This window comes from Homo sapiens, chromosome 4 (genome assembly GCF_000001405.40).
Source record: "Homo sapiens chromosome 4, GRCh38.p14 Primary Assembly".
Taxonomy (NCBI): Eukaryota; Metazoa; Chordata; class Mammalia; order Primates; family Hominidae; genus Homo; species Homo sapiens.
In genome coordinates this window covers 10,390,226-10,966,941 of record NC_000004.12, presented here as the reverse complement: position 1 = coordinate 10,966,941, position 576,716 = coordinate 10,390,226, and the positions used below count along the sequence as shown (strand labels likewise).

General features: G+C 40.6%; 2 protein-coding genes, 6 long non-coding RNA genes and 2 pseudogenes across 21 annotated transcripts, besides 24 other annotated features; 3 read left to right on the top strand and 7 right to left on the bottom strand.

The window, feature by feature from the left end:
- Positions 2,186-2,859: an enhancer, noted in NCBI's record as "NANOG-H3K4me1 hESC enhancer chr4:10965707-10966380 (GRCh37/hg19 assembly coordinates)". NCBI's record gives its function as "activates a minimal SCP1, AML or CMV promoter by ChIP-STARR-seq in naive H9 embryonic stem cells {active_cell/tissue: H9 hESC(naive)}" and the evidence as "EXISTENCE:reporter gene assay evidence [ECO:0000049][PMID:30033119]".
- Positions 8,263-8,557: a silencer, noted in NCBI's record as "tiled region #8730; K562 Repressive non-DNase unmatched - State 24:Quies". NCBI's record gives its function as "represses a minimal TATA promoter and a strong SV40 promoter by Sharpr-MPRA in K562 cells {active_cell/tissue: K562}" and the evidence as "EXISTENCE:reporter gene assay evidence [ECO:0000049][PMID:27701403]".
- Positions 21,668-22,205: an enhancer, noted in NCBI's record as "NANOG hESC enhancer chr4:10946361-10946898 (GRCh37/hg19 assembly coordinates)". NCBI's record gives its function as "activates a minimal SCP1, AML or CMV promoter by ChIP-STARR-seq in naive H9 embryonic stem cells {active_cell/tissue: H9 hESC(naive)}" and the evidence as "EXISTENCE:reporter gene assay evidence [ECO:0000049][PMID:30033119]".
- Positions 112,350-112,849: an enhancer, noted in NCBI's record as "H3K27ac hESC enhancer chr4:10855717-10856216 (GRCh37/hg19 assembly coordinates)". NCBI's record gives its function as "activates a minimal SCP1, AML or CMV promoter by ChIP-STARR-seq in naive H9 embryonic stem cells {active_cell/tissue: H9 hESC(naive)}" and the evidence as "EXISTENCE:reporter gene assay evidence [ECO:0000049][PMID:30033119]".
- Positions 112,850-113,351: an enhancer, noted in NCBI's record as "H3K27ac hESC enhancer chr4:10855215-10855716 (GRCh37/hg19 assembly coordinates)". NCBI's record gives its function as "activates a minimal SCP1, AML or CMV promoter by ChIP-STARR-seq in naive and primed H9 embryonic stem cells {active_cell/tissue: H9 hESC(naive and primed)}" and the evidence as "EXISTENCE:reporter gene assay evidence [ECO:0000049][PMID:30033119]".
- Positions 158,005-229,351, bottom strand: LINC02498 (long intergenic non-protein coding RNA 2498). Of its 6 annotated transcripts, none has more exons than XR_925377.3 (4): positions 229,165-229,351; positions 228,393-228,836; positions 207,689-207,848; positions 158,005-158,215 (listed from the first exon to the last, which is right to left on the bottom strand). It is a non-coding gene; the product is annotated as a long intergenic non-protein coding RNA 2498 (long non-coding RNA). The 6 variants fall into 6 exon arrangements; XR_925378.3 differs by lacking the exon at positions 158,005-158,215 and adding an exon at positions 196,071-196,132; XR_925376.2 differs by lacking the exons at positions 158,005-158,215; positions 207,689-207,848 and adding exons at positions 217,351-217,770; positions 224,852-224,997.
- Positions 159,604-160,803: an enhancer, noted in NCBI's record as "CDK7 strongly-dependent group 2 enhancer chr4:10807763-10808962 (GRCh37/hg19 assembly coordinates)". NCBI's record gives its function as "activates an origin of replication core promoter dependent on BRD2, BRD4, P300/CBP, MED14 and CDK7 cofactors, with strong dependence on CDK7, by STARR-seq in HCT116 cells {active_cell/tissue: HCT116}" and the evidence as "EXISTENCE:reporter gene assay evidence [ECO:0000049][PMID:35650434]".
- On the bottom strand, positions 177,146-181,161 carry LOC105374479 (uncharacterized). Its single transcript, XR_925374.2, has 3 exons — positions 181,067-181,161; positions 178,206-178,438; positions 177,146-177,274 (listed from the first exon to the last, which is right to left on the bottom strand). It is a non-coding gene; the product is annotated as an uncharacterized LOC105374479 (long non-coding RNA).
- Positions 229,352-232,095: 2,744 nt separating the features above from the next.
- On the top strand, positions 232,096-480,547 carry CLNK (cytokine dependent hematopoietic cell linker). 3 transcript variants are annotated; one of them, XM_011513775.3, is made up of 19 exons: positions 232,096-232,414; positions 299,031-299,083; positions 368,893-368,964; positions 381,987-382,015; positions 395,164-395,201; positions 400,792-400,933; positions 402,165-402,271; positions 408,490-408,535; positions 424,662-424,687; positions 424,901-424,920; positions 426,338-426,448; positions 434,659-434,686; positions 438,848-438,866; positions 441,020-441,101; positions 446,111-446,151; positions 453,345-453,478; positions 458,906-458,983; positions 465,531-465,686; positions 476,329-480,547. In XM_011513775.3, the coding sequence occupies exons 1-19, from the start codon at positions 232,412-232,414 to the stop codon at positions 476,473-476,475; spliced, it is 1,332 nt and encodes a 443-aa protein (XP_011512077.1). In that variant the 5' UTR covers positions 232,096-232,411; the 3' UTR covers positions 476,476-480,547. The 3 variants fall into 3 exon arrangements, with proteins under 3 accessions (XP_011512077.1, XP_016863173.1, NP_443196.2); XM_017007684.2 differs by lacking the exon at positions 476,329-480,547 and adding an exon at positions 474,471-475,204; NM_052964.4 differs by lacking the exon at positions 232,096-232,414 and adding an exon at positions 282,174-282,274.
- Positions 234,533-234,582: a silencer, noted in NCBI's record as "silent region_15282". NCBI's record gives its function as "represses an Ori minimal core promoter by ATAC-STARR-seq in GM12878 lymphoblastoid cells {active_cell/tissue: GM12878}" and the evidence as "EXISTENCE:reporter gene assay evidence [ECO:0000049][PMID:35858748]".
- Positions 239,066-239,115: an enhancer, noted in NCBI's record as "active region_21320". NCBI's record gives its function as "activates an Ori minimal core promoter by ATAC-STARR-seq in GM12878 lymphoblastoid cells {active_cell/tissue: GM12878}" and the evidence as "EXISTENCE:reporter gene assay evidence [ECO:0000049][PMID:35858748]".
- Positions 239,266-239,395: an enhancer, noted in NCBI's record as "active region_21319". NCBI's record gives its function as "activates an Ori minimal core promoter by ATAC-STARR-seq in GM12878 lymphoblastoid cells {active_cell/tissue: GM12878}" and the evidence as "EXISTENCE:reporter gene assay evidence [ECO:0000049][PMID:35858748]".
- Positions 276,488-276,587: an enhancer, noted in NCBI's record as "active region_21318". NCBI's record gives its function as "activates an Ori minimal core promoter by ATAC-STARR-seq in GM12878 lymphoblastoid cells {active_cell/tissue: GM12878}" and the evidence as "EXISTENCE:reporter gene assay evidence [ECO:0000049][PMID:35858748]".
- Positions 276,628-276,677: an enhancer, noted in NCBI's record as "active region_21317". NCBI's record gives its function as "activates an Ori minimal core promoter by ATAC-STARR-seq in GM12878 lymphoblastoid cells {active_cell/tissue: GM12878}" and the evidence as "EXISTENCE:reporter gene assay evidence [ECO:0000049][PMID:35858748]".
- Positions 292,647-292,716: an enhancer, noted in NCBI's record as "active region_21316". NCBI's record gives its function as "activates an Ori minimal core promoter by ATAC-STARR-seq in GM12878 lymphoblastoid cells {active_cell/tissue: GM12878}" and the evidence as "EXISTENCE:reporter gene assay evidence [ECO:0000049][PMID:35858748]".
- Positions 295,525-295,634: an enhancer, noted in NCBI's record as "active region_21315". NCBI's record gives its function as "activates an Ori minimal core promoter by ATAC-STARR-seq in GM12878 lymphoblastoid cells {active_cell/tissue: GM12878}" and the evidence as "EXISTENCE:reporter gene assay evidence [ECO:0000049][PMID:35858748]".
- Positions 303,665-303,842: a silencer, noted in NCBI's record as "fragment chr4:10664724-10664901 (GRCh37/hg19 assembly coordinates)". NCBI's record gives its function as "represses an EF-1alpha promoter that drives an FKBP-Casp9 reporter gene in an ReSE screen in K562 erythroleukemia cells {active_cell/tissue: K562}" and the evidence as "EXISTENCE:reporter gene assay evidence [ECO:0000049][PMID:32094911]".
- On the bottom strand, positions 337,807-345,894 carry LOC105374480 (uncharacterized). Of its 2 annotated transcripts, XR_001741593.2 has the most exons (5): positions 345,790-345,894; positions 345,100-345,608; positions 344,092-344,142; positions 342,023-342,163; positions 337,807-338,437 (listed from the first exon to the last, which is right to left on the bottom strand). It is a non-coding gene; the product is annotated as an uncharacterized LOC105374480 (long non-coding RNA). The 2 variants fall into 2 exon arrangements; XR_925383.3 differs by lacking the exon at positions 344,092-344,142 and having other exon boundaries at positions 337,808-338,437.
- Positions 388,499-388,548: an enhancer, noted in NCBI's record as "active region_21314". NCBI's record gives its function as "activates an Ori minimal core promoter by ATAC-STARR-seq in GM12878 lymphoblastoid cells {active_cell/tissue: GM12878}" and the evidence as "EXISTENCE:reporter gene assay evidence [ECO:0000049][PMID:35858748]".
- Positions 390,971-402,199, bottom strand: LOC105374481 (uncharacterized). The gene is made up of 4 exons (XR_925385.3): positions 402,063-402,199; positions 396,607-397,006; positions 394,922-394,975; positions 390,971-391,008 (listed from the first exon to the last, which is right to left on the bottom strand). It is a non-coding gene; the product is annotated as an uncharacterized LOC105374481 (long non-coding RNA).
- Positions 436,757-477,829, bottom strand: LOC105374482 (uncharacterized). Its single transcript, XR_925387.4, has 3 exons — positions 477,747-477,829; positions 470,387-470,564; positions 436,757-436,812 (listed from the first exon to the last, which is right to left on the bottom strand). It is a non-coding gene; the product is annotated as an uncharacterized LOC105374482 (long non-coding RNA).
- Positions 469,591-470,537: an enhancer, noted in NCBI's record as "OCT4-NANOG-H3K27ac hESC enhancer chr4:10498029-10498975 (GRCh37/hg19 assembly coordinates)". NCBI's record gives its function as "activates a minimal SCP1, AML or CMV promoter by ChIP-STARR-seq in naive H9 embryonic stem cells {active_cell/tissue: H9 hESC(naive)}" and the evidence as "EXISTENCE:reporter gene assay evidence [ECO:0000049][PMID:30033119]".
- Positions 470,538-471,486: an enhancer, noted in NCBI's record as "OCT4-NANOG-H3K27ac hESC enhancer chr4:10497080-10498028 (GRCh37/hg19 assembly coordinates)". NCBI's record gives its function as "activates a minimal SCP1, AML or CMV promoter by ChIP-STARR-seq in naive H9 embryonic stem cells {active_cell/tissue: H9 hESC(naive)}" and the evidence as "EXISTENCE:reporter gene assay evidence [ECO:0000049][PMID:30033119]".
- Positions 488,010-488,415, top strand: RIDAP2 (RIDA pseudogene 2; annotated as a pseudogene).
- Positions 505,421-505,590: a silencer, noted in NCBI's record as "silent region_15281". NCBI's record gives its function as "represses an Ori minimal core promoter by ATAC-STARR-seq in GM12878 lymphoblastoid cells {active_cell/tissue: GM12878}" and the evidence as "EXISTENCE:reporter gene assay evidence [ECO:0000049][PMID:35858748]".
- Positions 505,577-527,062, top strand: ZNF518B (zinc finger protein 518B). Of its 6 annotated transcripts, XM_024454264.2 has the most exons (4): positions 509,516-509,625; positions 511,954-512,348; positions 513,489-516,314; positions 520,403-527,062. In XM_024454264.2, exon 4 carries the CDS (start codon positions 520,614-520,616, stop codon positions 523,836-523,838), a length of 3,225 nt encoding a protein of 1,074 aa, XP_024310032.1. In that variant the 5' UTR covers positions 509,516-509,625; positions 511,954-512,348; positions 513,489-516,314; positions 520,403-520,613; the 3' UTR covers positions 523,839-527,062. The 6 variants fall into 6 exon arrangements, with proteins under 6 accessions (XP_047272289.1, XP_024310032.1, NP_444270.2 ...); NM_053042.3 differs by lacking the exon at positions 513,489-516,314 and having other exon boundaries at positions 511,954-512,137; NM_001375816.1 differs by lacking the exon at positions 513,489-516,314.
- Positions 509,401-510,040: a silencer, noted in NCBI's record as "silent region_15280". NCBI's record gives its function as "represses an Ori minimal core promoter by ATAC-STARR-seq in GM12878 lymphoblastoid cells {active_cell/tissue: GM12878}" and the evidence as "EXISTENCE:reporter gene assay evidence [ECO:0000049][PMID:35858748]".
- Positions 509,401-510,408: a biological region, named in NCBI's record as "H3K27ac-H3K4me1 hESC enhancer GRCh37_chr4:10458158-10458973".
- Positions 509,593-510,408: an enhancer, noted in NCBI's record as "H3K27ac-H3K4me1 hESC enhancer chr4:10458158-10458973 (GRCh37/hg19 assembly coordinates)". NCBI's record gives its function as "activates a minimal SCP1, AML or CMV promoter by ChIP-STARR-seq in naive H9 embryonic stem cells {active_cell/tissue: H9 hESC(naive)}" and the evidence as "EXISTENCE:reporter gene assay evidence [ECO:0000049][PMID:30033119]".
- Positions 510,171-510,330: an enhancer, noted in NCBI's record as "active region_21313". NCBI's record gives its function as "activates an Ori minimal core promoter by ATAC-STARR-seq in GM12878 lymphoblastoid cells {active_cell/tissue: GM12878}" and the evidence as "EXISTENCE:reporter gene assay evidence [ECO:0000049][PMID:35858748]".
- Positions 510,391-510,450: an enhancer, noted in NCBI's record as "active region_21312". NCBI's record gives its function as "activates an Ori minimal core promoter by ATAC-STARR-seq in GM12878 lymphoblastoid cells {active_cell/tissue: GM12878}" and the evidence as "EXISTENCE:reporter gene assay evidence [ECO:0000049][PMID:35858748]".
- Positions 554,948-555,979, bottom strand: LOC100287951 (dynein light chain Tctex-type 1 pseudogene; annotated as a pseudogene).
- Positions 555,513-556,013: an enhancer, noted in NCBI's record as "H3K4me1 hESC enhancer chr4:10412553-10413053 (GRCh37/hg19 assembly coordinates)". NCBI's record gives its function as "activates a minimal SCP1, AML or CMV promoter by ChIP-STARR-seq in naive H9 embryonic stem cells {active_cell/tissue: H9 hESC(naive)}" and the evidence as "EXISTENCE:reporter gene assay evidence [ECO:0000049][PMID:30033119]".
- LOC107986260 (uncharacterized) lies at positions 556,986-563,050 on the bottom strand. Its single transcript, XR_001741594.2, has 3 exons — positions 561,808-563,050; positions 558,614-558,760; positions 556,986-557,079 (listed from the first exon to the last, which is right to left on the bottom strand). It is a non-coding gene; the product is annotated as an uncharacterized LOC107986260 (long non-coding RNA).
- Between the last annotated feature and the right edge of the window lie 13,666 nt (positions 563,051-576,716).

Sequence of the window (576,716 nt, the reverse complement as noted above, 5' to 3'; positions counted from 1 at the left end):
GCAAAGCGCTGGTACAATCCTTGTCACCTGTGCCATTGCCTTTACGTTTGTGCATTTTGTTTCTTGTTTAAGAAGTCTTCCCCACCCTAGAGGATTAAACATATTTTTCCTATATCTTCTAAAAGTTTTATAGTTTTCTCTTTCATATTTAATTTTTTAATCCACCTGGAATGATATTTATGTATAGAATGATGTAGTGATTCAATTTCTTTCCTCTCCCCATTGATAACCCAGAGTCCTAGCATCATTTTTTGAAAAGTCTATTCATTCTACACTGATTTGCAACACCAGCTTTGTTATAAATCACATTTCCATATTTTCCCAAGCTATTTGTGAGTGCTGTATTCTGACTGTTATCAATTTGCCAATGCCTAATATCACTGGTATTTAAATCCTCTAATTTTATAACAATTTGTATCTGCAAAAGCAAGTCCACCTAATCCTTTTTTCTTCTGGATGTTGTCTATGATTGATCTTAGCATTTCCAATTATATTTTAGGTTTTAGCTTGCCAAGTTCCATGAAATACCCTGTTGACATTTTCATTGTAATTGCATTAGATTTATGGCTCAATTTGGTGAGAAGCTTGACATCTTTATAGTATTGAGTCTGGTCTCTCTATCTATTCTGTAAGGTCTTTATTATCTTTCAAAAGATTTTTGGAATTTTTGTCATAATGGACTTGCATAAACTTTGTTGGACTTTTTTCTAGGTAGTTTATGTTGTTATATATGTATCTGTTTGAATATTACACATTTTAGGTTTTAATATTTTACATCTTCAAACTAGATAAGGAACTCAACTCACTTTGGCAAATTTATTTTGTAATTACAAACTTGCTAACTCTCTTATTAATTCTAATAATTTTATCTTTTGATTTTTCAAGGTTTTCTGCATAGAAAATAATATCATGTGTGCGTAAGAAGAGTTTTCTCTCTTTCCAACCTTTACACATTCATTTTTATGGTCTTGCTTTCCATGCTGGCTAGGCCCCTTGGGACAATGTTCAAATATAATCAATGATCACATGGCTTACTCCCAATGACTTCAAGAAATACCTTTAGCTGCATCATGGGTGTAAAGAAGTTCACTTTTACTTTAAAAATAATTCATAATTATTATATACACTTTTTATATGCTTACTATGTTGATAGTTTTTTAAAAAATTAAAAACAAAATTTTAAACAAAGATCTAGAAAATGAACAGAAGTTAGCCAATTCGGGGGAAAGGGATGTTCTCAGGTGTTCAATCAGAAAAAGGAAACCAAGAGTTAGAGAGCCAGCATGTGACCTATTCTAGGCATGCTGGCTGGAGACACCGAGGAAGAGGAGTATCCTTCCAAATGAAGTTGCTCCAGTTGTCAGGGGGCTGGTCTTTGGGCCTTGTGACAGGCGATTGGTCAGCATTACTTCCTACCCATCCTCCACACGTGCAGAACAACCCCAAGCTGAGGAAAAGGCAGAAATCTATTCATTCCCGATTTTAAAGATGATGAAGAAATTGGCACCAGCTCCAGGCCATGCTCTCGAGGCCCAGCAGCCAGATTGTAAGCATCTGCTCTGCCAGATCATGATGAAGCCTGACCTGTTAATGACTTAGTCAATAGAAAAAGCAAGTGGGGAGTCTTAGAGTCATACAGATTGTTACGGATGGAAGGAAGCTTGGAGTTCATGCCTTGGTCATGACTATTTCAATGACATTATTTCCCACCCCTCTCCCTCTCTCTGGCAAGAGACTGCCTCATTGGAGCTCCCCAGAGGCACCTCTGGCTTTGATCTGGCCCTTTCTCCTGTCTGGAGTGCCCTACTCTATGTCTCTGACCTCTCATTGATTTTCCTTAGTTCAGCTTCAATATGACTGCCCCTGGGAAACTTCTCTCTCTCCCTTGCCCCCAGAGAAAGACCAAATCCTTCTCTGTGAATGTGTTCTTTGTGTCTTGTATGTGCCTCTATGGTCGTGCTTGCTCTTGTTTCTATGTTCAACGGTGTGCTCCTCTGGAGGACTGTTCACTGCTCAATCACTTAGCACAGTACCATGTCTACAATCATGGGCGTCAGTGTTTATTTAGGCTTTGCTATGTGCCAGGAACTGTGCTGACCACTTTTCAAGACTTACTACCGGGTGTTTAAAAATTCCTGTTAAGATAGAGGTGGGGAGTGGCTTGTTCAAACCCAGAGAGCTAGTTAGAAGCTGATTTCGAATCCTCTGACACCAATTCCACAGTACCCTGCCTTTCCTGCAAGCACAATCATTGCATGTAGCTTGATCTCTGTGGACTCTTAGCACTCAACCTTCAGATCCGAGCTGCAACGAGTTTCCAGAGGTTTCTCAGCCCTGTGTTTTCCGATCAGCAAGCTTCCCTCGGCCAATATAACCAGCATCTCTAAGAATAACTACAGAGAGGGCTTTGCCATCCCAGGGGGTAAAACTGCCTGTAAGCCAGCATTCCTATTATTAGAGAAGAAAGGAAACGGCTCACAAGAGACCTCCTGCCAGCTCATGTGCCCTCCCACTACTTTCTTTTCACTTCATCTATAGAGTATGCTTGCCAAACGAGCAGGCTCACCAGCCCTTCCACTGCTGTTCTTCTACCGTGTGCATGTGCCTGTGTTCATGTGTGCACACATAAGTGAGTGTGTGCCTGTGTGTGCATGCAACTATGTTCACATGTGTACACACATATGAGTGTGTGTGCCTGTGTTCACGTGTGCACACACGTGTCAGTGTATGTCTGTGTAGGTTCATTGCCTGTGTTCAAGTGTGTATGCACGTGTGAGCACATGCCTCTGTGCATCTGCCTGTTTTCACATGTGTACCAGTGTGTGCATGTGTGTGCCTGTGTGTGCACCTGTGTTCATGTGTGTACAAGTGTGTGCACATGTGTGCATGTGTGTGCATGCACCTGTGTTCACGTGTGTATGCATATGTGAGTGTGTACCTGTGTGTGTGCATGCACCTGTGTTCAAATGTGTATAAATATGTGAGTGTGTGCACGTCTGTGCCTGTGTGCATGCACCTGTGTTCACATGTGTATAAACGTGAGTGTGTGCCCGTGTGTGTGCATGCGCCTGTGTTCACGTGTCACACGTGTGTGTGCCTGCACCTGTGTTCACGTGTGTATGCATGTGTACGTGTTGTGTGTTCATGTGCCTGTGTTCACTTGTGTATACACGTGTGTGTGCCTGGGCCTGTGTTCACGTGCGTATGCATGTGTGAGTGTGTGCCTTGTGTGTGCATGACCTGTTTACACACGTGTGTGTGCCTATGTGTGTGCATGCACCTGTGTTCACGTATGTATAAACGTGTGCGTGTGTGCCTGTGTGTGCGCATGTGTGCCTGTGTATATGCTGTCCTTTTGGTGAGTTAGGAACAAAGCCTGTTCGAAAAAAAAAAGCAAATTCATTTGTTTTCCTCCAAGGAGCACTAGAGTTCAAAAATGAACTGTCTTAGGCTACTCGGATATTGAAAATCATGGATACTGCCAGATGTCTGGAAGGAAAACCTAAGCACACACCACAGATGTTCTCTCATCAGCAAGTGGTATTTCAAATTGTAATAATTTCTGAAAATACAGAGCATAACATAAAGGGAAGAGTAGTGCATTGGGGGTTAGAAGCACTAACAATTACAAATAATAAGTCTGAGGTTTGTTCACTTATTTGTTTTAGAGCTTATTATGTGCCACTGAGCTTGTTATGTGGAGTTCCTCTGTTCTTCTGAAGCTCACTTCTCATTCTGTGATGCAGAAACCTCATTGAATTGTCCTGAGTGAAAGGGAAATGCGAGAAAAAAAAAAAGGAGTTAACCTTTGGGAAGCTCGTCCAGTGCTAATGATGATGATAATAATGTAACAGTAATATTTCCACTTGTGGAGCGCTGCCTAAGCATCATGCATGATGACACCCATTCGCATGAAGTCTTTAACCTTACATCAGTCCTTGGGGTAGGTGCTCTTATTCGCCACATTTTACAAATGAGGAAACTGGGTGTGGGGAGGTTAAGGGACTTACCCAGGGTCAAAATGAACAGAGATAGGAATTAAAGACAAGTAATCTGGATCATACATAGTAAAATTGTTATAACCTGTTTAATCCTCATAAGAAAACTGTGGAGCAAGTACTGTCCTTATTTTATAGACGGTAAGCCAAATCGGAGAAGCAGTGAAAGAGGGAGCATGCTGGCCAGTGCCCTCACTCCTGCGGGTTGGTCCAGCTCACATTTGCTCTCCTGAAAAATGCTTCCCTCCTGCTTCATGCTACCTGGCTGCTGGAGATGGCCTCTCTTCATCTGAACTTGCCCTCAGCTTTTCTTTCCCAGTTTTGGTTCTTCCTGAGCACTTCAGAAACTGCCCCTTTTCATACATTCATTCCATAGCTGACTTTTGAGGACTAGCCTCAGACCAGGCATGATGCTAGTGCCTGTGATTAGAAGCACAACAGACAGGCACTTGCCCTGGTGGATTTGCAATCCAGTGACATCCTGCACCACCCAAGATCGTAGGTTGCCAACATTAGAGTGGCTGCCAAGTCCATTCACTCTGCTGGACACCTTTTGCTTTTTGTTTTTTTCTTACATAAATGTCCACACTCATGAGTTTCTGATTCTTGATAGTTACATTTCTCATTTGAATGAATCACTCTATGTGTTTAAATTAAACACTGGGAACAGCTCCTTCTGTGTTGGCTGTGGCTGACCAATGACCACCCAGCCATGCGTGGTCTTACTGTTTTTAGCTGAATTTGTCGTACCTTGTGCTTGACCCTGAGCTGACATTTTTTTTTTTAATTTTTAAGATCGTAGAATTTAAATATATATATATCAACAGAGAGAATAGCATAATTATTCACCACGTATATACCCATAGTCCAGCTTCAGCATTTGTAAATCCTGTCTCATCTCTTTCTCCCCACACTTTTTTCTTGAGTTATTTAAATTCTAGATATGATGCTTTTGTACCTATAAATAATTCAGTATATGTATCTAACAGATAAGGGCATTTTCAAGAAACGTTACCATCATGCGGTATAATAATAGAGATGTTATTATGTCTAACAAAATTAAAAATAATTCCCTTGTATCAGCTAACGCCTAATTCCATATTTTCCTGATTGACTTAAAAATGCCCCTTTACACTTTGTATACTCGAATCAAGATCTAAAAAAGGTCTTCACATTGCGGCTGCTTGATGGATAGCCTAAGTGACATTTTTAAATAAAATTTCTTTTCTTTTTTTTTTTTTTTTTTTGAGATGGATTCTCAATCTGTTGCCAGGCTGGAGTGCATTGGCATGATCTTGGCTCACTGCAAACTCCGCCTCCTGGATTCAAGCAATTCTCCTGCCTCAGCCTCATGAGTAGCTGGGACTACAGGTGCCCACCACCATGCCTGGCTAATTTTTGTATTTTTAGTAGAGATGGGGCTTCAAGATGTTGGCCAGGATGGTCTCGATCTCTTGACCTCATGATCTGCCCACCTTGGCCTCCCAAAGTGCTGGGATTACAGGTGTGAGCCACTGCGCCCAGCCAAATTTCTTCTTTTGAGATCATTGTAGATTCACGTGCATTTCTGAGAATGTTACAGTGACATTCCATGGGTCCTTTAGCTAGTTATCCCCAATAGTAGCATCATGCAAAACTACAGTACAATTCTCCATTAGAGTATTGATAACATACCATCATTAAACTCACTTTTGAAAAGTGTCAGTATGTCAAAACTTAAAAAATGATAATTAACTGAGAAATACTCCTTTGTAAAAGGAAGAAGAACACCATTTCATAAAGTGTCTTGATCAGGGCCCCCAAAGACATACCTATCTCATTGTGGTCACGTGTCTCTCATTTTTTGAAGGGGTTCCACCTCACCTCACAGAAACAGACAAACCAGCTTGGGTGTTCATTAGCTGATCTCATCCCCCTGAGACCCTATTAGTTACGCAGGAAATACCGCAAGGAGCCCTGGACTCAAATGTGTATCTGTGTAACTTTAGAGGACATTTTTATTACACCCCATGAAAAACAAACCTTTGGGGACCATCCTTAAAGGTGGGCAAAGCTGTGAATCACTGTCCTTCTGACCATAGTCCTGATAGTTCCAGCGATCTCTCTAGGACCAGGGCAGCAGGTCCCACATGTTCATAAATTACTTAGTTTGCAGAAGGAATTGCCTGAGGGTGTAATTTCAGTATCTATTGCTCAGAAAGTTCTCATACTTAAATTTTTTGTAGCTGCCAAATGGATATCAATGGGCTGTTTTGTGTGTTCTCAACATTTGTAGTTGTCTTTTATGAGAGATAACAGTCCATCCTTGAGCATCCAGACAGCCAGGTGTGTGTGCGTATGTGTGATTTCAAGTGTTTGGCTATGACGTGTACACGGTGCGGGGGTGAAGGAAAGGAGACTGTTTTTAAACACTCCCTATGTGCCAACAGCTGTGGTAGAAACTGCATCTGCATCCTGACATTTCATCCAGAGAATCAGATCTAAGGGACAAGATTTCTCTTTTCATTTTTACAGTAAAGAAACAGACGATGTTCTCAAAATCCCCCAGCTGGTGAGTTCAAGTCAAGATTCAAACCAGAGCCCACAGTGCACATTCTTTCATCAATCAAATATTCTCTTTAGGTAACGCTGTGCCTTGTAAAGGTCATAGAAAGTATTATGGAAACTTTGGAAGGAACTGGGAATTTTTGACTTAAGAAGAAAGAACATTAAAAGACATCATCAAGCCTGTTTTAATCTGGAAAGCTCTCTTTTATCATTCAACTTATTCTTAGCACTTATTACTGCTAGGAAAAAATCATGTTTGTTTATTTGCTTATTTGATTTTTAAAAATTTTAAATTAATGAATTTTGTAGCTATTTGTTTATTTGATGTAAACTTATCTCTACCATTAGAATTAAGGAGAGAGCATGTCTGTTTGGTTCTGCATAGCAGTGTCTGGCACATAATAGGCACTAAATAGATATTGACTACAAGAGTAAATAAATATTTTGTGAGGATTAAAAAGATGAAGTACAATGTTTGTGCTTGGGATTTAGCGGGTGCTTAAGAACAAAAATGAAGATACCCTTTTGTCACATGGAGAGGGAACACATTTGCCTGTATTTAAGGGCTGCAGAAAACTTGGCTTCAAGCTGGCTGTGACTTCATCTGTTGTTACTGCCTTATAAATATCTTTCCTCCACTCTTGCTGGCTTCCCTCCTCCTCCTTGACTTTCATAGGCAAATTCCTGCCACTGCACATTTGCTTACAGACTCCTCACAGCATTCTTTCCCCCTGTTGCTTCTCTGGGCTTGGTTATTCACTTTGCTGATCACCTATTAGAATCCTTTAGCATAAAAGATCCCAATGAGTGTCCCAATGCTCAGCCATAGTTGAAAGCTACTGATGTGCATGATCACTGAAGTAGCATGTGGCTGGAGGGGTTTGAGATGTCCTTGGCCATCCTCTAGGGCAATTTGCGATTCTGACAGAGCAACAAGACCTGAATTACCCCCCACCCCTTTCCCCTCTCTGTGAGTCTGTGAGTCTTACTCGAAATTCCATGGCCCCTAAGTTTCTCCCTGCTTCACTGGGCCCGTAGTATATGTCTCCTTTTCCCCTAAGTTATTTTTCATGTCAGCTATTTGGTTTATGCAGCTCTCCACAGAACAGGACATTTGCAAAAGTAGAAAGCACCACAGACAGGTCAGAGCTTCTTTTCATTCATTTGGATTTGCCCCCAGCCCAGGAATCCTACTTATTGGTTGTATTAAACTAAATGTAGCCTAAAGCTGCCCCCTTACATATTTTAAATTGTGCCTAAAGGTTTCTCTATACACAGTGAACTGAAATCTAACTGGGTATACAAACAGACCATAACCTACTTTTGTGCCAATCACTGAGTTTAGGCCAATCACAGATGGTTAACTGTTCAAACTGTGTTCAAATAAGGCCAACTTTAAGCTATAACCTATCCAGCTGTCCCTGTATCTCATTTCTGTTTTCTGTATGTCAGTTTCCTTTCTCTTTCCATAAATCTTATACTACAGAGCAGCACCAGAGTCTGTTTCGGGAGGCTACCTGATTGCAAATTGCTCCTTTGCTCAAACAAACTCTGTTAAATTTAATTTGTCTAAGATCTTTCTTCCAACAGTTGATTGCAAAAACTTGGGGGTAATGGCATAATCCCAAAGTTTTCCCTAAACTAGCACCATCCCCTTCCCCCCTGCCCCACCTCATGGCCTCTTTAAGAAGCAGGAGAAAGTTATCTGCTAGGGGAAGTAAAAGTGAGCTCCGCATAACAAAACTCTCTTTCTCTCTAGGAGCTGACTCTGCCCTGCTCCTTCCTTGTGTCGTTCTTGACACTTAGCTCATTTGTTCAACAAACTTCTGTTAAATATCTTCTTATGTGAGCCTAAGGAATGAATAAATTCCTCTGTAGCAGCCTTGACCTCAGAAAAGGTCGAGGCCAGGCATTCCCTAGTACACACTAGTGGGTCAGGAGCAAATAAGAAGGTATTTGTGACTCTTCTTCAACCCAATCCAATTTCCTCATCAGAAATTGCCTCTTTTTCAGCTGTTAAGGCGGGAAGTATCCAACAGCAGGAGCTCTGATGGGGAGAATGGGCTTGTTTTTTATTACATTCCTCCCATTCCAAGGTGGGAAACCAGAACATCACTACGATAGAGTGATTCTGCTCTTTGGGGTAGGAGGGCTGCTCAGAACTCAAGTATTGTTCTGTATAAGGGGAGTAGAGCAATCTTGTGCACAGACTCGTTTTCTCTGTGCCTCAGGAGGCCATGTGGGTTGGTACACAGAGTCTGTTGGAGATGAGTATCCAGCACCTCAACATAAACTAGCCATTATGTGTTGGCCTCTCTCGGGTGCTTACATTATAGACATTGTACATATAATTTAAGGCATCCGAGAACTTCCAGAAGCCAAGGAATGGATGGGTGCCCAGTTAAGAAGACTTATTCTAGATGTAATTGTGGATTTATTGAAATCATCTTCCAAATTCTGCTTTATCTAGGATAAGTATTATTGCATTTATTTGAAGTTCAAATTAGGCGCCTATGTCATTTATTTTGCATGTGTATACACAATTCTAATTTTTTGGTCTGGTTTGGTGTTTAAGGAGAAGCAGCATGATAGGGAAGAGCAGTTTCTCCCTGGACAGGTCTTCAGCAGAATCTGCATTCAAGTCCTGATTCCACTGAGCCACTTCACCAATTGGGCCTTCATCTTCTGCTGAAGAGGAATAACATCCAGTCCAGTGCGGGCACTGGTTGCAGTGCCCATTGTGGGGCCCATACCTGCCCATTGTGGTTAGTTCCAAAAGTAAAAGTGCTTTAGAAAGATTAGAATATCATTAAAATGTTAAAAAAATTGTTGTGATAATTTTATTATTCTTGTTTCTGGGAAAATTAGCTCTTAAACCAGAAAATCTAATGTCATATAAAAGTAGAAGAGGCTAACCAATGATAAAAGCATGGGATTTTTATAGTAACTTCAAGTGTGTATGAGGGTATGTGTTTCTGTATGTGTGTGTGTGCGTGTGAGAGACAGAGAGAGACAGGCAGAGAGAGAGAGAGAAAGGCAGAGAGAGAGAGAGAGAGATGCTTTGCTGAAAATTCAGAGATGCATCTACAATTGGCTAATGACCTTCCACAGACAGTTTTTGCAGGCAGAGGCGTTAAATAGCTTTACTGAATTTAAGTGTGGTGAAACCTTACAAATATAGAAATAACCCCTAGCGCCTGTACATGTTGGAAACTGTTATTATTATAAGCATCATCACATTTTATAAAAGCTGCAAACTAACAAGGCACCATTAATATTGTCAACTGAGCATTTGATTCTGACTCATTCATCATTTGTTCACGAATGTATATTTGCCTCTGAAAGTTTTAAATATACACACTTAGAAAACTGGTTTAAACAATACATACATGTTAGAGATTTCTATGCAGAACTGCATACATTGTTTTCTTTTTATTTTCTGTTTTTTTAAAAAAATATGTATACATTGTGTAATGGCTAAATTACTCAACTGAGCTAGTTTACATATACATAACTTCAGATACTAACATTTCTTGTGGTAAGAACACTGACAATTTACTTTCAGCAATATTCAAGAATAAAATACCTTGTTATTAACTATGGTCATCATGTTATAAAATAGATCTCTTGAATGTATTCCTCCTATCTAACTTAAATTGTATATCTTTTTGTTCGAAGAGGCAGTTGACCCATCAACGTATCCTCAACTGGATCCCCCACAGACCTTGGTAACCACCATTCTATTCTCTGTTTCTGTGAATTTAAGATTTTTTTTTTTTAGACGGAGTCTCGACTCAGTCGCCGAGGCTGGAGTGCAGTGGCACCACGTTGGCTCACGGCAACCTCTGTCTCCTGGGTTCAATCAATTCTCCTGCCTCACCCTCCCAAGTAGCTAGGATTACAGGCGCCCACCACCATGCCCGGCTAGTTTTTATATTTTTAGTAGAGATGGGGTTTCACCATGTTGGCCAGGCTGGTCTCAAACTCTTGGACTCAGGCGGTCCACCCGCCTCGGCCTCCCAAAGTGCTGGGATTAGAAGCGTAAGCCACCGTGCCTGACTGAATTTAAGATTTCTTTTTAGATTCCACATAAAAGTGAGATCATGCAGTATTTGTCTTCCTGTACCTGAATTATTTCACTTAACATAGCGTCCTCCAGGTTCACACATGCTGTCTCAAATGACATGATTTCTTTCTTTTCAAGGCTGAGTAGTATTCCATTGTGTATGTATAGCAAATTTTCTTTATCATTCCTCCATTGATGGACACCTAGTTTGATTCCATATCTTGGTTATTGTGAATAAAGTTGCAATTAACAGGGGAGTGGGATGTTTTTTGACATACTGAAACTAGAGCCTTATCTCACACCTTACATAAAAATTAACTCAAAATGGATTAAGGAATTAAACTGTAAAACTACTAGAGAGACATAGGGGGAAAGCTCCACAACATTGGTCTGGTCAATTACTTCTTGGGTATGACCCCTACAGCACAGGCAACAAAAGTAAAAATAGACAAACAACATTATATCAAACTTAAAAGTTTCTACACAGTGAAGAGAATAGTCAACAGAGTGAAAAGACCACCTACGGAATGGGAGAAAATATTTGCAAACCATGGATCTGACAATGGGTTAACATCCAAAATACATAAGAAACCCAAACAACTCAATAATAAGAAAACAAATAACCTGATTTAAAAATGGGCAAAGGAATTGAATAGACGTTTCTCAAAAGAAGACATACAAATGGCCAACAGGTATATAAATAAATGCTCAACACCACTAATTATGAGGACAGTGCAAATTAAAACCACAACAAGGTATCCTCTTACACTTGTTAGAATGGCTATGATAAAAGAAATTACAAAAGATAACAAGTGTTGATGAAGATGTGGAGAAAAAGGAATCCTACCACAATTTTCAAGGGAAATGCAAATTAGCAAAGCCATTATGGAGGTCCATAAAATTTTAAAAATAGAAATAGAACTATCATATAATCCAGCAATCCTACTACTAGGTATATATCCCAAAAAATTGAATTAGTATGTTAAAGAGATATCCACAGACTTTTCTGTACCAGCTTCCTCCACAGTTTCAATAGAGTGAATAAATGTGTCTACCTCTGAAGTTTCCCTGCAAGCTCTGACTTGCTCACCAGCACTGGGGCTGGTGAGTGCAGACCAGTTTTCTAAGGTCTAATTCCTATGAAGCTCTGATCCCATAATTCTCATGGAGGATCTTCTTCCCTAATTGAACTGCAGTATGTGCCTGTGTGTGTGTGTGTGTGTGTGTGTGTGTGTGTGTGTATTTGCATGTGCTTGCATAACTTAATTCTGACTCAGAGACAGGCTCTTCAGCATTTGTCACAGCCCCACTTCCCCCTCTCCTCTGTGAACTAGGCTATGAGAACATGATTGCTGTGGTTGGCCACAGTAGACACACGCTTTGGAGCTTACAAGAAACACTCAGCTGTGGTTTTCCTGATCTGAGTAAGAATGACATCTTTCAGGATCTACCTTTTGACTTGTGAAATAACTCCAACTAAAACTCCAGGGCCAATGAGAACAGGGAAGCCTAATGAAAAACTGGGTCCAAAAGCTAGTGTTTTGTAACTACAGCAATGATTCCTTCCTCCAGTGGGTTTGTATGCTTATGAAGCCATAGAAATGATCAAACTTTAAGAATAATAAAACTTGGCCCGGCATACTGACTCACGTCTTTAATCTCAGCACTTTGGGAGACCGAGGCGGGCTGATTAGCTGAGGCCAGGAGTTCGAGACCAGCCTGGCCAACATGGTGAAACCCTGTCTCTGCTAAAAATGCAAAAATCAACCAGGACTGGTGGTGCATGCCTGTAATCCCAGCTATTCAGGAGGCTGAGGCATGAGAATATCTTGAACCCAGGAGGCAGAGGTTGCATCGAGCCAAGATTGTGCTACTGTACCTGAGCCTGTGTGACAGAGCAAGACTCCATTTCAAAAAAAAAAAAAAAAAAAAGAAGAAGAATAAAACTTATACAGATATATAAGCCATATTTATATTCTAAATAAAATGTGTTATACACACATATCAGTTAGAGTTCATTCAGACTAACAGAACTTCTATGAATTTTACTGAAGTAGAGATTTATAAGAATTAGACCTTAGACAGCTGGTGTACCCTAGCCAGCCCTGGCATGGATGAGAGGGTCAGAGCTTGCAAGAAAATCTTGAAACTGGCACACCCAGCTGCTGAATTGGGACTGTAGAGGAGGCAGGTATAGAAAAGTCCATGGAAGCTTCTTAGCTTTTTATAGATTTATCTATTTAAATTTGCAGTAAAGCACTTTGGTGGTAGGTGGGGGGTCAGAGTGCTTATCAGGACCAGTGATCAGAAAAGAGAACTGGACACAGAGTGGGGAAGACAATGGACAAGCAGGAAACTCCTGGCAACCCTGCATTGGGCTCTCATCTCCTGTAGCCAGCAATAGAATTCAGCAGGTGATGACTGCTTCTTCCCTTTAACCTTCTCACAGGGCACACATTCATCCTCAGCTCCCTCCAACCTATAACCCTATATAGGGAAGAGGATGCTGTGACAGTCAGCTCCAGAGTAAAGAAATTGGCAAGAGATTCTAAATAATCTCATGGTCTGTTGCTCATCAACGAGGAGACTATAGTAGTGGATTTGCTGATTTAATTCTTCATTGAATAAACAGTCATTATACCTGTTACGAGTTAAGCACAAAAGTAGAGGCTGGGAACACAATAATTTAAAATATAAATCCTACCTTCAAGAAGTGCAAAGCCTAGTCATAAGTACAGATCTATAAACAGCAAAGTTCAGTAAGAGCTGTAAAGTTACAGTGTGTATGTGAAAAGTTAAAGGCTGCTTCCCTTCATGCTCACTTCTAGCTTTAACACTATTTGAAACTATAATTGTTTACCAATGTTTAATCAATATAAGCAGACATTAGCAAGATGATTTTTTTTTATCTTTCAAAGTGTTAAGATGGCTTCTCCATCCAATTCTGCAAGGGAAAGAAAAAAGAAAGGAAAGAAAGTGAAAGAAAGAAAGAAAGAAAGAAAGAAAGAAAGAAAGAAAGAAAGGGAAAGAAAGAGAGAAAGAAAGGAAAAGAAAAAGAAAGGAAGGAAGGAAGAAAGAAAGGAAGGAAGGAAGAAAGAAAGAAAGAGGGAGGTAGGAAGGAAGGAAGGAAAGAAAGAAAGAAAGAAAAGAAAGAAAGAAAGAAAGAAAGAAAGAAAGAAAGAAAGAAAGAAAGAAAGAAAGAAAGAAAGAAAGAAAGATTGAAGAAAAGGATGTGTTTAAAGAAGAGACACACAGCAATCTCAGCCCATGTGGATATGGTGCCATCCTGTTATATAAGACGCCCTTTGGGCTGCCCTGTTTGCAGGGTATGCATGTGTGCAGGGTACGCATGTGTACAGGCCTGGAAGTAGAAAGGGCTTTGACTCCAAATTCTTACATGCTAGAAATGCCTGGCCTGATCTGATTAACCCAGCATCATTGCTGTGTGCTAAGTAATCTCTAACAGTGGCCCCAATAGCCACTGGATAAACTCCCAATTCCCTAATATAGCATTCACAGTCTTTCTGAGTTCTACAGTACAGAGTCCAGTACATTTTCAACCTCATCTGCTAATGGTCCCACTGCTCACCTTACATTCTGCACGCATTGAAATACCTGCTGCTTTCCAAATGCAGCATGAGTTTTCATCTTTGTACTTTCCATCTGCCCATAATGCTTTCCAACCTGCTTCTGCATAGTGGCTTGTTTGTTCTCCAATCCCTGCTCAAATACTTTAGCCTCAGAAAGTTGAGAGAGGCTTGGATCAGGGAAATCTGGCTGCTTCTGAGCTGGTTTCAAGAGGAAGTGCCCTCACCCAACATCCAATGTGTCCACTGGCATTTGGGGCTCAGATTATTTCCCAAAGAACATAGAACAGGGATGCAAATCATTTATCTCCTGGATTCCAAAGATTTACCTATGGTTAGAAGGGCACAGAGGAAAGAAAATAATCAAAACTTCGTCTACTTCCCTTCAAAGTCCAAAGTTATAAAAGGTCTGATAGACTATAGTGACCCTGACCCAGGACACAGGAAGGACTGGGCAGCCCAAAGAGGAGTCTCCAAGAGAAGGGTCCAAGGGAAGTCCATGGGGCGGAGATGGGCAGTGAGTGCTGGTTTCCTCCCTAATATGCAGCCATTACTAAAAGCTGTCCAGATCAGAACTCAGGCACTGTGAATGCATGTCTTGGGGGAAAATGGTTAGATTGTGCAAATCTAAAACACTGTCCCATCGAAGATGTATCTGGAGGCCTAAACAGGATAGCTAAGCAGCACCCTAAAAGAAGAACTATCTCCCTGCCATGGCCTGGGAGGTGGGGCGGGAGGAACAGAAAGGAAGGCACCTGGGATACCAGAGCCAACAGCTCAGTGGGACGCACATTGCTGTGGGTTTTAGAACTTCAGCAGATGGTCAATACCAGCTGTGAGACGGTGGCCCTAGTGCAGCAAGAGCAGAAGGAGGGACTGTCTGTGGGGTTGGTGGCTGCAAACATAAACACTAAGGGCATTCAGTTCTCCTTCTATTAACAGTTTAAAGTAAGAACACAGGATCCGCTAACTGACCCCTAAGCCACATAGGTTAGACATTTGGTGAAGAAAAAAGCTGAGTTTATGCTATGTGAGTAAGTAGAGTTTTAAAGCCACTCTAATTTGGATATTTAATAGACATGTAACTGTATTTTGTTGACCCACACTGATGGGGCTTTGGCAATTGAGCTATACAACAGATGATGATTCATGAATAATAAACCAAGGAAGAAAATAAAGCTATGAGTTGCACAGAGGCAGTCTTTGCTCTCAGGTTTTTCTTATACTAGTGTTCACTGGATCCTCAGAACAAGCCTGCAAGGGAGGCATCATTAGTCACCTCTTACTACAGAGGAGAGTGAAGAGTGAAGCTGAGAGAGGACAGCCAACTTGTACAAGTTCTCAGAAGAGGCAAGTGTCAAAGCCAGTTCTGCAGAAACTCGAGCTATTATGCTGGTAAAGATATTTTCCTGTTCTCGAAGACTTCTGCCCAAGTAAAAGGTAGATGACCACAGAGATCTCAGGTAGTTTGGGACATTAGCAAATTCCATAGTCTTCTAGGAGCAGAATGCCATCACCCAGCATTAACCTGTTTGGTTGTTGGAAAATCTTACTTCTTTTCTTCCAGACTTTTCCAGCCATAGCAGGTTGCCAAAATTAGAAAGAGAATGTGCTCTTAGTTGCTTCATAATTGCAGTTTAAATGTTTACCCTTTGATTTCAAGAAATATATTAATTGTAAAAATTGTTTTGTGTGACAATTCTACCAAATTGTATATTGAGAGAACATATTTGTGTGGGGGGGTGTGTGTGTATATAAGTGAATATCAGTGATTGGGTGGTGAAGAACGGAAGCTAAAGCAATATTTTAAGGAAAAGTGCATCCTGTATATTTCGGATATTTTAGCATGTGCTTTACACAGCATTGTCTCATTTTATATTCATAACAATCTCAGGAAATAAGCATTTTAATCCACAAGGGAAAGATGAAAAAGAAGCTCAGAAAAGTTAATTTATTTCCTAAGTAGGTAGCACTGATAAGTAACAGAACCCATTATTAGCTCTAATTCTGAATGCTTTTATTAACCCAAAGAGACTATGCATCTAAATTTAAAACTAGCTCAGTGAACTGCCCATCCCTTAAGGTCAGGATGTATGGGTATTTCTTAAAATTTCCATGTCCAGTGCCCAAGAAAATGCCTGATTCACAGGATCAGCACATTTGTTGATCAAATAATTCTTGAGCGGAGGCTCTGTCTGGCCTATTGGCATTGTTTTGGAAATGTTCCTAATGCTTTAAATTCTATTTACAAAGGAAAAACCTGGGATGCAATGTGTATAACTAGTTTCTAGACTAAGCTTAAGTCTGCATGACCTAAAATGCAGGTAGTCTGACCCTAAAAGTTAAAACAAGAACGTCTTGCACTGATTATATGGTGTTTGCATGATTCTTGAAACTTTAAAGTACTCTACGCCTAGGAGGCTGCTGTCAATATTTAGTCTAAAAGGCTTATGTATGCAACAAATCTTTGGAATCTTTTCTCCAGAGGAGGGCATTTCCCAGTTTTTCTAAATAAATCCAGAATGATCCATCTGCAAATATAAGTGTAAACTATTTTCTGCTACAGCAAGTATGCAAATATTTATTTTATTTTTTAAAAATATGACCTTACCTTGACTATTTAATCTCATCTCTCCAGTGTAGACACACATGTGCACGCACACACACATACACATACTGCTGCTGTTCCAGGCCCCAGTAGAAATATAGAAAAAGCAGAAGATATATCCAGATTTATTTCAGAGCTTAGAACCTTGTTGGAAGAGTAAGGGAAGCAGGCAGGAATTATGAACAACACATAAAAGACAATCAGTCACCAATTGCAATTCGGGTGTAGGTCATGTCAGATTTAAGATGAACAAAGGGCAAGTAAATGTTAAAGAATCCCAGAAACATAATGAAGGCAAAGAAATATAAGATATTTTCAAGTTAAACCTCTTTGTAGTTCAAGAAATAGATAGTAACTAGGGCTAACTTACACAGAAATGGGAAATGTTTTATAAGGACAGAAGGATGTGGTGTCTGCTGGGTCTTCCAGGAAGCACATGCTGAGACAGATGTAGGAGCACAAGCAATTTACTAGGGAGTAAGGCCTGTAAAAGGAAAAGGAGAGGCAAGAGAAGAATTGGGCAAGAAAATCTTTCCAACTCTGATGCAGATCTGACCCCCGTGAAAGTAAAAGAGGGAAGCAAGATTGAGCAGGGAGAGCCCCTGCCATGATACAGATCTCTAAGTCTCCATCAACACAGTAGGGACTCTGTTGCAATGTCCCTTAAAGAAGTCCTGTGTTGGAAGTACTAGGCTCTAGTACTCCTGTGATGTTCCATCATTGGCTAAGGCATGCCTGGGAGAAGCATGCTGTGAGGCACAACATTCATTGCAGTTGCTCTTGGGGTTGCAACGGACAGTCATCATTCCCACTTCTGTTAATCGTTCTAAACTCCCTTCTGCTGGACTGGGTGGCTATATCACATCTGCTGGTCTGGATGGCTATATCAGTCAGTGTTCTCCAGAAAAACAGGACTAATGATTCTCTCTCTGTGTAATTTAAGGAATTGGCTTACTCAATCGTAGAGTCTGGCTAGGCAAGTCTGAAATCTGCAGGGCAGGCTGGTGGACCGGAAACTCAGGCTGGAGCTACTTCTGCAGTCCGCTGGCAGAATTTTCTGCTTCTTCCTCAAGGAAACCTCAGTTTCTGCTCTTAACACCTTCGACTGACTCATTAGGCCCACCTAAATTATTGAGGGTAATCTACTTCATTTAAAATGCATTGATTGTAGATGTTAACCACATCCACAAAATACCTTCACAGCAACACCTAGCATTTGATTAAACAGCCTGACACTGTAGCCTAGCCACATTGACACAAAAATAAAATTAATCATCATAGTGGCTTACCTGGGAATGGTGACCCAAACCTTAATTCCTGGGTGGCTTGAGCTCTGGAAACCATTCCCTTCTCTGACTAGGTTTGCTGGACTTACACAGTCACACTGGGGCAAGGAGCTATTAAGGAAGCCGAACTAGATCACTTGAGGTCTATTCATAGACCTCCTCACCTCCACTGGACAACAGAAGCCACAGTAAACACCACTAATCAGTGTCCATCACCCCAGCCTAGATGGTGACTCTTCTCTCATTATGAATCTGGACATGAGGGGTCCAAAGTTTCCAGACAGCAGCCATAGCATATATTTCAGTGGGGCCTTTGAAGTGACCCCTGGAAGGAATGCACCCTCTTTGGGGATATAACCTCTTCACCCTATCAAACACAGAGTTGCAGGGACAAGAAACACAAAGTCTTTCCATAGGTCATTGAGAACAATGGTAACTGAGGCCATTCTTGCTTCCATACTTTGATTCTCAGACTTAGGTAAGTCTGTTTCCCCTATGGAGGATACAGGGACAGGTAGGGTTCTCTGACCAGCGAGTACACTGCCTCCTGAAGAATGGCAACCCACACTCGGAGTAACGCCTCTGAGCTGGCCTGGCTGAGACTTCAGCAGACATTCTTATATGAAATTGGATTACAGACTCTGGATGACACCATGTGTGATATGATCATGGACTTTTCTGGTCATAGATTCACTCCCATAGCTCCTTTGCCATGAACTGGGTCTCCTGGTCAGATGCTCTGCTATTTAGGATGCCATGACTCAGTCTGAAACTCTGAAAGTCACAGAAGAGAGATTCTGTCTGAGGTTCTGTGAGAAGAAAAGGCAAAGCCTTTTCTGCAAGGAATAAGTGTCCATTACTGTGAGAATGAACTATTGCCCTTTCGGGATGAAAGGAGCCAGCATAGTCATGGCCAATCATGTAATCACGTAGCAAGTGGCCAATTGAAATAGTATGTATCAGGGGTTCAACAGTGGTCTCCATTGACAGCAGGTTACATACTCAGAAGTGGCCAAAGTACATCAGTCTTGGGAGTAGACAGTGGCTGGAACAGGATTTACTCCCAGGCAGTCTTGCCCCAAAGTCGGCCTTTAAACCACTGTGCTACCATGATTATAAATAGACACAATGAATATTTGATGGTTTGGCTGTGCCCCCACCCAAATCTCATCTTGAATTCTTATGTGTTGTGGGAGGCACCTGGTGGGAGATAATTGAATCATGGGGGAAGTCTTTCCCATGCTGTTCTCATGATAGTAAATAGGTCTCACAAGATCTGATCTGTTTTATAAAGAAGAGTTCCCCTGCACAAGTTCTCTCTCCTTGCCTGCTGCCATCCATGTAAGACGTGTCTTGCTCTTTCTTACCTTCTGCCATGATTGTGAGGCTTCCTCAGCCATGTGGAACTGTAAGTCCAATTAAACCTCTTTCTTTTGTAAATTGCCCAGCCTCTGGTATGTATTTATCAGCAGGGTAATATAGATTTCTACTTCTAAATTTTCAAATATACAAAAGTTAAGTTTAGCTTAGTTGGTTTTATGAACCCTGCATATCTGAGACCACTGTCAGTTAATTTAAAAAGTTAATTTTGCTAAACTTAAGGATGTACACCCATGACACAGCCACAGGAGGTCCTGATGACATGTGCCCAAGGTGGTCGAGGCACAGCTTGGTTTTATACATTTTAGGGAAACATGAGAAATCAATCAATATATGTAACATGTACATTGGTTCTGTCCGGAAAGGCAAGATAACTCGAATCAGGGAGGGGGCTTCCAGGTCACAGGTAGGGAAGAGAAAAACAGTTGCATTCTTTTGAGTTTCTGATTAGTCTTTCCGAAGGAGGCAAGGAGATATGCATTTATCTCAGTGAGCAGAGGAATGGGAGGCAAGTTTGCCCAAAGCAGTTCCCAGCTTGACTTTTCCCTTTAGCTTAGTGATTTGGGGGCCCCAAGATTTATTTTCCTTTCACAGTTTAAAGATTCCATTCCTATTCCTAGGATCCATTGGAGAAAGATCCCATGGTTAAAATGTTACATGACGCTCCAGCTCACCCTGCTTCAGCGTGGGATGGGACAATTATCAAAGAGAGCGAATCATAGTGGATTTCCCAAAGCACACTGGCTACACCATCATATAAGGTCAGGTGCTGTCTTAGGCATTTTTTGGTCTTTCCTTGCAAGAGCCATGAAGGTGTGCCACCCAGCACTCCCTTCATGAGGCAGCCTGCTTCAAGGAGTGAAGCTACAGCCTCCAGCTGCCACATCTTTGGGATCTTCTGCAGGGTGCACTCTTAGATCACACCCTCCTAGGGCTGCTTCTCGTCATCAACTGAGCACATTACAGATACTAGGGATGGCTATCCTGCCTAGGCAGAACCTCTGCTTTAATCTGGACTCCCAATCATTGATCAAGACTCTCTCAGAGCTGCTCTGCCACCTGAGGCTCTACCTCTCTCTCTCCCTGATTCTAGACCTACCCTGAGATTGGCCGACTTTCCCCATCTACCCACATGCATTCCGCCTCTTATCCTTCACAGGCACGCCTCCCCCTAATACATTCCTTGTAACTCTATCTTGGCCTCTGCTTTCCAGAGGACCTCAATGGACACACTATGTTTTTAGTGTGTCCATGCTGCTTTCATCCTGTACCTTCCAGGGGCACTGATCTCCAGATCACTCCTGAATAAATGTCCTGCACCCTGAACTTTGTCTCAGGATCTTCTTCCTAGGAACCCATTCTGTAGCAATGCATTTCTACAAACGGACAATCCATCTTGTGTAGGACTGGACCTCAAAGGACCATCCTAAGTAATGTTGGACATGGAGTGGTTAAATAATAATAAATCCTTGGTTTAACAGAGGGGGGATTTTAACAAGGGTAGGGTCCCTGTGATGCAACCACATCAGCCTTGCATGAAGGCCATATTGCCCCCTCTGCTGGGAGTGCTGTCAGTACACAACTTTCAGCTCTTAGCCCTTTCAAGGATTGCTTTAACTGCTGAGATTCCAAGATTATGTACCATCTTAGGGTGACACATATCCAGTGACTGATTGATGTGGGACTGTAGTAGGGATCTGGTCATCTTGGCCCAACTTTGGACAAGTCTGAAGAGCCACAGCAGCTCCACATCTTCCCGTAGGACCAGCTGCATTTGCATCACACGGACTGTGTGGAAGGTTCTACTTGTCTCTCTGCCTTATGCTGCTTTCCTCCTGTTCCTTCCAGGGGCACTGATATCAAGATCACTACTGAATAAATGTCCTGTACTCTGAACTTTGTATCAGGATCTATTTCTTAGGAACCCATTCTATAGCAATATATTTCTACAAAAGGGCAATCCATCTTGAGTGGGACTGGACCTTACTTAGAAAGGAACTTTTTATGTTTTAAATATTCATCCTTTTAATAGTAGAGAATGAGGCCTGTAGAAAGAAGGTCCGTAAGACCAGTGAGGACTAAGCTCTGATTTTTTTTATCTTGCCCAAATTCCTATCTAACAGGCCTGGGGATTCATGCCCTACAAACCATAAATTCTCATCAGATGGTTTTATTTAACCTGTTTATCATGACTTGACTTTCCAACCTGACTCTAGCATAACATTACAAGAAAAGGAAGAAAATAAAAATATTTTACCCCAAAACGTGTTTATTCGCCATATCTTAAAATGGCTCTGCAAAGCTATCCTTTTTGGGGGAAAATTTGCATCTGTAAAGAATGTCTATTAACACAGCTAGATCTTTTTCTTCTAGGCCCTCCCAATCCTAAAAAGATTAACTAAAAGTGTAGCATCTTTTAAAGATCTGAATAGGAAACATTTGTCATCTATTGTCTCTAAAGGCAGCCACTATAAGACTTCAAAGGAACCTTTGTCTCCACAGTCTTTCATTTTAACCTGAACATTTTCTTTCTATCAATCCCAGGTCTTTAGACAAACTCAACCAATTGTCAACCAGAAAATGTTTAAATTTACCTATAGCCTGGAAGCCCCCACTTTAATGTGCCCCATCTGTCTGGGCCAAACCAATGTATTTCTTTATTTGATTGATGTTTCATGTGTCCCTAAAATGTATAAAACCAAGCTGCACCCCGACCACCTTGGGCACATGTTCTCAGGACCTCCTGAGGGCTGTGTCACGGGCCAAGGTCACTCATATTTGTCTCAGAATAAATCTCTTTGAATATTTTACAGAGTTTGACTCTTTTTATTGACACCAAGATAAAGAGAAATGGGGAGAGCTGCAGAGCCAGGCAAACAGAGGAGGAGACACCACACATGGCTTATCAGGAAGTGAGAGACTGCTCTCTCCTGAGCCTATGGGAAGCAGCAAACTGTTGAGCTATATCACTGACAAACAGGCACAAACAGGAGCAGCAAGCAGGCACAGGCACAAAGACAGGGGAGATCCAGCAATAGTCACAAGAGCTGAGAAACAAACTTGCAAGAGCTGAAGGCACTATAGTGTGGGGCATGTGTGAGAAACTCAGCAGGATTTTTAAATGCTAGGGATTCCTAGTCTCAAAAAGTCTTTGCTGACTCCAACCTTAAGTACTATTTTATAATCCCAGAGTACTGCAACAGCACCCTATTGTAGCAGTCATGGCACAGTTTTATAATTGTCTATCTTTTGGTGAGGGGCATAAGCCATGGTGGAAAGTCCCTTCATGGACAAAGTGGAAAATTCTAAGCCTAGCAGCACAGACAAAGACATGGGGGGTCTATGCCAGTAAAGCTGCGGGAACTTCAGCTGGCTACATAAATGTGTCCCCTCCATATAAAAGTGGTCATATTGATATGCCAGGGTTACAGTTGAAGACCAGAATGTTTCTCTACCAGTGTTTCCTGGGCAAGTATCATCTTCCTACCATGAGGGAAAATTCTTTTGTCAGGCTCCATCTCAGCCAGCCTTCCCAGGCCCCTAAGATACAACTCTCTTAAGCATGGCAGCTCACTCACCTTCCCCATGTGAACTTTGCCTCCCAGGCAAGACACCAGCATAGAGATGGAGTTGCCATCCAGATGGGTTCCAACATCATCTGGAAACCGGAAAGTCAGCTGTCACTTGTACTCTTGGCACTGGATGAGGATATCCCTGGGGCCCTGAATTCTATCTTACCTAATCTAGCCATGGAAACAAGTGAAGGTGGAATAGTTACAACTGACAACCTAAGCAAGAATGAGCTGCAAGAATGACTGGGGGAAAAGCAGACATTTCCAAAGGAAGAGAGGTAGAAACTGAGGTCCAGAGGGACTCAAGACTGCAGTGATGTGTGTGTGGCAGGAGGGGTAGAAGGAAGAGGGTGAGTGTGTAGGACAGTAAGCTCCAGACTGGTGGTCAAAGCTTGGAGGTGATACCTGGGGATCAGCTCATCACACCAAGGGACCATGTATAATGTCCCATCCTCTCCTTATGTCCCAAGCCCTCTCTGGAGGGTTTAGGATCTCTCTCCTCAGTAGGATGGCAAAGTAGTTATATATCAGGGATATGGAGTCAGATTTCCCAAGTCTTATTCTACCCTGCTATACTAGCTGGTTGACCTTATGCAAAATAGCTAACTTCTCAGTGCCTCAATTTCTTCATCTGAAAAATGAGGATAATGATATAAAATAATTTCATAGGGCTGTTGTAAAAAGTAAATAAAACATGATGGATAAGGCACTTAGAACACCACCTGACACATTGGAGTCTATCAAAGATGTTAAACATTCATCTGTCATCTATCCATTTATCTATCTGTCCATCTATCTATTCATCTATCATCTATCTATCCCTCTGTCTATCCGTCATCTATCCATTGATCTACCTATTTATCTATCCATCTATTTATCTATCTATACATTCATCAATCTATCTATCCCTCCATCTATCTATCTGTCTAGCTCTGACTGAACCTCTTTCAAAAGTAAATATGTGTGTTTTCTCTTCCTTATCACACACATTAAAGGTGTGAGAGTCAGCCGGAGAGATCATTCCACCATCTTAACAACAACAGAGTTTTTCTGATTAATTTCCCCAAGGCACACTCAGATTGAGCCAAGTCACTTTACTATGTATGATAGTTGGAAAAGTCATTTAATTCCCTGGGTGTTAACATCTCTGTTTGTAAAACAAAAATTTTCAAACAAATTGGTCTTGAAAGTTCTCAATTTTAATATTATTTTATCGTCTCTTCCTTGACAATCAAATGCGTTAACCATCAATGAAATTAATCATCTGAGGGAAAGCCAAATCAAATAGAGCTTGATAAACAGAGATTACTTTCATGATACCAGGACTCTGCCATGAAAATCCTAATTCTCTGGATTGTTCTCAGTTCAGTAGCTGCCAGATGCCAATTTTCCATGTTTTCTTCACCACCATCTGTAGCCTAAACAGTGCTTACTGGTGCAAAGTCTGGTTACCCTGGAGCTCTGAAAAAGCCTTGGTCTTCCCAAAAGCCTCCCTAGTTAGGGTCACTAGGATCCTCTTCCCAAATCCAGGAAGAGTATGATGCGTGGTAGAAATATTTGCAACCACAAAAAGAGAGATAGAGGAGAAATTTTCCAGCATACTCATGCCTTGTGGCATGATAATCTTTTATTGGTTCACAGTTTCCTTCTCCTGGAGTAATACTTTTCTAACTGTCTGGTTGCTGGGAAGGGAATGGGGTAAAGTGTGGGATGGGTGGGATCAGAGCATCCTGGGCTCTATCTCATTCATCCCTGTTTCAAGCCCATAACTTCAGCTCTGTTTTTATTTGTTTTCTTTGCTTATTCTTTGGGCTCTCTTTGAGAAGAAAAGTCCTTTGAATAAAAGCTTTTGGATTTAAAATTTGAAAAACTCTGCCCTGGAGAATGTATCCACAGATACAGTCCTCATGACAATAGGCAGTGATTATTAGTACTATCCATGATTACCAATGAATGTCCACAAACCTCAGAGTGATGGGAAAACTTGCCCACTAATAAGTCAGAGAGCAGTGACTCAAAGCCAGGATGTCTGATAATAAATACATTTATTCTTTTCACTACATCGCAGTCACTTCTCTATAATTTTATAGTAACAGAAAATTCTGTTTACAGAATTGTGTATTGTCCAACTGTATTCAAGATTAATTTAGTAAACTTTTAGTAGACTCCATGTCTAACCATGTCTAATAATAATAACTACTATTTTTATACAATTGCTTTGTGTCAGTCACAGTGTTCTACACTTAAAATCAGATAAATTAACTCAGTTTTATTTAATCTGCCACCAAAATGTGTAAGTGCCATTAGTAGCCCTTTTTTACAGATGCAGAAATTGAGACTCAGAAAGGTTAAGACACATATCCAAGGTCAAATAGTAGTTAGAGGCTGATCTAGGAGATAATCTTAAGAAATCTCACTAATTAAAGACTGTATGATTCTAGATCGAGGTATAGATGAGTTAAAGTACTGGGGATTTTGAAATTAATAAGACATACTCTCTGTACTCATGTATCACACTCGTAGTCACATAACCTCGGTATTAGTTCATGCTCATGCTGCTATAAAGAACTGCCTGAGACTGGGTAATTTATAAAGAAAAGAGGAGTAATTGACTCATAGTTCCTCACGGATAGGGAGGCCTCTGGAAACTTACGCTTATGGCAGAAGGAGAACCAAACACATCCTTCTTCACATGGTAGCAGGAAGAAGAATGAGCAAAGGGAGGAAAAGTCCCTTATAAAACAATCTGATCTTGTTCTCACTCTGTATCATGAGAACAGCATGAGGGTAATCACCTCCATGATTAAATTACCTCCTACTGGGTCCCTCCCATGACACATAGGGATTATAGGAACTACAATTCAAGGTGAGTTTTGGGTGGGAACGCAGAGCCAAACCATATCATTCTGCCCCCAACCCCTTCCAAATCTCATGCCCTCACATTTCAAAACACAATCAAGCCCTTCCAACAGTCCCCAAAGTCTTAACTAATTCCAGCATTAACCCAAAAATCCAAGGCCAAAGTTTCATTTGAGACAAGGCAAGTCCCTTCCACCTATGAGCCAATAAAATCAAAGCAAGTTAGTTACTTCCTAGATACAATGGGGGCACAGGTATTGGGTAAACACACCCATTACAAATAAGAGAAATTGGTTACAACAAAGGGGCTACAGGCCCCATGCAAGTCCAAAATCCAATAGGGCAGTCATTAAACTTTAAAGATCCAAAATGATCTCCTTTGACTCCATGTTTCACATCAGGGCATGCTGACACAACAGTTGGGTTCCCATGACTGTGAGCATCTCCTTCCTGTGACTTTGAGGAGTATAGCCCCTTCCTGGCTGCTTTCATGGGCTGGCATCGAGTGCCTGCAGTTTTCCCAGGCACACAGTGCAAGCTGTCAGTGGATCTGCCATTCTGGGATGTGGAGGACAGTGGCCCTCTCCTCACAGCTCCACTAGGCACTGCCCCACTGGGGACTGTGTGGGGGCTCCGACCCCACATTTCCCTTCTGCACCTTCCTAGCAGACGTTCTCTATGAGGGCTCCACCTCTGCAGCAAACTTCTACCTGAACATCAAGGCATACATCAAGGCATTTCCATACATCCTAGGTGTTGGTGAAATCTAGGTGGAGGTTACCAAACATCAATTCTTGACTTCTGTGCACCCACAGACTCAACACCATGTGGAAGCTGAGAAGGCTTGAGGCTTGAGGCTTGAGGCTTGCATCCTCTGAAACAACAGCCTGAGCTGTACCTTGGCCCCTTGTAGCCATGGCTGGAACAGTTGGAAAGCAGGGTATCAAGTCCTGAGGCTGCATACAGCAGCAAGGCCCTGGGCCTAGCCTAAGGAACCATTTTTCCCCCCTAAGCCTTTGAGCCTGTGATGGGAGGGGCTGCTGTGAAGGTCTTTGACATGTCCTGGAGACATTTTCCCCAGTGTCTTGGTGATTAACTCTGACTCCTTGTTACTTATGCAAATTTCTGCAGCAGGTTTGAATTTATCCCCAGAAAATGGAGTTTTCTTTTATATCACATTGTCAGGCTGCAAATTTTCCAAATTTTTATGCTCTGTGTCTTCTTCAATGCTTTGTGGCTGAGAAATTTCTTCTGCCAGATACCCTAAATCATCTCTCTCAAGTTCAAAGTTCCACAGATCTCTAGGGCAGCTGGGGAAATGCCACTATTCTCTTTGCATAGCAAGAGTCACCTTTACTCCAGTTCCCAAGATGTTTTTCATCTCCATCTGAGACCACCTCAGCCTGGACTTCATTGTCCTTAACACTAACAGCATTTTGGTCAGATCCATTCAATAAGTCTCCAGGAAGTTCCAAACTTTTCCAAATTTTCCTGTCTCCTGAGTCCTCCAAGTCTCTAGGAAGTTCTAAACTCTCCCACATTTTCCTGTCTTCTTCTGAGACCTCCAAATGCTTCCAACCTCTGCTTGTTACCCAGTTCCAGTAGCTCCCACATTTTTGGGTATTTTTATAGCAGCACCCTATTCCATTGGTGCCAATTTACTGTATTAGTCCATTCTCATGCTGCTAATAAAGACATACCCAAGACTGAGCAACTTATAAAGGAAAGAGTTTTAATTGACTCAAAGTTTAGCATGGCTGCAGAGGCCTCAAAAGACTTACAATCATGGCAGAAGTGGAAGCAAACACATCTTTCTTCATATGGTGGCTGGAAGGAGAAGTGCCGAGCAAAACAAACGGGGAAAAGGCCCTTATAAAACCATCAGATCTTGTGAGAACTCACTCACTATCATGAGAACAGCATGAGGGTAACCACCCCCATGACTTAAACACCCCTCACCGGGTCCATCCCATGACATGTGGGGATTACGATAGGGAACTACAATTCAAGATGAGATTTGGATGGGGACACAGAGCCAAACCATATCAACCTCTAATATAATAAGGTCTAGCATAAAAGTAACTGCACTGCCACAATGAATTTTTGTATGTAAAACAGTGAGGTTAGAAATAAAATTTATTTAGGATTAGCTTTAAAAAGGGTCAGAGTTCTTAAGGAACTGCATAAAACTACAATATTTCTCAAATATTAAGAAGATAATTTATGCTAGCTTCAGAGAGCTTATTGAGAAAATCTCAAAGAACATACCCCATGACAAAAGTAATGTATAAATCATGGTGGTCATAAAGGGAGAGGAATATTATCCAGGAGAACTAACTCTTGAACTTGACAAGGGACTGCACACCAAGGCCTCTCTAAAAACCTAAGTAAAAAAATCTGAATATTAAAAGAAGAGATACATTATTCTGCTAGGACCATGGTTTATGAATACAAGTACATCATCTACTAGTGTTCTCAGTTACTGAGAGCATAAAATTCAGCTCTTAGCCCTATTACTCCACGGCAGAAATGATACAAAAGACCAGAATCTGTTTAGAAAAGTTTTGGAGGCTGAAGTATTTTCTGCATCCCAAATCACATGCTTGTTTTAAATGGTTCCCTGATAAAACGGTGTGTGGGTCTTGCTTTATACAAGCATCCTCCATGTAAAATTAAATTGTGATTTAAAAAAGAAAAGGCAAACTGGACAGATGTTGCAGACGGAAACACTTGGAGGTGAGTCACGGCCAAACTGTTAGTGGTGGAGTGTTTCTCATAATTGGAACTGTCAGAACAGATTTTCATTGCACACAAGGTAAAATGCTACCCTCCAAAGAGAGATTTTCATCATCATAAAATGTAATCTCCCTAATTTCAGCCCTGGAAACCTGTGTTGATTGCTGGTATAACACCAAGGTGGAAGTGAAGAGGTGGTATGTTAAATGCTTACTCTATTTGGACTGGCTGGTATCTTCTTTTTTACCTGATAAGCTTTTAAAATTGGTAAAGAATATTGAGACAGGACAAATAATTGGTCATTCACAGAATGTGGACAGAGAGTAATAGCAATAAGAAGGGAAAACATGTGGACTAGTACTAAGGATATATAAGGCTTTCTTGAACTTCTGTTTTTTTTGTTTGTTTTAACTTGTACAATTTAAGTGTAAAGATAATCATATCCTTGGGTTACTGTAAGGAAAAGGAAAACATCAAACATTTCCAGCAAAGTTGATTCGTAACCTATAAAGCACCATGTAATTATTGCCCATGTGACATTCTTTACACTATATTCTGTTTTGATTATAAGACAAAATATCCCACAAAATAAGCAATCCCAAGAGAAACAAAGCAGGAGGGAAATAACAGGTCAGGACCTCACACAGAAAGGTGGGAATGTGTGAAGGAAGGTGATAGAATTTGGTTTGGAAAGCCTGTCTCCCACCTGGCTTCAACCCCATGAAGATACAATGGGCTGACATATATAAAATATTTGGAGGCATGCCTGGTCATAATAAAGCCAGCAAAGGTTAATTATAGTTGGCAAGCCTTTTAACTTTCCTGAGCCTCTATTCCTTGTCTATAAAATATGGATCAGTACTGCTTCTTCACAGGCTGGTGAGGGAAAGTTAATTGAAGTAATACAGAAGAATGGAAATTGTGAAATATTCACACATAGACTATTATTATTGATTGTTGTTAGTGTCTATGTTTTTATATGATATATATTGTGTTGCATGTTCTTATATGTGTGTGTATATATAGATACATGTATATATACACCATATATATATGTATCAGCAGAGAATGTAATGAAAAAAATGCTGTTATTTTCACGGACATGAACTAGGTGCTAAATCAATCATTTAACTTTTTCCCTAATTTGGGCATAACATAATCAGCTTTGATACATATAAAGATTACTTTGGAAAAGTTTGAAGGTTTGTTTATAGGATTGGACAGAGCCTCTAGTGGCCTGTTCTAAAAGAGACAAACCACGAAGGCCCAGGCTCAGAGGCTGGTGGTGGTAAGAGGAAGAAAAAATGAAGCATTATGTTTAAGAGAATTGATAAGATTTATTACTTAACACAACAGAATTCAATAGCAGGCAGCCTGTGATTCAGAAGATCTGAAAATTGAAGACTCACTCTAATAATGCTGTATGCTTCTGTTGTACTTTTAACTTTTTCCATCACTTTCAGATCAATTACCTTGAGCTGCAAACAAAAGAACGAACTCCAGCCTCATTTAGTGCCAAATGTGTTATGGCAAGGTGTATCAAACCTTGACATGGTGGGAACAGCACATGGTGTGTCCTGATCTGACCTGGGTGGGAATCCCTGCTAGACCGCTCACGCCGTGCTTGATTTAGGAAACCTTGTGAACCCCTCTGAACCTTCCTTTCATTCTAATCATGATAGCACCTTCCTCACAGGACTACATGAAATACACCCAGACCTGTGCCCGAACATAGCAGGCACTTTATAAAAGTTAGAGCTCTTCCTTTCCCCCCTCTGGCTGGCGATCTCATGATTCTATGATAAATATACCAAAAGTCATATTATAGTCATGCTCATGAATTCTTAGATGTGAATAGGCTTTGTCACAAAACCCCGAAAAGCAACAAATAACATTTTCTTGATATTTAAATTAATAAGTGGGCTCAGAGAGATAAATGCTTTGCTCAAGATAACACTTAATTTGCAGCTGAAGCATAACTAGAAAACTTAGTTCCTAGATTCTAGTTCTTAGGCATTCTCTAAGCCCAGATATGACTTATTTTTTGGTTGCTTCAATGAAGATATATATCTCTGCCTTCAAGAAGCTTAGATTATAAAAACAAATTAAAAAAAAAAAAGCAAGAACTCTCCATTCCCCTGATTACATTCAGAGTACCAAGAAACAGCTGATAGTTTTAAATGATTCCCTTGCTACCTCTTTTCCCCTGCATGCATGAATGTAGCTGTACATTCAGTTAGTGATTAAACACGGTGATCGCATTCCTTATGCTAAACCCTGTACAAAGAGAAAATTAAAATTCAGCCCAGGAGAGAAGAGATACACACAATCCGCTAGAGAGCAGGTCAGAGTACAGACTTCAGGATCAGAAAAATAAAAGTTCAAATCCCACTTTTGCCACTTAGTGTTAGTATAGGTTACTTTCCTGAACAAGTCTAGCCCTTTGTTTATTTATCAGTAATATGTGAATCCCATATCTACTCCCCAGATATGGCATCAACATCAAATGCTGTAATGCTAAAAGAGGATTCAGCCTGTTATCTAAGTTCTCAGTCAATCTTCCTATTCCATCAGTGGTGACTATTGTTAATAGCCATTATTTATTATTAGGGGAGGTAAAAGCCAAGCATTATGTGGTTAACACTCTAAATCAGGAGTCAACAAACTTTTCTTGTAAATGGCTAGAGAGTAAATATTTTCACCTTTGTGAGAGGTAGGGCCAGTGTTCCAAACACTCAATTCTGCCGCTATAGTAAGAAAACAGCCATGGACACTATGTAAATGATAAGCATGGCTCTGTTCTAATAAAGCTATAAAAAAACGGAGGCCAACCCGTAGGCCATACTGCCAACTTTTGTTCTGAACAGAAAATCATGGAAATTCCACTACAAGAGATGATTTGTGTCTTTCTGAAACTATAGGGTTTAGCAGACAGATGGCAACAGCATTGGAAAATATTGCATAAACAGAGGCAAGAATGGCAGTGGCTTGGAGCAAATCTGGTGTTTACTTGAGCCTAAGTCCTCCATTCTGGCATCTCCCAAGCACCGAATCCAAGCTTGGGTACAAAGGACATGTTCAGTAAGAGGAAGTATGAAATATTGGAACAAAAAATATTTCAGAGTTCTTATATTTCAATTCTTCTACATCCTTTTTGAATGACAACTTTTGAGCAGAGAACTGACCTGATGAATAATGTACTCTACCAAAATGGAAGTGCAATGAGGGCTCTCCTAAGGCACAATAAACAAGTAACTAGGTAACTAATTTAATTAGGGGAGAGAGGAAGCAGGCGGAGTTAAGGATGATACCTTCCTCTCAAGCCTGGCCTATAGAATATAAATAAGGAACATTAGAAGCAGAGCTAATTTTAGCAGCCGAAAAGGACACTGAAAATTAAAATATGAGATTTGGGGGCAAATCATCAAACCTGTGTGATAAATGGATTAGATTCAGAGATCAACAATTTCAGATTGAAGCTGGTATTGGGTATACACTGTCCTTTTGGATCTGTGATTTAGTAGCCAAACGAAATCCAATATCCTAATTGGTGAGGCAGGACAGTGAAATCACCTGTACTATTTGGAAACTCTCACTTTACCTCTCTGCCTCCCTTTCATACTTTTCTCTTTTTCTTGGCTACTTGGTTTCATTTCCTTGTTTGAATCGTGTGGAGTACACATATTTGAATCTATCAGGTGGTATTTACTTGGACTTGGCTCCATTGCATTGTGTTTGAAACTCTGGCAGAACATAATCAACAATGGTATCTGAGTGGATTTTCCAAGATACTGACATTTCCTTCATGTCCATTACCTGCTGTAAATGACAACAACAACAACTTACAAAACCTCTCATATATTGCCTTCAGTGTCGAACGCCCAGTGTTCAGTATGGCAGTGTTCAGTATGGTTTTGTTTATCTGGCCATCATGTGCCTTCTAGTTTTAGACCCATTCCACACCTCCAGTCCAGGCATGTGAGCCAGAGAATTCCTATAATGTCCCAAATTGTTTTATGCTGCTGCTGTTTTGCTCACATTACTTCCTTCTGTTGGGAATGCCAAGATGCCAAGAGGACCCACAAAAACATAATCCCCTCTCTACCTGGATTGTGAGCAAGTAAATACATAAAACAAAAAATCTGAAAGCCACACATGGCATTTAATACAGATGGAGGCCAAGATGGAAGACACATCCTCAGTAGGTTAGTCCAGCAGGCTCGATTATGCTAAACTCTGGACCCAGAGAGACCTATCTACCAAACTCAGTCGGTGCTGGACTTGGGCAAGCCTCTCCTTCTTGCAGCTCTGAAGACATAGAGGGTTACTTCAGGTGAGCATCCCCAGTGATTACTTCCAAACATGTCAGCCATGTAAGTCATTTCACCAATGCATAGGCCAAAGGGGCAGATAAAAGTCCAAAGTTTTACTAACTGAGCTTTAACAGGATGAAGATGTCAACAATAAGGAAGAAGTGTTCCTCACTAACACCCACTGCTGAGAATGCTTTTTTATCCTCTTGGATAAGAAGCTTGTTACTCGTGTTTAATCCATGATTAACAAAGAGCTCTCCAAGTAGAGGCCCCATTGAGCTCATATAGGAAGATCTAAATAAAAACAGCCCAATGACATATCTTTGTTCAATGGTGTCAACTGCTACCTCCCAATAGACCCAGGCCCTTGAGGACCATATGCAAGATATTTTTTGTCTTCTTAGCATCAATTTGCTCTTCTGGTTGCAACAAGACTCTAGCTTTCCTTTAGGGTTCTTCATTCCCAATTTACATGCATCTTAGTGAGTCTGTCCATCAAGATATTTTGTCCTGTTGTCCTGTCTATGATGGATTGTTACCGAAAATGACCACAACTATGTCCCTTTACAATGTGGCCTTGTTATAAGTAATATCTATTTCTCCTACTCTCTACCTTAAATAGGGTTGGCCTTGGTATGTACTTTGGCCAATTGATGCAGTATGCTGGTCTGAGCCTAGGCCTTAAGAGGCCTCTCTCTCTTCTGTTAGTTTTATTGGACCTCCACCACCTTTATTTAAGCAAGCCAAGGGGACCCACAAGGGACTCTCATCCCTTTGAATGACAGATGCTATGGCCCTTAATATGCTCATTTCTCCAAGACAAGGTGTCAGATGTAAGAGAACCCAGCCAAGGTCCAGGAAGCCAGTCTCCAGCTGACCAAGAGCAGACATCAGATGCATGGATAATGCCTCTTCTCAACCAACAACAAAAGATCTTCCCAGTCACACTAAATGTGAGCTAAGAAATGCCTGCTGTTTTAAGCCACTGAGGTTTGGAGTTGTTCATTACACAATGGCTAACTTTTTTTTTTTTTTTTTTTTTTTGAGATGGAGTCTTGCTCTGTCACCCAGGCTGGAGTGCAGTGGTGCGATCTCTGCTCACTGCCAGCTCCACCTCCTGGGTTCACGCCATTCTCCTGCCTCAGCCTCCCGAGTAGCTGGGACTACAGGCCCCCACCATCAAGCCTGCTAATCGTCTGTATATTTAGTAGAGACAGGGTTTCACCGTGTTAGCCAGAATGGTCTCAATCTCCTGACCTAGTGATCCACCCACCTCGGCCTCCCAAAGTGCTGGGATTACAGGCGTGAGCCACCGTGCCTGGCCAACAATGGCTAACTTTTATAGAGATTCACATGGTACTTAGGAATGGCTTTGGGGATTGGTATTACACTTAGAAATGGCTTTGGGATTGGGGGTCAGGCAGAGATCGAAAAAATGGCAAACTCTTGGTGGAAATGAAAAAGCCTTGTGGTTCAGCTTTTGTTTCCATTCAGGAAACGAACCCAAATCTATTCAACATAACTTTTCTTACATTATGTTTTTTCTTAATTAATCTAAGTTTTTGTACCTTGCTTGAGACCAAAGAAACCAAACTGAAATAGGCAGAAAGAAGGAAGGAAGAGACAGAGAAAAGTGAGGATATCTGGCTTTTAAATAAACTCTCATCTAAAGAAAAAAAATCAAACCTCTACATTTAAAGAAAATGAATTTTCAAACTATGGAGTGCATGTGAATCAACTAAATGCTGGTGATCATCAAACTTATAAAACAATCTGTTCTGATGCTGTGATAATTCACTATGCACATATAAGTGGATATATATATATTAAACAGATATAAAAGTGTGTGGCATATATATATATGGAGAGAGAGAGAGAAAGAGAGATACATATCTGATCAGAGGTCACTAGAAAAGTCTCAAGCAAATGCATATTGGAAGTTTTTGATTTATGTAGGAGGTTATCTTCAAACAGTTCACTGTTACTGATTAAATCATCACAAACAGATGAGGTTCTACTGGTGAAAGGAATAATAAAGTGAAATCTATTTCTGCTTCCCAAAGCATTTATACTGTGTATATCTTAAACCAAGGCATTCTCCAGATAAACAGACTATAAACATGATCAAGAACAAACTCTGAACCTCTGAAAAATAGCAGGATAGTACCACTTGTGTTTTATGTATCTATTTCCTTGTACATGACAAAAGTAAAAGATTAGGTGAATTTTTTGTGTCTACCAAATAATTTTCTGATAGTGTATACAAGAAACCAGGTAATAAACAAACTGGTCTGGACTTCTCTTAATTTAATAATTCATTTAACAAATATTTATTCATCAAATTTACCCTGATAATATTGCTGTGCTTTAAATGGCTTCTCATTGCCTAAAGAGTTGTGTGGAAATTATTACAGTGATACATTGCCATTTATTGTAGCTGAGAAGACCCATGGACCTCCCTAAGATGTTCTAGATGTTGCTATAGCAATACTGGATACACATGGGCACCATTCACAGGCTATCTGTGCTCATGATCCAGCCTGCCACACACTAACTGCATTAACTGTGGCTCATCCAGGCCTGGGCTTGTTCTTCTTTAGAAGGAGGTAGTAATAGTACAGTCTCATTGTATATTGGGAAGATTAAACAAGTAAATATACACAAAGTATTCAGATCACTTTCTGGCATACAGTAATTGCTTAATGTTAGTTACAATAATAATCATACCTTCAATTGTCTAACATTTTATGCAATTTTATAAGCACTTACAGCATCTCATTTTTCAGATCATTACTGTGAGATTGTTATATGTATGTATTATATATATGTGTGTGTGTATGAGTGTGGGGATGTGTGTATACATATATATACATATATACACATACATATATACATATATACACACATATATACATACACACACATATATATGTATACATACATACACATATATGTATAGATATATACACATATATGTATACATACATACACATATATATGTATACATATATACACATATATGTATACATACATACACATATCTATGTATACATACATACACATATCTATGTATACATATATACACATATATGTATATATGTATACATATGTTCATATAGTAAGCATTACATATACATATATACACATATATATGTATATATATATGTGTGTGTGTGTATATATATATATATGTAATGCTTACTATATGAACTCAAAACCAAGACTCAAGTTGGTGAAAGAATTTGCCCAAGGTCACTTCCCTGGCAAGGGAAAAGGCCAGGCCAGGGTCAGCCCAGGCCTATTAGACTTCAAAGTCTACACCCATTCTCTACACTCTGCTTCATCCATTGGTTTCTAAGGGTGACCACCTATTTCCTCTTCACCTTTCTTCCCCCAATTCCTATGTACTCTGTCTAAAGCAACCACTGTTCTCAGCCTGTTGAGATGTGAGCATGGTTTCTTTCTAAGAAGTCAACCCTGGCTTGATTCCCAACCCTGCTGCATTGTGGGGAAAGTAGTTCAATGCAGTAATTAACCATTTGGGATTCATCAGACTGCTTGGATTTATGTCCATCTCCAATGCTTATAGCTATGTTAACTTGAATTATTGTATCTCAATTTCCTCATCAGCAAAATAATGCCTGCCTGACAGGTTGTTCTGAAGATTAAATGAAACAATCAAACACAGTGTTTGGTATATAGTAAGCCCTCAATAAGTGTTAGCATCAGAGGCTGATAAAATGTGACTCCTTCTGTCTCTCCATCAGCAGAATTCTCAAAGACCACAACAACAGATGCCAATCAGCCACATCCAAAACAAGAGCTAGACCTTATTTGCTACAGAATTGTACAATGGAGATTGTCCATCACCCACTTCAAATGAATAAATGGTTTGAGTTAAAAGGGCATGTGAAAAAGGTTTCCATTTAAGGAAGTGTCTGCATGGTGTCTATCCTCCCATGACGAGCTCACCAGACCTACAGGAAGAGAGAGATACTTACTCCCTACCTCAATCCAAGTGAAAGCGACTTTAGTGGAACCATTAGATTGCTGGGCTTGTGCATAATGGGATTGAGTCACACATGACCTTTGCCTGGGGAAGACAATGGTTGGGAGAACAGAGATCAGTGCTTTGTACCTCAGATACCCAAGCAGAGGAAGGAGATGGAGTCCCGTCCAGGGGGCAAGCAGTGTTTCCTAGGAGGCCATATGTGACCCCCAAAGTTTGAAAACAGCCTGGACTGTATGTGACTCAGGTTATCAGAAGCCTAAGGAGCAGGAGGAGAGCTTGGAAGAGCCAGCTAGAGGTGTGGCATCACTCGGTTTAAGGGAACTGTGGATAGAGTTTGAAAGACTCAAAATAAGTATCTGAAATATGTCCTCAACAGGGACCCCTTGAGAGATAGGCAGAAGGTGTCTGTTCCATAAAAAGCATGAACTCACACCCAATCACACAGTCACCTGCCATGGGAGCCATTTTATGCTAGCACTTTCCTCCTCTACTCAACAGCGGAGCTCAGACAACTAGGCCAGGAAGCAAGGGGAGCAGAAGAGAAGGGTGGAGAAATGGAGATGCTCCCTGCCCTTGCACCACCCACACTTCCAAGCCTGAAGTCAGCTTGATTCAGGACAGGGAAGGAGTTTTAACTTTGAATAACGCTTGAGTTTTGATGACTGCACCAGTCTTGACATTTACATTATTTAGAAGAGTCTGCACTTTGACTTAACAGAACCCCAGCATGTTTGATACTGGCTGAGACTTGGTCAAGTGGTCAGGAGTCATAAATCTAGAAAAGAGAAACCCTTCCCATCCCAAACTCTCCACCTCACATGTTTAGGGAGTCAATGAATTTCAAACTCCTGGCATGTTTAGACGCTATTTGCAGAGAAGGTAGAGTGACCTGTCTCAACAGTAACTTTGCAAGAATAAACTGGGAATTCATAGATTAGTTCCTCCCACTTTCCTCTTGGGAGCAAGCTCTTTAAGGATGTCGTCCACCTCTTCAGGCAATGAGTCTTACCTGGGCAGCACCCCCCCATTCTACGGATGCTCGCCTTGGGCCAGCGTACCTGTGACAGTTGGGGAAGTCTGAATAAATTGGGAGTTCACTTCCCACATGCACTTTGCTCTCACATTCGGCTAATTTCTACAATTAGCTTTTCTGCAACATGAAGGCTAGATTTGATCTCCAAATGTTTCTTCTCTGTCTTGTCTCTCCAATTGTTCAAAATTCAGACAGGGAAGAGAGGTGCCATGCACTGGGTGTCCTGGATACACCAGCAGCCCGTACATAGAGTGGGCTTAATAAAGAGAAATAATAGACTAAAGACGCTCTCTGATTGTAACCAAGTCAATCCAGCATTGTTGAGTAAATGGTTGCATTACCACTGTGAAAATTGCTGCTGGTCTTAGTACTTACAGGGCCCAAAATGTCTCTTCTTCTTTTCACATGTCTTTGTGTTTGTTAAAACTGTTTTCTAGCTCTATCCTATTTCTTGATTCAATTCAATGGCTACCTATTCTACAAAGCCTTTCCTAACTCATCCCATGTTACACTCTCCCACAAATTATGTGATATTTCTTTACTCATTTTTACTCAGAAGATTTTTTTTGAGATGGCTCTTACAGTACTTGTCATACTTGACCTTGAAACATATAATCCTCCTATTGACCACAAGTTCTCTGGTGACCAACTCAGCCTGGTCCTTTCTCATATTTGTGTTCCCACAGCACTCCTCTGGTAATATAATAGGTGCTCAATATTTGGTGAAATTAACTGAAATGAAACTGACTCTATTAAAGTAGGGCCAGGCAGTGCTGTGCAGAGAGACGTGCAGGCTTGGGATCAGATAGATGCAGTTTTAATTCTGGAATTTTCTTTGGTTCTTTGTTGTTTTCTTCATGTGACACTATCACTCTCTGGATCTCAGTTTGCATCACAATTACAGAACAAATTAAGTGCCTTCTATCAAATATCTAGGGTTATGCCTGGCCTTAATACTCAATAAAAGTTATTTCCATTTCCATTTTGATTGGCAAAAAAATAACATAAAGGATATGGTCATTATCTTGCAGATTCTTTGACAAGGATATCACACAAAAGGGCTTTTGGTTCTATTGGTTTTTGAGTCTTAAATTGCCAAAGAAATCTTTTATAGAAGATGAGGACATGAGGATGTGCTTCAAGGAAAGTGCTTCCTTTTTTTCCTGTGGTGAGTGAACCCTCCATAAACATGCTCCACCAAAGACATAAACCAGGCAAGAAGAACCTTAGTGCTTGGGCTGCACTTGGAGAGCCTAGACCCAAGCTCAAACAAATTCTATGGAGTCCCAGCCCAGCTTGACTTTTTCTTATATAATATTAGAATAATGGTAATCAACATATCAACCTACTTTAGAGAAGTTTATGAGCATTTAAAGATAGAGCATATAAAGCAGGCTTCGGCCCCCTAAATGTGTCTATTGTTACTATGAACATCAATGTTACAGGAAAGATGTCTCTGATCAACTCTGTGAGTTAAGCCATGCCTCTTTTAATTAGGCTATGTCTTCATCTTTGTTATAGTTTAGTGATACTTTTACATTTTATTATGTTTTTATTTTCCATCTGTTTAATACAAATGGCTGTTTAAATGTAAAAATTAAGCAAAATGTCTTATCAACAGATAACTCAGGCTACTTTTGTTCTCCTAATTAAATTCAAAGACAGACTCAAGAGTCACTCTCAATATGGTCTGGGGCAAGTCGATTTGACTCTGTGTCTCCCTGTCTTCCTCAAACATGAATTGATGACAATATTTTATGAAACTAAAATAATTCGGGAAATTATACATTTCCACATAAAATATAAAGTTAAAAACTAATGTTAACTGCACTTAGATGGGAACAGATTATCCTAGGGGAGTCAATGAGGTCCTGTGGTTTTAAAGTCCCGGCTCTCCAGTCGCATACTGATTCTATCTGTGGTCTCATTGTAAACTGGGGAGAATAATAATACTTACAGGGCAATGATAAGAATGAAAAGAGATAATATATTTGAAAGTATCAGTTACATTCTTAGATGTCATAAAATGTTAAAATAATTACAATTGTAAAACCCTGCTTTTCTAATTCATAAAGAATCAGATGAGGCATATAAGATGGGATGGAAGAAACATGGATTAGCTCTGAATGAAAGACTCAGATTGTAATTCCAGCTCCAGCCCTAAGTAAGTCAGTTCCCCTTCCTGGTGAAATATACATCCATATGAAAAACAAGAATAACATATTACTACAAAAAGAAGAATACACTATTTCTAAAGTCCCTTCAAATTCTGAAGCTGTATGACTTCTATGTAACTGCTTATAAATAAAATAGAAACTGATACTTTTAGAGCAATTAATTCTACCATCAGTAATGAGATAAAGCAGTGCAGAGCAGTGGAAAGAATAAAAGTAACCAGGGCCAGAAAACTCCTGGTTTGAATCCTGGCTCTTCAGCATATTAATTTGACCTTCAGGGAAGTTATTAAATTCTTGTGTTCTTGGTTGTCTTATTTGTAAAATGGGATAATACATCCCTCATGGGACTATTGTGAGAAGAAAAAAATGCATGAGATAATGCACTCTGGTTCATTTGTTCTGTTCTTTTAAAAATATCCAGCGGGCGTATAGCAAATGAAATAAATACTGAACCCCTTAGTTCTGCCTGGTTGGAGACATTGTGAGTCAGATTAGCTCCCTGTGAGTCAGGGAGCTAATGAAGACTTCTTGGCGTCAAGGTCAAGCCCTTTGGGTTTAATATGGGTGCTGAACACAGAGCTAAAGGCTAAGTTAGAGAAGGCCCTTGTTTTGGCAATGTAGAATTTCAGACACATTTTGCAATCTGTATTGCAAGGAATCATGCAAGCAGAATGCTACAGAAACAACAGGATTCATTAGCACTGGAGGACATTCTCCTTTAGTCCCCACAGAAAGCCTGCTTTGTACTGATTGTTGTGGGAGAAAAGGAAACATGATGTCTTTCTGGAGGGAACTCAAACCTTTTCCCTCTCCAAAGCCTCACAGCATGAAGATCAAGATGTGATGCTATCTGAACAGCTCACTGCTGGCTCTTCCCACCACCTCCCAAAGCCTCCAGCTCAGAGCAGTGAGGGCTCATCTTCTACCTTCTCCCTCTTATTCGAGGCAGGCCTTTCCTGGAATCCATAAGTTGTGTGTCTCTCATTGTTCTCTGAGCCCTTTGGCCAAATATCTTTAGATTGGGTGTGGGGATTTGGGGCATAAGCCAGGCAAATCTATTAGGATGCAGCAGCAAGCTAGTAGATCCTTGATTTATGCTTCACTTCAGCTCATCCAATGTCTTCTTTAAGTTTTGTAATGTGAATATTAGCATAGTAGCACTTCTGTATAATTTATACATAAGTAAAGAATTATATATTACAGATGTGTTTTAATTACTAGTATATGCAGAAACTAATAACGATTAAATGAACAGAAATCTGCAATTAAAAGTTATATCCCTAGACTGTATCTTCTTCAAAAGCCAAGACAACGGCATTCATCATTGAATCCCAAGCTTCTGACACAATGTCTGACAATATAGGAAGGATAAAGGAATAAATAAAATAGATACGTATTTTTTTTTAACATATACTCTGTTTCAGGCACTTGGGATTCAGATAACTGTAACCTTATGGAGAAGACTACCCTGTAAATGAAAACGACCAACCAGAAGGCAACGTGGTAGGTGCTGCAGGAGAATTATAATTACAATAACATGAAAGCAAAGAAAAAATGATTCTAAGTTCAAGAGCAAGCCTGGACTAACTCACACAGAAGGGAGAATTTGAATTGAACTGTAAAGGATGAGAAGGAGTTTTCAAGTCTTTGGAGAAAAGAGGGGAGAGTGGTTCAGTAGGCTCTACAATTCTAACTCCCAGTAATTACTATAGGGTCAGGCACATTGGAAAATCTATATAAATAGAGTCACCACTTCTAAACATGTATTGGTTAGGATCATTGTGGTTATGACTAACAAAAACTGTATCTAAATTGGGTAAGAAATAAAAATAACATAAAATTTAATGGACTTCACACTTCAAGGATTGAGCATTTGAGGCACAGTTTGATTCAGAGGTTTACAATGCTATCAGGATTTCAGCTTCATTTCTCTTAGAAACTCTGAACTCTGACTTCTACTCTGGTTGTATCCTCAGGCTGGCTTCTTACCGAAACTGTGTGTGGCTGTCTCAGGCCTCACATCGGCACCCTACATCCTTCAGAGGCAGAAGGGTTTCCTAAGCAAAAGTCCCAAAACTAATTCAAGTTGCACTAGCTTAGCTCACATCTCCATTCCTCAATTAAATATCATGACCAAAGACACATGACTCTCCTAAACACAAGTGAGTAGCCAGCTTCTTTAAAGCCCGTGGATACCCAAGTAGAAATAAAGGTGTTTTAAATAGAGAACAAGAGAAATTCATTCTGCTGGGGCAACAAGCAGATGTCTGCCACCTGTTGTGTAATCCCATTCAACCTTTGGTAAAGGGTACAAGCAGTGATTTTGCACTTTGGTTTGTGAAGTCAAATTCATCTGAATTTGAAAGACAAACAAACAAAAGCAAAACAGAACAAAAACCATCTCCTGAAATTTGTCACACGGTTTTTCTTCATTTCATTTTATTTGTCTCAATCTCAGAGATAAAACATCGTTAATGGAAACACACCAGCTAACATATACCAACTCGGTAAGAACTGGGCTTCCTTTGTTTTCACTTCTTTTATTTATTTATTTAACATTTTAGAAACTTAAAACTTAGGTAACTAAAGCACACTCAAAAATAGCTGTTTTATTCCCTACCTTCCTTGTCTGATTATGATACTGTTATCTTCCCTCTGAAAAATAGATAATTTTCTTTATCTTATTTAAAACTAGCCTGAGTTTCTGAACAAAGTACAAGTACATAATAACCATTTTGTTCAACAGAGATTGGCTTAAAAGACACTGATAGTTAATGAAGAAATGAAAAACACCTCCAAAACGAATCCAGCTACCGCAATGTGGACCGCCCTAGAAACTACATCAATCCGTGTGGTTTATTCTCATCCTCAATCCAATTCTTACCCTTAAAGAAACTACTCATCACTAAAGAATCTTAGTTTCCATTTTGGAGACTAATCTTATATGTCAAACCACTAACTTTCTCCTGTATTCTATGCTATTCTTAGCCCAAGATTGCTTGACATTCAATAAATATTAAATGTAGCAATAATAATCATGATGATGACCATGTAAATAAATAAAAAGAAATAATCCTTTTGAAGCCTTTTCAGATTGTCTGCATTTATGATTTCAGAATTAGAGAAAAGTCATTTCATGGGGTCAAGTGGAATGTCTTCTGCCCTCTTCAGATGTTGTTAACTTATGCTCAATTTTCTCCAAAGTCAAATGTATAAAGTCTTAGTGGAGTAAGATTAATTCCCCAGTGAGCACAGTGCCCATTTGCACACGATATTTATGGTATTTTTAAAGATGTAAACAGCATATTTGTCATGCGTAGCTTCCAAATGGAACTGAATCTTCTCTCTGGTACAAACCTCTGTTAAAGAAACCTTAAACTCATAGGCATTATTGGCTTGAGTATTTCACTGGAATGTGAGTATTTTCACAATAACCACAGCTTATGCATTTAGATCCTACCTGCCTGGGCAAAAAGCCTGACGCATAGTGGGTGCACATTAAATGTTGGCTAAATAAGAAATGAGTTTTGTTTTTGTTTTTATTTTTAGCGTCTCAAATGTGAAAGCTGAACCTGTGCATATTCTCCCAGTTGGGGAAAGCAGGTCAATAAACACTGTTATAGTGAGTACTATTTAAAGCAGTGATTACAAATTATTTTTGGTTTCATGCTGAGCTTTGTGTTTAAGAGCAGTATAGGCATGCTATGATTGATTAGGTATGCCTGCCATGGACACAGGGCAGTGGAAAAGCAGCACTGTGCCAGAGAGCTGCCATCCAGATGTAAAGATACCGCCACCCACAACAGGGGGATGGGCTTGGCGGAGAAGACGTAGGAGAGCAAATGTCCCATTGGTGTATCTGACAACGCCAGAAAAGCTTAGCAGTGACTCCATTAAAAATTACGTATGCAAATTTCATTTGTTGAGAATTTGTTTACAATGACTTTTCTATGAATGGATGAAATCTTTCAGCAAATATTCAAGACGTACAAACACATGGCCCAGGGTTATTTGAGGATTTTGAGAATTTGAAAAAAAACATTCCAACCGGGCAAAAATTAAAGTTCCACTATTATGAATGCATTGACTTTTGTAAATTCAAGAACAGGCCTCTTTCATTTGAAGTAGAATAAACCAGGTTGCTGTCCACCCTTGGCATTTTACAGTTGACAGAACAAGCACTGAACTCCAGCTTGGCCCATAAAGACAAACTACAAATAGTAGCCCAAAATCGCCTCAACCCCGCTTCATGACTTACTCGAATATCTCATCTTCTGGGCCTAGTGTTTGACTTGGTCAGTCTGCAGGTATCTTTCCATTTGCCCATCCACGCCCTCTGCTCTTAAACTAGTAAGCTGGCCTCTTGGGTAATACAACTGTCTCCTATACTCCTCGGCCTCTGAGGTAAGCCAAAAGGGAGCCTGAGTAGGAAATGTAAGGGAAGGAGGAGACAGAGGTCAGCATTATTTCTTCCACTGAATCCCTCCCAGTGAGGTCACTTCAGGTTAGCCATGTCCCCCTAATAGGTCTCTGCCTCTTCCAAGGCAGACTGCTCTACACACAGACTCCCTCTAGCCTTCCAGATTTCAGTATGCTCTCCCTCTTCATATTCCTTTGTGTCTAAGACAGTAACAGCATCACCATTACAAGTTCCTATCTAGGCACTGTCCTCTACAGTTCCCTTGAAAGTAGTCTGCTTGTAAGTAAATCCTGCTTGAATGATCCAAATATCAACGTGCCATCTTTTGCTTTTGGACCCTAACAGCTAAGATGCTTTTCCTGGAAAGCCCTTGCCTTACCCATCCCACAGTGATTTTGAAAAACATTTTCTAAATGTCTTCAATGGGATGGCTTTACTTCCATTCAACATAGAACCCCACTGTGTGCACCAGCTACTTATTTTGTGAATTATCACGATTATCTTTATGTCCTCACCAAAGAGATCCACTCCCATGAGAGTGGCAATATATAACAAAAACGTCAAAAATAAGAAAGTTTTTAAACCATTTTCTATTTGTTAAATACTGGCATTTTATGTGTAAAATGAAAGAGTTTTAAAAATGTTAAATTCCAATTGGAAAAAAATTGTTCTAAGGCTAGTAAAAAAGAACTTATTTCTTTTTCAAAAATAATTATTATATATCCATATATACAACATACAAGGATAGGAGGATGAGTTATAAGGATGACTTAAGAGGAATTGCTGGGTCATACGGTAATTTCATTTTTAATTTATTTAGGAATTTCCATACTGTTTCACATAATGATTGCACCAATCTACATTTCTAGCAAGAGTGTACAAGCGTTCCCTTTTCTTGACACCTTTTATTAACACTGTTATCTCTTGTCTTTTTGGTAACATCCATCCTAACTGGTATATCTCCTGGTGGTTTTGATTTGAATTTCCCTGATGTCTAGTGATGTCGAGCACCTTTTCATGTACCTGTTAGCCATTTTTTTTTCTTCTTTGGAGAAATATCTATTCAGGTCCTTTGCCAATTTTTTAATCGGATCATATATTTTCTTGCTATTGAGCTGTAGGACAAACAAGTCTAAAGATCTAATGTACAATGTGAAAACAATAGTTAATAATAATGTATTGTATTCAGGATTTTTGCTACATGAGTATATTATAGCTGCTCTTGCCACAGGGGTAAAGAAAATGAATAACTCTGTGAGGCTATATGTATGTTAATTTGTTCCACTATAGTAATTATTTTACTATATACAAGCATCTCTAAGGTGTAAAGCATGAAACTATGAGATACTCTCAAAGTAAAATAACACTTTGAGATACAAAACAAAATTTATTTAAAAATTAAAATCAAGGATACTTAAGACATGATTTCTATATTTAAATGACTTGGTGTGTAATTAAATAAACAACCAAACATGACACACTCGCACTCACAACCTCACAACCCCTAAGTTCATGAGAGGCTTTTAGGTGCTGGCATGTTTATATACATATATTTTTAAAGGCTTTAATTTTTTAGAGCAATTTTAGATGCACAGTAAAATTGAGTGGAAAGTATGAAGAGTTCCTATATACTCCCATTCCTCCTCAATTATCAACATCTCTCTTCAGAGTAGTACATTTGTTACAACTGATGAACCTGCATGGACACATCATTATCCAAAGCTCACAGTTTACATTAGGGTTCGCTCTTGGCATTGTACATCTTGTAAGTTTGGATGTATAATGAAGTGTATCCAGACTTACAGTATTATACAGAGTTTTTCTGACTGTCTTGAAAATCCTTTGTGTTCTGCTTATTTATTCATTCCCTCCACTAATCCCCAGAAACTACTGATCATTTTACTTTCTCCAGTTTTGTTGTTTCTAGAATGTCATACAGTTAGAATTATAATGTATGAAGCTTTTTGAGATTGGCTTCTTTCACTTAGTAATATGCATTTAAGTTTCCTCCATATCTTCTCATGGCTTGACAGCTCATTTATTTTTAGTGCTGAATAATATTCCATCATCTGAATATACCACAGTTTATTCATTCACCTACTGAAGGACATCTTGGTTGCTGCCAAGCTTTGACAACTATAATTAAAACTGCCATAAACATCTATGTTCATGATTTTGTGTGAAAATAAGTTTTCAACTTCTTTGGGTAAATACCAAAGAACACAATTGCAGATTATATGGTAACAGTATGTTTAGTTTTGTAAAAAACTGTCAAACTGTCTTCCAAAGCAGCTCTACCATTTTCCATTCCCACCAGCAAGGAATCAGAGTTCCCATTGCTCCACATCCTTGCCAGCATTTGTTGGTGTCAGTGTTTTGGTTTTTGTCATTCTTATAATTATGTAGTGGTATCTCATTGTAGTTGTAATGTGAATTTCCCAGATAACATATGCCTTAGTCCATTTTGTGATGCTATAATAGAACACCTAAATCTGGGTAATTTACACTGAACAGAAATTTCCCACAAATCTGAAGGCTGAATATTCTGAGATTGGGGAGCTGGCATCATCCCATAGCAGAAGGCAGAATGGCAAGAGAAAGAAGAGAGTAAAATGGAGCCAAACTCCCCCTTTTATTTTATTTATTTATTTATTTATTTGTGTTTTGAGATGGAGTCTTTGCTCTGTTGCCCAGGCTGGAGTGTAGTGGCACAATCTTGGCTCACTGTGACCTCCGCCTCCTGGGTTCAAGCGATTCTCTTGCCTCAGCCTCCCTAGTAGCTGGGATTACAGGCACCTGCCACCACGCCTGGCTAATTTTTGTATTTTTAGTAGAGACTGAGTTTCATCACATTGGCCAAGCTGGTCTGAAACTCCCGACCTCAGGTTATCTGCCCACCTCGGCCTCCCAAAGTGCTGCGATTACAGGAATGAGCCACCAGGCCCACCCCCGCCCCCCACTTTTATAAAGAACCCACTCCTTTGACAACAGTATTGATGCGTTCACTCTGCCCTCATGGCCTAACCATGTCTCGTTAAGCTCCACCTTCCAACATTGCAACATTGGGGATTAAGTTTCTGACACATGCTTTATGGAGTATCTATTCAAACTGTAGCAACATATGATTTGGATCATCTTTTCATATGCTTGTTTGCCATTTGAATATTTTCTTTGGTGAGATTTCTGTTAAGGTCTTTAGCCCATCTCTTAATGGGGTTATTTTCTTATTTGTTGTGTTTTAGGAGTTGTTTGTATATTTTGAATAGCAATTATTTATTAGATATATCTTTTATAAATATTTTCTCCCAGTCTGTGGCTTATCTTTTTATTCTCTTGACAGTGTCTTTTGCAGAGCAGAAATTCTTAATTTTAATGAAGTTCAACTTATCAATTCTTTTGTTCATGGATCATCCCTTTGTTGTTGTATCTAAAAAGTCATCACTAAACCCTCGGTCATCTGGATTTTCTATTTATTTTCTAGTTTTTAAACCTCTCAACAACTTTGAAAGATACATATTACTATTGTAATTTTATATATTAATATAAAGAAATGGTCAATTAAAGGGGTTAAATGACCTGATCATTGCTGCATACCTTATAAGACATGGGCAAACAGACACACACATCTGAAGCAACCAGGAACTCACATGCCTGAGTCATGCATGAGCCTCTTTCCAAAGTTAACCTGCTACATTGAGGTAGTAGATTTTTGTCCATTGATACTTTATCTTTGTAGCCTAACATCTGCCTTCTTAATGTGATCAAGTTTTCATCACATTCTCTGATTCCAATAAGTGTGATAGTCTTACATTCTGTGTATGAGTGCTTCATTTTCCAGCTTAGTAGTTCTCATCCAGAGGTGATTTTGTCCTCGTTTGGCACTTGGGAGTACAGTTTTGGTTGTCCTCCTGGGAGGGAGGGTGCTACTGACCAAGTCTGGGATGCTGCTAAGCATCCTGCAGTGCAGAGGACAGTCCCCTATGGCAAAGAATTACACAGCCCAAAATGTCCGCAGTGTTGAGGCTCAGAGACTATGCTCTAGATCCACTGCCTTGCATTTAGCAGTCCATCCATCTACTGTTCCTTCACCCCATGACTCCACACTGTGTTTGTTCTTGCTGCCAGATTTCTAATTTTAAGGGTTTCAGCTTGGCCATTTATTTGGCCAAGTTATTTAAATATCCTGAGCCTCAGTTACTTGAAAACACATTCGACTTCTTGGAGCTTAATTTCCTCTTCTTTGAAGGCTTCTTATGAAAATTAAATGGGATAATGTGGAGGGAGCTTTACCAGTTTTACCTCCAAATTCTTTTTGCAAAAAAAGCATCCGCCACAGTTCTGTCAACCACAAGAGAGAAGACATCTCTTCCCACTCATGGTTAATGAGACTAAACATGTTTAAACAGCCGGTTCTCATTAAACAAATCAAAATGCTCGCCCAACCTCTTCTATAACTGCTCTGCAAAAGGGTCTAAATCTCGGCCTCCAGTGTTTGTGTTTTACATGTTAAAATAAGGTCCCAGCCTACAGAATGTGTTTTTTTCTCCCCGCTTCTTTTTTAATAGTTGCATTTCCAGCTGGTTTTATTTAAGGCTATGCTTTTGATCTCTTTTCAATTCTGGGCCTCTTGCCAACTTGGCTGTCAATATTTTAAAGGCTCCCTTAGAGACGGCCTTGCTTAGAAGATGGCCTCACGCCAACCAGGAGAACTGGTCTACCTCCACTGATAGTTTGGTGAGTGTGCCAGTATTTCAGACCTGTTCCTGTCGTGTGTCTACCAGGAAAAGTATCACTATGTAGTGATGCTTCTCAGGGCACTGTAATAACATATTATAGCGAGAGGTAATTATATAATTCATTTAGTCCAACAAACTAATATTACAAATGAGAACATTGAGGCTTAGAGAAGAGTCTCGCACAAGAGCTCTGTCTTCTGACTCTCCATCCAGTCCTTCATCCATAATGCTACACCATAAATAGGATTAAAATAACAAAATGAAGTAAAACCATGTATTCTTATCTTTTGCAACAGCTCTTTGCAATTGAGCAATTACTAAGTATTTTTATGTTGCTTTTAGCCATGCCCATCACTACTGCCATGCCTTTTTAGTAATACATCTATCACATCAATGTCCAAATGGGAAATTTTCCTAATACCCATTTCTCTCCATTCTTCTGCATGGGCATCTGTAATCATCCATTTTCTGCAAGATACCACTCCCATGGTTGTATTCTAAATTTGTCATCATCAATATGTTTCTGATCACTTAGGTAGGACATCATTAGACTCTCTGCCCTCCATCTCAATCTATCAGCCCATTCACCTTGTATTCCCTTATCTGGAAATTAATCCTTGCATGTTCTCCATTCTCTAATCCATTAATTCAACATTTTTCCACTATTGATCCCTGGCATCCTCCCATGTTCTCTCTTAATGACTTACTTCGTTTAAAAAATTGACTACATCAAAATAAATTTAAAATTCTGCATGAAAAAAAGCCACAGACAAAAGTCAAGAGGCAACCAATAAGCTGGGGAGAGTATCTGTAGATTATATTAGAGTTAATGACTAATGTTCTAAATACAAAATGATCTCCTAAAACTAAGTAAGAAACAAAAAATATGAAGAACCTAATAGAAAAATAAGTAAAGGCCATGCAAACGCAATTTTGAAAAAAGAAAAAATAAAATATCTAACAGTATGAAACCTTCAACAAATAAATACATTTAAGGCCAGGTGTGGTGGCCCACAGCTGTAATCCCAGCACTTTGGGAGGCCAAGGTGTGTGGATCACCTGAAGTTCAAGAAAAGCCTGGGCAACATGGTGAAACCCAGTCTCTACTAAAAACATGAAAATTAGCCGGGCATGGTGGTGCACGCCTGTAATCCCAGCTACTCAGGAGGCTGAGGCACAAGAATTGCTTGAACCTGGGAGGCAGAGGTTGCAGTGAGCTGAGATCATGCCACTGCACTCCAGCCTGGGTGACGGAGTGAGCCTCCATCTCAAAAAAAAGAAAAGAAAAGAAAAGAAAAGAAAAGAAAAGAAAAGAAAAGAAAAGAAAAGAAAAGAAAAGAAAAGAAAGACATTTCCATTAAAGCTTTGAAGAATATCATCCTCTAAACCTAATCTGTTGGCAAAGGTCTAATAGTTTGATAATACATGTGGAAATTATAAAACACATTTGTATATTGCTGATAGAAGTTTATATTGGTACAACTTCAGGGAAAATTAGACAGCAATTCCTATTAAATTAGAGCTCAAATTTCAACTCAGCAATTTCAGTTTTAGGAAGTTATTCCATAGAGAAAACTTGCACGTGTGTGAAATGACATATGTTCAACAATGTACAATACCACTTTGTTTTTTTAACAGCAACAGATTGGACAAGACCTAAATCTCTATTAATTAAACAACAACAACAACAAAATACTGATTAAATAAACCAAGAATTCTTCTTTCAATGTTGAATTAGCAGACATTTGAAAGAAGGAAACAGCTCTATACGCTGAATTGGAATTATCTGCAATATATTTTTAGGAGGAAAAGCTAGAAACAGAACCATGTTTTTAGCATGTTCTCATTTGTGGAGACTATTTTTAAACATACACATGTATGGTTTTATATACACAAAATATCTATGTATGACTGCAGGAGAAATTAGTAACCCTAATAACCCTAATTTTCTCTGGAGAAAAGAACTGGCAAGTTGAGATCTGGCATGGAGGCAAAAAAGGATAAAGAATTGCTTTTTTTTCTGTACCTGGCTTATTTCACTTAATATAATGGCCTCCAGTTCTGTCCACGTTGCTGCAGATGACACAATTTCACTCTTTTTTAATAGCCAAATGATATTTTATTGTGTATATATGCCACAATTAGATAGAGAGTAGAATGATAGATACCATAGGCTGGGAAGGATGTTTGGATTGTGGGTAGGGAGGACGAAGAAATGTTAGTTCACAGGTATAAACATAGAGTTAGATAGAAGGAATAAGACCTAACATTTGCTTTCAGCATAGAGCGACTGTAATTAACAATAATGTATTGTTTCCAAATAGCTAGAGAAGAGGACTTGAAATAGTCTCAAAACTTAGAAATGATAAATGCTTGAGGTGATGAATACGCTAAATACACTAACTTCATCATAATACGTCCTATGCATGTAGCAAAATATCACATGTACCCCATAAATATCTACAAATATTATGTGCCAATAAAAATAAACATATATAAGAATTGATTTTTTATGTATTCTCTTTTCCCCTTTGACTTTTTAAACATACGTAGTATCTTTTAAATTAATTAAAAGTAATGCAAGTCCATTGATTTTTTCTGTATTCTCTTTTCCCCTTTGACTTTTTAAATATCCATATTATCTTTCAAATTAATTAAAAGTAATGAGATGAAGAAATTAGTAAACAAATAAATAAGGTACCCCCTTATGACTTTCTTTCTCAGCATCCTATTTTAATTCTCTATATCACACTTATCACTTATAATTGTCCTCTTTATGTGTTTATTATATGTCTCTACCACTAGAGTGCAAGCTAAATAAGAATACAAACCATGTGTATAAGACTCTACTACAAGCCCTTTGTGTGAATCAGAAGTAGGAGTCTCCTTGAGTAGATGCAGCCTCCATAGACTATGGAGTGGAGCCTGGTGGAATTTCCACCAATACTTAACCTTTGCAGGTCACTCTTACGCAGTGAACAATGTGCAAAAGTTTATGCAGCTACCCTACCTTTCTGGTTTGTATATCATTTTTATTCAAGCTCCTACAACAGAGTCTTCTACACAGCAGAATCTCAGTGTATACTTGTAGAATGGATAAATATATAAGTCACAGTATTGAACTCACTGGGAATATAAATTACTGCAGTAAGCTGAGGCAAGCATACTCCTTACTCATTCATTTCCTGTCTCGCAGTGATCACTATCTTTCATTGTCTGATGTTCCATGTCTTGAAAAGCATTGTGTCTTTTTTTAAAAGGTTTGTTTGTTCTAGGAGAGAGGATAGGTCTATCCTTATTACTCCATTGTGATCAGGTGTGAAAACATGTCTATTGTGATTTCAAAATGCGGTTTAACTATAATATTTTTGGCCATAAACCTGAGAATTGATTTCTGTTTGGATTAAACCAAGAGCTAGTGATAGAAAAGCATGTGTAATTGTAAAAGGTAATTTGGTGGAATTGTTTTGAAAAATTATAATATACATATGCCTATCCCATTAACTAGAATATTTTAAACCAGTTACTAGATAGTATTTTACACTAAAATTGCCCTTAGACATTAGAGAACTCTCTAAGACTTAGCTTTCTTCTCTTTAACGTTCTATTACACTTTTCTTACCATCGGTCTTTCACCCTTCTCACTACTTTTATTTTTGTTTTTGTCTGGTTTTCTTTTATTTCCACTTCTGAGTGATTTGACAGCTGGAAATACCAGTCTTCCTTTCTTTACCACACTTACTTTATCTACTTGTATGTCTTCTCATAACAATAAAAGGGAAAATTATAAAGCCAAACATGTAAGTAATACAAGGTTTTCATTTAGTAACACTAAGTTTATAACCTTTTGTTTGCAAAACATAAAGTCGCTCAATCTCTCTCCTATTGAATAAAAAGCACTGGGGTGACAGCCCATGCAGGCAACTTGTTCACTGACGTCTAAACTGGGGACTATGACCCATATGGTTGAAGAGTGTGCTGAAGTGGAGAAAGCACTGGAATTAGAGTCAAAGGCCTTGAGTTTCACCCTGAGTCAATTTACCAGCTATAAATCCTTCTACAAGATGCTTAATGCTATTGAAACACATTTTCTTCATTATATTAGGAATGATAATTTTTTACTTTATAGGACTTTAGTGAGAATTTATACATTCTTCACAAAACATTTATTAAAAGTTCATAGGCATTGCACTACTGGTTGGAATAAATTATTAAATCATAGAACATATGTGAATCTAGGATGTAGAAGGCATTCAACAAAGTATAAAAGTAAGGTTTATTGAAAAGCCACAGGTAGGGGTGGTTAATTTTAGTTGAAGAGGCTTTTAAAATCTTTAGGAAAAATATGAATATGTAAGCAGGAACTTGAGTGTGGAAGTCTTGAGTTCAAGAAAGAAATTTGGACCAAAGACACAAGGAGTCATCAGCATATGGCTAGGATTTAAAATTGTATAATGAATGCCTTAGGGAATGAGACATAGAAAATAAAAAGACCAAGAACTGAACCCTCAATCTCTCTAAACTAAAAAGCTGGGGAAATAAATAGAAATCAACAAACAATACTGAAGAAAAAAAAAAAAAAAAAAAAAAAAAAAAACCAGCCAGCAAGTTGGGAAGAAAATTAGAATGGCTTAACAGCCAAGGGGAGACACAGGGTTTTTTTTTTGTTGTTTGTTTGTTTTTTGAGACGGAGTCTCGCTCTGTCACCCAGGCTGGAGTGCAGTGGCCAGATCTCAGCTCACTGCAAGCTCCGCCTCCTGGGTTCACACCATTCTCCTGCCTCAGCCTCCCCAGTAGCTGGGACTACAGGCGCCCCCCACCAAGCCCGGCTAATTTTTTTGTATTTTTAGTAGAGACGGGGTTTCACCATGTTAGCCAGGATGGTCTGGATCTCCTGACCTTGTGATCCACCCGCCTCGGCCTCCCAAAGTGCTGGGATTACAGGCTTGAGCCACTGCGCCCGGCAGGGGAGACACAGTTTAAAGGAGAAGAAAAACAATCAGATGTGACAAATACTGGTTCTGAGCCAAATAGTAGTTACTTTTTTATTAATAATACAACAAATGTTAATTGAGGTCCTACTATGTGTTTTGTGCTGTCCTGAGAGGTAGAGGTGCAACAACCAACACAACAGATAAATATCCCTGCTTTAATGGGGTTTCCCTCCTAGTCAACTATGACTTGACCACAGCATCCAGTAGGAAAAGGCCACAGGTCCTTGACAAAAGCATTTTCTGTGGTTGTGGAGGAAAGTCTAACTGGAATGGGTTCAGGCATGAATGAAAGGTAAAAAAATTAGAGACAATAAGTAAAGTCATCACTTTGAGAAGTTTTGTTACAAAGTCAAAAAGAAAAATGGTGAAGAGGAAAGGGAGATTGCGATGGTTAATTTTATGTGTCAATTTCATTGGGTCATAAGGTGCTCAGATATTTGGTCAAAAATTATCCTAGTTGTTTCTGCAAAGTTATTTTTACCATGAGACTAACATTTAAATCAGTAGGCTGAATATAGCAGATTATTTTTCCCTATGTGGGAGGGTCTCATCCAATCAGGTGAAGGCCTTGATATAATGAAAAGACTGATCCTCCCCCAAGTAATAGAGAATTGTTTCTGCCTGACAGCATTCAAAGTAGGACATAGACGTTTGTTTTCCCTGTCTTTGGATACAAACTGGAACACTGGCTCTTCCTGGGTCTCAAGCACACTGAACTAGAATTACACTATCAGCTCTCCTGGGTCATCAGCTTGCCAAACCATCCTGCAAATTTTGGGACTTGTCAGCCTCCATGATTACATGAGACAAGTCCTTGCAATTAATCTCCATCTATAGATCTCTCTCTCTCTCTCTCTCTCTCTCTCTCTCTCTCTCTCAAATCTATCTACGTCCTATCAATTCTGCTTCTCTTGAGAACCCTAATACCTTTCAGAGGTCAAGAGAGTTTTGTGTGTGTGTTCGTTTTGTTTCAATATGCAAAAACATCCCCACATGTTGTACCCTGATTAAGAAGGACTTGTAGAGGGAGAGGAGAGCTAATGATGCTGGAAGAGAGGGAAGAATAGTTACAGTGATGTTCTTGGAAAGGTGAGAAAAGTTCGGATCTGATAATACAACTAGGGATCCTGGCTGTGTCGGGTTAATTTATGTCGCCTAAGAAGATACATTAACGCCCTAATTCCCAGTAGCTGTGAGTGACCTTATCAGGAAATAGGGTCTATATAGACATAACCAACCTAGGTTGGGTTCCTACTGGATTAAGGTGGACCCTAATCCAATGTTTTCTGTCCTTATTAGGATACAAGGGAGGTCACCTTGTGAAAACAGAGGCAGAGATTGGAGTGATGCATCTACAAACCAAGGAGCACCATGGATTATCTGCAACTGTGAGAAGCTAGCAAGAGGCAAGCCAGGATCCTCTCCTAGAGCCTTCACAGGTAACATAGCTCGGCCACCAACTTGATTGCACACTTCTTGTCTCCAGAACTATGAGAGAATAAATTTCTATTGTTATAAGACACCCAGTTTGTGATACTTTGTTTTGGCAGAACTGAAAACTAATACACTGGCCTTAGTGGCATGTATAGCCATTTCAGGACAAGAAGCTGCAAAGTTATGGGATCATAAAATTCATGCTATGCTTCAGTAGGACAAGTTATTTTATGGGCTTGATGGCCAAAAAAAAAAAATGCACTGATGAATATATTGGTGGGGCTCAACAGGCTTTCAGGCACCAATCCCTTTGTTCTTCCTCCTCTCCGTGCTTCTGGCCTATAAAGCCAATGTGCATGGAAGTTAGCCAAATGGGAACGAAGTACCAATCCTATCAATTTTTGCAAGCCGTCTATGACTTCCAATTCAGAGGCCTCTGGTGAACACTACAATGAAAGGAACAAGTGCATTTTTCTTGTCCCTGATACCCCTGGAATTTGGAGGCCTGGCCCTGGCTGCTGAATCATGCATGCAGAGGCCATAGGGCCATCAGGATGGGTACCCTGCTCAGGAACACTGACCTACTTCTGGAAGGCAGGCTCTGGCTTTGTCCAGGTTTATTAACTCATTGGATAAAGTGTGAGGAAGACAATGAAAAGAGAGAGGCCAGAAATATCCCCTCCCACACCTATGCCCCTGAAGGAGAACAGCTGATGTTCTCCTCTCTTTTAAATCATAGAGAGGAAAGAGTTCTGTTCTAATAATGATGGGCCTTAAGTATCAGGCTATGAGATTATATTTCAATGCACTAGCAAAGATTACGTCTAGCTAGGGAAATTTGAATTTCCATAATGCCATAGAGTACTTAATAGTACCCCAGTGGGCAAAGATAGTTATAGTGCTTCTTAAGTCTGACTACAGTGAAGTCCATGCCAAAAAGCTATACATGAAAAAGTATTTGAATTCTAGCCAATGTAATAGTTAATACAGCAAAATTCCAACAAAACAAAGAATGCAGACATTCCCATGACTCTCAAATTTTTTTTATTATTCTAGAAAAATTACAAGTTTTGGATTCAGGTCATCTGCATTTAAATTCTGACCCTGCCACTTACTAATTAGATAATCTTGAGCAAAATATGTCGCCTTCCTGACCCTCAATTTTGTCATCTCATAAGGAAGATTGATGATTGTCCCAAAGAGGCTTCAGACTCATGTTAGGGTGATCATATGTTCAGTAGGCCTAGAACAATGCTAGTTTGTTTGATGCCTCTGCTTAATTATTATGCCTTTTTATTCTCAAAAATGACCTAATTTGTTCAATAAAATTATAAGATCATTGAATTCATATGCGCCAATATGAAGGTGTCTTAATCCATTCAGCTTGCTATTAACAAAAATATCGTAAACTAGGTGGTTTATGAACAATAAATATGTATTTCTCATAGTTCTAGATCCTGGAAAGTCCAAGATCATGCACTGGCTGATATAGTTTGGGTGTTTGTCCCCATCAAATCTCATGTTGAAATGCAATCCTCAGTGTTGGAAGTGGAGCCTGGTAGGAGGTCATTGGATCCTGTGGGCAGATCCCTCATGAATAAACCATTATTATATAAACCATAGCACCATCCCCTTTGTAATAAGTGAGGTCTCACTCAGTTAGTTCACATGACACCTAGTTGTTTAAAAGTCGGGGAACTCCCGTCTCTCTCTTGCTCCCACTCTTGCCATGGGATACACTGGCTCTCCCTGCACTTCTCACCATGACTGGAAGCTTACTGAGGCCCTCACCAGAAGCAGATGCCAGCACCACACTTCCTGTACAGCCTGCAGAACTGTGAGCCAATTAAACCTCTTTTCTTTATCAATTACCCAGTCTCGGTATTCCTTTATAGTAACACAAAAGTTGACGAATACACCTGGAGTTTCAGTCTGGTGTAAGCCCATCTCCTGGCTCATAGATGGCACCTTCTCATTGGGCCCCACGTGGTGGAAGGAGCAGAGTGGCTCTCTGGGGTCTCTTTTTTAAAGACACAAATCCCATTTATGAGTGCTTCACCCTCATCACCTAATCACCTCCCAGAGGCCCCATGTCCTAATATCATCATTTCAGGAGTTAGTATTTCAACTTATGAATTTTGGAGGGACACAGATTTTCAGACCATGGCACACAGCAACTTGAGAATTTTAAAATTACACATGAATGTAAGTTTCAATAATGAGAATCATGCTCTCTAAGCAGTCTCCATAAAGAAGAATTTTTGTTGTTTGTTTTGGCTAGTGTAAAGTAAACAGCATGGGAATACGTAACATGAGTCAATTAAAGGACTGAAATTTACCCTCTTAACAAATTTTTAAGTGCCAGTTTTTTGTATACAAATTATACCTCAATAAAGCTAGAAAAAAATAAATACAAAACCGAATTGTGGGTAAATGAGTGAGTATAAGAACTTGCATGCTGAAAGGATGGAGAAGCATTCTTGAAAGCAAATGAATCTATTCAGTTACTTAGATTACCATTGATGAATTTTTCTGCCGAGAAAGCTAGACAGCACAGTAGGAGCTAAGGTGGATAGAACACCAACAGTATGCCAGAAATCATCGTTTGAGCTGGTTCTCTCTCTCTCATTTAAATATAATTAAATTAAATTACCACAACCTTATAAAGTAGGCATTGGTATGCTCATTGCACAGTGGTGGAAATTGAGGCTCAATTGATTCTACTTCTGGCTCAACTTAACAGCAGAACGAGGTTTTAGAATCAGATGCACTTCTTCCTGAAGACTTGCTCTTTCTCATATGCATTCATCCTTGACATGGCCCATCTTTTCACAGTCAGGGACATTTTTGAGAAAACAGAATGGGGAATGGTGGTGACACTCAAATCTGTCTCTGCTCTATCAAAACCTTCTGAGATCTGTGCCACTACCAGTGGGTGAACAAACATAGAGCTTCTGATGATACCATCAGAGAAGACCAAGCCCTAAAAGGCTGCAGAGGAGCCAGCTGGGGAAAATGGATGATTTACCTGAAATCCAGTAAAGGTGCATTTCCCCAGCACACATGGAGGGAATAAAACAGCTTTTAAGGACTGTCAGTGGCTCCAACTGGGGCACATGGCACCAAGGTTCAGCAACGCTGAAGAAATAGGCATCCATATTTGCCCCATTTTAACACCAAGTCCAAAGATATTTGCTTCTGACAAGCAAAGATCTGAGGTTGTTTCCCTGTGAGTCCACCCAGATGGTGGCTGCCACATCTTCCCATGCCTAGCCCCCTCTGAACTAGGAGTTCTGCATTGCCACCAATGCTGCTGAAAGAGAATGAGTGATGAGGCATGCTGCATTTCAACTTTTAACATTCTCAGCCTGTTCCTACCAGGCACTTCTCAACGTGGTCTTCTGCAGGAAAATCGGAGGAGGGAAACCCGAGTGAGTGGCTGTTGCTCACCGCCACAGGGAAATTGCTCTTTCTTATGTCTTTTCCTGAAATCTATTCTGAAAGGCACTTTACATAGCTTTTGGTTACCAGCAAGAATATGATGCATCTTTTGGTTGAAACCCCTCAATGTCTTATTTAGTTCATAGGCCTGTATAAGTAATTTGGGAAAGTGAGCCATAATCTTAGCATCTCTTTCGATGGGCAAGTGAAATTTTCTAAATGCATGCTCATGCTAGTGTCATTGAATATGGCCTCTCGTTTTTCTTTCTTTTGTGTACTTGCTTGATTTTTAACTTAATTTTATTTTAATATAACCTATTTTATGTAACTGAGTATTAATACTGTCAGTATTAAAGTGTACAATTTGGTGCATTTTAACAAATGCATACACTCCTATAACCACAATCACAATGAAGATATTTAAAGTTTTCATTGCCACAGACAGTTCTGTAATTTTTTCTGCATTTCCAGTCAAATCCACCTGCCACCTGGCACCTTACTCCCAGCCCACCTCCAGAGGCTATTGCTTTCTTCATTTCTATTACTATAGATGAGTTTTACCTGTTCTTAAATTTCATATCAGAGGAAGCGTACAGTATGATCCTTGTGTCTGATATTTTTGTCATTCATCTGTGTTATATTCATTGACATATTTATGTTTATTCATTCCTTTGTTAATGGACATTTGGATTTTTTCACTATTTCAAATAAGAATGCAATCAATATTCTCGTAAAGTTCTTGCTTATAAACAGATGTTTCCATTTCTTTGTGTTAAATATCTAGGAGAGAAATGGATGATTATAAAATGTACACTTAACATTACAAGAAATTGGCATACAGTTTTCCAAAGTTGCTGTTTTACATTCCCACTCACAGTGTATCACAGTTGCAGTCCTTTTGCAGTCTCTCCAAAATTTGATATTCTAAATCGTTTAAATTTGAGCCATTCCAGTTGGTGTATAATGATATTTCACTGTGACTGCAATTTATATTTCTCTACTATCTAACCTTGATGAATATCTGTTCATGTTCTTATTAAACATTCATATATCCTCTTTTGTGAAGTAGCTACCCAAGTCTTTTGCTCACTACTTTTAAATTATTTTTTATTTTTTTATTATTGAGCTGTAAGTGTTCTTTGCATATTAAGGAAACAGGTTTATTGTCAGATATACAATTATAAATTATTTCTTCCAATCTGTGACTTATCTCTTCAAAGTTAACATTTGATGAGCTGAAGTTTTCTTTTCTATAACTTTTATTTTAAGTTTAGAAATACATGTGCAGGCTTGTTACATAGGTAAACTTGTGTCATGGGGGTTTGTTGTACAGATTATTTTGTCACTTAGGTATTAACCCCATTAGTAATAACCCATTAGTTATTTTTCCTGATCCTCTCTCTCCTCCCAACCTCCACCATTTTTGCCTACCCCTTTGGATCAAGATTGGAAATTGGGACAAGAATAAATATAAATACATGTACTTTTTCAGGGGTAGAAGGATGGGATACCTAGTCATGTAATTGCAGAGTACCTGAGTCAGGATCTGGGCACCCCACTGCTGAGATCTCTAGAGTGAACCTAGGTTTAAAGAGCTGTGTTCTGGCTCTGGAATAAAAGAGGCCCTTCTGATAGGCCCCAGTGTGTGGTATTCCCCTTTTTCTGTCCATGTGTTCTCATAATTTCACTCCCACTTATAAGCGAGAACATGTAGCATTTGGTTTTCTGTTCCTGCATTAGTTTGCTAAGGATAATAGCCTCAAGCTGCATCCATGTCCCTGCAAAGGACATGATCTCACTCTGTTTTTATGGCTGCATAGTATTCCATGGCGTATATGTACCACATTTTCTTTATCCAGTCTATCACTGATGGGTATGCAGGTTGATTCCATGTTTTTGCAAACTATGCATCTGACAAAGGTCTAATATCCAGCATCTATAAGAAACTTAAACAAATTAACAAGGAAAAACAACCCCTTTATAAAGTGAGCAAAGGACCTGAACAGATACTTTCAAAAGAAGACATACAAGCAGCCAATAACCATATGAAGTTTTCATTTTTTATAAAATCAAGTTTTTCATTTCATTTTTATTTCTTTAGTGGGTATTGTTTTTTGAATTCTAAGAAAACTTTGCTCATACCAAGGACACAAATATATTTTCTGTATCTTCTTCTAAAACTTTTACACTATTAGCTTTTACATTTAGCATTGCAATCTATCTTGAGTTATTTGTATGAGGTGAGGTATGGTTTAAAACTTCTTTTTTTTAATTTGTAAAATACAGATATACAAGTTTTTTGGCATTATTATTGAAAACACTGTTACATTACCCACTGAATTGCTATGACACTTGTATTAATCTGTTCTCACGCTGCTAATAAAGATATACCCAAGACTGGGTAATTCATAAAGGAAAGAGGTTTAATTGACTCACAGTTCTACATGGCTGGGGAGGCCTGACAATCATGGCAGAAGGTGAATGAGGAGCAAAGTCACATCTTACATGACAGCAGGCAAGAGAGCTTGGGCAGGGAACTCCCAATTATAAAACTATCAGATCTAGTGAGACTTATTCACTACCATGAGAACTGTATGGGAGAAATCACCCCCATTATTCCATTATCTTCACCTGGCCCCACCCTTGACATGTGGGGATGATTACAATTCAAGGTGAGATTTGGGTGGGGACACAGCCAAATCATATCAACACCTCAATGAAAGACCACTTGAAAGTATATATCTAAAGCCTTTATCTGGTTTACTTATGTGTTCTCTGTTATAATCTATTAATTTATTTGCCTGTGTTTATGTTAATAACACACAGTCTTAATTCTTGTAAGTAGTAGTTGTAGTGTATCTTGCAATAAGGTAATATAAGTTCTCCTACCTGGTTCTTCTTTTTCAAATAAATTTTAATGTCATCTTGTCAGATTTTACAAAAATCACATGGGATTTTTCATTGAAATTGAGTTGAATCCATTGAATTTTGTAAGTGCAAAATCAGATCATCTAAATACAGCTTTGTTTTTATTAATCCCAGTTTTTATGTGTTTCATCTTCACATTTTCTTGCCCTGTTGTCCAGGCTAGAACCTCCAATACAAATGTCCTTTGGCATTTCTTATAGTGAAAGTCTGCTGTTATTGAATTCTCTCATTATTAGTTGATTCAAAAATTGTCTTTTTTACCTTTTCTTAAGTAGATGCTTTTTCATGATATAGAATCGTAGTATGAAACTTTTTTCCTCCCTCTTAGCACTTTAAAGTTGCCATTCCCCTGTCTTCTGCCTCACATTGTTTCTGATGAAAAATTAACCATAATTACTATTGTTGTTTCCTGCTTTTGACATGCCCTTTTCTCCTCTAGTTAATTGTAGAAATTTCACTTTATCTTGGCTTTTGGCCATTTGGCAATGATATGCCTTGGTGTTGTTTTATTTGTATTGATTGCTTGGGACTCACTGAGACTCTATAATGTCTCGGAGAGGATTTGCACCATTTTTGCTTATCCTTTTGGATCAAGATTGGAAATTGGCCAAGAATAAATATAAACGTGTACTTTTTCAGGGCTAGAAGGATGGGACACCTAGTAATGTAATTGCAGAGTACTTGAGTCAGGATCTGGGCACCCCACTGCTGGGATCTCTAGAGTGAACCTAGGTTTAAAGAGCTGTGTTCTGGCTCTGGGATAAAAGAGGCCCTTCCTACCACCACTTCTGTTCCCAGGTTTCTACAAGTATTACCTTTCTTTGAGCTACGAGTACTCTTAAACCCTGTGATATAAAGAGTTTGCGAGACATAAGCTTAGTAAACACTTTATGATACCAGTTACTAGAGGTGCAGAGCATGAGGTTGGTTGGCTTTTCTCACTGTACTTTTTTTACTTTTATTTTTTGAGACAGGGTCTCATTCTGTCACCCAGACTGGAGGGCAATGGCATGATCATGGCTCACTGTAGCCTCAACCTCCTGGGCTCCAGTGATCTTCCCACCTCAGCCTCCAGAGTAGCTAGGACCGCATGTGCCATCACACATGGCTAATTTCTTATAGAGACAAGGTCTTACTATGTTGCCCAGACTGGTCTTGAACTCCTGGGCTCAAGGGATCCCCACCCCACCTCAGCTGCACAAAGTGCTGGGATTACAGGCATGAGCCACTGCACCCAGCCTCTCTCTAATTCTGATTTAGCATTGCAGTTTCTGTTCTGCCCTGAGATCACAGTAACTTCACGGTACTTTCTTCTGCTTAACAATGTGTCTCTATCCCATCTGCCATCCCCTCATATTCCTGATAGGAAAAGAAAACATACACACACACACACACACACACACACACACAGACACACAAACACACACACGCCTTTTAGGGATGGATTATTTTATCTCCTAAGTTAAATTTCCTGATATTTTTCCTTCTCCAAACACACTCACACAAAACATATATATATATATATATATATATATATATATATATATATATATATATATATGGGATATATGGGTTTTTTTCCATTTTGTTAATTGATTCTATAGATGACATTAATGACTGGTACTGGCTTGTACCAAGTCAAGTGTTGCCCATATTTCCTTGATCCTTACCATTCCAGTCAATTCTGTACTATTTTGACTGTCAGCACCTGCATCCTTTTCCCTGAGGCTTCCTCTCTGTCTTCCAAGACCCACACTGTCTGTACATACAATGATCTGAAAATGCCACATATTTGTGTGCCATCTTCTCCCTGAGAGCAAACCCCAGTGAGTAATTGGAAAGAACTGGTGTATGAACACACAGCCCCCTCAATTTTTCTAGGAAGACTCTGAAGCATACATTCTATTTTTATTTTCCTGAGTTTTTCAGAGGGATGAGCTCCAGTTGCCCCAGTGGTGACTTTTTAATACTATCCCTCTGATACCACGTTTTCATTCTTCCCTATCTTGCTTCCCTACCCTTCTATCAGTGTCACCTAGGATTAACCCTAGGTAAAAATTTACACTTGAATATTTGTCTTAGGATGTGCTTCTGTGGGGACTCAGGTATAATATTTACCTGTTAAGAGAGATCTTCAATGCTTCAATCCTGAAGAGGGTCTTGCAAATATTTTTTAGTTTTTTTTTTCTCCTAGCTATCAGAATATATGTGCACGTTTATGCCTAAGAACAAGGGTTTCCTATTTTCCAGGCCATCCGCTTGGTTCTAAGTAACAATCACACTTGATTCCCTGGGGGTGACTCACCAGCTGTCTTTGGACTTGTAGTTCAGTTTGAAATGGCTCCTGGTGCTCCTCCCCATCTGGTATGAGACCTTCTCACCTTCCAGAAACCCTCCTTGTGCCTTAGTCCTACTGTTGCTGTGCCTACCTGCAGAACACACTTACAGAGGTAAAGGGCTCCATTTCTGTGTTACTCACTGATGGGACCCCTCCACCATGCTGCTCATGCCATGGCCACCTGGTTAAGCTGCCTCGATGGTGGCAACAGAAGTGACCTGCTGCGATGGCTTTTCCTGTCTACTAGGCTAAATTTCCTGACTTTTTTTCTTCTCCAAACCCCTCATAGAAATCATTTCTGCATGGATAACTAAGCCAGATCATCACAGGCCAGACCACATACTGGTTAGCTTTAAAAAGCATTTGTTGAACACCACATGTTCTCACTTACAAGTGGGAGCTGAACAGTGAGAACACTTGGACATGCAAGAAGGGGAACAACACAAACTGGGGCCTGTCGGTAGGGCATGGAGAGGGAGCACATCAGGATAAATAAGTAATGCATGCGGGGCTTAATCCTAGGTGATGGGTTGACAGGTACAGCAAACCACCATGGTACACGTTCACCTATGTAACAAACCTGCACGTCCTGCACACATGTCCTGAAACTTAAATTAAATTAAAAAATTTTTAAAAAGATCAGATGAATCTGATCTTTGTTTTTGTACCTCCTGTCTTTCATATAAAATTTTATTGGCACAGAAAACAAAAACTGTTTGTTGAATCTTTTGTGTTAGTACCCAAGTCCTGGAGGAAGAAGTTTTTGTTTTGTTTTGTTTTGTTTCTTGTTTTTCTCTCCTTATGAAGAAAATACAAGTTCACCCACAGAACATGCCTTGTGAGCCCTGCTGCCTGTAAGAATCTTTTCTTTCTTTTCCCCTCTGGCCTTCTCTTATGTGAATAAGGTCAATTGATTTAAGTCTTGGGTCCTTCTCTAATTATTTCACTGTACAAAAATGAAAAGAAATTATGGATCCTTAGAATAATAGAAGCAAACAGAAGTCAACATCCTTGTTCTAGGTATGAGGAAACTGACAGAAGGCCACCATGCAATTTGTTCAGAGTCAAGCAGGAGGTTAGTGGCAGGATGAAATATAGAATATAGGTTTCCTCAACATCCATCCAATGCTCTTGATACACACTAAATAGAATATTAGATCTAAAAGTAGTTTATAAAATACAGTATAAATACAATAAAATATTATTAGAAAGGCTGAACACAATTCATGCATTTATTTAACAAATATCTCCATTTTCAAGAAACTTACATTTTAGTGGGTATGACATATAATAAACAAACCCAGAAGTAAATAGAGAACTTGATATTTCAGATGTGTTAAATGTCACAGTGAAAGAGCAAGAAGAGAAAGGGAATAGGGAACCTAAGAAGAGGTAATGATTATATTTTTAGAAGATTGTTCAGGGAAAGTCTCACTCATGTTGTTACAACTGAGCAAAGACAAATTTGTTTCATGCTTCTCTAACTGCATGAAAGGGTCTTTTCCCATCCTCTCCTGACCAATTATCATTCATTTTCAGTGACATTCTCTCAAAGAGAACTTTTGGGACCTACTAGTAATTGAACAATTCGTTTTTCAGTCATAAGCTTGGTGTGATTAATTACAATTATCACAGTTTGAAACTGTATACTTACATATTTGTTAGCCTCCCTGTCTCCCCTACTAATTTATTATCCTCATGAGGCTCTTTTCAGCAATGTATCAGTAGCACCCAGAATAATGATTGGCTCATAGCAGTCTTTGAGTAGTTGTTTAATGAATGAATGGATAGAAGGATGGATAGATGGGTGGATGGCTGTGTGGGTAGACAGATGGATGGGTAGATGAATGAAAGTACTGATGGGCAGACAAATGGATGAGTGGATGGATAGATGGATAAATGGATGGAAGGATAAACAGATGGAGCGGAAATTAGGAGAAATGTAGAACAGGTACGGTTGACAGTCTCCAAAGACGGTGTCATCAATTTCTTCCCTCCCTATAGATGTATGTTGCAACTGACACCAAAGTGGAGTCTAACTATTTTCACCTCCATTCCAGATGGGCCTTTGTGACTTTCTCAATAGAGCATGGCAGAAGTGACATTTCAGAACTTCTGAGACTATGACAAGAAATCCTGCAGCATCTTCCTGCATCTCTTGGAGTATTCAGCCTGGGAGAAGCCTACTGCTATGTTAGAAGTCTGCTATCTTGAAACCTCCATGCTGTAAAGAAGCTTAAACTAGGCATGTGGAGAGGTCACGCGGAAGGAGATAAACTTGACCAGCCCCCAGGTATCTCAGCCCAAATGTCAATCTCCAGTCCTAGCTGTCATCTGTTTTCAACTGCCTGAGACAATTCAAGCAAGAAGAGTTCACCTAAGCCTAATTGTCCACAGGACAACAGGGGGCCGCACTAAATTGTTGTTTTAAACCACTAAGTTTTGGAGCATTTTGTTACATAACAGTGGGTAACTGGAATGTCTGGAAAAAAAGCATACTGAGAAGCTTACATTGTCATTTGAAACAGTAATAGAAATAGAAATGGTGGGTGTGAATAGACCTATAGATGAAAAAAAATGAAGATTTACAGAAGCCAATTGACAAGCCAAGAAATGGCACAATGAGAACTATAATCCAAGCCTAGAATTTAAAAAGAGACAAGAGATAGACAAAAAGAGGATGAGAGGAAAACAAAAGACTTTATATCTTCAACGTGTTTAATGTTTTATCCAATCTTTCTTAGCTGAAGTCAAGAATATATAATCCAAGTGGTCTTCCCAAAAATAAATGTTTGTTTTTTTTTAAATGCCCTGCCCACCCCACAGGATTGCACATGTGCTACTACCAAAAAATAAAAGTAAAGAAAAGAAAGTTTTCTATGCTTGGAATAGCAAGAGCCTCTGTCCTCTGTCTCTTCATAGTATCTGGGAAACATGTCCTCAAACTCTTGGGTCCTTCTAGCTGGTTTGGACTTGATCCAATCATTTAGTAACTACCACAATGCCCAATACAGCAAATAGTTCAAAGCTACTTCCTGTTAATTAGCCAAGGCAGTTTTGAGGGTCCCAGCTGTGCAATTCATTTTCATGCGCAGTATCCCCAATTAGGCCAACTCTGTCTGAAATTTCTGGAGCCACAACTTGATAATCAGTGGAGAGATGCACCAAGCTAAGATAAGGTCAAAGTATATTTTCTTTAGTGGTTCCCCCAAGACAACACTTCAAAATCACTTACCAGAGTAAAAACTATATTTCATATACTTTACGAAAATAAATGTGTAGTCCTAGAAGGGGAAGTAACCATGATTAAATTCCTGACCATTTCTCTTTATGCTATAACCTAAAGGAACAAAAATAAGATTCTTTTTCTGACTTCTTTGAGCCCTCTTCTCATATTTTGAAATAAACTGCCCATTGGTGACAGGCTTCCCCTCCCAGATAAATTGGTCCAAAGATCCATGTTAGATTGCTGACCTAAAAATTCATTTAGCTGTAACTGCCTGCCGTGTCAATGCGCTTTCATTAAAAAAGTGGTCTTTTCTGCATAAACAATATAGAAGACCCATTGATCACAGTGCCTGGCATGCCACCAACACCATATTTTCTTTTTCTTTTTTCTTTTTTTTTTTTTTTTTTAGACAGAGTCTCTCTCTGTCACCCAAGCTGAGAGTGCATTGGTGCCATCTTGACTCACTGCAACCTCCGCCACCAGGATTCAAGTGATTCTCCTGCCTCAGCCTCCCGAGTAGCTGAGACTACAGGCACACGCCATCACACCCGGCTAATTTTTGTATTTTTAGTAGAGACAGGGTTTCACTATGTTGGCCAGGCTGGTCTCGAACTCCTGATCTGGTGATCTGCCTGCCTCAGCCTCCCTGAGTGCTGGGATTATAGGCGTGAGCCACTGTGCCTGGCCTAACACCATCTTTGTAAAGAAATTCCTCTCCCATAGGACCTGAAGAAGTGGACAACGCCAAGAGACATGCTTGATTGACTAAGGCAGCAAATCCTGGAGCCAGCCAATGCCCTGTCATCTTCCATTCACAGGGAAAACCAGCCTGACCAATCAAATCGTTTCTCTCTCTGGAATTCAGAGTCATTGACCAAAAGCGGCGCTAACAGAGGAAGCTGCTGCTCAAAGCCATAGCACAGTGAGAGGTGAGAGAGTCATGCTGGGTCTCAAGTGAGCCAAAGTGAAGCATAGCCTATAAAATAGACGAATTAAACAGTGCAAAAAGCCAGCTGGTAGAAAAAGGAAGTTGAAGTAGATGTGAAATGTGAAATGGAGTCATCCTGAGCAGGTGAATGAAACCATGAAGGCAGGAAAAGACAAAGAGAGCTTAGCTAGTTCCTGGACAGCCTTAGCTCCTGAACACCACTTGGCCTTCTAGATCCAGGACCGGCTCTGGTCTTTGTGTGTATCTTTACCACTTCTTTTTCCCTTCAAGTGGCTGGAGTGAGCTACAGTCCTTTAAGAGCATGGTGGCAATGTGCTTTAGAGTGAAAACTGCCTGGACCCAGCCTTAAAGTTTAGATCAGGCTTCTGCCGGCCTGGCGCAGTGGCTCACGCCTGTAATCCCAGCACTTTGGGAGGCCGACGCGGGCGGATCACGAGGTCAGGAGATAGAGACCATCCTGGCTAACACGGTGAAACCCCGTCTCCACTAAAAAATACAAAAAATTAGCCGGGCATGCGCCACTGCACTCCGGCCTGGGCGACAGAGCGAGACTCCGTCTCAAAGAAAAAAAAAATACAAAAAATTAGCCGGGCGTGGTGGTGGGCGCCTGTAGTCCCAGCTACTCCGGAGGCTGAGGCAGGAGAATGGCGTGAACCCGGGAGGCGGAGCTTGCAATGAGCCGAGATCGCGCCACTGCACTCCAGCCTGGGCGAGAGAGCGAGACTCTGTCTCAAAAAAGAAAAGAGGGTAGGGTACGGTAGGGTACGGTAGGGTACGGTAGGGTAGGGTAGGGTAGGGTAGGGTAGGGTAGGGTAGGGTAGGGTAGGGTAGGGTAGGGTGCAGGGCTTCTGCTTCATCTGGAGATGGCCTCCTCAGTGCTGGGCATACAGAATCAGGTTTCACAGGGAAGACCTGGCGTAAATGCTCCCCCATGAGTGATGTAGGTGGAGACGTAGGAAGCTGGCCCACCACAGTGTTCTCATTTGGAACGTGTAAAAACCTTGTGAGCAAAATTAAGCTTGGACTATTGCCCAGGAAATGCTGAGCTATCCTTCTGGCCTCTCTGATGCCTGCTCCATGTTTCAGCCAGAAAACACAGGAAATCAACCGACTGGGAGTCTTCTGTGTGCTCTGTGGCACCTTTCCTCATGTCACCCCATGCACGTGCAGCCACCACCCCTGAGGTTCTTGTCTGGCTCTTGCTAATCAAAATTCTTTAGAACCTAATGCTTCTCCTCTTTATGCTCCTGCACAGGCCCAAGGATGGGGCCCTTTTCTTTGTCTTGTTTTGTTTTTTATCTACCAGTTCCTGGAAACAATTTGAATTATTTCTTATCTTTCTCTTTGGCCCCAATTAATAGCAGCCTTGCTTTTACTTCCATAGAAGCAATATATGTTTATTGCAGATAATCTGAAAAATACAGAAGAAATGACAGAAGAAACAGTTTCCAATGTAGAGACAACCAATATTAACATATTAATATACTTTTTCTGATTTATTTTCTATGAATATATTTATAGATATAAGATATATTTTTGAATTACATATAATCTGGCATTTTCTCTTAACATGATTTTATGAATATTTTAGATTATCATGAAATATCTTCAAAAATACTTTTAAAGTTGCTGCAGAATATCCTATTAGAGGGGAAGACCATCATTTACTCAACTTTTCCCTGTTGTACATTTACTGTAGTTCAAGGCACCATTGATCATAGTTCTCCCAGAGCGGTTTATATGATAACCCCAGTCTCATCATAGTACAGATGGCAAATGTACCAGGTGATGTGGAAAGTCAGGGGCTAAGATTGACCTCTGCAACCAGCCTGCCAGCATTTAATTCCAGCTGCACCATTTACTTATGCATAAGCTCAGATAAGTTGTTTAACATTCTATACTTCAGTTTTCTCACCTGAAATGGGGATAATAAAAGTCCTTTTCTCACAGGTTCATGGGGAGATTAAATGAGTTAATACCTCTAAACTGCTTACAAAAGTACCTGGCACATTGAATGGTTGTTATTATTATGGCACTGTTAGGGAGAACAGCTGTCCCCATTCATGATGTTGGTTTTTATCAACTGAGGATGGACCTCTTCAGTAGGACCCCTGGCCTCCTTCACATTCTCCCTCTTCCTGGATATTCTTCAGAAGAGGGTGGACCTACCTCGGTGGTAGCTTTGGAAAAAGACGTGGGTATATGCAGTGTTGTGGATTGAATAGTGGTTCCCAAGAAAGATATGTCTAAGTCCTAATTCTTAGAACCTATAAATGTGAACTTATTTAGCAAAAGAGTATTTGCCCAATGTAATTAAGAATCTCAAGATCATCCTGGATTCAAGGTGGGCCCTATAACCAATGACAGATGTCCTTTTAAGAGAAGAGGCAGGAGAATCTTTGATGAGACAAAGAGAAGGTGAGGAGAAGACCCACGTGAAGGCAGAGGCAGAGACTGAGGTGATGCGGCCACAAGCTAAGCAACTCCTGAACCCACCAGAAGCTGGGAAAGATAAGGAAAGATTCTACCCTAGAGGCTTTGGAAGGACCACTGCCCTACCCACTCTGATTTCTGGACCCCACAACTGTGAGAAAACAAACTTCTGTTGTTTTAAGCCACCAGGTTTGTGGTACTTTGTCATGACAGCCTTCGGGAAGTAGTTCATGCAGCCCAAGCCCTTTGTCTGGGTAGTCAGAACCACATGTTCTAAGCTGCTGCTCCAGGTCCTAATCCTCACGTGGACGGGTTTGGCATGGTCTTTGCTGGGGTGAATGAATATGTGTAACACTGAAGATGACGATCAGGAAGCCTACCTGGCAATGGATATCCATGACACTTTCTTCCGTTTCAGCTCTATCAGTATTAAAAGACATCTACTGATCTCCATATGACTCATTACTCCTTGTCTTCCTTTCAGTTATGTAGAATCCAGGAGAGAAACCCCAGTAGCTACATTAAACTTTTGTGGTTTTTTATCTTTAAACTCATTTCTCCTATCTGCTCTTAGGGTAAGAGTGGCATCCTTTTATGCAAGGGTCTGGGTGTATTTAACTGCCTTCACACGCGCTCCCATTTTCTCCACTTCTTATTCTTTCATCTTATCTTTGGATGATTTCAGAAGGTTCCTGTCCTGTCTCAGGCTCTTATGATCCCAGCACTGAAAGCTGGGTGCTTGCCTGTGACTTGCTGCTTGATTCTGTTCTCTCTGAACCTCTCAATGCCTACCCAATACTGTGTTCAATTTGCTCCTGCCTCTTTGGGCTTGACCCAGCATAACCTTCCTTATTCTCCATCTCCCTTTGCAGCACTCTCAGAGCCTCAAGATTGTGTATTAATAAACCCTGTGATGGAGACTAATGTGACAATTTTGATGTGGATTCTCATCCCATGTGATAAGAAAAACATAAAATATTGCGTGATGTTTTTATTGAAGTTTTATGCACTGTAATTTTTATGTTCTCTTTCTCCAATCCAATCCCATATTTTCCATATACAAAATTTAGTGTTTCCAATGCAATCCATGCGTGAAACTCCACACTATTAACAAAGCTATCATCCTTGCTACCACTTAACTCAGTCAAGAGATGCCTTGTAATGCTAATGACTTCATATTCCTAATTCTTTTTTGTTCAACTAGATTACAAAAACCTGGGAGTTTCTGTAACTCCAGGCAGTTTTCACTCTTAAGCACATTGCCACCATGCTCTTAAAGGACTATAGCTCATTCCAGCCACTTTAAGTGAAAACCTGGGAAAATATGGTTCTTAAATCTTACCAAGAGGGGCTTTTGCCCAGAGCTCTGTGCTTTAAAGTATCCAGTAAAGCACACACACACACACACACACACACACACACACACATAACCACACACACATTTGTTAAACAAAACGGGAATGGCTCTTTTACTTGTGATCTGATACTTCTTGCAGACACAGGACAACCTTGACCATAAACATCTTTTTCTATTATCCACACTATTCTAACCCCAGGAAATTCTTCTCATATCTCCTGCCTTATGTTCTTGAAGAAGAGATGCCTACATCTAAAATTCTTGAAGGTTTGTGGATTATGCCAACTACTGACTTTAAACATGTGTACTGCTTCAGTATCCAGGAAGGACTTGAGCAAGAAAATACTGAAGAGAAAAGACAAATTTCTTAGTTTACCCCATCTTCTCTTTTCAGATGGCTTGAATGAAATAAATCATTTCATAATAAGGAATGGCTTGGCACTCATGACAAGAGCTCATTTGTTTTAATTCATGGTATCAGGGGTATGCAAGGGCAGTGGGGTATAGCACATTTAAATAGTTTGCTTTTTTATGTGTAATATTTAAATATTTAGCCATATAGTTTGTAGCCCTGCATTTGTTCTCCTGCTCTGAGCCCTGCAAAGGAGAAGGGTAGACCTGCAGGAAGGAGCTAATTACGTCTGATGCTCCTCAGCCTGCTTTCAGGATTTAGCTCAAGACAATTCTTGATGCATTTGGGAAGTATTGATGCATGTTTTTCAGATGAATAAAAGCTAAATATCAGAGGCTGAATCTTTTTGCAGGAATGACAAAGTGATCAGTTTTGAGACTCACATCAAGGGGACCTAAACTTGCTTACCAGGGGAACCTCAGACAGAAAACAATTTAACTCAACTCTGAGTAGTATTAGTGGAGCACAGGAAGTGACAGGAAAAGGGTGCCTCTGCAGGCAGAGACAGGAAAGGGCAGCAAGAAGACTGTTTTTGAGAATGGAACAGTCTTAAAGATAGACCTGATTCCCAAAGGTGTCATTTTTCTCTCCTGCAACTAAGAATGCAAATAAAGTTCCTTCCACAAAAGACAGAAGCAGGGACTGTGAGAAGCAATCACAGGAGGAGGAAAGTATGGGGGAAATGAGGAACCGTCGGCAAATTACACATGTGGATTTTCACCAGCCACACAGAAATGCACAAAATACATGAGGGCTGAACTTTGACCACGGGCAGCTCTGGAGTCAGAGAAGTGAACCATCATCCCATCAGTTAAGACACTAGAAGGAAAGACCAGCCAGAATGGGCACAGAGCATCAGGATCCTGGAAAAAAGTAATTGGTGGTTGTATACATTTGTCAGATCATAATTACTGTAGGTATTTATAAATGGTTCAATTTATCATGAAGGTATGATTGTTTGCAATTAACCCTGCTCTCTTTATGAAATACTAAACTAACAACTTCCTCAGGTATTATCAAGAAAGAGGTCATGCCAACAAGAAATTTAATAAAAGTTCCTGTTTCCTGATAGGGTAATCCACAAAAATATACTTCTTACTGCATGAGAGAAGGAAAACAAATGAAACGAGAGTAAAGAAAATGCATAATGCAAATGCTATGCCCTAAGATAACTTAATATATTATGTTATACAATCACCATAACACCAAGAAAGAAAACTGGTATGATCTCTGAACTACAAATGAGTAATTTAAGACACATAGTGTGTAATTAATATGCCCAAGATCATATAGCTAGTAAGTGGCCCTACTGGGATTCAAATTCAGGACATCTCATTCTAAAACCCTGATTCGTAGTACTTAGCACTCAATTCCTGGCCCGAATCACATATACTATAAGTCAACACATATAGTTGACTTGAAACTGCCCACAGATGAAATGATTAGCTAGCGTATTAATTTCCTATTGCTGCTGTAGTAAATTATTACAAACTAAGTGGATTAAACCAACATACATTTAGGTATTATCTCATATTTCTGGATGTCAGAAGTCCAAAATGGGTCATTAGGGCCATACATCTTTTGGAAGCTCTAAAGGATTATCCATTTCCTTGCCTTTTCCAGCCTCTGGAAGTTACTCATTTCCTTGGCTCATGGAAAAAAAAGTAATTGGCTCCATCCATCTTTAAAGCCCATCACTCCAACCTCTGCTTCTGTTATCACATCTTTTTACTGACTTTGTTTCTCCTTCCTCCCTCTTATAAAGATTCTTATGATTACTTTGAGCCTACCTAGATAATCCAGGATAATTTCTCTGTTTCAAGATCCTTAAATACATCTTCAAAGTCCCTTTCCCTATGTAAAGTAACGTATTCACAGGCTGCTGGGAGTAAAACATGGATAGCTTCAGAGGGTCATTGTTCAGCTTACCAATAGCTCTTCGTTGATTGATAGTGGCAGGTACATTGCAGATGTTTTGCTTTTATTGAGTGCTGGCAGAGTTCAGATTCTCCCATAAACAATGAAGGGTCAGAGTCTTTTCCTGGCCCTCTGCCCATCTGTATTAGACAGAACCTGCACTCCTATAATTGCAAAACAAAAGGCTCAGGGACATAATGGGAAGCTTAATGTGGTTATCTCCTGCTTCTAGATGGCCAGGGGCTTAGCTTAGCAGAATCTATACAGCCAACAGTCCATATGGGCTTGTTGGAATGGGATGAGTCTGGAGAAGGCACTTGATCAAAGAAATGAGGATCTCTACTGTGAGAGAAGGATAGAAATGGTTTGCTTTGCATCAGAATTTACAAGCAAAATTTCATGGGCTGCAAAAGAAAAAAAGGGTTAAACTGACACCAAATACTTTTTTTTTCTCTTTCCCTCAGAAACACATCACTTATTAGCTCTATAAATAGCTTAACCATGCTGGACTCCCATTTCTTTTGAAAAATTGAAAGGATAATACCTTAGTAAAGATCACCAGGAAGATGGAACAAAATACCATTTGCAATGAGAGTTCACCCCAATTCCTGGCATGTAGCTCAAAATTATGGTTATTTTACTGTAGTTCAGTGTTGCATCCAGGTGGCTTCACAGACTGGTTGCATAAACTCTGGCTCTGTTTCTAAGAGCCTTATTTTCCCTCACTAAATGACAGAATGATAAATATTCACCTAATAGGTTTAGCAAAATAAGATATTTTATCAGAGGTCACAATTCAAATGATGTAACCCATTTGCTATCAGCTTGAAACGTGGGATTGATGTGACGCATAAAAAATACACTCTACTGTGTGCCGTGGCTCATGCCTGTAATCCCAACAGTTTGGGAGGCCGAGGTGGGTGGATCATGAGGTCAGGAGTTCAAGACCAGCTTGGCCAACATGGGGAAACCCCATCTCTAAGAAAAATACAAAAATTAGCCAGGCGTGGTGGTGTGCACCTGTAGTCCCAGCTACTCGGGAGGCTGAGGCAGGAGAATTGTTTGAACCTGGGAGCCAGAGGTTGCAGTGAGCAGAGATCATGTCACTGCATTCCAGCCTGAGTGACAGAGCTAGACTCTGTCAAAAAAAAAAAACAAAAAACAACAACAACAACAAAAAGACAAAACAAAAACAAAACCACTCTATAAATTTGAAACATTTTAGTATTAATGAAAGAATGTATACTAGTAAGTGATTGAGTGCTGACCAAGCCAATGATGCCTGTCTCTGTTCTGCACTTGTTCTCAGGAGCCCCTTGTTCTATAACATCTTTTCTTTTCTCCATCTATTTAAACCATAGTGTCTTTATAATATGCCTCCAAGCTTCTCCTGCCCCTATCTCATCTTCTGTGTCTTGCCCTCAATGCACTCAATTTTAGCTCAGTTCACTATAACTTGTGCTTTTCTGTAAATAAGTCATCAATTGTATTATGCAAACCGAAGGCGCTACACTGACTACCTTGTCATTGGAGCTCTCCAAAACCGAGGCACTCACTCCACCATGGGCTCCAGGTTTTCTTCCTGGAAGTAGATGCTGGCCTTCCTGCAGGGTTCTTAGATTGCGTTTGCCCAGAAGGAGACTCAGCAACAGGGATACAGGTGCAAGTAGCAAACATAAGTAGGGGAACAAAGAAGTGAAATGGAAACAAAATGGGCAATAAAGCGTTTGTTACTGTGTCTACTGGAGAATTCCAGAACAATGTAGAAGACGTGCCTCAGAGTTAGCCTGCCTGAGGGGCCGGAGAGCTACGTCATTTCTACACAAACTCCTGTAGTCGTTGTGTCTTTGCTTGAGGACTCCTGAAGGAGTGGGCAGGGGTGCTCCAGTATCTATCTCTAGTTGGTTGCATCATGGACATAGTGAAACAAAACTTTTGAGAAAAGAAATCTGGGATTGGTATTTGGAAATCCCCTAGGGACAGGGTATGTGGGAGCGGCATGGGCCACAAGAATCAAAAGCTTAAAACTAGAATAAAATCTAGACTCAAAACCCTACTTTTGCTAGACACCATCTAAAATCACATTACTCACCTTCCTTTCTCTAAACCACTTTCCCTTCTGAAAAATGAAGATTATGGTATCTACCCGCAGGGGGCAGTAGCTCATGCCTATAATCCCAGCACTTTGGGAGGCCAAGGTGGGCAGATCTCTTGAACCCAGAAGTTTGAGAACCGCCTGGGCAACATGGCAAAACCACGTCTTTACCAAAAAAAAGCAAAAATTAGCTGGACATGATGTCCTGCACCTGTGGTCCTGGCTACTTGGGAGGCTGAGGTAGGAGGATTGCTTGGGCTTGGGAGGCTGAGGCTGCATTGAGCCGTGATGGTGTCATTGCAGTCCAGCCTGGGTGACAGAGTGGGAACCTGTACCCCCAACAAAAAATCTACCTTTTGGAATTGCTCTAAAAATTAAATAAAATAAATGAATTAGTATAGTGCCTAGGTCATTTAAATGATAACAGTTATTATTATTATTAAACCAGTATTAGCATAACACAATAGCCTGCATAGGTATCTAATAAATATGTACTGAGTCTAAATTTATATATAATGAAATTCTATTTTAAAAACTCCAAAAGGCATTTAACTTGAATTTTTCCTATTTGTATTTTTCCATCATATTATCCAGAATGTCAGAAAATTACAGATGTTATGGAAAATAATTCTTCAAACATCAGGGACGTGTTTTAATATATGTTAACAGAATGACCTTGCTTTTCAGCACTCCACAGAAAATAAGCTAATTAGAAGGAAGGAAAGAACATGAAAAGAAAAATATTCTTAAAACAGGACATGAAAAGAGAGCTATTCTTCAAATATTTATAGGGTTTCGGCCCCAGAGTTTTCCATGTTTTCATCTCCACTCAATAGCCTCAGGAAGATGGGGGAGGGCACATTTTGTCATGTGGTGAGATCAGGAGAACCTTCAGAGAGCGACAAGGTTGAGTGGACGTTGCATCCTACCGGAAGGGACTGGTAGGTGCTCCCTGCCTCCTCTCTCCAGGTATCAGATCGTGAATGGGAAGAAATGGAAAGTAAAAAAGAGTCTGAATTTGAGAGATTTGGAAGGTACACCGATTTTTTTCAAATGCAGAGAAGACTTTTGGGTGTCCCAATAGTTCCAGTTCCTTAGGTTATGAGCCACAGAACTTGCATGTCCAGGTAAGTGCTGGAAGGAGTCAGGATGAGTTTTCAATTGGAGACTTCACCATGGGGACAGAGGGCTTCTCTCTGAAAAGATGGTATCATTAATGTGACTCAGCTCCAAGGTCTGTGTTCTCTCATGACATTTCAGGGGACGTGGCCTGAGAAACCATGATGGGGACATCTGTCTCTGCCCTGGGTCACTCAGCAGTGGGAAGGGACAGAGTCAGATGGCACAGGTGTGGCCACTGTGAGGGAGATGTAGTGCTGGTGGGTGATCTGTGATCTTTTGTCAGCTCTTACTCTTCTTGTAAGGTACCTGGGAGAGCTCGAGGAGGTCTGGGCTGAAGGTTTCTTTCATTTGAGAAGTGTCTTTGACTCTGGGAAATTAAAATGTGAAGGGTAGGGCCCAAGAGAGAGGCAGTACAGAGCTGGTGGCTTTGAGGAAATCAGAAAAAGGGAAGGAATATCAAATTTGTTTCCTAAGCTATCCAAACAAATACACCTAGGATTATGAAGTTGAAATTCAGAAAAAAAAAAGAAAGCAAAGGAAGAGAGAGCTAAAATAAATAAAGGAAATAAATTTGAAACACACAAAAAATTTTCACTTACGTTGTGTCGTTGAATCCTAACAGTACTCTGATGAGAAGGGATCAATAGCTTCATTTTATAAAATAAAGGAAAGTGATGCTGTAATCAGATTTTTTTTTATACCAACTCAGATCCTCTACCCAAGGCACTGGCCATGTGCCATGCTTTCTGGTTGAAGTACCATTCCCACAACCATTTCTTATTTTATTCATTTCTGCTTATTTTTTTTCCTTCTATTTTGGGCTAATTTGACAATCTTCTCTTAATATCTTAAAAAACATACCTATTGCCATGTATTTTTAATCTTTAAAAAGATAACATATACATACAAGACTAGAAATCTACTTCTAACCACAGTGTAGCCCCATCCCATGAGACAAATTTTGTTTTTATTTTTATTTTTAAATTTTTTCAAGATGGGGTCTTGCTCTGTCACCCAGGTTGGAGTGCGATGGCACAGTTATAACTCAGTGCAGCCTCAAACTCCTGGGCTCAAGAAATTCTCTTTCCTCAACCTCCTGACTGTCTGAGAGTGCAGGCACATGTCACCATGCCCGGCTGATTTCTTAGTTTTTCTGTAGACAGGGTTTCACTATGTGACCCAGGCTGACACTGAACTCGTGACCTGAAACAGCCTTCCCACGTTGGCAAACTCCCAAAGTGCTGTGATTATAGGCGGAAGCCACCGTGCTTGGCCATTTTCTTTTTTAAATTCTTTTAATTGAGTTACAATTTACATACAAAAAAGTACACAGATCTGTGTCGCAAAGTTCAATAAGTTGTGGCAAATGTATTCAGTAAACTCAAATCAGCATTACATTCCACCACCCCAGATATGTTCCTTATTCTTCCTCCAGTCACCCCCCAGAAAACACTATTCTGATATCTATCAATTCATATAAATACACACAAAAGACTACATTGTTTAGTCTTTTGGGGGTGGCTTTTTTGGTTCAATATAATATATATATTTTTAATATCCATCCATGCTATTATATGGATTGACTGTTTCATTTTTATGGTTGAGTAATATTTCAGTATTAGAATATACTATCTTTTAACATTTTTATTTCTTATAATTTATTCCCCTAATAATGGACATTTGACTTTTTTTCAGTTTGAAGTTATTGATAATAAAGCTGCTATGAATATTTGTATATGGGACTTTTAGTGGACATATGTTGTCATTATCTTGGGTAAATATCTAGAAGTGAAATTGCTGGATCACAGGGTATGTGCACATTTAACTTTATAAAATGTTGCTTTTTTTTCCCAAAAGTGGTTGTATTTAACATTCTCAACAGAAATACAAGAGTTCTAGTTCTTCATAATCTCACCAATATTCAGTATTGTCTTTCATTTTACAATTTTAGCCATTTTTGTGAATGTGAAATAGTATCTCATTTTAGTTTTAACTTGTATCCCTTTATGACAAATGATGTTGAGCACATTTTCATAGTCTTACTTGGACTTTTATATTTCTTTCGACCATATTTATTAAAGTTGGGCTGTTTATATATTATTGAGCTGTATGAATCCTTTGTATAATCTAGATACAAGGTTTTCTTTCCCCGATCGGTGTGTTACAAACATTTTCTCCATTTTGTGACTTGCCTTTTTACTTTCTTAATGGTGTCTTTTATTTTAATTAAGTCCAACTTATAATTTTTTAATTATGATGAGTATTTTTTGTGACATAGAAGTTTTTCCAACCTGCCAAATTTGTAAGCATATTTTCCTATGTTTTCGTATAGAAACTTTAGAATATAGTTTTACATGTTAGACAGACGTGTATATATCTTTTTTGAATTAAGTGTCATGATTACAATGAGATATGAGTTGAGGTCCATTTACTTTTATACACAGCTAGCTAGTTTTTCTATCACTATTTGTTCAAAATTTTATTTTTCCCATTAATTTGCCATCATGTCTTTGCTGGAAATTAGTTCAACATCTACTAGAAACATTTCATGAACATACACATTATGCCAGGAGTTTATGTAGGCAATCATTTTTTACCCAAGAAGTAAGGACTGAGCTTGAGATGTCTAGGAGATTGAATTTTGTCCTTACAAAAACAACACATTCCACATGAAAAGTCTAGTTAACTTCTAACTAGTTTTCACTGCAATTAAAACTCAAGAAGAAGGCCAGGGGCAGTGGCTCAGGCCTGTAATCCCAGAAGTTTGGGAGGCCAAGGTAGGCGGATCACCTGAGATCTAGAGTTCAAGACCAGCCTGGCCAACATGGGAAACCTTATCTCTACTAAAAATACAAAAATTAGCTGAGTGTGGTGGCACTTACCTGTAATCCCAGCTACTCAGGAGGCTGAGGCATGAGAATAACTTGAACCTGGGAGGTGGAGTTTACAGTGAACCGAGATTGTACCACTGCACTCCAGTCTGGGCAACAGAGTGAGACTCTGACTCAAAAAAAAACTCAGGAAGGAAAAAAGAAAATCCTAAATGCTTCTAGTAAACAAACAAAGGAACAGGGAAAAAAACAGTTTATATTCAAAGCATTTCAAAGCATTAAGAATCAGAAAAATATTAGGCTCATGATTGGAACATTGGTAGCCAGAGGACACTGTAAAAATGCCTTTGACATTCTGACAGGAAAATATTTGAAACCTAGAGTTCTATACCAACTCAAATATTCGATAAATGTGAAGGTAAGCTAAGGATATTTCATGCAATCAAGACATTAAAAAATGTTGTTTTTCTTGCCTTTTCTCATAAAAAATGACTGAAGGATGTACCCAGCAAAACAAGAAACTTTTTAGGGAAGTGTCCTTAATTTAAGAACCTGGAGTGCGCTGAGTTTAAAAGAAAACACATCCATGGACTATCAGTGTTTCTCAAGGGTCCTGTGGATCCCAATTCCCTTCTCTGTACTATGAGGATAATTAAACTGTATTTTGTAGTTTTGTGAGAATGAACTCAAAACATTTCCTTACTAAGATATAAGCAGCAAGAGCTTTGTTAAACTATTTCTCAGCGACTACCTGACTTAAAATCATGTGTTTATTTTAAAAATATAGATTCCTGGGTCCCACCATAGTCTATAAATTCTTATCACTGGACTTTAAGCTCAAGAACTTGCATATTTGATAAAGCCTCAATTATCATTCCCACCATACCTTGCCAAGCATGTGCTGAGATACCAGGTACATTTGGTTTCAATCCTTGTCTTGAATATAGTACGAGTAACCTGGGAAATTTCCTTAAACTTGCTTGGCATTCGTTTTCAAACTTTTTGAATAGGTGATGATGAGGATGATTTCTCCTGCATACAAAACCTTTAGCACTGGGCTTGCCATTTGGTGGGCATTCAATAAATGTGAGTTCCCTTCCCTTCCATGAATCAACTTTGTCTCTGATATACTATTGTCTTGGCACTGATTTACCAAATCAGACAGTTAAAATAAAACACTCCAGACATTGAATTGGATCCAACGTCAATTGTACAAACTATTACCAACAGCTGGTTATTGAGCAACTGGTATGTGCCTTGAATTCCGTTGGATGCTGTGAGGAAAATTAGCATTTTAGAAACAGAATTTTATGCCATAAGAGGACATCTTGACAGACAGCATCAATGCAAAGACATTTCAGAACAGGAGAAGGTAAAAGATAGGAGATGTCTTGCAGGATTTCTGCTTGAACATGCCCATTGCATAGAGTAACAGACTGAGAATCTGGGAAGTTGAGATTTCCCAAAAAAATATAGACAATAAGGAATAAATATATGCAGACTCAGATGGAACCATTCATAGAACAGTTTTCTTTTAAATGCAACAGTAATTTTTTTAAAATTATAATCTGAAACATTTATATGAACCAAATGTGACATGGAAGCTCAGTATATAAAATATATAAGACAAGCTTCTCTGCTTGAGGCAGGATTCAGATGTCCAGAGTTATATCCACTTGGATCCTTGATGGAACATGTCAAAAACTGGGCTCTTTAAATACCATCAATATAACTCATCAATAAGACAAAGGCGAGCTTATTGCTTACTGATATAAAGGAGTGTGCCATCTTTGCAGAATTTTGGCGGTGTCTAAGAGTGGGGTCTGTAAGGTCAGAATTAATTGAGATGTGGAAGTTTGGTTTAAGGAGGGTCTTTCAATGTGGTGACTTGATAAATATCGGGTAAGAATCACGATAAAGATGATTAGTGGAAATAGTAAGGACAGGATTTTGAGGTGAAGGACTCAAAGGATGCTAGGGTACAAACTCTCTGTTGCTGCTTTCCATTAAAGACTCAGTGGGTCTTTAGGAATTTCGTGTAATGAACCATCCATCCATCTACTTGGCCAGGACAGCCTCAAAAAAGTAAAGCATGTAATGAAGTAATGAATGTAATGAAGACAGTGTAATGAAGACAGTGGAACAGCACAGCCAAGTTAACGCAGGCAATAAAGTGTAGTTTCTGTTCCCAGTGTTTAGGCTGAGCATAGGGTTAGACAGCTTTGATTCTCAAATCCTTGGAGATTTTGAAGCAAAGCCAGAAAACCACTGTCACCCTGACTGTGTGCCTCCTCCAGTCAGTCTTTCATGTAGCTGACATTCAGTACAAAGGATGCTAACTCTTCTCTCTATGGAAATTATGACAACTTTATTGTTGCCAAATCTTGCATTTCACTTCCACACCTTCTTTTTTGTCTGCTTCAACTCCACTCATAGCTGATGACTGATGAAGCTTCACCAGCCTTCATCTTTAGACTCAACTCTAAATAGAATCATTCATGCATTCATGATCTGGCTTCATTCTGCTTCTTGCCATCCCAGTTACCCCAAATATATGGCCCACTCCCAGTCCAGGGACTCTGTGCTGCTAGGAATCCATGTGGCTTGAACTTTTGGGAGGCCCAACTTTATTCCCTTGAGAACGAGTGTGTCATTGAGACTACCTGCTTATAGTTTTGAGTGACATTTATGTTCACACAAGGCTTTGCAAATGGCAAATTTGGAGAAATGTATTGAATTCTTGAAAGGCACAATTAGACAGTTTGTCTTAGTTGGTTTAGGCTGTCATTATAAAATACCACAGGCTGGGATGCTTAAACAATAGAAATTTATGTCTCAATATTAGAGACTGAGAAGTCTATAATCCAGGTGACTGGCAAGGTAGATTTTGTTCTAACTCCTCTTCTCATAGCTTGTAGGCAGCCACCATCTCATTTTGTGTTCAAATGACCTCTTCTTTGTACATACAAAGAGAAAGAGAGAAGGGAGAGAGAGATGCAAGCTCTCTAGTGTCTCTTATAAGGGCACTAACTCTATCATATGGGTTCCATCTTCATGACCTTATCTAATTCTAATTACCTCCCAAAGGCCCCATCTCCAAATATCTCCACACTGGGGGCTACAGATTCAACATATGAATTTATAAACTTTAAGAGGACATAATTATTCATTCTGCAACACAGTTCCAAAATATTAGTCCCTTTGCTAAGGAACATTTTCTCACCCACACCCTATTTATTATTTTTCTACTTGCTAGTAGACATAGGGGCATGACAAGGATGCCCTGTCAAATGAGTAAGTGTATCTTGGGAATAAATTGAGATTAAATTTGTCATAAAACATTCAAAGACACTATGCAAAGTAAATTGCTTTATCTGAGTGTGACAAGCCTGAATTAGAAAACTGGCTCTGTCACTTACTAACTTTACAACCTTGAATAAATTATTTAATCTTGCTCATCCTCAGCGTCTTAGCTTCATTTTAAAAAATGGGGTTAGAACTACTTATCTGATAAAGCTGTTATAAGATTACAGGTTAAAATATAATGTAACAGATATATGGTATGTAGTTCATGTAGAGTGGTTTTACTTTCTTTGGTGGGACATCTAATTTCTGGGCCTTCATATAAATACTTCTGAAAGCAATTATTGCTGTAGTTGCTATATAAATTCTATCAATGTATGTCTCAAATGCAGAAGAAGAAGAAAAAGGAAGAGGGCTGAGGAGAAAGGAAGACAGATGAGAGAAGGAAGAGGAAGGAGAGCTCATATTTATGGAGGTTTTAGCATGTCCCAGTCACTGCAATGAGACTGTAACACAACTTGACTGACTGATCAGGTATCATTACAATCTCTGCTTTATAGGTAAGAAAGGTGAAGTCCAGAGACTAGGAAGTCATTTATCCAATGTGCCATAAAATATTCTGAATTTATACATATATCTGTTAATTCAAACTACTCTCCCGGGATAGTGATTGTTGTTCCCATTCTCATGTTAGGGAAATGCAGGCAGAGATTGGAACACATAGCTCAAGCTCACAAAGCTGGCCTGATGGAGCCTTAGTGCAAGTCTAAGCCTGTTCTACTTCTACAATTCACACTTTTTTTTTTTTTGTAAATCCAAGCCTTAATACTAGGAAAATATTCTTGTGCACTTGTAGAATTTATTTTCACTTCACATTTTGTTATACTTCTTTTTTTGCATGAGGCAAAAGCAAACACTAATTGAATAATAGAAAAATTAAGTTTTGAGAAAACCCTTGCTGACCTCAAAAGCAGTGGCAATATTTTATTTTATTATATGTTCCCAAGGAACAGATGTAGGTAACATTAAGGGGACTTTTCCTAGAGGCAGTTATTCATATTTTTATTCACTCAGCCAACATGTATTCTGAGTTTTTTATGTGCCAAGAATCATGATTTTGGATCACACCTTTTGGACAGCAATGATATTTTCTAAGGGTTGTTATGTTTTGTTTTTGTTAGAAGGCGAGAGAGCCAGGTGGATCGCGATCCAGTTACAGGGGTTTTGCATGGTAATAATAGGTACCTCTCATGGCACATGTCCTCTGGACCGGCACTGAACTGTCTTCTGTATGGTTTATCTCATTTAATTATCACAGTGGTAACCATCAAAGGCATCATGTGAGCACTGTTGCTGTTATAATAGTGTCCCTTCTTACAGGTAAACTATTGCTGAGAGTGGATAAGTAACTTGCCCAATGTCACACAGCTTGTAAGTGGTAAAGATGCTGTTCAAAATCAAAGCTCTTAACCATTAAGCTGCCCTCTGATGACATCCCCTCTGATGGCTCATCTCTGATGGCACATGAGATGGCAGAGTGAACCAAAGATCAGCCATGGTCAGGAGTTGGGAGATAAGATACTTTTGGCATCTAGTTCAAGCCAGTGGAGTAAGCTAGGAAGCCATGCCAGGATACAAAAGCCAAATCATGAACATTAGACCAAATAGAGGCAGTGCAGGGACAAAACCAGGTAAGATGCGTGAGACCACCATCTATGAATATGAAGACTGCCATACATAATGACAAAACCAGAGAGCTGGGGTTATCACGCCATTGCAGCTATGCCTTATCTGTCATACTGTTGCCATGAACACCTGCAATACATAAAGGACCCTTTGGAACACAGACAAAAAGAAGTTCTTTCCTCATGCCTGGAACCTTGTAAAACAATTTGTAGATCACCTAGTCATAAATTCCCACTGCATATGAGAGCATTGAGGTCAACAAAGAGGAAGAAAATGTACCCTCCTAATAGCAACAAAGAGACACCTGTAAGAATATAGCTTAAACTTAGGGTAAAAATTCATTCATTCAGCCATTTGTTCTCAATAAATGTTTGTGAGCATCTACTTTGTGTCAAGTTTAAAAGTTTCGGATTCTGGGAGTAGACTAAAGCATGAAGATAATAAGATATTTGGCCTCATGGAGTGATAGTCCTGTGGAAAGAAGGGGACACAGAACAAGCTAAAAATAAATAAAATCATTTCTGATGATGTCAAGTACTATAGAAGACATTTTAAAGTGAGCCACATGATAAAAAGTGACTGGGGGTGATAAACTTATACGAAGAGACAATAAATGCAAATGCTTGGGACATGAAGTGAACTGGGCATGGAGAGTAAAGGAAAGGTAGTGACTGTGGGTAGGGAGTAGGGGAGATGATGTGAGTTTTTGCAAAAGAGGTAGAATAGAACTTGTTGCATTCTGAGTGCCATGAAATATAGGTCAGATTTTATTCTGAGTGCAAACGGAAATCACAGGTGGATGTTAAACAGTGGGCAGAGATGATATAATCTGGTTGAGGCTTTTAAAATACCTCTGTAGCTGCAAACTGTAGGGGGAAAAATTGAATTTGGGAAGCTGTTTTATTACTCCAGGCAATAGACAGTATTACTATGGATTAGAGTAAGTCAGTGGTTAATTAAAAAAACATGAATAGATACAGGATGGATTTTGGAGGAAGACCTGCCGATGGACTGCCTGAAGGGTTGCAAAGAAATGTAGTCAAGAATAACTTCCAGGTGTTTGTCTTGAGCCCCCAGGTAGATGGTGGTGCCACTTACTTAGAGAGAAGATTAGCAGATGAACAGTTGGGGAAGCAAAAGGAAAAATGAAACTTCTGGAGTTCAAAGGTGTTTCCAGGACTGAAGATACAAATTGTTGAGTCATCGGCTTGTTGATATCATTTAAAGCTATGGACCCAGATGAAATCACCTATGGAAGAGTTCAGATAGATTCCAGAGTAGTCAGGAACATGCCCTGGACAACTGCCAGTTGAGAACTGAGACAGGAGGGGCCCTGGGCCTCGCATTGGTACTGTACCAATGATATAACACTTCACTGGAGTTCAGAGGAAAAGTTGTCTTTAAAAATACCACCATCCTCCCATTCAGGGAAATGCTCGGAGCTAAATTGGAGAAGAGAATAGCTAGTGAGAGTGACAGGTGAAGGGACATCGCCAGGGAGATGATAGAGTCTTGAGGAAATTCAGCAGCTCAGGGGAGGTGACTCATTGTTGCTCACAGTCCAGATGCTCTTTATTTTGTTTTATGTTATTTTATGTTCAGATAACATTGGAAGACATAAGGAGAGACAGGAAAATCTTTCACTCTCTCTTGCTGTCACTCTCCCTCTGTCTCTGTCTTACACACACACACACACACATACACACACACACACACATCTGAAACCAAAGCCAGTACCAGAGTGCATTACATCTTAGAGCTATCAAAGACCTCACAGAACCTTTACGGTGCCTATTAAAAAGTCACAAAATCAAAGTGGGAAATCGTCATGACCAAGGGGGACAATATCAGAGAGAGAGAGTTCAGCACTAGGAACTACACTTTTCTGGTTTTGCTCATTGTCAGAAAAGTGTGAGCTGAGACCTGAAAAAGACAAACAGTATACAAGAAAACTTGAAGAAAAGACCAGACCGGTATGGATGGAGGATCTGTAGATTCTGAGAACAAAGGACTGAGTAAAACCCCATTTGGTCTCAAAAAACCCACATGGTCATGGGAGACAATTTCAACATGAAGACATGAATGCCAGGAGGGAAGTGGCTGTGGGTACAGTGAAATGCTACAGGCTGTGCAATTAATTAGGCCTGAAGGTTAAATGTAAAAGTTACCTTATAAATTAAAATGATGAAAGTTTATACTTACACGATACAATACTCTAAAACTTGTACCTATATTTTCCTTCTTCCTTCATTAATTCTCCTTTTTTGTAATCCATGTATCTTCATAATTTCTGAAACGTGCATTCTAAAGAATGCCAGGCTTATCAGTGTGATCTCTGAAGTGAGGAGGTGACAAAAAAGAATGACTATTTTTCCACACTTGTTGTAAGAGGACATTTTTGGCCAGGCGTGGTGGTTCACGCCTGTAATCCCAGCACTTAGGGAGTCCAAGGCGAGTGGATCACTTGAGATCAGGAGTTCGAGACCAGCCTGGCCAACATGGTAAAACCCCATCTCTACTAAAAATACAAAAAAAAAAAAAAAAAAAATTAGCCAGGCATTGTGGTGCATGTCTGGAATCCTAGCTATTCGGGAGGCTGAACCCAGGAGGTGGGGGTTGCAGTGAGCCAAGATCGAACCACTGCACTCCATCCTGGGAAACAGAGAGAGACTCAATCTTAAAAAAAAAAAAAAAAGGACATTTTTGAAAATTATATATATATTCATATAAATTTTAATGGGAAGATCAATTTACACCTTCAGCTCCAACTTCAGCTTGTGAACTTCTTCCCACCAAAGGAGTCTGTTGCAATGAAAAGAGTCAAGTGATGTAATGGAGGTTTTCAAAACTGCTTTGACCTGAAGAAGCTAGTCAGCATGCTAGTTCACAGCACCATGAAGAAGAGATGAGAATGTGCTTACACATTTCTCCAAGGAAGAAGACAGTTTCTTGCTCTAGATTTGTGTGCCTGGGTAAAAATTCTATCATATTGTTTATTCTTTCCTCAGAGTGTGAGATCCAGAATCAGACTCACTAGTTACATGGCTTTAGGGAAGTTACTCTTTGTACATTAGTTATCTACTCTTTCCATCAGAAAAGATGATGATGATGATGATGATGATGATAAGGAGGAGGAAAAGGAGGAAGGAAAGAAGGGGAAATTGGGGAAAGAGATGAAGAAAAAGGAGGAGGAAAAGAGAAAGAAGAAAAGAACAATAGTAACAACTTCTTGATGGGGTTATATTGAAGATTAGATTAGTTAGTATATACGAAATGCTAAATACGGTGATTCCCAAGAGATGCTATTATTGTTTTTCATTCAAGCAACCAACATTTGTTGAGAACCTACTGTGTGCAAGCTGCTCCATCACTGTAGGAAATGCAGTGATGAGTGAGTGTACCACCATCTAGTGCAAAAACTGACCAATGCTCAGATACTAAGCTTTATACCCGTGGACTATAGCTTCCTCTACTCCTTCACATTCCTGCCACCCAGCAACTTCCTGGTCTTTCTTTCACAATAATTGATGCCTTTGCACCTGAATCACAGTGTGCCCTTCTCCTCATGTTGTATAATCTTCCTAGAAGCAAGCAACGTCTGCTCAAACCACTCGTTCAAAATCTTGACCCCAGGATTTCTTATTTCATCATGTTCTGACAACTACCTTCCCTATAAATCAGGAAACTCAACACTCTACTCTTCTCCCTCAACTGCCTATTCTCCCACCACTCCACATCTTTGCTCTATGTCTATCCCATAGGCAGAAGCTCACCCATATATGGGATTACTTGGGATCATGTGGACAGTCCTTATGTTCTAGTAGAGCAATTTTCCCACATTCAAGTGTGTATGAATCACCTAGGGATCTTAGTGAAACACAGATTCTGATTCAGTAGGTCTGGAGTGGAGCATGAAATTCTGCAATTCTAATGTGTGTTAAGTTCCCAAGTGATGCTGATGCTGCTGGCCCAAGGACACACTTTGAATAGTTAAGCTCTAGTAGTCCTGATATATTAACCAGTCAGGGCCATGTTTCAGAGTTGAGCCCTGGGTCCTGGAAATTCAGAAATATGACTTATGTTAGAATACTGAGTAAAAAAGTACCCTTTGTGTGGATGACTCACATTGACTAAATTTATATACACAATGCCTACAGGCAGAGAGGCAAGAAAATGGCCCATAACAAGAAGCAACACTCACTGGACTGAGGGGCTTAAAATCCACATGGCCAGCCACTGTCTCCCTTGCATTGACTTACAGGCAAAATCAAATAATAATAAGAATATAGATTGGAGAGCATGGAAACAGAACATGCTGGAAAAATTGAATATGCGTGTATCTCACAACTGCTTATGTGTCCTACCAAAAATCAAATTTGTTAGTGAGCCTCCACCCCTCTGAATCTTTGTTCTTGTTATTGTATGGCTGACAAATCCCTAACCCAAGAGATATATGCTTTCTTTACATAGGTTAGAACAGTAGAAATTCTTCATCTGCAACATCCACTTAAAGACAGGCATGCAACTGATCAATATTTATGGCATTTAGATGTGTATACTGCAAAATAATAGCAACAAGCACTAATGTTGAATAAATGCTTGCTAGAAGCTAAGCTCAGAGGTTAACACTTTGTACTCACAATATCACTCCGAGGTAGGTCTTACTATTATCCTATTCTATGGATGAGGAAAGAGAGGCCGGGAAAGACTTAGTAGCTACCAGAGTCAGGATTTGGAAATAGGCATCTGGCCTTTGATACCTAGCTATTAGCCAAGAGTTGAAAAAGAGGGCATGTGAACAGAACATATAATAGTGGAAGAAATTGATTTATTTAAAGGTATATCTTTACGTATGTTTTAATCACTTCCTTTAGAAAGGTTTTTCTCATGTCTGAGAAGCTGCACCTTCTCTAAAATCATAGTCAGAACGGAGGAGACTCATTGGTCAGCATTTCTGGGCCTGAAAACCACTTTGCTTCCTTCATATGCCATTTGGAAAGCTTTAGATTTGTGTTGCAAAGGCCTTTGTTGGTGGAAAATGTTGAGATGACTGAACAATGATTTGTAGAAATATAGATACATATAGGTAGATAACTATAGGTATCTCAATATGGGAAAAGTTGGTCAAAAATATTTACTATAATTTTACCGTTCATAGATCTAGGTGCAACAGAATATTTAAAATAAATTTAAAACAAAAAGATGTAGGTACAGTGTGCAGAAGACTCTTGGTTAGGTCACTTTGAATTAGTTTTCTACAATATCTGTATCCTACAATACCGGAATGCATTTGCTTATCGAAGTGAACATTTCCAGAGGGTGAAGCTGAAGTTCAGACCCACAGGACTCAGGGCCTCAAAGTGTATCCTTTGCATCAACAGAAGCCCACAAAAATTCTCACACTCTGAAGTTTAGGCATGAAAGACATACATAAGATTGTTTGTCAATATTTTAAAATCGCATTTAAGACTTGGTTTGTTAATCACAGGTTTTGTTTCCTGGCTCTGAGCAAATGATAGAAAGTGAAACAGCATACCTCTCAATTGGGTGCAGTAGGAGATGCTGGAAGGTTTAGATGTAAAATTACATAACTTTCTGCATCTGGGTGGGGCTCTGGTAAGATCTCTGCCCTCTATGTCCTCCCAAGGAATCTTAATTTTACGAGGAGGGAGATAAAGAGAAAAAAAAATCTGCAAAGGAACTAAAGAAGTGAGAAAGATTTTTTTAAAATCTCTTTTCTTGCCTAAAAGGTGACAGACTAAACCAGAACAAGACATTTGCATAATAAAACACCAGCAGAAATGAACTAGGCTAACTAAGCAAAAGGTGTTGTGGAGCTTGCAGTCAGCAGAGGTACTCACACATTTTAATAAGTTCCAGGTTTGAGCCTATGTCTGGGTATATTGGAATCAGCATGAATGTGGAATTCAGAAAAAAACCTATTCTGCAACATAACCTTTGGCAATGGTCTTGATCCCTAACCCCCTAGCCCCACACCCATATAGTGGACTTAGTACTAGGATGAATGGCCAAAATGAGGCATTCTCCCTCTGTTCCTCCCATCTGTCTTTGGTAAAATGGGGACATTAATGCCCATTTCTGAGTTCCAAAAATTAACTGTAATAATAAATGCAGAGAGTCTGCTACACAGTAGGTTCTGGAGGTGAGCGTCCCTGCCCCTCACCAGCATTAAAAATTAAAAAGTCATTTTCATATTGGAACATTTGGAGTGGACTCCTCAAGGATTATGAATTCTATTAATATTTGTCTCTCAAATAAAAGAACAATTGGGGATAAAATTGCACCCAGCCAAATCCATTTTAAATGGATGAGAGTGGAGCAGAAAATAATGAAGAAGAATGTAGACAGATACAAAACGGGACTTAGACCATTTTGCTGCTAATAGGTGCCACAGACAGTTCATTACTGATAAATGTAGAATAATGATGTTCTTAATGAGTCTTTTCACGCACAAATTCATCATAAAACAAGAGGATGAGGTAAAACAAAAAGTCTTTGAATAGCACTCATGCAGCAGGGAAAGCAAGGATAATTTATGTCCCCCAAAAAGCTACCGATTTAATAAAGCCTTCTGAGATTGACTTCATTGTGTCCCAACTTAATAGCATTTCTTCTCATGTCTGAGAGGTAAATTTCAACCTGCCACACAATTTGGCGCACCTAAAAGAGATCAAAAGAGGTAGCTCTGCTGCTTGTGTTTAAAAGTTCCTATGGCCCCATATCAGTGATTGGACCTTGAGTCATTATCTATGCCCGAAGTTTGTCATTATAATATGAGAATAATAATTCCTATTCTGGGTGCCTCACACTTGATTGGTGTCATGGGCTGAACTGTGTCCCTCCCAAAATCCTTATATTGAAGTTCCAATCCCCTCAGTGCATCAGAATACCACTGCATTTGCAGATAGGCTCTTTAAAGAGATAATTAGATTAATTAAAAAGGTCATTAGGGTTGGTGCCAATTGAATATGACTGGCGTCTTTATAAGAAGAGGAGATTAAGGCACTGACACACACAGAGAGAAGGCCATGTGAGGACACAAAGGGAAGGCAGCCATATATCTACAAGCTGGGAAGAGAGGCCTCAGAAGGAACCAGTTTTGCTGACACCATGATTTTGGACTTCCCAGTCTCCAGAACTGTGAGACAATAAATGGTTGTTTAAGCCCTAGAAAACAAATATAGTTCAGTGCTTGGTGCTCAAAAATTGGATGAAGATTTTTGTTCACCCACTCCTTAAGTGTCACTTCATTAAGCCTGTGGCAGCTACAGGTGAGGATGTCAGACACAGATGCTGTGTTGAAGTGCTTTTTGAGTTAACAGTGCAAAACATGGTAAACATTTTAGAGGTTATAGCCATTACTTTCTCCTGCCTTCTATGTACATTTAATAGATGGTCTCTCTCTGTGTGCAATGTTCTAAATAAAGGATTCTATAAAACAATAGAACCAAATCAAGTTGACCTAATTTTAAATCAATACTACTAAATACCTGTGGTACACAGAATTCTAAGAAGGCCTTAAAAACTCCCACCCCCTAGTGTATGTGCCCAGTATAATCTCTTCCTCCTGAGAGAAGCTAGGTCTGTGGAATATGATATATATAAAGTAATGCTAACATGGGAGTGATTATTACAACACCTTCACCTGATAATGTAACCTAATCAAATCAAATAATTTAACATAAGACTTTGTCCCACCAAAGGGAGAGATTCTCCTGCTGGCTCTGAAAAGAAACCACATGTTGCAAGACAGTCATGTGACTAGGATACAAGGTTGGCCGCCAGGATTGAGAGCAACTCCTGGCCAACAGCCCGCAAGAAAACAGGGGCATCCGTCTTGAAACCACAAGGAACTGAATTCTTCCAACCACCTCAATAAGAAAGGAAGAAGACCTACAGCTTCAGATAAAACTGCAGCCCTGGCCAGCACTTTGATTTCAGCACTTGATCCAAAGACTCAGCTAACCTGACCCAAGAGAACCAGGAGATAATGAGTGTACATTGTCTTAAGCTGCTACTTTAGGTGTAATTTGCTGTGGCAGAAATAGGAAACAAATACAAGGCCAAAATGCTGAAGTTCCCCAACAACACACATGAGCAGACAGACTCTCACACACGTATACATGCACACACTATTTTTAGAAAGTTATATCTTAATTAGTAACCAGTCTTTTCTCATCACAAGTGTTTCCTTCTTTAGTAGAGAATCAAAAAACTAGATTAAAGAAATAAAATTCTCCCTGCTTCTCTCTAACCATGAAAGAAAGCAAAATTCTTAGGTTCAGACCAAATAAATGGACAGGCTAGATTATGGGATGTCCTCAGCAGCAGGTATTTCCTAATAAGAGATCAAATGCCAGACAGGCAGTTTTTAGGTGTATTAGTCCAAATTCACACTGCCGTAAAGAAATACTCACGACTGGATAATTTATAAAGGAAAGAGATTTAGTTGACTCGCAGTTCCACGTGGCTGGGGAAGCCTCAGGAAACTTACAATCATGATGGAAGGTGAAGGAGAAGCAAGTACCTTCTTCACAAGGTAGCAGGAAAGAGAAAGAGAACAGGGAAAACTGCCAAACACTTTTAAAGCATCAGCTCTCATGAGAACTAACTCACTATCATGAGAACAGCATAGGGCAAACCACCCCCATGATCCAATCACCCCCCACCAAGTCCTCCCTAGACAAAAAGGGGTTATTGGGATTACAATTCAAGATGAGATTTGGGTGGAGACACAGAGCCAAACCATATCAGTAGGAAACTTGGTTTTGTAAGTGGAAAAAAATAAAGGTAAACAGATATTTTTGCTCTGTAATTTGCCATCTGAGCATGGCTAGATTTTAAATCTCCCTACATCCAAGTTTTGTCATCCATAAAGTAGGGACAATAATACCCATTTCATAAAACATTTTCCTTTTTTAAAAAATTGAGAAATAATCACATACCTTAAAATTCAATATTTTAAAGTATGTAAATCAGTGTTGTTGTTTTTTTGTGTAGTGACAAAGTTGTGCAACCATCATCACTATCTAATTCCAGAATATGTCCTTACCCCAAAACAATCCCCGTACCCATTAGCAATCACTTTCCATCTCCCTGTCTCCCAGTCTCTGGCAACCACTAATCTACTTTTTGTCTCTATGTATTTGCCCATTTCTGAAATTTTGTATAAATTGAACCACACAGTACGTGGCCTTCTGTGTCTGGCTTCTTTCACTTTGCATGATATATTCAAGGTTCATCCATGTTTTAACTTTATGAGATTTTTGTGATTAAAGAAGGCCTCAATCCAGAGCCACAGAGATTATGTCAACCCATCATTTCATGCGATATAGAAGTCCTTGCTCACAACATCCTTGGCTGAGTGTTCAGACTCTTCTTGAAAACCCCCAGGCACTGGGTACTCACTATTGACAAAAGTCGACTTTCACCATGGCTGCAAAATTCTGACTGCTTAAAAATTCATCCTTGGATTGAAACAAGATGAACGTCCCATTAACTTGCACCAATTAGTCCTTGTTACACATTGAGTACTGCTCCCCAACAAATGGTACATTGAACGTCCGACCCCCGGTACCTCAAAATGGAACCTCATTTGGAACTAGCCTTAATAGATATACTCAAGTTAAGACAAGGTCTTTAGGGTGGACCATAATCCAATATGACTTATTTTTGAAAAGGGAAATTTGGAGACAGATATACACAGAGAGAATGTTGTGTGAACATGAAGGCAGAGATTGAGATAATGCTTCCACAAGCCAAAGAATGCAAAAGATTATCAGCAAATCTCTAGAAAATAAGGAAGGGGCTTAAAACAGATTATTCCTCCACAATCTTCAGAGGGCCCAACCCCCCAACACACACCAGCTAAAACGGTGACCTCATATTTCTAGTCTCAAGAACTGTGAGACCACAAATTTCTGTTTTTGAGAGCCATCCTGTCTGTGGTACTTTTTACAGAGACCCCAGAAAACTAATATAGTCCTAGTTTTCTGTTCTGATGCCATGCAGATTGCCTCTTTCTTCCCCTATTTGACATGAGCTCACCTGTTCCATCTCAAGGGCTCTTCTCCAGCATCACGGTCATCTTGCTTCAGTGAAGCTCCCTGCAATCTGCTCCCTGGATCCTCTGCTCTCCTCCCAGCACAGAATGTCTAATAAATAAATGCATATTTTCAGAATGTGGATTGAGGCTTGAACAGTAAATGTTAACATACCAAATATTTTCCTTTGCCAATTTGTTTGAATCATTGGACTCTACACTCTACATAGGAGAGTCTCACATTACTCAGTACCTGCTGGAATTTTAGCAAAATTAATAGAGAAGGTTGGTGTAGGTGAAGTGGGGCTTGACCTGAGTGGAGCTTCCTCCAGAATATATCCCAAATGTTTTGCACCATTCTTACATCTCTTATCCTAGTCAGGCCATCATCACTTCCTATCTAGACTTCTGAGGAGGCCTCCCAACTGCTATTTCTGACTCCATTCCTGTCCACCGTATGGTTCATCCTCCACTCAATAGTGATATTTTTTGAAGCACAAATTAGATTATGTATTAATATATTTGAATGCATTATCCCTACAATTAGATGAAAATCCTTACCTTGGTCTACACAGTCCTATAGGATTCAGCCCCTGCTACCCTCTCCAAATTCACCACCTATTTTTCTCCCCCATTCCTCAGAAAGCCTTCTCTATTTCTGAACATACAAGGTCATTCCCACATCTGGATTCTTATCAGGAATCTTCCCACTTCATGAAACATTTCTCTCCATCCAGATCTTTATTTTTTTGTATATCTGGATTTTTCATCATTGAGACTTCAACTCAACTGTCCCCTCCTCAGAGAGGCCTCACTTGGTCACCCTAACTAAAGTTGTGTTCCCTACCGCATGGTTCTCTTTATTCCAGGATTCCTTAGAATAAGGAATTCTGGATTAGGTAAAGGATTAGATAAATAAAGATTAAAGGATTCTAGTAGCTATCTCAGGATTCTAAAGAGAGAGTGTGTGTGTGTTTATGTATGTGTGTGTACATTCACACATCTGCCCCAAATTTTTCATTTTCCAAAATTAACTGATATCTTTATATGTTTATTATCCATCTTATTCACTACTCTATTTCCAGCATTCAGAATAGTGACTTGCAAACAATAGTTGCTCAATACACACTTGTTGAAGACAGGGATGCCCACTATCACCACTCTTATTCGGAACATAGTACTGAAAGTCCTAGCCAGAGAAATCAGGCAAGAGAAAGAAATAAAAGGCACCCAAATAGGAAAAGAAGAACTCAAGCTTACTCTCTTCACTGATGATATGACTCTATATCTAGAAAACCCTAAATATTCCACCAAAAGACTGCTAGAGCTGATAAATGACTTCAGCAAAGTTTTAGGATACAAAATCAATGTACAAAAACCAGTAGAATTTCCATAGAGCCATAGAGGTTGAGAGGCAAATCAAGAATGCAATCTCATTTACAATTGCCACAAAAGAGAAGAATATTTAGGAATACAGCTAACCAAGGAGGTGAAATATCTCTGCAAGGAGAATTACAAAACACTGCTGAAAGAAATTAGGGATGACACAAATAAAAGTAAAAGCATCCTATGCTCATGAATTGGAAGAATCAACATCATTAAAACGGCCTTACTGCCCAAAGCAATGTACAGATTCAGTGTTATTCGTATCAAATTACCAATGTCATTTTTCACAGAATTAGAAAAAAATGTCTAAAATTCATATGGAAACAAAAAAGAGCCCAAATACCCAAAACAATTGTAAGCAAAAAGAACAAAACCAGAGGCATCACATTACCTGATTTATGCTAGAAGTCTGCAGTAATTAAAACAGCATGGTACTGGTACAGAAACAGACACACAGACCAATGAAACAGAATACAGAACCCAAAAGTAAACCCTTACACCTACAACCATCTTATCTTCAACAAAGTCAACAAAAATAAGCAATGGAGAAAGGAGTCTCTGTTCAGTAAGTAGTGCTGGGACAACCAGCTGTCCATATATAGAGGAATACATCTGGACTTCTACCTATCACCGTATGCAAAAATTAACCCAAGATGATAAAAGACTTAACTGTAAGACCTCAAATTCTAAGAATCCTAGAAGAAAGCCTAGGAAATACCCTTCTTGAGATTGGCCTTGGCAAAAATTTATGGCTAAGTCCTCAAAAGTAATTGCAAGAAAAACAAAAGTTGACAAATGTGACCTAATGAAATGAAATAGCTTCTGCACAGGAAGAGAACTATCAACAGAGCAAACAGACAACCTATAGAATGGGAGAAAATATTTGCAAACTATGCAAAATATCTGACAAAAATATAACATCTGGGACCCATAAGGAACTTAAACGACTCAATAGGCAAAAGACAACCCCACTTAAAAGTGGGCAAAGTGTAATCCCGCCGGGGCAGGCAGATCACTTGAGCTCATGAGTTGGAGACCAGCCTGGGCAGCATGATGAAACCCCATCTCCACAAAAAATACCAAGAAAAATTAGCAGGGTGTGATGGTACGCACCTGTAGTTTCAGCTACTCAGGAGGCTGAGGTGGGAGGATGAGTTGACTAGGGGAGGCTGAGGTTGCAGTGAGCCTAGATTGTGCCACTGCGCTCCAGCCTGCGCTATATAGCCAGGCCTTGTTCTCAAAAAAGAAAAAATAATAATAAAATAAAATAAAAAGAAAAGAAAAAAGTAACCAAAAGACATGTACAGATACTTCTCAAAAGAAGACATACAAGAGGCCAACAAACATATTTTAAAAATTCTCCACATCACTAATCATCAGAGAAATGCAAATCAAAACAATAAGAAGATGCCATTATACAACAGTCAGAATGGCTTTTGTTAAAAAGTCAAAAAAATAACAGGTGTTGGCAAGGCTGTAGAGAGAAGAGAATGCTTATACTATTGTTGTTGGGAATGTAAATTAGTTAGGCCGCTGTGGAGAGCAGTTTGGAGATTTCTCAGAAAACTAAGAGTTAAACTATCATTCAACATTCAACCCAGCAATTTCACTGCTGGGAATATACCCAAAGGTATATAAACCATTCTACCAAAAAGACACATTCATTCATATGCTGATTGGAGTCCTCTTCATAATAACAAAGACATAGAATCAACCTAAGAGCTCATCAATGATGGACTGAATTAGGAAAATATGGTACATATACACTATGGAATACTACACAGCCATAAAAAAGAATAAACTCATGTCCTTTGCAGCAACATGGATGCAGTTGGAAACTGTCATCCTAAATGAACTAATGCCAAAACAGAAAACCAAATACTGCATGTTCTCACTTATAAGTGGAAGATAAATATTGGGTACACGTGGTCATAAAAATGGAAACAATAGGAACTGGGGACTCCTAGAGTGGAGCGGGAGAGAGAAGAGCAAGGGTTGGAAAAAACCTACCTATTTGGTACTATGCTCACTACCTTGCTGATGGATTCATTTATACTCCAACTCCAAACGTCAACATCATGCAATGTACCTTTTGTAACAAACCTTCACATGTACCCCCTGATTCTAAAATAGAAGTTCAAAAAAGAAAAAAATACCCTTGTTGAAAGAGAAAAATGAATACATGAATAAATAATAGTGGAAAAAGTAATTGGAAGATGAAGCCAACTTTGGGGCGGGAGCATCTCTAAGTTATACACAAAACTGCTGTGCTGTACTAAGGAAGTGTGGCAAATGTTCTTGGAGGGAAGTTGCAGTTGGAAACTGCTTGGTGAGGTGTACTTCTCTGCCCATGTTCCATAATATTCCTCTTTTCCACTCTTTCAAGTTTTTGTGTAATGTCCAGAGGGGTTAAGAGTAAAGAATCTGGTATAGAAAAGCAAGTCACAGGCTCCGAAGTCACAAGCACAAGGGACATGGCAGATCACTCTCTTTACTCTGAACACTTTTACAGGGACCAGATGGATTCTTACATATGTCACATCAGGTAGGTTAAAAACCCCAGAATTATTGTTTTCCAGAACTTCTCTGTCTGTAGACTTTCGAGGAGTTGCTGAAGATTTGGCTATTTTGCTCTCTAACCACTGACAACATGTCTGTGCCTCTCTGGAAGAAATCAGCTAGAAGAGGCCTGTTTGTTAAAACAGCCACAGACAACCCCCAGACAGAGAGCTGGAGGCCTGGCCGAGGGGCAGCCCAACCTGGAACAAATCAGCTCCCAATGAGATCTGCCCAAGTGGGAAATGGCTGACAGCATGCCACCTTATGCTCCACACCATCTGGCTCCCTGCACGCCCTTCCTTGCTGGAGTTTTAATTTCCGAACCAGACGCACTGCCACAATTATGCTTTACTTCATTTTATGCATCCTGCTGTGGGAACACAGAAGCTCCTGGTAATTAAACGTCTACTTTGTGAACGGAGAGGAAATTTCCACACTTAACCATTGCTCTATTTGTTGGAGATACAGCAGGGGAAATCCCAGGCCTTTAGCACCTGGGATGGATCCCCAGTGCCCTGGGCACTGACCCATAAAATCCAAAAGCAAATCTATGGGGGATGGGGAGACATTGGGGTACGAGGGGATGTGGAGTTTGATGAAGTCCCTGTTTGGTCTGTTATCAGCTGTGTGTCTTTGAGCTACTGCTTCTGCTCTGTGAGCCACAGAAAACCATAAAAGGAGAAAATCAACTAAGGCAGAGGTAAATTTTAGGAAGATAAGACATGCCAGTGTTGCACTGGAGCATGTTGCGACTCCATGCCTTGTTTCCTTAAGGGCTTGTAGACAACTGGACCTGCCGGTCTTATGAGGCACAGATGTGAATTCTATTTGGCATACATACCCTTCAAAAATAAGTCCAATATTTGAAAACCAAGGAATGCCACAGATGGTTTTCTGTTGACTTCCAAATTCTCCTGAAAAAGTGTAATATTTGATTATGTGGGGAGCACTTTCCTACACAGCAGCAATGAGCTGGGGCTGAGACACACCTTTAGCAAGGAATCCTTGAGACTAGCACTTACTCCAAATGTCAAGTGCCTGTCAGGTGCCTTGGAAACTTGTTTAAATGCAGATTCACATTCAGTGTGTCTGGGGTTGAGCCCTAGATTCTGTATTTCTAACAATTGCCCAGGATGTGGATGCAGGTGAGAAAGGTGCCCATTTTGAGCTGAGGGGGTTGATGAGGCCTGACCACACTGCAGCTCTCCCTTCTCTTCTCCTGCCTATTGTCTTCCAACCCCAGGGATGAACAACAGGTGTCATTCATCACTACACTCACTCTGCTGTCTTTCTTTATTACAGGTCTATTGTTCTATACCTGCTAACTTTGCTCATTTGTTATTTGCCAACTTAAGAATACATTTGAATATCTGATCCAGCTTTAAAGGGTATTTCGTAGCCCCAGTCTGGTTGGATTAGTTAGAGTCCTACGAGGAAAACAGGCATCATCACTATTTTTAGTAGAGAGGATTTAGGTTACACAGGTAATGGAGAAACTCATGGTGAATTAACCCAGAGATAAGCAGTAGCAAGAGGCCATGGAGCCCTAGAGTAAAGAGGGACAAATAGAAGAGGCAGTATCTCCATAGTCCAGGGTCCATACAGGGTCCCCTGGCCAACCCTGGGACCCTGGTAAGCCTGTTTGGCAGAAACTGGAGTCACAGAGAGGATCAGTTGCTAGCAGAGATGCTGCTTGAGACAGCCATGCAGAAATGGTGAGAGGTGTCCTGACTTCTCTCTTTCAATTAGTAATCTACACCAATGCCTCCCATTAGATAAACCCATCTGGAAGACAGCTGGCATGGGAGACAGAAGAATCCAGCCTGCAGCGGCCAGAATCCCTTCCCATATGAAGCAGAGAAGCAGTGGGGTAAAATTGGATCTGAGGGCAGAGAAACCAGCTCTGGTACATTGCCCTTGGGTACATCCTCACTGCTGTTAAATGAAAGGAACACCTTAGACTAGATTCTTAAAGAGTCACAATGTTTTTCCACAATTTCTTTTTCTTTTCTTTCTTTCTTTTTTTCTTTTTTTTGAGACGGAGTCTCACTCTGTCGCCCAGGCTGGAGTGCAGTGGCGCCATCTCGGCTCACTGCAATCTCCGCCTCCCGGGTTCACGACATTCTCCTGCCTCAGCCTCCCAAGTAACTGGGACTACAGGCACCCGCCGCCACGCCTGGCTAATTTTTTGTATTTTTTTAGTACAGACGGTGTTTCACCGTGTTAGCCAGGATGGTCTTGATCTCCTGACCTTGTGATCCGCCCGCCTCGGCCTCCCAAAGTGCTGGGATTACAGGCGTGAGCCACCGCACCTGCCTCCACAATTTCTTAAAACTGAAAGGTAAAAAATCATACCACCATTCAGCACCTGCAATGTATATGTACAGTTTGTAACATTCTCGAAAAATTGGAAAGAGCCCTTGCTTAGGCATAAAGAAAAATATGCCGTGGTCCAAGAATTGCCATATAATTATCAAATGACCTTGGTAAATTTATCTGATTGATTTGGCTTCCAAATCCTTATTTGTTAAATGGTAATAATGATTGTTTCTCCACCTACTTTATAGGATTTTTGTATGTAGAAAAGTAATAGGCCAGGCGCGGAGGCTCATGCCTGTAATCCCAGCACTTTGGAAGGCCGAGGCAGGAGGATCACGAGGTCACGAGATCGAGACCATCCTAGCTAATGGGGTGAAGCCCCGTCTCTACTAAAAATACAAAAAAATTAGCCGGGCGTGGTGGCCGGCGCCTGTAGTCCCAGCTACTTGGGAGGCTGAGGCAGGAGAATGGTGTGAATCCGGGAGGCGGAGCTTGCAGTGAGCTGAGATAGCGCCACTGCACTCCAGCCTGGGCAACAGAGCAAGCCTCGGTCTAAAAATAAATAAATAAATAATAATAATAATAATATTTTTCTTATTCATTTGTTCATTGAAAGAGCAATTCATGAATGCCAGCAAGCATCATGGTTTCCATTGGTCAGGGGATGTCTCCACTAGGAAACTTTGCTAAAATCCCATTCTGTATTAGGCATTGTATTAAAGGTCCTATATGTGCTTCCAAAGCCCCTGTGCTTCCCTATTACATTGGGCAGGGTCTAATAAGGAGACAGAAGCCAGGACAAAATCTGAAAGCAGACAGAAACTATACCAATAGTTAAACAAGGAAAATTTCATATAAAATATTATCTACTTGAAGCAAGAGACACCTGTATCACCACACTTATTGATTATTTGTTTTCCCATCAGATTGACGGTTCCTTTACAGCAGGAACTATATCCGTAATTCATCATTTTAACCTTAAACCCCAAGTCTCTCCATACCTAAACATAGTATTTGACATTCAGTGACTGATAAATTATTGTTGAATAAATGAACAGAAGTTTACAATCTAAGGGGAACTAAAGTTTCAAAGCATTGTAATAGCGAGGTAGACATGATCTAGTGCAGTTCTGGATGGAGACCAATGAAAGAGAGATGGGAACTGACATTACCAAGAGAGAAGTATCTGCACATACAAGAGGAACAAGAGAGAAAGACATATTCTGGAAAGTACTGGTTATCCAGCTTTGCTAAGCGTGAGTTTTGAGGAAGAAAGTCACGGAATATGGAGTTGGAGACAGAAGACAGAAGATACGCCAGGAAAATGAGTTTCATTCGTATCTAGTTGGAGGGAAGCCATTAAAGAGGTAGGACAGGAGATATGACAGGATCTGCGATGCGGGGTGGCAGATCATCCTGGCCCTCTGCCAGGGATGCTTTAACTGGAAAGGGCTGTAATTTTGAGAAGTGAAATACGTTGCATTTTATGTATATGAACATAAATAATACAATCAAAGAAAACCAATTTATAAACAAAAAGGGAAAAAAGGTCTTGTAAGTGCTTGCTCTCAGGAATCCCACATGGTTAATTCAAATATGATAAACAGTCATGGAAATATTTCTGTATTTCATAAAAGCTGGGTAGCCAAAATAAATACTGCTGTTGAATCAAACACTGCAAACAATACTTTTGAACTCCTCTCAAAGGAGCTACCACCAAGTGATAATACCTGGGATTGAAAATGAGCAAAAGAAGATGTATTTCAAGTGCTTTTTGTCAGTATAATTTTTATTAATAGCTTCAAAATAAAAGCTCAAAATCACGATATGCAAATTCCGGTGAAGTCACGTAAAATGAAACTTTCCTTCACTCTTTTATTCTTTCCCCATAAATTCACACATGACACATAAAGTTCAACAAAATTGGTTCTATTTTGGATACAATTTTCTTGAAGTCTTTGCATTTAGTAAGTTGGCAATTTACCTAACCCCAGTGGGCCTTAGTTTTCTCATCTAGAAAGGGGACATAATTGCTATTTCCTAGTAGATTATTTAATAATTGTTTCAAAATATATTTTTAAGAAGCAAAATATGGTTTTGTGAAAAAAAGTTTCTAAAAAGCAAGAACTATATTTTTACCTCGTGTATATTTTTAATTAATTCTCAGTGAATCATAATTTAATGAAATTATAGGGTAGTATCCCCAGTTACAGAGGAAAAATGAATCAAGAAACATAAATGATTTATATATAAAGATCTTTCCACATGCCAGTGGCATACTTAAGTTAAAAAAAAAAAAAAAGATAAATGGGGCCTGCCTATGCAGAGAGAAACATTCACTACAGGAAAAAAATAAGATTAAATTTCTTGCCTACAACACGCTGAGAAGAACAAACCCCTTCTATCATTGAGAACTACTCATTTATTTAGCTCTGCCTAATTAAAATCAAGTTTCTAAGGCAAGAATGCCTCATAGGCCGGGCGCGGTGGCTCACGCCTGTAATCCCAGCACTTTGGGAGGCCGAGGCGGGTGGATCATGAGGTCAGGAGATCGAGACCATCCTGGCTAACAAGGTGAAACCCCGTCTCTACTAAAAATACAAAAAATTAGCCGGGCGCGGTGGTGGGCGCCTGTAGTCCCAGCTACTCGGGAGGCTGAGTCAGGAGAATGGCATGAACCCGGGAAGCGGAGCTTGCAGTGACCCGAGATTGCGCCACTGCAGTCCGCAGTCCGGCCTGGGCGACAGAGCGAGACTCCGTCTCAAAAAAAAAAAAAAAAAAAAGAATGCCTCATAAATTTTATCATGTAATAAACATATAGTTTTATTTATTGTTTAATTAAATTAGTTATAACTTGATATTTGCATTTCTATCAATCAGACTTTAAATTATATTGGTGCTTCAATTGATATCCAAAGTTCCTCTAAGTAACAGTTGCCTTATCAATTAAAAAATAGGGGGCAACAGCTAACTCATGGCAGATGTGAGGATTTGACCATGATTGTACTTATGTGAGCCTTGCATATGGCATACAAGAAATAGACAGTGACTGTTAATATTTTTTATTTTAATTATAATTATTTCAATTGCTGCTATTAATAAAAGCTCTTAAACATCATCTAGGGAACAAAAGTAATTTATCAATAATTTTAAATTACTACATATTACATTAAAAGATGCATAATAAATGATTTATGGGTTAAATGGAGATAAGAGGATATTAAGACATAATAGCCTATGTCTTGACATTCCCTTGGTTAATAAAAGTGGTTAAATTTATGTCCATTACCACTCTCCTAAAAAAAAAAAAAGTCACATTGACCACCAAACTTGGAGTAATTCAAAACATAGAGGAGATGTCAAATAGATCTCCTTCTTTTATATACTGGCATGTTTGTTGTTAGTGGTTTGGTTTGGTGTTTGTCCTTTCTGCGTTTTAGTAAGAAAAGATTTCAACTAAAGATTAAGGTTGCCAATACATTGTCTGGTTTTAGTGAAGCAAACAGGAAGTCCATTGGACTTGGGGGAAATAATATTCATTCAAGTATGGACCCCAGGGTGACTCATTAGTTTTGTGAATGTAATGTAGATAGGTATCCATTCTTTTAAGGAAATATGACAAACATGTCTTTTTTTCTGAGGTAATGTCTTACCAGCAGCTTGTACGTTTCTGGAGAGAAGGACGGGTCTAGAAGCCTCTTGAAAGTAAGAGGAAAGAGACAAAGTCAGCTCTACAGTAAGAGCTCAATAATATGTATTGGATAAACTAATAAAGAAATGAATCCTAATCTTTTTCATTTTCTTAAGCTTCAACATTACTAGTGATAGATATTGCTGTGGTGTTTGAAGACATAGTTACTGCTATAAACTTTTGGCAAGAATGCAAATTGGTATGTTTCCGGAAAGCTAGTTTGAAACATGGAGCAAAAGCTTTTTAATTGCCTTTACCCATTATGGTCAAGGTAGAATAGTTTTTGCAGATAAAATTTTCAGTGCAGAATGAAGAAATGCTGAAAAAATATTTTTTAAAGAAAATCTACCAAAGATAATAGAGAGCTATTAAAGTGGCAAGTACTTGGAGGCCCAGAGTTGACAGAGGTGACTACAATATTTGGCACTACTTTACCTCAATGGATGTTTTCATGTCTCAAGAGCAGCTGACAGGCTCACAAGAAGAGAATAGCTTCCAGAATTCTGATGGGACTATAAGAGAGTCCTGGAATACATCTTGAGTTTTTTTTTTTTTTTTTTTAATGACTTTTAGCTAGAATTCCAAATGGCTGAATCTAGCACAATGAAGCAGACTTCACAAAGACTAAATTCCAACCTCCAAGAGGAGGCTAAAGAGATATAATAATTAAATTTAGCATGGGATTCTTGGACAGGAAAATACATTAAGTAAAAGCTAAAGAAATCTGAATATAACATTTAGTTTATAATGATGTATCAGTATTTGTTTATTAATTGTAACAAATTACCATACAATGTATGATGTTAATAATATGGGAAACTAGATGTGAGGTACATATAGAAACTCTATATGGTATCTCATCATTTTTCTGTTAATATAACATTGTTTTAAAAATTAAGTCAATCAAAAAACAAAGATGTGACATATATAAATGGATAAAATCGTCTAATTAAAAACAGAAATTGACATACTGCATAACAAAGAACAAACAAAACCCTTTGTAACTTAAAATAGACAGACTCTAAATATAAAGATATTAAGAAATTAGAAATAAAAGAATATAAAGAAATATGCCATAGAATCACTAAGCAAAATAAATCTGACAAATACTAGAATATCAGAATATTATAGTTAATTATATTCATTATAAATATCAAGAAGTTTAATATTTTATTTAAAATACCAAAATCATGATGTTTAACTAGAAAGTTGATAGAAAGAGGGATACTTTATTATTTTAAAAGCATCAACTTATTAGAATTATATAGAACTGTTTTTCCTTTAATGAAATAGACTAAAAACATCTATCACAAATATTGACAAATATAAAAAGAGGAAAATACAAATGTTCCATCATCAAGGGAATCTTGGCACACTCTTCTCAGTCACTGATAGAATAAGGCATTGATAAAATCAGATAAAAAATAAGAAAGGATGTTGAAGATTAAAAATAAAATTTAAAAATTCTGCCTACTTAACACTTATAGAAGACTATAACCAACATCTACAGAATATTTTTTTTGGACATGGAACTAAATCAAAGTATGTTCCGATCATGGAGAATTAAGCTTGAAATTAACAACATAAGGATAACTATATTTTAACTTTGAAAGTAAGCAAAAACTTCTAAATTAACAATAGGTCAATAAAAATTAGAAGGCATTTTAAAGTAAATAAAACATAAATAAATGTAAATATAATCTCAGCACTTTGAGAGGCCAAGGCAGGAGGATCACTTGAGGCCAGGAGTTTGAGACCACTCCTGGGCAATATAGCTAAACCTTGTCTCAACAAAAAGTAAACAAATTACCAGGCATGATGATGCACATCTGTATTCCCAGCTACTCAGGAGGCTGAGGTAGAAGGATTATGTGAGCCCTGGAGTTCCACGTTACAGTGAGCTATGATTGTGCCACTGCAGTCCAGCCTAAATGAGAAAATGAGAACCTGTCTCCAAAGAATAAAACAATAAAAAAAAGATGTAACTAAAAATTATCTCACTGGATGAGGTTACACTGTAGTTAAGATTTCTAGGCCTAAGTATATATGTTTTTTTTTAAAGATTAAAAATTCATGGCCTAGATGTGTTTTTAAAGATATTAAAAGAATGTCAAATGAGCTCAAAGCAGGAAAAAATAAGCAGAATAGAATAAAAGGTGTCTTAGTCCATTTAGTGTTGTTATAACAGAATGCCCAAGGCTGGATAATTTATAAAGAAAATAGGTTTATTTGGCTAACAATTCTGGTGGCTGAAAACTTCAAAACTGTGCAACTGTATATGGTGAGGACCTCAGGCTGCTTCCTCTCATAGCAGAAAGTGGAAGGGGGGCCAGTGTGTGAAAAAAAAATTCACATGATGAGAGTGGAAGCAAGAGAGGGCAAATAAGGAACCCAGACTCTTGGTAAAATAGATAGACCACTAGCCAGACTAATCCATTTCCACTACAGCAAGATTTCATTCACCCCCAGTGCATTAATCTACGTATGAGGGATCTACCACCATGAGCCAAAGACTTCCTTCCAGACTTCATTTCCAATACTGCTACATTGAGATGAAATTCAATATGAGTTTTGGCTGGGACGAATCACATCAAAACAATAGCATTATGCAAATAAATATAAAATGTAGAGAATCAACAAAGCCAGAGGTCAATTTGTTGAAATAAATAATAAAACCAGTAATTTCCTAGCAAAGCTGATCAAGATTAAAAAGAGATGAATCATAAATTACCAATACTAGAGGGGTAATCACTACAGCTCTAACATATGTTAAATGAGGAAGTTATTATGAACAACTCTATGCCATTATTGGAAAATTTAGATAATAATGAAAACTTAATTAACAAATGCAACTTACTAAAACTAACCCAAAAAGAAATAGAAAACAAGTTCATGTGATTGTTTTTAGTTGCATAACAAAGTTGATAAAATTAATGTCTAACCGGTATTTAAGCAAAGCAAGACCTTAAGCAAACTAGAAATAGAAGTGAACTTTCCTAAGTGGATAAATGATATTAAAAATAAAAACAAACAAACACCTATAGAAACACATACATTGACTCTTAATGGCAAAACATTATAAACTTTCCTCCTGAGATCAAGACTCAGGCAATAGAAGACTACTTCTAATTGGCATTCTTCTGGAAGTGGTAGCCAGTGCAATAAGGCAAGAAAATTAATAGAATTGGAAAGTCAGAAATAAAACTATCATCACTCACACTATATTTGCCTATAGTTATTAAAAACATAAAAATTAAAAAGCTCTGATGTATTAAATCAAACAAGTGAATTTAACAAGTTCACTGGATACAAAGTTAATATATGAAAGTCAATCACATTTCTACTTTAACAGCAATTAGAAAATGAAATGTAAGTACCAATTATAATTATACATATGTATAGAACTATACATAGATTACATATACATAATTTATACAATCATGTGTATATGTATGTGCATAATTCACAAGATACCTATAGAGAAAGTACAGATCTAAATAAATTGAGAACTATAACATGTGAAGATTCTCTTCAAATTGATCTAGAATTTTGATATAATTACTAGCCGAGTTGTGTATGTGTATGTGTGTAAATTGGTGAGCAATTACTGACATGCTAGTAAAAATTAAAGTCATGAAAAAAGACAGTCTTAGAAAGGATTTTATAGCAAACAAACTTACAACTTTTAAAATATGTTTTCTTTCATCATTTATTTCTCTAAAAATTTCAGAAAATGAGAGCATCCGATAGCCATAGCCAGATGCTCATCTCACTCTCTGTTTCTAACTCATCAATTTTATAGGTTTATTTTGTAATTGATTATAACAGAAGATAGCTCAGCTCCCATTTTTTCAGGTATAGTTTTGGGACCCACAGGGGGCCAAGGATGTTGAACTCATTAATAAATAACCTTCAAAAGGCTTGCAAGACACATTTGAAAATCTGTTCAAGTACATATTTTGAAAAGAGGCCATGGGGAAAAATAGTAAAGAAGTTAAAATATACTGTCTGAAGATATTTTTAATGTTACAATTTGAAAACAAAGAAATTATAGTAAAAACATAAATTATATGTATATCTGAAATTATATGTGTATCTGAAAGGTGATGCAGATACACATTTGGAAAAAAAAGAGTCACAGTATTTATTCATAAGTATTTCACAGAGATGACTTTAATAGAGTAGACATAATTGGTAAACACATTAAAGGCCTAGAAATCTTAGAATTAGTGATTTTTCATTTCACATCAATAGTCCTCGAGCTATTTTTCTGCTCCCACGTAGCTATTCAGGACTCACTTGTGGTCTTTATTCACTCAGTTGTGGGCAACATAGGGTAACTTCCATTTTCTCCTCTAGGATAAAGCTTCCCCATTGGGGTAAAATTTGGGATTTTTTTCTAGCATTTAAGTGATATCTTCTGCTCACAGAAGAGTCATACTCACATTGCTTTGGTGGCTATTTTGACATGTCTGTGGCTTGTTTGAGGATTCTTGCATCATAGTGCAGCATTAACATTCAATGAATTATGTGTATCCCACAGAGGTCAATGAGAAAACTCACAAGGCAAAGTCTCTCTGAGTGTGAAGCAGTTCTTTCTCTAAATCCCTTTGCACAGATACACCCAGTGACCCAGCTGGATTATTGTAGAGTCCAGTGTTGGCCTGGAAACTCATAGTTAGACTGAAAAGGAATTTGGAATAGAAGTGGGCCTTTGAGAATGACAACAGTGTGTAGAGACAGATGCTAGAAAGAATAGCTGAGAAAGCATTGAAATCATCACAGGCTGAATTCATAGTCCTTGAAACCTGTACTCCACATCTTGATTAGCACAACTGCAAAGACCTCAAGCTTCTTCAACCCTTTTAAAAAATAATGACATTCTCTACAAATAGATACTTTGATTTGGAAGCTATTTTATGGTTATTATATCAAATTTCATAATTTTAAGAGAACAGTGTTTTCCTAAATTCAAGTTCAGCAGATTATCTAATCATTCTTTCTACTAATAAAAAGCTGCAGCTTTCACCCAAGATTTTATATACTCATAAATATAAACATTGTTCTTCTTTTGATTCTAGATATTTAAACTTGGTAGGAGATAACACAATGTTTACAAAATACTTGGAATTCTTTCATGTGAGTTTTTCATATTTTATGTGCCTTTATCTGATTAGGGATACCAATTTATAGGACTGTTCTACTGACTTTCCCAATGAATCAGAAAAAAAAAAAGTTGCTAAGTAATAAATTTACATTTACTAGTTTCTGTATTTTTTATTGACACAATAAATAAGTCAATAATACCAACCTGTTTTGAATAGCAAGACCAAAAATATTACTTTCATATTCTACTGACCTTCACTTAGATATCTTTATGCCAATGTTTTCTCCTTTGGTATGTCATTATGGATTTATGCCTTTTCAGATTTACTGTATATCATTGATCTTTGTCAATAATCTTTTGAGGCCCAATTGCCTCATCTTGGCCAATAGAAGCTCCCTTCAAATTATGCTTAGATCATTGCAAATTAGATTATTTCAATGTGACTGCATTATTTGTGACATATTTTTGCTTTCTGGCACAACATAATTATATAGGCTCACTTTTCCCCTTTCAACCCAGACAAAGAATCAGCTACTTATTTTCAAGGCACCATGGTTTCTCATAATGGGAAAATAGAATTGAATAGACAAGAATCTGAGTGATGCTGTGAATAATTGTGGTGGGGTGGTGTGGGGCACATGTCCTTGGCTATTTCTTTGGGCAAAGCTAATAAAGATGTATTCTGAATTTCTTTGAAAACTTACATGATTTTGCTTTTTATGTTTCTGATTCAACTCTAATAGTACAGTGCCCACACCTAAATTTTATTTTATTTTCTCTTATACTAAGCATATTGAGTCCTAACAAACATATCTTTTAAAATTTACTAAAAATATAAGAAAAAATTCAAAATAATAATTTAATGTTAGTGCAAAAATATAATTAGTGACTGAGTTCGATTTTGGGCAGTTCTTTTTGTTTCTATCACATTATGCTGTAGATTTGCAGTCAGATTATTTTGTTTTAGAATGATGGTTCTCAAGACTCATTGTGCATCAGAATTGCCCGGAAGGTTTGTTTAAAACAAATAGCTGGGCTTTGTTCACTGAATTTCTGATTCAGTAAATTTGGGGAGTGGCTGATAATTTGCATTTCCAATAAATTCCCTGGTTGGAGGGGGCCAAGATGGCCGAGTAGAAGCATCTACAGTCCATGGCATTCGTGGAGAGGATGAAAAGGAGCGAGTGAATACAGCACCTTCAACTGAAATATCCAGGTAGTTGCACTGGGACTTATCAGAGAAACAACTCAACCCATGGAGAACGAAGAAAAGCAGGGTGGGGTGACAGCCCACCCAAGAGTGATGCAGAGCCAAGGGAACCCTCACCCCCAGCCAAGGGAAGCAGTGAGTGACTGTGTGACCCTGGGAAACCACACTTCTGGATCTTTGCAACCCGTGGATCAGGAGATCCCCTTGGGAGCCCACTCCACTAGGGCCTTGAGCTCAACACACAGGGCTTTGTGGAGTCTTGGCAGAATAGCTGCTCAGACATGCAGAGAGACCTAAGAACTTGACATACTCCATCCCCAGGATCCCTAACAAATATATCTGCAACTCAGACATGGCAGGAGGTCCATGCATACCCCTAGAAAGGAGGTGGAATCCAGGGAGCCAAATAGCCTCATTCTGCAGGCCCCACTTCCACAGCACCTCACAAGATAAGACCCACTGGCTTGGAATTCCAGCCAGCTACCCGCAACAAGGTGAAGACTGCCTGAGATTGAGCGGAGCTCTTGATGGGAGGGGCAGGTGCCATCTCTGCTGTTTGGTGGATTCCCTCATTCCAGCCTGTGGGTTCTGAAGAGTCCAAACAGTCGAGACAAGGAAGGGTCCCCCCAAGCAATGCAACACAGAGGCTTTGCCAGATATGGCAAGACTGGTTCATTAAGCAGGGCCTGGATCCAGTCCTCCTCACTGGGTGGGACCTTCCAGCCACAACTGCTGGCACTTTATTACTGACAGAGCTCTGATCTGTCCCTGAGACAGAGTGCCTGGGGGAGGGGAAGGCTGCCACCTAGGTTGGTTGGACAATTCAGCTGTTACAGCCTGCGGGCTACAGAGAGTCCAAGCTGACAGGGGCAGAGGCAGTTCCCCACCACAATACAGCTGTTTTGTAGAGACATGACCAGGCAGCTTCTTTAAATGGGACCCTAATTCACTTCTCCTCACAGTGAGGGTCCTCCCAGCCAGGGTTTCTGGCCACTGCTCCATGTTCTATGGAGCTGCCAGAGCTTCAATTTCTCCCTGGGACAGAGGACCTTAGGGGCAAGACAGGCCACCAACTTGGCCATTCAGGCTCCTCAGCTGGTCCAGTCTACAGGCCTTAGAGAGCCCAGACCAATCAGGGACTGAAGGGATCCCCAACACAGCACAGCTGCTCAAACGAAAAACAGCCAGACTGCTTCTTTAAGTGGGTCCCTGACCCCATACCTCCTGACTGGGTGAGACCTCCCACTGGGTCTCCAACCACCCCCTACAGGCACATTTGGGCCAGCAATTGGTCAGCACCCCTTTGGGACAGAGCTTCCAAAGGAAAGGGCAGGCTGCCATCTTCGTTGTTTTGCAGGCTTCACTGGTGATACCTCCAGGTATGGAAAGAATCGAGGCAACTAGGCTCTGGAGAGAACCCCCAGCAAACCACAGCAGCCCTATGGAAGAATGGCCAGACTGTTAAAAGAAAAACAAAAACAGAAAACCACCACAACAAGAACAACAAAGAAAAACCACAAAAACCCCATCCAAATGTAAGCAACCTCAAAGATCTAAGGTAGATAAGCCCACAAAGATGAGAAAGAATTAATGAAAAAACACTGAAAACTCAAAAAGCTTTAGTGCCTCTTTTCCTCCAAATGACCGCAACACCTCTCCAGCAAGGACTCAAAAGTGGGCTGAGGCTGAGACAGCTAAAATGACAGAAGTAGGCTTCAGAAAGTGGGCAACAACAATTTCACCGGGCTAAAGGAGCACATTGTAACCCAATTCAAAGAAGCTAAGAATCATGATAAAACAATAAAGGAGCTGACAGCCAAAATAGCCAGTAAATAGAGGGACATAACTGACCTTTTTGAGCTGAAGAACACACCACAAGAATTTCACAATGCAATTGCAAGGATTATTAGCAGAAATGATCAAGCAGAGGAAAGAATCTCAGAGTGGGAAGACTGGCTTTCTGAATTAAGAAACACAGACAATAATAAAGAAAAAAGGAATGAACAAAACCTCTGAGAAATATGGGATTATGTAAAGAGGCCAAACCTATGACTGATTGGTGGACCTGAAAGAGACAGGGAGAATGGAACCAAGATGGAAAACATACTTCAGGATATCATCCAGGAGAACATCCCAAACCTAGAAAGACAGGTCAACATTCAAATTCAGGAAATGCAGAGAACCCCAGTAAGATACTCCACAAGAAAGTCATCTCCAGGACACAAAATCTTCAGATTCTCTAAGTTTGAAAGGAAAGAAAAAAAATGTTAAGGGCAGCCAGAGAGAAAGTCCACATCACCTACAAAGGGAAGCCTACCAGATTAATAGTGGACCTCTCAGTGGAAACTCTGCAAGCCAGAAGAATTTGGGGGCCTCTATTCAACATTCCTAAAGAAAAGAATTTCCAACCCAGAATTTCATGTCCAGACAAACTAGGCTTCATAAGTAAAGGAGAAATAAGATTCTGTTCACACAAGCAAATGGTGAGGGAATTTGCCACCACCAGACCTGCGTTGCAAGAGCTCCTGAAGGCTGCACTAAATATGGAAAGGAAAAGCTGTTACCATCCACTACAAAAACACACTGAAGTACACAGACCAGTGACACTATGAAGCAAACACATAAACAAGTCTGCAAAATAACCAGCTAGCATCATAATGACAGGATCAAATCCACATAAAACAATACTATCCTTAAATGTAAATGGGCTAAATGCCCCAGTTGAAAGACACAGAATGGCAGGATGAATAAAGAATCAAGACACATATGCTGTCTTCAAGAGACCCATGTCACATGCAAAGGCACAAAAAGGCTTAAAATAAAGGGATAGAGGAAAATTTGCCAAGCAAATGAAAAACAGAAAAAAGGAGAGGTTGCAATAGTAGTTTCTGACAAACCAGACTTTAAACCAACAAAGATCAAAGAAAGACAAAGAGGGCATTACATAATGCTAAAGGGTTCAATTCAACAAGAAGAACTAACTATTCTAAATATATGTGCTCCCAATATAGGAGCATCCAGATTCATAAAGTGAATTCTTAGAGACCTTAAAGAGACTTAGACTCCCACACAATAATAGTGGGAGACTTTAACACCTCACTGACAATATTAGACAGATCATTGAGACATAAAATTAATAAAGACATTCAGGACCTGAACTCAGCTATGGATGCTGTGGACCTGATGTCCACAGATCTCTCCACCCCAAAACAACAGAATATACATTCTTCTCATCACTGCACAGCACTTACTCTAAAATTGATAACATAAGCCAAAGGAAAATATTCCTCAGCAAACAAAAGAAATCATAACAGTCTCTCAGACTACAGTGCAATAAAATTAGAACTCAAGATTAAGAAATTCACTTAAAACCACACAACTAAATGGAAGTTGAACCACCTGCTCCTGAAAGACTTTTGGATAAATAACAAAATTAAGGCAGAAATCAAGAAGTTCTTTGAACCTAATGGCAGCAAAGATACAATGTACCAGAATCTCTGGGACACAGCTAAAGCAGCGTAAAGAGAGAAATTTATAGTACTAAATGCCCACATCAAAAAGTTGGAAAGATCTCAAGTTAACAACCTAAATCACAACTAAAAGAACTAGAGAACCAAGAACAAACAAACCCCAAAGCTAGCAGAAGGCAAAAATAACCAAGATCAGAGCTGAACTGACGGATACAGATGGGAAAAACTCTTCAAAAAGTCAATGAGTCTAGGAGCTGTCTTTTTTGGAAAAATTAATAAAATAGATAGACTACTAGCTAGATTAATAAAGAAGAAAAGAGAGAAGATTCAAATAAACACAATTAGAAATTATAAGGGAGATGTCACCATTGACCCAACAGAAATACAAACAATCATCAGAGAATACTATAAACACCTCTATGCACATATACTAGAAAATCTAGAAGAAATGAATAAATTTCTGGACACTTACACACTCCCAAGTCTGAACAGGAAGAAATTGAATCCCTGAATAGATCAATAACAAGTTCTAAAATTGAGGCACTAATAAATAGCCTACCAACCAAAAAAGCCCAGGACCAGACAGATTTACAGCTGAATTCTACTGGAAGTACAAAGAAAATCTGGTACTAGTTCTACTGAAACCATTCAAAAAAATTGAAAAAGAGAGACTTCTTCCTAACACATTTTATGAGGACAGAATCATCCTGATACAAAAACCTGGAAGAGACGCAACAAAAGAAGAAAACTTCAAGCCAATATCCCTGATGAACATCAATTCAAAAATCCTCAACAAAATACCGGCAAACAATCCAGAAGCACATCCAAAAGCTTATACACCATGATCAAGTAGACTTCATCCCTGGGATGCAAGTTTGGTTCAATATACACAAATCAATAAATGCGATTCATCACATAAACAGAACTAAAGAAAAAAACCAGATGATTATCTCAATAGATACAGAAAATGCCTTAGATAAAATTAAACATCGCTTCATGTTAAAAACTCTCAGTAAACTAGGTTTTGAAAGAACATACCACAAAATAATAAGAGCCATATATGACAAACCCATAGCCAATATGATACTGAATGGGCAAAAGCTGGAAGCATTCCCCTTGAAAACCAGCACAAGATGAAGATGTCCTCCCTTACCACTCCTATTCAACATAGTAATGGAAGTTCTGGCCAGGGCAATCAGGCAAGAGAAAGAAAGAAAGAGTATTCAAATAGGAAGGGAGAAAGTCAAACTGTCTTTGTTTGCAGATGACATGATTCTTTATCTAGAAAACCTCATTGACTCAGCTCAAAAGCTTCTTAAGCTGATAAGCAAATTTGGCAGTATTAGGATACAAAATCAATGTGCAAAAATCACTAGCATTCCTACACAACAACAACAGGCAAGCTGACAGCCAAATCATGAATGAACTCCCAGTTACAATTGCCACAAAAAAATAATAAAGTACATAGGAATACAGCTAACAAGGGAAGTGAAGGACCGCTTCAGGGAGAACAAAAACCACTGCTCAAAGAAATCAGAGATGACACAAACAAATGGAAAAACAGTCCATGGCAACGGATAGGAAGAATCAACATCATAAAAAGGTCCATACTGCCCAAAGCAATTTATAAATTCAATTGTATTCCCATTAAACTACCATTGACATTCTTCACAATTAAAAAAAAAAAACTTTTAAAATTCATATGGAACCAAAAAAAAGCTCATATAGCCAAAACAACCCTAAGCAAAAAGAACAAAGCTGGAGGCCTCACACTACTCAACCTCAAACTATACTACAAGTCTACAGTAACCAGAACAGCATAAGACTACTACAACAGCAGACACATAGACCAATGAAATAGAATAGAGAACTCAGAAACAAGACTGCACACCTGCAACCATCTGGTCTTCCACAAACCTGACTAAAACAAGCAATGGCAAAAGAATTCCCTGCTTAATGAATGGTTCTGGGATAACTGGCTAGCCATATGCAAAAGATTAAAACTTCCTTACACCATATACAAAAATCAACTCAAGATAGATTAAAGACTTAAGTGTAAAATCCAAAGCTATAAAAACCCTAGAAGACAACCTAGGCAATACCATTCAGGACATAGGCACAGGGAAAGATTTCATGACAAAGATGTCAAAAGCAACAGCAACAAAAGCAAAAAATGACAAATGGGTTCTAATTAAACTAAAGAGCTTCTGCGCAGCAAAAGAAACTATAATCAGAGTGAAGAGACAACCTACAGAATGGGAGACAATTTTTGTAATCTACCCATCTGACAAACATCTGATATCCAGAATTTACAAGGAACTTAAACAAATTTACAAGAAAAAACAACCCCATTAAAAAGTGGGCAAAGGTCAAGAAGAGAACTTCTCAAAAGAAGACATACATGTGGCCAGCAAACATGTGAAAAAAAGCTAAACATCACTGAACATTAGAGAAATGCAAATCGAAAAGATGTGATATCATCTCACACCAGTCAGAATGTCTATTACTACAAAGTGAAAAAAACAACAGATGCTGTCAGGGTTGAGGAGAAAAAGGAATGCTTTTATAGTCTTGGTGGGAGTGTAAATTAGTTCAACCATTATGGAAGACAGTATGGCAATTCCTCAAAGACCTAGAGGCAGAAATACCATTTGTCCCAGCAATCCCATTACTGGGTATCTACCCAAAGGAATATAAATCATCCTATTATAAAGATCCATGCATGTGTATGTTAATTGCAGCACTATGTACAATAGCAAAGACATGGAACCAATCTAAATGCCCATCCACGGTAGACTGGATAAAGAAAATGTGGTACATGTACACCATGGAATACGATGTAGCCATAGAAAGGAACAAGATCATGTCTTTGCAGGGAGATGGATGGAGCTGGAAGCCATTATCCTCAGTAAACTAATTCAAGAACAGAAAACCAAATACCGCATATTCTCACTTATAAGTGGGAGCTGAATGATGAGGACACATGAACACATAGTGGGGAACAACACACAATGGGGCCTGTTGGAGGGTGTGGGGGGGAAGGAGGGAGAGCATCAGGAAGAATAGCTAATGGATGCTGGGCTTAATACCTGGGTGATGGGATGATCTGTGCAGCAAACCACCATGGCACACATTTAACTATGTAACAAACCTGAACATCCTGCACATGTACCCCTGAACTTTAAAGTTGGAAATATAAATAAATAAATAAATAAATTCCCTGATGCTGCTGCCACTAGTCCAGGGACCACACTTTGAGAATCACTTTTCTAGAATCAATTATAATTGTTCACTCTCCATGGCTGCAAGTACTTATCTGATCTATAGTGTTGCTTCAGGACTTTATGCTGATTTTCAATCTGACGCTGTTGGCATTTCAACAGTTGTCACTGGTAAATTCAAAGATAGCAGAGGTTACTTAGATAGTCAGAATACTATGAAAGAGGGATCTTCTCTACCTTAGGATGGTTAAAAAAAAAAAAAAGAAAAGAAACACCTCCACCAGACCAGCTCTGTCTTCAAAACTCTGCACAATAGTTTCGTTTCATCATTATCTGATACTACCTACAATGACTTAGTACTCAATGTTAAGTACAAGATACCTATATTTGCTTCCTGGTTGAATAAACCAATTCTGTCTCCTATGATTTAATTTCTGATAATGTAGGAACACACTTATTTCACATCTACCATTCTCTTGCCACTTTAATATATCAGGTTATATATGTATTGGTACAATGAGAATATCCTAAGTAGTACCTTAAGAGAGTACCAGCCAAAATATTAAAAATTCCACTGAGGAATCAAAAAAATCCCTAGTACCTTAGATTCCATATGATTAGTAAAGAGAAATGAAAGAAATACAAGCTCTTGAGGTTTGGCTTGAAAAAATATATTATTTCTATATTCGTTTTACTTGGAGAAAATCTAGTTTAAGACCTCAGTTTCTCAGAGGCATTAACTTAATGCTAGACACGCTCAAACTTCACAAAGCCAATCAAACATTCAAATGTGTTATTAACAATATGACTAGCATATATAAAAATAAAATACAATTACATTTTTAAATGTCAGCAATCGAAAAAAGCGTCAACTATTACAAACTTAAGCTATGATTAGAAAGTACAAGTGCAAGCTTTTCTACAGATGCATATAACTTCCAGCTAACCAGGATCCAATGCCTAGAAGCATTTCATAAGACATGAATGTTGAAAATTATAATACATTTTAACTGCTATAGTTCATTTTAAGTCCCATATGTTAGATCATTTACATAAATATTTTACTATTTAGTTTAGTTTTAGTGCAGAAACCCAAACCTTAAGTAAAATGAAATATTCGTGTACTAAAATTTCTGATTTATTTTATTTTATTGTTGTTTATAGAGACAGCCTGTGTTGCTCTCTTGCCCAGGGTGAGGTGAAGTTCCACCGTCATAGCTCACTGCAGCCTCAAGCTCCTGGACTCAAGTGATCCTCCTGTTTCAGGAGGATCCGTGTTCCATTTTATTAAATAGACTTTTATCCTATTTTTTGTATTAAAAAATACACAATCCCTAGGTTTGGAATAAATGTTTTGAAAATCCTGAGATTAATAAAAGAAGTATTTTGTAAAGAAAAAGATGATACTCTTTTCCTTTTTCAACTTTTAGGTTCACGGGGTACATGTGCAGGTTTGTTACCTGAATAAATCCTGTGTCACTGGGGTTTGGTGTACAAATCATTTCATTACCCAGGTAGTAAGTATAGTACCCAATAGATATATTTTTTTAACCCCCATCCTCCTCCCACCCTCCACTTTCAAGTAGAGCACAGTGTCTATCATTCTAGTCTTTAACTTCATGAGTACTCAACGTTGGGCTACCACTTATAAGTGAGAACATGTGGTATTTGGGTTTTCTGTTCCTGCATTAATTCACACAGGAAAATGGCTTCCAGTTGCATCCATGTTACTGAAAATTCAGGACATGATTTCATCCTTTTGGAATCTCAATAAGATTTGTCTTGTAGTTAATATTACTGTACCAGTGTCAATTTCCTGGTTTGGGTAATTGTGTTAGTCAACTTGGGCTGCTATAACAAATACCTTACAATGGGTAATATAAACAATAGAAATTTATTGCTCACAGTTCTGGAGGCTGGGAAGTCCAAGATCAAGGTGCCAGCAGATTCAGTGTCTGGTGAGGGCCTGTTTCTCATAAATGATGTCTCCTGTGCCTGTGCGTGGTGGAAGAGGCCAGGCAACTCCCTTAAACCTCTTTTCTAAGGCCACTAATGTCATTCATGAAGGTGGATCCTTCATGAGTTAATCACTTCCCTAAAGGCCCTGCCTCTTAATACTGTAACAGTATTAGTGTGTGTGCATAAGTGTGTGTATATATATGTGTGTGTGTATATATATGTGTGTGTGTATATATGTGTGTGTATATATATGTGTGTGTGTATGTATACACACACACATATATATATACACACATGTTTTGGAAGGGAGAGGGCACCAACATTCAGACAGTATCAACAATGTATCATGTATTTTAGAATATTGGCATTTGGGAGAAGCTTGGTGAAAAGTACACAGGAACTCTGTCCCATTTTTGTAACTACTAGTGAGACAAACTATTTCAAAATTAAAAGTTATAATTAAAAATTAAGGTCTGAACAATAGAGAAATCAATCTCAGTAAAACAACTCATCCTGGAGAGAAGCGTTTGGTCCATTTATTGTAGACAGAAGAGAAACCACTGGTTGCTTTTAGGATGGTTTTTAGGATGAGCACTCTTAAGAGCTCAGAGACTTCAGTGATGATACTTCAAAGGCTTATTCTTATATTGATGCAGACAATTTCATAGAGAGTCTGCCATACTCAGTGAAGGAAAATACAGGGGTATAGGTACTTGATTCAAGGGTGGTTTTAAATATACTAGAAAAATGCAGAGGTGACTGAGCTTTATTTGGACACTCATTTATTTGGATGCTCTGGATGCTTTAGCAGCCCTACAATTTTCCAAACCTGTAGATAAAGATCTTCCCTTTCTCAAAAGTATGAGTATTTTGATCTTCCCATGGGGAACCTTATACAAACATGTGTTGAAGGTTTCTCTAGTTTCTTTATAAGGTTTGGAAAACTTTCACTGACATGCTATAAAGGACATAGTAAAGAACTTTATTATTCTTCTTTTAAAAAAAAAATAGAGACAAAGTCTCACTCTATCACTCAGGTTTGAATGCAGTGGTGTAATTATAGCTAACTGTAACTTAGAACTCCTGGGCTCAAGCAATCCTCCTGCCTCAGCCTCTCGAGTGGCAAGGACTAAAGGCTCATGTCATCATGCCTGACTGATTTCTTAATTTTTTGTAGAGGTGGGTTCTTGCTAAGTTGCCCAGGCTGGTCTCAAACTACTGGCCTCCAATGTATCTTCCACCTTGGCCTCACAAATTTCTGGGATTATAGGTGTGAGCCATTGTGCCCAGCCAGATTTCATCACTCCTTTGTGAACCTAATTTTCCTTCATATACTTTGTTCCCATTTGACAAGATAATGAATTTTCCAGGTGTTCTCTTCCATGATTAAGGAGCCATAAGAAGAACACTGTCACTTGGTGCCATCTATGAGGTCCTACCTTATCTCCTAAAGCATTTTATTGGCAGGGTGCCATTACAGTTTAACAAACACATGAGCAGGGGTAAGACACCTTGATAACTCCAAGATTCAGAACAGTCTAGTGTTTGAAATGGAGCATATGCAAAGAAAATTATCCGTTTTAAATAAGGAGTGTGGGGAGCACAGAAAAGATAGAAAACCAGATAGTCAGACTCAGTCTGTGCTTCCTATGTAAAAAAGCAAAAGCCTTATTGAACTGTAAATCTCTCAGAGATAAAGCTTTGCTGAAGAATCCCTAGGAGGCAGAGGGGAGGAAGAAGAACAATAAAAAATGGAGACCTCAAAGGGTCTTACCATATGTGCATTCGATTTGCACTTTGTAACCCTTTTCCATTTGTCTTGAGAGCCAAGATTACAACCTTATATGTGTGTGTGCGTGTGTATGAACATAAGACTGCAACACAGAAATGTTAAAACATGTGTTTTTGTTTTTTGGGTTTTTTTTTTGGGTTTTTTGTTTGTTTGTTTTTTGTTTTGTTTTGTTTTTAGGCAGAGTCTTGCTCTTGTTGCCCAGCCTGGAGTGCAATGGCACGATCTCAGCTCACTGCAACCTCTGCCTCCCAGGTTCAAGTGATTCTCCTGCCTCAGCCTCCCGAGTAGCTGGGATTACAAGCATGTGCCACCACACCCGGCTAATTTTGTATTTTTTAATAGAGACGGGGTTTTTCCATGTTGGTCAGGCTGGTCTCAAACTCCCATCCTCAGGTGATCTGCCCGCCTCGACCTCCCGACGTGCTGGGGTTATAGGCATGAGCCACTACACCCGGCCATTATTGTTTACTAAAATATCTGCATGTGGAAAGAAATGAGGAGAATATGCCAACCAGAAGCAAGAATGACTGCTTCAGTTCTTAATGATCCGGGTTTTCTCAGGTTGTGCCTTATTCATGAGTACCACTCAAGATTCCATGTCTCCCATACTACCTCCCCAAAACAAGCACAGTCCACTTCAGAATTAGTTTGAAGATCCATTTCAGAGGGGGACTCTGAGCTCGCAAGACATCCACCTCAAAAGCCTGATAATAGATGCATGAAAAATGGTTCAAACATAAATTTTAAAATCAGGGAAAGAGCTATAATAGAGTTGGAATATATGGCCCTGCCGAATCTCATGTTGAACTGTAATGCCTAGTGCTGGAGGTGGGGCATGGTCGAGGTGTTTGGGTCATGGGGGCAGATCCCTCATGCCTTGGTGCGATCCTTGCAATAGTGAGTGAGTTCTTCCCTCATGCCTTGGTGCTATGCTTGCAATAGTGAGTGAGTTCTTCCCTCATGCCTTGGTGCTATCCTTGCAATAGCGAGTGAGTTCTTGGGAGATCTGATTTTTTTTTTTTTACGTGTGTGACAAACCCCAACCCCTACTCTTTCTTGCTCCTGATCTTACCGTGTGATGTTCCTTCTCCCACTTCACCTTCCACTATGAGTAAAGTCTCCTTGAGGCCTCCAAAGAAGCTGAGCTGATGACAGTGTCATGCTTCCTGTACAGTCTGCAGAACTGTGAGCCAATTAAGCCTCTTGTTTTTTTTTTTTTTAACAAATTACCCAGTTGCAGGTATTTCTCTGTAGCAAAGCAAAAGTGGCCTAATACAAGCAATAAGTGATGTAAGATATATATTTGAGAATAGATTTCAATCTATGTCTTGAAAACTAGGAGAGTCACAGTAAACAAGATAAGTGGGCTCTCTGAAATGGGATGTTGATAAATATCTGAAAAGATCACAGAAGTTCCACAGGAGAGGTAAGGGGGATGGCAGTGAGTGGGCAAAACACAAAGGGTAGTTTCTGTTACTTGAGTTTTTAAATTTTAGAATATACAACATAAAGGATTATGTTTGTTGGGTTTGTTGGTTGTTTGCTTGTTCTTTATGTAGGGCTTATTTCCCTTATCAAAGAACAAAGTTGTAGGAATTACTCTGATAGATATCAAATTTTATTATAAAGATATAGTATATATGAGAGTACTAGTGGCACAAAGATTCAAAAATTAGAACAGAAGCAGATCTATACAGATAGGAAGATTTGATTTATGAGTAAGAAAGAACTATAGAATAGTACAGAAAGAACTTTTGTCCAATAAATTATACTGGGTCAAGTGAATATCCACAAGGAAAGAAAATGAAACTTTATCCTTACTCCATACTATATATAAAAAATACATTTCAGGTAAACAATCTTTTAGAAAATAACATTGAATAATATTCTTATGACCTTGGAGTAGACAAAGGGGCCTGAAAAGCATTAACCAAAAAGGATAGATTGGTCAGCTAGACTACACTAAAGTTAGGAATTTCTGGTCAACAATAAGAGAATAGAAATGTAAGTCATAAAGTAGAAAATATTTGCAATATATATAAACAACAAAAGACTCATATTCAGAATATGTGTATACAAATATATACTTATTTATATCATAAATAAATGTACAGTAGGCTATATATATATACATATTTAAATTCTAATAATCAGTACAAAAAAGGGCAGAAAACCCAATTTTAAAAGCTATAGTTACAAGTAGGCACTTCACAAAAGATAATATCCAAATAACCAGGAAACATATGACAAGTTGCTCAACATCTTTTTTAAGGAAATACACATTAAACCACAATGAGAGACCACTCTGTGTCCACCAAAATGGCTAAAATGTTAAGACCGGCAATACCACCTATGATGAGGACAGAAAGTAAAATTTTCATAACCTTCTGGTAGGCATATCTATTGATACAACCACTTCCGAGAACAGCTTCTATACTAAAACTAAGTATTATGACCTATCCAGCTTATGACTCAGCCGTTACTTTCCTCAGAAATGAGAGCTTATGGACAGTCATGTTCATAGTGGCAAAATTCAATAACATCTCTAAGGCAAAAACAACTCAGATGTCCGAGAACAGTAAACTGAACAAATGAATGTTGGTATGTTTAAGGAATGGAATCATAAATGACACTGAAAATCTGCCTGCTGTTGCTATGTGCAACAACTTGGCTGGGTCTCACAAACATCATGATACGTAAAGAAAGGCAGAAACAAAACAGTATTGTCTGTATAATTCTATTATATATACAGTTCAAAAACAGGCCAAACTTATCTATGGTGTTAAAACTCAGGGTGACTTCTTCTGGGCAGGAGGGAGTTTCCTGGACATAGGTTTAATGGACAGTATAGGGGCTTGAGATCCTTTGTACTTTGTCTGTGCCCTGCCTCCAGCCCCATTCACTCCCACCTTTGCCTCTCAGGGACTTTCAATGGCCAGTACTTGCTGCACCTTCATGGACAAAGTTTTGTCCAAGGGCACAGAGAGCCAAAAGGATCTGAGAGTTTGTATTTTCTCTCGCCATGGGGTCATTACCACTGATTATCACTGGGAATAAGGAATCCAGGCCCCGTGACGTGGAGCAGGGCAACCCTGAGACATACCCTACTCCTGAGGTCTCTCGCAAGGTCAGACTGAAGCTACCCTGCAGGAATTTTTTACTCTGACCACACCCTTCCTCACCTTCCCTATCCTGCTTCTCCCACTATGTCAACGGCCTTCCCTGGTGATTTACTCAATAATTCACTTGCGCACAAATTCTCATCTTGTTATTTGCTTTTGGAAAAATTAATCTGGATGAGCTGGAAATACTCAGCTTATGTTAAAAAGACTTGTTGAAAAAAGAAAGTATTGGCTATGCTGATATGGATAATTCATCAATGCATATAAGCATACTTTAAAAAAATGTTTATATATTATTCCTTTTTTATTATTCACATTTTTATTTTTTTATTTTTGAGGCAGGGCCTCCCTCTGTCACCCAGGCTGGAGTGCAGTGGTATGATATCAGCCCACTGCAACCTCCACCTACCAGGATCAAGCGATCCTCCCACCTTAGCCTCCTGAGTGCTAGCTATGACTACAGGCACACACCATGACACCTGCCTAATTTTTGTACTTTTTGTAGAGACAGGGTTTCGCCATGTTGCCCAGGCTGGTCTCAAAATCCTGGGATCAGGTAATCCACCTGCCTCAGCCTCTCAAAATGCTAGGATTACAGGTCTGAACCACCGTGCCAGGCCTACATTATTCTTAAATAAGGAAAGGTTTATTTTCTTATGAGTATTTCAAACCTTGTGACCAACATATTCCAGAATTATGCCCTAGAAAATTTTCATATATGGCTAGTCAGGTTATGCAGTGATTTATGTTTAGAAGAATTCATTACAAGGTTATTGAAATAGCAAATAAATTTTAAATACTGTAAATCCAAAATTAAGTGGTAAATTTAATAAAGTATATTATATCCAAATGACTAAATACTACTTATTTACTATAAAACACTTAAAATGGTTTAATGACATAAAAATGCTCAAGTATTATTAAATACCAAAAATCAAATTATGAGGCAGTACATATAGTTTCCATTTGGAAAACTAAAGTATCTTTATATGTTTTTACATATTTTTAACATATATCAAGACAGTAGCACCAGCTATCCCTAGGAGGTAAGTCCATAGCTAATTTTTCACTCTTTTCTTAAGTCATCTCCATATTTTCTCAGTTTTCTATAATAAATGTGTTTACATTTTAACCAGAAATGTAAAAAAAAAACAAATTATTTCCTCTAATAATAGCATACAACAGTGTCCACATCTCTGGAAATAAAGTAGCCTTTAAAAATGGGTTAATATCACATTTTTCAGGATGACTACTCTTTAAAAAAACACAGCAAGTTACAAGTGTTCGTGATGATGCAGAGAAGTTGGAACACTTGTGCATTGTTGGTGGAAATGTAAAATGGTACAGCTACTATGGAAAACAGCATGATAGTTCCTTAAAAGGTTTTTTAAAATTTACACTCCTAACAATAGTATATAAGTGTCCCCTTTTCTCCACAACCTAGCTAGCATCTGTTATTTTCTGACTGTTTAATAACAGCCATTCTGACTGGTGTGAGATGGTATCTCATTGCAGTTTTGATTTGTATTTCTCTAGTGATCAGTGATGTCGAGCTTTTTTTTATACGATTGTTGGCTGCATGTATGACTTCTTTTGAAAAGTGTCTGTTCATGTCCTTTGCCCACTTTTTTATGGGGTTGTTTGTTTTTTTCTCACAAATTTATTTATGTTCCTTATAAATGCTGGATATCAGACCTTTATCAGATGCATAGTTGGCAAAAATTTTCTCCCGTTCTGTAGGTTGTCTGTTTACTCTGTTGTTTCTTGTGCTGTGCAGAAGCTTTTTAGTTTAATTAGATTCAATTTGTCAATTTTTGCTTTTATTGCAATTGCTTTTGGCATCTTCTTCATGAAATCTTTGTCCGTGCCTATGTCCTGAATGGTATTGCCTAGGCTGTCTTCCAGGGTTTTTATAGTTTGGAGTTTAACATTTAAGTCTTTAGTCCCTCTTGGATTGATTTTTGTATATGGTATAAGGAAGGGGTTCAGTTTCAATCTCCTGTGTAGGGCTAGCCAGTTATCCCAGCACCATTAAAAATAAAAATAATTACCATATCGTGAAGCAATTTATACTCCTGGTTATGTATCTGAACACATTAAAATAGGATCTTAAAGAGATATTTGTATACTGAGGTTCAAAGCAGCATTATTTATAGTCACTTACAAGTGGAATTAACCCATGTGTCTAGTATCTTTATCAATGATAAAGAGATAAACAAAATGTAACATATATATAAACAATAGACTATTATTTAGCCTTATAAAGGAAGGAAATTCTGACATGTTTCAACATGGATGAACCTTGAAGACATTATCCCAGGTGAAATAAACCAGTCACAAAAAGGACAGATACTGTATTATTCTACTCATACGAGGTATCTAGAGTAGTCAAATTCATAGAAACAGAGAGTACAATGGTGGTTTCCAGGGATGGGCAGGGGGTAGGGGGAAATGGGGGACTGCTGTTTAAGGGATATAGAGTCACAGTTTTGCAAGCTGAAATAGTTCTGGAGACTGGTTGCACAACAAACATGAACAAACTTAGCGCTACTGAACTGTACATTTAAAAGTAGTTAAGATAGTAAATTTTATATTATGCGTGCTTTACCACAGTTTTTTTAAAAAAGAATAGATACTGCTATTTTCATTTAATGAATGTGTGAGTTGGAGCAATTCTAAGACTTGCAGTTTCGATCCTAGCACTGTCCTGCAAATGCTCACTCTGCTAATTAGCTCTGCATTGTCACTGATGGCCTTCTTTAATCTTGAAACTTTATGCACTAGACTAGCTTTGTCCAATATAAGTTTCTGCAATGGTGGAATTTTTTTTTTTTTTTACTTTTACCTTCTTTCTTTCTTTCTTTCTTTCTTTTTTTTTTTTTTTTTTTTTTGAGGCAGTGTCTCACTCTGTTTCCCAGGCTGAAGTGCAGTGGTGCCATCACAGCTCACTGAAGCCTCATCTTCCTATGTTCAAGGGATCCTTCTACTTCAGCCTCCCAAGTAACTGGGATCACAGGAGCATGTCACCATGTCCAGCTAATCTTTTGTTCATTTTATTTTTTGTAGAGATAGATTCTCACCGTGTTGCCCAGGCTGGTCTCAAACTTCTAGGCTCAAGTGATCCTCTGGCCTCAGCCTTTGAAAGTGCTAAAATTACAGGTGTGAGCCACCATGCTCAGCTGGAATTTTCTATATTTGTGTTATCCAGCTAGGTAGCTGCTAGCCACATGTGGCTACTGAGCACTTGAAATGTGACTAGTGTTACTAAGCACCTCTATTATTTTCTTTTATTTAATTATACATAATTTTAAGTATCTACATGTGGCTGGTGGCTACATATTAATGGCTGTCCAGATTTTGATATTCATCCTCTTCTACCACTGGACAGACTTTTATTGCGATAATTTTCAGAAAACAAAAGCAAAACTTACCCCCCAAAAATGTTCCCATTTTGCTCTTCTTGACAGATTACAGTTATCCTAGGTGTTAGAATCATATATCCCCTAAACACTGTGCTTTCTCTGCCATTCCCACATAAAGAGCCTTTTCTATGATATCCCTTTTTATTTGCTCTGCTGGCAAACATTTATCATTGTGAAATAGCTGATAAGCACTTTGCTGAGTCTCCAATTGTTATCAGATTACAAGGGCCTATAGGGGATCATCGGTGAAGCTCAAGTCAAGACAGTTAAAGTAATTTGGGGGGAACTACAGCTGCTCAGGTCTAATCAGCTGCTTCTGGGATGCCGTTATTTTACCTGGGGAAGTCAGGCATTCAGAGAGATGGCTGGCCTAATTATAGAATAAGCTACATAGAGAAGGCACCAAAACAAACTGTTGAGGGAGGCAAGGAAAAGCATTGGAATCAGATGGCTCTGGGCTTACTTCCATCTATGCTGCATACTATCTATCATCTCGAACAAGTCCAAAACTGCTCTGCCACCACCATATTTTGGATCTACAGGATGAGAATAATAGCACATTCAGATGATTAAGCCTGGCATAGAAAGATCAATCAGTAAATGGCATCTTTTAAAAATGGCTAACTCCGTGTCCCATGCTCTTTGTTCAATTACTTCATCTTCATCTCTGCATTTATTTGGCTGTGACAGAAATAAGATAGTTATAGCCCCACCTGCTTTTTAAGGAAGGTATCCCTGTGGGCTTGGCCCTTAATTTTGCTTGTCAAAATACTATGTTGCAGAGATAAGTCACTAAGTAATCTATTTAGGTATAATGAAGTTACATTGTTTATTTGCTGGGTTTGTTGTTTTTGTTTTTGTTTCTGTTTTTTCTTTTGGCCTGGAGGTGGGCTGGGAATGGAAGGGAATCCAAGAGATGGGAGATGGACAAGAAAAGCTGAATGTGCTGGGAGCAGTAGCAAGAAGGGAAAACACAACTCTGGTACAGCCAAAAAATGACTTTGAAGACTCAGAATATCTCTAGGAATTCTTAAATTATTGGCTGTCAAGCATGTGGTGTAAATTCTTCCTTTCACACTCTCACAAATTGTTTCATAGAATTTGCTTTGCTTATTAGAGCTTTTTGCATGAATGAATGCCTTTTTAAGAAACTCAATGAGATGCCCAATTCTGCATCCGTATGAGCGTGAGACTAAAACAAAGAGAGAATTGGCATACATCTGGGTCACCCATTCATCTACCCATTATTCTAGAGTTTTGATCCACCAGACTTGATCGAGATTACTTTGCTGAGCATCTCATCATGTAAGATATCACCAGGCCAAAGGAAGGAGTTACAATCTTTGGTCTTACAGATCTTATGGTATAAGAAGAAGGACAAGTATGATATTAAGGGACCTGAAAAGGATGTTGAAGAATTTCTAGCACATATGCCTCATGTCACTGAAAAAGAAAAATAAGGCTTTCAGGCTCAGTAGGGCCAGGTGATTGCTGCTTAGTGTCATAGCCAGGGCCTAGAGCTTTGATTTTGGATACACAGAATAATGGTCTTTTTGTTACACTGATAAAGCCAAATGCCACATCCAGATAAAGGAGAGGCTGATCTTTCCATAATTATCTCAACCAAGTCCAATAACAAGGTGTTATCTGAGATGGGCTGTGTCAGACAATATTAATTGTTTCCTGGTGTCTCTTTTTACCTTTGTTTTCAGTGTTAGAGCAACAAACAAACCAATCCTAGTTCTTAGCTAAGTCTCCATTCTCTAGCTCCTAGTGTGCTCAATTGTCGTCCCATGTGTATGTTTGACTGGTGAGGAGAAGCTATACATGAATTGCCTTGTGCAGTTCCAGGCAGTTCCCCTAAAGGATGGCAATGGGTCCTTAACCCCCATGTTCCACCTCTATGACAGCCCACTGCTATGACTAGGTAGATCAGCTCAAATCACTTTATGTACAGCATGCTTTGATTACCTCTAGCCCTCCTAGGTACCTATTTATTTGTTTGCTCTAATTTTCTGTGCCATGTATTCTCTCTTCAACTTTGGAATCTTATTTATCCTTAAAGTCCCAGCATAAGCCCTACCTCCTTCAAAAATCTTTGGCTAATGCTATGGTCTAAATATGTTTGTCCCCAGCCTTCCCAATTCATATGTTAAACCTAATCACCTAGGCAATGTTATTAGAAGATGGTGCCTTTGAAGGTGATTAGGTCATGAGGTTCTCCCCCATAAATGGAATTAATATCCCTGTAAAAGAGGATCCAGAGAGCTGTCTTGCCCTTTTGCCATGTGAGGACACATAGAAGTTGCCATTGATGAGGAACAGGCCCTCACTGGACATAGAGTTTGCTAGTGCTTTGATCTTGGACTTCCGGCCTCTAGAACAGGCCCTCACTAGACACAGAGCCTGCTAGTGTTTTGATCTGGGACTTCTGGCCTCTAGAACTGAGCAATGCATTTCTGTCATTTACAAATCACTCAGTCTAAGATATTTTGTTATAGCAGCCCAAATAGAGTAAGATAGATGACAACACCAACCTTCATTAACAATTTCTGCAGTCACCACTGGTATCAGCTATGTCAAGGCAAAGGCTGGAAGCCCATTCATGTAAACACTCCAGATTCCTCCTCTACCTCTAAGGCTCCTCCACTGAACACCAATCCTTTGCAGAGCATTGTGTGTGTGTGTGTGTGTGTGTGTGTGTGTGTGCGCGCGTGTGTGTGTGCACGCTGATGAGATAAAAGAGAGTGGAAAGAAAAAATGCCCATTAATGTGGCTAACAGAACATGGCTAAAGAAATATAGTGAAGGCAACCAAAACTACCAAACTATACAAAAACATTTGCCCAGTGTTTTAGGGTACCAAAGTATGTAAGTATGTGTGCAGCAAACGGTTATCTACTCCGTGAAGACCAAGGAAGGAGAAATTGACATGGCACCTACTTGGCACAAAAAGCCTAAACTAAGTTGCTGGAGGAAACAAAGCATTCCATATAGAGACATAAAATGAATATGTGTCTAAGCTTTAATTCATTAATTAATGAGGGAAGTGGAAAAGATGTTACAACTTTTTAGAGGAAAAGACAAAGAATCCAAAATGTACACATAGTAAAAGAATGTTAGCACTGGCCTGCAAAACCTTATCTGTCCATTGGACAATAATCAATTGCATTCCACTGGGCAGTTTGCTTTTATCTAGGCAAACCTATTTGCATTGCTATCAGTTTTCTACAACTTAACTTCTATCTTCCCAGAGTTGTAAAATAGCCAAATCAAGACAAAAGCTCAGGACATGATAAAATCAGATAATCCGCAGAGGCTTCATCATTCCATTGATACAGGATATCCACATATTTCCTTAGTTCATTCCAAAGTCTTAAGTTTTTCATTTTACTACTTATTCCTTCAACTTAACTTTCTGACTCTCATTTCTAGCCAAAGTTTGGTCCTCACAGCTCCTCAGTTAACTCTTTCTTGTTCCCCAGGTCTTCTGGACATGTGATCACCAACCCCTCCTTTGACACTACCCCACCTCTTCAGCCCACCCTCCCATACCTACTCACCTCTTTTCCTTCCTAGTCTCATTTTGAAGATCTCTTTCTCAGATAAGCACTCCTGGACCCCAAAATTAGATAGGATCTCCTTTTTTGTGCACATTTCTAATGCTAGATGCTTGCTCATTTTATGTTTGTAAGCTCAATGGATAAGATCTCTGTTTAATGCCTGGTGTAGTGAGAGAAAAAAAAAATCAATGGACTTAAGTCAATCTCAACATTCTCATGTATAATGAGAGAAATGATCCCTGCCTAACTACTGTCAAAATTGGAGTATCAAATCAGACCTACAGACAATGACAAATGGGCCTTACAAATAATAGAGGCATTTGTTATTAAAAAAAAAAGAAAAAAAATCCTTGGTAATTTCTACCTCTGACAGCCTTCTATGCTTATAAGATAAGGTCCAAAATATTCAATGAAAAGATCATGATAGAAAGAATATTTAAAAGGTAATTTAAAACATAGTTGATCCATAGCAAAAAGCAGACAATTTAGGCAGCATTTAAAAAATGCTAAAATAATACATACAAACATGAGGTTGGCGTATATTCATGAGCAAGACTGTCAGTTAATTCGGTAAATATTTATTTCCTTCTGACACATTCACTGTGTTCTTTGGGGTATTTATGGAGGGGCTTGGTAATGAGCTGTTTATTATTATCTAAAACAAACCGATGCACATGTGAAATGCAGCCACTTAATTAAAGAAGAATAAATAATTTCCCATTGTCAAAGCCTCCCACCCACCCAAACTCCAATCTCATGTCAGGCCTTGCCAAAGACACTTGAAAGCTATCAATTTACTGTCTGTACCGTATGGTGCTCACATGGAAAGCAGATCTACTGACTCGTTAAAGTGCACTAATTATTCCACAATTTTGAAAGTGAGAACATATGGGAGCTGTTTTCCTCGTGAGTGTTTCTGCTTCAAAAACAAAGTACATGAAACTGAACAAGTATTTTCCATAATCTATGTCGTTTGCAACTGTTATTCAAAGTTCACCAAATTCGCTAAAATTAAAAATGCTTAATTCCCCTTTGGTCAAAGGCTGTCTGATATTCAGTTCCTCCTTTCACATCTTTTTTTATTTTTATTGTTCTTCTTCCCACTAAGCTGTGACTACATCTACCAAGATGAGCACAGCTGAATTAAAAGTGATATATTCTGACCATTTAATTAGATGTTGGGTCAACAAATGGTGAGCAGCTGGTGTGATGCTTTTTTGTTTTCCCTAATCGAGCAGATGCCTTGGTGCTGTAAGGATACTGCTCTAAGGACAGAGAGCCCATCTGTAGGGGACACAGCAGTGTGGATCCCAGGCCAGGAATAGAGGATCTTGAAAAATGAAGAGAGCCTTTCTCAAACTGGAAGACTTGTATCTTTATTCCTGTGGCAGAAACCAGTCTCTGGCTTTCAGATGAAAACAGCTAAGGATCTGGCGCCCAACGGCACCTATTTTGAATGAGCTTATATCATTTATGGAAGCTCACAAATCCTGAACTAACACTGGGTTACTTGAAAACTAAGCCACATCATATCGGCATGTACAGTTGAGATTATTCAAGAATACTAATGTTTACCTAGATATTAACCATTACATTATTAATATCATTTTTTATTATTTTGCCTTTCTGCGTACATGGCCTTTGTCCTTGCTAGCCCGCATTTGCCTAGGGGAAAAAGTCAGAACTTTTCCCAGACAGAATGCAAGGAGGAGGAAGTTGATATAAAGCTTTTGACAGGCAGAAACAGGAAAGGCATTAGGACAAAGGCCCTGAAAGCCCGCCTATGGCCTCTAGCGTAACTTTTCCAAATCGTTATGTCTCCTCCTTTGGCCTAAGAACAACTAAGTCCAGGGGATCTATTGTCATAGCATTCTCCAGCAGCTTAAAAGAGAGATTCTTTCACTTACTGCAGGAAGAACAGGAACCCAGCCATTCCATGACAAACAGACAGGATGTGAGGACTACTAAGGGTTGAATTGAGTCCACCTGTGATACATTGAAGTCCTAACCGCCAGTACCTGTGATCATGACCCTATTACAAATAGGGCTGCTACAGATGGAATGAAGGTATCATGACGTCATTAGGGTAGGCCTTAATTTAATACTGCCTGTGTCCCTAGAAGAAGAGAGCCACTGGAAAACACAGGCACACAGGAGAATGCCATGTGCTGACATACAGACACAGGGAGAACACCATGTGATTATGGAAACAGACATTGGTGTGATTTATCTACAAGAAAAGGAAGGCCAAGAATGGCTCACATACACTAGGAGGTGGAAGAGACAGAGAAGTCTCTTTCTCAGGTTTCAGAGGGAGCAGGTTTCAAGGGCCCTGCTGATGCCTGATTTTGAACTTTTGACCTCCAGAAATATGAGAATAAATTTGTGTTGTTTTAGGTGACCCAATGTTTGGTTATTTGTTTTGGCAGTGTATTAGTCTGTTCTTATGCTGCTGTAAAGAACTGCCTGAGACTGGGTAATTTATAAAGGAAAGAGGTTTAATTGACTCACAGTTCCACAGGGCTGGGGAAGCCTCAGGAAACTTACAATCATGGTGGAAGGGGAAGCAAACATATCCTTCTTCACGTGGCAGCAGGAAGGAGAAGTGCCAAGCAAAGGGGGGAAAAGCCCCTTATAAAACCATCAGATCTCGTGAGAATTTACCATCACAATAACAATATGGGGGCAACTGTCCCCATGATTCAATTATCTCCCACCAGCGGCCTCCCATGACATATGGGGATTATAGCAACTACAATTCAAGATGAGACTTGGGTGGGGACCCAGCCAAACCATATCAGGCAACTGTAAGTAACTAATAGAAGAACAATGGGAAGACCAAAAACAAGAGACAGGAAGAAGGCAAGAACTGAAAATCTATGTCCTTATTTCCACTTTCCGGGCTTCTGCCTGGAAAATGGGGGAACATCAAGTAGATGCAAGTGACACCAAAGACTTGGGGGGAGGTGGGGGATCTTTGGCCGGGCTTCTCAGAGGACTTAGAAGGTAGCTACCTCACAGGTGTCCTGTGTCAACCTGAGGAGTGGTCTGGAAAGATAAACCTGGTGCTAAATGTGTCTGATAAAGGGACACAAACAGGTTTAGCTTTCTCCAGGGTTCCCTTGGTTCCCTTCTGTTATTCCCAAGGATCAGGAAGTGCTGGACCAATTCTGTTTTATATTAGAATTCCACATTTATCTGGGAGTTCTATTTACTGCTCTTCTTTATCTCTTTTTCCCTGTCATATATATTTGTTTCGAATCAGGTGGGAATTCAACTCCTGATTTTCCAATAAAGCAACCATTGTACAAGTTGGTTAAATGACAATTACTTTTCCTGGCATCCTAGTCTCTGTTAATGACATGAGTATTCATTGAATCACCCAGGCTTGATACCACAGATTCAGCTTTAGCACCCACCTCTCTCTCTCAATTGTAATGTCCTCTAGATCATTCCTTAATTTGGTCAACACTCCACTAGACCTTTTAAGATCAGCCTTCTACTTGCTTCATTCATTTAAGGAAAAAATAAAATTAAAGCTTACTATCCAGGGGTCAATTTTCTAGGTATTCAAGATTTAGTCATGTGTAAAATGAAAGTGGTGCCTGCCTTCACAGAGGACGCACAGTCTATTAACAAGGGTAGGTACAAACTAAATAATTAGCTAAATATCTCATTGAAACTGTCACAAATTCTGTGAAAAGAAAGTACAGGGTGCCCTACGGGATTATAACAGGAGAATTGGTCTAATCTGGGAAGTGGGTAAGGAAAGACTTCCCTGTGAGTTGACATGTGATATAAGATCCTATGAGTGAGTAGGAGTTACCTGGGTGGACGTAGGTGGTGGAGTGGAAGCTGGTGTTAAAAACCTTACATAAAGCCTGAAGGAGAGCATAATCATTAAAGGAACATTAAACAGGACAGCAGGATGGAAATGAAGACAGGGCCAAATTATGCAGGAGCAGTAACCATTTTAAGGATTTGTATGGGCTATTTAAAAAAGCAACAGAAAACCATTGTAGAGTTTCAACTAGATGGTGACAGTCATATCACCTGGCTTCACTGTGAAGATATGGAAGTGACAGCATGGGTGCTGGGAGGCAAAATGATCTCCATGTCAGTGGTCCTCAGCCTGGCTGCAGGTAAGCACAACCTGAGGGGCTGCCAAACCTGGAGCCTGGGACTACCCCATAGTCTCATGCAAGTCATTTGGGGACACCATGGGCATCTTAAATTTTAAAACTTCCTCCAGGTGAGTCTACTATGCAATTAATATTGAGAACCACTGTGGTATCTAGACAGTTAGATATTTTAGGGCAGGGTTGTTGGTTGTCTATTCATGCTGCTGTAACAAAATACCATAGACTGGGTGGCTCATAAACAACATACAGTTATTTCTCATAGTTCTGGAGGCTGGGAAGTCTAAGATCAAGATGCCAGCAGATTCAATGTCTGATGAAGGCCCACTTTCTGGTTCATAAATGGTGTCTTTTGTCTGTGTCCTCACATAGTGGAAAGGGTGAGGGGCTCTCTGAGACATCTTTTATAAAGGCACTAATCTCATTCATGAGGGCTCTACCTTCATGACTTAATCACCTCCCAAAGACCCCACTTCCTAATACTGTCACTGTGAAGGGCAGGATTTCAACATATAAATTTGGGGGAGACACAAACATTCAGACCATAGTGCCATCCCTCATTCCTGCCATAATATTTAGAATAGCATGTGGTGTAATACATTAGTCTGGAAACTTTATAACTTTATAAAAATAGTGGAGCATATAATACTGTTCATTCATCTGCTTATTTCCTTTATAACATCAGAAAGTTTTCATTTACACTGTTGTCTCTAAATAAAATATTCTACCTTACCTCAGAAATAATGCCTACCTTACTGTATATGTAGTTTTTCTTTCTCTTTTAAAATGTAGCACCAGAAGATGGCCGAATAGGAACAGCTCTGGTCTACAGCTCCCAGCCTGAGCGACGCAGAAGACGGGTGATTTCTGCATTTCCATCTGAGGTACCGGGTTCATCTCACTAGCGAGTGCCAGACAGTGGGCGCAGGTCAGTGGGTGGGCGCACTGTGCGTGAGCCGAAGCAGGGCGAGGCATTGCCTCACTTGGGAAGCGCAAGGGGTCAGCAAGTTCCCTTTCTGAGTCAAAGAAAAGGGTGACAGATGGCACCTGGAAAATCGGGTCACTCCCACCCGAATACGGCGCTTTTCCGATGGGCTTAAAAAATGGCACACCACAAGATTATATCCCGCACCTGGCTCGGAGGGTCCTACACCCACGGAGTCTCGCTGATTGCTAGCACAGCAGTCTGAGATCAAAGTGCAAGGCGGCAGCGAGGCTGGGGGAGGGGCGCCCGCCATTGCCCAGGCTTGATTAGGTAAACAAAGCAGCCAGGAAGCTCGAACTGGGTGGAGCCCACCACAGCTCAAGGAGGCCTGCCTGCCTCTGTAGGCTCCACCTCTGGGGGCAGGGCACAGACAAACAAAAAGACAGCAGTAACCTCTGCAGACTTAAATGTCCCTGTCTGACAGCTTTGAAGAGAGCAGTGGTTCTCCCAGCAGGCAGCTGGAGATCTGAGAATGGGCAGACTGCCTCCTCAAGTGGGTCCCTGATCCCTAACCCCCGACCCCCGGGCAGCCTAACTGGGAGGCACCCCCCAGCAGGGGCACACTGACACCTCACACGGCAGGGTATTCCAACAGACCTGCAGCTGAGGGTCCTCTCTGTTAGAAGGAAAACTAACAAACAGAAAGGACATCCACACCAAAAACCCATCTGGACATCACCATCATCAAAGACCAAAAGTAGATAAAACCACAAAGATGGGGAAAAAACAGAACAGAAAAACTGGAAACTCTAAAAAGCAGAGTGCCTCTCCTCCTCCAAAGGAACGCAGTTCCTCACCAGCAACGGAACAAAGCTGGATGGAGAATGACTTTGACGAGCTGAGAGAAGAAGGCTTCAGACGATCAAATTACTCTGAGCTACGGGAGGACATTCAAACCAAAGGCAAAGAAGTTGAAAACTTTGAAAAAAATTTAGAAGAATGTATAACTAGAATAACCAATTCAGAGAAGTGCTTAAAGGAGCTGATGGAGCTGAAAACCAAGGCTTGAGAACTACGTGAAGAATGCAGAAGACTCAGGAGCCGATGAGATCAACTGGAAGAAAGGGTATCAGCGATGGAAGATGAAATGAATGAAATGAAGCAAGAAGGGAAGTTTAGAGAAAAAAGAATAAAAAGAAATGAGCAAAGCCTCCAAGAAATATGGGACTATGTGAAAAGACCAAATCTACGTCTGATTGGTGTACCTGAAAGTGATGGGGAGAATGGAACCAAGTTGGAAAACACTCTGCAGGATATTATCCAGGAGAACTTCCCCAATCTAGCAAGGCAGGCCAACGTTCAGATTCAGAAAATACAGAGAACGCCACAAAGATACTCCTCAAGAAGAGCAACTCTAAGACACATAATTGTCAGATTCACCAAAGTTGAAATGAAGGAAAAAATGTTAAGGGCAGCTAGAGAGAAAGGTCGGGTTACCCTCAAAGGGAAGCCCATCAGACTAACAGCGGATCTCTCGGCAGAAACCCTAAAAGCCAGAAGAGAGTGGGGGCCAATATTCAACATTCTTAAAGAAAAGAATTTTTAACCCAGGATTTCATATCCAGCCAAACTAAGCTTCATAAGTGAAGGAGAAATAAAATCCTTTACAGACAAGCAAATGCTGAGAGATTTTGTCACCACCAGGCCTGCCTTACAAGAGCTCCTGAAGGAAGCACTAAACATGGAAAGGAACAATCTGTACCAGCCGCTGCAAAATCATGCCAAAATGTAAAGACCATCAAGACTAGGAAGAAACTGCATCAACTAACGAGCAAAATAACCAGCTAACATCATAATGACAGGATCAAATTCACACATAACAATATTAACTTTAAATGTAAATGGACTAAATGCTCCAATTAAAAGACACAGACTGGCAAATTGGATAGAGAGTCAAGACCCATCAGTGTGCTGTATTTAGGAAACCCATCTCACGTGCAGAGACACACATAGGCTCAAAATAAAAGGATGGAGGAAGATCTACCAAGCCAATGGAAAACAAAAAAAGGCAGGGGTTGCAATCCTAGTCTCTGATAAAACAGACTTTAAACCAACAAAGATCAAAAGAGACAAAGAAGGCCATTACATAATGGTAAAGGGATCAATTCAACAAGAAGAGCTAACTATCCTAAATATATATGCACCCAATACAGGAGCACCAAGATTCATAAAGCAAGTCCTGAGTGACCTACAAAGAGACTTAGACTCCCACACATTAATAATGGGAGACTTTAACACCCCACTGTCAACATTAGACAGATCAACGAGACAGAAAGTCAACAAGGATACCCAGGAATTGAACTCAGCTCTGCACCAAGAAGACCTAATAGACATCTACAGAACTCTCCACTCCAAATCAACAGAATATACATTTTTTTCAGCACCACACCACACCTATTCCAAAATTGACCACATACTGGGAAGTAAAGCTCTCCTCAGCAAATGGAAAAGAACAGAAATTATAACAAACTATCTCTCAGACCACAGTGCAATCAAACTAGAACTCAGGATTAAGAATCTCACTCAAAACCGCTCAACTACATGGAAACTGAACAACCTGCACCTGAATGACTACTGGGTACATAACGAAATGAAGGCAGAAATAAAGATGTTCTTTGAAACCAACGAGAACAAAGACACAACATACCAGAATCTCTGGGACGCATTCAAAGCAGTGTGTAGAGGGAAATTTATAGCACTAAATGCCCACAAGAGAAAGCAGGAAAGATCCAAAATTGACACCCTAACATCACAATTAAAAGAACTAGAAAAGCAAGAGCAAACACATTCAAAAGCGAGCAAAAGGCAAGAAATAACTAAAATTAGAGCAGAACTGAAGGAAATAGAGACACAAAAAACCCTTCAAAAAATTAATGAATCCAGGAGCTGGTTTTTTGAAAGGATCAACAAAATTGATAGACCGCTAGCAAGACTAATAAAGAAAAAAAGAGAGAAGAATCAAATAGATGCAATAAAAAATGATAAAAGGGATATCACCACCGATCCCACAGAAATACAAACTACCATCAGAGAATACTACAAACACCTCTACGCAAATAAACTAGAAAATCTAGAAGAAATGGATAAATTCCTGGACACATACACTCTCCCAAGACTAAACCAGGAAGAAGTTGAATTTTTGAATAGACCAATAACAGGAGCTGAAATTGTGGCAATAATCAATAGCTTACCAACCAAAAAGAGTCCAGGACCAGATGGATTCACAGCTGAATTCTACCAGAGGTACAAGGTGGAACTGGTACCATTCCTTCTGAAACTATTCCAATCAATAGAAAAAGAGGGAATCCTCCCTAACTCATTGTATGAGGCCAGCATCATTCTGATACCAAAGCCAGGCAGAGACACAACAAAAAAAAGAGAATTTTAGACCAATATCCTTGATGAACATTGATGCAAAAATCCTCAATAAAATACTGGCAAAACGAATCCAGCAGCACATCAAAAAGCTTATCCACCATGATCAAGTGGGCTTCATCCCTGGGATGCAAGGCTGGTTCAATATATGCAAATCAATAAATGTAATCCAGCATATAAACAGAGCCAAAGACAAAAACTACATGATTATCTCAATAGATGCAGAAAAAGCCTTTGACAAAATTCAACAATCCTTCATGCTAAAAACTCTCAATAAATTAGGTATTGATGGGATGTATTTCAAAATAATAAGAGCTATCTATGACAAACCCACAGCCAATATCATACTGAATGGGCAAAACCTGGAAGCATTCCCTTTGAAAACTGGCACAAGACAGGGATGCCCTCTTTCTCCACTCCTATTCAACATAGTGTTGGAAGTTCTGGCCAGGGCAATTAGGCAGGAGAAGGAAATAAAGGGTATTCGATTAGGAAAAGAGGAAGTCAGATTGTCCCTGTTTGCAGATGACATGATTGTATATCTAGAAAACCCCATTGTCTCAGCCCAAAATCTCCTTAAGCTGATAAGCAACTTCAGCAAAGTCTCAGGATACAAAATCAATGTACAAAAATCACAAGCATTCTTATACACCAACAACAGACAAACAGAGAGCCAAACCATGAGTGAACTCCCATTCACAATTGCTTCAAAGAGAATAAAATACCTAGGAATCCAACTTACAAGGGATGTGAAGGACGTCTTCAAGGAGAACTACAAACCACTGCTCAAGGAAATAAAAGAGGATACAAACAAATGGAAGAACATTCCATGCTCATGGGTAGGAAGAATCAATATCGTGAAAATGGCCATACTGCCCAAGGTCATTTACAGATTCAATGCCATCCCCATCAAGCTACCAATGACTTTCTTCACAGAATTAGAAAAAACTACTTTAAAGTTCATATGGAACCAAAAAAGAGCCCGCATCGCCAAGTCAATCCTAAACCAAAAAAACAAAGCTGGAGGCATCACACTACCTGACTTCAAACTTCAAACTATACTACAAGGCTACAGTAGCCAAAACAGCATGGTACTGGTACCAAAACAGAGATATAGATCAATGGAACAGAACAGAGCCCTCAGAAATAATGCCACATATCTACAACTATCTGATCTTTGACAAACCTGAGAAAAACAAGCAATGGGGAAAGGATTCCCTATTTAATAAATGGTGCTGGGAAAACTGGCTAGCCATATGTAGAAAGCTGAAACTGGATCCCTTCCTTACACCTTATACAAAAATCAATTCAAGATGGATTAAAGACTTAAACGTTAGACTGGATTAAGAAAATGTGGCACATATACACCATGGAATACTATGTAGCCATAAAAAATGATGAGTTCATGTCCTTTGTAGGGACATGGATGAAATTGGAAATCATCATTGTCAGTAAGCTATCGCAAGAACAAAAAACCAAACACTGCATATTCTCACTCATAGGTGGGAATTGAACAATGAGATCACATGGACACAGGAAGGGGAATATCACACTCTGGGGACTGTTGTGGGGTGGGGGCAGGGGGGAGGGATAGCATTGGGAGATATACCTAATGCTAGATGACGAGTTAGTGGGTGCAGCGCACCGGCATGGCACATGTATACATATGTAACTAACCTGCACAATGTGCACATGTACCCTAGAACTTAAAGTATAATTTAAAAAAAAAAAAGTTAATCATAACCCTTATGACATACCATATGCAAAAACTAACTCACCATGGATAATAGACCAAAATTAGAACTATAAAATCTTTTCAAAATGTAGAATATTTTTAAAACCTTGAACTATAAAGCTATTTTCTAGATAAGACACAGAACAAATTGGACGTTTTCAAAAATGAAAAACTTTTCCTCATCAAAAGATACCATTAAGAAAATTCAGATAATGACTTAGACTGAGAGAAAATATTTACAATAGATATATCTGGCAAGGGACTTGTATCCAAAATATGTAATGAAGTGGTACTTAATAAAAAGACAAACAACCCAGAGTTTAAAATGTAATAGAATACATAATATGCTTATATATAATATAATAAGCACAGTACTTTAACAAGCACTTCACACGCACACACAAGCACACACACACACACATATATATACCATTTGTATATGTGGTATATATATATACATTTGTATATGTATATACAAATGGCATACATATGCCAATAAGCACATGAAAATGTGTTCAAAATCATTAGTCATAAAAGGAGTATAAATTAAAACAAAGGTTGTCAAGGATGTATAGCAACTGGGATGCTCATATATTGTTGGTGGAAAGGGTAAGTGGTAAAACTTCTTTGGAAAACAATTTGGCAGGTTCTCAGAAAGTTAAATCTATATTTCCCATATGTCCCTGTAATTTTACTTCTAGGTATTTATTTAAGGAAAATGAAAATATTTTTTCTACACAAACACTTGTATATGAATATTCACAAAAATTTTGTAAGACCCCCAAACTGGGGGAAAAGAAACTCAAATGTCTATCAACAAATAAATATAAGAAAGAATTCCACAATATCCACGCAGTTGGAATACTACTTGGCCACAAAAAGCAACAAACAACTGCTATATGGAAAAACAAAGATCAATCTCAAAAACATTATTATTACTATTATTATTATTATTATTTATTTATTTATTTATTTATTTATTTATTTTTTGAGACGGAGTCTCTCACTCCATCACCCAGGCTGGAGGGCAATGGTGCCATCTCGGCTCACCACAACCTCCGCCTCCCGGGTTCAAGCGATTCTCTTGCCTCAGCCTCCCAAGTAGCTGGGATTACAGACATGCATCACCATGCCCGTCTAATTTTTATATTTTTAGTAGAGACGGGGTTTTGCCATGTTAGCCAGACTGGTCTTGAACTACTGACCTCAAATGATTTGTCTGCCTTGGCCTCCCAGTGTGCTGGGATTACAGGCATGAGCCACTGTGCCCAATCTCAAAAACATTATTCTAAAAGAGATCAGACACAAGACGTTGTATTCTATATAATTTCATTCGATGAAATTCCATGATAGGCAAAACCAAAATCCAGTCTTTAGTGATAGAAAACACACCAGTGGTTGCTTGGGACCAGGAGTTCTTGAGGGCATTGAATGGAAAGAGGTGGAGAATTGTGGGGGGTGATAGAAATGCTCTATACCTTGATTGTAGTGGTTGTTTGATGAGTAAACATATTTGTCAAAACTCAATTAACTGGGTGCATTCTAATTATGTAAATCACACTCCAATCAAATAGATTTAAATTGTTTAAATGCCCAAAGCATGAGCATGGAGAAGAGTGGTAAAGTTAAATGCATATCAAGGCAAGAAATTAAGAGTGAGATACTCTAGTGTGTCAGAAGGCAAGAGTACTATCAAGGCAGTTACAGGTCTTGTCAAACAGCACTAGAACAGGCAATGAAGCAGCTGCCACTGGCCAAATATAGGGCCATTTGAACATCAAAAAGAATAATAAATGCAATCAGTTGAAACACATTTAATATTGAAAAACCAATAGATTTCATAATAAGAGAGAGGAAAAGAAGGGGTAGGGAGACTGAGACAGAAAGACAGAAATAGAGAGAAAGAGACAGATCCTTATAGAGACCGTTGGAAGTAACTGGACATTTGGGCTACCAACTTATTTCCCCGAAAATCAACAGTTGAAGGAAAATAATGTCTATCTTGCATTTCCTGTACACACTGTAGAGCACAGAAACCGAATATGCCTAGAAGATAAAAATAATTTCTTATTTACACAATAATTCAGCTCATGAATTAGGAAGAAATCAGAAAGTTCTTCTTTTAATTGCCAGCTGAAATCCTTAGCTCAGGTAATGACTATCTATGCATAAAAAATTTGTGAAAAGTTACCTTATTATTGAAAAGACAATATAATGGTAAAATTGAGCATTCTACCCAAACCCACCGATCATTTTAGTGCCGACTACAGTGGGACAACAACACATTGTGTATTTCCTGGCATGATGCAAAATAAGCCATAGTATGAAGTGTTACTGTGCAAAATATTAAAATTGAGTCTAACCAAGCTTAAAATGGCAACTTCCATGCACGGAAAATACAGGGGTATATAAGAATACATTAAATGAAACCACCACGAAGCAAACAGATGCAGCCATAATATGGGATTATCTACAGAAAATTGAAGCCAGTATCTGCAACAATATTATGACCAAAAGAAAAAATAAAACTGATGGCCTGTATTACCTTAACAATGTGTTAATGTGTTATTGGTTCAGAATTAGGCAAAAAGAGAAATAGAACAGAATAGAGAATCTAGAACTCATTACAAAGCAAGAGCTGTATGTCTAAATCAGCAGAAGAAGTTGTAAATTATCCAATAAATGTTTTGTGACAGTGATATAAATATCAGAGAATAATGATAATAAAGTTGCCTCTACATCATAAAAATATAATTACAGATGCAAGTACATAAGTATAGAAAATGCTATTATAGGCCGAGGCAGGCTGATCACCTGGGGTCAGGAGTTCGAGACCAGCATGACCAACATGTTGAAACCCCGTCTCTACTAAAAATACAAAAATTAGCCGGGCATGGTGACGTGCACCTGTAATCCCAGCTATTCAGAAGGCCGAAGCAGGAGAACCACTTGAACCCTGGAGGCAGAGGTTGCAGTGAGCTGAGATTGCACCATTGCACACCAGCCTGAGCAACAAGAGCGAAACTCCATCTCAAAAAAAGAAAAGAAAAGAAAAAGAAAAGAAAAAGAAAATGCTATTATAATGTCATAAAAATTTTTAAAAAATTTTAAATCTTGGAATAGAAGATCTTCCTCTTTAAAACACTAAAAGCAGGATCCATAAATAGAAATTTTGATAATTTGAGACAAAAATGTTAAAACTAAGGTATGATTTTTTAAAGTGACAGGCAAATACTTAACTGAAAAAAAAGTCTTCAAGCTACATAATAGAGAAAGCATTAGTTTACAAACTATATAAAGAACTTCTACAAATCAATAAGAAAGAGAGACACAAGAAAACGCTAAAGGAAAGTGGGTAAATGATATGACCAAACATTTTATACAAAAGGAAAAAATGAGAAATTAGCACACAAAGATACTAATTCATCTCTGTAATAATATTAAAATAAAAATAATAAAGATATAACAGTAATAGCAATATAAGTAATAATAAATATATAAAATAAATATAAGATATATAACATAAACATATGTAATTATATGTAAAGATACATAATGTAATATAGATATATAATTTTTTACATCACAAAATAGGAAAAAGTAATTTAAGTTGAACCCTGCCCACTATTGGCAAGTTTGTGGAGAAATGAGTACACTCTCAAATGTGTATTGGGGGTGAACATTTTTCCCCATTTATGATGTTTCTTTTTATGTAGGGAAAGCTCCATTTGCATAACACACCTCTCTCTGCCTCTCAATTATTTGTTTCTATGAGACAAATGATTAAGATGGTTGGGAATTTTGGAAAATAAAACTGAGCAACTCTGTGTAACTTCGCTTCTTTCTTCTCCATATCTCTTGATAGTAGAGAGTTCAAATTCAGCAGACTTTCTGCTTTGGAGTACATGGTATTTTCTGGGCCTGTAGTTGAGAGATCAAGCAGGGAAGGCTTCCCCAATGTGGAGATTTTGGAAGAGAAGTACAGTATATCTAACCCTGAGATTCAGTATAGAAAATTTACTTGCATGCTACTGTCGTCTGAATATTTGTGTCCTTTCAATACTCATGTGTTAAAATCCTAGCCCCTAAAATGATGGTATGAAGGTGATTAGGTCTTGAGGGTGGAGCCCTCTTGTTCAGGGTTAATGCCGTTATAAAAGAGGCCGCTGAGAGCGGCCTTGCTTTTCCCACCATGTGAGGACACAACTAGAAGTTACTGTCTATGAGAAACAAGCCCTCACCAGACACTGAATCTGCTAGCACCTTGATCACAGGCTTTATAGCCTCCAAAACTATGAGTAATACACTTCTGTTGTGTATTTATTTATTTATTTCCTTTTTTTTTATTTTTTTGAGACGGATTCTCCTTCTGTCACCCAGGCTGGAATGCAGTGGCGCCATTTTTGCTCACTGCAACCTCCACCTCCTGGATTCAAGCAATTCTCCTGCTTCAGTCTCCTGAGTAGCTGAGATTACAGGTGCCCACTACCATGCCTGGCTAGTTTTTGTGTTTTTAATAGAGACAGGGTTTCACCATGTTGGCCAGGCTGGTCTTGAACTCCTGACCTCAAGTGATCCGACCACCTCAGCCTCCCAAAGTGCTGGAATTACAAGTGTGAGCCACCACACCCATCCCACCTCTGTTGTTTATAAGCTACCCAGTTTATGGGATTTTTGGTATAACTGTCTGAATAGACTAACACATCTGCAAAAATAAGCTACTTTATCTAAGATCAATTTATCAGTAACAAAGTAGAATTTTTGCTTTAATCCACCATATTAGTCTTTGTATTTATTGCTGCATATTGAACATCCCTGTTCTTTGTGACTTGAAACTACTTTTGTGTATTAGAATTCCATGTATTGACTGCCAGTGGGGTAGTTAATATTTGGGCTTCTCACAACAATTGCAGTCAAACAGCAGCTGAAGTTAAAGTCATTTGAAGGCTCAAGTGGGCTCGCCATCTAAGATGGCCCATGCAGATTTCTGTTATTAGATGATGGCTTTCAGCTCATTGGTTATCTAGGAATGCTGACCAGAACACCCTCTCATGTGGCTTGGGCTTCTTATTGCATTGCAGCTCTGCTCCAAATGAGTACCCCCCAGAGTGAAGATTATAAGATATCCAAGTAGAAACTACAGGGCTTTTTATAGCCTACATTTGAGTTCCACAGACATCACTTCTGTCACATTCTTTTGGTCAAGGCTACTCACCAGGGCCAGCCCTGATTCTAGGGGAGGAGAATTAGACTCTACCTTTCAATGTGAAGAGAGGCAGGTGAGTATGGGTAAGAAAAGGCAAATGGTAATCATCTTTGATTTCTACCTCACACAACGTTCTTCTCATTTCTCAATCATTTCAGAATTTAGACAAGGAAGAAGAGAAGCTTTTTATTGGGCTCCCACAAACACACAACAAAACTGTTCATGGGAATATTTTAGAGGGCAACATGGAAGTATCAACCGATATAAGAAGTAATGTAACTACCAATATTAATTCTGGGATCTCTCTGAAAGATTTGTTCATTCATGCACACAAAGATATTTGTACAAAGTAGTCTGTGTCTGTATTATTTGTGTTAACAAGCAACAGAAACAGTGTAAATGATCACCAGGGAGGTGGTGATAAAATCTGCGGTAGATCTTTAAAATAAAACACTATGCAAAAGTTCAAAAGGTAGATACAAATGCAAATGACACAGAAAGCTTTCCAAGACTTACTCTGTGACTTGCCTTTTACATATAATAATGATATTAATAATGCAAAAATGTTAATCAGGTACGTATGATTTCATTAGAAAATAATTTATAAGACTATGCAATACAAGTTTAAGAATGGTTTGTTCTTGGGAGAATATTGGGAGAGTGATGCTAAGGAAGTCTTAAGCTTACTCTAAACCGAATGTTTTATAACAATAACGCATTCTTATATTACTTGTGTAATTTTAAAGTAGATTTTAAAACATATAATAGAGATAAAAAATCTATTGGTAAAACCATTATTTTAATGATTTATTAATCTTTCTTGAACTTGTTCAACAGTAATGTATTTCTCAGACAGGTATAGCAGGTAACACCTACAAAAACCTCACTGTATTTCAAGGGTTAATAAATAACACCCCTTTTTTCCTAATTGTGTTGAGAAGTAATTAAACGATGGATAGAGGAATCAGACCAATGGACATCTTCATGTAAACTTTATTGCTGGTTAAAGCTAAGTTAGAGGTCTTGGCTTAAATGCAAAATCATATGAGCTACAGCTCATTCTACAACCCCAGAAATACGCTAGTCTTGTCAGTTACTGGAAAGGTTTTAAAACTACAGGACCACTACAAGGGAACCCGCCCTTGTAAAATTTACTGCATAAGGAAGCAGGGAATATATAGGCCAGCAAATTTGCTTCAGATATGTGGTAGGCAGAGTTCTAAGATCACCCCTCAAATTCTTGGCCTCTGGTGAACAACATATCCATTTTCTCAGTTATTCAATCAAATACTAATCTAGGTGTTTCTCTGAAGGAATTTTGCAAATATAATTTAGGTCCAAAACCAGTTGACCTTATTATGAGGGAGATTATCCAGGTAGGCCTGGCCTAATCACATGAGCCCTTTAAAACTGGGCTAAAGGTCAGAGATGAAGAAGTCAGCGATTGGAAGCATGCTCTGGCTGCCTTAAAGCTGGAGGGGACCTAGTCTCAAGGAATGTGGGCTGCCTTTAAGTGCTGAGACTGCCACTGGTGGACATCCATTGAGCAACTGGAAAACCTTAGTACACAGTGACAAGGAACTGAATCCTGCCAATGCAAACAATGAGCTTGGATGCAGATGTTTTCCAGAGCCCCCAGACCGGACATCAGCCTAGCCAACACTTTGATGTCAGTCTTGGGATGCCGTGAACAGAGAACCCAATCACACCATGCCAGACTTCTGACCTACAGAGCTGTGAGCTAATAAATGGGTATTGTTTTCCTCCACTAGGTTTGTAATATTTTGTTACACAGCAATAAAAAGCTGATGTACAAAGGAAGAAGACTAGAAAGAGTTAAGCCCTGAATGCACCAAACAGAAAAGTGGAAGAAAGATGGAGAGAGTGGAGAGAGGCCTGCAGGTTACTTTAGTGGATGTTCTGCCACCTGGAAACACGGGAATGGGGAGTGAGCGTTCCCTGTTCGCGTAGGCTCGGCAACGTTCACCATTAGCTCCAGATGGGAACTTCCTGATGACCTAGCCCAGTGTTCTCAACAGAGGCCCCATTCACATTTTCAGCAGGACAAGCCTTTGTTATACTGGGCTGTCTTATGCATTACAAGAGGTTTACTTTTCCTGGGCCTCACCCATTAAATGTCAGATGTATTCCTCCAAACATCGGGGCAACCAGAAATACTCTCTAGCATTCCTATATGCCCTCAGACTGGCTGAGAATCATTCGGACCACACTGGCTGAGAACCAATGAAGCTCAACCCCGTATATTACAGATAAAGAAAGTGAGAGCAAGAGAGAGAAAGGGTCTTTGAGAAGGTCTCATAGCCTTTCCGTGTCAGTACTACAGGTAGGATTCCTAGTAGACTGTTTTTGCAAACATAAATTATACATGGAATATTTTAGTATAAGGTCTTTACCATTCTGGCCACCTGACATGATTCTGGACACCCATGTCTCCCTCCTATACATCACCAAGTGATTGCTCAAATGTCACCCTTTCAGAAAAGCGTTTGTGATCCTCCTATCTAAAATTGCAGTGCCCCCGCACACATACATTATCAGTATTCAGTACTTACCATCTTCCTTCCCTAATTTATTTTTTACATAATACTTATGACCTTTTAACAGACTTGTAAGATGTACTGATTTTTTTTTTAATTTTGGTCTGTCTAGACTACAACTATAAAATAAACTCCAAGAGTGAAGGATTTCAGTCCACTTTGTTCCTTCTGTGTCCCCGGTACCTGTATCATTGCCTGACACCTGGGCGGCACTCAGTATTAATGGAATAAATAAATGAGTGGAGCCATTATGCCAAGTATTTCATACAAGTAATTATTTTCTTTCCTTCTGTTTGGAAAGAAAAATAAATGTTAGAATTAATAAAATCACTTTGTATTTACTAACAACTATTTCACAGGAACAACTATGAAAAATATGGTGAAGAAGTTTATGAAAACAAAGTATATTCAGTAAAAGGTTTTTGTATTAGATTTGATAAAATAGGGTATCCAGCAAAGAAAATTGTTTTATTTTCTCAGTCAAAAATAATATTTTACTTTTTAAATAAAATTGGGTCATGCATAGTGTATTTATTTTTTATAAATTAAGTGTTGGTCAGCTCTGACACTAATAATATGAATTCAAAATCTTTTAAATTTTGCAGGAGATTGTTAATCTAAATTTTTCTTCTACTGCACCCTCCCTAGACTAACAAGGTCAACAGTTGGGTTTTTGTTGTTGTTGTTGTTGTTTTGTTTTTTTGTTTTTAGGGAATGCCGAATTTTTTAAAATTTAACTCATGGTGTAATAGATGTATTCTATTTTTAAAAATACTGAGTACCTTGCTAGATGTCAATATAATTTTACTTTTGGAAATACATAGATAACTTTGACTTGATCCTTGACCTTGAACAGCCTATTTATTAATGGTAGGTAGCTGGAATAGGTATGCATACAAAATATTGTTAACAATTTAGGGTGTATACAATTTGTCATAACAATAGAATGAATTCTTACTTTATTTATTTTTATTTTATTTATTTATTTATTTTTTGAGACAGAGTCTCGCTCTGTCTCCCAGGCTGGAGTGCAATGGTGCAATCTCAGCTTACTGTAACCTCTGCCTCCTGGGTTCAAGTGATTCTCTCACCTCAGTCTCCCGAGTAGCCAGGATCACAGGCACACACCACCACGCCCAGCTGATTTTTGTGTTTTTAGTAGAGATGTGTTTTCACCATGTTGGCCAGGCTGGTCTCGAACTCCTGACCTCAAGTGTTCCACCCACCTCCCCTTCCCAAAGTGCTGGGGTTACAGTCATGAGCCAGCATGCCTGGCCCAAATGCTTACTTTAAAATCTTAATTATAAGCATTTAAAGATATGTCATGTGTTTTTTAAATGATTTTATTATTTTTAAAATCTTTAACTAGATTTTTTTTTATGGTAAAAGCCCTTACATAAAAACAGAAACAATACAAAGTTTTTGCAACATATTTTCTCTTGATGGGTTTCAAGATTACTTCAAATGGTAAATAACACTGTGGTCAACTTGCCCTGGAATTCACTGGTGTCAATGTCTACATTCATATCTATCTCTTTTCTTATGAATGCAATTACTATTTTCCCTGAAAAATAAAAAGTATACTAATGTATAAGTTTGCTGCCCTCCTGAATATTTTAATCTGAGAGTTCAGTGTTACATTTAATGCAATTGCACTCAAATGTCCTCCAGAATTTATAGCAAGTGATTTGAACATACCAGGAACATTTTGTTCTTATGTGAAGATTTGCTTTTAAAAGCATATCAAATAGATTTTCTACTACATAGAGTGGCTGGCAAATAACCAAGCATTTACTTGAATTGTTATGATGACATTTCAGTCTGAAAGGTCACATTACAATCAACCCTAGGAGTACTTACTGTGTTTATGTGAAAGAAAGACAATGAATTTTTTCCAAGTAGTTTAACCCAAAAACGTGGGGGACTGATGCTTGCTGGAGGGAAGGGGCTTATATTCCATAGACTAGCATCATCTCATGGTGAAGAATGGTAAAGACTGACTGAAACTTTATTAGTTTGATTAAGACTTACTAGGTATGCTTCAAGGGCCCAATTATTGAAATAAGCATGGTGATATTATCTGTGCCTGAATGAATATGATTGATGAATTTATAGAATTAAAGAAAAACAGGTGATGATATGGTTTGTCTGTGTCCCCACCCAAATCTCATCTTGAATTATAGCTCCCATAATCCCCATGTGTCATGGGAGGGACCCAGTGGGAGGTAATTGAATCATGAGGGCAGGTTTTCCCATGCTGTTCTCATGATAGTGAGTAACTTATTCCAGCCTCACAAGATCTGATGGTCTTATAAAGGGCAGCTCCCCTGCACACACTTGCCTGCCACCATGTAAGACGTGCCTTTGCTCCTCCTTCACCTTCTGCCATGACTATGAGGCCTACCCAGCCATGTGGAACTGTGAGTTTATTAAACCTCTTTTTCTTTATAAATTACCCAGTCTTTGATATTTCTTCATAGCAGTATGAAAATGGACTAAAACAGGTAGGCACAGAAAGTTTGAAATATCTTAAAGGGGAACTGGACCAGAAAATAATAAAGCAAAGCCAAGTCTGGGTTAGATATTGATCTCATGGTTGAGTGCTTACTGGATTGGATTATTCAGCTCTGGAAGTGTGTTCTTTTCAGGCCCAAGGCTGGTTCATTCCATATCTCTCACTGTGGGAACCCCACAAGAGGTTCTCTAGAGGAGAATATTAGTGAAATAAATATCTGGGCCAGAAGCCAGTGGGATAGTGAAAGGAAAGGAGATACAGAAACCCAACAAACAAGGCTAGGCCCATGTGTGTTAGAGAAGGAAAGTGACCTGCCAGAGAATAATAAGGGGTTAGGAAACCCAGCTGAGCCTTCCCAAAATAATATTGGAACAGAAAAAGGAAATTTAGCAAATAGAAATGCTATTTTGAGCATGGAACATTTAAAAGCCAAGGAAAGACTGTTTCTTGAGGAACACAGGGCAGAGGTACCAGAGCTTTCAGGGTTGCTAGAAGCACGTGCTTCAGAAACATCAATAGCTTCAGTTTGGGAATCTGCTGGGGCAAGTTTCAAGTCTCAGGCTGAAAAAAGTTAGGTCTAAGGTAGCAGCATCCTTCCTAGGAAGTGGATGTCACAGGTCTCACCAAAAACGTGGAGATTCATGGCAATGAACTGACTGTCAGGACAGGAATGCCTAACAGAGATTAGCAACCGTGTCACTTGAGAAATGCACACTGGGTGCAACTCTAGGCTTCCAGAAACAAGAAACTTGAAGGAAAATGAAAAATAAGTTTTCAATTAGTATGAAGGAAATGAGAGGCATTTTACATAAACCAGGTGAGAAAGGTTGGGACCACGTAAATTTCTAACCTTTGAAGAGTAATTGCTAACATTTATCCATTTATCCAGGGCTTAGTCTGGACTGGGCACTGTTCTGTTTCACATGCGCTATATTAGCTGTTGTGTTAACTCCTATAATACTCTGATAAGGTGAGAACCACTTTTAATTCTTCTTTTATGGATGAAGAAATGCAGACACTGGGAGAAAGTAACTTGCCCAAAGTCACACAACTAATAAGAGGAGCCAGGATTCAAACCAACGAAGTCTGTTTCCAAAGACAGCACCTAAATTACCATCCTATGAAACAAGCCAGAATGAGTCTCCAAGAGAGGGAGTAATTTGCCTGCCTTGCCGAGAGAAATGCATGGTTTCACATTAAACTCTATCAAGAGAAATCTCTGCTGGAATAAATTGTGTGTCCCAAAAAACTGGCAAAGACTAACATTTGGAAGACTGGAACTAACAGGGTCTCTCCTTGGTGTGGCAGACACTGGCTAGCCAATCCCATATCCAATTCCACCTCCCTTATCTTCTTTCCACCCTCAGGTGGTCATGTGGCATGGTTCCAGTCAGTGAGATTCAAGCAGAAATATTCTTTTACATTTCTGGTTTTTGTTTTGTCTTTGTTTTACTTTAAGATGTTTAACTGACAAATCGTATGCTTTCAAAGTGTACAATGAGATGATTTAATATACATACACGTTGTGCACTGGGGGACATGGAGAAATGTTAGTCACGTGGTACAAGCAGACAAATTCTGGCTGCAACTTCCAGGAAAGCTTTTACTTTCCTGACAGCTTGTGAACCCTTTCATGCATTGCTGTCTTTTTTTTCTTCCTTCCTGGAATACAGAAGTGTCTGGAGGGACAGCAGCCTTCCAGGGATCATGAAAATAGTCACCAACTGAGGATGGTGAGCCCTTGACGGCACCATCCAGCATATTCCCTGGGCCGGGACTGGCCACCTCTGAACCTCTTGTTTGGAAACCAAATAAACCACTGTCATTTTCACTTTTTAAAAAATGAACATATTCCAGTAACTTTTTGATCATTTTAGCTGATCTTCTTCATCTTTACCTCTTGAATCTGTCTAAATTTTTAACAACCACTATCTCCAATGGGATGATGCCTCAATCCTGAGTTGCCTTTCAATAGCCTCTTGAATCTGGGCCCCTCCAGCTACCACTGGGCAAGTAATTCCACACAACTCACCGAGGGTCTGACCTCTTTTCCCCTGAGGAGCAGCTTCAGCTCTGAATCCCTGCCTGATCTAGTAACAGCTAAAGCATACCCCCCTTTCCTGATGCCCAGTTTAGGCATGGACACGTCATCTCCCCACTTCCATGTCTCTCTAGCTTTAGTTGTATCAAGAAAGCATAAGATCTAAAACCAAACAAAAGAAAAGTTATGTGAAGAGTAATAAAATACTATATTTTAACCTGCTTACATGAATAGGGGGTTGATACATTTCTTTTTCTGTTTAGTTTTTTTCAACAACAAAAAAAAACTATCTGAGAAGAGAGAAGTCATTAAATTAAGGAATACTTTTCAGATCATACAAATGTTCTAAAGCAGTGATTCTCAAAGCAGGGTCCTCTGGATCAGCAACATCTGCATCACTGGGGAATTGTGAGACATGCAGATTCTCAGGCCCTATCCTTGCTCTCCTGAATCAGATACTCTGGGGGTGGGGCCCGGTAATCTGTGTTCTGCCAACCCATCTGGTGATTCTGCTGCATGCTCAAGTCTGAGAACCATTGCTCTGGGCAATAAGTTATTCAACTAATCCTTCGCTCCCACTAACCACACTCACGTACTGAAATGCAGACTCTTTTAGAGCAAGGCCTGAGTCTTATCTATCTCTGTGCCCCCAATATGTAGTAACATGCCTCAAACAAGAACAGTCCAGAAAATATGCAGACCAATGAATGAATCAGAGAACGATAGTGGTGATTCTTCATTTTTAAAGCAAGCCCAAAGAAAGGCAGCTAATTCATTTAAAAATAATTAATAATAAAGGCAAACTAATTCATAAATTTGAATTAGAAATACTACACATGAAATAGCAGGCATTATTCTTCTTGAGCTTTGTCATAATAGCTACATCTATTGCTGTTTTTCTTTTCTATTGTGAGTTTTATTTTATATGCAGAAAAATATATTAAAATATATATACAATATAAAATTTTTAAATGAAGGAAACATGTATGAAACTACCACTAAGAAATAGAATTTTGGCCGGGTGTGGTGACTCATGACTGCAATCCCAGCACTTTGGGAGGCGGGGGCAGATGGATCATTTGATTCCAGGAGTTGGAGAGTAGCCTAGGCAACGTGGCAAAACCTCCTCTCCACAAAAGATTAAAACATTAGCAAGGAGTGGTGGCGTTGATCCGTAGTCCCAGCTACCTGGGAGACTGAGATGGGAGGATCGATTGAGCCCACAAGGTCAAGACTGCAGTGAGTGGTTATGGCACCACTGCGCTCAGCCTGGGCAGCAGAGTGAGACTTTGTCTCAAAAAAGAAAAGAAATATAATTTGGTAAGTAATGTAGAAGCCCCTTTGTCTCTATCTTTGTGCCTTCTTTGAGATAACCACTACATACAATGTTGTAACCATCATTTTACCAACCATGTATAAATCTCTCAACAAATGTCATTTAGTTTTCTCTGTTTTTGAATCTTAGTGAATAGATTACCTGTGGTTTGTTTCTTGTTCTCCAGATGAGAACCACTCATACTGATGCACATAACTGTGGTTCATTTTGACTGCTCTATGGTTACATTGTGTGAATACGCCATTTTTTTGGTCTATTCTACTATTCATGGGCATTTTGGTTATTTCCAGTTTTTGCTATTATGAACATTGCCTCGTCACAATGACCACCATCTCAGGCTCCCTTTGAGTCAGATATACACCTTTCCCTCTCCACTGGCTCCACTAAATTGTTCTGAAGCAAGTCACAGGGTATTATTTCATCTGTAAGCTATAGAGATTCTTTTGATGAATACAATTCGTAATTTTAATGCAGTCACATTGACCAATCTTAGTTGGGTCATGGGTTTTAGACTATTTTTAAGAAGAAAAAAAAACCCTTTTCTACACTGAGTTTATAAATATTTTTCTATCTTGTTTTTAAAATCTGTGTTTTTAAACCTTTCACATATAGTTCTTAATCCACCAGGAATTGGTTTCTCTGTAGGAGGATTTAATTTCATTTTTTGTTCAATATGGATACCAAATTGTTCTATGACATTCGTGGAAAAATCCATCAGTTCACATCATCACATGTGGCTACAATACCACATCTGCTGTATCTAAAGCTTCAATATCTATGCAGGCCAGTGTCCAGGCTTTCTGCTGTGCTCCATTTGCTAATGTTTCTGTCCTTGCACCAGTAACTCTGTTATAGTCCTTTATCTTTATAATCTGGAGACCAACTACTCACCTTGTTCTTCCAGAAGGCCATGGCTATTCTTAGACTTCTCAATTCTCTTATGAACTCTAAAATCAGCTCAACACATTACTAAGTGATTGTGATTTGGTTGGTACAATATAGTACATCAATTTTGAGGTAATTGGTATCTACACAATATTAATTCTGTGAATCCATGAGTGTAATATATATCTTGCATATCTCCTTTTTGGGGTCTTTTTCAGTATATTTTAATTGAGTTCTGTGATTATCTCTTTGAAGGACTCATATGATTTTGTTATATTTGTTCTTAGATAATTATATTTTTATACTATTGTAAATTTTAAATTTGACTTCTGTATGTTGCCAGTATATAGAAATAGAATTGATTTCAATATTGACTTTTGTATCTAGCAACTGTGCTGAATTATCATCCTAACTTTATCTATAGTTTTTTGACATTTGCTGTAATCTATTGATACATAAGAAATGATTCCCAAACCCGGTGGCTTAAAGCACTAGTAATCATTTGTTATCTCTCATGGCTTCTGTGGGTCAGGAATTCAGACAGGGCAAAGTGGAAATGGCTGTATTTGCTTTACAATGTTTTCAGCTGGAAAGCTGAGGGCTGGAATCATCTGAAGCCTTGTTCACTTGCCAGCAGTTGATGCTGACTATTAGCTAAGACCTTAGCTAAGGCTGTCAGCTGGAACACCCCCAAAAGGCCTCCTCATGTGCTCTGGGATTCCTTCCAACATGGTGGCCAGGTTCCAAAAGTGAGTGTTCTGAAAGAGAGAGAGTGAAAAGAGAGTGAACCATAACATTACTTCTCCTGAATTCCATTGATCTGGGCAGTCATTCATTCCCTCCCAGCTTAAAGGAGAGGGAGCAAGATGATCTCTCTCAGTGGGAGGAGTCTCAGGTACATGGAAAGCAGCATATGAGATGGTATTGGTGGGGCCATGTTGAAATAGTTTGCAACAATATTGTTAAAAATAACAGAAAAATTATCTGTAAATAATGACAGTTTTGTTTCTTCTTTTATCATCCTTATTTCTTTTCCTTCTTTTTTTCCTTGCCATACTACACTAGCAAGCCACTTTAATATTATGTCAAATAGAAGGGATCAGAAGGAGAAACTTCTCCTCATCACAGAAAAGAATGCTTTTAAACATTCCATTACTAAGAATGACTTTTGTTGCAGGTTTTTACAGAAGTAAATATGATTATGTGAAACTCATGTCCCCAGCAAGGAAGGATTACTGCTCAGCTGTAGAGATGTATTCAGCAGACGGCCTCTAGCTGATAACCCTTCAGGATCTGTGAAGATGCAGAGAGCTGCCCCAGCTGCAGTCACGTCCTGTCCAGGGCAGCCCATCTCTGGAGACTGAGCAAGGTAGGAGTAGAAAGGCCTGGCCATTTTGGCCCAACACAGGATCATCTGACGGGAAGTACTAGCTTCAGAGCTCCCCACCATGTTTTCTGATGTTCATTTTGCCTGCATTGAAATTCACTTCTTCCTTTAACCAATCCTGCTTCCTATGATACATGTTGATTCCTAATAAATATCTTACAGCCATGTCAGCACCTGACTCCAAAAAATCCATCTTACAACTGTCAAGACAGATATGGTAGGATAAAGTGGTCAATGAGAGGGGTTTTGGAACTGGATGACCCACTGCCTGGCTGGAGGGGGACCCCATTCCTGGTAAAAGGTGGAAGAGAGCGAGGTTTCACAGAAGATGGTAGTCTAATCGTTACAACATTTGTTGAAGGCAAGCTGGGAGGCTACTTCAGTGGAAAAGAATACATCAAATACAGAGGCATATCTGGCATTTAAGATATCTGGAGAAAATAGTAGCTGTAATGTTAAGAGGATTGAATAATGGGTTAACCTGCTAGGGTACCATAATACAATACCACAGACTGGGTGGATTAAACAACAGAAAACCATTTGATCACAGTTCTGGGGACTGGAAGTTCAAGATCAAGGTGTCAGCAGTGTTGATTTCGTTTAAGGCCTCCCCCCTTGCCTTGGAGATGGCCGCCTTCTCACTGTGTCCTCACATGGCCTTTCCTCTGAGAGCACATGGAGAGAGAGCTATGGTATTTGTCCCTTTGCTTATCATCACAGCAGACCTATTGGATTAAGGCCTAATTCATGACTTCACTTAACCTTAATTATGTCCTTAAAGATTCTATCTCCTATGGTCACATGAGAGGCTAGGGCTTCAACATATGAGTTTTGTTGGTGGGGCACAATTCAGTCCATAACAGATGGCTCTTGCTAAGGACCATTGATGCATTACAAAATGATAATGAACAGCTGAAGTGAGTAATAGGCAATTAGTCGGAAGTCAGATGTGAAAGTCAGGGGGCCTCTTTACTTGTGTATACGGAAGCAGGGCAAAGGAAGCCAGAGGAGCAAGTGGGAATGTTTGAGTAGCACCACCCCAGGCTGCCATCAGTCAATACCTTGCACCAGGCAGAACACTCCAGCCATGCACACTACAGCAGCAGCCCCTTCATGGTCCTGTTGGCTCCTGTTTCTGAGGGGAAACTGGAAAGAGGACATTAGAAGAACAAGCTAAAGCCCCTATGTTGTCATTGGGCTCAGGCTGCATCTGGTACTTATGGTCTGCCCCTTTGACATCTATTCAGCAGGCCAAGGTGGCTTACCAGCAGGACTGAAAGATATGACCCAATCCTTCACTTCTGGGTGGTTGGAACAGCGCTCATCCATTCATAATTGCAAATTGATCAGCCAATTTCCTTGTGATTCCTCCAGCTCCTAATGTGAACTGTAGCCTTGATGCCTTTTGCCCAGCTGGTCAATTAGCCATGCCAGTTGGTGACTCCGCCTCTCCTATGTCACTTTAAATCATGCTATAATGCACAACAGTGTGTGTACATCTTTTAGATTTTGTGGGGTTTTTCTAATCAGTTTGCCCTTGGGATATTTACTTAGAAGTATGTCAGGACAAAGAATGAATATGCATGGATTTTTAAAAATATAATGCCAACTTTCCCTCTATAGGTATTGTACCATTTTGAATTTATGCCAGCAGTATGAGGATGCTTGTTCTCCAAAACCCCACCAACAGAGAATGTCATCTAATTAAACATATTTTGTTTTTGTTTTAATTTTGAGGCTGATGTGATTTGAGAAAACCTGAGCTACACAAGGGATATATCTACTGCTTCCTACCATACCAATAAACTATGAGCCCCCTGTTGATATGGTTGGGCTGTGTCCCCACCCAAATCGCATCTTGAATTGAAACCCCCACAATTCCCATGTGTCATGAGAGGAACCCAGTGGGAGGTGATTGAATTGTGGCTTTCCTGAGCTGTTCTTGTGATAGTGGATGACTCTCACAAGATCTGACGGTTTTAAACAGGGGAGTTTTCCTGCATAAGCTCTCCTCTTCTCTTGTCTGCCGCCATATGAGTCATGACTTTCATCTTCCACCCTGATTGTGAGGCTTCCCCAGCCATGTAGAAATGTGAGTCCAATAAACCTCTTTCTTTTGTTAGTTGCCCAGTCTTGAGTATGTCTTTGTCAGCATTGTGAAAATGGACTAATACACCTGTGTATACTGATTTTTCCTCTGGAGAGTTGGAGAAAGAAACTCCACCACATAATTTGACTTTCAAGAAGAATTCATCGATAAAGCTAGTGTTTCATTCTGTCTTTGACCTTTGCCAAAGGTTTCTGTTTTCTGCCCCCTAAGACCTTGGAGAAACTGAGGTAGCGCAAGAAAGCTATTCAATGGGGTGATGGAAATAAACAAAGTAGGGTTTTCTTTATTTGCATGAGAAAGACTCATGTGGGCAAACTCTCTTTCTCTAAGTACGTAGGGGAAGTTTCAGGGAACAGATGATAGGCATCAAATTTCACAGAAGGCTAACCATTATTTTCCAGAGTATCCCACTGGCAATTATTATATTTGTATTAGTCAGGGTTCCCTGGAGAAAAAAAAAAAGGAATCAATGGGTGAAAGAGAGAGAGAGAGAGGGAGACTTCTTATGAGAGAATGGCTCATGGGATTATGGAGGCTAAGAAGTCCCATCGTCTTTTGTGTGCAAGCTGGAGACCCAGGAACCCTGGTGGTGTAATTCAATCGAAGTCCAATGGCCTGAGAACCAGGGGAGCCAATGTTGCAAATCCTGGTCTTGGTCCAAATCCAAAGTCCTGAGAACCAGGAGCTCTGTTGTCCAAACGCAGGAGAAGATGTATGTCCCAGCTCAAGCATAAAAAGCCTTCCTCCACCTTTCTGTTCTGTCTGAGCCCTCAACAGATTGGATGATGCCCACCCACATTAGTGAGGGCAAATCGTTTTTACTGGGTCCACTGATTCAAATGCTAATCTCTTATGGAAAGACCTTCACAGAAACACCAAGAAATGATGTATTACCAGCCATCTGAGCATTCCTTAGCCCAGTGAAGCTGGCTTACAAAAGTAACCATCACATTATTGAAACAAAAGATGCCAGAGCTGATGGAGACTTTGGTTATTACCAACCTCTCCCACTATTTAAAAAATAAAAAAAAATAAAAAATAAAACATGACCTCTGTCAAAGATAAACAAAGCTAGGCACTGGTTAAAGTGGTGCAGATGGATTTTAATCCATAATAACCATTGCATTAGGGAAAGGGTTCATCATGAACTGGACTCAACTTTGATTTGTAACAGAGGTGACTGGATGTTTCAAAGGGAGAATAAGGGTGCAGGGAAGTGGGTGAGCAGAGCTCAGTCGAGCCAGAGAACTGAAAAATTACAAAAAGTGTGTAGTGGGGGTTGGTCCGTGTAACACCCATTTGGGTTTGCTAACTGGTGCTTATGGAATTTAGGCTTCTAGATTCTCACAGAGACTGGGTGACAGGGGGCCTCTCTTCACATGTTGGCTGGAACAAGCAGTAAATTCTTCTGGCAACCTTGAGCTTTCTCAGGCAGGCACTTTCAAGTGGGCTAAAGTCATCCCTTGGATTTGGTTGAGCTATTAAAAACTACGTTAGTGTCTGTTCAAATCTTTATAGGTTAAAGTTGAGGTCTAGTTGAGAAGATGGCTCACAGGAGACTGGCTACTGTTTGGTCAAGCAGAGAATCTCTGTCACCTTTCAAGATCAAAAACACCTGGTGCACAGGCAATCAAAAAAATAGAAATAAAAATTTAAAAAAGAGACTGGACCAGACCTTCACTTACTGACTGCCATTGGCCAGTAACATTTTATTGTCAGGAAGTTTCCACTTTCAAAGAGTATTTACTCACCCACACAAAGAGCCACTCAGTATAGACAGCCAACAACTTTAGCCATTCTGGTTAAAATAAAACAATAATATGAATCCTCCTTTCAGTTCCTCCAATGAAAGTGACATATGGAGAAGCACACGATCCATAATTCAAAGAGAAGTGCTGCCTACTTCCTCATTAGCTAAATTGCATTCATTGCAGAAAGCTGCTTTTGGTAGCCATATCGATCAGCAGGAAGTAAGATGGAAAAAAATTAACAAACTTGAAAAACTTCAGTCTCTGGGGTGTAACTCACCATCTGGGAATGACTTATTAGGAAAGAATCAAGAAAACACTGTCCGCATATGACCTTCCCATTTTACATATGCAGTCAGTCCTCATTAATCTGAGACCCACCAAAGTGGAGTCTGCAATAATTCAGAAGTGACAATTGCAATCCCCGCTGAAGAGAAGGTTCCATGCAAAACATTTAATGTAGGACTGTAAAGTCTCTAATAAAAGTCAGGAGTGTTTTCCTTCACTTCTTTGTTTTTATGTGCAATCACATATATAATACAATGTGAACAATGGGCAAAAATGATATATTTAATTCCTTGTTTTACATTCCCACATTTCAGTTGCTTTGATAAATTAATCTCACTTTCCTCATTTTAAATTAATACCACTTTATATAATAAGAACAAGATTCTTTTTATTGGGGGATAGTTTATCTTCAAAAGCTTTTTTCAGCCTAAGTAACAGAGAGAGATTTTAAAAATAAATGGCAAGGTAAAAATGCAATAAAATGAAGGTCTTAGTCACAGAACTCTGCCCTGAGAAATTCACACACACACACACACACACACACAAATACTTCATAAAACAAAATCCACATTATCTTTCCTTTTGTGTATTCTAATAATTGAACAATTAGTTCTCTGCCAGTAAATTAAAATAAAATTACATTCTTCTAAATATCCATTATCCAAGTAATTTTTAATAATTTCCTGTTTACTGGCACTTTCAGAATTGTTTTTATTTTACTTAGTTTTTTGTTTAATTGGTTCACTCCCTCAGATGAAGCTTAAATGTGTTGAATAAAGATGCAAGCTCTTTCTAAAGAATATGAATTGACCCAAATAATTGAGTGAGAACTTGAAGTTAACGGGAGAGGGGATCTATTATGTGGCAGAAACAATAGTAGTAGTAAATAGCATATAATTATTCATCTCTTCCATTCACACTTCCGTGTTTGTTATAAATTTCCAATTTGTTGTGAAGTGATTTCAAATTAAAGCTAATTATCAATGCTTTTATTGAAGCAAATCTATAATAAATGTCTCTTGTCAAAGCACTCTGCCAAGGAAAACCCAGAGAGAAATAAGACCTAGACTCTGCCATCTGAGGGACCTGCATTCTCGTTAGAGCAAAAAAATGAGTATAGAAATCATAGGTGGTGTTGTATTAGTTTTCTAGGGCTGCTGGAACAAATTACCACAAAATTGGTGACTTAAAACAACAGAAATTTATTTTCACACAGTTCTTGGGGCCAGACGTCCAAAATCCAGCTGTTAGCAGGGTCATGGTCCCCACAGAGCTTCCAGGGGTGGATCCTTCCTTGCCTCTCCCAGTTTCTGGTGGCTGTGGCCATTCCTGGTGATCATTGGCTTTTAGATGCATTAGTCCAGTCTCTGCCTCCATCTTCAAAAGGTGTTCTCTGTGTCTCAAAATGGCCTGTCATCCTCTTGTAAGGACACCAGTCATTAGATTTAAGACCCACCCTCATCTAGTGTGGTGTTATCTTAATTTGATAATGCCTAGAAATACTGTTTCCAAATAATGTCATATTCAGAGGTTCTGAGCGGACATAGAACTATTCAGTCTGCTATACATGGTAAAACAAATGGTGTAGGAGGAAGAGGGGTAGAGCCAGAGTTGGATTGGGACCCATAAGTTAAGAGCAAGATGGAATAAAAGGCATGATTCTAGTCATCATGGAAAATAGAACTATGTGGGCTTTTATCATCTGATCCCAGCCAGTCTGCCCATCCTTAGCACAGAAAAACATTTATTCTGGTCGCACCAAACTACTCACTTCTCCTAGAATATGTGGTAATCTCTTAAACTTGTAAAAAAATTAGAATATATTTGTCTTCTTAGTCTCCACTGAGATCCCAAAATGTCCCAGGTTTGGGACAATGGGGATAAATTGCACCTGTATTTTACAGAAAAGGACTAAGTCCATTTCTGCTAGACTTGCTAAGAGATAGGCAAAGCAAGTCCTGAGACCTTTAGCCCAAAACTCTCCACCAACCTCTATGTCTACCAGCAAAACTGGAGATTCATTGATATAGTTAGGTTTTATGTCCCCACCCAAATCTCATCTTGAATTGTACTCTCCATAATCCCAGGGAGACATCAGGTGGAAGTCATTGAATTATGGGGGCAGTTTCCCTCATGCTGTTCTCATGATAGTGAGTGAATTCTCAAGAGATCTGATGGTTTTATAAGGGGTTCTTCCACCTTCGCTCAGTACTTCTCCTTCCTGCCACTTTGTGAAGAAGATGCCCTTTGCCTTCCACCATGATTGTGAGTTTCCTGAGGCCTTCCCAGTCATGCTGAATTGTCAGTCAATTTAACCTTTTTCCTTTATAAATTACCTAGTCTCAGTCAATTCTTTATAGCAGCATGAAAATGGACTAATACATTCATTAAGCAGATTGACTGGTAAGTTTTTCAAGAAAGTAGTCAGTCTAGAAGGATGGGGAAAGGCATTTTTCTCCTCTCCCTGTGAGGATGGGAGGAAGAATGTGAAGGAAGTCTATGTCCCAGTTCTTACATGTGGCTCGACAGGGCACACTGAGAGAGATTTCTGATAAATTGACTTGTGCCTTGAAGACTTGAAGGGAATGGTACTGGCTACTTGCCTGTAGGGGACAGGCTGGCTGGAACTGGCCCAGCAGCAGCAGAGAAAAGAGAGCTGCACTGGGAACTGCCTCACCAGCATGGCAAGGGGAAGGCTTTCTGTGTGCCTCAGGGTGCTGAGAGCAGCACCCAGACTAGGGTGGTCAAAAAAAGATCTATTTTCAAGAGGCCTATCTGCAGGAGAAAGCAGATACCAGCAGAAAGTGGCTAGAGGCATCCCACCAGAAGTAGGAATTGAGGCAAAGTCATAAGACATCAGTAGGATTAAGCATAGTCCTTCTCAGGAAATACTGAAGAATGAGGAATCCCAGACATTGTGAGGTAACAAACCCCTAAAACACACAGAAGGGAAGGGTCAGTACTAAGGGTATTTAACAGGTGTGTGTGGAGGGTAGGAACTACAACTGTGCTGGCTACCTAAAACTGTACCATGTTTTTCCTTGTTTACCCTCACACATGGTAGAGAAGCCGGAAAAAGATGACCCAACACAGAGAGAGTGAAAGAAAAATCAATAAGGATAAGAGAAGAGGTGATGATGTGCGGATATCTCTCTCTCTTTCTCTCTCTCTCTGTCTCTCTCTCTCTCTCTCTCACACACACACACACACACACACACACACACACACACACACCTCCTTAGCTTAGTTCTCAGTACAATAACCGAGAACAAAGACTTCTTTCTCACTTATGTCTATCCCAGGAGCTCTGCTAATTACACCACAAAAACCCAGGCTGATCAGGCACTACAATTTTGAATACTGGAATAGAAAATGAGAATGTAGCAAAGCATAAACTTATTATTATAGCTCCCACCTAGAAGTTACACACTTTATTGGCTAAAGTAAGTCACATGGCTATAATTAACTTTAAGTAGCTGTCAAAGTCATCTTATCTTCTCTGTCTAGGAAGGAGAACTGGAATGTTTGTGAGCAGCTCAATGGACTACTGAAATGAGTAAGCCCAACAGAAAGAACAGGCTGCACTCTCCCTTTCTCTCTTCTGGCTTCAGAGCCAGTTCAGGCCTAAGGTAAGGAAGAAGAAAAACTTAAAATTGTATGACACATTGGAGTTTCGATTAAAATTGGACTGAACTTTTTAATATCTGAAAATATTTTTTAAATAGCTTCTGCTATTCTAGATTATTCTTCAGCATTTTACTCCTGTTTCCTCCTTACTATAGGCAGAGACTAAGTCTTTGCCCTTTGATGTTGGTCTTGGACGTGTGACTTGCTTTGGCCACTGGGAATTTGGCAGGCATGATGTGAGCCGGAACTTTTCATAGCCTTGTGTAGTCTGGCTTTTCTCTTGTATGTTGGAGATTGGGCATTGATATAGTAGCTCTGTGTCCCCACCCAAATCTCACCTTGAATTGTAATACACATAATCCCCACGTGTCAAGGGTGGGACCAGGTGGAGGTAATTGAATAATGGGAGAGGTTTCCCCCATGCTGTTCTTGTGATAATGAGTGAGTCTCACAAGATCTGATGGTTTTATAAGCATCTGGCATTTCCCCGGCTTGCACTTCTCCTTCCTGCTGCCTTGTGAAGTCGGTACCTTGCTTCCCCTTCGCCTTCTACCATGATTGTAAATTTCCTGAGACCTCCTCAGCCATGCTGAACTGTGGTCAATTAAACCACTTTCCTTTTTAAATTACCCAGTCTCGGGTATGTCTTTATTAGCAGTGTGAGAATGGACTAATATAGGCATATCTCATGATAGCGGTATTATCACTGTCCCTCAGCATTGAGCAGACTGAGAGCCCATGGCCAAATCCAGCTAATCCATGGCCAGGGAGCTACCCATCCAAGCCTAGTCTAGTCTGGATGAACCACAGTTTCCCTGCAGGCAGTGAGAGTGAGAATAATTGCTTAATGAAGGAAACCACTGAGTTTACAATAATTGAGTTTGTTACGGAAATAGCTGAAGAATACATGCCTAAAATGATTTAAAACCTCCTTGCAAATACAACTTCCATTTTGGAAACGGAGATATTGTTAAGTAGGTAGCTAGTCAGTCATGAGCAGGGCAGAAAAGTTCCCACACCCCCAACCAGGAATGTCAGGTGACTATTAGGTGATGTTCAGGTCGTTGTTACACTGTTTCTCTAAAATAATAATTGGTCACAGTCAGAGCCAGGGAAAGGCAGACCCCCAGTAGACAGAAACATCTGAAACTGGTGATCAGCATCTTCCTGATAAGATCTCAGAACTTGGACGAGTGGGCTCATGCATGTGCACTAAGAGGTAAAATGGTGGAGTTTAACTGCTATATGACCTTCTAGGAACATTAGAACTGGTAAGGGAAGAATGCCTCAAATGAGCATATGTACAATTCCAGTAAACACAATACACATGCAGCCCCTCTCAAGGGCTGGCAGGCCACTGAGCATGTAGGTAGCCCACTCCAAGGGAAGAGTCAGGAGAGAAGGGATGCAATCCCCCCAAAAGCATGCCAATCTATAAGAACCCTAAGTCAAAGGTCGAACCACACATCTGATCTCTCAAGTCATCCACTTGGCCCTCTTCTAAGTACTTTACTTCCTTTCATTCCTGCTGGAATGCTTTTTTTCCCCATAAGTCATTGGGGTACAGGTGGTATTTGGTTACATGAGGAAGTTCTTTAGTGGTGATTTGTGAGATTTTGGTGCACCCATCATCTGAGCAGTATACGCTGTACCATATTTGTAGTCTTTTATCCCTCACCTCCTTCCCATACTTCCCCACAAGTCCCAAAGTCCATTGTGTCATTCTTATGCCTTTGCGTCCTCAAAACTTAGCTCCCATATATCACTGAGAATATACGATGTTTGATTTTCCATTCCTGGGTTACTTCACTTAGAATAAAGTCTCCAATCTCATTCAGGTCGCTGAAAATGCCATTAATTCATTTTTTTGGCCTAGTAGTATTCCATCATATAAATATACCACAGTTTCTTTATCCATTCATCGATTAATGGGCATTTGGGTTGGTTCCACAATTTTGCAACTGAGAATTGTGCTGCTATAAACATGCGTGTGCAAGTATCTTTTTTGTATAATGACTTCTTTTCCTCTGGGCAGATACCCAGCAGCGGGATTGCTGGATCAAATGGTAATTCTACTTTTAGTTCTTTAAGGAATCTCTACACTGTTTTCCATAGTGGTTGTACTAGTTTACATTCCCACCAGAAGAATAGAAGTGTTCCCTGTTCACCACATCCATGCCAACATCCTTTGCTTTTTTTATTTTTTGATTATATTCAGGCTTTCAGAAGTAAGGTGGTATCACATTGTGGCTTTGATTTTCATTTCCCTGATCATTAGTGATGCTGAGAATTTTCTCATGTTTGTTGGCTATTTGTATATCTTCTTTTGAGAATTGTCTATTCGTGTCTTTAGCCCACTTTTTGATGGGATTTTTTTTTTAAGTTACTGATTTGCTTGACTTCATTGTAGATTCTGGATATTAATCCTTTGTCAGATATATGGATTGTGAAGATTTTCTCCCACTCTGTGGGTTGTCTATTTACTCTGGTGACTGTTCCTTTTGCCCTGCAAAAGCTCTTTAGTTTAATTAGGTCCCAGCTATTTATCTTTGTTTTTATTGCATTTGCTTTTGTGTTCTTGGTCATGAAATCCTCGCCTAAGCCAATGTCTAGAAGGGTTTTTCCAGTGTTACTTTCTAGAATTTTTATAGTTTCAGGTCTTAGATTTAAACCCTTAATCCATCTTGAGTTGATTTTTGTATAAGGTGAGAGATGAGGATCCAATTTCATTCTCCTGCATGTGACTAGCCAATTATCCCAGCATAATTTGTTGAAAAGGGTGTCTTTCCCCACTTTAGGTTTTTGCCTGCTTTGTCAAAGATCAGTTGGCTCTAAGTATTTGGGTTTATGTCTGGATTCTCTATTCTGTTCCATTGGTCTATATGCCTATTTTTATACAAGTACCACGCTGTTTTGGTGACTGTGGCCTTACAGTATAGTTTGAAATCAGATTGTGTATGCCTCCAGATTTATTCCTTTTGCTTAGTCTTGCTTTGGCCATGCAGGCTCTTCTTTGGTTCTAAATGAATTTTAGATTTTTTTTTCTAATTCTGTGAAGAATGATGGTGTATTTTGATGGGGATTGCATTGAATTTGTAGATTGCTTTTGGCAGTGTGGTTATTTTCACAATATTGTTTCTACCTAATCATGAGCATGGGATGTGTTTCCATTTGTTTGTGTTATCTATGATTTATTTTAGTAGTGTTTTGTAGTTTTCCCTGTAGAGGTCTTTCACCTCCTTGGTTAGGTATATTACTAAGTATTTTATTGTTTGCAGCTATTGTAAAAGCAATTGAGTTCTTGATTTTATTCTCCGCTTGGTTGCTGTTAGTGTATAGAGGAGCTACTGATTTGTGTACATTAATCTTTGCTGAATTCTTTTATCAGTTCTAGGAGCTTTCTGGATGAGTCTTTAGGGCTTTCAAGGTAAATGATCACATCATCAGCAAACAGGGACAGTTTGACTTCCTCTTTACTTATTTGGATGCCCTTTATTTCTTTCTCCTTTCTGATTGCTCTTACTAGGACCTCCAGTACTATGTTGAAGAGGAGTGATGAGAGTGGGCATCCTTGTCTTGTTCCAGTTTTCAGAAGGAATGCTTTCAACTTTTCCTCATTCAATAGTATGTTGGCTGTGGGTTCATCATAGATGTCTTTTATTACATTGAGGTATGTCCCTTGCATGCCGAGTTTGCAGAGAGTTTTAATCATAAAGTGATGCTGGATATTGTTAAATGCTTTTTCTGCATCTATTGAGAAGGTCATGTGATTTTTATTTTTAAATCTGTTTATGTAGTGTATGATTTTTATTGACTTGTGTATGTTAAACCATCCCTGCATTCCTTGTATGAAACCCACTTGATCATAGTGGATTATCTTTTTGATATGTTGTTGGATTTGGTTAGCTAGTGTTTTGTTAAGGATTTTAGCATCTATATTCATCAAGGATATTGGTCTGTAGTTTTCCTTTTGGGTTATGTCCTTTCCTGGTTTTGGTATTAGGGTGATTCTTGCTTCATAGAATTAATCAGGAAGGCACCAAAGAAAGGCGAAGCCCAATGCAAAGAAATCCAAAAAAAAAGATACAAGAAGTGAAGGGAGAAATATTCAATGAAATAGATATGATAGATAGCATGAATAAAAAACAATCAAAATGTCAAGAAACATTGGATACACTTATAGAAATGCTCTGGAAAGTCTCAGTGATAGAATCGAAAAAGTAGAAGAAAGAAATTCGGAGCTTGAAGACAAGGTCTTTGAATTAAACCAATCCAACAAAGAGAAAGAAAAAAGAATAAGAAAATATGAACAAAGCCTCCAAGAAATCTGGGATTATGCTAAGCAACCAAACCTAAGAATAATCAGCATTCCTGAGGAAGAAGAGAAATCTGAAAGTTTGGAAAACATGTTTCAGGGAATAATTGAGGAAATCTTCCCCAGCCTTGCTGGAGACCTAGGCATCCAAATACAAGAATCACAAAGAACATCTGGGAAATTCATCACAAAAAGATCATCACCTAGGCACATTGTCATCAGGTTATCTAAAGTTAAGACAAAAGAAAGAATCTTAAGAGCTGTGAGACAAAAGCACCAGGTAACCTGTAAAAGAAAACCTATCAGATTAACAGCAGATTTCTCAGCAGAAACCCTACAAGCTAGAAGGGATTGGGGCCCTATCTTCAGCCTCCTCAAGCAAAACAATCATCAGCCAAGAATTTTGTATACAGGAAAACTAAGCATCAAATATGAAGGAAAGATACAGTCTTTTTCAGGCAAACAAATGCTGAGAGAATTCGCCACTACCAAGCCACCACTACAAGAACTGCCAAAAGGAGCTTTAAGTCTTGAAACAAATCCTGGAAACACATCAGAGCAGAACCTCTTTAAAGCATAAATCTCACATGATCTATAAAACAAAAATAGATTTTAAAATACAAAAAACAAAACAAGAAAAAGTACACAGGCAACAAACAGCACGATGACTGGAATGGTACCTCACATCTCAATACTAACAATGAATGTAAATGGCCTAAATGCTCCACTTATCTGCTGCCTTCAAGAGACTCACTTAATACATAAGAACTCACATAAACTTAAAGTAAAGGGTTGGAAAAAGGCATTTCATGCAAATGGGTATCAAAAGCTAGCAGAAGTAGCTTTTCTTATATCAGACAAAATGAACTTTAAAGCAACAGCAGGTAAAAAAGACAAAGAGGGACATTATATAATGGTAAAAGCCCTTGTCCAACAGGAAAATACTACAATCCTAAACATATATGCACCTAACACTGGAGCTCCCAAATTTATTAAACAATTGCTAATATACCTAAGAAATGAGAGAGACAGCAACACAATAACAGTGGGGGACTTCAATACTCCACTGACAGCACTAGACAGCTCATCAAGACAGAAGGTCAACAAAGAAACAATAGATTTAAACTATACCTCGGAACAAATGGACTTAACAGATATATACAGAACATTTAATCCAACAAACACAGAATACACATTCTATTCAACAGGGCATGGAACTTTCTCTAAGACAGACCATATGATAGGTCATAAAACAAGCCTCAATAAATTTAAGAAAATTGAAATTATATCAAGCACTCTCTCAGACCACAGTGGAATAAAACTGGAAACCAACTCCAAAAAGAATCTTCAAAACCCTGCAAATACATGGAAATTAAATAACCTGCTCCTGAAGGAGAATTGGGTAAAAGAAGAAATCAAGATGGAAATTTAAAAATTCTTCAAACTGAATGATGAAAATGACACGACCTTTCAAAACCTCTGGGATACAGAAAATGCAGTGCTAAGAGGAAATTTCATAGCCCTTAATGCCTACGTCAAAAAGACTGAAAGAGCACAAACAGACAATCTAAGGTTACACCTCAAGGAACTAGAGAAACAAGAACAAAGCAAACTTAACCCAGCAGAAGAAAGGAAATAACCCAGATCAGAGGAGAACTAAGTGAAATTGAAACAAACAAACAAACAAACAAACAAAAACCACAAAAGAGAAATGAAACAAAAAGACAGTTCTTTGAAAAGATAAATAAAATTGACAGACAATTAACAAGATTAACCAAGAAAAGAAGAGAGAAAATCCAAATAACCTCATTAAGAAACAAAACAGGAGATATTACAACTGACACCACTGAAATACAAAAGATCATTCAAGGCTATTATGAACACCTTTACACACATAAACTAGAAAACCTAGAAGAGATGGATAAATTTCTGGAAAAATACAACCCTCCTAGCTTAAATCAGGAATAATTAGACACCCCAATAACAAGCAGTGAGATTGAAATTATAATTTAAAAAATTACCAACAAAAAAAAGTCCAGGACCAGACAGATTCACAGCAGAATTATACCAGACATTCAAAGAAGAATTGGTACCAATCCTTTTGACACTACTCTAATGCTTTTTAATAAACTTTCACTCCTGCTTTAAAACTTTCCTTGGTCTCTCCTTCTGCCTTATGCTCCTCGTTCAAATTCTTTCTTTTGAGGAGGGAAGAATTGAGGTTGCCTCAGACCATACGAATTCACCTCTGCTAACATACTTTGGTGCTGTGACTCAGACATGTTTCCCAATGGGAAGACCCTGGAATATGTTCCCCAGTGGTAAGTGGGTGACTTGAGAGATCAAGTACTTGGCTTGGCCTTTGCCTTTGGGTTTTATACATTGGTGTGCTTCTGAGAGGCTGCATCCCTTCTCCCCCGATTCTCTTGGCCTGGGCTCTCCGCATGCTCACCGGCCTGCCAGCACTTGGGAGGGGACGCACGTTCAGTGTGTTTACTGGAATTGTATGCAGGCTCACTTGAGGCCTTCTTCCCTCTCCAGTTTGCATGTTCCTGGAAGGTCATATAGGAGTTAAACTCCACCATTTCGCCTCTTAGGGCACATGTGTGAGCCTACTCTCCCAACTCCTGAGATCTTATCAGAAAGCTGCTGATCACCAGTTTTAGATGCTTCTGTCTATGGGGGACTGCCTGTCCCTGGCTCTGGCTGCTACCAATTATTACTTTAGAGAAACAGTGTAACAACCACCTGACCATCACCTGATGATCCCCTGACATCGGGTAGGTGGCCCTGCGGGAAACGGCTCTCCTGCCCTGCTCATGTCTGACTAGCTACCTACTGTAACAAGATGACAAAATAGGCTTGATAGTGGATAAACAAATATTTTCAAATAGTTTTTAGGCTACGCACTATGAGTGAAGCTCACTCAACAAATCAGTTCCTGCTCTTCCCCTCTACTAATTCTGTATTTCTTTTATCCTGCAAGTTTTCTCTATGTAAAACATCCCTATTATTCCTTAAAGACCCAATTAACATGTTGCCTCCTCAGTGAATAATTTCCTGATTTGGGCAGTCAAAGAGCACTTTGCTCAACTTTCCATTTTAGGACTTGATGTTTTAAATCAAGACAGATTGGATTTTCTGTCTCCTGATGTACTAGAAGAACTGTATATATTTCTTTCAAAATCTGTCTTCCCTCTTAGACTGTATGCTTATTATTCGTTCATTCCATCATTTACTTAATATATTTACAGATTTCCTATTGATGGTAAAGCATGATCAAGACAGAAAAGTGTAAATCATTGCCCTCAAAGTCTTTAAATGTATTTACATGTTTGTTAGGCTATGTAGTGGAGGCAACTGCATGGAAGAAATTCATTGGTGGAGATAGATTAAGCTCAATATTGAGTTTAATGTGCTTTGGAGGACAGCCAAAGGGAAAGAACCAAGAGACATTGAATTTACATGGGTTTAGAACAAAGATCATGGCTACCAAATAAAAACTCATCTATATGTGATAGCTATGAATTTGGATGACATGATACACGCTGTATACTTAAGTTAAAAGATGTCACAGAAATCTCGAAGAATAACTAAAACACCAAAATGGAAGCTGCTTGAGATCAGAAATATTTTCCATTCATGGTTGGATCCTCATTACCTGGAACAGTGCTCAACACATCCTAAGAAGATGTTCATTTAAGTTTTAGGAAAGGTTCAAATAAATGAATGACTTTAAGGACCAGAGAAACATAAACATAAAATGAGACCACTAAGAGGTTCCTGAATCATGATTTGAACCAGGGTCTCTCAGTTCAAAGTCTTTGCTCTCTCTATCATATCCGACTGCCTTATAAAAGGCAAAATGGTGACATAAGAAAAGAGTAAAGGCAAAAATGAAGTAACATATGCATATAGCTGAGCTAGACAATGTAAAGTCAAGCCCAATGTGTTTTTCTTCCACAATTTCATGTGATTGTTTTAAGGACAATGGGGAGTCTTCATTTCTGATGTATAAGTTCCCCAAAGAAAAAAGCTTTGTATAATCACTTGATCAAAAATTAGACTTGTGATGAGAAGGCTGAATGCCTATTTGCATTTCTCTTCATTGCTCAAACACACACACATGCACCACTGATATACAAGAGATAGGAAGAGGTGATGAGAGGGGGAGAGAGGAAGGAAAAGAGAGAGAAAAAAAGAAGAAAATGATAGAAGAAAATAACAGACCCCATTTTCCTAAAACTTTGTCTTTTAAACCTAATTACACCAATAATGATGCACACTTATTTTAATGGAGATTTTGATTGTGTAATTATTAACACTTACAATGTGGCAGAGTATTATTCAGAAACTAATTACAAACTATGCTAGTTGAAAAGCCAGAGGGGATAAAAAATGCCTGATCATTGACCTGTTCCCCTGAAGACCCTAGTCCGAGGCCCCTCTAGATGGATCAATGATTGCCTGAGATCCTCTTTGCAGGAGGTGGCATAAGGTAGGAGTTCACCCCCTCAGAATGCAGAGAGGTAAAAAAGAAAGAGCTAGGGATTGGAGCAAAATAAAACAAAACTAAATTCCCGTGTAAATACCAACCTACAACTTCTCAGCTGTGCAAATAGGAGACTCACTTAACCTCATCAAATTTTCATTCCCCCATTTACCTTCCCCAGAGGATTGTTGGGTGCATTGGTCATTGGTCATAAAGCACTCCTAGCACAAAAAGGACACTCAGTGCATGCCAACAGATGGTGGAGTTGGGAGAAAGCACAGGCAAAGAGGAGGTGTTTGTCATGTGGACATCATCATGAGGACTAAGAATAAGAATGTTCTTGTTCTGGGTTAAATTGTATTCCCAAAAAGATATGTTGAAATCTTAATCCCCAGGATCCAGTGAATCCTTTGTTTGGAAACGGGATCTTTGCAGATGTAATGAAGTGGCAATGAGGTCATTAGGGCGGGACTTGATCCAGTATGACTGGTGTCCTTATAAGAAACAGCTATAAAGACACAGACATACAGGGAAAACACATGTGAAGATGCAAGCAGAAATTGGAGTGATGTCTATAAGCCAAGAGATGCCAAGGTTTGCTGGCAGCACCAGAAGCTAAAAGAAAGGCATGGAACAGAATCTCTGCTAAAGCCTTCAGGGAGAGGGAGCACAGCCCTGCCAAGACCTTGATTTCAGACTTCTGTTCTCCAGAACAGTGAGAAAATAAATTTCTGTATTTAAAGCCCCACATTGTGGAACTTTGTGCCCACATTGTGCCCCAGGAAACTAGAGTAGGAAAGCATTAGCATGGCTGGTGCACAGTTAGGGCTTGTCTCCTCTCTTTCCCCACCATCCTTCCCATCACATTTCCTATTGTTAGAGGCTGATTCCTCCTGTAAGCCTTAGATTTTAGTCCCTGGGTGTTATTTATTAATGGCATGACCATGGGCACAATGGCAGTGCCTATACCATGGCTCACCAACTGGTGTCCCCATGACTTCTCTTCTTCTATCAGTCTCTTTAAAATCTAGATAACTGTTTCAAAATCTAAATGTGATTATTAATTCACCCTCCATCAAGCCCTTCCCAGGCTTTCCCGTGTTTTTAAGATAAATACAAAAACCTTCTCACGGTCTGTATGGCCAGGCCATGCCCACCTGCCCCCATCTGGTTTCCTACCACTCTCCTGCTAAGTCTTGGTCTTACAGCTACACAGTAGGAAGCATAGTGCAATTGAGGATTTGAAAGGCCAGGTCTAGGCCCTTTCCACATGAGACCTACTGTCAGAAATGGTCCTCACAACTCCCTTCTCCCAGTTAGTGTCTAGCACAACTTCTGTCCTCTTGCCTGGCTTCAGATCCATTGGCCATCTTAACTTTGATGCCCTCTACTTTCTAATAATCTTCCTAACTGTGGTTTTTGTGGATTAGCATAATTGACAATGGATATATATGGGTCCAAAGCCCAGATTTCTCAATACGCACCACATGGTTTTGTCTGAGTTACTTGTACTTCTTTAATCCTGTAAATAAGAAAGTATACACTATTCACCTTTTAAATAGACTATTAGAGATCATGTGAAAAATTAGAAAAATTTAGTTTAAGAACACTTAAATAACTTTCTCAAGGTTAAAAAGTAAGAAAGTTTAAAAACTGAGATTTTTCAACTAAGTCCTGTATTTTTCTCCCTCTTGATCACAGTTCATAGTTGTTTTTTTTTTTTAATTCAAGATATTTCCTATTGTTCTCCCAGGATTATGGCACACTCAGGCAAATGCACATTTGTTCCCAGTCTGAATTTAAGCTTTTCTTCTTTGCTGATGTTAGTTTAAATCCTCTGCTCCCACCTACTAAAAGAAAAAGAGGGAAAATAATGAAGAGAAGTGGAACAAATGAAAAGAGATGTCATATCACAAGAAATCTTGATTACTCCACTTGAAATGCTGTGTTATTGCAGAATGTGTGCTGGAGCTTTGGAGAGAAGTATTCAAAAATTAGCCAAGGTTAAATAATCAGTATGAATGTACCTGAGCCAAATAGATTATAACATTCTAAGAGAAATTTTTCACAGGATGGAGAAAAATGCTGTAAAATTAAAATTTGAGAATAAGTTTGACATTCATGTGTTAGTTTACATCAGCATGGATATGAAGAAAATAGCACATCCTTCTGGGGAAAGGCAAGTGGAAAGGAAAGTCCAATGTTGACTGATTCCTTCTACTTGTTTGGAAGCAATATGAACACTGTTTTGGGTGCCCTTCATGTGTAAACTTATACTTTCCTTAGGTCAAGCCCAAGTTTCTTTTTTCTTTTTTTTTTTTTTTTTTGAGAGGGAGTCTCACTCTGTTGCCCAAGCTGGAGTGCAGTGGCACGATCTCAACTCACTGCAAGCTCCACCTCCTGGGTTCATGCCATTCTCCAGCCTCAGCCTCCTGAGTAGCTGGGACTACAGGCATCCACCACCACGCCTGGCTAATTTTTTTGTAATTTTAGTAGAGACGAGGTTTCACCATGTTAGCCAGGATGGTCTCGATCTCCTGACCTCATGATCCTCCCGCCTCAGCCTCCCAAAGTGCTGGGATTAGAGGCGTGAGCCACCACGCCCGGCCAAGCCCAAGTTTCTTATATCCTCTCTATCTCATCCTTCCAGAGCTAGTCTTTTCATTTTTCCATTGTAGTCTTTTTGTTCTGCACCAAAAATCAGTCTTGACTTAAAGCAGAAAACATGTAACCAGGAAGGCATATTTGAAAAAACATAGATTGAGAGACAAGTGGACTTACATTTGCATTCTGGCTTGGTCTTGCCGGGAAACACTGAGCCCTTCACTGTGATTTTCAATCTTAGTGTTCTTGCCTCTACAATGATGATGATAAGCCTCTATCACACACCAGTTGGAAGGGTTTAGTGCAATTTAATGCAATGAAACAATATTTGATTGACACAGTGTGCTCCTCAACTGTGTGCTCCTTAACTGGAGGTCTTGGTTGCAAGCAATGAAAGATGACTCTGTATGCTTAAACAGAGAAAAGGTGTTTAAAAAGGATATTGGCAGCTCAGTTAGTTTGGAGGAAGGCTGGAAATTAAACTCATGTGTAGATTTCCAGCAATGCCCCAAACAAAGCCTGATGAGAAATCACTGTTGCCCATAAAGGATTTGAGGAAACTGCCCTCCTGCCTTCAGCCTTGTCACTTCTGCCCACAAAGACCACTTGGCCACCTCCAGCTTTTTAAGAAACCCAGGAGGTGTCCTTATTAGAAGTGAGGCTTAGAAACCCTTATATTCTGCCCTGGGCAGGAACCATCCTGACGTTCCTCAGTTCTGCTCATCTGAGTCTCACAGCAAAACACACCTGTCTCTAGTCACTTAATTTATTCCACGATTGGGAATAAAACATCAGACCAAAGCATCATTCAGTGCATTCTCACCCACATTTTTATTTGTTTACTGTCTGCCTGAGCCTCACCCCCCCACCCACTGCCCCAACACAAGACTTACACTTATGTTTTCTGTGTGTGTCTCTTTTTTTCCTTTTTGTGGAGAATGGGGTCTCACTATATTGCCCAGGCAAGTCTCAAACTCCTGGGCTCAAGCTATCCCCTACCTCTGCCTCCCTAAAAGCTGGCATTACAGGCGTGAGCCACCATGCCCAGCCCAACACTAGACTTAAGCTTCATGAGGGTAGGGCCAATTTGTTTATTATAGCATCATCTATGCCTGGAATAGGGACCAGCAAGTGTTTCCCATAAGTATTTCATGAATAAATGAATGTCCTGAGAGCCCTTTCCTTTAGAGAGATGAGTAGAGCAGGACCTTGGAAGTCTTAACTTCCACAGAAAACCAAGGTATTGAGGGGGATGGAATGGAGAAAAGAAAGAAAGGAAAGGAAAGAAGAGAAAAAGGAAAGGAAAGGAAAGGAAAGGAAAGGAAAGGAAAGGAAAGGAAAGGAAAGGAAAGGAAAGGAAAGGAAAGGAAAAGAAAGGAAAGGAAAAAAGAGAGAAAGAGAAAGAAAGAAAAAAGAGAGAAAAAGAAAGAAAGAAAAACAGAAAGAAAGAGAATGGGAAAAAGAAAAAAGAAAAAGAAAGAAAGAAAAAGAGAGAAAAAAGAAAAAGAAAGAAGGAAAGAAAGAAGAAAGAAAGAAAGAAAGAAAGAAAGAAAGAAAGAAAGAAAGAAAGAAAGAGAAAGAAAGAAAGAAAGAAAGAAAAGAAAGAAAGAAAACAGAAAGAAAGCAAAGCATCTGTGCTCTAGAAGTAATGACAGGACTTGGCTGACAATGTAGCGCTATCATACGTTGTCAATTACAAATCCTGCCTTGTCAATTACAGAGGTGCCCTTGGCTTTCCTGCCAAGGCTCTCCCTGAAGCTGCCTGTCTTCATTTTCCTCTCATCAACCCACATGGCCCAAAGTCTCCTTATAGAGGAGACTCCTATACAGATAAAAGAAACAAGTGCTACGTATGTTTATTGCAGCACTGTTCACAATAGCAAAGACTTGGAACCAACCCAAATGCCCATCAATGAAAGACTGGGTAAAGGAAATGTGCCACATACACACTATAGAATACCATGCAGCCATAAAAAAGGATGAATTCATGTCATTTGCAGGGACATGCATGAAGCTGGAAACCATCATTTTCAGCAAACTAACACAGGAACAGAAAGCCAAACACTGCATGTTCTCACTTATAAGTGGGAGTCGAACAATGAGAACACATGGACACAGGGAGGGGAACATCACACACCGGGGCCTGTCAGGTGGTCAGGGGCTAGGGAAGGGATAGCATTAGGAGAAATACCTAATGTAGATGAGGGGTTGGTGGGTACAGCAAACCACCATGGCATGTGTATACCTATGTAACAAACCTGCACATTCTGCACATGTATCCCAGAACTTAATCTATAATAATAAAAAAAAGAAAAAAAAAAACAGAACAAAGCAAAAAAAAAAAAAAAAAAACAAGTGCTGAGGAAACCCACAGCACCCATCTACCATAATTCCTCTAGTTATTTCCTCATCAATAGCAGTCTAGGTCCAGGGATCTCTAGACGTTTGAGTAAAATCAACAGACGGCATCAAATAACAATCAGAATTCACTTTGAGCTCTTACCATAAGCATGACAACATCTAAGCTCATTATACCTACCACCTTATTTAACCCTTTAACCCTCACAAAACTCTATGAGGAAAGTACAATGTCTACCTCATTTTATAGATAAGGAAAGAGAAACACAGAGAGGTTAAGTAACATGTCAAAGTCCCACAGGTAGTGAGAGCCAGAGCCAGGATCCAAACTTAAGCCACATCATTACAGGGATTCAGAACATGAGGAAAAAAAGATAGATTAGAAAATAGGGCCACACTTTGTTTCATTTTCCTATTCTCCTTCCAAATGATACCAGCAAAAGATTTATTAAGCTATTGCATCCCCAGAAGGGCAGGCTGCCACAAAAAGCAGAAAGAGAGACAGAGAAAGAATCAGCTAAGAAGATTAATTCTTGGAGATTAAAATTATCATTGCCAACTTAAAAAATTCATAGAATGGTTGAAGATTACGATTCAGCAATATAAACCGAAACAGTTATCGAACATAATTATAAAACACAACTTGGAATTTTTGACTGAAATTTTTATATCCTCCAAACCTTTGATCCAATGATTGCTCTTTCAGGAGGTGTCTTACAGAGGCGTTTCATCTTGTGCACCAAGCAGGTTTTGGGGTGTCATAAAGCCTCACTGGCAATACCTTAAAACCTGGAAACTTTTAAAATGCCCATTAGTCAGCATATAATGCTATTACTTTTAATAGCAAAAAAAAAACACAGTTACTTTTGTACCAACCTAATAAATTATATTTATCTTTATTATGGAATACTGTTCATATATTTTGTTTTGTTTTGTTTTAAGGTAAGCACAAATATATGTACTGATATGGAAACATATTTATTATATATTCAGTTTTTAACAATCAAGCTTCTATATTTCTATTTTATAAAGCCTGGTAATGAACATACAGTCGTCCCTATGTATCTGTTGAAGATTGGTTGCAAGATCCTCTCCCTACCTCCTGTGGATACCAAAATCTATGCCTGAACACTCAAGTCTCTGATATAAAATAGCATAGTATTTGCATATAAACTATGTACATCTCCCATGTACTTTAAATTATCTCTCTGCTGGGTGTGGTGGCTCATGCCTGTAATCCCAGCACTTTAGGAGGCTGAGGCGGGTAGATCACGAGGTCAGGAGTTCAAGACCAGCCTGGCCAACATAGTGAAACCCCATCTCTACTAAAAATATTAAAAAAAAAAAATAGCCAGGCATGGTGGCAGGTGCCTGTAGTGCCAGCTACTTGGGAGGCTGAGGCAGGAGAATCGCTTGAACCTGGGAGGCAGAGGTTGCAGTGAGCTGAGACTGCACCACTGCACTCCAGCTTGGGCAAAAGAGTGAGACTTCGTCTCAAAAAAAAAAAATTATCTCTCGATTATTTATAATACCTAATACAATGTAGAAGCTGTGTCAATAGTTGCTATACTGTATCATTTCTTAAATTTGTGTTATTTTTAATTGTTGTATTGTTATTTTTTCCAAATATTTTGAACTTTGGTTGGTTGACTCAGCAGTTAGTTGACTCAGCATTTGGTTGGATCTCCACATGCAAAACCCCAGATACAGAGGGCCAACTAGGTGAATGTACCTGTGCGGTGAACTGGATCTGGAAAGATGTTCATGAGCTGTGAATAATAGGACTTAAACATGGCAATAACAGCAAACATAGGCAAACAGAAAAGTCAGGCGAGGGATAGGGGCTTTTCCCACACTGTGCTCCCATGGTTGGATTTGTCTTCAAAGAGCATGTACAACATTTGTAATTAAAAAAAAAAAAAAAGACTTTTCAGCAGGGCACGGTGTCTCATGCCTGTAATCCTAGCACCTTGGGAGGCCGAGGTGGGAGGATCACCTGAGGTTAGGAGTTCAAGACCAGCCTGGCCAACATGGTGAAACCTCATCTCTACTATAATACAAAAATTAGCCGGGCGTGGTGGCAGGTGCCTGTAATCCCAGCTACTCGGGAGGCTGAGATAGGAAATCGCTTGAACCCGGGAGACGGTGGTTGCAGTGAGCCACGATCATGCCATTGCACTCCAGTTTGGGTGGCTGAGCAAGATTTTTCTAAAATCTAAAAGGCACGCACAGCTCAGAGGGAAGAAAGTGAGTCCCATACAGTCTCTGCTACTAACTGGCAATGTGGCTACGTGCATTCTACTCCCCTTTTAGAGCTTCGGTTTCCTCATCTGTAAAATAAACAGAGAGTCTGAGAGCCCAAAGTGGTGAGCGGAGACCCAAATACACACAGAGAGACACCAAAATGTGTCCTTGCTTGTTCATAGGTTACATTTACGAAGAATGCCAGCATCTCTCCTAAATGGAAGTCTTGCAAAATCTCTTTTGTCTCTCCATGAGCAGTGGATTAGATTTTTTGCTTGATTTCTCTTAAAATCACTGTGCCTGCCTGCTTCTGAGGAGATCATCCTGTCTTCTCTGTCATGGACTGCACTGTTCTTCTCTGTATCCAGGAAAAATGTAACATTTAAACAGACTGGATTTTTTTTTCTTTTCAAATATAGGCACAACTGACAGGAACAGGCCTGGGAGCCTAAACGAGGGTGTTAACTGCAGAGATATTTATCCACCTCCAGTTTCAGTTGCTTTTCTGCATATTCCCAATTCTCTGTAACAAATAAGCTTTGCTTCTAAACAAAGAAGAAAAACAAAAGAACCCATATACTTCCAAACAAACACTCCCACTCCCATGGAAACATCCATCTTTTGCATTTCAACTCGTCTTCAGCCTATACATGCAATGTCTCCCAGATCTTCAAACTTTATTAAGAAAAGGTTGGCCTTGAACAGTTAGCTCCTGTAAATAAATGACTTTCCCATGAGTAAGAGCAGCACAGTCATTTCCAGGAAACCAAGCTGAAATGCTCTAAGGCTGAGTGCAGCTCAACCACTCAGGGAACATTTATAAAAGGGGACCCTGAGCCAATGGAAAGAGGCTAGACCAGGAGCAAGGGCTCATGCATTTAAAACTGAAATTGGACTTAATCGATGGCCAAATCCCGACCAGGCCCCTGACTTCACTGTGACCACATAAAAATTCTTTAACCCCTCAGAGCTTGTTTCTGATTCCTGGGGCTATATTAATGTAAGTAACAAAATCTGAGTGGCTTGGAAAAACAGACATTTATTCTCTCACCGTTTAGGAGGCCAGAAGCCAGATATTGAGGTGTCAGAGGGACTGGCTCCTTTTGGAGGCTCTGAGAATCTGATCCAAGGTATTCACCTGGCTTCTGGTGGTTGCCAGCAGTCCTTGGCGCTCCCCTTGTGTGTCTCTGTGTGTCTTCTCCTCTTCTTATAAGGACACCAGTCATTAGTTTGAGGCTCACCTGACTGCAACTGAAAAGGCCCTATTTTCAGATAAGCTCACATTCACAGGTACCAGGGGCCAGGACCTAAACAAATCCTTTTGGGGAATATAGTTATACTTACAAGAGAGCTCCAGTCATTATCTCTAGCCTGCATCCGGGTATTTGTTATGAGAATAAATGAAACAAAATCATTGACTGCATGGGCCATGACATGTGGGTGTTCATATATGAGAACAATAATAACGACTGTTTTAGCATTCAGGCTCCAAATATACATGGTGAAAATGTGGAGGTCCTTTTATCACACAAAGATGTTTCAAGCTTCCACAATGAGATAAGCTCCGAGTGAGGGACCAGAGGCACACAGACAATAGAAGATGCAGCCAAAGGACGGGAAGGAGCCGGCCTGAGCATTCGCTATTGGTGGACTCATCTTCATCAGGTTGATGGGAAGGATCCAGGGTTCAATTTGAGGAAAGGATTGAGATTCACATTTGAAATCAACAGAAGGAAACAGCACAGATTGCCCAGGGAGATGCAGCATTTTGCAGCCAGAAGTGTCCTTGAGACCCAAGACTCCTGGGAATTTGCAGAATCCCTGGGGAAGGCTTCCAAATCCAGCCAGCCTTCTCTGGACCTTGAGGGTCACAGGACCACAACAAACAGCCAGGTGACAGAGTGAAATAGCTGTTGCACAGGAGGAGCACAGAGAGGGATACATTCCCCTTTTGCCAAGAGAGAAACTGCAGTCTCTCAATGGATGCCCTTGGTGAGAAACATAGACTCCCACCTGCCCAGTATCTAAACAAGGCTCTCTGGAATGCAGCAGCCCTTCTCGAGTGGTGTAAGTTACTCCTTCTTCCACGGGCCACCATGACCCTGAGTGCCCTTCCCAGGCAGGGCTCTGGTCCACATCATTCTCCTTTGCAAGGGCAAGTTCACAGAACTTCTTAAGGGCTCTAAACACAGACTCACAAACCAAAGACTACGGTTTTCAGAACCAAACTGTCCATGAGAAGATGAGAGCCAAACAAGGAAACAGCCCACAGGGGCTCTGAGTAATAACAGATTCTCCAAAGCAATGCCTGTGTGCACATGCACTCTCACGCCCAGGGATCGCCCCAGCCCACCTCACGCCAACTCACAGAAACTGAAATACCAAGCAAGAAAATAAGAGAGAGAGGAAAAGAATAAGAGGAGCTGCACAGAATCACGATTTAACACACCACTCTTCTTAAAAGAGACTGGAGAGAGATGCAGGAACAGAAAGCTGCTTCTAAAGAAGGGAAGAAAACAGAGCAGAGTGGGAGAACCTGGAGCAAAGCAAAGGACCCCCAGATAGAGCCCAGTTATTCTTAGCATCGTCGACTCCCATTTTAGGATAGGCAATAATTGTGCAAGAAATTTTAGGTTAAATGTTACCATAACATGTGCACATGCGCACACACACACAAACTCAACTTGAGTCAGAAAACAAACATGATTTGAATCAAATCTCTGCCACTTGCTGGCTTTGAGACTTTGGGTGGAATCCTTAAGCTCTTGCTGTCTCCATGTTCTGTGGTGTAAAATGGAATTCACATAACCATGTTCCAGAATTACCATGGCCATTTTGTGAGATAGTTTAGGTAAAGTTCAAGAAACATAGTAGTTAAAAATAAATATACCGGGGAGGAGCCAAGATGGCCGAATAGGAACAGCTCCAGTCTACAGCTCCCAGCGTGAGCGACGCAGAAGATGGGTGATTTCTGCATTTCCATCTGAGGTACCCGGTTCATCTCACTAGGGAGTGCCAGACAGTGGGCACGGGTCAGTGGGTGTGCCCACCGTGCGCGAGCTGAAGCAGGGCGAGGCATTGCCTCACCTGGGAAGCACAAGGGGTCAGGGAGTTCCCTTCTGAGTCAAAGAAAGGGGTGATGGACGGCACCTGGAAAATCGGGTCACTCCCACCCTAATACTGCGCTTTTCCGACGGTCTTAAAAAACGGCACACCACGAGATTATATCCCGCACCTGGCTCGGAGGGTCCTACGCCCACAGAGTCTGGCTGATTGCTAGCACAGCAGTCTGAGATCAAAGTGCAAGGCGGCAGCGAGGCTGGGGGAGGGGCGCCTGCCATTGCCCAGGCTTGATTAGGTAAACAAAGCAGCTGGGAAGCTCCAACTGGGTGGAGCCCACCACAGCTCAAGGAGGCCTGCCTGCCTCTGTAGGCTCCACCTCTGGGGGCAGGGCACAGACAAACAAAAAGACAGCAGTAACCTTTGCAGACTTAAATGTCCCTGTCTGACAGCTTTGAAGAGAGCAGTGGTTCTCCCAGCACGCAGCTGGAGATCTGAGAACCGGCAGAATGCCTCCTCAAGTGGGTCCCTTACCCCTGACCCCCGAGCAGCCTAACCGGGAGGCACCCCCCAGCAGGGGCACACTGACACCTCACACGGCAGGATACTCCAACAGACCTGCAGCTGAGGGTCCTCTCTGTTAGAAGGAAAACTAACAAACAGAAAGGACATCCACACCAAAAACCCATCTGGACATCACCATCATCAAAGACCAAAAGTAGATAAAACCACAAAGATGGGGAAAAAACAGAACAGAAAAACTGGAAACTCTAAAAAGCAGAGTGCCTCTCCTCCTCCAAAGGAACGCAGTTCCTCACCAGCAACGAAACAAAGCTGGATGGAGAATGACTTTGACGAGCTGAGAGAAGAAGGCTTCAGACGATCAAATTACTCTGAGATACGGGAGGACATTCAAACCAAAGGCAAAGAAGTTGAAAATTTTGAAAAAAATTTAGAAGAATGTATAACTAGAATAACCAATACAGAGAAGTGCTTAAAGGAGCTGATGGAGCTGAAAACCAAGGCTCGAGAACTACGTGAAGAATGCAGAATCCTCAGGAGCCGATGAGATCAACTGGAAGAAAGGGTATCAGCGATGGAAGATGAAATGAATGAAATGAAGCGAGAAGGGAAGTCTAGAGAAAAAAGAATAAAAAGAAATGAGCAAAGCCTCCAAGAAATACGGGACTATGTGAAAAGACCAAATCTACGTCTGATTGGTGTACCTGAAAGTGATGGGGAGAATGGAACCAAGTTGGAAAACACTCTGCAGGATATTATCCAGGAGAACTTCCCCAATCTAGCAAGGCAGGCCAACATTCAGATTCAGGAAATACAGAGAACACCACAAAGATACTCCTCGAGAAGAGCAACCCCAAGACACATAATTGTCAGATTCACCAAAGTTGAAATGAAGGAAAAAATGTTAAGGGCAGCTAGAGAGAAAGGTCGGGTTACCCTCAAAGGGAAGCCCATCAGACTAAGAGTGGATCTCTCGGCAGAAACCCTACAAGCCAGAAGAGAGTGGGGGCCAATATTCAACATTCTTAAAGAAAAGAATTTTCAACCCAGAATTTCATATCCAGCCAAACTAAGCTTCATAAGTGAAGGAGAAATAAAATACTTTACAGACAAGCAAACACTGAGAGATTTTGTCACCACCAGGCCTGCCTTACAAGAGCTCCTGAAGGAAGCACTAAACATGGAAAGGAACAACCGGTACCAGCTGCTGCAAAATCATGCCAAAATGTAAAGACCGTCGAGACTAGGAAGAAACTGCATCAGCTAACGAGCAAAATAACCAGCTAACATCATAATGACAGGATCAAATTCACACATAACAATATTAACTTTAAATGTAAATGGACTAAATGCTCCAATTAAAAGACACAGACTGGCAAATTGGATAAAGAGTCAAGACTCATCAGTGTGCTGTATTCGGGAAACCCATCTCACATGCAGAGACACACATAGGCTCAAAATAAAAGGATGGAGGAAGATCTACCAAGCCAATGGAAAACAAAAAAAGGCAGGGGTTGCAATCCTAGTCTCTGATAAAACAGACTTTAAACCAACAAAGATCAAAAGAGACAAAGAAGGCCATTACATAATGGTAAAGGGATCAATTCAACAAGAAGAGCTAACTATCTTAAATATATATGCACCCAATACAGGAGCACCAAGATTCATAAAGCAAGTCCTGAGTGACCTACAAAGAGACTTAGACTCCCACACATTAATAATGGGAGATTTAACACCCCACTGTCAACATTAGACAGATCAACGAGACAGAAAGTCAACAAGGATACCCAGGAATTGAACTCAGCTCTGCACCAAGCGGACCTAATAGACATCTACAGAACTCTCCACCCCAAATCAACAGAATATACATTTTTTTCAGCACCACACCACACCTATTCCAAAATTGACCACATACTGGGAAGTAAAGCTCTCCTCAGCAAATGGAAAAGAACAGAAATTATAACAAACTATCTCTCAGACCACAGTGCAATCAAACTAGAACTCAGGATTAAGAATCTCACTCAAAACTGCTCAACTACATGGAAACTGAACAACCTGCTCCTGAATGACTACTGGGTACATAATGAAATGAAGGCAGAAATAAAGATGTTCTTTGAAACCAATGAGAACAAAGACAACATACCAGAATCTCTGGGATGCATTCAAAGCAGTGTGTAGAGGGAAATTTATAGCACTAAATGCCCACAAGAGAAAGCAGGAAAGATCCAAAATTGACACCCTAACATCACAATTAAAAGAACTAGAAAAGCAAGAGCAAACACATTCAAAAGCTAGCAGAAGGCAAGAAATAACTAAAATCAGAGCAGAACTGAAGGAAATAGAGACACAAAAAACCCTTCAAAAAATTAATGAATCCAGGAGCTGGTTTTTTGAAAGGATCAACAAAATTGATAGACCGCTAGCAAGACTAATAAAGAAAAAAAGAGAGAAGAATCAAATAGACGCAATAAAAAATGATAAAGGGGATATCACCACCGATCCCACAGAAATACAAACTACCATCAGGGAATACTACAAACACCTCTACGCAAATAAACTAGAAAATCTAGAAGAAATGGATACATTCCTGGACACATACACTCTCCCAAGACTAAACCAGGAAGAAGTTGAATCTCTGAATAGACCAATAACAGGAGCTGAAATTGTGGCAATAATCAATAGCTTACCAACCAAAAAGAGTCCAGGACCAGATGGATTCACAGCCGAATTCTACCAGAGGTACAAGGAGGAACTGGTACCATTCCTTCTGAAACTATTCCAATCAATAGAAAAAGAGGGAATTCTCCCTAACTCATTTTATGAGGCCAGCATCATTCTGATACCAAAGCCAGGCAGAGACACAACCAAAAAAGAGAATTTTAGACCAATATCCTTGATGAACATTGATGCAAATATCCTCAATAAAATACTGGCAAAACGAATCCAGCAGCACATCAAAAAGCTTATCCACCATGATCAAGTGGGCTTCATCCCTGGGATGCAAGACTGGTTCAATATACGCAAATCAATAAATGTAATCCAGCATATAAACAGAGCCAAAGACAAAAACCACATGATTATCTCAATAGATGCAGAAAAAGCCTTTGACAAATTCAACAACCCTTCATGCTAAAAATTCTCCATAAATTAGGTATTGATGGGACGTATTTCAAAATAATAAGAGCTATCTGTGAAAAACCCACAGCCAATATCATACTGAATGGGCAAAAACTGGAAGCATTCCCTTTGAAAACTGGCACAAGACAGGGATGCCCTCTCTCACCACTCCTATTCAACATAGTGTTGGAAGTTCTGGCCAGGGCAATTAGGCAGGAGAAGGAAATAAAGGGTATTCAATTAGGAAAAGAGGAAGTCAAATTGTCCCTGTTTGCAGACGACATGATTGTATATCTAGAAAACCCCATTGTCTCAGCCCAAAATCTCCTTAAGCTGATAAGCAACTTCAGCAAAGTCTCAGGATACAAAATCAATGTGCAAAAATCACAAGCATTCTTATACACCAACAACAGACAAACAGAGAGCCAAATCATGAGTGAACTCCCATTCACAATTGCTTCAAAGAGAATAAAATACCTAGGAATACAACTTACAAGGGATGTGAAGGACCTCTTCAAGGAGAACTACAAACCACTGCTCAAGGAAATAAAAGAGGATACAAACAAATGGAAGAACATTCCATGCTCATGGGTAGAAAGAATCAATATCGTGAAAATGGCCATACTGCCCAAGGTAATTTACAGATTCAATGCCATCCCCATCAAGCTACCAATGCCTTTCTTCACAGAATTGGAAAAAACTACTTTAAAGTTCATATGGAACCAAAAAAGAGCCCGCATCGCCAAGTCAATCCTAAGCCAAAAGAACAAAGCTGGAGGCATCACACTACCTGACTTCAAACTATACTACAAGGCTACAGTAACCAAAACAGCATGGTACTGGTACCAAAACAGAGATATAGATCAATGGAACAGAACAGAGCCCTCAGAAATAATGCCACATATCTACAACTATCTGATCTTTGACAAACCTGACAAAAACGAGCAATGGGGAAAGGATTCCCTATTTAATAAATGGTGCTGGGAAAACTGGCTAGCCATATGGAAAAAGCTGAAACTGGATCCCTTCCTTACACCTTATACAAAAATCAATTCAAGATGGATTAAAGACTTAAACGTTAGACCTAAAACCATAAAAACCCTAGAAGAAAACCTAGTCATTACCATTCAGGACATAGGCATGGGCAAGGACTTCATGTCTAAAACACCAAAAGCAATGGCAACAAAAGACAAAATTGACAAATGGGATCTAATTAAACTAAAGAGCTTCTGCACAGCAAAAGAAACTACCATCAGAGTGAATAGGCAACCTACAAAATGGGAGAACATTTTCGCAACCTACTCATCTGACAAAGGGCTAATATCCAGAATCTACAATGAACTCAAACAAATTTACAAGAAAAAAACAAACAACCCCATCAAAAAGTGGGCGAAGGACATGAACAGACACTTCTCAAAAGAAGACATTTATGCAGTCAAAAAACACATGAAAAAATGCTCATCATCACTGGCCATCAGAGAAATGCAAATCAAAACCACTATGAGATACCATCTCACACCAGTTAGAATGGCAATCATTAAAAAGTCAGGAAACAACAGGTGCTGGAGAGGATGTGGAGAAATAGGAACAGTTTTACACTGTTGGTGGGACTGTAAACTAGTTCAAGCATTGTGGAAGTCAGTGTGGCGATTCCTCAGGGATCTAGAACTAGAAATACCATTTGACCCAGCCATCCCATTACTGGGTATATACCCAAAGGACTATAAATCATGCTGCTATAAAGACACATGCCACACGTATGTTTATTGTGGCATTATTCACAATAGCAAAGACTTGGAACCAACCCAAATGTCCAACAGTGATAGACTGGATTAAGAAAATGTGGCACATATACACCATGGAATACTATGCAGCCATAAAAAATGATGAGTTCATGTCCTTTGTAGGGACATGGATGAAATTGGAAATCATCATTCTCAGTAAACTATCGCAAGAACAAAAAACCCAACACCACATATTCTCACTCATAGGTGGGAATTGAACAATGAGATCACATGGACACAGGAAGGGGAACATCACACTCTGGGGACTGTTGTGGGGTGGGGGGAGTGGGGAGGGATAGCATCGGGAGATATACCTAATGCTAGATGACGAGTTAGTGGGTGCAGTGCACCAGCATGGCACATGTATACATATGTAACTAACCTGCACAATGTGCACATGTACCCTAAAACTTAAAGTATAATAATAAAAAAAAAGAAACTATAAAAAAATAAAAAATAAAAAAAATAAAAATAAAAATAAAAAAAATAAAAATAAATAAATAAATAAATATACCAATAATAAAAATCAACATAAAAGTAATAAAATCCACTCATCAGGATTATTTTAGTTAAAATTTTTATTATTATTGTTATTATTTTTTTGAGACAGAGTCTTGCTCTGTCACCCAGGTTGGAATGCAGTGCCCGGGATCTCAGCTTACTGCAACCTCTGCCTCCTGAGTTCAAGCGATTCTCCTGCCTCAGCCTCCCGAGTAGCTGGGACTACAGGCACGTGTCACCACGCCTGGCTAATTTTTGTATTTTTAGTAGAAACAAGGTTTCGCCCTGTTGGCCAGGCTGGTCTCAAACTCCTGACATCAGGTGATCCACCCTTCTTGGCCTCCTGAAGTGCTGAGATTACAGGCATGAGCCACTGCGCTGGCCTAAATTTCTAAAAAGGAAGTTGGACAGATGAACGCTGGGGCTGTATGTCAGGAGTTGGTGTGGAAGTAAAGAAGTAGCAGGTGGAATATTGAAGAAATCAGATAGCCTGGGTCCTGATGCCCAGCCCTGCTGTGTACTGTGAATGCTGGGCGAGTTACTTAACCTCTCTGTACCTCAGTTCCTCCATCTGTACATAGAGAAAGGGTTGCAGTGCAAGTGTATGTTAAGCATGTTAACACTGAGCACTTAGAACAACGCAGGGAACATAGTAACCATTACAAGACTGTTAGCTACTCTCTTTATCACACTCTCAATTATTTATTTATAATTCAACTTAATTTATAATAACTCATTAAGTGATTTCTTATTTGGACTCCAGTGGGCTTTACAGAGATAAGCATGATATTTAGATAATCTTCAGAGTCTCTGTCTATAAATGAGTTGGTTGAGTGTATTATACTTGTTTCATTTATGGAATGTAGCATTTCCCATGCACTAATGCAGAAAAATATCAGCATACCCCTTTATGGCCTTAGAAGACTGTTTTCTGACTTTGGAAAAATGTAAGGCAAAACTCGTGAAGTATTAAGGTACCCAGTCACTTAGATATACCCTGTCTTCTGTGTCATAAGTTTTATTAAATATGTTCTATATGCCAGATACCAAGCTGGGTGCTGAGTGTGGGGACACAGATATTTCGCAGTCAGTGACTCATATCTGGAAACCTACCCATTTATTGAACAGTCTATGTAACATCACAATATCAGATGAAGTTTGCCCAAACCTAGGTAAGTTTCAATTGTTAAGAAGTTCAGCCCTGAGCTGAACACAATTTTAATTAAGAAAACTAAAAAGTACTTCATTCAAAGTGAGTTCCAGTTCAGCATCCAATTTCTCCCTTTTTAAGAATTTTAATGAAGTTTCCCAAGTGTCAGTGTCTCTTCTCTCTGAAGGTGACTTTCACGTCAATTTATCCCTAGTCACCTTGCAACATCAGTGGATGCTTTTCCTCCCTATGTCCCTAAGTTACATTTTGAACTTGGAGAGGAGAAATCTGACTATTCATTGGCACATTTCTTGTACGTCATCACACATACAGTTTCTGGTTCTATGATGAAATAACCCAGTCTTATAAATCTGTCAAGAGAATGAGTTAGATTTTTTTAAGAGTAGATGATACTTTGTTCAAATAAATCTGATTCATGGAGAGTTTTAATGCTCCTTTTGAAAATATTTTTAAAAGCATTTTTTGGTAACAGCCCCACCCTCATGAGAGGCTGAAGAACATACTTGAAACACAAGACATAATCAAATAAGGGCACAGGAGCAATATAGAAGTGAGTTTAAATCCCAGCCCTTTAATTGAATCAAATCCAATATCAGGGAGGAGATTACGTTTCTCTAGTGTTTCAAGGGCTGGCCTATGACCTGAGTCAGTGTGTCATTGCTGGGACAGGACAACGGCATGGGGACTCTGAACCACCCTCTGTCTATATTCTTGGGCAAGCCATTGACCTCTTTGAGCTACTCATTCTTTGCATTTCTGAACCCCAAAAAACAATGTCTATTAAGAACGTGAAATGAGCCCTTTAAATGTCAGCACCCATCCTTCCCAAAACAGAGCAGATCAAAACAAAACACTTTTCATTCTGCACCTGGTCTTCAGGCTATAAACGACTATTTCCCCCAGCTCTGGCCCCTTCGTTGGTAACACTGAGTACACAAGCAAATGTGCTTTGGCAAGACAGGATGTTTTTTCAGCTGAAATGGTAGTGGTTCAATTAGCTTAGCAGTTTGCAGAGAAGATTCATTCAAAACACTGAAAAGCAAACATTGGAAAAATGGAAAGTTATTTCCCAGCTTGCTCTGGAGGTATTTTAAACTCTGAAGATCAACAGAAAAAGAGCTATAAGAAAGTGTCTTGGTCCAACAGAGGTAGAAGTAGCCTCAGACTGAATGAATTCATGTAGAAGTGAGGGCATCTCCCATATTGATTTTGTGTTGTGTGTTCTTATTTACCAAGATTCAAGGTTGTGGGTATTGAGTGTTCCCTCATTATTGCCTGTTGTTCCACTTATTACTCACCTAATTCTTCCTTTCTTTATAATCAATTGTTTATTCTAGCTTTTCCCTCTTTACTAGACCATGATCCAACTGAAGGCATAAATCTTTCTCAGATCCCAAGATAATGAAGAGCACATTAGTAGGTACTTAGAAGAAAGCAGGAATTCAAAGCTTATGGACGAGTCAAGGGCTGACCAACAAACTCAGCCATTGTGGTGTGGCTGGGCTGGAGTCACAAAACTCTGGGTTTTAGTCCTCATTTTAAGACACTGAAAAGTCACTGGTTATCCCTGAACCTCTGTTTTTAACCTAGGAAAAGAGAATTATGTCTCCTAGCTCAGAAGTTACTTTCAGAATTGAAGTGAAGTACAGCATGTTTAAGAGTTGGACACTTGATTATTGCTGGTTTTCCTTCTTCTCTGATAATCAGGCAGTAGGCATGGGCATCAAAGGAAGTCAAGGAGAAAAAGATAAAAATTCAAAGAGATGTCTACTAAACATGCACTATGTCCGGGTCCTTTTGTGCACATTGTCTTCACTTCTTAGTGGTGGTCTGTTGGTCTTTCTAATATTTGACACCACTGATCTCTCTTTTCTTGAAATATCTTTTCTCTGTTGGTCTTGCTGGCTTCAGTTTTTCTGTTCTAAAACCTGCTCTTCCAGGTTACAGCTGGAGTGAGGCAAGCTAGGTGCCTGGGGCCGACTCTTGGGTTCATGCAGGGCTGACCTTGTGCCTGTATGAACCCAAGAGTGAGTGCCTCATTAAACATTCTGTCCTGTGTGCTTCCCTGCCTCACCTTGGTGCCTGTCCTTTGCCCTGTCTCTTCATTCTTATATTTGATATCTAGGGCTGCCTTAAAAATTACCACAAACTGGATGAATTCCAACAACAACAAAAAATGTATTCTGTCACAGCTCCAGAGGTCAGAAGTCTAAGATTAAGGTGTTGCAGGGCCTCACTTAAGGGTCTCCAAAGGCTCTAAAGAAGACTCTGTTTCTTGCTTCTTCCAGCTTCTGGTACTATTGGTGTTTGTTGGGGTATTTTTGTTTTGGTTTGGTTTGGTTTCTTTTTTTTTTTTTTCTGAAGACAAAGTTTTGCTCTTGTCGCCCAGGGTGGAGTGCAATGGTGGAATCTTGGCTCACTGCAACCTCTGCCTCCCGGGTTCAAGCAATTCTCCTGCCTCAGTCTCCTGAGTAGCTGGGATTACAGGCACCCACCACCATGCCTAGCTAATTTTGTATTTTTAGTAGCGATGGGGTTCCACCACATTGGCCAGGCTGGTCTCGAACTCCTGACCTCCGATGATCCGTCTGCCTTGGCCTCCCAAAGTGCTGGGATTACAGGCATGAGCCACCAGACCTGGCGTTCCTTAACTATGGTTACATCACTTCAATCACTGCCTCTGTCTTCACATCATCTTCTCCTGTTTGTCTGTCCATCTCTCCTCTTTTATCTCTTATAAAAAGCATTTGCCATTGGCTTTAGTGCTCACCTGAATAATCCAGATGACCTTACCTTGAGAATGTTGAGATTTTTAATTTTATCTGAAAAGCTCCTTTTTCCCAATAAGGTCACGTTCACAGGTTCTAGAGATTAGGATATGTTCATACATTTTTGAAGGCCACCTTACAGTTCTTTTCCTCCCTTCTAGTCTTCCTCTTGGACCCCTTTTCTGGATCTTTTGCTCTATCCACAAAGAAATGTCACCATCATCCATGTTTTGGGTAAGAGCTAAAACAGGGAATCCAGTTGAGATGCAGAACGTTTACATTTTGACAGATTGAAATATTCACAGAACTTTATGATTCTCATTTATAACATTCATCAAAATTGTAATTAATTAATTTTGAGACTATAAGCTCAATGAGGACAGGAACTGCAACCTCTTCAAAGCACTAGCCCTAATACTGTGTTTCATTGACACGCAGGAAATATTCCTTGAATATGTGGAGGGAGAAGGACTGGAAGGGTCATAAACACCACTTAGCTTCTTTCTTAAGGGATGATCTGGGATTTACACTCACCTGCTTGGTGTAGGTGGACAACAGCATCTTAGAATGAGAATTGAACTAGAAATCAAAAGAATCATATTTAGATCTTGTTCCCAAGTCCTAGTAGTTGAATCTGAAAATTGGGGAATTAATTCCTGTCCTAGAATTCCAAAACTCCATTATTATTACTGTGCATGCACCCTACGGCATTGGTTCTTGCTGGAAATATGCTTTGAGGTCAAGGGGAAGAACTTAGGAAAGGTACAAATATGCCTGTTTAATGAACCTGGGCCAGATTGTTTTGCACATATCCAGAAGCTTGAATTTCCCCTCCCGCCACCTTTCACAGGGATGTTTACCAGTAGGCACTGGATAAAGGGAGTTGGGTAGCCAGGGACCCCATGCTTGGAGCCCTGAAACCAGGAGTCAAAGCCACTTTTTTCCGCAACCAGTCTTCTTCCTCCTGCCTTGCTTTCCAGTAGTGTGTGTGATACTAGCACATGGTGAGATGCAATTAAAATGTGTGTCATGGAGCGTGAGTATCTTTACATTCTAATTACAGGTTAATAGAATGGACCCAGAGAGATTGCCTAATTAATCTTGGAAAGAGGTGTGTGTATTTAATGATCCTTCAATAAAGGAGCTATGCTTCCTCCAAGAGAACTGGATTGAAAAGGAAGTTAAATTCAGGTAGGAGATTTATTTATAAGTGAATACATACCATCAACATTAAGCTCACAGAAAAGTAGAGTCTACCAAGTAAGTGTAGGCTCAACTGAATTCATGATATTGTAAAAGTATTAGGGTATTAAAGTCACCTACATGATAAAACAAATATATAATGACTTTTACAACAGGGATTGGATTGACTTTACCAGATTGTTATAAATATCTTTTACAAATAGTCTTTAGTTTTTTTAGACAGGGTCTCAGTCTGTTGCCCAGGCAGGAGTGCAGTGACGCAATCATGGCTCACTGCAGCTTCAAACTGTTGGGCTCAAGAGATCCTCCCACGTCACCTCTGGAGAAGCTGGGACTACAGGGGATCCCTACCATGCCCGGATATATATATACATACCTTAGTACAGCCTTGGTTTAGCAAAGTGTTGGGATTACAGGTGTGAGCCACTGTGCCCAGCCAATGGTCATAATTTTTTTTAACCTCCAAGTATCTGTACCATTTGCCATATACTGCTTTGACCATCCTCACTAAAAAAGCAGAATCTATTTCGCCACCCCAGGAATATAGATGAGCCAAATGATTTGCTTTGCCAATGAGATATGAAAAAAATATAATGCAAATGGAGGCCTGAAAATGTACTTGCACAGAGATGCTGTGCTTTTGCACTTCTGCTGTCAGGATGAGAACATGCTGGGGCTAACCTCCAAGGATGAGAAACAGGTGGAATAGACTCACAGTAGCCAAAGCTTGCCTAAGTCAGTCAAGCATCAGCTGACCCCTGGACTCGAGTGAGTCCAGCTCAGATAATCAGTACTGCTTTGACCCCAGATGTGTGAGCAATAATTAACACTTACTATGGTTTTGCAGTTTTTTGCTTTGCAGTACTACTGTGGTCATAGATAACTAATACATGAAATCATAGGTTTGTTGTGAGCACTAAATGGACTGTATGTGAGCATGTTTAACTCAGCAGTTAGCATTCTCAGAGATCTCAATGAATGGCAGGTATCGTTGCAATTATTAACATAGCTCCAGGTTGTTTTCCATGAAGGCATGTTAGGGAATTTGGCTCATAATGCTCCTTTCTTCTTTGTTCTGCTCCTTCCTTTTGGCCCATGGCATGAAATAAACTCTCAATTTCTAGTCATTTATGGTCAAGGGGGCGGGAGACTACATTTAGACTCCCCATTTGAACTTCTACTGGAGGTTTCAAATCAATAAATTCCATAGATTATTTACAGTTCCTCATAGAAGGGCTCATCATTAATTCAACAAATGTTCGTTGAGCCAATATTAGGTTTTAACATACTGTAGGCATAGAAGCAAACAGAATAGATAGAGTTCCTGCCCTCTTGGAGCAAACATTGTTTTGATATACTGATGATTCTACTTAGTCATTCATGTATTTCTTAATGTGTTCATTAACCCAGTAAATATCGTTGATCATCAGTTAGTACTGGGACAGCAGTAAGTATCCTTTCCAGCTTTTTTTTTTTTTTTTTTTTAAGAGAGACAGTGTCTCTGTCTTGCTCTGTCACCCAGGCTGGAGTGCAGTGGCACCATCTCGGCTCACTGCAAGCTCCACCTCCCGGGTTCATGCCATTCTCCTGCCTCAGCCTCCCGAGTAGCTGGAACTACAGGCGCCCGCCACCATGCCTGGCTACTTTTTTTGTATTTTTAGTAGAGATGGAATTTCACCGTGTTAGCCAGGATGGTCGTGATCTCCTGACCTCGTGATCTGCCCGCCTCGGCCTCCCAAAGTGCTGGGATTACAGGTGTGAACCACCACACGCAGCCCCTTTCCAGCTTCTAAAGAGAAACTTAAAGAAATTCAGATTTTTTTAGTGTAAAACTTCTAGATTCTGAAATGTTGGCAGCAAATTAAAAAAAAAAAAAAGTTTTGTGTGGGTCAAACAAAAAAATCAAGGGCCACCATTTGAGATGCCACTTTGTAGCTTGCATTGAAATTATCTGTTTGAATTTTATCTCTTCTTTTAGATTATGAATTCATTTGAGATGAGATCAGTGGATTTACCTTGGTATCTCCCAGGTATTCTGTGCTATGCTTTCAAGTAGGAAGTATCTGTAAATCCTTATGAAATGATTGGTGAGACTCAGTCTCTGTATTCAAGGAATTACAAAGTTATCACAGTGATAAGGTAGATAAGACGTGTTCACAAATAACAATTATATGTTAATAACAATGGTATAGACAACAACTGCTTTCAATTATTAAACACCTAAAATGTCCTGGACACTGTACTAAACCTGAAAATATGCTGACTAATTTAATCATCCCTGCAATTCTACAAAATGCTTTAACCCTACTGTCACCTGAGTATCTCTAAATGCTCTTGTCTTCTGGCTATTTGCCCTGAACATTTAAATTTAAAATGGCTTAAACCTCATTGTCCATAAAGGAGAGAACCAACTCTCTGCCACTTGGAAGTAAATCTCCATAGATCATGAAGACTTCATTTCTATTCCCTTCTTGTTCTAGCATCCTTCCTTCCTCTGCTAGATTCTGGACCTCCCTGTGTTTCATCTTCCATAGTTGATTTATTCTCAAACAACTCAAACATCGTGACAACCCCTTTGCCCTTGGTTCTCCAAAACAACTACAAAAGCAATGTTTTTCAGAGATTCCTGAAGATTTGGGATTGGCAGGTAAGCATATCACTGAACATATACCATAAAATGATATTTCTAAAAAATATATTCAGACATACTATTCTTAAAGTTTCTTGTTTGCATAATACTGGGGAAATGTCACTGGTTACTTCTTCTTCCTGCTAACTTTGTACGAAGTTGCTCAAGAACTCCCTGCCTCAAAACTACCTCTAGTATCTTGAGCTCTGTCACCTCTACTGTATCATTTCCACTAAGACTTCCAGTGGCTCCAGTCGCCCCAGGGAATTCCTAACTTGTGTTCATAGATTGGAATAATTAATATTATTAAAAAGTTTATATTACTCAAAAAATTACAAATTTAATGCAATCCCTATCAAAATTCCAAAGACATATCTCATAGAAATGGAAAAAGAAACAAAAATTCATATGGAACCTAAAAGACCCTGAATAACCAAGGCAATCTTGATCAAAAAGAACAAAAATAGCTGGAATCATCACACTATCTAACGGCAAAATATACTACAAAGCTATTGTAACCCAAACAGCAAGATACTGGCATTAAAAGCAGATACATAGGCCGGGAGCAGTGGCTCACACCTATAATCCTAGTACTTTGGGAGGCCAAGGCAGGTGGATCACCTGAGGTAAGGAGTTTGAGATCAGCCTGACCAACATGGTGAAACCCCATCTCTACTAAAAATACAAAAATTAGCATGTGTGGTGGCATGTGCCTATAGCCCCAGCTACTCTCAGGAGGCTGAGTCAGGAGAATCGCTGGAACCCAGGGGACAGAGGCTGCAGTGAGCTGAGATCATGCCACTGCACTCCAGTCTGGGTGACAGAGCAAGCCTCCATCTCAAGAAAAGAAAAGAAAAGAAAAGAAAAGAAAAGAAAAGAAAAGAAAAGAAAAGAAAAGAAAAGAAAAGAAAAGAAAGGCAGATACATAGACCAATGGAACAGAACAGAGAGCCTAGAAATAAATTCACACATTTTTAATGAACTGACTTTTGACAGAGTGCTAGGAACACACAATGGGAAAACACAGTCTCTTCAGTAAGTGGTGCTGAGAGAGTTGTATATTCACAATCAGAAGACTAAAATTAGACCCTTATCTCATCCCATGTACAAAAATCAACTCAAAATGGACTAAAGACTTAAACATAAGACCTGAAACTGTAAAATTACTAGGCAAAAAAATAGAGAAAATGCTTCATAATATTGCTCTAGGCAATGACATGTATTTTGGATATGACCCCAAAAGCACCAGCAACAAAAGCAAAAATAGACAAATGTGATTATGTCAAACTAAAATCTTCTGCACAGCTAAAAAATCAATCAACAGAGTGAAGAGACAACCTAAGAAATAGGAAAAAATATCTGCAAATCCTGTTAAGTTCTTAGAATGGGTCACCTCTTGTGATGGTTATTTTTATGTGTCAACTTGGCTAAGCCATGATTCCTGGCTTTTTGGTCAAGCACAAGACTGAATGTCACTGTGAAGGTATTTTTAAGAGGTGATTAACATTTAAATCAGGAGACTCTGAGTAAGGTAAATGACCCTCCAGAGTGTGGATGGGCCTCATCCAGTCAGTAGAATGAAAGAGAAGACTGAAGTCCCTAATGAGGAAGGGGTTCTGCCTCTTGACTGCCTTTGGATTCAAGACTGAAACATCAACTCTTGGTAGAATTTCCAGTATGGAATACTGACAATTTTGGACTTGCCAGCTCCTATAATTGCATAAGCCAATTTTTAAAAATAAATCTCTTTATATATTTGTGTATGTATGTGTCCTATTATTTGTTTCCCTGGAGAACCTTGACTAATGCCCCTTTTCTGGCCTTGCACTGCTCTTTTGACATTGCTCTAGGGCAGAGGGGTTATCATATTTCATATCCAACTGGGCCTATCAAGGCATGTCGGCAAACACGGCCAACAAACCCTGAGGATATTTTCCCCAATCCCTAAGAAGGCACAACAAACTATTGGCAGATGGTAGTTGAAGAGTGTTTTCCCTCTTGAATACACTCTTGTTTTGCTTTTGTTTGTTCATTCATAAAGTAAAGAAAATGAAAATTCCAGGGATTGGATTATTTTCCCCCAAGCTATCACATGGTCAGCCTGAACTCATGAATTTCAAAGTTCACGTCTTCCATCATGCCTCACTGTCCCAATAATGTCACAAGAATTAAGACAGATGCACATTGCATGTCTTGGCTCAGTCAGGAACAATTTAACTGGAAGATGAAGACACTAAGACCCTGTAGAATGGGTTGTTCATTCCAGGGATGGTGGGTAGAATGATGGCAGAAGGAAAGGCAGGGAGATGGGGAAAATAGATGATTTATTTGGGGAAATGGGGAATAAAAAAAATCTTGTTGGAACAGAGACTACTCTGGAAACAGCATTGGAATAGGTAGCATAGCTAGAATGAGTGTGAGACATGTTTTAGGGAGGACTTGAATGCTAGGACAATAGCTGCTGTGAAGGACTAAAATGGGTAGCAATCGTATTCGAGTTATAACTGTCCTGTGTGTAATGTCCTTGGACCCCTAACTCTGGGCCTACCTAGAATAAATGAAGAAACTTAACTGTGCAGGAATCAAGATGATGACATAGACATAATTCATAATTTGCAGTCCCTCTTCATATAAATCTGAAGGTCATTTTTAGAATGTGAAAGGCACTTGGGAGGGTTAAATTATTTTTCTCTCATGCCTCTAAAAATTCAAAGCAGATGTGTTTCTGTCTATTATCATAAAGATGCTGCTGACGAGGAACTGCCTAGAAATGGGTGAGATTTCAATGTTGACCTAAAATTGTTCCCTCCTGCAAGATGCTACTTGAAGCTCCACAGCTGTGGTTTCTTTCCTTAGTTTGTTGGTCTTCATCCTGAGGTTTTTCTTGTAACTCTCTCTCCTTGAGCTAGGCCATATTGTTGCCCATCAACTTCTAAGACATTTAGTGCTCCTCCCCTCCTGCCATCTGAATTTTGCATAGACTGATCCCTCTGCCTGAAATGCTCACCCTTAACTTTCTTTCCCATTCATTTCCTACTTGTCCTGCAGATTTGGTTAGAAAGTTCCTTCCCTAGGAAAATCCTTTGTGGGAGTTGGACCTGGGCAAGCCTATTAGACAACACTTATAACACTTTCATGGCAGCTTGTGTATGTAATTCCCCATCTCTGACATCCTGTGGGCCCTATGTCCACCTGTTTCCATTTGATGCTTACCCTTCCTTCAGGTCACTTGAAGTATTACCTGCTACCTGCTGCCTCCCATCTCTACCTAAGCCCCACACTGACTATGCTCACTGCTTCCTTTACTTTAAGCCACTGATAGTATACACTATAGTAGATGAAATACTGGCATCCCATAGATATTCTTGTCTCAATTCCCAGAACCCTGGAATTTGCTACCTTAGATGGCAAAAAGGACTCTGCAAATGTGATTAAGTTAAGAATCTTGAGATAGATAATCCTGGATCATCTTGTTAGTGCTAAAGTAATCACCCACTGTGTTGAGAGAAAGAAATGAGGGAAGCAAGTGGCTACAGTCAGAAGAAGGTGATGAGACAGCAGAAGCGGGGGTTGGAGTTATGAGCTTTGAAGATGGACACGGGGATGACGAGCCAAAAAAAATGTGGCTGGCCTCTGGAAGCTGGAAAAGGCAAAAAAACTGAATTTTCCCTGAAACCTAATGCAGAAACCCAGGCGTACTGACAATTTGATTTTATCCCAATGAGACTATGTTGCCCTTCTGACCTCTAGAAACTGTATGAGAATAATTGTGTTGCTTTAAGCCACAAAGTTTGTGGTAATTAGTTACACCAGCAATAAGAGATGAACACACATATCTCCTTGCTTCATTGTAATAGAACTTCTCTCCCCATCACAAAGCCAGGTCTTCTCAAAGATAAAGAGCTTTCCTTACTCACCTTTGTATTCTCAGCTTGTGTCACAAAGCAAACACAAAGATAATCTTAAGTTTAAAAAAAACCTTTGTTTTAAAAAGGATAATTTTAAAAATACTAAATAAATATATAAATGGATAAATCACTCAGTCTACCAAATTTGCTGGAATGGGCTTTTTTGCTTAACTTTTAAACAAATTTTGTTTTGAATGTTTTATGAAAATGTGCTTCCGAAGAAGGGCACGTACCCTTAGTGGACAGCTCAATGAATGTTCACAAAGTTACTATCCAGCTCCAGAAGCGGAACATTCTCATTGTCTTTAGAAATCCCCATATGTCTCCTTCTGCTCACTACTCACAGCCCAAAAGTTGCCACTCTAGCAGTTTCTACCACTATGTGCTTCTTTTTCAAATAATGCATTCACATGACGAAGAATTCCAATAATCAATAAACATATACAGTGAAAAGTAAGTTGTTGTGAACGTGTTCACTCCTGATTCTTTCCAGAGGCAACTGCTGTCAACAATGTATTGTGAATCCTTTGAGACATCTTTGGTTTATTTCAGTATATATCTGTTGGCTTTTGAGTCACCTTCTGCAGAAAGGTTGTTTTTGGATTAACTGTTACCTTTAATTTTTACGCTAAACCAGCAAACCAAAGCTAGGCATTTTGGAAGCCAACACGCACAGCACAATTCTCAAGAAAAATTACCTCACTCTAGCAGCTAGGGTGCCCACATTGCTTTGCTCACTGACCTCATATCCATCTCTGGCCTGCTGCCCCCTGCCAGATTCACATGCTCCATGATACTAGAAAAGGAATTTTAACATGGCCATAAAGAAAGCAGCTTTGAAAGAAAGCATATTAGTAATAGCTCCTTAGAGGTGAGTTGGCACCCCGCTGTCAAAATCCGCCTTCTGTTTAAAGCCGAGAAAACACAGGCATGTGATTCACTGGTGGTGTCAGTATGTGCATTGGGTGTCAAATTCCAACTGCATGCTGGAGTTGTCTGCTTGCTGGAAAAGGCCGGATGCAAGTGAGAGCCTTGTTGGGGGTGCAGTCATGCAGATGCTAACTCTAGACACATTTAAGGCAATGTGATTCTGACACACTCACCATCTGGGAAAAAATGAGCCTCTCTCTTCCTTTATGCTGGGACAAACCACATCTCCTCCCAGAACTCACTTTTGTACCCCTAAGAAGGCAGTGGAGGACAATAGACACAACATGGAGTTTGGAATCAGGAAATATAGGTGCACCCTCTGCTGTATCACCTAAAATCTCTGTGGCTTTAGAAAGGTCATTTGGTCTTGGAATCTCATATTACATGCAGAAAAAGGAAAATGATGACTTGCTCTCAGGTAGTCAGGTTATTAAGTGCACTAACAACATATGCAAAATTATCTGCACAAAAATAAGCAATCTTGATTAGCCCCCATCTCTTTTCCACTAGAACATAAAAAACCAAAACTCACATATTTCTACCAAAAGTCAGCTTCCCTCTTTCTATACACATTATTATTGTTACTCACAAGTATTCAGGAAACAAACACAAAACTTGGAATCATCTTCAATTCTTTCTTTTCCTTGACTCCTAATTAATGAATCATCCAGTTCCCCCAGACCCTTCCCTGTGATATTTTCTAACAAGAGAATTCCAGGCCAGGAGTGATGGCTCATGCCTGTAATCCCAGCACTTCAGGTGGCTAAGGTCAGGAGTTCGAGACCAGCCTGGCCAATATGGTGAAACCCTGTCTCCACTATAAACACACACACACAAAATTAGCCGGGCGTAGTGACACAGGCCTGTAATACCAGCTACTTGGGAGGCTGAGGGAGAAGAATTGCTTGAACCCGGGAGGTGGAGGTTGCAGTGAGCTGAGATTGCACCACTGCATTCCAGCCTGGGTGACAGAGTAAGACTTCATCTCAAAAAAAAATAAAAAAATAGATTCCTTGACTCCTGCCCCAACTCAAGCAGATCCCTCCTTCTATCTAGTCCAGCAGTTCTCAGCCACATTCATCTTTACCCCCACCCCACCCCAAGAATATTTGGCAATGTCTGGAGACAATTTGGTTGTCACAACTGCGGAGCTTCTACTGGGGATGTAGGTGCTGCTAAATATCTTACAGTGCAAATGGCAGCTACCCACATGATATGGTTTTGCTGTGTCCCCACCCAAATCTCATCTTGAACTGTAGCTCCCACAGTTCCCACATGTTGTGGGAGGGACCTGTTGGGAGGTAATTGATTCATGGGGAGGATCTTTTCTGTAGCATTCTCCTGATAGTGAATAAGTCTCATGAGATCTGATGGTTTTATAAAGGGGAGTTTCCCTACACAAGTTCTCTTCTCTCGTCTGTTGCCATGTGAGACGTGCCTTTCACCTTCCACCATGATTGTGAGGCATCCTCAGCCACGTGGAACTGTGAGTCCATTAAACCTCTTTATTTTGTAAATTGCCCAGACTTGGGTATGTCTTTATCAGCAGCGTGAAATTGGATTAATATACCACAACAAAGCCTATGTGGCCCAAATGGCAGCAGTGCCAAGGCTGAGAGATGCTGGTCTAGCTGTAGCCTTTTTGTGACCTAATGCTTTTCCACTGTTCTCTGCCAGGTTAATTTTCCTAAAATTTTCTCTGATAGTCTAGAACTTACAAGGATTCCTTATTTTCTAGAAGATCAAGCCCCAATATATAAGCCTACTTTGTTTACCTGTAGAAAAAGAAAATTAACCTTAAAAATATTTAACTTTTTTGAGAAGTAAATATGTACCAGAAACTGTTCTAAATATTTAACCTACCTTAACTCATTTTATCCTTGAAACAGCTCTATTAAACTTAAGTGTTCTTTGAACTCTGATATTATAAGATGGCTTTCTTTAATCAAGCTTGGAACATGGTAGACATTCAATAAAAATTTATTGAACACCAATAGCTAACAACAAATTGACATGCTAAGATCTGTTGAGCTTATTACATAACAGGTACTAAGTATCTCATATATATTGCTTCATTTCATCATCAAAAACAAACATTTTCCCCAGTAACAGGGAGAAAATGTAAGTGTTTAACTTAGTATAGCCAGTCAGATTCTCATATAGTTTAAAGCCCATGGGAAGACAGACACTAACATAAAATATCATTTTTTAAATCCCTAAGCTGTTTTTTAAATCTACAATGGGAAAATTTCTTTGAGGCTAAAGAATCTAGATGTAAACATGTTTCAGCCTCTTTTATCCCTGTCCTGGCAGAAAATAAATATCTGAAGACCTGTAGGTATGGAACTTTGAAGGGGTTATCTCCTGCCCTCTGGTGTGCATGTGTCTTATGAAAGTTTCCAATGAACTAGCCACGTCTTGCTCATTCTATCTGACTAGGATAATATCATGAACATCACGGACTGGCGTCTGTTCTGCAGAATGTCCAGCTGTTCCTAGAATCTTCAGATCAGGACTATGTATTAAAGCAGGGGCAAGTTAATATAGCCCTAAGCAGGACAGTTCAGAGTTGGGCTATTGTTCATTCCAGAGCAATGCAAACTTTTATCCTGTTTCTAGTAGGGATCTAAAAGAATGGCTTGCTAGATTGATGTGCACATGCAATGTACCTGGAAACATGTTAACCTGCTCTAGTAACATCCCACACACGGTCTAGCATCTGTAATCAGGGCCACTCCTTGGATGAATTGGCAAGAGTTTTTTATTGTCCATCAGAATCCGTGTGGGTTTTGTAGGATCTAGACTGAGACATTAAATTACAAAATAATGGAGACCACTATCCTCACATACTTTAAATCTTTAAGAGTGATATTAATTTCTGCCACTTCCCTCGGTATTCAATATTATTTAGATTTACTCCTTTGGCCAAGGGACATCCGGTTTCAGAGACTTTTGCTTGGCCTTCCTTATTACAAAAGCTCTTACCTATTAAGCCAAGGAATCTGCAGAGTTGTGACAACCACCAAGGATGTTGTAAAACATTCTCCAGGGCTTCCATGACAAAGTACTACAGACTGAGGGGATTAAATGACAGAAATTTGTTTTCTCACAATACTGGAGGCCAGAAGTACAAAATCAAGGTGTTGACAGGGTTGGTTTCTCCCAAGGACCCTCTCCTTGACTTACGGATGGCCATCTTCTCCCTGCATCTTAGCATGGCCTTCCCTCTGTGTGTGTCTGTAACCTAATCTCCTCTTCTTATAGAGACATCAATCATATTGGATTTGGACCCATCTATATGACCTCATTTTACCCTAATTACCTCTTTAAAAAGGCTATCTCCAAATAAGGTCATATTCTTGGGTCCTAGGGGGTTAGGACTTCAACATATAAATTTGAGGGAACGCAATCCTGTAACAAATGTTTATTCCAATGACATAATTGGGGAGCAGGAAGAATGATTACCTGGCAAGTCCACAGAACACTCACTGGATGCAGAACACCCCAGGAAATGAATGAGCTTGGGTAATGGAGCTCTCTGAAGCTGAGGCCATTTTTACAAGAACTGGAAGCTGAGGGCTGTCTGCAGCAACACTTTCACAGCTGGAGACTCCATCCTGTCATCCTAAAAGAAGTTCTGTGTGACACATCATAGCATCCACCACACAATACTTAGGCATGTTGATGGCATTCAAATGGATTAACCAATAGATTTGTTGACAATTTGCTTAAATGTTTTATAAATGTTTAATCTGATTAATTAAAAAGTATACCACTCCTCCCCAGGTGACTAATGACAGTCATTACTCTAAGCCTTGGTGATTTTGGACATTCCATTTTCAGCAACAAGGTAAAATTCAGTAGGTAAAATAAAATAATAAGTGAGGTGTCAAAAATGTCTGCATTTTCATTTAGCTGTCGTAGAATTCCCTTGCTACTTAAAGTCACCCATGAAGCAGCTGCAGCTGCATTCCCTTTGAGCTTGTGGAAATGCAGAATCTCAGATCCCACCCAAGACCTACTGCATTGTTACAAGATCCACTCAGGTGGATTCCTATTCTCATCAAAGTTTGAGAAGCATTGCCATAGCTGACCTTGAGCAAGTAATTAACCTCTCTGAGCCTGATTTCATCTGTAAAACAAGGCAATTATAACCAGAAGGCCCCTTGGATGCCTTCAAGTTCTAAAATGCCGTGACAAATCTGAGCTGAGTTTGATCTTTAAAAGTAACACTGTGCCTCTCACAGAAAAAACATTGAACTTTCATCCCTCCTTATGCATGAACGTTCTGCTCCCTGCAAATTTGACTTCCATCTGTAATTGGCAATTAAAGTCATGGTTGAAGGGAATCTTCTGATAGCCTCAATGCAAAAGACATTCTTGTTAATGTATCAGCTCTGCACCTTAAGGCTAAAGCACCCTAGAGGTGTTTCAGGGTGACGTGCAAATGTGCTAGACCAACACTTATTGGAGTTGGAGTAGTGATTTGGGTAAAGAGAGAAAAGATTATTACCAATTTTACCATTTAGTGACTTGACCCTCAACAGAGGACTAATGACTCCTGGTTACCCATTACAATTTATGGCAATGCTTCATTTAGAAGCAGCCATCAGCAAGATAGTGACGAGAGACAAGGGGCAAAGATCTGAGATGAATGAAAGTTTTCTTTAAGGTTGAATACCAAATTATCACCCATTCTCTCTGCATGGATCATTTGAAGCCCTGGGCTCCCTTCTAAATTAAAAATTCCCACATGATAAAAAATTCCAAATACTTGAATGATGATCTGCACACAGAGTTTGATGCAAAAAATGTTAGTCAAAGCTTACCATCAAAAGATATGTTCACTTTTTATAAACATCACAAGTACAAAGTTGCAAGGCTGGTAAAAACTACACAGCAATAATTGCTTGAAAATAATGCCATTATTATTAATATTAATGCCAATAAAATAATTGTAACTAGCCTGTATTGAGCACATTCTGAATGCCAGGAACTTTTAAAATGTACTTTATTAATTCTTAAAACAAAATAAGAAGCATACCATTATAACACTCATTAAGCAAATGAGGAAACTGAAACTTAGATTAAGAGGTGCTCCCAATGTGGTGAGGCTGGAATAAAAACCCATATAATGTGATGCCAAATTTCTATTCTATGTATAGAATATGTATATATATATGTCACAAATATTCATAATAAATATGCATTATATAAGTTACCATTCCTATTTTATAGATGAGAAAAGGTCATTTACCTGTATCCAGGTTCACCCAAGTTTATGGTTAGGCCAGGTGAAGAGAGTTTGATCTATTCCAGGCAGAAGCCTTGCCTCTGTCCATGGCACCCATCACCGCTCAGCAAACCAGCCTGTGCTAGATTTTTTCCTATTTGTTACAACTACAAACTAGTAGACAAAGCGATGCCTATCTTAAAATCCCCATCAAGTCTTAGGTCTAGGTGACTTGACAGAGACCGATATAATATATAATAAAAATGATGTTTCAACTTAAGTTTACCATAAAAAGAAATGACTCTCCATTTTCCAAGGAAATAAGCCTGTGTGGAACAACATTATTCTATTAAAGATTGATCAGAAGATTCATGTTTCAAATAGATTCAATAGTTCAATCTGCAGAAATATTCCAGGTGGCTGCCAAATCCATTTTATGATGAGGAGTATTGGCTGAGATAAGTGTAGTGATGTGAGGGGCTCTGTGGGTGTTCATTTGTATCCCCTCAGCATTTACCATCCATTCATACTCCCTCGTTGCCAGTTGCCAGAATCCAGGCTGTCTCCCTAGAAAGTTTGGTTTTCTTTAGAAGACAAGTTTTGCCTACCTGCTTGCCAGGCAGGCCAGCAGTGCTGGAGTGTTATTACCACCACTACCCAACAGCCTTTAATCAATGCCTGGTTGGAGCTGATTGCTTAATGCCCCAGAGCTCCCTCGCCCCTTGGCAATATAACTCAGATTTGTTCTCCACTGTTTCTTAAAATTCCTCAGTGGAATAAGCTGTCCGCAGTGCCAAAATGTGCATGATCAAACATTGCTTGATATAATAATATCTTCCTTATTAGCTTCTTATTTTTTCTGTCCCTTACTTTCTCACTCCTCTAGTTTTTCCTGGGATCACCTTCTAAATAAATTTGCATTTGAAGCCTTAATTTAGGTTTCTCCCAGAAGCAAAACTCTGAGACAAGAGAGATGACTTTCTGAAGTTTACACTCATATAATAAGTTGAGTGTTTTCCTTATGCCTAGCACTAGAATAAGTTTTAGGGATATTACTATAAACAAGACACCTCAGGGTCCCTTCTGTCATCATCACCTGTCTAGTAGGCAAGACACTGGGAACAGTCAACAGTCCAGTGAGCAAGACATTGAGAAAGTAAATGCAATTTTTCTAAAGGGGATAGCCACAGTGACATAAAAGGTATTTGTGAACAGAGTTCCATTTATTTTGATATTTAAAGAGAAGGTCATGATCGAGAGAATGCTCTGAGCAAAAGGAATAGCAATCAGAATGGAAAACCAAATAACCATGCAGTGCACTGGGGAAATAAGATCACTGTGGCTGCAGGGGAGAGAGAGTGGCAATGAAATGAATTATGAGGATGGGGAGGTAGGCAGGGGCCAGATCTAGAAGTGACTTCTAATTACAAGTGTTTCAGAATTTGTCCTTAAACAATGAAAATTTGTTGTAATATTTAGTATAAGGCAGTAGAAAGACCGATCTGGCTAAAATGTGGAGACTAGCTAGGCGTAAAGAAAAGAACTGTGGCTGGAAGACCAATGAAGGGATCTCAGATTTCTAGTCTGGGACTTTTACAATATATATTGCTTCTTTTGGATGGCTATTTCACTGAGGGGTTGAGTTTAGCAACACACAACAGAAAATTTATATAATGGAAGCTTAATCAAGTTAGATGTTTATTTTTATTCTCTCACATAAGAAGTTACTGAGTAGGTGTTTTGTTGGCTATGGTTCATTGGCTTGAGGATGTTAAGAACAAAGTCCTTGTGTCTATGTTGGTAGGCACTGTCTGTATAGTCACAGGATACTCAAATCCCAACAATCTCAACCTCTATTTCTGCATTCTAGAAAAGCAAATATGGAAAGGAAAGTGGTTAAAAGATATTGACCAGCCAAGTCCACTTTTTAAGGGTCTTTTGTAAGAGTTTGCCTAATGATTTCTGCTTACACAAAGTTATCCCAAAGTGTGTCACATGGCCATCTTTAACCACAAGGGAAGATGAGAAATGTAGTTTTTAGATGAGAACATTGCCAATGAGCAAACACAAGAAGCCTCATCCATTAAGAAGAAAGGGAAAATGGATATTGAGGAAGCAATTAGTAGGCTCCACCCAATATATGTACAATAAAAAAGATTAGATGAAAAAACAAACCAACAAACTACAGCAAGATAAACGTTCATAACAATGATAACAATTCTAACAATGCCTCTGTTTGCAGAACATTTGTATTTTTTAAAGTACATTTTGTGAGTGCAATTCCCCTGTTTAATATAGTTAATAAAATAGTGAAGCATAAAGATATTGATGTTTCACTAAGCAGAAATAACCCAAGAAAAGCTGAAAGCATGATGAATAGAAATGGCAGAGAAAACAACTTCTCACTGAAACTTGCGTTGCTTCTTTACCACAAATTCTTTTTTCTGGACTTTGCCTTACATGTATAATTAGTTGTGCTTTCTGGAGAAGATGCATGGCAGGGCCATTTACAGAAAGTACTAAGAGTACTGCAAACTAGAGTTCAAATCCAGCCTGTTCATTCACTACTCATGAGAAATGAACTTATCCTTTGAGCCTCAGTTTCCCCCCTTGTACAATCTGGTAAACAGCACCTGCCTTACAGCCTTCAAAAGGTTTCAAGACAATTTTTTTCTTCTCTGCCTTTCTCTCTCCCCTTTCTCTCTCACTCTCCATATATATGTTGTATATACATATGTATATACATTTATATATGCATTTTAGTGTTTTGTATTCTCCACTTTAGTGTGCTACCATTATTAATCAAACGCACTAAAAAGAATATTTGCGTAACAAATTTGCAGAGCGGTAAGTGCTACATTTTGACTTAGCAGGGAGAGAAAAGGGTGGTTATGTAGCCTAATGCCAAAATGAGACAGGCTTTGGGAGTGAAGTGAGGGGGTTTGCTCTACACTTCACCCACCATAGGCATTTTGGAGCATTTCCAGGTGTTAGAGAGAGTCCTTTCCTGGCTCCAGCAGCCTCCTTCAGCACAGAGGTACTGGATTAAGTACAAAGAGGAGTAAAGAGAATGGGAAAGTTTTTAGGAAGAAAGACTCCAATTTTTGTTTTCCCTAAGAATGGTATGTTTGAAATGTGACCAAAGTCTTCATTACCTAAAATAGTCTCTTTCCCCTGAAAGAAGCTTTGGGAAATGTGGTTGCCACAGAGACTCACAGCTTGAGAGGAGAAAATCCCCAGGGCCTGTGGGATCAGCCTATGATGCAGCCCATATGCATGGCTTTAAGCTTCATGCTGCGAGTCCTTCTTTGAATGACTGTGATCTTCCATCCCCTATCACATGCCTGCAGATCATGGAACAAAATTAACTGAACTCTGCCTCTTGCTCAGCTCAGTTAAGCCTCTCAGAATTGCCAGGAGGAAACAGGAAAGGCCACTCACATGTATCTCAGCGTGGTTGACACCTGGCCCATAATTCCAGTGGAATCCAGCCATCATTTACCAAACATGGACTTCATGCCAGGTTCTAGGCTTCACTCTGGTGACCAAGAATAATAAAGCATAGGTTCTTTCTCAAGGAGTCCCCAGTCAATTTAGAGAGGGCCACTTATGCAGGAGGCAAGGGTCAGGCTATCCACCTTTCAGAGAATCTTGGGAAGTTTCTCGATGGAAGCATTTTTGTTTTGTTTCTTGAGTTGAGCAAGAAACAGCAACGTGAACTATCAGGCAGAGAGTCAGCATGCTCAAAGGGACAGAGCAGGGACAGAGTTGGGATGGCCTGGAGGCTGGAAGCAGCTTGACTAGAAGGCCATTTTTGGAAAAAGATGCTGGGTCTCATTATGAATGCAGAGCTAAAGCATGTGATCATTTATCCTACAGCCAACAGGAAGTTCATAAAAGATTATTCAGATACTCATTCAAGTTAATAGTTCAGCAGCATAAAGAAGGACTTGGAGTAGAGCCACACCGGAGAGGGGAAGATGAGCTAACAAGCCCATGTGAGAGTCTGAGGGAAAGGCAATGGAGGTGGGCCCTCTCCTGGGCAGCAGGGAAAGAATCAAATGAGAGGACAGAGCTCCGTATACATTGTGCACACACGGCCACCACGCGAAGTAATGTTCATGACAATTCAATTTCAACTTTAGAGATAGGAAGAGGAGGTATGGTTTATCCTAGGGCCAACCTCCGGCCTTCTTGGACACAATCCCAATTTGTCCATCCAGGGCAGTCTGTGGACTCAAGGTTTGCAAATGAGGCATGCCTTAATGGCAAAAAGCATAACTTGTCCCCAGAATTTCTGCCAGGTTGATGAATATCTTGAATGCTGTTAAAAAGACATCTTGCCAAGGCGGGCAGATCATAAGGTCAAGAGATCAAGACCATCCTGGCCAACATGGTGAAACCCCATCTCTACTAAAAATTCAAAAATTAGCTGGGCATGGTGGCGTGCTCCTGTAGTCCCAGCTACTCAGGAGGCTGAGGCAGGTGAATTGCTTGAACCCGGGAGGTGGAGGTTGCAGTGAGCCAAAATCGTGCCACCGCACTCCAGCCTGGCAACAGAGCAAGACTCCATTTAAAATAAACACAAACAAACAAACAAAAAGATCTTTGGCACACATGGAGAGGAATTTCAGGGATACAGCTGGGGCCATTAATTTAACCTATCTTCATTTTTGAAAACGTCAAATACAAGTTTTGAGAATAAGTCTCCAGAATTGAAATGTCTTTGCTCAGTCAGTCCCTTTCTAAGTGATTACAGGAGTGACGTCCTGCACGGTCAACTGCAGTCTGAAGCAGGTGTGTTTAGAATATATTAATGGTATTTGCTGGAAAATATAACCATTTCCTGACATTTGTATTAATTTCTTTGAGCTGTTGGCTTATATCTGGATATTAATTTAAATCTCTTCCTAATTTTAATTAGAGGTATGATTTAACAGTGTTGAGTTTTTTTGCTTTTTTTCTTCAAAGAATGAATGTTAACTTTACCAATCCAGGATTTAAAGTATCTGTATTTATTTCAAGACTTAACAATGAGTGGGGATTAATATTTGGATAGGGGATATATAAGTGCATCCACTATGCCTCTGGAAATTAATTAAAAATGTTTTAAGATTTTTAAATGGTTTATTTAGTTAAATCATCCCAAAGTAATGAACTGGAGTAAGCCAAGCTTAACTATAAGTCTTAGGTATTTGAGTGTTTTCTAGTGTCTGTGTTGATCCCACCTCAGTATTCAATAACATTAATATTCATTTCCTTGTCTCATCTCTTGTTTTGCAGCCCTACTGCAAAATGTAGAGGCTGAACCTGTTCACCCATTTCATGTTCAACTGCAGCACTGCTCAATTCCTTTTGTCGTCTTTCTTCAGACATCATGCTGGTCCGTGCCCATTTGTGTATTTTTTAAGCGTGATTCTATTTTTAATTGGCAAATAATAGTTGTATATATTTATAGGGTTCCATGTAATGTTCAATACCTGTATACATTATGGAATGATCAAATCAGGCTAATAAATCCATGCCCATTTGCTTTTGCACCTCCAGTTGCCTCTGTTTGAACCCCCTCTCCAGACCTGTATACACCTCACAAATTCCTGCATATTATTAATAGTCAAAACTTTACTGAAACATCCCCTTTAGAGTAAAGTCTTCAATGCATCTTCTAGACAGAACTTATACATTCCTCCTTTTATCATTTCTATCCTTTGAACAACTATATTTGTATTCATAAAAGGGCCCTTGTGTTTAAATATTTGTCTCCCTTTATCCCCCCGACAAGGCTTAGTGTAGGGCTTCAAAAATCGCAGTGATTAAAACATCTGAATTCAACTTCCTGAGTTCTTTCAGTGTTGTAATTAAATTAAAAAGTTGGCTTTTTTTTAACCTGCCAGGTAAATTAAACTTTCAATTTGTCAACAGTATGGGTTGAGTTCAGTCATATGTTGGAAATTTACTTAGTGCTGTTATTAAATGCCAAGTGAAAGAAATTGCAGAGCAATCTATTGATTCTAAAGCTTAGAAATTAAAATTTTCTATTTTAAGGAACGCCCCTGATATCAAGAATTGAAATGAAATATCAGCGATATGGTCTGATTAAACTCTGTGAGTAATACATCAGAATTTCCTCTGTGCTAGGAGTTTTCCTACATTCTTCTCCGAAGGAACCAAAAGTGAGACCTTTAATGAGGAGCAGAACCCTACTGTTTGCTTTCTTCTTTGGTTTCTGATTGTCCGGGACCAACCTGAGATGCACAGAAAGGATGAAGTGTATGTTAGAGGCATGTAACACAATCAAGATTCAGAAATTATAGTCCAAATGAACTTTTATCATTTTAAGCTCAGAAATGTAATAAACACACCTAAAGCTTTCTTTAACAGCAAAATTCTTCAGCAAACTCTCATAATACTTTTTATGAAACCCAGGATTTTATAAAACATGCTGCCAACAAACAATTCTCTAGTCTCGGAAACATCTGTCTAACTTTCCCTATTCTCTATGTTGTCATTATTATTCACTTACAGCATAATGGGCCAAACACACACAGAGTTTGGCTCTCCATACATGGGTTTGAATTCCAGCTCTGTGAGCCTGGTGGCCACTGGCCAGCAGCTCACCAGTCTCCCTTCGGTTTCCTCCTGTGGGGATATCGCATCACTCGGGAGCCCACCTCATGCTATTGAGACAGGGGAGATTGCTCCTTCTTCAGACAACATCCCCTCTCCCTCTCTAACTTCAAAGGGAATAAAAGTAAACGTTCATGTTTAAGCTCCACTTCTAAAGAATGCCATATTCTGATTTATCTTTTAATCTGCCATGAATTGAGAAATCACAAATCGCCAAGTTTATTTGAATTACCTAGGAATAAAAATTAATCGAGTTAGGGAAAACAGAGAAAGAAAATTCCAGAAATGCATTTAAAAGTCTACCCTCAGGAAAAATCCAGAGATGTCTGTACATTAGTGAGGAAGCCACACTGAACAGCTATCATCCTATGTACATCAAACATTCATTCAACAATTGTCACTTTGCCTGCTGAGTCATGGTCAATGGACTGAATGCTGCAGATTCAAAGCTGAATTAAGATAGAGATACCCTTTCTGCAATTCAAGAACTAATAATGTAATGTGGGGGAAAGGAAAGCAAAGAGTACCTAGTTTGGGAATCAACTACATTCCCAATGCTGTAATAAAGCAGATTTCCAGGTGTGGCAAGGAGAATGACCAAGTCAGGGGTTATGTGTCTCTCCACTCTGTTAAGGGACATTGGGCTATGGTTATCAGAGAAGGCTTTGCTGAGCAGCAAGTGAGGAGGGGCTTTCTGAGACAGAATGGACCATGATCTGAAGGCTACATGAAGTGAACATCAGGTTCTAGGCTAAGGAGGAGGAAATTAACTGCATAATCTGATTCGTGTTTTGAAAATTTGTCATTAATGAAACTGCCCTCTTGTTTTATAAGATCTTCAATGTCTACATAGTTGTATTGCAATTTACCAACAGTTTATTGTATAGTAAGTGGTCATCATCTAAAAATATCGCAAGAGATCATGAATATAGTGAAAGAATTCACTCTTTGAAGTTAATACAGTCCAGCTTCACTTAGCAAGAGCGCTTGGGGAAGAGGACCTTTGCTTTAGTGAGGAAAGGAGGTGTCAGTGAGTTGTAGGAAACACATATCTGTGGGTAACAAAAGCTAAAAAATCCCATTGCCTCTGGATTTCTAGGAGAAAAGGTATCAAATCTATTTTTTCCCAATTTTCTATGGTTTACATAAAATTTTCTGAGACCAATTTCTTTGTCATGAACTATTGTTTTGCATACCTTCATTTATCTGTTTCTGAATGGAAGAAAAAATGTTTTACTGAGTACCTACTATGTACCAAGCACAGAGGTAGGCCTTTTGTCATGCTTTATTCATTTAATGTTCACAAAATTACTAAGAGGTAGATGCTATCATTACATTATAGACAATGAGTTGGTAATTCAGAGGTGGTTTCCTTGCCAAAGCTCAGTCTTGGCTTTCAATCATCATTCCTTTCAGGACTGCCATGTTTGGTCAAATGGGTTGTGTATGGTACCCTCTGGGGTTGTGCAGGGTGATAACATGATTACACCCCTATGTGGCCCCAAAAGCCAGTGTGAAGTGCCGCCTAGCCCGCTATCCCAAGAATCATCTTCAAATCACCAGTTCTCAGTTATATTTGTATTTACGGCAGTGAGGTCTTGGAGAAAGGGCTCCATACATTGGGCACTCAATACATTTACATTTGTGACTCACTGTGGATATTTATTTTGTTCTCAGAAAAATCAATCTGTGGAGGAAAGCAAAGTGTAACAGTTATTTCGAGGCTTCAGTTAGTAGGATCCAATTAAATGGGTTTTCATGTTACAGTCCTATCTCATTTTCCTTACCCAGAATCCTGAGCCCTCCAGATTTCAGCAAACAACACAGGAAAAGACAAAGATCCCAGAGCCTCCAGAACACCTCTCAGAAAGTTCATGTTCTGAAGCATTGGCAAATTGTCTTGGTGGCTGACTTATATTTCCCTTTTGTCCCTTTACACAGTTTTTCCTAACTTAGAACCTTTTTGCTCTTAATTTCAGTAGAACTGTAACGTGATTGATAAATGGGTTGACCAGCCCATGGCACAGGCAAAGCACCAAATGAGGTCTCGGAGGGATCGATGCAGGAAGCAGGCAGTGAAGGCAGAGAGAGAAGAGCAAAGAGAAGAACCAGAAAGAAATAAAAAAACCTAACAGTTGGCCATCTTTCATGTAAGGGCAGACATCTGTCCAGATTTCAAATAGTGTAACTCCAGGGGAGGAGTTCCCAACCAGCCTGTGCTGGTGCCATTTGGTTGAATCATAGTGGAACTCATTGGTTTACCTATGTCTTGGATGCTTTTCTGCTTCAATGATAAAGTTGAGTTGTTGTGAAAGAGAGCCTAAGGCCCATAATGCCTGAAATTTGTATGAAATCTATTATGACTTTTTATTAAAAACATAGGCCCTTTTCCAGAACAATCCATGTTACAAGGATATTTTTTCCCATTCATCAGATTAAACTCACTTCTGTGGGTCACTCTTGGGTTCTCTGGAGCAGCTGTAGAGTCATCTTGTCACCATGGTACTACTAGCATGGTACCGAGACAAAGATTCTCCAACATGCAAAGTTGTTAAAGGATATTGATGCTTCTAATAGTAACCTTCCTTTACAGGAACATTTGCTTAAGCGATACTAATGGGTTTCTTCCACCTGTAATATTGTCTCAGATATCTGTATGGTGTACAGTTTTATTCAGGGCTCTGCTCAAATGTTATTGCCTCAAAGAACCCTCCTTTGACCAGCAGACCTAAGTAGGCATACTCTTTGTCTCCCTAACAACCCTACTCTATATTTTAAAGCACTTAGCACTAACTCCCGTTGTATTGTTGAAATGTTGTTTTATTATTGGTTCCCTTTCATTAAAATACATCATCTGTGGGGTCAGACACTTTGCTTATGATTTTACTGCTATATCCACACTTCTGATAAACATATCTGGTTTGCTTAGTAGGTGCTTGTTCAGTGAATAAACGAATGAAGTCAAGCAGTGGTGCTAAATAGATAACATATTACCTCCCATTAATGGGTTAAATCAGGAGCCTCGGAAAGGAAAAGAAAAAAGATAACCAAGAAAAAATAATTTTCTCGTTAGAACCTGAACTGTTTCTTTAGCTCCAAGTTGTGCCAAGAACTCTAACAGAATTGTCAAATAAAATGTTTCTTCTATTCTCTGGTGAGGCTACGAGACATAATGGCATGTGCCTGGAGTAATACGGGTCTAAATTCAAATTCCGGGTCTGTTTCTTAATATTTGACCTTTTTATATAGAAAGTATGTATGTATGTATATATATATACTGATGAAGATTAGCTGCCACCAAAGGTTCCTATGGGTATTAACAAAGATGATGTGTGCAAAGTTCCTAAATGAGAGTCCAGCCCTCAAGGTGTTTGACTGGTGGTTGGGTTTGCTTCCTCTTCTAGCAGGACAGTTGCCCGTTGGAGAAGTGAGATACAGCCGCTCACACTTGCATCGCCATCCTTTTCTAAAGCCTCAGGTCCTCACTTTTCATTTTGAAAGTAAAAATGCAGACCGACAGTAGTCCCTCAGATGAAAGTCCCTTGGGTCACAGTCTCCTTTGTTGGGATGGGGGAGGCTCACACCTCCCAGGCAATTCTGAGAAGTCTTTAGAAAAGGGCTGCAATTTGTTTACCATTTCCGACAGTCTTATTTGTTGCCATAGCTTGACTTTAGGCAGCCCTCCTACCAGCTGCCTCATTAAAATAAAGCCCTCTTTATACCTTCAGTGGCCAGTGGCCTAGCACATAAAAAGAACTGCTAGCCACTCCCTAGATTCTACCAGTGCTTGCAGCCAAAGTTTGGGCCTCCTCATCAAGGGTGGGTACACATTCCCCATCCTCGACCTGCTGCCAAATAGCTGCAATGACTCTAGAAGCTTTTGGAAAAAATATCCTTCAGCATAAAAGGCGAATTTTATACTCTAATCAAAATAACTGCCAAGTTAAAAACATTCTATGAAAAGGGTGCTCTGGGAGAAGAAATGAGAAGCAAAGGAATGTTCTCACCCAGACACTACCTCACTGTGGTAGGAAAAACAGAATAAAATAAAATAAATAAATTGAAAGATTTGCATTATTCCTTTCAAGAGAAAGTGTCCAGTTCAACAAACAAAGAGCCTTTCTGAAATGTTAAGGACTTCTAATTATGACTAATAAGCTTGGCCTCACACTAACTTCCAGACCTAAGATTTACAGCCTCCAGCTGCTAGGAGGATTTTACTTCTCCAGTAGGATCCTTCCAGCTAATGTAGTTGATTTTGTATGTCTACAATGTTGAGGAAATGGGGAATTTCTAGTCTATTAACTAATTCAAGTCAGTAGTAACAAATACAACCAGACGTGGTTTCAAATCTTGGGTCCATTACTTCATGGCTGTGTAATCTTGAACAAGATCTCAGCCTCTCTGTGTTCAATGCTTCATTTGTAAAATATGCAAAATGTTGCCTAACTTTTATGGTTATTTGGAAGGAGCAAGAGGTTCTTTTCAAGGTGCCTCGGACACCACAGCTGGGAGTAATTGCATCTTGTTTCTTGACCTCTGTACACCGCACTTTCAGACAAATGTAGGAAAGGTCTCAGGACCATAACTTGAAAACCCTTGACTGAAGTGATGTAAATCCAGATACTCAATGTGTAGAAGACTTAAGGGGATATGAAAACATTTTCCTGTAAGTGAATAGACTTCTACAGGTGACACGAAGGAGTCAGGAAGAAAGGATTAGCAATTGCAAGGAGGCATTTTAGTTTAGATTTAGGCCAATATGAAATACTAGTTAAAAGTAGCCTGTGAAGTCAAACACAGTTCAAGTTCTTTTATGAGCTATGTGACTTTGAATTTTTTTTACTTCCTGTGCCTCAGTTTTGTTTCTGTAAAATGGAGCCCACCATAACCTCAAAACCAATTTATGACACAGTTATTAAATACTTAGTGATATAAAGCACTTTGTGCCTAGGTCATAATAAACACAACAAAATGCAATGTATTATAAAAATATAATGTAACAATACAATGATAATAGCAGCTATTAAGCTTCCTAACATGCAAACAAACTCATCCAGAGAAAGAATAGTGATGATTTCTGTGTTTGGTGTGAGACTAACACAGATGAAAACATTTTTCAGGAGAGGATTCAAGCAAACTGAAGATCATTGTCCTAGAACATGCTCAAGATTCATTCAGATCTTAGGACTCTAGGATTCTAATGCTGCCACTGTTTTCAACTCAATTTATGTAGGGTTTTGAAATAACAGCTTCATTGAGGTACAATTTATAGGTCAGAAAATTCACTGTGTCAAAGTGTACAATCCAGTGATTTTTAGTATACTCAGAGTTGTGCAACAATTATGACTATTTTATTTTAAAACATTTCATTTCTCCTTAAAAATTCGCATACCAATTAGCAGTCACTCCCTATTTCCCCTAACTTCTTCTTCTGAACAACCTCCAATCTACCTCTTGACTATAGATTTGCCTGTTACGGACATTTCATAGAAATGCACTCATATGATATGTGATATTTTGTGACTGGCTTCTTTCACTTTACATGTTTTCAAGGTTCATTCATGTTGTAGCATGCATGGGTACTTCATTCACTTTTATGACTTTATAACATTCCCTGGTATGAATATATCACATTTTGTTTGTCCGTTCATTAACTGATGAACATTTGGGTTGTTTCCATTTTTGGTTAATTCAAATAATGCTGCTATGAACATTTATGTCCAAGTGTTTTATACCCAGAAATGGAATTTGTAGGTGATAACTCTGCTTAACATTTTCTCCACATCCTTATTTGTACTTGTCTTTTTTATTTTAACCATCCTAATAAGTGTGAAGTGGTAGCTCATTGTGATTTTGATATACATCTCCCTAATGAGTAATGATGTTTGAGTATTATTTTTGTGTGTTTATTGGCCAGTTGTATATCCTCCTTGGAGAAATACTTAATATTTATTTGGAGAAATGTCGATTCAGATCCTTTGCTCATTTTTTTGATTGGGTTACTTGCCTTTTCATTGTTGGGTTAAAATTTTTTTATGTAATACAAATTCCTTACTAGATAAATAATTTACAAATACATTTTTTTCATTTTGTGGTTTGCCTCTTCACATTCTTGCTGGTGTCCTTTGAAGAATAATTTTTTAATTTTGTGATAAATGTAAGGGTTTATTTTTGCATCCTTGATTCTATTCCATTATTCTGTTTCCATTCTTATGCCGGTACCACACTATCTTGATTACCATAGAATTATAGTAAGTTTTTAAATCAAAACATGTGAGTTATCCAACTTTGTTTGTACTTAGAATTTTTTCTTCCAATCTGAGCTTCTTGATTTTCCATATAGATTTTATAATCAGCTTAATTTCTTCAAAAGAAATTACCTGAGATTTTGATAGAGATTTTATTGAATCTGTAGATCAATTTTGGGAGTATTGCCACTTTAGCAATATTAAGTCTTCTGATGCATGAACATAAAATAGCTTTCCCTTTATTAAAGATTTTTCTTTAATTTCCCTAAATTAAAGATTCTTCTTTAACTTCTTTCAGTAATGTTTTATAGTTTCATGTATAAGTACTGCACTTCTTTTGTTAAATTAATTTCTTCATATTTTAATCTTTTTTAATGCTATGGTAAATGGAATTGTTTTATTAGTTTACTTTTCATATTGTTTATTGCTAGTATATAGAAATGTAATTGATTTTATATCTTGATCTTGTATCAATTTAACAGTAGGCACACCGGCCACACATGTACAAAGATTAACAGAAAACTCAATTTACTTGTGAACAGGTAAATTCTCAAGTAAAAGATGCTTATTTTTTCTTTTATCTCTTAAAAGTGATGCTTAGAATTACATTTTCAACCTATCTTAATTTTGTGTTTGTCATTGAAAGACATTGTCAGATAAGACAGAAATCAGAATAATGGGTCGGAGCAGACAGACGAGAACAGGTGGCATAAACCATGGTCCTGGAGGCCTGAACATGCTTTGTTCTTCATGGCCCTGACAGTTACCCTACAGTTTTATGCCATTTTCATATTATTCTTGCAATTAGAGAACATTGAAGACAGAAACAATTGTATTACTTAACAACATGCTAGAACAATAAGGCAACAAATCTTAAGTCTTAGTCAATGTGCTGTTTTCAGAATGTTTTTTTTCTAGGTTATAGCGAAACCTAAAGAAATAAACAATTTTGGTTCAATCTGTGCTTCTTGTTTTACACAGTTTTGGTATATTCTCCCCAAACCACTTCTGCTCTTATTCCCTGGGGACCCTATTTCATTTTCAATCTTAACACCATTCTCATTTTCAAAATCGTTCATGCAGCACACAGAAATAGAAATGTAGGCTACCAAAGTCAAGCTGAAAAAGCAACTATCCAGTACATCCCCCATCCATAAATGACCGCTGTGACACTATCATGCTTTGCACACACCTCCCTTTCAGCCCTCTTCACAGTCTATTACAGCCATTCACTCACATATTTGTCCCCACAAACTCTTATAGAAAAGACCCATGCCATTTTCATCACTGCATCTCTAGAGCATGGAGCACAATGGCTAGCCCTTAGTGCATGCTTAGAAAATGTTTTCCAACTGAGTATGTAAAGGGAATTTCTTTTGAAACTCTCCTTTACCCTTTCTAAGTCTCAAAACAGCTTTACAAACATAATTGCTTTGGCATAATTTTTCTAAGCATTTCTTCTGACATTTCTTTTGGGAAATAATTTTACCAAAAGTCAATAGAGTTATTGAGCACCTGCTGTGTGGAAGACTCTGCCAGATGTTATGGCACATAGAACAGAGCTTTTGATCTAGCTGAGGACACAATGTATGTAGGTGATAAAAATCAGTGCAAACGTTGACTGAGCACTTACATGTGCCAGGGATGATGCTTTGATGAATGTAACTCATTTAAGTCATGCAGCAAATGAATGCAATGGGCACTAGTCCTATTCTCTCTGACAGGTGAAGGAATGGCAGGTGAGCTATGTCACTTGCACAAGGTCACTCAACTTATAAATGGCTAAGCCAAGATTTGATCCCAGGCAATCTGACCCCAGGACATATTTAGTTAACCAACAACCTCTTTCGCACATACAAAGTCACAGATGATAATAGACAAGTAAATTTTTTTATTCCTCCAGAAATGTAGGGGGACAGATGATCACTATAGACCAGGATGTTCACTGAAGGATTCAAAGAGATGATAGATTTCAGTAAGCTGAAAAAAGCTGAGCCAAATTTAAACACAGTAACAAGGAACTCTAGACAAGGGGAAACTGTGAACAACACTAGAGAGCTTGGTGGGGGGTTCAGTCATTCTGAGGTAATGGTTAATACTACCCAATGTACTATTCTGGGCAATGAAGATAAAATAAGACAAACTGCATGTTCTCATGGACCTTACATAACAAACAACAAAAAAATAAAGACAGACTTGTCTAGTGGAGAGATGTGCTATGAAAAAAGTAATAAAGCAGCATAAGGAAACTGAAACAGACAAAGGATGTGTTGCTATGTAATAAAGTGCACACAGAAAACAGCCTCTCTGTGAAGGTGACATCCCACCTGCCACCCATAGTAGGAAAAAAGCAGGGAGACATGTGAAAACCAGTGAATTAGGCATTTCCAGGGAGAGGAAACAGAATATCCAAAGGCCCTGAGGTAGAGCATTCTTACTGAGTGTGAAGAAAGTGAGGGAACCAATATGGCTGGAGTGCAGCCAGTGAAGAGTAGAGAGGTGGGAGGTGATACCCACAGGGGCCAGGATCTGTAGAGTCACGTAAATCATTGCAGTCACTTTGGATTTTTCTCTGCTGAAGACTTTCCATCAGCTTCCCATCTGACTCACAGGAACAATACATGAGTCTTCCATTTCAGAAAGATCACTCTGGCCAAATGCTCCTAGAATGAAGGAGTACATGAGCAGGTAACCAGGGATGCTTGAGGAGAGGTATTCTTGGCCAGCTCATGTAGAGAATGTTCGTGTAGAGAAGCAACAGAAATTGAAGCTGAAGACAGTTGATTGGGAGTCGTCTTTGTTGCCATGCTGGCAAGCTTAGACTTTGACTGTGTGGCAATCAGAGGGTTTGCGGAGGACACTACATCACTACATGAAATACATGATATGATGCTCATATTTCCTGTTCCAAATGTCTTCCTGTTCTATACATATCATAGGCACTGATAATATTCAGAATTTTTTAAGAAGTATATTTGACTAGGTGAGATACAGGAAACCAATGAAACACAAAACTATCAGGGGCAGCACTGTCAGTGATCCTTAACAGGTAAGACAAATTCAAATTTTATTTTAATAATACCAGACATCTTCTGAGCATTTACCGTATGTTAGACACTTGGATACAAACTTTCTTTGGATTAGGTCATAAGAACTTAAACAATCAGGTGCATCTTGATTCACAGTTGTGAAACCCGAGACCAGGAGAGGTTGGGCAACTTAGCCGTGTTATAGTTAAGAAGTGGTGAGGCTTGGGAGTGGGCATGCTAATATTCTGCATTTCTTTTTAAATATTACCATACTCCAGTATAAATATTTAAAACCAATTTACTTCACCCAGGTTTATGAACAAATTCTAGCAACTCCTAAGAATTTGTCTATAAGGAATAAACTGATACCTCTGTAACACCTAAACTGGAAACCTGTGTTTAGAGCTTGGGAGAGAAAGAGGAGGAATAGTAGATCAACTAAGAGACAGGAAGAGGAGAAGACCTAGAAGAATGTGGTTCCTGCATGCCTCGTTGGTGATATTGCACCACAAAATAGCAATTTGTCATAAAGCAAAATTTATAGTTCTCAAGAAAAAAAAACATTAAAATGTTTAGTTTTTCTTCACAGGATCTTAAAACATTCTAAAAATCACTAAGAATATTTGGTGAAGATTTAGTTCTCACCAAAGGTAACTAAAAATGACTTGTCCACAGTCCCACACATGATGAAGCTTAAGCTGTACTAACCTCACATACTCCTCTCCTATCTTGGGATTTATTTACTTTTCCAACTCCGAATTCCATATCTGATTAGGAGGGCAGCCACCATGACAGAAAGAACCCAATTTTGCATCTTAGCCCTCCAAACAAAACTACATTTTACTCCTAAAGAAAACAGGACTTCCTTTAGGCTTAGGTTGCTACGTTGAACTCTGCAGGCTAGAGAGTTTTTCCAACAAATGAGCCTAACTCAACTTTCACCTTAGAAATCAGAAATAAGAGTAATCCATTCTTCACATTAAACATACAGCATATAAGCCACAAACAGAGTGTCAGAGAATTTCTTCTTGACAACATCTTGTATTCATCAGTTGGAATTCATTTAGCAGAAAAGACCCCTTCTGTCCCTATGAGCCACCACTTCTAGCCCTGCTATGACTAAAGCCGATTCCTGTTGACACAGCTCATTTTTGTTTTCTTATCTGTATAGTAGATAGATTCCTACCACATAAACACCTCATGCATGTTATGTCAGGTATAACTGGCAAAAACATTGTTTTCTTATACTAGTTTGAAAGGAAACTAGATCAGCTGTAGACAGCTTTGAAAAATTGAGTGCTTATTAAATTTAACAGCAGCAACAAAAATTTTGTTGTCCATCTTTTCATGAAGGGAGTAGAGAGGGAAACTAGCTAATTCAATATGAATATGATAGAACACTGCTTAGGACTTTCCAAAGAATTGAATGGGAAGGGTATGAAGCATTAAAAAGCAATGAGACAAGAGAGCAACCTGGGCCTGGCATCCTCACGTCCCTCCTCCTCTTAGCTTTGTCTCCATAATCTACCTATGTCTCCAATTGATTATGTATTTATCCCTCTAATTATCTTTCTATTTACATGTATGTGTCATTTACCATCCATATCAATTTTTAAAATGTGTATGTAGGTATCTGCTCATTTGACTCTCTGTTCTTATGACTCTCTGTTCTTATTTTAAAATTTTCTTTATTTTACAGGCATACATTGGGCACTTATTGTTATTAGTCAGTCCCTCTATTAGTAGGGATATGATAGTCAATAATGTAAACACCTGGCCTCCATTAGCTTACAGTTAAATGGAGACAGACTGACAAGTGACCCTAATAACACTTCAGTGGGATGAACTCTTTCACGCAGTCAGCACATGGTGCTGTGGGGACATGAAGGAGTGATGTCTGAAGGATACTTGGTGGATGGATAGGAATTAAACAGTCAAGGAAGGGAGGAGGAACAGAATGCAGAGAGAATAGGGTGCATCATGATGTGCAGAAGTAAAAGGAAAGTCAAAATCTGATTAATCTGAAAAGTTGTCTGTATTAGTCCATTTTCATACTGCTATAAAGTCTATTTTCACACTGGGTAATTTATGAAGAAAAGAGATTTAATAGTTCCACAGGCTTACCATAGTTCCACAGGCTTATCAGGAAGCATAACTGAGAAGCCTCAGGAAGATTACAATCACGGCAGAAGGTGAAGGGGAAGCAAACACATCTCCCATGGTGGAGCAGGAGAGAGAGCAAGGGGGGATGTGCCACACTTTTAAACTAGCTCATGAGAACTCACTCACTATCATGATAACAGCATGGGGGAAATCCACCCCCTTGATCCAATCACCTCCCACCAGGTCCCTCCCCTGGCATGTGGGGATTACAATTCGACCTGAGATTTGTGTGGGAACACAAAACCACACCGTATCAGTGTGTGTAGGACCAAGTTAAATTTTTGCTTCATCTCACTATGGGCTTGCTTCTCAACAAGAGACATAAATGTAATGTAACTGGAACTCCACCCAGAGCACCTACAATCCAAACATAAACATGCAGTGTGGTTTAATTCACATTCCCGGAAATAGGAGAATGCTGATGTCATGCAAAACATTCAAACATCAACACAGACTTGAGTATATTGTCAGGTTATATGATAAACACAAACCCGGGAGGTTGTTTGGCAATATGTGGAAAACAAATTACTGTTAACAGAGCCAACTGGTGGAAAAAGGCAAAAATAAACAAACAAACAAACAAAAAATAGATACCAGGAAACAAAGCAGGAAAGTCAGCCCAGCACTAGTATTGTATTATGTATTCCTTATTACTGCTTGGAGAATTTGTGTTTTCATGTAATATATTGCTATCCCAGGTGAAAACAACTGAGAATGTCAGTTGTTATCCAAGTAGGATTAAGAATCTGGTTTCTACACTGAAGTGTCGATCTAGCACGTTTTTCTCTTTGGATTCGGTCTTCTAAACACAGCCTATTAAAAGATGATTTAATTGGCATTTTGTTAGAAGGTTAATGAAAACTTACCAAAAATAGCTTGTGAAGGAAGTAGATAGGAACACAAAGGAAAAATACATTCTAATAGCACAAATTATTTTCTTTCGTTCAGGCTTCTTTTCGGAGGCAGTTTTAAAAATACTGGGTCAATAACTTAGCCTTTGGCAGTCTTGCCTCTCCAGTGGCCTCCATTATTGCTTGAGGGTTCTCTCTAACTCCTGCTCCATTCTTCTGCTTACATATTGTTGGCTAAAAGGCTTTTTTATTCACCCAACAAATCCTATTGATGGTGCGTTGCATATTTATCCTTGCCACACACAACTGCGGTTTGATTCTTTTCTGTTTGCCACTTTCCCAAGAAATTACATTTTCATGTGCATCCTTTGAGAACTGTTTATAAATCCTACTTCTGAGAGGTTTTGCTACAGTTGACTTTTATTCTTTTCCCAAACACAAAGCTCCTCATTGTCTATCCTGTGCAGAGAAACAAAGGTAAAATATACATGTAGTGCTCACCTCCAAAGAATTCATTGTCTGGTGGGAAAATGAGATAAATAGAAAATTATAATAAAATCAGATATGTGAAATGTTAATGATACAGAGTCAAAGATAAAGAAAAAGTAACACAGGCTGAGAGAAGGGCGAGGGGGAGTTCTCAATTCACAATTCACACTACCCAAAACACAGATGGTTTTATGTCATGAAAAGGAATCAATCCTGTGAGTTAACTCAACTTACCTAATGAACTCCCCATTCAACTCCCCATTTGAATACTATCTTTGCATTGTAATTGTATACTTACTTTTATCTTGAAGCCACCAAGAAGCCATTAAAAATTTAAAATAAGAGTCTACTTATTTTGACTTCCACCTCTTTCTCTAGCTGGATTTCTCTTCCTGCTCTACCTTGGATTCTTCTATTCACATGAGCCTTGCTCCTTCACTAAACCGCAAACCCGCACTTCTCTCTCTGAAGCAAGTGGAGCAAGTAAGGAGGCTACCAAAGTCTGACTCACAGAGAACAAGAGGTCAGCACACATCATAATCACCATCATTGTCACCGTAGCAACCATCACGTTGGTTGAGCATTTAGTAAAGATGTGTAGTGGGTGGTATGTGCATTTCACCAATATCCTTAAGAAAGCTTTATGTCACCTCTATTAAGTTGGAATTATTCTCTTTGTTTTGTAGATGATGAATTAGGTGCTCAGAGAGTTCCTGACACTTGCCAAGGTCGTTCGGCTGGGCAATACCTGAACCATTTGGACATAGGCTGGGGACGTGGGCCAGATGCTGTATTAATCAAAACTGGAGCTCACAAGATTTGCCTGATAGTGAACCTAGGACTGTCATTTTGGAACTGCTTAAATCCCACTTTTCTGTTTCAATTCCAAAAGCCCTGGCTATGAGAATGAGGGAGAGGCCAAGAGCACAGAGCAGGCAAAGCTGGCAAGACAACCGCAGGTTCTCCCCCTGCCACTGGAGGGGCTCTTCTGCCCTTGCTGCTCACCAGTCTCTACTCTCATCTTGTTGAATCGGCTGCTCAGTCTCCTGTGGCACAGCCATATGTATTCAAACTCATGTAGGCACAAAGGGCCTGGTGGGGATTGAAACTCAGGTCTCTGAAGTGGCATAATGTGTGCCCCTTTGCTCTGCTAAGGTTACAGGTAATGTATTAGCTGCAAGTTCTGAGTGTCAATTCAGCTTTTTTCTGGCTACCCAACCTTCTGCCAGGTGCTGGACAATTGCTCTCATGATGGTCCAGTACTGCTCTAAGCCTGAGTCTCCTTCCTGTCCCCTGTGCTCCAAGATTGATAACTAGATTGCTGCCCCAACCCTTGGATTCAAGCCTCTTTTAATAACCCATTACTCCCATGATCCCCAATCTTTCAAAGACTGAGCCCCCAACTTTCCTTCTTGGCTATCCTTCTATCCTCAAATAGAAGCTTCCGCAAAAGCCAAACATGTAGCTTGAGCCCAGCTCCTTGATGAAAGAGCTGAGGCTGCTAACTTGCCACCCACTAATTTCTAAGCCTGTCCTCCCTCATGTTCTTGTTATTCTGTCTTTCCTGTCTGCCAAGCCTTATTTTATAATCTCACATTTCACCCTGATGCTAATAAATAGGACAAAGACCAGGAACCCCATAACTGGCAGAATAAGATCTCAACTGTTTAACATAGAGAAGGTGTGCTCATGATGACATAGACCCCAGCAACCTCTTCAGCCTCACTCTTCCCGTCACAGGCTATGCCGACCTGAAATGACCCTGGCCCACAAAACAGCTTGAATTTTCATGGATGCACCATGCTGTTCATACCACTGCCCATTTTTATTTATTGAGATTTTTTTAAAGCATTATCGAGGCCTAATTTGTATACAATAAACTGCCCATATTTAATGTATACAATGTGATGATTTTGGACATACCTGTGAAGCCATCACCACAATATTAAGGCAATGGCTGGGTGCGGTGGCTCACACCTGTAATCCCAGCACTTTGGGAGGCTGAGGCAGGCAGATCACTTGAAGTCAGGAGTTTGAGACCAGCCTGGCCAACATGGTGAAACCCCATCTCCACTAAAAATACAAAAATTAGCCGGGCATGGTGGTGAGTACCTGTAATCCCAGCTACTTGGGAGGCTGAGGAAGGAGAATTGCTTGAACCCAGAAGGCGGAGTTTGTAGTGAGCTGAGATCATGCCACTGCACTCCAGCCTGGGTGACAGAGCGAGACTCTGTCTCAAAACAAACAAACAATAACAAGAAAAAAAAAACACCAATATTAAGGCAATAAACATATCCTGCACCTCTAAATTTTTCTTGTGTTCTTTTTGTTTTATTTGCTTATTTGTTTATTTGGTAAGAAAACTTGACATTAATTTTTTAAATTCGTACTAGAGTATTGATGACTATAGGCACTATGCTGTACAAAAAAATCTCTAGAACTTATTAGTCTTGCATATATGAAAACTTATACAATTTTGTTCTACTTTTTAAACTTATTCATCCTTCAAATCTAGAGCTTAGTTCACCTCCCCTAGGAAGGTAAAATGTACCTTTCTCCTTGAGAAATGATCTACGTGTGTGTGTCTACTATTTACTGAAAGTCTGCACTATCTCTGCTTCTTTCATGAATTTCTGTCTTTGCATTTGCATGCTCCCAGAGTTCTATCCAATGGGTACCTTGGCAGGAAAGTGAGCTGAAATCCATTTGACTAGTTAGCTAGCTTATTCCAGGGCTATAAAACAACAGTCCCAGGGGCCTGTATGGTTGTCAGACATTTCTAATAGATCATAGTTCTCTTTCCTACTGAGCCAGCCCAGGATCTCAGAACTCTTTGTAAAGTTATGCTGCAGGCAACCACCACCAATCAATGTGAAATGGAATATGAACTTATTTTCATCAAAAGATTCCATGAAAACAGTGAGAAGGCAAGTCCCATCTTGGGAGAAGATATTTTCAATGGACATAACAAAGCATTAGCATCCTGATCTTACATAGAATGCCTCTAAATAAAGAAAGAAAAGAGATGGCACATTTGCCGTCTTCACTCTAGGAACATTCGGATGGGAGAAATCTTGAGTTTCCTGACCTCAGGGCTTACCCTTCATTGACATAAACAACAGGCACCATAGGAACATGTGACTGTTTGATGTCAACAGCAGGTGTGAGTCAGGCTTATGTGCCACCCGCCCCCGCCACCCACCTCAACTCAGCTCACCTGCTTTGTCCTAGAGCCAGCAGAGTCCAGGCTGCTGTTAACAACTTCATGTCCCCGTGGGTAGCAGGCAGGTGCTTCTGTCTGATCTGGCTCTCCTTGACCACTGTACTCATCAAATAGACCAAGATCCCCAGAGTCCAAGATCCTTACAAGGGGGCCAGAAAGGGATGAGCTTTCTGAAGAAGCACTGATGTAAAATACCAGGAATTTTGACATCGAAGAAGATTTTTGTGATGGCAGCTGGGATTTGGCCATAATCTAGAAGACACATGGTGAATACAGTTGCAAGTCATTTAGTCATATTTCTTGCTAAATTGCTGTGTCTTCAATGGTGAGTCTGTTCAACTTTACTTTTGTTATGCTTCCCTCAATCACGAAAAGGACAAACTTCTCAACAGACTGGTCCTGAGTAAAAGTGACCTGAATTCTCTGATAAAGAAGAGGGAAAGATTCGGCTGGGTAATGCCAGGTTTGTCTCACTTGACAGTACAATGTAACTAGTTTTGCCATAATGTTGTGAGAGGAGATATGTGTGGGCCCAAGACCAGAATGGTGGAACTATGCAATCAATCGTAGATTTATAGCATTGCATGCAACAAAATGCCCAGGTTTGGTGTCAGGAAGCCCAGGTTCAGGCTTTGCAAATCCTACGATTGGGAATCAGTTCCTTAACCTCTCTGACTTTTGGCTAACTTGATTATAAAACCACGTAAAGAAAGGCTTTTCATATGGTTGTTCTAGGGAAAAAAATGAGATAATGACTATAAACCTCACAGAAGTGCAGGCACATAGTAGATGCTTATTGAGTAGTGGTTTGTCTTCTCCTATTCCACTCCAAAGGAAAAAGAAGAGAAAAGAAAAGAAAAAGATATGTATCTCTAATGGGCCAGCTGGCCATAGACTAACTTTAAAAATGCACTCTTAGGAAGTAAACATTAGCAATATATATTCAGAAACGACTCTTCAGGAGAATGGCACTTATGTATGATGGATATGCAGGAATGTCAACTCTCTGGGGCTGGAACACATTGCTGCATTCTCTGTAGAACTCTAGCACTTAGTTCAGCAGCAACACAGAACTAATATTCTATGAAAAGTGATAAAAGCATCTCTGGACAAAATACAACAAGCTCCTATCAACTACAGCCAGCAAAAGAAGATGGACAGCATGGTGCCTGGCATATGGCAGATGCTCAGAATGAATAAATTAGCAGGACTTTGAAAAACACACAGATGCATGGCAAACCAGGTAGTGCATAAAATTAATAATCATAGAAAGCAATGTGCTATCATTCACTGAAGGTGCTAGGCACTTTGAAACACTCATTTTCTCAATACCTAACTTGGAAAAAAAGTCCCCATTTTATACATCAGAAAACTAAGACCAAGAGAGTTTCTCCAGCTTACCAAGTATAACATGGTTAATACATAATGAAGCAGGAACTTGACTGTCTCCAAAGGTGTTTTTCTTAAGACTCACCTGGCCCAGGACTGATGGGGACAAGATCTGAACGGGCAGTGAAGGGGGGAAGGTGGGCTGTTGTCATGAATGTCCGGGGTGGTGGTGACTTGAAGAGTTTGGTGACTAAGAGGTGGATTGTGGCACAGGGTTTATGGGCAGACGTGGGGGCTGTAGTGGCATCAGGGCTCTTGCCATGAAAGAGGTCTGGCAGAGGCACCCCCAAGACAGGCAGCTGAGGAGACAGGAAGCTGTGGCTATCACCTGGGGATAGGGGAAATAAAAGCCAATGCCATAATTGACAGCTATAACCGAAAGGGGGGCTTGGAATTGCTGGTGGATTATTTTCCCTCTACATTGAAGCTGCTCATTTGTCTTCTTAATCTTGGGTTGTGCTTTCTGAAATCTCCTGCACTAGAAATTTCCTAAAATGAAATGTCAGAGCCTTTACTGTCCTATTCACTCCCGCCAAAAGGGAGCAGCATAAATAATTCATATTATTCTCTTTAGGATCATGTTGGCAAAAATATATTAGCAGATATAATTGTCTGACACTTCAAGGAAGTGATGTTTTAAAAATAGGAACCCATGAGGAGGGAGAGAGAGAAAAAACACCTGACTCACTTGGCTTCCTGTGGCTATTTATTTTAAAGATAAGGCTTTTTTTTTTTTGGTCCTCGAGTTGCTGTCATATATATATTTATAATGTGCAACACACCTCTTCTAGGTTCTTAATTCATCAATTCTCACCTCTTCTGCCTCTCCTCTACAAGTTTAGTCTTTGATTGCCATGGAACTTCAGAGTTAGATGGAATGTAAAAGGCTAGTCCCCATTCAGAGCTTGAACCCCTGTCCTTGGGTGTTTACTCAAATTCAAACAAAACCACTCAGTGACAGTGGAAAACCCCCTCGTCTCACCACAGGACTTTTCCAAGTTCAGTCATACCATTTCACTCCTACTTAAAAACCTGTAGCTTTTTCACTTGTCATTAAGATGAAGTTCAAAAATCCATAACAGCCTTGCCAATCTCTCTCTCACCACAGGGCCTTTGCAGGGGCTGCTAGCTTTGTGTGCTCCTCAAATCCTGTTAAATCCGCCCAACCTTCAGTAATGTGCCAGATGTAGCTTAAATGAGCTCACAAAGACTGACTGTTAAATTTTCAGACATTTTATGAGCTGATTGTTCAACAGAGCTATTATTAAAAATGAAATTACATAAACTCATAAATATATTAAAAGCAAAGGTAATAAATATGCAAAACTCATTACTTTCTAATTATTTTCACCACATTGTACTCTATAATCTTGAGGTCATTTTTGTATAATAAAAATGCTATATGATGGTGGCTACTGCACTTGTCTTCCCAATTCCACATTCATATTGATTGCTTGAAATCAGCCATAATGAGGACATTTACAACATGAAAATCAGCAAACACTACTCACTAGGGCTTGTCCCCTGCCCCACCACTCAGAGAGACCGTTGCTAATCCTTTAGGAACAAACCACTGCTTCAAACTCACCAAACTTCAGACTACGTTAGATTTGCATGTGGTATGATTTCACAGGACTGAATTCCTTTCTTGCAAAGCCTTCTCTTTTTGTAGTTACACTTTAACAGTAACTGATACTACTACATGTATGGATTCTGCCCTCCATGAGAGCAGAATTCTTGACACATTTTGCACACCATGATGATATCGCAGCAACAAAAAGGATGCCACACTCATAAGAAATTATTGGTTAATAACTGTAGGGTAAATATCAAACTCAAATTGTTAGAAACATTCAACATGAGTGGAAATCTTCAGCCCCTTTTAAGAGAGAATAACAAAATATCTTAACAGATGAAAGAGAGTTCCTCTTAGGAAGAATCTGTCTTTCTTTGAAGTAACATTCATAAGTTGAGGTTATAGAAAAAGCCTGAGAATTGTGATTACCAGAAACTAAGGAACAAAAGATGTGGCTAAAAACCCCTGCATGAGAGGAGAGGAATGGGTAGCCCGGTGGCATGAGACTGGAGGACTGGGAGCCCCGAACCACCCGGGGAGAAATCCCCTGTGGTTGCATTGCGAGAGACTGTCTCAGAAAAAGAATATCTGATAGTTCATTTGAAGTTTTTGTTGATGAGAAGTAAATAATTCTTTTTCTAAAACTAATACATAATGATTGTGCAAATTTCTGGAGAAGTTGGTTAATGGGTACAAAAAAACAGTTACATAGAAGGAATATGGTCTAATGTTTGATAGCACTGTGTGATGACTATAGTTCACAATAATTTATGGTATATGTCAAAGTAGCTAGAAGAGAACATATGGAATGTTCTCAACACAAATGATAAATGTTTGAAGTGCTGGATATTTTAAATACCTTGATTTGATTATTACACATTGTATGCGTGTATCACAATGTCACGTGTACCTAAGAAATCTGTAGCTTTCCTTCCTAACTAAACCTTAGTAAAGTCCACACACAAAAAGATGTGTGTGTGTGTATGTGTGCATGTGAGTGTAAATTAATTAAGCGAATGAATTCCATGCTTGAGATGGTACCATGGGGAATAGATACAGTATGCATGTGATGGTTAAAAAAAACCCTCATACACTGAAATGGTTAAACGTACATATGAGTTGTAAACCAGAGGTGACCACAATGAAGTAAGAATAGACCCATATGAAACTCTCAGTAGTTCTGGAGTTTCCAGTACATGAGGCATGTACGATTTTGATCGGTTGGGTTTTTTCCCTTTGATCTCAACGTGCTGGGAGATTGGGAACATGTATTTCAGCGGTGGTTCTATTTCTAAATCTATAGAGTAGGACATACTTCACTTGTAGTTGCAACTCCCTTTTGAGGTAGGGGAAAGGGAAATTTGGAGCCACCCAGAAATGTATTCAAATGCAAGATTAAAAATTCAATGTAGAGTTCAAGGTCATTATATTTATCCAGCAAGAACCAATGAAGGCTGAATGGGAATGAATAGTAGGCAGATTTTCAGATATATTTTGGAGGGAGCACAATCAGTACGACTTGACAATAGACCAACATTGAAGGTGAGGGAAACAGATGAGTCATATAATGACTCTCAGAGTTGAGGGCATGCTGGTATCACTTAGTGAAATGGGGGAAAACTGCAGGAGCACCACACCATGGAAGGAAATTCTTTACAATGTGAGGTTCAATGGTGCAGTGATGAGCCAGGGTGGCCGCAGATGGTGGCTATGCAGACCGTGAGCTTGCCAGGTAGGTGCCCAGAAACACTCATGATGCAGTGGCGTGACTAGGGCCCCACAGCCACTGCCAACACAGCCACTGGCCATATCTTTTGGCTTTTAATCATCACCTCACATTGTGCTACTCAGCATCCTGTTGGTTTCTTTGGATAAACTTAGAGGTTTGATTCATATAAATCAGTGTCTATATTTCAAATCCATTTGTTTTTCAAAAACAAATGGCAGTAAAAGTATTGTCTTGATACTGAATATAGTAACCGTTCTGGAAAATTTCCAACATGCATCTTTTGTGATCTTTCATATTTGCAAGAATTATACCTTAAACATTTAATGAAACGTGGTCAAGTAAATATCATGGGGAAAAAGTTAATGGGCAGGTAATTATACATAAATTATATGTTTCAAACTTTTGCAACGTTCCTTACAGTTCTTACAGTATAGAGGTTTAAGGGACATCAAGAGCAAACCATGACAGTATTTGACTTTCCATTTCTGATTGTTTCACTTGAGATAATGGCTTCTAGTTTCATCAGTGTTGCTTCAAAAGGCATGATTTCATTCTTTGTTATGGCTGAATAGTATTTCAGTGTGTGAGTGGGTATGTGTGGGTGTGGGTGAGTGTGTAACATTTTCTTTATTTATCCCTTGATGGACACTGAGGTTGACACTTTGCTCTCGTGAATGGTGCTGCAGTAAACATGCAAGTGAGGGCCTGTTTTTCAAATAACAATTTATTTTCTTTTGGGTAGATACTCAGTAGTGGGATTACTAGATGAAATGGTAGTTTTGTTTCAGTTGTTTGAGAAATCTCCATACTGTTTTCCATAGAGGCTGTACTAATTTACATTGCTACTAACAGTATATAAGACTTCCCTTTTCTCCACACCCTCTCCAACATCTGTTATTTTTTGACTTTTTAGTAATAGCCATTCTGACTGGTGTAAGACCAGTAAAAGACAATCCAGACCCTAAATTAAAAGGTACAGAGTGCCAAACAGGACACAAAGAGAAAAATTCAGAAGAGGAAGCAGCCATTCTCACTTAGCAATGATCCAAAGATTTGAGTATGAGATATTAACAAGGATTATATATTATCAGGAAATTAACAGAAATCATCATATAAAACATGCATCTGGGTTGAAGTTCATGGCAAAAGATATGATTCCACAGAATAATTAATTGCTGTATAAAGTGATCAAACTTGGATACGTTTAAACATACAAGTCAAGAATAATATCAAAGGTATATGCTAAAAATATAAGAAAGGGGCCGGGTGTGGTAGCTCACACCTGTAATCCCAGCACTTTGGGAGGCCAAGGCGGGCAGATCACGAGATCAGGAGATCAAGACCATCCTGGCTAACTAACATGGCGAAACCCCGTCTCTACTAAAAATACAAAAAAAACAAAATTAGCCAGGCGTGGTGGCAGGCGCCTGTAGTCCCTGCTATTCAGGAGGCTGAGGCAGGAGAACAGTGTGAACCCGGGAGGTGGGAGATGGCGCCAATGCACTCCAGCCTGGGTGACAGATGGAGACTCCGTTTCAAAAAAAAAAAAAAAAAGAAAGAAAGAAAGAAAGAAAGAAAGGATACATCACACACAGATCAGTGACCACTGAGGTGATGGCAAACCTGCAGCAGTTCTTTGGTAAAGGTACCTGTTGACCAAGGGGAAGCCAAGAGATTTTGCTTCAGGCATCATGTCATGTTATTTCTCAACACTAAGGTCAACTATTATAAATGCTTTTAGCTACACACACACACACACACACACACACACACTCTTTAGAATAAAATGTTGCTTTGTTCCTGTTTGTTCTTCACAATAGAACAATGGAACACCTAATTAAAAACTCATGGTATTTGTGTATTCTTCTAAAAACGTTTGGCAAATATTGTTTTTGGGGAGACAAGAGAGGTTTTGTGAAGGAGTTGCATCATGGTTTCTCAGTGTCATCACTCCTGACATTCAGGGCTGGATAATTCTTTGTTGTGCTGAGCTGCCCTGGGCTGCCCCTCGCACTGTAGGATGTTCAGCAGTAGCCCTGGCCCCATCAGTAGATACCAGAAGCCTTTCCCCAGTTCTGACAACCAAATATGTCTCCAGACATTGTACGATACCCTCTAGGAGGCAAAATATTTTTAACGTAAGACTGTTTTCGTGTCTATCCATGTGTACCTCTAATTTGGTGGTTCTCAACCTTGAGCACAGTATGCAGAATCCCCTAGAGAGCTTGTTAAAAAAAATTGCTAAGCCCCATCTTCAGATTTTCTGATTCACTAGAACTGGTTGGGGCCCAGGAATATGCACTTCTTATAAGTTATCAGATGATTTTGATGTCACTGGTCCTGGAACCACTGTTCTAGTTTATTTCTTCTCTCTGCTGCCTGGTGTTCCATTATTTACATCTCCAGTATTTTACTTATTCGTTGCTCTAGTGTTGGACAGCTTGGCTGTCTCCACTTCCCTCTTCTCACGAACAAGGCTGCAGTCAGCATTCTGATGACTGTCCCCTCACCCTTTGGGGTGTGACTTTCTCTAGGTCTATACCCAGGAATGGCACTGCAGGCCCATAGGGTGTGTAGATGCTTTATTTCAATAAGTGCTGTCTGATCACACTTTAGAATAGCTGATCGCAAGGTATGCATAAATAGCTGTATCCCCATTTAACAGAGGAGGAAACTATGAAGCAGGAATTTAATTAGACTGACCCCCTCCAATTCCACCATTAACACAGCTAGTGAGTGAATGTCTTGGTGAAACCCCAGTCTCACTCCACCCTGCTGGTAACTGACGAAATGATCTTTCAGTGGCCTTGTGTTCCACCACGGAATTTTCCACGACTCTCAAGCTGACCTTCAGTATGAGCCCCACCTGCAAACTGTGCTTGTTTAACCTCCTACTCATGTCCTTAAGTGGGCAGAAAGATCAGTTATTTTGCTGAGAATTTTGCAAGTGAAAAGAGAATGGCTCTTGCTCTATATGAGTTCCCCACATAATTGACTTGGATTTCCTGGGTCAAATTTCAATACTTTTACGGTTTGAGAATGAGTTGTTGCCACATGTCCCCTGTGCCTGCTTGTGAGTCTCAGGCTTCTGCACTGACCACTACATAAAGGAATGCCTGGGATACTGCTGTGTCTGAGGAACAAACTCCAGACTTGATGTGATGATGCTCAAAAGATACCTATTGCATTTTGGCCCGTCACTTGCTATCTGGCCCTAAAGAAACACGTATTACACATACATGTCTGTTACAGGTAACAACACATTTTCATAGCAACAGTTCCATTTGATCTCTAACCTTCCTGCTAGGTAACAGCAAGCAGGCATTGTCATACCCACGGGAAGGATGCAGCTCACAAAGAGGGATTCTAAACCATGTGGTTTATCATGGGTGGAGGTGGAGGGGCATGTCTTTCCCACTTCAAACTACCCTAAAACCTCTGGGCTTCAGTTCTTGCAATTATATAATTGAAAGGTTAAAAAGGTTGTTTTAATCTTCATTAATAATAATTCTACAACTGAAATCTTCGCTCTACCCTGTTATGGGTTAATTATGTCCACCTGGAATTCATATGCTGAAATCCTAATGTCCAGGACCTAGGAGTGTAACCTTACCTGGAAACAGAGCAATTGCAGATGTAATTAGTTAAGATGAGGGCATACTGGAGTGGGTTGGGCCCCTAATCCACTATAACTGGTGTCCTTACAAAAAGAGGAAATTTCAACACAGATACACACATAGGGCCAGGCATGGTGGCTCACGCCTATAATCCCAGCACTTTGGGAGGCCAAGTCGGGTGAATCACGAGGTCAAGAGATCGAGACCATCCTGGCCAACATGGTGAAACCTTATCTCCACTAAAAATACAAAAATTAGCTGGGTGTGGTGGCAGGCGTCTGTAGTCCCAGCTACCTGAGGCGTGAGGCAGGAGAATCGCTTGAACCCGAGAGGCAGAGGTTGCAATGAACCAAGATCTCACCACTGCACTCCAGCCATGTGAAGGTAAAGGTGGGGGTCTAGGGTGATGCTAGCAGAAGCCACGGGATATCAAAGATTGCCAGAAACCCCAGGAGCAAGTAGAGGCCTGGAACAGATTCTCCTTCACAGTCCAGAGAAGGAACCAGCCCTGCCCACACCTTGCTCACAGCCTCTGGTCCCCAGAACTGTGAGACAATATATTTCTATTGGTGTCAGCCACTCTGTTTGTGCTGCTTTGATACAACATGCCTGGCAAACTAACAGATCTGCAATACCGCATTTATAGGAATCTCCTTTTAAACGTTTTTTCTTTTTTCTTTTTTTTTTTTAGACGGAGTCTCCCTCTGTCGCCCAGGCTGGAGTGCAGTGGCGCATCTCGGCTCACTGCAAGGTCCGCCTCCCGGGTTCACGCCATTCTCCTGCCTCAGCCTCCCGAGTAGCTGGGACTACAGGCGCCCGCCAACACGCCCGGCTAATTTTTTGTACTTTTTTAGTAGAGAAGGTGTTTCACCATGTTAGCCAGGATGGTCTCGATCTCCTGACCTTGTGATCCGCCCGCCTTGGCCTCCCAAAGTGTAAACTTTTATTTCTAAATGTCCTACAGAATGTGTTTTTCGCTGGGGAGGGGAAATGGGGATGGAGCATTTTCTTTCTACAGCTTGGATTTATGGGGGGGTAGTCACTTCTGATGGCCGAGGAACCTGCACGGGCGTCCTTGCAGATGCTGTGAAGGAGGAGGCTAGGGAGGGGTGGGTGCCCTCCGCTTCCAGTTCCAGAAAATATCTTGCCCACACTTCTTTACCTAGAATTCACACTCCACCCAAATGAAGGCTAGGGCCCAGGCCATCTGGTACACATAACAAATGATAATGCAAAGATGTGAGCCCTGGCCTGGTGCAAAGCCAGAGGAGAGGGGACCCTGGCAGAGTGGAAAGGGTGTGCTCCAGTCAAGGCATTAAATCGAGTGACCTTTTAAAGGCACATCTCACCCCGCGGGCTACAGTGAGCAACCCCTGGTTAAACAGTTCTATCCCTACGGTGCTATGGGACCTGGGGAGGCATTATGCACCTTTTCTAGTCTCCTGGGCCCTCTCCTTCGCAAGGAAAACAGACTGTGAGCTCAACTGATAGAAGGTCAGAGACAAACCCACAGGCCTCTCCTCCTCACCCCTTCTTCACAGGTGTCCGTGACTCCGCCCTCTTCCCTGCCTCACAAATAAGTTCTTCCACCACTGCCCTCTTAGGTCTTTGAATTTTTCAGTCTCAGATAATTGAGATTAAATAGGCTTTCTCTTCTCTCCCGTCACTAAGCCTCCTCTGAGGTCTGCTGGATCACTAGGAGAAGGGGAAGTTCCCTTCCCACAAAGGGGATAGGGGATTAGCAATAAAACAATGGGACAACATGAGCCCCAGGCTGTACCTGCTCCTGCTTTTTATGGATGATCTCTAAGCAAATCCATCTCTTCTTATCTGGCAGTGTTTGCCGTAAAATAAATTCATTCATTCATTCCTCTCTTCTTCCTAAGAGCTGTTTCCTCTCTAAAGCCCCATCTGATTTATTCTTTTATTCACACGACCTTGGACACATACAGGGTTGCTGTCCATTGTTCTAAGCCCTTACCATACAGCAGTGGACAAAACAGAAAGAACTTTCTGCCCTCACTGGACTTACATTATAATAGGCAACGAAAAAAAAAAACTAACTAAAAATGTAATATCAAGAGTGGCGTATAGTATTCCAGAAAATGACTTAAGCTATAACAACAGGAAAAGGTAGAGAAGGATGAGAAGGATTCAAATTCTGAGCATAGGGAAGACGGGTTGTAGAATTACATAGGATGGCAGGATAAGCCTCTTCAAGAGCGGGACATGTGAGCAACAACTTGAAGGAGGAGGCGAGGGAGTTATCCATGCAGGTATCCAGCAGAAAGCATCCTGGGCAGATGAAACGGTGAAACAAAGATCAAAGATGGGACTGTGTTGTGTGCATACATACATTATATTTGTATAATGTTAAATATGTATAAATATTAAATATATAGTAATGTATAAGCCCTTATACAGTTCCTTTAGTCCAATAATAAGGACTTATGCTGAGAGCATCCCCCAACCCCGTCGACTCTTGGTCTGAAATATCGCGCAAAGCATCTTATGCTCTTGACAAGGAAGAACTTCCTGCTCAAATAGCTGCTTATTAATCCCTGGGCAAACTCATATATCCCACCCACACATAAAAGTTACCAAAGCCACGCTGCCCTGCCTTCTCTCTCTCTCTCTCTCTCTCTCTCTCTCTCTCTCTGACTCCTGTGTTATTCTCAGACCTCTCCAGGGAGCACTAGCATTTCAGTGAACACAGATTAATGTGATCTAACTGGAAGAGACACAAGAAATCCTGCAATCTAGTTATTCCCGAACAAGCTGTTTCAACAAACCTGTGTTATCTACTATGTACAGTTAAGTAATATGGTGTGGGGTAGGCATGATTATTACTAATAATGTTGTTATTACCGCACAAGGGTCTCAATGAACAAGAAATAGTCCCTGCCTCAAAGAAGTGGATAGAAACGCAAAAATGATTTCCCATAATACCATAAGAGCCAGCATTTCCTCAAGGCTACCTACATTCCAGGCAGTTTCCCAAACACTTTCTTAGTGTTATTTCTCTTAATCCACACATCACTTCTGAGACAAGAGCCTATTCATATCCATAAAGTCTTAAGGAGAGAGAGATTCAGAGAGACCCACAAGTTCCTCTGAGTTAAAAGGATTATTAAGTGGGAAAAGTAGAATTTAGTCTTTATCCATTTGATCCCTAAACTTCTTAATATACTCCACTAGCATAATTAGAACCTGAACCAAATGTATACATAAGTGTTACTGAGGCAAGAGAATAGGGTCTGGAAGCACGGATCGTAAGCACTTCCTGGAACTAAATCAAAGGGAAAACCCCCAACTTTCTATGCCCAAGTAAATAACTTTGTAACTTCACTGCAGCTATGACAGGAAACATCCTCTTCATTTGCATGTAGCCTGTATACCAAGTAAAGAACTTTGTAACCTCACTATACCCTCTTCATTTACATACAGCATACACCAAGTAACCAATAGGAAATGTCTAGAGGGGTTGTTTTTTTTTTTAATACAGAGTCTCGCTCTGTCTCCCAGGCTGGAGTGCAGTGGTGTGATCTCAGCTAACTGCAACCTCCCGGGTTCAAGCAATTATTGTGCCTCAGCCTCCCAAGTATCTAGGATCACAGGTATGCACCACCACACCTGCCTAATTTTTGTATTTTTAGTAGAGACGGTGTTTTGCCATGCTGGCCAGGCTGGTCTCGAACTCCTGACCTTAGGTGATCCACCCGCCTCGGCCTCCCAAAGTGCTGGAATAACAGGCGTGAGCCACCACGCCCTGCCGTCTAGAGAGTATTGAAACCCCAGAAAATTTTGTAATGGTGCTCTTGAGCTGTTTGCTTGGGCCCACTCCCACCCTGTGGAGTGTACAATAGCAGATCTCAATAAATCTGCTTTTGTTGCTTCCTTCTTTACTTGCTTTGTTTGTGTGTTTTGTGTAATTCTTTGTTAAGAATGCCAAAAACCTGGACACCCTCAACTGGTAACATTATGAGAGCAGAGAAGAGCAGGTCATTCACCCCCTGCTATGGAGAAACAGAGTTATCGAAAGCTGCATAATAGTGGGTCACTAGGTTGACAAGTGGAGAAAGGACATTCTTGTGGAGGAAACAGCAGGAACACACGCAGAGAAAATGGAAAGCACATAAAGCCCAGCTGAGCTAGCGGGAGATGGGGCTGGAAGGGGATGTTGGAGCCATGTTGGTGAGAGCCTTGTGTTTCATATTTAGGAGCTTAGGAGCTTGGATTTTATACTGGGGGTCATCAAAATTCAATCCCATTGAATCTGTGACTTGGTACATCCTTCTTCACCAAATTGGTGAGTTGCTCTCCCTCCTTTCCTCTTGCATGTTTACCTTATCATATTTATTTACTTATTTTTGAGACAGGGTCTCTCTCGCTCAATCTGGAATGCAGTGGCATGATCAGGGCTCACTGCAACCTCCATTTCCGGGACTCAAACAATCCTCCCACTTCAGCCTCCCGAGTAGCCGGGATTACAGTCGTATGCCACCTTGCCTGGCTAATTGTATTTTTTGTAGAGATGGGGTCTCACTATGCTTCCCACGATGGTCTCAAACTCCTGACCTCAAGTGATCTGCCAGCCTTGTCCTCTAAAAGTGCTGGGATTACAGGCATGAGCCACTGCCTGGCTGTTTATTCATATTTTTATGCCAAGCAGTATGTCAGGCTTTGGCAATACAATATGCACCTGTCAACCTTGGTTGTTTGGTTGGATTGGTACTTGCTTGATGAATGTGTAAATAAATGTGAGCTCTCTAAATGCAGAGGTCATGCCGTGCTCCTTCTCCCTCTCCTGGTGCTTAGTACAACGCCTAACATACAACTCGATAATTACTGTTTAAATGAAAGATAAAGCAAACAAGTGAATTAATAAGTTTATAAATGAATGAATGTATGAAAATATAAATGTGTGGACAAATTGACTTCATCAGCAAATGAACAAAAGAAGAAAATGTATCAATATTCTACCCTATCTTTCCCTATAAGGAGTGTAGATTTTACCTACACATACCATATGTTCTCTACACTTCTTTCCACTACAACATGACTCAGAAGTAGCCCATATTCTTGGGGAGAGAATTATGTCAATGTGTTCCTTTTTAATTTTTCAATAAACTTTTAAAATTTCAGATGATTGTAGAGTCTCATGCAGTTTTAAGAAATAAAGCAAAGATCTCTGTGTGCCCTTTACCCATTTTCCCCCAGTGGTAGTCCTTTCAAAACTATTATACGATATCACCATCAGGGCATGCAGTCGATACAGTCAAGATACAGAACTTTTCCATCATCACCAGGATGCAGCCCTTCTATAGCCACACCCAGTTCCCTCCAGCCCCCAACTCCCTCCTCAGAGCCCCCACCTCCCTCCTCAGTCCCTGGCAACCACCTGTCTGTTCTCCATTCCTATAATTTTCTCATTTCCAAAATATTATATTAATGGAATCATATATAAGTAATTTTTCTTGATTGACTTTTTCACTCAACATAATTCTCTGGAAAGTCCCCCAAGTTGTGTATGTATTAACAATTCATTCCTTTGTATTGTTGAGTAGTATGTGATGATACAAATGTACCAGTTTATTTAATCATTCAGCCACTGAAGGACACTTGCATTGTTTCCAGTTTTTAATATTATAATTAATTTGTGTACCAATTTTTGTGTGAACATAAGCTTTCATTTCTCTGGGATAAATGCCCAGGAGTGCAATTGTTAGTTGTTATTTTTTTAAGAAACTGTCAAGCTGTTTTCCAGCGTCCCCGTACAATTTTACATTCCCATCAGCAATGTATGTGTGATCCATTTTCAACATATCCTTGTCAGCATTTGGTGGTGTCACTATTTTTTTTTGTATGCATTTTTGTTCAGTTCTTTATTTTCATCTCTCTTGTGGTTTTTCTGTACCTCATTACGTTTTCATAGTACAGTAGAAAGTAAATGGTACACGTTTTGCGGAGGTTTTTAAAGTCATTCTAATAGGTATGTAGGGATAACTCATTGCAGTTTTTTAATTTTCATTATCTTAATACCTAATGATGTTGAACATTTCATGCGCTCATTTGTCATCTGCGTATCCTCTTCCGAAATATCTGTTCGTATCTCTAGCCTACTTTCTAATTTAATTTTTTTCATCGGGTTTTGAGAAGTCTTTAAATAATTTGTAGTGATGTTCCTAGTAATCTTTCATTCCTAGTCATGGTAATTTGTGTTCGTTTTTTGTCAGCCTTTTCAGAGAAACTTGTAAATTTTATTGATCTTTTTAAACAAACAACTTTGTTTCATTGATTTTTTTTCTGTAATATATTTTGTGTTTTGATTTGTTTCTGTTCTGTATTGTTTTCTTCTCTCGGCTTCCTTTGGATTTATTTTGCTATTTTTTTCTAGGTTCTTGAAGTAGGATCTTAGATTATTGGTTTCAGACTTCATTTTTTTAACATTTGCAGTTAGTGCTCTAAATTTCCCTCTCAGCATTGTTTTAGTCATAGCCTACAAAGTTTTTATGTTACAGTCTCATTTTCATTCAACTCAATGAATTTTTTTTTCAATTTCCACGGAGACATCCTCTTTGACCCATGGGTTATTTAGAATTGTAGCTTAGTTTGAAAGTGTCTGGGGATTTTTCTGGTATCTTTGTTACTGATTTCCAGTTTGATTCCACATTGGCTCTGTATGATTTTAAATACTTTAAGTTTGCCAAGGTTTGTTTTATGTCCCAGGATGTGGTCTGTCTTGATATATGTTCTATGGACACTTGAGAAGAATGTTATTCTGCCATCATCGGATGGAGTATTCTACAAAGGTTGATTCGATGCTACGGTTGATGGTTTTGTTGAGTTCTTCTATACCCTTGATAGTTTTCTCTTGGGTTTTTTCTATCAATTATGGAGAGAAGAGTATTGAAGTCTCCATCTGCAATTGTGAATTCATCTATTTCTTCTTTTAATTCTATCCATTTTCAGTGCATATATTTTATAATTCTGTTTCTTTGTGTGTGTATGCACACACATTTAGGACAGTTAAGTCTTCTTAGTGGGTTGGCCCTTTTATCATATTATGTTCCTCTCTATCTCTGGTAATTTTCTTTTCTCTGATGTCTACTTTATCTAATGTTAATACAGTCACTCTTTCTTTTGATTAATCTTTGTAAATTAATTAAAATTAAAAGATTTATACATTTTCCATCCTTTTACTCTCAAACTGCCTGTATTATTATATTTGACATGAGTTTCTTTTAGTAAGCATATAGTTGGCCTATATATTTTAATCCACTCTGCTAATATCTGTCTTTTAATTAGTGTATTTAGACCATTTACACTTAGTATGACTACTGATACGTTAGGGCTTAAGATTGCTATTTTATTTTCTGTTTTCTGTTTATTCTTTCTGTTTTCATTTCTGTTTTATTTTTCCTGCCTTCCTGTGTGTTATTTAAAAACTTTTTTAGAATTACATTTTGATTTATCTATGGAGTTTTTGACTGTATCTTTTTGAAGAGGTTTATTTATTATTTTTAGTGCTTGCTCTAGGTATTAGCATTATACATTCAACATTTACTACAGTCAACACAGTCTGGTGTTGTCATTTTACCAGTTCAAATAAAATATGGAAAAATTACCTCCTTTCCCATCTCTCCTTCCACCTTCCATTTATAATATAATTATCATGAATATTTCCTTTATATACATTTAGAACATATTAGACGGGTTGTAATTTTTGCTTTACCATTAAACATAATTTTGAAGACTCAAGAGAACAAGAAAAATCTATTTTGTTTATCCATATTTTAGCTTACTGTGTTATTTCTTTCTTTCTGATGTTCCAAGATTTCTTAACATATTTTTTTTGTTGTTTTGTTTAGAGAACTTCCTTTAGCCATTTGTTAAAACAGGTCTGCTTCTGCTAGTGACGAATTCTTCTAGTTTTTTTTTTGTTTTTCTTTATCTGAGAATATTTTAATTTCTCCTTCATTCCTGAAAGATATTTTACTAGATATAAAATGCTGGCTTTACAGTTATCTTATTTTCTTCAGGACTTAAAAAATATTGTGCCACTTTTTTTCTGGTCTCTATGGTTTCCGATGAGAAATTCACTGCCAATCAACGTACTTTTTCTTTATATGATATTGTTTCTCTCTTGCTGCTTTCAAGATTTTTTCTTTGTCTTTAGTTTTCAGAAAATGACTATTTGGGTTTTTTGTGTTTGTGGTTCATTTAGCTTCTTGAATATGTGGATTTATGTATTTACAAAATGGGAGAGTTGTCAGTATTTATTTCTCTGAGTATTTCTTTCAACCCTTCCCTCTTTCTCCTCTCTTTCTTGGGCTCCAATGGCATGAATGTTAGATCCAACACGTTTTAATTGTTCTACTTCCAGTTCATTGATTCTTTACTCTGACTCTTCCGTTCTGCTGTTGAGCCCATAGATTGAGGTTTTGTATAGAATTTTGTTTTATTTTAATTTTGGTTATTGTATTTTCACTTCTAAAATTTCCATTTGTTCTTCTCTATTTATTCTATTTTCTATAAGACTTTGCTGTTTTTGCTAAGACTCTTATTTTTTCATTTGTTTCAAGCATGTTTGTAATTGCTCATTGAAGCATTTTTGTGATGACTCTTTGAAATCTTCATCAGATAAGTCTTACATCTCTGTTGGCATCTATTGATTGTCTTTTTCTCACCAACTGAAATTTTATGGTTCTTGGTATAATGACTTTTTTATTGAAAACTGCATATTCCAGGTATTATATTATGAGACTCTGGATTTTACTTAAACTTCGTGTTTTAGCTGGTTTCCACTGATACCACTCTGACAAGGGAAAGAAAGAGGCTCCCAGGGATAGTGTGGGTATTGAAGTCCAGATTTCTCACCTGGCTCCATTGATACCTCCCTTTACCAGTGGGGTGGGAGTGCCTCATACAGCTTTTCTGTTTTGTTTTTTGGAGTCTCGCCCTGTCACCCAGGCTGGAGTGCAATGGCGCCATTTCAGCTCACTGCAACCTCTGCCTCCCGGGTTCAAGCAATTTTCCTGCCTCAGCCTCCCGAGGAGCTGGAATTACAGGCGTGCATAACCACATCCGGCTGATTTTTGTATTTTTAATAGAGACGGGGTTTCTCTAAGTTGCCCAGGCTGGTCTCAAACTCTTGGCCTCAAGTGATCTGTCCGCCTCGGCCTCCCAAAGTGCTGGGATTACAGGCGTGAGCCACCACACCCGGCCACGGCTTTTTACTCCACCCCCTCTGATACTACCCCAATGAGGAGGGAGAGAAACACATCACTGTTCAATGAGGCTGAAAGTCTAGGTATCCTACATGGTCTTTACAGACACTGACATGGAGAGGGGGCTTTTTATTGCCTGGCAAGGAGGAAAGCTCTAGTTTCCTGCTCAGCTTCCTCCCACACTACCCCAGCTGGGCATTTGGGGCCCCTCATTTCAAACAAGCAAAGTGACCATCTAGGTTTCCCACTCATCCTTGGCCAGTGTGGGTGGAATATAATTTTTTTTTTTTTCTGTGGCGTTTGGCTACGATAGGACAGTTATTGTCTAAAAGTTTTCTGTCTGTAACTCCAGCACTTTGGGAGGCTGAGACAGGCGGATTGCCTGAGGTCAGGAGTTCAAGACCAGCCTGGCCAACATGGTGAAACCCTGTCTCTACTAAAAATACAAAAATTAGCTGAGCATGGTGGTGTGTGCCTGTAATCCCAGCTACTTGGGAGGCTGGGGCAGGAGAATTGCTTGAACCCAGGAGGCAGAGGTTGCAGTGAGCCGAGATCACACCATTACATTCCAGCCTGGGTGACAAGAGTGAAACTCTGTCTCCAAAAATTAAAAAAAAAAAAAAAAGTTTTCTGTCTTGCCAGCCTGCCTCTTTCCTATTCCTTTTGGTAGAGAGGGAAAGTTTTCATTAAGGCTTTTCTCATCTGTGTCTATCAGTATTTGTTGATTGTTAATTATTCAACTGAAGTTTGGGACACGTAAAACAGAAAGAAATCTCAGGGAACTCACCACCTTGTTGTTTTTTAGGTTTAGAGGTCCCTAGCCAGTCTGTCACCTTCTCCCCACAATTAAGCTTTCTCAAATTTTTTAAAGTATGCCCAGGGTTTTTAGTTGTATTTAGTGGAAAAAAGTAGGTAAAAGTACATCTACTCTGTCTTCTCAGCAGAGGTCACAATTGTTCTTCATGGTTCTCTTTTAGAAATATTAAATTGCTTACATGCCTACCTTAACTGAGACATTTATTTATTTATTATCCTATTTACTTGATCCTATCAGAATCCTCAACCTCAAAGCCAACAAAAGGTGAAAAAACAAGGAAAAAGAAAAAAGTCATACAAATTTTCCTGGCTTAGGAGAGAGTTAATGTTCGAAAGAAGAAACTTCTTGAGAATTAATTCAGAAACCGCTTATTGTTGATTTAATATTGCTGAAACCTCAATTCTGTGGCATTCACTTAGAAATCCCAATTTTAAAAATAATCTTGCATGTTCAGCCTTCGTTATATATTATTAAAAAACTTTCCTACCTTCTCAAACAGCGGAGGCTCAGGAAAAGAATTCACCTCTTCTTGATGACTCAGATCCTAATTCTAAGCAGCTGGGGCAGTTTGTTTTCTCTCTGCCAAGCAGCTACGAGCTCTTAATGCATTTTCCTACATCTGCAGGCCCCACATCCCTAATTCCTGCCCGTAATGTTCTGGGGAATTGGAAGTGAGATAACCATGCCTGATGAAGTAGTGCGCTGAGGACACAGGGCTTCTCCTACCAAGCAACCAATAGGGATTTTGACACAGGTGATTTTGATAATAATTATAGTGATACTTAAGTAATGTAAACTTAATTTAATATTCTTAGTTATAATCTATGTACCTGAAGTTGCCAAACAAGTAGATGTTAAAGAAACAAACAACAAAGACAACAACAAAATATAAAGAAGAAGAAAAGAAAGAAGGAAGAAGAAATTTTCCTTTTGGAAATAAAATTTGTGGAATGTTAGTTTGAATCACAAGAGTACACTGGATCCCTTACAGATCCTATTATTTTGAATAAGTCTCACTTTGCAACATTGTGGCAAAGACTATTATCCATATTTTGAAAATAAGAGAACTGGGGCTGGAAGTTTAAGTGAATTGCCCAGGTCTGGATTCAGCTCAATTCTGCCCTTATCCGTTCTATTATGATGGGGCGGGGTGGAAGCTACAAGGTGTAATTAAACACACGGACAATAAACCCCATGGTAAATGTCATAATAAGGTGTTTCTCAAACACTGTTGGGCAGTTGACTCCCAAGTCAGTAGGTCTAGAGAGGGGCTTATGGTTCTGTGTTGCTAACAAGGTCCCCAGTGTTTCAATGCTGCTGGTCTACAGACTGCATTTTAAATAGCACGGACCTGAAAGACACACTTTGACAATATATAAAGGACAATAATATGAATTTGATTTTTAATTGAAAGTATTTGAGGCAATTTATTGTTTTTGTTCCCCTTAAAAAATAAAATATAGTCATAAAAATTACATGATCATTTTATTACTGATACTGAAACCAAAGAAGGATGTTGATTTAAGGTAGGGGAAAAAAAAACTTAAGGTACATAAATACATTAAAAGCAAAATGCTGAATAAAAAAAGAAAAATTCTTACCTCTTACCAGCATTTTTCAACATTCTTTAGCCACACTGATGTCAGAATGTATAATGTAGTGGCTTGACAAAAGACTAACAAATGAAATCAGGATTTTGTTAACTAGAGTGCCTTTTTCACTGAGATTTGCAATATTTAACTTAAAGTCATGGAATAAATATGAGAATAAGCTACTCACACGCACACACACACACACACACACACACACACCACAATGAATGTATTATCTAAGATATTTTAGATTAAAAGAGATCTAAGGACCACAGAATATATATACCAGCTGCTGTCCTGATTTTTGATCTATGATTTGTTTAAATCAAAACAATAACTTTCTGCATATTAATCTAAAAGAAAATATTTAGCCATTTGAACACTATATACCTAAGTATGTTCCAAATGATTCTCCTTTCCATGGCATATTAATTGTTCTTCTGTGACAAAAAGAAGTTTGTAGGAAAATAGGTTTGGAAAACTCAGGTCAAAGTTAATAAGATTCTTTACTGGAGGACTTTGCAGATATTAACTTGCTTCTTTTATTTCCCACTGTTTAAGTTTTTCATGGAGGGTAGTTATTTCCCTGCCCTAACCTCTCTTAAGTAACACGAAATATTCTACTCAATTTAAGTCACAAGTATAATCTTGCTTTACTGTGTAAAATGTTTGTTACTATTTAAATAGCAAAATCACAAACCTGATTTTGAGTCTCAGCCCCTCTCCTCCTGGAAAGGTCTATAGTTTGTGGAAGCCACAGCCTGGGAAGGGGGCTCTGGTTGGCTGCAGCTCTTTCTCCTCCCTGGCACTTTCTTCCACCACTCTTCCCCAACAATATCTGCCTGTCTAGGCTTGTAACATGGAAAGAAAGCAGGAAAGGAGAGAATGACAGGAAGATTCTTGTTTGGCCGATAATGTTTCGAGCTGCTGCCCAGATTTGGCAGCTTCAAAAGGCCCATGAAATGTCTAAAAAAGGATTGCATTAGTCTATTTTGCATTACTATAAAGGAATACCTGAGATCTGACAATTGGTAAAGAAAAGAGGTCTATTTGGCACATGATTCTTCAGGCTATTTAAGAAGCATGGTGCTGGCATCTGCTTGGTTGTCACATGATGAGAGAAGGAGCAAGGGAAGAATGGGAGGGATGCCATGCTCCTTTTAACAACACGCTTTCACATGAACTAAGAATGTAAGAACTCATTATTGCAGGGAAGGCACCAACCCATCCATGAGGGATCCATTTCCAGGATCCAAATACCTCCCACTAGGCCCCACCTCCAGCACTGGAGATCGAATTTTAACATGAGATTTTGGGGGGACAAAAATTCAAACCATATTAAGGATAAATTTTAGAAACCCCCTCACTACCCCCAGGTCTCTCTCTACAGCTATGTGATATGGGCCATGACCTCATCTTCCCCTGCACCTTCCTCTATCTCCTCCACCTCCTTTTGGCTGAGGTTGTTCCCCCTTCCTCCTAGCACCATCTTGGACAGGAGTTAAGATTAATCCACCCCAGTTCTCTGTTGTTCATGGCACTCATTTCGTCCATGTCTCACTCACACATCCTTTTCCCAGAGTAATTCGTGGAGTGTGGGACACTTGACAACACCATCTCCCCCATCCAATCCAGTTTATCCACATACAACTGGTCAGCTTCTGTCTTATTCTTTAGCTGTGTCAGGGATGATTCAGATTCCAGATCTCTGTGACCACCACTTTTACAGTCCAATGGGTTCTTCTTTCCTACTGCCCAGAAAAAAGCCAATGCACTGAGATCAGCAGCTCTTGCAGCAGAGAAAAAATTTAATAATCACAGCGAAGACAAGCAAAGAGGTTGGAAGGCGTCTCTAAAATCTGCCTCCCCAAGATCTCAGAGACTACGTTTTTTAAGCATAACTTGGTGGGCAATGGGCCAGGGAATGGGGGCTACTGATTCCTTGGGAATGAAATCATTGAGATGTTGAAATTAACTTCATGAGCTAAGTCAGTTTCTGGTGGGGGTCATAGGACCAGTTTAGTCACCTCTTTCCTTGGTATGGGCCACATGTCTGGTGGGCATCAGTTGGTCCACAAGAATGTAAACTCTGAAAAATATCTTAAAGACCAGTCCTCAGTTTCACCATAGTGATGTTATCTATAGAAGCAATTTGGGGTAGTTATAAATTTTGTCCCTCCCACTGTCCCTGGCTACATGACTCTGTGAGCAGTAAAGTGAGCAATTATAGAAAAGCAAGCTAAGAAACAGTGGCTGGTTGCCATTTAACTTCTGCTTATGCCTTAACAGAATTCCACCCTTGACTATAATTTCAGACTTGTGGCTTTTCATTAATGCTATACAGGCTATTTTAGTCCCCAAGCATGGAGGGGTTTATTTTCAGGAAAGGGCTGTTATTGTCTTTTCTTTTTTAAAGTTAAACTATAAGCTAAATTCCTCCCATTGTTAGTTTGGCCTATTTGCAGAAATGAGCCAGGGTGGTTAGCTAATGAGGTTAGAAGCAAGATGAAGTCAGTTATGTTAGATCTTTCTCATTGTTATTGTTATAATCTTTGCAAAGGCAGTTTCACCACCACCACCACCACCCCACCCCTGATCCATATACTCCACTGCAGGGGACTTAAGCAAAATTCTCTAAGTGGTCCTGCTGAAGACCACCACCTGCCCCCACAAATCACCAGGCTTGAGGTGACAGACTGGCACCTCCTCACCTTTCTCTTTATGAGGGGTAAAGGTCTCACAATAAAGCCACATATTTTCCAAAAATATATATTCAAAAAAATTCTCCTTATACTCTCCTCTGATGCCCCTTTTGATACCTTGGACATGGGTGAGACATCTAACTCACTTTTGATCACCTACTTTGAACTTTCTGCATGTGATCTAGCAGATGCCGCACTTCCTTTGAAACGCGATATCCATTGTCTCCCGGTGCCCCAGCCAATATTTCCATGTTCAGGTTCTGTTGAATATGCTAATGAACCTCTGGAATCCCCAAGAGTATTTCTGAAATTTCTCCCAACTTCAAACCTTCTTTTTATGGTGCAGATCACAGGAGTAGTCAGGAATTCTTCTTGTAAATACTTCAGTAGAATGTTGGCATTGGACAAGACAAGAAATAATCTATTTCAATTCCATTCTTTAGTAAAGTGGATGATCTGAGACTCACAAAGTTTATTGGCAAAGTCAAGTCACCCAGGTTCTCTGGGAGAGCTGAAACAAAGCCAGCTGCCCTGAGTTGGACACTCCTCCACCACTAATGTTCAGGAAAAAGACAGGCTTCAATATTTAAGTTTTTTTATAAATTTAGGGAGAATAAAAGTATCTTTCCAGTTTTAATTGGGCTAAACCAGTGTTTCTAAACAATAAGACTCCATGAAGAAAACATAAACACTATGTGTTTCTAAGACTCTCAGTGTTCTCTGAGACATTTTGTTTTATGGATTAATATATACTTTTTATATTTCAAAATTATTTGGCAGCTATTCTTGGAAGAGAATGTTCTGTGACTCTGCAGTATTGGACCAGAAGGTCTTCTGTGAGATTGAAGACCCAAGTTAGAAAGCACTTGTTTTTGCAAAGGGAAATTGATGTTTCTTATGCTTGTATTGGACACCAGGCCCTGTACTCCATGAAGAAAGGACCTCAGAGGTCTCCCTGTTCCTAATTCCCATGACTTAGTGCAATGAGTCAGTTGAGATCAGTGATGCTTTAGTGTTCCAGACATAGGTTTGGCCACCAGCGCATAACTTTAGAGACAGAGGAGTATGCTGCTTACACGTTCTGCATCTGTCATATTGATCTACAAATTTTTGTTTGCTGAGAAGCTGGAACCACCACACCTTAAGCATGAAACCAATCTGAAGTCAAGACAGACTCTTGAAGTATAAATAGCACACATCTTATTCTCAGGGTCAAACACCTCAAACCCAAAAGGAAACATGCTTACAGCTTTGGGTTCCAAAGTCAAAGCAAATAGGCTCTTCTACCTATCCGATTCCACAATGCTTCTCATCAAATTCTTCATTTGTCTTTTATGGAGGAGTGATATGTGAAGAGGACTGTACAAAAAATTGCAGGCAGAACCTGAGTGTGAGGAGATGACAATGTCAAGGGAGACAGACATAACCAAGGCATGAACAGGTAATGTCTGTAGTATTAATTACCCTAATCTAATAGGAATTACCTCTGGGAGGCTGGCTCAGGGGAGAAACAAGGCCTCTGACTTTGGAGTTGAGCACTTCACAGCTCCATTTCCAATCAAGTTCCTTTGCTCTCAAAGCAACAGTCTCTTCCACTGTCAAATGGGGGCAAGAACTGTGCCTGCCTCAAGAAATCATGACAATGAAATGAGTTCATGCTTTTAAACTAGCCACACAGTGTCTGGCACATAATCACTTCTTGAAGAACACTGGTTCTTATTATTAGAGAGGGCTATGATAAGGAACGCATTCCAGAAAACAAAAACTCAGAAAGGCTGGTACCCTTTGGTTTCTTTGCTTCAGTTTACTTAGTCCACTTTTTTTCCTTTTATATTTTAATTGTGATTGAAGGACCCCAGCGCTGGTTGGTGTGACTCCTGCTTTCTTGGTCTCTCATCACTCCCAGACTGAGAAGCACGGAAAACCAACCACTCTTAATGCCTCACTCCTCTGCCCAGAAATACAAAGGCTGTGTTTCTGACCAGAGCCCAGATCTCTGCACTTGCTTGAGTTAGGATCCCCACAGAGAGGGCAACCTGGGTAGCTCCCTTTTGCCTCTTACTTTGTTGTACTTATTAACAGAACCCCCTTTCCCTTACAGAAATGTTTCCATCTGAATATTGCAATCAAATGATTATCATATCAGTTATCAATAATGCTGCCTAACAAACACCACCATATCAAAGACTTGAAACAGTAAGCAATTGTTGAGCTTGTAACTGAGGGTTGCTTGGGGAGTTCTTATGGTCAGGTCCAAACTCTGCTGGTTTGAGCTGGGATCCCTCCTGCATCAGTGATGTCAGCAGGGGTGTTGGCCCATGATGGGGTGATCTTGGATGGCTTCACATGTCTGCAGTTGTCAGCTAGGGTGATAGAGCCACTGGGCCTTGTGTGTCTCATCTTCCAGCAGTCTAGCCTGTTGGTGTTTATTTGGTGGGTTACTTAACAGGGTTCTAAGTGAGCTAAGAAAAGTGTGCAGTCCTGGAGGCCTGGTCTTAAAATTGGCATAGCATCCTTTCCGCCACAATCTGTTGCCCAGAGCAAGTTACAAGGCATCTAGATTCAAAGGAGGGAAATGGAATTTACCTCCAGATGGAAGATCTAGGATATCATATTACAAGAACCTGGCTACAGAGAGGAATAGAGAATTATGGCCATTTTTTGCCATTAATTTATCAATTCTCCGTGTCCAAAGTACCAGAAGTAGGAGTTTAGAATCAGAAAGACTCATTGAAATTAGCTGTGAGATCTTAGGAAAATGACTTAACTTCCACGAGACTTTGTCTCCTCGTTCATAAAATGGGGACAGTGATCACACCAACCTCACATGGCAGTGCTAATGATTAAACAAGAAAGTCACTCTGAGTACAGTGCCCAGACACGTTTGGCCCTTGAACACTTGAAAAGGATAGTTATTGGGTATTATAGTGGGTGCTCAGTAAATATGAAATTTATAGATAGTCTATGTAAAGTACATTCCACTGAAAAAGTTTTTTGAGTCTTTCAAGTGCTGTATTTTACAGACAAGAACATAGAGTCAGTATAAGCATAGGTCTGAAACTCAAGATCCCTGATTCATGTCTGATACCATACCACTATCTGCAAATCATAGAATCTTATTAATATGAAGCTTTTATTAAAATGATTAAGTGAGTCTCCCTGCTTAAGTAGAGTATTTTAATGCTGTTTGGTAGGTCCATCTCAATTGATTTGTTAAGCCAGGCTTTTCAATAGATCTCTTCATTTTCTAGAAAAATCAAAAGAAGAAAGTTTTATAGCGTAATCATAGAAGTAGTCTCTGGCATTTTGGCAGTCACAAACTGAATCCTGATCTTTTTCCCTTTACATTCCGTGCTCCTTCTGTGACACTGTAAATGCTATGAATGAAGGCTCTTCAATTCCTTTCAACATGCATGAAACGTCCTCTAATGTCTTGCAAAAACAATGTTCTGCTTTATCCACTCCAGGCCTTCCTGTACCCTACCACCAGAGTGGTTATCTTAAAATGAAAATCTGACCATGATGTGCCCTGCCTTCCCTGAACTATCAATGGTCTATAGGATAAAAGATAAGTAGAGCCCTTCACCTCTGGCCTCTGCTCTCCTCTGCAGCTCCATGATGCCCTGTAAGCCCTACTTTGTGCTTATTTCTGTGGGTGCTCTAGATATGCTAACATGCTGTTGTATATGCTATCTATGTACACTGGTTAAGAGGTGCATCTCGACTCCAGCTCTGCCACTGATGGGCATGTCACCTTGGGCAAGTTACTTATTTTCCTGCATTCAGATTCCTCATTTGTAAAATAGAAAAAAAAAATAGTGTTCACCACAAAGGGCTGAGAAGATTAAACAAGTTAATATGCATAAAGCACTCAGAATAGTATCTAGAAATAATAAATATTGTTAGTTTTTATATTATTATCCAAAACAATAATCATGAAAGTCTTTTGACATAAAAATTATACTCCTACTTTCGGATGCGAAAAACTGGGGCTCTGAAAGGTTAAGGAGCGTCAGGAAGTCACATAGATGGGATTTGAGCCCAGTCTCTCTGACTTCAATATTGAATACTGTCCACTTCCTCCTGCCACTTCCTCCTGTCATTGGGAATCTCATACTGTTGCCTTGTCTCTTGTCTCTATTCCATTGTCTGGAACCCCACTATCTCATCTTAGTCCAGTGAAGGTCTACTTTGCTTTCAGCGCTCAGTGCAAGTATCATTTCCTCCCTAGGAAACTTCTAGCTCTCTCCAGGTGACTATTTTGGGTCTAAGACATCCTCTGCACTTTCCTCCTTTGTGATCCATGCTGCACTGTGGCATCATCGCCTCTTTACCTCTATGTTGTGAGATGTGCAAGAGTGGCCACTGGGTCTTGTTTACACCCCTATCCTCTGAATGAATAAAGAAATGAATGAACCTCACTTATGTCCTAAAGAAAAGTCTATGATTCCCTGGCACAAGAAGGGGTGCCTCAGAGAACTGTTAATGGAAAAACTGAACTGTAAAGAGGTTTATTCTGAGTCCATATGGGTGACCATGGCCCAGGGAACCATCTCAAAAGGTCTTGAGAAAGTATGCCAAAGGTGGTCAGGTTACAGTTTGGTTTTATACATTTTAGGGTTACAGGAATAATAGGCACATTCATAAATTAATACATGGAAGGTATACATTGGTTCAGCCTAAAAAGGGGGAATACCCACAAGTGGTAGGTGGAATATCTTGAAGTGACTGACATTAGTCTATCTTGCATTACTATAAAGGAATACCTGAGTTCAGACAATTTATGAAGAAATTGATGGATTCAAAGATTTTCTTACTGGCAATTGATTGAAAGAGTTAGGCTTTGTCTAAAGCAAACTTGTCCAACTCATGGCCCATGGGCCACATGCAGCCAAGAACAGCTTTGAATGTAATCACAAATTTGTAAACTTTCTTAAAACATTATGAGTTTTTTTGTGATTTTTTTTTAGCTCATCAGTTATTGTTAGTGTTAGTATATTTTATGTGTGGTCCAAGACAATTCTTCTACCAATGTGGCCCAGGGAAGCCAAAAGATTGGACACCCCAGGTTTAAAGACTTGACGTCACTATCAAGAAACGCTTGAGTTAAGATAAGTAGGGGCCAGGCGCGATGGCTCACCCCTGTAATCCCAGCACTTTGGAGGCCTAAGCAGGTGGATTGCCTGAACTCAGGAGTTCAAGAACAGCCTGGCCAACGTGGTGAAACCCTGTCTGTACTAAAAAGTCATGCCTAAACACCAAAAGGGAGGGGGGTCTGATGAGGCATGTTCAACTTCCCTTCCCATCACGGCCAGAAATTTAGTTTTCCAAGTTTCTGGGGGTCCTTTTGGCCAAGAGGGTGGTCCTTTCAGTTGGTTGGGGGTCTTTTATTTTTTGTTTATAGACATCATACAGGGAAAGGCAAGGCAGGGTGGCTTGGCCTGGTCAGTGCCTTGTTGAGTGGCCCACGCTTCACTTTACCTGCACAAAGGAGACCACAGAATTCTCCTTGTGTAGACCACAGAACTCCCAATATTCCAAGATGTGAGGGAGGGATTCAATGAGAAAAATAGTTGGGCAGCTCAGGACACCCATAGGAGATGTATGCAGATGACAGATACATACTTCCTCTTCTTCTCCTGAAGTTCTCACAGCTGATATCAAACAGATATGGGTCTCTTCAGAGATTGCCTCAGGAGGAATTGAAATGAAGTATTTCCCTTGCCCAGTGAAACTGTGGTGTTTATTTTGGCATCTCTATCTATACACCAGGAAATCCAGACATGTGGTTCTTGGCTGGGTACTTCTGTGTGGAGTGAGTTTAACATAGAAACAAAGCCTGGTACTATCTCAAAATTTCCCCCAATAAATCCCTTTAGCCCTAAATTTATAGTAATAGCAGCACAGCCCTTGGAAGGACACGGGAGGTTTAGGAGTTCAGAGGGTGAAACTGAGAAGAACAAAGGAGGTGACTTGCCCAAGGACACATGTGGGCTGAGACTCTGAGCTGCTGAGACAGGTGGAATTTCCACTACACCTATTCCCACATTCCCTGTCAGAGGGCAATGTTTAGCATCTCTTTGTAAAATGCAAGTATGTGACCCCAAAGCAAGACTCTAGCACAGACCCACCTTGTTTCTGGTTCCTCTTCTCCACACATTTGTTCTGTCTTCAGACAGAGCTGCTGATCCACAGGGAAAGAAACAGAAGACCTTTGAGTCAAAATGCCTTTCCAGGATCACACATATTTAAGCAGTGATGCTGAAACCAGAGCCTATGGGCTTCTCAAATTAGTCCAGTGTCTTACACTTTTCCCGTGCTCTTTACCCGATTTAGATAGAACATTTGATTTTGTGCGTAGTGCCTGTGGAAGGCAGAATAGCAGTCCCCAAAGATGTTTATATCCTAAATCCAAGAGACCATAAATGTATTATGCTACACCACAAAAGAGAATTAAGGTTGCAGATGGATTTCAGGGTGCTAATCAACTGACCTTAAGATTGAGAAATTATCCTGGCTTGTCTGAGCAAGTCCAATACAATCGCAAGGGTCCTTAAATGTGGAAGAGGAAAGCAGAAGAGGGGGTGAGAGTGATACAACATGAGAAAGGTTCAGCCCAACACTGTGGGATTTGAAGATAAAGGATGAGGCTATGAGCCCAGGAACAAGGGCAGCCTCTAGAAGTGGGAGAAAGAAGGAAAGGAATTGGACCCTGGAGCCACAAAAAGGAAACACAGCACTGCTTCCACCTGGGTTTTAGCCCAGTGAGACTCATTTTGGAATTCTGGCCTTCAGAAATATAAGATTTTTAAAACTGTATTGTTTAAGCCACTATGATTTTGGCAATTTGTTATAGCAGCAAAAAAATAATAATAACATCTAAGTGTAACCAGTGTTTCCCCAGGTCACACCAATTGGTGAAGACAAATGGGTTCTAACAGCATAAACGTGTATTTTGTTCCCTCTTTCTCTCCACTTACTGCAGAAGGAATGCAGCCTTCAGACTCCATTCCTTCCACCCCATTATCACTGGTAGTTCCCAAAGAGTGTTTTACATAAGCTTATATGCAAATGTTGGTAATGAGCCCTCAGATAAATTCTTCCTACTCTCTTCTAGTTCTTTACTGTTGCCTACTTCCAAAACTACCCTTATGACCTTTTTTGCTTAATGAAGTTACTTCCCTTGCACCCATGCCCCACGCTTGGGCCATACCATCCTGGCCTCTCAGCACTCAGATGCCAAATTGACCACATTGGTACCACTGGACACATTTAGGACTGAATTTAAGAGAGGAAGAAGTCAAGCCAACAGGAACCAAGTCTGCTTTGATTAACATGTGCTGCAAACCTATTGGGTGCCAGGCATTTCACCAGACACTTTATAAAATTGTGTCATTTATTGTTCCAAGTTCAGGGCTCTGAGCTTCAGAGGTGTGTTAACTACTCCCTGATTCCACAGCCAGGAAGCAGACTGCCTAGTATGTTGAGCACAGGGGGGCTTGACCCTGTGGGCACAAAGAGTCTATCAACACCAGCTGCTTTGGGCAGAGCTGCCATGTCCTGGGCCTAGAGGCTGTGTGTTGTCTCAGCAGCTCCACCCTGCCCAACCTAGAGGAGCAGACAGGGGCCTACTGCAGCATATGGTTGATCCAAGTGGAGGGAGGGAAGAGGTCTGGAGGTTGCAGCATCCCCAGGGGTTCAGAGTAGGGAGCTGGCATCAGCCAGCAAGAAAAAAAAAATATTTTTCAAATGGCAAAAGAAAAATTAAGTTTGCAGTTCCATTGTTTCCTATAAAAAATATCAAGAATGAAAATAAAAATGATTCTAAGTTATTATATCCTGAGTTTATTTTTAACCCCAATGACAACATAAGAACACTTTTACATGAGTCATTTTGCAAAGCAGAAAACATAATTTCCCGAAATGGCATTTTACAGAAGCTTAAAGGAAACCACTATTTGACATGAGAAAGATGGATTGCAACGACTTAGGGTCTCTCTCGCTCTCTCTCTTTCTCTCTCCTCCTCTCTTTTTTTCTCTCTCTAGAATGTTCTTTTTTCCTCCCTTCTTTAGCTACTTACCATTCTTGCAAATCTCAAATTATTACTTTATCAGAGAGGTTTTCCCTGGCCAACCCCTTATTTTAAATAAGATCCCCTCCACCACCATACACTCTCAAATAATATTGTACTATTTCTTCATAGCACTTACTGAAAATGTGATTATTATTCTGTCTGTGTTTATGTGACAGGTGCTCAGGATATAATGAAATACATCATGCACCACATGACATTTTGGTCAACAACAGACTGCATATACAACAGTGGTCCCATAAGGTTATAATACTGTATTATTACTGTACCTTTTCTGTGTTTAAATATGTTCAGATACAAAAATATTTACTATTGTGTTACAATTTCCTCCAGTGTTCAGTATAGTAACATGCTATACATATTTGTTGCCTAGGAACAATAGGCTATACTCTATATATGCCTAGGTGTGTAGTAGGCTATACCAACTAGGTTTGTATATGTAAACTTCATGATGTTTGCATAACTACAAAATCGCCTAATGACACATTTCTCAGAATATATCCCCCTTATTAAGTGACACATGACTGTATAGACCCAGAAAAGATTCTGCTCTCTAAGAGCTTACAGTGAGACAGTTTCTGTACCTCTCGGTTATACTAAGGAATGCAGAATCCAGCAAACAAATGGCTTTGAGACAAGAAACCCAGGAGCACATAGCAGAGGGTGCAGGCAAGTCGTGCCTAGACATTAAACAACCCCCAAAACGTGTTTCTCCTGAGAAATGTGTTTTCTTCTGTTTCTTCTACCAGTTGACTCAGTATTGGTCACATATTATGTACTCAACAAATGGTTATTGAGTCACTTAAACAAAAAGTAGCCGATTCCTGGCATCTGAATGAACACTGTAGTTAGTGTTCTTTAGTGTTCATAACTACGTTAGTGTAGTTAGCCTGTGACTCCAGGTTCAAAGCTGAACCCAATAGGTCTAAAAATTAGACATTTAGACTGTTATCACTAACAATCCCACAAAGCCCCCCATGCCTACTCTCATCTTTGGGGTGCATACTACATCTAATTGATCAGTTTTTATTTTTAACTTAATTGTCCTCTGCGCTGAATGCTGCCCTGTTGATGCCACCTCCATAAAGAAACGCACCTCATATGACATACACTTCCACTGGAGTTCCTCTTCGTCTCTTAGTGGTCCTTCTCACAGTCATCCTTGGCCGTTTCTAAGGTGCTGGCTCCTCAGATTTCTCCCTCTGTTCTTCTACCCAAGACCAGCATAAATCAAGTGAGAAGGGAAAGTGCAGCTCTTATCTCAATGGGGGTCCATCTGCTTATTTTACTTGTTTAATAAGCACTTGCAAGTTCCAGGCAGTATTCTAGGTGTTTCATAAATGGTAATTCATTTAAGGCTGATAACTTCTACAACTTAGGAGTAAGCCTGACTAGAGACAGAATTCCAGACTCCTATCCAAGAAATGGTAGTGCAAGAAAATGGCATCTGGAGGACTTGGACTGCGCGACTACCTCCTCCAGAATGCTCTTTCCTGAGAAATAGTCAAATATACATGTCACTATTCTATAAGCACAGCTGTAAGATGCTCTTAGTTAGTGCTTCTACCCAGATTTGCTGCCTGTCAGCACTTCTTTCTCTATCCATCCTGTGATGTGCATGCATCATTCTCGGCAGATCTCCTAAGTAGCTCCAGTCCTAAATATCCAAAATAGGACTGACTAACTTCCTCCTCCCTGCTTGATCTTAGGTGTTTCCTTCAGCCCATCTAAACTGGCCATAGTCCTCAGCACTCTCCTCTTCTTCACTTTATGGCCCATTTTTTTCAAGTCTACTTTGTGCATATTTCCCAGCTGAGTGTTCTTCCTGCCTGCAACGTCCTTTCTTCCCTTAGTATCTGGACACCTGTGAGAGCCTCTCAGCTTGTTTCCTTCCTTGCTTCAGGTCTTTACCCACAAATCTGCTCCTGCAAATGACCTCATGGAAAATGGAAATTAGATCATGCCATTCCTGTATGTAAAACATCTTCAATGGCTTCTCATTGTCTTCAGAATAAACTAGGGACGTCTTTACATGCAAGGAGCATGGTAAATATGCTGACCTGTCTAGCCTCACCTCTTGGTTCTCGTGTCTTCACACCTGTGTGCCAAGCGGAAAATCTGCACCCCTGCCATGTCTTCTCAGTGCCTTTGCCTCTGAATAGGCAGCTGTCTCTGCATGGAATGTGCTTCCCACTTCCTCTTGCTGCCTAACCACGCTTTCTCCCACTGACCACTACTGAGATGGTGTGGGATTCCTCTTAAGAGTATGAACTCTGGAGTCTGTCTACCTGGATTTCACTTTAAGTAGAAGTACTTGTACTTGTTTGGCGACCCCATATCACCTCACCTTTCTGTGCCTCAGTTTTCCCGTCTATAAATTGGGGATCATTCATCTACCTCACAGAGTAATTGTAAGGATCAAATGAGCTAATAAATGTGAAGCCTTTTCTATGGTGGCGTGTGGCAAGCACTGTTTAAGTGTTTCTTAGGATCAGTTCCTGCATATTATCAGGTTCCTTCCCAGCTCCTTATGCATATCTCTGCACTTCCATTCACCTAACAACTTGCCTATTTATTTTCAGTATCTCACAGCACAACAGGCTCCTTGAGAAAGGGGACTGCGTTTTATTTTTCCTCCCAGAGTCTAGCACAGGACATGGCAAGGGCTAGGAATTCAGTGAAGGTTTGCAGTAGCAGCAAATAATGCTGGCTTTCAGCTGTGGTCTCGCACACACAGTCTGATAAAGGGGGGTCAGGACACATATGTTTCATGGGGGACCTTCAACCACACTGGCTAAGAGAGAGGCAAGGAAGACAATACTTTTAAGCGGGAGATTTCATTTTACATTCACAGGCAATAGATGCAACCAAGCCTGAAATTGACAATGTCTGCTTGCAAAATCTGTAGCATGAGTTTAAGTATTTCCTTGTCAAAATATTGACAAACAAATGAAACAGCTATATCTCATTCATGGCTAGGAAGGTTGGATGGTGATAGCTCCATGGACATCTTTATGGAAGAATTGGAAGAAGAAGTTGAGGGCTTAGAGATATTTGACTAAGCAAAAGTTAGAGAGCTGGTAAAAGCTTTTACGGGTGCAGACGGTGATCACGATTTTCCAGCAATTTAGTCGTAACAATTTGCTGAAATGTTTCAAGCAGTGAAACAGTTGACTAATTTTATTTTTGAATACAAAACATCTGTGTAATTATATGTGCATCATTTTGTACATGTATAAGATGTACATATATATAATCAATATTGTCATTTCACAACGGCACTTGTGTATTAGTTTGCCATTGTTTACACAAAACCATGTTTCTTTCATTGTATGAAAGACATAGGGATTTTTATAGGTAATTTTCCCCACCCATGCTTGTTAGCAGCTTACAGAAGAATGTAAACTCCTTTACGACCCACCTGCACCAAATAAAGGGTCACGTGGCTTAGAGTCCTGAGGCCTGAGCTCCAGCACGACCACTGCATTTGAGCTGCATAACTAAGAAATCCTTCTCTTTTCTATGTGTTGAGTTTCCTTATCTGCCTTATCTGTAAAATTATAAATGTCACCTACATCACAAGTTGGGTTCTGAGATTTGAATGAGGTAAAGATTTTTGGAAACTGTGAACCCCTGTGAATGTATAATAACAACCCACCTAAGTCTGTCTTGCAAAATAATAAATAATTCCAACATCTCTGTAAAGTCAGCCTGGATATATATTTGGCTTTGGAGTTAGACAGGCTTTGATTCCAAGGTTCACGTTCCTCCTGCTAGCTATTGTTGTAACCACAATGACCTTCAGTTTCTTGTAAAATAATCATATCGCTCCCAAAGCATTTACTGAATAATTCTAATATTGGATGTACTATGTAGCCTATTTCATTTATCCTAATTGTAATTCTCAGTTTCTTTACCCCCAAAGTCAGCATCTTCTTCATCTCATTATGCCTTATTCCATAGCTAGCCATTCTTCCCTTTGTGAAACCTGTTTCTTCTCTGATTTCTATTGAAATGCAAAAACTTCATGAGTGTATCAGGGTTCTCCACACAAACAGAGCCAATAGGAAATATATATATACACACACACACACACACACACATATGCACACACAGTCAGTCCTTTATATCCACAAGTTTCAACCAACCACAGATTAAAAAATATTAGAGGAAAATAACAGTACAACAATGAAAAATAATACCAATAAAAATACAGTATAAGAACTATGTACATAGCATTGATATTGTATTAAGTATTATAAGTAATCTAGAGCTGATTTAAAATATATGGAGTGGCGGGGTGCCGTGGCTCATGCCTATAATTCTAGCACTTTGGGAGGCTGAGGCGGATGGATCATCTGAGGTCAGGAGTTCAAGAGCAGCCTGGCCCACATGGTGAAACCCTATCTCTACTAAAAAATACAAAAATTAGCAGGGTGTGGTGGCAGGCAGCTGTAATCCCAGCTACTTTGGAGGCTGAGGCAGGACAATTGCTTGAACCTGGGAGGTGGAAGTTTCAGTGAGCTGACATGGTGCCACTGTGCTCCAGCCTGGGCAACAAGAGCAAAACCGTCTCAGAAAAAAAAAAAAAAAAATATATATATATATATATAGAGAGAGAGAGAGAGAGAGAGAGAGAGACAGAGAGGATGTACATAGGTTATATACAAATACAATGTCATTTTATGTAAGGGACTTGAACATCCATGGGTTTTTATATCCAATCCTCACAAATAGGAAGGATGACTGTGTGTGTGTGTGTGTATACACACACGTATGTGGTGTGTGTGTATACACGTATGTGGTGTGTGTGTGTATACACGTATGTGGTGTGTGTGTGTGTATACACACATACGTGGTGTGTATGTGTGTGTATACACACACATATGTGGTGTGTATGTGTGTGTTTAAGAGACAGAGAGAGAGAGAAAGAAACGTAAGGAATTGGCTCATACGATCATGGAGGCTGAGAAAGTTCTAGGATCTGCCATCAGCAAGCTAGAGACCCAGGAAACCTGACGTGTAGTTCCAGTGTGTGTTCAAAGGTATGAAAACTGGGAAAGCCAATGGTGTAAGTGCTAGTTCAAAAGTTGGCACCCTTGAGACCAAGAAAGAGTCAACTTTAAGTCTGAGTCTGAAGGCTGGAAAAGACCAATGTCCCCACTCAAGCCGCCATGACAAAAAGAGTTCCCTCCTACTCAGCCATCTTGTTCTGTTTAGGTGTTCAGTCGATCAGATGAGACCTACCCACCTGCAGCAGGGAGAGCAATCTGCTTTACTCACTCACATGTTAATCTCATTCAGAAACACCTGCACAGTAATCCCCAGAATATAGTTTGGCCCAATATCTGGGCACCTCATGGCCCAGTCAAGTTGACACATAAAACTAACTGCTGCAATTAGGGTTCACAAGAGCTCTTTCACTACTTAAGTTGAAAGATGTTCCCTGACCTTTCCTTGAAGATTTTGGTTGGGGGGTGAAAATATCTGAGAAATGTGAGAATTTTGGAAGGAGCTCTATCAAGAGACAGAAGGGACAGGTGGATCTGAGCATGAAAGGAAAAAGCAGAGAGCACCAAGAACAAAATTAGCTTCACAGATTTTCAGAAATATGAACAAACCTGTTTTATATATATTGTCACATTTTATTATTCCAGTAGTCACCCATTTATTTATTTATGTACTCACTTAGCAATTAACATTTACTAAGGGCGTAATAATGGCATGGGTATTTCACCAGGTACAAGGGTCAAAGATTCAACTATAGTATGGACCTTGCCCTCAGAGTGTTCCTGTAAACTTAACCATGTTTATAAATGTATTAAGAATAATGTTTAATAAAACCCTATAATTGCTAGTTTGAAAATTGTCTTTAATGTTATCTAGTGTAAAATCACCACCACCAATGACACCACTCTCACCACCAGAGGCTTCCAATTTACAGACACATGACTATATAGACAAGGAATTTACAAACCACCTCCTGAGTTAATAGTTCATGGATGTTCACCTCTCATAAAGGTCTTAATTCCGAACTACAATCTGCTTATTGCAGCTTTTACCCCCACATACCTACTTATGTTACAGAAATTAACACAAAACGGTCAGCACTTCCATAGACATATATCCTGTTCTGGTCTTCATGGTTCTGTTTGATGATCATGATGATGGAGAGGATGAAGATTAGTATCTACAATTTCTTGGATTCATATTATATGTCATGATTCTTTGATGAGCCTCGTTTTATTCTCACAATTCAAAAAAGCAAAGGCAAGGTGGCTATTGTTCGAATGAGTAGATCAAAATGTAGAAGGATTGGTTACAGTTCAATGTTCCCAGGAGAGTGAAGAGCCAATTTAGGTTTGGGAACCAGTAGGCAGCTTCACCAAGGAGGAGCTAGCAGACAGAAAATTAAAAGCAAATTTATTCTCTACACACCCAGTGGCCGTCCTAAATACAAGAAGAGTCTACTCTGGCATGAGAAGCCATTCTTGTTGGACTGCTGAACTTAGAGAATGAATTATTTGGGAAAGGGGAAGAAGGTGATAATTCTTTTCTCTCTCACACTGTCATCCATCGCCATAATCCTGTTTTCATTGCACTTCTACTTGCAAGGACCACCAGTGGCTTCTTTTGCTCACCAAGGGAGATGATGGACTGGAATTTCCTGGAGACCCTGACCCCAGTTCCAGCAGAGTCTTCCTCATTAAGGCAGTCATGCGGGCTCTTCTAACATTGCTTTAGTTCTCACGAAGCCCCGGCCTGCTCAAGTATTCATGTCTCTGAACTCCGGATGTTAAATGAACCACAGTAAAACTCAGGAATTCCTCATAGGTAACTTTGGGGTGAGAGAAGGCACGGATCCAGTGTCAGTGAGATTGCTGCCTTGAATCTCCATGGTAACCCTGAGTCCAGGTGCACAACTGACTTTTATGAAGGGATTTTAATATTTATTTTGCAATCATGAGTGTCTGGAACCATTCACCTGTGGCAGAAAATGTAGAAAGGTTGAGGGGTGACAGTTGGGTTTGCTATTCATAGCTGGAGATCTTTCAATTGTTCCAAGAAAGAGGACACCAAAAATTGATTATCTAGACTGCATGTTCTCAGACTATAATGTGCATAAGAATCACCAGGAGAATTTGTTTAGAATGCACAGTCCTGCATTTGAAATCCAAAGATTTTAATCAGTGATCTGGGGAAGGGCCCTGGAATCTGCATTTTTAACAAATATCCTGATTGATCCAGAGAGAACACTGTAAACTCAATCTTAGAGGGAGCTTGCCTTGACATGGGTTTCCCAGAAAACAGAACCTAAAGCATTTATGATTGACTACTTCATTTGAGAAGGCAATCCTAGGGAGGCTGGAATGAGGGCAAATGGGAAAGTGGCAGGCTGGGAAGGAGAGCCAACAGGAGGAGAAGACTTTCGGCTATTGAGTGCTTTGTATCATGCCCAAGGAGTGTTCCATTTCACTTTCTTGTGGTGCTCTTCTCCTACAGCCCTTACAGCCCACTGTGTCCTGAGGAGTTTCTCTGGAGGACAAAAGGGCAAAGAGTTTATTGCCAGCTTACATCTTCCAATGTTAAAACCCACAGAGTTTCAGCTCCCCTAGACTGCCGTGTGGTTGGTGCATGAGCCGCAAGCAAGCCCTAAAGCATCTCATGCCTTAGCAGCAATTGGGTTGCTCAGTGCTGCAGCAGGAAGCTTAAGGCGTAGACATCAGGCTGGGTGCTGGCAGGTTGCAAAGTAGACATGGAGCAGATGCAGCAAAGGGGGCAGATGAAGCCCATGTTGAGTGTGTCTGTAGCCAGAGCTAGGTCTAAACAGATGACCTAGGACCAAAGAACGGCAAGGCCAAAAAAGACCTGTGGTGGCACACGAGACCCATCTGATACAGATTCCAGACTCAACCTCATCCTCACGCCATCTACTTAGATAAGAAGCTCTGGGCTGGGTGCAGTGGCTCAAGCCTATAATCCCAGCACTTTGGGAGGCCGAGGTGGGTGGATCAACTGAGGTCAGGAGTTTGAGACTAGCCCGGCCAACAGGGTGAAACCCCATCTCTACTAAAAATACAAAAATTTACCAGGCAGGGTGGTAGGCACCTGTAATCCCAGCTACTCGGGAGGCTGAGGCAGGAGAGTTGCTTGAACCCGGGAGGCAGAGGTTGCAGTGAGCAAAGATCACACCAGTGCACTCCAGCCTGGGCAACAGAGCAAGACCCTGTCAAAAAAAAAAAAAAGCTCTAATTGTGATCGAGGACAAGATGAGATTCTCAAAGACAAGGCAGGGGAATTGAATGCTCTATAGGGGTAATAAATGAAACTCTGAGCTGGAAATGCCTCTCCTCTTCCGTCTTCATTATGCTTACCTCTGTACAAAATAGCCTGGTGCACCATGTACTTGGAAAGCTGACCTTGACCAGGCTGTGGGGATATGGAAGCAAACTCCAAGAATATGACTCAGAAGAGAGGGTTTCATCCCCCTTCTCATAACTTGCTTCTGTTATCATAAGATCTGGGAGGCCCTGACGGGCCAGGACAGGGTTAAAGAGAAGCAGGCACAGAGAGGGCCACTGAGTTTAGCTTGAGAGAAAAGGAGAAGCATGGAAGGGCTTGGAGTTGGCCAGGGATGAGCTAGTTAAAGCACAGACCCAGCTGCTTTCTGATTTTATAACATTCAAGCTTTCACAGCTTCAATCTCCTTCCTTTTATTCATTTTTTATTTTTAGTTGACAAATAATAATTGTCAACTAAATTATAAATTGAGAAATAATAATTCTCAATTAAATAATAATTGTCCATATATTTAAGGAGTACAATGTGAGGTTATGGCACATGTATACATTGTGGAATGATTAAATCATGCAAATTAACAAATCCATCAACTCACATACTTATCCTTTCTTTGTGATGGAAACATTTAGAATGTATTCTGTTAGCAATTTTGAAATATACAATACATTACTCTTAACTATAGTTATCATGCTTACTAGAACTGACTCCTCCTGTCTAACTGAAACTTTGTATCCTGTGATCAATATCTCCCCTTTCCCAGTCCACTCCTCCATCCCTGCCAGGCCTCTGTCAATCACCATGCTACTCTCTACTTCCGTGAGTTCATTGCATGATTATTCACAGTAGGCAAGATATGGAAATAACTTGACTGCCCATCAACAGATAAATGGATAAATGGAACACTATTTAGGGTTAGAAAAGAACATTCTATCTTTGCAACAACATGAGTGAAGCTGGAGGACATAAGGCTAAGTGAAATAAGCCAGGTACAGAAGGACAAATGCTGCATGATCTCCTTCTTTTTAAATGGAAATCATGCCCACCCTGAGAAATGTTGGTAGTATATACCACCATAACATAATACAGTCATGAGTCACTAAGTGACTCGGGTGAGTTCTAAGAAATGCATCGTTAGGTGATTTCATAGTTGTGCAAACATTGTAGAGTGTATTTACACAAACCTAGGAAACAATAGCCTCCTGCACAACTAGATTATATGGTATAGTTTATTGTTCCTAGGCTACAAACCTGTACAGCATGTTACTGCACTGGATATGGTAGGAAATCACAACATAATAGTATTCGTGTATCTAAACTTATCCAACATGAAAAAGGTACAGTAAAATTATGGTGTTATAACTTTGTGGGACCTTCGTTGTATATACAGTCCATCATTGACTAAAACAGCCTTAGGCAGTGCATGACTGTGCATGCACAGTTCCTGGGTCTAAGCCCATCCCCAGCCACTGTGTGTGAGTGCCCTTGTTCCTTACCTTCAGGCTCAAGGTGTCTAAAGGTGTGAATACTAAGCTGAAGGCCCATACTTGGTCCCACCTGGCCGGATAGAAATTAAATAGAATTTGGGAATCTAGTATGAATCAGCAAAAGAGGCGGTATATTTGGCTGTACTTATGTCATTGGTGCTTCTGCTGCTGAAAAGACTGACGTGGCAATTGTAGGATCCTCAGGGGTGATTTAGGGACAGGGCCTAGGAATGGTTTCCTCGCCTCTACCACCACCAATAGCAAACGCTGAAGAAGCTGGTACACCATCTCCAGAAGATACGACAGTCTTTTTGTTGAAAAGCCTAGAATATTTGACTGCATTATCTCAAGTGCTATTTAAACAAATTATAGCTGCTATTCATAGGATTTCTGGCCACTGGAGCTGCAAAATGGTTTCAAACTGCGATCTCCTCACTCTGCAACACATGGTTATGGTCCATATGCATCCCTAAGAAATCTCAGATCCTTAATTTGAGATCACATTTATTAAAAACAATTGTTTCACTGTGGATTAAAAGGGATAGGGAACTAGAAATGTGTACTCTTCAGGCATAAATGTTGTTTTTCTATAGGAATTTTCAAAGCAATGATGCATCAGAGTTGTAAATGTATGGCTCTGTATCAGGCACTTAGGGCTGCTGGAACAAGTGCCACCAACTGGGTGGTTTACAACAACAGAAGTGAGTCCTCTCAGGGTTCTGGAGGCCAGAGTCCTAAATCAAGGTGTGGGCAGGGCTGTGCTCCCTCCCAAGCATCTAGGGGAGGACACTTCCTTGCCCCTTTCAGCTTCTGGCAGCCCTAGGCATTCCTTGGCTTGTGGCCACATACCTCCAATATCTGCCTCTGTCTTCCCATGGCTGTCTTCTCCCTGTGTGTCTCTGTTTCTTCAAATGGGGTTCTCTTTTCTGTACAGCTCTCTTCTTTTTTAAGGGTGCGAGTTATCTTGGCTAAGGACTACCCCAGTGATTTCATCTTAACTTGATTACATCTGCAAAGACCCTTTTTCCAAATAAGGTCACATTCTAATGTAACTGGGAGTTAAGACTCCAACATATTTCTTTAGGAGAGTCTTTTCTCCCATCAGCAACATCAGAATCACTTCACATTGCTTTTACACCTAAGAATCCCTTTTACATTCATTGTTACCAGGCTCCTTATACAAGGCTCAAGGATAACCAAATAAAACAGCTATCTTGCAAGTCCAGCTGGTTCCCGAATGGCCCAGAATCAGTGCTTCTTCCCCAGCTGAAGTGCGTTACAGATACACTAACCAGCCTATCATGAAAATTATGTCCCCAGATTGATCAGCATACATGCTCAATCCACATAAAACAATCTCTCAATGCAGGAGCCATACCTTGATCTAAGACTTAGTATGGACCAGTTTGGCTTAATGGTCAAATTATATGGCATAAATTGGGAAGTCTGTTTAACCCTTTCTTTTCCTCTTTTCCATCTGCTAATCTACAAGGCTGAGCAAGTGCTCTTGTAGGTGCTGGGAGGAGAGCATAAACAATACAGATAAATCCCAAGCCTCACGGAGGTTTTATCATTCCTTTATTAATATTCACTGAGCACCTACTATGTGGCTGAGAATATTCTACATGTTAGATTTCAAGTGAGACAAAACCCCACTCTCACGTAGCATGCATTTTGAAAACGTTTCCTTGTTTTCTCATTATTGTGCCTTAGAATTCTTTCCTCCACATTTTGCATTTGTATAATCTCCTTCTTAGGATCTTAGTCTGTCATAAAATATTTTGAGAATTTTCCATGAGTGGATCTGACCATTAGGGAGCCACGTTGCCACTCAAAACCCCAGTCTCAGAGCGTTCGCGTTCAAGGAGACCATGAAGCTGTGCAAAGAAGTTCAGGCTTAGAACCTGAGTCACGGGATCACCAACTGCTGCCTGTGAATGCGGCCCTCACTTTCAACTTTGCTATATCTCTGTTAAAATACTGGCAAGGGCAAGTGATCTGAGGGTTAAAGATCTGAGCCTGTCCTTGCCCAGTAGTTTATGAGCTGTAGGATCCAGGCACGACTTGGAACTTAACCTCTTTGTGTCTCAAAACATTATGCTGAGGAGTTTGTACATTGTAGACTAAACTTCAAATAAAGGAAAACAAAGTACAGGAAAATGTTGGAAAAAGCGTCAGTTACTCTATTTATACCAGCTATTATTATTTCTACTTGCCTTAAAGAGAGGGAAGTGATTCTGGTTCCTTTCTCATTCTTTCTAGAAAAGAAAAGAAAAAAAAAACATTTAAAAAGAGAGAGGCAGGGAGAGAGAATGAGAAAGTTGAAAAGTCCTGTCCCTGTAAAAAAGTCAAAGATCTAATTTTATTTCAAGTGTTGAAATTGGCTTCATTTCTCTTATCTTCTATTCTAGGAGTCTCCTTGTCCCACCCATAGATTAATAATCACATGTACTAATAAGAAGCTCATCAAGAGATTCCTCGGCGGTGTTTCATGCTGTTTTTTTCTTTCCTAATCTGATTCTTGCTTCAAGGCCTAAATTCAACCAGTTTGAGGACAGATGGTATGGGGCCCTTTGTCCTGCCAATTTGGAGACCCTGGAAACAATTTAGCCTCTGCACAGGGAATAATTTTGCCAGCATGATTTAAAAATACTACAGTGTTTTTAACCTTGGGGAAAAGTATCCGGCAAATAACCCAAAGCAGTTTTTTTTTTTTGCTGTTATGGATAATGTCACACTCCCAGCCAGATTTGTCTAAACAAGGCTCTGCTCAAGATAAATTGCTAGCAATGGATGCCATTTAAATGTAGAATTGAGAAACATAGCTATGCTGAGCTGGAAAAAGATTTGGAACTTACGTCTCTGTCTTGGTTCTTTTCCCTACTCACCTTGGTGGCCAGTCACTTCACCTAGTTAGGACTCCACCTTCTCATTTGAAAATGTGAGGATTAGACTATCATCATTTCAGTTCAACTATTGCTGGGTGATACAAGGTGGGTCCTTAGTATTGCAATGGATTCCAAGATGAGAAATAACTGTGGCCACCCTCAAGGAGTTTGTAATTTATTAATACATATTATGCCCCCATATTATACATATTATGTATACCCCAATACATATTAAAACTTATATATATGTATATCCCAATACCTATTAATGCATATTAGACCCCCAAAGCTAATTCTTCCTTGGAACTTCTCATGGGTTTCCTCTACTTGGAAATCTCTCCCCTCCAGAGCTTCACGTGGCTGGGTCTTTTTCATTACTTAGACCTCAGCTCAAACTTCACCTCTGCAGAGATGCAGACTTAGACCTCCATATATAAAGTTCCCACCCCACACTCTTCATTTCATTATCCTGTTTCATTCTTTTGTTGCACTGCACTTTCTCTTACACATTTATTTATTACTGGTGTTTCACCAGGTACAGTAGCCTCTGCCTCTACCTGCTCCCATGGCCTCCGTAGAACAGAGCTACCAATGTTCTGAGAGCCCTTATGGTGCCAAAGCTGAAAGGGGACTCATGGAGACAGTGGGACATGAATGAATCTCTCACCAGTGTTGTGAGAACTTGGTGACTCCGAGACTGGTATAGTCAAAAGTATAACAGCGATAATGATACTAACACAGAGGCGTTATTGTAATGATTAAATTATGCATTTATGCAAAGTGCCTAGCACAATTATAGCATATATTGAGGTCTTAATTAATGTTAGCCTCATGAGGTCCTTCTGGGGAAAAGTAGTGTGAGCTCAGCAATGAATTTGTAATTAATGGATATTTATTAATTGATAAACTTCTATCTTTTTTTAAAGAAGAATTGGGAGAGGTAAAGAAACCATGCCAGAGATTTTCAAAAACAGCTCTTTCTACATTCACATACCACTTCTGCTTCTGTGGTTTCCAAAGAACTTAGACACGAATGCAACAAAACGAGGCTAGGAAATCAATACAAAGTCAGAAACCGTGTTATCCTCAAAATGCCCCTTTGCCTCTGCCGGATGAGCTCTTATACTGAGCCCTGGATTTACCCATGTTGGGTTCTTCTGTCCTGTGGGATGGTTTAGTCAGGGTGGTTGGGCCAGGAAGCAGGGCCTTGCTAGAGAGAGTAAAGTAGGAACACTCCCACCCCAACATAGTTCCCGGACTTGACCAGATGTGTTTGAATGCCAACCGTGTTTATTTACTGAGGTGTTGACCAGGGAGTTATTTCTTAGCAGCCATGAAAATTGTCTAACTCATGCCATAGACCATGGCAGTTTAAATTCAGCGCGTCTGAAATCCAGCAGAGGACATGACTTCAGCTCACATGGAGATTCCACTTTCAAAAGTTTTAGCACGTTGTGAAACAGAAATCACAGCTAATTGTGGGGAGGCTCATAGCATGTGTCCTGAAGGAGACAGGCTATGAGATGAGAGGGAACAGCAATTAGTGTGAGCTGATCTCCTCTCAAGGGCCTGGAGTCAAACTGCCCAAGGCACCAATGTAAACAGGTGCTAAACTGTAATAAATCAGAGATGCTGGCACTAATTAACACAGGTTTCCACTCACACAATTTGTAAAAAAAAAAAAAAAAATGCATGGGTTTTGATCCATTGCAGGAGATAGCACTCTGAACTAGGAATTTTTAAAACAAACAACACACCCTTCTTTGGTTGTGTTCAATAGTTCTGTTTTGTGTTTTGAGGGTCTATGTTTGTGTAAGTTGCAAGGTGCTACTCCAGGCCTTGATACCACCTGAGACCAGCTGCCTGACAGGAGCCTGAACTTGGCAGTCACGACCAGCTGAAGGGATGAAACCAAACACCGAATAGTGTCAGGGTGTTTACCCAAACCAAAGACTTCTTTCTTCATTTAAATTTGTCTTGTTGGAAACATTTCAAAAAAGGACAGGGTGTAGTGGCTCACGCCTGTAACCCCAGCACTTTAGGAGGCCTAAATGGGAGGATTGCTTGAGACCAGGAGTTTGAGACCAGTCTAGTCAACATAGGGAGATCCCATCTCTACAAAACTAAAGAAAGTTAGCCTGGTACAGTGTCTTGTGCCTGCAGTCCCAACTACTCAGGAGGCTGATGCAGGAGAATCACTTGAGCCCAGGAGTTCAAGGCTGCAGTGACCTATGATAGCATCACTGCACTCAGTCTGGGTGACAGAGTAAGACCTCGTCGCCCCCGAAAAAAAAAAAGAAAGAAAGAAAGGAAAAGAAACCTTAGATAGCAAAAACAGCGAGAAAGTGGTAAGGTTAGGTAAGGTTTTGCCATCTTTTATTTTTCCCCCAGCACGTTGCCTCAATTTTAGAAAGAGGAAGTGAATTAAGAATCAAATCTGTTTCTGCACAAAATGTTTATTCATAAGAAATCTGTTTCTCGGGGGGAAACTGGGTGATAGGTGCTACATAGGACTCTTCTGTACTATTTTTTTCTTTCTTGTGAGTCTATAATTGTTTCAAAATTAAAAGGTTAAAATAATAAAATGATATTTAAAGCAGAGATAAAAATGTCAGTTTCTTTTCATGTGCACTAAATGCATAGCCGAAGCTCAAAAAAATTTTAAACATCTTCTCTTTGAATAGATTTCAGGTTGTTAACAGATGTGTTACACCTGTGTATTCTTACCTGCCTGTATTTGCAAGAGAATTTTATCATTTTATACATTAACAATGCCAAGAGGTTAGTAGTAGTATACCTCTTTTTAAAGGGGAGAAAGGAGAGAATCAGTCAGGTTATATAACTCATCTACATTTATCCAATTAGTGTAACTGGGTGGGATTTGACCTAAGCCAGTGAAACTCCAAAACTTGACAGCCTTGCAAATTAGCCTCCCAGCAGGCCATGCAAGAACCAGGAAAAGCTCTTTCCCAGCCATCCAGGCACCATGGTCCTCCTTGAATATGATTGACCTTAGAAGTTCTCTTTGGGTTTTTCCCCCTGTTTTTTTTCTCCCTGTAATTCTTCCACATGATCTACCCAAGAGTTTCATGCCTTGAGTAGACTATTCAGAAAGTGAAAACTTGACAGAATCACTAGGTCAAGCACTGACTCAGAAATGTCCCATTTGAACATAGATTTAGCTCTACACACACCGCACATCCGCTATTAAATCACTTACCCACAACTCAATATTTCTGGTGGTCCCATACTACACTTCAGTGGCACTGTGAGACAGGCCCAACAAAAGCCAAGCGGGCTAATGCTAATTATAGCCAGGCACATGCTAGCCCATTGCAGGAGGTAAGTAATTTTATCCTAATAGCCACTCCTCTGAGTAAGTATTATCATCCTCAAGTTACATATGGCTCCCAGAACAGTCAAATTCCTTGCCCAGATCTAGGCAGCCACTGTGTGATACATCTGGATAACTGTAACCTAGTTGGCAAAACCCAAACTTCTCTGGATTTATACTTCTTGTTAAGACTCAGGATCCATGAACCCAATAAACTATGCAAGAGGGATATGGGGGATAAGAGGCAAGAACTCGTGAAGCAATGAACACAAAATGAATTATCACCCAAAGAGAAGATGAACGCAAGGGAGTCCCTCTAACTGTGGAATGTGAGACAGGAAGCAAGAACATGCAGGTTGGAATTTGCAGCTGGCCTGAGATTGAGCCTCTTTTGTTGCTTCTGTGTCACGCTCTTCCTTGCTCCCTCTCCATGCTAGCCACCTTTCGCTGTATAGGCTCCTCTAGTGAGCTATGCTGTTTTTCCCACCCAGGCATCCAGATTGACAATATCTTTGGCCTTGAATGTGATCCCGGACACCTCCTTTACTCCTTCCCTTCTCCCCTCCCTCCTCTTCCCTTTCCTGCTTCTTTCTTTCTTAGAAGCCTTCTTTTGTTTCTTCCTTCCTTCCTTCTCTCCTCTTCCCTCCTCTTTTTTCTCCATTTCTGCTCCAGCAAATTTCTACCTATTGTCAACACCTCAGATCTCTTGTCACTTCCCCAGAGGAAATCTGGTCTGAATTCACAGAGTAGAACACATTCGCCTCCTATTTGTTTCAGAGCCCTCTTTGTTCCTGTCTCTGAATACATCATCTTGATGGTTGATTTCTTGTTCAATACCTCTCTATTATATTAGATTCGAAACTCCATGAAGGTAGGGACAAGTTTTTTTTTTTTTTCACCTCTATATCCCCACAGCTTGCCCAGTGGCTGATAGTAGTAGGTAGAGGATGTAAATATCTATTTGTTAAATCAATACATGTCTGATCAGGCACTATTCATTGCATTTACCACAAATTGTAGTTTTATATATATCTGAAGTCCATTCATTTATTTTCACCTCTTCTAGGCTGTAAGCTCCATCAAAGGAGTAGGTATATCTCTTATCTAATTGTATTTTTCAGCACCTAATAGAGCTGCTGATGCATGGTATATATTCAATAGATAATAAATTAATGAATGATATTCCAAGAAAAAAAGCTTTAAATATCACCTACACTATTATCAGCTTTCTCATTAAACCAAATTGTCTTCAATTCTTCATGAGTAAAAAGCAGAAATATTCATATCATTAGACTTGGGTTCTTATTGCAGTCTAGCCACCAATTGGATGTGAACATGCATTTTTAGATTATTTGCCAATGAAGACCACAATAATTCACTTTTCTTCATTCACCCCTTGAATAGTCTTCTCCCACATTTACTCTGAACTTGGCCATGTGACTTGCTTTGGCCAATGGGACCATGGCATCTAGGATGCAAGCAGAGGCCTGGAAAAGGCTGGAGGCTGGAGTTTCCCCTCTCCCACTGCCCTTAGTGCCCCAAACCCACCGTGTACATGGGCCTAGCTGGCCACTAGATAACAGGAAGCTATGCAGAGGAGAACAGAGGCACCTGGCTGACATGATTGCCAACAAACAGATTCATGAGTGTGATAATCTTAGATCATCCAACTGCCTCTCAACCCACTAGCACAGACCAGATGATCAGGTCTTGTTATGGGTCGAATACGTCCCAGCTAAAATTCATTTGTTAAAGTCCTAACCCCCCACTACCTTGGAATGCCTTCTGACATGGAGACTGGGTCTTTAAAGAGGTAATCAAGTTAAAATTGGGTAATTAGGGTGAGCCATCATTCACTGTGACTCCTCTCCTGATAAGAAGGGGAAATTTGGACAAAGACACAGGGAGAATGCCATGTAAACACAAAAACAAGGATACAAAGACACCCACAAGCCGGGGATAAAGGCCTGGAACAGATCTTCTCCTCATGGCTCTCAGGAGGATCCAACCTTGCCGACTCCTTGATCTCAGACTTCCAGAGGCCAGACTGTGAGACAATACAATTTGACCTTCTGTTTTGTTAGCCACTCAGGGCTCAGTCCTTTGTTATGAAAACCCCAGAAAATTAATATGGGTCCAGACCAAAAGAAGTGAGCAAGTGACACACACAATTATGAACTAAATAAAGTGGTTACTGCTTTAAGCCCCTAATGCAGCAAAAGCTAATTAATAAAGTGGTTAAACTACTCGAGTCTCCCTAGTCTTCAGTTTTCACAATTACAAAATGGGATTTTACATATGTTCCTTACATGGTTATTAGTAAGATTAAGGAGGATAATGCTTGCAAGTTGCTTAGCAATGTAACTGACTCACAATTAGCATTCAAAGAGTGCTTATTTTCATGTTTTCCTTGGGGTGTCTGTTAAGTCAAAACCAGAGTTATTTACCCAAGAAAATATAAACTTCTACCTTTGAATTTATTGTAAATAATGTTGGAGTTTGTTATGGAATTCAACATCAATTTATATAAAACTAGAATGTCAAGTCTCCAGAAGAGGAAACAGGCACTCGGCAAGATCAGCTTAAATGGACCAAGATTAAGGCCGAAAGAAAATGTATTAAGCAACTGATATGTGCCCAAACATTACTGCATGCCTTTATTTACAATATTTTGTTTATTTATTGAAATACTTCTAAAATATAAATATTATCCTTCCATCACAATTGAGGAAATATCATTTCCTCAATGAAGGAAATATAATCCTCAATTATCCCTCATTTTTTAAAAAAGTTTCTAAAATACAAATATTATTATCACTCAAACTACTTGAGAAATAAACTTCAAAGTGCCCAAGATCCTATAGCTAATAATTAATACAGCAAGAATAAGAGGCAGGCATTTCTCCTTTAGTTCCCAGGTTCTTTCCTTAACACCTGGTCCATGTGTCTGGGATGGTCTCAGGAAGCCATTGCAAAATTAAGCCAAAAGATGATAGTTAATGTCCACTATTCATATAAAGTGAGACTCGCAAAACCCACCTTCCATGCTTGAGTGTTGCCCAGCAGTTCCTTTTATTGTGTTCTGGTAACTATGAAGTGCCACATAAGGACACCGTGTGTCTTTAAAAACACCCTTTGCATTGGAAGATTTCAGCCTCTGAAAGCTTCACGTATTGCACTCCAGCCTAAGAAGAGGAAGTCCTGCCAGCCCTCAGGTCAGACCTCTCAGGTCTGTGGCTGCATTTCACAGGAAACCAAGTCTAAAACGGACCTATCAGGAGGTTTTCTGCTGAAGGGCACTGCTTAGCATCGAGAAGAATTCAACCCACCGCCTTACTAATTTCCAGTGCCCCAAGGTCTCTGCACTGCCGCCCCTCCTCACAGGAGACGGACACCTCAGCCTAGATCCCTTGGTGCTCTCCACGCTGTTCAGGTAAACTCATTAGGCCAGTTCTTCTGAGTGAGGATCTCATGGTCATCTCCTTGTCATAAATGATCATCAGGAAAGACCTGAGCAGCAAGTAAAAATGTGTTTCTAAAGTGGAAGTCTGGGCCTTATATATAGCATCAAAGGAGCAAGAAGAAAGCCCTTAACTCAATTGTTAAAGATCCTTTCATTCTTTTGGGAGAAAGAATCAGGATACCTACCCACAGAAAATTAAAAGACTAAATGTTTTCAATCTTCTTTTCCTGGAGCTTGGACTCCCCGACTGTTTGCAACTGAAATCTAAAGACCAGGCCCCATGGCTGGCTTTCCTGGCTGACCTTCATTAAGTAAGCCCTCTAGAAAGAAAGCCTCCATTCAAAGTAGGTCATTCAAAGTATAAGTTAACTCCTGGAGCCCTGTGGAAATATATTTTTAACATTTTCTAAAGTAATACGATTTTCTTTCTGCTTTGGTGTAGAGGAGACTTAGACTTTGGAATCACGCAGACATCCTTCCACTCACAAGAGTAAGGAGCTCAAAAGTGAGGTTAAAGTTGGGGTTAAATTCTTACTCTTGAAAAGTGCCGGGAGTCATCTCTACCAGGCTTTTATTGGATAAAGCAAACAAACTGGAATGAGACAGAAAAGAAAATAACTATCATCAAAATATGGATACTTTGATTTTAAAAGGTGTCGATATGCCTGAACTTTTTATCAATACTGTTTTTATTACTTTACACCAGTGTTACTCATTTGGCTTCTCTGTTATGAGTATTACTTGTCTATTACCTACATGGCTATTTCTCTGGCTGTCTCTGTCTATACTGTGGCGCAGCTCCTCAATAGTGTTGTTCTTTGGATTTCCAGGGGCCTCCCAAACCACCAGGAATAATCATTTCAAATATCAAGAAGACGATGGTAGAGCTGGTTAATTGAAGGCCTACCAGAGAAATGACAGCGCTTCAGAAATCCTCTAAGAAGCTTAAGATACAGTATGCCCTAGAGAAGTAGGAATGGCAACTGGCATTTACTTACCTTCAGCTCCTGCTGACCTAGAGAGCTGGCTATTACTTTCCCTGGTTTACAGGTGAAGAACTTGAGTTCTCTAAGTAATATGTGCAAGGTTGTTCAGTCACTAATGTCAGTAACAGAATTCAGAAGGAAACTGATTTTCCTGGCTGACTGATTGGAATGGTGAACAGTGTTAGTTTGCAGTTTCACAGAGCTCATCCCTAAACTCACTCCTGGGTGGTCTCTGACACCAACCATCTAAATGGTAGTATTTCTTTGTTATTCCCAACAAGCCCTCTCAGATGACTGTATAGGCAAGACCATTTGAAAGCCAGTGCTTATAATCTTCTGTACCATCTGGCCAGCTCTGGCCTGAACACCAGGGGATTCTGTTTCTCGATCACTTTGCCATGAGTCAGGTGCTGTCTTAGAAAGACTGTAGGATTTGACGCCTGATCAAAATGGTGAGGATCCTGACTCTGCCACTTGGACCAGGGATGTTGTTTCATATATGATCCTCATTTCCTCCCCCTTTTTAATAAAGTAAGATCTCATAAGACTTGTATTGACAATTATTTAGCCTCAATAATATAATATTTATATTACGTGAAATATGGTGCATTCTTAACACTTAGCAAGTATTCAGTAAGTGTTGACTTCTTTCTCCATTACTTTCCTTTCCTCACTCCAAATCAGTTCTGATTTTATTCTTAAAACATGACCACAATCAACATAGAATTGATTAATACACATAAGTTTACAAATATTGTATTTTAATAATCTCATTAGAGAATGGTAATATTCCACAGTTGTATAGCCCTATGTAATGTAGGCCTTTGAATACATATTTTCTTCTTGAATGATCTTAACAGCTTAATGAAGTAGGCAGAGCACGTATTAGAGCATTTAAAAGGTGAAACTGGGGCTTAGAAAAGATGAGGAAGGACAACATGGTGAAATGGAAAGAAACAGGGCTTTGAGATTGTCAAAAATGGACATGAATCTAGTGTGTGACTTTACTGTTCGTCTTTAGGTAAGTAGCTTAACCTCTCTGATCTTTAGTTAGCTGTTGTTGGAGTTGTGTAATTTGAAACTGGGAGGAAGAATACATTTTGTGTGTTGCTTCGAGAGTGAGAGCAAATGTGCACACAGTGTCTGACACAGAAGAGATAGCCAGGAACTGGCTAAATTTTCACATGAAGAGTAGCAGACAGAGATCTAGAAGCATCCTTTTCTGAATCCTAGTACATGGAGCAGTTATATCCACTGTCATAAGCTACTGCCAACATCTGCCAAGACTTGAGTTCTGCAGAGTTCTTCTAGGCTGTACCTACCCTCCTAGCATGACAAAGAAACATAAAGTGTTCAAAGCGGCTAAATTACTAACCAGAGAGATAAATACCTGAATTTAAATTCTATTTATGATTTTTAACAGATTAAACCAAACATTCACGATTTTACCAATAAAACTGAGAAGCATCAGGTTAGATATCAGCAATAACGAAAAAATCACACACACACACACACACATACACACACACAAACAGAATTGTGGAATAGAGCTATCATAGGACCAATTTTTGTGTTTATTATTTATTTTTTGTTACTCTTATGGGCAGAATATTTGGGAATCATTATTGTGATTATTCTGCTTAATTTTAATCATGTCTTCCAAAGAGCAATGACTTACAGGTTACCATTTAAGTGTTGCTGATAGACAAGAAACGCTCATCATTTCTCACTTTTTAAGTAGGTGTACTTAATTCTTACTTTACAAAACGGATTCTGAAGTTCAGGCAGGCTCCATGCATTGTCCATTTCATGCAATGAATAGGAGGATATGCCAGAAATGAGACCCAGGTCCACCCGAGCCCCGAGCTCCTGCTCTCGGCATGGTGCTCCATGAGTACCCTGCTGATGTTCCCAGGTTCATGATCAGGGCATCAATCACTGTCTTCCAAACTAGTCAACAGCATTTAAGGAACTCCCAGATACACCACAAGCATTAGCAAAATATGTATTTTAGTTGTTTCTTTTAAATTTCATTGGTGATACTAATTGAAACACTGCTTCCTAAACACTTATGCATGAGAATCAAAATCCTATTGTGTTTAAATGGTACTGTGGTTTGTCATTTGAACTAAGATGAGCCAAAAGGTCTAGATACAACATGAAAATTTAATATCCATGTGATTGGATGATAATCTTTAACAGTGGTAGGTTCTGTGTTCAATTTCGTGTAAGATAAAGATAAGGGCTGACTAATAGCCTAGGCCCAAACTCTGAGAGGGCTGAATTTTTGTGGACTGCCTAAGGACCACATTTCACCATCAGTTTTGAAGACCCAGAAAGCTAATTGTATCCAAGGCACACAGAGTTGATGGAGCTCAAGAGGTCAGTTCACTCTGGTACTTTGACCTATGTATCCATCTTTGGTGATTTTGTTCAAGTGTACTCAAATTATAAGTTCAGATGATTGGCATATTCCCTCCCAGGAGACAAATGTACACAGGAAACTAAATTGATATTGGGCAGTAGCTTGTTGAGCACTAAGTCAGAGCTGTGTAATTTCAAAAGCTGGATTTGCTGAGCTATGGGTGGTCTGATGCCTTGGCAGGCACCTGGAAAGCCAGTCTGCCCCATGGTTACCTGTAGAAATTTATATATATATATATATCAGGACGTCCTCACTCATGGGCAAGTCTAGGGATCTCCCGATCAGCTTTATCTGTCTGGACTCTTTACACAGGACACCTCCACACAGTCCCCATCCCAAACTCCTACTTCTGATACATGCTGTTTTCACTATACCACGCCATCCAGTCGTTGAGACATGGATAGTGTGGGTTTGAAATCAGTTACTTCCTAGCAATATGGTTTTAGACAAGTTATTTAACTCCTCAGAACCTCTGTTTATCCTTTATAAAATGGAATAAAAATATCTACTGCTCGAATTTGTGGTGAGAAATGAGATTCAGTACATAAAAATGCATATCATGGTGACTAGTAATTATTAAATACAAAGTAAATGGTAGTGGCTATTATCATCATTCTTAGCATTATTATTATGAGTTTATTTTATATTTAAACAAACCTTCCTTAGATTCTTGGCCTTTGTCCCTTTTTTGTCTTCTTTTTTAATTATTATTATACTTTAAGTTTTAGGGTACATGTGCACAACGTGCAGGTTTGTTACATATGTATACATGTGACATGTTGGTGTGCTGCACCCATTAACTCATCATTTAGCATTAGGTATACCTCCTAATGCTATCCCTCCCCCCTCCCCCCAACCCACCACAGGCCCCAGTGTGTGATGTTCCCCTTCCTGCGTCCATGTGTTCTCATTCTTCAATTCCCACCTATGAGTGAGAACATGCGGTGTTTGGTTTATTGTCCTTGCGATAGCTTGCTGAGAATGATGGTTTCCAGCTTCATCCATGTCCCTACAAAGGACATGAACTCATCATTTTTTATGGCTGCATAGTATTCCATGATGTATATCTGCCACATTTTCTTCATCCAGTCTATCATTGTTGGACATTTAGGTTGGTTCCGAGTCTTTGTTATTGTGAATAGTGCCGCAATAAACATACGTGTGCATGTGTCTTTATAGCAGCATGATTTATAATCCTTTGGGTATATATCCAGTAATGAGATGGCTGGGTCAAATGGTATTTCTAGTTCTAGATCCCTGAGGAATCACCACACTGACTTCCACAATAGTTGAACTAGTTTACAGTCCCACCAACAGTGTAAAAGTGTTCCTATTTCTCCACATCCTCTCCAGCACCTGTTGTTTCCTGACTTTTTAATGATCGCCATTCTAACTGGTGTGAGATGGTATCTCATTGTGGTTTTGATTTGCATTTCTCTGATGGCCAGTGATGATGAGCATATTTTCATGTGTTTTTTGGCTGCATAAATGTCTTCTTTTGAGAAGTGTCTGTTCATATCCTTTGCCCACTTTTTGATGGGGTTGTTTGTTTTTTTTCTTGTAAATTTGTTTGAGTTCATTGTAGATTCTGGATATTAGCCCTTTGTCAGATGAGTAGATTGCAAAAATTTTCTCCTATTCTGTAGGTTGCCTGTTCACTCTGATGGTAGTTTCTTTTGCAGTGCAGGAGCTCTTTAGTTTAATTAGATCCCATTTGTCAATTTTGGCTTTTGTTGCCATGCTTTTGATGTTTTAGACATGAAGTCCTTGCCCATGCCTATGTCCTGAATGGTATTGCCTAGGTTTTCTTCTAGGGTTTTTATGGTTTTAGGTCTAACATGTAAGTCTTTCATCCATCTTGAATTAATTTTTGTGTAAGGTGTAAGGAAGGGATCCAGTTTCAGCTTTCTACATATGGCTAGCCAGTTTTCCCAGCACCATTTATTAAATATGGAATCCTTTCCCCATTTCTTGTTTTTGTCAGGTTTGTCAAAGATCAGATAGTTGTAGATATGTGGCATTATTTCTGAGGGCTCTGTTCTGTTCCATTGGTCTATATCTCTGTTTTGGTACCAGTACCATGCTGTTTTGGTTGCTGCAGCCTTGTAGTATAGTTTGAAGTCAGGTAGTCTGATGCCTCCAGCTTTGTTCTTTAGGCTTAGGATTGAGTTGGCAATGCACGCTCTTGTTTGCTTCCATATGAACTTTAAAGTAGTTTTTTTTCCAATTCAGTGAAAAAAGTCATTGGTAGCTTGATGGGGATGGCATTGAATCTATAAATTACCTTGGGCAGTATGGCCATTTTCACGATATTGATTCCTCCTACCCATGAGCATGGAATGTTCTTCCATTTGTTTGTATACTCTTTTATTTCATTGAGCAGTGGTTTGTAGTTCTCCTTGAAGAGGTCCTTCACATCCCTTGTAAGTATTTTATTTTCTTTGAGGCAATTGTGAATGGGAGTTCACTCATGATTTGGCTCTCTGTTTGTCTGTTATTGGTGTATAAGAATGCTAGTGATTTTTGCACATTGATTTTGTATCCTGAGACTTTGCTGAAGTTGCCTATCAGCTTAAGGAGATTTTGGGCTGAGATGATGGGGTTTTCTAGATATTTGACCTGAAGAAGTTCTATTTTAAGGTGATTTCTACAGAAACTAATTTCATCATATTCTTATTTATTTTTTATTATTCATCTATCAAAGCCTTGGGTGTCTTACAATTCCTCAAATGTGCTAATCCTCTGAAAATATTAAGATTTAATGAAAAATAATAGAAATTATTTTGGAATACCTTCCTAGCCAAATTTCAAATCCTCAGAGTTTTTCACGGCACTGATGCAAAGAAATTACTCAGTAATTATCTGTGGAACTATTCTTGCATAGCGGTTTATACTTTACAGAGTGCTTTCACTTTCATCATCTTACTTGGTCTTCAAAATAATCCTATGAGCAAAGAAGGATGAGCACTCATAGCCTCATCTTTCAGATTAGAGAAGCTGAGACTCAAGTTGTACAATTCACTGTATAATTCAGCATACCTGGGTTGAAAGATTTGTCTCCCATCTTGCTAGATAAGTGATCCTGAATAAAAGAAGAGAAAAAGAAATAGTTAATTATGCAAGGGGAAGTTTAATTCAGGAGTTAGGTTCTAAATGTACTCGAAGTTACAGATGAAATGATGATCTCATCTGGATCCACACTGTGCATTTGTTCACTGGACAAGCTTGGCTCAGAAGAAGTCTCTTGCACAGAATGACAGGATTGTTCAATGCTGAAAAATCTAGGTCATTTGGATTGTTGCTGTATAACGGAAACTAAATTAAACAAAATGCCCTACATACGGTTCTGGTAAGCAGTAAATGGTATTATTATTATTATTATTATTATTGCTATTTTTATTAGTCCATTTTCACACTGCTGTAAAGCACTTCTCTGAGACTGAGTAGTTTATAACGGAAAGAGGTTTAATTGACTCACAGTTCCACATGGCTGGGGAAGCCTCATGAAACATACAATCATGGCAGAAGGGGAAGCAGCCACCTTCTCCACAAGACAGCAGGAGAGAGAAGAGTGAAGAAGAGCATGGAAAACTGCCTTATAAAACCATCAGATCTTGTGAGAACTCACCCACTATCACAAGAACATCATGGGGGAAACCACCCCCATGATCCAATCACCTCCTCCCTCCCTCAGCACCTGGGGATTACAAATCGAGATGAGATTTAGGTGGGGACAGACAGCTAAACCATATTACTACTACTCTAAGTTGTATTACTCTTTTCCAGTCTTGTTTAGACTACCTGGGCTTTTGTGTTTCTCCTTTGGATTTTAAATTTCCCTCACAAATTTTTCAGGCTCTCCTGATCATAAAACAGCTCCTCAGAAAATCACCAGCATACATCAGGTGCTTAATAAATGAATGTTGAAAAAAATTACAGTGTTTTTGCCATTAGCCTTTAGACGTCCATGGGAATGGTGGGGTTTACTGGATCTATCTTCACCCTTATCTTCACCGCAGGGCCAACCTGTAAATGGTGGTAAATATATAGCAATCCCTAAATCTTAGTTTATTTTCTTATACTTTTTTTCCTCTAAAATTTGCCTTCAGTACCATCTCAATGCATTAATCAAGCAATGGAGAAACAATCACAGTTGGGTAAGTTCTGATTTAATCCAGGCCTAGAAGTGCCTGCCTCTAATCAATGTGGTTCTGCCATCATTTATGGAAGCCAAAAAAAAAAAAAATAGGGGCGAGACAGAGGTAAACTTAAAAATAATAAAATAAAATATCTGTTAGGATTTTGGCAAACTTGGAGACTATTTTTCTACAATCTCACTTTACGTGAACAGTAAAAATCACTTTAATAATAAGAGCAGAGAGAAGGAAGAGCCAAAGAAAAAAGAAGGAGGAGAAGGAAGAAAAATGAAGGATAGAGGAAGGAAAGGAACATGAGAAAGCTAAATGAACAGGAAAAAGGATAAAAAGTCTATTCACCACAAAGTGGAATAAGAGGAGAGAGAAAGAATCTTACCACTAAAGGAAGGAAACCCTTTCTGCAGAATCAGGCAGCTGAAGAGAAAAAAGGAAATGGTTTTTAAAAACAAAACTCAACAGGAATAATAAATTCAGAAACTATAGATTGCATCAGTTCATTAAGAGTGTTTTCAAAATCATTTAAAATTAAAATGAATGCACAGTCACATTGCCTTGAGATACTCAAGGGAAGTTACTCATTACCAGGACAGTTGCAAAATTTTATAAAAATGTGCCATACATAATAGCAGAAAAACTAGGAAAGCACTCTCCCTTACCCCTCAAAAAAAAAAAAAAAGAAATCTATAATAACAATGCATTTGACTTCAAAGGCCTCCACTCAATGGAAATCCAATAAAATTAAATGTTATATTTAATTAAATTGAGCTGATTGATCTGACTGGGGTATAGAATTAGAAATCCAATCAGCATATATTTTCCTCTAAGTATGAGCATCTCTAAAATGTAACTTTCTCATTTTTGATATGAAAATTAAAGAAAATACATATAACTCTGAATTGGAACCAAATTAATATCATCTGTATCTGAGAAATCTTGATTTCGACATGTTTACTCAAAGCTCCTATGTGTGTGCAAACACACACACACATAGACACACACACACACACACACACACACACACACTCTTCTGGCTCTCTTCTCCAAATATACACACATGCTCCCTTTCTCAATTCCAAAAATCATTCACCATTTTGGATATGTGTGATGTGATTGTGCAGAAAAAGTCAGATGTGTATTGTGTGGGTTTTATATTCTTTTCCTTTTTTCCTGTTTTAATGATAAAAGAAAGCCTTAAGCCTTAATATAGACCTTATTCTTGAGCCTTGACCCAGTTTTAATTGCACAACTACCTCCTACCTTCTCGATTCATTCAAAGCTTTTCTTTAGCCGTTCACAGTTTGCTTTTGGTCATTTCCTATATCTAGAAGGTATCTTGTAGATATTATTAGAATGACATTTCCTAAGCTTTTAAATAAATAGAGGCCAGTATTTTCATAAGCATTATCTTCTAGGAATAAATAACTAATGTTTGGGAACAAAACAATTTCTTTACCCTAAAAGCATTTTTTTCTTCATGAAATATTAATTTTGGATCAGGTGAAATGCAGCAGCAATATTTATGATAAATGTCTCTTTGCAAGCTCAGTTTGGTAGTACTGGTGAATTCCCAGTGGAGAACAAGAGTTCTCAAGGGTAACAAGGAAATGCGATTGTTGCATTACATATTTCTAATTGTTTAAACTGCTTGTGATACCATAAGGATATTAATTATTTTTGAATTAAGACACGTGAAAATCCAGCCTATTTATAAAACAAGTCTCTGCTTCTTAAAACATTCACTCAGACCCCAGGTGGGTTCTGAGCTCAGAAGCAGGCATCCTGGTTTTAGTGCCCAAATCGAATGTATGTTCTTTGGAAATCTTATAGATACTTTCATCTGCAGAACCCTGTTTTCTTTATTTTAGTTTTCTAAAATATAGGTGTGATTCTTTAACCCTCAAATCCATTATCTTTTATTTCATGCTTTAAGTTCTGGGATACATGTGCAGAACCTGCAGGTTTGTTACGTAGGTAAACATGTGCCATGGTGGTTTGCTGCATCCATCCAACCCATCATCTAGGTTTTAAGCCCCACATGCTTTGTCCTAATTAGGTATTTGTCCTAATGCTCTCCCTCCCCTTGCCCCAAACCCCCCAACAGGCCCCAGTGTGTGATGTTCCCCTCCCTGTGTCCATGTATTCTCATGAACATGAACACGGATGAAGCTGGAGGCCATCATTCTTAGCAAACTGACACAGGAACAGAAAACCAAACACCACATGTTCTTACTCATAAATGGGGGTTGAACAATGAAATCAAATCCGTTATCTTTACAAAGCATTTTCAAACCACAAATTACTTAATGAGCTAATCAAATATAATCATTGAGACCATCCGCCCCAAAGCTGTGGGGTTGTTTGGTCCAAATAGATGGTTGAGGCAGGGGTCTCTCCACTCAGGATGTGAACCACCCTGTGCACCTCTCTTTGACATGGTCCCCTTTATACCTGGAGGAGAGTACAGTGAGCCCCGTAGGGAGACAACACACACTATTTCTCAAACTGGGGTTCATTTTGGATCCCCAAAGAGTTCCAGGTCAGGGTTAATAAATTATATGGGAACTGTATTAATGAAATGAAAGCACAGAGTTCCAACCCAAAGTAAATTCATTATGAGCATATTCTGGCCCTTTTGCCTAGGCTTTAAGCCCTGGTATACACTCAGGCAATTTTATTGCCCATGTTGGCATTTGCAATTAGATTTGCATTGGCGTCTAGCACTCAGTACAGTGGTGTTTTTTCTTGTTGGAGAAATAAGCTGGCATCATGAAAACAGGCAGCCTCTCCTTGTGGACTCCTGGAGGACCCTGGGCTCCTTTGTACCTCCACACTGCTCCACCCAACACGTCTCCTTCTGCCTGGTCCCTCCCTGACAGTGAGTCCCTGAAAGTAGGGTGTGGTCTCCTCTTGATACCTTCAGAGCTTCCTTCAGCTTCCCCACAGCAGAGTCGACTCTGGACCTATTAATATCACCCATGCCAAGTGCCCTGCTGTGACTCCGGGTTCCACAAGCAAAACTGACAGATGACACCTCAGTGTCATTCCTTTGACAGAGAGAGCTATGCATGGGCTTTATTTCTGTGGCTAACCAGGAAGAGAAACTGAAATAATTGCTACAGAAAGTGAATGCACACACACCATGAGTTGTGCTCCATTTCTGGGGCATTCCAGCTTCTCAAGGTCTCCGAATCAAGGCAAGAAGATGTTGCATACTCTTTGATCTGGGTCAGATCTTGAAGTAAGACCTGTTGGAGAAAGACCTGCAAGGCTGACGCTCCACAGCCTACAAGTCCTGCCTCCCCTTCCATTATCATAGTCCATGTGGGAGTTGGGGTTACTTCTTTTTTTATTAACATTAGTTATTTCTCCTAATACTATCACTCCCCCAGACCCCCCACCCCCTGACAGGCCCCAGTGTGTGATGTTCCCCTCCCTGTGTCCATATGTTCTCATTGTTCAACTACCACCTGTGAGTGCGGACATGCAGTGTTTGGTTTTCTGTCCTTGCAATAGTTTGCTGAGAATGATGGTTTCCAGCTTCATCCATGTCCCTGTAAAGGACATGAACTCATCCTTTTTTATGGCTGCATAGTATTCCATGGTGTATATGTGCCACATTTTATTAATCCAGTCTATCACTGATGGACATTTGTCCTATTCAACGTAGTGTTGGAAGTTCTGTCCAGGGCAATCAGGCAAGAGAAGGGGAGTTGGGGTTACTTCTGAGGGGAGTTGTGGTGAAGCTGGGTAAGAACCTGTTCCATAGAAAGCTGTGTAGATCCCTCTGGGGCATATTTTTCCCTGTGTTCCCATAATACCTTATGCTCTATGCTCTCTAATTCCTAGGATCTGGAACGTGACTGGCACATTGTAAAGCCTCATAAATAGTTGCAGATACAGTAGTAAACTCTACCCTGTACAATTGCAAGAGCCTGGACTTTACTTCTTCACTGCCTATAAATAAGACCTGAGAGAGAAATTGATGCTTGACATGATTAGAAAACTTTTCCATGATCAAATTGTTAAAATCTTTGGATGTGATAGGTTTTTTAAAAACATTCCGCTAAAAATTGACTCAGAAATAATTCTAAGTGTATGGAGGATTATTTACAAGCAGTGCCAGTTCCTAAATGTCTATTTAAGATGTGTTTGGAACAGCAAGGTGAATGAACATGTGATTATTTGGTGCTTTCCATAAGAATGAGAAAAATCGGTGTGTTCACTGACAAGCTGCCAGTCAGTGGTGCTGGGTAGATGGAGATGGGAATAGACTGACACTCAAGTCCACTCCCTTCTGCCTCCCTGCCTGTTAAAATATCTGGGACATTTAGACAATGTCCATACCTGGGCTTTTCCCTAAAACAATTGAATCAAACTTTCTGGGACATTATATTTTTTAAGGTTTCCAGATAATTCCAAAGCATAGGCGGGTACAAGATTCTATGATTACATCAGTGGTTATTAGCAGATGCTTACCTAAAAATGCTTACCTAAGCATCTTTCATTTCTAACTAAGTGCCACTTTAAGGCACTTAAAGTGATATAAGGCATTTAATTAATCTTCAAGTTCAGATTCATATTAACCACTATTTCCCCCATGTCTTAGATATGGTATTTTTTCATGTAATCTTCATAAGAGTCCTAAGGGTAGCTGTTGTATTACCCGTATTTTACAGATAAGCACACGGAGGCTCAGAATGGTTAAACAGTTGTCCCAAAGCATAACTGTGAGAAACAAACTCACCTGTTCAAACCCAGAGAATGGACTCACAGATCCAGAGAACGCAAAAGTGAGACTTTCAATGGCAGTCTTGCAAGATCCAGTGTCTGGCATGCACTCACACCTAGCACAGTTTCAACAAGCAATTTATCCCATAGTGCGCAGTTCCCTCCCCCACTTCCTCGTAGTCTGAGTACTATGGGGTCACAATCTTCCCTGACATTGCCTATTGATTGTTAGGCAGGAACTTTAGGTGGTTTTTTTAGGGTTGTCTTGGTGCATTTTTGTCGCAGCCCACAATGCATTGCAATCTTAGTTAGCTTAGGGGCTCTTTAAGTATTTGACTTACGACCTAAGTAGCTGCGTAGGCTGATAAGAAGAGACAAAGCGAGCTATTTTGCGTACTAGCAAACTTTTATCTTAGACTAAGCTTCTTTAGTTCAGGTGAGGGCAACTAAGTTGGGGGGAAGCTGTTTCTTCTATAGTTTGCTGACCTAAGCCAATTCAAGGCACTTCGTCTTGGAAATGGATCAGGGTATACATTATTTCCTTTATAACTAAAACTTGTTTGGTTTTGTATAAAATGAGGATCATAAAACAGACCCTATGAGGTTACTGAGGTGGGGAGATGGGGGATATATAACAGGTGATCTGTGTTCACTGCCTTGTCTTTGAAAATGCACACATGAGGAAGGGAAGGGCCTTGTATTCTCTATAATTTATTACCTTCAAAAAGCCAGGGGACATAAGACTCTTTCTGACTGACTTCACCACATCCTTTGCACGATGGCTAAGATTAGATCAGAGTATGGTGCTTTCAAGGTGTCAGCCATTCTGAGTAGAGCACAGCTGTTTCCCCTGTAGAATGCCATCTCTTCTGTCTTGCTGATGACACTTTGTGGCTAACTCAGTCTCTGGTAAGGGTTGCCAAGGCCTCAAATTCTGCTTTCTTCTTTTTTTTTTTAGATAGAGTTTCACTCTTGTTGCCCAGGCTGGAGTGCAGTGGTGCAATCTTGGCTCACTGCAGCCTCTACCTCCCTGGCTCAAGCAATTCTCCTGCCTCAGCCTCCCTAGTAGCTGGGATTATAGGCGCCCACCACCATACCCAGCTCAGTTTTTGTATTTTTAGTAGAGACGGGTTCCACCATGTTGGCCAGGCTGGCCTCGAACTCCTGGCCTCAGGTGATCCAGTCGCCTCGGCCTCCCAAAATGTTGGGATTACAGGTGTGAGCCACTGCATCTGGCCTCAAATTCTGCTTTTTAAAATGTCAGAAGAGTTTGGGATCTCTCTATAATATTTTTAAACTCTTATACAATAAAGTGCTTGCATCTCTCAAAAGCTACTAATATTTTTAACTTTTATTCAAATTTCAAAATACAAGTCTAATAAGCACTGATATTACCAATCAAATAATATACAGAGGTTTACATATAAGGCAAAAATTAAGGATTCCTCCCTGATCCCTTGCGTTTCCATCCCTGCTATCCTAGGTGTTAGCAATTTGGCAGAATCTCCTGCAATTTGGCTCTGCACAGAGCTCTATTGGAGAAGACAATAAAATATAAGAAATGTAATGACATACTCTAACTTTTGAAACCATTTTTGTCACCAAATATTGATGGATTGTATTTTTTTTTAATGAAACTATTTCCATTTCTTTGAGCTGAAAAAGACCTATTTGGCCTAAGCTGCTCATTTTTCAGGTGAAGAAACGAAAGCCCAGAAAGCTCCAATGCCTTACTCAAAGCTGCACAGTGCATGGCAGGGCTGGGGCTGGAAAGCAGCTTCATTGGCCACCTTGCCAGAACTCTGATTTGAGGCATAAGCCTTGCAGGGAACTGTTCTGCATCTGTGGTCCCCTTACTCTGTACACAAGAACTGGCCAAGATCCAGGCACACAGGGAGCTGTCCGTAAAGACTAGTTTATTTTGTCCCATTTCGATGCTACTTAATGCATTCTGAAGAATGAAGTAGCTGTATAAGCAGCTATCATTAAGTGGTAGATACTCTTAAGGGATGGGGGATGGATTTGTCCTGTATGACTGTAATCAAGTAATTTAATCTCTATAAATACTAATATTCAAAAATTGTCATCAATAACCCCACATACCCAAATATAACATGACTGATGCTAAAGCAACTTGCAAACTTTGCTTTGCTATGCAAGTAATTGCATATCCGTGTTTCATAACATTTCATAGTTTGTAAGACATTTTCATATGTTTCAGTTTATTTCACACTTAAGACATGCTGTAAAAGAAAGATATTGATACTACTATTTATAAACTAGGAGGGTCCAAGTGTTCCTTCAAGGCCACACGGCTAGTTAATGGCAGCACTGGAACTGAACAGAGGTCTCTCAACTTCCAGTCCAGGACCCTTCCAGTATTTGATGTGCATTCTTTGTATTACACTGATGAAAGTTCAAGTCCCCTTCCCCACTGCCATGATGGAAATGACTTCCAAATGAGACCATGGACTAGACACTCTACACACTGCCACAGTGGGCCATCAGTGAATGAAAGCCTAACAGCCGCCTCCCCTTTCCCTGCTGTCAATATTGACCTACAAGCATAAGACGAGGGGATGAGGCTGGTGGGTGAGGGCAGAGGAAAATACACAGGGTATCAGAGGACATAGAGCTTGGTTCAAGTTCTTTAGTATGGGTTATGAGTATGGGTTGAAGATCACACAGTTGAAGTTCAGATCCCATCCCTTAGCATGCATGATCCTTGATCATCTCAATCCAAGGGACCTTCCCTCATTCTTTTTCATGTACTACCAACATCCCAGCTACCAACCCTTCCAGTTTCACCAAAATGTGCAAAGCCACTCTGGCACAATATACATTGTAACATCTTCACACCTTTGCGCATGATGCTCCATTTGCTTGGAACACCTCCCTTAATTTTGAGCCCAGAAGACCCAGACTTACCTGGCAAGACAAAGCTCAAGTATTATCTCCTCTATGAAGATCACCCTGGCTGGCTCTCCAAGACAGAGTTAGGATTTGTTATGTTTTGTTTTACAATTATCTGTTTTTTGCAAAACATTTTAATAAGAGGAGGGATGTCACGGAGGGATGCAGGAACTATACTATACTTAGTTTTAGAAGTGGCTTAAGGGCAGGGACTGTGTCTCACTGGGCACAATATTTGCACAAAGTACATTTTCAGTAAATGGTAGTTTCCCAGATGGATGAGTGAATGAATGGATAGATGAATGGCAGAATATACTAAAAATGCCGAAGGCTCAGTGGGGTGCCATATGCTGACAGGTTAGGAAATGGAAATTTCTGGGTCCTCTGGACCTCAGCTCTTATTGCGGGATGGGTGTTCTCGGTCACATAATTAAATCTTCCTGGGTATCATTGTCTAACTGTAAAACCCACTCTCTACCCTATTCCTCTCATCTGGGAGCCCAGGGAAGCTGATAGATATAAAACCATATTAACAGCTCCTCGCCCTTGGCTTTCTGTTGAGTTTGGCCAATGGGAGATGGCATCAGGAGATCCAGGGCAGAGGGAGCGTGAGATGGGGATTTTCATTCCACCCAACACAGCTCCCTCCCTGCAGGTCCCACAACTGAAAGCCACAGCTCCTCTACCCGCAACCCAGAAAGAGAGACCTGTCTCTGTGTCCCAGTGCCTACCTGGTCCCCAAATCCCTCCAAGCCCAGGCATGTGACAGCGCCCTTTTGTTACCACTCCCAGATACTTCACTGTCTTCTGTGGATTCCTTCTACCCTGCCCACACCTTTTAAATGGTCTCTTTATTAAGCTGTTCTCAAATTACCCAATTTGAGAGTGTCATCTGTTTCTTGCTGGAACCTCAGCTGATATCCTTTACACCTCTCAGGGCCTTTGAGTAGATTATATGAGATCATTGATACGAAGCCCTTACTGAATACTCCCAGGGTCTCTGCTGCTAATTTATATGGTAAATAACACTAATAATCTTTACTATGTGGGTGAATACAAGGCTCAAATAAAATGTTGCATTCTACGTAAAGTGATATAGAACTGTAACTTGCAATAAATATTTTATGGTAAAGCCACATTTGGAAATGAAAAGCACCCTTTCTGCATGCTCTGGCTCAGAGGAGAGCCAGCCAAGCCTGGCTAACGTGCCCTCGGTGCCCAGGGGAAGCACACAATTGCACGCCAGGGAAAACCAGGCTCAGTTTATGTTTGCTCAGCTCCCGGGGGCAGATGGGATGAATGCTGACAGAAAGAGGACAGCCTGTCAGAGAAAGAAATCCCCTCCCCAACTGTGTTCCAGAAATAAGCCAATTCTTGACCTGGATTGATTCTCTTTCTGTCATTTCCTTTAAACCAGCACCTGTATCCGATTTTAACAAGCAGCAACAGTGGCTTGTTCCCCAGAATTAAAACATGATGTGGAAGTTCCAGTAACGCGTTTGCTTTTGTTTCCACAGGCTGAATTGAAGATCCCTCTTACCCGCCAGGTGCCAAGAACTATGAACAGGCAGTAAGTACCGTGGGATCACTGTGAGCCCCAGTTCCCTTTTCTTGGTGGGGACAGGAGGTGTTTTCTGGAAGATGAACTGAGAAATGATGCCAATGTGGCCGCCCATGGAAAAGGGATTTCCTGAGAGGCCATGGTTGAGATTGTGGGCTTTGGTGTTCAGAACACTCCTCTTTCCAGTAGCAGCATTTTCCCATGGACAGAGCATTTGCTGTCACCCAGCATGGGTGTGTGGTGGGCAGGGACAAGATATCCGAGCACCATGATGCTAGAAGGGCACCCAGACAGTTTCCACCCATGGGTGTGAAGGAATAGGTAAAAGGACAGTGGTTTGTGTGCTTTTTCCCACAGGAGAAAGCCTGGAGTCCAACTTTCTCTTTGTGGACACCAAAAGTGGTGTGGTCAGTCTGAGACACCGAAATTTGTGCCTGATTAAAAAAAAAAATGCCATCCCTGATGTCTATAGTATAGTAAAAAAAAAAAAAAAATTAGCAGGACTCAAAAGTTTAAGAAATATTTATAGTGAAAAAAAAAGACTTTGAAATTGGCAAAGTTTGGTGGACCAGTTTTAAAATTAATCTCCTTATCTATTTATTTGCTTTATTTTACCAGTCAGAAAGGTAGTTTTGTTATTCCTCTTTGGTGTGAAAAGCAGAGTGATAGTATTAGAAAGAGCAGGAGTTTCAGAGTTAGGTAGGCCAGACCTACTTTAACTCCCTTGCCCTGTCATTTTACATCTGTATGATACTGGAGAATGATGATATCCTTACCCTCTGGATATGCAAGAAGTTCCTTAACCCTTTGAAAAGCAGAATCTGACTCAGGGAGGAGGACTGCCTGGTTTCTGGGTGGATGTCCTGATCCTAGCGGGAGGCTAGGGGACTGCAATGACTGTACCTCGCAGGTGGGCACTGGCTGGAGGGCTCTGGTCCAAGAGACAGAGAGAGTAGCAGGTGCTGTGACAGCCCCGGTATCTCAGCTACCCATGGATGCCCACAGGTGTCCAGGTGGAGCCACCTGACTCACAGCCAAGCCCATGGGATGGGAAGGCTGGAGCTTCTGCTCTTCCTCTTGCCATGAAAAGCACAGCAGGAGCTCCCTGGCACGTAGTCCACAGATGGGCTCCTCACCCGAGTGAGAATTAAGCTAATCAAGCATCCCTTCTTTGCCAGGAGTTGTGACCTCCTTTTCCTCCCCGATCCTTACAGCAGGACTGGGTGGCAGGTATTACTAGCTCTTCTTGGAAAATTAGCTTCTTCATCTAAATGACTTGTCTGAGATGGCTCAGAGCATTGAGATGAAGATGGAGCTGGAATTCAAGTCTGTCTGACTCCCAGTTCAGTGCTCCTTCCATTATTCCTTTGACTGTGGGAAATGGAGAAGGCACCAGTAAGGGAGTCAGGGCTGATGTCAATCCAGGTGAGCTGGTTAACCTGTGGTTGCACCACAAAGGGGATGAACTCTCAGACCCAAATTAGCACTGGGGATAAACGTGGCAAATGGCAGTTTCATTATAGGATAGACAAATTGGAGGTTTGTGCTGATGGCATACACAGCACAGCAGGTGTATTAGTGTCCTGGGCTGCTCTAACAAATTACCACCACCTGCATGGATTCAAATACTGGGAATCTATTCACTGATAGTTCTGGGAGCCAGAAATTCGAAATTAAGGGTTCAGCAAGTCCTTTCTCCCTCCAAAGGCTCAAGGGAAGAATACTTCCTGGTCTTGTTCAGCTCCCAGAGGCTCCTGGCTTTCCTTGCCCGTGGCCGCATCACTCTCCTCTCTGCCTCCATTTCACATGACCTTCTCCTCTCTGGCCATATTTTCTTTTCTTCATCTCACCTCAAATCTCCCTCTGGTTGTCTGATATAAAGATATTTGCCATTGGATTTAGGGGTCACCTGGATAGTCAGAAATGATTTCTTATCAAGATCCTTAACTACATCTGCAAAGATGCTTTTCCCAAACAGGGTCACATTCACAAGCGATGGAGATTTGGATGTGGATATGTTGTAGGGCCACCATTCAGTCCAGGGCAGCAGCCTTTATCTTCACACTCACTCCCCTCTTCAGGGGCAACGTGGGATGGCTTTGAAATGTCTGTCAATATTTGCCATGAGCATCTGCTTGGCTTTGCAGCTGAGATTTCCACCCTTTCCGTCTCTGCTTCTGTGCCTTTTTTTTTTTTTTTTTTTTTGAGACGAAGTCTTGCTCTGTCACCAGGCTGTAGTGCAGTGGCATGATCTCAGCTCACTGCAACCTCCAACTCCCTGGTTCAAGTGATTCTCCTACCTCAGACTCCCGAGTAGCTGGGATTACAGGTGTCTACCACCATGCCTGGCTAATTTTTCTATTTTTAGTAGAGACAGGGTTTCACCATGTTAGCCAGGATGGTCTCGGTCTCCTGACCTCATGATCCGCCAGCCTCGGCCTCCCAAAGTGCTGGAATTACAGGCGTGAGCCACCGCGCCCGACTCTATGTCTTTTAATGATTCCACCCTATGCCAAGGGCCTCTTCTGTAAGAGGAGAGGTTTTCCCCTTTTATGAGGACTTTCAGTGGCTTTGTCTTTTAGCCAGGGAGTTGGTCTCTGTTGAACATGGCTTCTCACCAAGCTTTCCAAAGGGAAACTTTGTGATTTCAGCTTTACAGTCACCTTAGATTTGAAGCTGGCAATGCGTAGGCCAGAGGACAGCCAAACCGTCACCATTTCACAAATGTTAGCTTCCTCCCATTAGGATGAGTCCACGGGGAGCCTTCACACTTGACTATCTGACACCTCAACATTAGGAACCTGCCTTGAAGAATAACTCTTCTTCTTTCCTAAAGCTCAGAGCATCCTTTTCCTCCCCTAGTCCCAAACTCTTCTTCACTCTTTCCTCTTGTGCACCCTCAGGCCAGTCAATCCGTATGGGATTGCTGCTGGCCTGCCCCAAAGTAAAAAGTAAATATTAAAATTAGAACGCCTCCATCAGTACGCTTACACATTAAAGAGAAATGCATAAGCTGGCACCACACAAATGAAAGGTAAGATGCCCTAGTACACTCCACATTTTATTCTCCACCTTCGGGTTTCCTGTCCAGGGTGTCCTGAGCTGGGAGATGCTGTTGATCTAAGGGCAGGCTGCACAGCAGCAGTGTCAGCATCACCAGGGAGCTTGTTAGAAACACAGAATCTCAGCTGCTACAGCCCAGCCCAGGCATGCTGAGTCGGAATCCATACTTTTACAAGATCCTCGGTTGATTCTTGGACACATTAAAGCCTGAGAAGTGCTGAACTAGAACAGGAGTTCCCAGCACCGTTTCCTTCCTGGCACACTTGAGAACTTATCCACAGCAGTCGCCAAGGCATGACTCAGAGAAGGAGCCACATGTCAGGCTGGGTGTGAGTGTAGTTTGGAAATGTGTGCCCCCCATCACCACACACACAGAGGTTTTCCTTTTGCTGTGCCTTGTGGGGTAGTTCTCACTTCCTTTGTCAAAATTATTAACCCAGTCAATTCAAGGTAGTAGATTTTAAACCTGAAGGAGCGTTAGAATCATCAGGGAGGCTTTAAACAAAAACAATTTCAGTGTCCTTCCCCAAAGCAAAGAAACCAGAATAGTCAGACATCATTCCTTTTTTTTTTTTACTTGTTAATGCTCAACTGAATGTAATCTACATCCAGTTTTGTGGAATAATGTCTCATAATTCTATAATCTGGAATTTCTTACAATTTTATAACCTGGAATCCTAAGCAGACTTTGTAACTATGACTAATTCCTTACTATCTGCCTTAGTCTTCTCGGGTGGCTATAACAAAATAGCTCAGACTGGGTAACTCAGGAACAACAGAAATTTATTTCTTACAGTTCTGGGAGCTGGGAAGTCCAAGAACATGGGGCTAGCAGATTTAGTGTCTGGTGAGAGTGCTTCCTGATTCATAGACAGCCGTCTGCTTGCTGTGTCTTCACATGGTAAAGAAGGCAAGGAATGTCTCTGGGACCTCTTTTATAAGGGTGCTAATCTCATTTCACGGGAGTTTTGCCCTCTTGGCCTAATCAGCCCCCAAAGGCCCCACCTTTTAATACCCTTACCTTGGTGATTAGCTTTCAACATATGAAGTTAAGGGGTTCACAAACATTTAAATCATAGGACTATCTCTCACTAAGCACTTTTACAATGAAAATTTTATAAGTATAAATGAATGGATGATATAGAAATATATATTGTATATGTACATGTGTATGTGAACCTATGGGTATATATGCATGTATATGTATGCAGACATACAATACAAGCACATGCACACATATGTTTTTATATGATTGTATCAGTTCAGTCAAAAGCATTTATTGAGTATACATAAATCATATACAAATTTATTTATTGAGTATACATTTCACACACCTCATTTATAAAGTTGAATAAGATCTAGTCCCTGCCCTCAAAGAGCATTAGCCATATGTAAAGAGAATTATTTCCGTATTACATAGAGAGTGATGAGAAAACTCCACAAGTACTAAGAAGGGATCCGGATGTCATGATTCTAAATTGCTTCGGAAATTAGCAGGCTATTTTTCATTGACTTTCCCTGCAACAAAACTTGCAGCTTCCCTAGCAATCCATTAAACTTCAGAAAGCCTCATTCCTCGGTGCTATTAGAGAAGAGCAGACAGACCCACTAGCGGCCCCATTACACCGCTGGGGCTAGATAAGGGCATCTTGGGGTTTGGTTTCCAGTACCTCTTCATCATTCTGGACAGGACTGATAAGAACCTTGACGCTGTGGTTCTGAGTGCTTTGGAAGAGACAAAGTCACCTGAGTGATTGCTTCTGGGCTCTTTCCAGTAAGCCAATGCCCTGCACTGGCCACCCAGGCTCTTTTGGGAATTTGGGTGAAAGTCACTCTTGCACATCCCAGATTGGGGATAGATCAGAGAGCAAAGGTCTCCAGAGTGTCCACTTTGAAATAAGGCTTAAGCAGTTATTAAGCTTGTTTTGTTCATTGGTGAAATTGTCTCCAGTATTGACGGAAATTTTAGAAAATATACAAATTACAAAGAAGAATGAAAATTGCCAATTATCCTAACACCCAGCACTAACTTGCTACAGTTGTCTTAGTTTATTTTTCTATATCTATGTGTAATATCTTAAAATTTTAGAAAATCTACTTTTAAAACTCATTGTTTTAAGTCATTCATTTAATAACAATGTTTCCTTTTCTGAACATTGTCTTACATGATTAAATTTTCTTTAAAATCATGGTGTTTTGAGCTATGACTTAAATAAGGTTTCTCACCCCTTCTCCACAATTTCAAAGTCAAAAGGCTTTGAAATACTGAAAGGTTTTTGTAGCTAATTTGACAGCAAAACCTGACATGCAACGAGGTAATGTATGTTCTTCATTAATCCCAATTAATCCAACCATCACATGTTTCACTACAGAAATATTAGCGTGTTTAATAACCAGAGGTTGTTCCAGTGTACAGCACATGCACTGTGTTACTTTTCTAAAATCCACCATATTCTGAATTCCTGGCCCCAGGGGATTTAGATCAAGCATGGCGAACCTGTATTTTATTTGGCAGTTTATTTTATCTTGCCCTTGGTGTTGGACGTTTAAGTTGCTACCTATAGAGTTTTATGAGGCAGTTTTATCACCAAGATTAAACTTAACACTATATACTCTAGGAGTATTAGAGCAGACGGTGTTGTGATGCTCCCCAGCAGACAACACTGTGTATGCTGCATACATTATGTAACTCTACCATAATAGTCTAATATTATGTAGGAACACAAGTTCATACTATCTAGTAATAACCTAGCAGTTCTTTTCTTGCATAGGGAATATGTATTTCCTATTTGCTTGTTTTGGAAAGAGTTTTGATGGTAAACAAAACAATAAAATAGAGATAGATATTTAGAGGTGGAGAGATTCGTAGAGGTATAGAATTCTACCTTCCACACATGGTTATAATTTCCTTAGCAATAGCTGTGTGAGACAGAATTGAGAATCTTCTCAAACACTCTTCTGGATAAAGAGCTGATTACCTTCTGAGCCTATGACTTAGGAAACAGCAAGAAAATTCCTCTTTGTATTGACATCAACAAAGTCACCTTCAAGTCAATGTTAATCATTGACATTTTGCATTTTCCTAAGCAAAAATAGTGATATTTCTCTGCAATACTTTTCTCACTTGAATGCAGTGTCTAGTTTTAAGACTGAAAGAGTAAAAATGATACAAAAATTGTTTACCCTCCCTGACACGCCAGGCACTGTGCTAGTCATTCTCCATGAGGATCTATGTCATACTTTCTGATGGCTCAGCACTAAAACAGCATTCCATATTGCCACATAAGAACAAGTTTCCCAAATTCAGATTCAGGAATAAAACTGACATATTTCTGACTCCAAAATCCGTGATCTTATATCATAAGACATAGTGATTAAGAACATCATGCTTGTGTATTTCTCATCACGGATACATCACCTGAGTGAATGACTGTTTTGCCCATTAGAGGCATATTTTCTCTTTGAAACCTTGCACAATAAAATGTATTCAGTTCCTAGGTGGTGATGTGTATCAGCTCCTCTTGAGAGGGCTCAATGTCTGGCACACAGGAGCTGCCCAATAGATGATATTTCTCTCGTGTGTATGAATGATAAAACTCCATGTAAACTCCAGATCATTATTTTCCTTCATGACATGTGTGAACAACCCCTGCTTTCGACCTCCAGGGGCACCTTCACTTTGATTTGCAGGAATAAATAAGTGTAAATCCCACTGAATCTAGAGAAAATGAGAACAAGCAATTTTGGCACCCTGAGATCAGAGTCCTACACCCAGCTGTGTAGTCAGTATGGCTGCCCTCCTAGTTACCCAGAAGTAATTATGAACCAACTCTCGGGCCAACTGGGTCTGTCCTCTGATGCTATCAAAGTCATATAGGTAGGATTCAGCTTCGTGGTTGGCTAGTAATTAAAAAGCTGCAAGCTGTGAGGGAACATAGCTGAAATCCAGAGATAGAGTTTGCCAGAGGTTGCAGACATGGCCAGTGATACTTTTGCAGGAGCAGCAGGTGTGGTTGGCTTCGAGACTCAATAAAGATGGTCGGTGATGAGGGAATAGAGGATGTCAAGATAGTCTTCTCTCTCTCTTACTGGCAAGATTACCAGCTGCTGATAGAACTAGTTGACTTAACTAGCTTATCACCACTTGGGAAACTTCCAGCTGAACAAAATCTCCTACTGACTGTCCACAAGGTTAGAGTTTTCATCATTATGGTCTTTGAAAATGTCACAAAGAATAATAAAGGCTCTGATGTACTTAATGCATGAGTTTGTTATCATGTAAGTAATGTAATTCTTTGTAAAACATTTAAGATACAAAAATATATACATAAAGAGAAACTACCACTAAATGAATCATTGAAAAACGGTAAATGGTATTGGATATTTCCTTTTAGGCTTTCCAATAAAACTATCCATTCTATTTTGTTTTTAACTTGAAGTATCATATGTATAATGTCTCCCAATGTTATTACAGTCGTTTTATAGCTATGCAATCTTTCAATCCCTTAGGCATCCCATATTTTATGGTCTTCCACTGCAGGAAAACAACACAACTCATGAACTAATTTGACAAATTCAATTAACATAATCATGCCCAAATATTAAGAGGCTGCATTTTGTTACATGGAAATAAGGAAAAACAATCATCCTAGGAAATATTGTGAACTAAACCAGTGTTTGGAGAACCTGATCCATGATGATAGTTTATAACAGAATAGTATTTGATTATAAAAACATACAGAGAAATCAGTAATAAAGTCCAGCATTTATGATTGCTATTTTAGCCATGAAGTCCAAAACACTGGTCATTTGCATGTCTATAATTTGCATTGGCCCAACATTCCCCTACAGATGAGACATAAGAAAGGAGAAAACTTGACTTCAGGAAAATTTTGTTAAGTTCAAGTACACCTGACAGTAAAATTGTAAAATGATTGCCAAAAGTTTTTAATTAATATGATTTGGGACCAATATCAGGAAGTCCTAGAAAATGTATCCCTTGGAAAGGAAAAAAAAAGGAATTCCTGGAGATCTAGATGTGTAAAATTTCAGAATTCCTGGTAAAGAGAGATCAGGTCACAAATAAGAGGAAAGAAGTACTTGCCATAAGCCAGATATCAGTTGCCTCCAGCTTGGTTCTTCATTCTTGACTTCCATTCTTCTCTGTATTTTTTATGGGGGTGGGGAGGATTTTTTCTGAGAGAGGTTAGAAAGGATTCTGTTGAGGTAATCCGTGAAAGGAGATGATAAAGTCAAATATTTATCTGTCTCCCATACTGGGGAGAACAAATACTTCAATAGAAGTATAGCTCTGCAATAATCCAACAGAAATATTGGTTGGCCATGTGCCAACAGAGCCGTGACATTTTAGGAACTTAGCCTCCCTGAGTCTCATTTTCTTTATTAAATGAAATCGTTATAGTAACTATCTCAAAGGGTTGTTGAGAAAGTTAAGCGACTTAATGTATACAGTGTGTGTAGCACCGTGTCTGGTACATAGGGAGCATGCCATAGGCGCTGTAGCCAATTGAATCAGGTTGCTGCAAAAGTAATCACACTTTTAGCAATTACCATTTTTTTGTGTGTTACGTTTTGTTTTCTTTGAGACAGAGTTTCGCTCTTGTTTCCCAGGCTGTAGTGCAGTAGCACGATCTCAGCTCATTGCAACCTTCTCCCGGGTTCAAGAAAGTCTCCTGCCTCAGCCTCCTGAGTAGCTGGGATTACAGGTGCCTACCACCATGCCCAGCTCATTTTTTGTATTTTCTGTAGACACGGGGTTTCACCATGTTGGCTGGGTTGGTCTCAAACTCCTGACCTCAGGTAATCCACCCGCCTCACCTCCCAAATTGGCAATTTCTTTTAATAGCAAAAACTGTGATTACATTTACACCAATCTAATACTTTCCAAAGATGGCTACAACAACGTATCCCACCCCACATGCTTTTCTGCAGTGTATGCTGACACTTCCCATTCAAGGGTGAATCTATTTCTCCACCTCCCTTAACTTGCATGGGCCTACAGCAGTTTTGACCAACAGAGTGTGACAGAAGGGACACTGTGTCGGGTCCGTGCATAGTCTTTAACAGTCTGGCCAGCTCTGCTTCCTGCCTTTAGAAGCCACCTTCCTCCAAAGTCATATGCTATGGCCGCTCTACTGTAGACACCCAAGCCTTGCGGAGAAGCCCTGGGGAGACACCCTTTGGGGAGATAGGGAGGCTGGGGCACTAGGCACCCGCCTTGAGAACCAGGGATCCAGTCTGGGCGTTCAGCTCAGTTCAGCCCTGAAATAACCATCTGAATGAAACAGCACCAGAGACCCCTAGAGGAAACCCCCCAGCTGAGAACCAGGAGAGATAAAAACAAACCGTCGTTTTAAGCTACTGTTTTGGAGTGGTGTGTTAGGCAGCAACAGATGACTGGAACAGATACTGTCGGCTGGCTATATCATCATCACAATCATTGCTTCATGCAAGGGCCTTTGCTGTTAGATATTCAGGATACAATTTAAAGATTCATAGGACCTGATATTCCACCATGAAGAACATTCATTGTAAGTGAGAATAATAATAAATCAGCAAGTGATAGTGGGTGAGCAGGATGCTAATAAGAGGTCCTCTGTTCTGAGTGTGTGCAAAGTGCTAAGAGGACACAGAGGAGTGAGTGGTTATTCTACTTGGAGCAAATCCTGGGAAGGGGTGTGGTGGCATTAGAGGAGACATCCTCACAGAGGCAGTGACGTGAGCTGACCTTGAGGAACAATGGGATGTTACCAAGCAGCAAATGGAGGAGACAGTGGGGATAGATTTCCTCAAGTAATTACAGCAGCTGGAGAACTTCTACCCAGATTTAATGTAAAGAATAACATTAAGACTGATAATTTGACTTCTGTTGCTCAAAAGCTGATTCTAAGTAATTGGAAAGATAATTTGACTACTTAGGATAGATGGTGGAATTTGATTTTTCATATCTCTCGATTGGCGGGGAGAAGAAGAAGCTGCAGTGCAAAATCAGAAGGAGAATAAAGGCCTGAATCTGGCTGACAATTTTTAAAATCCTGTGTTGGCCGTCTGGATTCTGCTGCCCTGAAATGCCTCCTTTTGGGTAGGCTGCAATTAGAGGCATTTGTGCTGCCATTTGTTCCCATTGTTGTCTGTTTGAACAAAAATTCTGTGAATAACGGAAATTATACATCCAGTTCATCTTCTGTAGATTTTTCTAAGAACTCTATCTGCAAAGATTCGAGGAGTTTTATGATGAAGAAACATGAAGTATTTCTCTACCATCTTTGTCAAGGTTTCATTTTCTCTTTTAATGTTTTCAATTGCTTTAAATGTTGATTAGATACAAAGGAATACTTATAAAATATGCATAAGGCATAAAGAACAATAAAACATATTAGATATGTGTATGCATTCTCAGTTTTTATGAATTACCATTAATTCTGATGTTTTCATTCCTCCTTTCATGTTCACAACTCCTCACCCCTAACAAGCAAAAACTATCCTGAAGTGTGGGTTAATCATTCACTTGCTTTTATCTTTAGTTTATATCATTATAAATACTTTGGTTTTGCTGGGTTTTGAGATTCCTGCCAAAAGAATCATGTTACAGATTTTATCTTGCACCCAGACTGCCGAGTTTTGATAACTGGTTCTACCAGTTACGAGCTATGAGTTCTTGAGAAAGTTAAGAAGTCTCAGTACCTGTTTTGTCATCTGCAAAATTAAAATAATAATAGTGTGTACTTTGTAGTATTCTTGTGAGAATTAAATGAGCTAATTTGTATAAGACATTTAAAACAGCATCTAGAACATAATGTGAGCTATGTAAATCTTAGTTCTGATTGTTCTATAGTCTGTTTTATGACTGCCCCAATGTACATTCCAAAGATAATCCATGCTATTGTGGATAGCCATATTTATTTCCATTTTATGGAAATATAATATTTTTATGTGCATATAATACCATTTATTTATACACTCTCCAGTCAATAGACACTTGAGTTGTTTCCTAAATATTGCTAATACAAGTGCTGTTAAGAACAATCCAGTTTACATGTCCTAAAGCATAGATTCAGGAGTATCTGTACAGAAGGTATATTCCTAGGACTGAAATTTCTGAGACTCAGCGTATGCACACCTCTGATTTTACTAGGCGATGTCACAATTACCAAAGCAGCCAGGTCATTTTATGCTTTCTACCCACAAGTGTGCCTATGTGACCCAGTTACTTCATGACTTTGGACAAAGTCATGCCAGTCCTTCCATACTGGCAGTTTTAATTTTTACGAAACCAGTGGGTGATTTTAATCTGTATTTTTTGACTATAGTATAGCTTTAATCTGTATTTTGTTGACTATGGTGTAGCTAAGCATCCTTTCAGATATTTATTAGCCATTAAGCTTTTCTCGTCTGCACACAATGCTTGTCAAATCTTTTGCCAGGCAAAAGATTTTTTTTTTTTTTTTTTTTTGGTCAGGCATTTGTCGTTTTCATATTGATTTGTATGCATTATTTATTTATTCTGCACACTTTTCTCATTTTGTGACTTGAGTTGTTATTCTCTTTTGATATTTCCTTTTGGTGACCGTAATTTCAGGTCAATGAGTCATAGCGAACTTTTCCTTATGATTCATTCATTTTGTGTATTGTTTAAAGAAACTTAACATGAGATCATAGCTTCCTACGTTGAATTCCAAACATCACAAAATCTGCCTTTCACTTTTAAATCTTTAATAGCCTGCAATTGATTAATTTGTGTATAGTGTGGAGGAGTTTGGGGATCTTTTCTTTCTCTCTTTTTCTTTTTCGCATGGATAAACAATTTACCCGGCTCTATATATTAAAAATGCTATCGGCCGGGCGCAGTGGCTCACGCCTGTAATCCCAGCACTTTGGGAGGCCAAAGCGGGCAGATCACGAGGTCAGGAGATCGAGATCATCCTGGCTAACACGGTGAAACCCCATCTCTACTAAAAATACAAAAAACTAGCTGGGCGTGGTGGTGGGTGCCTGTAGTCCGAGCTACTCAGGAGGCTGAGGCAGGAGAATGGCGTGAACCCGGGAGGCTGAGCTTGCAGTGAGCCGAGATCGCACCACTGCACTCCAGCCTGGGCAACAGGGCAAGACTCTGTCTCAAAAAAAAAAAAAAAAAAAAAAAAAAAAAATGCTATCTATCCCTCCTCCACTCATCTGCAATGCCAGCTCTGTCGTAAACCAAGTTTTATTAGGTAGATCTTTTCTAGGTTTTCTTTGCCATGATACATTATCAGCCCCATGTCAATGCACATGTCCTAATTAGTATAACTTTGTTGTAGCTCATGATATCTTGGAATTTATATTCCCCAGCTAGCACTTCAGCAGGACGTTGGCTCTTGAATGTCTGCTCTTTCATGTAAATATAGGATACACACACACACTCTCTCGCTTTCTCTCTCTCTCTCTCTCTCTCTCTCTCTCTCTCTCTCTCTGTCTTTGGGGGTTTTAGGCCGGAATTACTTTGAAATCTACAGATAACTTAGAAGATAAATGACATCTTTATGACGTTGGGTTCTCTAGTTCACGAACATGTTATATATCTCTAGAGAGACCAAGAGACAGAGAGAACTTCTTCAACATAATGCCACAATGTTTCATAATTTTCTTTCCAAAAGACCAGACCTTAACATCTTTTTGAGAAATCCTTTTTTTTTTTTTTTTTTTTCGAGTCGGTGTCTCGTTCTGTCACCCAGACTGGAGTGCAGTGGTGTGATCTCGGCTCACTGCAAGATCAGCCTCCTGGATTCACGCCATTCTCCTGCCTCAGCCTCCCTAGTAGGTGGGACTACAGGCGCTGCCACCGCGCCCAGCTAATTTTTTATATTTTTAGTAGAGACAGATTTCACCTGTGTTAGCCAGGATGATCTCGATCTCCTGACCTAGTGATCCGCCCGCCTCGGCCTCCCAAAGCGCTGGGATTACAGGCATGAGCCACCACGCCTGGCCGAGAAATCATTTTTAGACATTTTACTTATTTTAATGATATTGTAAATGCTAAGATATCAACATTTCATATTTTCATGTCTGTTGGTAGTGTATATTTTTGATGGGATGCAGACAACAGGCTTCCTAAAAGTTTTATCAATTCGAATAATCTGTTTATTCTTTTATGTTTGTTATATAGATAATTATATCATCTATAAGTAATTAAATTTTATTTCTTCCTCTCCATTTCCTTTACATTTTTTTCTTTCTTGCCTGACTACACTGGTTAGGCTAGATTAAAGTGGTGATAGCAGGCACCTGTGTTCTAAATCTTGAGGTAAATGCTCTAATGTTTCACCACAAAATGCAAAGCTTGTTTTCAGGTTTAGGTAGGCTTTGAATATCAGGTTAAAGACTCTAGGTTGCCAAGAGACTTTCTATATATATATATATATATTTAATCAATATATATTTATCTATATATTTAATCAATATTTTCCTTATTTATTAAAGTGATTATATATTTTTCCTTCTGCTTTTGTTAATATAAAGATTTATGTTAATGGGTTTGGTAATGTTAAACGAAACTTGAATTTCTGAGATAAATTCAACTTGGTCATGACATATTATTATTTGTTAGTACATTAGTGCAGTGTTTCATTAATGAGTATTAATGAGAATGGCCTGTAATTTTCTTTCTTTCACTCTCCTTGCTGGTTAGCATCACATTTGTGCTGGCCTCATCAAATGAGTTGCAGTGTATTTCCCAATTTTCCATTCTGGACAAGAGACTATGTAATGGGGAATACGTTGGACCTTTCTCAGCAAACTGATCTTGAATTGGTATTTCCTTGAGGGAAGATTTTCAGCTATTGGTTCAATATCATTGATGGTTATAGAAAGATAGTCAGTTTTACTATTCCCTCATGAGTAATTTTTGTTGCTAGATATTTTTCTACATACGTGTTTGTTCACTAATATTCTTTTACCATTTTAAAGTCTGTTGTGCCTATAATGATGTTCCCTTTTTCAGTTCTTACTTGGTCTGTTGGTGTCTCCACTTTTGTTCCTGATTAAGCTTGCCAAAGGTTAATAAATTTCAGTAGTCCTCTGTATTTTCATTTCATTTTTGATACGAGTAACTTCTTTTTATTATTTCCTTCTGTCTGTGTTCTTGGCAATATGAGTTTGTTATTTCATTGATTCGCCAAATTAGGTGCTTTGTTAATTAAATTTTAGCCATCCTGTTCTACTATAAATATTTCAGTTATGTATTTCTATATTACTGTTAATTTTAAATATTAAATTCCCATTATTATTTATTCTTTGAATTATAATTTGCTGATTTATAAATAAATTCTGGAGCATTTTTACTACCTTGTCACTGATTTCTAACTTAATCATATGGCAGTTGTAAAAAATAGTCTATAAGCTTTATTTTGTGAGTTTTTTTTGAGAGTTTATTTTACGTTCTTTTTTTTTATACTTTAAGTTCTGGAGTACGTGTGCAGAATGTGCAGGTTTGTCTGCACATTTTGTATACCCATGACACATAGGTATACACATGCCATGGTGGTTTGCTGCACCCATCAACCTGTCATCTACATTGGGTATTTCTCCTAATTCTATCCCTCCCCTAGCCCCCCATCTCCTGACAAGCCCCACTGTATGATGTTCACCTCCCTGTGTCCATGTGTTCTCATTGTTCAACTCCCACTTATGAGTGAGAACATGTGTTGTTTGGTTTTCTGTTCTTGTGTTAGTTTGCTGTGAATGATGGTTTCCAGTGTCATCCATGTCCCTGCAAAGGATATGAACTCATCCTTTTTATGGCTGCATAGTATTCCATGGTATATATGTGCCTTATTTTCGTTATCCAGTCTATCATTGATGGGCATTTGGCTTGGTTCCAAGTCTTTGCTGTTGTGAACAGTGCCGCAATAAACATACATGTGCATGTGTCTTTATAGTAGAATGATATAAGGGGCATTTTTTTGCAATATTCCATGTGTGCATGAAAAGAAGGTAGATACCACCATAATTGCATGCAGTGTTATAGAAATATCAACAAGAATTTTGTAAATTATTAAAAGACCAGGCATTAAAAACATTTAAAGTAATTGTGAATTTGTCTGTTTCCTGATAGTTATTTGCAAATACATGTATGATTGAAACAGGATTTTCAAACTATTATTCCCTCCTGGTGAACTAATTTTTATGTTGTAATGTAGTGACCTGCTTGGGAAAAACATCTTTTCCTGAAGAGTTTATTTTGCCTGCCATTAATATAATAACCAAGCAAGCTTCTTTTAGTATTTTAATGCTCCATCTTTTATATCATTTTATATTGACACTTTTCTATTCTTACATTTTTGGTATATATCTTATAAAAAACATACAGAATTTTTAATCTAGTGAAACAGATGTCTTTTTTTTCCTTTTTTTTTTTTTTTTTTTTTTGAGACAGAGTCTTGCTCTGTCACCCAGGCTGGAGTGAAGTGGCGCGATCTCCACTCACTGCAACCTCCACCTGCTGGGTTCAAGTGATTCTCTTGTCTCAGCATCCCAAGTAGCTGGGATTACAGGTGCTCGCCACCATGCCAGGCTAATATTTGTATTTTTTAGTAGAGACAGTGTTTCATCATGTTGGCCAGGCTGGCCTCAAACTCCTAACCTCAGGTGATCCACCCACCTTGGCCTCCCAAAGTGCTGGGATTACAGGCATGAGCTACTGCACCTGGCCTCAAATGTCTTTTAACTAGATAATTTTCTCCATTTACAGTTACTAAAATTACTGACATTTATCTCTAAACTTTATTTTTTGCTTTCTATTTGACCCCCCTTTTTGTTTCTTTTTTTTTGATCTCCTGTTGTTTGTGTGCATATATGTATGTGTATTTTTCTAACTCCATTTTACTTCTATCAGTTTATCTTATGTTTATTATATATTCTATTACTATTTTGTGATTTCCATAGATATTTTAATACACAAGTAAATTATCAACATCTATAGCTAAATGATATATTTACAGTCTTGTAGAGTAATAATGGAACTTTCAACACTTGAATTCTGATCACTCACAATTTATATGCTACTGCTGTCATGAATTTTAATTCTGTTATTAATTAATTTTTTAAAGATTTTTATTATTAATGTTTCAAACAGTCAATACTTTTAAATATTTACCCAAATAGTTAGCATACTCTTTGTCTTTGGTCATATTTTATTTTATTTATTTATTTTTTAAAGCACATGCAACTTTATTCTAAATAAACTGGCAAAGGAAATCATAAATTCAGGCCCCAGTGTGTGATGTTCCCCTCCCTGTGTCCATGTGTTCCCATTGTTCAATTCCCACTTATGAGTGAGAACATACGGAGTTAGGTTTTCTGTTACTGTGTTAGTTTGCTGTGAATGTTTGTTTCCATCTTTATCCATGTCCCTGCAAAGGACATGAGCTCATCCTTTTTTATGGCTGCACAGTATTCCATGGTATGTATGTGCCACATTTTCTTTATCCAGTCTATCATTGATGGGCATTTGGGTTGGTTCCAAGTCTTTGGTATTGTGAATAGTGCTGCAATAAACATATGTGTGCATGTGTCTTGATAGTAGAATGATTTGTAATCCTTTGGGTATATACCCAGTCATGGGATTGCTGGGTCAAATGGTATTTCTGGTTCTAGAACCTTGAGGAATTGCCGTACTGTCTTCCACAATGGTTGAACTAACTTACACTCACCAACAGTGTAAGAGCGTCCCTATTTCTCCACATCCTCTTCAGCATCTGTTCTTTCCTGACTTTTTAATGATCGCCATTCTCACTGATGTGAGATGGTATCACATTATGGTTTTGATTTGCATATCTCTAAGGACCAGTGATGATGAGGTTTTTTTCATGTTTGTTGACCGCATAAATGTCTTCTTTTGAGAAGTGTCTGTTCATATCCTTTACCTACTTTTTCATGAGGTTGTTTGTTTTTTTTTCTTGTAAATTTGTTTAAGTTCCTTGTAGATTCTGGATATTAGCCTTTTGCCAGATGCATAGATTGCAAATTTTATATGTCAAACCTTCCATTGAGGATTGCATTTTTCAGTATGAAGAACAAAATTTGGAATTTTTTTTAAATGAAAGCATATAGTAAGAAAAGACTTTTTAATGCTAAAAAAGCCTTTATTTTCTTACAATGATAACTTCATTAGAATTTATTAGACATATAATTTCAGATTGACAGTTGTTTTCTCTCAGACTCATAAACTTATTTCTTATTCCCTTTGGCAAACAACAGGTATTAATGAAAAATAAAAGCTTTTGAAGGCAATATTTATTTTCTCTCTGGATGCTTTTAAAATCTTCTCTATGTTTTTTGGTTTTCTGTAGTTTTACTATAATATGGATAGATGTGAGTTTTTTCTTATTTAACCTGCTTTGGATACGTTGGATATCCTGATTCTCTATTTTGTTGTTTTTCACTATTTCTCAGTACTCTGTCATTATCTCTTTGAGTATTTTTTCCTCTCATTCTTTCCCATCTTTTTCTGAAACTTTGATTAGATGTATACTAGACCGTCACGTTTTAGCCTTCATCTCCCAACCTTTCATTCAGAGTTTCTATTTCTTCACTCTAGCCTGAATGCTGAATGATGCATTTTAAGGATTTACATATCAGTTAATGAGTTAAGTATCTTTATTTGTGTCTAAACTGTATTAAACCTATAATATAATTTTTTTCACAAATCTACTTGATCATTTTTATGTCTCATTTTTATTTTTTATATGAAAGTTCCTTTTCCTTAGTTAAACATAATATGTACACTTTGTTCATGTGTCCACTAATGGATATATGGCTGTAACATTTGTCCACTAGTTTTAATATCTAGACTGAACAGCTAATCCTGTTGTCTGTCATTTCTTCTAGTTCTCACTTTGCTGCTGTTATCTGAAGCATTTTTTTTTTTATTTTGTCTGCCTGCTCATATTTCTTACAAATTAACCCATGGGAATTCTTTGAGGCCTGGGTTGAAATTGTGCTCCCCCAGAGAAAATTTGTATTTGTTTTTTGGGGTGCCTAAAGGAACTATTAAAACAGGCCTTCCTTACATTACTCAGATTGAAGGTTTCTAGACAATCTAGGCTGGAATCCCATGCATATTTGTTAATTCTCAGGAGGAAATTTTGTCCCTTAAGTATCAATGTTTGAGAGTAGAGAGGTAGGCTTATTTCTAGTTCACCCTTACCCTGAGAGAGCAGCTCTTTAGGGGCCAGTTTTACACACAGGTGGGCCTCCTATTAGACTCCTTTCCGTCACTCTTCTGCTAGATTATTCCACAGTGTAGAATATGTGAGCTTTGTATCAAGTCTCCCATGTTCTGCCAGGCCATGAAAATTAAAGGCCATTTTCCTCTGTGTTGGCAAAGCAACCAAGGAGAAAGCGATTTCAGTTCTTTGCTTCTCTTTCTAGGTTCTCATCTTTATTCACCTTCATTTAGATTTTGGACTCTCTCTGAATAGTCCCTGCTTTTGGCATCTATTAACTGAAAATTAGTTGCTTAAAAAACTTTGCTATTGAAGGTTAATCATGATATCTGTTTATTATGCTACAAGAAATAAACAATATTCTCCCTGTGGAATTCAATTTTTTTATTTTAATAAAATTATAGTTAAAATAGAAGGAAGTAGGATTTTACGTTTTTCATTCAATCATTGGTGCTCTTATTTTTACGTAAAGAAAAGTAACACATCTGTTCTTTGCTTAACGTGATTCACTAACGTTTTACAAAGGCACCTTCAACGAGCATGAATTAAGCTCTTACTGCATGCCAAACTTTGTGCTCTTCCTATTCAAATACATTATCTCAATAGATTTAATCTTCAGAGATAAAGGATTCAAGGGCTAATCTATATATTAAGATGCAAAAACCAGATCTCCCTGGTTTGAGAGATGAAAGAGTGGAATGAGCACTGACCCTCTCATTGTCAGGGAAATGTGAAGTCGATAAGATGCATGAGATGATTGAGATAACTTTGAGAAGAATTTTATTAGTACTGAGCTTCTGTGTTCTTTCAAGCTTTGGGCATGAATGTCTAGAAGAATGGAACAAAGGGGAAACCATTGACTCAGAACCAGAAAGCCAGAGCCCTCATTTTCTCTCCACCTTTCACAAGCTCTGTGAACCCAGGCAAAACCTTTACTCTGTAAGCCTTGGATTTCTTCATCGGAAAAAGAAATACTATAACTTCTACCAATTTTCTCCACCATCTTTCATATGACCATGCTTGAAGTAGCAGAACATTTGATCATGAAGATAGATGACTATGGCTGCTGTGACAAGAGATTATGTGAGAAGAGATTAAGCCTTGAAATAAACCAGACCACAGTTCCAATCTTTTCTCTGCTAGATAAGAGTTACATGATATAATGTATGTAAAGCACATGAGAAATATGTGGCATTGCATGACACTTAATTTTTAGTTCTTTGATCTTGGAGTCCTAAGACAATAACAGCTCCAGCATATAATAGCATTTGAGACACAGATAAATTGGTCAGTTTCATCTATTACATAAAAGAGATAATAATATATGTCTCACAAGACTGGTCCCCTGATGCCACTTGAGATAGTACATGGGAAAGGTCTTAATCACTTCAAAAGGACTATAAATATGAGGTATCTCATTACGTGGTAACTTGTACATTGAGATATTTAGCTAAGAATATCAGTAAAAAGATAGGGAGTCTGTCCTATAACACCAGGATGCAAGTGAAATACGAGGCATGATTCCAATTTTTTCTGGTTTCCAGCCTATGTAGAAGGTGAATCTTCAGGGTCTGTTAGTGTCCAGAGATGAGTCACAGTGAAATCAGTGGATTTGACACAATTAGTTGTAGTGGAATGAGCACTGACCTAGAATCTGGAAATCCCGGTTTCAATTCAGAATCTATGGCAACTTTCTGAGGATAAGAGGAGGAGCATCTATGGGACTTAGGGCATAATATATCTATGTTTATCGGTCTTGCATAGCCATCACCTACAATAGTGTCTTTCATGGGTCAGCTGAATGAACAAGTGAAACATTTTTTTTACAGTTTGTTTTCCCTCTGTAAAATAGTGATCAAAATGCCTACCTCTTGGAATTACTTGGATATATAGGAAAGGCCTCACCCAGGACATAGTGGTTACTTAATATAGAGTACTTCCCTCCCTGAACTGCTAATAAGAATCTCATATCTGTATCCTAGGTGGATTTAATATGACTTCTTTTTCTACAAGTCAGAGCTCAATCATATGTCCATAAAATAAGTGCTCTTCCAACTCCAAAAAGCTATGTCTTAAATTCCCTTCTTGTTCTTCACTGGAATTAATTTCAACAAATAAAAGAAAATGAACAGATTCTGCTGGCAGAACTCAAAATCCAAAGGAGACTCATGTATAACTATTTCCCAGTCTTCAAAGACTTCAAAATCCACCAGCTCAGATGCCTCATAAAAAGTAATAATATAGAAGACAGAAACTGAAAATGTCCAAGGACCTCCAACAAGCCTGAGATTCTGTGATAGCAGGTACTAAGTCCCCACTTTTCACCAGATAGTCACAGAGGGAAATGGTTGAGAAAATGAATGATCTCTTGATACATAACAAGTTTTTGTGGTAACTTCAGGGCCAGCCTATGATGAGCTATGATTTCTGTATCACATAGAGACTGGACCCACTTAGTAGGGGTTAATGAAGTAAGACTCAGCCCCTATCCCTGAGTATATGAAAGTCTATGGGGGTCTGGAAGGCACACAAATGACAGCATCGCCTGGGAAACACAAGGATAGAGATGTATACAATGTTCAGTGATGGCAACAAAAAGAATGTGGCAAAAACCTACCCAAGGATAGGCTGTCTTGAACACATATTTCTTCAGTGGAGTCTTAACAGCAAAAGTCTTGGTTCAGCAATTTCTTCCTGTTGCCAAATCTATGGCTGTGAAATCATGCACAGTTTGTTCACAGAGTTGCTCTAGGAACATGTGCATAAAGTTGATCTTAAGGGATAATGAATAGTTAAGAATAATGGTTTGAATGTGGGTGTTTGCTCTCCTGCGGAATATAGGCAGTTACATTTACCCATGATTATGTTCAGGCTTACATACAAGGGAAAAAAAAAAGAGCAGGTGAGAGAAGAAAGCCCTTCTCTATCTTGATTGCAGTGTGGCTGGGACGTCGCACTCTGTGCCAAGAAGCACACAGCTTGGTGGCCCACTTCTGTCTTCTCCATTTCTGTCTTTCACAGGCCAGTTTCACTGGCACTGAGGAATTTCTTCCTGGCAAAATGAATTTTCTTGGACGCATCTGCTCCAAAGCTGATAATATGTCTTGGAAACCCGTTATCAGGCCATTTCTCTTTGCACATCAAATCTTGGGTCTATTTCCTGAGCTGACACATAAGTAACATAGACTGACCCTTAAAATGCCAAAGCTCTCTGGATTTAAAAATAAACCTTAACCTTACAAAATTCAGCCTTTAGTTCTCTTTTGGGTTGTGTTTTATTTAAAAGAAGCGTTCAAGTTAATGGAAATGAAATTAGAATTTGAAAATTTTTCAAACTTGTTAATTGGTATATAATAATTTTACATATTTTGAGAGTATGGGTGATATTTTGATACAGGTATACAAGGCATAATGGTCAAATCAAGGTAATTCACATACCCACACTCAAATTGAAATTTAAATTAAATTCCTCCATAACTTGCTCACCCACCATTGTTAACATTTTGGTGTTATTTCTTTCCAGGCTTTCTTCCATTCATAATGTTAGATTACCCCCATATATAAATCATATTTTGCAAAATTGGGATTTTACTGTTCATATGTTTTTGTAGCTGCCCTTTTTCCTTAATAAATAATGGGCATCTACTTGGATACATAAATAGAATTCACAAGCCCATTAAAAAATCAAGGTATTTGGGATATCCATCACCTCAAACATTTATCTTTTCTTTGTGTAGGGAGCATTAAAATTCTTCTCTTCTAGCTACTTTGAAATATACAATAAATTATTGTTAACTCTAATTTCCCTACTGTACTCTTGAATACTAGAACTTACTTCTTCTATCTAACTGTATTTTTGTACCCATTAACCAACTTCTCTTCAAAGGAGGTGTCTACACATACAGTTTTAATGAATGTTTATCTATGTGTGCATATGTGCCATTTTGTAAGTACCTACTACGTACCTGGTACATATATTATGGTATAAGCTAATCTTAAATATTGAATAAGATTAAATATATTATTATATTTAAAGTAAATGATTAGGCAGTTAAGTATGTAAATTCCTGTCTATCTGACTTAAGCACTTGTGTCATTTCTATTTAAGCATGGAGATTTATAAGGTTCTTACCCTCCGAAAGGAGAGGAATGGATATTTCAGGATGAGTATAGAATCTCAAAACAATAGGGTTAAAAGTTCTCTTAAAGCACATTTATTCACTTTGCAGGCATTTAGTGAGCTCTATAGTATGGGCTGGGCAATGACTAGACTCTGGGGACAGTGACATGAAATGTCTCCCTCTGTCCATCATTATTCATTTATGTCTTCACATCATACTATTAGCTGCTAGAGGCAGCGAAGCTCAAGGCTGAGACATAAGATGGATGCTTGACATTGCAGGGGACAGCTACCTAAGGCTGGAGTGGAATCCCAGAGAGGAAGGAGATCAGGGAAGGCTTTTTGGAATAAGTATTTATTTTCACTATTCACCCCACTTCCTTTAATGACTCCAGGTCAACCCATAAATGTATTTCAAGATTCAATCACAGAAAGAGCAAACAGTATGTGCAAGTGCAGGAAGACACCGGATGCTTACCCAGCTATGAACTGGGATCTTCTAAGCCTTGAGATCTAGCTAAGATTGGCATAAACGCCCTTTTCATTCTTTGTAGAAATTTGAAGTCCTACTTAAGAAGTATATGAATCCCCAGCATAAGTATCCTCTTATAAATATCTCTGGTTCAGAGTGCAGGGCAGGAATTGAGAAGCAGCAGAAAAACTGACTTCACTCAATTTCTTGCTGAGCCATAATGAAGTCAGTGAGAAAAGGAAAATCAGTAATACGGATCCTGTTTTTGTTTTAAAATTTGATTTTTATTATGAATTGTTTGCATTAATGTTATTTTTTAAATATTGCATTCATTTTCATTACTGACATTGTTTGGTGCCCTCTTAAATTTTGCTATCAATGCAAGGGCCTCATGTGTCTCACCCTGTTCTTCTGCCTGAGCCTCTACTATATTCTGGGTTGCACAGTGTAGACCACCTGAGCTCAAACCTAGGCTCTGCCTTCTACTAGCTGGGAAAGAATTTACATGCGACCAAACCTCAGTGTGTCTCACTTTTCTCATCTATAAAATGGAGATAATAACAGCACCATATTTTTCAGTTGTGAGGTTTAACCAAGTCCATACATGGAATGTGGTAGGAGAGAACCAAACACCTAGAAAGAACAGTTGTCAGTTATTATGAAGGCACCTAAATAAATATGAGCAGTCATTGCTCTTTTGTCCTCCCCTCCCACTATAGCAATAACCAAGACAAGCAAAGCTTTGTCTTTGTATATAAAGCAAAGCTTGTGCCTGAAGATTTGGGAGTAATACTGAATGGAAATATGCTCTACACCTGAAACAACTTAAATCACCCAACAGACACATTCATTCCTTGTGACTACTTCCCACGAGGCTCCGCCCCTCAGTATGAGCCATACTCAGCTTCCTGACATTCCACGGGCTCCCCTTTCTCCCTTCACTAGGTATCCTTCTTGCCCCCTTGCCCCATGTTGCCCAAATTCGTCTCCATATTATGCAGAACACTTTGATTTTCTCTAGCCCTTTCTTCAAAAATCAGTTTCAGGCCTGCATGCATAGGCAAGCTCACTGAGATTCACAATAGAGAAAAGGAATTTCCATGTAACATGATCTAGGGAACTACAGTTATAAACCATCTAAGAGCATAAAATAATTGAGGAACATAAGATATTTGATGTGGTTTGGGCCCAAAGATGTCATGGTGGAATTTCCCTCTGGGACATTTGGACATGTATTTGTGACACTGAGAGTTTACAACTGAATTGGTATTTTGGCATAAACTAATTTTGAACTCTGACTGGGGGTATATTAGAAAGTGTGATAGTGTGACAGTCTCATGTGTGAGAGTGGGGATACTGGCGTAGCCCCTCCCTCATCCACCCTGTACCAATCCTCTGTTATTATGCGCCTGAGCGTGGCTGCATATCTTCTTCCCAGTGTATTCTCCTTTGTCACTTCAGCACCTATCCTTGTGGAAGCAGGAAGTTATGAGATAGAAGCAGCAGGCAAAAGAAAGGAAAACAGTCACTATCAGGCAACCATGATAGACTATTTTCTTACTTCTGAACTGTAGGCATCATCAGGACAAGGACTGTGTCTCTCTTGGTCATTATTTTATGCATCCCAAGTATATAACACCAACCCCGGTTCAGAGTAGACATCCAAGAGACATTCTGTTAATTGATTATTGCTAGAGCAATTGATTAAAAGTTGAACAGAAACTGAAGATGGTATCTCATGAGTGTGAAGTCATATGAGCTTCTTTCTCTGCAGCCATCACAGGGAGGAGTAAATATAAAGAACTATTTGTAACTTCCAGGAAGATTCATTCTTTTCCAGGTGACATAATTTAGAAACACAGCCAGCAGACAAAACGTGAAGGCGAGGGTCACACACAGCCAAGACCCAGAACACTTACATCCTGAAACTGAACCGCACGGTTTTAAGTATCATGTCTATTTTTCCATTTGTCTGTCTGTCTGTATGTGTGCGTATATATAGCCTGTTTTGTTCTAGGTAGATGCATCTGTCATCCATCAATACAGATTTACCAAATACCAACTAAGATAAGCATTAAAAAATGGCGACTTATGGCTTTGAAGCATTTAACATTTGAAATGACCATCAGTGTTCACTATTTTACATACCCTTCCCAGAAGCTCTAAAGGAATTCTAGGGCAAACATAATTATTACCATTTTAGAGTTGAGACAATGGAGGATTAAAGAAGTTAGATGACTTTCCCAGCTACCCAGCTATTAAATGACAGTGCACCCAGTGAGTTAGGTTGGGTCATTGTTGTTTACATTGTTTTATTTTTCCCCCTTTTTTGGCATATAGATGAGGAAACTGCAGGGCAAAGTTTTCATGACTTACCCACATGCATACAGGTCCAAGATGCACTAGCACAGACAGATGACCAGGTTTTTCTTTCTAATGCTCATTCTGTCTTCTCTCTCCTCATTCTTTCCTCCCTGCTTCTATCCTTATGGTCCACTCTGCCTAGAAAGACCTCCTCTCCCCAACTGGTCTACCTTTAGGGTATAAATTAAATGACTCTCCAGAAAAAAAATGTTCCTTATTCTCTGAACCTCAAGGAACATCCTCTCTGTGCCTGTTTTCTCTCCTTTGCATTGTTTCCTGTTGCCTTGGCCTTTCAATCAGAAGCTCCCTGAGGGCAAGTGCAATATCTCGGCCATCTCTGCATGATGCAGCACAATTCTGAGACTTGTCAGACATGTGGCAGGTGGAACTGGAGATGAAGTAAGAGTGTGTATGGCAGTGTATGCTGAAAATAGTAAAGGATGCTATGTATGTCCAATTTGTGTATTTATTTTTACTTTGATTTATGCCTTTGCCTTTATTGAAATTGACTTACACAGTTTGTTTCTCATACATTAGGTAGGTGTTTTAGTCCATTTTCACACTGCTGATAAAGACATACACGAGACTCGGTAATTTATAAAGAAAAAGAGGTTTAATGGACTAACAGTTCCACATAGCTGGGGAGACCTCACAATCCTGGTGGAAAGGAGAAAGGCACACGTTACATGGTGGCAGGCAAGAGAGAATGAGAACCAAGCAAAAGGGGAAACCCTTTGTAAAACCATCAGATCTCATGAGACTTAATCACTACCATGAGAACAGTATGGGGGAAACCACCCCCATTATTCAATTATCTCCAACCGGGTCCCTCCCACAATACGTGAGAATTATGGGAGCTACAATTCAAGATGAGATTTGGGTAGGGACACAGCCAAACCATATCAGTAGGAGAGTTGTATTTTTGAGAGTGCCAAGTTAATGGATGATGTACTTGAAGGATGCATTTTTGTCATTTATGTGTTTACTCACTTATTCATTCAGAAGAAGAGGTCTGAAAGCTAAGAGCTGTCTATATGCAGCACTCCCAGCAACTGGGGGAATACATCTCTTAGTCCCAAAGGGGTTCTGGGCAGCACATCACAGTACAGTATCCACTACAGTCTTGGCATAACGTCTGGATTCTATCCCAAGGGCAATGGGGTCTCCACTGGAGTGAGAGTATTTTCTGCAGTTTACCCTTCACTCCACATAAGCTCCTCTTCCTGCTGAAGTCATTCTGCATCCTTAGTGCAGACCCAGATTATTAGAAACCCCAATGATGGGAACCACCTGCTGTCTCTCTACCTCCACTGAGGCTACTGCTTCAACCAGCAAAACCCCAGTAACAACATTCCCACTCCCCATCCCTTTCATACCAGTCCTCCAGCCCCAGGAGGCCTGTGAAACCCCACTGAGTAAGCCTCCCCACACCCCAAGCAAAACTCCCAGCCTCCCTCCAACTGTCCCTCAGGAGGCCTGTTCTTCTCTACTTAAGGGTCGAAATCATGCTAGAAACTTTAAACATGACTCCCTGTATTCTCCCACAGCTAAAACACACCCAAGGCAAAAATCCTACATTCTGATCCAATGCTTTAATTTTTTTACATGAAAAATAGCCCTGACATGCTCAGCGGTTGAGGGTTGGGCAAGCTTCCAGAGGCAGCTACCACAAGGCCCCCTTCACTGTGGCTTCACTTCTAGCTATAGCAAAGGTCTGCCTCTGAAGCTTGAAACACAGGCTCCCAGGTGAGCACTTCCTGCTGGCTTCCAGCATCTGCTTTTCATCTGCCTATAAGTAGGTTTCACGTTGCTGTTTATAGTTCTTGCTACAAGGACAGTTCCTGGGCAAGGAAGCAGAAGCCTGCGGTGCTTGGGAGAAGGCAGAAGTGTGATGATGGAAGAGGAAGAACAATAGTAACAGCTCACACTAGTGCAGCCCTTCCTAGTCTGCATCTCAAGTCTGGTGATTTGAGTAATAGCCTGGCCATAGGATCCACATTTTGTTAAGGAAGTGGAAGTGAAGAATGTTCATGCGGTTTCCTTAATGTTGCACAGCAGTTAGCAATAGAGGAAGAATTATAATACACAAGGTGTATGTGTGTGTTATGTGTGTGTGTGACACAGAGAGATACTTTTAAGACCTCTTCAAAAATGTTAGTCCAGGCCAGGTGCAATGGCTCACGCCTGTAATCCCAGCACTCTGGGAGACTGATGCGGGAGGATCACCTGAGGTCAGGAGTTCGAGACCAGCCTGGCCAAAATGGCGAAACCCCTGCCTCTACAAAAAATACAAAAGTTAGTTGGGCGTGCTGGTGCATGCCTATAATCCCAGCTACTTGGGAGGCCAAGGCAGGAGAATCTCTTGAACTGAGGAGGCTGAGGTTGCAGTGAGCTGAGATCGTGCCACTGCACTCCAGCCTGGCGACAGAGTAAGACTCTGCCTCAAAAAAAAGAGACAAAAAAAAAAAATGTTAGTCCATTGTCCTCCTCCATGCAACAATGCCCTAAATAACCTCTTTGGCAGAGGCTTCAGAAACAAGAAGCATACTTATTGTGTTGAAAGTTAGACTGTAGTGTTATTGATTCAAATGACTGAAGAACAATGATCCACCATCAAACTGAAAATAGAAAGTAGTGTGGTCTAGGGAAACAAAGCCCAGACATTAGAAATTAGGCACCTCTGGAGCTGAGTCTTAGTTATATTCCACTTTATGTGCGTCATGGAAGAAATAACTTCACATTGCAATGCCTCCAGTGATTCACCAATGCAGTAATTTCTTTCACAAGAGAATATTTGTCAGGCATTCAGAGCAGCACCACCCAACAGACCTTTCTGTGATGATGGAAATGTTCTAAATCTGCACTGTCCAATATGGTAGCCGTTTGCCACATGTGGCTACTGAGAACTTAAAAATGTGACTAGTACAACTGAGGAACTTAATTTTTATTCATTTTTAAATGTTTAATTAATTTTAAGTTATATTTAAGTAGCCACATGAACTCATGGCTACCATATTGGAGAGTAAAAATCTAGAAACTGCTAATTCATGGTCTTATTTGTTCTCCATGACTTATATAAAGCAGAAAATCTTTTCGTTTTGTGGATGAGGAAACTGAGGCCCAGAGGAAATCCCACTAGGCTCTCATAGGGGTGTCTCATGCCATTAGTTGGTTCCCAAGCTGAGAGCTATAGGCAGCCCCCTCTCACCCAGCCCAGCAGGACATATGCAAGCCCTAAAGCCAGTTGATCATTGCCTGAGCAGAGAAAGTGCTTTGCACAATGAGCCAAAGCCACTGACAAAGCATTATTCATTGTGTCAGTGCTGAGGCATCCTGTCTAAACAATTTCTGTCACCAGCAGGAGAGGCTGGCTGGGTAAAAGACTCAGAGCCATTCAGTCAGTTTCATGCAGCCTTACTCAGCAGTGCAAGAAAGGGCCTGAAACTTGACATTAGACTCTTTCTGTATTGGCCAGAAATGTCTCTAACTCGCCAGGTAAAGAATATTCTGAAATGCCCACTTCAGTACAATGATTTGGGGTCTTAAAAGATGTCTTCTGGAAGGCGTCTGATATGAGCCAAACTGTGTCCCATAAACATGCATATGCTGAAGCCCTAACCCCCAGCATCGCAGAATGTGACTGCATTTGGAGACAGAGGTAACTAATTTCAAATGAGACCATTAAGTTGGCCTCTAAGCCAATGTGACTGATGTCCTTATGAAAAGAAGAAATTTGGGCACAGACGTTCAGAGGGGACCATGTAAAAACACAGAAATAAGACAGCCAGCTACAAGCCAAAGAGAATGGCCTTGATCCCAGATTTCTCGCCTCCAGAATCATGAGATAATAAATATCTCTTGTTTAAGCCACCCAGTCTGTGGTTCTCTCCTATGGCAAGCCCAAGCAAACTAATACAGTGTTTATTTGATAAATCTCTCCAAATGATTCTAGCAAGAAACACAGGTGGGCAACTCTAGCTTTAATTCATCAAGGAATGACAATCATAGTAACACCAGTGTCAATAACAACCACAAAAAATGAAAGCATTATAGATTTTCACAATTAATATACCACTGTCACACACATTTTCAAGTTCACAGAGTCTATATTTAATAAAGCCGAATCACAAATTCTAGTTCCTAGACTCCTCAATCCTGGGCAAATTCCATGTCATCATTTCATATATCTGCTTTTCGCCAAAGCCACCTTTGATTCAGGGTGACCATATTGCCCAATTTTCCTAAGGCTGTTCATGTGCATGCTGTTTTCCCAGAGTAATTATTAGTAGAGCCCCCTTTCACTCTCAAAAGCATCTGGATGCACACAATTTATTACACAGGCATCCTACATATAAGCTACATTTAATAGTGAAAGTTTTCCCAGGGTGGTTACGAATCCTGAGTAGAGCATAGTGGCTGTCAGTATGGTAAGGAAATGTCTCTCTGCAGTCGGTGTTCTCACAGGCACCCCTGTGGGTGCAGACACAGGCTGAATGTCAGGCCGTGGTGTAGAAAACATGGTACAGTTCGGGGCTACATTCAGGAGACCAGTGCCTTGGTTTGGACCTGCCACTGGCTTGCAGGGGGAGCATAGGTAAAATGAGACAATTAAACTAGATGACCCTGTGCTCACTCCAGCTTTAATTTTCTGGTTAATTCAATAATCACTTAATGTGTTTAAGGGACTCTTTAAGAGAGTAGGCAATAAAAGAGGAATGATGGGCCGGGCGCAGAATGATGGCTCACGCCTGTAATCCCAGCACTTTGGGAGGCTGAGGCGGGTGAATCACAAATTCAGGAGATCGAGACCATCCTGGCTAACACGGTGAAACCCCATCTCTACTAAAACTACAAAAAAAAAAAAAATTAGCTGGGCCTGGTGGCGGGCACCTGTAGTCCCAGCTACTCGGGAGGCTGAGGCAGGAGAATGGCATGAACCAAGGAGGCGGAGCTTGCAGTGAGCCAAAATCACACCACTACACTCCAGCCTCGGCAAGAGAGTGAGACTCCGTCTCAAAAAAAAAAAAAAAAAAAAAAAAAAAAAGAGGAATGGTGGGCATGTTCCAGGAGCTGGGAGTCTTTTGGAGAGGTAGGACATACATGTGATTCTAATGTTTTGCTCCAAAACATCTGAAGTATGTATTAATTTGTGACAGTAAGAAACAACCCTGCCAAAAAAAAAAAAAAAACTTTTTTTATTGTTGCTTATCACATAAAGGTCTATTTTTTGTTCTCACAAAGCTTTTTGTGAGTACAGCAATTCTCCAGGGCAGATATCTTCCAAGCAGTGATACAAAGGTTCCAATCTTGTAGCTTCCCCATCTGGAACAGGCATCTGAGGCTGGAGATGGAGAGCTGGGGAGTGATGGGTACAATACACTCCCTTTTGCTCAAGCCCCATTGTCTGGAACTATTTGCATGGCCTTGCCTGAGGCTGGGAAATGTGGGAAAGTACATGGGTCTTCAATAAGCAATAAATGTCTTTGATGAGCAACCTCACAGAACCCAGAAAATGATAGAAACATGTTTATTTGCTCTTCTCGTGTCCTTCTTAGCAGCCTCTGCAGTCTATCTGCAATGGGCACTCGGGAGGCCCTGCTCCATACTGCAACACCTGTGTGCACAGAGCCATAGTGCCCAGCCCCTGGGGTTTCTCTCCTCAGAGTCACAAGTGTACTTGGAATTCAAAGAATGAGAGGGAGGCAGATATTTACAGTAGAGGGATATATTGTCATGATAGATGCTCTACTCTGAAGAACTGGGAAGACTTAAAAGACCTCCCCTACAAAAGCTTTGGTGGGAAGGACAAAGTGGGTGAGCAGTGACCACACAGCACCTTTAGAAGGCAACCTCCATCCTTCCAAATTCAGTTGCAATCAAGCATTTCAACCTCACAGATACAATGTCCTGCCTGCACACCCTAGCTCCAGACACATTCCCAAGTGCACGGTATGAGAGCTGTCTCCATGCCTTGGCGTGCTGCTATTCCTTCTGCTACACCCTCCTTCCCTCCTCCCCTCCCCTCTACCCAAGACCACTCAGGTCCCATGATTCATTTGCTTATATGTTTTCCTAGGACTGCCATAACAAATAGCCACAAACTGGGTGGCCTACAACAACAGAAATGTATTTTCTTACAAATCAGGAGGCCAAAGTCTGAAATCAAGGTTGTGAGCAGGGCGATGTGCTCTCTCGTATCTTCCAGTATTTGCTGGCTGTCCTTGGCATTCCTCCCCTTGCAGCTGCATCACTCCAATCTCTGCCTCTATCGTTACATGGCCATCTTTTCTCTCTGTGTCTTCACGTGTGTTCCCTGCTCTGTGTGTGGTTCTCTCTGTGTCTGTTCTCATCTTATAAAGATACAAGTCATATTGGATTAAAGACCCACCCTACTCCAAGATGAATGGAACTTATATCTTAATTACTTCTGCAAAGACCCTATATCCAAATAAATTCACATTCACAATACCAGGGGTTTGGACTCCCAACACATCTTTTTGGAAGACACCACTCAATCTTGACAGTGTTTTGTAAGTCTACCCAGCCCCCATCAGGCAGAATTACTCCCTCCCACCTCTTGTCCTTATTAATCATAGATCGTCTATTTTGAGTATAGTGTTTGTTCCACGGCAGGAGTTAGTGGTTTGCACATCTCTCTTTCCCACTTTGTGAGAAAAGCAAATTGCAGAGAACGCGTCTTATGCACCATTTGCATCTCTCTAGCAGCATTCTTCACGATGCCTGATGCTGTGCAGAAGAGCGTAGTCTAGAAGAAAGAACACGGATTTTGGAGACAGGCATTCCTCTCAACCCCAAACCTGCCATCTCCTAGCCATGTAACTTTGGACAAGGTATCTAACCTATAAGCTCTTTCATGTCTTCATCTTTGAGATGGAATAATAACCCAATCCAACCCATTTAATTCATGAGAGGAATTTATTGGCTTAGAAAACTGAGATAGTCTAGAATGTATCTAGATTCATACAGAGCAATATGCAAAGATTTAAAGGACATCAGCAGGTCCCTCTGTCGCTCTCTTCCATTTTTTTGCTGATACTCTGCAGTATCAGCTTTATTTTCAGACAGTCGCTTTCCACATCCAGCACAGATGGTGGAGAGTATCTAAGTATATATCACTGGGAGAATATACTATCCCAAGGAGAGAAAAGGCCTCCTCTCTCTTGGCCAGAGCACGTACTGTACAGCTAAATTCTGGCCAAGAGATTAGTGTCAGAGGTGGACAGGGTCGATCAGTCTCTGCCGTAGGAAACGGGGCAATCTGATTACCCAGGCAGGATCTCCTGACACTTCACTGTCAGGAGAGGCAGAACATGTGACTGAGAGCCCTACCAGTTGAGGAAGTTGCCAGTCACAATGGGGCAGTCAAAATGAGCAACATATGTCTAATACGGAATGTCGGAAACTCAGGAAAAGCAGAAAGCTTCATAAACCTGTTGTAGTATCCAAATTCTCTCACTAAATTCTTGTCAAAATACTGAATGCTTAAATAAGTAAATTAATATAGCACTTGACCAGTTAGTAAAAATGTCATCAATCTAGAAACCAGGTTAGAAGATGCTTCATAAGATTGTTATCTCTTTTGAAAGGGGAAATAGCCAAAGGGCTGTTATAATGGGAAAAGCCCTACACCTGGAATCAGGAGGGCCAGGATGCCCACCTGCTCTTCAACTAAGGAGCCATGCAAGGGGGAGAGGCCTTTTCTCTCTCTGGTCCTCAGTTTCTGCCCAGAAGTCCCAGTCCCAGTCCAACTGCTCATTTTACCAAAGATTTTTTTTCCAGCAATGATATTCTCAGATCCTTCCTCACCTCTAATGACTTTCACTAATCTGAATGAACCTGAAGGGAAAAGCCAAATTGTTCTCCAGGAGGTTTCCATAGGAGGGAAGCAAAAAAGCTTCAGAAGCCTGAGCAGTGACAGGTATTTCAAAACACCGAAGTTAGACTGGGAAAGCTGGAAATGCAGAGGTGCCTCTGAGAAGCAATAGGGCAACTGAAAGTACTTAGAGTAATTAGCGCTAAAAATTCAGTCTTTCGGTGCACAGTGTAAGCCCAGTAGGCAGAATCCAGGCTGCTGGGTTCTTTGCTCTTCCTTAGATCAAATGTGGAGAGGTAGAAAGCATGAAGCTTGAGTTGCAAGGGAAATGACAGGCAAATGAAATAAAGAGAACTAATTAACTTCAGCCTCATTCCCCAGATTATGAAGAGCCGAGCGCACACAGCAAGCTGGCTGGGAAGCTGGGAAACAGTGGGGTCTCCAGCCTTGCCCACTGACTCGGTGCTAACGTGGGGGACACCTCCCAAAATGACCACCCAGGTGTCTCCTTTTATATCCAAAACTTCCTTTGGAAAAAGGCCACTTTTTCAGGGCAAATATTTAACCTTCCTCCCCTAGGCTCTACTCTGTGCCCCTTCTCTTCTTATGGGCCTTACTAATGACCCTGATGGACTCTGTTTCTCTTCTCTGAGCTCTGGCACCTTAAAAATGCAAGTATTATCCAAGGGGAGTGACTTCAACATGATGACAAAGGGAATGGCTCAGGGTGAGCCCATCAGTCTGCACCCAGCTCTACCTGTGTGATCTTATACAGGGGGCTTAACTATGCTGAATCTCATTTTCCTTGTCTGTAAAATGGGAGTTCTCATTCTGACCTCACTAGTTGGCCTAAGTATTAATGGGAACTCAGTGCATAGCTATTACCATTATGCAACTGAGCACCCAACATTGTTTAGCCTTTTCCAGTACAACCAACCACAAAGGGCTGATATAGGGAACAAATGAAATATTGTATGTGAAAGTGCATAACAATATCTAGCACTGATTATGGCAATAGTATGATTGCCAATTCTATTACCATTATGAGTGACAGATTCTGTCTGCTTCTGTATATACAGCCAAATTACATTTGTACTGTTTGGAATGGTATGGAGCAGTTATAAATGAGTGAAGTACAAGGATGACAGAATTCTTGCTCTTTGGAGACCTTGCAGATAGACACCTACGAGCATTGGTTCTAGGCTCAGATGTTCCTGGATTAGGCATGGGTCTCTGTCAAATTGCGTCTCTCGTTTTCTTCACCTGCAAACCATGATCACAATTAAATTCACCATATAGGGAATGGGAATTAAATGGGAGAATGTAGATGAAGCGTTAACCTATCATCTGGCACAGAGTAAGCGTTCAATAAATCTGTGCTTGCATCAGATGCTCTGGGAAAGCTGCAGCCCATCAGTCGCAACAAAGCTGATGAAGATGGTAACACATGCACAAAGAATAACGCTGTCGACTTGAGAGAATGCACATTCTCTAAACTTAAAAACTTTTAGCTTTGATTCTAGCAGGGAAAGGAATTTCCAAATTTAAAATTTTCCAGGCCAGGTGTGGTGGCTGATGCCGTAATCCCAGCACTTTGGGAGGCCGAGGCAGGCAGATCACCTAAGGTCAGGAGTTCGAGACCAGCCTGACCAAACTGGCCAAACCCCATCTCTACTAAAAATACAAAAATTAGCCTAGTGTGGTAGCACATGCCTGTAATCCCAGATACTCAGGAGGCTGAGACAGGAGAATTGCTTGAACCCAGGAGGCAGAAGTTGTAGTGAGCTGAGATCACGCCCCTGCACTCTGGCCTGGTTGACAGGCCTCAGTCAAAATAAGATAAAATGCTTATCTTTTCTCTGTCTCAAAATAAGATAAAATGCTTCTGTTATGAGTTAGCTAGCAGCCTCATCTGCTTATTTGGGCCAATTTTGAGGTATTTTTAAATAGTATTTAGTTCCTAATACATGACGAATGCAAAAGTAGTGAGAGCATTGAAAATTGTGCAAATGAAAATTGAGAATTTTTCTGTGAAAACTGAATAAAAATGACAAAGGTAACATGGGTGTGTGGCATGATCTTTTCAATAGTAAGAACATTCTTGAAGACAAAGAGAAAGTCTGTTGTGTTTAAAAAGGGGGGCAATGTGCACCAATGGCATTTAGCAAGAGATGAGCTGAAGTGAATGTCAGGCACTAGGCTAGACCTAGGGGTACAATGATGCACAAAAAAAGATGACCCTGCCCTTGTGGCATTTCAACTTAGTACAGGAAATGAATATTCCACAAATAGTCACACAAAGGTTGTAGATGTTAAATGAAAGTTGTATAGTCTGATATGCGTGGGATACTGTGCATGTTGCCTGGGCAGAATTAGAAGTCCCTCCCCCTCTCCTGATGTATTCCTGTTGAATTCCTGCTAAGGGCTAAGGACATTGTCTTCACATTTTGTGGGCTTGGAGATAGAAAAAGATGATGGTGGACATGGCAGAGGTCAGATGGAGAGAGGTGGAAAGACTCAAGATAGTTTGGAGGGAAAATCTCCAGCATTGGTTATGAACTGGTCCAGAGGCATGAGATGGTCAAGGACGATGCCTGGACACTCGTACTGTACAACTGGGGAAAAGAAGTTGCCATTCACTGAACCAAGGAAGTCTGGGAAGATGGAGTTTTGAATGTTAAGAGTTACGTTTTGGATATTTTAAATTTTACATGCTTATCAGTCATCCAATTAGAGATAGCAGGTAAACACCCTAGACAAGAGCTATTCATGCCTTCAGCCACCATGTTATACTGCAACTCAATCTGTAAATCAGGTAATGCGCACCTTGAGCCTTCTATTTCAGAAACAGGGGTAGGTGTTTAAATAAAAAGACAGACCTCAAAAAAAGACATATTTGAATCCTTACCCAATTGTCCAATAGCTGTGTGACCTCTGAAGGAGAATTGAGAAAATCCTTTTGCCTGTGTGAGCTTCACTAAAAAGTAAAGGTAACTTCTATGTCATAGAGTTGCTTTGAGACTAAAAAGAACATTTTCTAATTGGCAGACACTACAGTTGAAATATTTTCCCTTTCACTTGTTCGTTTCCCTTTCTCTCCTCTATATCTTGGTTACTTGGTAATGAGGCTAGAATGAATTAATATTAGACACGAATCAAAGATTACTGAAATTGTTCTGTAATGTTTAAAATTATTTGCTTTACCCCTAGTTCCTGACCATTGCATATACATGTCTAGATTAACTGATTGATCAACTGCCTATCCACCAAGGGTCCTCATCTTATTTTCACATAATGCAAAGATCTGCAAAACTTACAGCTGCCTGTAATTGTGATCTTTCCTCCCCTGTCATTTCATTTCTTTCTTTCTTGGTCTGAGCATCTGGGGCAAAGGCAATATTTCCTCTCCCACCTATCTCTGGTTTCCAGCCTTCTACTTACCGAGTGCCACCTATCCTAGAACAGAACATCATTAAATGACTTCCCGCAGAAGGCAGCTGGAGTACTCAGCCTTTATGAGAGAGGACACATACCTTAGACACTTGAATGTGCTTTTCAATCAATATGCTCTGGGCAGCAGTCACTCAGACTCTGCCTAGAACCTGTAGAGCTCTTCGGGGCTGACCTCACCATATTTACCCAAAGACTGCTAGACATCAGGAGGAGCAGGAGAGACACAGAAGGCCAAAAGAGAAGCTTTCTTTAAGCTATGCAAGTGGATCCAGAAATGCTGATTCCGTAAAGCAGCACTGGCATTTGGTGCCATTGGTCTGTGGCAAAAAGTCAGGGAATCTCTTCCTTTGTGTTTCTTTTTCATACATTCTGTAAATAATATCAGTACAGCCCTTATTTATTTCTCCATCCATTTATTCATTTGGCAAATACGCCTGGAGATAAATGGCTTGGTGTAATGAGAGAAACGCCCTCAATCCTGCTTACCTGCTACAAGCAGATGGACATCACAACACCTATAGGGCAGTGGTGCCTACCTAGCACAGTGACCAGGCTGTGGTAAGTACCTCATAAGTAATGGCTTATTGTTATAATTGCTGAAGAAATGTACAAATTTATGAATAAATGAAAAGATGGACTAAAAATTGATGACTGAATGAATGAGAAAGAAGGATGCTCAGATGGTGTAGATAGATAGGAAATTGGAATGAAGTGGACTTGGGGAAAGGTATATAAGCCTTCCCTCTCCCTCTATAGTGCTATAATTAATTTTATTGGCTCTTCCCCTCCTAGAATTCACAGCCTATTTGGAGAGACAGTGGCTCCAAAATTTTTGAATCCACAACACATAGCCCAGAGTTTGGTGTAGAGTGAGCAGAAAGAGTGGAAACGACTCTGAGCTTCTGGCTCATTAGACACAAGTTGGAATCCCAGCTTTGCCTGTGAGAGCCTGGGCCAGTCCTTTGACTTTCATGAATCTCCATTTTTTTCCATGAGGAGGGTGACAAGAGCTTATCTTCAGAATGGTCACAGAGTCCAATGGGTACAAATGCGTGTCATAGTAACTTGCCGATCATCATGTACTATAGAAAGGCAAAGTTGTTCAAATAAATTATCAGGCTCAGGAATAAACAAACAGACAACAAGCCAGATTCAATTCCAGTCTACAATATTTCATCAGTGTCCACAAGACTGAGGAATCTTTGCAGACAATAATCCAATTTTCTGGAGTAGGAGCATAGTGAGGCTATCCTCTGTTATATCCCTTCATTATTCTTAGTCTTGCAGGTATTCCTTCTCCCCAGGCCCTCAGAGGTTTTGCACTGCCGTGGTCCCCAAACACCAAGCATGACTTGGGATTGACTGGCAGCATCAGAAGCCCTGGGTGAGGACTGAGGAGAGAGAAGAAATTTTCGTTTTCAAAGATTTATGGGATATTTCTGAAGCCTTGAAAAAAATAAATTTGGAGAGGTTCTAATTTTGGAAAACTTGAGAGAGACTGTGGCTGTTTATAAAAGAATTTCCCAGTGATTAGCCAGCATGGTGGGTAGCTACTGATATGCTCACCTTCACACTGCCTTCCCCCCTGAACTTCACACTGCCTTCCCCCCAAACTCTATAAGTTGCAAGACATTGTCTTGAAAACTAGTTGGGCTTGAGAGACATTGGCCTGGTTTTGGGGCTGACCTCACCATGTGGTCTCTTCATGAGTAAATGTGCAATCTCCCCGAGGTTTGCTGAAACACTCAACCTTGTGCTGAGGTTTTCTTGATGTGGGCGTCCCCTCGCAGATGCCTGGTGGGTGTTAGCACTTCCTCGCTCTGCCCCAGCTGTGCCCACTTCTGATCCCTAAGACATGTAAATATCAGGGGGCCTCATCTGTGAACACCCCATGGCCTTGACTCTCAGGCTGCCAGCATGTCTTGGGAAAGGGAGCCTGCCTCCCCTCTCTTCCTGAAAGCCGAGGCCAGGTCAGTGCCAAGAATAGCCAGTATTTTTTGAAGAAGGACCTTCACACAGCCTGTGAGGGTGGCAGGCATAGGTGCAAAGGGAAAATTTCTCCTTCATCCTCTGAAGTTTCACGATAAATCAACTCACGAAAGGCAGATTAATTGGAGAAAACACATACAAATGTATCTGACCATAGCTTTAGGTGACACGGGAGCCCTCAGAATGAAGACCCAACCCCTCAATGAGGCGCAGAAGTTTATAAACCATCTTGAGGTTACAGAAAGAATGGGGGCATGGGAGCTGGTCATACAGGTCATGGGAGGGGGAAGAAGAGGACTTCCGTTGAAGGACAGTAAATGGTTACCAGGGAGAATTTAATAGCCTTAAAGAACAGGCAATTATCTGGGACAAGCTCTTTTGGGTCCTCAGAGCAGACAATGGTTTGTGACAAAAGTCTGCCCAGGTGTGTTGACAGATCTTAGCCTTCCTTCCTGCAATATGGGTTCAGCTCATGAAAACTCAGACAAAGGGCAGGAGGTGATTGTTTTCTTCATTGGTAGGTCTGGACTTTAGGCAGACAAAGACTTTCAGAGAATCCTACACTTTGGGAGAGACGGTAAGATGTGGGGAGGCCTGAAAGAGCTTAAAGCTCCTGTTTCAGTTCAGCATGTACAAAGCATCATATTTTGGGGTATCGGTTTCTGAGCCCCAACACAGGCATCGCAGTCTTCACTGAAGAAGGAGGAGCAGAGGCTACTGTGCACAGTTCGTCCCAGGGAATGAGAAGTTGAGCCCAACTCTGCCTCCAAGGCCCCTCAGCCCCTCCAGCTTTCATCTTCTGCTCTATTCTCAATGTGCTGGACCACATTCTAGGTGCCGTCTTAGTCTGGAGAGCAAAGGAGAAACAGACCCTGACTTTGACAAAGTTAACATCAATACAGACCGAAAAATGTAACTAATCTCATAAATGAATATTTGCAAACTACTATGAGTTGATTTCATCTGAGTTTTGAATGTAGCCTTGAGTTGAAATCTGAAGGACAATTAGGAATTTCAGCAAAGAGTGAAAAAAAAAAAACAAGTCTAACTAAACAAGCCTTTTAAGGAAATGAAAGGCCAGTGAGGGAGTTTGTGTGAGGGAGAAACATTGAGATAAGCCTTCGAAGATTATTAAAGACCAGACCATATAGGTCCATGGGGACACTGTCCCAAGAGCAAGAAGCTGTTACAAGTTTTTAGGCATTAGAGTAATATAAACAGGTACACATTTTGAAAAGCTTCCATAGGCTGCTTTCTGGAAACAGATTGGAGGAGGCCAAGAGGGTTACACAGGATGCCAGTTAAAAGGCTGTTATCCAAGTGAGAGGTGGCGGTCTCACTAGCAGCAAAGTCTGAGACCTGGATTCTGGTGCAAGTGAATTATGCGGGGACCTCTTGCAGCAGAACCCTGCAGGGGAAAGAGGGAGACAGAAGGGGGAAGAAGTGTTATGGGGAGGCCTGACCTAAGCCTGATTTCTCAGTAAGTTCTGGAGCTGAGCTATTTCACAGACTCTGTGAAGCCCAGAGGTGAGGGGCTCAGGCAGTCTGTAGCCCAGAATGCCTGTGGGGGTGGGAGTGGGGAACCCAACCTCTCAGACATCACCAAGCCCTGTGGCTCCTGTCAGTCAAAGGCAATCCTCCCAAAAAGGATTAAAACATGAGTAGTTAGCAATCACCCTGCAGCAGCAGAAGGAGGAGACAGAGAGACGCTCTGTCTCTCTGACCCTGTCTCTCTCTGTCCCTCTCTGTGTCCGTCCTTCTCTGTCTCTCTCTCCCTGGCCTTGACAGTATCCACTACGCTCCAGTCATGGTTCCAAGTGGCAATGTTGTTTGGATCAATGAATCAGACCTAACATAGTACTCTATGTTACTAAGTAGAAACCAATGCCAATGATATTAAATAAGTAACCATACAGAAGCTTATGTGGCTAATGGCTTTTTAAAGGTATTGTTTCCTCCAAATGCCAGAACAGAGGGAGAAAAGGGCAAGTTTGGGAGGGACAATTCTCATTTTGTTGAGGCTCTAAAGTCCTGGTGCAGGGCCAGGCTTTGAGGTGTGTGGGATGTGCTTCCTGTTCTGCATAAAGGTGGCAATTGTGTTCCAACACCTGGGACACCTTCCACCTCCACAGTCTGTAGCTACTCCTGGCCCTCAGGGAGGTGTCTGTAAAACTCACAGTTTTCGTCAAGTAAAATGAACCCATTCTCTATGGATATCAAGTTTCCTGCCAACAGCTTCAAAGAAAAAGGAAAGTTTAAGTCTTTTGGAAAGACTTAAAGGGAAAGCTGCCCTGGACACCGCTTTGACCTCTCGCTGATGTAGCAAATTGCTTGGGTGAAGTTTACAGAGGCTGGCTGTATCATGAGAACCAGATTCTAGAGCTAGTCTATGGATGAAACGTGGCACAAAATCTCTCCCTGTTTTACAGGTGAAGAAACTGAGGTAGGGAGACATTAAGCAGCCTACTCAAAGAACACAAAGGTAGTGAAAGGCAGAACCAGGAGTGAAGCATAAAGCACGTGGCATGACACTCCATGTCAGACATTAAAACACATGTCCGCAACTGTGAATTTGGGAAATTGTTAAAACACGTTATGACAGTGACATTACAAACTGTAATGCAGTCATCAAATATGATTTCATGGAGGTACATCTCATAGTGCATATATCCTAATGCATGTATTTTTTACCAAAAAATTAGTATTTACATATATGTGTGCCACAAACCAGAATATATCGTTTGTATTATACGATTTTTATTTTCCTGTTTTTTTCTTGTACTTTTCTCAATTTTCTCGTGTGTTAATTTTGTAATAAAAATATTCTATAAATATAAACTTAAAAACTAAATTTCAAAAAAGAAAGGAAAGGGGAAAGTGAGGAGGGAGAAGCTGACTTTCTCCAGTTGTCTTACAGGAAAGAAAGAATTTGGTGCGAATAAATGACATTCAAGAGAATCAGAGGAAAGGCAGATGAGTTGATGTGGGTCAACGAAATAAAAAGAAGCAAGAGAAGGAGAGCATGAATGAGAAACAAAAAGGGGAGAGAGGAACTGTCTGTCTAAAATCCAGGCATCCTGGTGACAAAAGCTGCTCAGATCATTGCTCTCAGAGCAAACCTCACTCCACAGATGCAGCAATGGGGTGCAGGGTTCTGAGGCCACTTCCCCAGCTCTATGGGGACTGAGGCAGAGCTGTACTGGGCAGGCGGACACTGCACAGTGGACAAGGCATGAGCCCCAGCCAGGGAGACCTGGGTTTGAAGCCAGCACCACCCCCAACCAGTCAAAGTGCACGAGTGAAGGATGTCCCCCAAGATTCAGCCTCTACACCTTAAAGGTGGGAATCATTTCCACACACGAATGTTTCTGTGAAGGTTAAATTAAAAGAACGGTTGAAATGAATGTGCCCACTACAGAGAAGGTCATAACACATTGGCTTCCTTCCCTAGTCTAGAGAATTCCTTCCCCATATGAGAACCCTCAGCCTTGAGCTACATTGGCCTCAGATGCATCAGTAGGAGTTTGATTGGTAACAGAACCAGTTTCTGCTTTCTGACTCTGTCTCTTCCTGTCTATCTCTGCCTCTGTCTCTGTCACTCTCTGTCTCTCTATTTCCTGCTGTCTCTGTTTCTCTGCCTCTCTCTATCTCTGCCTGTCTGTCTCTGTCACTCTGTTGCTCTCTCTCTGTCTCTCTTTCTCTGTGTTTTAATCTCTGTCTCTGCCTCTCTCTACCTCTGTGTCTCTTTATCTTTCTGACCCTGTCTCTCTGTATCTCTCTGTGTCTGTCCTTCTCTGTCTCTCCCTCTTACACACAAGCACATGCACCTGCACACGCCTGTAGTACAATAACCATCTGGCACTCTTTATTTCCAAAGTCTATTGATGATCTCACTGGGTCTAAGGGGACCAGTCTGTTGGAAAGAGAGCAACAAGCCCAGAAGGGCCAAGCTCAGGGCAGAGGCAGTGAGAAAAGCAAACACAAATTGTTGAAATAACCTCCCCGTGGTGTCAGCCTGTCATGTTTGCCCCCTCTCTCTGCCTTTGTACGCCAAACACCTCCCTCTGCAGAGTGGCGGACAGCTCTGCTTTCAATTATATCGGCTAATGTTTCCCTGTCACAGCAAGGCTCAAATCTTGCCAGCCATCCACAGGGCCTGGTGGATTGGTCTGTTAAAATCCTGCATGGCTTTACAGCACCATGGGCAAGAGATCTTCCTATCAAAGGCATCTCTGAGCTAATGCTACTGTGATCTTGGCTTGCCTGCAGCTTTGGGAATGAAAGATGGGTTCACATTCACAATACCATGATGGTTATTATTCTACTGCCCAGTAAAACTATGTAATTTGTCCTTGGAAACTGCCAAGAAAGACATCCCAGACTCTTGTCTCTGAAATCAGGGAAACAGAATCGAGAAAACGTTAAGTTCAACCTGAGTTTCCACCCATGAGTTTAGAGATGTGGGGCGGACATCTCCTTCTGTAAGTCTATTTCTCACAGCCATAACACAAAAAGTTTGGACAGAATCACCATTTCCCAAGGTGTGTTCCTCCAAATGCTAGTCATCAAGATTCTGCAAAAGAATAAAATGAGTTGTTTCATAACCAAATACTATGGGAAGCAGCTCAAACTCTCTTGAGTTTCATGATGCTTCTTGGCATCTTAGAGATCCTGAGACATCCTGAGAAGTCCTGCAGGAAATACACCTGCTGTATTTGCTATCAAATAAGTTTAAAAAAAAAAAAAAAAAAAAAAAAACTGGCCGGGCGCGGTGGCTCACGCCTGTAATCCCAGCACGTTGGGAGGCTAAGGCAGGCAGATCACGAGGTCAGGAGATCGAGACCATCCTGGCTAACACGGTGAAACCCCGTCTCTATTAAAAATACAAAAAATTAGCCGGGCGTGGTGGCGGGCGCCTATAGTCCGAGCTACTCGGGAGGCTGAGGCAGGAGAATGGCGTGAACCCAGGAGGCGGAGCTTGCAGTGAGCCGAGATGGCGCCTGGGCAGCAGAGCGAGACTCCGTCTCAAAAAAAAACCAAAAAACTACTGGACACTAATCTTTGTGGAATATCTACTGTTTAACATGGCTGGAGGTTATCTTGCTTATCTTCATGAAATATCTACTGTTTAACATGGTTTGAGGTGAGGGTTCAGCAAAGCACACTAGTGCTTACCTATTCCAGCATCTGCATTCCTCCAGCTCACATGCTCTGGATTGTTTAGATTGTGTAAACCTAAAACACTCGGGCTATTTGCTTTTCCACCTAGAGATGGGGAAACTGAAAAGTGTTCTTTTCAGAAAATTCTAGGTTGTTGCCGTCACTGGGACACCATCATTTCACAGGAATGTATGTTTCACGTTTCACGTTAAACACGTACCTTGCTGCATGTAACATTTAACATGTTTTCTTCCTTTCTTCACTAGTCTACACTTCTTATCTTTCTTCAGTCATGCACATTTCTTACCGTTTAAGAGAAGACATCACTGTCCTGACTCAGAGTTCCACAGAAGGTTTTCTAGGGTTGGGTTCTCCTTCTGTAGCAAATGTATTTTTCATTATCTGAGCACTTTTCACACTGAACTGAAATTGCTTATTTGCCTATTTCCCTTCTAAACAAGGAGTCCCTACAGTTCAGGGCACAAACTTTTAAGTATTTTATCACCTGTGTGGTTAACACTTAGTATCTAAAACTTACTTTAGATATTGTTTATACATCTAATTCATTTAAATATTTGTCAGGCGTCATCTTATTAAATCCTCTCAATTATCCAATGAAGTAGAAGCTGGCCCTTCACCTGATATATTGATGAGGAATTGGAGGCTTAGAAACATGTACTGGCATTCCCTAAGCTTTAGAGGCTGCATATCTACAAGGTTAGTGGCTGAAATTTGAAGCCAGACAGTCAGATTCCAGAGCTCTTACTCTGGCCACCGTATTGTATTACCCAGAGGCAGTGAGGAGATGCTCAACAAACATTTGTTGAAAGAGAAATGTATGAGGCTTTATTAAAAGAGCATCCTATAAGACGGCTGCTTCTCTGATTTTACATACTCTGAATCTTGGAGAGAATGGTCTGTCAACCCTCTCCAACACAGGTATCCATCTCGAAAAACCTAGAGAGGGATTTGTTAAGTCAGGAGTTCATGAAGCTGATCAATGACTCAACTGAGTAATGGGAGACTCATTTTCTGGAATGAGAACTGTAGGTAATGCAGATTTTTTAATTAATATTTAAAATCTTTATTAAGGTATAATTTACTGCTATGGACTGAATATTAGTGTTTCCCCCAAATTGACATATCGAAGCCCTAGTTAATCCCCAATGCAATAGTATTTAGAGGTGGGGACTTTGGGACATAAATGGGCTCAGATGAGGTCATGGTGGTGAAACCCCTCTGAAGAAAATTAGTGTCCTTGTAAGGGATGAAGGGGCCAGAGCTCCCTCTCTCTACCAAGTAAGGAAGTGGCTGTTTGTAAGCCAGGAAGGGAGCCCTCACCAAGAACTTGACCATGCTGGCATCCTGATCTTGGACTTCCAGCCACCAGAACTGTGAGAAATAAATGTTTATTATTCAAACCACCCAGTCCATGCTATTCGGTTATAGCAGCCCAAGCTGACTAAGATATTTTCATAATAAAAATCAATGTTATATACTCAAAATGGGCAAATTTCATAGTATGAATTTGGTATGCATTTGTACTGTTGTTCCTTCCACCAAACCATGACAAGTTTTAATACCAAAATTATGTTCTTTCTTGACAAAGAACTGGTGAAAACTTCCAGATGGTGTGGGTGCCCCCTTTCTGTCCTATACTGTTTCAACCAAGGTTGGGCAAAGACCTTCTTTCCTTGGTCAGGGCTTTCATGCCTGTTATTGCAGTTAGCCATGAGTTGTTGTAGCCTGTCACATCCCGTCATGAATTGTAAGCTCTCAAAGGAGCATGACATTTCTTTTGCATTTTTAAACGAACCCAAGAATAAACAAAGTGACATACTTGTCTGGAGAAAACATAAGGCTTGAAATCAGGTGACCCAAGTTTGCCTCCCAGAGTCCCTCCTTTAAAACTATATGACCACAAGCCTCAATTTCTCCATCAGTATAATGGGAATAATATCATTATAACTCCTGGTTCCAGGCTGGCTATGCCCCTAACAATCTATATGGTATTTACCAAATAAAGGGGAAGAGAATGCAAAGACTTTTAAGTATTTTCTACTCCTTGAAATCTTTGATGCCTGGATTTTAAGAACTCAAATTTCCAAACAAAAACTTTTTTCTTAGTCTCTAAGCAGCCATTTTCCCCAAACCACTTGCTTTTATGACCTAGACTGCAAATAACAAGTCCTGTTTTGCTCAGATGAAAGAGTGATTTGACAACCACTTAACGGTGTACATTTTCTCAGCATCGCAATCACAGAAATACCTGGGCTAAATGGCACAGTGCTGATCCACTGTGAAAATTTGTGGAGTGTTCAATTACCCTTAGAATTGTTCATCTCTTACCTGTGGAGCCCCAGAGTCTAATCACAGGACAATAGGCTGCAGCTGGAAAATATTCCACAGCACACAAAGAAAGTTCACAGAGAAGCCACAGGCCCCAGACCCCACCTGGAAAGTGAATTGTCCTGCATTTTGCAGCACACGCATCATCCTTTTCTTGACAGTATGTTCCTAATGTCATCCTGGAGGGACAGAATAATAAATAACAACAATAAATCTGACATTGGCTTATCAAATCTAAGGACAGAATTAATTCAAGGGCTGCAGATTCCAGTGACTAGCATTTGTGGATCTTAACTGGATCTGATTGGATTCAGACACATGTCACATTTCTGGCCCCAAGTCTATTGAAGATCATGCTCTTGACTCAAAGGACACCCACTGGACCCCAAAATGGAAAGACCTCCAATGATACTTAGTTTTCTTTGATTGAATGATAGACTTCTTCATGTATTCCTTATTCCACAAACATTTAATACATGTCAGCTATCTTCCGGTAACTCTGCTTGGGGCTGCAATTAGAAGACAAATAAAATACAGTCCCTGCCCTCAAGAATCCCCCTGTCTGAGGTGTCCTGTTACCATTCTGCCCTCTCCAGGAAGACACTTCTATCGCGTTTCAAGGACATACTGTGGAAAAACGTCCTGGGCTTTGAGCCAAACAGAAGTGTCTGGCCTGCAGCGGCCACTTACCTCTTGGTGACTGAGGTACTGAGGTAGGGCTTTTTGGTTTCTTGTTTTTCTGTTTTCGAGACGGAGTCTCGCTCTGTCACCCAGGCATGATCTCGGCTCACTGCAAGCTCTGTCTCCCGGGTTCACGCCATTATCCTGCCTCAGCCTCCTGAGCAGCTGGGACTACAGGTGCCCACCACTACGCCGGGCTAATTTTTTTTTTTTTTGTATTTTTAGTAGAGACGGGGCTTCACCATGTTAGCCAGGATTGTCTTGATCTCCTGACCTTGTGATCTGCCTGCCTCAGCCTCCCAAAGTGCTGGGATTACAGGTGTGAGCCACCGCGCCCAGCCTGAGGTAGAGTTTTTACCCTCCTCAGCCTCAGCTTCTTCATCTGTAAAATGGCAGTCAAGCAAGCCAGAAGTTACATCACTGTACTGTCAACATTATAAGAGAAGTAAACACAGAGCACCAGGAGAATTAGGAGCCATAGAACAGGTGCAGGCAGGCACCCCACGCTAAAGAAGGCAGAACTGGGTCTCGGTTTTGAGAGCAGAGTAAGAACAAATTGCCTCTGGAAGTGTCAGGGAGCCCTGCAGCCTAGGCATGAGAAACCTTACGGATATGAGATGCTGCATGCTCTTGGAGGAATGAATGGCACCTTTAAAGAAAAATGCAAGGGGATGGGACAGTTTGGTTAGAGGGAGTCCTACTGAGTGGCTTAGATAAAATCAGTGACGATTGTTTGACAGTTAAGTCAGTGCCTGAGTGAGGTGACTTTAGGATAGGTGGGTTTCTGGCATTGGTGTTGACATGGATCCTCTGGGTGACAAAACCTCTCTGAAAAGGACAAAGCAATGGGTTCCAAATGAAGCAACAGCCTCCTAGTAAAATGGTGCATCTCGGGAACGAAGTTAGTTACGGCTACTACGGATCATGTGATTGGAGTGCACAGCTTCCCGTTTCCAGATTCAAATCCTTCATTTTCACAACGAGGAGATGTGAGTGCTTAGGCTCTGAGGAAAGGGAGGAGGATGCGTCTAAGAGGAGACGCATGCTCAGTTCTCTCCCCTTTTCTTGATGCGCAGAATTTCTCACTTGGCCGTGAAGAGCAGAGAAAGGAAGGGACTATCCAGTCTACAGATTTCTCACATTCTTGTGTGAAAAGAAAACAGGGGTTGGTGATTGAGGTTCCCTCTTTCTGTACCATTGAAACCCACCAGCGATTAACACAGAGTATTATGGGAAAACGCCCCGGGCTTTGAGCCAAGCAGAAGAGTCTGGCCTGTAGCAGCCTCTTACCTCTTGGTGACTGGGATAGAGTTTTTACCCTCCTTAGCCTCAGTTTCTTCATCTGTAAAATATAAATAGGAATGCCAGCTCCACACGATACTGGAAAGACTACTTGAGAGCCTGTGTGGATCACATAGCACACCATGCTGACCGCCTTTCTATTTGTTGCTGTTTGTTTAATTCTGTCTTTTGAAGATCAGAGAGATCTATTCCAACCCATTCATTTACTGAATGTCCCTTTTCCTTTCCCTTTTATTTATTTTCCTTTTTTTTCTTTTTCCACCCCAACCCCTCCTGCACACACAAACACACCTATGTTTCCTGCAGAAATGAAGCTAATTCCAACACTTAATTAGTGAAGTCATTGCCACACAGAGAGCAGCCAAGGTGCTTTGGGAGGGATGGTAGCTCAAAACATTTCATTTTATTTCGAACAAGGTTAACCACATCATTATTACCAAAACACAGTCCCAAAGGCGCCATCTGTCTCCCATTGATGTATATTCATGGTTTGCTGGCAGCAGTTCAAGGAGTCTGACCGGTTTAAAAACACAAAGCTCCTGAAACCAGAGTGAGTTTATTTTCCTAGCCGGTGATTACAATGCTTACCTCTAATTTAGCGTGAAAAGGCTCCAGCGATTGCCTTTGGAGATAGCTAGGCATTGTTAGCTTGAATTACAGCACTTGGTCCATGGGTGTTCGCCTACCTGCAAGTATAGCTCCAGAAGGACTAATGTGTTACCAAGTTTCAGCGGAACTGTGCAACTGGCAGTGTAGAACACAGAGCTACTCACTGATTTTCTGTGGTCAAAGACAGAGCCTGAGACACTCATTGATGATTGATCAAGGCTAAAAGAATGCTGACAACATGTACTTTTCTCCTGAACCTTCTTTTAGATATAAATTTATTTAGGCATACAATATGGTTTGGATCTGTGTCTTCACCCAAATCTCAGGTCCAGTTGTAATGCCCAGTGCTGGAAGTGGGGCCTGGTGGGACGTGATTGGATCCAGCGGCCAGAGTCCTCACGAATGAGTTAGCACCATCCCCTTGATGCTGTTCTCATAACATAACCGTGACTGAGTGAGTTATTGTGAGATATGGTTGTTTAAAAGTGTACAGCACCTTCCTCCTTTCTTTCCTGCTCCTGCTTCTGCCATGGAAGATGTGCCTGCTTCTGCTTCACTTTCTGCCATGATTGTAAGTTTCCTGAGGCCTCCCCAGAAGCAGAAGCAGCTATGCTTCCCGTACAGCCTGCAGAACCGTGAGCCAATTAAACCTCATTTCTTTATAAATTACCCAGTCTAAGGTATTTCTTTATAGCAGTGCAAGAATAAACTAAAACAGCATATTTTACATGTCATATAATTCACCCATTTTAAAGTATACTATTCAATGATTCTTTAGTAAATTCACCAACTAGTGTGACTCTCACTATAAATCAGTTTCGGAAGATTTCCATCAACCTAATAAGATTTCTTATACCCATTTATGGTTGATCCCAGTCCCCCACCCACTTCCCCAGGCAATTACTAATCTACTTTTTTCTCTACAGATTTGCCTTTTCTGGATTATTTCACCTAAATGAAATCAGTCAATAGGTATTTTCTTGTGTCTGGCTTCTTTCACTTTTCATGATATTTTTGAGGTTAGTTGATGTAGCGCGTGTAACAGTTTATCCATTTTTATTGCTAAATAATATTCCATTGCATGAGTATACATTTTGTCTATCTACTCACCAATTTATAGGCATTTGGGTTGTTTTCCGTCTGAGGCTCTTATGGATAATACTACTAAGAATGTTCGTGTGTAAGTCTTTGTGTGAACATACATTTTTATTTCTCTTTGGTAGATACCTAAGAGTGGTATTACTGGGTCATATGTTCAACTTTTTAAGAAACCATCTCCAGAATCTTGATTCTTTTGTAGAAGCTCATTTCCTCTTTGCTCCCCAACTAAAACACTAGTGATTCAGATGTAAGGAACATGCCTCCACATCTTTCCCTACAGCCCAGGATGAAAATCAAAAACAAAAGCAAACAAAGCTGTTTTTTCTCTCCTGATTACACTCATAGTAGAAAAGCGCAGAGTTGGAACCACAAAATGAGCCTGCCAAAGAAGTAACAAACTCTTTTTCCGTCTTTTTCAGTCTTTTCTGGCTATATGGTACAAATAAAACAAAATAACAGTAGAGATACTGAAAATCAAACCATAAGCTTCAAAAGTCTGGCTTGGCTCATGGATCACTAGCTAAAGCCTTTATTTTTAATGTTCTGAGCAAAAATTGACTATTATTTCATTGCCATTTAATTTACCAGAGAGTTTTGCATAACTACCAAGTGTCTAGTACAGAAAATGACAGAAGTAGAAATTTCCAATGAGCAGCTCATAGTCCCACTGGTGAGAAATCCATACCTTACAGTTACATATCACATGGTAGTTCGTAAGGGGATTTTGGAATTTTTTTCTCCCCTTTTGCACACATCAATCCTATTAACAAATATTCTTTTGGGGGAGAAGATAAAAGGAAGATTGAACTTGGATCATCTCCAGTTTTATATCTCCAGCTATAAACAATAGATGCTGGAGAGTTGAACTTAGAGAACAGATAAACAAATATTGAAGACATTAGCATATTAAGCAAGGGATAAGGAGGTTTCTTAATTTATATATGTATGCATTGGGATGGGGAGGGGAGGAAAGAGAGGGAGGTGAGGAAGTTCTATGGGATTTTTGTTTCTTTTGTGTTGCTATTCTTGAAAGGATAGTAGCATTAACTTATATTGTGCACTCACTCTCACAGTACAACTAAGACACTAATACTGTTCCCACTTGAAAGATAAGAAGCATGTGGATCAGAGCAGTAAAATCATTGTCAGGCCAGAAGCCCAGAGTTTCATCCTAGGTGTGCCATGTACTAGCTATATTTGACCCCCAAGCTGAGTTCGTTCTACCACAGACATTATAAATGGCAATGCTTTAAGGTGGGTTAGCCAGTGGTGTTCTGGCAAATTTTAGTAAATGTTGAACAATTCTCTAGAAAAAAAAATGCGTGTATATATATATATATATATATATATATATATATACACACACACACATATATACACACACAACTTTATTATAAATGTTACTGGTATAAAAGTTGTATAGTACATAATTTACAAATAATAATGAAATATGCAGTACTCTTCATTATAAATTCCATATAGTCAGTTCCTTCTCATAGAATGATTTCATTGATTTTTGCTGAACTCTCATATCTTTAGCAAATCTATGGTTGCAACTGACAAATTAGTATAGTTCTAACATCAATATTGCTGCTATTTTCCTTTGTATTAATGAGTAAAACAAAAGTGGAACAACAAAGAAATATGAGGACTTTACTTGTTCTTCAGAGATGTGGGCAGCTTCTTTGTTGAATCAGATAATACTTTTCAATATTGGAAGAATATGTCCTATTTTGTGCTATTCGCAATGTTATAGATATTGACACAGCATACTGTTAAGTTAAATCTGCTTTATTAACATTTCCTCCATTATCTTCTTAAGTCTAATGTGTCCACAAAGCAATAAACTAAACCCCGATTTGTAGCATGTGCCAATTTCTGTGGTGTAAGTACTCCCACTATGGCCAACGTCCAGCTGCAAATATTACTTCACTAAATTGAGGGTGGTGAAGAGATGAACAGCAGCATATTTCCACCATTCAGATAAAATAGATGTAGATAACATCAAGACCATAGGTAATCGCGAAATGTAGTAAAATAATTAGAAATTCATGTATTTTGTATATTCATTATCTTTGCTTTTAGTCTAATTTTGTCAATTATAATTTTATATAATTTAATTTTTAATAATGACTGTTTAACAACTGGCGTGCAAAATTCCTGAAACTTTAATACAGAAAGCAGCTCTGCTGGGGAGCATAAGCCAGCTTCAGCACACCACTGATAACTCAATATTCCCTCTGCTCTTCTTCTTCCTCTCCATGCAGGTCTGACATTGAATGCCTCCTTTGTTATTGACTTTTTATGAAAATGTTTCAGGCTTTACCAGAACACTACCATTGACTAGTTGACCTTGGAAAAATCTTTGACCTTAGAGAGTCATTTCATTATTTGTAAATCAAGGTTATTTTACCTTCATCATAGCACCACTGTAAAGACAGGTAAAGTAACCAGGACTATGACAAGACAGCATACTTACTCAGAAACTATGAGCTCGCATCCTCATCTGCCCCTCAAAAGTCCTGGGGTCTATACCTGGAGCAGGTGCATGGAGAACTCTACTGGCTCTTCTTTGCTCTTCTTTTTCATTTTTTTTCTTTCTTGGTGTTTTGTTTTGTTTTGTTTTGTTTTTTGAGACAGAGTCTTACTCCGTTGCCCAGGCTGGAGTGCGGCGGCACGACCTCTGCTTACTGCAACCTCCGCCTCCCAGATTCAAGCTATTCTCTTTCCTCCCTCCTCCCTCCTTCAAGCGATTCTCCTTCCTCCTTCCAATCCCAAGTATCTGGGATTATAGGCATGTGCCACCATGCCTGGCTAATTTGTGTATTTTTTAGTAGAGACAGGGTTTTGCCATGTTGGCCTGGCTGGTTTCGAACTCCTGGCCTCAGGTGATCTGCCCGTCTTGGCCTCCCAAAGTGCTGGGATTACAGGCATAAGCCACCGCGCCCAGCCTCTTTCTTGTTTTTTAAGAGTCTCACCCTGTTGCTCAGGCTGGAGTGAAGTGACACAAACTCGGGTCACTGCCGACCTCCACCTTCTGGGTCCAAGCAATTCTCCTGCTTCAGTCACCTGAGTGACTGGAATTACAAGTATGCACCACCATGAGTGACTAATTTTTGTATTTTTAGTAGAGATGGCGTTTTGCTATGTTGGCCAGGCTGGTCTCGAACACCTGACCTAAAGTGATCTTCCCTTCTTAGACCTCCCAAAGTGCTGGGATTACAGGTGTGAGCCACCGCACCCAGCCCCTTCTTTGCTCTTCTAATCTCTGTTATTAGTGCACCCAGAACTGATAGCAACCAGATGACCTCTGTGATTAGGAGAGTGGGTACTCATAGGAAACAATCACAACAAGGCTCTTTATGTATTGATTTTTTGATCCTTACAACAATTCTGTGACATGCTGTCATCAACTGTATTGCAGATAAGAGAAATAAATCCCAGAGGGATCACATCAACTTCCTCCAACTTGAATGTGCACACAGATTCCGTGGCCTCTTATTACAATGCAGATTTCGGTTCAGTGGGGCTGGGGTGGTGTCTGGGATTCTGCCTGCCTAACCAGCCCTTGGGAGATGCTGCTGGTCTGGGAACCACACTTTGACTAGCAAGAAATGGGAATTCTCAGGCTGAAAAACAGATCTGGCCAGTTAGCCAATTCCAAATCCCACACTCTTAATGTCGATGATATTCAACCTTCTAGAAGAGCCTAAGTCTGCGGAGGAGAGTTCCTGGAGAAACAACGGCATCATAGATATCTGTAGAACCAAGGATGAAAACTCAGCCTTACTTAAGGGAACCAGGGCTCTATGTGGATAAATCTAACATATCCAGGTCACCTGGCATCTCTGTAATGACAGTGTTTACCATTATTTGAGCCACTCATCAACGTGCTAGTTACCATACACACAAGATGTCTAACATCCCACAGAAATTTCCTACCAGCAGGCTCCATGCAGACATCTCACCCAGACATCTGCCAGGGGAGGAGAATTTAATCACTACATTTACTGGAGTTTGAGCCAGAAGACTCTCAGAGCCCAAATAATCTAAATTCCTATATTACAGCTGGAGAAATTTCAATGTGGAGAGGGCAGGCACACTATGAGTCCGATGTTGCTCTCTCAATCTCCAGTTGGTATGGTGGTTGCCACTGAGGGTGGCCTGGGCATTCAGGGTCCTTGGTCAGCACCTGGCTCCCTGCTTCCTCTGGAATCTTAAGCACATTCTCCAGGTGAGACAGAACCTATCCTGCAGGTTGTCAAAGACAAAGCCACAGAGTCAGATGAACTATTCAGGATGGAACAAGGGAAAACATACAAAGTGGGCTTGCTTTTTTAATGGTTTCCAAAAGAGCAGACATTCAGGAGAGATTAATTCTGTGGGTGAAGTCTCAGCTACTACAAAGAGAGTAACACCTCCCCTGCTCCCACCCTGTTCCATCTCCTGCTGGGGTTGTGGCAATAGCTTCCCAAAGGGTCTCTCTGCTTCCACTTTATCCCTCAATGACATACCTATTCTCTAGCCAGAAGACAGAGAGATCCTATTGAGTCATAATTGTTATCTTTGTGTTCCTGTGTCTGAGACCCTGACATGGCTTCATAGCCATGGCCTAAGTCTAGTGCCTCTCAATGACTACAGACAGGGTATTGTCACATCTGCCTTGATTCTCCCAAAAGGCTCTTGGACCATCTTCCCCATCCATCCCTGCAGGCATTCCAGTTCAGCCACGTGGACCTCATTACCTTGATTCAACTACTTAGCCACATTCCTGCCTTTGAACTTTTCCTTCAGTTATCCCACAGCTGATGTGCCCAGTGCCTTTTCCCTGTTCCCATCTTTCCAGCAAGGCTCACCTTGACCACCCCAAGGACTATTCATACCCACCTGCCCACCCCACCCAGCACTCTGATTCCCCCACCTGCTCTACAGTCCTTCCAGAGCACCTTATCACCTGCTAACATGCTATACCCATTCCTGATTCATTCTGTTTACTGTTATTGTTGTCCTTCTCTGTTCCATGGATAGAGATCCTTTTCTGCTTTGTTCCATAGGAATTAGCCATCTTCTTTATTTTGTTCACTGATATATCTTGAGCACTGAGAGTAATTCTCGGCCCACATTGAGCACTAAGAAAAAAATAAATGTGTTGTTGAATTCATTTTGGTAAAAATTTCTAGCCTAAATACTTACTGAGGACTTGTTCTATTCCAAGCATGGTTGTAAGCATTTTGCATGCATTATCTCATTTAATTCTTACAATATTCTCAATATGTAGCAAAACCTAAACACCTTCGATGCCAAATGCTGCTATTAAACAGTCCCTGGGGAACACAGATGAGATATAATGATTGACTCCAACCCTGGCTTCCTGGGTTTGATTATCTTTTGATAAGTGCTTTGAAAACCCATGTCTCTAGACAACATGATAAGATAGATCTGCCACACCCCAGAGCTCATCAGCATGGGAAATCAACTGTGTACCAAGGGCAGTAGATAAGCCATGGGGTAAATCTAGGATTCCAGCCACTCTCCATTTCCATGAAACCCAGCATGACGCAGTGGAAAGAAACAGTCTTTGGGTCAGATAGGCCTGATACTGAATGCCATTCAGGTGTTTACTGTTGTGCAGCTGCAAACAATATACTTTGCCTCCCTGGGCTTTTCCTCCCAATCTGTAAAGTAGAAATATGGCTTAACCTGAAATGTTGTCAACAGGAATAATTGAGAAAAGTGGCTGACACACTCTCAGCAAGACACTTTGGACGTGGGATCTTTCACAGGCCAATGTGTCCATTGTCTTTTGGGGAATGACTTCAAACTCAGGTGTCTTTCTCAGGACCATGATGTTGGGCAGACCTTGTACAAAAGCTCATTTCTGTCACTTCACACCAATCTGTATTGAACTCTTCCTGTGGGCGGGGCCCCATTCTAAGAGCTGGGAATATGGAAATAAAATAAATGTCATTTTTTTCGCTGAGAGATGTGGGTAGGTTTCTTCAGCTCTCTCAACACTTGGTTACTGAGAGGATCAAATGAGAGATGGGTCTGGAACAAGAAAGCATGAATCCCATGTTCACCTATGCACCTTTTCATTGTAGACATTGTGGGAATACTGGCTGTGACATGCAGCGTTTACTGTTTACAGACAGAGATTTGGCCAATTGTTCATGATGGCTGCTCTTTGGGGGCAGAATCGGGGCTGTAGGGAGAGAGTGGATTGTCAGGGACCAGACCATGGAGGGCCGGTGAGTCATGTTCCAAAGATGGACTGTGACTACAGGCATTAGGAATGCCAGATTTTACAATGAGGATCCTGGCTGCAACACAGTGAATGGATTGGAGGAAGTAAGAAGTGGAGGAAAGGAAGGGGAGAGGGTGCTGGAGATTCTCAGAGGACAGAAGGCAGGAGCCACCCCCAGGAGCAGCACATCATTGGGCCTCACTCTGTCTTCTCATTTCCCTCCCCTACCTTGTTTTCCCTTCTTTTTTGTGGACCTGCTGGGATCATAAAGTGTGGCACCAGGAGATAGAGGAAAGGCTATTTTCCTGGGGGGCTCCTTCTCTAGAAGCCCCTCTGGCACTCACGGGAGGCCCCTCCCAGCTTCCCTGCAGACTGCAGAAGAAGGTCCACTACATTTTTTTTTTTTTTTCAGACTTAGCCTCCCTCTGTGGCCAGGCTGGAGTGCAGTGGCATGATTTCAGCCCACTGCAACCTCCACCTCCCAGGTTCAGATGATTCTCATGCCTCAGCCTCCTGAATAGGTGGGATTACAGGCACCCGCCACCATGCCCAGCTAATTTTTGTGTTGTTTGTTTGTTTGTTTGTTTTTGAGACGGAGCCTTGCTCTGTCACCAGGCTGGAGTGCAGTACTGTGATCTTGGCTCACTGCAACCTCTGCCTCCTGGGTTCAAGCGATTCTCCTGCCTCAGCCTCCCAAATATCTGGGATTACAGGCACATGCCACCACACCCAGCTAATTTTTGTATTTTTAGTAGAGACGGGGTTTCACCATGTTGGGCAGGATGGTCTTGATCTCCTGACCTCATGATCTGTTTGCCTCAACCTCCCAAAGTGCTGGGATTACAGGCGTGAGCCACTGCGCCCAGCCTAATTTTTGTATTTTTAGTAGAGATGGGGTTTCACCATGTTGCCCCGGCTGGTCTCGAACTCCTGACCTCAAGTGATCCGCCTGCCTCGGCCTCCCAAATCGCTGGGATTACAGACGTGAACCACCATGGCCAGCTCATTATGTCTTTTTTACTCAGGCTATTTATGGGGTGTCTACTTACCAGGTACAAATCAAGTTTTTATTTTGAGGATTCATACGTGTGTGTGTGTGTGTGTGTGTGTGTGTGTGTGTGTGTGTGTGTGTGTTGCTTTTTTATGTTGTTTTCTATCACGCATCCAGAATCTTTCAGGCATGACCACCTATAAATTAAACCACCAGGAACACGTCTATGGACCTATAAAAGGGGTAATTCACTGTTGTTATTTTATTTGCTCATTACATACATTGATGGTCTATTAAAAGCTACATCTCTTGACAGTCGAGACAGAGAAAAAAAGGAGAAAGCATTTGAAAAATGAGATGTAAGGCCTCTCTTTGTCTAGGTTCATTTATTTCCTCTTGCTGAATCAAAATTTAAACCAAAAAGAAGAGGGGGGAAAAAGCTTTTATGGGTTTTCTGGAAACCTGGGCATCAAAGATTCAGGATTATTTTCTTGTTTTCTAAATTAGATCAGCTTTTTTTGTCTTTCTCTTTTTCTCTCCCCAAGAAGATTAAAAAGAAAAAAAAAAAACGGGCCGGGCGCGGTGGCTCACGCCTGTAATCCCAGCACTTTGGGAGGCCGAGGCGGGCGGATCACGAGGTCAGGAGATCGAGACCACGGTGAAACCCCGTCTCTACTAAAAATACAAAAAATTAGCCGGGCGCAGTGGCGGGCGCCTGTAGTCCCAGCTACTCGGGAGGCTGAGGCAGGAGAATGGCGTGAACCCGGAAGGCGGAGCTTGCAGTGAGCGGAGATCGCGCCACAGCACTCCCGCCTGGGCGACAGAACGAGACTCCGTCTCAAAAAAAAAAAAAAAAAAAAAAAAAAAAAAAAAAAAAAAAACGAGCATTCATTTAAAAGGCACATAACGAGGCTTAATTAGAAAACGAGTACTAGGGAAGTCAAGGCCAAATAGAAGGGACCCGGATCACCTCACATGGAGCCAGAAGCTGCAGTGGAACCTTCTCTCTCTCAGCATCTGGTTAGCTTGGACAGATGATTTCACTTCATAGGATCTCATTTTCCTCATTTGTAAAATTAGCAGGTTCAAGCAGATGATATATATTTTTCCACCCAGCTTCATGCTTTGAGATTCTTTGAGACTACAACTCTGGCAAAAGAAGGAGCTAAAATCAAATGCCACCCTCCACTTTGCACCTGCAACCCATCGGCAGTGCTGGTCTATTCTAGAACAGTCTGAAGCCCTTTTCTGCCTCAGTAAACAAGAATTAGTTATTCCCTTGAGGCATTCCTGCCTCCAGGAGTCTTGGATCTTCTCATGCACAAATATTTCCTCTGCTGCTCTTCTGTGTGAGGGTCTTGACAGGTGGTCCCTAATGTCAGGAAATCCAGAGTTTTGGTAGAAGTTATGCATGCAAATGATGACTGTGCAGGTGGCAGTCACTGAAAACCAAAGTCTGATCCATTTCAATGGAGAACCGAGGGCCTTACTGTGAGTCAGAAGAAGCTAGAAGACAGGAATGCAGCCCAGGTGGACCCCAGGGACTGGAAGGAGATCAGAGAATGGGCTACCTCCTGACCAATAAGGAGTTCTGACTAAGTATGAACCCAACAGGCAGCTGTTAGAGCTGAGTACCAAGGGAAAATAGGGCCAGAGCCAGGTAGACTGTCCTGAAACCAGGCAGCCATTCAAATCAGGAGTAAATAAAGGTAGGAGTATGGGGAAAAGAGAAGCAGGGGGGATGAGAGCCCCTTGCTCATTGGCTTGGTTCCCACTCACTTGGCTGTCAGCTTCACGAGGGCAGCACCTATCCTGTCTTGTTTAACGTGACCCAGGCCTGTTATGAACTGAATGTTTGTGTCCTTTAAGTTCCTACGTCAAAATTCCAACTACCAATGATGGTATTGTTAAGTGGGGCCCTTGAGGCCCTCATGAATGAGATTAGTGCTCTTCTAAGAAGAAATGTAAGAGAGATGATTTTTTTGGCCACGTGAGGATACCACAGGGAAACAGCTCTCTGCAAATCAGGAAACAGGCTCTCACCAAACGCCAGTTCTAAGGGTAGCTTGATTTTGGACTTTTCAGCCTACAGAACTATGAGGGATAAATGTTTGCTATTCAAGCCCCCCAGCCTATGGTAATTTGTTATAGCAGCCCGAACTGACTCAGACAAGGCCTAATGCAATCCCCAGCCCACAGAGGCTACTTAATGCATAGTTGACTTCAGAATAACATGAGGGTTTTCTTCCCGATTTCAACACAGTTCAGTAAAGAATTTTCGTCATTGTTAAGGAGTTGGTTCCCATGACCCAGACACAGAGCCTTTTAGGAATAGTCAACAAGGATGCAAAAGGAGAGGCAAAAGGTTCGAGACGAAGCTGGGGGCTCAGAAAACACAGCTGTTGTTCACTAAGGAGAGAGCAAGCATCATTCTAGTTCACAGAGGAAACATGTTACATCCACCTAGACACATTTGGGAAAGATTATTGGAAAGGATGGCATCTGTGCTGGTACCAGAAGACCAAGGAGAGTTGGAAGATGTAGAGATGGGAGAAGAGGAGGAGAAGAGAGGGAATGGGCCTAGCAGGCCGAGGAGACTGCATGAGCAATCTGCATCTCAAGTTGCTGTATTTCAGCTGAGCAGGAAGTTCAGTTTGCGTGGACTGTAGGTTGCAAAACAAAATTGAAGAGTTGAAATGATAACTAAGATAAAATTGTAAAAGATCTTTGAGTGGAAAGGGATTAGTGTCAAGGAGATCAATGGAGGAATTCTTGCAGGGGTCCGGGAGAAAGATCAAGAGGCTTTGGTAAGCACAGGACACTCCAAGTTCTCATGTCATGTTACATATGCACATCTCTCCAAGTACATGGATTTTTTGGGACTCTTCTACTAGATTTTCAGCTGCTAATGATTCAGCACTCTTATTCCTCTCTGTTTAACACAGGTACAGTAAATTGCTCAGGATATTTTTCATGATTATCCACCATGGACAACATGAAACAGCCTCACCCTCTGATTTTACAGATTCAATAACCAGGGCTTATAGTTATGAATGGTTAAGTGATTTAGTTCAGTGACACAATGAGTTGATAAAATAGTTAGGGCTCAAATCTGAATCACACAGCCAAGCCCTCAGTCCTATTCAGCTGGCTGTCCCTGGACTCATTGTCCAGGATTGTGGCTGAAAACACCATAAATGGGAGGCACTGACAAGATGTATAGGACCCTCTGAGCAAGGTCCCTAATGCTGCAGCTGCTTCAGAATAGAAGCTTGTCTTCTATTTGAGCCATTTCCCTAACTTTGTGCTACAGACATATTGCCAGGCAAGACAAAAACAGCCTCCAAATTCAGTGGGTTGTGTTTCCTGGCATGCAAAGGCACAAGGAGATACTGTACTTTATAGGATTACAATCTCTGAGTAGGGTTTGCAATCATGCCTTATCATCAGTGTCTGCTTCCCAGCAAATGAAGCTTCCTGCAAGATAGCAAGGCATGCGTTCATTGAAACAACCCAGATCAGGAGAGAGATTGTACTATGGCCAAATGATAGATAACAAGACCCACTGTGTCTTCACTGGCAGCTCAAACTCCAGTATGACTCAGGTGGGGGAAAAGAGAGCATGCCACAGTGGGGCAACGGCAACCTACTAGGACCTTCTCACCTGTCCTTGTTCTTCTTACCAGAAACCAGCTCAAAGCCTTGCTCGACTCTTGTGAGCTCCATCAGCACAGAAACTCTATGGATGCACCTTTTCCCCCGTTCCTCAGACACCCAGTGTTGCCTAGAATGGACTACCAATCATCAACAGAGTCTGTTCATTGAAGTGACAGGTTTTGAACCAAGATATGTCTAACTATAGGACCCAAATGGCTAGAGCCCTGAACCATGGTTTTCTCATCTGTAACATCAGCACAATATGTGTATCTAATTTAAGAAGTTGTGACGATTAAATCAGCTCACCCAGGGCAGTACCCGCAACAACCTAGATGCTTACTACCTGTTAAAAACATTTTTTTTCTCCTGTATCTGTCAAGAAGCTGTTCCCAATGACTACAGCTTTATGATGTGTATTAGTCAGAGCTCTATAGAAAAACAGAATCAACTATGTGTGTGTGTATATATAGATATAGATATAGATATATAGATACAGTCATGCACCATATAACATTTAGGTGAATGATGGGCCTTCTATATGATGGTGACCCCATAAGATTATAATGGAGCTGCAAACTTCCTATCACCTAGTAATGCGGCAGCTGCTATAACATTGTAATGCAACACATTACTCACATGTTTGTGATGATGCTGGTGTAAACAAAACTGTGCTGCCAGCATATAAAAGCATATCACATACAATTACGTAAAGTACACAATACTTAGTAATAATAAATGACTATGTTACTGGTTTATATATTTACTAGACTATACTTTTTATTGTTATTTTAGAGTGTGCTCCTTTTACTTATATTAAAAAAAAAAAAGTTAACTGTAAAACAACCTCAGGCAGGTTCTTGAGGAGGGATTCCGGAAGAAGGCATTGATATCACAGGAAATGACAACTCCATGCGTGTCATTGCCCCTGACGACCTTCCAGTGGGACAAGGTGTTGGGGCGGCAGGTAGTGATGCCATTGACCCTGACCCTATGCAGGCCTAGGCTAAGGTGTGTGTTACTGTCTTAATTTTTTAACAAAAATGTTTAAAAAGTAATAAAAATTTTGAAAGTTTAAAATTAAATGTTTACAGAATAAGTATATAACAAGTATCTTCGTACAGCTATACAATGTGTTTTTGTTTTAAGTGTTATTACAAGAGTCAACATTTTTAAATTGAAATATTAATAACATAAAAAATTACAGTAAGCTAAGTTTAAAGAAAAGAATGTTTCTAAAATAAACATACAGAGTCTCCAAAGCCTACAGTAGTGTACAGTCATGTCCTAGGCCTTCACATTCACCCACCACTCACTCACTGACTCACCCAGAGCAAATTCCTGTCCTGCAAGCTTCATTCATGGTAAGTGCCTTATACAGGTATACCACTTCCTTTTCTTTTCTTTTCTTTTTTCTATTTTTTTTTTTTTTTTTGGACAGAGTCTTGCTCTGTCCCCAGGCTACAGTGCAGTGGTGTGATCTCAGCTCACTGCAACCTCTGCCTCCTGGCTTCAAGCGATTCTCCTGCCTCAGCCTCCCAAGTAGCTGAGACTACAGGTGTGCACCACCACGCCCAGCTAATTTTTGTATTTTTAGTAGAGACGGGGTTTTACCATGTTGGGCAGGATGGTCTCGATCTCCTGACCTTATGATCTACCCACCTTGGCCTCCCAAAGTGCTGCTGGGATTACAGGTGTGAGCCACCGTGCCCCACCCAGGTGTACCTTTTTTATCTTTTTTTAACTTATTTTTACTGTACCTTTCTATTTTTAGATATCTTTATATATACAAGTACCATTGTGTTACAATTGCCTACAGTATTCATTACAGTAACATGCTCTTTAGGTTTGTAGCCTAGGAGCAATAGGCTATACCGTATCACCTGGGTGTGTAGTAGGTTCCACCGTCTCGGTTTGTGTAAGTACACTCTACGATGTTCACACAAGGACACACTTCCCAGAACACATTCCCGTCATTAAGCGATGTGTCACTGTATATACATATGTATCCGTAGAGAGAGAGAGAGAAAGCAAGAGAGATTTATTTTAAGGAAATGTCTCACAAGCTTCTGGGAACTGGCAAGTTTGAAATCCGTAGGGCAGGCTGGCAGGCGAGAGATCCGGGTAAGAGTTGATGTTGTAGTCTTAAAACTAAATTCCACAGGGCAATAGGCTGGAAACTCAGGCAGGCTTTTTATGGTGCAGTCTTGAGGCATAATTTCTTCTTGTTCAGGAAACCCTAGTCTTTGTTATTAAGGCCTTCAGCTGATTGGATGAGGCCCACCCACATTATGAAGCATCATCTGCTTTAGTCAAAATCTACTGATTTAAATATTAATCACATCTAAGAAATAGCTTCACAGCAACGTCTACACTGGTGTTTGAACAAACAACTGGGCACCATAGCCTAGCCAAGTTGACTCACAAAATTAACCATCACACCATGAAACTGCAAAGGCAGTGAATAGGTGGGGAGTAGTGATTAAAACATCTCATTGCTGGAAATTCATTAGTGGACTTCCCTCTCAAGTTCCTATGTGAAGGGTTACAGCTCAAATTTTCAGGGGGCAGTCTCCTAATATAAAAATGTGAGATAATAGGGAATGAATGGTGGGGCTTGATGAACTTGAAAGAGTAGACCCCATACACACATATTTAAACTTAAAAAAAAAAAAAAAGCTGTGACAAGAAGCCTTTTTGTGCCCTTTACTTTTTCCAGGATGGGCAGATCAAGCACATGGATGTTGACTGGCATCTAGGCCATGGTGTATCATGACCCCAGAACCTTCCTTTAGTTGCTCAAGGAGAGTGCTAAAAATCTCCTCGGCTTAGAAGAAGCGTGTGCATGAATATGCAATTTGAAGGAAGTTTACACCTGGCACCCTTACAGCTTAGGGATCAAATGGAATGAACAAAATGGACATCGATCACTTGGCTACAGTTCTAGAACTGCAGCTTTGCCTCTTTGTAATTGAGTAAGCCACATTTCTGACCTGGCTGAAATATCTCAATTACCAATTGCCCTTCTTGATGCTACTGGTTGTTCAACTATGATATTCTTTCGTCATTTGGGGTAAGAATTGGGCCCTAGAGAATAAATATAATCACGAACATGCAATCAATGTATGAGGAAGGTGATATACCCCCTGCTATTCCCCATGTGCAAAATGGGAATGAGATTCATTGAATAGCTTGTTCAGTTGGCATAGCTGCATTCATATCCAGTCTACTCGCTCCCCGGGGACACCTGCCCTCAGGATAACTCCTGCCTTCAGCCCTTCCTTTCTCCTTCTTTCTGCTCCTTCTCATTCTCTTCTACTAAAAAATATAACCAAAGCCCATCTTGGCTTCTTTGGATCCTCAAACTCACTAAATAAAAGAGTCAGAATCCAAGATGATCTTGTACTACACTCTGTGAGTCTCCATCCAGGTCTCTCTCTTAACCTTTTTTGGGAATTGCCTTGGCTGAGCAGGATTGCCTCACCTGGAGCAGCCCACACCCACTGACTGGGCCACCCAGGAGTGCATAGACCTGGCCTTCCCACCCCAACATGGGATACTCAGAAGAGCCCTCATTCCCCGTGGGGGCCGCTGAGGCCTCTGTTGCAACTGCATCACAGCCCACTTTTCCCCCTGCCCAATTCTGCCTCTTTCTCTTCCCTCCACAGGGGTTGGTGCCAGGAGCACTCCCTAAAACACTTTCTACGTGGTCATCTCTGTCTCAGAGTCTGCTTCCTCAGGAGCCCAACCTGCGGCAGTTCCTGAGGAGATGGGACATGTGCTGAACATGAGGCAAAAAAAACTCAGCAGGATGAGGATAGAATAGGACTGGTCTCATAGGATTGTTAAGAGGATTAAATGGACTAATATGTTGTGAAATACAAACAATGACCAGTTAGGTGAAAATCTTATATAAATTTCTTGCAGTTCTGATTTTCATTATAATGATGGTGCTATACCTTATTATTATTATTCATGATGTTTGTGCCAAAAATCAAACTGTATAAGACCTTGAAAGAGAACTGTGGCTTAAGAGCAATTTTAGTGATTTCTCAGCAGCCTGCAAGCTCACTCTGAGTGTATAGAATGAGAAGGTTCTGGAAAAGTCAGAACTTAAGCTAAACTCCATTGAGAGAAGTGCAGTTTTACAACAGAAGAAATGGCAATTCTTTCTGTGCTAGTCAGACTGCACCAGTCACATTGGGTGTAGCCGGGAGCATCTCTCTGAAAAGGTGAGAAATTAGAGGGGAATAACTAAGATGGGATGGAGAAGATGTCTTTAACTCTCGGAGTAGGCTTCTTGTACTTACTCTCCACCGTCAACTTGCCATGTCATCCATCTGGCAAATTCAACCCCTCACTGGTTGTCACCACCTAGTGAAAGCCTTCCTTGACTATACCATCACTTAAATATTTGACCAGCTTCTTCCTCGTTTTTCTTCTAGACCATGTGTACATTTTTTATCATTGTGCCTATTGCATTGCCTGTGTTTGGATGGGAGTCTGATTCATTTTTTCGTCTCTTGGGACAGAAGAGATGTTTAGTGCATGTCTTTCCTGCGGCTGCCATAACAAATTGCCACAAACGTAAACGTACTGGCTGAATACAACAGAGATTTACTCTCACCGTTCTGGAGTCCAGAAGTCTGAAATCAAAGTTTAGCTAGGGCCGTGCTCCCTCCCAAGCCTCTAGGAGAGATTTCTTTCCTGCCTCTTCCAGCGTTTAGTGGCTCCAGGTGTTCCTTGATTTGTGACAACATCACTCCAATCTCCGCCATCTTCACATGGGTCTTTTCCACAGCCTCCTCATAGAAGAACACTTTAACCCAAGATTTAGAGCCCACTTTAACCCAAGATCATCTGATCTCAAGATCCTTAGCTTAGTTACATTGCTAAAGACGCTTTTTCCAAATAAGGTCACATGTACAGTTTTGGGGTAGACATACACCTTGGTACACGTCGTTAAACCCACAAATCAATTCAACTACACTGTATTGGCTGCTATTAGGTCTACATGAAAAATAATAAGGGTCTGCAGAAGACATTTTCACAGGGGAAATTAGATAGGGACAAGGCAAGGAAAATGTGAAGGAGGACTAGATGGGTATCATTGACTGGTCATGCAGGAGGGAGATGCGGAAAGTGAAAAGGAAATCAAAGATCAATGCAAAGTGTTGGACCTGAAGGTGCTGGAAGGGTGCTCAAGAAAACAGTCTGGAGTGTGTGGGGCGATGTGCTCTGTTTCAGCAGAAGATGAAGTGATTGCAAGAACAATTATTTGGTTGGCCCACTGATGTTCTGTACCTCAGTTTCCCTACAAGCCTATGGCACTTCCAGCTTTCCCAGGATGTGCTCAGTTCTTTGTGCAATCAATTAGCCTGTGTTGTTTCCCTGGAGGACACTTGGCCAGAGTCTGTGACAAGCAAATCGAGCAGCAGTTTAAAAAGCTTTTGTGATTCATTTCACTAGGTGGGTGGGATGGGCTGAGTGGACAGGAAAGGCAGCTGGCCCCAAATGTTTGAGGCCTTGTAAAATGATGTGCATCTACTTAGGAGACTAGTAAATGGCACTGTCCTCCCCAGGTGGGGTAGCCAACTTGGGAACCTTGAGCATCTCCTTTCGAGGTCAGATCTCAATTCAATGCAAAACAAACAATTTTGCCCTATTATGCTTAACATTCTTTAATAACATTTTCTGTGATGTGTTGAGAGTTTATAAATCTCCCAGCATTGTATATTTTTAAAAGTTTCTCTAAAATCTGAACACTTAGGATTCAGATTTAGGGCAGGGAGACCTGGTAATGCTTGTTGCTCTTTGTAAGTAATTTTCAAACAGGCTTTAACCACTTACTGTCTAGGTAGATGGCTCTTTATTTTCCAGCCTTGTTAATATTTTGCTTCAATAATCCACTGTAGAAAGAACACCTCCTCCTCCCCATTCTCCATTCTCCCCACCTGCTTTCCTTCTCGCTGGTGTGTCCCTTAGTTGCTTCCAGCTGGGCCTGCGCTGGCTTCCTCTGCAACATAGCTGACACACATTCTCCAGGAGACAGGCGAAGAGATGTGTAGCCCTGGTTCTACCCCCAACTAGCCTGGCCACCTGGAACTAAATGCTCTCCACTCTAGGGTCCCGTTTCCTCATCTGTAGCATGGAGTTGAGAAGAATGCCTGCCTATTCGCTACTGAGGGTTGCTACAAACATGAAATAAAAAGAGAGTTTGAGTCCAGCTCTCTTCTTAAAGTTAAAAAGGCCAAAGCTGATTATCTAGAAAGGTCAGAGGTAGCTCCCAGTCTGTTGGGTTCTCGAGGCACCCAGGAAGAAGTTAAGAAACTCTCAGACTCTATCCCATCCTCCTAAAATTGGCCTGGTTAAAGCCATTTAGGCAAATGCTACATGGGCTGTCAGAAAACAGAAAAGTTGCCAATAACCTAGAGACATGATGAAAGTGAGGGCTCCTACTCAGTGCAGGGATAGGCCAGAACTCCCCTGGTATCAGAGAGATTCAAAGGACTCTGTCCAGTTAACTACATGGCTCGCTATTGTGTATGAGCCCAGACTCACAAGTTATTTATGTATTTGCATCTAGGTATCTATTTATTATCTTACAAACATTCCTGCAAGCAGGCAGGGTCAGTTAGCCAGTGTTCTAGGAGAGAAAAAGATGCCCAGGCTACAATCTACCCTTGCAAGGCTCCAATGCAAGGGGATATGGACATGTACATGCATAATGAATGCATGTACAGGGCATTTAACAATATTATATTGTTTACTTGCTTATGGCCTGGCTCCCTAAATACACTAAAAACTCCAGGAAGCAGCCTTCATCTGTCCTTTAATTACTATACCCTATTACCTAGTGCGTTGCCTAGTATGGAATAAACCCAATAACTATTTGTTGAGTAAATGAATGATTAGACTCATGAACAAACGAAATGAATGGCCATAGAGAGGTATGCAAAAGTACCAGAGGGACTCAAAGCGGAAGCAGCAGGGAAGAGTTCACGGGGAAGTAATATTTGAAATTGACCTTGAAGAATGAAAAGCATTTTGCCAGGCCCAGAGGAGGCAAAAAGAATAATTAGATCAATGATATGGGAGCATTAAGAAAAAAAAAGGTCGGGCCCAGAGGCCACAGTGTGGGATGACTTGGCAGAGAGAGAGGGTAGCAGGAAATAAAGGAGCAACAGAAATGGGATTCAAAGCCACTGGGGCAGGAAACTTAGCTATCATGGTTAAGAGTTTGGGTTTTATCTTGCAGGAATAGAGAACTGATGAGGATTCTCAAGGAGGTGACTTGATAATATTCTGCTATTAATAATTACAAAGGTTCTTCTTGATCCAGTTTGGCGTATGGATTGGAACCCAGGAGGCCAGGAAAGCAGCTAGGGGTAGATGCTGGAGGTCAGCCTAGAGATACTGAAAGCAGAAGTAAGGCTGAATATATTAAATAGCTCATGAACACGACAAAGAAGAGACAGAGTCAGGAGGCATCTGGGGAATCTGACTGTTAGGATCTGTTAACAGATTCGGATGATGTCAATGATAGAGGGGGAGGGGTGGGAAGACTCAAGATTAGCACCCAGGCTACTGGTGTGGAAACCATGTGAGCAATGGAGCTTCTCGCTAGGAAAAAGGCCTGTGTCTGCTGGGAAATAACCAATTAGAAAGATCCAGAAAATAGTTCAGTGTTCATGCCTGGAACTTAGTAGAGAAGTCAGAATGCAGATGGAAATATGTGAATTAAGCTGTATTTGGATAGAAAAAAAACAATGAATAATGAAATATGTGAAATAGTACAATAATGAAATTTTAAAATAAAGAATGAAATTAATGATAATGAAATAAGCCATCATCTTTCTAGATGGTCAATTTACACAGTGACAAAATATACCCAAACAACTCGCAGATTTTTAAATTTATTATGTTCTATTCTATGGGCTACAGGCAAATCCCAGATGAAGAGAGAGCCTCAAGTCATCATAAAGTATTTCCTGGAGTTCTTTAGTTTTTTGTGTACATGTGTGAGTGTCCACTCAGCTCCTCGGTGGACCAGGCATTGACCCAGGCCCTGGGGATGCTAAGTCCTACAAATCTCTGCTCTAGTGGAGATGGAAGTTCAACAGTCAGATGTGAACACAAGTTACCAGTTAAAACAAAAGGAAAATTAAAACTCAGGCAAGTGCTGTGAAGGAGCGAGTCTGTGAGGCCGAGGAGGATTCTCTGAGGAAGTAGCACTTGAGCTGAGTTCGGAAGTAAGAGTTGTTGTTAATAAGAAGAAGGAAGACAAGGGCATCTGATAAAGAGGGAACGGTACCTGAAAGGGCCCCGTGGGAGGGAGCAGAGAAAGTCCAAGGACCAGAAAGAGGCAAATTTGCCCCAAGTGGAACTGGGAGGACAAAGAGGGTAGCTGAGCTAAGGAGGCAGTTGGTCAGGAGCATTTGTGGAGGAAAAAAATCACCAGTCAGTGTTTGATAGAGCTAATGAAATGCCTGCAAAAGAAAGGAAAATGTGGGAAACGTGGCTGATTAAATGAACTAGGAATGCATAACAATGATGCTTTATGACAGTGAATGTATTTAATGAATGTTAGCAAATTAACTCAATGAAAAATAAGTTAATCTCTTCATAGAAAGTGCCTTAGCAAAGTGCCTAAATGATATGGGAGCTCAATAAATATTACTTGAATCAGAGTGGCTGTTGCTAAATAGTCTGTCTTCCCACGTTGGATAATGTTTGCTAGATTTTTATGAAATTCAACCAACATAGGGAAGCATCTGAGACATTGCCTGGCTCACGGTTGCTGTCCCTCAAATTTCTTAACAGCCTCTCATCAACCATGTGGCAAAAGTATGATATTCTTCATTTTACAGAAGAGACAGATACTGGCAGAGCTTAAGGACGGTACCAAGGTCACCCTGTTGATGAGGGAGAGGCAGCCCACATCCTTGTCTTGAATGGGCATTTCTTCTGCCCCACACTACTGTTTCCTGTAAAATAAAGCTCTTACATTTAAAAAATTAAGAATTGGATTACTTTAAACACAAATTTTCTTTAACCCTAGTGGTAATGCAAAGAGAGATTCAGAATTATGTGTGAGACATAATTACTTAAATCTGACTGGGTGGCTCTTTCTATGAATGAATGCACTTAATTAATTTTTCCCCTAGCTTCTTGCTATTTCCCAGCTATAATTTATTTTCTTTCATCCCAGGGGCAATAGAAAGACAACTAAAGAAGGATCCAACGATTTGAAATTCCAGAACTTCAGTCTGCCAAAAAACAGGTCAGAATATTTACTTGTTTATTAATAGAGGAGTGAAAATTTTAATTCTGTAGCAAATAAGCTGACCATCACAAACACGAAAATTGTCAATGTGATGGAATGACCTGTAGTGACTTAGAGGTCAGACAGAGACCAAGGTGCAGGAGAAGGGGATTGGCTGGGGTTGAGCAGCCAGCAGGTGTGTGATACAAACCTAGGCTGAGAAGCCCCCACCTCCACAGCTCTGCAGGCCAGGCCTCTTTCCACCCACTCCTCCCAGGTCTCTAAACAACCCCAGAGAGAGCCAGTGATGGAGAGGCTTCTATTCCTCTGCCAATGAATGATTTGAATGATGGATCATGGATCCAGCCACGAGTTTACCTTGGAGCCTCACAGCAAGCAGACAAGAGAGAGCCAAGTGCTTACACTGTTATTTCCTTTGTCCTTCAATTGAGAATAACATTTGCTGAGTGGTTATGGTATCAAAACTTGCATAGACTACTGAAAATGCAGCAACAAAAGACAAAGTCTCTCCCTCAAGGAGCTCGCAGACTAGTCAAAAAGCTCAGAACTTGATCGAATCCTGTGCTAACTTGATCGAATTACTGACTAGAGACAAGACCTAAAGTCAAATCCAGCTCTACACTGCCCAGGGCTGCCCAGCCGACTAAACCTGGGCCACATCCTCATGCGCAGAACCGTCTCTCCCATGCTCAGGTGGGACTCCCTGGCCAAGCCTTCCTGGGGTGGCTTCTCTTCCTGGAGGCACCCAAGGGTCCTCACAAGTTCTATCAATCCTCGAATCCCAATTCAAGTCCATCCATCAAACATCCTTCAGTCCTTACTATGTGCCAGACACTATAAGCGGTCTTGGAATTCTAAAATGTGCCAGAATAAATAATTATCCTAAGCAGAGTGAATGAATGCTGGTAAGATGATAGAATACTTGAGGTGTTTTGCAAAACCACTTTGAGTAGAGGGAAATTTGTGGCTTTCTCAGACTTCTTTAATGTTTACACTAAATACATTTGAATAATGCATTTTAAGTCCATTTTCCTTATTTCTTGACAATAGCAAGAGATGGGAGATAGAAGGTTTAGAAGCCCTCTTTCAGATGGAGAGGGTTGAAGCAATTACATACATCAAAGTAATATTTACAGTTACATTTGGAGGAAAAAAGACAGACAGAGAAGAGCAGTGCTTTTTTCTGAAGCAAATTATTTCAGAATGTGTCATAGCATGCTCAAGATATATTAAAAAGAGCAACAGATGATGTTTTTGCAACCTGTTCCAAACTATTTATAAACCTAAATTTAAAAAAAAACATAGACATACAAATCTCTATACCACTGCATATTTTATAATGAATGCATTATATGAATATAAACTATTTGAGATATATAAATCAACTAAAAATGTCTGAAAACTACAAATTTGTGTCTACCATCTTCCTTTAACTATTAAACCAATGTATTTACTCCTGTAAAAATTATAATTATCAATATTTGATGATGATAAGATAAGGAAGAAGCTACTTATGGGCAGCATTGCAGTGTAGAATGAGTCCATTGAATCAGGATTTCAACCTCATCTGAGCTGCTTATTAGCCGTGTGGCCCCAGACAAGCCTCTTTTTCCATTCCAACACCTCCTGTGTTTTAGAAGTGATATTTGAAGCCAGATGTGGTGGCTTATGCCTGTAATCCCAGCACTTTGGGAGGCTGAGGCAGGCGGATCACCTGAGGTCAGGAGTTCGAGACCACCCTGACCAACATGGAGAAACCCCGTCTCTACTAAAAATACAAAAGTAGCCAGATGTGGTGGTGCATGCCTGTAATCCGAGCTACTTGGGAGGCTGAGGCAGGAGAATCACTTGAACCCGGGAGGCGGAGGTTGTGGTGAGTCAAGATAGAGACATTGCCCTCCAGCCTGGGCAACAAGAGCGAAACTCTGTCTCAAAAAGAAAAACAAATGGTATTTGAAAAAGTAGACTCTCATGTTCACTATTGAATCTCTTGAACCTTCCTGTGTCCGCAGAATAAATGGATGACCTCAGAGGTGTGCTGGGAATAGAGTAGGTTCTCATTAAATAATGTGGGCTAATAGTCACTGAGTGCTCACTATGTGCTAGGTGCTGTTCTAACAGCTAATAGGTAACCCTCACTGGATCCCAACAATTACACTCTTATTAGTCTCCTTTCTACAGGAAAGAAGAATGCAGCCCAGAGAGGGTGAATAACTTCCCTAGAGGCTCAGTGGCTAGTTGTGATATGGTAAATGGCAGCTGTAATTATTATTACTAATATCAACAACCCTGGTGCTCCCCATCACTGCCCTCATGCTAGGTTGAGTGTGGGAGTTAAGTCTCCTGCAGGCCCCCACAGCCCAACCACCCCAAGGTCAAAAGTGCCTTGATCTCCTGGTAATAAACAAAGTAAAACACCAAGCTGAGTGCTGGGCCCCACTTGGATGATACGGCCTGGGAGGATCTCCAAGTAAAATACAGATCACATCCATATTCATTAACCATGACCTGTCTGCAATATTGAGATGAATGTGTTTTATAACATCCTACTAAATCCGCAATACCCACTTTTATTTTGTACTGTTTCCTCATGTCTATAATGAAAGAAAAACACCAGCTGATATTTGTCAATTAAATCCGAATTCCACTCAATAACTGAGCACCCAATATGCACCAGAACCTTGGCATTCGGTCTTCACCATAATGCTTTGAAGTAGGCATTCGTATTCCCATTTACAGATAGGGAAAAATAGTCTGAGGGAGGTTATATCTTTTTGTCACAGTCCCAGTAGAAAGTGGTACCAGTTGGATTTGAATTCTGAGTCTAGCTTCAAGTCAAGTGGCATTTCTGGGTTTTTGTTTTGGTTTGGTTTGGTTTGGTTTGGTTTTTTTTGAGACGGGGTTTCACTCTTGTTGCCCAGGCTGGAGTGCAATCGCGCAATCTCCGCCTCCCAGGTTCAAACGATTCTCCTGCCTCAGCCCCCCAGCCAGTAGCTGGGATTACAGGCATGTGCCACCACATCCAGCTAATTTTGAATTTTTAGTAGAGATGGGGTTCCTCCAAGTTGGTCAGGCTGGTCTCGAACTCCCAACCTCAGGTGATCTGCCCGCCTTGGCCTCCCAAAGTGCTGGGATTACAGGTGTGGGCCATCATGCCTAGCTCTGGGTTCTAAGTGATCAAAAACTTTCTTATGTATATGTATATGTATGTATATGTATATTCTTATTTATAAGTATATGTCAGCATATACATATGAATGTAGATTTCTACTCTGATGAGTCACTAATCTGCTCCTGTCAAGTTTCCCCACCATGAGGAAGGAGCATGTGCCCAGCCCTTCTGGAAAGCACAGCCACATCTATAACAGTGAGGCCTGGTAGCTGTGGCTCCTAGAGCATGGGCCTGGGACCAGCAGCTTCAGCATCATCTGAGAACTTAGCAGTGCTGATTCCCAGATTCTGGCCAACTGCACCAGAAGGACACGTGCTGGAGCCCAGGCACCCATGTTGAAATAAGCCCTCCCTGTGGGTGCCAATGTTTGCTCAAGTTAGAGAACCTCGGATGGAAGCATGGTTACCAGGAGTGCAAGCTTCCAAGTGGAGGGAGAGGCCCCTGGGCTTGAATTCCACTCTGCCCCTACTCGCTAAGTGACAGTGAGTGGGGTGGAGGGAGGAAGATGGAAGGCAGAGGATGGGGGGAGATTGGAGAAATGGTGGGTGCAGGAGCTGTTTCCCCACTGGGGAAATGTCTGACCTCTTACATTAACCTCCTTAAGTTCTCTTTGTTGGGCACTGGAAAAATCAAAGATGAACGAGACATAGTCCTGGATACCTGCATGCTCAGTATCTGGTGGGAAGCAGAAGAGTGGGTGTGGAACTGCAAAGTATATACATAACAGATCATAAGCCTGTGTCATGCACCATGGCAGACACAGACGCAGGCCCTAGGGAACAGGAGGGACACAGGATCAACCAGGGAGCTGAAGGGCTTGCCAAGTCCTCTCTGTACTGAGCAGTGGCACCAAGATTCTAATCCACATCTTCACTTTCCAAGCACTAGTCTCCTTTCCATCCTTTACTCTTGACAGCGATGCTAGGAACAGTGTCACCACACTATCCACATTCAGACCCTTCCCATTCGTCACCTCATTGGCTATGGAGTTCTTCCTTTCTGCCACTAGCACCTGCAGCAATAGTTAGATCCAGGGGGACAAAGTGCAGGCAGCCATAATTTCTCAGGGCCCATGAGGCCCAGTCATCATCCTTTGGAGACGGGAGTCCTCTTTTTGTTTTTCTGGGTTGTTTTGTTTTGTTTTGTTTTCAGACTGAGTCTCATGCTACCACCCAGGGTGGAGTGCAGTGGTGCTATCTCAGCTCACTGCAACCTCCGCCTCTCAGGTTCAAGCAATTCTTGTGCCTCAGCCTCCTGAGTAGCTGGGATTACAGCTGCCTGCCACCACGCCCAGCAAGTTTTGTATTTTTAGTAGAGATGGGGTTTCGCCATATTAGCCAGGCTGGTCTCGAACTCCTGACCTCAAGTGATCCACCCACCTCAGCCTCCCAAAGACCTGGGATGACAGGCATGAGCCACCGTGCCCCGCCTGGAGTCCTCCTCTATTCCATGAATTAGGAGGCCCTCTACTGGGTCCCTTCAGTCAGGCAAGCCCAGGAACCTGCTGGCCATAACCGCTGCCCGCTCTCCTGACTGCTCTGGTCTGCCCCGCCTGCCCTGAGCCTCTGCAGCACTGAGAGAGCCATAAGGGTCACTTTTCTCACTGTGGCCCACCTCACCATGCAGAAGGCGGAGTGCCGCCCTGAAAGGTCTCACAAGCAAAGAGCTTTGTGACAGGTCCTAGGTTCTTTCACAGAGGATGCAGGGAAGAAAATGTGTTGTTCCACTGGCTTTCTGGGAGTTGTCCTCAAAGGGCTCCTACAGCGTAGATGCTCAGGCTGGGCACTGCGGCTCACACTTGTAATCCCAGCACTTTGGGAGGCTGAGATGGGTGGATCATTTGAGGTCAGGAGTTCCAGACCAGCCTGGCCAACATGGCAAAACCTGATCTCTACTAAAAAATACAAAAATTAGCCAGGCATGGTAGTGGGTGCCTGTAATCCAAGCTACAAGGGAGGCTGAGGCAGGAAAATCTCTTGAACTCGGGAGGTGGAGGTTGCAGTGAGCTGACATCACCTCACTGCACTCCAACCTGGGCGACAGAGTGAGACTCTGCCTCAAAAGAAACTAATAAATAAATAAATAAACAAACAAACAAACAAACAAACAACAAGTAGATGCTCAAGAAACATTGGCTGATGGGGGAGTAGGAAGAAGGAAGAATCAAGGCAGAACCCTAGGTTCTTATGTTGTGGATAACCCTAGGATGCTGTTGATCTGTAGTATACCGAGAGCCTCCTATGATGCCTGGCACTTACTAGATACTTAAATAGACGTGAAAAAGAAACTTCAATAGGGAGAGAAGGATGGAGAAAGGAGGAAGAAGACAGAGACCAAGTGGGGAAGTGGGGGAGGCTCAGAGAGTGGATGAAGGGATTTCAGGAGTGGCTCTGCCCGCTAGAGGAATGTCTGAGCTAAAACATGTCTGGCAAATCATCCTGCTACTCTACTTGTCTGCTGCAGAACCCATCAGAGTGTCAAATATTTTTGTTTTTGTTTTTTAATATGTATTGGGAGCACTGATTGATAGCTTATAGGAACAGGACTATAGCTTATATAGACATGTTTTCTGCCCTCAAAGAACTTAAAGTCTAATTGAGGAAAGGAAAAAAACTCAAGTAAGGTTTTACAATATGAGATTTAAATAATAAATGAATAATTATATGTCATCGTCCAGATTTACTAAATGCATGATTCGAGTAAGAAGTGCCACAGGTTCTCAGAGGAGGGAGGAGACCAGACAGGCCCCGGCAGGGCAGGGTCTGAGGAGGTGGGAGCCTCACTCGGCCAAGAGGGTCTTGGGTGTATGAGCTTGATGAGAGTTGTGAGTGGCACTAAACACTTCCAGTGTTTTTCCCAGGTCCCCTTCAGGGAATTACATGCCCCAAATATTTCTTATACAAATAAAATAGGTAAGAGGAGAATTCTTGAAACCAATAGGGAATGCCTTCTAGAAAGAATGAACCCATGGATTCACTTATTTAAAATGAGCCTTGGCCTGATTCCACCTCAGAGTGAATTTCATCTGGATTGAGAGAGGCTCTCCAATCTCTAATCTTGAAAATGTACAACCGATTCCAGGGGAATTTAAGTGGCACTTGTGCACACACGTGGAGTAGTTTCCTACTACGTGCCAGGCACTCCATTGGCCTTGCTCGGATAGGACAGGTCCAGGTATAGACCCAGACATGATCTGCAGTGTATCTCTGGCCCGTCTCACTTTGGGATGCCCTCTTTTGTATATTTCCCTCTGCATGTGCCTGTGGCATTCATTCACTCACACATTCACTCACTCTTACCCATTCAGCACCACATTGGTGTGCACATGCTCCAGGCACTGTGTTAGGCACCAGACCTCCCATTTAGGAGCTAGAGGTTCAGGGTAGGCAGTCTGAGAATTCCAGTTGCATTCTGTTCTAGTTATGTCAGTGTGAGTTCCATTACATAGGTACCAAGAATATGCCCAAATAAGGAGAAGAGGGCATTGGTGGCCACATGGGAAACAAGATAAACGGTCTGTCCAGGCCATCATACCTATTCCCTAGAATATTACAGAGTCCACTCCTCTCTCAAATCAATGCTGTGTGTTCCTACGTTACCTCTGTGAGACACAGTTCTAAGCATCCTTTACTCTTGCAAACCTCCACACGACCTCTAGGATGACACAGGCTTTGCTCATTCATCCCTCCAGATTCCCTACTGTCTGAGCACACTGTGCATTTCCAAACCATAGTCCCCACAGCTCCATGGTGCAAACGCTCCACCTTTGAGTGGTGGAGAGATGTGTCATCAGACAGACTCGGTGGCACTCCCAAGAGGGCTAACCTCAGCTAATCCATCTGCAAAATTAAAGGGTTCGTTTATGGTGTTTAATGTCCCTTTTGGCACTAGTGATATTTTACAATGGCCCTAAAATTGAGATAAAGATGCTTTCCACCAAGAATTGCTATGAGGTTTGAGTGAAATCATTTTTGTACAGTGCTCAGTTCCAGATGCAGTGCAGACGTTCAACTAGAGGAAAGAAGGTGATGAATGCAGAAACTTTCCATCCTTCCTTGTTTTTATCTAGATTATATTTAAAATGAGTAACTCTTAGAAGTACAAATTGTCTTTCAAAAATCAGAGAATCTTATTCTAGAGTAGCCTTCTAATGTCAGGGGGTGAACTTAAAATGAGATGTGGAGCTGGGCCAGTTAATTTCAGAGGTTTGAGAGAGAGAGAAGGCTGGCAGTGTGAAATCACCCTGATCTTTTCCCAGGGGTTTCGCTGCTGAATTCTGGACTAACAGTCGGTGCCTGGGGAGAACCAAAGGACTGCATACCACACTCAAGGGGGCAAAGAAAGATTCATCTCCATGCCAGGAGCTTGACCCTGGAGACAGAACCAAATCCCTCTCTATGGGACTGGAATAACACACCATCCAAACTCTGTTCCCATGGATAAGTAGAAGGCAAGCATGCCCTGTCTACTTCATCAAAGCCAGTTCTGCTGGGCAGCAGGAGAGAGAAGTGGAAGAGGGGGCGGAGTTTACTTTAGTAGCCTTTAAAAATTAAAGATTATTAGATGTATTAAATTATTCAAAAGTATTACAAATTAAAAATAATTCAGAATTAAAAATCTGTATTTGTAATGAGCTTTAAATATTAAAAACCACAGACCTCCAAATGTCAGCCTTGTTCATTTCCTGTGCCATGCACTTTCTTGCCACAGTGTTGACACCGGCTTATATACACCGGAAATAGAGAGGAAGGAAAAATTGCTTTCTTTAGGCCCAAATGTGGAGGGGAGCAGAGATAGGGAAGGCAGAAGGGTGGCTGCCAAGTTATAACACCATCCAGCTGTGGCCCGCTTGCACGTGGCCATGTTATGGATGCTGTTGACAAAAGGCAGCCAGGGTGCATCCTTGTAATTCCCTGGCAAGAGGCAGCTTGCTAATACATGGGCCTTGCTTGAGCACAGATAGAGTACATCAAATCTCCACGAAGTTTGCTAGCAGTTCCTTTCATTAATCACCCTGGGCTGTCAAGTTGCAGAGTGTTAACACAGGAGTCCTTTCAGATACCTCATCCATTGCTTGTGTCAAGACAATGTCCACAATCCATCTAGACCAAACTATGGTGTTCGGACCACCTCTCCTGATCCCCTCCCTCCCAGACCCTAGGCGGCTGGTCCCAGCCTTCCTCTTTTCCCTCCCTGCTTTGTTTCTGCAGCTCTCTGGCTCACAGCAGCAGGCTCAGCTGGAATAACAACACCATTCCCTGTTTTGCTGATGCTTCCTCTGCTAATTCACTTGGCTTGCATTGACGCACGGAGAGCCCCAGGGTGCATAATCCCGGAGGATGTGACATATGAATGAGCACCATTACTCTGGGGCCCCACTGAGAGGTAGACTGGATCAGATAAGCCACTTTCAGACAAATTTGACAATTGGGAGGAAGCTCCCAGACAAGAGAACTCTGCGGTCTACGTTGCTGCTATAGGCTTGTAAATAAGAAGGGATTTGGAGGGACTCGGACAAATCCCAGCCCTGCCAATTGCTTCTGCCACTTCAGGCAAGTTACTGAACTCATCTAAGTTGTAGTTGCAATCTGCAAAGTGGAGCTGGAAATGCCTAACGGCCTAAGTCTATGCCTTCAATGTACCCATCACCTCCAAAAGTTTCCTCCCACCCTCTTTACTTATTATTATGATTAAGTGTGTATACTTCAAGAACAATTAATATAAGATTTACTCTCTTAGCAAAAATTCAATTATATGATATAGTACCGTTAGGTGTAGGCACTATGCTGTCCAGTATATCTTGAGGACTTATTTATCTTGTCTAACCAAAGCTTTGTACCCTTTGACTGATATCTCCTCATTTTCTCCTCCACCCAGCCCTTGGCAACCCACCCTTCCACTCTATAGGTTTGACTATTTTAGACGTATAATACATTGTATGTAGTATATACAATATAGTATATACCATATAATATATAGACTATTTTAGATATATAATATAGATGTATATTTGCCTCTATGAGTTTGACTATTTTAGATGTATCATAAAAGTAGTATCATGTAATACTTGTCCATTCACAAGTATATACTTATATCCAACCTCATCAAGTTGTAAACATTAACTATGTACAGCTTTTTGTAAGTTAAAAAAGTAAATAGGAACATTCTAAAAATTGTGAAAATGAATGTAAATGGGTTGAACAGACAACAACAACAACAAAATGTCTACCAGCCAGAGTTGAACCTATCTTAGTGCCCAAACAGGTGCTCACGAATACGAGTTATTTTATTTTCTGTTTGGTGCTACTCTTTTTAGATGTCAGAAGACTTCAGTTCTGCCTCCAAGTGTCTGAGACTGGGAACAACCCGCTAGCCACTCTAGGCCCCAGTTCTCCCATTTAAAAAACTAACGAACTGGACATTATCTCCAACATGCTTTTTAGCACTAGTTTGTCTTTGATTCTAAAATCCAGATAAGGTCAGGCTAAAATCCAGATAAGGTCAGGGTTAGAAGATAACAAGAACCCTAATTTAGAAGTCAAAGTTCCTTCTGGAATCTCAGGAACGGTTTGCCTTTTCTTCAAAATTCCCGAGCTCAGATTTGCATGCCGCCTGCGTTGGATGCTCTGCCTTTGATCAATGGGATGGCTTGCCACGCTTACATTAAGCTCACTGTACACAATCACAAAAACATATCATTTCCACTTCCCATGTCATGAGTTGCAAGTCCTGGGAGCCTTTTGAGGCCTTAATCAAAGACCAAGACATCAGAGAAGAGGCCATATGTCTAAAGTGTCAAGAGAGAGCACTCAGGCCGTCGATAAATGATTTGCTCCTCACCAGCTGATTTACTGCTAATTTCTGCAGAACCTCCGGCAGCTTGAAAGGGCGCCAACTGTTAACCACAAGGGCTCTGAGGTCGCAGCTGCACGGTGCCTCCTAAGCAGGACTTGCCATTTCCTATAGGCCTGGGGTAGGGGAGACAGTAGGGACCGGGGAGGCAGATAGGCTGGTGTCAAATCCCTCACTCTTAGAGGCTCTGTGGATTGGGCAAGTTGTAGAGCCCTCTGAATACCCTATTTCCTATTCTGTAAAGTTGAGGCGATAACAGCGAGCCCACAGGTTATTTCATTTGGGGTTTAAAATGGTGAACAGAAGGCAGTAAGTTACGCTGAAGTCAGACTCAACTTGTAGACCGTGGTCTCCTGGTTACAAACATCTTACTGCTTCACTGTTCTGTGCCCAACGTCCCAGACACCGAAGAGACCTCATAAATATTTACACCTGGCGTGTGTTGCGATGTTCAATTAATTGCTCCTGTGACGCACGTTGAGTGCCTTGGAGGAAAGGTGTAATGCAGAGGCCTGGGATTATTAAAGGCACAAACAAGTAAGCTCACCGAAGTAGCATCCTCGGGAGCCTTCCACTGCCTCGGGGCTTTTCAAAGCATGGCCCAAAACCTAGGGAAAAAGTGTTTCCAAAGGGATCCCATCCAATGGTTGGATTGTGGCTGTGCAAAGACCTTGTCAGAAAATGAGGCCAGGCACAGTGGCTCACACCTGTAATCCCAGCACTTTGGGAGGCTGAGGCGGGTGGATCACCTGAGGTCAGGAGTTTGAGACCAGCCTGGCCAACATGGTGAAACCTCATCTCTACTACAAATACAAAAAATTAGCCCAGTGTGGTGGCGCATGCCTGTAGTCCCAGTTACTTGTGAGGCTGAGGCCGGAGAATGGCTTGAACGTGGGAGGCGGAGGTTGCAGTGAGCCAAGATTCCAAGATTGCACCATTGCCCTCCAGCCTGGGCAACAGAGTGAGACTCTGTCTCAAAAAAAAAAAGAAAAAAAATGGGCAAAGACATGTACAGATAACTTACGAAAGAAGACACATAAATGGCCCAAAACCTTTTGGGAAAAAAGAAATTCAATCTCACTAGTCATCAAGGAAGTGAAATGGGTAAAATGCGGAATCAAGTGCCATGTAGGCAAACTGGTTATAAGGTATGGATTTAATGGTGGTGAGATACAGTGAGACGAGCACTTCACATTCCATGCATAAGAATATCAATTAATATAAATTGGTGCAGCTCATCCAGAAAGCTACTGAGTAATATGCAACAAAGGGCCCAGAGTGTTCACATTATTTGACCCCTTCATTGTGCTTGATAACATCTCTATATAGAAAGATTCAAGCTGGGCGTGGTGGCTCAAGCCTGTAATCCCAGCACTGTGGGAGGCCGAGGTGGGTGGATCATGAGGTCAAGAGATCGAGACCATCCTGGCCAACATGGTGAAACCCCGTCTCTACTAAAAATACAAAAATTAGCCAGGCGTGGTGGCACGTGCCTGTAATCCCAGTTACTCAGGAGGCTGAGGCAGGAGAATTGCTTGAACCTGGGAGGAGAGATCGTACCACTGCACTCCAGCCTGGTGACAGAGACTCTGTCTCAAAAAAAAAAAAAAAAAAGAAAAAAAAAGAAAGATTCAGAGATGAGGTTTAAAATGATAAATACACACAGCAGCAGCATTTTACATAGTTAGGACTAGCAAAAACCTAAATGCCCCTTCAAAATATCATGTAGATCAGGGGTCCCCAACACCCAGGCCACGAACCAGTACTGGTCTGTGGTGTGTTAGGAACTGGGCACAGCAGGAGGTGGGCAGTGGACAAGCAAGCATTATCGCCTAAGCTTTGTCTCCTGTCGGAGCAGCAGCAGCATTAGATTCTCATAGGAGCACAAACCCTACCGTGAACCGTGCATGAGAGTGATCTAGGTTCACGCTCTTTGTGAGACTCCTACCAACGCATGATGATCTGAGGTAGAACAATTTCTTCCCTTCATCCCGAAACCATCCCCCACCCCCATCTGTGGAAATACCAGGAAACTGGTCCCTGATGCCAAAATGGTTGAGGACCACTGAGGTAGATAATCAATACTTTGTTTTTGAATAACATTTGAAGATATAGAATATATTTGTAACATCAAAATCCTACACGTTATTTGATATTATTATTTTTTCAAGAGATCTTGCTATGTTGCCCAGGTTGGACGTGAACTCCTGGGCTCAAGTGATCATCCCACCCCAGCCACCTGAGGAGTTGGGACTACAGGTGTGTGCCACCATGCTGGGCTCTTTTATATTTATACTGATAAAAGAAAAACTTCAGCTGAATGAAATTTAAAGGAGCTTAATTGGCCAATGAATGGTTTGAGAATCAGGTGGCCTTCCCAGCCAGAGGAGGCTGAGACTCCGGTGCAGCCACGTGGTGAAAGAAGGTTTATGGACAGAAAAAGGAAAGTGATATATAGAAAATGGAAGTGAGGTACAGAAACAGCTGGATTGGTTACAGCTCGGCGTTTGCCTGATTTGAACACAGTTCGAACAGTTGGCTACATTTGATTGGCCAAAACTCGGTGATTGCCACAACTATAGGCTACCATCTGTTTATAGTTCATGATGTATAGAGAAACCTTTAGGCAGAACTTAAAATATGTAAGGAGGCAGCTTTAGGCTAAGCTTGATTTAACACTACCTATATGTGTTTAAATGTATGCATACATCTTCAGGTACGTATACAGCTATTTACATGAGAATAACCAACATATAACCTGTGGTGTCAATTTTTATTTTCTTCTACATGCTATTTTCCAGAAAATAGAAATATGTACAATATTTCTATATATAATAGAATAATATGTGACTTCAGGTCTACAATAGTACATACATAAAGCAGCTTCAGAGGCTGACTTGTACAATGACGTTTGATGACTGCCTGTTCCTATGTGGCGGGGGGTCGGTGGAGGTGGAGCAATGGACATTTAACTTGGTTCTCTTTTCTGCCCTAGGTCATGGCCTCGCATCAATAGTGCCACAGGTGAGTCGGGGCTCTCTGTCACCTAAGTGGTGGGAATGTCAGCATGGGTCTGTTGGGCTGTTATTTCCATTCTTTTTTGTTTTTATTTCAATAAAACTATGGCCTATTTGAAATGACATTAGCTAGTAATGCCATTCCTTCCAGTTGCCCCAGGGTACAGCCTGATCTGTGACTGTCCAAAGCTTTGGAGGCTGGGTGGCTGGATGGGAATCCTGGCTCTCTACTTAGCTGTGCAGCTTTGCATGAAGCACAGATCTTTCTGAGCCTGAGTTCCTTCATCTGTGCAATGGGTATAAGTCTACCTCAGTGCCAGTCTTATGGTGACTCACTAGTATTCACTCAACTAAATTCCATATAATTGGTTACCCCCAAAACATGAGTGGAAAGAATGAATGGTTCAAAAGCCACCTTTGATGCCTCTCCTGTATCTCTCTTCATAGCCTATTTTCTGGTACTACGCACTTAACAGGAGCCCATTAAAGTTTGAGAAAAAGCATGTAGTATTCACTGGGGAGGGTTATTATTTCAGGGAAAGTCCCACAGAACTTCCCTAGAAAGCTGGTGTCTAGATAGAATGACTGGAATGAGGCAGAAAAATGGAGACATTGTCCAGAGGAAACACCAAAGAAGCGATGGAGTCATAAGGAGTTATGTAATCAGCAAAGGCATTTGAAAGTTTCACTATAGAGCATGTGGGAGTACAAAACCAGCACTCAGCATGTCCCACCCAGCAGCTGGGAGAACTGGGCAAAAGCAAAAGTGAAAGTGGGAAATACGAGTTCACACAGGGAGAGAGCACCCAGCCTTAATCCCTCTACAGAAAAAGTTTTCATTCAACTTCCCAGTCAGGCCTAAACAAGATTGTCTTCTCTCAAGGTAGATGATACCAAATTGTGTTGGGGTCTTTAGTATCAAATGCACCTCTCCACCTACCTGCACCTCTCACCCCTCCCATCCTGCACTGGCATCCTGGAGGGAAGAGAATATTCTAAGGGGGTGGTACCTGGGAATGAAGTGGCTTGTCTGATGTGCTTGGTGACCGGTGAATCATAAAGCACACAGGTAAAATACAGCAGCCAGCTCCAACTACCTGTATCCTCTTCCTCCCATCTTGCTCCCCACCTTGGTTAAGGCACAGAGAAATGGGCAGATGGGCACTCCGTTTCCTTGACAGCAATCTAGAGACACCAGCAGGAAAAAGAAAACAAATCGAAACCCCACAAAAGTCCATTGATATAAAGTCGCCCAGGCCTGCTCATACACACTCGAACCTACACCTTACCGGAAAGAAACACTTAGCAGCAAATTATGACATTCCCAGTCTGTTCAAAATAACAGCCCAGACCAGGCACGGTGACTCACACCTGTAGTCCCAGCACTTTGGGAGGCCAAAGCAGGCGGATCACAAGGTCAGGAGTTTGAGACAAGCCTGGCCAATATGGTGAAACACTATCTCTACTAAAAATACTAAAATTATCTGGGCATGATGGTGGGCACCTGTAGTCCCAGCTACTTGGGAGGCTGAGGCAGGACAGTCACTTGAACCCGGGAGATGGAGGTTGCAGGGAGCCCAGATCACCCCACTGCACTCCAGCCTGGGCGCTGTGGACGACAGAGCAAGACTCCGTCTCAAAAAAGAAAAAAAAAGAGAGAGAGAGAAAGAAATAACAGCCCAGCAGACCTATGCATACTTATGAATCAGCCTAGGCATACTTATGAACCACTACAAATGTCTACCAAAGAATAGCAGACCTGATCTAATTAAGATATGCATGAGGATTTACAAAAAAGACTGTGCGTGACGGTGGCTTGATAACATTCCCAGATCCTTCAAGTTGTTTCTGATTTTTGACGATGGGATCATTTGAAAACAGGAGAGGGCGTTCATGCGAGAAAATACTAGGAAGCCATTAAAATGATGATGTTGAAGCACATTCATTGCCATGGATATGTTGATAGCATGTGATTTTGTGAAAAAGCAGGTAAAAAATAGGGTACAAGGAGTGATTGTATATTTATAAGCTATATATCTATGATGTGAGGTGTGTGTGATTGTGTGTGTGTCTGTGTATGTGTATGAGTGACTTGACTATAATCAAATATTTGTATATTTGGATTATTTGTGGTAACAGTATAGTAATTTTTATTTCCTTCTTTTTTGCATATCTGTGTCTTATAACTTTCTACAGTAGCATATGATTTTGTATACTAAAAACAATCTATCGAAAAATATTCTTTAGAAAACCATTCCAAGCCTGGAGAAGACAGACACATGTTCCAACTGGGACAGTCTGTCAAGGTCAATACCTTCTCGGAGGCTGATACACAGAGAACAGTGCAATGCTTTCCATAAAATAAACTCATGAGTTTTTCTCCTTCCCCTAAATAAAGAATGAAACTGGAAAAGATGGCCCTATTTAGAAAGTGGGTCCTTCTGTCTTAAGCCTCCACGTATAATAAAAACATTGATGAAGATAGATATTAGCTGATTTGATTTAAAAGACAAGAAATTTCATCTTGTCAGGGAAAATACTACTTTTAAGTTTTTCTAAGGAAAGCAGTCTTCAAGGTTGATTTTTCCTACTTGTAAAAGAAAAATTAATAAGGATTTTAGGACAAGAGGGAGACAGGCAGGTATAGAATATGTGAGCATCCAATGCCTCCTGCTGGCTGTTTCCAGATGCTGCAATGCCTGTATTAATTTAGCAGAGGCTGGATCCTCCTGGTTCTCTCCCCAGGGTGTTGGGAATATTCGTGAACAGAAACAAATAAAAAAATTGATAGTTGAATCTCTGGGACAAGCCAGGATTTCAGATCATCCCAAGATTGGTAAACTCAAGGATTAACATTGTCTTCAAAATTCAATTACAATAGTTAAAAATCACAACAGTTGAAAATGAATATTTTCTAGCCCATGTTAGGGTTTACGCTCTTTGGCAGGCATATGGTAAGGCCAGGGAATCCCTACTTTTAACAAGATAATTCCAATTCAAGTAGTTCTGGGCCATTCTTTAGACTTGCTGACCAAGGGTTAAAAAGAGAGAGAGAGAAGAAAACTATCCAGACTGTTCCCACCAAGAAGCTGTTCTCTATTCTCTAGATAACAAATGTCTCTATTATTTCATTTGCATTTCTAAGGGCAATCAAGGAATGAGGTGGGAGGCAGCTGCCTTCCCTATCACCATTCACCCACTCACCCATCCATTCATTCAACCAATTTGTGGTAGCTCCATATAACCAGCTTTAGGCACAGATTTAAAAAAAAAAAAAATTAAAGGTCCTGGGGACTCGGGTAGTCTGAGATTGTATTACTATATTTTACATATGAGGAAATTAAGAACTAGAGAACAGAAGTAAACTTCCAAGGGCCACCTACTTAGAACATTATGCCTGTTCTTCAACCCCCTGTTAAGTGTTTCCTGTGTAGCTGTTTCTGTGAGTTTGGACTATCTGTGGCTTCGAATTATTAGCTCATAATCTTCAGATCAAAGAACTGTTGTCCAGTGAATAAACTGAAATACCCAGAGAGCTAGATGACTGAGTCTCTCTCTCTCCTCTCTCTTTATATGTGTGTGTGTGTGTATGTATATGTATATGAATATACACATATATATACATACACAGTCATGTGTCACATACTAATGGGGACGTATTCTGAAAAATACATCGTTAGGTGATTTCAACATTGTGTGTACGTCATAGAATGTACTTACACAAACCTAGATTGTGTAACCTACTACTTACCTAGGCCATATAGCATGGTCTATTGCACCTAGGTTACAAACAAAACATCCTGTACAGGATGTTGCTGTGCTGAATATTGTAGGCAGTTGTAACACAATGGTAAGAATTTGTGTATCTAAACATAGAAAAGGTACAGTAGAAATACAACATAAAAGATAAAAGGGGTACACCTGTGTAGGACACTTACCATAAAGGGAGCTTGCGGACTGGAAATTTCTCTGAATGAGTTAACGAATGAGTGGTGAGTGAATGCGAAGGCTTGATCATCACCGTAAACCCACGTCAACATTAGAATCTCTACACTTAGGCTACATCGAACTGATAAAACTATATTTTTTCTTCAATAATAAATTAACCTTAGGTTACCATAACTTTTACAATTATAAATGTTTAAAGTTTTCTGACTTTTTTACTCTTTCCTAATAAGACTTATCTTAAGCACAAACGCATTGTACCATTTTACAAAAATATTTCCCTTCCTCACGTCCTTATTCCAGAAGAATTTTTTCTATTTTTAATTTTTTAATTTTTATTTTATTTTTTTTTACTTTTTAAATGTTTTTGCCAAAAACTAAGACACAAATGCACACATTAGCCTAGAGCTGCTGAGCATCAGGATCATCAATATCACTGCCTTCCGCCTCCACATCTTGTCCTACTAGAAGGTCTTCAGGGGCAATGATACGTATGGAGCTGTCATCTACTAGGATAACAATGACTTCTTCTGGAATCCCTCCGAAAGGGCCTGCCTGAGACTGTTTTACAGTTAACTTTTTCTAATCAGTAGCGGGATGCTTTAAAATAACAATAAAAAGTATGATATAGTAAACACTCAAACCAGTGTTATAGTTATTTTATCATTAAGAAGTATTATGTACTGTACATAATTGTATGTGCTAGACTTTCATATGACTGGCAGCACAGTGAGCTTGTTTACACCAATGTCACCGTCAGAAGCACATGAGTCATGCATTGTGCTATGATGTTATAATGGCTACAACATCATTAGGTAATGATATGGATCCGATCAGTGGAGGAACACCAGGGTCCTTAGTCTTGTGCCGAACTGGATAAAACAACATGGACACATGTGGGGTGGTTTTAAGCAGTAGAGAGTTTAATAGGCAAGAAAGAAGGAAGGAAGAAGAAAACAGCTCCCCCATACAGAGATGGAGGGGGATTTGAACAAAGACAAAACCCCTGTGTGGCAGAAAAGTGGTTGCTTATAGGAGGAGGCTGGAGGAGGTGGTGCCTGATTTGCATAGGGTTTAGGGGATTGGTTTGACCAGGCATGTCATTCATGTAGCCCGTGAATAAAACTGGCCCTCCTACCCTAGCCTTTTAATATGCAAATGCAAGGCACCATGGTGTTCTACACAGGTGGGGATATGTGGGGGTGGCCATGTTGCCAGGCACATGTGGGGACAAGGGCAAGAAGAACAGGGTGGGAATCACCAAGTTTGGGTGGACCCAGTTTCTAATGGCTGGCATTTCCATATCAAAGTTTGCTAGCTGGCTCTAAGAGCCCAGGCTTTCCTGTTAGACAAGAAGCATTTCTGGAGCTGCTTTAAAAGAAACAAAAACTTTCCAAGGACCCCTTTTCCTCTCCATTTGCCTAAAATAATTTATTAATAACTCCTATAACAGTAATAGGAATTTTTCTGCTCCATTATATTCTTATGAGACCACGGTCATATATGTGATCCATCATTGACCAAAATATGGTTATATGGCATGTAAATGTATATATGTATATATTTTTTTCTATCTCTATCTCTCTCTCTCTCATTCCCCTCTTCCTTCCTCTTTTCTTCTTCTTCCCAATTATAAGCCATATAGTCAAAAACTCATTTACTCTCATAATACTTTACTCAGAGATGGTGAAAAGGAATGCAAGAAAGTAGATTTCTCCCTTTCCCCACAGATATAGATCGATGCCAAACTGAAGATGTTCTGAAGTTTGGAACCTGCCAGGGGAAAGGGTGTGGACTACCCTATTTCTCATTACACTGGGGTAAAATCAGCTTGACGCCCTCTTTCCCCAAATACTGTATGGTTCCTAAAAGACAAAAACTGTGAAAAGCAGCACAGTATAGAGGAAAGAAAGTGCATGGGGCTGTCAATCCAGACCCCAGAGTTTGATCCCTGGTTCTCTTACACCACAACCAAGTCTTAGGACCTGTGGATGAGGAAAAAGGAAAGACATTCACATACATGGAGTCACCAGTTTGTGCCTGGCACTTTATAAACTTATCTAATTTAGCTACACAGTGCTGATCTTATTATTCTCACTGTATAGATAAGGTAAACTGGCTGGGCATGGTGGCGCACACCTGTAATGCCAGCAGTTTGGGAGGCTGAGGCAGGTGGATTACTTGAAGTTAGCAGTTCAAGACCAGCCTGGCCAACATGGTAAAATCCCATCTTTACTAAAAATACAAAAATTAGCCAGATGTGGTGGTGCTGCTCAGGAGGCTGAGAGGCAGGAGAATCACTTGAACTCAGGAGGCAGAGGTTGCAGTGAACCAAGATTGTGCCACTGCACTCCAGCCTGGGTGACAGAGCAAAACTCCATCTCAAAAAAAAAAAAAAAAAAAAAAAAAGATAAGGTAAGCCAAGTCCAAGAGAAGTCAGAAAGTTTGGAAAGACATCAGCAAAGTAGAACTCAAACCCATAACAGTGCATGTGTTGGTGTTATGTGCCAAATGATTTTGGCCTCAGGATTTTTTTAAATCTTATGATAAGGGGACACCCAGATGATGGTGTCCACCGAATCTCTGTGCCTCACAGCTGAAGGGGATCCCAGCTTGAAGAACCCTTGTGAAGAATCAGCAGGTGGATATCAACAGAGTTGAATGCTGAAAAAGCCACACATTTTGCTTAAAAATGAGCACTAAAAACAGAACAAGTTCTCAATATAGATCTGAAAGCAGTGCTAACGACCTGGGTTGAGTGAGAAGGATTTGGCTGTGACGTTAAACTCGAAAAGAAAAACACACAACACAGCATCTTGTTACTGGGCACTGAGCCAAGAAGTTATCCTCTGGTAATTATGAGTTGATTTCCCACCTAAATTCCATGGACCAAAACTTCTCAACAGCCATTTGGGGGTAGGTAGTATTATTCCCATTCTACAAGTTAACCCTAGTTAACTGAGGCTTGTAAGTAACTGGGTTTGCCTGAGGTCACATGGCTCAAGAGTGACAGGGCCAGGATTTAAACCTAAAACTTCTCGACTCAGCTCCCATGAAATACATGTTGCCTTCCTCGTGCCTTTGATCAGCTGCTCTGCTATGTTACTGCCAAACACTAACCTCCATAAGGAGATAAAACATCAAAGGCTGCAAGACATTTAAAAAAATGGGGCTTAAACACGATAGACGTTTATTTTTTTTTTTTCTTATGTAAGTCAAGTCCCAAGGTAAGCAGTCCAAGGCTCTTTGGCAGCTCTGCTCCTGAAAGTCCTCAGAGACCCTGTTCTTCCCGCCTTCTTGCTCCCTCCCTTGTACTGGCCTTAATCTTACAGCCTGAAATCGTGATGTCTGTACTCCAGGCAACAGGATGGAGAAAGAAAACAAAAAGGAGAAATAAAAAGTGCGTAACAACTTCAGGGAGTATCCTGGAAATTCTGACTTGATTTTCTACCTAGATTCCATTGACCAAAGCTTGGACTTATGGCCATGCATAGCTACAAGGAAGACATGTAGCTCCGACCATGTGCCCAGCTAAACAGCAAGCGGTTCTGGTACCTGAGAAGACAGAGAAAATAGGTATGGGGAGACACACAACTGTCTCTGCCACAGAGTAGTTAGTGACAGGTGGCTAGGACTCACAGACCCCTCAATTTTCAACACATATTCTTAAGTCCAGCTGGCAACCTGCAGATTTGGAGCCAGCCCTGATCTTTGCCACACCTCTCCTCCCCTTCTCCACTCCCCTGAGTCTTCTCTTGAAACTGAAATGAAACCGGAAGCTGGTTTTGCTTGGGGAACCTGTCTGGCTTGAGAATGTCTAAGCAACCTGCTAACTGACTTGCTTTCCTAGGGAAATAGAGAGTGCTAAACCTCTGCAGGCTTCCTATTTTTATTTCTCTTCTCATGCAAGATGAGCATATTCTCACCATGGGACCCACTGGGAATTCTTCCAGTTCAGGATTTCCTTTGAATGTGAATATCCCATGGCAACAGCATTTGAAGGTCCACCAGCTACCCTGTCCCTGCAAAGCCACTAAATGGGGGCATAGATGAAGGCACCGGCCCTGCACCTCCAGAGATTTGAGCTCCCAGAAGTGTTTCCAAATGAAAATAATCTGAGAGTCTCTATTTACCTAATGGCCTGTCTTCCTTTGGAAGGGAATTGGAGCTTCTAACTTAGCGGTTCTAAAACTTCAAGGTGAATAAATGTCACCAGAGGAGCTGGAGGAAAAAAGCAGACTGATTCAATTGGTTTGCTCTGGGGCTCAGGTTTTGCCTTATTTCCTTTTTTCAGCTCCCAAGGTGAGTTTGATGCAAATGGTCAGGGGACCTCAGTTGGACAGGTATTGGCCAAGCACCTCTGTCATCCTTGGCTGGACCTCTGCAGACACGAGAAGAGCTGTTCAAGGGACAGCCACAGGGCTGGAGTAATTGCCTTCTGCCTATCAGGAGGCTCTCCTGGGCTTTACACTGCGTATATCCATCTTCACTTCCCTCCTAAAAGTAACTTTCAAAGGGACATTGTTTCTTGCAAAAAGATGTTTCCTTGAGGGAAACACAGAAGTCAGTTGTTCTCTGGAGCTGTCTGGTGTCTGTGGGTGATGGATGACCCTCCACACATCCATGCAACACGACCATAACTCTCCTGGGATGCAGATATGAAATCTATTGAGCAACTCCCTTTCTCTTTTTAGAAAATGGCCCTAGGAAGCCAATCTGTCTTTCAGGTCCAGGAAGACGTGAAGACCTGGAAGGGTTTGGGTGAGCCACTTTGGTGGGGATCTGGGTCCATGAGGGGAAGTGTAAAGCTCTGTTCACTCAGTGAGGGAGGAGGAAGGTTCTATCGCTGCTTCCCGGTTCTGACATGTTCCTGCTGTACCACATGCTGTATTTGACAACTGACTATTGATTGATTGTGCATTCACCATATGCCCATCTCTGCTACACGTGGGTTGCGGGAGCCATCAGGAGCCTGACGTCTTGCCACTGCCTGGGGGGAGGCAGGTACCACAGTCTGTAACTAGATTATTTATTGGTTGGCTTTGTTCCTAGATGCTATGGAGAAACATAAAAAAAAAGTCTTAATCAGGGAGGACTACCACCTATAATGAATAAACTACAAATGTTAGTGGAATATAATAAAGGTTTATTTCTTCCTCACATCACAATCCAATGTGGATCAAAGGAAGGCTTTTTCCAAACAGTCATTGTGATTCACTTCCCTTTTACCCAACAGCTTCCATCATCCCCATGGGCCTTGGGGTCTCTGCCCAGCTATCAAGGCAAGAACAAGAGCATAGAAGGTCAAGTAGGGCAACCTAGAGTCCATCACAGCCAACGCCCCAGGGCTGGGAGATCCACGCCATGCCCACCCACCTGCCCAGTGCAGGGGAAGGAGAGATATGTACGCCAGCCAAGCACCACAGGGAAAGGAGACAGGCCTGGTGTGCACGTGTGTGCAGCATTCTCACTGCCATACCAGGTGCCAGGAGTGGTGAGGAACAGCGCTGGAGAGGCGCTCTTTAATTTTTGCTTGACACCGGTAGTCAGGGAAGACCCCTCCAGGGGAGATGACATTTCAGACACAGTTGGATGGTGGACAAAGATCCAGGCATGGGCAGAGCCAAGAAAAGAGGGCTCTAGACAGAGGGATGGTGTGTGCAAGCTCCTGAAGTAGCGTGAGCTGGGTGTGCTGGCAGACTCAAGGAGAGGCTGGCTGAAGCAGCTGAAGTCGGAGGTGAGAAAGAGGTAAAGGAAGAGTTTCATGATTCTTATTGCAGAATGCTGAGACAGGCTTTATTCCAGACAATGGAGATAGGTACGGGATTACCACAATGAGTGCAGTACGGGAGAGACTGGGCTCAACTCAGAATACAATACGGACAAGTGGAAATTTATAGCCAAGGTGTAGCAGGACAAGCTGCAGACAAAACCCCTCAGACACCGAGTTAAAGAAGGAAGGGCTCTATTCTGCCAGGAGTTTTGGCAAGACTCACGTCTCCAACAACCGAGCTCCCCAAGTGAGCAATTCCTGTCCCTTTCAAGGGCTTACAACTCTAAGGGGGTCCGCGTGAGAGGGTCGTGATTGACTGAGCAAGCAGGGGGTACATGACTGGGGGTTGCATGCACCAGTAATCAGAACGGAACAGAACAGGACAGGGATTTTCACAATGCTTTTCCATACAATGTCTGGAATCTATAGATAACATAAGCGGTTAGGTCAGGGGTCAATCTTTAACCAGGCCCAGGGTGCAACGCCAGGCTGTCTGCCTGTGGATTTCATTTCTGCCTTTTAGTTTTTACTTCTTTCTTTGGAGGCAGATATTGGGCATAAGACAATATGAGGGGTGGTCTCCTCCCTTAAAGGGAGTGGCGTGAGGGTCTGGGAAAGGAAAATTACAAAGAGGAAACCTCAGGGGTAAGGGAAAGGGCGGGGGCAGAGGTGGTTTCCGGCTAAACTGACCTGAAATGTTCTTGCGGAAGGCAGACCAGGGTGATCAGACATCACCAGAGGAAGGTGGCAGAGGAGGGCCCTGATTGGATGAGATATGGAGGCTGATCAGACATGGAGAATGGGAGATTCTGGCTAAACTGACTGAGCAGGAGTCTTGCAAAAATTGGACAATGCAGAAATGAATATGGAATCCCACAAGGTAGGGCCTCACAGAGAAGAGAGTTCAAGGTAGCCTGACTACAGTTTGGTCCAGGAGAGAAGAGGCTGAAAAGGGATGAGGTCAGAGAGCAGGGTGGGGCAGGTTGTGCTGAGCTCTGGGGGCCACACAGGGCACCTAGTCTGTATGACATGGGCCATGAGTGACATGAACTGATGCACGGTGTTAGGATCAGGCTTTAAAATTGCATTTTCCAAAACTCTGCACTGATGACACAGATAGGTACTCTAGGAGACTGAGAGATAAAAGGCAATTCCTTCCCTAAAGAACACACAACAAAAAAGTAATCAGATCCTGCCTATTCGTATTTAAATGTCATGGTGAGTGAGACAGAAAACATATGCGTTAACAATTCAGTGAGATTGATGTGGCCTGGAGTAGTCAGAGAGAAAAGCAGAGAAATGGGATCTGAAAGGATGATGAGCATTTGGGAAGCAAAGGGGAGGTGAGAGGGAGAAGAGGCTCCAGGCAGGGTCTGTACCCACAGACACAGAAGGGGCATGAAGCGTATTTGGGGAATCTGGGAGAGTCTCAGGCTGGAACGCTCGCCTCTGGTGAGAAAGGAGACCCCGCAGCTCCCCAAGAAGATGTCAGTATCATGACCGCACTCCTTGAGGCCAATTTTCTAAAATGAAATTATATTGAACCCTGAATTAAACAGTGGAGTTGTTTTCCTCGATAACGAGGGCCAGAGCAGATCCCCAATAATTCTGAGCTCATTTGCTCCTTCCGGGCCAGCTGGTCTTTAATGGGTGACCTTATTAATTTAACTCGATTCATGAGAGAGTACAAATTGCTGCTCTAAAGGGCTGGAAAACGTGTTGGTTTCTCTGCCAGGGATCTCAGTGGGGATGTAATTGTGCTGGGTCAGGAAGGTGTCATCAGTGCCCTAGAGCTGCTATCCAACCCCAAGGATGGGCTGGGACCAGGGGCAGGTGTAGGCAGGATTCTGTTCCTCCCAGCTCATTATTTCAAGGAGATTAGCTCTGTCTCATTAACACTTCCCATATGTACTGGTCCTAGGCAAATTCCAGAGAACTGTGTTTCCACTGAGCCAAATTTGCATTAATTTGTACATTACACCTTAGAAAAGATTTGGGCATGCTGATACAATTAACAACTCTTTATTTCATATTTTGGTAAGATAGGGGAATTCAGAGTGAAATAACTAATGTTTAAGAAAATAAAAGGCCAGGTGCCATGGCTCATACCTGCAATCCCAGCACTTTGTGAGGCCAAGGTAGGCGGATCATTTGAGGTCAGGAGTTCGAGAATAGCCTGGCCAACATAGTGAAACCCATTTCTACTAAAAATACAAAAAATTAGCTGGGTGTGGTGGTGTGCTCCTGTAATCCCAGCCACTCGGGAGGCTGAGGCACGAGAATCGCTTGAACCCAGGAGGTGGAGGTTGCAGTGAGCTGAGATTGCACCACTGCACTCCAGCCTGGGTGACAGAACAAGACTGTGTCTCAAAAAAACAAGAAAAAACAAAACAAAACAAAACAAAATGGGAAAATGATAAAGCCAGAGCAAGAAGTAGAAATGCTTATCACATCGTGGTCCTCCACAATACTTAGATGAAATTCAGAAATTTATCCTGAATTTCTTGGCAGCCAAAGGAAGAAGGGAAATATCCTTAAATCAAAGCAAACCAGTTGCTAGGAAGCATGCAGCTTCTGCTCCTGAGACCTGAAACTTCTCACATATGTGCTAATAAAGAGAATTTAATTTAAAAAAGGAAATTTTTAAAAAATTGTTTCAAATGCTCCCTGATGCAGGCTAATAGCAGGAAACTACAATACAATTTAGGAAAATAAAGTTTATGAAGAATGAAAAAATCTGCAGTGATTTTGCATAATCTGAGGGTAAAATTTTAAACATAGAATACTGAGTGGGCTCAATGACCCCAGGCAATCTTTCATAAAACAAGCCCAAATAAGAGTGTTGAGTGCTGAGAAAAGGCAACTGCTGTGTTTTCATTCAACAAACACCTGGTCCATAACTCAATTGTTCAATACGGGGTCTTATGCCAGGTGCTAGAAATAGATGAATGAATAGCTATGACTTCTGTCCTCAAAATACTTATAGTCTATTCAGGAGACAGATGTATGGACAGATTATTGCAATTGCAACATGCTGTGCCTTGTGGGGGAAGAGAAGGGAAAATAAAACTCATCATTAGCTGAGCTGCTGCTGACTCAAGACTTCGGGAGCAATTGCTGTGAGAGATCTTCTCATATTATGTTTCTCTAGCAACAGGAATTTTGACCTGCTACAGTAGAGATAAAGTTTCTTACCTCCAAGTCACTGTTTGATTTGAATTCTGCTTCCTTTTCTCCTGTTTCTTTGTCCTGTTTTGCAAGAGCAACAGGTAGAATGGGAAATAAAGAAAAATGCACTTTAGTTTTGAAAAATCACAATCAAGGTAAGTTAATTAAAACTGACAAAAGATTTCTGGAGAAAAACAAGGGCCCAGTCTTTTTGATGTTTGGAGCTACCACAGTGATTAAAATAACACTCGGTCTGTTTGTGTTGGCAGGCCAGTACCAGAGGATGAACAAGCCTCTTCTAGACTGGGTAAGTCAGCTGCTTCCCTTATCTATTTTATACGTCTTTAATATTGCAAAGCAGGTGAATTTGATTCAAGATACTGGGTAAAATGTTTAAAAATCAACAGTAACAGGCTGCGTGCAGTGGTTCACACCTGTAATCCCAGCACTTTGGGAGGCCAAGGCGGGCAGATCACCTGAGGCCAGGAGTTCAAGACCAACCTGGCTAACATGAGGAAACCCCGTTTCTACTAAAAATACAAAAAATTAGCCAGGCATGGTGGTGTGAGCCTGTAATCCCAGCTACTCACGAGGCTGAGGCAGGAGAATCGCTTGAACCCAGGAGGCAGAGGCTGCAGTGAGCCGAGATAGCACCCTTGCACTTCAGCCTGGGCGGCAAGAGCGAAACTCTGTCTCAAAAAAAAAAAAAAAAAAAAAAAAAGCAACAGCAACAACAACAACAAAAAATACTTTTCCAAGTGGCATACTTTCCTGGCAAGAAAAACTGCATTTTAATTCTTGGGTGTAAAACTATATTCCAATTCCTCAGCTATAAAATGGAAATAAAAATTAATTAACATGGTCATTGTGAAGGCTGAATAAAGTGAAAATACCAATACACTGTGCCGGCAAGTGCGTTATGAGAAGCACACTTCCTAACACTCATAGTAAAATTTTAAATTGAAATAAACTTTCCAGAGAGCAATTTCATAATATCAAGTAAGCAACATTAAAATACCCATTTTTAGCCCAATAATTCCATTCTTGGGAGTTTAAAAAGCTAATCTAAAATATGTACTGATACTTAAACATATTCACAGATTTTATAATATATTTTAAATGGCAGCACATTTGAATTATGCTAAGTATTCAGTAATACAAAAGTAACTGCATCTTGATACATCCATTTTATGAAATCATTTGCAATATTTACAAATAATTTTAACAACTAGAGAAAAAGATTAAAATTTATAACATTAATTCAATATATTTTATTACAAGCAAATGTATAGGTATATAATTTAAATAGTTTTCACTTGCATATCTATAGATTAGATAGGCAGATGTATGATTGATTGATTGACTGATTGATTCTGTTCATAAACTCATTGACTCTTTACTGTTTGAGGTAGCTCTTTAAGAATCTAACTAAAGCTTATGGACCCTTACCCAGAAACATACAAACACACATATACATACACACACATGCACACACAAAAATTGTAAAAATTAAAAGGTTCATGGGTAAAGAATATTGAACCTCTAGTTAAGACTCCTTGAAATTGTTAGAAAATAGATAATACATTAATAGATAAATAGATATAACTCTATATTTAAAACAAATGTCTCTTTCTCTCTCTTCCTCTCTCTCTCTCTAAAGAAGTACACCAAAACACTTACATTTACTCCTGGGGGCAAAAGTCTCTTCTTACCTGGAGTGATGGTTGTTCTTCCCAGCCTTCTTATCATGTCCTGACTCTACCAAGTCTAGCAAAGGTATTGGGTGGAAAGTTGGAAAATGGGTTCAGGCTCACATCCCAGTTCTTCCAGCAGGTCCAAGACTTCCCCCAAGAGGCTATGCCCTAGAGAGCCTTGGTGATGGCCGTAACAGTATGTAAATGGCACCTTTGCACAAATACCCATCTGTCAAATCCCCAAAGGATTCTCCTGCCCGAGCTCCAGCTGAGAGCTCACTGGGTGTACAGTTCCAGAACCGAGACACCTTCTCTCCCTTTACTGTGTCAATGGTGAAACTTCCTGGAGTACACATACTAGCAGCTTTGCTTTGCTTTGTCCTGGGTACTGGGCTCTACCTATGGCTCAGCACATCACCTAGAGAAAAAAGATCCAACAGGTACTGAGTTCCTGCTGTGGAATAGATACCAAAGTAGAGACTTGAGATACATTTTCTCAATGAACAACAACAAGATAAGGTGGGTTTAGTCATCTCCAATTTACAGATTGAACATCTCAGTCAGGGAGCTTAAGTAACCTTTCCAAGAATGCAAGATCAAGAGTCATGTCTGTGCTTACACATAACATGATGCCGGCTGCAGATTTTAATGCGGAGGAGCACATTCCAGAATTCCTATAATGACCATTGTGTGTGAGTGCATCTGTTGCAGACTGGTGTCCATTCCTGCCAGTCTAGTGTTCAGACCCAGAGCCTTTGATAGGTGCCTGTGTTAGTCTTCTAGTGTTGCCATAACAATATGCCATAAACTGGATGGCTCAAACAACAGAGGTTTATTTTCTCATGACTCTGAAGACCAGAAGTCCAAGACCAAAGTGCCAGTAGGGTTGGCGAGAACTATCCCCTTGGGATGCAAATGACTACCCTCTCCCTGTGTGCTCACATGGCCTTTCCTCAGTGTGTGCATTTGGGGACGGGTGGGGAGAGAGAGGGAGAAACCCAGAGAAAGAGAGAGAGAGAACTCTCTGGTGTCTCTTCTTATAAGAACACTAATCCTATCAGATAAGAACCCCACCCTCAAATGTTGTGCAGTACCAATGGTCTGTAACCTGGTCTCCTGGCTCCATTTCAGGAATGGAAAAATGACCAAAAAAAAAAAAAAAAAAGGGCAGTCTTGGCCAATTCACTTGGGGAGGAGGTGGCTGGGGGAATATGAACCCACAGAATTTTCTTGACTATACATTTTACCTAAATTCTCACACCTAAACCTGATCGAATGAACTAGAATTTCAAAAATGATGGTGTCAGCTTTAGCACAAAATTTCACATTGCAGTTGCTTTTACTGTGATAGTGTCACATTTTAAGACAATATACAGAGAGTGGTGTCACTTCTTGAGGCCCCACCCTTCACAGTAAAGACCCAAATAATTGCATTTGTTTTCCATTGCTGTGATGTCACATCCCCACAGATTTGGCAGCTTGACCATTTATTATCGCACAGTGGATGCAATCAGAAGTCTGGGCACAGCATGGCTCAACTAGTTCCCCTGTTCTGGGTCTCACAAGACTGAAAGCAACATGCTGGCAGGGCTGCATTCTCCTCCAGGGGCTCTGAAGAGGAACTTGCTTCCAGATTCTTTCGGGTTGTTTCATAGAATCCAGTTCCTTTCTGTTGTAGGACTGTGGTCCCCATGTCCCTGCTGGCTGGCTGTTGTCAAATCCTTCTACTCTTGGACTCCTCTATCTAAATTGTCCTTCTGCCAGATCTCTCTTTCTTTCTTGTCTACTTCCTTTCTCTGACTTCCTCTTCTGCTTTTTAAAACAGGTTTTTCTGAGATAAAATCTACCTGCCATTCAATTTACGCATTTTATGAGTACAATTTAATGGTTTTTTTGTATATTCACAGAGTTGCATAACCATCACTCCAATCAATATATTTTTATCATCTCAAAATGAAACCCAGTCCCCCCTTCCCCCAGACCTTGGCAAATATTAATCTACTCTTTATCTATAGATCCTCCTCTTCCAGACATTTCATATAAACAGAATCATGCAACATTCCATTTTGTATATGACTCCCTTCTTTCATTTAACGTAATATTATCAAGGCTTATCCATGTTATAGCATATATCAGTACTTTACTCGTTTTCATTGCTGAATAATATTCCATTGTGTGACTATACAACACTTTATTACCTATGCAGTAGTTCATGGATACTTGGGTTATTTCCACTTTTTTACTATTAAGAAAAATACTGCTATAAACATGTGCTAGTTTTTGTGTGAATGTGGAGTTGCTGGATTATATGGTAGCTCTGTGTTTAACCTTTTGAGGAACTGCCAAAGCATTTTCTGCAGCAGCTGTACCCTGTTACATTCCCATCAGCAATGCATGAGATCCTCAAATTCTCCACATTCTTGTCAGCCCTGATTATTTTCTGTCTTTTTTTAAATCATCTTGGTGTTGTATGGCTGACATCTCATTGTGCTTTTGAGTTGCATTTTCCTAATGGCTAATGATATTGAGCATCTCTCCATGGGATTATTGATGGTTTGCATATCTTCTTTGAAGAAACATCCATTCATATCCTTTTCCCACTTTAAAATTTGGTTATTTATCCTTAGATCATTGCATTGTAAGAGTTTTTCATATACTCTGGATTTAAGCTCCTTATCAGATACATGATTTGCAAATATTTTCTTCATTCCACAGTTGCCTTTTTATTTTTTGTGGTCTTTTGAAGCACACAAGATTTTCATTTTAATTAAGTCCAATTTATCTATTTCTTTTATTGCTTGTATTTTTTTGTTCTATCTAAGTAATCATTGCCTAAGCCAAGAAATGAAGATTTACTCCAATATTTTAAGGGTTTTATAGTTTTAGCTGTTAAATTTATATTCAAGGCCCATTTGCACTTAATTTTTGCATATGATATAAAAAAGAGGTTCAGCCTCACTGCCATGCATGTGGATATCCAGTTGTCCTAGGACTATCTGTTGAAAGACTATTCTTTCCACCCATTGTATTGTCTTAGTACACTTCTTAAAAATCAATTAACCCTCAGTGTGAAGGTTTATTTCTGGACCCTCAATTATATTCCAATTATCCGCACATCTATCTTACTACCAATACCACATTGTCTTGATTACTGCATCTATGTAGTAACTTTTGAAATAAGTGTTAGTCCTCCAACTTTATCTTTTTTTTTTTTTTTTTTTTCCCAAGATTGTTTTGGCTATTCTTGGTTCTTCTTATTTTCTTAAGAATTTTAGGATTATCTTGTCAATTTCTGCAAAATAAATCAGTGTGTTAATTTGCAAAGTATTTCTATTTTAACAAGATTAAGTCTCCCAATCCATGATCATTAGTCATCTTTCCATTTATTTAGGTCTTCTGAAATTACTATCAACAGTGTTTTTGCAGTTTTCAGTGTACAAATTTTGCACTTCTTTTGTTAAATGTATTTCCATATATTTTATTCTCCTTGATGCTATTGCTAATATAATCGTTTTCTTTTTTAAAACATTTTTGTACAGATGAGGTCTCACTCTGTTGCCCAGGCTGTTCTCAAACTCCTAGCCTCCAGCAATCCTCCTACCTCAGCCTCCCAAAGCGCTGGGATTACAAGCATGAGCCACCGCACCTAGCCCATTTTCTTAATTTCTATTTTCAATTTGTTATTACTAATTTATAGAAATATAAATTGTCATTACTAGCATATAGAAATACAACTGAATTTGGTATATTAATCCTGTATCCTGCCACCTTGAGGAATTATTTATTAGTTCTAATAATTTTTTAGTGAATTCTTCAAATACAAGATTATCTTATTTGCAAGTAAGTCCTCTTTCTGCTTCTAAGGGTTCATGTGATTACATTGGGCCCACCCAGGTAATCCAGGACAATCTGCCTATTTTAAGGTCAGCTGATTAGTGACCTTCATTACATCTGCACTGTCCCTTCACAGCAGTACCTAGATTAGTATTGATTCAGTAACCAGAGATGAGAATATTGGGAGATATCTTTAGAATTCTCACTAGCACAAGAATTAAACTTCTATTTAAGATCCCAGACCCTAGATTCTTAAATATTTAACTTGCAGCTAAGAAGGTCTACCCCATTTCTCTAGCCAGCACTGTAGCCTGTCTTTGTCAACATTGTACCTTCCTTTGACTCACTGGAATGTTACCACCTGCTTAGGAAAGAAACTTTGCTGCAGTCCTGGATGGAGCAAAAGGCCACAGTGATGATGACTATGATGACCCTGAGCTTCGGATGGAAGAGACATGGCAGTCGATTAAAATTTTACCAGCCCGGCCTATAAAGGAATCTGAATATGCAGGTAACGTTTGGGGGTCTGCCTGAAATAAGAAGATGCATGTACATGCCACCATATTGCACACTATTTAAAGGTGCGGTTTCTGAATTAAACAACCCTAGGTTAACGTCTGCCCCCATGACTTACTAGCTGTGTGACCTTGAGAAAGTCTCTCCAATCCACTTTCTCTTTCTGAAAACAGGGTTCATAATAATAGAAGTTGACCCAGAGGGCTCTTTTGAAGATTATGTGAATGACGCATGTTGAGTTCTCACCAGAGGACCTGGTACCAAGCCAGAGATCTGTAACTCTCAGCTGTTATTATCACGATGCTCTCCTTGAGCCCTAGGAACAATGATGAGCATAACGGAGGGTGGACAAGCAGGGATGCAGCAGCATGGGAAATGTTAAATGAGGTCTGCATAGAGGGGAGTAGAATGAAAAAAAAAAGACTTTTTAACTTGGTTAATTCATTGTGCAGCCAGCCAGCCTAAGAGCGTCAGCAGGGCATGGCAGCAAAGCTGCAATTGTTAAGAATAAGAGGACCTAATTTCACACCCACCTCTGTCTCTAACTGTGGCACAAAGGGCAGCTTCAGCAAGTTCCTTGAGATAAAGCACCCTATTGTAAGGGGAAAGAGGAAGTATTCACAATTTCTGAGGGCCTGAACCACTAAAGTGAATCTATAGAAGTGTATTTGGAGAAAGTCATCTTGTAAATGATGATGACTTTTCTTGTTCATTCATTCAGTAAGCATTCATTGAGCATCTACTACGTGCCAGTTTCCATGTTGGGATTGACTGGGGGACACAAAGACAAACAATGCAGGATCCATACCCTCAGGAAGGTGCAATCTAGTGGCAGAAACCAGCAGCTCAACCGATGAATGTGATAGAATATGCTAAGTGTGTAATATAGAAAGGAGAGCTGGCATGGGGTGTGACTGGGTGGGATCTAGTAAGATTTTTAAAGGGCATGGCATAGCCAAAATTTTGTAAGATTTATAGAATTTCTAAGGTGAATGAGAAAATGAAGAATATTCAGGTTCAAACTTTGGCATTTTTTTGTGTGCACTGAGATGAGCAATTTCTTCTCTGCATACGTCAGTCTCCTACTCTGTTAAATGAAAGCAGAATTGCTTGCTCTTACTTACGTTGTAATGATCCAATGAGTTTGTAGATGTGCAAATACTTTGTAAATTGTAATGTGCTGAGTCCACGTAAGGTATGACTTTCATATTTTTCTGTTTGCATAGATACACACTATTTCAAGGTTGCAATGGACACTCCCCTTCCGTTAGACACCAGGACCTCTATCTCCATTGGACAGCCGACCTGGAACACACAGACGAGGTTGGAAAGAGTGAGTAAAGACTGGACATTGTGACACAAACATGTGTAGGGCTCTTCCTAACCAGCTAGAAACTGCCCCATCTCCTGTCCCCCAGGCCATCTTATTAGGGAAAGAGCAGGTCAAGCTCACTGAGGTGGATGGGAGGTGACTCTTATGACTGGTAGGAGGTGACTCTTATGACTGGTAGCATCATGGCCCTACCTCTAGAAAGAAGGATAATTCAGATGTGTGGAAGATTGTGAGCCAGAGATCACGCTAAGGACTTTGACATGCATCTCATCTAATGCTCATCGCATTCTCCAGAGAAAGAACATGAACTCAAATCTTTCTGATCATAATATAAGATTTTGCCCAGAGTCTCGGCCCAACATGGTAAATTATGAGCTGGGAGGTAATAAGTAAGTCATGAAACCTCTCTAAGCCTCCTAGTAACTTTATCTACCAAAGAGGGAAAAACAGAAAATCCTACCATGCTTATTTCAAAATGCTGTTTGGAAGCTACAAAAGATAATTTTGCACCACTGCACTCCAGCCTGGGTGACAGAGTGGGACTCCGTCTCAAAAAAAAAAAAAAAGAAAAAATCTAGTAAATGCAAATGCCCTAAATGCATACATAGAATTTTATTTTTAATAAAACATTTGCTAACACTTAATTTTCTTAATCCAGAAAGGCATAAAATACAAATGATCACCCCCTGGGATTGCAGTTATTGGTCATAACATTTTCGTGCACTTCATTATCAGTATTTTCTTTTCTTTTCTTTTCTTTTTTTGAGATGGAGTTTTGCTCTGTTGCCCAGGCTGGAGTGCAATGGCACAATCTCAGTTCACTGCAACCTCCACCTCCCGGGTTCAAGTGGTTCTCCTGCTTCGGCCTTCTGAATAGCTGGGATTACAGGTGCACGTCACCATGCCCGGCTAATTTTTGTATTTTTAGTAGAGATGGGATTTCACCATGTTGGTCAGGCTGGTCTCAAAATCCTGACCTCGTGATCCACCCACCTTAGCCTCCCAAAGTGCTGGGATTATGGTCGTGAGCCACCGCGCCGGGCCATTGTCAGTATTTTCTATGCAGATATCTGTCAAACAGGGGAAGCCTCATTGTTTAGTATATACCTGCTTTATTTTTCTTCTCACATTAAATTCTGGTATAAAACAATTTCTCATGTGATAAACAAGCATTCATAAGTATAATTTTTGTAGACAAAGCATAACCCACTATGGGATTTTCAATTATTTTACTAAACCATTGAGTGAAGACATTTTAAAGGCTTTCAGTATGTATTGTAAAATTTCCTTTCTAAAAAATTGTTTCCATTTACCATCCCAGAAACTCTGTATAGGAATATCCACCCCTTAGAAATATCACCAATACTGGCTATTAGTTTTTCAGTTGTATTTTTTAAAAAGGGATTTCACTATTCTTTTTTAGTTTGCACCACAGTTATTAGTGAGTATTAACCTGCTTTTGAATATTCCTCACATATTTTATATTCATTGTCTGTTTAACTTGAGGGCTTCTGTTAATTTGGACAGAAAAATGAAACTACAAATCTTATCAAGCAACACCGACCATTTACACAGAAGATATCTGATAGAGACTGAAGGAGCAAGACGAGTGATGAAAAATCAAACACTTCCTTTTTACACGGGCACAGCAGTGATTGAAGCTAAACACTTCAATCATTCACTCAACAAATTCATTCAAGAACTATGTCATCGGTGCCTGCTAGGATCAGACACAATTATAGACTCTAAAGACATATCCGTGAACCACCAATTCCCTGTGCTTATGAAACATATATGCTAATGGTAGGAGACCAGTGATAAATAAATGCACAATAGACAGACAATAGATAAGCAAGTGTACTTTGAAAAATAATGATAATGCAGGACAAGGAAGGTCAAGGAAAAAAATTCTCAGTAGAGATCGAACTGAAAGAATGAATGATATTTAATCCTTAAAACATTCTTGTGACCGGACGTGGGGGCTCACGTCTGTAATCTCAGCACTTTGGGAGTCTGAAGTAGGCAGATCACAAGGTCAGGAGTTCGAGACCAGCCTGGCCAACATGGTAAAACTCCATCTCTACTAAAAATAGAAAAATTAGCCGGGTGTGGTGGTGGGTGCTTGTAGTCCCAGCTACTCAGGAGGCTGAGGCAAGAGAATTGCTTGAACCCAGGAGTCAGAGGTTGCAGTGAGCCGAGATTGCACCACTGCACTCCAGCCTGGTGACCAAGCGAGACTGCATCTGAAAAACAAAAACAAAAACAAACAAACAAAAATCTCAAAAGATGAACATCATCACTTCCATTTTAATAGCTGCAATTTTATAAGCTCTGTGCCTTTGGGTCTGTTACTCAACCTCTCTGAGCCTTCATGATCTTACCTATAAAATCCATCACTGTTGTAGTAATACATAGAAAACACAGTATTTCTATGTGCTTCCAGCACATAGGCTGAGGTGGGAGGATTATTTGAGCCTGGGAGGTCGAGGCTGCAGTGAGCTGAGATAGCACCACTGCACTTCAGCCTGGGCAACAGAGTGAGACCCTGTCTCAAAAAAAAAAAAAAAAAGAAAAGAAAAAGAAAAGAAATGAATCTTCAATAAGATCCAAGAAATGCGTCTTTGTGCTTCCAGCCTGAAGCACAAAGCAATCAGTCCACAGAGGACATCTCCATGAGGTCAGGTGCTATTTTAGCCCCAACACCTACCATGGTGCCTTTGTAAGAGGTTCTCCATAGATATTGGTTAAATGAATGAAAAATAACAAACTTTCAATCATTTGAACTCAAGCTTTAAAAATAAATACCTGTTTAGTAGGGAAAGAGACCGAGTCTTTCCCCAGTTCATCTTCTGTTCACAAAAAAGACTTTCTCGGTCTGGCCTTCAAAATTCTTCTATTTTCCTGCTACTATTTGCTGCTATCATCAAGATCTGCATCTAGGGTAGTCCCCCAGGGGCTGTCTGAGAGGGAGGAGAGCATTTCAGGGCACTCATCACCAGAGCATAAAGCGTGGCCAGGAAATGAGAATTCCAGAGAGATTGGACCAGTGGCTGAAGACACAGTTCTGGTCCGGTTATAAAGAAGTAGAGAACGCTGAACTAAAAAATTTGAGCTGAACTTTCCCTGTAAATGACTGGCAATCCCTTTTCACATAGGTAAGCCTTCATGAATACAATTTTTTTTTACAAAGAATAATTCTCATTTGATTTTTTAAAAAACAACTATGCCAGGATTTAAGCCTTTACTCTTACACTTTCTATTCCTTCATATCATCTTTGTAGCTTCCTGTTAAAAACAAGTTTCTTCCTTTGGCTAGATCACTTTGCAGGTGGAACTACAATCTCAGCACATTAAGTCAAATGAAATTATGTGAGGAAAAAGGATAGGGCAAGGTGAGCAAAATTTCAGAGGGGAGTTGTCTCATAAATTCAACAAGAGTTTGGCCTCAATTCAGATGAAGAGGGAGTTTTAGCCAGGTGCAGTAGTTCATGCCTGTAATCCCAACATTTTGGGAGGCCGAGGTAGGTGAATTGCTTCAGCCCAGGAGCTCAGTAGCAGCCTGAGTAACATAGTAACATCTCATCTCTAAAAAAAAATTAAAAAAAAAATAGCTGGTCGTGGTGGAGCATGCCTGTAGTCCCAGCTACTCTGGGGGCTGAGGTGGGAGGATCACCTGAGCCTGGGAGGTCAAGGCTGCAGTGAGCCGTGATCATGCCACTTCACTCTAGTCTGGGTGACAGAACAAGACCTTGTCTCAGAAAAAAAAAGAGGTGGGGGAGGAGTTTCACATTTGTAATCAGTGTTGTAAAAATCAAGTATTTATGGCAAGCAGATTATCTTTTTTATGACAATCTCATTCCTAGGAGTTGATTCTTACTAGTTCTGCACATTTATGTTGAGATTAAACTATCTGTGAAATGGATCTCCAGCCAGGTGTGATGGCTCACACTTGTAGTCCCCACGTTTTGGGAGGCCAAGACAGGGGGATTGCTTGAGCCCAGGAGTTCAAGACCAGCCTGGGTAACATTGTGAAACTCCATCTCTACAAAAAGTACAAAAATTAGCTGGGCATGGTGACGCACGCCTGTAGTCCCAGCTACTTGGGAGGCTGAAGTGGGAGGATCGCTTGAGCCCGGGAGGTCAAGGTTGCGGTGAGCTGAAATCATGCCACTGCATTCCAGCCTGGGTGACAGAGTGAACTCCAGCCGGAGCGACAGAGTGAGACCCTGTCTCAAAGAAAATAAAAAGAAAGAAAAAAAGAAATGGATCTTCAATAATTTTTACAAAGGCCAGTTCTTGTCTAGACCCCTTAGGTGGGTCTTGACAACTGTCTTGCCCTAAACCACTGCCCATCCTTCTATTTATTGAGCATGTACTGTGTACCAAGCTCTGTGCTTAGCAATAGGGGTTGAAAGGTGAGCCAGTGCCCACAGTCTAAGGGAGGAGGCAGTGACCCAGATGGGCAGTTTCCATGTTCTAGGAAGTGGTCAGATGGAGGTAAACACAGTGTGCAAACGCACGCAGACCTGCATCTCCGAGAGTAGCCAGTGCCATTGGAGGGGTCTGATGAAGGAAGCCATATGATGCAGTCTTCCACAACTGGCACATGTTTCATTGTGATCAGTGGTTCTCCATGGAAAGTTTTTGCCCCCCAGGGGACTTTTGACAAAGTCTGGTCACATTTTTGGTTGTCACAACTGAGTTCTACTGACATCTAGTAGGTAGAAGACAGAGATGTTACTAAGCATCCTACAAGGCACAAGAATTTTCCAACCCCAAATCTCAATTCTCAGTAGTACCCAAACTGAAAAATCTGTTACAATGTACCTGTGAATCCAAGCTGGTATTTTTCTTTGTTCCCTCATAATCTAGCATTGCCACAGACACATTAGTAGGTACTAGTAAATATTTATTTGACAGAAGTTGGGAATTGCCCCAGGGGAGGGACAGGAAATATTCCTGGGCCGGGGAATCCTGTACTAATTCTGCTGCTTGGGACTACTTGGAGCCCCATCCTAAGACCCTGAGATTGCAAATCCCACCTAAGACGGAGACAATGGGAACCTCTCCTGCCTCCATGACCAGGCTAGCAATGCAGCATGGGGCATGAGCATTGAGAGAGACTCCCTCTGTGGGGCAGGCACACAGGGAAGATTAAAAGATGAGCGTGCACAAGAACATTGAAAAAACCCTCTGGCACCCCAGTCCCCACAAGGTAACCCTGGAGAAATTGAAAGCTGATGGTGTAATGAAGAAGTCAATAGCCACGATAAAAAAAAATAATCCAACCAACACTCAACCCCTAATTAGATATAACCAAAAGAAGAAGGGCCACGCCCTTTCCAGGCATAAATACTGTGGTTCAATGTTCCACAGAGGATAAGAGTAATGGGGGATTCAATGGGCCCCTGACCCACCATGCCCAACTCAACCTGGTGCCAATAAAGACTAATACTAAGACCCTAATATTAACCTAGGCTTAAAGGTTTTCAAAGACGTAGGGACCCCTTTATGATCTTCATCTTCTTCACCTTTATGTCTTCCAGTTGTGTACCCCTTAATAGTTCACTAATGCCTTTAATAATATTAATAGTGATACATGAATTCAGTGTGGTTAGCGACACCTGTGTTCTCGGCACAGTGCTTGTGTTCCGTGTTGTCGTCCCGTCCTCAAAAGGTATCAGTGCTTTTGTTACCTCCATTTCACAGATAAGGAAACTAAGCCTCAGGAAACTGAGGCTAAGTAATTTGTCATGTTCTCACAGTCAGCACGAGCTGGAGGTGGAATCCTAACCCAGGCCTTCCCATGAGGCCATACCCTGACCTGCCTGCCTCATTGCTTTCATGTACCTGATCCCATAGATGGATCTTCATGTTAACTCAGGGACATGAATGATGAGCATTTTTCCTATGATAAAGATGAAAAATCTGAAGTTAATAATATACTCAGTGTCTTTTCCAAAGCCAGCAATAGAGGCAGGATTGGTTCTCAATCCCACGTGTTTTTATACCAAACACCACTCAAGCCACTGCACCCTTCATTGGCAGAGGTGCATGTATTTATACATGTTTGTTGACAGCCAACCATACATTGAAAACCAGAGAGCCCAGGGACTTACGGCTTTATCCTTGGGAACCTAACCACAGAGAGTGTCAAGACATCAGATAGTGTCATAGTCACAACTGAAGAGATAATGGTGCCTCATTGTCTTGTACAGGTGGACAAACCCATTTCCAAGGACGTCAGAAGCCAAAACATTAAAGGTAAAGTCATGTTAATCGAAGTTTAAAATGTAAGTATGAAAACATCTATTTTGCTTCTAAGATCCTCTCGCATTACTGTTTGTGGTCATGGGTGATCTTACACAAGGTGATCTATTGAATTACACTTCAGGAAATAACTATCTAATTTTAGACAGAGTCTCACATACTTTATGCCTATTTATTGCCTTACCTTATTGATGAAGAAATTGATTGTAAAAATTCGTATTCTTTGTTGTGCAATTTTGGAAATGAATTATTTTGAAACATATGGATTGCATTAAATATATAATCATGTTATCTCTCCAAGCATACCCCCAGAAAAGCCACAAGATAGAAATCTAATTTTAAAACATTGATTAATTAATATGAAAACAGATTTTAAGGCTTTAGGCAAAACAACTCAATTTGAAGACGAAAATACAGGTACGAGCCTAAAAGCAAATAATCAATTTCAGTAGTGCTAGAAGCATAAATGGAAGATAAGCCCAAGACATTTAATGGTATTGTATCCATTATAGCTTCTCTCATCATTTTCCCCCGTGCCCCTATCTCCTCTTACAATGCTTGACTGGAAAAGATGACAATGCCAAGATTCACTTTGCCCAATAATTGAAACACATCAAATTCACCTTTCATGTGTCTAATGCTATCATCTATAATGTATTACTAGCGCCATCTTTTCTTTAATGGGAAAGTGTACCAGTTAGAGTCCCAAGAGGGAATAGACAGCACACTCAAATTAGGATAATTTAAGGAAATTTATGGCAAAGAAACTACTTACCAGGTGATTGTGGTATAGGGGGAAGAACAAAGAATGGCACAAGAACCATGGCTGACAGCAGCGGGGCTGGCCCTACCCCTAGATGCAGAGGGATGAGGGGACAGTTACTGAAAACTACAAGGAGCACACCGCCTGGAGAGGAGCAGTGATCACTGGTCCCGGGACACCACTAGCCCAGGCAGACTTCTTGGGGAGGGGACCAAGGGAGTAAATGCCCCATCTCTCTCTCCAACCTCCCTGTGACCTCCTGTTGGGGCTTCCCAATGGCTAAACCTAACTAGAAATGAGAGGATAGGGCAGTCCCTGTGTGTCCCTACTGGTCAGTGTCCCCAGGCGGAGAGCAGGGTAGAGAAGGGTGAAGGTGGAGGGAGGTTCTGGAGGGCAAATGGAGTACACTCACAGCAGGAAGTGCCAGCGCAGTGAAAAGGGGACAGAGAGTAGCCAAAACCTAAGGCACACTCCCTGGCTGTGTGACCTTAAGTAAGACCCCTAACCTGAGTTCTCCATTTATTTATTTATTTATTTATTTATTTATTTATTTATTTATTTTGAGACAGAGTCTCGCTCTGTTGCCCAGGCTGGAGTGCAGTGGCGTGATCTTGGCTCACTGCAACCTCCGCCTCCCTGGCTCAAGCAATTCTCCTGCCTCAGCTTCCTGAGTAGCTGGGATTACAGATGCATTCCACCATGCCTGGCTAATTTTTGTATTTTTAGTAGAGACGGGGTTTCACCATGTTGGTCAGGCTGGTCGCGAACTCCTGACCTCGTGATCTGCCCACCTCGGCCTCCCAAAGTGCTGAGATTAACAGCTGTGAGCCACCACACCCGGCCCTTCTCCTTTTCTTTAACCAGCACATTAATTCACCACCTGGTGAATTATGTAGAGAAAGTATTTTCACTCCTCTTAACAGAGAAAGGGTTGGGAAGCATTGAGGGATCACAGACCAGACCACAATCATCTGTTACAAAAATGGCCTCAGTCATAATAATATGCTTTGTAGGCACTCATGAAGAAATGAGTCCTGGAGAGAAATCAGATGAGAAATGAACTTCATAATTGCCATCTGATTTATAGTTCACTATGGGCATCCACTCTCACTTCTTCGGCTGCAGAAATTTCTTCGACCATTATTCCACATATCAGTATGTCTGTTTACCTCTCTATCTGTATGTTTATCTACCCTTTGCCTCAGTTCACAAAGATATTAGTTAATAAAAACTTGAACAATAAAATAGAAGAAAATCTACATAGATGACATAATTAAAATAAAGATAAAATGTAAGATCCTTAGGCACACATCACTAAATTCTATAATTAAACTGTTATTTTGCCTCTGAGCTACCTGGTAGTCTAAGCAAAAAGGGAATCAAGCTTCCTTATGTGGTATGAATTTCCCATTACAAGAAACAAACCAGTTCCTCAGAGACAGCAAGAAAAACACATCTTGTAGGATTAAGTTAGTGCTCTGTTTTGTAGCGAATGTTGGCTGATATATGGGTCCCATGACTACAAAAATATGAGCGTTTTGTAAAGCAGACTCCAGTGTAAACTGAGGCCACAACTGCAAAGAGGACTTCAGTGAAAGCAAGGCTCAGAGAGGTTGAGGCTTTTGGGGGTGGGGCAGGTTGTATAGAAGACTTCTCCAATAAGAGTTATTTTCTTTACATCATCCTTTTCTATATTTCCATAATTGATGGTTCCCCATTACCATCCAGAGCTCTAAGGTACCATATCTAGAACAAGGCTGGAAGGGGGGAAATTAATATGAATGCCCCCCCCATTTTAGGATCAGGCATCTTGCTTAAAAATGCTTGCATGATTTATGTGTTTATTACAAAATTCTGTATTTTTGATGCAAACACATTCTCAGATAATTTATTCACTCTCACAAAAATATCATAGAATAAAACATATTGGTTGGTTCAGTAATGGCAGATTTTATGGTGATATTTTTCATCAAGTTGAGCAGTTATAGATTTATGTTAATGTACATTTTATGTCATTTTTCTTGCAATCATATTCTTACATTTATCTGTAAACTGTCAGATTTCAAGAACTTATCATCTTCCCTAAAGCTTGACTTTTTGTTTTTCATTCCTAAAAATAGGTAAAAGTTTATTTGGAGGCAAAGTATTTACAATACAAGTTATGTGTGACGAACCACTAGCATTAACCATAGATCTAGAAGAAATAATCTTATTTTCAGATAGGAATAGCTATAATTTTCAAATACAGCGTGGTTTATTTTTCTAGAGAAACCAAAGCTGAGAATAAAGGAAGCTAAATTGCATTTTCTCTTTGCCGTAGATGTGAACCAAACACAAACTCTAAGCCAATTTCCTTTGAGGTGACAAGCATACCATATACAAGAATGAATTTATAAAGAACTACAATAAGCCTCCAAGAAAAGAAAAAAAAAATTATGCCTAGGCTAGTGAACATGTATATCCAGAAACACGAGCTGATTGAAAAGAAGCAAAGTAGAATTCCACAAAATGCCATCAAAAGACCTTTATACTAGTTTGCTTTTAGACGAGTTTAGATGCTGAAGAAATTAGAATCAGAAATGAGTTTAATCTGGGTCAATTCTCTCATTTTACATAAGGAAGGGAAGTGGCTTGCTCAAGGCCATCAGCAAGTAGTCACAAGACCAGAGCCAAGGTTTATTCCACTATGGTAATGTTGCCAGGGTTTTCTGTGTTTGCTAGTGTATAAAATGTATTCTCCCTCTCATTTCGTAACGAACATCCCATTCATCCAGACTATACAAAGCGCAGTGCCAGAGTGAATTGATAGATGATACTGCTCCCTAGTGGCAGAACTTGGCAACACACAACTTTGCAATAATGATGAGATTGGTTATCTTCTATCCTTTGCAGAAAAAACACGCCCGAGGTTGCAGAATTGATCAGAAATAAATGTAATATTATTCTTCTACCATTTTAGATGTAAATGTGTTTCAGCCACAACCCATGGCTCAAAAGCAACAGAGACATTGATATAATGCTCATTCAAAGTTAACGTTATTAACTTCATGAAATCACTCATTAATTGAACTACAGAACAGTATTTTTTCTCACTACCAAACAAGAAAAATAATAGGCCTCAGAGAAAAGGAAAGGAATATGTAACTGTTTGATATAACAAATTTATTTTCTGATACAGAAATATGAAGTAGCCAGAAACAAGAGACTGAAAAACAAGGTATTTAATAAAAGAAGCTCCAGAAAATTTCTATCCCCCAAATAATAATTCCCTAATGAAGTTTCAGTTCCCCATAGAATTGCAATGTACAAGAACTGCCTTTTACATAAGCAAAGTACGGCCTTCCCCATGAAACCATTTCAAAATGACTTGAAATACACGCATAATGAAAAGCACTTTTTCTTTTCCTTGTAATGTTGGGGTGTTCACTGGAATCAACCATCCCAGTTTGCTCTGGATGGAGGGGTTCTTCAGAAGCAGGACATTCTAAATTAAAAACAGAGACATCTGGGGTAAACTGGGACTAGCGGCCTCTATACCTGCATGTCTTACATGCAAGCCAGCAGAATGGAAGAGTTATTTTGTTAAGTTTTAAAATAGCAGAATCTCCACGATCCAGCCCCTCCTTGTAACTAAGGCACAGCATCCCTTACAGATAATTGAGTGGCCCAAGAGCCTCACCACCTTCCCAGGAAGCACACCCTACCTTTAAGCAGCCCCAGCTCTTTACTTTCAGCTAAGTATAAGGAACAGCAATGTCTTCCTACAACTTCCTCCCATTGGTCCTTGCTGTAAGACACAATGAATGAAGCTCTAAGTAGCTCAAAGTACAGTTATCTGAAACTAATTGTGTGAGATGTTGAGAATCATATTAAATAAAAGAGAAGGCCAAGCGCGGTGGCTCACGCCTGTAATCCCAGCATTTCGGGAGGTCGAGGCAGGCGGATCACGTGAGGTTAGGAGCTTCAGACCAGCCCGGCCAACGTGGTGACACCCTGTCTCTACTAAAAATATAAAAAAATTAGCTGGGCGTGATGGTGTCCACATGTAGTCCCAGCTACGGGGGAGGCTGAGGCAGGAGAATTGCTTGAGCCTGGGAGGCGGAGGTTGCAGCGAGCCAAGATTGCGCCACTGCACTCCAGCCTGGGTGACAGAGCAAGACTCTGTATCAGAAAAAAAAAATAAAATAAAAAAATAAATAAATGGGAAACTCTGGATGCAGTAACCTTGAGAAACACTGAGTTAAACAAAAATAAACAGATCTTTTTACTGACCAAGTTTTTAAGAGCATTGTGGATCTCCAAGAGGGGGATATGGCACGGAGCATTTGTAACTTAAGTGTCCATGGAACCTGCTTTTTCTGGGATCACATTCTTTGGCCCATGCTCCTTAGAACACATTTTAGAAAAACCTAGATCGACTCATATATTAGTTTCAATTCTGGGTTCACAGTACATTTCCTATTCTGAGTAGTTTATCGGGTGTTATAAATGATCCATTGTTTGGGGCGGATATTCCTTAATCTATGAAAGCCACATCTACAGACAGCTTGTGAACGTAAATGCTTCCGCCCCTGCATGCCCCCCCCTCCTCTTCCTGCCAGTCCCTGGGGGAGCGATGAACAGTGATAAGTTTGCCCTCTCTCTTTTCTACTTAGTTTTTCTAATTCCATATCCTACATCACAATGTGAAGAAAAGGCCATTAATAATAAACATGAAATTGGTATAGTAAAAGCTGCTTGTATGGAAGGGACAGAGAAGATTATAATGCAGGATGAAAATGGGTACACATGTAACCGCCCGAGGGGTTCTTCCTGCCCACTGCATAAAGAGAGACCAGGGCACTGCCGTAGAGAAAGAGTTTAATAGACACGAGGCTGGCCACACCACGTGGGAGATGTTCATACACAAATCGTCTCATTCAAAGCTCATAGGTCAGCGGTTTCCAAAGGCAGTTTGGGGGAAGGGATGGGAGGGCAGGTAACAGGTGCTTGCTGCTGATTGATTGGGGTGGAGATGAAATTATAGGGGTTTGAAGCTGTCTTCAAGCAGATGAGTTACTTCTGGGTGAGGCTACAGGAGAGAGGTTGGCACTAAGGTGGAGGCATTGGGTTTAGGTGGAACCATGGGTGTCAGACACGCATGCAAAAAACTGGGAAAGATATCTCCAAAGGCCGATCTACAATAGTGGTGTTATCTGCAGGAATAACTGGGGAAGTTGCATGTCTTATAACCTTGGCAATAGTGGCTGACAATCGTTTATGTCTGCGCCTTAGCTGGACTCAGGCTGTTCTTGTCCCCCCAGCCTGATGGCTTCCCATTAGCTTTACAAAAGTGGTTGAGTTTGGGGCAAGTCCTATTATCATTTAAACTATAGCCTGAATGTGTTCCAAAGGTAGCTTTGCCCAATAGCCCAGGAGTAATTAAGGAAAAGATAAGATGGGGAGTGAGTTAGCTTGGCTTACTATTAATATTATAATTCTCGGCCGGGCGTGGTGGCTCACACCTGTAATCCCAACACTTTGGGAGGCTGAGGTGGGCAGATCAGGAGGTCAGGAGATCGAGACCATCCTGGCTAACACGGTGAAACTCCATCTCTACTAAAAAATAAAAAAGCACAAAAAATTAGCCCAGCGTTCTGACGCGCACCTGTAATCCCAGCTACTTGGGAGGATGAGGCAAGAGAATTGCTTGAACCTGGGAGGCAGAGGTTGCAGTGAGACGACATCATGCCCCTACACTCCAGCCTGGACGACAGAGTGAGACTCAGTCTCAAAAAAAAAAAAAAAAATTACAATTCTCTCACTGATATAATCTTTGCAAAGGCAGTTTTACATAGAGGGGAAATATAGCTTATTTCATCATAATTCAACCAATAATATTTAGTACCTCCTATGTGCTCAACACTAGGGCTGGCTATTTAGTTGTTCAATAAGCCCGTAAGCCCCATAATAAGCTCTCTGAACAGAACATTATACTTATGTTTTATTTCTGATTGTATTTCATAGTTATTTCTGATTGTATTTCATAGTGTTATTGCATGATTGTATTTCATAGTTAAAGGGTATTACAGGAGGGGGTGGTGGCTCATGCCTGTAACCCCAGCACTTTTGGAGGCTGAGGCCAGTGGATCACTTGAGCCCAGGAGTTTCGAGACAACTCAGGAGCCTGGGCAACATGGTAAAACCCCAACTCTACTAAAAAAAAATATATATATATACAAAAAAATTAGCCGGGCATGGTGGTGCACACCTGTAATCCCAGCTACTTGGGAGACTGAGGCAGGAAAATCGCTGGAACCAAGGAGGCAGAGGTTGCAGTGAGCCAAGACCACACCACTGCACTCCAGCGTGGGCAACGGAGCGAGACTTGGTCTCAAAAAAAGTGGGGGGGTGGTCTTGCATATATTTACCACAAATTGAACAGTAGCTAAGTGAAAAACAAATACAGAAGTCCTCCTTATCCTCAGTTTCACTTTCCACAGTTTCAGTTACCCATGCTCAACCAAGGTCTGAAAATATCAAGTGGAAAATTCCAGAAATACATAATTCATAAATGTTAACTCGCATGCTGTTTCTGAGCGGCACGATGAAATCCTGAGCAGTCTCACTCGAATCATTTCTTTGTCCAGTGTTTCTGTTGCGCTGTGTCCATTATCCACCGGTTAATTGCTGAGCAGTCATCTCGCCCACCAGATTCGCTGCGTGGAATCTCAGTGCTTAGGTTCAAGTCACCCTTATTTTACCTAATAATGGTCCAAAAGCGCAAGAGCAGTGATGCTGACAGTTCTGATTTGCCAAAGAGAAGATGTAAAGTGATTCCTTTAAGTGAAAAGGTGGAAGTTCTCAACTTGAAAAGGAAAGAAAAAATATTGTATGCTGAGGTTACTGGGATCGACAATAAAAATGAATCTTCTATCCGTGAAATTGGGAAGAAGGAAAAAAAAGTGTGCTTGTTTTGCTGTCACATATCACCTTTATCATAGGTCTGTATATTTAGGAAAAGCATAGGATATATAGGGTTTATTACTATCCTCAGTTTCAGACATCCATCGTGAGTCTTGGAACATTTTGCCTTAGGATAAGTGGAGGGCTGCTGTAACTTAAGTGTATGTTTATGTAATTTTTTATTTATTTATTTTTTTTGAGACAGAGTCTCCCTGTGCCGCCCAGGCTGGAGTGCAGTGGCGCGATCTTGGCTCACTGCAAGCTCCGCCTCCCGGGTTCACACCATTCTCCTGCCTCAGCCTCCCGAGTAGCTGGGACTACAGGCGCCCGCCACCACGCCCGGCTAATTGTGTTGTATTTTTTAGTAGAGACAGGGTTTCACCATGTTAGCCAGGATGGTCTCGATCTCCCGACCTCGTCATCCGCCCGCCTCGGCCTCCCAAAGTGCTGGGATTACAGGCTTGAGCCACCGCGCCTGGCCTATGTAATGTATTTTTAATAATGGCTGTATGTAAAGCCAGTTCACAGAATTTCTGAAAGTTTAACAACCATCCATTGCAAGCTGGCAGCAGCCACTCCAAAGAACAATCCCTTAACTCTTTTTCCTTCTTCAAGAGGTCTTACTTTAACCCTCCCAGAACACGGTGATATTGACAATGTCTTCATGGTTTCACCATAATAAGTTGTGGTGGAAACAGTCAAACCAAGGTCCATCGGATTCTGCAACCATGCTATGCCCACCTCAGTACATTACCTACCCAAAAGCAGTAACTTTGTGAGATCTGTCCTGAGACTGCAAAGCCAATGAGTCTCTGGGCAAATGGTGCTAATTACACGTTATGACCACCAGGTGGAGAGCATGCCTGGCTTCTCCAAGAGAAAACTGGAGATGGGAAAGACTTTGAACAACTGTTTGGGTCCTCTTGTTTGACAGAGAACTTTTCCTAGCATTTTAGAATATTTGTGTACTTCATTAGGGAGGTAAATTCCCGTTTTCCCTCTAATTTTTCATACTATAATAATAGTAGTAACTGCAGCTGTGCATTAAGAACCATGCCTTGAAGTGCATCAATTCATTTATTCCACACATGAATTTCCATGAAGTATAAATAAGCACTCCTTACTTCTCCAGATGGGGAAATTCATTCACTCCTCAATCCATTTGTTTATTTCATAAACATTCATTAAGCACGTGCCATGATCCTGCCCATAGTATGAACAGGATCAAGATTCAATCTTAACAAATTCAGTTCCAAAGCTCACCCTCCTTTAAATATCACAAATACTTGATTTATTATTGCTTTATTAAATAAGGCCCCCAAATTTTAAGAAGCTTTCTGGAATTTATCTGAATTACCATCAAAGCTGTATAATGGTAGACAAGTTACTTTGCTTGTTCAATCCAGTTTTTTTCACCTGCAAAGTTCCTTAAGTTCACCTTAACCTCTTACTTTGAAGGATTTTGGTTAGCTAAGCAATGATTAAGTGAAGCTCATGGTATCAGCACTTGCCAGTCGGCATATTTGATGCGGCTGAAATCCCCGTGGATTTTTGTAACTATTGCCGATATTATACTACACAAAAATCTTAAAAGGGAGGGAGGAATACTAAGTGAGGCTAGAAAAAATAATCCTACATTATAATGAAGACACAGGACACATGGACAGTGTATCATAAAGATTCACCCTGAGTAACACAAAAGACCCTGAGTGGCCAAGGCAATCTTGAGTAAAAGGAACAAGGCTGGAGCCATCACACTTCCTGATTTCAAATTACATGACAGGGCTGTCGTGGTCAGTGGTACACCAAACATGCACACAAGTAAGGCAGAGTGCAGAGCCCAGAAATAAATGCATGCATTGATTAAACTAATTTTTGATGAAGGCATCAGGAATACACAATGGAGACAAGATGGTCTCTTCAAATAGTGGAGAGACTAGATATTAATGTGCAGAAGAACAGGGCAGGACCTGTTCCTCTGCACAGGGCAGGACCACGTTCCTCACACCATGCAAGGAAATCAATTTGGGGTGGATTAAATCAACTTGGGGTATACCCAAAACTACAGAACTCCTAGAAGAAAACATAGGGAAAAGATCCTTGGCATTGTATCTTGCCAATGACTTTTTGGGTATGAGACCAAAAGGACAGGCAGCAAAAGCACAAATAAACAAGTAGGGCTACATCAAACTAAAAAGCTTCTCCACAGCAAAGGAAAGAATCAACGGAGTAGAAAGGCAAACTACAAAATGGGAGAAAATATTTGCAAACTATATACCTGATAAGGGTTAATGTTCAATATAGACAAGGAACTGATACAACTGAAGAGCTAAAAAATGAGTGACCTTATTGGAAGATGTCCAAAGGATCTGGGTGGACATTTCTCCAGGGAGGAAATACAGGTAGCCAACACATATATAGGAAGTGGTTCTCAGCATCACTGGTCATGAAGGAAATGCAACTCAGAGCCACAGTGAAATATCACCTCACACCTCTTAGGATGACTATTACTTAAAAAACACACACAAAAAACAAAAGATGGCAAGTGTTGGCAAGAATATGGAGAAAAGCGATCCCTTGCACACAGTTGGTGAGAATGTAAATTGGTACAGCCATTATTGAAAACAGAATGGAGTTTCCTCTAAAAAATTAAAAATAGACATACCTTATGGTTCACGAATCCAACTTTTGAGTATATACCCAAAGAATTGAAAACAGGATCTTGAAGAGCTCTCAGCACTCTGTTCATGGCAGCATTATTCACAGTAGCCAAGATATGGAAACAGCATAAGGGTCCATAGACAGATGAATGGATCAAAAAATTGTGGTATATACACACAATGGAGTATTTTTCAGCCTTAAGGGGAAGGAAATTTTTCCATTTATGACAATACTGATGGACTTGGAGGGCATTATGTTGGGCCAAAACAAGTCAGACGCAGAAAAATGATGCTGTAGAATCTCACTTACTTGTGGAACCTAACACAGTCAAACTCATAGAAGCAAAGAGTAGAATGGTGGCTGCCAGGAGCAAGGAGGAGGGAGACATAGGAAGGTGATGCTTAAAGGGGACAAAGTTTCAGTTATGGTGCACAAATAAATTCTGGAGACCCACTCTACCACATAGTGCCTACAGCTGATGACACTGTACTGTGTACTTAAAGTTTGCTAAGAGGATAGATATTATGCTAAGTGTTCTTACCAAAAAAAGAAAATAAAATAAAGTAACAATAACAAAAAGGGCAGGAGTCAACTTTGGTAAGTGACAGATATGTTTATGGCCTTGACGGTGGTGTTGATTTCATGGATATGTACTTATCCCCAAATTCAATCTTAATGTGTACAGTAAATATGTAAAGCTCTTCTATGTCAGTGATACCTTAATGAGGTGGTTTAAAAAAGATTCACCACAGTTAAGGCAAAGTTTTTGCGCCATTGTACAAGACCCCATGTGATCTGGGCACTCTCCCACCTCTGCCATCACCTATCTGGGCTTACCTCCTCCTCGTGCTCATCCCACCTGCTATAATTCAAGTGTCCCTTCCAAATCTCATGTTGAAACTTTGTCCCCAATATAGCAGTATTGACAGGTGAGGCATAAAGGGGTAATTGGATCATGAGTGCTCTGCCCTCATGGATGAATTAGTCCATTAATGGATTAATGGGTTAATGGGTTAATAGATGAATGGATTGTCATGGAAGGGGAACTGGTGGCTTTATAAGAAAAGACACCTGAGCCAGCATACTCAGTCGCCTTACCATCTGATCCCCTGCACTGCCTCAGGACTCTGCAGTAAGTCCCCTTCAGCAAGAAGGCTCTCACCAGATGCATCCCCTAAACCTTGGTTTTCTTAGCCTCCACAACTGAAAGAAATAAATTCCTTTTGCATATAAATCATCACCTAGTTTCCATTATTCTGTCTTAAGCAACAAAAAAAAACAGACTAACACAGAAAATTGGTGTCAAGAAGTGGAGTGTTGCTGATAATGAATACCTGAAAATGTGGAAAGCAGCTTTGGAACTGAGTAATGGGCAAAAGTAGAAGAATTTGTAGGAGCAGGATAGAAAATGTTTAAATTCTGGCGAAAGCTTAGAAGACAAGAAGGCTAAGTAAAGTTTGGAACTTCTTAGTGATTAGATAGGTGGTTGTGACAAGAATGCTGATAGAAATATAGACAGTAAAGGCCATTCTGATGAGGTTTGAGGTAGAACTGAGGAGCAAGATATTGAAAACTGGAATAAAGACCATTCTTGTTATAAATTGGCAAAGAACTTGAATGAATTGTCTCTATGCCTGAGGGTTTTGAGGAAGGCCAAACTTGAGAGTGATAAACTAGGATATCTAGCAGAAGAAAATTCTAAGCAAAATATAGAAGGAGCTGCAGGGTTATTTTGGCAACTTACATTGATATTTCAGAGCAGAGAAATAATTTACAGAATTTTTAATTAAAAGAGAAGTAGAGTGGATAAATTTGGAAAACTCAGCCTGGCCACATAGAGAAAAAGTCTTCAGAGGAGAAAACCAAGGGTATATCCCAGTGACCATTTGCTAAAGAGATTAACAGGGATAGAAGTGGGCTAGATGCTATCCCTCAAGACAATGGAGGAAGGACCCCAAAGGTGTTTCACAGATCTTGAGGCTGCCCTCTTATCACAGGCCTAGAGTTCTAGGATGGAAGAAAGGTTTCAGGGGATAGGACTGGGGCGCTGTCTACCAGCTCACTGCCCACAGCTACCCTGGGACTCTGCTTCCTACACTGCAGCACAGCACTTCATGGCTGCCCGGCTCAAGCAACCCCAGTTGAGGCCCTTGTACTGAAGCTCTGCAAGGTACAAGTTTTAAACCTTGGCAGTATCTGTGTGGTGCTAATTCTGCAGGCTTGCAGAAAGCAAGAGCTGTGGAGGCTCAGCAACCTCCAACCAGATTTCAAAAGACGTCAAAGGCCTGAGGACCCAATCAGAGACTTGTCACAGGAGTGGAGACATGCAAAAAGCCCCCACTAAAGCTATACAAAGCAGATATGTGGTGTTGAAGCTAATGGAGTCCCCACCAGGGCAATGCCTAATGGAGCCATAGGAGCAAGGCCACTGCAGAAAATCCCCACTATGGTAATGGGAGTGAGCCTGCCACCAAGACCCTTGAGCTGTACAGCTACTGGTGTGCATTGCCAACCTGGGAGAGCTGGGTGGACTAAGCACAACCAAGCTATAGGGGTGGGGTGTCCCGAGGCCTTGGAGGCCCTAACTCTTGCTCCAGTGTGCACAGAATGCCAGACGTGGAATCAAAAAAAAATTATTCTGGAACCTTAGGACCCAAATTCTTCTTTCTTGGGTTTCAGTCTTGGGTGGGGCCTGTTATCCCTTTCTTCTTGCCTCTTTCTCCCTTTTAGAATAGGAATGTGTACCTTATGCTTGCCCCACAATTGCATCTTGGAAGTAGATAATTTGTTTTGATTTCACAGGCTCACAGAGGAGACTCTGAACTTTGGACTTTTGAGTTGGTAGTGGAATGAGTTAAGAATTTGGGGCTACAAGGAGGAATGAATATATTTGTATGTGAGGACATGCATTTCGGTGAACCAGGGGTGGAATGCTGGTTTGAATGTCCCCTCCAAAACTCATGCTGAAACTTCATCCCCAGTGTGGCAGTATTGAGAGGTGAGACCTTTAAGAGGTGATTGTATGATGAGGACTCTGTCCTCATAAATAGATCAATCCATTCACAGATTAATGAATTAATGGGTTATTGAGTTCTGATGGAAGGAAAACCGGTGGCTTTATGAGGAAAGGAAGAGGGACCTGAGCTAGCACATTAGCACAGTCAGCCTCCTCGCCATGTGCTGTCCTGCACCGTCTTAGTACACCTCAGAGTCACCACCCGCAAGAAGGCTCTCACCACATGCCCCTCTTTGTTCCTGGACTTACTTAATTTCTAGAAAATCACCTAATTTCAAGTATTCTGTTTTAAGCAACAGAAAAATGAACTGACACCACCTGAGGACTTTTGCCCTTGCTGTTTCCTCTGTCAGGAATCCCCTTCCCAAGATATCCACAGGACATGCTCCCTCGCTGTCCTCAGGCCTCTGATTTCATCCCCTAACCACAGATGCCTCCTCAGACCAGCCTAAAACACAGTAGCCCCAGCTCCTACTCTCCGCACCGTGCTGTCCTCCAATCTGCTTTATTTTCTGCATAGTGCTTGTCATCACCCATGAACGTTTATTTATACTTTTGTTTATGTATCTCCTAACTCCTGCCACTGAATGTAAGCTTCATGGGAATAGCAACTTTATTTGTTGGTGTTATACCCCCCAACACCTACATCAATGCATATATTAAAAATGAGTCCATACCTAACACATACTATGTGCTCAATAATAAATCAATGAAATAAAAGAAGATAGATGTCCTATTCTAAACTCACAACCCCTGAAGAAAACTGGGTAGATATCTTGAAAACCACAAAGGGAATTTTCCTATTAAATTACAGGAACTCAGTCTCTTTATTGAATTCTTTTTCCAGTGAATTGAATTGATCCCCAATAGATAGAGTGAAAAAAGACCTCTTGGAAAGCCAACATCTAGTTTTGCAGGGAAAGTCATCAACACAGGCAGCAAGATGGTCCACCAGGGAGCTCTGGAGGTGAAGCCAATAAACAATAAGATGAAAGGAAATTAATTTTATGTTTTATAATTTTGTCCCTTAAGCAAGCATTATGTGGCCTAAGCTTTTTTGTGATTTCCTTGAAATAGTCAAAGATCTAATGTTAACCAGATTGCTGCTGTTGTTGAAGTAGATCCTGGGTCATATTTTGTGTTTTCACAATGCCAAGGACATCAGTTATTTCTGTGTGCAATCAGTGTTTGGAATTCATATAAAGAAGTGAATCCTACCTATTTCAAAAGTGTTTTTCAAAAATGAAAACAGAAAGGAAGAATGGTAATTTTATTCTTATTCTTTGAAGTAATTGTTTTAGACATAGAAGAGCCATTAAAATTATACAGACCAGTTTGTGCTGTGTTGCATTGTGTTGTGTTGTATTGTGCCAGTTGGACCTTTCACCAAGGGGAATCTAAACAGGCGGTGCAGTGGAGAGCGGGCTGAAATTAAGCCCTTAATGACATGGGGTGGTGAACCAGTAACCAGTCCCCCTGCGCCCAGGCACCACGGGACTTCCAGGGGACAGTGCAGGAAGCTCTTCAGCACATGGTTAAAAATCACTGATTTAGTCCAACCTCCTTGTCTCACAAATGAGGAAAGCAAAGGATGCTCAGTGTGAAGCCACCCAGCCGGTGTTCAGTGGAGGTTTAAGTCTCCTATAACAAAAGATAGACATTTTCTCACTGATTCCCCAACAGCCATATAAAATAGCATTTATTACACCACGCCCATTTTTAGAGATAATCAAACATTGCTTTTCCAAGGAGCCTTCTTCTGACAACCCAGAGTAACTTAAGTGTCCCACATATTCATTTAATACTTTGTCCTTCTCTACTTGACATCCTTATCAGATTGTTCATGATGCCTTCAATGCCGGTCTACCCACTAAGGTATAAAGCCTATGGCAACATGTTCGGTGACAGCCATCTTCACAGTGTCACATCCCCAGAGCCAGAAGCTTGGCCTGTGAACACCCCAGCTAGGAGCACCTTGACAGGAAGGATCGCATTGTATTTGTCTTTTTTCCCCAGTGCCTGGTACTGTGTTTAGCTCAGAGTAGAAGCTCGATAATTACATTGAGTTGAATTATGGAAATAGAACTACCTAGAGTTCAGACAAATCTGTTCCAGGCTCTACTTGGGATTTTTCTAAGGTTAATTGTCCTTGAGAAATTATCCCACCTAGTTTGTCCTTAGTTTTTTTTTTCATCCATAAAATAAAGAAGTTGGATTCTGGGGGTCTTCAGAAATTATTCTATTTTGAAAAATCTGTGATGCTATTTTCCTCTGCTTGGAAATACCCCATGAAGGTGGTAGGCAGGAAATTGAATTGTATATATATATATATACACACACACACACACACACACACACATACACACACACACACACATATACACATGCACATTAAGCGTAAACAGGAATCCGTGGTTTCAAAGGGGTCTTAAGAGTCACACGATGTGCAATGAAATCTTCATTGTACCATTTACTCGCTGGGTGAGTGTAGGTGAGATATTTAACTTCCCCGTGTGTCAGTTTCTTCATTAACCGAACAAGGGTGAGGATTTAATAAGACCACGTAACTAAAGAGTTTAGCATTATTCTGGGTATCTCATATGATCTCAGCAAATATTAACTGACGTTATCACCAATATTATTACAAATAAAAATGATTTTCATGTAAGCGTGTATAAAATCAATGCTTGATGACATTTTCCATAAATTCACTGCTATTCCCTCTTATGTTTTAGGAGATGCATCCGTAAGAAAGAACAAGGTAAGAGAAATCAATAAAATGCATTTGTTATTCATTATTTACTTTAGAAGCCTAGAGATATAGATGATGCAAAAACTCAGATATCTCTAGAAAAATATGTCTTATAAGTCTGATCACAATTTGTAATTTCTATTTGTAAACCAAAAAACTGTTAGCCATTGGCCCTGCTCACAGAACAATAAACTTAATTTAGGTTTCTCTTTTCTTTTTCAGATTCCTTTACCACCTCCTCGGTAAAACACTTTAAAATAGCATTTTTTTTCGCTATACAATGAAATAATTTGTGCCAGCATCTGAAAAAGAGAAACACAAACATTTGACATTGAAAATCTAATATGATTTCAGAGTGAGAGACGGATGTGGAAAAAAAAAAAACTAATATGAGATGTTCAATGAACAAGATTAAACAAGCCTTCATTCATCTATTTAATCATTTATTCATTCATTCACAGTTATCTATTCAATATACCTTCACTCATTTCTCAATGAATGTATTCCTCCCGTTTTTTTCTGTTCCTCTCCTTTCTTTCAGTACAGAAATCTGCTGGATGGTATTGCTGCGTATACTTCTGGCAGGCTTAGATTCATATGAAAATGGGATATGCCCTCAGGGAACAATATATTAAGTATATATTCATGTGAGATATATATATATACATATATATATGACACATATATAAATATAAATACTATTACATTTATACATCTCTATGGAGAAAAGAGCAACAGACAGCTGCAGAGGCTCTGAGTGACTGGCCACTCTTGTTGCTCTATCTGGGACCTGTGAGCACCTCTGCCATAGTATGCATTACATTCTCTGGCAATCATTTCTTCATCTCTCTCTCTTCCCTGCTAGAGGGAAGCAGCTTGAACCAAAAACTGTATCTTTTTCCTCTCTATATCTCCAGCATCTACTAAAGTACCTGATAAACTTATGAATAAATGAGTGAATGGGTGAATAACATATGAGTGAGTGAGACATTCACTGACTTTCAAACATTTTTATATTTCTTATTGGGTTTTTTTTTTTTTGTTTTTTTTTTGAGACAGTCTGGCTCTGTCGCCCAGGCTGGAGTGAGGTGGTGCAATCTCAGCTCACTGCAACATTTGCCTCCTGGGCTCAAGTGATGCTTCTGCCTCAGCTTTGTGAGTAGCTGGGATTACAGGTGCATGCCACCATGACTGGCTAATTTTTGTATTTTTAGTAGAAACGGGGTTTACCATGTTGGCCAGGCTGGTCTTGAATTCCTGACCTCAGGTGATACGCCCACCTCAGCCTCCCAAAGTGCTGGGATTACAGGCGTGAGCCACCATGCCTGGCCACTTTTTTTATATTTATTTGGGTAGTTCTAAAAACTCAGGTCTGCCAGTCTGGGATGAATGGAAGGCTGTTATCATTTTCTCCACAGGCCTCCTAAAGCCAAAACAGGTGCACTATGGAGGAGCACATTGACTCCCCATAGAAAATTATGTCACGCCCTTTAGAAAACAGTGCCAGACCAGATCGGTCTGCTCCGCAGTTAGCATCCAAAAACTAGCATTTTCAACCCAAAGCTGGGGACACGGAGGGCAGAGCAGTGTGGATTCAGGGCCTGAGGCATCACTGCTGCAGCAAACTTTCTCAGGACCCTACTGCGACTCTCCACACAGGCCTCTCATAACACTTCCGAAGAAGTACCAACCCTTGCCCCCTGAGCCGGAGAGCAGCAGGCCACCTTTATCTCAGAGACACACCTTTCCAGAAGTCCAGAGAATGCCCAGGTGAGAGATTCATCATCAATGGTGAAATGACCAGCAAGAGTGTGGGTGTGGGGGAGGGGGACAAGGGAAACCAAACAAAGTACCTTTCAGAGCAGGCTCCCTAATGGGTGGGGAGTGTATTGGTCCATTCAAAGACATAACCAAGACTGGGTAATTTATAAAGAAAAGAGGTTTAATTGACCCACAGTTTCACATGGCTGGGGAAGCCTCACGAAACTTACAATCATGGTGGAGGGGGAAGCAAGCATGTCTTACATGGCAGCAGGTGAGAGAACCTGTGTCCAAAGCAAATGGCGAAGAGCCCTGTATAAAACCATCAGATCTCATGACAGTGCATGCAGTAACATGGGAACAGCATAGGGGAAACTGCTCCATGACCCAATCATCTCCCACCAGGCCTCTGCCTCAACACCTGGGGATTACAATTAAAGATGAGCTTTGGGTGGGGACACAAAAGCCTAACCAGTTATACCTAGAAGAAAATAATTCTAGAAACCTGTGTTTTGATTCTTTGCAGGAAATATAGCTTCTCTGTAACAAAATGAGTTATTATTGAAAGAATTGCTCACTTGTGGCCTGAATTAGTTAATAAAGAAAATGTCAAATGCCAGAACAGAATCAGCATATTTTATGTAAGAACTGAAAGGGGATTCAGATTATTCCAGGACCAATATTGGCCCCCAGCTTCCCATCACCCAGGCTGGAGAAATATAACCATGCTTGAAAACTCTTTTGTCAAAAACATTATTGCCTTTATGAAAAATAAATATTATAAAACCATCCCTCTGATATTAAGTACTGATGATGGCTCTTCATTCCCAAACGTGTGGGACATTTGGCAGCTGGTGCTAATCACAGAATGTGACAAACTCGAGTGAGCATATTTCATTTTCCCAAAAGAGTTTAAATTTCCAAAATTACCTTATTTTGAAAGTCAGAAAAGTGATCAGCATTTCCTCCTTGTTTCTGCATAGAATGAAGGATGCTCTCTTATTTTTCATCCTTCTTCAAGCTTGCATCAGCAGTTTGGGGCACAGGCATTATTTAGTGAGAAAGCATTTCTCATGGATACAAAAACTCAGGATAGGCTCATTTTGAGCTTCTATGGGAAACTCATTCATCACTGATTCTAATGGGGAACATTAAATAGCCTAAAATGTCATTCCTCCTTCTGTGGCGAATGTCTCTTCACCATTTCCTCCATTACAGCCCCACACAAGCATAAGTTTTCCAAGAAACACCTTCTTTGTTGTCTCTCCCATGGAATGCCCTCCTTTTCTGTCCCCCTTTCAACTGCCATGGCAGCATGGGAAGGAATAGAGGCTCTCAAGTCTCGATTCAAATGGTCTGTGTTTGTATTAGTTCTCACATTGCTATAAAGAAATATCTCAGACTGGGTAAGCTATAATGAAAAGAGGTTTGATTGGCTTACAATTCCATGGGCTGCACAGGAAGCATGATTCTGGCATCTGCTCGGCTTCTGGAGAGACCTCAGGAAACTTACAATCATGGCAGAAGGCAAAGGGGAAACAGTACCTATTTTTAACCAACAATTATTGCACTTTCTTACCAACCTATTTTTAACCAACACTATTTTTAACCAACCTATTTTTAACCAACACTTATTGCACTTTTATTACCTTGGGCCCTTCTCCATTGGTACCTATGTTGCCCCATAGAATATAACAAATTGACAAGTCTGTTTCTTCCAGCCCAGGAAGGGATGGAAGAGGAACTGACTCATTTCAGTACCCATATAACCTGGCACAGTACCTGAAATATAGTAGATGATGGATAAATATAAATTTCCTTCTGCAGCTTTCAAAGGAACCTAATCAGACTAGGAGTAAGCAGATTTGCTCTGTTTTGATTTCCATTTTCAAAGAGTGAGAAACTGGGAGGCAACAATAATAACAGACCATCCAACCCATGAAGCTGTGTTATCAGAGTTGGAAATGTAAAATGCAGCATTCCTAAAACTCCTGGCCAAATAGTCTAATACGTAAAGGACTGATCAAACCTCAGAGAAGTAAGAAGACAGAAAATAGGATTAATAAAATATTGAGACTAGGCATAATGGCTTACGCCTCTAATCCTAACACTTTGGGAGACCGAGGCAGGCGGCTCACATGTGGCAAGGAGTTCAAGACCAGCCTGGCCAACATGGTGAAACCCCATCTCTACAAAAATACAGAAACTAGCTGGGTGGGGTGGAGTATGTCTGTAATCCCAGCTACTCTGGAGACTGAGACATGAGAATCGCTTTAACCTAGGAGGCAAGGGTTGCAGTGAGCCAAGATTGCACCACTGCACTCCAGCGACAGAGGGCGACAGAGGGCAACAGAGAGAGACTGTCTCAAAAAAATAAATATATAAACTAAAATAAAATATTGAAGATGATGAGGTTGTTCAGTGTGGAGAAAAAAGCATTTTATCTTCTTTCTGTTTCCTCATGCTGGAAAGAACAGTATCTTGGGACCCAGTAGCAATGAGTTTGGATCCCAGGTGAGCCACTTTTGGCAGTATGACTTCAGAAAAGCTCTTTAACATCTCTGAGTTTTCTTTTCTTATTTATAAGAAGAAAATAACCATCTTCGTATGATAAAATGATGATGATAAGGTATGCCATTCCTGTAAAGTGCCTAGGATAATATCCGTCACAGCACAGGAAAAGAAGAAGAAAAGAAAAGAAAGAACAAACAAGAGAAGGAAGGAAGGAAGGAAGAGAGAGAGAAAGAAAGAAAGAAAAAGAAAGGAAGAAAGAAAGAAAGAAAGAAAGAAAGAAAGGAAGGAAGGAAGGAAGGAAGGAAGGAAGAAAGAAAGAAAGAAAGAAAGAAAGAAAGAAAGAAAGAAAGAGAAAGAAAGAAAGAAAGAGAGAGAGAAAGGGAGAAAGACAGGGAGGGAGGGATGAAGAGAGGAAGGAAACCAGCTTCTCCCATCTGTTCTCGGCAGAATTAGGTATCCAGAATCCATAACTCTGTATTTTTCTAGAAATAGAGGCTGTATATATTTTTTTGAGATGGAATCTCGCTCTATTGCCCAGGCTGGAGTGCAGTGATGTGATCTCAGCTCACTGCAACCTCTGCCTCCCGGGTTCAATTGATTCTCCTGACTCAACCTCCTGAGTAGCTGGGATTACAGCTGTGTGGCACCACACTCAGCTAATTTTTATATTTTTAGTAGAGATGAGGTTTTACCATGTTGGTCAGGCTGGTCTCGAACTCCTGACCTCAGGTGATCCACCCGCCTTGGCCTCCCAAAGTGCTGGGATTACAGACGTGAGCCACCGTGCCCAGCCAGAGGCTGTATTTTCTAATACAGTGGTTATCATCCTGGCTTTACACTAAAATAATTGGAAAGCTTATTTTAAAGCACTATCCCCAGTATCTATTTTAATTGCTCTGAAGTGAGACCTGGGCATCAGAATTTTTAAGGCTCCCCCAGGTGAAGCTAATATGCAGACAGGGCTAAGAACCCAGAGGGAACCAAGTTCGAGGAATACATCCACCACAAAAGCTTTGAAGGTATTTAAGCCTTATCTATGCCTGAGTTTCCAGAGTCTAACATAATGCTCACTCAATTGCCAAATGCGTCCCTCTGCGGGCACAAACCACACAGGTCTATTGGGTTACTGTCTTGGTGGTGTTGACATCTTTAGAAGTTGGCATTTGATATCTCTGGGGTTCCTGTAGTTACAGTTTACTTTTATTTAATCATTTTTAGATGTGATGAGAATTGTGCTGGATCTCTTCACCAAAACACCTCAAGAGAGTAATTATATTTTCTCTTATTGAATTTTTCCAGCAGCCCTGTAAAGTATGTTTCCTAAGCCTCAGAAGAGTAAAGTACCAAGCCCAGTGGATGGCACATGTGCCCAATAAATAGTACTTCCATACTCACTGGGCACCTAAGGTCACCACGCTTCAGAGAAGTTAGGTAACTTAAAGTCACAGGGTTGACATTTGACTATTGATGGGGCAAAAACCTGCACAGCCCCATAGGAGACACTGGGGATACCACGATAAATGACATGGCTTTGCCTCTGAAAGAGAGATGTGCTTTCAAATTCATTTTTAGCAGGGCCCACATGGGTGGTAATATCATCATTAGTGATGCCCAAGTCCCATGTAATCAACCACAGAAGGATATTGCTCTGAAAACAGAAGGAACATTGGCAATCAGAGCTTCTGCAGCCGAACCATGCAGGAGAGTGCCTGCTCCGTCTCTGCCAGCTGTTGGTAAGGCACTGTGAGTGAGATGAGTTGCCTTCCCTAAGGCAGAAGCCATGATTTACATCTGGCAATCAACTGTATCAATGGTAGGCAGTTAGACAGCTGCAGCCTTTTGCAGTGGGCTGTGCTCACCCTGGATGGTCTTTGTGGTTCCAGCTATTGTGTTTCAGGCCCCATTTGTCTCTGCCAGCTCTGCTATTCTCTTTTTTAAAGCTAAGCCTTGGTTTCACGAAACAATTACTGAATTGAAGCACTTCAGTAAAGGAAAACGTCACCCCAGTCATTCATTGACAACTCAAAACCAGAAGAGAACTTCGAAGTTTGGAGAATGTTGGTTGGACATTCTCAGCCACTTATGTACCATTATTATGATTTTTACAATATCCATGTACTTAATTATTTTTTCTGCTCTGCTCATTTTTTTCAACTTAAATAAATTTACTTAAAAGAAAGACATATAATTATTATAAATAACTTCAATACAGATAGCTTCAAAACAAAACTTTGAGCTCTGGGGAATTTTACCTCTGATAAAAGGGAAGGTAAGCAAATATTAGAACAGTGTTTCATATCTACTAACCACTGCACTGAGCCTTTCTCTTTGACATAATCTGAAAGACAATTAAAAAGGGAATAACTTTTCTACTACGAATCCATTGTAATTTTAATACCGTGGTCCATGCACCAAATAAAATCATCCTGAGTAACAGCAAGAGTAATCAACAACATTTTCTGAGTCGTAACTACACACCAGGCCCGGTTTGGGATCTTATATGTATTAATTCATTTAGTCACACAACAGCACTGTAAAAAAATTACTATCTCCAATTTACTGATAAAAATTAAGAAATCGAGGGTTCATTGTCCCATATGTCCTTTAAGCTTCAGTACACTCAATGGCCAAAGGTGCAGGGTTCAGCCAAAATATAATTTAAATGAAGCACCCAATATTTAAGAAACAAAACACCCACTTGCCTAACTATGGCTTTCCATTTTTTCTTTCTTTCTTTCTTTCTTTCTTTCTTTCTTTCTTTCTTTCTTTCTTTCTCTTTCTTTCTTTCTTTTTTTTAAGTAGAGACAGGGGTCTCTCTAACACTCCTGTCCAGGCTGGTCTCAAACTCCTGGCCTCAGGCAGTCCGCCCGCCTTATCCTCTCAAAGTGCTGGATTTACAGGTGTGAAGCAACACGGCCAGCCAGTTTTCTCTTTACAACCAGCAATGCTGGCATCACATCAATTCAAACAATCTCTGTCGCAAAAATGTATGCTCTGATGATTTGGGAAGTGAAAACAAAAAGTCTTTATAGATATCGAGAAACCGTGGTCTTTTAAAAGAGAAAGTATGGTTATAGAGATATACACATTTGTATTTATGAATGGAAAGTATTGATTTTAAAGTATAAACATCATTATTATTGTTTTCCAAGTTGTTGCTATTGGGGGAAACTGGGTATAGGGCACATAGGAACTGTCTGTATTATTTCTTACAACTGCATGGGAATCCATAATTCTATCTAAGGATAAAAAATCCATAATTTTATCTCAGGATAAAAAGTTTAATTTCAAAGCAAATGTGAACATTAAAATGTTCTGCAAATGTAGAGTGTTATTTCACTCCAAATAGCTTTCACGTCACATTCTTTCATTAGAATCTTCAGCAATTCTCTTCACTACTGTCTAGATTTATCAGTTTTACAGGTGGGAAAACTAAGCTTCAGAGAGAGAATTTAACTTATCCAGGGTGACAGAGCCCACAGATGACAGAGCAAGAATCAAATTCAATTCATTTAAAACTAAGCCAAAAACTAAGGCATTCCTGGAGAGACCTATATTTATAGTAAAAGGTAATATCTTTACATTTATAATGAGGACCTCTTATGCATAGGAAAAAATGTGAAAAAAATTAATGACCATGGTTTTTTTCGCCATCTTCAGCAGACAGAACTTGGACACACATGTGTTCAAAGCTCTCAAAGAGTAAGAAACTCTGGTCTACACAGAAATGCCTTCTTACAATCACTTGGGTTCTCAGTGAAAATTCCATTGATTAAAGCTGCAAATTCCAAACCCGAGCTTTCCTGAAGCCTCAGATTTCCATCTATAAAGTGCACTGCTCTATTTATAAATCAGGTGATTTTATCCAAACAGAAAGACAATCACTCTGCTTAGTCTTCAACAAATGTTCAACCAACTCAAGTCAAATAGGTTAAAGAATCTTAGTAAAACTGTTTAACAAACTCATTTAAATCTCCTTAAATATTTGAAATATATTTATAAATTTAATTTCTTTGATTTTTAAGTACTTCTAATGTTGACAGGGTAGGTTTAAATGCTAGCCAGCAAAACTTTAACAATTTCTGTAAATCCAAGAAAGTAAATGTATAAATATAGAAAATTTTAATTTATCTTAAACACTTCAAACTCTTTAAAATGGAGACAAACACATCTTGACACTTGTAACTTCAAATCTACATTTTAAATTGAAGCCCTACAGCCAATCTTTCAGTATCTTTAATACACTGGCTTCTTAAACATTAAATACTGAGATTAGCCACATTTTAACCCCAAAATAATTAATACTCTGGGTGTTTGTTCTACTTCATTACCTCTATTCAGATCTCTTTTGTCTTCTCAGGTTTCCAACTAAAAGCGGGAGGCAGGGGGTAAGATGTAAGAGGCTAAAACCGTGGAACCTTGGTACAGTTGCCTGTTGCTTGCAGATCCGACACTGGGATCTAGCATCTGAGTACTGTGTGTTTCTGGAATCCTGATATAGCCTGACTCCTAAAACTCTAGATCAATAGCCTTCAACTGTGATCAGTGTTGCACACTTAATACTCCCATATTCTTCAGATCCAGTGTTTTCACTGACAGAACTGGGGAAGTGGAACATATACCCTCACTCCACTCCCTTCATAGTTTCTTCACCAAACTTTGACCACATTCTGACAACGATGCACACTGAATGCCCAACATTGTTTTTTGTTTGTTTGTTTGTTTGTTTTGAAATGGAGTCACGCTCTGTCACCCAGGCTGGAGTGCAGTGGATGATCTCAGCTCACAGCAATCTCTCCACCTCCTGGGCTCAAGCTACTCTCCTGCCTCAGCCTCCCGAGTAGCTGGGACTACAGGCATGTGTCATCACACCCGGCTAATCTTTGTATTTTTAGTAGAGACAGGGTTTCACCATGTTGGCCAGGCTGGTCTGGAACTCCTGAGCTCAAGTGATCAGCCTGCCTCAGCCTCCCAAAGTGCTGGGATCACAGGCATGAGCCACTGCACCAGGCCCCAACTTTGTTACTTTTTATTTCTAGCAATTCTCACATTAACACTCATGAGCACTCTTGTTGCCATTTTGCAGATGAAAAAAAGTGAGGTTTAGAGAAGTTAATTGACTTGCTGATAAAATGAAAAGCTTGAAGTTTAGTCAGAGACCTTTCCAAAATTCATATTATTCAATTCCATGTTGGATTTTTTCTCTACCATTCAATTTTATGTTTTTCTCCTGTCTCAGATCTTCGTTCTTTATCAGCATTCTCTCTTACACTTGCTTTCCTGAGACCCCACTGCACCTGACAGCTTCATATTGAAAACTCTTTATGTTCCCTCAAAGTGAAAAACTAAGAGCTTTAAAACCAAGTTAATAATAGGTCTGACTGTGCCAATGAAACTTGACGTAGGAAATCAAATGTCAGGAGAAATGATGATTTTTTAATTTCTCCCAAAATAAGATGCACGTTTATTCATGTCCTTTCTATCACCACCTTTTATTTTGGCTCTTAACTTTGTCTTTTCCTTAGAAAATTATGAGAAAAATAACCTGGCTTTAGTTTTATGGAAGAGTGATAAATATCTCACTGGACTATGGGCTGTTAATTTGGCAATGAAAATGTAATGAAAGGTTTGTAAGGCTCAGAATGATTTTATCTTGGTCATTATGAACTGTGTTTTATGTAACACCGTATTTCTTTTTCTTGCAGTCAGATAAGCTTAAGGGACTTAAGTGAGGTAAGTAGCAATTTTATCCTTGGAAGCAAAGAAGGGAATTTTGAGGCATTAAATGTCTGCAATAGGCAAGATTCTATTTGCTTCAGATACTTACACTTAGTTCTCACAATAGCTATGCTCAAAATGCATTAGTATCTCTATTTTAAAGATAAGAAAGCCAAAGTAAAACAAGCTTAGCTCCAGATTTTAAACCAAGATCCTGTTTGGCCACCATGGTCATTCAGGGTTCATTTGTTATAGGAAGAACGTGCCCAGTTCCACATGGAAGATATACAGTATCGACTGATGGCTTCCAGCCTTCAGCATTACAGAAATCAAGTGTTAGAAATGGTATTGCACTTTGCTATTTGTCCTTCATAAGAAATACAGGAATGCAAAGTAGAAGGAATATGAGATCCAAAGTTGCACAAGACCTGGGTAGGAATCCTGCCGTGCCACCTACTCGCTTTGTGAACTTCAGAAAATGCTCTTACTCATCCCAGTTTCTGTTTCCTCAGCCATAAAATAGGGATGGGGGCCAGGTGCAGTGGCTCACGCCTGTAATCCCAGCACTTTGGGAGGCCGAGGTGGGCGGATCACCTGAGGTCAGGGGTTCAAGATCAGCCTGACCAACATGAAGAAACCCCATCTCTACAAAAAATACAAAATTAGCCAGGTGTGGTGGCGCATGCCTGTAATCCCAGCCACGCTACTCGGGAGGCTGAGGAAGGAGAATCGCTTGAACCCAGGAGGCAGAGGTTACGGTGAGCCAAGATCATGCCATTGTACTCCAGCTTGGGCAACAAGAGCGAAGCTCCATCTCAAAATAAATAAATTAATTAAATAAATAAAAATAAAATAAAATAGGGATGGGTACATTTCTGTGCAAAGTTGATGTGATAAAGTCAAAAGTAAGTAGTGCACAAATGGCCAGGTGATCAGTGGAGGCTAAATAAATGGCATAAAAGTCATGTGAGATAAACCTATAGTAGAGCCTTCCAAGGGTATTGACTCCCTTCAGTGCCCAAAGACAAAGTTCCCTACGAGGATAGTGGGGTCACCATGACTGATGAAGACTGTCCAACAACACAAGTGGCCTCACCTCACTCCCACTGGACTCTAAGGAATTTTGTTCTTGTCTTTGTGTTTGACCTATGCTCTTATCTATATAGTAGACGTGAATGTCTTTCCTTGCTTTCTTTTTCATTTGTTGGTTTTATGAGAATGTTAAAATCAAAAAGTCACATTTCCAGCTTGTCACTCAAACGAGACATTTATTACCCCTAATCTCCCTAATCCATAAGACAATCGTGCCAAGAAAGATAACATAGATAACTGCTTGACGAGAAGAACAGTTCTGGTTCCACTGAGGACTTCACCAGGCTCATGCTCTTCTGGGAGGGGTTGCACTTCCTTAGTGTCACCTGGAAGGAGCAGGCTGGGGTGATGCTCAGCTGCTGGGGGAACCCACACATCCAAGGTGCCTGAATACAGGACTCCGTCCCCTGCTTCCTGTAAGCTAGGCCTGGGTATCTCGAGTAGTAGTTGGGTGCTGCTCACGATGACGATGACCGCAAATCATAACCCTTTGGTCAGTCTGAGAGGACAGTAGGCCCTCCAATCACAAACAGGCAAAAAAGAATTGGGAGATGGGGGGTCAGCCTTAGATGGCAGGAAATGTGCAGAACTGTTTGTTTTCTTTGCAACTTTAGTTGGCATTCTGCTAGAAGTTGATATCATCTAAAGAACAAGAAGGTCTAGTGCAAAAACACATTCTTGCTCCTTATCTTTTGCCAAGACGCTTCCCCATTGTTTGTTTAGGCTGAGATTCAAGACCATTTCTTCATAACAAAAGCCCATCAGGGCAAGCTGTGCTTGTGCCTGCGCTCAGTGCTTGCTTGAACACTGTCTTGTGGACTAGAATCTTTTATGTGCTACCTCCCTCTGCTCAAATTCATATGGCATTTTATAGTTTTCACAGAAAGGAAAGACTCATTGTCTCATTTTGTACTCACAAAGCCCTAAGAGAAAAATGAAACCCCGGAGAGGTGGCAAACTTGGCCAGAGTCCTCACACCCAGCAGGAGATAGGGCCAGTCCTGGAAATCCCGAAGTCTAGGTGTCTTCCCCACCGCCGTGTCTCTCTGCCTTAAAAAAAATACAGAATTAGCTCTGAACTAAAATAACTAAAAAGAATACGGAAGGAAGGAATGAAAGGAGGGGGCAGAGAAGGTGAAAGAAAGGGAGGAAGGAAAAGGGAAGGAGGGAGGAAAAAGGAAAAGAAAAAAGGAAGGAGAAAGAGGGAGAGAGGTAATAAAAGAGATACTACTATTTAACTTGACTATGTTTATTTTCTAACAATAAAAAAGTTACAGAAGAAAAATGAGCAATTTCATGCTACTTTTCTAACTACATTTGATTTTAAATTCAGAGCCCTCAAACCAAAAGTTGGTTGGTCTCAATTAAATAAAACAACTGCTCCCCCAGATAGAGGGCTTCTCTGCACTGTTCTCATCTCCTCTTCCTCTCCCCTTTGACAAGCCTGAGAGCAATCACTGCATCCGATTGAGCACTTTGAACAGCCAGGTTCAAAGTCCTGGGGGAGACTCAGTAGGGATACTTTCAAACCACCCACTAGAATGGATTCATTACTCTTTTTACTTAGCCTATAGATTTTCTTTGATTTTCTGTCCATAATGAAATGTATGTCCTCTTTCCAGAATCCTAGGGAATGCCAAAGTCTTTGAAACAAAAAGCCTTCTCTGTTGGCTAGCTTCAGAGGGAGGCATACAATGCCTCTCTAAGCAATTTGTTGCCAAAAGTTTCTTATCTATGAAGCAACTATGAGTCAGGAGAGCTGGGCTCAGGGTTAGTTTAGCCTTCAGATGACTGCAGGAATCTAGGAGAATGGCATGACCCTTTGGGACCTCATCTGTAAACCAACTGTTTTTAACATTTAATGGACCTCACACTACTTTGAAAATTTGATGAAAGGTATAATAAACCTTTATCTCCCCAGAAAAAGAAAAAATATATGCACATACTTATAGAGAAAAAAATTTAGCTTTTCATTGCAGAAGGTTCATGGACCCCATCAGGCCATTCAATGATCTCTTTCATCCCCCTGGTTAAAGCAGTTCTTATCTAAATGATACCTGAGGTCTTCTTCAACTGATGCAATATATAAATGGACTTCATAAAATTATTTGCAGTTAAATAAATACTACAGCAAACACTGTATCTACTGTAATGCTTTTTGCTTCTTCAAGGGTAGAGTAGAATAGGGCCCAAAGATACAAGCCCAATAAGCATGAACATTTCCATAATGAAGGATGATCAAGAATTCTACCACCATAAGGAAGAAAGAGAAAGAAAATGTTTGGGAAGATAAATGGCTACATTTAAAAAGGATAATGTGAATATTTCCATGCTTATTTTTAAAAATAGAAATTTCAGAGCAAGTATAAAGAAAAAATTAACCGTAGCCTTATTGCTTAAGTACAACCTTTAATAGTTTATCATATCACTTCAAATCATTTTTTCTGCATACACACAAATATACATGGATATAAAATATAATTGCATAAAAATATATCATGGGTCCAGTTTTTATTCCAAACTTTTAATGTAACATGGGTGCCTACTTACAGTATAATCTTATTTCATTCTCTACATAAATACTTACAATGTCTTTATAATATTCCAATAAGTGAGTATAGCACCAAAATTAATTTTCAGTTATCTGGGCACATAGATTGTTTCCAGTGATTTAACTCTGTAAAAGTAATGATGCAATGAACATCTTTGTGCATAGAACTTGGCTCAGATTTCAGGTTGTATCTTAGAAAAGGAGTCTCATCAATGGAATTATTGAGATAAGAATAAGAGTATTTCTAAGGTTTTTGATAATTATGGTAAATTCCTTTCTAAAAGCGTAAAAGCAATTGATAGTCCCATCAGCCGACTGTGGACTTGTCTGTTCCTTCGCACATTGATTACAAAATTTTGATTTTTGTTTAGTTTTATGAAGAATTATTTGTAGATTTTTTTAAAACTACGAACTATGCTAACAAAAGTTTTACCAAAAGTCTGCCAACCAAATGCTCTAAAAACACACATGGTGTTATATTAAATTCTCTGTCATCAAGAGTCAGTAAATTTTATTTTTTTTAATTCAATACAGGTCCTTGAAGCAGAAAAAGGTGAATTGTTTACATTTGTTTTCTTACCCTAATACTAATAGACTAGGTTCTCTTTCTAGATCTACAGTGCTCATGGTTATTAAAAAGGATTGATTGTTTGGAAGCCTGGGATGGGGATGTATGTGTGTGAACGATGACGTGATCCTGATGCACACACATACATCCCCAGGACCTCAGAGTCCTCTAGTCTAAACAGGGTGATTTAAATCCAGGATAGGCCAGATGTCTTTCTTTAGCCATATGCTACTGTCCAAAAGGCATTACACTGTCACCCTCTGCCACTTTGGAAAGACATAACTAGTCCCCTGCTCCAAAAAAGCTCTTGGGATCTCTGCCTCTGATGTCACCCATGCACACACACGTGGCTCTTTCATGCACACACACACATACATGTACACACGTGCCCATACCTCTAAAGTGTTGGTGTCATTATGCAAGCATGCAATCCAACAGTCACTCATATCCTAAATGGCAGGATGCTAAGCAGGTAGTACTTTCATATTCACCTGTGAAATACTGTTCTCCATTCTTCTAGAATGATGAATTATGTCCAGAGCCAAAGGGCCTGCATCACAGCCCAAAGAGTTCACAAAAGACAGCATCGTTCAACAGAGCAACATTAGGTTAGGATTTCAGAGGCCTGCCACCAAATCACTGAGTGGTTTTGGTCAAGTTGTATTTCATTTGTGAGGCTCAGGTCTGCTCTTCTCTGCATATTGACAAAGCTAAACTTGAAGTGAGGCCTAACTTGGGTTTATGGATTCCCCATGGGTCCCTGATGGAGGAGTAGGAGTTGTTGGCAGGCCTAAATAATTCAAAAACCTAACTGAAACCATGCCCTTTCCGACAATACAGCTCAACCTCCTAACTAAAATGTTCAGGTACTGTTTCATCAGGCAACACAACAATGATTATTAACACAACAATGTGGCATTGTTCAGCTCAAGAGGGGCAGATACTCTGGGTCGCTATTGATGACATGAAATGATTTTATGGGATGCATGATTCATGGACCAGTCACTGACTCACATTTCAAGTAATCACGGTCCTTCGATCAAAGGTATCCAGTTTGTGATGAACCTTGGGCAGAGTACAGAGCAACAAGCACAATTAAAACATGTTGGTGCCTGTATGCACCCTTAGCTTTATTACTTACGGTCACAGCTGGGAGAGTGTTTTATGAGATTTTATATCATAGTATTATGATGTGCCCTTGGCAATTCTGGATGGCTAGTTAAATCTATCTGTGATGAAAAGAAAATAAAAAGCAGGAACATAAATTGCATATGTAATTACTAAATAACTCCAGATTGTATGGTTGGCAGAACTTTTAAAAACTTGATGATCGAGGGGGGAAAAAATTGAGAAACTGTATCCCTGGTCGGAACCTAGCTAGGGACTGCTGGTCTACGTGAGAACCCTAGGAGCTCACCTGCCCTGTCACAAGAGGGCGTGAGAATACAAGCGCCATGACGAGCTGTGCACCCCAATCTCCTCCATCTGCCAGAACAGTCCTTTTGTTTAACTTTCTTCTTCTTAAGATCTCAGCTCAAATGCCATCTCTCAGAAAGGTCTTTTTTAGCCATACGTATAGTCACTCTGTATCCCAAAGTAGTACTTTATTTCCTTTATATCATCGGTACTGCCTAATAGAAATGTTCTTATCGACTTACTTGCATGCTTATTTTCTGTTTCCTTTCATTAGAATGTACGAACCATGTCTGTCTTTTTCTCCACTGTATTCCCAGACTCTGGCAGAGTACTTGTCCCATAGTAGCTATTCAGTAAATGTTTGTCGAATGATATAAATGAATGAATGAATGAGGAGGAAGCTAAAAATCTTTTAAAATCACGGGTCCAGAATAATCCCTAAATACCTTCCAATGTAATATTCTGTATTTTTGGGAGGTTCAATGATGTGTTCTAGCTTGTAAATATTAAAAGTGATTTTTATAACCTCAGAGCAAAAGTCATTCTGAGGAGCCAGAAGAGCCGTAGAATACATGAGTTATAGTTTCCACCGACCATCAAGAGCCCCCTTCTAATAATCAGAGATTACTTGGAGGAAATTATAGTAGTTCCAGTGGGCTTCTAATGGTTCTCAATTATTTTTCTTTTGCAACCTGACCAAATTATGTCACTGTTTTATATAGTTCCTCATAACCAGAGGAAGCCTGAATCAACTCATCTGTTAGAAAACCAAAATACTCAAGAGATTCCACTTGCCATTAGCAGGTAAGGAGCCAGGAATCCTTTCTCAGGTCTGAGGCTGAGGGGTCAGGCCATGTGCTGTCTCAGATAAATGATCACAAAGACTTTCTGAGAAACGAAAGTCTTTGTTTCTGAAGCCCAATAATGAGGCTCAAGAGAAACTTGTGAATCACAGCTGTTATTGATGTTAATAATGTTGTTCTTTTGGAAATTTATAAATGATTGATTGAGTGTTAAAGAAGTTTGGGAAATTTTAAGGATTAAATATTAACCAGATAGGATTAACGGGAAAAGATGCTAATCAACCTGGGAGGAAAAGTTTGTTGTTTCAAACTATTCAGGGTTGATGACCACACCAAAGCTTTAGTTACTTCTGAACAGCAATTTATGGCTAGAAGACCAAGTGTTGTTGAAAATGCCATCATCAGATTAGATACCTGCCTGCTCCGCTTATTGTGACAACTGTCAATCCAACTGAAGAGTTAAAGAAGCCAAGGCTTGGCCGGGCGCGGTGGCTCACGCCTGTAATCCCAGCACTTTGGGAGGCCGAGGCAGGTGGATCATGAGGTCAGGAGATCGAGACCATCCTGGCCAAAACAGTGAAACCCCGTCTCTACTAAAAATACAAAAAAATTAGCCGAGTGTGGTGGCGGGTGCCTGTAGTCCCAGCTACTCGGGAGGCTGAGGCAGGAGAATGGCGTGAACCCGGGAGGCAGAGCTAGCAGTGAGCCAAGATGGCGCCACTGCACTCCAGCCTGGGCGACAGAGTGACACTCTATAAAGAAAAGAAGCCAAGGCTCAGTCAGGATATTTATTGACCAAAGTCACTAAATTAGTAGTGACTGCCCTAAAACAAAATCCAGGGCCTCCAGTATTAGTGCTGTAAGGCCCTCATGATCTCACTCCGGCCAGTGGCTCTGACCTCAGTTCAAGCCACTTTCCTCTCACTCTCGGCACTGCAGCCTCGTCAGATGCCTGCCAGCAACCACAATGCCACTTAATGCATGGCACTGGCACACACCACTCTCCTGCCTGTAGCCCCTCCCCCCGTATTTGCTCCTCTCCACCCTCTCCCTATTGGAACACTCCTATTCCTCCATGGAACCCCAGCTTAAAGCTTAATGAATCCAGGAGATAATTTGCCTCCATTCTTCAGATGAAAAACATGAAGCTGGGAAAGACCGAGCCCTTTACCACTGAAGCCAAGCCCAACCTCAAAGCCCAAGCACTGTTCAGTAGCCAGTGTTGCCCATAAGGACTTGAGTCTAAAAATGCAGCCCATAAATCCTGACTATCCCTGGTGCCTGCTAAAAAGCTCCCTTTAATTGATTCAATAATTATTTACTGGGAATGTACTATGTTTGTGGTGGAACAGAATAGTGGTTAAGCAGGATCCACTGAAGCCAGGCTGCCTGACTTTTTCAGCAGTGAACCATGTGACTTGGGCGACCTCACTGTATTACATGAGAAACTTAGGGCAGAGTCAGGCATGTTGCAAGAGCCCAACGAACATTCACTCTCATTGCTATTGCCAGGCCCTGTATATCGGGGCATGATCACCATACCCTATGCCTTTCTGCTCCTTTACTTTCTTCTCTGGTCCCATTTGGCACCTTCAGTAATTTTATTCTCATTTCTTGGCCTGTGGGTACTAGGACATGTAGCTTCATTGTGCTTTGGGGACTGTCTGGTGTTTAAGTCCCAAACAGCTTAAATACAAAACTCTTCCCCATACCACAATATCATCCTCCTCCTCCTCCTCCTCCTCCTCCTCCTCTTCTCTTTTCTTTCTTTCTTTCTTTTGTTTTTTCTTCCTTCCTTCCTTTCTTCCTTTCTTTCTTTCTTTTTCTTTGAGACAGGGTTTTATTCTGTCTTGTAGTGGCACAATCACATCTCAATGCAGCCTTGACCTCCCGGGCTCAAGTGATCCTCCCACATCATCCCCCAGAGTAGCTGGAACTATAGGCACATGCCACCATGCCCAGCTAATTTTTGTACTCTTTGTAGAGAAGGGGTCTCACCATGTTGCCCAGGCTAGTCTCGAACTCCTGGGCTCAAGTGATTCACCCACCTTGGCCCCCAAATGTGCTGGGATTACAGGCATGAGCCACCATGCCTGGCCCCCTTTCTTAATGTAATTTTCTAAAAGTAAAAAATGTACACATTATATTATAGTGAAAAAATAACAAGCTCTCCAGTTGGCCTCATTTCTGTAATAGTTATTTGATGTGGTTTCACTTCTTTTGTTTATTTGTTTGTTTGTTTCATTTATTACATAAAGACCCTTGATTTTTCTCCCTCTCTTAACTGGCTGCTGCTTCTTCTAATTCCTCATCTTGGACTTTTTCCCAAACTGACCTCCAAATGTTGGTATTCGTCAGAGTTCATCCAAGGTCTCTTTACTATCTCTAAGGCCTGCGTAATCACATCCATCCCCAGCATCAAACTTCAACCCCATGTTGATAATTCCCAAATCCCTATCTTCTGCAAATCACCTCTCTCAGCTCCAGACCTGTGTATCTAATGACCCAGTGAGCAGTTTTCCTTAGCTCAGTCCCAGGCAGCACAGACTCACAATGGTGGAAATCGAACTCTTCATTTCTAGTCCCATTCTGAAACCCATAATATCCTCTGCAAAGCTTTTCATCCCGGTAAACTCAGTAAGCTCTCTTTCCCATCGTCACTCTTCCTATCCCACCCATTTTCAGTTCCCAAAATTATATCTCTAAAACATGTGTTGAATGTGTCTATTTCTCCCCCATTTGACTAGCTCCTTGCATGGCCCAGCCACTATCAACTTTTACCTGGACTATTGCACTAGCCTTCTAATAATATTGATCATCTCCACACCCTCCCTTTCCTCTAGAAGGAACTGCTTTCTGGTCTCTTGCAGAAAAGGCCATGGCTCCTTGCCTCTGGGCCTTTGCACATGCTGCTCTACCTGCCTGGAATACACCCTTACTCCTATTCATGCTTCAGGGGTCAGCTCGGTTCATCTTTCTCCCACAGAGCCTTTCCTGAGAACGAAAGCAATTTTGTTTCATTTACATGACCTTTTACTACTACAGAAACTTATGCTGTGCACACCTTTACCATAACATTTATTCTACATTATAATTATGATACAAGGATGTGTTTCTTTTATAAACTAAGCTTCATTCAGGCAGAGGCCATGTCTTCTTTATTGTCTATTCCCCAGAACATACCATGTGCCTAGTAAGTGTTCAACACGTTTGTTAAACAAAAGAGTCATCATTTTTATTTTCTTTCTTTCTTTTTTTTTTTTTTTTTTGAGAGAGTTTCACTCTTGTTGCCCAGGCTGGGGTGCAGTGGTACGATCTCGGCTCACTGCAACCTCCACCTCCTGGGTTTAAGCAATTCTCCCGCCTCAGCCTCCCAAGTAGCTGGGACTACAGGCAGATGCCACCACGCCCAGCTGATTTTTGTATTTTTAGTAGAGACAGGGTTTCACCATGTTATCAAGGCTGGTCTTGAACTCCTGACCTCAGGTGATCTGCTCACCTCGGCCTCCCAAAGTGTTGGGATTACAGGTGTAAGCCACCGTGCCAGGCCTTTAATTTTCCTTTTTCTTTTTTTTTTTTTTTTTGAGACAGAGTCTCACTCTGTTGCCCAGGCTGGAGTGCCATGGCGCGATCTCGGCTCACTGCAACCTCCGCCTCCCAGGTTCACACCATTCTCCTGCCTCAGCCTCCCTAGTGGCTGGGACTACAGGTGCCCACCACCATGCCCGGCTAATTTTTTATATTTTTAGTAGAGACGGGATTTCACCGTGTTAGCCAGGATGGTCTCGATCTCCTGACCTTGTGATCCGCCTGCCTCAGCCTCCCAAAGTTCTGGGATTACACGCGTGAGCCAACACGCCCAGACTTAATTTTCATTTTCATTATTTTGTTTTTATTTTTTCCCCTTATATTCATATCAACTATGTACTTCTAGAATATCCTCAAGAGGATATTTCTATTCTTTTCAACATTTTCTAAAAATCCTATACTATTAGCGCAGAGAAATTTTGCTATTCCCTATTTTTTCCCAGACATTTAACAGAATTGTACACTGGCTGCTAGTAAAAGGATTCTGGTTTTAACGGAGTCAAATCTTGAATTTCAGTAGCAGTCTGACTGGCGGTGACAGCATAGTATGGTGGCTGGATGAACTGCTTGCGTTTTTATCCACAAAGCAAGACATATGACCTCAGGCTTTTATGGTGACAACATAAACCAGATATATGCTCAGGTGATTTCATTGGCACTAGAAATGGATCAGGTTTCATTTAATTAACCCAGAGGCTTTAGTCAATAGCACAGTCCTTGGAATAGAGCATCACTCATGTAATTAGATTTAACTGTGGTAGCACCTGGAGCTTATGTTGATGATACTGACCACAATACAAAATGAACCAGAAAATTAGAGCTAAGTATTAAGTAGAGTGCTAAGAAAAGCCACTGATGAACAGTCTTGATAATATCATTTTTGTATTTAGAAATGCATATTGTTATTTTGTTTGTCTTATAGTTTTATAATCTCTTTTTCTTTGGGGTTTTTCTTATCATAATCCACTAAGTTTTCTTACTCAGCACAAATTTCTAGAAGGAATACAATAATTTCTATATTCTTCTTCCACTTTATGGTTGACTTTCAATTGGTAAATAGTTTCTATAGATTATGAGCCCCCACCAGCAAAATGTTCTTTTCCATAGTGACTGTAGCTACAAAGCAAGTTTAAACTCATGGCTTCAAAAAGTAAAGAATAATGATACGTGCTCACTGAAAAGACATGAGAAGAACTTATATGGTCAGTTTGTTCCACGTCTAATATAGCCAGCTTGAGAAAGGAGGATAACATGCCTCCTAGTGCTTTTCAAAACAAATGATTCTTCTAGCATATCCAGTAAAATATAAAGTGCTTTATAACTGTGACTTCAGGCTATTATCATTGACCTTGCCTCTGAGTGGAATTTTACCACCAAGGGGAAATACTAACATTCTTTGAATTTTAACATATTTTCTTATAGTTCTTCATTCACGACAAGCAACCACAGTGTGCAAAACAGAGGTAAGAGCACTTTCAGAATTATAAAATAAACAGGTAAGTCACGATACTGTGATATTGTGGCACTGTGACTTAGCTGTTGTGAACCCCAGAGCCACTGAGCTGATGTGTACAGATGTAATTAGCTCATTTCCATTGCGTTACTATGACAATAATTTTATTCCATGATTAAATATGATCACTTAGGTGGTTTCTAGTTTTTCCTCTTGTGAATATTATTATGCTATCAACACTAGTATAGATGTTGTCCCATGTATAAAATGTGATCATTTCCCTTCATAAGACTGAAATTGCTCTGTCTTAGGATATGCACATCTCTTCAACTGCCCTAGATGTGTTTTCCGAAGTAGACATTAATTAGTCTCACCAACAGTGTGTGAGTCCCCATTGTTCCCCATCCTCTCCAACAGTTGTTTTTGACAAACTTTTAATTTTTCCCAATCCATTGGGTGCAAAACAAATTTGTCTCAAGAAAAAAATCTGTGAAATGAAGAAAATAAAACTGACACCTCTTAGTAACTGTTTGTAAAGTAAAAATCAGAAGGATATCACATCTGCGGCGATGTCTGAAGTGGCATATAAATACAGAGTTCTATGACTGTTAGTGGTGGGTGTTGATACTATTAGTTATTCTGTGCAAACTAGAGCCATCATATTCATTTGTCTTTCCTTTTTTCACTCTGTGTGCCATGAAGATTCTGTGTTGACATCTAGCACTGGAATCTCTCTTTGTTGAGCCAAAAAAAAAAAAGGGGGCTTAAGCCTGGAGGAAGCAAAGCCCACAGGGTATTGTGGAGAGGATGAGGTTCTCCACTGATCCTGCTCCTAATTCTATCTCTCTCTTTATAGTAAGATCACTTGGAACAAATTAATTCTTTGAGCTTTACCTTTCCCTTTTCATAAAATTCAAGTAGTAATGTTAACTGACATATTCATATTAATATAATATTTGCACACACACACACACACACAGCCCTCTGCCTGCCATGTAGTAGGCAACTGATACATTTTAATGTCCTTTTTTGCTTTTCTGCATTCTCTTTTCTTCTTCCCACCCAAATGGCCTCAGTAGGCCTATGGGTTGTCTCGCTGGCTTCCATCATGACTTCAAGTCACTTCTGCCATATGCCATCTGGGCCTGAGGCTGGAAAACCAAGCTGATAAATTCGCTTCCCCTCACATACACATTGCTAATGCGTTTCCCAACAGAAGATTCCTTTATTTAAAAGGTGCCCAAAGAGGGCTAAAATAAACCCAACGAAATCAATCCCTAGTCATCAAATGTCAGGAATGGGAGTCCTAAAGGTCAGATCTGGGTGGATGAAGATGAAAGACTTGGAGCATCCAGGAGGAAAGTCCAGGGGCTGACTGGGCCCAGAAGAGGTCTTACTTATGGAGGTTTTGTTGCAGGGATGGGGAAGCAGAATCATAGCTTAGAGAGAAATCCAGAATCTTAACTTGAAATATAAAATCATGCACAAATAAAAAATAAAGAGCAACTGAAGAATGGAATGGAGTGATGGAAATGGCCTTCACAGATATGAGTCCAGTCAAGCACCCCAGGGCTGTAAGTAGATCATCTGTACTGGGGTTGCTTAGGTTCCTCTCAGCTCATCTCACTTCATCTCAGAGGAAACAAGGTTGCTGAAAGAAGCCTGGGATGGATGGGGAAATGTTTGAGGCTTCATTAGTTCCTGTTTTCGTAAACAAACACCCACAAGAACATGGTTTGTACCAAAAATTGGGCTGGGCCCCAAGAATGCAGAGTGAAGACCACCCCACCTTCTCTTAACCAGTGCTTAAGCACCCCTGCAATGTTCCTCCATCAGCTACTGAACCGATACTCATTCTACTGGGTATGAATTCATGCCTGGATCACCAGTACTTGGTGATGTTAAGTAGGCAGAAAACAACACGCAGTCTCTACACTCCTAGAATTATAAGTCTGATGAGCTCTCTAATGCATCAGGTATGGGCATTCATGCAGCAGAGTGAAATTTACACCTCCATAGTTGTACGTTATTATACTTATTTGACAAATGAGAAAATAATTTTGGGGAAGTTCAGTTATTCTTGTTCAGTGACTGCCTGATAAACAGATTTGGCTCAATTCTTTGATAAATGCATTCAAGTTAAACTATTAGGATCCCAAGCAAGTGGATCTCAGGAGAGAAAAAAATATTTTGACATGTTGGAAGAGGCCCCAGTTTTGGTTATATTCCAAAGTAGTAACAACGTTATTCTCTAAGTCTGGGATTGTAGATCATCTGTTTTCATTTTTAGTGTTTGTTCACCAATGCTTTCTTTTTGCTTTAAAATAGATGGCTCTTTTTCCTATAAAATTATGTTTTAAATTGTGTATAAGGGTAAATTAAATTTTTCTAATAAATATTTATTGACTACCTGCTTAAAATAAAATGCTTTATTTTAAGTTACAACAGGGAGGTCTAGAACTGTGTTTCTCTAGCAATATTAGCAACACTCAACAGCTAGTCTTGATGGAGTGGTTATATGATCAGACACTGTGCTAAGAGCTTAATCTATAATGCATAAGAATTTTAAATATTAGTAATTATTGATATCAGTTTGGTTTTTCAACCCATGCCTTTTCTATTAGGCTACTCTCCCTCAAATTTATTGTGCACCTCCACTATGCTAGTCCCAATGTTCCTCTCCTTGTCTTGTGGCTTCATTTCCTTGACCCTCCATTCTCCATGTTAGGAGAGTCCTATTTCATGGGGTTATAAAACTTGAATGTAATGTTTTCTTTCAGAAAAAAAAAAAAATTCCAAAGATTAACTGCTTTGATTATTTTAAAACAAAATCAACTAAATACTTATAGTGAGTTACATAGTCAGAATTTCTTTCATTCATTCATTCAACAAAGATACAACCAGGCTTTCAGGGAAAATTTACTTGGCAAACTTGTTCTTCTTGTTTCTTTGCTCTGTTTTGTTTTAAGTCATTCTCTGAACAAACTACAAATGCATAGCTGTTTCCAAATGCTCTTTTTCAAGGAGGACTTTTAAAATATCCAAGCAAGGCACTGAAGGTTAAAAAAGAATAAATCAGTTGCCACAATATCATGAAAAATTCATAATCACTGAACATTATTATGTATGCAACACCATCTAAGTGATAGGAAATACCGAAAATGGTTATTTTCCCTTCTTGAGTATGTTCCTACTTCTTCAATCGACGTTGAAAGTTAATTATGGCCATTTAAATAAGTCTCAAGTCAATTTTATTGTGTATTAGTACAGCTCTGTTTGCTTTCGCTTGGTTAGGATCTTCCTGGTATACAGGTCTCCATCCTTTTACTCTCTCTGTCATTATATGTTAGAAGTGCAATCAGTACATAACTGGAATTTTTAAATCAATCTGTAACTGATTTTAAAAGGTAAGTTTGCACCTTTGATATTTATCTTGATTACTGATATTTTGGGGTCTGTTTTTATATTATGTTGTGCCTCCTATTTGTCCTACTTTGTATTGACTTTTTTTTTGTCCTGCTGTATACTGGATTCATCTCTCCTTTATTTTCCTTTCTTTCTTTTTCTTGGAAGTTGTACATTCCAGTATCAGTCTTCTTTTGATTATCCTAAATATTTTTAATAATGGCATGCTAAAATTTTAACTATCTGAAATTCATATTTTCTTTTCAAACAATACAAAAAACTTAGAATGCTTTATTTCTGAAGGTGCAGATTCTTCATTGTGTTTGAAAGTTAAACTTTTATTTATAAAATAACATTTTAAAACTAGGAATGGCTCTAGTTTTATTCCTATTTTTGAAGATATAAATTGATGGCTGAAAATAACTAACCATAATTAAGGTAATTTAAACTGTAAGTGATCAAACAGTTTTCTGCAACAAATATTTTGATACAAATAAGCCCTCACAACAAACATCCTTAGGCTCAACATTAAAAGCTACAATCCTGGCCAGGCGTGGTGGCTCACGCCTATAATCCCAGCACTTTGGGAGGCCGAGGTGGGCGGATCGCCTGAGATCAGAAGTTCAAGACCAGACTGGCTAGCATTGCAAAACCCTGACTCTACTAAACACAAAAATTAGCTGGGCATGGTGGCGGGCGCCTGTAATTCCAGCTACTCGGGAGGCTGAGGCAGGAGAGTTGCTTGAACCCAGGAGGCAGACGTTGCAGTGAGCCAAGATTGTGCCATTGCACTCCAGCCTGGGCAACAAAAGCAAAACTCCATCTCAGAAAAAAAAAAAAAAAAGCTACAATCCTTGGTCTCATTAGAATAAAATTGCCAGTGTATCAGAAGTAGTGTTCTTCTTAGTAAACTTAGAGATAAATTTGGCTTTTTGATTAGCGCCTATATAATCTAAATGTTATGGAAAATGGCATGTATTTGCTAATGTTTAATTAATATTTCATCTCAAAAATTTAGTGGATCAAAAGCAACCCATCCTTTCAAAGTTCTTGTTAAGTTACTAACCATAACTGTAACTTTGGTTATGTTTTTTAGAATTAATTACAACTAAAAAGCTTATAATTCTGTATTCACACTGATTACCTCTTTTCCATTTCATGTTATTTTTGCCTAGTATTTTACTTACATAATGTTTATATATCCTAAAGATTTTATGTTTTTAAAATAGTTACTCCTTGCTTAAAATTACCAAAACATTCACAGATGTTTTGCTTGGTATTCCTCCTTATACTTCACTCCATGTTTGTGTTCTAAATTTCAAAAAAAAAAATTTTTATTATTATTGACTGGAAAGACATGCAATGATAATATGTTATTTTGATTGAGGTATATAGAGAAAATACCACATTAACATTTGACAAGTGGTAGCATCTTAAAGCTTAGGTGTCATGTGAAATCAAAGCCCTATCAATGAACTTTTTATATTCTGCTACTGTAAAATCCCTTGGTCTGTCTTGTACTTGAATTTACCTTTTATCCAGGCAGGACTGTGCAGCATCATGCATTGATCACTTGGAAAATAATAGATAATAGACATAAACAGGTCTGCCACTGTTGATATATGCTATTATGTAATATCTTTTTAAAATCACATTTGCACCACCCACCACAGTAGAAAAGTGTAAATGTTGGGTTTCTGTTATGTTACAGTGGCAGATACAAGATTCCTCAAATTCCAGTTTGCACTTGCAAAGTCTGATTTTGTGATCAGTAACAGATACTGCCGCTTGTTTTCCATGAGGTGTCAGGCTCACTTTGTTCATTTTTAGTAACATATCTGTCAAATATCCAAGTCGGAATAACAGTAGTTTGTCAGTCATTCTTTGGGTTAAAAAAGATGATGTTTCATTTTTTGAAGTTATTCTTTCAAGTTGAAAAAAAAAAAATGGTGTTTCCAAAGTAGAGAATGAACTTGTCATGTTTAAGAAAAGGAACAGAGTTCATTACACACAGAACAGAGTAGACAATTGGGAGAGAAATCAGGATGAGGATGGAGAAATATGAGTAGACAGTCCATTCAGAGCCTTATGGACAGAAGGAAATCATTTACATTTTTTTCTAGGTGGAAAGGAAATCATATCAGAATTCTTTTTTTTTGAGATGGAGTCTTGCTCTGTTGCCCAGGCTGGAGTGCAATGGCATGATCTCGGCTCATTGCAACCTCCGCTTCCCAGGCTCAAGCGATTCTCCTGCCTCAGCCTCCCTAGTAGCTGGGATTACAGGAGCACGCCACCATGCCCGGATAATTTTTGTATTTTTAGTAGAGACGGGGTTTCACCATGTAAGCCAGGCTGGTCTCAAACTCCTGACCTCAGGTGATCCGACCCGCCTCGGCCTCCCGAAGTGCTGGGATTACAGGCATGAGCCACCACACCCGGCCCAGAATTACATTCTTAAAAGATGACTCTGGGATTGTTTGTTTTTTTCTTGTAAATTTGTTTGAGTTCATTGTAGATTCTGGATATTAGCCCTTTGTCAGATGAGTAGCAGGTTGCGAAAATTTTCTCCCATGTTGTAGGTTGCCTGTTCACTCTGATGGTAGTTTCTTTTGCTGTGCAGAAGCTCTTTAGTTTAATTAGATCCCATTTGTCAATTTTGGCTTTGGTTGCCATTGCTTTTGGTGTTTTGGACATGAAGTCCTTGCCCACGCCTATGTCCTGAATGGTAATGCCTAGGTTTTCTTCTAGGGTTTTTATGGTTTTTGGTCTAACGTTTAAATCTTTAATCCATCTTGAATTGATTTTTGTATAAGGTGTAAGGAAGGGATCCAGTTTCAGCTTTCTACATATGGCTAGCCAGTTTTCCCAGCACCATTTATTAAATAGGGAATCCTTTCCCCATTGCTTGTTTTTCTCAGGTTTGTCAAAGATCAGATAGTTGTAGGTATGCAGCGTTATTTCTGAGGGCTCTGTTCTGTTCCATTGATCTATATCTCTGTTTTGGTCCGGCCATCCCATTACTGGGTATATACCCAAATGACTATAAATTATGCTGCTATAAAGACACAGGCACACGTATGTTTATTGCGGCATTATTCACAATAGCAAAGACTTGGAACCAACCCAAATGTCCAACAATGATAGACTGGATTAAGAAAATGTGGCACATATACACCATGGAATACTATGCAGCCATAAAAAATGATGAGTTCATGTCCTTTGTAGGGACATGGATGAAATTGGAAACCATCATTCTCAGTAAACTATCGCAAGAACAAAAAACCAAACACCGCATATTCTCACTCATAGGTGGGAATTGAACAATAAGATCACATGGACACAGGAAGGGGAATATCACACTCTGGGGACTGTGGTGGGGAGGGGGGAGGGGGGAGGGATAGCATTGGGAGATATACCTAATGCTAGATGACGAGTTAGTGGGTGCAGCGCACCAGCATGGCACATGTATACATATGTAACTAACCTGCACAATGTGCACATGTACCCTAAAATTTAAAGTATAATTTAAAAAAAAATAAAATAATAATAATAATAATAATAATTTAAAAAAAAAAAGATGACTCTGGGAGCCCTAAGGAAAGAGAGGAGGAAGGGCAAAGCTACAGGTAGAGAACAAAACAGAGAGAATTAAGGTCACTGAGTGAGCTGATATGGTGTTGACCAAGAAGGTCCTCACAGATATAGGAAGGAGCAAAGGGTTTCAGCTCCTTTCTGGAGGTGGGGGACAGACTGCACCAGTCACAAAATCACACTGAAATGTGAATTTAACCTTTCCAGATCATAGAGGAGGCATGCAGCCCTGTTCTCCTCAGAGATGCCAGCCTCCAGCCAGCTGCAGCCCTCACGAAAATATACTGCCCTATAAATACACAAGCTGGAGACCACCTTTCCCCAAAAGGTCTGATAGAAAGGTAAGCAGACACTTCTCTGCCAAGTCCTTCTAGATGTACTTGGCATCTAAATAGAGCTTTCCTGAACAATGCCCAAAAGGAGATTATTTATGTTTGACTTTAACTTTTTCCCTTCTGGCTATATGTTACTGGGTTTTAATATTTTTAAAGTATTTTAATATTTTTAAATATGTTGCTATATAACATATTACATTGGTCTCTCACCAGATTCTTTGACTGGCATGTTTCCAGATTCTAAAGTGTTTTTTTAAAAATTAATCCAAAAAATACAGATATTTAGACACGTGTTTTATATTTACCAGCTGTCCAATAATCTTGTGGGGGGTTAACTAGGATATACAGGTTGCAATTTTTTTCCAGCAAAAGATCCATGTATTACACACTCATTTCAGTTGAACAGTCCAGCGACCATTAGTTGAGCAGTTATTATGTGCCAGACAATGTGCTAGAGGTTATGATCCCCACCCTAATGGAGATGTAAAGAGTGGGGAGATGCAAATGGATACTAACTGTGTTCTTGTGTGTCTGTCATCTATTTTGTGGTCTCTTTCTAAAATATGCTCATTCACTACAATTGGTTATTTTTGGACCATTTTTTACTTACATTACCCTATGGTGGGGGGGATAAAGTTTCACTGTATCTTGTATGCTTTCTCTCCATCACATTGGATGTTACTTACTAAAGTCTTTCACTGTAAAGCCCCAGAGGATGTGCCTCTTCCAGGTCTCCATCCCATATCCTGCTATTACTCACTGTCCTGCTACAGAGTTCGTGAAGATTTCTAAGCAGAAGCAAATGTATAGAATATCTCTGGTGAATTCCTACAGTATCCTAAAGCTCTTTTGTTATCCTTATATTCATATTAATTTCTACCTAATTCTAAAAGGGTCTCATAATCTTAAATTAGACTTTGGAAAATATTTTCACATCCTGGCCAGGCACGGTGGCTCATGCCTGTAATCTCAGCACTTTGGGAGGCCAAGGTGGGTAGGTCACCTGAGGTCAGGAGTTCGAGACCAGCTTGACCAACATGGAGAAACTCTATCTCTACCAAAAATAAAAAAATTAGCCAGGCGTGGTGGCACATGCCTGTAATCCCAGCTACTTGGGAGGCTGAGGCAGAAGAATCGCTTGAACCTGGGAGATGGAGGTTGCAGTGAGCCAAGATCTCACTACTGCACTCCAGCCTGGGCAACAGAGCTAGACTTCATCACAAAAAAAAAAAAAAATGCATATCCTTCTTTTATTGTCCCTTGTCATGCACTCGGCTTCCTTTTGCTCTTTCATCTTCTTCGTAAACATGGGGATCACTTGGTTCTAACTAGAGGTCCACACAAGATTACGCTCCCTCCCAGATCCCAGATTCCTCATAGGCATGAGACAGGCTTGGACCACATCAGGATTTCCCTGATTTCAGCTATTTGAGTATACCTTTATGATTTGTGGCATATCTATGTCCTGTCAATAATAACATTTAGTTAATAATATTCTTTAAGGTGACCTGTTTTCACTTTATATCACTACTCTGGTTAATTTTTTTAACTAGTATTATATATTGTAGAAAGTGACTTTAGAAGTATTCCATTCCTTAGTCTATGCCCAAAAGAATTGAAAGCAGAGACTCAGATATTTGTACACCCATGTTCATAACATTATTTACAATAGACAAAAGACGGAAATAACCTATATGTCCATTGACAGATGAATGGATAAACAGAATGGTATACACACACACACAATGAAACAGTTTACAGCTCTAAAAAGGAATAAAATTCTAACGTGATACAATATACAAGAACCTTGAAAACATTATGCTGAGTGAAATAAGTCAGACATGGAGGACAAATATATGATTCCAGGAATACAAGGTACCTAGAATAGGCAAATTCATAGAGACGGAAGGTAGGATGGTGGTAACTGGGCCCTGAGGAAGGAGGTGGAGGTAATGGAGAGTTATTCTTTAATGGATACAGAGTTTCAGTTTGGAGTCATTAGAAACTTGGAGATGGATAGCGGAAATGGCTGTAAAGCAATGTGAATGTACTTAATGCCACTGAATTATACACCTAAAAATGGTTAAAATGGTAAATCTTATTATATTATTGCCGAAAAGAGTCAAATTCTGGAAAATATTTGAAGAGATTTATTCTGAGCCAAATATGAGTGACCATGGCCCGTGACACAGCTCTCCAGAGATCCTGAGAACATGTGCCCAAGGGGGTCAGGGTGCAGCTTGGTTTTATACTTTTTAGGGAGATAGGAGACTTCAATCAAATATGCTTTTTTTTTTTTTAATTTTTTTTGAGACAGAGTTTCCGCTCTTTTTGCCCAGGCTGGAGTGCCATGGGGCAATCTCAGTTCACTGCAACCCCCGCCCCACCTCCCGGCTTCAAGTGATTCTCCTGCCTCAGCCTCCCAAGTATCTGGGATTACAGGCATGTTGCCACCACTCACGGCTAATTTTGTATTTTCAGTACAGACGGGGTTTCACCACGTTGGCCAGGCTGATCTTGAACTCCTGACCTCAGGTGATCCACCTGCCTTGGCCTCCCAAAGTGTTGGGATTACATTTAACAAATACATTGTTTCAGTCCAGAAAGGTGGGACAGCTTGAAGTGGGGCCTTCCAGGTTATAGGTAAATTTTAGCAATAGGTTGAGTTTATCTAAAGACCTGGGATCAATAGAAAGGGAATATCACTGATAGATAGAGGGCTTATTATCGGTGAAGATAAGGCCTTGTGGAGACCAAAGTTCTCATTGTACAGATGAAGCCTTCAGGTAGCAGGCTTCAGAGAGAATAGATTGTAAATGCTTCTTCTCAGACTTAAGGTCTGGATAGATGTTAGTGCCGAAGAGCTATGAGGCGTGTCTGACCCCTACTTCCCATCATGACCCAAACTAGTCTTTCAGGTTAAATGTTAACAGTGCCCTGGCAGAGGAGGAAGTCCATTCAGATGGTTGGGGGACCTTAGAATTTTATTTTTGATTTACAATATTTTTCCCTAATTTTTTTAAAAAGTCATTGCAACGCAAACAAAACACGCTATTAAATTGTAGCAGGATCCCATCACCTGCTAATGGCTGTCAGCATAAGGACTGCTCTTCTTCTGTTAAAGAAGAGATTAGAAATGGCAGAGAGATATTAACGACATATTTGGCCAAAATGAAACATTCCTTTTGAATTATTCAGGGGGGCTAGAAAGAGAATTAGAAGGGGACTTCCCCCCTCCCCCCGCAAGTGATTCTGAGATACGTAGTTCAGTTTCTGAGCACCAGCTACACTCACCAGCCACACTCACCAGCCATCCCTCATGATCACACCTGGAGAAACACAGGACTAATCTCTAAATGTCTTCCAACTTGGACAAATAAATAAAAACCGACTTGATGAAATGCACCATGACTGAGTTCTTCCAAGTCCCTGGACTGGCCAAGAGGTCCCCTGGAAGCAGTAGACCACCTCAAGCTCAGACAGCTCATGCTTCAGTCAGGAGATGGGGCTCCAAGGCTTCCTTTGTCTCTAGAGCCTGTCACGTGGCTTTGCTGGAGTGAGGCAGAGCCGGTTCTGCCATGGACCTTTTCAGCACTACCTCTCCCCTGGGGGTAGGGACTAGGTCAAATAAGAGGTGACTTTTTGGCCAGGTGCAGTGACTCACACCTGTAACCCCAGCACTATGGGAGGCTGAGGCATGTGGATCACCTGAGGTCAGGAGTTTGAGACCAGCCTGAGCAACACGGTGAAACCCTGTCTCTACTAAAAATACAAAAATTAGCCGGGCATGGTGGCCACATGCCTGTAATCCCAGCCACTTGGGAGGCTGGGGTAGGCGAACTTCTGGAACCCAAGAGGCAGAGGTTGCATTGAGCTGAGATCGTGCCATTGCACTCAAGCCAGGGCAACAAGAGCAAAATTCCATCTCAAAAAAAAAAAAAAAGAGGTGACTTTTGGTCCCAATCTTGATGCAAAAGAATGCCTGAGCTGGGTAGGCAGAGGTGAGGACCAGGAGGGATTCCAGGCAGTAGGGCCAGTTCTGGTCTATCCCTAAAGCTGTGTGTGTCCAGAGTACAAGCACTTTTGTCTGGCCAGGCCCATGGCTGAAATGGGGTGTCAGGAAGTGAGGCTGCAGGGTTGAGTTAGAGCTAGCTCATACCATTCCAGATGGTGTTCACATCAGATCATGTGGTGTCCATCACATCATGTGAACAGAATCAGAATCTCAGTATTTAATATATCAGGTTTACTTTCCAGTGGACCACAGACTCCAAATGAATGAGAGACCAAAGACCTGATGTCACGTACCTAACTCTTGCCAACCATGTGACAGGTTTAGACTTCCTTTTTTTTTTTTTTTTTTTGAGACCGAGTCTCACTCTGTCACCAGGCTGGAGTGCAGTGGCACGATCTCGGCTCACTGCAACCGCCGCCTCCCAGGTTCAAGCGATTCTCCTGCCTCAGCCTCCCAAGTAGCTAGGACTATAGGCACACGTCACTACACCCGGCTAATTTTTGTAGTTTTAGTAGAGACGGGGTTTCACCATGTTGGCCAGGATGGTCTCGATCTCCTGACCTTGTGATCCGCCCGCCTTGGCCTCCCAAAGTGCTGGGATTACAGGCATTGAGCCACCACACCCAGCCCAGATTTTGACTTTCTGAAACTTCACTGTCCATCTTCACTAGGGTCTATACTACATGACATGCCTACTTCAAAGATGTGCTGTAGGGATGGATTGACATGCTACTAAATGAGGAAGGACCTTATAGATGCTGGACTCACAAGGGGGGTTATTTAATATTATGATTCTCGGAACCCTGTGAAGGAATTGCAAGTCCATGATGCATCTCCCTGACTGCCCTTCCTTCTCCCAGTTAGTCTGGATTTTATCATCAAAAGAATTTAGAATCATTTAACATTGATATAAATAAAGCAGTGCGGCCCAGGGAGAAAGCTAGATAAACTAGGATCCGAATCATAGCTCAGCGGCATCTGTGCCTCTGGGGAAGTGGCAGAGATGGGCTCCTTCCGCACCTCTTTCTCCCTCCCTGCTGTTTGCATGTGACTAGGGCAGTGTAGGCTTCACAAACAGTATACATTTCCACCTCAACAAGCCTCAGCAGCTGAAGATTCAGAAAGCACTGATAGATAGCAGGCTTATTATCCATTCTGAAGGTGGTGCTGAAGGACCTTTCTCAACAGATTCCCATAGACTTCAGAATTCCCCAGCTGCAGTAACTTTTTCTGTCTCTCTGCCCCAAGCATCTGTGGGCTTCTCCAAGTTCAGGGACTAAATGTTAGGTACTGAATATCTACTACAGATTACACTATGATTAGGCACTGGTGGAGCAAAAGTAAATTTTGAATTAATTAATCAATAATTCATACTTCCCATTGACCCTAAAATATTTATCATTGATTCTGTTCTGCAGGATGTCCAGCACAATGAATGGTACATTGGAGAATACAGCCGCCAGGCAGTGGAAGAGGCATTCATGAAGGAGAACAAGGTAATGCCTTCTACGTGGCCCATCATTATTGTTTCTATAGGCATCTTAAGGTTCTCTGCTTATGTGTCACAAGACGTAACAAGCAGCTTGCTTTCATGTATTATTTCCTGCATCACCCTGCATTTCTCAGTGCTGGGAGGCTGTAGTCGAAAAGGGCATTTAACATGGAGAGTTTCAGGCCGGGCGCAGTGGCTCACACCTGTAATCCTAGCACCTTGGGAGGCCGAGGTAGGTGGCTCATTTGAGGTGAGGAGTTTGAGACCAGCCTGAACAACATGGTGAAACCCCGTTTCTACTAAAAATAAAAAATAAAAAATAAAAAATAAAATTAGCCAGGCATGGTGGCACGCATCTGTAATCCAAGCTACTCAGGAGGCTGAGACACGAGAATCACTTGAACCTGGGAGGCGGAGGTTGCAGTGAGCCAAGACTGTGCCACTGCACTCCAGCCTGGGCAACAGAGTGAGATGCTGTCTCAAAAATAAATAAATAAATAAATAAATAAATAAATAAATAAATAAAAACAGAAAACAAAAAAACATGGAGAGGACCGGATGCGGCAGTTCACGCCTGTAATCCCAGCACTTTGCAGGATGAGGCGGGTGGATCACCTGAGGTCAGGAGTTCAAGACCAGCCTGGCCAACATGGTGAAACCTCATCTCTACTAAAAATACAAAAATTAGCCAGGCGTGGTGGTGGGTGCCTATAATCTCAGCTACTCGGGAGGCTGAGACAAGAGAATCGCTTGAAGCCGGGAGGCAGAGGTTGCTGTGAGCCGAGATTGTGCCACTGCACTCCAGCCTGGGCCACAGAGCAAGACTTCGTCTCAAAAACAAAAAACATGGAGAGTTTCAGCCGGACGCGGTGGCTCATGCCTGTAATCCCAGCACTTTTGGAGGCCGAGGCAGGCGGCTCACGAGGTCAGGAGATCGAGACCATCCTGGCTAACACGGTGAAAACCCGTCTCTACTAAAAATACCAAAAAAAAAAATTGGCCGGGCATGGTGGCAGGCGCCTGTAGTCCCAGCTACTCGGGAGGCTGAGGCAGGAGAATGGCGTGAACCCGGGAGGCAGAGCTTGCAGTGAGCTGAGATCGCGCCACCGCACTCCAGCCTGGGCGACAGAGCGAGACTCTTTCTCAAAAAAAATAAAAAACATGGAGAGTTTCAGGCCTGAGGCTTGGTCATGCTAATTATCAGCTGTGTGGCTTTCTCAGGTTTCTAAATAACTTCCCATGTAGATTTATTTATTTGTAAAATGAAACAGTAAAATCAACCCAAGGAACTATTTTGAAGATGAAATCTGGAAACTGGACTATAGAGGTCACAATAGAAGGGGCTTCCTTCTGCTTTCCTCAAGGTTTATCTCCTTAATCAAGGTTTGCCCAAAGTACTGTTGGGTCTTTATGTCTCACTTCTTCGAGAAAGGAGCAGAGATTGTGAAGGCTGCAATAGTCAGGATATGGTAGGTTATGCTGCAGCAACAACCCCAAGATCTCAGTTGCTTAACATAATGAAACTTTATTTTTTGCTTGCATACCATGTTCAGGACGGGTTTGGGTGGATAAACCCAGGCTGCCAGGGGCTGCATCTCACTGGTGTGCTTCTACCTTCACACTCTGACTCTTAATACATCCTCTCAGAAGTAACATATTTTACTTCTGCTTTCACATCTTTAACCAAAGGAAGTCACATGACCAAACTTAACTTCGAAGAAGGTGAGGAAGTACAAACCTACATGTGGCCAAAAGGAGAAAAGAACTGGAATACTTGTCATCAGGTCAAATGACTACCACAACCAACATCCCAAAGAGCAAATGATTATCGAATGATGACTATGTGCAGAGAACTATACGAGATTGCTTAGAAGTTATAGAAAGTGTCTCAAGACTGATGCAACATCAAAACCTATCCCCAGCTAACCAGTACAATGGTCACTGTTGAAGGAGGTAACCTAAAAATGAATGAATTAGTTAGTGAATAAATGATAGATCTACAATAAATTTTAATAAAACTTAGCTCTCAGAATTGATGTTGTAAAATTAAATAAATTATATGTATAAGTTGCTATGATAAACAGAATCATGCCCCCCCAAAGATGTTCACATTCTAATCCCCAGAACCTATGAATATGTCACCTTCATAGAAAAGGGGACTTTGCAGATGTGAAGGTAAGGATGTTGAGATGGGGAAGTTATCATGCATCATTATCTGGGGGGGCTCAGTATAATCACAAAGGTCCTTGTAAGAGGGAACCAGGAGTGTCAGAGTCAGAGGAGGGACGTGATAATGAAAGTGAGGTCAGATGAATGGGAGAACCACAAGCCAGGGATCTTGTTGGCCTCCAGAAACTGGAAAAGTCATGGAAACAAAGTCTCTCCTATTGATTTTAGCCCAGCAAGATTCATGTTAGACTTTTGACCTCCAGAACTATAAGAGAATACGCTTCTGTTTTACATCACTAATTTCATGGTAATTTGTTATAGCAGTGGTAGGAAATGATACCATTGCTATCAAAGTATCTTGAACATACACAGAATAAATGGAACATCCCATTTCCCAGATGAGGAAACTGAGGCTAAGCCAATGTGTTGGTCATAAAGCAGAGAAACTGACAGAACATGTATTCAAGATCAGTGCTCTTTTCACAAAATTCCAGCTGACTCTAGTAGCCCTCACAGTTCTTTTCACAGCCCGGGTGGAGAGCCGTGGGTGGTTGGCTGATGCAGCTCCTTGAGGACCTTCCTATCCTCTTTCCAGGGAATCTGGCCATGCCTTGGTAGAGTGGCAAACCTGGTGATGGTAGATTCCAACCCTGGCTGTCCATCTTGGCTAATCAGTGCCCAGTACACCATTGCACTCACAGAGCCTGTTTTCCGTCGGAAGAACTACTCTTAGTAGACCTCCTTCCAGAAGCCCATGTGTGGATTGTGCTGGAAAAGCAATATGCATGTCACCTGATGCTCTTCCAGCAGCATTTGGGCGCTCAGCAAATATTCCCTTCCTCTCTTTCTGTGTGCCTGCTTCTGCCTCTTCCCAAGAAACATTAAGAAAATAAAATCTCAGTTAAATGACTTCACATTTTCCTTTTCATATTTTCCTTTTCTGTTTGTCTCAGTTCTGTCAAAATGTGTTTCTCATTTATGAAAGATAATTTATTTTAAATTTCAGCATTACTCAGATTTATTTTGACAAATCGTTTCAGAGTTTAAGAGGACAAACCCAAAACTTGGCCATGAGTTTTGGCCTCTTCTCTCCTTCTGATCTTTGGCAGTGCTCTGTGCTTGAACATTAAGGCTTCAATTATGACTAAACATTTTAGGTAGAACAAGTTCCAGAAAATTCCGCCATCCTATTTTATATAGTCAGAGGCTTGTGTATTTAAAGGGTGAGAATTTGGTTTGGCTTTTCGGTATTCCATTTAGTAACCGTGATGCTTTAGGGTATTCACTTAAGCCTTTCGACCTTTATTCCTTTACCTGTAAAATGAGACTAAAATTTTTCCAACAATATTTATGTAAAGAACCCAACGTTTATGGCGGGGCACGCAGTGGCTCACGCCTGTAATCCCAGCACTTTGGGAGCCCGAGGCGGGCGAATCTCGAGGTCAGGAGATCGAGACCATCCTGGCTAACACGGTGAAACCTCATCTCTACTAAAAATACAAAAAGTTAGCCGGGCGTGGTGGCGGGCGCCTGTAGTCCCAGCCACTCAGGAGGCTGAGGCAGGAGAACGGCGTGAACCCAGGAGGCGGAGCTTGCAGTGAGCCGAGATTGAGCCACTGCACTCCAACCTGGGCGACAGAGCATGACTCCATCTCAAAAAAAAAAAAAAAAAAAAAAGAACCCAAAGATGTTTATGTAAAGACCCTGCAAATGAGCCGGGCGCGATGGCTCACACGTATAATCCCAGCACTTCGGGCGGCTGAGGTGGACAGATCACGAGGTCAGGAGTTTGAGACCAGCCTGGCCAACATGGTGAAACCCCGTCTCTACAAAGAAGACAAAAATTAGCTAGGCGTGGTGTTGGGTGCCTGTTATCCCAGCTACTCAGGAGGCTGAGGCAGGAGAATCACTTTAACCCTGGAGGCGGAGGTTGCAGTGAGCTGAGATTGTGCCACTGCATTCCAGCCTGGGCAACAGAGGGAGACTCCATCTCAAAAAAAAAAAAAAAAAAAAAAAAAAAAGTCTCTAAATGAAACAATGTGTGTAAAGTGCTTGGCAAATCTCAATGCACCTTAGCTACCAGTATCATCATAACATCACTATCATGTTACAGTATTATTTCTAAATTTTGTATACTTAAAGTATTGTTATGTTATATTATATAGTATTATTACCATTATTATATATCTATATTTATAAATATTCATTATTGAAGTATATAATTATATATAGCTATTATAAAATCTATATAAAGAATTATATATCATAATTTATTATTATAGCTATAAATCATTATATATATAATCTATATTTATCATACTTTTTTTTTTTTGAGACAGGGTCTCACTCTGTCACCCAGGCTGGAGTGCAGTGGCATGATCTCGGCTCACTGCAACCTCCGCCTCCTGGGTCCAAGCGATTCTCCTGCCTCAGCCTCTGGAGTAGCTAGGATAACAGGGACATGATACCATGCCTGGCTAATTTTTGTATTTTTAGTAGAGATGAGGTTTCCCCATGTCAGCCGGGCTAAGTCTCGAACTCCTGACCTCAAGTGATCCACCCGCGTCGGCCTCCCAAGTGTTGGGATTACAGGTGTCAGGCACCACACCCGGCCTCTATTCTTCATAGATCACTTATAACCATCTATACAATACACACAATTACACTTACAGATTTTTCAGTGTTTTTCATTATATAAATAACACAATGTAACCACAAAACTAAGCCTGGTAGATGTGTTCACGTTCAGGAGGACTGCTCCATTTCTCAATCTTTTACAACCAGATCTTAGTATCATTCTGAATTATTCTCTGGAGTGTACAAATTATTTCTAATCATTGTCCTGTTCTCAGCTCTTGGACCATTCAATGCTGTTGACCCGCTTTTGGAAACCCTCAGTCTCCACCTCTTGGCTTCTGTCACTCTGAATCTCCTGGTCTTCCGTCATCTTTCAGGCATCTCCGGGCCTTTTCTGTCTTTGCTTCCTTGCCCTATACTGGCCCTCACCTCAACATAGGCTACAATTCCTCCTCCCGTAAAGGGCCTCTCCATTCAGTTTGATATCCATGACTTAAAAGCCCCATGTCTCTTTCAGGAACCCTAATTCTGCATAGACATCTTTCCACACAGAAGTCCAATTTATTAGGTAAAAGTTTTTTCTGCTCAAAGCCTGCTGTGGCTCCCACTATCTCTAGAATAATACCCGAGCATCAAGCAGAAGAGGAAATATGTGAACATTGAGAGATGAATACATCAAGAAGGGGGCAGGAGAAGAGCTTTTCCATGAGGAAGGAGTAGCACATGTGGCATGGTTTGTCTGTGACCCTACACAGATCTCATCTTGAATTGTAATCCCCATAATCCCCACGTGTCTAGGGAGAGACCTGGATCTTGGGGGCAGTTTCCCCCATGCTGTTCTAGTGAGTGAGTTCTCATGAGATAGGATGGTTTTATAAGGGGCTCCTCTCCCTTCACTCCTCACTCTGCTCTCTCCTGCTGCCATGTGAGAAGGTCCAAGCTTGCTTCCCCTTCGCCTTCCGCCTGATTATAAGTTTCCTGAGGCTTCCCCAGCCATGTGGAACTGAGTCAATTAAACCTCTTTCCTTTATAAATTACCCAGTCTCAGGTATTTCTTTATAGAAGTGTGAAAACAGACTAATACATCATGCAAAATCTGGGAGCCCCAAAGCAGATGGTGCCTTTGGGAAATGGTGGCTTGGCTGGAGCCAGGAGCCAGAGGCAGAAAGCTGCAGGAGCAATGAGAGATCAAACTGCAAGATAGGTTGGTCATGCTAAGTTCATGAGCACTATGCCCAGGTCAGTAGGAAATGATGAAAGATTTTCTTTTTTCTTTTTGTTTTTGTTTTGGAACCAGAGTCCTGCTCTGTTGCCCAGGCTGAAGTGCAGTGGCACGATCTTGGCTCACTGCAATCTCTGCCTCCTGGGTTCAAGTGATTCTCCTGCCTCAGCCTCCTGAGTAGCTGGGATTACAGGCGCCCGCCACCATGCCCGGCTAATTCTTGTAATTTTAGTAGAGACGGGGTTTTTCTGTGTTGGCAGGCCTGGTTTCAAACTCCTGACCTCCGGTGATCCGCCTGCCTTGGCCTCCCAAAGTGCTGGGATTACAGGGGTGAGCCACCGCACCTGGCCTCAATGAAAGACTTTCAAGAAGAGAGTGTCAAGATCCAACTGGTACACATCTCAGAAAGTGACAAGAACCCTTAGGCATACAGACACTCAGTAAAAACTTACTGAATTAAAGTGGTTTACCAAAAACTAAATCCATCTGGGAATCTCATGCATGCAGACATCATTGTTGCCACCATTACAAGGGCAGAATGCTGGCGTGTCTGAAAAGATGACTGTTACTCTTTTTGCTTCAGGATGGTAGTTTCTTGGTCCGAGATTGTTCCACAAAATCCAAGGAAGAGCCCTATGTTTTGGCTGTGTTTTATGAGAACAAAGTCTACAATGTAAAAATACGCTTCCTGGAGAGGAATCAGCAGTTTGCCCTGGGGACAGGACTCAGAGGAGATGAGGTGGGTATAACTTAACAGCCTCCCTGTTCCAGGCTAAGCGCAACAAATAAAGGAAGAGTTTGGGGGATGTCACCCTGGAGGAAGAGGATGCCGCCCTGAAGGAGAGGGATGCAGTCTGACCTCCCCACCCCTTCCACAAATATCTGCACATCTTACACTTTGGCCTACCAGGCCAGCGACCAGTTCTGACCATTTCATGCACCCCCATTCCCTGCGTTGCCTGTTAAAGAAAACTCATTCTACAAGACACATCTAAACTCTGCCTCCCAGGAAGCTTCCAGCGGAGCATACACTAATGCCAAATTCCTTTCCCTCCTCAGCACTGAAATGCCACTGCAGACATTTCTGATGTCTGTCAGAATTCCTTATCTATAGACTCGTGTCCCCAAAATGAATGTGAACCCAGCCACAGCATTAGGGCTATGTTGGGCATGCCTGTCCTCAGTACAGATCTGCTGATGGAGGCGAAAGAGTGAATCAATTAAAATATTCGTGAATAACATAAATCAATCCACAAGAAAGGATAAATTTTCACTGACTATGTATATGCCAGGCCTAGTCTATCTGCATTTTTTTTTTTTTTGAGACAGAGACGCACTCTGTCACCCAGGCCAGAGTACAGATCTCGGCTCACTGCAACCTCCTCCTCCCAGGTTCAAGTGATTCTCCTGCCTCAGCCTCCTGAGTAGCGGGAATTACAGGCATGCCCCACCAAACCCGGCTAATTTTTATATTTTAGTAGTGATGGGGTTTCACCATGTTGGTCAGGCTGGTCTCGAACTACTGACTTCAGATGATCTGCCTGCCTTGGCCTCCCAAAGTGCTGGGATTACAGGCGTGAGCCACTGTGCCCAGCCAGCAGTATCTTATTTTGATCCTCAACAACTCTTTGGTGTCATGATTTTTCCTATCTTAGATGTAGGAAAACTGGGGCTCAGAAAATTAAATAAATGGCCAAAGACACACAGGCAGTAACGGAAGGGGGAAGGAGAGGCTTCTCTTGCAACTCTTCTGTTGATGAAGGAAGGGGTAAAGGAAGGAAGGAACGAAGTTAGTTATGAGCCACCATTTCTAAGGATGTGAGCTCAGTCCAGTGACTTAACTTCTCTGGGCTTCAATTTCCTCAAATGTAAATGTTCTTTTAAAGCCTAGACTTCAATAATTTAATGATTCCTGTTTAACATCTCCAGGTCTCAGTTTTATCTGGGGGTGTGCATTGTTATAGGCTGAATCGTGCCTCCCTCATTCCAAAAAACCCACACGTTGAAGTCCTAACCCTCAGTAGCCCAGAATGTGACTGTATTTGAAGATAGGGCTTTGAAAGAGGTAATTAAGGTTAAACAAGGTTATTGGGATGAGTCCTAATCCAATATGAGAGATGTTCTTATGACAAGAGGAGATTAGGACACAGGCACACACAGAGGGGCGACCATGTGAGGACACTGGGAAGGGTCGACCATCTGCAAACCAAGGAGAGGGGTCGTGGGAGAAAGCAGCCTTCCAACACCTTGACCTTGGGACTTCAGCCTCGAGAACTGCGAAGAAAGACATTTCTGTTGTTTAAGCCACCTTGTCTGTAGTGCTTAGTTACGGTAGCCTTGACAAACTAATACAGGATAAAACCAGAACTTTCACACAGATACCGATTGTTCTTCAACAGATAACAAAATAGGGCACATTGCTAGGGCTGCCAACAGGCTTCAGGTAGGCACACGTGTGAAATCGATGCGCAGGCTGCATAAAGATTCCAGCTTAAATCCCGTGTCTGACCAGAGCACTTTTTTGAGACTCGGAGAGGAATAGTCAGCACCTGTGAGGCGACCATGAGGTCAGTTCACCACTGTTAGGAATAACGCTCAAAATCCTAAGGAAATTGAACACTCGAACAAAGGATTCTTAGCAAAGCAATTTTAGTTCTGCACAGAGGGGTGCCTCCTTGGACAGTCGCAATGAGAGCATACCTGAACAAAGGGGCACGAGAGCCTTTATTCCTGACACAAGTCCTGCCCCTGTCCCCTTTCCCCATTGGCTGGGGTCAGGTCTTACAATCTAAACTAATCCCAGTTGGCTAAACATTTGATTTTTTTTAGATAAAGTAGGCATATAAAAGAAAGTGGAGAGGAAGGGGAAGGGGTGTCTGTAATGAGCTAAAAAGTTAGTCCTCTTTCCAAATAAGGAAAGGAATGTGAGCTGGTACTGATAATGCCTGGTACTGTGGCGTGCCTGGGCATCTAACAAAGGCAAAAAGGAAAACAGGAGAAAAAGGACAAGGGTTGGGGGGGGGGGGGTACAATGAATTAAAGAATAAAAGTTTGATCGGATTATTTGAAGAGAATCTTCATCATATCCCACACCACCATTTGCTACAGCCCGGGAACACTGTGACATGAACAAGTGCATGAGTGAATCCATAGATTAATACATAAATCTACCAGGTACAACCACATTAAGAAAGTGCTACGTTAACACGAAAGACAGAAGTGGTCAGTTCTTCATTTTGTGGAGAGGATTGGCAAGTTAATAAATGTAAAACACTTAGAACAGTGCCTGGGACCTATCAAGCCCACAATAAATTTTAGTTATATTTTCATTACTATTCCTGAGTCATTTTAATAAGTAGGATATAGTAGCCCTAAGATGCCTATGGTAATGGACTTTCCAGTTCAGTGTCCCTTTATCCTTCTATATCTTCTCTCAGCTTATAGAATTTCTCATCTTTAGGAAAGCATTATATAATTCTTATTTATTTATTTTATTTTATTTTGAGACGGAGTCTTGCTCTGTCACCCAGGCTGGAGTGCAGTGGCGCGATCTCGGCTCACTGCAAACTCCGCCTGCAGGGTTCACGCCATCCTCCTGCCTCAGCCTCCCGAGTAGCGGGGACTACAGGCGCCCACCACCACGCCCGGCTAATTTTTTTGTATTTTTTTAGTAGAGACGGGGTTTCAGTGTTAGCCAGGATGGTCTCGATCTCCTGACCTCGTGATTCGCCCGCCTCAGCCTCCCAGAGTGCTGGGATTACAGGCGTGAGCCACAGCACCCAGCTTATTTATTTATTCTAAGACGGAGTCTCGTTCTTGTTGCCCAGGCTGGAATGCAATGGCGTGATCTTGGCTCACCACAACCTCTGCCTCCCGGGTTCAAGCGATTCTCCTGCCTCAGCCTCCCGAGTAGCTGGGATTACAGGCATACGCCACCATGCCCAGCTAATTTTGTATTTTTAATAGAGACAGGGTTGCTCCATGTTGGTCAGGCTGGTCTGGAACTCCCGACCTCAGGTGATCTGCCCACCTTGGCCTCCCAAAGTGCTGGGATTACAGGCATGAGCCACTGCGCCCGGCCAGGAAAGCATTATATAATTCTTAAATGCTTGGGTTTAAGGGTTCTTTTTCCTTAGAGAATAGAGGACGTGGACATGGTGTGCCTTTGCATGTGCCAGGGCCTTGGGCCAAATGCTGTTTAATTTGCTCTCACATGGAGTTCTTGAAAAAGCTCTGGAAAGGACATATTAATGAACATCATTTACTGGCAAGGAAACTGAGACCTGAGATAGTTACTGCTTTTTTTCCAACATGCCCCACTTTGGTCTGCTAATAAAGAAGAGGAAGTAGAGTGACTCTGTGATAATATCCTAACAGCTTAATCAGACTGTCAGCCGGTTCACTGACTATCTTGGCAAATAAGGAGCATCTCCTATGGCAGGCCATAGATTAGACCCTCCGCCTCCAGATGAGCTGCTCTAATTACTGTCACCAAGGAACCCTGAGAGAACCAAATGTCTGTTTTAAGAAGCTCCTTTCTGTGTTCATCTGGAATTTTCTCCTCCTTTGCGTTCCTTATTTTTTTCCCATACATGTGTTGAACATACATTTCCACAGGTGAAAGAATGAATCAATTAAAGCATTCACTAATAATATAAATATATATATACATAAAGCAAGCAATGAGAAAGAAATCCAAGGCAGAATCCTGAGTTTTGGTGGGGTTTTATATGCACTGGAACTATTCTGTGCAGTTAGCCATTAATGACTAATTTGATCTATTGAATCCTCATAGCCAACCTCTGGGGTAGGTGCTATCAATATTTCAATTTAACAAACTGTGAAACTGAGGCACAGAAATACTAAGTATCTGGCCCAAAGTCACAGCTAGTAAACGGCAATTCTGGGATGCGGTATAGTTTGCAAAACATTGACTTCCATTACCAGTTGAAGGTATCCAGATTCTTGGCATCTTGAACAAAGAATTGGACAAAACACACAAACAAAGCAAGGAAAGAATGAAGCAACAAAAACAGAGATTTATCGAAAATGAAAGTGCACTCCATAGGGTGGGAGCGGGCCCCGGCATAGGGGCTCAAGAGCACCCTTAAAGAATTTTCTGCGGTTTAAATATCTGCTAGAGGTTTCCATTGGTTACTTGGTGTTCGCCCTATGTAAACCAAGAGGATGAAGTAAAGTTACAAAGTCATTTACTCAGTGTAGGCCCTATGTAAATAGAAAGGATACTTCCTGTCATAACTGAAGTGTTTCCATTTGATTTGGTTCTAGGAAGTCCTTAGATTCCCTGCCTCCAGACCCTGTTCTCATGCCTCGCTTCCACAAACAGACTCAAATAACACCATGGCAAATACAAGCAATCCCTCACCCGTTTGAAAACATTGCAGGTTGAATCACAGTTAAAGAATAGTTAACACTTACTTGGAGCTTACTGTGTTCCAGGCAGTGGGTAAAAAATGACAATTCACAGGTGGTTCTTCCTGCCTTCCCTCTGAGGGAGCTGTGCCCTGTGTAAGAGGAAGACGGTCTGGATTTCACTCAGTTCCCTCATGCTTTTCACAGCGTGAGCCTTTTGTCTTGCTGAGGAAGAATCACGCCTCTTTAAAACAAGATAAAGGCATTTTACATAGCAAGGCTCTGCTAAATGCAAGCCAACAACTAGCTACTTTAGCCACGGTTCAATTAAAGAAAGCATCTTCACCCAACTCAGCAGGAAAAACATAATGAGAAACAGCATCTTCAAAGATTATTTTAATTTCATGTAGTTTTGTAGCTATCTTGCAACTTTTGAATTTAACCACACAGATGATGCAGCAATGCCTAACTCTTGGGAGTTATTTTGAGTGTGACATGAGTTGATGTAAATAGTGGCAGACACATAGAGGCATGTGCTTAATAAGTATTCCCTTCCCCAGAAACTTTGCAGTTTAAAACAACTGAAATTTCTTGTTTCACAGTGCTGGAGGCCAGGAGTCCAATATCATGGTATCAGCAGGGCCACACTCCTTCTGGAGGCTCCAGGGGAGAATCACTCCTGGCCTCTTCCAGCTTTCCGTGGCTGCCAGCAATCCTTGTCTTCCTTGGTTTATGGCCACGTCGCTCCAGTCTCTGCCTCTATGATCACGTGACCTTCTCCTCATCTCTCTCTCTCTATGGTCACGTGACCTTCTCCTCATCGCTCTCTCTATGGTCACGTGACCTTCTCCTCTTCTCTCATCAAAATCTTCCACTGCTCCTATCTTATGAAGAAACACATGATTGCTTTTAGGGCCTACTGGGATAACCTCGGATAAGCACCCCTTCTCAGGATCCTTAACTTTATCCTGTATTATACCATGTAAAATAGTATTAGCTCTTCTACAATGTAAGGTCATATTCCAGATTCTGGGATTAGGACATGGACATATTGGGGGGAATCATTTAGCACCCACTGCTCCTTTACTTATTTATTGTCCAAGCATTAATTGTAAGCCTACAGTATGTTAGACTCAGTGTTGCATTCTGGGAACACAGAAAGAGTCATGTCAAGTCCCTGCCATCCAGGGAATACCCTGTGCACCTGTGCCGATCTCTGTAGGCACCTAAGCAAGAATGAGATTGGTAGAACATCAGCCCTAGCCAGCCAAGGAGGCACCTGCCTTAAACAACCTGCGGAGCTTAAGTGCTGCCAAACATCAGCCCTGCATCTCAGTTTTATAAGTCATGTTTGTCAACATTTCTGTGAAATCTCAGAGAAGGGACATTTCAATTTCAATTTCCAGATCTCTCCTTTTGTTCTACAAATGTTTATAAGTTTCTAAAAACCACCGTAGATATTTACATGATAAACTAAACGTTAAAGACTAAAGAACAGAGACAAATAATTAACCCATGGGTTTTTTTCACACCTTCTCTGTCTCCTTCCTTCTCCTCCTGCTTGCTTGGCATTTATCTCTCTTTCTCTTTTCTCCCCCTTTCCTTCTTTCACTCTCATGTGTGTACCCAAACAGATTTCTTTACTTTTCTGGCAAGGAAACATCGCCCACAGTTCATATATAGAATAAACACAAAAGGTTTAAACAGATTTTAAGATCTAATAATAGCATAACATTGGTTGTCCCCCTGGAAAAGATTATTCAATATGTAAGAGAGCTTGAATATAATCTTTTTAAAAAGTCTCTTCAGGGCAATATTTCAATTTTGACCCCATCATTAGAAACCAATAATAAGAAAGGACCAGGCTGGGCGCGGGGGCTCACGCCTGTAATCCCAGCACTTTAGGAGGCCAAGGCGGGTGGATCACTTGAGGTCAAGAGTTCAAGACCAACCTGGTCAATATGATGAAACCCTGTCTCTACTAAAAACACGAAAAGTTAGCTGCGCGCCATGGCACATGCCTGTAATCCCAGCTACTTGGGAGGCTGAGGCAGGAGAATTGCTTGAATCTAGGAGGCAGAGGTTGCAGTGAGCCAAGATTGTGCCACTGCAATCCAGCCTGGGTGACAGAGTGAGACTCCATCTCAAAAAAAAAAAAAAAATAGGAAATACTGTGTGACTAGTTGCACCTGTCTTGCTGCCTACTACCTGTTAAAGTTACAATTTCATATGAAATGTCATCCATGTAGCAGATTATTAAAACAATTAATAGCAAATGTATTATTTTGGGACAATCTTAAAACAGGAATGATACTAGGACAAAGAAATCATCTTCCCTCTGAAGACTGAAACTAGGAAAGATTTCCTTTTTTGTGATGTGGATTTAACCAATTTTGTGAAAGAGTTCTGCATAAAAAGTTTTTTTGTGTGTGGTTGTTATTCACTTTTTGTTTTAGCAAGCATGAAGACAGAGAAAGAAAACTTTGTGCTTGGTTTAAAATTGGAAATGAAATACAGAAAATTCTTCTCTTCCTAAAGGCTTACAGTAATGGTCTACAAACTTCTTGGTGATTGCATTGCTCTCTCATGATGTTCTTGGCAAAGCTAGAAGGGAGGAGTTAATCATAAGGCCTGGCATGTGCTGAGCACTCACTGTGTGTCACACTTTCTTCTGAATGCTGTACTGCATATGCATCAATTCCATTCTCACAATGAATCTCAAAGTTAGGTCCTATCGTTACCATCACTGTTCATAGAATAACTGAGGCACAGAGAATGCAAGAAACTTGCTGACAGTCACACTGCTAGTGGTTGGGAGAGCCAGGCTTTGAACTCAGGCATTTAGGCTCCACAGGCCCTCTGGTTACAATTACCCTGCTGTAGTAGAGATTAATCTCCCCATTGGACAATGGGGAAAGTACCTTACCTTAGCATCAGGTAGAAACTCATATTTATTGTATACGTAATATGGGTGGTGGTGTAGTCTGAATGTTTGTATTCCTCCAAAATGTATGTGTTGAAATCCTAAGCCCTAAGGTGATGGTGTTAGGAGGTGAGGACTTTGGAAAGTGATTTGGTCTTGAAGGTGGAGCCCTCACAGATGAGATTCGTTCCCTTGTAAAAGAGTGCATTGCTCTTTGGACCATGTGAGGACACAGCATTAAGGCAAGAAAATGGGCCTCTCCAGACCCTGAATCTGCCAGTGCCTCGATCTTGGACTCCCCAGACTCCAGAAAGTGAGACATACATTTCTGCTGTTTCTAAGCTGCCAGGTTTATAGTACTTTTTGTTGTTGTTTGTTTTTTGAGATGAAGTCTCTTCTGTCTCCCAGGCTGGAGTGCAGTGCCGCCATCACAGCTCACTGCAACCTCCGCCTCCCAGGTTCAAGCGATTCTCCTGCCTCAGCCTCCCAAGTAGCTGGGATTACAGGCACATGCCACCATGCCCGGCTAATTTTTTATATTTTTGGTAGAGAGGGGATTTCACTATGTTGGCCAGGCTGGCCTCGAACTCCTGACCTTAAGTGTTCTGCCCACCTTGGCATCCCAAAGTGCTGGGATTACAGGCGTGAGCCACCACGCCTGGCCTAGTATTTTAACAGGCTGAACACACTAAGTCAGACTGACACATAGGTTATCTCATTGGAAACTGCTGCAGATCCAGTAAAGGTTTCAGAAGGACAAGGGACTTACAGATTGAACCAGGACTCTTTGGGTGTGAAAAGACAAACCCCAATTCAAATGAGCTCAGGCGGGAGAGAAGGAAATGTGTTGTAATGTAACCAGAAAGGACAGAAATGGACTCGATCCAGGGACTAGTTAACATCAAGACATTCCCACTCTACATTTCTTTCCCCACGTTTTTATCCCCAGCGTGGTGTCTGTTTGCTCTTCACACACCCCCTCCCCCCATCCCACATGACGGTGGGAAGGAGGAGATGACCCTGGAAGTCACAGGTTTATAGCGTTTTAATTGCTTTCTATTCAGTGCGCCTCTAACAGAAAAGAACGTTCCCTCCCAACAGCCCCGAGGGAAGCCTCTGAGCGACCTGGTGAAGTTCTTAAGCCTCAACGGACAATTTTCACAGCACATAGCTCTAAATGAAATTATTTGTTTGCATAGGAAATTATTTTCTGCCTGCTCCCAACAGAACGTCATCCCTGTGAGGTCCTAACTGGCCAATCTCATTCTCCATTGGCTATTCCTGAGGCCTTGCAACATTGCTGCACCTAGGATGCCCCGGACAGAGGAAGGAGTGGACAAAACCAAATCAGAGGCAGAGTAGCCCCCACACGGCTCCCTTTCTTCAGGCTATGTCATCTCTACCCTGGTTTGTTGGAGCATCAGAGGTCACAAGCTATAGGCAAAGCTGAAAAATAAAAAGAAGTATCCAGAAAAGTGAGCCTTCATTCCTGGTCTCATCCTCCCTAGCCATGGGAGACTCTGAGTAAGGCGGTCCACTTCTCTGAGCTGAAATTCCCTTCGCTCTTTAGGGAAGATCATTCCCCCTGCCCTGTTCACCTCACAGGCTTGCTAAGGAGGATCTAAGTTGTCTTGAAACATGGGAGGCAGGTTGAGCAAGCTCTTCCTAATTATCTCCCAATATACTCCTTCAGGAACTTATCCAAACTCACCTGATCAGAATTACTGTGTATGCAGAATGGACATTGAAGGCTCAGAGAGGGAGAGGGTGAGAAGGGGGCTAAGGGATGAAAAATCACCTACTGGGTACATACAATGTATATTATCTGGGTGATGGGTACACTAAAGCCCAAACTTCACCATTATACAATTCATCCATGTAACCAAAAGCCACTTATACCTCTAAAGCTGTTGAAATTAAAAAAAAAAATTACTATATATGCTCAAGTCTTCTCAATACCTGTCCTTATGCATGGTCCTGTACATTCTCTGCTTTTAATGTCTTTAAACCCTCCTGTCTACTTATCTGGAATGACCCATAACATAGCCCATTTCAAGTCTGTGTCCTTGACAAAGCACTTCCCCATTTCCCTAAACCTGAAATAATCTTACTTTCCGTTAAATTGTCATAACATTTTATCTGTGTATCTAGAAACACTGAAATCTGCAGCTACCTCATTATTTCACAAGAAGCTTAAGGAGGGCAGCTAAATTAGCTAAGCAGCCCCGTGGTTGTCCCTGTTCTTTCTATGTATACTAGAATTCCTTAGACTTCGTTACTGGAGGGCAAGCTCACTGCAGGCATTGCCCACCAATTTACTACATTCGAGCCTACATCTTCTATATTTTTGCTGGTCAGAGCTAAGGTTGAGGTTTGGGAGGCAACAGAGATTCCAAGGCTTGATTGCTGTGTAATTAACCCATCTGAGTCCTTAGGATAGAAAGGTTGTGATAACAATAGAATGGAACTTGACCAGTGTGATCTGATTCCAGAGAGGGGAAACTCCCTGTATAGGAAGTTTAAAGAGCTGCCATAGGGCTCACTTTTGGTTCTCTCAAGAATTTTTTTCTCTCTTGTTATCATTCTTATCACTCATCCTTCAAGCTTGCCATATTCTTTTTAAAAACTACTTCCGGTCAGGCGTGGTGGCTCATGCCTGTAATCCCAGCACTTTGGGATGCCGAGGCGGGTGGATCACCTGAGGTCAGGAGTTCGAGACCAGTCTGGCCAACATGGCGAAACCCTGTCTCTACTAAAAATACAAAAATTAGCTGGGCGTGGTGGCGCATGCTTGTAATCCCAGCTACTTGGGAGGCTGAGACAGGAGAATCACTTGAACACGGGAGGCGGAGGTTGCAGTGAGCCGAGATTGTGGCACTGCATTCCAGCCTGGGTGACAGAGCAAAACAACGTCTCAGAAAAAAACAAACAAACCAAAAACCACTTCCTGAAACACCTTTACCATACAAACATTGTTAAATTGGTTCACCTCTTCCCCATGCAAAATGAAGCACCTTGGCTATACTTTAACCTACAGACACAAAAGATATTTTAAAAGTCATTAACTTTCTTTTCTGTGTTTCAGAAGTTTGATTCAGTAGAAGACATCATCGAACACTACAAGAATTTTCCCATTATACTAATTGATGGGAAAGATAAAACTGGGGTCCACAGGAAACAGTGTCACCTCACTCAGCCACTCCCTCTCACCAGACACCTCTTGCCTCTGTAGCCTGGTCTTTGTGTTATCTTTGGTTTACTGGATTCAGCGCTTCCATTGTTTTCATTGATTTCAAAAGTTTATTTTCTGTGCCTTCAAGGGACAACTTTTTTAACTTTGGAGAAAAGAAAAACACTCTATAACAGAGAGTGGAAAATCACTCACGGTTTTGAAAGTTCAAACCACAGAGAAAATATTTATAACATGCAAAAAATAAAAACATTCTAGTAACTGGCCACTGGAAAATAAATAAAAATAAAAACTAGGGTTTTAAAAGTATCTTCTAAAAAACAACAACAAAAAATACTATAAACATAGCCATTATGCTCATGATACAGGCGAGCAGCAAAGGGCACCAGAAGCTGTTGCTTAAATGTTTGCAGTCAGTGCAAGACAAGTCTATGGGAAATTCCCAAATCTGTGCTCTTTACAGGACACTGCGCTGCCTTTATGTCAGTTGTTGGGCCTTACATATATACAATGTGTGGATGATTTCTTACACTAAAGATGCTGGGCTGGGTGCGGTGCCTCATGCCTGTAATCCCAGCACTTTGGGAGGCTGAGGTGGACAGATCACGAGGTCAGGAGATCAAGACCATCCTGGCTAACATGGTGAAACCCCATGTCTACTAAAAATACAAAAAATCAGCTGGGCGTGGTGGTGGGTGCCTGTAGTCCCAGCTACTCGGGAGGCTGAGGCAGGAGAATGGTGTGAACCCGGGAGGCGGAGCTTGCAGTGAGCCGAAATCGCGCCACTGCACTCCAATCCAGCCTGGGGACAGAGAGACTCCGTCTCAAAAAAAAAAAAAGGTGTTGGGTTGGTGAATATTAGCTCTCTTTTATTGTAATCCTAGAAATTCAAGTATAGGGAAGAAATGTGGTATGGAAAACCAGCAATTGTGAATGTCACCTTGAAGACAGAAACTGAAAATCCTCTGACTAGGGTGTGAAACGGTCATGGGACCAGCCTCCAGCATCATCTGCTTCAAGTAGCTTTAAGTCAAATGGAATTAACACATTCATAGTACAGAGCTCAGATTATATCCTACACTAGCCTTCAGGCAAGCATATGTCTGAGGGAAACTAAAAATTGTATTAACAATTCCAATTATGGACTTCCATTCAAAGACAGAGAAAAACTGTCCTCAAATTAGTGCTAATTCTTGCAGTAACGTTGCACAGGCCATGATATTATTCCCTGTAGAGGTTAAGAGGATTTAATTTTATTATTGTTTTACAATAAAGATGAGGAAACAGAGGCTCGAAGTAGCTATTGATCTTACTCAATATGAGAAGAGAGCCCAGATTGTAATCTGCTTTGCCTGGCTCCATGCAAGCTCATCTTCCCAGGTACATTCTCTGCGCTGTGACATTTTACAATCAAGTTGAAAAGCTAATTTAAAAAAAAAGAGAGAGAGAGAGAGAAAGATAGAAACAATTTGAAAATACAGATTTACCACCTTAAAATAAATAAACTCTTCTAGTGGGAATAAGCTTTTTTAAAAAACATACTGTCTGTCGAAAATAACAGTATATCATGATGTCAAATGCTACCAAAGCTTACAAAGGAAATTCATAGAGTATTTATGTAATTGTAGCATTGATGCAGAAAGAAAACCAAAAATAATTAAAAGGCAATAGAAGCAAATGAAAACAATAAAAACAATGTGCAGGATTATCTCTTTTGTAAGACAGCAGACAATGAGCTCTCTGGGAAAAGCTCTTAGCATCTACCCACTATCCAAATACCTGCTCAGGTGTTCTCCTTTCACAAGGTCAATGTGAAGTGATGCCTATAAGTTACATCAGGAGCATTTAATGAAGAAGCTATTTGTAAAGCTGGAACTTTTGAGACCCAGCTGAGCCTATCGTAGAGTATGCCTGCAGAGGATTACATAGAACCAAGAGACAAGAGTGTTTAAATTGGAGCTTGGATACGAAAGAACTCACTGGTCCGGTCAAAGCTAAAAGCTGTATGGTTGCTGGTCATTCTCTACTGGAATTCAACAAGCCAGGGACAGTATGGAAACAAGGACTTTACAGAAGAGCTCCAGGCTCACATTAAGAAGGAATCTGACCCTCACCCTAAAAAGCTATTGGGAGATTACTGATACCTCCAACTCACTGATTCATTGAGGCCATGCCATTCAATGCTATGTTCTCAAGAAATGTCTATGAGTCCTCTCAACCATTGCTGTTGATAAAATAGGTGAATGTCAAGTGGGGGTTAGCATTTGATAAGGTGTACGTTTGAAATAATATTTTATCGTCTCTTGTTCACAAATACAACATATAATTCCAAGAAGAAAAAAGAAGTAGAAATTCAGCATCCTTAAGATGACAGCAAGAATGAGGGGAAAAGGAAGAAAAAAAAGAAATTAAACATCTTGCAATAAAAAGCTTACAATATTTTTGTGTATTTGAACACTTCTGTAAAAAATATAAAATGGAAAATACTGACATGGGCTGCTTCTGGTGATTGGGGTTTGAGGGATTGGGTGTCGGGTTTTCTAGAACTCAGACACCAGGACAAAGTTAGAAGTGCAAACACTGATTGGAGGTTAATGTTTGAGAAAGATAAAAGGGAGAAGAAACAGAAGTATGGGTATGGGGTGGGCTTTCAGGCTCCCACCTGTGAGAGGGAAGAGGGGAGGTGTGGGGAGTGAGGAGAAAAAGCATGAGATTCAGACACAGCTCTGGGAGAGTTTTGGCCAGCTCATAGTGAGGCCCAAAGCAAAGTTTGCCCAGAGAGGAGACAGTGTTATGCTGGGCAGTAATGTCTGGGTCTTAGTGCCCCATCCTGTTAAGTCATTGTCTGGGGCTATCCTGGGAAAAAGAAAAACAACAAAAAAAAAAGACCTGCAAATGCTGTGGCCAATCCAGAAGGCGCAGCTGGACGCTGTCCACTAACTTGCTGGCCAGCAAGTTATTTCAATGGAGACTCAAGAGACCCACCTCTGGCCTGCCACAGCAACATCCTGAATTCACTGTTTTCAGTGTTGATTGTAGTAAGGACAATCACATTTACATTTTGCTTGTAATGGATGATTAAATAATAAGAGTATATAAATTCGATTGTATTTGTTTCTTACAACACTTCTGTAAAGAAGAGAGGGCAGCTATTTCTAATGCATTTTATAATTGAGGAAATTGTACCTCATTGGCCAAAATCTCACAGTGACATAGTCGCGACTGGAACCAAGGTCTCCATATGCAATTATCCTATTCATGGTCTACCTGCTTTATTAGATCTGTAATTGAATATTCAATGATTTGGATTTGGCATGCCCAAATTCCAGTGTTTTAATCCCTTTTCAACCATTACCTCACGTTTAGTTTAAAAGTATCACTTGATATCTGATTTCAATAGAGTAATAGAATTTTAGCTTTATCCAATTACAGCATTTATGCTTTCCAGATATTTTTTGGACTAAATAATTCTCATTCTGTATAAATGTGCATAGCCCTCATCATTAGTCATATATTGTGTTAGCACCTTTGTGTACTGCATGTGTATTCATTACTAAGCACTATTGTAGATGTTGAAAATAGAGCAGTGAATAAGAGAGATAGATGACAAATAAATATACAAACAAATAAGATAATCTAAGTCAGTTTCCCATTACTGGATTGGATTTCTATTTTAACACTTATTTCTGAGTACTTGTGGGGTGATGCCAACATTAAATGTTTTGAGGAAGCTCCTTTGAGATGGCTTTGAAAAGTCCTAAGTGAGAAAATTTAAAATTTTCCCAAACTTATTTATGTGGGGTGTGCATGTGTGTGCCTGTGCCTGTGTGCGTGTGTGTGTGTGTGTTTTTAAGTAACCGCATCATGGCTGTAATCAGTTAAGTCTCCTGTTCTAATTACTACGGAGGAATCAAATGAACCCCATTGTCGAATGTAGCCAATTATGTATGTGTGTACACAAATACAAATTTTTATGATAGCCTATATTGTATATTAGCATTATATTTGTATATCTTTTTTATTCTGAGCAATATTTGTTCTAGCTAAGCACATTTACATTCATAATTTACAGCCTTACTAATGTAAATAAAAGTAAATATGTAATTGAATGTTATAATTTTCTCTGTCTCTGAGTATTGAAGAAAGAAATTCAAAACATAGTTTAATTTTGTTTCATGCCCTATTACCCCTAAAGCTCTTTTGAAATTATATTTAGGGCAAATTTAGGATAAAATTACCAGAACAATTATTGACATATGAGCATTATGCTAGACTTTGGAGATAAAGACAAAAAAGACACAATCCCTGTGATTGTGAGCTCAGAGCCTGGCCGGAAAGATACACATGTAATAACCATCTTAATATGTGTAAGTTAATATCTCATTGTGGTTTTGATTTGCTTTTTCCCAATGATTAGTGAAATTGAGCACCTTTTCATATGCCTGTTGGCCATTATCAAAAAACAAAAGATAACAAATGTTGGCAAGAATGTGGACCAATGGAAACCCTGTACATTGTTGGTGGGAATGCCAAATGGTGCAGCCACTATGGAAAACAGTACTGGGTTTCCTTAAAAAATTAAAAATGGAACTATTATATTCAGCAATCCCACTTCTGTATATGTATCCAAAATAAATGAAATCAGGATCTTGAAAAGATATCTGCACACCCATATTCATTGCAGCATTATTCACAATTATTCCAAGATATGGAAACAACCTAAATGTCCATCAAAAATGAATAAATGGGCCAGGGATGGTGGCTCAGGTCTGTAATCCTAGCACTTTGGGAGGCCAAGGTGGGCAGATCACTTGAGGTCAGGAGTTCGAAACCAGCCTGGCCAACATGGTGAAACCCCGTCTCTACTAAAAATACAAAAAAAAAATCAGCTGGGCATGGTGGTGGGTGCTTGTGATCCCAGCTGCTCGGGAGGACGACACAGGAGAATCACTTGAGCTCGGGAGGTGGAGGTTGCAGTGAACTGAGATCATGCCACTGTACCCCAGCCTGGGAGACAGAGCAAGACACTGTCTCAAAAAAGAAAAAAAAAATGAATGAATCAATGAATGAACAAAATATGTTATATACATACAACGGAGTATTATTCAGCCTCAATAAAGAAGGAAATCTTGGCATATGTGACAAGGTGGATGAATCTGGAGGACATCATGCTAAGTGACATAGCCAGGCACAGAATGACAAATACTGCATGACTCCACTTATATGAGAAATCTGAAATAAACTCACAGGGACAGAGAATAGAATAGTTGTTGCCAGGAGCTGTGGGGAGAGGGAAATGGAGAGTTGTTGTTCAATGGGTATAAAGTTTCAGTTATACTAGGTGAATAAGTACTAGAGAGCTGCTGTATAGCATTGTGCCTATGGTCAACGAAAATGTATTACCTACTTAAAATTTTTTTAAGAATGTAGATTTCATGTTAATCATGTTAAGTGTTCTTACCACAAAAAGGGAGATGGGGCAGCAGGAAATGTTTGGAGGTGATAGATATGTTTATTGCCTTGAGTGTGATGATGGTGTTATGGATGTATGTGTATCTCGAAACTCATTAAATTAGATACATTAAATATGTCCAGTTTTTTAATATACCAATTATACCTCAATGAAGCTGTTTTATTTTTATTTTTATTTATTTTTTGTGAGACTGAGTCTCGCTCTGTCACCCAGGCTAGAGTACAGTGGCGCGATCTCGGCTCACTGCAAGCTCCGCATCCCGGGTTCACGCCATTCTCCTGCCTCAGGCTCCCAAGTAGCTGGGACTACAGGTGCCCACCACCGTGCCCAGCTAATTTTTTTTGTATTTTTAGTAGAGACAGGGTTTCACCATGTTGGCCAGGATGGTCTCAATCTCTTGACCTCGTGATCCACCCGCCTTGGCCTCCCAAAGTGCTGGGATTACAGGCATGAGCCACCGTGCCCTGCCATTTTTTTTTAAAGCTCATCAGCTATCATTAGTATTAGTGTATTTTACGTGTGGCCTAAGATGATTCTTCCAGTGTGGCCCAGGTAAGCCAAAAGATTGAACACTCTACTTCAGGAGTACAGGCATGTTGCCCATTATTGGGTACTCCTGTTTTAGGGGCACTATTCTAGGCCATGGGGAATGAAGCAGTGACTACCTGTTTGAAGGGTAAGTGAATACAATAGAAGCAGCATCTGTAGAGAAAGGACAGATAATTTATTAAGTGGTTCTGGTTAAACTGGCTCACCATATAGAAAAAATACAATTATGTCTCTACCTCAAATCATATAAAATATATTTTACATGAATCAAATACTTAAGAGCAAAAAGCAACTATTAAATTGAGTCTTACATCTTTGTCTAATAATTTTTAAGACTTTGAGATAGGGAAAGAGTTCTTAAGACAAAAACTTAAATCATCAAGGGAAGGATTGATAGATTCATTACACCAAAATTTAAAATGTTTACAAAAGTTAGACAAAGTCAAAAGGCAATTAAACAACCTAATATGTATGAGCAAAGGCTGTAAACAAGTAATTCATACACACTCACAAAGCTGGAATGTCTTAACTTATGCACTCCTGTAAGTTAAGAAAATTAATAACAATTAAGTACAATTAAGAAAATTAATAGGCCGGGAGCAGTGGCTCACGATTGTAATCCCGGCACTTTGGGAGGCCAAGGCGGGCGGAACATGAGTTCAGGAGATCAAGACCAGCCTGGCCAACTTGGTGAAACCCCGTCTCTACTAAAAATACAAAAATTAGCCGGGCATGGTGGCACGTGCCTGTAGTCCCAGCTACTTGGGAGGCTGAGGCAGGACAATTGCTTGATCCCTGGAGGTGGAGGCTGCAGTGAGCCGAGATCACGCCACTCCAGCCTGGGTGACAGAGCGAGACTCCATTAAAAAAAAAAAAAAGAAAACAAAACAAAAGAAAATTAATAAACAGCTAGCTAAAATAATCAAAAACTTAAGTAGAAGGACACATTACTAACAAAAAAGACAAAACAACAGATACTACAGACATTGAAGGGATATTAAAGAACTATCAGAAGTGCTTTTATTCCAGCGGAGTCGAAATAGATAACTTTACAGATGAAAATCAATACAAGAAGAAATAGAAAATTTGAATGGCCCTTCATTGTTAAAAGAAACGAGAAGCTTTCCCACGAAAAAGTCTCTAGACCAAAATGAATCCTAGCAAACCTTTTTAGAAACTAATATCGAGTCAGGTGAGAAGCAAGCAGAGCTGGTGTAGAGGCTTCTTCTCCCAGAGGGGCCTCAAGAGAGAAGGGTTAGCGATGGCATCCTTGATTAGAAAGATCACACAGGCCTGTAAGTTAAGATATCCAGCTTTGCTATTGTGTTTCTATTACAGCTGGTCGGTGATGCAATTAACAGGGGATGCCAATAGCCACTGTCATGGAGCGAATGACATGGAGCCTAATGGAGTGGATGACATAGAGCCTAATGGAGCAGAGTGGGAGATGGGGTCTGGCTTCCCTGGTCCCTAACCCCTCAGCACTAGACAACGGACCCACACAGAGGGAATTTCAGCCTGAATGCTGAGAGGCCTGAAGAGTGAGCAACCCCCATGAGAATGGCAAATGGGCTTCCTGGCTACCTATTTGTGATGGTTAATACTGAGTGTCAACTTGATTGGATTGAAGGATACAAAGTATTGATCCTGGGTGTGTCTGTGAGGGTGTGGCCAAAGGAGATTAACATTTGAGTCAGTGGGCTGGGGAAGACAGGACCGCCGTTAATTTGGGTGGGCACCATCTAATCAGTTGCCAGCATGGCTAGAATATAAACAGGCAGAAAAATAGGAAAAGAGAGACTGACCTAGCCTCCCAGCCTACATCTTTCTCCCGTGCTGGATGCTTCCTGCCCTCAAACATCAGACTCCAAGTTCTTCAGTTTTGGAACTTGGACTGGCTCCCCTTGCTCCTCAGCCTGTAGACAGCCTATTGTAGGACCTTGTGATCATGTGAGTTAATACTTAATAAACTCCCCTTTATATATATATATATTTGTGTGTGTGTGTATACACATTTATTCCATTAGTTCTGTCCCTCTAGAGAACTGGGACTAATACAGATTTTGGTACTGGCAGTCCATAAGATGAAAGTAAAATGAGCAAATGAACCCTAGAACATTCCTCAGTGCTTATTGGGAGGCCTGGCAAAGGATGATTACCCAGAAGACTCCCCAGCATTTCCAGGCTTCATGTGGTTCTGACAGCTACTTCTACAATAGCAGCCAGAGAAACGTTAATTAAAATAGCAACTACATAGCACTTTCACCCATCACACTGGGTGAAATTAAACATTCAGATAATGTCAAAAGCTGATGAGGATGTACAAAATAAAATTTTCATCTACTAGTTGGAACATCAATCGGTATAGCATTTTGGAAAGCAATTTAGCAGTATTTAGTAAAATACAAAATGTATGCACCCACTGTAATAAGGCTTCCAATTAAAACATAGCTAAATAAGAGGCCAGAGTGGCTCACACCTGTAATCCCAGCACTTTGGGAGGCCGAGGCAAGCAGATCACTTGAGGTTAGGAGTTTAAGACCAGGCTGACCAATATGGTGAAATCCTATCTCTACTAAAAATACAAGAATTAGCTGCACCTCCTGGGTTCAAGCAGTTCTTGTGCCTCAGACTCCTAAGTAGCCGGGACTACTGGTGTGAGCCATCACACTCAGCTAAGTTTAAGGGTAAATAGTGACTCCAATTTCCAAGCCTTTCCAAGTTTTCATAATGGGAATCAGCTTCTTTCTTATTAAACTTCCTCCTACTTCTTATTTACTATTTTAGCTTCCTCTATTTTGTTAACTCAGTTATCATTTGTCCATTTAATTTCCCCTCATCCAAAATTTTGTTGACATCTGTCTTCTTCTTCCATTTCCTTTATCCTACATTCTTACTTTTTTTTTTTTTTTTTTGAGACGGAGTTTTGATCTTGTTGCCCAGGCTGGAGTGCAGTGGCATGATCTCAGCTCACGGCAACCTCTGCCTCCCAGGTTCAAGCGATTCTCCTGCCTCAGTGCTCTTATCTTTTCAATTCCTTTATTGATTTTGCCACTGCACTCCAGCCTGGGTGACAGAGTGAGACTCTGTCTCAACAACAACAACAAAATATAGCTAAATAAGGACATAATTTTGATCCCTGTAGAAACTCAATTATAATCAGGAAGTTCAATAAGAACCAAACTGATTCTCATTATGAAAACTTTGAAAGGCTTGGAAATTGGAGTCACTATTTAACCTTAAAAACTGGTAAAGGGCCTGGGGCGAAACGAAGAGTTATTTATCAGCAGTCATTGTAAGAATCCATTATAATCAACACATCCCTCACCCAGGAACCAGAGGTTTACTTAGTCAGGATGTCAGCCTTCCCCAACCCTGGCAGCCATCAAGACAATGCATCTCCAGGAAATATTTTGAAATAGGCATGTAAGATACAGTTGAAAGTGGGAAATGGGTGCTGTGCTGAAAAATGGAGTTTAAGTGAAAGTTTCATTACGAAAGTTTAGAACCCCAACCCCTTTTAAACATTTGATTCCAAGGAAGAACTGATAGAATTATAACCCTAAAACAAGAGAACAGAGCAGTTCTGCTACAAATGCTGATCCTTCCTAAAGGACATCAAAGAATAGACTCCTTCATAAAAGAGCAGATTCCCACTGTCTCGTGCTGCAGTGGAGCTCATCCATGCACGTACAAGTTTCGATTCACATGTTCGTGCCTCACTCTTAAATGTGAACACTGAGAAGCTTGAAGGAAAGCTTCTAATGGGAAAGACATGTTTGTTTGTTTGTTTGTTTTTTGTTTTTGAGACAGAGTCTTGCTCTGTTGCCCAGGCTGGAGTGCAGTGGTTCCATCTTGGCTCACTGCAACCTCTGCCTCCTGGGTTCAAGCGATTCTCCTGCCTCAGCCTCCCAAGTAGCTGGGATTACAGCCGCCTGCTACCACCCTCGGCTAATTTTTGTATTTTTAGTAGAGACGGGGTTTCACCATGTTGGCCAGGCTAGTCTCGAACTACTGACCTCAGGTGATTCACCTGCCTCAGCCTCCCAAAGTGCTGGGATTGCAGGTGTGAGCCACAGTGCCTGGCCAAGACATGTTTTAAAATGCTACAAACCAGAAGAAAAAAAAAAAAAAAAAAAGGAAAACTCAAGGGAGATAATATGGGATGCTGAAAAAAAAAAAAAAACTACCAGGAGAAATATAGTTAATTTCATGGAGAGATAAGCCATTGAAACCACACAATATGAATAGAATACTATTTAAATAAATACATATTCAGAAGCAAAAACTGAGAGCACTGAAAGGGAAAACTAAGTATATTTGGAAATTTTAACACACAACTCACAGAAACTGATAAAGTAAGCAAATAAAAATGAATAAGGATATATAGAAAATTTTAACACCACTATCAACCAACTAGACTTAATCGTCATTTACAGACTAGTTCACAAAACAACACAAAACAAGTATAGATACACATTCTTTTCCTAGTCCACATAGAATATTCAAGAAGAGCCATCTCCCGGGGCCTAAAACATATCGCAATAAATGTTAAGGAACTGAAAAAATATAAAGGTTATATTCTGTGAGCCAATATATATATATATATATATATATATATATATATATATATATATATTTTTTTTTTTTTTAATGAGACAGAGTCTTGCTCTGTCACCCAGGCTGTAGTGCGGTGGTGCGATCTTGGCTCACTGCTATCTCTGCCTCCCAGGTGTTGAAGTGATTCTCAGCCTCCCAAGTAGCTGGGACTGCAGGTATGTGCCATCACGCCAGGCTAATTTTTTTGTATTTTATTAGAGATGGGGTTTTTCCATATTGCCCAGGCTGGTCTCAAACTCCTCGGCTTGGGCAATCCGCCTGCCTCGGCCTCCCAAAGTGCTAGGATTACAGGCATGAGCCACCACGCCTGGCCAATATATGCATTTTAAAAAATAATTAAATAAAAAATAATAACAGTAAGATATTTAGAAAAATCTTCAAATATTTGAAAGTAACACATTTTTAATTACATGGTCAAAGAAGAAAGCAAAACAATTAATATTTCATAATGAATGATAATGAAATGCCATTTACCAAAATTTGAGGAATGCAGCTGCCCTTGAAATACAAAGACTCAGTGTAAGCATTTATGGCTTAAAAGTTGGTTCTTTAAAACAATTAAGAAAATTAAGAAACAGCTAGCTAAAATAATCAAAACATAAGAACACACTAACCAATAATAAAAAATAAAAGACAACACAACAGATACTACAGACATTGAAGGGATATTAAAGAAATATCAGAAGCACTTTTATTCCAGTGAAGCTGACAAAGATAACTTTACAGATGAAGGTCAATACAAGAGGAAATAGAAAATCTGAATGGCCCCTCAACTTTAAGACAAATGAGAAGCTTTTTCACAAAAAAAAAAAGCTCTGGACCAAAATGAATCCTATCAGACATTTTTAGAAAATAATATCAACTCAGGTGAGAAGCAAGCAGGGGTGGTGTGGTGGCTTCTTCTCCCAGAGAGGCCTCAAGAGAAGGGTTAGCTATGTCATCCTTGATTAAAAAGGTGATCAGGACTGCAAAAGCCCCCAGGGTCCTTGGGCCATATGGCCAAGGTGTGTTAGTCAACAGGACCATTTACATTTCAGGACAGCTAGTCATGGACTCTTCAAATGCACAGCTTGTGGCAGGAGAGGTAGCCAAAGCAGCTAAACAAGCTCTTACAAAAATGGGTGAAGTTCTGAAGACTGCAGGCTGTGACTTCACTAATGTGGTAAACAATTTTGCTGGTGGACATAAATGACTTCAGTACTGTCAGTGTAATTTACAAACAGTACTTCAGGACTAATTTTCCAGGTAGAGCTGCTTACCAGGTTGTTACTTTGGCCAAAGGAGTCTGAATTGAAATGGAAGCAGTAGCTGTCCAAGGACCTCTCACAACAGCATGACTGTAAGTGGACCCAGTGTTGTTTCGTCTGGAACGTTTAATCTTAATTTTTACAACTAATGTAACATCTTAATTAACATCTTAATTTTTACAATTGATGAAAGTGTAAGGTTTGACTAAAATGCCTGAAGTTATTATGGAAATACTATATAACAGGGACAGTTCAACATAAATTAGAGATTAGATCAAGAATCCAGTTACTGATATTATTAATGTATACCTATATTACCAAATGTAGGAAACAGATACTCATTACATAGTTATTCAAATAAATGTAAAGACAAATAAATGTTAAAGAAAGTAAGTTATTCCTGATACATAATAAAAAGCATATCTAATTCAAACTAATTTAACGATATGAAATACTTAGTTCTCATGTCAAATATATGATTCCGCTTTTACTTGAATAAAATTAAAGTATTTAATGGTAATGGTCAAAGAGAGGAAAATAGACCAAAAATTCATATAGACAATACTTTTCTTTTCTTTCTTTCTTTTTTCTTTTTTTCTTTTTTTGACAGAGTCTCACTTTGTCACCCAGCCTGGAATGCAGTGGCATGATCTCAGCTCACTGCAACCTCCACCTCCCAGGTTCAAACGATTCTCCTGCCTCAGCCTCCCAAGTAGCTGGGATTATAGGCATGTACCAGCACACCTGGCTAATTTTTGTATTTTTAGTAGAGACGGGGTTTCACCATGTTGGCCAGGCTGGTCTCGAACTCCTGACCTCAAATGATCTGCCTGCCCTGGCCTCCCAAAGTGCTGGGATTACAGGTGTGAGAAGGGTGGTTTGTTTAAGTAAACATTTCTAGAACAACGGCTTATCAAATGGGAGCAGCAGCGGGGGAGGTAGAGCTTTCCTTTTGACTATATAAAAATAATGTCCATGACAATTAAATGTTTAAATATAAAAATATAAAAAAAGGTAGAAGATCTAGGACAATGTTTATATGCCTCTGGCATTGGTGGCAGTGGTATGTGTGTTGGGGGGACTTCTTAAGCAAGACAGGAAACTCAAAAAAATGAAAGGAAATAAAGAAACATTTTACTATGCAAATATCTACAATTTGACAGGCGGCAGTACATGAAGTCAGAAGACAAAGAACGGGCTGCAAAAAATATTGGAAGCACATATGTCCAATAAAGGATTCCTACATATTATACATAAATAACTCCCATAAATTCATAATATAAGGACAAATAACCCAGCTGAAAAATAGTCAAAGGATAAAAATAGTCATTTTACCGAAGAGGAAATCCTGATGCTCACAGACCTATGAAATAAGCTCAACTCCATAATAATCGGGGAAATGCCGAGTTTAACAGTGGGTTAAGATGTTTTTCCCTCAATACATGGAAAAACGTTCAAAAGACTTGTTGAACCCAGTGATAGTTGGGGAATGATGGGAGGGCAAGACAGTAGGTTCCATAATGTTTTCAAAACAATGAACACTAAAATGACAGCAACTTTGTGAAAATTAATCTGGCAAACTCTTTTAAAATAAAAAAATATGTATCCTTTTGTTTACCAATTCTAGTTCTGGAAATTTATCCTTTAGAATTAAATCCTATAGAATTAAAAGCATATTTACTGAAGTAGGGAGTATATTGGTAAAGTGTGTTTATTGAAGCATCATTCGCCAAGTGATAAGACAAAAAAATAAAAAAAAGTTGTTAACAAATCAATGGTTAAATTAACTTGAATATACCCTTGCTGTGGAATATTATGTAACTGTTTAAAAAAATGCTTTGGGGGCCGGGCGCGGTGGCTCACGCCTGTGATCTAAGCACTTTGGGAGGCCAAGACGGGCAGATCATCTGAGGTTGGGAGTTCGGGACCAGCCTGACCAACATGGAGAAACCCCCGTCTCTACTAAAAATACAAAATTAGCTGGGCATGGTGGCGCATGCCTGTAATCCCAGCTACTCGGGAGGCTGAGGCAGAAGAATCACTTGAACCCGGGAGAAGGAGGTTGCTGCGGTGAGCCGAGATTGCACCATTGCACTCCAGCCTGGGCAACAAGAGCAAAACTCCGTCTCAAAAAAAAAAAAAAAAAAAAGCTTTGGGGCTGCATCAATTTTCCTATTGGAATATACATTATAGAATGTTGAGTGATTAAAGAACCTTACAGAAAGATGCATGTAGAATTAGTCTATGTTTGTAAAAACAACTCTGTACTGTGACTTTTTAAAAAATGTCGATGACTTTTAAAAAAATTAGTTATATAAGAATACACTAAATAATTAAAATTTGTTAAAGGTGGTATGGGGATATGTTTGAGAAAGGACAAATGATTTGGGGATACATAAGAGAGAAAATGATCGTACAACATGAAACATACTCTGGCATTGTGTGACAGGAAGAGTAAACTAGAAAATTCTGTTAATAGAATTGCAAATGTGTAAAACTATGTAATGGCGTACCTTGGAACATTATCTTAATTGGTTATTTTTTAAAATGTCATTCTTTGTTACCAAGCCTTATAATGCACCCATCTAAAATGATGTTATCTATAAAACTCAATTTACTACTAATTTACTAGCAGTCAACACATTTCTGCAGTCTCTCATGATATTTGCAAGCAATTACCATTTTTTACTCGAGTCCCTTTCTAAACATATACACAACTCAAATTCCCCATTATATCTTCCATTAAAAAGAAAAAAAAAACTGAAACTTTTTTTTTTTTTTGAAGCAGGGTCTCCCTCTTTCACTCAGGCTGGAGTGCAGTGGTGTGACCCTGGTTCACCGCGACCTCTGCCTCCTGAGTTCAAGCTATTCTCCTGCCTCAGCCTCCCGAGTAGCTGGGATTACAGGAGCCCACCACCATGCCCGGCTCATTTTTTCTTTTTTTTTTTTCTTTTGTATTTAATAGAGACAGGGTTTCACCATGTTGGCCAGGCTGGTCTTGAACTCCTGACCTCAAATGATCCGTCCTCCCTGGCCTCCCAAAGCACTGGGATTACAGGCCTGAGTCACGGCGACTGGCCTGCTCATTTTTTTTCTGCTGTCTTTTGGCAACATATCCTACATTTTTAAAGAGTAACCTTTAAGAGGCCGGGCGCGGTGGCTCATGCCTGTAATCCCAGCACTTTGGGAGGCCGAGACGGGCGGATCACGAGGTCAGGAGATTGAGACCATCCTGGCTAACATGGTGAAACCCCGTCTTTACTAAAAATACAAAAAATTAGCCGGGCGTGTTGGCGGGCGCCTGTAGTCCCAGCTACTTGGGAGGCTGAGGCAGGAGAATGGCGTGAACCCGGGAGGCGGAGCTTGCAGTGAGCTAAGATCGCGCCACTGCACTCCAGCCTGGGTGACAGAGCGAGACTCCGTCTCAAAAAAAATAAACAAATAAATAAATAACCGTTAAGAGTTTGGAAAAACTTCAGTTTCAAAATATTATCCAAATCCCTGTAACAAAAATGATCAGATTTAAAATGGTAGTTAAAATTGAAATTCATATGACAAAAATAAGTATTATTCATCTTTAATAAATTAAAATCACACATATTGAGGACCTGTTATGTATCAATAGCTTAATCACCTTATTTAATCAATAAGTGAGATGCTGTGTCATCTTTCTTTACTTTTCATGGAATACCTGGGAAGTGGACTTTATTATTCCTGATTTGGATTTTGTGATTACGGCTCCTCACCTGCACATGGCCAAATATGAACAATTAAGAGAGCTTTATCTTTAGAAATACCACCACCCTCTAGCTAGGTTCTCTAGACTCACAGGGGAAATATTCAATGAAAATTTTACTGACCCTGAGACCGAGGCACCTCACACAGACTTTGGCGGTTCACAATCTAAAGATAAAGTAAAATAATAATAAAGGTAAAGCTTCTGGACGTTTCCAAGTTCTCTGCACTTTCCTTGTCCTGCTCTACCATCTTTTGCCTATATTAAAGCTCTAAATGAGCACACCCTCTGGGGTCTTGTGAGTCCTTTCAATTGCCCAATGCTCCCACTCTAGTGACTCCCTTGAACATTGAACTTTAAGTCAACTAACTTGTGTTGAAACTGACCATGTCCATTCTCACAACAGGTGTAGGAAAATGGCTGTCATTGTAGTCAGGTACCCTCTCAGGTATCCTCATGGAGTCACGTTCTTCAAAGGGTGGCTCAATCCTCAGGCCCAAAGGGCAAGTCCAGACGAGGACCAGCTATAGAATTTGCAAGGTCCAGTGCAAAATAAAAATGGGGGCCCTGTGCTCGAAAGGTATTAAGAAGGTCAAGATAGTGACGGCAGCATTAAACCAAGTGCAAGATCCTTCCAAGCACGGGATCCATGTGACTGCACAGGTCATCAGCACACGGTGCCAGTTCTGGGCCTGACTGAAGCACCACCATAGGCTGTCATTCTTTATAAAGAGACGGAAAGAGGCCAGGTGCGGTGGCTCACTCCTGTAATCCCAGCACTTTGGGAGGCTGAGGTGGGTGGATCACCTGAGGTCAGGAGTCTGCGACCAGCCTGGCCAAGATGGTAAAACCCTATCTCCATTAAAAATACAAAAATTAGCTGGGCATGTTGGTGCATGCCTGTGGTCCCAGCTACTCGGGAGACTGAGTTAGGAGAATCACTTGAACCTGGGAGGCAGAGGTTGCAGTGAGCCGAGATGGTGCCGTTGCAGTCCAGCCTGGGTGACAAACCGAGACTTGTCTCAAAAAAAAAAAAAAAAAAAACAGAGAGGCACAGGAAGAAAAATATTAAGCTTCCAGAAAGTTTCTCACTACACACAGGCAAAGTCAGGCTCTTTTCCTTTTGAGGGTTGCACTGTCTGGAGGGCTGGGCTGCTGCCATTAGCCAGAGGACAATAGTGTTCCACCATAGAAGGTGGCAAGCACAGACAAGAGGAGCTGTACTTTTATGGTGGTCTGAAGTGTCTGATTAACCAACCCTGAGGTTTCCCTTTCCACTGGACCTCATGAGAGATGAGACTATACATTTCCTTAGTGTTTAAACCAATGTGGAGTTTTCTATTCATTAGAAGTGAAACCATTCATTTCAACTCATACAAAGGCTTTGCAAAATAGCTACGATTATTTTCCATTCTAGAGATGTGGACACGAAAATACAGGGAGACTGCCTTGCTTCTAAGTCCTAAAGCATACTTGATAAACCTAGAAATTAGTCCCAGCTCTGCCACGTGATGCCTGTCATCCCATATGAATGGTAGCCCCTGGACTTGTGCAGTGTGGCAGCCCTGCTCTAAAGACTGTGGTTTCTAACTCCCCACACTTTATACCTCCCAGTATGAAGGCAGAGCCCAAATCCAATACAATATGAGAAGCTAAGCAATTTCTTCAGCTGCGTGGGGACGTAGGTTTTTCAAAAAGATTTCCCCCTTGGAGGCAGAGGTTGCAGTAAGCAGAGATCATGCCACTGCACTCCAGCCTGGACGACAGAGCAAGACTCCATCTCAAAAAATAAAAAAGAAAAAAAGATTTCCCCATTGATATAGAAAATCTTTTTTTTTTTTTTTTTTGAGAGGGAGTCTCACTCTGTTGCCCAGGGTAGAGTGCTACAGAGCAAAGACTCTGTCCAAAAAAAAAAAAAAAAAGAAAGAAAGAAAGAAAGAAAGAAAGAAAGAAAGAAAGAAAAACAAAGAAAAAAGAGAGAAACTGAATTGTCTAGTCTTGCTTGTAGCTCAGTGTGATCATGTGACCATGTTCTAGTCAACGGGAAATGAGTAGATCTAGAGTACATATGGCATCCAAAAATGCCCTTATCAGAAAAGGCATGCAATTCTTTGCTCATTTCCCCATTCTATTGACTGGAATAAAGGGATGAGGGGCCATGGCTGGAGCTGGAGGTGGAGCTGGAACAGCCATCATGGACCATGAAGTGCAGGTCACTTCCTGAGGATGGTGGAGCAACAAGGCAGAAGGAGCCTGGGGTCTTCCTCATCATGGAGCTGCCATACCCACTTGCCTTCCTTACCCCTAACTTAATGTATTGAAGAGGAAAATACACTGCTATTTTGTGTTTTATATTATTCACAGCCAAACTCAACATGATCTGATGAAGTACTGTTTGGGAATGAAAAGGATGGGAGTAGGCAAAGCATGAGCTAACATGGTATGAAAAATGAACAGCACAGCCGGGCACAGTGGCTCACGCCTATAATCCCAGTACTTTGGGAGGGTGAGGAGGGTGGATCACAAGGTCAGGAGTCCGAGACAAGCCTGGCCAACATAGTGAAACCCTGTCTGTACTAAAAATACAAAAATTAGCTGGGTGTGGTGGCACGTGCCTGTAGTCCCAGCTGCTCGGGAGGCTGAGGCGGGAGAGTTGCTTGAACCTGGGAAGCAGAGGTTGCAGTGAGCAGAGACCACACCATTGCAATCCAGTCTGGGTGACACAGTGAGACTCCGCATCAAAAAAAAAAAAGAACAGCATGTTTTGGATGGCTTGCAAATTCAAATAATTTAGCAGAAGCAAAAATTTGCAGTGAGAAGTCTATAGAAGAAAAAGAATTACTCTATCTCTCCCAACCCAACCCCTTCAAAAATTCCCAGAAAAAAAGTGATGGCCATTGCATCTCCTACTACAAGTGGGATGCTCTCACGATTTTTATTTGAATCTCAGAGTAAAGAGTGATGTATCTTCTCCTCTTGCTGTCTTTAAAAGAGCTTTGAGGCCGGCTGTGGTGGCTCATGCCTGTAATCCCAACACTTTGGGAGACTGAGGCGGGTGGATCACCTAAGGTCAGGAGTTCGAGACCAGCCTGGCCAATACGATGAAACCCCGACTCTACTAAAAATACAAAAAATTAGCCGAGTGTGGTGGCAGGCACCTGTAATCCTAGCTACTTGGGAGGCTGAGGCAGGAGAATCGCTTGAACCTGGGAGGCAGAGGTTACGGTGAGCCGAGATGGTGCCACTGCACTCCAGACTGGGCAACAAAAGCGAAACACTATCTCAAAAAAAAAAAAAAAAAAAAAGCTTTGAGTGCTCTGCATGCATATCATGGTTCGTGGTGATTAGACAAGCATATGCAGAATCAGACACTTAACCTGGTGTGCTATTTACTCCCCACCATCATGTTGATCAGCATGGAGTTTTGAACTACTTCTTTATAGTTATTTTTAATGAATATCCATACTGACTAACAGACAAAATGAAACGGCAAAGATATTACTGATGCAAGAAAATGGAAGTAAAAAAATGACAATTTACAGCATTTTCAAGCATCAAGGTGAACTTTTCTAGCTACCGGAGTTCCAGGTATGTGATCCAAATTCATATGTAGCAGATCAAGATTTCTCCAGCAATTAAAAAATACAAAGAGAAATTATATCCTATATTATCATTTTATCCAATTTGGCTTTGAGGTTTTTGGAAGTAAAGACTCTCTACACCAAGAGTGTTTTATTTGCAGAGAAGTGTTTGCAAATACCTCTGCATGAAATTCTTTTTTATCATTTAGAAATAAAGTCATGAAAACTAGAGATAAGAAACCACTTTTTCTTATCTCTATCTTTTTCTTATGTTCTTTTTTTGATTTATCAATTTTAGAAATTCTCCATTCTGCTATAATAGACAAAGAATTGCTTCTTTTATGTGAATCATCACTTCCCCTCCATGAAATTATTTTGTACAATTATTTCTCTTTGTTTTTCTCTTTTGGTTGCCTTTGCAAGTTGAAATAAGATATTCAAACTTTAACTTCTTTTTTTCATTATAGACACAGCATCTTTTGCTCCTGGCTTTGTAAGATAATCCTCCGCCCAGTGCCTTTCCTTCAGTCGTCTTCCCTTCCATCTCTTGCCTCTGTATTCTCTACTTTTACATCTTCAAGGCTGAACATGCATATTCTGCTCTTTAGCATAAGTGAATCATTGCCTCTTGTTTCATTATGTGGATTATAAAAGTGGAAGTCAAAGTAGTTACATTATTTTGATTATAAGCATGTGAAACTGGCCGGGTGCAGTGGCTCAGGCCTGTAATCCCAGCACTTTGGGAGGCCGAGGTGGACAGATCATCTGAGGGCAGGAGTTCGAGACCAGCCTGGCCAACACGGCGAAACCCAGTCTCCACTAAAAATACAAAAAATTAGCCAGGTATGGTGGCAGGCGCCTGTAGTCCCAGCTACTCGGGAGGCTGAGGCAGGAGAATCGCTTGAACTCGGGAGGCAGAGGTTGCAGTGAGTTGAGATCACGCCATTGCATTCCAGCCTGGGTGACAAGAGCGAGACTCTGTCTCAAAAAATAAATAAATAAACAAACATAAGCATATGAAACTATTGTTGAATTTCTAATTTTCATGGGGAGTTTCTACATACAGGTTTTTCTTAATTACTAAACAGAAATATATTTTCAAATTTTTCCAATGTCTTTATTAAACAGAGTATTCTAAAAGGCTCCTCTTGTTCTCTCACAACCGGCAAATTACCAGCAGACATGTTCTTCCTCCAGTGGTCATCGGCATGGGTATCTATACCTGCTCCCCAGGGGTCATCCTATGATTTTCCCTCATGCCTTTTCTCTTTCCTGTATTAAAATCCTGGATACTAGAATCCCTTGGCTTATTTACTTACTTTATTTTTGCCAGAAAATACCTCAAATAATTTACTAAGAAATAGTAGTGTAGGAGGTAAGCTTTCTGAAGCCTTACAGCCTGAAAATGTCTTTTTCATTCATCACACTAGGTCAGTGGGTTATTCTAGGTTGAAAATAATATTTCTCCAAACCTTTGAATGAAGAGCTCTGTTGTCTTCTTAGCTCAGTGTGGGTGAAAATTCTGATGCCTGTTTCTCTTTCCTTTATAAGTAAACTGTTATAGAGTTTGTCTTTATCATTTGTGATGCTGTATCTAGATATGGATATATACATATTTATTGTTCTGTGCAATAAATGCAGCCTTTCAATGCAGAGATTCATGCTCTTCAATTCTGGACTTTGTTTTTGTAATCTTTTTGTTCTTTTTTTTTTACACTATCTGTTTCTATCACCATCATCATGACTATATTATTATTCAGGTATTGAAACTTCTGGATTTATCTTCTCCATCATTCAGTCTCTTCTCTCATATTTTCTACCTTTCTTCCATTTCTATTTACTTTCTGGAAGATTTCTTTGACTTTATCTTCCAAAATGTACATACTTTCCATGACTCTTTATCTCATTGTCTTCTGGTTGTCCCTTTACTATAGAATCTTGCACTTTATGAATGCATTGTATTCTCTAATCTTTCTGAGGATGCCACTTAGGATTTCTTTTTCATCTGAGGTCATTTGTTCTCTGGCTTTCAAATGGGAGTGTTTCCTCAAATGTCTGGTGATCCTTGGTTGACTTCTGCATAGTATAATGAGAACATCAAAAGCCAGTGGGAGATTAGGGTACATAGCAGCGCCCGATGACTGGCAAGCTTTGCTTTGGGTTGATTTGGTGGAGTCACTACTTATGTTGAGAGATCCCTGAAAGTCTGCATGTGGATTTCATGCTTCTTGAGGCACTCTATTCCCTTTTTGACTATAAGGCATTTCAAAATATCGTCACAGCATTTAACAATTATCCACATAGTCTTTACCCAGCTTTAGATAATGTGAATGTCTTACCATATTGCTTTAAATCTCCTCCTTTTCTTCCAAAATAAAACAGAAACATGAAGATATACTTAAAGTCACCTCTGCCTTTCTGCTAGGCCACATTGTCCTCCTTCTTTCCTAGAGAACACCACAATGCTGAATTTTGTGATGACCATTTTGATGAATATTTGTGTATTTTACTACATATGTATTATCCTTAGAGTACTATTTTATGTGGTTAATTTCATACACACATAAGTATATACATGTGATATGTGTGCATATAGCGAAATGTAAAATAGTACTTTTTTTTTTTTTTTGAGACAGAGTCTCTCTCTGTCCCCCAGGCTGGAGTGCAGTGGCACAATCTCAGCTCACTGCAACCCCTGCTTCCCAGGTTCAAGCAATTCTCCTGCCTCAGCCTCCCGAGTAGCTGGGACTACAGGCGCATGCTACCACGCCCAGCTAATTTTTGTATTTTTAGTAGAGGCGGGGTTTCACCATGTTGGCTAGGCTGGTCTCGAACTCCTGACCACAGATGATCCACCCGCCTCGGTCTCCCAAAGTGCTGGGATTACAGGAAAATAGTACTCTTATTTAAGTATATATCACATACATATATAATCACATACATATATGTGATTACAGACATATACATACATGTATGTGATTACAGACATATACATATGTGTGTATAAAGTTGAACACATAAAATAGTACTCTAATTATACATACACATTATATAATACAACAAACAATATATAATTGTATCTATCAATCTATATATAATTATAATACATGCAGAAAATAAAAAATAAAAATTTTTTTTGAGAAGAACAAAAAAAGATAAAACAAAAAAATTATAATTATAATGCATGCATATTCTGCAACCTGCTTTTCACTCAACATCATATTTTTGATATCTGTTTTGAGGTGCATAATCTAATTCATTTCTGTGCTGTGTGAGATTCCATTTTATGACTATACCATGAGTATGGTTCTCTATTTCTGGATATTTAAGGTATTTCCAATTTTCTGGTGTTTAGTCAGTGCTGTAAGGAATATTCCATTACAGATCTTTAGAAGATGTATTGGAATGGAGAGATAATAGAGGAAGGGCTACTGGTAGAAGAGATAACGAAGACCTAAACTTGACAATGGTGGGATGAAAGAGATCACAGAAATTTTTTGAGGTTATACATAATACTTGGTGATTCGTCAGAAGTAGGGGTGAGAATGGAAGTGGCACATGAGGGAGAGGAAATAATTTAAGATGACTCTTAAGTTTCTGCCTTGCATAAATAAATAGATCTTTGAAACACATCCCGATATAGGGCATTCACAAGTGTTGACTGGACTAGTGGGGTGGGCAGAAAAAAAAGTTCCATTTTAGAAACAAGTTTATAGTTTGTATGACCATGAGCTATTCAGTCGGAAATTTCCCGTGTCTAGAGAAGTTAAAGTACTTTCCAACTCTATGATTTCATGGAGCTATCTCTCTTGGCTGCTTTGGTAAGCAAAAGCACGTTGGGCATTTAAAAAGAGGGTTCTATTGGTATAGCAGGCTGAATAATGACCCTCCAAAGAGTTCCATGCCCTAATCTCTGGAATTTTATGTAGCAAAAAGAACTTTGCAGATGTAATCAAGCTAAGGATGTCAAAATGGGGAGATTATCTGCATTATCCACGTGGGCCTAAGGTCATCACGAGGGTTTTCATAAAAGAGTGATATAGTTTGGATGTTTGTCTCCTCCAAATCTCATGTTGAAATGTAATCCCCAATGCTGGAGGTGGGGCCTGGTGGGAGGTATTGGATCATGGGAGCAGATCCCTCAGCAATGGTTTAGTGCCATCCTCTCCGTGATGAGTGAGTTCTCACTCTGTTAGTTCACATGAGATCTGATTGTTTAAAGGAACCTGGCACCTCTTCCTCTCTCTCTTGCCCCAGCTCTTGCCATGTGACATGCTGACTCCCCTTTGCCTTCCACCATGATTGGAAACTTCCTGAGGCCTCACCAGAAGCCGATGCTGGTGCCATGCTTCCTGTACAGCCTACAGAACTATGAGCCAAATAAACCTATTTTCTTTACAAATTACCCAGCCTCAGGTATTCCCTTACAGCAATGCAAGAATGGACTAACACAGAGGAGTACAGGAGTCAGAGTCAGAGAGAAGGCAATGCGACAAAGAAAGCAAAGGAAAAAAGGCTATGCAATGTGGAGCCAGGAGACAAGGAACGCCAGCTCCCTTGGGAACCTGGAAGGCACAAGGAATGGGCTCATCCCTAGAGCCTGCAGAAGGAGCCAACTACGCTAACGCCTTGATTTTAGCTCATTTTGACTTCTGGCCTCCAGATCTATAAGATAATAAATGTGTGTTGTTTAAAGCCACCACGTTTGTGGTAATTTGTTATAGCAGCCATAGGAAATAATGCAGTTGGCTTTCCAATAAGAAGACTTAACTGAAGACAGGGCTGGCTTCAAGGGCATGTGATCTGTGCAGTCACACAAGTCCCCACACTTACAGGGACCTCATGGTTGGTTTAATGCTCTATGTCTTTACAAGATTAATGATATTTCGAAAAAAGAACTCCACATATTCATTTTGCATGGGGCCCTGTCACTTACGTACTCAGTCTTAACTAAAGATAACATATTTGACATATTTTGGGCATAGCATTCTTTTTCTTATATTTTTCTGTTATTAAGATTTTCTAGGCCGGGTGTGGTGACTCATGCCTGTAATCCTAGCACTTTGGGAGGCCAAGACAGGCAGATCACTTGAGGTCAGGAGTTCAAGACCAGCCTGGCCAACACGGTGAATCCCCGCCTCTACCAAAAATACAAAAATTAGCCAGGTGTTGTGGTGCCCACCTGTAATCCCAGCTACTTGGGAGGCTGAGGCAGGAGAATTGCTTGGACCTCCACCTCCTGGGTTCAAGAAATTCTCCTGCCTCAGCCTCCCAGGTAGCTGGGATTACAGGCATGCGCCACCATGCCCGGCTAATTTTCGTATTTTTAGTAGAGTCGGGGTTTCATCATGTTGGCCAGGCTCGTCTCGAACTCCTGGCCTCAAGTGATCCGCCTGCCTCAGCCTCCCAAAGTGTTGGGATTACAGGTGTGAGTCACCCAGCCCTGCCCAGTCTTTCTTTCTGAGCAGCTATGTGCCCAGTAAGAAATTGTAGGAAGGTCATAATTAAGGAAAAAAGAGGAGAGACAGATTTAGGGTAACAACTACCAGACTGGGCTACTACTGCAACCTTAAACTAATTATATGTTTTGGTGGGTTGTCTAGCAACGTTTCACAGAGTATTTCTAAAAGGGGCTTAAAGGCCCATGGCGTCCATATATCTAGCTAAAAGTGGGGTTCCATTAAGAAAAAAGAGAAAGCATATTGGGTAAAACCTGGCAGCTTCCAACATAACTACGATCACTACATTGTATGTATCAGACTTTTCCTAAAGAGTCACAGAAACAGTGAAAAAACAATTTATTATATTGCTCATTCTTAAAAGTCTGTGACCACCTAACTTCTGGAAATTTATCTAGAACACCTTTCACCTTAGGGTGCTTTCTCTACTCTGAACTTTTCTCTCAAGTTTTCCTAACCTCAAATTCCAGGGAGCCAAAACTATAAAAACTCTAGAAGAAAATCTAGGCAATACCATTCAGGACAGAGGCACAGGCAAAGATGTCATGACGAAAATGCCAAAAGCAATTGCAATGAAAGCAAAAATTGACAAATGGGATCTAATTAAACTAATGAGCTTCTGCACAGCAAAAGAAATTATCATCAGTGTGAACAGACAACCTACAGAAGGGGAAAAAATTTTTCTGATCTATCCATCTGACAAAGGTCTATCATCCAGAATCTACAAGGAACTTAAACAAATTTACAAGAAGAAAACAACCTTATTAAAAAGTGGGCAAAGGACGAGAAAAGACACTTCTCAAAAGAAGACATACACTTAGCCAACAAACCTGAAAAAAAGCTCAACATCATTAATTATTACAGAAATGCAAATCAAAACCACAAGGAGAAACCATTTCACGGCAGTCAGAATGGCTATTATTAAAAAGTCAAAAAAGAACAGATGCTGGTGAGATCGCGGAGAAATAGGAACACTTTTACACTGTTGGTGGGCGTGTAAATTAATTCAACCATTGTGGAAGACAATGTGGCGATTCCTCAAAGACCTAGAGGCAGAAATGTCATTTGACCCAGCAATCCCATTACTGGGTATGTACCCAAAGGAATATAAATTATCCTGTTATAAAGATACATGCAGGCATATGTTCACTGCAGCACTCTTCACAATAGCAAAGACATGGAATCAACCCAAATGCCCATCAATGATAGGCTGCATAAAAAAAATGCGGTACATGTACACATGGAATACTATGCAGCCATAAAAAGAAATGAGATCATGTCCTTTGTACGGACTTGAATGGAGTTGGAAGCCATTATCCTCAGCAAACTAACACAGGAACGAAAACGAAACACCGCATATTCTCACTTGTAAGTGGGAGCTGAATAATGGGAACACATGGACACATGGTGGGGAACAATAAACACTGGGGTCTGTCAATGGGGGTAGGGAGAGCAGCAAGAATAGTTAATGGATGCTGGGCTTAACACCTAGGTGATGGGATGATCTGTGCAGCAAACCACCATGGTACACGTTTACCTGTGTAACAAACCTGCACATCCTGCACATGTACCCCAGAACTTAAAGTGAAAGTTGAAGAAAAGAAAAGAAAAATTCCTGGGAGCTATGCTGTTCTCCTAATGCTGTTCTCCTTATGCTGTTCTGAATAAGGAGTAAACTCTGCTTTAGGTCTGGGAAGTGAGGTCTCCAAGGCAAGCTCTGGAATTTCATTTTTCTTAATAAAAATGGTTTCTCCCCAAGAGAAATTCCAGTGGCAGATGTTGATGTAACAATGTTCTCAACCTGCTTATTTGCTAAATAAATGAATCATTTACATTTTTCTTTACAGGGTTCCTGGATAAACTGGAAAGATAAATTTTCAGGGCTGTCATCCCCTTACTAGTAAGATAAAATATACTTGCGGCCGGGTGCGGTGGCTCATGCCTATAATCCCAGCACTTTGGGAGGCCAAGGTGGGCAGATCACGAGGTCAGGAGTTCGAGACCAGCCTGGCCAACATAGTGAAACCCCATCTCTACTAAAAATACAAAACAATTAGCTGGGTGTGGTGGCAGACGCCTGTAATCCCAGCTACTCGGAAGACTGAGGCAGGAGAATCATTTGAACCTGGGAGGCAGAGGTTGCAGTGAGCCAAAAGCGCATCACTGCACTCCAGTCTGGGCAACAGTGCAAGACTCCATCTCAAAAAAAAAAAAAAAAAAAAGATATACTTACCAAATAGTCATTGATTCAGTAAATATTGTGCCAGTCATTGAAGTAGAATCTCAGTATACAAAAGGAGAGCAACATAGACTACTTTTCTTCCAATGGGCCTTACCATCTATCTAGTACTACCTAGTGCCATCCAGATTTTGTGAAGAGAGAACAAGTGAACCCCAAGAGACCTGTCACTAACACACTCCTTCAACATAAAGCAAGAATGTTGGGCTCTGTCCAAGAACAGGAAAAAAAAAATCCATGCTGAATATCCACATAAGCTCAGCCTTCCCTGAGTTCTGTTGTTCATGATGTTTGTGGACATCACAGTATACTGGAAGACTTCTAGAATGAATAGTAACAATAGCTGTTACCATCTAGAAAATATGTCCAGTTCTCCAAGGCACATGGTAGGATGGCACTCCTCTGTTCTTTGCAATTATGAGGGGGCATGTGACTTGCTTTGGCTAGTTAAACGAGAGTGGAAGTCATTTGCACGTCTGGTCGGAAGTCTTAAGAATCAGTGCTCTGTTAAGCGAAGCTCTTCTTCCCTCTGCCTTGACAACTGACCACACATCAGTTGGTGTCTGCTTGGTAAGTCTGGTTTCTGGGCTAAAGATAGCAAGGAGTACTCAACCAATCCCTGATGGAGATCTAGTGTAAGTGAAAAGAAACCTTTGTCTTTCTAAGCTACTGAGATTTGGGAGATTTTTTATTACTGTAGTGTAACCCAGCCCATCCTAACTGATGCAATCATAAATGTCTCTCAACATGAGAGTCTTCTACAAAAAGTAACTCATCTCATCCTCATGGAAACCTCATGAGGCAGATACTATCATTATTTCCATGATTTTCTCTGAGAAGAAAACTTAGAGATGAAGGAGTGGATGAATAGTTAAGTGCTAATATCCAAACCCCAAGATTCCAAGTGGGGTTTCATGCTTTGGTGACCCAAACCACAGTTTTTGCTTGAATTAATAAATGGGAACTCAACTATAATGGGTGCTTATAAGTGTCAGGCCTCCGCCTTAGGCGCTGGGAATCTAAGGGTGAACAAGACAGTAGCTTACTTCCAAGTAGGGGAAAATGAAAAGACCCAACAAAACATACAACAAACAGTTTCAGTTCATTATGAAGAACATAAAACACAGGGATGTGACAGAATGAGGAGTACTGAAATGGTTAGAAAGGCCTCTGAGAAGGTGATTTTTGAGTTGAGAGGGGAAAGAGATACCCCAGGCAGGCATAATTCGTGCAAAGGTCTTTCCCGGGAGAAGCCTGGTGCATCAGCGGTGCATAGCGGAGTCAGTTTTGCAAGACCATGCGGAGAGGGTATAAGACGACCTGGCAGGCAGGCAGGGGCGCATCCTGTAGGGCCGGAGGCTGCAAGGACTCTGGAGCAGGGGAATGACTTAATTCAGTTTGCTTTGTGTAACGACCACTCTGGATGTCGCAGTGTGGTGGGAGGCCAGTGGATGCAGGAAAATGAGCCAGGAGACCCTCGCGGACGCCTAGATTTACCTGTGGTGAAGGACTAGGTCTTGCCCCCAGGCCTATCCTTTTCGAACCTACTCGAGTCTACGCAGTTCTGCGCACAAGCGACCACTCCCTGAGTCCGACTCCACCCAACCCGAATTCCTGTTGCTGACCCCGCGCTACAACGCTGCAACTTTGTCAGGTTGCAATGAGTTTCTAAATGCACCCTCTCTGGTTCTGATCTGCATCCTCCGGAACAGATCTGGGGAACGGCCCCTGTCCGCCTCTCCGCTTTCCAGAGCTCTGGTCTAGGCAAGGGACGCTGACGGCTCCGCCTGGATGGGCCGTGGAAGCCAAGCCTGTTCTGTGCCGCGCACCATGCTCCTGCTATGTCCCAAGCAGTTAATGACTTAACAAAGCCCACGCGCCACGGGTCCTGATGGCGCTTTCAGCCCAGAGGCGGCGGGAACACAGCGGGAGGGGCGAGGAGCTGCAGTCATCAGGAACCCTCGGATTCCACGCCAGCCTGGGGAGGGAGCAAATTGGAATGTAAAAACAAAACATTACATTCCCGATTTTCGGAAGCGCGGGGCGAGCGGGAGCGAAGACGCCCAGGTGAGCGCGGGGCTGCACCGCCCGCCGCGCGGGGTAGAGCTCTACACGCCGAGCTGGGCCAGCCGGGCTCGCAGCGACACTGCAGGCCGCGGGCGGTACTGCAGCGCAGCGCGGCCCGGCGCATCTCGAGGCTCTATCGGGCGCGCATGCTCAGCGCGCCGCTCGTGGCCCCACTAGCCTCACTGCGCGCTTCCGCGGCAGCCGCGGCGGCCGAGCTGAGTGTGCGGGCCAGGAGAGCCAAGAGAGTGGGCCTGCGCCGCAGGGCGGGAAAGGGCGGCTGGGACGTGGTCCCTGCCTTAGCCACGCTCCAGCGCCTGGCACCCTCCACGAAAGGTTGCTCCAGTTACTCCTGTTTTGCAGTTGAGAAAACGTCTCAGAGACTGGCAGTAACTTGGCCAAGGCCACACAGCTGGAAGGATGGCAAATGAGTTCGGGATTCGGGCTCTACATCCTTAACCTCCTGCACCCCAGGACTGTGAGGCGAGGTAAGCTTGAGAACCGGGGTTGTCTTATCAGAGCTTGGGGGGCCTTTATCCCTCCTTTACAGATGTGCAAACTGTGGCTCAAGGAAGTTACTAAAAACTTCTGAAATGTTTTAGAAGAAAAAAAAGCCACTTTCTGGGATCTCCTGTCCATGCATAAAGTTTTGAAGTGTCTGAGATTGACATGTCTGTGCTCTGACCTGGGTGTTAAAGACCTGGCCCTTTTCCAATGGACAGTGCTGTTTTTGTCAAGTCATATAATATTCGGGAGCGGTAGAGGCCAGAGAGAATATAAAAGTGGGTAATGAAGCATGGAAGGAAGTTCAGAGCAAGAGAAAGGATGATCATGGAAAGCTCGTGGAGGCCTTCCTCTGAGCCCCAAGCTCCCCACTGGCAGAATTTGATGAAGGGCTCTCTAAGATCAGAGTCTGTAGACGCCTAGAATGATCTAAATCCACACTGCCTTTCCTTTTCTTCCTCAAAAGCGCCCACCTCAGGGCCTTTGTACATGCTCTCCTCTCCCCTGTTCTCCATCTTCTTGTGGCAGCTTCCTACTCGTGGCTTACAGCTCATCTCCCAAGTCCCCGTCATTGCATTTGTAAGGCTCGTGGTCCAGAAATGAATGTTCCCTGAGGGCTGAGCCTTACCCTGTTCGTCATTCCTCTAGCCTCAGCACCAGCCTGTGCCTGCACTGAATGGGCATTCATACATGGTCGGTTTTTTTTTTTTTGGTTTTTTTTTTTTTTTTTTTGAGACAGAGTCTTGCCCTGTTGCCCATGCTGGAGTGCAGTGGCTCGTTCTTGGCTCACTACACCCTCCGTCTCTTGGGTTCAAGCAATTCTCGTGCCTCAGCCTCCTGAGTAGCTGGGATTACAGGCGCCCGCCACCACGCCCAGTTAATTTTTGTATTTTTAGTAGAGGCGGGGCTTCACCATGTTGGCCAGGCTGTTCTTGAACTCCTGACCTCAGGTGATCTGCCCGCCTCGGCCTCCCAAAGTGCTAGGATTACAGGCATGAGCTACTGCGCCCAGCCCAATACATGTTTTGTTGAATGCATGAGTGAATGAATGAACGTTGGCTCCCAAATCTTATACTCAAGGACTGGTTCATGTCTTCCTTCTTCTCTCCTACATTAGGTAGTCATAACTAGGAGGGTGCATTGATTTCTTAGGGTGGCTGTACCAAACAAACATGTATTGTCTCACAGTTCTGTCGGCTCAGAAGTCTGAAATCAAGGGGTCCACAGGGCCATGCTCCCTCTGAACCCTCTAGGGGAGGATCCTCCCTGCCTTTTCCATCTTCCAACAGCCGTTGGTTTGTGGCTGTGTACTCCAATCTCGGCCTCTGTCCATGGCTTCTTCTCCCTGTGTGTCTCCATGTCTTCTCATGGCATTTTCTTCTCTGCGTCTCTTCACAGAGACACAGAATGGTGTCCCTTGTAAGGACACCATTCACATTGGATAAGGGCCCACCCTAATGACCTTGTCTTACATCTGTAAAGACCGTGTTTCCAAATAAGGTCATATCCATAAGTTGGGGGTGGGGGATATTAGCGCTTCAACGTATTTTTCTGGGAAACATAATTCAACTCGTGACAGAAGTGATCCACGGAATTTAGGCAAACTAAGCTGGGGGGTGGAGAAGAAGACATGAAGGGCAGACGTGTAGGGAACGTGTGATGATTCACATTTGCAAGCATCAAAAGACTTTTAGGGACATCAGCCTTAAAGGTTTCTGCTGAAGTAGTTTCTATTTTTCCTTGACCCTTTTTCAGGCTGTAAACACTCCATTTCCAGACACTCCACAAAGCATTTCATCTCCCTGAATTTGGGCTACTGAAGAGTAAGTTAACAGTCACTTCTATCTGCCAGGGACTGTGATAAGTCCTGACTTGCTTTCTCTTGTTTAATGTTGACAACCCCCTTGGGAGGAAGGACCTATTTTTCACTGAATTTTACATGAGAAACTGAGGTTCAGACAGGCTCACAACTTCTATGTGGCCGAACTGGGATTTATAACCAGTTCTCACTTCAGAAAAACTCCCAGGAGACCCACAGGTACCTTACATCAATTCTGTGTGACTTAAGAGGGCAGAACTGTGATGCATGAGTAGAAGTTATAAGGAGAGTTGCCTCTCCTTATAAAGTTTAGGACAATTTTCTAATGTCTAGACCTCAGATTCTCCAATACTTAGAATTAATAGTTTTTCCTGATGTGGCTCTGTTTGCCACTAGAGATTTTCAGGCAGTGGCTCCTAGTTTGGATTCTCAATGCCTTTCCCAACTTGACCCTACTCTTGAGGGAGACTTTGAACTCTCTGGCATATTCTCTCTGATAGGTGCTATCTGCACATAAATGTGTTTTTCTGAGAAGAGGTTCCTTAGCTTTTCTGAGCCCTAGGAGATAGAAAACCAGGACCCTAGCAGCTCCCTGATCAGGACCGAGGTTAGGAGCACTGCAGCCTAGGGCAGGAAGAAGGATTTGCTCTCTGGGCTGCTATTTTCTCTGCCCAGCTCCTGATACTTTAGTGGTGGAGGTTTTGCCCAGCTGCTGGACTTGTGGCTGAGCCTGTCTTCTTCAACTCCGCTTCTCCGTGTGGCAGTACTGCCCAGGCCCACATCTCCTCCGTGCAGCATACTGGCCGCTGTCCGTGCACGCCGACCTTTGGCCGCCAACAGGAAGGTGATGGAAACCAGCCTTGCCCCGCCCCCGCCTCCAGAGCTTTGAAATAAACTTTAGCTGTTCATCCCGAAGAAACTGTACTTCCCAGTGACGCTGCTCCCATGCCTCAACCTGCCCCTGCTGGAGAGCTGTTTCACTTTGTGGGGAGTCACTGATTGTGCGGGACCTGGCAATATGGTCTTCTTCTTTCCTCTTAGAGGCTCTATTCTAAATATGTCTTCCTTCCGGACCGTAGATGCAGGTGTATCTAGAGGGCAGTTGGCTCGCCCAAAATAGCACCGAAGTCCAGGAGGCAGGAAAGAAACTCTGGCATTAAATGAGCTCACACCCTCTCCAGACTCCCACAGTCATTGTCCCCTCTGACCCTCGCAACGCCCAACTGCTAGAGGAGGCTTTGCGCCTCACATACGACCTTCCCCGTCTTCAGAAATGAAGACACTGAGAGAGGTCAGGGGACTTTCTCGCCAAGGTCCAGCAGCTAAGATGTAAAGGAGTAGGGAGAGTCAGGATTTGTACCCAGGACTTCAAGGCCATCTCCTTCACTGAAGCTCTCCAAGAAGACGAGTTTGGAGGCTGAGGACCTGAGCTCCTCTTCTCTCGCTTTCACTCACCCACTGCAGGACTGCAGGCTCCAGGGAGGCAGGCGCCAAGGCCGCCCTCCGCGGGACCCGGTACAAGGCAGGCGCCCCGGGATGGCAGACTGGGCCAGGACCGAAGCCGAATCCTTCTTTTGCCTGCGGCATGGCTAAATGTGGACCTCGCTCGCTACGGTGCGAACGTGTTGGGTCAAGCTCTAAGCCCAGAAGTGGGGCTCGGCTGGGTCTGAGGCTCCCCGCTCTGGACAGCTTAGAAGCCCGGCGGGGGCGGGCGCAGCCTTAGAGACCTCAGGCGCCGGCCTCGCTGGAGCCGCGCCGCCGCTTCACATTGCGCACGCGCGGGGCTGGCGCGGGCTCCGCCCCCCGGGTAGGGACCTACAGCGGGCGCGGCGCCGGCGGTCTGCGGCCGGCGGTGTAGACGCCCCTTCGCCGGGACCTGGCACCCGAATCCGGCCTGCCGGGTAAGTAGCTGAGCGGGAGGGCGAGGGCCCCCGGATCCGCGTGTACGTGACCGAAGCGCCAGCTGCGGCCGGGTCGTGGGGGCGCGCGGGGCGGGGGCCTGACGGGGCCAGGCCGGGGCGGGTCGAGCGGCCGCGGCCCCGCGTGCCCGCGCTGAGGGCTGGCGTCGTGGCAAGTGGCACCGGGTAGGCCGAACGCGGGCTCCGGCTGGTGGGCGTGGGGCACCGGCTGGGGTGGGGGCCCGGGCCGCGGCTTGGCGCGCGTTGAGCAGGTACGCGGGCCTGGCCTAGGGTCGGGGTCCGGCCCGGCGCCCCCAGCTCGCCTTTGTGCGCCGCGACCCCGCGGACTCGGCCGACGCGCCGGGGCGACCGAGGCGGGGGTGGCAGCGTCCCGCGGGGCCGTTCGTGTGGCGCCGCTGGCCCGGCCTGCGCTCCCCGCCCCCAGCGTTATGAAGGATGCCTCCTCCGAGGGCTCCTACCGTCCGCGCCGAGCAGGAAGTGTCGTCAGGAGGCCATTTTTAAAGCCTCCTGCGGGCCTCGGAGCTGAGCGTTGACGGTTTTGGTTTTCTTCGGTTGGAAGAACCCCGGCCTTCCCTCGCGGCGAGCGGGACGCGCCTGGGAGACGACGATGCGCCCGATGCACCTGGCCTCGTCCTCCGAGCGCCCAGGCTCAGGCGCGCTCGCCTCGGATGCTGCCTGCCATCGGGGGAGCGTGCCGACAATAAACTCGAAAACCAGCCTGGCATTGTCTTTCCTTGAGAGGGTCAGGGGTGGGCTCGTCCATCGAGGTCCTGCGCATCTTTTACGGGGGGCGAGGACATAGGAGGTTGAGAAGAGATGGTGAAGGTTTGAATTGTTCCAAATGCTGATGTCATTGTGGGACCTCCCCATACCGGCCTGCCCGTCTTATCTTGGTGTCTTTGGGGTTTGGGGCTCTGTAAAGCCAAGAAATTGCAGGGTTCAAAAGAATGAAAGTTTCTTAACCAGAAAGGAAAAGCCAAAAGAGCGAACGGGAGAAAACACTTAAGTCTTTATAAGTTGGGTAGTTAATGTATCCCGTTACAATACCTCTGACTTTAAAAATTGTAATAATGAACGATTTATCAACGTAACATTAAAAAAAAAAACTACAGAGCATTATGTCCTATTTAAAAGTACAAATCTACGTAGCTAAACTCTAATGTTGTGTTAGACTCTTTAAACCATCTTAAGTTTAGACTTGAAATCACCAAGAATTAAGACAAACCTGGGTCTCTAGAAGCTTGCAGTACTCTTCTACAGTAGAGCAGAGACTGAGGATGGGAATACATCTCTTTTCTCTCTCTTGAGTCACATATGCAAAGTTCAGCCCAGCATATGATGTCAGTACACAGCCAAGGGTTCAGAAAATATTGTTTTAGAAACCAATGTTATATACTGTTGTCTCTTTGAGTAGAATACAAATAGTTCTTTTTTAAAATTGTGTGATATTGATATCTTTAACTAGGATGCAATTTTTAAAAGTTACTTTCATCTTGGATCAAATTTAGCCTTCAAAAATAACACTTTTTTGCGTAGACAGTTTGCTATGCTGATAACATTCATTGCAAATGCAATTTGAAAAGAGCAGACAAAGGATGGCATTCCTTTATTTATTGGGACTCCTTTCTGATGTATTATACCCGATCTGAAGATCTTAAAAATGCAAAATGGCAATTAAAAAAATCCATTTAGATCTCTAGAGATTTATTTGCCTTTAAGTAAGGGCATCGGGGCCAGTTTTTGTGCAAAAGGAAGAACAAAGAACATTTTATTTTTGTCTCTGTGAAGCCTGCTCTTTCATTCATTCATTCACTCATTCTTTCAACCAGTACGAACCTTATTGAGTGCCTTCCTTGGCCAAACCCTTCGCTATTGATCATGATAAACAAGATCCTTACCAGGGAGGGTTTCCCCAATCATGATTGTTCTCAAACTGCCTGCTGTCTACTGCATTTTCTTTGTTATGCAAACTCAGCTAACTGCAATTTCCAGGATTCATCCTTGGAGTGAAAGCAGCTACAGATCAGCCAGTCTAAACATTGTCATCATAGGGTGAGGGTGGGGAGGCATCAAAATCAACTAGGGAGAATTTTAAACCATATGCCTGAGCCCCACCCTAGGAAATGGTAACCTGATCTGCTAGGTTGCATGTGAGTCCTGGGAATCCTTTTTAAGTTCCGTGGGTGACTTTGCCATACACCCCTGCTTGAGAACCACTTCTGGGGCTCATTCCCCTTATCTTCAACACTCTGAGAAACCAAGGCTGTGCCGGTCCAGGACTTAAACCCAAGTGTTTGGCTTCTGTTGCAGGCCTCTTTGTGCAGCGCCTTGCTGACGCCCAGGGTTCTGATGTAGAAGCCTACACCAGGGCCTGAGGTTGTGAAACTCATGGCAGTCCACGCCTGAGAAGAGAAGGCCTGAAAGAGAAGGAAGAGCCCATGGGACTTGCCACGGTTTTGACTTACATCTGCAACTCCAAGGCTACAGGCAGGAAGTAAGAACAGTGCTCAAGTGGCAGCAGATACTGACTATGGCTTCATTTCACAGCTTCACACAGCAGGGTAGCAGAAAACAAAGAATGTAAGATTGGACCCAGTTGCAGCTGTTCACCAACTCTGTGATCTTCAAAAAGCCATATAGCTTCTCCAGACCTGTTAATCAGGGAAGAAGCAGATAACTGAAGGCTGGCTTTGAGAAGTTTCGAGGTAACATAGGAACCTGCTCATGCAGGCACTCTTTCCATCTGACTTGGGCCAAGGTGCTCCGTGATTGACAAGCAGCCAGCCTCTGGGAGAGCACTCTGATCAGATCATTGATAGAACATTCACTACTCTACTTATCATACCCATTTACTTATCTCCATCTTCTGTTAGACTCCTTAAAAACAGCAGCCCACAGCAGGTGTGGGGATAAAACAGTCCTGGGCAGTGCTCATTGTACTCACACTATGCCAGGCACTGTGCCAGGAACATTCAAATTTCTAAGAATCTACAAAGTAGATACCTCATTATACATCTTACAGAGAGCATCATTGGTGTTTCCAAGGTCACAGGGCTAGGCAAGGGTGGAACCCTGAGTCTGCTTGTCTGTTTGCCCCATGACAGCCCAGGGGTGGTGGCCTCACCCCACCTCCAGGCACCCACAAGAATATAAAATCTTGTACAAGGATGTCGATATTACTATTGCCATTCCCAAGTGCACCTGCACCTGTAGTATCAGGTGGTTTGCAGCCTTGGCTGCATAGCTGCATATGAGAATCACCTGGGAAGCTTTTAAAGATCCCAGTATCCCCACCTCTTCCCCAGTTACAGTGGAGTCTTGCGGGTGGTGGGGGACATCATTATTTTTGAAGCTTCCAAGTAATTCTGGTGTGCAGTGGGGTGACCAGCTGTCCCAGGGACCTCCTTTAAAAAATAATATCCCGGGCACATGACAGGCCAATTGCCCTAATGCAACCAAGGTTAAGAACTACTGGTTTAATGGGAGATATTTTTTCTGTGCTTGATTATACTGTTTTATTAAACTCTGAATCCATTTCTTTCTGCAAATTTTTAAGGCAAAAAAGAAATGTGAAAATATACGTCTCATTTTTAGCACCTTCAGAGACCCGGAGTCATTTGATGTGCTTCATGACATAAAATTTTGTAATATGCCGTGTGATACTACCTTATTTTTACCATATATGTATTTTTAATGCTTAACAAGAGCATATTTGCTCTTTCACATTTTTTTTTCACATACAAAGTTTTAGACATCAAGCACTCTAAATTCTTTTTTACAAATATTTTTTTCTTAAAATGTTAAGAAAAAGCCTATAATATCACTTCCTTTGTTTCCTGATGTAGACTCAGTTGATGTGCACAGCAGTGTCAAGTCAATCTCCAAAATACTCCCTGTAGACAGGGTGGGGAGAAGACCCTCACTTCCTGCCGACTAATGAACTCATGTTGATACAGACCTTTGCCTCATCAGATTCATTTGTTAAGCTAACCAGTGTCTGCTTCTCTGGACATTACTGGACTCTTCTACCTGTGAAGCCATCTTAAAAAAATATATTGACTGATTTCTTAACGAAACATCTACTCTTTGCCAAGCATAAAGTTACCTCCCACTTGCATACACCCTTTTCTCATTTGTCCTCACATCAGCTGTATAAATGAGAAATATTCACATTTTATAAGTGAGAACATTCAGGCTCAGATAGGTTAACAAGTTTGAAATCATGTGCTAGTAAACCAAACACCTAGGTTTTGAACCTTGTTCTTCTTGTCCCAAGGTCATTATTCTCTACTGTGTTACACTCAGCTGCTTTCACCTGGAAAAGCAGAGGAATCAGGCTGTCTCCTGCAGCTGTCTTGGTCCATTCTGCTGCCCAAGCAGTACACTTGGTTTCAGATGGAAATCTAGGATCCCAAGCATGGGTACATTTGTCGGCAGCATTTGGAAGTATTTTTCGTCATCAGGATGGCAGTCAATTTGCAATTCAGTCATCTCAGTGCAAGGTAGTTTGGCAAAAAGATTATGACACTTAATGGATTTTTTTCCTCTTTTAAATCTGTTTACCCAGCATTTTGTAGTATAATGCAATGTAATAACATTGCATTATTTTGAGCATAGTTTAGAAGCCAAGAAGATGCTTTCAAACAGCTGACATAATTCAGTTATGGCCCAGATGTCCTGCCTTCCCCATCACACATTCATATTAATGGTCTTAGAAAGCTGTTTCTGAGGCAACAGTTTCTTCCTCAATATCATCCTACTGGGGAAATTTTGGCAGTTGATGTCTAATGTTGATTTTTTTTTCCTGATTGATTTTAATTGTTCACTGGGCACTTTGGGGTAGAATTGTTTTAAAAATTTGGTTACTGGGAAAGCTAGACAAGCCTTTGCTATGGTGAAAGAGACAGAAGGAATATAGATATAATTTGTAAGTGGTTATGCCATTGGGCTTAATGCTTTGCATACATTATCTAGTTTGCATCTCCTGATCGCCCTTTAAGTTTGCTTACGGTAAAGCATTATTCCTTGCTTGGCAATGCACAGAGAAAAATTATTTGCTGAAGGACCCTGCAAATGAGGGACAGGATCAGAGTTGGAACTGTAAACCCTGCCACTCCATTTCATGTGATCTTCATGGGTACAGCAGCTATACCCTGCCCCAGCAATGAGTATGGTAGAGCCACATTCAAAGGCGGACTTTGGGGTCAGCATTCCTGAAAAGAGCTGCTTAAGTTTGCTTCTACATCCAAAAACGATGCAGTCACAGTCAACTAACACTGAGCTTGCTGGGCATCTCCTGAACAGAAATGTATGTGGTGGTCCATGTAGCATGTATGCGATATAATTGGCCACCCACCTTTCCTTTTCACATTAACATTTATCACAGAAACACATTCATTTGCTACAGGGATATTTCACAATTTGGCTGAACTTTGAGAGAAGTGGGTGAGGAAAAGGTAGTTTCGTAACTAGTTTATATATAAACCTAAATTGTAGTGAGTACTCTTGTAAGTGGAGCATCTTTTCTATGGTAATTATAAATGGCTGTTAGCCCCTTTGCACTAAAGCTAGGTGGGTGGTTTTGCCACAGAGGTAAATTATCTTTCGGGCGGTATAACCAAACAAATAAAATATAAAGTGAGATTCAGGGCATGTTCTGAATACAGCAGTTAATTAGGCAGCTAAGAAAACTGTATTTTAGCCCCTCTGACTATGTGATTGGTATTTTTTTAAATTAAAAAATGGAAAATAATATTTTTAACAGGTTATGATATGTCAGTCATTTAATCCTCACAGTAACTCTGTGGGGTAGGTAGGTACTGTTTCTATCTCATTTTACAGGTAAGGAATCAAAACAGTGGGTATACCCAGGTTGTATATCTAGAAAGTGATAGAGCTGGGATTTTAAACTTTATAATCTGATTCCAGAATCTCTACCTTTAAACACTATGTTACCACTTACTTCTCTTCAAATTTTATTGAGCATTAGATGTTTCCAGTATTTAGAAGTCAAATGCTTCGTTTTTAATAGGAACTTACACAGTCTTTTATGTTTTTTTATAGCCCTCAATGTCACTGATGTGGATTCTCCCAAACTCGATACTTTGTTTGTTTTTATGTCCCCATAATAAGTCTTTAAGAAAACAGGGCAAGTGAGCTCAAAATCAAAAGAAAACCCACCAACAGTGAATGCATTCAGGGCTATTTCCAGGTCTTTCTTTTGAAGAAAGATAAGACTCAGTCCAGAGAGCACATCTGTGACACACCGTGCCTCTTGCCTTTGGTGCGTGGCAGTCATCTTTGGCTCATGCTGTACCTTATTCTACATTAGAAAACTCACTGTATGTTGCTAAATAATTTTTTGAAAACAGGCAGATTAATAAATGGACATCTTATTTATTGCACCATAAAATTAATGGTATTCTTTTCTGTGTTTTCGAGACCTTTCCTAAGCTATCTGAAAGTCCTAAGACGCCAAATGCAGAGGCTTTTGCAACAGATGTTGAGAGTTTGCACGGTAGGCAAACACTGACCCTGCTGTTAATAGTAATTTATTGAGTACCCTTTCAGTGCCAGCATACCCATGCACAGCTTTGTCTCCGGTGTCTTTTTGTACTCCTTGGTCATCCATCCAGAGAGTCATAACTTGCCAAGAGGACTCAGCTTCACAGGTGTGTATACTTGGATGTGAACCATGGAGGACGTTGTGTGGAAGGGACGGGCTGAGAGGCTTTTACACAGATATGCCTGCTGTCCCTCAGGAGTGTCCACGTGTAAATACCAACATCAGAACCATCTTCATTCTTCCATGTGGCTGTGTCCATTTACCTTGTCTTGGAGTATTACATCTGAGATGCATTTCCCTCTGTTACTAGACACAGGTTACAAAGGCCAAAGAGAACTCCCATCTACTTGTTATGAAGAAACCTCACATCTTTTTCACTTGCACAGAGGGATGTGGCAATGTAGTAACATTGCATTATCTTGAGCATAGTTCAGAAGCCAAGAAGATACTTTCAAACAGGTGACATAATTCATTTATGGCCCAGATGTCCTGCCTTCCCCATCACACTGCATTTGCTAATAATCATGGCTGCATGCTTCATATTGGCACTTGCTCCTATGGATTCTTAATTCAAAATAACTGCTGAGAAAGTTTTGCAGAGGCCTCTCCAAGACTCTGCCTTCCTCATGCGTTCTGGCTGGCTTGTGTATTCTCTGGGGACTTTCCTTGGCTGGGATGCTCTCCATTCCTTGCTGATGGACGTGATCTTACTGCCCAGTCTGTCTCAGATTTTCAAGTATTTAGTTTTAGAATAAATGATACCTTCCCGCCCCCAACTTTTGAAAGGACTTAGAGAGAAAAATGGCAAAAGTGCCTTCTGGGATTTTTGAAGACTCCTGGGGGCTGAGCAAGAGGCTGAAACACTGAAAATGAGCCAGTGGAATCCTGGTTTGGATGATTGTTCAAATAGAGGAATCTTGTCACATGACTTAGTTGAGAATTTCTTAGGGCTAATATAGAGGGTGTTATGTTCAAATAGTTGGTAAGCAAATTGTGGCAGGCAGGTTTCTTTCTCACACACTAGTATTACAAGACTGGTAGATCAGAGCATAAACAGATATCAACTTATATGCAAATCTTTGGAAGAGAATTGAGAACTGAGGATGAGAGAGGTGCAGATTGGTAACTGGTTGACCAAGAGGAATTAAGTTTATTTTTGTTGCTCCAGAGTCAAGGCAGAACAAGGAAATTTATAGGAAAGCTGATTTCTGTTTCATTTAAGGGTAAATTGTTGGTAATGAGAACTATGTGAATATAAAATTGGCTGCCTATAGAGGGAAGTGGTTTTTTGTTTATGGCGATATTAAACTATCAGCTGCATGGTCAATTGGAGAAGATGTTTTAAGGATTTAAATATTCTCAGAAGCTTCAGCCAGTAATTTGGAATGCTGGCTTTTCATCAGGATTACCTAGGGTGCCTTTACAAGCCACAAAAATCTCCTTTCCTTTCTTCTCTCCTGAGACTTAGATTCACTCGCTTTGAGATGAAGCCTGGGAAATTGTCCATTTTTGCTCTGATTCTGAGGCTTTTCCAAGTTGAGAACGCTGGACCAGATCCCCCTTATCACCAGTCTTAAGCCTTTTCATTCCTTAGGCTTTGGTTTTCTTGGGTTCTGGCTGCTGCTGCAGCTTTTCCGTTTTATCTGGATAACAATGTTGACATGACTATATTGATGATGGTAGCATTCTTTAGATGATAAAGTGTGTGATTTCGAGGATCAGCAGTGTCGGACTGGGCATAGAAGTCATGGGCCTTTTTTTAATAGATAATAGAGATGCAGGTAAGTTCTTGCTTGAGGTCACTTGATGAGCAGCAGAAATCCTGGGAGTTACTTCTGTCTTCCTTCACTAAAGCCTCTGCAAATTTGGAAATTTAAGTGTGTGCCAGCTTCTCATAATGACTCCTCTGAAAGTTGTGTTGTCTCTTCCAGAAATGCAGTGTAATGTAAAAGGCCTTATCTTTGCCCATGTATTGTTTGCCAGCTTGAGGCATTCATGTGTCCTGTGCAAAATCATGGTCCCCTTACACAGGTATGTGTTTGAACATTGAGGGGACAGATGTTTCTCCAGCCCCCCACTGCAACCCTGCAGGCCTCCATCTGCTTGATGTCTAAGTGTTGTATGCATACTTAAGATAGAGCAAGTCTGACTGAGGGCTTGATTTCATGCTGGAAATTGCTTTTGAAGAAGGTGACTATCTTTCGCAAAAGTAGAGTAGGAAAAGACGACACTGCCAAAGAAAATACAGCTTGTCATCAGATATGATGTGTTATTTTGGTGCTTTCCAAAGGGCAGGTTTTACACCAGATCTGAGTGCGTTACTGTTGCATCTCTTGAGCCCCTGTGGAGGGGCTTTTTTAAACTCCCCGACGTCGGTCTTTCAGACTACCTTTATATGGCTCTTGGCCTGTTAGCATTGTGCCAGAAGGAAGCTACCTGTGTTGCCACCCATCATTGTCATTGAACAAACACTGACTGAGTCCCTCTGGGTGCCTCTTGACACTTGGAGAAGGACTCAAAAATTTCAAAAGTCTTCTCTTATACTCTAGTGTTCTTATACTCTAGCATTCTAATCATCATGGCGGCTCTGGGAGGAATTGGATAATTGTTCCTAATTCTAGTTGCTAGATGAAAAACTGAGGTTCAGAAGATCTAAGTGACTTTCTTAAGTCATGAAAGAAAGGCTTTTAGCAGATTCCAAACTAGAATGGATTTTGTTATGCTCCTAGTTTGCCATATTCTGGGAAAATAAGTGTCTTTAAAGATTGTATAAAAGAGTCACTGTGGCCAGGTGCGGTGGCTCACGCCTGTAATCCCAGCACTTTGGGAGGCTGAGGCAGGCAGATCACCTGAGGTCAGGGGTTAAAGACCAGCCTGGCCAACATGGAGAAACCCTGTCTCTACTAAAAATACAAAATTAGCTGGGCATGGTGGTGCAAACCTGTAATCCCAGCTACTCGGGAGGCTGAGGCAGGAGAATTGCTTGAACCCTGGAGGCAGAGGTTGCAGTGAGCCAAGATTGCACCATTGCACTCCAGCCTGGGCAACAAGAGTGAAACACTGTCTCAAAAAAAAAAAAAAAAAAAGGTCACTCTGTGTATATTGGAGTGCTTACTTGCTCTAGAAAACCTTCGTCACCTCTTGTGTCCCAGGCCAGGCCATCCGTGATCTCCTTTCTGCTCCAGCCTCTCCTCTGCCATGTCCGTACAATACTGGGTTATTGTCTTTCCTAGAACATGTCCCGTTCCCCATTCTCCTTGCTGTTCCTCATGAGCAGCAGGCCCACTTCCCACAGATCATTGCCTTTTCTGTGCTTGAAACACCCCTTTTCCAGCAGCCACAATGCTCACTGTGGTTGCCCCCAGGTCTCTGCTCAGACATGAACTTAGCATGAGGCCTCTCCTGACTCTCCTCACCTCCACACCCAGCCCCGCAACCTCATCACCGTGGTCTTCCCTGTCCTGTTGGCCTTGCTTTTTTCCCAAGTATCTTACCACCATTGGCAAATATGTAATCTGTTTCCCCCTGTGCAGTGTGTGCATCACCAGGAGAGGGACTGATTTGCTTTCATTCACTACCTTACAGCACTTTTGAATAATGCCCAGCACATAGTAGATTCCCAATAAGATGCTGCAGCAGGCTTGCTAACATTGTCAGTATTATGGGCTTCTTAGCACTCATGAAGGCAAATTAAGCATGTAAGTGAGAGAGTTGGTATTCAAGCTGATAATAAGCTATAATGTAGAAACAAATGTGAACACCCCAGGCCAAAGCCCTAGCTCTACCACTTGATAACTAACTTGTTCAAAAATTGAACTGACAGTGTCCTGTATAACATTTTTGTGAAGGTAATATGAAATTATACCTATGAAAGATGTGCTCACTGACACTTGAAAATGACTTTCCCTGACCAAAGGCTGTCCTGAATGGCTGCTATGATGTCCTTGTTCCTGGTATATCTGTGTTCATTCATGATTTGGCTAAAGTGGTCATTTATAGGGGGCTGAGTTTGAAAATGTTTTCAATTTAGGCTTACTTGCCAACTCTGTTGTGTTATTGTTATAACATGCGTCTAAAATCATACGTTGAGATTTACCATAAAATGTCCAAGGCCATTAAAATATAGGATAAGTTTGTTAATAGCTTAGCCAAACTCTTATATTAATCATGCTTTATAATTTTGTTTTCCTTTAGTGTTACCTGGAATGTCAGAGAGCTGAAAGCAGTCATATTTTGGGATCATGCACCTACTGCGGCAGTATATAAAGAAAGATAATTAAGTATGCACCCAAGAAGTAGCTGCGCCCCTACCCATCACAAACTGTATAGAAGGATATCTCCTAAGGATTTTATCATGTGAAAACTTTCTGAATTTTAGTTGGCTCTTTTTAGAAATGCAGATAAGATGAAGGATATTGGACAGCAGCTATACACTACACACTTGAACGGCGGACATAATTCCTTGACCATGTCACCCAAACAGCCTGATGCTAATGGAGCACCTCGGCCAAATAGACAAGAAGCACAAACCCTTTTGTATCAAGGCTCAGAGGCAGAGGCTGCCATGATGACCATTGCTACATGTGCAAAGTGCAAAAGTGTTCACAAGATCTCTCTTCAAGATTTGCAGAAGGGTACAGGGAAGGACGGTATGTATGTCTGCTTCCAGTGCAGCCTCGGTGCAGCTCCTCCCAATTTTCATTTTGTGAGCAATAATTCCAGTGCGACTCATGTTGGAAATAAAACTGAAAACTTCTCAAGTTCTGTCAATAGCAAATTTAAGGTAAGGAACTTTAAGCCAGGCAAATACTATTGTGATAAATGTCGATTCTCTACAAAGGACCCGCTGCAGTACAAAAAGCACACCCTTCAACACGAGGAGATTAAATTCATTTGTTCTCACTGCAGCTACATTTCGTATACGAAAGGAGAGTTTCAGAGGCATTTGGTGAAACACACAGGCATATTTCCTTATCAGTGTGAGTATTGTGACTATGGTGCTATTAGAAATGATTATATTGTCAAACACACGAAGAGAGTACATGAAAGGGCAGGTGCGAAACGGCCAGTCAAAGCTGTTGCCAAGCTGGAGCCAAAAAGAACCGGAACTTCAAAACAAAACCCAGAGCTTCTAAAAGCTTCCAATCCACGGACTACATTTCAAAATAAGTGGTCAGACCAACTGTCAGGTTTCTCTCTCCATGCAAATAAAGACAAAATGCACAATATCATGTTGTTACCTGAACCAAAGGAATACCAAAAAGATGTAGTTTGTATTCCAAATAAAATGACCCTGTCTGAGCCAAATGAAGTCAACCTATTTGAGAACAAAAATGTTGAAGTAGAAGTGTTATCCCCTGCAAAAGAACCTGTTCAGCCAGGTATGCCATTGACAGTTGTTGCACCAGCAGAACTAGTTGTCCCTGCAAACTGTTTAGCCCAGTTGATAGATGTGAAGGTTGTCAATGGTACACAGCAGCTTGTTCTGAAACTGTTTCCGCTGGAAGAAAATAATTGCCTTGAAGCTGGGAGGGATAATGGAGGTAATTCTGAACGTATGGTGAAAGAGAAGGGTTCAAATGAACAAGAAAAAGTACTTTCTGCAGAAAAAACAAAGTCACTGACAGTTGACGGGAATGTTGGAAAACTCGTAGGCATTGATAGTTTTCAACCTTCAGTTCAGAAACAGCTTAAAAATGTGAAATGGGTAAGGTCTTATGATTTTATTATGCCAAATTCTAGTGTGCACAACAATGGAAAATCCTTCATTAATTCGGAAACAATTGAGGATTTTCAGAAAAAAAATAATTTGTATCCACATAGAACTGCTTTTCCTTCCGTTGCCTTAAAAGGTCATTCTCTAGCATCTGTATTTAAAAACAGTGTTTTACGTAGTCTTGGAGCTGCATCAAACCCTTTTCCATATAAAGCTGCTGTTTGTTTTGCTGAAAGTGGAAGAAATTTACACAGTAGCTCACAGCAGTTACTCCCATTTGCTGCATCACCTGCAACCTGTTCCTTCTCTGGAGAAAAGGGCTTATTGCCTGTAAGTGAAAATGACTTGGAATCTACAAGTAAAGTCAATATTCCTGTAAAAGTGGTTTCCTCTAATAGGAAGCAGGAAGATAACCAGACAGAGGAACACAAGGCAGTTTCAACTGTAGGCCAGATTTCCTCTCAACATAAGAGTGAGTATTTACATATAAACATAACTGGAGAAGATAGATCTCAACAGCCTGGGGATAAGCCTTTGGAATTAAAGAATTCTGAAAGGACTAACAACACTAATGATGGCCCAGTCATCTCATCAGTATTTTCTCTGAGCTCTGGATCTGAAAATGTCCCCGAGGGCATTAAGTGGAATAGCTCAACGTCTAAAATAAAGTCAATTGAACTGTTGCGCAGAAAGATAGCTCAGTTAATTGAGTCCTGTGGGAAGCCGTCATCTTTGGCTTCAAATAGTGCACATCGTCGCTCTGTAGGGCAGGCATCAAAGGGAACTTCAAAAGCTACCTCTGAAGGTATTCAAGAAATCAACGTGTCACTCACTGGTCTTGGCCATTCCACAGGTACTCTTCAGAAACCTCCGAATGATGGTGGTATTACTGGTAATAGACAGCTTACTCATCAACAAATATATCCACACTTTGCAGATGGCAGTAATAGGAAAACCAAAAGCAGAGTGGCCAGGAAGGCTCATGTTGCCACGCCAGTGTTAATCCCCAAAGGGGCTGTGTTGAGGGTTCTTAATTCCTCTGAGAATGCCCACATCATAGAGGCTACATGTGAAGCACCTGTCAGCATACCTTGCAGTGAAAGACAGTTAATAAAACCAGTTCCATTTTGCCCTGTGAGACAGGCGGACTCAGACTTACAGCCTTTAAGAAGTGAAAGGGGGCCAATAGATATGTCCCCAAATATCGAGACACCTCTGCGGCCTAAACTGAGAAAAGAGAGTGCTGTCTGTAGCACCATCCATAGAAAAACTGGCCTCTTGTATGGACAGCAAGGAAGCAGTGAATTAAATAAGCAAGGGAGACTGCTTTCCAGAAGTCTTTCTATAAGTAGAAATAAAACCAAACAAGTACACTTATCCAGGAAGAAAAACAAAATTCAAGCTGAACCTAGCCGCTGTCTCAAGGATCCTTCAATTTTTCAGGTTGCAAGGCAACTAAGACTGATAGCAGCTAAGCCAGATCAGTTGATTAAGTGTCCCCGTCGGAACCAGCCAGTCATTGTGTTAAACCACCCTGATGTGGACTCGCCAGAAGTGACCAATGTGATGAAGGTAATAAATAAATACAAAGGCAATGTCCTCAAAGTTGTTTTATCAGAGAGGACTAGGTGTCAGCTAGGCATCAGACGGCATCATGTACGCCTGACCTACCAGAATGCGGAAGAAGCCAGTCAAATTAAAAGGCAAATGATGTTGAAAATGAAACTCAAAAAAGTTCATAAAAACAACTACCAGGTAGTGGATTCCTTGCCTGATGATTCTTCACAGTGTGTATTTAAGTGCTGGTTTTGTGGGCGACTGTATGAAGACCAGGAAGAGTGGATGAGTCATGGCCAACGGCATTTGATAGAAGCAACTAGAGATTGGGATGTTCTTTCCTCCAAGGGCAAATAAGTAAACAGTTACTCTTTAAAGCAAGTTATCTTTTAGTTTATTCTGGTTTGGAGTCCCTCCACCAAGATTCAGTAGAAGAAATACAGACTGTAGAAATGAGAGGACTGCTAATTCTTCAGAACTGTAGGAATATTGGGAGCTAGGAGTCTGAACCTGAAGTATGTGATTGGACCCCAGAATGTATTTGAAGGCTCTGAAATTGTACATGCAAATTGGTACATATGCATTTTTCTGGAGAGAGCCTGTGAAACTGAACAGATTTTCAGTGGGATCTGAGACTTTTCTTTGTTTAGCACCCCGTTTTCTGAGTACATACTGATCTTTCATAATCCATTCAGAGGGGCAGATTGAGAATGTTTTACACATGCTCTTCATATAAATGCTACAGAAAAACCTTTGTTTTGGTGTGCACATCCATTTTGTTTTTGCTTTAATTTGTGTTCTGAGTATTTGGTGCACAATGGAAATTATATTTTCTACTTTACTGTCTTCAATTTGGTTATAGAGAAATGGCCATTCTTTTACTCCCTCCCTGGTTTTGTAATACTCCCGAGTGTTCCGTATAGCACAAAGAGTTTTGCTTTTACTGGCCATTTTAAAGAATGTTTTCAACTGCTTGCCTGAATTTACTCCTTTCACAGCAAGTGTTAGAAGAAAGATAACATTTTCAAATACTTAGCTTTTGCTTTCTTTAAAATACATTGGTTTATGACATATGGGAAGGGAACGTACCTTTTTGCAAAGACAAAAAGAGATTACAAAAGGAAAATATCTAAAACTATTTTCTCTTTGCCCTTACCACTCCCAGAAACATAAGTGACCAATTTAAAATGCTAGGGAACAGGCTTACAACATAGGTAAAACTCGCAAACACAGTTCAAGGTAGGCTCATAAAGTTGTGAAAAGGGTTTCATATGCCCTTTAGTTTTCATTTGGGATTCATCCAAAGACCATGGGTGGATGCTGTCTTCTCTCTTCTTGATCCCTTTGATTCATGGACACTAGACTCCCTTTGCCATTTCTTCTGAACCGGCCCTCCTGTGGACTAGCACAACTTCCTTGCCCACTGTTTCTTCCTTTCTGTGCCTTTGAGACCCCTTAAGGTTTTCCCTCATGCGATTACTAGAAAATGGCAGGAATCAACAAAATGGAGACCTCCCACTGTTTTTGCTAAAGTTACAGGAACACGATCCCTAGTTTTCATTGATAGTAACGCTGTTTCTAATTTGTCTTAACCACATTCATGCTTACCCTGCTGCTCAGCTTTCTCAGGGAAGCAACTCCAGGAACACTCCTTCCACTCCCCTCTCTACCAACAGATGTCAGGACTGTCATTTATCTACACATTTGTGTTCTTTAGAAAAAGGCCCACCCCCTGCACAAGCACAGCCTCTTGGGCAGATAGGTGGCTGGGTCAGTGCTTAAGACAGGATTCTAGTCTTCACTTGCCTGTGCAGCTGGGCGCTGACCTTCCAGGTAGAGCACAGATGGCACAACCCCGAGGCAGCCCCAACTTGCATTTCCCTCCCTCCAGGGGCTATTCCTGTCTTAGGCGATTTGTGGGGTGCAGTGAATGAAACTAAAGAGTTGTTGCACCTGAAAAAGACACCAGTGATTGTTTATTGGGTAGTCGATTGGAGACTTTGATTTTTTTTTTTTTTTTTCACATGGGAAAGTCTTAGATTCCAGTAGATGGAATTGCAATCCTTTGCAGTTTGTTCTCATTACAGATAATCAACATTTCTTTTGTATAATTCAATACATGATCATCAAGTTAATTGGTAAATTTTTATTGAAATTTAAAACTTGCATTTTTATATATGTGTATGTGTACACATAAAAATATTTTTTACCATATGAAAATTGCAGTAGCTAATTTTCTGATTTCCTATTTTATAATGATACATGGGCTGGAAAAATGTAGAACGTTTTTATATTCTAGAAATTTATTTTGGAAGTACATTTTTATAAGGGTCTAATCTCACTTTTGGAAAATGAAAGCACAGGAATGATGGGGTCTGGTTTATGTGAACAAGTGAGTAGAAACCCCTTTGGATCATTTTATTACTGCATTTTTATTTGGTGCTTTTTAGGAAGTAGATCTTTGGTACCACTTCACTACGTAGAGCATTCGAAGTTTTATCCATGTTATATATTGTACTCCTGTGGCATGAAAAATAGCTCCCAAGATATAGAGAGGAGAGGAGTGAAGAAAAGGCTGTGGTTTTTTTTTGTTTTGTTTTGTTTGCCACTTTTTTATCTCCTATTCCTCACCACATAGTGCTTTTTCCTGAAAAGCTGGACTGAGAATTGGCCTTGAATCAGGTCAGAGTGTTAACTGTCAACATGAAGTATTTTCACTTCGCAGCATCAACTTTCAAGCATAAGTAAAAACACAACTTGCATACTTTGATGGAGCTTAATTGTGTGAGTAGAATATGTAGCAAAGCTTTTTAGGATTTTCAGAACTAGAATACTTTTTAAGGAATTAAAAGTGTTTCTGGAAGTCAAAAATGGGAAAGCAAAAAGTAGCTGTCCTCCCTAAAGAGCTTTAGAAGATAGCTTAACCTGTAGGTACATGTTATGAAATAAACACATTTCTAACAATACAAGGGAGTAGGGGCAGACCTGTGTTGAGTATTTGTGTGGGTTCTTAATTTTGAAGGACCTCCAATCACTACATTTTGTTAATACTGCCAATAAAATCATTTTCAACTTATTTTTTAAAGTAGGTTTTCTTACTTTGGTGGACCAGAAGTGAGAGATTGTTATATTTAGGATATAGGCAAATACAGTAAAAGTTAAAAAAAAAAAACCTGACCCAAAGTATACTCTGATAGACTATATTATATTCAATTTTGTATCCCCAGTCGAGAACATCTTGTAAGCCTTCATTAAGGGCCACCTGCTGTCTGTTGAACTAGACTGAACAAAATATATTTTCTCACAAGCTCCATCCCTTTTTCTTTAGGACATGTTATATATAATCCATCTCAGAAGTTGAAGATGTGATGTTGCTCGGCCTTTGGAATAATTTTTAAATCTGTAAATGTCTATATGAGCAGAAACAAAACATTGTGTAACATGTTTTAAGCATTATTGTAATTCCTGTGTTAACAGTTTGTGTGTCTGCTGCTCTGGTTTTGAAACATGTTTGTATATAGATACAGGAGTTGGCATAAATTTTGTTAAATAAAGCAACAAAAATTTTCTTTGCCCTTTGATTTCAAACGTTATGCAGGTGACTTTATTACATAGCCTATTTGTATTATACATTTCTGAGTCAAAGGCAAGGCGTCATTCTACGTAACAGGTGTTTTGAATTCTACCAGGGTATGTTTTGAATTAGATGCAATGATGGGATGGTTAACCTTGCAGACCCTAATATGAGGCCAGGTTATGTTTTTGTTTTGTTTTGCTTGCAGATTCACAAGAGGTGCTGGTTTGGACAGCAGTGGCAATTTTCCTGCCATGGTTAGGGGCCTCAGCAGAGAATGTATGTGGGCCTTTAACCTGCCTTCCATGTCTTGGGTAGAAGAGTTCCCAGTCAGTGATGAGCCCCTGGACCACGTGTACTTGCACTATTGATGTCATCTCTCCAAATGATCTCTTGCACCCGAGTCCACATATATTTGGGTTGCAAGAGTATGAGGATATTTAAAGAGGCACTTAATTTCCTCATCTCACTCCCAGGGCCCAAGGAGTCATAAGGGAAAGGAAGAGAATTGGACTTGTGACAAATACTGGCAGATCTGAGGAAAAGGGAGGTGAGTTGCTTAAGTTCACCAATTTGTTCAGTTTATTTTGAGTTAAAAAATGAGTCATCTTTGAATCCTATAGGATCGTTAATTGTCACCTTTGGCAGTAGTTATTTAGGGGAGAGTGGAGGTCAAATAAGGCAGGAGGAAACTGAAGGGGCTCTGTATTATGCATGGAGTACCAGGGACCTGGTAGCTGTAGTGTGATGAGTCAAATAGGAAACATGGGTGGAAACTGACTTCAAGCATGTAAAGCTAGGAAGTGGCTGTCACTAATGTATACTGTGTAATAGAAAACATATTAAAACTGAAGCTCAGGAAAATTAATAACACCTGATTGGCCAGGTTTACATGGTGCCCTTTCATTTCAAATGTTATGAGCCTTCATTTATCACATCATTTAGAAAATAGCTTAACTTGTAGGTACATGTCATGAAATGAATACATTTCTAACAAAATGAGGGAGTAGGGGCAGAACTGTGTTGAGTATTTGTGTGTTCTAACCTTGATTTTGAAGGCCCTCCAATCACTATATTTTTTTGTTTGTTTTTGAGACGGAGTTTCACTCTTGTTGCTCAGGCTGGAGTACAATGGCGCGATCTCGGCTCACCGCAACCTCTGCGTCCTGGGTTCAAGCGATTCTCCTGCCTCAGCCTCCTGAGTAGCTGGGATTACAGGCATGCGCCACCATGCCCAGCTAATTTTGTGTTTTTAGTAGAGACGGGGTTTCTCCATGTTGATCAGGCTGGTCTCAAACTCCCAACCTCAGGTGACTGGCCCACCTTGGCCTCCCAAAGTGCTGGGATTACAGGTGTCAGCCATGGCACCTGGCCTATATTTTGTTAATAAGTGACAGGATAAATGAAGTAATGTGTAGGATAGTGTTTTGGCAGGAGCACCTTGATAGCCCCTGGTATCTGCAAAGCCCTTTGCTTTGTAATATGTAGAGTCTTTTGTTGCCACAGCTACACTCAGTGTGAGTTGCTTTTTAAGGTTTGCACATCCATCAGACTGCTGGGATGAGATGCCATGCTAAGGATCTAGACTTAGTCTAGGGTAGTGCTGTCCAATAGAAACGTAGTGTAAGCCAATTTTTAGCCACATTTTAAGAGAGTAAAAAGATCAGATGAAATTAAATATTTAATTTGTCCCAATACGTCTAGAATATTATCTTCAATCAGCAAAATATTTACTGCGACATTACACACTTTTTCAAAAAAAAACAAGTTTCAGAAATCTGGTATGTATTTTATATATACAGCATGTTTCAAGTTTAATGCTAAATTTTCAGTTATTGTAATCAAAAGTAACCCTACCAAAACCCTGAAGTTTTTAATGGAAAGATATTTTACACTGCTTCAATTTTAAAATTGTAGTTCCTCAGCCACCCTGGCCACATTCCAAGCATTCACATGCCTAGTGGCTGCTCTACTGAACAGCGCAGAAGGGGAGTTGTGCTGTATTGTGAATATTTATATCCTTCTCTGAGCTCCTTGATGGGAAGCATTGGATTTTATTTTCTATATATCTGAAACTAGGGTAAGCTAGGCTAGACTTCACTCTCCCACATTTAGGCAATGCCAATTCTGTGCCAGGTTCTGTATTAATGCCTGGCAGTTCTATTTCTAAGTCTGTACCCTAGAGAAACTGTTCACATGGGACTTTTTGAGGTTGGCACTCATTTATTTGGCAATTCTAGTTGTTCAACCAAAGAAATGTTTATTTCTCATTCATGCTACATGTCCGCCATGGGTCAATAAGGGGCTCAGCTCCCCACAGTCTGTTAGGGACCTAGGCTGATGGAGGGCCCCATCTTGTAGCTGCCCCTCGGGATCACTCGGGTGTCTCCATCACTGAGACAGGAGAGGAGTACGAGGAGAGGATATTGCACCGGTGAGAAACAACACACAGCATGCCACTCACAACCAGCTGCCCAGAACTGCTCACAGAACCTAACAGGGCTATTCAGCACCACCATCTTTGCACATAGGAAAAACAAGAGAACCAGTGTATTGATAAACACCAATGATGTCAAACACACTGGGTCATATGGTGCATACTGGAGAAGTATAAATGTCAATTATCTATGTGGAAAGCAACTTCCAATCTGATAGTTGTGAAATGGTAACATCCTGATAGGAGTTGAAGATCTGCAGAAACGGGAATTTCAAGATAATATTTGGCAATACTAAACTTGAAACAATGTCTTGTTTTCATTTTCCTAATTAATGAGCTAGTACCTCTTTGCAAATATTGATTGGACATTTAAATTTCCTGTGAATAGCCTGTTTATTGGGTATTTGAATTTTCTGTGTATACTCTATATTCTTTGTCTACTATTGAACTGTTCATTTTAAACTTTTAGAAGAAAATGTGGGTACTCTTAAAAATTCATAGAAAGGCCAGGTGCGGTGGCTCACGCCTGTAATCCCAGCACTTTGGGAGGCTGAGGCGGGCGTATCACCTGAGGTCAGGAGATCAAGACCATCCTGGCTAACACGATAAAACCCCGTCTCTACTAAAAATACAAAAAATTATCCGGGCGTGGTGGCGGGTGCCTGTAGTCCCAGCCACTACGGAGGCTGAGGCAGGAGAATGGCGTGAACCCGGGAGGCGGAGCTTGCAGTGAGCCGAGATCATGCCATTGCACTCCAGCCTGGGTGACAGAGCGAGACTGTGTCTCAAAAAAAAAAAAAAAAAAAATTCATAGAAAAAAAAACTTTCTTTAGGATTGGGCTTCTTGTACTTTTTTTTAAAATAAATCTTTCCCTATCCTGAGTTTAAGAAAATAGTCTTTCATGTTAAATTGGTATTAAAAATAAACTTTCATACAACAGTGGAATCCATATTGTTATACAAGTGGTCAGTTACAGGTTTTTTAAAAAATCTTTTTCAAAAGGATCTAGGTCCAGATTTTTTTTTCTATATGAAAAAATTTCAAAGTCATATTAAGTCCACACTCTCACAAAAGTTAATTCCATGTGGATTATTCACTCACTTGTCCTAAAACCCACTGTTAGTCCAGGCTTTTCCTCCTATTTGTCACATTACATCCGTATATCCAGGTTTCATATTTGTGTGGATCTATGCCTGGGTCTCTGTGCTGTGGCATTATGCTGTTTGTTGTGACTCTTCTTCAAAATGATTTCTAATATTACAGTTTACAGGTATATAAAATATGGAAAGGCTTCCCATAGTGGATATTATAAAGATGCAGAAATGGCAGTAATGGCCTTGGCTATTCTTGATTCTTTGCTCTTCCATATGCATTTTATTTTTTATTTATTATTATTATTTTTGAGACAGTTTCATTCTGTCTCCCAGGTTGGAATACAGTGGTGCAGTCAGCTCACTGCAACCTCTGCACCTCGGGTTCAAGCAATTCTCCTGCCTCAGCCTCCCGAGTAGCTAGGATAGCAGGCACGTGCCACCACACCTAGCTAATTTTTGTGTTTTTAGTGGAGACGGGGTTTTACCAAATTGGCTGGGCTGGTCTCGAGCTCTTGACCTCAAGTGATCTGCCTGTCTCGGCTTCCCAAAGCACTGGCATTACAGTCGTGAGCCACCGCACCCAGCCCATATGCATTTTAAAATGCTTGTCAAACCCTGCTGAGATTTTTATTGGAATAACATTGGCATTTTAGTTGCATGTGAGGAAAATCGTCATCAATAGGAACATGCTATTACCATTTAGTCTGGTAAATGTAATAGAAATAAAGTTGTGCCAGGCCAATAACATTTTACAATTTATTTCCTATATTTTGGGGAAAAGATCTCATTTGCAATAAAAACTAAAACCAGGGCAGGCACAGTGGCTCACACATGTAATCCCAGCGCTTTGAGAGGCTGAGGCGGGCGGATCACCTGAGGTCGGGAGTTCGAGCCCAGCCTGACCAACATGGAGAAACCCCATCTCCACTAAAAATACAAAAAATTACCTGGGAGTGGTGGCACGTGCCGGTAATCCCAGCTACTCAGGAGGCTGAGGCAGGAGAATCGCTTGAACCCTGGAGGTTGCCGTGAACTGAGATCGCACCATTGCACTCCAGCCTGGGCAACAAGAGCAAAAACTCGATGTCTCCCCAAAAAAAAAAAAAAAAAAAAACCTACAGGTTGCAAAATCAATTAAAGCCATGAAGAAGGAAGAGAGTTAAATAATTTGCAAATGAGAGAGGTCAACAACATTCAAAGTATAAATTCATTATTTAAAAAAAAATCAATTGGCTTTCTATGCGTGAGAAATGGAAACAGCTCTAGTAGGAATGTTTCTATCACCTCTTCTCTTGGACACTTTAAGAAAAGCCCTAACCAATGTAATATGAAATTAAAAATAAAGATGGGGGTATCCCTGTATTTTCTAGGTAGACAAAAGATTAGGGATTAAAATAAGTCAATACTGCAAGAGACAAAAGGGTTCTTAGAGTTTTGCCATTTCATTTAAGCATAATTTTTGTCATAGGTTTTTGGAAGATGCTCAGCTTAAGGCAATTTCCTTTATTCCCAAATTGCTTGATTTTTTTCATAAAATTTTAACATGAAGTTTATGTGACTTTTGTTTCTTTTAAAAGAGTTTTATCTCTTAAAAATACTTGAATAGATTTTTCTCATGTTTCTCCTTATACTCCTGGAATCAACCCTACCTTGTCATGATCTGTGTGTATAAATGGTACTGCTAAGTTTGCAGATCTAATAGAAATGTTTATGTAAGTGATATTGCTCTGTAATTTCCCCTTTCAGTACGTCCTTACAGTGTTTCATTATCAAGATGTTACTACTCCCATTGAGTGAGTTGGGTCACTTTCTGTATTTCTGTATTTGATGTAAATTGTTTCAGAGAATAGAAATTAACTGCTACTTGAAGTGGTAAGCCATCTCACCAATGGAAACATCTTGGGTGGGTGTCTTTAACAGAGAAGGAGAAACATGAATGGGGTCAGGAAGGAGGGTTTGGAAAGTCTCAAATTCTGATTTGATTGCTATATTGATTTTTTTTCAGGTTTTCTATTTTTAATTTTTCTACTGTATTCAGTTCACTATCACTAGAAACACAGAAATAACAGTCGTGTTCTTTTGGCATATAAATGCAAGTCAGATGATGCACCTTTTATTATTGTGTGGGACACACAGATCTATATGCCATTACCTTAGCCTCCTGCTCCAGCTGCAATAACAAAATACCATAGACTGGGTAGCTCATAACAGAAATTTAAGACTGGAAAGTCTAAAATCAAGGCGTAGGCAGATTCAGTGTCTAGTGAGGGCCCACTTTCTGGCTCATAGAAGGCACCTTCTCACTGAATTCTCACATGGTAGAAGGAATGAATGAGCTCTCTAAAGTCTCTTTATAAGGGCACTAATCCCATGCATGAGGGCTTTACCCTCTTGACTTAATCACTGCCCAGAGGCATCCCCTGTTAATATCATCACATTGGAGATTAGGTTTCAACATATACATTTTGAGAGGACACAAACATTCAGACCACAGCAGCCATTGTGTGCATAACCTACATCCTCCATCTGTTATTTGAGTTGTATATTACATAGGTTGTAAAGTGAAATATTTGGGTAGGTATGCATTAATACTGTTCCAAAATAATGTTTTATTCAGTTAATGAATGCAGCTCACGAAATCTCTAAAAGCATGGTTTTCCCCACCCTAACTGTGCTTAGAAACATGTCCTTATGTAAAAAAGACAGCTAGAAAGCAAATGGTGCTTGTTATAGAATGCACATTGACCAAGTTGCAAAGAATGGTGTCTGCTGCTGCTATTGCTAAACCTTACAAGTCTTCAAATATTCCTCAGAGCATTGGCCATTCATTGTACAAAGGGCTGCCTGATGTCAACACTGAGCCCATATTAGTCAGAAGAATATAACAAAACTAAAATTTGAAGTACGTTAAATACAGCAAAGGTTTATGCATCCCCATGTGAAGTCCACTACAGGCTGGACAGCACTCCTGCCAACCTCACCTTGGGGGCCACATGCTTCAGATGGCAGAACGCAGAACAAGGAAGATAGGGCAGGAGAAAGGAACACTGGCTCTTTAATGCCTTAGCCAGGAGGTGACACATGCCATGCCCCCAACATTCCATTAGCTGGAATTAGTTCAACAGTTTCAACTATCTGCAAGAGAAATCAGGAAATGTAGGGGACCTTGGGGAATATTTGCTAAATAACTTGCCACATTAACTGTCTGACTGCGCAAGTAACTTAGCCTCCCTGTGCCCCAATGCATGTAGTATTAGCTCTAATTTTATAGCTAAAACTAGCATATTTTATATCTTGCAAATTATGAGAATTCAAACACTCAACATGGTATCTCAGATAGTGTTGATTCAATAAGCACTTACTAATTGATTGACATCTTTTCTGGAGCAGGCACAGACCATCTTGATGTAACAGTGAGTATACTAGCAAGATTCTTGTCCTCATGTTGCCTAGAATTTGCTACTCAAAGTGTGGTCCTTGGTCTGATAGCATCAGCATTACCTGCTATCTTGGAAGAACTATAGAATTTCTGGCCCCATCCCAACCTCCTGGATTAGAATCTGCAGATGCCTGGATGGCTTGCATGGAAATGAGAGTGGGAGAAACACTGACGAGAACACTGCTCCTTAGTTTCTCCCTTCATCTAGTGAATTGTTTTCTTTCTCAAGAACACCTGTCCTGATTACCTCACCAACACCACCCCTATCTCACAGTCAGGGATTAGATGTTGCCATGACATTGCTATTGCTCTTAGAAAATGAAAGGAATTATAAAGTGCTTATGGTCCAGTGGGGAAGACGGCATCTTTATGTTATTAGAGGAAGCAGTGCCATAGGCGATAATTAATGGTAATGTGAACCAGAGGTGCAGGGGGAAGGGGCAAGCAGGGAGGAAGAAATGGGGGACTGAAAGACCGTGTCCTTGCACTGTGCACACTGGACAGGACCCTGAAATCCAGGGTTGAAGGGAAGTGAACGAAGATGCCGTTGCTATCCAGTTCAATTAAGAACTTGTTCAGCACTGATCTCTCCAAAGTAGAATACCTGCTTGCTATGGCTTTCTGTTGCTAGTTTACTGTATTGCTGGGACTGAGAGCAAGACTTCCCAGGCCCTTGTGCATAATAAGCTTGTGATTTAAAGTCTCAGCGGAGTTTGAGAAGCACCTGCTTATTGTGCATGCAAATGACTAAGAATCCCATTAAAATGCAGATTCTGAGTCAGTGTGTCTGAAGATGCCGATGCCGCTGTTCCAGGGACCACACTTGAAAATACTCAAGTTCTCTTTTATAAAAACAGAATAAGCAACAGCTTTTGGGGAAAGTAGCTTACAGCTTTGCTATTCAAACATTTTTACATATTTCTATGAACTGACATAAAAAGCAATTGTATCCTTAACTTGGTGATGTACCCTTTCAAGCCTAATATACTCAAAAACAAATTTCCCAGTCTTCTCTTAAACACTAGACAGTAAATAGTGCATCAGATTATAGGGTAGTCTGCCCATCAGCATCTCAGCAAGTTAGACAAGGCTGATCCTAAGACAGCTATACCTCACCCCTCTACAGCCCTCCTCTCCAATGTCATCTTCGAGGATTTGGGCCCTTAAAGCTCTTAATAAGGTAGTTTGAACCATGGACATCTATCACCTAGGAATTTTGAATAATACTTTATAATGAACTCCTATAACTAGCCATTGTGTGGGTGGGCCCGTGGAGATCTCTAAGCTGGTCCCATGGTTTAAAAATCACTTGGGAGAATGGGCAGGTGCTTCAGGGCTAAGCAGGTGCCACTAGGGTCCCCATCCCCCACCCACACCCCAGCCAGAACAGCTCCAATTTTACCTGTTATTGCTGTGGCTATTGTTGTTTTTAATTTGTCTGCACATGTTTTGAGGAAAAGAAGCAATTTGATCCTTTGATGAACTCCTAATTTAGCCTATCATCTTACTCCAGTTAGAATGACTATTATCAAAAAGGCAAAAAATAACAGATGTTGGCAAGGATGCAGAGAAAAGGGAGTTCATACACTGTTGGTGGGAATGTAAATTCATACAGTCATTATGGAAAACATTGTAGAGATTTTTCAAGAAACTGAAAATAGAACTACCATACAATCTAGCAATCTCATTACTGGGTATTTTTCGAAAGGAAAGGAAATTAGTATAGGAAAATGATACCTGCACCCCTATGTTTATTGCAGCACTATTCACAATAGCAAAGCTAAGGAATCAACCTAAACGTCCATCAGTGGATGAGTGGATAAAGAAAATGTGATGTATATATACACAATGAATAGTATTCAGCCATAAAAAGAATGAAATCCTGACGTTTGCAGCAACATGGATGGAACTGCAGGTCATTATAAGTGAAATAATCCAAGCAAAGAAAAATATCACATGTTCGTACTCATATACGGTAGCTAAAACAGCTGATCTCATAGAGGTAGAGAGAACAATGATGGTCACCAGAGGCTGGGAAGGGTGTGTGTGTGAAGCAGGTGGGTGGGGATGGGGAATGAAGACAGATTGGTTAGTTGGTACAAACAGATGGAAGGAGTAAATTCTAATGTTTGATAGTGGAGTAGGATGACTTTAGTTAATGACGTATTATATATTTTAAAATAGGTAGAAGGGGCCGGGCACGGTGGCTCATGCCTGTAATCCCAGCACTTTGGGAGGCTGAGTCAGGCGGATCACTTGAGGTCAGGAGTTTCAGACCCCAGCATGGTGAAACCCCATCTCTACAAAAAATACAAAAAAATTAGGCAGGCGTGGTGGCACATGCTTGTAGTCCCAGCTACCTGGGAGGCTAAGGCAGGAGAATTGCTTGAACTCAGGAGGCGGAGGTTGCAGTGAGCCAGGATCACACCACTGCACTCCAGCTTGGGCGACAGAGCAAGACTCCGTCTCAAAAAAAAGGAAAAAAAAAAAATTAGCCGGGCATGGTGGCGCATGCCTGTAATCCCAGCTACTCAGAAGGCTGAGGCAGGAGAATTACTTGAACCTGGCAGGTGGAGGTTGCAGTGAGCCGAGATCATGCCATTGCACTCCAGCCTGGGGAACAAGAAACTCCATCTCAAAAAATATATATATATAACATATGTTATATATATATATTTGTTATATATGTACATATATAAAACTACACACATATATATATATATATATATATGTATATATGTAGAAGACAGGACTTGAAATGGTCCCAACACATAGAACTGGTAAACACTCAAGGTGGTAGATACCTTAACTACCTTCACTTGCTCATTACGCATTGTATGCATGTAACAAAACATCACGTGTACCCTATAAATATGTACAAATATTATGTATCAAAAAACTTTTAAAAAATTAAATACTAGATGAGTCACTTCATTTCATCTAGCCCCAATATTATATAAATCCCTGTCTTTTAAAGGATTATGTATTATATTTAGCAGGAAATAGTGTTCTTCTTTCCAGTCTATATTTATTTTGATAGAAATTTCACTAGGAAAGCCATAAAAAATTATGATTTAGAACTCAGGTTTCTCAAATAAAATGAGAAGATCATTATTGTCAGTTGTATTTGCTAGTAATTTACACAAATGCTTTCTAAAACTGGAAGTTATCCATATATTCAACCACAGTAAAAACTAAGACTTGTAAGAAAGCTAAAAATAAATAGCCATAATAAATATTTAAATGAAGTAATTTTTAAAAGCAAAATAAATTTTTAACCTGTAGAATATAGGGGTTGGACTAGGTCATAATAATAATGCTGTTTATTATTACTGTCATTATTACTACCATCAAGTAGAGCTGGAAGGAACCCTATTTCAGTCCATCCAAACCAGATTCTCAAGCGAGCATTCTTCTGTCTTGGCCCTAGATTGGCAGACAAGATCCCATTTGCTGGCACAGCTGGAGAACCATGGGCCATATGGCCTGAGCACACACAGGACAAGCCCTCTCTGCAGCCAGGCAGACAGTCAGGCACCAATAGAAGAGAGCTCAGAAGGAGCTGATCCTTCCATACTCACTTCCTTCTCCCAGAGGCAGTACTTGCATGTCATTCCATTTCCAGTGGAGAAGAATGAGTGGGGATGGGCACAGGTAGCGTGTCTCTGGGTGTCATTCTAGTGGAAGACCCATTATGGCAACCACTGAAGTTCTCATGGCAACCATTGAGGTTTTCATGGCAACCACTGAGGTTCTTCACAATGCTGGATATGTTCTGCTTGTCTCTTCACCAACCTGCTTATGTCCAGAGAGGCCGAACTCTATGGACTGAAGTATAAGGGCTCCCTTAATCTCTGGCTTCTGTTTGGGTTTGAAGATCAGAAGGTAGCAGGATAAAAAGGTCAGGGTATATGTATACCTCTAGTTTCCCCATTGCCAAGATCTCCTTCAGAAGTACTTATATTTCTCTACTTAAGACCACAGCCAGGGGCAGAACTAGTTTTTTGAGGTGAGGTGGACATTTACACAAATTTTGGACCCTCCTTCAAATAATAAAAAATTGGCTGGGTGCAGTGGCTCACTCCTGTAATCTGAGCATTTTGGGAGGCTGCAGTGGGTGGATTGCTTAAGCTCAGGAGTTCAAGACCAGCCTGGGCAACATAGTTAAACCTCGTTTCTACAAAAAAATAAAAATAAAAATAGAAAAAATTAGCAGGGCATGGTGGTGCATGCCTGTCGTCCGACCTACTCAGGAGGCTGAGGTGGGAGGATTGTTTGAGCCCAGGAGGTGGAGTCTGCAGTGAGCTGTGATGGCATCACTGTACTCCAGCCTGGGTGACAGAGCAAGAACCCATCTCAAAAATAATAATAATAATAATGTGGGCTGGCAAGATGACCAAATAGGAACAGAACCAGTTTGCAGCTCCCAGCGAGATCAATGCAGAAGGCAGGTGATTTCTGCATTTCCAACTGAGGTACCCGGCTCATCTCACTGGGACTGGTTAGACAGTGGGTGCGCCCACAGAGGGCAAGCCAAAGCAGGGTGGGGGCGTCACCTCACCTGGGAAGCACAAAGGGTTGGGGAACTCTCTCCTAGCCAAGGGAAGCTGTGAAGGACTGTGCTGTGAGGAACAGTGCACTCTGGCCCAGATACTATGCTTTTCCCACGGTTTTCACAAGCTGCAGTCCAGGAGATTCCCTTGGGTGCCTATGCCACCAGGGCCCTGGGTTTCAAGCACAAAACTAGGCGGTCATATGGGCAGACACTGAGCTAGCTGCCGGAGATTTTTTCATACCCCAGTGGTGTCTAGAATGCCAGTGAGACAGAACCATTCACTCGCCTGGAAAGGAGGCTGAAGCCAGGGAGTCGAGTCAAGTGGTCTAGCTCAGTGGATCCCACCCCACGGAGCCCAGCAAGCTAAGATCCACTGACTTGAAATTCTTGCTACCAGCACAGCAGTCTGAAGTCGACCTGGGACACTCGAGCTTGGTTGGGGGAGGGGCATCTGCATTACTGAGGCTTGAGTAGGCGGTTTTCTCCCTCACGGTGTAAACAAAGCCACCAAGAAGTTCGAACTGGGAGGAGCCCACAGAAGCTCAGCAAAGCCACTGTACCCAGACTGCCTCTCTACATTCCTCCTCTCTGGGCAGGGCATCTCTGAAAGAAAGGCAGCAGCCCCAGTCAGGGGCTTATAGATAAAACTCCCATCTCCCTGAGATAGAGCACCTGGGGGAAGGGGCAGCTGTGGGTGCAGCTTCAGCAGACTTAAACATTCCTGCCTGCTGGCTCTGAAGACAACAGCGGATCTCCCAGCACAGTGCTTGAGCTCTGCTAAGGGACAGACTGCCTCCTCAATTGGGTCCCTGACCCCTGTGCCTCCTGACTGGGAGACACCTCCCAGTCAGGGAGGTGGCATCTGGCAGGTGTCCCTCTGGGATGAAGCTTCCAAAGGAACAGGTAGCAATCTTTGCTGTTCTACAGCCTCTGCTGGTGATACCCAGGCAAACAGGGTCTAGAGTGGACTTCCACCAGACCTGCAGCATACGGGCCTGACTGATAGAAGGAAAACTAACAAACAGAAAGGAATAGCATCAACATCAACAAAAAGGACATCCACACAGAAACCCCATCTGAAGGTCACCAACATCAAAGACCAAAGGTAGATAAATCCACGAAGATGAGGAAAAAACAGCACAAAAAGCCTGAAAATTCCAAAAACCAGAAAGCCTCTTCTCCTCCAAAGGATCACAACTCCTTGCCAGCAAGGGAACAAAACTGGATGGAGGATAAGTTTGATGAAGTGACAGAAGTAGGCTTCAGAAGGTGGGTAATAAACTCCTCTGAGCTAAAGGAACATGTTCTAACCCAATGCAAGGAAGCTAAGAACCTTGAAAAAAGGTTAGAGGAATTGCTAACTAGAACAACCAGTGTAGAGAAGACTGGTAGAGATGACTTGATGGAGCTGAAAAATAAAATATGAGAACTTCATGAAGCATACACAAGTATCAAAAGCCGAATTGATCAAGCAGAAGAAAGGATATCAGATATTGAAGATCAACTTAATGAAATAAAGTGTGAAAACAAGATTGGAGAAAAATGAATGAAAAGGAATGAACAAAACCTCCAAGAAATATGGGACTATATGAAAAGACCAAACCTATTTTTGATTGGTGTACCTGAAAGTGACAGGGATAATGGAATCAAGTTGGAAAACACCCTTCAGGATATTATCCAGGAGAACTTCCCCAACCTAGCAAGACAGGCCAACATTCAAATTCAGGAAAGACAGAGAACACTATAAAGATACTCCTCGAGAAGAGCAACCCCAAGATGTATAATCTTCAGATTCACCAAGGTTGAAATGAAGGAAAAAATGTTAAGGGCAGCCAGAGAGAAAGGTCGGATTACCCACGAAGGGAAGCCCATCAGACTAACAGCAGATCTCTCTGCAGAAACCCTACAAGCCAGAAGAGAGTGGGGGCCAATATTCAACATTCTTAAAGAATTTTCAACCCAGAATTTCATATCCACCCAAACTAAGCTTCATAAACGAAGGAGAAATAAAATCCCTTACAGATAAGCAAATGCTGAGAGATTTTTGTCACCACCAGGCCTGCCTTACAAGAGCTCCTGAAGGAAGCACTAAATATGGAAAGGAAAAACCGGTGACAGCCACTGCAAAAACATACCAAAGTGTAAAGACCTTCAACACCATGAAGAAACTGCATCAACTAATGGGTAAAATAACCAGCTAGCATCATAATGACAGACCAAATTCACACATAACAATATTAGCCTTAAATGTAAATAGGCTAAATGCCCCAATTAAAAGACACAGACTAGCAAATTGGATAGAGTCAAGACCCATCAGTGTGCTGTATGCAAGAGACCCAACTCACATGCAAAAACACACATAGGTTCAAAATAAAGGGATGGACAAATATTTACCAAGCAAAGGAAAAGCAAAACAAACAAAAAAACAAAACAGCGTTTGCAATCCTAGTCTCTGATAAAACAGACTTTAAACCAACAAAGATCGAAAAAGACAAGGGCATTACATAATGGTAAAGGGATCAATGCAACAAGAAGAGCTAACTATCCTAAATATATATGTACCCAATACAGGAGCACCCAGATTCATAAAGCAAGTTCTTAGAGACCTACAAAGAGACTCAGACTCCCACACAATAATAGTGGGAGACTTTAACACCCCACTGTCAATATTAGACAGATCGAGACAGAAAATTAACAAGGATATTCAGGACTTGAACTCAGCTCTGGACCAAGTGGACCCAATAAACTTCTACAGAACTCGCCACCCCAAATCAACAGTATATACATTCTTCTCAGCACCACATCACACTTACTGTAAAATTGACCACATAATTGTATGTAAAACACTCCTCAGCAAATGCAGAAGAATGGAAATCATAACAAACAGTCTCTCAGACCACAAGGCAATCAAATTAGAACTCAGGATTAAGAAACTCCCTCAAAACTGCACAACTACATGGAAACTGAACAACCTACTCCTGGATGACTACTGGGTAAATAACGAAATTAAGGCAGAAATAAATAAGTTATTTGAAATCAATGAGAACAAAGACACAAAGTGCCAGAATTTCTGGGACACAGCTAAGCAGTATTTAGAGGGAAGTTTGTAGCACTAAATGTCCACAGGAGAAAGCAGGATATATCTAAAATCGACACCCTAACATCACAATTAAAAGAACTAGAGAAGCAAGAGCAAATGCATTCAAAAGCTAGCAGAAGACAAGAAATAACTTAAGATCAGAGCAGAACTGAAGGAGATAGAGAAATGAAAAACCCTTCAAAAAAATCAATGAATCCAGAAGCTAGTTTTTTGAGGATTAACAAAATAGGTAGACCACTAGCCAGACTAATAAAGAAGAAAAGAGAGAAGAATCAAACAGACACAATAAAAAATGATAAAGGGGATATCACCACTGATCCCACAGAAATACAAACTATCATCAGAGAATACTATAAACACCTCTATGCAAATAAACTAGAAAATCTAGAAGAAATGGATAAATTCCTGGACACAGTCACCCTCTCAAGACTAAACCAGGAAGAAGCTGAATCCCTGAATAGACCAATAACAAGTTCTGAAATTGAGGCAGAAATTAACAGCCTACCAACCAAAAAAAAAAAAAAGCCCAGGACGAGATGGATTCACAGCCAAATTCTACCAGAGGTAAAAAGAGGAGCTGGTACCATTCCTTCTGAAACTATTTCAAACAATAGAAAAAGAGGGACTCCTCCCTAACTCATTTTATGAGGTATTATCCTGATACCAAAACATGGTAGAGACACAACAAAAAAAAGAAAATTTCAGGCCAATGTCCCTAATGAACATCAATGAGAAAATCCTCAATAAAATACTGGCAAACTGAATCCAGCAGCACATCATAAAGCTTAGCCATCACGATCAAGCAGTCTTCATTCCTGGGATGCAAGGCTAGTTCAACATATGCAAATCAATCAATGTAATCCATCACATAAACAGAACCAATGACAAAAACCACATGATTATCTCAATAGATGCAGAAAAGGCCTTCAATAAAATTCAACACCCCTTCATGCTAAAAACTCTCAATAAACTAGGTATTGATGGAACATATCTAAAAATAATAAGAGCTGTTTATGACAAACTTGCAGCCAAAATCATACTGAGTGGACAAAAGCTGGAAGCATTTCCTTTGAAAACCGGCACAAGACAAGGATGCCCTCTCTCACCACTCCTATTCAACATAGTATTGGAAGTTCTGGCCAGGGCAGTCAGGCAAGAGAAACAAATAAAGGGTATTCAAATAAGAAGAGAGGAAGTCAAATTGTCTCTGTTTGCAGATGACATGATTGTATATTTAGAAAACCCCATTGTCTCAGCCCAAAATCTCCTTAAGCTGATAAGCAACTTTAGCACAGTCTCAGGATACAAAATCACTGTGCAAAAATCACAAGCATTCCTGTACACCAATAATAGAGAGCTAAATCATGAGTGAACATCCATTCACAATTGCTACAAAGAGAATAAAATACCTAGGAATACAAGTTACAAGGGATGTGAAGGACCTGTTCAAGGAGAAGGACAAACCACTGCTCAAGGAAATGAGACAGGACACAAACAAATGGAAAAATATTCCATGTTCGTGGATAGGAAGAATCGATATCAAGAAAATGGCCATACTGCTGAAATTAATTTATAGATTCAATGCTACCCATCAAGCTACTATTTACTTTCTTCACAGAATTAGAAAAAACTACTTTAAATTTCACACGGAACCAAAAAAGAGCCTGTATAGCTAAGACAATCCTAAGCAAAAAGAACAAAGCTGGAGTCATTACAGTACCTGACTTCAAACTATATTACCAGGCTGCAGTAACCAAAACAGCATGGTAGTGGTACCAAAACAGATATATAGACCAATGGAACAGAACAGAGGCCTCAGAAGTAGCACCACACATCTACAACAACAAACCTGCACATTCTGCACATATATCCCAGAACTTAAAGTATAATTTTAAAAAAGTCAAAACAGTCAAAAATAATAATAGCTACAGGTTTTCAAGAAATATATAATATAAAAAATGTAAATAGTGAAATAAGTGAAAAAATTGTGTGGGGGGCAGGTACAAGTCTAATGTTTCTGTATGCAACAGAATTTATGTTATCAGTGTAAAATAGTCTATTATACTTATGAGATGTTTTATTTCAGTCCTAAGTAAACACAAAGCAAAAAACCATAGCAGATACACAAACAATAAAGAAAAGGGAATAAAAACTTAGCACTACAAAAAGAAATAATAAATGCTCCCTCTCTGGGTGGACATTGGCTAAATTTGGTCTGGATTTCCTTTCTGCTCTAACAGGACAGCACTGAGTTCAAGGCCTCGCAATTGCTGTGTTCTCTCTCCCTCAGCGCCCAGAGATGCCCTCTGCATCATGCTGCTTTGCCTGCTGCTGGCAACGGGTGAGGGAGGGGTGGTGTTGGCAATTCAGGGCTGTTTTTTCTATCTCTTTAGTGCCTCTTTCAGCTATATGAAATTAAAACCAGGTACTGTGTGTGCTCACATGATTATTAGTTCTTATAAAGGTGTTTTTTTCTGTGTAGATAGGTGTTAACTTGGTCGTCTTGTTGGGGGGACAATCAGTGGAGCTTTCTATAATCCAATATGACCACCTAATTATATCCGCAGAGATCCTATTTCTATAAATGGTCATATTGATAACTTTTAGGGCTTTAGACTTCAGGGAACACAATTCAATCCACAACAGTGCACATATGTGAAGCTTCTCTATTAACCTTTAGTCTACAGTCTAGACTTTAAGACAAACAATCAGACAACAATATGCATCCCCCTTGCCTCAATTTGGCAATGTTTGTCATCTAGGCTTCTCGCCAGGTTGTCTTATTTAGCTTTTAGTAAACTACTTTAAGACTTGCATTTTAATTTTAGTGTTTCTCTGAAGCATTTGAAAATTAATCATTCTAGTTTTCTTAAAACCTTCCTTTCTCTAGCCTTTCCAAATCATTGTTTCTTCCTGAGTTGTCATCTATCCTTCCAAGCATCTCCTTCAAGTATCTATCTGTGTCAGGGGTCCCACCAAGACCACCCCGAGTTTTCATGGCCCACTACAAGAGCTCTCAGGACCCATCATATAGTCATACTTGTAGCTAAGATTTATCACAATGAAGGGATACAAAATATAGTGAGCAAAAGGGGAGGGTACATAGAGACACGTCCAGAATAAACCAGGTGCAAGCCCCCAGGAATCTTCTAATTGTGGAGTCACACAGGGCACACTTAATTCCTACTGCAAGGAGTTGTGACAAAGTACCTATCTGGGAAGCTCATTAGAGGTTTTTATTGAGCTCATAAAAAAACAGAGTTTTTATTGGGGCCTGGTTTTGTTGACACCCTCTGCCTGGCATGCATTCAGCACAAACCACACAGTGAGACACTCTTATTGAGAGGAAACTTCCTATCAGTGTGAGTAACTGTTTACCAGCCTGGGGCCAACCTTCAAGCAGACCCTTCTAAAGATCAGTCTCAGACCCCGCTGTGTTAGCTCTTTTCTTCTACCCTTTACCACTTCCCTTCTCTTTTTGCCATTCCCTTGGGATCTTCCTAAATGTTTATTTCTCCAGATGAATTAAATAATAGTTAAATAACATTTAAAGTAATTTTTTTTGAATGGTGGGCATTACTTGAGATTATAATTTGTTTATGATATATAAAGATGTATTTCCATTTTTGACATGGGGAAAAAAATGATAGACAACAGAGGCATATCCTGTGCTTGCATACGTAGGAAGTCAATATTATTCAAATAGAAAGAGAGGAAGTCAAACTACGTCTTTGCAGACAATATATTTCTATCTAGAAAACCCCATAGTCTCTGTCCAAAGCCTCCTAGAACTGATAAACAACTGCAGTGAAGTTTCAGAATATCAAATTGATATACAAAAATTATACACCAGTAACATCCAAGCTGAGGGCAAAATCTAGAATGCAATCCCATTCACAAAAGCCAAAAAAAAAAAACAAAAATAAGATACCTGGGAACACAACTAACTAGAGAGGTGAAACATCTCTGCAAAAAGGATTACAAAACACTGCTTAAAAAAAATCAGAGATGACGGCCAGCATGGTGGCTCATGCCTGTAATCCCAGCACTTTGGGATGCTGAGGTGGGCAGATCACCTGTCAGGAGTTCAAGACCAGCCTGGCCAACGTGGTGAAACCCTGTCTCTACTAAAAATACAAAAATTAGCCAGGCATGGTGGCAGGTGGCAGGTGCCTGTAATCCCAGCTTCTTGAGAGGCTGAGGCAGGAGAATTGCTTGAACCTGGGAGGCAGTGAGCCGAGATTGCACCACTATACTCCAGCCTGGGCGACAGAGGAAGACTCCATCTAAAAAAGAAAAAAAAAAAAAAGGAAAAGAAAAGAAATCAGAGATGACACAAACAAAGGTAAAAACACTCCATGCTCATGGATAGGAAGGACTAGACTCAACATTGTTAAAATGGCCTTATTACCCAAAGCAACTTACAGATTCAGTGCTATTTCTCTCAGACCAGCAACATCATTTTTCACAGAATTAGAAAAAAAAATGGTTCTAAAATTCATATGGAACTAAAAAGGAGACTGAAGAGCCAAAGGAATCCTAAGCTGAAAGAACAAAGCCAGAAGCACCACACTACTGGACTTCAAACTATACCACAAGGCTACAGTAACCAAAACAACATGGTACTGGTACCAAAACAGATATATAGACCAATGGAATAGGTTAGGAAACCCAGAAATAAAGCCACACACCTACATCCATCTGGTCTTTGACAAAATTGACAAAAACGAGAAATGGGGAAAGGACTCCTTAATTAATAGTGCTGTGATAACAGGCTAGCCATATGCAGAAGATTGAAACTGGACCCCTTCCTTTCACCACATACAAAACTCAATTTAAGATGGATTAAAGACTTAAATGTAAGACCTAAAACTATGAAAACCTTAGAAGAAAACCTAGAAAATGCCATTCAGGACATAGGTCTTGGCAAAGATTTCAGGACAAAGTCTTCAGAAGCAATTGCAATAAAGAGTATTTATAGATAAGTAGGACCCAATTAAATAACTTCTGCACAGCAAAAGAAACTATCAACAGAGTAAACAGACAACCTCCAGAATGGGAGAAAATATATGCAAACTATGCACCTGACAAAGTTCTAATATCCAGAATCTATAGGGAATCTTAAATCAGCAAGCAAAAAACAAGCAACCTTCTTAAAACGGGTAAAGGACATGAACAGACATTTCTCAAGATGACATTTCTCAAAAGACGACATATGCACAGCCAAACATGAAAAATGCTGAACATCACTAATCATTAGAGAAATGCAAATCAAAACTACAATGAGGTGTCATATCCCACCCCAATCAGAATGTCTATTATTAAAGTCAGAAAATTACAGATGCTGGCAAGATTGTGGAGAAAAGGGAATGCTTATATACTTCTGGTGGGAATGTAAATTAGTTCAGCCACTGTAGAAAGCAGTTGGAGATTTCTCAAAGAACTCAGAACTACTGTTTGACCCAGCAAAATCATTATTGAGTATATGCCTGTATTAGTCCATTCTCGCACTGCTATAAATAAATACCTGAAACTGGGTAATTCCTAAAGAATAAAGGCTTAATTGGCTTACGGTTCTGCAGGCTGCACAGGAAGCATGATGCTGGCCTCTGCTTCTGGGGAGGTCTCAGGAAACTTTCAATCATGGCGGAAGGCAAAAGGGAAGCAAGGCACATCTTACATGGCCAGAGCAGAAGGAAGAGAGTGAGGGGGGAGGTGCTACACACTTTTAAACAGCCAGTTCTCATGAGAACTAACTCACTACCGTGAGGACAGCACCAAAGGGATGATGCTAAATCATTCATAAGCAGCCTGCCCACCTCCGAACCTAAAAGGTGAAAAAGGAGAAAAAAAAGATTTGGTTATGTATAGGTCCCCCACATTTCTTAGGTTTATTCCTATGTGTTTGTTTTACCTTAGTTCTATAAATATGATCTTTTCTTCCATTATATGTTGATCATTGTTTTTTTTTAAACAATGATCTTTTTTTAAAAAATGCTACTAGTTTCTATATATTAAAGTTCCAACTTGTCACATTTATGTAGTATTAGTAGATACTAAAATAATTCATAGAAAATTAGTATACATATTTAGAAATAATTATTGCAAATAACATACCAAGTTCTTCTTATACCTATTTTTTTCTTCTATTTAACTGCTTTGACTAGCACATTCAGAACAATATTAACTACTACTAGTTATTCAGAAGGCTGAGAAGGTAGGATTGCTTGAGCCTAGGGGTTTGACACTGGCCTGGGCAGTATACCAAGACACATCTCTAAAAAAAAAAATTAAAATAGCACTACTAATATCAAATCTAGTGTTAGTACTAGTAAGTATCAGATTACTTTTGGTATTTCACTCTAATCCAGGCTTATTGCTTTGGGTGGAGGAATCTGATTAGAAACATATATAACTTGCTAGATATTAAAATCCATATTCCCATATGTACTTAGGTCTGCAGGTAAACGTACTATTCTATACAGTTATTTTCTTTTCCTGTATTACATTCTCAATTATTGAACTTTATAATAAACTTTAACATCTACAATCTGATAATTACTTTTTGGGAAGGGTTGTTGAGTTTTTTTTTCAAATGTCTTTCACATTGTAATGATTATATGGGAGTTTTTTCCTCCTTGGGGCTATTAATAAAGTAAATCATTGAACCATCCTGAATTCCATTTAATGATTGTATTATTGATACCATTCCTGTTGTTACTATTGATACTATTATACCCAACAAAATATAGTTTATACACATGTTCCTAGTGGGCCTCCTAATATTTTACATTGATTTAGAGATTTGATACTCAAAGCATTAGTTCCTTAAAATTAATGGCAAACATGTCATTCCTACATAATTCAGTAGCCAGCCCTTTAAAAAAGATATTTTTCTTACATAAATCAAAATATTATACCCCCAAAATTATGAATAACTCTTTGTTATTGTCTAATACCCAATCTATATTCAAATATCCCTAATTGTCTCAAAATGTATTGTTCAAATTAAGATCTAAACAAAGTACTTGCATTTCATTTGCTTATTTTCTTAGCTATCTAACTTGGCTCTGGATGCTATCTGTAAACAGCACAAGTAGTAACTGAATTTGAGGCAGGTGGTCTGAGGCTAACTTCATATGACTTGCAAGAAGCCTACAGGAATGCCTTGAGCCCCGCAAGAAATACAGCTGTCTTTGCAGATTAAAGTCCTGGCCTGCAAATTTGGCTAAGAAACAAGAAAAATAGCAACATCCACCAAAGTCAAGTCAGCCGCACTGGAAAGATTTGCCTCTTTGGAATGGAGCCTTAACCAAAGCTCAAACACACTTTTCCTATTATTTTCGCCTGAGCCGTCCTTTGCCAACGGAATGACTACACATGCCCGAGTCAGTTCAGGTCAGTGCTAGAGCATCACAGGGCCCTGCTTCCTAAGTCCTAATCAGCTTGACCAAGTAGAAACAGTTGTTCATCATGAGCAATGGAGAAAGATGCTTCCATGATCCACCAACTGCTCTTGTACTAATATTTGAGGTTTGGGGCCCTGGCAAGGCCCAAAGCCTTGATCTGACTCCTTATTAGTTGTGTTCCCAGCCACCAGAATTTCTCTCTCAACACATCTGGCCAATGGATCAAGATCTTACAAGATATTAACATTAGTTAGCTGATACGGTTTGGCTGTGTCCCCACCCAAATTTAATCTTATAGTTCCCATAATTCTCATGTGTCATAAGAGGGATCCAGTGGGAGGTAATTGAATCATGGGGGCAGTTACCGCCATGCTGTTCTCATGATAGTGAGTTCTCATGAGATCTGATGGTTTTATAAGGGGCTTTTCACCCCTCTTGTCTCTTCTCTTTGCTGCTGCCATGTGAGGAAGGATGTGTTTGTGTCCCTTTCTGCCATGATTGTAAGTTTCCTGAGGCCTCTCTAGCCCTGCAGAACTGTGAGTCAATTAAACCTCTTTCCTTTATAAATTATCCCAGTCTTGGGTATTTCTTCGTTTCTTCATAGCAGCGTGAGAATGGACTAATACATTAGCCTTCAACATTTTTTTTTTTTCTTAACTCGTGTTCTGTCACCCAGGCTAGAATGCAGTGGTGTGATCATGGCTTACTGCAGCCTCGACTTCCTGGGCTCAGGCAAACCCCCTACCTCAGCCTTTTGAGTAGCTGGGACTACAGACATGCACAGCCATGCCTGGCCAATTTTTTGCACGTGCACGTGAGTGTGTGTGTGTGTGTGTGTGTGTGTGTGGAGATGGGGTCTACATTATGTTGTCTAGGCTGGTCTGGACTTCCTGAGCTCAAGTGATCCTGCCATCTCAGTCTCCCCAAGTGCTGGGATTACAGGCATGAGCAATGGGCCTAGCGCCTTCAACTTTTCTGTCTACTCCCAAATTAGGAAATCAACCAAGGAATAACACAGAAGTCAGACGGAGTTAAATACCTTAATTTCATTTCTGGCAACTAGATTGGAGAACACAGTTGACACATGTGGTCATAATAAGCCTCTTGAGATTTCACATGCTATAGATAGCTGCCATCCAGTCACTGAGCCTGCAGGACATCAAAGTCTTCTTTACAGAATCAGCGGGGCCCTGTTAGTGCCCCACAAAAGGGAGTAGGAGACAACACACATCCTGTGGGTTGGGGGAACCCACAAAAGAATGATCACCCTGGTGAGCAGCCACACAGGCTCAGCTCATTACCCAAACAGGATGGGACCCCTTTACTCCTCCTCTGAGCCAAAGCAAAGTTCACAAGGAAGAGAGCTGGAAGTGCTCTTCATATACTTCTGGATAGTAGAACAGAAAGTCCCTTCTCCATGTAAAAATGTGAGGAATGCGGGTAATAAAACCTTACGGGAAATAAAACCTAAAAGGGGAACTGGCAGTGACATGTTAGGACCACTCTTTTCAGTTACTAGGTGTACACAAAAAAAAGTGTTAGGTGCTCCTGTGCGCCAGCACTCTGATAAGTGTTACATGGACCTTATATGATTTTCTCCTTTCAATAGCACTTAAGGAAAATAATCTCCCCAGGATCACCCAGCTAGTGAATGTTAAACTTCTTGAGTCCTGGTTGCTCTGCCTATAAAAAGGACAGATTCAACCATTTCCAAACTCACTGCTTTTTCATATAAACCAAGCTAGCCAGGTGCAGTGGCTCACACTTGTAATTGCAGCTGCTCATGAGGTTGAGGTGAAAGAATCACTTGAGCCCAGGAGTTTGAGACCAGCCTGGGCAATATAACGAGACCCCATATTTAAAAGATAGAATAATAACCAAACCACTTTTGGAAGTCTGACTCATGAAACAAACTAAGCTAACCAGCCTTTTCTCCTGGGCATCTAGTTCCGACTCAGTAACTCCTAGACTTTGTAACTACCTAAGCACCATGTATTGACCATCTATTCCCACAGGATTGGGGTGGGGGTGAAAAGCAGAAAGGATGGTAAAAACTGAGTATTTAACATTCCCCTAGACTCTGTTTTTACAGAAAGCTATAAATCTTCGGCTGGGCCTAGCTAATGTGTTGTAATAAAAGGAGATGTTGATTCGATTTTTACAATCCATCATTCCAAGGCCAGAGAAAAACAGGAAAAGAGATGCTTTTCTTGGAAGGAAGAGAACGTTTGTCAAATTGTTTCTACTTACTTGTATTCACACATCCTGTCTCTCCTAATATCTCACCTGTCAGAGACTAACAGGATAAAAGCAGACAGGTAGAATGGCTTTAAATTATGTGTATTGAGAAAAATAATGAAAAACAGCATGCAAAAGAATTCAAGGAAATTAACATGGTTGCTGCTTAGTTCTCTCCTGCTCCCCACTGGAGGCTGAGGAGGAAGATAACATTTCTATTCAATTCAATCCAAAAATTGTTAGGAAATGGAGATGCAAACATTATGACATGGCCCTCAAGGAACTCAGAATAGATGAGAAGGTAAGTCTGATACATATGCTAAGAGCAATGAGAGTGATGAGCCTAGGGTAACAGATGCAGACTCCCCCACCCAAGGATGCCTTTGGAAGAGATGATATCTGAGCCAAGTCAGAGGTTGTGCAGCAGTGAGCCAGCAAAATGAATAGTGGGACAAAGTCAGCAATAAGAGCATTCTAGGCAAAGGAAATACAAACAACAAAAAAATGTCCAACATCTACCAGGCCTTGCTGCCTTCTGATACTGTCTTAAGTGCTTTTCATGCAATCTTAACTCAGATGATACTGTGCTCAATGAAACCGCTACTATCAGCATCCCTATTTTTCAAATCTAACAATAAGGCTGTAAAAGTTAAGTAGCTTGCCCAAGCAGTAGGTGGTACACATCAGAATGAGGATTTGAACTCAGGTCAGTATGATTCTAAAGCCTCATTTTTTAATAGCAACAAGCTACACTGCTCTCCCAAAGTGATGAGCAAAGGTACCAAATGTGGGTGACAGCATATCACTAGTGGGTAATGACTACAAAGAGTGCTGTTTCCAGATGGTAATGTGGGAAGCAGAGAGCAGCTAAAGATACATGAAACTTTTTTTTTTTTTGAGACGGAGTTTCGCTCTTGTTGCCCAGGCTGGAGTGCAATGGCACAGTCTCGGCTCACTGCAACCTCTGCCTTCCGGGTTCAAGTGATTCTAGCTGGGATTACAGGCGCCCACCACTACACCCAGCTAATTTTTGTATTTTTAGTAGAGACGGGGTTTCACCATGTTGGCCAGGCTGGTCTCAAACTCCTGACCTCAGGCGATCCACCCGCCTCGGCCTCCCAAAATACTGGGATTACAGGCATGAGCCACCACGCCAGGCCACATGAAACATTTTATGTATCATGTGAAGAGACTGAATGTTATCCTGGGGTAACAGGATCTCAGAAGACGTTTAAACAGATACATGCCATGGCCAGATGTGTTTTATGTAAATTTATTCTCTTTGGTCTCACACCACAGTAACATGAGAGTAACAAGATCAGAGACAAAAAGACTAGTAAGATCTAATGGTAACCCAGGAAGGAGAGTGTATGAATGAGGATGGTGGGAGCTCAGATGGAGAAGAGTGAGACAATTTGAGAAATACTAAAGAACAGTAGGACTGGTGGATATAATGGGTGTAGGCATGATGGAAGAGGAGGAGGAGGAAGAGTTAAGGATGACTCCAGGTTTTCTGTTGGAATGACTAAGTGAACATTAGTACCTCCACCTGGAACAAGAGCACAAGGAGAACTGTTTAGCTTGAGTTCAGATAATGCAACAGATTCTTAATTACATAAACTAATTTCTGTAAGTTTGTTATGTAAATTATGTAAGCTTGTTTGACTTGGTTTTGAAATGGCTCATGGTTATACCTGTTACAGCTGGATTCCAGGACTCAACTACAATCAGAATTTTTCTTTCATTCTCTCAGCTTGAATTTCCTTTTGTAGCACCCTTGGGCTCACTCTTTATGGTGGTGATAACAATTGACATGCTTTATTTTCCGATCAACAAGCTTCCGATCTGACAAGCTGAAGAGGCTTGGCTCTTAGCAACCACATCAACTCTTGGGAAGGAACTTGAACAGCCCCCACTGGGCTCATATATCTGCCCCCTGGAAAATTAGTGAGTGGATGGGAAGAGATAATCTGAACAGTGATTCTGGATTATATGTCCTTCCTGCTGGTGGGAGGAAGTATGGTCAGGGAAATCTCTGAAAAGAAGAGCAGTTCCATTACCAAAATAGATTTGTCTAGTGAATAGGCCAAAGCACAGAAACCCACTCCATGGGAAAACATCCCATCTGATTATATGACAGCAGAACGTGGAGGGACAGGACAAGGTTGAAGGTCAACACTTGAAGTCATCAGCCACCCTTGAAGTTAAAACTGAAGGACAGTATAGATAAGATTGAGTCAAGGATGAAAGAATTCAGAGAATACCACCCTTTAAGACAGGAAGAGGAACAGAAACTAGAGTGAAACAGAGGAGAATAACATGCCAAAGAATGTATGAGTATTGTCTCATTTAACTTCATCACCAATATAGCCCTATAAGGAGGGCATAAGGGTTTTTTTTCCATTTTAACGGTAAAATTACTTTGAATCTGAGTTATTATTCTTGCTCATCATCAAATCTGCTAAGTGATAGAGCTGGGATTGGAATCTTTTCTTGTGAGATTCCAACTTCATTCTACTAGAAAGATAACATATTCCCCACCAAGGACATAAGATGTATGCTGTTCCCAGATGTTTTCTCCTAGAATGTAGGAGAATTTATTTTTAAAACACATATTTTCTTCTTGGCAGTAAATGGCATCTTTGCTCCACAAAGAAACCAAATTAAAAACAGTTCTGATCCTCATGCTTCAGAAGAATTTATACTTACTCAAGCATTCTCAGTCTGTCCTTGATTACATGGGTCTCAGTTATAGACTTGAGAAAACAAATATAAAATGCGAGCACTATTAAGATAATTAGAAATAATCTAGTAAAGGATCCAGTGATGGACTTCAGTGGGATCTATTTAGAAACCCTTGAAATTGAATGCAAAATATTTGTGCACAATGGATTTTTTTTTTCTGGGAAGAGTCTCTATTCTTTGAATTCTCGAAAGTGTATGAGTCCAAGTACCCTCACTTTGCAGATATGGAGATTAGTCATTTATATTCCATGGGCCTCCAGCTCATACCATGAGGCCTTGATAGAATCAGGTCTGGACCTTAGGTCTCTTGGTTCCCAGAGCATGACACTCTCAGGAAGCTTCTGCCTGTAAGTATCCTATTAAGTGCCTGAAAGAAAGGTTTCTTGCCCTAAGATCACCTATACATTTTTTGACCGGCAAGGGTTCCACCTCTTGTAAACAGTTATTCCTTGAAAAATAAAATTGATATTAAACTGTCACTTACAAGCACAGGGAATATGAGATGTGGACTTGACAATGTTGGCAGTTGGGAACTGCACAGAAATCCAGGGCTCTGTTGCCTTCCTACCCTCTACTCCTCACCATGTCCAGGAGGAGGAGAGAGGGCCTTAGGTATGAGAATCCACATCTGCTGAGCACCTAGGGTAGAATAAGCTTAGGAAGATCTTGGTTTGGGTTTCCAGAATGAGAGCCTGTGATGAGGATGTGCAAGTTGTTTATTAAAGATGTGCTCCCAAACAAAACTGAGAAAGAGAACAAGGCAGGGGCAGAAGTCAGGGAAGGGTGTGATGTCAGAGTCCTTTGGAGTGTGGCAACAGCCCGATCTGGACAGCTTTTGCTGAAAGAACCTAAAAGTAATCAACTCATTTTTTAAAGATTTGAACAATTTATTCTAACAAAAGTATAAAGTATGGAAAATTCATGTATTTGAACGATTTCAGAGAGTAGAGCATGTTTCACACTAGCAGATTTCAGATTTTAGCACCTTTGAAAAGAAATATTCAGAGTTAAGACAAGTGGCAATGCAGGCTGCAGGTGACCTACAGGGATACTCATCTGACTTCAGTGCAGTTCACATCACAGTGCAGTCATCTGGTTTTTCAGAGTGCCACAAAACACACTTAAAGAAAATGAGAAAGGAGTTCATTGAATTCATGGCTAGTGGTTAGAAGATGAACTAGAGACAAAAGCAGAAAGGTTATAGGATGGACTGGGAGGTCAAATAGACAGTCCGAAGGCGCCGACAATGCAGTACATGGTCTTATTCTCCCATCGCACAGTGTAGCTCCCGTCAGTAGAGCTGTCCCAAAAGCAGGAACTTGCCATGTATGATCCAGCTCCGTTCTTTTGAATAATTACACAGGTCACAATGTATTTAAATGGTTTTCCCAGCTTGGGGAGTTGGCTTAAAGTTTGTTCTACATTTGTGGTCCACTGGTTCACTTTGCTGTGTTGATAAGCATTACCACCAACTGCGATTTTTTTTTTTTTTTTTTTTTTTTTTGAGACAGTCTTGCTCTGTCACCCAGGCTGGAGTGCAATGGCGCAATCTCGGCTCACTGCAACCTCCGCCTCCCAGGTTCAAGCGATTCTCCTGCCTCAGCCTCCCGACGAGTAGCTGGGACTACAAGTGCCCACCACCACGCCTGGCTAATTTTTGTATTTTCAGTGGAGATGGGATTTCACCGTGTTGGCCAGGCTGGTCTTGAACTCCTGACCTTGTGATCCGCCTGCCTTGGCCTCCCAAAGTGCTGGGATTACAGGCGTGAGCCACCGCGCCCAGCCCCAATTACACTTTCTATAGCCTCTTTTACAGTGTTGCTCACTTCAACAATAAAGGCAGTCTCCTCCACAGCCTGATAGTCTCCCATCCTTCCTCCAGGGAATAGCCTCCGCTTCCCCGAGTGGTGCCACGCAGGCACGCTCAGGCTCCGCCCCACATCTGCCACGCCTCCCTCCATAGCCTGGCACGCAAGGCAAGGCACGCACTCCCGCCCCACCCACACCCAGCTCCCGGGCCCTGCGGCCCCGCCCACGCCCAGCTCCTTTTTTTTTTTTCCACTTGCATTACATTTATTCATCTCATTTCATCCTTAGAGCAAAACTCTGTAGTGGGTTCTGTTTTTTGGTGTTTTTTGTTTTTGTTTTTGTTTGTTTTCCACGAAGTCTCGCTCTTGTCCCCCAGGCTGGAGTACAATGGCGCGATCTCCGCTCACTGCAACCTCCGCCTCCAGGGTTCAAGCGATTCTCCTGCCTCAGGCTCCAGAGTAGCTGGGATTACAGGTGCCTGCCACCACGCCCGGCTAACTTTTGTATTTTTAGTAGAGACGGGGTTTCACTATGTTGGCCAGGCTGGTCTCGAACTCTTGACCTCAGGTGATCCGCCCGCCTCGGCCTCCCAAAGTGCTGGGATTATTACAGGCGTGAGCCACCGCGCCCGACCAGTGGGTGCTATTATTTATCTCCACTTTGGAAATGAGAGTAGCAGAGAAAGATGACTGAGATTTACAAAGAGTTGAGAATCCAGCCTGGCTACAGGATGCTAAGCAGAGCAGGGCGTTATGGCCCCAGGAGACCTGGTTCCAGGTGGGTTCTTTCCTAAGCCACAAACCCACCAAAAGCAGCATATCCTCTAAGATAAACACCCACAAATGCCCAGGGAAAATGTTCCAGGTGGTCGAGAACTCAATTCCTAATGAAAGCTTGGAAAATGAATTATGGCTCGGTGTCCTTTTACCGAAGAATAGGAATGTTCTCTTATATAACCACAGTACAATTAGGAAACCCAGGGAAGTTAATACTGATATTATCTAATTCATAGTTTTTAATCAAATGTCCATCAATTGTCTCAATGTCTGCTCTAGCTCCCCTTACCCCCAGCTCAGTGAAGGATCCAGTACAGAATCACGTTGTTTGGTTGTCATGTCTTTAATCTGGAACAGTTCCTCATTCTTCTTTTGATAATTTTGAAGAGTGAAGGTCACCTTTTTTTATTTGGTAGAAAATCTGTCAAAGTATAAAAAAAAAAAAACAAAAAAAAACAAAGGACACTTGGGTTTGTCTGAGTTTTCTTCATGATTTGATTCAGGTTATGTATGGCAGGATTCTACCAGAAGTGATGGTGTGTCCTTCTTGGTGCCTCTGATCAGAAGGCTCATGACATTCATTTGTTCCAAAATTGCTAGCGTTAACTGTGATCGTTTGTTTAGGTGGTGTTTTAGGTTTCTCCATTTTAAAGTTACTATTTTCCTGTTGTAATCAACAGGCAATTTGTAAGGGGCACTTTGAGACTGTGTAACTATCTCAAACTTCTGTCCACAGCATCCAATGCTCATTTTTGAACTCCATCCTTTCTTCTGTATTTAGGTGTTATTCTATTGTTAAAAAAAAAAAAAGCTTCTCCCCATTTATGTATTTACTCAATTATTTATAGAGAAATGCATGGATTCGTGTTTTTTTTTTAAACATGTACCCAGTGTGTCCTCTATATCCATGGGAACTTGATCTGTGGTTGGCTGAGTCCACAGATGTGGAACCCAAGGATACAGAGGGCCTACTGGGGGACTTAGGCATCTGGGGGATTTTGGCATCCATGGGGAGTCATAGAACCAATACCCCGCAAAAACCATGAGACACCTGTTATTCATTACTGCCATCATTTATTTTGCCATTAAAATGTTCAGAGATTTGTCCAATGGGACCTTCCTCAAGATGACCTGCATGTGCTTTTGATATATCCCTGTCGTTCTTTGAGCACTTCATTACTTTCTGGACAAGTGGCCTCAGGCTCATCTTGTCCCTGTCTTCATCCTGAAATTGACCTCTTCTCCAAGTTTACAGGCTTCCTTTCAGTTGGGAATGACATTTAGAAACCAAGATAAGGGCACCAGGTGGGCTGATCATTTGTTTAGGTGGTGTCTGTTAGGTTGCTCCACTTTTAAAGCTACTATTTTTCCCTTTATAATCAATAGGAACTTATAGGGGACACTTTGAGACTGTGTAACTATCTCAAACTTTAATTCCCAGCAACCACTGCTGAATTTGAACTCTATTCCTTCTATATTAGGTGTTACTCTATTGTTAAAAAAAAAAAGGGCTTTCATTTTTCCCCATTCATGCATTTGTAGGCCCTCTGAGTAGGAGGAATACACACACGTACATATGCATACACACACTGAAATTTGAGACCCATTGCCCTAGAACAAAGATAGGAAAACCTAGAGAACAAAATAGTTCTTTATTTACAAAAATGGGCAGCTGACCCACAGGTCATGCATGCTGATCCTGCTGTAGCACCATGAGATTTTCCAGTCGTGTGGCAGAGCCACTTGGAGCTATAGCTTAATCTGCTGCACATTGCTTTCTTGTTCTTGGCTCCGCAAAACTGGCAGCCTTCAGAGTCAACCCAGTTAGTGGGTGACAGCAATATTCCCAAGCATGATATATGATATTTCCAAATCAGAAGGGCTTCCTAGTTCCTTTGATTTACAATAGGAAGTACATGTAAGATGCAATAACCACTGTTCCCCTAAAAACTCACCATTTTGGCCGGCTGCTGAAATTCTGTAGGGATTTCTTCTGCCCACTGGTGCACATATACCTTAAGGCTTCCACCATTCTTCACTGTTTTCTCCTTTTTACCTCATATCTTCATGATATCATCAATATAATGGATCAGCATAATAGTCTGTGTCATATCCAGATGATAGAACAGCCATTAAAGTATATTGCTGGAAAAAGCATTAGAGTACAATTTCCTGGGACAAGACCCCGATTGTGTACCACTGTCTATCCCAGGCAGATGCAAAAGCTTTTGATCCTCCCTTCTGATGGGATTGAAAAGAACGCATTCACCAAATCAATGACCACATACTAGGTAGCAAAAGCTATGTCATAATTATCTGATAATTATGAAACCACAATAGTTATAATTAGGCTACCACGTGATGGAGTTGACAGTAGTTATATCAATCGTGAGCCATGTGGTTTTTTTCAGGAGCCAGACTGGCAAATGAAATGGAGATGTAACGGGGAACAGCAACCTTATCTCCTTAAAATCTTTGAGCTCAGCACTCCAATGACACTCCTTGCCATTCCACCCTACATAATATATTGATGTATATTTACTGTCTTGGCCTGGAGGTTGGGTAACTTCAGAGGGTTCCACGTAGCTGTTCTGATTACATAGGTGTACTCCACAGTTCAAGGACTTAGTGTGAGTGTTCTGCCAGTTACTAGGTATATCCATCCTGATCAATGCACTCAGGGATCAGGAAAATCAACACAGGTGAGTCCATGAACACACTGACGCCCTGTGAAATGGATTTAGGCCAGGACTCTGTTTGCCACCTGGCCTCTATTTACCTCCTCCAATCTAAGAAGGAAGCATGAAGGCATATTAGCCCTCATGGTTTTAGCATCCTCTTAGTCCCTATATCCAACTGCCCTTGAAAGATATGGGTATTTCCCTTCCCCCATTGTACAGATATGTTGATAAAAGGCTGTAAGTTCCTATGAGGAAGGACTGGGAAATTAACTAGTGAATATACTTGATGTCCTATTGCAGGGTCTTTCCTCAAGGAGATTCAGGCTTCTGTTGAATCAATGGCTCTGTTCTGGAAATTAAGAATCATGGTTTTTCACTGGGAAGGCTGATGTCAGTCTGAGTATTAGTGAATCTATTAGTACTTTTTGTTGGCTGTCCATTGACCTTGCCCCTAACAACTTGGCGGTGTGTTAACTATCACTATAGATTCCTACAGGTGAGGCCTCCTGGTTGTGATTCTGTCCTTGTTGCCTATTTCTACATGTGTCCACCTTGCCTCTGACAGTTTAAGCTGCCACCAGGCCCTCCTACTCCTAAAACCTATCCTTCTTCTTAACACTAAGCTGCCTGGTGCTAGAACAGCCTCCTGGACTGTCTGTCAATCTTGGCCACGGGGCATATCTGAGTTCCCTAGAAAATTACTTAACTATGTGCTTCTCAAAGTGAGAATAAATCAAGTAAGAATAGAACAAAGGCAGGATGAGGGAAATCCCTAGGTGTGGTGAAGGGTCGAAGCCCTGGAAGACATCTGTAATGCGCTCATCCCCATGCTTGCATCAGGGAGGGCAAGCCACTTTTCCCAATCCTTAGCATATCTTGAACTAAACTCACTTAAGTCCTATTTTCTACCACCACATTGGACTGACACTCTCTGAAAAGCTTGGAATTTTCCCCACAACCGACTTTAATTCTGAACTCTCTCAAGCAATTTAGACATTCTGGCCTGAACTGTCAGCTGTCACCTCTTGAGCCTCATTGTTTGAGAAGCAAGGCACATGGCTGTGCTCAGTAAGAAATGCATCTGGCAATTTTGCAACATACCACACCTACTGGATGTAGTCAAGGTAGGGCTGGCTGCAAGATAAACACAGGATGTTCAGTTAAATCTGAATTTCAGATCAACTACTTTTTCTAGTATGTTCTAAATAAGTACATTCTAAATATTGCATGGGACATGGTCTATCAAAGGAAAACTCCATTCTTTATCTGAAGTTCAGACTTACCTGAGCATCTACTTTTTTTTTTTTTTTTTTTTTTTTTTTTTTTTTTTTTTGGAGATGGAGTCTTACTCTGTTGCCCAGGCTGGAGTGCAGTGGCGCAATCTCTGCTCACTGCAACCTCTGCCTCCTGGGTTCAAGCGATTCTCCTGCCTCAGCCTCATGAGTAACTGGGATTACAGGCACACACCACCACGCCTGGCTAATTTTTGTATTTTTAGTAGAGACGGAGTTTCACCATGTTGGTCAGGCTGGTTTCAAACTCCTGACCTCGTGATCCACCCACCTTGGCCTCCCAAAGTTCTGGGATTATAGGCATGAGCCACCACGCCCAGCCGAGCATCTGTATTTTTATTTGCTAACTCTAGAAACCCAAACTGGGAGTGGCTTCAGTACACACAGTTTTGAGGCAACATTGAAGCAAACAAATAACATTGAAGCAAACGGTTTTGTCAGAGGCATTTAAACCAGAGCAACTCCATCTTAAATAGGAGCTGGGTAAAATAAGGCTGAGACCTACTGGCTGCATTCCAGATGGATAAGGTTGAGGCATTCTAAGTCACGGGATAAGATAGGAGGTTGTCACAAGATACAGGTCATAAAGACCTCGCTGATAGAACAGCTTGCAGTAAAGAAGCCGGCCAAAACCCGCCAAAACCCGCCAAAACCCACCAAAACCAAAATGGCAACAAGAGTGACCTCTGCTCATCCCTAGGTGTGGTGAAGGGTCGAAGCCCTGGAAGACATCTGTAATGCGCTCACCCCCATGCTTGCATCAGGGAGGGCAAGCCACTTTTCCCAATCCTTAGCATATCTTGAACTAAACTCACTTAAGTCCTATTTTCTACCACCACATTGGACTGACACTCTCTGAAAAGCTTGGAATTTTCTGCTCATCCTCACTGCTACACTGTGTGTTGCCAGATTCTGTACAAATTTGGTATACAGCTTAACAAGCAAAGAACTGTAATAATACAGTTATAGCTCCTCACCCCCGCCATCCCCAAAAGAAGATAGGTTTGGTTTTCTATGGTTCATATAACCCCTAAGCAGTGGAAATGTGGGACGAGATCCCATGCATTTACATTCTAGTCATGTTAGGGTTCCCGAGAGAAACAGGACCAATAGAATATAGATAGATGGATGCTAGATATATGAATACATATACAGAAAGATGAGAGATTGACTCACAATTGTAGAGACCAAGAAGTCCCATGATCTGCCATCTGCAGCCTGGAGCCCTAGGAAAGCCAGTGGTGATTCAGCCTGGGTTCAAAAGCCTAAGAACCAAAGGAGCCACTAAGCAAAGAAGGTGGATATCCCAGTACAAGAAGAGAGCAAATTTGCTTTTCTTCTTTTTGTTCTATTCAAGCTCTCACGAAATTCGATAATGCCAACCCACATTGGTGAGGATGATCTTTATTCAGTCTGCTGGTTCAAATGCTAATCTCTTCCAGAAAGATCTTACAAGTAACATCCAACTGGCCACCTGGGCATCTCTTAGCCGTAGCAATTAACCATCACGCTAGTTCTGTCATTCATTGGCCACATGACCTTGAATACACTTAGCCCCTCTCTGTGCCTGTTTCCTCATCTATAAAATGAGAATACTAAAAGTTCCCACCTCATGGAGTTGATATAAAAATTAAATGAGTTAACACATGTAACACACAGAGCCACACCTGGTGCATAAAGTCTCATTGAAAGGTAGTTGTTACTGTTGTTGATCTGTGTTTACACTCTGCTGAAGTTGAAAAATCTCATCACCTGACTCCTTTCACTTCCTTGCTTCAAATCTATTTGGGAGAATGGGGCTAATGTGGAGTTTATTCCAAAGGTGCTAGTGAATTTTTAATCAACTTCCTTTATTTCTTCCCAGTCTGAGTTTCAAAAGCAGCAGCTAATATTTGTTAAGTACTAACAGGTACTGTCCTAAAAACAAGACATAGCTCATTTCACTAAATCTCCCAACAATCTAAGAGGTTTCCACCATTATTATCCCAATGTTATACATGCCGGGACTTCGCCTCGGCACCCAGCTAGGAAGTGGGCATGCTCAGGGTTGCCTCCAGGCCAGTGTTTCCCCCAGGGCTGCTAACTATGATCCTACTATTAGTTCTCCTCATACCATCCCTTCTTTTCACCATGAGGCTTATTCAAATCCCACCTGACCTGTAAAGTTGAGCTCTACCCTTTCATATAAGTCAGAGTGGCCTCTGCAAGGCTATTTTGACCTTTTTGTTTTTATATTCTGCGTCTTTTCACTTGGAAAGTGAGGTCAAAGGGACAAGAAATAAAGCAAGCAAACTTTTGTTATTTTGAAGGAAACACCTTCCTCCTGGAAATCTAATACCTCCTATTTCCCAGATCTGTGCAGCAGATGGCAGTGTTCAATTAGTCAAAATAAAGTTCTAGCCTATGGACTTGCTGTTTAGTTCTAAATTGCTCCATGACCCCTCAGTGCTTCCTGGTGGTACTTTATAAACTGTCAGCTATTTTAAATAGTATCACTGTATTATCAAAGTCACCCAGAGTGCCAGGGGAGATGTGAATTAACTTCACAGTAGTGACAGGAAACTCAAAGTCGAGTGCAATATTGAAAGTCGCAGAAGCAGTAAGTGGCTGACCCAGAACCCAGGTCTTCTGGGTTCAGTGTTAGCACATCACACCTCTGTGAATTAAAGGAGTTTTAAAGATGATGGGGATGTTTATTTCAATCTTCCTCCTACATGAGAAACTCTTGTCCACTGGGCCACGCCCCTGTCCAGCCTTCCGCCCTACCTCCCATTATATGTTCTATGTTGCTATACTATCTCAAAACAACTATTCTAAAGCTAGTTTAATGACATTAGGTGTATTCAAGCAGAAAATATAAAGGAGGGAGAAATTAAGTCCTGTGATATCAGTCTCTCTAGGCATTAACCCAACAGGGTTATTTTTTGAGAGCTTTTATGAAATCAATTCTATTTATCTATTGGTAATTTACCAATATCCTTTTGCACTTTTAAGTGGTTGCTCTAGGAGTGACACTATCTGTGCTTAACTTTTTACAATCTACTTAGAGTTGATATTTAGGCCCATTACAAAATATGTAGAAATCTTGTAAATATGTATTCATTTATCTACCACTATCTTTTTTGATATATTTATTATGTGTATAATATCAATATACATTATAAACCTCATAGGACAATAATAATTTTTGCTTTAAAGAGTATTGTGTATCTTAAAGGAAGAGGAAAAGGTCTTTACCATTTAGTTGTCAATTAAGAATAACAATCTAATTACCCATATACTTACCATTTCCAATGATGCCATTCCTTCCTGAAGATTCAAGTTTTCCTCTGGTATTCTTTCCCTTCAACCTGAAGAAACTACGCTGGCATTTCTTATAGTATGGGGATGCTGACAACAAATTCTCAGTTCTCTTTTATCTGGTAATGTCCTTATTTCATCTGGAAGGACAATTTTGCTAGATATGGAATTCTGGATTGACAGTTGTTTTTTCAACACTTTAAAACACTGTTTACTTCTCTTTTGGCCCCCATAGTTTCTGATTAGAAGTTGGTAGTAGTTTTAATTATTGCTCCCTATATATTGCATGTTTTTCTCTGTATGATTACATCTATCCTTGGCGTTCCCCAGTCTAAGATGTGCCTTGCCATGATTTTCATGTGTTTATCCTATTTAGGGTTTGCTGAGCTTCTTAGATCTGTACAGTTATATCTTTCCCTAAATTTGAAAATGTTTCTGTTGTCATTTCTTCAAATATTTTTACCTGCAATTCTCTGTTCTTTCTCTTTAGAATTCCTGTTACCTAGATATTAGCTTTTTCAATATTGTTCCACAAGTTCCCGAGGCTCTTCATTTTTCCAATATTTTTCCCTGTTCTTCAGGTTCGATAAATTCTATCATTCTATCCTAGAAGCTATCAACTCCTATTGCTTACAGGAGTTTTCTTTTTCTCTGGAAGCTTTACCAGGTCTTCAATTCTATGGAAAAGTCTTGACCCCTTGACCCATCATGGGCCCAGGCCATTATGCTGCTGTCAGGAGCTATTTCCAAAGACCTCATTGACTCATATCAGGAGAAAACCAAACCAAGTACCAAATTAATACATAGCAGAAGCTATTCACAAACTTAAAGATGACCTACAAGTTCATTCTCAAGGAGATCACAGTCATGACTGCAGCAGTTTCCCAATTACAGAGCCTCTCAAGTGCCTTATTTCCACTGGGCAGTGAAAAAGAAAACCTTGAGTTCACATAATCTAGTATACTTGCCACCTCTTCATTTAAATGGTCTCTTTACTTAGCTCAGTTGCTGCTTTGATAACTCAGTGAATTCTCACTCTTACAGAGTTTGACCTCTTCAAGTTCTCCAAAAGAGAATCTGAAGACTCCAATGAAATGTCCATAAGATCCTGGTGATGGGGATGGGAGACACAAGATCTTTGCACCCTCCATGGTCTTGCTCTGGATTCTCCCTTTACAACAGACTAGTAGGACTGGGCTGCTCTCTGGACTCAGAAGAGTGATTCATCCAGTTTAGATTTTGGGGAGAATATATGGTTCCAGAAATTTTCTGTTTGAAGGCCCCTGTAACTAATGGCATTCCACTTCTCATTGAGCCTCTGTCAGCGCACTTTCTAAGCATTTTAGTGCCCCATTATGGCCAAGCATTCTCTCAAGCTCACCCATTTCCTACCTTTAGCCATCACTTAGCATTATATGAGAAGTAGGTGCATGTGATGTTTCTTCTAGTGTTTATAGCCTATGCTAGAAGTCTTATGGAGGTGAGTCACTTCTAGTGGTCCTCCTTTTAGGTCCCTGATCAATCTGGCCCAGTTATTCTCCACTGCCCTTGAGTCCATGTATATTCTTACTTCAGGCCACTTATGTCTTTAACCAGGTATATCACCCAATTCTCTGCTCCACTGTTTTTCAGGCCACCTCTGAGCAGGGGTCTCAGGGCTGCAGAAGTCTATTTGTAATTGGTACCCACATACCAAGCCAAATTATCCAAAGGGTGAGTTTTTTTTTCCTCTATTAGCTGGTTACAGGGAATCCCTCCCCACCCCAGTCCCCAGAGAGCTGTATGAGCTACTCTATAGACTATTAAAAGGAATTATACTGGAAGGAGAACTCCTGACACTGCCTCATCAGCAAACTGTGGTTGCTAGTCCACATTCTCCAGAGTCAGTATGAAATGTGGCCTATCAAAGTCTTGTGAGCCTGGATGTAAGAGAATCTAAACAAGACCCCTAGAGATCATGGCAGGCTACATGGTCATTTCAAGTACCACGATGCCATGTACCATGCTCAGTTTCTACTAGCATGTGGGCCTAGAGCAACTCATGCATTGGCATAAAAGGCAAGCACTGGGGATGGGTTCAGGTACTGTTAGTTTGCATCTGCATGCCTTCAAATAAAACTAAAGCAACAACCAGAACAACAACAACAAAAAAAAAAACCACAGGTGAGGTAGAGCAGATCTGAAGTGGCTAAGTAGTTTCTGGTCCATAGGATTACCAAAGTTAGAACTCAGGGATTGGGTTAAATAACATTAAATAAGGCTGAGAGAAATAGTGAGCTAGAAGATGGAGCTGAAGAAATTGCAGTGTAAAGACAGATCAAAACAGGAGAGAGACTTTGGGAAACATGGAAGACTGAGTAAGAGTGTCTTTAAATGTCTATTTGGAGTTAAACAGCTTAAAACACAGGGCAAAGGCAATACTATTTGAGACTGAAGAGATAATTACCAAAAATTCTCAAAACTAAAAAAAAAACAAAACACCAATCCAGACTTGTGAAGCTTAACCAAATCCCAAGCCAAATAATAAAATAGAAGTTAGCGGGCTGGGCGCAGTGGCTCATGCCTGCAATCCCAGCACTTTGGGAGGCCAAGGTGGGTGGATCATGAGGTCAGGAGTTCGAGACCAGCCTGACCAACGTGGTGAAACCCCATCTCTACTAAAAATACAAAAATCAGCTGGGCATGGTGGTGTGCACCTGTAATCCTAGCTACTCAGGAGGCTGAGGCAGGAGAATCGCTTGAACTTGGGAGGCAGAGGTTGCAGTGAGCCGAGATCATGCCACTGCACTCCAGCCTGGGCAACAGAGCAAGACTGTGTCTCAAAAAACAAAAAACAGAAAAACAAAAAAAACAAAAAAAAAACAAAAAACAACAACAAAAGGAAATTAGCTACCAAGACACATCCTAATGAAACTGTAAAGACAAAGGCATGATCTTGAAAGCAGCCACAGAGTAAATCATTCTTACTTAGGAAATATAAGTTGACAGTGAGTAACAACAACAATGAAAGCTACAAAGCAGTAAAATTGTATCTTAAAAGTGATGAGGAAAATTTATAATACAGTCATGCATCATATCATGAAAATTCAGTTAATGATGGACTGCATTTACAATAGCAATCCCATGATTATAATGGAGCTGTCAACTTCCTGTCACCTGGTGGCATAGCCATCATAATGTTGTAGCACAATGCATTACTTTTCTGTTTGTGATGGTGTCGGTCTAAACAAACTTGCACCGACAGTAGTATAAATGTATAGCACATATGATAATGTACAATACCTAATACTTTATACAATAAATGACAGTTACCAGTTTTTTACTATACTATTATTGCTAAACTATACTCCTACTTATAAATAGTAGACTGTGAAACAGTCTAGGCAGGTCCTTCAGGAGCTATTCCAGAAGAAAACATTGTTACAGGAGATGAAAGATCCATGTATGTTATTGCCCTTGGAGACCTTCCAGTGGGACAAAATGTGGATGTAAAAGATAAAGTTATTGATGATCATGACTCTGTGTAGGCCTAGGCTAATGTGTGTTTCTTTCTTTGACTTGAACAAGAACATTTTACAAAGTAAAATAAAAAAAGGGAAAAAAGCTTATAGAATAAGGATATAAAGAAAATACTTTTGTATAGCCATATAAGGTGTTTTAAGCTAAGTGCTTTTTTTTTTGAGACAGGGTCTCACTCTGTCACCCAGGCTGGAGTACAGTGGCTCAATCTCGGCTCACTGCAACCTCCGCCTCCCGGGTTCAAGCAATTCTCCTGCCTCAGCCTCCCAAGTAGCTGGGATTACAGGCATGTGCCACTACACCCAGCTAATTTTTGTATTTTTTTATTAGAGACTGGGTTTCACCATTTTGGCCAGGCTGGTTTCGAATTCCTGACCTCAAGTGATCCGCCTGTCTTGGCCTCCCAAAGTGCTGCGATTACAGACCTGAGCCACTGCGCCGGGCTAAGCTGTTATTATAAAACAGTAAAAAAAGTTTTTAAAAATTAAAAGTTTACAGAATAAAAAATTACAGAAAACTGAGGCTAATTATTGAAAAATATTTACTAAATTTAGTGTAGCCTAAGTGTAGAGTATTTGTAAAACCTATAGTAGGATATACACTGATGTCCTCGGCCTTCACATTCACTCACCACTGACTCACACAGATCAACTTTCAGTCCCTGCAAGCTCCATTCATGGCAAGTGCCCTACACAGGTGTACCATTATACTTTATTTTTGCTGCTCTTTTTCTACATGTTTAGATACACAAATATTTATTGTTGTGCTAAAATTGCCTACAGTGTTCAGTACAGTAACCTCCTATACAGGTTTGTAGCCTAGGAGCAATAGGCCATACCCCACAGCCTAGATCTATATTAGGCTATACTATCCAGGTTTTAGTATGCTCTATAATGTTTGCCCAACAGTGAAATTGCCAAATGACACATCTCTCAAAGCATACCCAAACTGATAAGCAACGTAGGATTGAAAAATTTTTTAGACAAAAAGGATTTACCACCAACATAACCTCCCTAGGACAAATTCTAAAGGATACACCTCAAAAAAAAAAATAGTGACAGAAGCATGGGCTGTAATGCAAGCAATCATATTGGTAACAATTGACCATGTAAAATAACAAAAATGATTTATCTGTGGTGTTTTTTAAAAGTGAAATAATGAGAATAGGTTTACTATATTATGGAAATCAGGGAGTGTCTGGAGTTAAGATGTTCCATATGCCTTTATATTCTAGAAGAAGATAAAAGTAATAATTGACTTTAGAGATATTCATTTAAATAGGCACATTAACATTTCTGGGCTGAAATAATTAAAATAGAATATCATGCTCTTGGTAGAGAGAATACAATAGTCTGTAAAGAAAAAGGCATCAAGCGAGGGAAACTAAAAATAATTGAGACAAATATAAAGCACAATAAGATAGGAGTCATAGTGGATCACAACAAATATGAAGGAGTAAAATCTCTAAACAAGGATTCTTAGACTTGTTTTAAAATAAAATTTATCACTTATAAGAGATTCACCTAAAACAGGCACAGTAAAAAGTAAAAAGATTGAAAAAGAGATTCTAGGCAGATGCTAACTTAAAAATGCTGGAATATCGTTTCCCCACCTCCCTCCATCTTACACAAATAGACTTACATTAAAAAGCATTTAACAGGGAAATTCTTCATAAATTTATTTCTGTCATTATGGATTTATCACATCTGGGAGAAAAATCCACATATGTATAGAATCTACTGGCATCACATGTGGCTAGAAATGTTAATGTGCCTATTTAAATGAACATCTCTAAAGTCAATTATTACTTTTATCTTCCTCTGGAACATAAAGGCATAGGGAACATCTGAAGTCCAATCACTCCCTGATTTCTATAATATAGTAAATGTATTCTCATTATTTCACTTTTAAAAAACACCACAGATAAATCATTTTTGTTATTTATAAACATTTTGTTATTTATAAATCATTTTGTGATCACACAGTAACATGCCCCTACAGGGGACTCCCCTCCACACCCCAACCTTCCCCTGTTCCCTGCAAAAATTCTTTGGCTTAGCATGCATCACCCACTTGGAAATAGCAAGATAGGGAATGAGGATCAATTCTGGGAGCTTTAACTCAAGAAGAAAGACAAGAATCCACTGGAATCATGAACACCCCAGATCCCAGAGAGGAGAACATGGGCAAATAACTCTCATGATGGTGTCTGGTTGGTAAAAGTGAGTGAAGCCCCAGTACATGAGAAAGGCAGTGAACCTTCCTCTGTGATTTAACTTTCCACTGCCGAGCCAAGCAACCCAGGCCAAGGGAGAGCATTTTGTTTCTCCCAAGCCCTAGAGCTAACTAGGGGAGAGGCTTAGAGGCACTGAGAGGGCAAGACACTGGAAAAAAATTGCAGGCATTTTCCCAGACCAGGGACTGAGAGCAGAACACCATTTTAACCCAGGCACATATGAAGTCTGTCATTCTTTAGTGACATGGCAATATGGCCATGCAGGCATTTGAGTCTCAGGCCAAAGACTCAAGCATTTGCACTGGAGCAGGTTAGTGGCTTCCACAGCCAGAATGGTGGAAAGCACCTCAGCAGCAGGTGCTGGAATTGTGCTTTCCTGTTTCAGGTCTGGGGCAGGAGGAGAGCTGCTACAGCTATGGTTTCTCCTGGGCAATGAGACTTGCAACCAGACTTACTTGTGACAGGTACCTACTCTGCGTGTGTCATTTCTGGGTGCCCCAGCCTGCTCCCCTGAGATTGTGGTATGTCAGGACCTTCTCTGCTCTACCCTAGGCACAACTCCAGGCACTTGAAGTACATGCTTGCCTGGACCAGCAGCCTGAGCTGCCCCACACTTTCTGGACATAGATCATAGTACAGGGGGCTCAGGGGAAGGCCTCTCCACTTCACACCCAGGCAGAACTCCAGGAATTTGAAGCACCTGCTCACCTTGATCAGCAGCCTGAGTCACCCCACCTTTCCTGTGCAGAGATCATAGTGTAAGGGGATCTTCATTTCATGCCCAGGCATATCTCTAAGCATTCAGAGCACCTGCTCAGCCAGACTGGAAGCCTGAGCTGCCCACTTTTCCTGTACAGAGATTGTGGTGCAGCAGGACCTTCTCTGCTACACACTCAGGCAGATTTCCAGGTGTGTGGAACACCCACCTGAATGAACTAGCAGCCTGAGTCACCCCACCCTTCCTGTGCAGAGATACTGATGGCCCTCTCTGCTTCCTGCCCAGGCAAATCTCCTGGCAGTCAGAGCACCCACTCACTGGGATCAGCAGCCTGAGCTGTCCCACCCTTCCTGTGCAGAAATTGTGGTGAAGCAGGGCCCTCTCCATGTCCAGGCATATCTCCAGGCAGTTGGAGCACTCCTTCATCTGGATTAGCAGCCTATGCCATCCCACCCTCTCTATGTAGAGGTTGTGGTTTCGTGGGGCCTTCTATACTCTATGCCCAGGCAGATCTTTAGGCATCCCTGGGGTACCCCTCTCCTGGATGAGCAGTTTAGGCTTCCCTTCCTACCTGTACAAAAAACTTGAGGCTGAGAAGTTTCCCAATTCCATGCCTAGGCACACATCTGGGCACTTGGTGGCCACCCAATGGACTCTCCCTTGTGCTGGCCACTGGAGGACCTATAGGTAGTCCAGCCTCACCTTCTTTGTCTGGTTCCACCCATCTTGCCTCCAACCCTCCCAAGTCTTATCAGAAAGCTCAGGCCACTGTGTACTCTACACATCACCCCACTGTCCAAGGCAACAGAGTTCTCCCAGCAAAAGGGGATCAAGTATATACCCAGCTATGTTAGCTGCAGTTGGCTTTTACCCATAAGCATCTTCTCCTGGCTTGTAGGTCAAACTGCACAGCCTAATATAAAACCTGCTGACACAAGTGCACAGGTCTATAGAAGCAAAGCCAAAGGACCTTACTCAACATTCTCTACAGTCACATCCTCTAAATGAGGGTAGGAAAGAGAAAAAGGAAAAATAATCTTATAGGTTAAGAAATTAAAATTTAAAAATCTTACCTGCATGAAAATAGTTGCAAAAATTACAAGTGCCAGCATCTCCAGATGAGATGGAACCAGCACAAGAATTCTTGCATGATGAAAAGTCTAAATGTAGTGACACAAAAAGTCTAAATGTACTGATCACACTAGCTCTCTCCAGCAATGGTCCCTAACCAAAATGCAAACTCAGAAATGACAGATTAGGAACTTAAAGTATGGACTGCAAGGCAGCTCAATGACATCCAAGACAAGATTGAAAATCAACACAAAGAAACTTCTAAAGCAATCCAAGAAATGAAGGAAAAGAAAAATCTTAAATCAATCAGAACTTCTGGAATTGAAAACCTCACTTGAGGTATTTCAAAATACAATTGAAAGGTTTACCAATAGACTGGACTGAGCACAAGAAAAAATTTAAGAGCTCAAAGACCAATCTTTTGAACTAACCTTGGCAGACAAAAATTTAAAAAAGAATTTAAAAAAATGAACAAATTCTGAGAAATATGAGATTATATAAAGCAACCAAACCTACAAATTATGGCATTCCTGAGAGAGAAGGAGAAAAATAATCTGGAAAACACTTAAGAAAATTTCTCTAATCTGCTACAGAGGTAGACATCCAGACAAAAGAAATACAGAGAACACCTGCAAGGTACCATACAAAATGAACATCACCAAGGCATATAGTCACCAGACTGTTTAAGGCCAATGCTAAAGAAAAAATCTTAAAAGCAGCTAGATAAAAGGTCAGATGACGTACAAACGGAGCCCCATCATGTTAACAGTGGACTCCTCAGCAGAAGCTTTACAAGCCAGTAGAGACTGGGGGCCAATTGTAGTATTCTTAAGGAAAGGAAATTTTGACCAAGAATTTCATATCCTGCCAAAGTAAAGCTTCATAAGCAAAGGAGAAATAAAATTTTTTCCAGATAAGCAAGTGCTAAGGGAATTCATTACAGCTGAACTAGCCTTACAAAAGATCCTTAAGAGAGTTCTAAACATGAAAAAGAATGAATGATACCTGCTACCATTAAAAGACACTTAAGTACATAACCCACAGACCCTAAAAAGGAAACACACAATATAAACTACAAAGCAACCAGCTAACAAACTTCATGATAGGATCAAAACTTCATGTCAATATTAACTTTTATTGTAAACAGTCTAAATACCCCATTTAAAAAGGCACAGAGTTGCAAGTTGGATAAAAAACCAAGACCCATCCAACTTCTGTCTTCAAGGGAACTGCCTCACACATAATGAAGCCCATAGGCTCAAAGTAAAAAGTTGGAGAAGGAAAACAGAGCAGGGATCACTATTATATCAGATAAAACAGACTTTAAACCAACAACAGTGAAAAAGGACAAAGGCAGGCATTACATATCAATAAAGGGTTCGATTCAACAAGAAAAATATTCCAAATAGAACTATTCCAAATACGTATACACCCAATGTTGGAGCACCCAGATTAAGAAAACAAGTACTTCTAGACCTATGAAAAGACTTAGACAGCAATATAACAGTGGGGGACTTTGACTTCTCACTGACAGATCACTGAAGCAGAATACTAATAAATAAATTTTGGACTTAAACTCTGCACTTAACCAATTGCTCCTAATGGACATCTACAGAATATGCCATCCATCAACCAAATATACGCTCTTCTTATATGCACCTAGAACACACTCGAAGATTGGCCACATGCTTAGCCATAAAGCAAGTCTCAAATTAAAAAAAAAAAAAAGAAAAGAAAAGAAACACCAAATATACTCTTGGATCACAGTGGAATGAACAGAAATACCAAGAAGAGCTCTCAAACACTACACTGTTACATAGAAATATAAACAACTTGCTCCTGAATAACTTTTGGTAAACAACAGAGGCAGAAATTTAAAAGTTCTGTGTAATAAATGAAAACAGAGAAAACATACCCAAAATCTCTGGAATGCAGCACATACAGTGTTAAAAGCAAAGTTTATAGTGCTAAACACCTATCTCAAAAAGTTAGAAAGATCTCAAATTAACATCATACTTAGAGGAACTAGAAAAACAAGAACAAACTAACCCCAAAGCTAGCAGAATAACTAAAATTAGATCAGAACAAAACAAAATTGAGAACCAAATATCTGATCAATGAAACCTAAAGTTGGCTTTTTTGAAAGGATAAACAAGATCGATAGACTGCTAGCAAGATTAACAGAGAAAAAGATACAAATAAGCACAATGAGAAATGACAAAGATTACACTACAACTGATCCAATAGAAATGCAAAAGATACTCAGAGACTATCATGAACACCTCTATGCACACAACTTAGAAAATCTAGAGGAAACTGGCTGGGCGCAGTGGCTCATGTCTGTAATCCCAGCACTTTGGGAGGCTGAGGCAGGCAGATCACGAGGTCAGGAGATCGAGACCATCCTGGCTAACACGGTGAAACCCCATCTCTACTAAAAATACAAAAAAAAAAAAAAAAACAAAATACAAAATAAATACAAAAAAAACACTAGCCAGGTGTGGTGGCGGGTGCCTGTAGTCCCAGCTACTTGGGAGGCTGAGGCAAGAGAATGGCGTGAACCCGGGAGGCGGAGCTTGCAGTGAGCCAAGATTGTGCCACTGCACTCCAGCCTGGGCGACAGAGCAAAACTCCGTCTCAAAAAAAAAAAAAAAACAGAAAAAGAAAAAAAAAAAAGAAATCAAAATATGGAGGAAACTGATAAATTCCTGGAAACATACAACCTTCCAAGATAGATTGAGAAAGAAACTGAAGCCCTGAACAGACCAAGAGAGTTCTGAAATTAAATCAATAATCTACAAACCTACCAACCAAAAAAGACAGCAGAGCAGAAGGATTCACAGCTAAATTCACATCTAAATTCTACTAGACATACAAAGAAGAGCTGGTCCCAATTCTATTAAAACTATTCCAAAAAATTGAAGAGGAGATACTCCTAATTCAATCTATGAAACACCACTCTGATACCAAAATGTGGCAAAGATGCAACAAAAAGAGAAAACTACACACCAATATCCCTGATGAAAACAGGTGCAAAAAATCTCAACGAAATGCTAGCTAGCCAAAATCAACAACACATTAAATGTATCATTCATCATTACTAAGTGGGATTTATCCCAAGGTTGCAAGGATGGTACAACATATGGAAATCAATGTGATATATCATATTAACAGAAGGGACAAAAATCATATGATTATTTCAACTGATGCTGAAAAAGCATTTGATAAAATTCAACGTTCCTTCATGATAAAATCCACCAAAAAACTGGTTATAGAAGGAACATACCTCAGTACAATGAAAGCCATATATGACAAATCCACAGTATCATACTGAACAGGAAAAAAAAAATGTCATTCCTCTAAGATCAGGAACAAGACAAGGATGCCCACTTCCACCATTGTTAACATAATACTGGAAGTCCCAGCTAGAGCAATCAGACAAGAGAAAAAAATAGGGGCAGCCAAATTGGAACAGAAGTTAAATTATCCTTGTTTACAGATCATATGATCTTATATTTAAAAAAACCTTAAGACTCCACCAAAGAACTATTAGCACTTATAATTAAATTCAGCAAAGTTGGAGGATACAAAAATGAACATATAAAAATTAGTAGCATTTCTATATAACAGTGAATAATTGGAAAAAATAAAGTAATTCCATTTACAATAGCTAGAAATAAAATACCTAGGAATAAACTTAAGAAGCAAAAAATTTCTACAATGAAAACTGCAAAATATTGATTCAAGAAATTGAAGAGGACATGAGAAATGCAAAGACATTGCATGTTCATGGATTGGAAGAATGAATATTGCTTAAATGTCCATATTACCCAAAGCAACCTACAGATTCAATGCAATATGTATCAACATACCAATGACATTCTTCAAAGAAATAAAAACCCTGTAATTTATATGGAACCACAAAAAAACCAGAATAGCTGAAGCCATCTCAAGCAAAAAGAACAAAACTGGAAAAATCACATTATCTGACTTCAAATTATACTACAGAGCTACAGTAACCAAAACAGCATGGTATTGGCATAAAAACAGACACATAGATCAATGGAAGAGAGAATCCAGATATAAACCCACACATGTAAAGTGAACTCATTTTCAAGAATGGTGCCAAGAACGTATACTGTATTGGGGAAAAAAAAGTCTCTTCAATAAATGGTGCTGGGGAAACTGGATATCCATATGCAGAATGAAACTAGACCCCCTATCTCTTACCATATGCAAAAAATGTATTAAATATTTAAATAAATATAAGACATGAAATTACTCAAATAAAACACTGGAGAAACTCTCCAGGACATTGGTGTGGGCCAAGGTTTCTTGGATAATCCTCCAAAAGCAAGGCAACCCAAAAGAAAAAAAAAAAAGACAAATGGGATCACATCAAGTTAAAAAGCTTCTGCACAACAAAGGAAACAAAGTGAAGAGACAACCCACAAAACAAGAGAAAATGTTTGCAAACTACCTATCTGACAAGGGATTGATAATCAGAATACATAAGGAGCTCAAACGGCCCAAGGAAAAAAAAACCTCAATCCAATGTAAAAATGGGCAAAAGATACAAATACACATCTCTCAAGACACACAAATGGCAAACAGGTATATGAAAAACATGCTCAACATCACTGATCATCTGAAAATTCAAATCAAAACTATGAGACATCATCTCATCCCAGTTGTGATGGCTTTAATCCAAAGGATAGGCAACAACAAATGCTGATAAGGGTGTAGGGAAATAGGAGTCCTTACATAATGTTAGTGGGAATGTGAATTACTACAAGTGCTATGGAGCAAAGTATGAAGGGTCCTCAAAAAAAATCTAAAAATAGAACTCCCATATGATCCAGCAATCCCACTGCTAGGTATATACCTCCAAAGGAAGGACATCAGTCTATCAAAGAGATACCTGCACTTCCACATTTATTGCAGCACTATTCACAATAGCCAAGGTTTGGAAGTAACCTGTGTCTATCAACAGACAAATAGATAAAGTGTTGTACATATACACGATGGAGGACCATTTAGCCGTACAAATCAATGAGATTTTGTCTTTTGCAACAACATGGATGGAACTGGAAGTCATTATGTTACGTGAAATAAGCCAGGCACAAAGACAAATGTCACATGATCTCACTCATTTGTGGGAGCTAAAAATTAAAACAATTAATCTCACGGAGGTAGAGAGTAGAATGATGGTTACCAGAAGCTGAGAAGGATAGTGAAGAG

What these genes read in the sequence shown, in the direction of transcription:
- CLNK (XM_011513775.3), top strand. An exon ending in CCAAGAACTATGAACAGGCA is followed by an intron (nt 299,084 to 368,892) that starts GTAAGTACCGTG and finishes CTTTCATCCCAG; the next exon opens with GGGCAATAGAAAGACAACTA. An exon ending in CATTCATGAAGGAGAACAAG is followed by an intron (nt 458,984 to 465,530) that starts GTAATGCCTTCT and finishes TTTTTGCTTCAG; the next exon opens with GATGGTAGTTTCTTGGTCCG.
- ZNF518B (XM_047416333.1), top strand. Translation starts at nt 520,614, where the DNA reads ATGAAGGATATTGGACAGCAGCTATACACTACACACTTGAACGGCGGA.